At 37.5% G+C, this 530197-nt stretch overlaps 16 protein-coding genes, 2 long non-coding RNA genes and 1 other non-coding gene across 47 annotated transcripts in view; 8 read left to right on the top strand and 11 right to left on the bottom strand.

Annotated features, from left to right (window-relative positions):
• Positions 1 to 2745: 2745 nt before the first annotated feature.
• ada (adenosine deaminase) lies at positions 2746 to 22092 on the bottom strand. The gene is made up of 12 exons (XM_067446134.1): positions 22036 to 22092; positions 20876 to 20953; positions 15518 to 15579; positions 13993 to 14115; positions 11011 to 11154; positions 10760 to 10875; positions 9608 to 9732; positions 8865 to 8936; positions 8465 to 8566; positions 4973 to 5040; positions 3811 to 3940; positions 2746 to 3730 (listed from the first exon to the last, which is right to left on the bottom strand). The coding sequence occupies exons 2-12, from the start codon at positions 20915 to 20917 to the stop codon at positions 3626 to 3628; spliced, it is 1089 nt and encodes a 362-aa protein (XP_067302235.1). The 5' UTR covers positions 20918 to 20953; positions 22036 to 22092; the 3' UTR covers positions 2746 to 3625.
• Positions 22093 to 32495: 10403 nt separating this feature from the next.
• ccn5 (cellular communication network factor 5) lies at positions 32496 to 38533 on the top strand. Its single transcript, XM_067446135.1, has 5 exons — positions 32496 to 32790; positions 33446 to 33662; positions 34572 to 34820; positions 36800 to 37020; positions 37101 to 38533. Exons 1-5 carry the CDS (start codon positions 32719 to 32721, stop codon positions 37383 to 37385), a joined length of 1044 nt encoding a protein of 347 aa, XP_067302236.1. The 5' UTR covers positions 32496 to 32718; the 3' UTR covers positions 37386 to 38533.
• A 758-nt stretch (positions 38534 to 39291) lies between these two features.
• On the top strand, positions 39292 to 41756 carry si:dkey-78k11.9 (P2Y purinoceptor 1). The gene has a single exon (XM_067446137.1). The coding sequence runs from the start codon at positions 39309 to 39311 to the stop codon at positions 40311 to 40313; it is 1005 nt and encodes a 334-aa protein (XP_067302238.1). The 5' UTR covers positions 39292 to 39308; the 3' UTR covers positions 40314 to 41756.
• A 1334-nt stretch (positions 41757 to 43090) lies between these two features.
• Positions 43091 to 58358, top strand: pfkfb1 (6-phosphofructo-2-kinase/fructose-2,6-biphosphatase 1). Of its 2 annotated transcripts, none has more exons than XM_067446124.1 (14): positions 43091 to 43247; positions 50838 to 50963; positions 51111 to 51207; positions 51284 to 51350; positions 51490 to 51564; positions 52178 to 52234; positions 52344 to 52465; positions 52608 to 52815; positions 55651 to 55797; positions 55885 to 55989; positions 56067 to 56196; positions 56303 to 56365; positions 56707 to 56771; positions 56851 to 58358. In XM_067446124.1, exons 1-14 carry the CDS (start codon positions 43193 to 43195, stop codon positions 56908 to 56910), a joined length of 1377 nt encoding a protein of 458 aa, XP_067302225.1. In that variant the 5' UTR covers positions 43091 to 43192; the 3' UTR covers positions 56911 to 58358. The 2 variants fall into 2 exon arrangements, with proteins under 2 accessions (XP_067302225.1, XP_067302224.1); XM_067446123.1 differs by lacking the exon at positions 43091 to 43247 and adding an exon at positions 50095 to 50256.
• itih6 (inter-alpha-trypsin inhibitor heavy chain family member 6) lies at positions 58187 to 77108 on the top strand. The gene is made up of 18 exons (XM_067446111.1): positions 58187 to 58317; positions 59586 to 59621; positions 60526 to 60680; positions 62814 to 62924; positions 63269 to 63516; positions 63606 to 63775; positions 63867 to 63983; positions 64070 to 64241; positions 64417 to 64700; positions 72717 to 73932; positions 74095 to 74127; positions 74852 to 74869; positions 75004 to 75057; positions 75158 to 75178; positions 75306 to 75356; positions 75472 to 75585; positions 75673 to 76053; positions 76168 to 77108. The coding sequence occupies exons 1-18, from the start codon at positions 58219 to 58221 to the stop codon at positions 76428 to 76430; spliced, it is 3543 nt and encodes a 1180-aa protein (XP_067302212.1). The 5' UTR covers positions 58187 to 58218; the 3' UTR covers positions 76431 to 77108.
• A 135-nt stretch (positions 77109 to 77243) lies between these two features.
• On the bottom strand, positions 77244 to 89416 carry gdi1 (GDP dissociation inhibitor 1). Its single transcript, XM_067446131.1, has 11 exons — positions 89122 to 89416; positions 87779 to 87886; positions 87380 to 87479; positions 87092 to 87226; positions 86637 to 86835; positions 84183 to 84314; positions 83977 to 84076; positions 81750 to 81921; positions 81391 to 81535; positions 81006 to 81060; positions 77244 to 79411 (listed from the first exon to the last, which is right to left on the bottom strand). The coding sequence occupies exons 1-11, from the start codon at positions 89164 to 89166 to the stop codon at positions 79259 to 79261; spliced, it is 1344 nt and encodes a 447-aa protein (XP_067302232.1). The 5' UTR covers positions 89167 to 89416; the 3' UTR covers positions 77244 to 79258.
• Positions 89417 to 90427: 1011 nt separating this feature from the next.
• Positions 90428 to 97379, top strand: atp6ap1b (ATPase H+ transporting accessory protein 1b). The gene is made up of 10 exons (XM_067446127.1): positions 90428 to 90563; positions 90794 to 90920; positions 91710 to 91784; positions 91880 to 92073; positions 92317 to 92348; positions 92478 to 92563; positions 92825 to 93066; positions 93154 to 93204; positions 93305 to 93542; positions 96391 to 97379. The coding sequence occupies exons 1-10, from the start codon at positions 90439 to 90441 to the stop codon at positions 96598 to 96600; spliced, it is 1380 nt and encodes a 459-aa protein (XP_067302228.1). The 5' UTR covers positions 90428 to 90438; the 3' UTR covers positions 96601 to 97379.
• Positions 97380 to 133792: 36413 nt separating this feature from the next.
• On the bottom strand, positions 133793 to 183557 carry rca2.1 (regulator of complement activation group 2 gene 1). The gene is made up of 27 exons (XM_067447454.1): positions 183470 to 183557; positions 182735 to 182929; positions 182340 to 182436; positions 182159 to 182235; positions 181484 to 181633; positions 180581 to 180775; positions 180186 to 180282; positions 180005 to 180081; positions 179324 to 179473; positions 178984 to 179174; positions 170175 to 170239; positions 167748 to 167766; positions 167061 to 167178; positions 164157 to 164351; positions 163761 to 163857; positions 163582 to 163658; positions 162428 to 162607; positions 161306 to 161479; positions 160728 to 160910; positions 158914 to 158973; positions 152572 to 152631; positions 149479 to 149538; positions 138461 to 138484; positions 138152 to 138205; positions 135931 to 135958; positions 134890 to 134958; positions 133793 to 134546 (listed from the first exon to the last, which is right to left on the bottom strand). The coding sequence occupies exons 1-26, from the start codon at positions 183540 to 183542 to the stop codon at positions 134907 to 134909; spliced, it is 2748 nt and encodes a 915-aa protein (XP_067303555.1). The 5' UTR covers positions 183543 to 183557; the 3' UTR covers positions 133793 to 134546; positions 134890 to 134906.
• On the bottom strand, positions 170334 to 174478 carry LOC137078649 (uncharacterized). Its single transcript, XR_010905330.1, has 4 exons — positions 174240 to 174478; positions 174073 to 174164; positions 173925 to 173989; positions 170334 to 173623 (listed from the first exon to the last, which is right to left on the bottom strand). It is a non-coding gene; the product is annotated as an uncharacterized lncRNA (long non-coding RNA).
• LOC137078650 (uncharacterized) lies at positions 174709 to 178737 on the bottom strand. The gene is made up of 2 exons (XR_010905331.1): positions 177258 to 178737; positions 174709 to 175052 (listed from the first exon to the last, which is right to left on the bottom strand). It is a non-coding gene; the product is annotated as an uncharacterized lncRNA (long non-coding RNA).
• Positions 183558 to 189004: 5447 nt separating the features above from the next.
• On the bottom strand, positions 189005 to 201072 carry LOC137078642 (uncharacterized). Its single transcript, XM_067446138.1, has 5 exons — positions 200982 to 201072; positions 199688 to 200020; positions 194909 to 195220; positions 190120 to 190240; positions 189005 to 189958 (listed from the first exon to the last, which is right to left on the bottom strand). The coding sequence occupies exons 1-5, from the start codon at positions 201013 to 201015 to the stop codon at positions 189811 to 189813; spliced, it is 948 nt and encodes a 315-aa protein (XP_067302239.1). The 5' UTR covers positions 201016 to 201072; the 3' UTR covers positions 189005 to 189810.
• An 892-nt stretch (positions 201073 to 201964) lies between these two features.
• ptpn22 (protein tyrosine phosphatase non-receptor type 22) lies at positions 201965 to 227105 on the top strand. Of its 4 annotated transcripts, none has more exons than XM_067446116.1 (28): positions 201965 to 202533; positions 206424 to 206532; positions 210898 to 210974; positions 211117 to 211212; positions 211378 to 211416; positions 211715 to 211786; positions 212127 to 212186; positions 212933 to 213075; positions 215077 to 215143; positions 215247 to 215324; positions 215407 to 215487; positions 215653 to 215765; positions 216363 to 216907; positions 216998 to 217087; positions 217560 to 217631; positions 217742 to 217813; positions 217907 to 218034; positions 218192 to 218219; positions 218312 to 218386; positions 219996 to 220064; positions 220198 to 220260; positions 220344 to 220471; positions 220700 to 220727; positions 220912 to 220974; positions 221052 to 221209; positions 222276 to 222306; positions 226139 to 226273; positions 226458 to 227105. In XM_067446116.1, the coding sequence occupies exons 1-28, from the start codon at positions 202432 to 202434 to the stop codon at positions 226517 to 226519; spliced, it is 2784 nt and encodes a 927-aa protein (XP_067302217.1). In that variant the 5' UTR covers positions 201965 to 202431; the 3' UTR covers positions 226520 to 227105. The 4 variants fall into 4 exon arrangements, with proteins under 4 accessions (XP_067302217.1, XP_067302219.1, XP_067302218.1 ...); XM_067446118.1 differs by having other exon boundaries at positions 201970 to 202533; positions 221052 to 221182; XM_067446117.1 differs by having other exon boundaries at positions 201971 to 202533; positions 221073 to 221209.
• On the bottom strand, positions 227065 to 241721 carry LOC137078629 (lysine-specific demethylase 9). The gene is made up of 7 exons (XM_067446120.1): positions 240540 to 241721; positions 239154 to 239782; positions 235820 to 235957; positions 234694 to 234836; positions 234436 to 234603; positions 234220 to 234328; positions 227065 to 230422 (listed from the first exon to the last, which is right to left on the bottom strand). The coding sequence occupies exons 1-7, from the start codon at positions 241126 to 241128 to the stop codon at positions 229880 to 229882; spliced, it is 2319 nt and encodes a 772-aa protein (XP_067302221.1). The 5' UTR covers positions 241129 to 241721; the 3' UTR covers positions 227065 to 229879.
• Positions 241722 to 242478: 757 nt separating this feature from the next.
• magi3a (membrane associated guanylate kinase, WW and PDZ domain containing 3a) lies at positions 242479 to 416374 on the bottom strand. Of its 5 annotated transcripts, none has more exons than XM_067446105.1 (22): positions 415920 to 416368; positions 415156 to 415778; positions 319761 to 319877; positions 308683 to 308802; positions 295055 to 295261; positions 283036 to 283204; positions 277425 to 277504; positions 276898 to 276955; positions 273518 to 273642; positions 265016 to 265207; positions 260308 to 260880; positions 256058 to 256089; positions 254326 to 254515; positions 254129 to 254223; positions 253848 to 254040; positions 252544 to 252738; positions 251348 to 251533; positions 251047 to 251143; positions 249643 to 249748; positions 249040 to 249177; positions 247930 to 248068; positions 242479 to 244760 (listed from the first exon to the last, which is right to left on the bottom strand). In XM_067446105.1, the coding sequence occupies exons 2-22, from the start codon at positions 415460 to 415462 to the stop codon at positions 243976 to 243978; spliced, it is 4104 nt and encodes a 1367-aa protein (XP_067302206.1). In that variant the 5' UTR covers positions 415463 to 415778; positions 415920 to 416368; the 3' UTR covers positions 242479 to 243975. The 5 variants fall into 5 exon arrangements, with proteins under 5 accessions (XP_067302206.1, XP_067302207.1, XP_067302208.1 ...); XM_067446110.1 differs by adding an exon at positions 247144 to 247216 and having other exon boundaries at positions 244623 to 244760; positions 415156 to 416374; XM_067446109.1 differs by adding an exon at positions 247124 to 247216 and having other exon boundaries at positions 244627 to 244760; positions 415156 to 416373.
• A 2702-nt stretch (positions 416375 to 419076) lies between these two features.
• Positions 419077 to 424436, top strand: si:ch73-206d17.1 (tyrosine-protein kinase STYK1). 2 transcript variants are annotated; one of them, XM_067446128.1, is made up of 10 exons: positions 419077 to 419418; positions 419510 to 419610; positions 419743 to 419892; positions 420022 to 420219; positions 420379 to 420560; positions 420646 to 420729; positions 420815 to 421032; positions 421124 to 421164; positions 421319 to 421415; positions 421565 to 424436. In XM_067446128.1, exons 1-10 carry the CDS (start codon positions 419297 to 419299, stop codon positions 421734 to 421736), a joined length of 1365 nt encoding a protein of 454 aa, XP_067302229.1. In that variant the 5' UTR covers positions 419077 to 419296; the 3' UTR covers positions 421737 to 424436. The 2 variants fall into 2 exon arrangements, with proteins under 2 accessions (XP_067302229.1, XP_067302230.1); XM_067446129.1 differs by having other exon boundaries at positions 419307 to 419418; positions 419510 to 419606.
• tmem269 (transmembrane protein 269) lies at positions 423877 to 445889 on the bottom strand. 14 transcript variants are annotated; one of them, XR_010905323.1, is made up of 12 exons: positions 445577 to 445888; positions 438171 to 438234; positions 436970 to 437048; positions 434802 to 434850; positions 431428 to 431575; positions 431119 to 431216; positions 428035 to 428178; positions 427331 to 427531; positions 425676 to 425756; positions 425407 to 425600; positions 425178 to 425310; positions 423877 to 424935 (listed from the first exon to the last, which is right to left on the bottom strand). XR_010905323.1 is itself a non-coding variant. In XM_067446144.1 (8 exons), exons 3-8 carry the CDS (start codon positions 434893 to 434895, stop codon positions 425862 to 425864), a joined length of 708 nt encoding a protein of 235 aa, XP_067302245.1. In that variant the 5' UTR covers positions 434896 to 437048; positions 438171 to 438234; positions 445577 to 445883; the 3' UTR covers positions 425747 to 425861. The 14 variants fall into 14 exon arrangements, 4 of the variants coding, with proteins under 4 accessions (XP_067302244.1, XP_067302243.1, XP_067302245.1 ...); XR_010905320.1 differs by having other exon boundaries at positions 434802 to 437048; positions 445577 to 445889; XR_010905322.1 differs by lacking the exon at positions 436970 to 437048.
• A 1016-nt stretch (positions 445890 to 446905) lies between these two features.
• On the bottom strand, positions 446906 to 462049 carry si:dkey-205h13.2 (mucin-5AC). The gene is made up of 15 exons (XM_067447453.1): positions 461981 to 462049; positions 461658 to 461731; positions 460235 to 460302; positions 453072 to 453243; positions 452892 to 452995; positions 452431 to 452599; positions 451403 to 451506; positions 450181 to 450355; positions 448639 to 448742; positions 448206 to 448374; positions 447988 to 448079; positions 447671 to 447845; positions 447490 to 447593; positions 447189 to 447357; positions 446906 to 447104 (listed from the first exon to the last, which is right to left on the bottom strand). The coding sequence occupies exons 1-15, from the start codon at positions 462047 to 462049 to the stop codon at positions 447002 to 447004; spliced, it is 1851 nt and encodes a 616-aa protein (XP_067303554.1). The 3' UTR covers positions 446906 to 447001.
• A 3775-nt stretch (positions 462050 to 465824) lies between these two features.
• hspg2 (heparan sulfate proteoglycan 2) overlaps positions 465825 to 530197 on the bottom strand; it is a 145449-nt gene continuing 81076 nt past the window's right edge. For 2 of the 7 annotated variants that reach the window (XM_067446103.1, XM_067446104.1), the window contains exons 20-82: positions 530074 to 530160; positions 529906 to 529970; positions 529572 to 529633; positions 528984 to 529124; positions 528708 to 528881; positions 528417 to 528596; positions 528055 to 528173; positions 527789 to 527900; positions 527391 to 527501; positions 525920 to 526044; positions 525723 to 525803; positions 521433 to 521497; positions 521221 to 521285; positions 521001 to 521141; positions 520729 to 520920; positions 514870 to 514962; positions 514686 to 514775; positions 514347 to 514577; positions 514100 to 514213; positions 513422 to 513549; positions 513230 to 513316; positions 513084 to 513136; positions 510983 to 511147; positions 510159 to 510269; positions 506953 to 507053; positions 506585 to 506765; positions 503577 to 503636; positions 500903 to 501025; positions 499435 to 499587; positions 499183 to 499337; positions 498975 to 499052; positions 495616 to 495751; positions 495384 to 495535; positions 495127 to 495256; positions 493301 to 493447; positions 493073 to 493207; positions 492745 to 492926; positions 492463 to 492658; positions 491436 to 491615; positions 490466 to 490726; positions 490182 to 490344; positions 488976 to 489073; positions 488628 to 488894; positions 488337 to 488449; positions 488056 to 488203; positions 487712 to 487828; positions 484975 to 485059; positions 484721 to 484865; positions 484529 to 484631; positions 484310 to 484419; positions 483881 to 483989; positions 482352 to 482450; positions 482040 to 482261; positions 480886 to 481130; positions 480620 to 480791; positions 479164 to 479286; positions 478051 to 478107; positions 473114 to 473189; positions 471735 to 471813; positions 469857 to 469927; positions 469544 to 469627; positions 469347 to 469453; positions 465825 to 467729 (exon numbers count right to left, since the gene is read on the bottom strand). In XM_067446103.1, coding sequence (XP_067302204.1) covers positions 467557 to 467729; positions 469347 to 469453; positions 469544 to 469627; positions 469857 to 469927; positions 471735 to 471813; positions 473114 to 473189; positions 478051 to 478107; positions 479164 to 479286; positions 480620 to 480791; positions 480886 to 481130; positions 482040 to 482261; positions 482352 to 482450; positions 483881 to 483989; positions 484310 to 484419; positions 484529 to 484631; positions 484721 to 484865; positions 484975 to 485059; positions 487712 to 487828; positions 488056 to 488203; positions 488337 to 488449; positions 488628 to 488894; positions 488976 to 489073; positions 490182 to 490344; positions 490466 to 490726; positions 491436 to 491615; positions 492463 to 492658; positions 492745 to 492926; positions 493073 to 493207; positions 493301 to 493447; positions 495127 to 495256; positions 495384 to 495535; positions 495616 to 495751; positions 498975 to 499052; positions 499183 to 499337; positions 499435 to 499587; positions 500903 to 501025; positions 503577 to 503636; positions 506585 to 506765; positions 506953 to 507053; positions 510159 to 510269; positions 510983 to 511147; positions 513084 to 513136; positions 513230 to 513316; positions 513422 to 513549; positions 514100 to 514213; positions 514347 to 514577; positions 514686 to 514775; positions 514870 to 514962; positions 520729 to 520920; positions 521001 to 521141; positions 521221 to 521285; positions 521433 to 521497; positions 525723 to 525803; positions 525920 to 526044; positions 527391 to 527501; positions 527789 to 527900; positions 528055 to 528173; positions 528417 to 528596; positions 528708 to 528881; positions 528984 to 529124; positions 529572 to 529633; positions 529906 to 529970; positions 530074 to 530160 — 8128 coding nt within the window. In that variant the 3' untranslated portion in view covers positions 465825 to 467556. Of the gene's footprint in view, positions 467730 to 469346; positions 469454 to 469543; positions 469628 to 469856; positions 469928 to 471395; positions 471444 to 471734; positions 471814 to 473113; positions 473190 to 478050; positions 478108 to 479163; positions 479287 to 480619; positions 480792 to 480885; positions 481131 to 482039; positions 482262 to 482351; positions 482451 to 483880; positions 483990 to 484309; positions 484420 to 484528; positions 484632 to 484720; positions 484866 to 484974; positions 485060 to 487248; positions 487267 to 487711; positions 487829 to 488055; positions 488204 to 488336; positions 488450 to 488627; positions 488895 to 488975; positions 489074 to 490181; positions 490345 to 490465; positions 490727 to 491435; positions 491616 to 492462; positions 492659 to 492744; positions 492927 to 493072; positions 493208 to 493300; positions 493448 to 495126; positions 495257 to 495383; positions 495536 to 495615; positions 495752 to 498974; positions 499053 to 499182; positions 499338 to 499434; positions 499588 to 500902; positions 501026 to 503576; positions 503637 to 506584; positions 506766 to 506952; positions 507054 to 510158; positions 510270 to 510982; positions 511148 to 513083; positions 513137 to 513229; positions 513317 to 513421; positions 513550 to 514099; positions 514214 to 514346; positions 514578 to 514685; positions 514776 to 514869; positions 514963 to 515697; positions 515782 to 516506; positions 516573 to 517102; positions 517355 to 519718; positions 519824 to 520400; positions 520437 to 520728; positions 520921 to 521000; positions 521142 to 521220; positions 521286 to 521432; positions 521498 to 525722; positions 525804 to 525919; positions 526045 to 527390; positions 527502 to 527788; positions 527901 to 528054; positions 528174 to 528416; positions 528597 to 528707; positions 528882 to 528983; positions 529125 to 529571; positions 529634 to 529905; positions 529971 to 530073; positions 530161 to 530197 lie in introns of all 7 variants that reach the window. The other 5 variants (XM_067446098.1, XM_067446100.1, XM_067446099.1 and 2 more) reach the window with 5 other exon arrangements.
• trnaa-agc (transfer RNA alanine (anticodon AGC)) lies at positions 479349 to 479423 on the top strand. The gene has a single exon. It is a non-coding gene; the product is annotated as a tRNA-Ala (tRNA).

The raw sequence follows: 530197 nt of genomic DNA, 5'->3' as shown, positions 1-530197 counted from the left end.
GATCCGTGTGGACGAAACACTGATACGGTACAAAATGTATGCGTATACAGCTAAACGCGTCTCCGTGTGGACGGGGCCTAAATGACATTTTTTATTTTAGAGTATTACCGTAAAGCTTTAAAAAATAAATGAATAATAAAAGTACTCCATTAAAGACGTAGTATCTAATTTCCACTGCTAGAGGTCGCTCATTCAAAACAAAAGCTTGATGATGCCGTGAATGAGTGCGGAATCACGGGAGTTGTAGTCTTGACTCTTTACCTCCACAGCCGATGGAAAGTAGCCTACTCTGACGAACTTGGGCATAAATCATGTTCATGAATGAGCAAAAGTATTAAAGTTTTATTAACGTTCTAACGTTATTAACGGTCTCTGAGCTTTTAATATGCTTATGCTGCAGTGGGCCACTTCTGCTCTTTTTGTTGCGTGTGTGGGGTAATGCAGCGCTGTTTTACATTGTTAAAACAATCATACTCAATCCATTTTAGTGTGTTGAACGTTGTGACAGCGTTACTCTGTGCGATCGTTAGGTGGCTGGTATGAGAGACCAATATAAGAAAATCATATTAATAAAATCAGGACGGCTAAATGACATGCAACAGTATTATGGAGAAAGCTCTCACTGACTATGCTATGTTATACATTTGACAAAATCGTGTTGTCTCTGAGGCATGGTAAAACGTTATTGTGATGAATCAAGAAAACAAGTGATTCAAACAGTGTAGCAAGTTCACAGGCAACGCAAGGACAAGGTCTGTAACACTGGTTAAAATAGTTGATTTCTCTGGATTAAAGCATTGTTGAAACCGATTGGGATAATGTAAGTACACAGGTTGACAACATACACTATACTGCCAAAAGTTTTGGGATGCGTGCCTTTACATGCACATGAACTTTAATGGCATCCCATTCTTAATCCGTAGGGTTTAATATGGAGTAGGCCGCCCTTTGCATCTCTAATAGCTTCAATTATTCTGGAATAAGGTTTAAGAGTGTGTTTATCTGAATTTTTGACTATTCTTCTAGAAGCGCATTTATGGGGTCAGACACTGCTCTAATTCATCCCAATTAAATCACCAAATCTTGCTCATCCATGTCTTTATGGACCTTTGTGCAATGGTGCGCAGTCATGTTGGGGGCATGAAATTGTTCAAAATGTCTTGGTATGCGAGTTCCTTTCACATTGGAACTAAGGGGCCAAGCCCAACCCCTAAAAAACAACCTCACACCATAATCCAACATCCACCAAACTTTACACTTGGCTCAGTGCAGTCAGACAATTACAGTTCTCCTGGCAACCGCCAAACCCAGACTCGTCCAGGATTGCCAGACAGAGAAGTGTGATTCGTCATTGCAGAGAACACGTCTCCACTGCTTTTTCCAGTGGCGGCGTGCTTTACACCACTGCATCCCACGCTTTGCATTGCACTTGATGATGTAAGGCTTGGATGCAGCTGCTCGACCATGAAAACCCATTCCATGAAGCTCTCTATGCACTGTTCTTGAGCTAGTCTGAAGGAGACACAAAGTTTGGAGGTCTGTAGCTATTGACTCTGCGGGAAAAAAAGTCACTTCTGTGCACTGTGCGCCTCAGCATCCGCTTTTCTATTTATTTATTTTTTGCATTGCCTACCACTTTGTGGCCGAGTTGCTGTTGTTCCCAGTTTGCTTCTACTTTGATACCACTAACAGCTGACTGTCGAATATTTAGTAGTGAGGAAATTCCACAAATTGAGTTTTTGCACAGGTGGCAACCTATCACGGTACCACGCTTGAATTCACTGAGCTCCTGAGAGCGACCCATTCTTTCACAAATGGTTGTAGAAGTAGTCTGCACGAAAGGGTCGTTTTTCAATATTATTGATTTCAATTATCAATATTAATAACTGATCATGTTGCAGCCTTTTTTTAGTTTATTGTTTTGTTCTTCCCTCATATTTTAATATATTTAAAATATATGTGTAAAAATATTGTACTCATATTTTGATTGTTTAAGCAACATTGCAGGTTCTTTTTTTCTTTTCTTTTTTTACCTCCACGCTCAAAAGGAACCTCCAAATTTTTTAATGACTGATTTATGCAGTTCAAGCATTGATTTGTGGAGTGGCAGAGGTTATTCAATTTCTTACTAGGGCAGTTACAAAGAGAATAATATCTTGACGAACAAGCTTTTATCATTTTATAAACTCTCTGTTGTTATTTAACTCCCATTGGAAAGTGTGTCTCCTCCTCTCTGCTGCCATCTTGTTACCCTTAACTAGGTTAGGATACCTCGCCAACTCTCTTAAATAATTTAGGAGCTGAGACCTGGTTTTAACACTTAAGAACCTTTATGAATCACACTTATTCTAAAGTATATAGGAATAAGAGTAAAATTGCGTCATTCTTAGAATTCTGACACTGAAGACTAAAATTTAACTCTGAGCGGCTTTATACATACGGCCCCAGGATGTAGTCTGTCAACACAATTTTTTTATTTTATTTTATTAAACTTACCCACATTCAAGTGTTGATGAAAACTAACTGTGCTTAAAGCTAGAATTATTTTCTTACTTTATTTCTTACTTTCTTTTTCTTTTGACATTGCATATTCAGACATTTCTATAACAATATTCTGGGGGCCATATCATTTTTGTGAAAATAATCAAAAACGTTTTTTTAAACTTAAACGCTAGAGAGGAAGGAGTTCATTAAAACATTACAACATTTTTGTCACGCCAAGGTCAAGAATCACACAACATTCAAATGCAAAATGATTTGTATTGATTATATGGTGACAGCTCTCAGTCCCTTCCTTCCCTCAGTATTACAGTCCTAATGTGTTCCTATTCAGTTCACATTATACAACAGAATATTTAAAAATAGACAAAATAATTTTTAACTTAGCTGATAAACTCCAAACCTGAGTTCTATGTATCTTCTCTTGGTAAATGCCCTCTGGTGTTAGAACAAAGCAATGACAACATTTACAAAAAAAAGGGGGTTTTGCACAGCATTTCATCATCAAACCTGGTAACATATATCTATTAATAACTATAATATTAATAGTCATTTTAAACTGTTACCCAAAATTTTGTTTAATACAAAGGCTATACAATATAAATCAGATAAGCACCATATATAAGATGATGTTCTGGTTTAATGTTTTGGAGTTGTACTTTATTTCCATTGTAAAATGCAGCTGAGGTACTACATTAATTGTATTCACATAGCACCTTTCATACATGGTTATACAGCTTAACATTTTTTAATTTATGGTCATGTTCTGTGCGTATACGGAGAACAGCATAAAGTATAGTGGTTTAAACTTGAGTAAATGTAAAATAAGACTAAGATGTTTATGTTTAGGCTACAGATATTACAACACATGGGGGAAAATGTTAGTGTAGATGAAAAGGATTTGGTCAACCAGTATCCAGTAAGTTGCATATGTAACAATTATTTTTATGAATGGCACGTCTAAAGTTAAATCTTTGATGGACGGTTGTATTTATGGTCTATAAAAAAACTTTTTTGTGTGTAAATTAAATTGAGAAATACGTGCGAGTTCTCCAGGTTTCAAGGAATCAGGACCAACATTCACTGGTGAAAAGGCAAATGCCCTGAAAGGCTCTGTTCGCTGCGCTCAAAAGCTGGTGCTTTCCTGCATGCCAAAGGCCTCATAGAGTTGCTTAAGAAGCTCAGTTTTCTCATTCTCAGGAAGGAAGCAGGACTTAGCTGCGTTTATATTCTGTGGGAAGAAAAATTAAAATCATTTTCACCATGATATGGGCCTCTTGGACTCCATTAGAGAGTCTGTCAAATTCTCACCAGTTTCTTGAAATCTTCTTCAGTGAAGTCCATGTATTTCTGCACCACATGGTAGTCTGAGTTCAAAGTAGAGTCAAAGATGGTAGGATCATCTGTGTTTAAGGAGAAGTTAGCCTTGTCCTTTTTGAATCTGAAACACACAACATCGCTTTCCATTCACACTCGAACTTGATAAACCTGGGTCATTCTAAACCCCGTCTGGGTTATATTATTGTTTTTCACTCGGCGCTTAACCCTGGGTTATTGTCGTTCTAAACCCTGCTTTTAACCCCAGGCAAAGGAACGTTTCACACTTGTAATTTAGAAGAGAGTTTATGAAACCCTGTCAGTGCTATAATGTTACCACTAGACCCTTAGCTACAGACAGCCATTCATGTGGCTCATATTCTTGCCTAGGGCAGCCACAGAAATGTCATTTCAGTGTTTGAGGGGATAATTATCACGTTGTATGTACGTTCATATTTCGTTTGAAGCGCAGCAGAGTTTATCTTTTTAGGGTCTCCGTCCACTTGTTTGGCACGCAGTAAGTTTCGGATTGCAGCGTTCACACTGAACTGTTCAAATAAACCGTGGAAAGCTGCCAAGTGTGAACACACCCTAAATTACAAGTGTGAAACAATCCTTTACCCTGAGTTAAAAGCAGGGCTTAATACAAAGATAACTCGTGGTTAAGCACAGTGTGAAAAGCCCAAACAGGAATTGCCCAATTTACATGGTAGTCAATTATGAAAAATACAGCGGTAGGCCTACTTTATTTTATCTTGTGGGAATGGATTACATGAAAAAAGTGGATTTGGCCCGTTCACACAACGCAGACAAACGGCAGCAAACATGTCACGGGGTATGTTTTCACCCGACTAAACATGTTCAGTCAGCGTTTTTGTTGGTGTCTGTTGGGGCAGTGTGAACATGACCGTTTTTTTTCAACTTGAAAATGTGTGAATTGGCCTATTCACAACAAAAACTGAAGTCATAACGAATAGGTGGTTGTTAAAACAGTGCTAAAATAGCTGGTTGGCTATTTGTTGACATCTAATATCCCAAATGGCCTAACTAACTAATAATAAAAAAGTTGAATAACATTCACCAATGATTCGTTCACAATAAAACCAGGAATGTGCATTGAGAAATGAAACGGCAAAGTAAATGGACGTGTTCTCACTTGATGAGAGGATGTTTAGTGAAGTCTGGGTCACAGGCTCCTGTCAGTCTGCTAGAGACGGGGCACATCTAAAACAAGAAGTCACACAAGCACCACCAAGATCACAGTCATGTTGTGTATGTTGTTAACCTCCTTTAAACATCTCATAAATACTCTGGTAAAAATATAAATATTAGTACATTGAGAGACTGTACAGTGACATGTATAAACACAGATGTTTATTAAACTGTCCACCAGAGGGCAGTATGAGTTCACGTTTCAGGATATCCCTCATCAATGCAACTTTTCTGTGTCGAATATTTTTCAAAATTAACAAACATCACACACTGTAAAAAGAAAAGGGAAAAAAAGGGCAAATTTTGAACTTTTGCAGTATAATCGACTTGGATGTTTAAGTTATTTTAACTTGAATTATGTTAAACTGACTTTAAAAAACCAGTTACATTTTATATAACTAATAATAACAAGTTTAACATTCCTTAACTTATTTTGATGAGTTAAAACAATGTAAAAACATGTTGTCATAACTTATTGAACATATAATTTGTTTACAGTGTAATGCTCATTTAATACCATATATACTATTGAACAGTTCTATACATATAGTGGATTTACGTTCTAATTTATGTTGTTTTTTTTAATGTAACCTTCTCCCTTTAAATACTTTGGTCAGTTCAAGAATAATTAATGCAATTTTAGATTATTTATTTGAAAGAATTTAAAAGAGCAGTTTGATGTCTATGTCTTTTCAAGGCTGATAAAAGATGTGTAAATGTTACTGTTTTAATTCATTTGGTAAGATTTTTTTAAACAGTTTTTGATAGTCTCCTATGCTCACCAAGTCTGCATTTATCTGATCAAAAGTACAGTAAAAAAAATATTATAAAATATTAAAATTTAACAATTTATTCCTGTTATGGCAAAGCAGAATTTTCAGCATCATTAGTCCAGTCATCGGTGTCACATGATCCTTGAGAATTCATTTTAATATGAGGATTTTATGCTCAGGAAACATTTCTCGTCATTATTATTGTTGGAAGAAAAAAAAGTGCTGCTTAACCACACAACTGTCACCCTTCTTTTTGAGAATAGACGTGAAAATTAACTACCCAAACTTAAACTTTTGTAATTCAAGAATGCTTTGGAATATAGACTTTAAAAAAAAAAAATTGTTATTATTGATTAAGTGAAAGCACTAAAAGAAAGTATGAAAAAGTTAAGCAAGTTTACATTTACTTTAAATTAAATGTACTATTAAACATTTTTTATTTTATAAAAATTGGTATTACTATAAAATCTAAGCCAAGTTGTGAACCAAATCCAAAAGTTGACATCACAAATATTGAAGTTCCTGTTTATGCGCTGTACCAACAATAACCACCAGGTGTCACCCACATTCCATTGATTTTTGTTGTTGTATGCATTCTCCTGTAATAAATTAATACATTTCTGGCTAAATATCAATTCTATCGCACAATAGTTGCCATATATGAAACCCTGAGACTCAGACGTTTTGGACGATATGTGTTTCGTCAAGTTTAGAAAAGGTGTTGTTGGTTAAAGTAGGCTAGTAGCTCAAATAAATGTTGTAATATAAAGCCTGACACCGCCCACTAGATAAGAAGCTGCTCAAGATTTTAATGGTAACGGAATGTCCAATTTCAAAATGGTTTTCAGTTTTCACAGTATGATTTTTAAGTTTGTAAGCTTTTGAGTGATACTTAATTTATGAGTACTAAAAGATGTGATACGAAAAAAAAGGTAGGTTACAAATGGGGCTAAAGTCACACCTTGAGAAAAATGTGCTTTTCACTACTGCTATAATGTATGATATATAGAAAAATATATGTCCAGGCATGGGGTAAAAGGCTCACCAGCATGGGGCCAAAGGCATACAGTATTGATACAAATACTTTCACTAAAAAAATGTTTTTAATCATGTATAAGATGATCCTTGTTCAAAACAATCACTTTAGCAAAGTTTGAACTATTTGATTATTTTGATGAATGAAATTATTTATTTTTGATGAATAAATGGGTGTGCTGTTATTATGTTAAATAGAAATATATATGAAAAATACATAAATAAAATCATAAAAAATAAATAAAGATTCTGACAACATTGAAGGAGATCCCATAATAATTTAATATAGATTTACAGTAGCAACAATAAATTATATTTTATTATATTATACTATATATCATCACATTAAATAGGATGGTTTCATTATAAATATGGCGATTATCTCTAAGGTGAAGACCCAACATAATATATGAAACTTACCATCTGAATCTAACCATGTCATATCAACACGTTAAAATCAGCCAGCTGTTTATCATCGTATTAAATATGGTTCCTTTTATCCCAAATACCATACTTTTACATATTCTTCTGTTATTGCAAACCTGTTGCTTTAATTACCTTAAACAAAACTGACAAACATTAATAAGACCTTTGTTTCAAAATATATATATTCAATCCTTTTAGCAATTTGCTACTTAAATCTACAAAACATTTTAAAACCTCAAATATTAGATCAAATGAGTGCAGAATCATCTTTGCTGCTGCCAGTGATCATGTCAAAGATCAGACAAATTTCCATGTGGATCTTGAAAAGCAGATGTTTTGGAAAGTGCTGAGGCAAGTTTTTGTGCCATCTAATGGTTTAGAGGAAAATAAAATCAAAGGAGAGGAAAATAAACTCGCAATTGCGTGATATAAAGTCACAATTCTGACTGAGAAATAAAGTCAGAATTGTGACTTTATATCACGCAAATGCAAGTTTATATCTCAGAAATCTGACATTATAACTTGCATTTGTGAGAAAATAAGTCCGAATTCTGAGAAAAACAGGTCCCAATTACTGTTTTTTTTTTTTTGTGTGTGTGTGTGGCGGAAATGGGCTTCCATATATAGCCCCATTGTACCCTAATAAAAAAAGTGCTAAGCGTCCCACTAGCTGGGTGGTGAGTTATATTTTGTGGAAAACATCATACATTTTTCTTTAGGCTTCTTTGGTCAAAGCTCTCACTCTCCCAGCTACGTGTGTGTCCTCAGATGACAATGCAAGTTCTGCCCTCTAAACATGGTTATTGGGTTCAAGCAGGAGATAAAAACAGTGCTAATGTTTCAGCTCTCTGCCTTTGTCTGTTTACGATTCTTTGATATATAGAATATTCAAAAGAACAGCATTTTTTAAAAATCTTTTTATTTTATTTTTATTGTCACTTTTAATCAATTTAAGGCATCCTTGCGGAATTTTTTTTTCTTTTCTTATAGTGAAATTAGTTATGAGAAAAGCTTTGTCATTGATTATTGTATATGAGCCCTTTGACCAAGACTGGAGTCCAGTGTAACATGCAGATCTATATGACACATTGTAAAGTCATGCACAATAATGGGACTTTTATCAGATTAATGATGTCAATTAATGTGGGCGTGCATCTCGAGGTGATTTCTGGAAGTGTCAGCAAGCGGTCATCTACTCTTACCTCAAAATGCATGTTTTCTTGGAGCAGTTTTTTGTACAGCGCTGGATCGTCAATCGTGTGGTATCCATGGCCAATCCGTTCTGCTTTCAGAACTTCCACAGCCTGCAAAGGGTTGGCAAATATATTGAGATACAAAGGCGTCGTTTGTGGTGTGACATTTTGAAAAATGAGCTGAGCAGTTGTGGTGTTTTCTGCAATATGATTTAGTTCTTGGAAAGGAAATGTACTTCACAGATGGATTTTCTTCACAGAATCACTGTAACGCTGATAATTAAGAACAGACTCAGCATTTTTACACAACTTCTCATCCGTACAACAGAAAGCAGATGGACAAACATATTTTTTTTAGTGAGAAGCACATTTTGTGTGGTTAGCGTGATCTTGCTGAATTCATTTGTACCTCCTTCACCACAGCGGCAGATCCCACTTCTCCTGCATGCACTGTTCTGTGCACCTGACTTCTGACTGCTTCCTGTCAAAAACAGAACTCTGTCAACTCGCAGTTAGAACGCTGCCTGTTTTTCTGTAGATGGGGGGAAAACAGCATGTAATACACTGTTTTTATTCTTCAGTTTAGATTGTGTGGTGACAAGAAAAAAACCATGTGTTTTTTCCTGAACATCTCAGCTCTAGCTCTTAGCACGCTAATGGTAAAAACAGATGTCTGTTCTGTTGTATAAATGATGGATTATATAAGAGTTTCCAAATCAACAAAGTGCAGTTAAATCTCTTCCAAGTTTTAAATATATCAACTAGTCAAATAGTTTTACAATGATGTTAGACATCATTAAAGTCCTCAAAGTATTAGGAAAAGAAGACCTTGACAAAACTATTTGTTGATAAGACATATGATTATCATCTATTTGTTGATAAGACATTTGATATTTGTTGTAAGACATATATAAGACATATATATCTAAGACATAAGACATAAATAAACTATTTGTTGATAAGACATATGATTATCATCTATGTCCTTTCGAATTCAGCAAATCTTTTGCAGGCAGTTGTATAACAGGCCTAATAAAGATGAGTTGTACTTCCTTTAGATAATCTACTGAGAAAAAGGCAGCAGTGACATGGTTTTCCATGCTGGAAACAGTTTGCAAATGCAGCTTATATGAAGTATGCTTGTGTTCTTACCTCAAATGCTCTCCTGTGTCCTGGGCACGCCTCACAATTCATGGATTCATCTCCTGCTAGGTCTATCGCCACAACTCCGTCTTTACTATACTTCTTACACAGCTCGACCACCTCCATTGACCAATCTACAGAGACAATAAGCAATAGATTGTAAAAGTCCTTGATTTGGGTGCATATATATTTGTTATTATGTTATGGTTTTAAATATATGATATGATTACTACTAGAAATCTATAATATGATTTAATATATTATTGATTTATAGTATTCACTTAAATTTTGGATGGATGGATGGATGGATGGATGGATGGATGGATAGGTAGATAATTTCTTAAGCTCCAAGTCAGCATATTAAGGACCTTTCATGCCAAGAGCAATAACTACAGAAATAACTATAATTATCTGTATTAGCATTCACACCAGCAGACAATATTGCTCGGTTTATTATACACGTGCGCCGCTTTTGTCATCTGTTGCCTTCAAATGCTAAAGCTCTTCAATCAGAATTGATGGTATAGTTTCTCTGTTCTGTTTTGGTGTGAACTTTAATATTTAGAAAATTTTTAGCAATGATTTTTATCATCAGTTATCATCCTTGGTGGGATTGGGGCTTTAGAGTGATTTGTGACACTGAAATTTAGAATTGCTACCACAGGGGAAAAAACATATTTTTAAATATATTTCAATAGAAAACATTTATTTTAAATTGTAAAAATGTTTCACAATATCACCGTTTTAATGTCGTTTTGATCAAATACACGCAGCTATGGTGAGCAAAAGAGACATTAAACATTAAAAGATCCTTCCAACCCCAAACATTTGAATGATATTGTACCTGACAATTCGGTATCAAGGGTTAGGCTACTTGAATTTAGAAAACACATAACACATGAATCACCAAGGCTTCCAAATTCTCTATAGCATTTCCAAGCAGCTTATTCTGTCTGAATTTAAGATATGGACAAAAAAAATTCAGAGCTAATCTGCTGGTGGAAAGTTCTGCCAGTGGTGTGATGATTAAACACCATTGGTCATGACAGAGAGCGACTGTGGATTATTGGGCTTTTAATGAAGGATGACAGAAAGGCTTGTCCTCTTAAACACACAGCACACTGGGTGGGGTTGGGTGAGGGAGAGATGAGAGTGCATTACTTGGCATGTGACGCATGCAGCACAGAATGGACCTGGCTTTGGTGTTGAAGGCCTTCTCTCCCTCCTTAAATCCCTGGTTCACCAGGTCCACCACATCATCTGGAGTGATGTCTCCTCTGGGAGGAAGAGAGAGAACAGAGCCGAGAACAGAGCCAAGAACAGTGTTATTGTGCAAGAGAAAATGTGAACCAGCAGTATTGTAACATAAGAACAATAAACAATACATGCAATAAAAGAGCAAATACACATACGGTTTTTGGTCCCAAGGTACAGGACTCACTCCCTTGTTGGCCAGTAGATGTGGGCTGTATCTGGCTTCAACGTAGATCACTCCCTCTTTGGCCTTTGTCTCTACAAACTCATAAGCTATCCTCTTGATGGCCTCTCTGTCCCCTCTGCAGATGCAGATAAGACACCATCACAAACCCACTCCCTATACCCAAATAGACCTTGTGTTAAAAACTACTACTAAATTAATGAATTAATGTGTGTGTGTGTGTGTGTGTGTGTGTGTGTGTGTGTGTGTGTGTGTGTGTTTATTTTTTCCCCACATTAATTTTACACGTCTACCACAATTACGTGGTTGTTTCTTTAATACAGTTTATACTTTTTTCTCGATTTATCCATAGTTTATTTAGCATGTTGTAATGTGATCGACACAAGGTAACAACCATAGGGCAGCTTAAAATATTTTCCGATACAATCTAAAATATTTTGTCAATAAAATACAATTAATAACTTGTTCAAATAAAACAATGGCTTTTTTTTTATAAGTAAAAATAAACTTTTGAGTTTGACAACAGACACACCGCAAAAAACACAGCTATACGTACATCATAATTCAAAAACATAATAAGTAAATAATTTCTGAACATTGACTCTGTCATTATTGGCCTCTTTCTCATGGTTTCTCAATAGAATTAATAACATTATAGAATATAATAAAGTAGTTCTAATAGGGCTCATTATAACGCAGTGTTACAACACACCCCACCAGCATAACTAGGAATTAAACCGTGAATCGTGTCTTCTGCTGATAGATCCGCATTAAAGAACTATCTCAACTGTTAAATTACAAATATAATATTAAAATAATATCAGATTTATCTCATTTAAAAAAACACAGAAAACAGCAATGAAAAATTTACGCAAGTAAGAAAATTACTTTTGCTATGCTTTAATAAATGTTGAGTGATATCTTTCAAATATATATGTTTTAATTTTAGTAAAAAAATAAACATCTTTATAGTACTGATATGGCAACTAGTAAATACAGTCAGTTTCATCATGCTGGCATGTGTGGAACGTTTTAAACCATGTGTGTTACAACTACAGTGAGGAAAATAAGTATTTGAACACCCTGCTATTTTGCAAGTTCTCCCACTTGAAAATCATGGAGGGGTCTGAAATTGACAATTGACAATTTCAGACCCCTCCATGATTTCTAAGTGGGAGAACTTGCAAAATAGCAGGGTGTTCAAATACTTATTTTCCTCACTGTACATATATAGTTATACATATATATTTATATTTCACAGATAATCTTCTTTGCTTGTATGTTTCGGAGAAATGTTGTATTGCAACACTTCTCGTTACTGCTTCCTTAGAATAGCTTGTTTTGGTATCCTCATTTGTATGTTGCTTTTAATAAGAGCATAAGCTAAATGTAAAGGTAATGAGGTCATTGGATGGAAAAACACATACATACATGTTTTATCTGGTTCTTCTGCTTATGAGCTCAGTATTGTGAATGTGTAATTTGACTGAATGGTTTAACTGTCACAGTTAAGTGTGTTACAGCTGACTTGCTCTTTGCTGCCTAATAAACAGCACTGAAATACAGCTGCAGAACTTTTCCGTGATTCATTTGTTGAATTTGAGTCCGTGATTCAAAAAAAAAGAGAGTGAAGCAAAGTGAGAAGTGAAAATAATAAATGAAGTATACATGTATAGTATAATGAAGAATAACTGCTCTAGCTATAACTCAGTTATATCGTTATGTAATTTAAAAAAATATATATTTCTCTAAGGAACAAAGATAACATGCTTTGAAGAGATGATATATTAGAAAAGGCTGAATTGACTGAATGAACTAAATGTGTGAAATGTTTAATTTACACAGTCATAAAACAAAACCCTTCATAACTGCATAACCAGGTTCCAATGTTCACTTGTTCCAAGAACAACTGCAAGATAGCAATGGCCATAATCATTTTACAACTCAATGACACTTACACTATGATAAAATAAAAAAAAAGTATCAGCGTAATGGCACGGTTATTTTTTTTAAACTTCCCTTTCTGGGTCACATTACGATTAAAAGTACGTATCCAGTTTGCACCACATGACATGCATTGAGTCTGTTTAAAACACCATACAATAAAGAGACTAGTGAGTGCCAAAAACAGCCAGTGAGTTCCCCATGTTGTTGTGGGGGAGGCGCATACTGTAAACAAGGCCCTTTTAAAGTTTCCTGGGACTAGAGGTTCCTTTTCAATGAAGCTTGTCAGCTGCCGGCAGCACTACTTTTCATGCATTTATCTATCATGTTCACGAATCGAGTAGAAACAAGTAGAAAATGGCACATTATCTGACTCTTGAGAGAATTGTGTGCCAGGACAACAGAAAAGCCTATGCAGAGGTTATATGTCCGTTGCTATAGTGACACGTGGTGAAGGTGTGACATGAGCTGCATGTAAAGATGGATGCTGGACATCAGAAAGGATACTATGCCCTTGAGGGTGTATGCACCACCAGGCTCACTCACTCACTTATGAATCACTTAAGCGATGCTTCAGATATGTGTCAGTAATTGAGTTAACATCCATGGAATTCATTATTTACTCCTCTGTAGTGAAGGACTCAACAGTATAATGATGCCCTTAAATCATTTGATACATGACGAACCAAATATTTCCAGATCTAAAGAGAGTAATATAATATACTATGAAATCAATTTACAGAAACCGAACTGTAAAATCTACTCAGTCTAGGCTTTTTAATGATCACACACACAATTACCGAAATATAACTGTTGTTGGCGCTAAATCTTCCGAAAAAAATATTTTCATTAAAAAAAATTATTTTCATAAAATCATTGAGAATTTTTTTTTTTTATGTTCCTGCTCTCCATACAGTTTTAATAATGAGGCTTTCATTCCATTAAAGGTCTTCAAGCAAATTCACAACACAATTTATTTAGAGTCAGATATTTTCTCGGCACAACTACTTACGCAATGACATGCATGTAGTGATTGAACTTGCCAAGGAATTCCGTGAGTGTGGCCGGCTTATGAACTTTGCACAGGACTCTCATTTCATTCTCATCGCTCACAGGTAGAGGGATTCCCCGCCGCCTGAGACACAGAAGACAGCAGAGGACACTGGTTAGAGCTTAGAAAGTTTTGATGGAAAGACCACAGAACTGCATAATTTGTCTAGGGCGCAAAAACATATGGTGCTGTTGATTAATTACGAAAATTAATTTAAAGCTTATCCCAGGGGTTTTTCCTGCCTGAAAATATTTCAAGAAAATTGCCAAAATGAATCTATTTCCCACCAAAAATGATTTTAAATATATTTAATGTGACTATACCTGGCGTTCCAGTGTTCTGCCCCCTTCATTATTTATAGTGACCATGGGATGACAGGCTTCAAATATAAGTTATTGTATAAATCTATACAATCATTGCAGTTCATATTTGATTTGAGAGCAGCAGTGCAGGTAAAATTAGCAGTTTATACTTACTTAAAGGGATAGTTCACTTAAAAAATTAAAATTAAATTTAAATAAAGAAATTACATTTTGAAATGTTTTAGCTTACCTCATGGGCATCCGAAGTGTAGGAGTATTTGTTTCCCCAGTAGTTTTAATTTTGATCATTTTAGGTCAAACCGTTGTTGTCTGTGCCTCACATAATGCAGGTCAATGGTCACCACCTCAAAGAGCATACACAGAGAAGTCCAAATTAAACAATCCCCCATCGTAAGTACACACTGATGGCCTAAGACACGAAACCAGCGGTTTGTGTGAGAAAACGAACAGTATTTATATCGTTTTTACCTCTTGTACACCACTACATCCGACTGATCCGAGGGCGCGTGTGCGTGTTTCCTGTTGTGACATTCGTGCGTTCTGGCTTTAGTCTGCGCAAGCGCGGAAAGTGCCGGAAGTGGATCTCTCGCGTGTACAAGAGGTAAAAACGATATAAATACTGTTCGTTTTCTCACACAAACCGCTCCTTTCGTGTCTTAGGCCATCAGTGTGTACTTACGATGGGGGATTGTTTAATTTGGACTTCTCTGTGTATGCTCTTTGAGGGGGTGACCATAGACCTGCATTATGTGAGGCACAGACAACAACGGTTTGACCTAAAATGATCAAAATTGAAACTACTGGGGAAACAAATACTCCTACATCTCGGATGCCCATGAGGTAAGCTAAAACATATCAAAATTTAATTTCAAAGTGAACTATCCCTTTAAATTTGGGATCGTTCCTTCAGCTTTAGAAGGCTTGAAATATAACACACAAATGCAAATTTCAAATACAACAATAATTATAAATAATAATAATACACACTAGTATTATAAATGGTTAATATAAACTATATCAATTATATTATAAAGTACTATAATTATATTATATTATAAATTATATGTGGCTATGAGAAAATAGCCACAAAGGATTTAACTTTCACAGCTTTGAGCAAATCAAAGTATTTATCACAGCATGTAATTGGAATGTATTTCACTTACTTTGCTACATCTATAATGGTCTTTATTTGAATAGCACCATCAAGATGCACGTGTAGCTCTACCTGCAAAGATAAAGGATCAGCGATAAAATACATCTGTATATCGACTGACTTTTTCACACCACTGAACCACGTATCAAATGTCACAATGCATTATAGACACTTGCTGATACCATAGAGCAGAAGCACATTTGTCAAAATGTTGAGGTTAACTTTTAAGCCTGTCGTATTCAGATGGTTAGTGAAGGCTCCTTCTCGCACAGCTGTGAAATGCTTCCCGTGAAGTACATCTAGAATGTGGAATGCACGAGTAGGTGAAATGAGTTCAGTAGAAAGGCCAGGGATGCCAGGGACGGCTGTGAGAGAAGTGAATGTAATGGCTACTATCTGCTGAGATGTACTGACAGCATGGGGAGTTGTCCTGACAGATGACCCAATTAAATTGTGACCCCACTTCACCAGCAGCTGTGAAACAAACGGCAAGGGGGATAGAGGGAAATCATAAAGAAAAAACTAAGTCTTGCCTACTAAAGAATGCAAAAACCCTCCAAGTGGCATCAACTGTTCTCATAGTGTCACGGTGACTCTGTGAGCATATGAACACTGTAAAAAAATAATACTAATTAAGGCCCCAATTGAAATTTTTCTAGTGACTGATCACATCTAAATTTTTGAGTTGGCCAAATTGAATTTCTTTTAATTAAATTGCATCAATTCACAGAAATTTTATTTGGCCAACTGAAAATTTTAGATGTGATCAGTCACAAAAAATTTCAATTGGAGACATACATTTTTTTACAGTGTAATTAAATCCACAAAAAGAGATTGCATTCATTTAGTGTTGTTGCAAAGCATGCTGGGAAATGGAACTCCCAGCCCAGTTTCGGTTCAATTTAAATTAGTCTAAATTAAAAGAAACTCAAACCAATGAATCAATTCATATTACTAAAAACATAGTCAGTTTTGAGAACACAAAAGAAAAAGAAAGTTCTAAATACTCATAAAAGTTAATTTGTTTGAACTAATTACTTTCATTTGAGTTGGCTTTACTCAAACCGATTAATTATTTTGAATGTTAGAGTTTACTGTGCAGAGAACAAAAATCCAGAAATGTTTAACACAAGAACAAGAACTGGGGGAAACAGATGGCTTTAAAACAAGGAACATATGAGAACTAATCAGAAACCAAGAAAACTGGGGGAAACCATGAAACGGAACCAGACAATAAAAACTAAACATGACATGACTGTGAAACATTTTGTGTTTAATCACTGCTAAGATTTTGGAAGACTTTTTCACATTGTATTTGGGAATGATATTTGTATGTTTGCCTTGTCAGTAGCAGCAGTTAAGTAGTGGCAGCAGTATATCCTGTAGTTTACTGAACAGATAAAAAAATGATCAGCTCTTTTTTTTGTCATCAAATTCTTCTGACATCCTGATGTTGTCTCTGTTCGCATGGCTGCAGTGATATATTTTAGTAGTAGTCCAGTCAAACTGTAGTTTAAATTATGGAAATACACAAGTGATCTTGAACTAAGTTACATTATAGTACGAATGTGAAAAATGTGAAACAAAATGTGTCTCCTCCACAAAAAATAAGACGTAATGACGCATTTGGTCACGAGACACACGACAGCCAATGCTGTCAAAGCTGACTGACGTTTCTTCAGGCGGCAATACTTGAAATGTATTATTAATCTTTGGTGGATGGACTCAACGTTATTGATCGCTTTTGGGGATTTTCTTCACACAAATCAATCGTTTTGCCTCTGAACACTTGGGATATTTGTATTTTCTGAATAAATTGTGCCCTCAGTTGTATTTGCCTGTTATATCCTGTTTTTTATAATACACAAATGGGTAGGTTTAGGGAAAAGTTTGAGTTACGTGTTCAAAATGTCTGAATATGTGTGTGTGTGTGTGTCCACAAGGTAAATGGATTTATAAACATAATGAATTGTGTTTTTTTGAAAATGTAAAAATGCAGAATGTTTCTTGTCATTCGTAAGTTTTGGGGCAGTGTGTAGGGGATAGAAGGAAAAAGCGTTGATAAACACACTAAAAAAAGATGCATCTTGAGAGCATACGAATTGGCTTGTCATATCATGCCATTTCATGAGATCAGTCTGGACCAGCTCCCCCCGTGTAGTTCTGAGCTGATTTCTCACCTTTCTTAGGATCATTGAGACCCCACGAGGTGAGATGACAGTCTGAGGAAGATTGACAGTCATGTTTAGCTTCTTCCATTTTCTAATGATTGCTCCAACAGTGGACCTTTTTTCACCAAGCTGCTTGGCAATTTCCCCATAGCCCTTTTCAGCCTTGTGGAGGTGTACAATTTTGTCTCTAGTGTCTTTGGATAGCTCTTTGGTCTTGGCCATGTTAGTAGTTGGATTCTTACTGATTGTATGCGGTGGACAGGTGTCTTTATGCAGCTAATGACCTCAAACAGGTGTATCTAAATTAGGATAATGGAGTGGAGGTGGACATTTTAAAAGCAGACTAACAGGTCTTTGAGGGTCAGAATTCTATAGACAGATGTTCAAATACATATTTGCAGCTGTATCATACAAATAAATAGTTAAAAATCATATATTGTGATTTCTGGATTTTGTTTTTAGATTATTCCCCCCCCCCCCCCCCCCCCATGATTTCTAAGTGGGAGAACTTGCAAAATAGCAGGGTGTTCAAATACTTATTTTCCTCACTGTACATAAAATAAATGGCCACTTTCAAACAGAACAGACCCGCATGAGCATGATATGAACCAGATACATTGACACTGATTACACAGTTTGATCTCCAGGGGACCGGCTTGACACGGGAAAGCACACTGTGAATTAAGTCCCTTCCCCCACCCCAGGAGGAAAAGGTGGTGTGCAACTGCAAGCAGCATATATAAAACCATATCAACACCTTCAGCGCAGTTGAATAACGGAAACACACATGCTTTGTAACTTGAGGTACCTGATAGATCTAAACAATCTCAAAGCAAACTGGACTGGGTACAGGAAATAAAACTATGCTTTACATTCTTCTTCAGTACAAAAGTGAGACATAGGATCTATAATGTTTAAAATAGAGAAACTACACCCTCCATTCATTTTCGGGATTATAAAAAACTATTTCTGCAAGACACTGTGTGTCTTTGGCAGAACTAAGAAAGGATGATGTCACCTCTAGAGCTTTCACTCCATTGGTCTTTACTCATTTGGCTCAGTTACTCGGATCAGGTTAACAGAGCACGAGGCCCAATGGGACTGCAGTAAGTCAATACTTTCTTCAAACGCCTACTCGTCTTCATGGGTCAAACAAGTTTAAGTTGCCAACCTGTTTAGATGAATCGGCAAACAACTTCTGCAGTTAGGTCTAATATTAATATCACTGTGAAAGAGGGTGGGGTTGAATATGCATGGACTGCATTGCATTTAAATATTTATAAGACTGGCCTACATGCAACTGTTCACATTTTGAAATCAAATGACTCTTAAATGTTGCAGTTTATGATAAAAATACGGTCTTGTTTTTAAGGTGTTTGTTTGTATAATTCATTGTTCTAAGAAAACTATTCAAGTGTCACTTAATTTGTTGAATTTCTGATAAGGTATTACGGTATGAAGGGTGTGTATTGTAATTTTTTTACCACCTACAATGATTGCAGCTCTTTGTAAGGTCTATTACAAATTACAATCAAATTAAACAACTAAGGCCTTTAGAATATGTGTTTATGTAACGGAGGCCAGCTAGTAAGAGATGTGCAGGTAAACCTCAATCCACTGAGCTGTGAAGAGCCACTATACTGTATAGTCACACTATACTGCTGACAAAGGTGCAGATTAAACCCTAATTAATATGCAGTTCTCAAAAAAATAAAAAATAAAAATAATTAGATATGTGCATTAAAATGTTTTAATGGAAAGCACACAATCACAAAATAAAATAAAAAAGGGTGCCATGGTTATCATTTAAGAATAAGGCTTTGAATTCTACTTTCAGTGATACAGCTGTCAGTCCTCCACCTGTACATTGTCACTGTGATACAAGAACAGTAAAGAAGAGACTCACAGGTTATTGACACTTCCACAGATTATTTGCTTATCGGCAAGCTTTTGGTATCAGTTCCCCAGGCTGACTTCTGCTTGCTGAGTCAGTGCAATAACTCCAAAGGGCAGTTACAATGCTCTGTGTGAAGTGTGAACATTACCTTGGAGCGTTCTCTCCTTCATCGCTGTCACTGTATGTGGCTATCGCATTATGTGCTTAACACACATCACTGTTCCATCACTGTTAGAATATTAATGCTGTAATCAGCTGCAAGCACCAAGATCTCTTCTTATTAAAATACGTCTCAAACTATTTGTATGAATTTTTCAATTATTTCATGATAATAAGTGTTTTTTTCTCCTTTATACTTGGGGGGGGGAAAGACACTTTAAACACCTTAAAGGGTTAGAGCGTTGAGTTAGCCCTGGTGGTTCCAGGAAGATTTGTCTGCAAAGATACTGTTTAAAGCACAACTACCTGACAAATGTGATGCTGGACCACAAAGCCAGTTATAAGTAGTACAGGTATATTTGTGACGACAGTGGCCAACAATACATTATATGGGTCGAAACGATAGATTTTCCTTTTATGCCAAAAATCATTAGGATATTAAGTAAAGATCATGTTCAATGAAGATATTTGGTAAATGTACTACCATAATTGTTTTTTTAAATGTAGCCTTAAATGTAGCCTATCATTATTAGTAATATGCACTGCTAAGGACTTCATTTGGACAACTTTGAAGGCGATATTCTCAATGTTCAGGTTTTTTTGCAACCTCAGATTCCAGATTTATATCAGCCAAATATCATCCTCTAACAGACATTAATAGAAAGCTTATTTATTGTAATTTGATCAATTGTATAAATCTCTATAATAATATGCTAATTAAAATGATGCTGAAGTGTCAAACATTCTGACTGAAACTCTTTGACTCTTCCATCCAGAAAGGGCTATTCTCTGCTTTTATTGTTATTTGTATTAATTGTGCATTCCATTTTTATTCTTATGTATTTGTTTCCTTTTGACTGTGTATGAAATGTGTTATATAGACTAAATAAACTTGCCTTATTATCATTATGTCTCCCCCTTTTATCAGAATTAAGATGGCTTTAGGCGATATGGCTATTTAATTTACATTTATCAGGACATAAATGTTGGCATTTTAATGTGTGGTGTTTACTGTATGGGGCAGTTTTTTAACAGCATTCCACCACAAATGTATACCTCTATATCAAGCACAACAAGTAATAACAGTACTCTATATCAAGCACAACAAGTAATAACAGTAATGACACTGTAGGCTACTAACCTTAGGTTTGTCAAATGCTGGTTTTCCATTCTTTTCAGCCATTGTCTTGACTCGAAGCGTAAATTTGTCGTGATATAACTTGAACACAAACGGAACCTGTCAGCTCAAGGCAGTGAAGTTCAGCTTCCCCACGCGCGTCACTATTATACACTCGCGGACAAAGAACACGCCTTATTATGAACAGATAATGTAAGCAATGAACCCGCCTCTACATCAGCTTGAAATAAACAACGCGCGGTAACGCGCGCAGCGAGTGTGAAAACAATAACCGAGCAAACCAAACTGACAAGTGCACCTGATCCAAGCCTCGCGAAGAGATTAAACCGGAATCCTATTAGAAGATTTTAAAACAGTAATGGCACATCTAGCCTACACTGATAAAGACGTGACGCGAGATACTGGAACTGAAGCGTCTACACACTGCAAGCGAGAGCGATCGGGTGCGATAAGCTCTTTGCGTCGAGTTGCGCTTGAAGAAAACTGTTTATTAACTAGACAAGACTTAGTTAGTCACTTTCAGGTCATTGGTAGGCATTTTTATATCACTATATTAGACACAAGAGTCTGGTGAGTTTCACAAGTTGCAGTTACGTGAAAGACTGCCTAGACCAGGGAGTTTCGCGAATGGGTTCTTTAACCCAAAATAGGCCTATTCTTAATAAATGAATCTAAAGTTAAATAGCCTACAATAAGACCAATCGAAAATCCATAAGGTAGGCTAAAAGATACGATATAGGCTATGTTCACGATTGAACAGTTCTTTGATCTTTCCGATAAATCTGTTGAATCGATCGGTCACCCATCAGTTCGGAACCATCTCTTTCGGGAGGGCCCATGCATGTCCGAGTCCGACTTCTGATACCCTGAACACATAGAATGTGAATACAATTGGAATGAACCGACATGTAGCCTACAAGAACGGCATGTTACAAATGTCATAGGCCTATAGGCTACCGGAACGACTCGATTGTGAGTTTTGCAATTGAAATGCAACATAAAAAACTGGACAAATGAAGTTACAAATATTTATAAAACTTGCCCGACAAATAGCCTATTACTTTGGTTAACCCTTTTAGAACAGATCGCGACAATTTTGGTCCGCGAGATCCACTTTCCTGCAAAGTTTAGCTCCAAGTTCGAACCCTAATCAACAAACTCACCTGTCTAGCATCATACTGAAGTCCCGCTTCGATTAGCTTGTTAGGATGCGTTTTAGGGTTTGAACTCAGCGGAAAAGTGCATCTTGAGGGACAGAGCTGCAAAGCCCCAGTCGTAAAACACCGGTCTGGGGCGTTTTTGTGAACGAGCTACTTAAAATAAACTATTCTATATATATATATATATATATATATTATATATTATAACGAATTAGCTACTTAAAATAAACTATTTTATATATATATATATATATATATATATATATATATATATATATATATATATATATATATATATATATATATAGGCCTATATATATATTCACGGTCGACCGAAATGTAAAACATATAGGCCCCCTCGTGTGGATGGAATAGCCTAGCGCCTAATCACTCAAGTCACTTAGTTCTAGTCAATACCTCAAACAGACTACTATTTAAGATATTTTGGATTCAGAACCAAGATACTTCTTTAATTGAATAATCTATATTTTGTTGTTAATGACTTATTTGTTAACTGGGGCTGAAAATAGCCTATACTGTTAGACATATAAACTGCATGGCTCACCGTTGGCCACTAGATGTCAGGGGAGCGTCATAGGTGAGGAGGTGCATTCATTTCTTTGTTAAAGGGACAGCTCACCGCAAGGGGGTAATCTAGCACTTGAAAAAACGTTCCACCCAATAGGGCGGCCATTGCTAACCAAGCCATCACTTGCTGTTAGCATCCCATTGACTCCCATTCATTTTTGAGTCACTTTGACAGTGAATAACTTTACATCTGAGGCATTTAAAGACTACATTTGTCTATTGTTTATTTATAAAGAAACACAAAACTGCATAAAAGGCTCCATTACCTTGTATCTTACACTATCGCCCCGTAGAAGCTGTTTTTGTAAAAATAGGCTAACGATTGCGTCATAACCAACGCGACTCTGTCGCAGAGTTGAGAAATGACTGTATAGACAGGAGGAGACGCTCTTAAGCAATCTTTTACTGTCTATGAGACAGTTGGGGGAACATGGAGTCATAAAGTCCGATAAAGTCTAGGGAGAAGAATGGGGAGAAGCCCATAGTGAGCCAAAAGCAACGGGACAAACATTTAAAGGGTTACTTCAGCGATTAGCGTATGGCTTTGTATCAGTAGAAACCCTGGAGAATATTTAAATTATTGTGCTTTCCCCCCTCATATCTCCCTGAGACGAGAGATTTATGCATTTTATTTCTGGAAAAATTCCTCCTATGATGCAAAATGATGATTTTTGCATCATAGGAGGAATGTTTGCCCAGAGGCTAAAGACTACAACCAGCAGAGGGAGCTATTTCCTCATGTTTTGAATCTGCGCATGGGGGATGGGAGATTACACTCAGCTGGCAGGGAGAGCTCAGCTTGCAGACAGGATCATTTAAACGGAGCTATGGTGAGCAATGTAAGTCTTTTAACTTCTCAAATTCATTTCTATGAAAGTTAAGCTTGCAAAGGCATGAACTGAAACGCGTGCCAGACCGAACTCCTGTGTGAATGTATGCCGCGAATGTAGTCGCGATTACCTCAGCTCTCATCACTCCTGCAGTTAGTGCTCAGTGCTGTGACACTCGCGCGGTGACTCACTCATTATATTGAACAGACACGTTCAGTTTTTAATTGTAGTGTCTTCTCTAACTCAGTCACAGTAATCCAGCTGGTGGCTTTGGGAATGGCCTCACAGGGCAGCGAAGCATTCTGGGAATTGTAGTCTTTCATCCCCATGGGACAAAAATACATTTTCTGTCTTTTCTCAGTCTAGAAGACACCAAATTCAAAAATAATTTCACATTTCTACTGCATTGATGACCCAGTTTAAATACAGATTCATCTTCCCAGCGCTGAAGTACCCCTTTAAACAGCGTGATTCAGATTACACTTTCCACAACTACTAGAAGACCTACAACTGTCAGACAGGTTGCTCACGTCACATCTACGTCAGTCTGAGCCTGCGCAGTTCGCTCAGCCATCAGGAAGTGAGTGCTTTTAATTGACTTCATTTTCCGCCGTTGAAGTCTATGGGATCGCTCTGTCCATTACTTTTACTGTCTAATGGTTCACCCACACAAACATGTATGAGTTTATTTCTTCTGTTAACCACAAAAGAAGATATTATTAATAATGTCTGTAACCAGACAGTGGGCCCCATGACTTCCAGAGTATTTTTTCCTACTATGTAATGGGTAAATGAGTGCCATCAACTGTCTGGTTACAGACATTCTTTAAAATATCTTATTTTGTTTTTAACAGAAGAAAGAATCCCATACAGGTTTAGAACAGCTTGAGGGTGAGTAAGTAAGTAATGACAAAATGTTCATTTTTGGGTAAACCGTCCCTTTAAGTGGAGATGGACCACACACTGCCTAAATATGCATAACGTGATTCAAACCTAAAATCAGATAGGGATGATTAGTTGCTAAGAATTTCTCATTTATTCAGTGCATATTTGTATGCACTGCTAAGAATTTCCTTGCCACATGTTTTTCCTAAATAAAAAAATAAAAAACACCATAAATACTCCAAAAAAAACTAAATAAGATAAATAAGAGACATTCCCATACAACATGGATGCCAAAGCATTACATTTTAACACAATTATTTTAAAACTGCTGCTGTTAGAGCAGTTCCCTAACAACAACCCTTGTTTAACTTGGCCTAATCCAACTACTCTAACCCTACGTGAAGCCACATGCAGCCTTTTCCTGTTTCCCAACCAGAAAAAACATCCCATTAAATGTGTCATACATCAGTCTGCTGGAACAGTGCTTGAGAATGCGGTAGCACCACGTTTTCTATAAATCCCTCAGTGTGCTCTATGCTATTAAGACATGGGTAGAGATGTAAAGCTTTTGAGCAGATGTAAAAACATTCTTTTTTCCATTTGCCATTTATTTACGTTGGTTTCATTTAATTTGTGGCTCCTTGCATGCCCCCTGTCTAAAAGATAAAGCACCACTGTTTGATGTTCATGACTCTGTGACGTCTTTTGAATTCACCCCTATGCCATCACTCTAAACTGTCATCAAATATGATTCATATGCTAACCAAATGTGGTTTGAACATTCTTTGATCATGCATTTCCTGATTCTTATGCTCTCTCATTTAGGTACATTTTTGTCTTCTGTTAGAAAGGGGAAGTGGCTTTCAGTGGGTTGGAGGTCATGGTGATCTTCTAGCTAAAGAACAGAATATCCGTTAAAAATATTGACTCTGCTGGCCACATGTTAGGAAGTAGCTGCTGCAGTGAATCTATCCCTTGTCCTGTATTTATTTGTTCTCCTTTATTTTAAGACATGAAGTCCAGTAATGGAACAAGGCTGTTGCTATTTTAATGTTATTAAGACCAAGAGGATATTTATAATATTTGAATTCAGTATTTCAGTTTCCAGTAACCTTGTCAAAGTGTTACTGATTGTTTCAGTATATTATGTTGTTCATAAATTTGATAAAACACGCTTCCAAATAATGACATATACATTTGTATGACCTGCAATAACAATAATCATGATAATCATTAGCAGCACAGGTCCATGATCAGGCCCCTATGAAAAATGCACACTTTTTGAATGTTTTTCAAACAAATTTTTGGGGGAAATTTGCGTAATGTCATTGGATTTGGTAAACTGTTAAATGGAGATAGATTCTTACTGGTATAGCTGAATGAAAAATGCAGTATGTTTTCAACTTATATTCAAGCAAAGTGTGACGCTTTCCTATAGCTCAACCAGTAGAGCGTGGCGCTAGCAACGCCAAGGTCATAGGTTCGATTCCCAGGGAGAGCAAGAACTGACAATAATGTAAAAATGTGTACCTTGAATTCAATGTAAGTCGCTTTGGATAAAAGCGTCTGCCAAATGCATAAATGTAAATGTAAATGATGTGTAGGACTCTTTTATAAAGGTTCCAAAAGGTTTTTTTCACAAGAATAAAGAACCATTTTTGCTTCTCCAAAGAACCTTTCACTGAGCATTTCTTAAAAGAAACATTTGAAGAACATTTAATAATCTAAAGAATACTTCTTCACTATAAACATTTTGAGCAATGGAAAGGTTTAATGGATGTTAACATTTCTTAAAGCTACACTGTGTAACTTTTTTAGTTTATTCTTAGCTAAAAACACTTAGTTCTTTCAAAAATATATGTGCTCATTAATGTATATTTACTTCTTTCAAGTAATAAAGTATTCTCGTAAGTTTATAATATGCCATTGAAAATACATATGAGTGAGGGGTTCGAATGCCGGTCGCCATGTTGCCCCTCCATCTTGAAAGTACATTCGCCAAAGAGGGACATACCCGTAAATTCAAGCTTCGCCTTTCCCTTTTTAACACTCGATGAGTTGTGTTGAATGTGAAGAGGGGGATTGCCATGTTAATTTTGGACTAAATCAGCCACCGTAGGAGTTGAAATGAAATCAGAATTGAGAGGAACAGAAACTATTATTAACAAGGGGGTAATCTAGCGCTCGGAATGCGTTCCACCCATAGGGGCTGCCATTGCTAACCCAGCCATCACCTGCTGTTAGCATCCCATTGACTCCCATTCATTTTTGAGTCACTTTGACAGTGAATAACTTTACATCAGAGACGTTTAAAGACTACATTTGTCTATTGTTTATTTCTAAAGAAACACGACAATGCAAAAGGCTCCATTACCTTGTATCTTACACTATCGCCCCGCAGAAGCTGTTTTTGTAAAAATAGGCTAATGATTGCGTCATAACCAACGCGACTCTGTCGCACAGTTGAGAAATTACCGTATAGACCTGAGGAGACGCTCGCAGGCAATCTTTTACTGTCAAGTAAGTTTAGCAGTAAGTGAGCCAAAAGCAACGAGAGAAAATATTTAAACAACGTGATTCACATTTCACTTTCCACAACTACAAGAAGACATACAACTGTCTGACAGGTTGCTCACGTCACATCTACGTCGTCAAGCTCAGTCTGAGCCTGCGCAGTTCGCTCAGCCATCAGGAAATGAGTGCTCCTTTACTGACCTCACTTTCCGCCGTTGAAGTCAATGGGATAGCTCTGTCCATTTCTTTTACTGTCTATGATTATTAACGTGATGGTCATATACCTTTAAAGGCAATAAAGAAATGCAGTGGTCTGAGCTTTTGTAGAGTATTTTTTAACTACTTTTTTCATACATTGAGAGTCAATGGGGTTGAAAACAACACCAGACTTTACCTATTACACTGATATTTATTTATTTATTTATTTATAATAATATCCTATTATTTCTATTTATCCTATTTTGTGTTTTGCAGAATGCTGCATCTCTTATACTGCAAATTTCAATGTGACTCAAAGCTTACATTGATACATTTCACAGATTCAGTTTAAATATTTTAATATTCCCTTCCAGACGGTACTGGGCTCTTCTCATAAAGCTGTTACTGCATGTGGGTGTGTGTGTATGTGTGTTGTCTGACATTTTTCCTGTGACTGTCAGATTTGCTTGCTTCCTCTCAAACGCCATAGCTGACCCTTGTTTAAGACAGTATTCTTATCAGAAACGAAAGGCTTTCCTGTTACGACTCTCGCAGTTCACACATCTAGTTAGAATGTTTGGAACGTAGGTATCATTTCCTCTCCTCAAAAACAGTTAGTCATATTCAAGTTCTTCTTTGCAGAGGTAATTTGTCTACATTGCTGCACATCTGGGCTGTAGCTGCGATTAACGTGTAAAAGTTCTGTTCAAATGAAAAAGAAAGCAACCTGGAAGCTTTAATGCTTTACTTTGCATGCAGAGATTTTAATGTTGAACAAAGCACCAATGACGTCAACCAAGAGAATATAAAAATGATATAAGACGATCTGACACAGCCTACTTTTGCACGGCTCTCGACTCGCTCCCTCTGGTTTTATACAAACGCAACAAACGTCATCTCCTATTTGCTGCCTGGAACCTTAATATAATATGGGAATACAATTATAAATTATCTTCAAATAATACAAATATTTCCTGTCCATGTATTTATTTATTTTTATTAGTCGTGTAAGGCCTAATCCTCCTCGCAGTATTTATTTAGCAACAATGATAGACTAGGCCTAACTGTACATTCCCAGGGAACGTTCTCATAACGTTCTGGTAAGGTTCTGGCTGTGAGCAAACGTTCTTCCACTAACGTTAATAGAACGTTAGATCAGTGTTATCTGGTCTTTAATATAGGGCTATGCTTAGGTTTGACCACCGTCTAATGTTTTTCTTTTTCTTTTCTTTTTTCTTTTTTTATCAGAACATTCAGGGAACATTCAAAAGTTAGGCTACACTTCCATATTGTTTGCAAAATTAAAATGGAACGTTCCCTCAGCATTCACATATTTATTTATTATTTTTATTTTAAACTGTAGGCTACATTTTGAACGTTCAGATAACTTAATGGAAACCTTAGAAAAAATGTTCTTAGGACATTTATGGGTTGTCGATATGTATTTTATTTGCAAACATTTTTCGGTCTCACTGTCAGGTTAGATTTAAGATTCATATGAACTATAAAATATGATAACTGTCATAGAAAGGATACGAAGAAAAGAAGTTTCCAGTTTCCAAATTATTAACTATGACTCCAGCTGATTAACTGTTACAGTTGAGGCCAAATTCTTCAAACCTCCAAGGCAAATCATAGGCTTTTTTAACATTAAGCCAATAAGGAATTGTTTGGCGAATCCTAAGAAATGTTAGAATTATGTTCAGTTTGTCTGGTCAAGCATGTTGATTCATCAAGTAATTCTTCTTTATTACAGGGTGTGTGGTATATCTAATAGGAATAAAGGAAATTGGAAAGGTCCTAAGCCAAAGCCCTGGAGATCACATGTGCAGCACACAAGAATGGGATGAATGAAGGAGTAAGCACAAATACCAATAGCAAAAGCATAATGAGGTTTACATACCATAGCATATTTCTTTAATAAAAACCAAACACACCACACTGAGCGGGGTTTCCTGTAGTATGGCTAATGTACATTCATTATAGAATTGCCAAATGACTGTACTTCTCTGTCATTTCATATTCAAGTTTTTACTCTGCGGTAAGCAGGTGTTAAATGAAAGCACTCCGGCCCACAGCGGATTTCGAGTATGAATCAGAGAAAACTGTTCAATGCATGCATGTCACTTTCAGTGAAATCTTTTCCATGAGACATTATTGGACATTATTGGGGGGGGGGGGGGGGGGGGGTTGTCCCACATCTGCTTTTCTTGCTCAGTTAATCTCTAAACATTTCAACAATATTTTTGTGGATCATCCTTCCAGAACAAATGTAGACATTTCTGACAACCTATAACATGTTTCCAATGGACTTTGATGAATGTTTATTTAATAACATTTATAGGTTAATAATATTTAGATTTGACCTCCACTCTTAAACTAAATCCAAAAACTTTGCATAACATGACAGTTGCACAATATTTTTCTTTCTGAATACTATAACTGTGTTTTGGATAAAGAATGCCTCGTACCCAAAACGGCCCCTTACGGTGATATTGTACATTCCAAACATTTGTGATTTTTGGAGAGGATGTCAAAATAAATATAAATGGCTGGACAGAATTTTTAGACAGAACTAATATCCACTCCACTCTTGCTGTATCTGGCAGGCCACATGTGTTCCAGCTGAATTATCAAGAGCTGTGGTATTTGTAAAAGTGAATTTCCCGTCTATGTCTATTTTTAAACCGTCATTCCCAGTGGGTCATCCTGATTTTCAATAGGATTGTCTTGTCTGAGTACTCCACGTGGAAAATGTATGTCTTGAGAAGCTAAAAAATCTTTTTTAGTGCCACCAACAGTTTAAACTGAAGCAAATTCTCTATTTTAAAGGCACAATATGTAACATATTTGGATTAAAATATCCAAAAAACACTTGAACAGTATTGTATATTCGGTTGCTTTGTGCAATTACATTATCGCAAATGTTTCCAAGAATGTTTAAATCCAGAGAAATAAGCAATTTTAACCAGGACATGGACCGTATCTGTGCGACGCCTATCAATGACATCACACCTCTTGATTTCATTTTGTAGAATCCATGGAAACATCAAAGACGCTTTAATATATTATGTTTTAGACAGGTGAGCAACTGTTTGGATACATTTATCTAAAAAAAAACCCAAATCATTATTATATAGTTCAATACAATTAGTCTTATTGTTTAAATCTCGTTTTCTTGTTTTACCATGCCTATCGATCTAGCTTACTGTAGAGTGCAACAAGTGTCTTGTAGTAGCCGGCGAGTGAATGCAGAATAGCACACTCAAATGTATCTAATATTAAACAGCGCTGCGTTAGCCCACATATGCATTGCCTGAAAAAGCGGAAGCGGTCGCCTGTGAGGCTGTGACATAATAAAAGCTCAGCAAAATCAAGGTGTCATCAAGCTACACCTTTGTTTTGAATGAGCAACTTCTAGTGGCAACAAATTGAATATTGTGAATTTAAATGCTATTACAATTTAAACCAAAATACACTTTATTGCCAAAAGTATTGGGACACCCTTCCAAATAATTGAATTTAGATGTTCCAATCACTTCCATGGCCACGGTTGTACAATGTCAAGCACCTAGACATGCAGACTGCTTCTACAAACATTGTGAAAGAAGTTGCTCTCAGGAGCTAGTGAATCAAAACATGGTACCGTGATAGGGTGCCACCTGTGCAATAAGTCCATTCGTGAAATTTCCTCACTACTAAATATTCCATGGTCAGTGTTAATAGTATTACAACAAAGCGGAAGCAATTGGGAACAACAGGCCAAGTAAAATCACAGAGCGGGGTTAGTGCATGCTGAGGTGCACAGTGTGCAGAAGTCACCAACTTTCTGCAGAATCAATAACTACAGACTTCCAAACTTTCTGTAGCCTTCGGATGTGCTCAAGAACAGTGCGTAGAGAGCTTCATAAAATGGGGTTCCATGACCAAGCAGTTGCATCCAAGCCCTTACATCACCAAGTGCAATGCAAAGCATGGGATGCAGTGGTGTAAACCACAACGCCACTGGAATCTAGAGCTGAGACTTGTTCTCTGGAGTGACAAATCACGCTTCTCTGTCTGACATTCTGATGGACGAGTCTGGGATTTGCAGTTGCCAGGAAAACGGTACTTGCCTGATTGCATTGTGCCAAGTGTAAAGTTTGGTGGAGGAGGGATTATGGTGTGAGGATGTTTGTCAGGGATTGGGCTTGGCCCCTTAGTTCCAGTGAAAGGAACGCTTAATGCTTCAGCATACCAAAACATTTTGGATAATTTCATGCTCCCAACTTTGTGGGAACAGTTTGGGGATGGTTCCTTCCTGTTCCAACATGACTGCACACCAGTGTACAAAGCAAGGTCCATAAAGACATGGATGAGTGAGTTTGATGAGTGTGGAGGAACTTGACTGGCCTGCACAGAGTCCTGACCTCAACCAGATAGAACAGCTTTGGGATGAATTAGAGCAGAAACTGCAAGCCATGCCTTCTCGTCCAACATCAGTGCCTGACCTTACAAAAGCGTTTCTTGAAGAATGGTTAAACATTTCCATAAACACTCCTAAACTTTTAAGCAAAGGGTGGGCCTACTCCATATTAAACTTTATGAGTTAAGAATGGGATGTAATTAAAGTTCATGTGCATGTAAAGATAGGCATCTCAAAACTTTTGGCAATATAATGTAGTTCTGATACTTGACTTTGCTGTGTGTTCATGGTCTGTGAATGAGTTATTGAATCATTTACTCAACCTATTCATTTAGAATCTCTGAATTATTCAGGAGCACAATGACTGATTCAGTATTAAAGGAAGTGTATGTAAGAAATGTATTTCAATTAATCATTAAAATGGCCCTGATATGTCACTAGACTTTAAGAAATCATGCTAATCTCAAATACTTATATCACTGACAACAGTAGTCCGGCCAGGATATTGTCTTTTAAAAGTTGTTGTTGCAACCCTCAACTGATGTTAATGTTGACATGTTGTGTTTTGGCCTGAAGCGCCACCCTCCACCTATCGACCAATCACAAAGTCAGTAGTGTTTCTGCATCCGGGTTGCCAGCTCTGCTCTAGTAACCACAGCTGCAGCTACAAACTCTTCCTGCTGGATCCTGCAGCTTATCTGGCAACCTCGAGTCAGGGGGGAGAGGGAGAGGGAGAGGGGATAGTGATTGCAGTACCAGTTTTGGCCACAATCTTACTTCCTTTAAATTCTGCTGTGAATTTGTTTGGAATTGTTTCTGTTGGCTGGAAATTAGATCTAAAATTCATGCAATATAAATTGAACTGTTGTGCAATACACTGCTCCCAACATTTCTTATCAAACATTTGTTTTATGTTGATGTAGTTTTTCAATAAACGAAAGCTATTCGATTCTAGAAGTAAACAGAAAACTTGGATGTGGTCTAGAGAAAGCCTTATGTGCTGTCTTCTTTTCCAAAAGTCCATGTTTCACCTCTGCACGCCAGAGCAGACGAGCAGAGGGAGAAAATAATTCCTGGTTGTGGAAATGGGCAACGGAGATGTGGAATTTGAAACATTTCTGATCCAGGTCCAGCCACTGTTTACCCTGCAGTCAGGCTATGACATCAGAGCGAGGACTTTATAAAAGTGCATGTGGACAGAGCCAGGCAGTGAGCAAACAGCAACACAAGTAGAAAATCTTATTGTGGTGCAGCACATCGAAGAGCATGATGGACACGCTACAGAGAGACAGAAACATCTTTATGGCATGGGCACTGCTGTTTTACCTGGGTTCACAGGTGAGAATCACACATTAAATATGCACATGCTTTGTTAGTGGAAACTACATTTCTGATGTCTTTTAGTCTGTTATGCTTTTGTAAATTGCCATTGTTAGAATTTAGAAGAGAAAAGGAGATTAGTTGTTTATTATCAGGGACTTTTTGTTGGAAGATTTGTTTTTGAGAACTCAGTTTTTCCAGTATAACCTAAAAGCAATGTAGCATTAATTCTTAATTAAAAAGGGAATGTTCTGTACAAATGAAATATTTTCATAGTCTCAAGCTGGTTGGTTGGCTCTAGCACAAGATTATAATTGAAAGCATGTTTTATGCATTCAGAGCCTGGGAATACTTATCGTAAGTGATTCACAAGACAGATGTTTTTTGCTTTCCCCTATGCATATTATCAGTGCATGTTTTTGAAAAACAATATGTGCTATTGTTAGTCATTCATGACTAATATAGCAGTAATGAGATAATATATTGAAGATATGACATACATAATATTACAGTAGTGTTTGATTATTGAAACTGCATGCACTGGACCATTGTATTATTGCACAGATTTACAGAATATCTGATGAACTGTTAGAAATCCCGTAACCTAAATGACCCAGATTCTGATGCTTTGTTGCATGCGTTACATAGCACTTGTTCCTGCATGCTGTCGTAGGTGTGCTGTCAGCAATGTGGCGGCCCTTGCCAGTGCCAAGGCTCTGTACCAGTCTGCCCAAAAGGAGTTCCTCTCGTTCTCGATGGATGCCAGTGCTGCCAGGTGTGTGCCCGGCAGCAGGGCGAGGCCTGCAGTGAGGTGTTTCCGTGTGACGGTCAGCAAGGGCTGCAATGTGACTACAGTGCCAGCTTCCCTGGTGATCCAGGAGAGTGTGTCAGTGAGTGAAAATTACTTCAACAAACAAATGCTCTGTCTCAAAATTCTCATACTGTCCAGCTCTTGGTTGAAACTTCTCACAAACATCGGTTTGAGCATTTGATTTCCCATTTCCAATGTCGGATAAAACTTCCCTTGGGACGCCATTTTGAACATTTGATTCATCATTTGTAATGTCGTTTTAAGCATGTGATCCTATGAGAAGAGTATTGATTATATTATATATATTTTTAATTATAACAGGGTTTTACTGAATTTATAATAACAATGAATTTTAAAATTATTACCTTAAATGAGTTAATGAAATTGCATTTGATCTTGTTATTTATTTTAATTTTTTTTGAAAACATGATTTATCATTTTATCATCCATAAAATCTTTTTTATTTAATCTAAATGGATATTTTTAGAAGATATTTAGTCATGGCAACCTGACATTTAAGTTAAAAGTTGAAATAATGAGGTAAATTAATTAAAATTGGGGGGAAAGCAAACTGATTTTCTAGCTTTGTTTTTTTTTTTTTTTTTTTTTTTTTACAGTGAAGGGACATAAAATACAAAGCCATTAAGTTCTAAATCAAAGTAGCCTATACAGCTTCTGCGATAAAGCTTAAACATCCACACTAGGCCATTAGAGAACACCAAAACATTTAGACCTTTTTTTGTGAATGTGGCCCAGGCTATCCAGTTTTGGGCATTGAATCTACACTGTAAAAAAAAAGTTGAGAAAACTTAAAAGTTTTAGCCAACCAGCTGCAGAACATTTTTGTTTTTTCTTAACTTAGGGTCAATAGTCGTCCAAACTTTGTTTGAGTTATCTCAACTTTTTTTCATGTTAAATAGTTGAATAAACTTCAACTACATTTTTTACAGTGTCGTGTCAGTGTAATCTTTTGGACCTTTGTTTTTAGGTCAGAAAGAGCTGGGCTGTGAGTATAATGGAGTCTCTTACCAGGAAGGCCAGGTATTTCAGCCCTCTTGTGCTCTTCAGTGTCGTTGTTCGGGTGGAGGGGTGACTTGTGTGCCCCGGTGCAGTGAGGATGTTCTCCTGCCCACCCCAGACTGCCCTTATCCTCGAAGGGTTCAGCAACCAGGGAAATGCTGTAAAGAGTGGGTGTGTGAAAATATGGACAACACAGTGCTTCAGGATGCTCAAATAGGTACTTTATTCACTTTTTTGGTGTCCAGCAAACTAATCAAAGGCTCTTGTTGTTCATGTAATTATATTTCATGAGCTGGAATGAAAACTCATTTCTTTTAAGATTTTGCATAAATCTTTGTACATGTTTCTTATTCAACCCCCTATCTAAGAACACTCTCAATTACATTCCAGACTGAGGTTTTCATTGTGGGATTTTGACCATTTAATTGAAAATGTCTTGCCAAGATGGAACCCAAAAGCACAAATACTGGCTTCTTCCCGAAGCCAACTTTCCATGATTCATAACAGGACTCATGTCTCTGTAACGCAACAATTAAAGTCCAGAAAGCCAGACAGAGTGTAGAACACTGGTCAGGAGACTGTTCAAAAGCAATGTCACCCAAGTTACATCGGCTGAAATGGTACATTTTGTTCTGAGTGTGTTTAGAGTGAAGATGTTAACAGATCCATGTGTATAAAACTCGGCCAATAAATGGCTGATTATCATCTCTTGGGGATGGAGGTATTCTTTCATTGAGGTTCATGATCATAACAATGATTGTCAGATGGTATGGCTGCCGTTTATGCAGCTGTGGGGTTTAATGAGATTAGAATTAATATTTTAACTCAACATCATATCAGAATGAACACTCTAAATGCTCATTCCATGTATTATTGTGAACGATTCATATGTGCGTGTTATTTAGAAAAGAGTTCATAATGATTCACCAAAATTCCTCTGAAATGACTTTTTTCCCCCACTGACATCACTTATTAGGCTGCTTGAGTTACTGGATAACAGTAACCAATTGCTAAATAGCTTGGCTTTTTGTGTTGCAAACTTGTATTTAGTGTATGTGATTGCGATATGTTCCAGCTAATCAGCTAAAAAGACTCATTATATTGCCATTACTTTAATACAATGTTGTGTTTTTTATGAACATTAAATACAATGAACATCAAGAAAATAACCTTATCCTTACTTCACTGACACTATTGGATGAGAAGAACAACTTGACTTAAATTGAGCTAGATGACGACACGATTGCCTTCTGCTTTATAGCTGTATTGTATTCGTGTCATAATCAATTTTGCAACATCAATACTATTATTGGACTAAATTTAAAACTGAAACTGACACTGACTCTGACCTTCTGCAGAGGTCAATGTAGCTAAATTGAATTTGTGTAATAATTTATGAACTTTATTGAACTGAACTAAATCAACACTAAACTGATTTGAGCTGAATATTGACACTTTAAATGAATATTTAAATATTGAATATTGAATATTTGAGCTGAATATTGACAATTTAAAATACATTACATATTTTCATTTATAAAAAAATATCTACACCCCCAAGTGATTCTCTATTTGTTCTAACCATGCCTCGAAAAGATTAAAACAGTATTCTGCAATAGGATAGGGTCTTGCATTAGACTGGGTAAACCCAGCCCTTCCTGCTGGCAATTTGAATTTGCCCTACAGCTCAGTCTGGAAACCTGTACATACTTTTATCCTGCTTCTGTTACAAATTTGCAGGGACCAATCACAAACCAGCTTATCCACCTGGCGCGCTATTGGCCGGTTTAACACAATGACAGATAGAGAAGCGATGGATCGTTCGTCTGATTGGTTGAAGGACTATCCAATTGCGTACAGTCATTTGAACTATGCCCGTTGATCACGCCTCTTGTGCTGTGGAAAATACAGAGCAGACTCCCCGGACCATGTTCAATCTTAAAAGATTGAGCTTGGTCTGGTGATAGCCAGACAAGCCTTGCATGACACCAACTCACAATTGATTCATGATGGATAAAATATAACCTTTTCATAATATGCCAGGTTTCTGTGTGTAAAAGTGATTCAGTCCTAAAGAATGTAGTTTCAATATGAACTTATAATTGGGTATGAAATGATCAATATGTGGCAATTACTGTAGAAATTCGACAGTTTCATATTGAAAGAAGTTTAATTGAATTGTTTTTGGGATGCCAGCTTCTGGAAGTGACCAGACATTGCCTGGATACCCTGGATTCCAAACCAGACCCGGCTCAAACTGCATAGACCAGAGCTCAGAGTGGAGTGCTTGCTCGCACACCTGTGGGTCTGGAATATCCTCACGGGTGTCCAATCAAAACCCAGCTTGTCGCCTGGAGATGCAGATGCGCCTGTGTATGATCCGACCCTGTCAGCCTGTTGTCCACAGAACCCCACAGGTGAGTCTCCATTAGGATCTACCATAGGATCAAAAAACTGTCTCTGCATGTGTGCATCAAGCTCTGCATGTGTGTTTCAGTGGTCAAGGAGGAAATGTCAACCCAGTTACAGGTCAGCAACCGCAGTTCGGCTTTTCCACCAAGGCTGCTATAGTACACAGCTCTATAGGCCCCGTTATTGTGGCTCATGTACAGACAGCCGTTGTTGCACTCCTTACCATACTGGCACGGCATTGGTCGCTTTCCGCTGCCCTGGAGGAAGACTGCTCAATCACGCTGTCATGATCATCAACTCTTGCATCTGCCATTACAACTGCCCCTATTCATCTGGAGGGGCATACAGAGGTACACCCTTCCCAGGTTAGACACACACTCTCTTGGCTGTCTGTGGATATAGCTTCATTTTGAAGGCTCTGGGTTTACATGTCTTATCGAGTGTTAGTTAACAAGGTTGCAAGAAGGTTTGAGGTTTCAATTTAATGACTGAAAAAATCCTCTTCGACTTTGACTTTTTTTTTTTCAGGAAAATGTCTGGATAGGTTTCCACAGCTAACAAAAATATGCTCTAAGAACTTTTTGCTAACATTCCCGATAAGTTCTGAAAATATTTCTGAATGTTCTCTGAATGTTCAAAACAGATTTTTTTATTATTATGCAAACATTGAGTAAACATTCCATCATGATCATTTTGTAAACATGATGGAATGCTACTCTGAACATTCTAAACATTAACATTAGAAGAACTTTGAGAGAGAACCTTACCAGAATGTTAGCCAAAGTTCTGAGAACATTACTTGTTAGTTAGCTGGTTCTGTACGTAGTGAAATTAAATAGTTTACACGTTTTTAAGATCTGCCAGAAATTACAAATTTGTACTATTTTTTTTAATCTATTGGGTTTACACAATGGCAGCTGTTTTTACTTTGAGGTGGAGGATACATCATAACGTACACTTGAATATTTGTTTAATTTCTTCAATCTTTGTGAGTTTTGTACTGTATTATTAGACAACAATTGTGGCTTTAAATCAATTACAAAGCAATTTGCACGCAAAAGATGAAAATGATATAACGGATCAAACGTTTTCTCCCATTCACTAAAATGGATATAAGCAAAGAATCTTCTTACAGTCTTAGGCAGATATAAAAATACCAGACATAAGATGGGACAAAAGTACCAGAAATAAGATTACACATTAATGCAGAAGTTCTTCAGGCATTGATGCTATGCGAAAATTACAATTAAATTTGACATGTTCACCTGTATTTACCGTAGGCTTTTCAAGACTAACACTAACTGTAGTGTTTTAAAAAAGAATATGCAAAAGATTTACTGTATATATGTAAATATTTTTTATGTCTATGTTTCTGTCATAACTAGAATTTTGTTATATTTGTGTTCATTTATTTCAAGTTCTATTGCACTGCCATCTCACAACCATGCAGTCAAAAGTACAGCATTTGTCAGATTTCTCATAAATTCTCAATAATAAAGTTTTGTACTTGTCACCATTTCTTTGGCTCTAATAGCTTCATTTTGAATGCCCAGCATGAGTCTCTTGCTTTACAATGATTCAGAAGATCAAGGCTGCCCTCTTTTGTTTTTGCAAGGAAGAGCGAGTAAGAATTTGCTGCTCTGATTCGGTAATTCAGAATGCTTTCAGTTTACATATTGATGTTATGTGTTTTTACAATTTGAATTAAGATAATTGTTACATTACTTTATTATTTATTTATTACTTTAAAAACTTCTACATAATCCTGAGGGCCCCTTGGAAGTTTGCTGAGGCCCCCACGGGGACTGGGTGAGAATCACTAATTTGCAGTAGAAGAGTATGAACCATTATGAAATAGCTTATGTATACGCTACAGGAATGGGCTAATATAATAGAAATAACGAATATAGCTATAGACTGTAATGATAATGAGTGTGGCAACAAAAATCAAAACCAGGTGGTTTTGAAAATCAAGATCAAAAAGCATTTCTCTCTTCTTGTTCCTTTTTTTTTTTTTTTACATTAGCTTCCTCCTGGGTATGTTAGTCGACATCAAAATGTAAATAAACATGTAGGCTATTTTATGACTCATAGACATAGACCTATGTCACTAGGCTATCATAAATTTTTGTTTTTTTGTTTTTTTAGATTCTAGCTCAAAGGTCATTGTTTTGTTTGAAACTATGAAACAGTTGTGGCTGTGTCAGTTTGAAGCGTCAGACACCAATCATGCTCTCACTTCCTGTGACACATTTTCCTACACAATATCTGCAGCCTCCTTTTAGAAAGTCTGATGTCGTCTTCAATGATGGAGTCCAACACAACCTGTAAATATGTCAATTTTGATTTTACGCACAAATTTTTACCCTCGGTCTACGTGACTGTTTTCACTCTTGGTGTGATTGGCAACTGCCTGGGGCTGAAATCTGTGTATGATAACTGGAAGAAAATGGGTAATGTTAATATATTTGTTCTCAACCTTTGCCTGGCAGATATTTTATATCTTTTTACTTTGCCTTGTTTGGTGGTTTACTACGCATCCAACAGCGAATGGATATTTGGAGATGTTTTCTGCAAGATTTTAAGACTGTGTTTCTGCATGAATCTGTACGGCAGCATTGGTTTTCTCACGTGCATCAGTGTTTACAGATATCTCGGCATCGTTCACACTTTGAGGGTTAAAGGCAGAATTGCAGCAAAACACTCTGTGGTGATTGTTTCGCTTGTGTGGGTTTTTGTTTTTCTTCAGTGTCTGCCTGATATGTTCTTTGATAAAACCTCCAGCAACAAAACAACCTGTTTTGACACAACTTCGGACCCGTACATTAGGGAATACCTGAAGTACAGCATCGGAAGGACGGTTGTTGGATTCGGGATCCCCTTGTTAATAATGCTATGCTGCTACGGACATGTGGCGTACACTCTGGTGACTAAGAAAGACATTGATGTCATTTTGAAGCTGCGGTGTCTCAGACTGGTGGTCGTTCTAACGCTGCTCTTCTCCGTTTGTTTCATTCCTTATCACATTTTTAGAAATTTCAACCTGGCAACTCGAATTTCCAAGCTGGACGGCACGTGTCAGAAATGGTATTCTGATGTGTATATCGCAAACCAGGTTGGTAATGCATTGGCATGCATGAACAGTGCGATCAACCCACTGGTTTACCTCTTTAACAGTGATGAACTGCTAATGAAGTGTTTTATGAAGTGCAGACGAGCACGTCAATCTCATGCCTTCTCTCTCGTCGAGGAATCTCCCTTTCAGAATCAAAATCTCGAGAGCATAGCCATGAAATAGAGATTAATGGAGATTGTGACTTTTTTCTCGCCTTGAGGACATGAATGTCTATATCAGGTTTTCAAACCTGTCCTGGGTGGGGACCCCTCACCACTACACATTTTGTATGTTTCCTGCATCAGAAACACCCAATTCAAGTCTTGCAGTCTTGAGCTGATGATTTGAATCAGGTGTGTTAGATGAGGGAGACTGGTTGGGGGTCCCCAGGACAGGTTCGAGAACCACTGATCTAGGTCATGTACAGTGAATAACATGATTTTTTTCCATTTGAGTGTCTTATGACAGGATATGCACTTACCGCTTCACTGTATGCTGTATGTAAAACAAGACTTTGTTTGTGTTTCAGTTTAAAGCTATTTTTATGGCATGATCATATCAAAACGTGGTGTATTTTTATGCAGCTATTTTAAGCAGCAGTAATTGCAGTGTTGCATGCACTTAATGATTGAAAACACATTTTTGCTTTATGTTTGCAAGTTTTATGTACAGTAAATTCAGAAGAACTGCAACAGAAAAGTACTTTTGATACTTAAACAAAAACTGTTTTTTATTTATTTTTAATTTATTTTTACACATGATATAGGGCAACAGAACAGTGTTATGATAGCCTCATTAAAGCTACACTGTGTGATATTTTCCCCCATCTAGCAGTGTAAGTTCCTCTCAATTCTGATTTTGTTTTAACTCCTACGGTGGACGATTTTTCCAAGATTAACATGGCTTCCAGTTCGACCTCGTCCATGAGTGCCATCGAATGTTAAAATGCCAAAGGTCGAAGCTTGAATTTATGAGTATGTCCCCTTTTTGGCTAATGTACTTTCAAGATGGAGGGGCAACATGGCGACCAGCATTCGAACCCCTCACCCATATGTATTTTCAATGGCATATTATAAACTTACGAGAATACTTTATTACTTGAAAGAAGTAAATATACAATAATGAGCACATATATTTTTGAAAGAACTTTAGCTAAGAATAAACTAAAAAAGTTACACAGTATAGCTTTAAGATATAAGACACACCAAGAAATCTTAAACGACATGTGCCATGTAGAAAATTAAAAGCAGAACTGAAAGATCAGATTATTTTTTTAAGAAAGATTGAGATAAAAATAAATATACTTGCATTCAAACAAATGTACAAAACTATGAAAGACACATTATATAAATATGGGTTCACTTGGAATAAGGGTAAATGTGGAGATATTTTGATTTGTAATATAATATTGTATAGCACTTTTAAGAGGATTTTAGTTTACTTTAAGATAAATATTTTAGCACTATATGTTGGGTCAAACCAAAAGGTAATAATGTTTATCCCATTATTGTTTATGTTTTTTTTATCACAGATTGTAAATATGTATATTTTTGTATGTCATGTTCTTTTTTTAGCATCAAGTTAAAATTATACACCACAAACAATATTAAGATCAATTTAATTGTCAAAGCAATAAAAATTTAGGAAAAGCTTTTTGTCATTTTTGTCTAGATCTTTTGGAGATACATTATTTTTAACAGTAGTTCACATTGCAGTATACATTTATCTTTACAGGGATGCACTGATATTAAAATGTTAGCAGACAATAGCTTGTCATAGGCCTACTAGGATTGATATTAAAATTCACAGATGAAATGAATATCGTTGATCATCTCATTACAAGGCCACATATTAAAGTTGTTATCCGTGTGTTGGATGCAGGATAAGTGGGCGGGAATGAAGATCTTTGTGACCTTGACAAGGGCCAAATTGTTATGACAAGGCAACTGGGTCAGATTATCTGAAAAAGTAAAGGCAGTGGTGAGAATTTACCAACAGTGGTCCGAGGAAGGACAAACAACAAATCTGCAACAGTGGCCATCGCACTCTGCTGCAAATGGAGCTGTGTATCCTCAGACCAAACAGGGTGCCTATGGTGACCCCTGTCCACCGCCGAAAGCATCTGAACTGGACCTTGGAGCAGTGGAAGAAGGTCACCTGGTCCAATGAGTCCCATTTGGATGATATTGGAGAGTTTACCTGGCGAAGTGATGGCACTGGGAAGCACTGTGGGATTGTGACAAGCTGGTGGAGGGAGTATGATTATCTGGGCAATGATCTGTTGGGAAGCCCTGGGTCCAGCCATTCACGTGGACGTCAGTTTGACACTTGCCACTATATACCTAAACATTGTTGCACAGGGGAAACCCCTTCATCATGACAATTGGTGAAAAATTGCCTCTTTCGACAAGATAATGCACCCTGCCATGCGGTACAGATTGTTCAGGAATGGCTTGAGGATAATAACGAAGAGTTCAAGGTCTTGCAATGGCCTCCAAATTCCCCAGATCTCAATCCAATCAATCTGTGGGATGTGCTGGACCAACAATTTTGACCAAAAAAAAAGAGTCCATACCTGGGCAGGTCTGCGCTGTTTTGGCAAAAAGGGGAAGACCAACGGCGTATTGGGCAGGTGTTGTATATCCAACAGCCTATGGACCGATACCAATACATTTCAAATGTATGTCTATAGCCATTAACTATTGTTTTTACTAAAAGAGCACCAGCTCAAACCTAATGATCTAATCTTGACAAACACATATTGACATATAGGTCAGTGGTATATATTGTATGTAAACTAAATGACTGTGTGTGGCTAGTGGGTAAACAGCAAGATTGAGCAACATAACCCCAGCTGTGGTGTAGTTTACTCACTGAGCTTTTGAATTCTTGGTCTAGCAGATATTAAAGGACAAGGCCAGGCGGCAGAGATCATATGTCATCAGGGTTGGGGGTGATGCACAGGCTTCTCTTGCTCAGTCACTTTTAAATGAGCACCTGAAATACATCACACTGCTCATGACACAAGTTGGGGATCTTCTTGGATCTTCTAGTTTTCCCCAATGATGGACGCGTTTCCAAAGGACTTCTTTAGACGAACCCGCTGTGACAGTGCCGGTAAGTAAAAAAAAAAACTAGACGACTGAACTGACTGAGTTGAACAGGCATTAGATGAATAGAATAGTGTACAGCAGCATAAACTGCCAGGATAAGGCAAATGTTGATGATGTTAATTCTGGCTTGTGCATTGTTTGGTTCTATCTTGCTATGGAGTTAAAATTTGCATGAGATCCAGCAGATACAATTATCAACTTGTTTATTTCAGTCACTATGAAGCACAAGTGTATGTGGTCATGGGTGGAGTATGTGTTATAAAGGAAGTGGTCTCGGGGCAAAGATATCAGGTATCAGAGTAAAAGGGAACAGCAATGAGTGCACACCATACCAGCTGCCTCTTTACTTGTCCAAAAGCTTCCTTTTTAACCATTCTTAACAGCAAACATACAAATCAGAACATTAAGATCTTTAATATTTAACCCAACTAAAGTGAACACATGAAACATTTGAAAGAAACTGCTGTCCTTCAACAACAATAAAAAAGAAATATAGCACAAACTTCCTGTTCCTGCTTCACTGTTTCTGATAAAGGCCAACAAACAAATAAACAAACAAACAAAAAAATGGAAATTTGGACAATTGTGGAACATCCACCAGTACACAGTAAAAAATAAATAAAAATAATAAATTCTGGCCCCAATTAAAAATGTTTTAGTGACTGATCATACTAAAAAGTTCAGTTGGCCAAATTGAATTTCTTTTTTACTTCAACTAAAAATATTATGTTATCAGTCACTAGAAAATTTTCAATTGGGGCCTGATGTTTTTTTTTTTTTAACAGTAAGGGAGACCAGGGATTGTTGTAATACGGGGTTAGATGTAATACTAAGTTTGTCAGGACAGAAAAGAGCTGTGGTAACATCAATATAATATGCTCCCAGCTTCTTTTTGCACTCACATGAGAAATTGCATGTAACTGTGAGCAAATGTATAGATTTTATGAGCAAAAAAATGACTTTCAGGTAAGGAAGTGCTTTGTTTTTGTTTTGCAATCACTGAATTGTATTGGTACAGTTATTTAACTTCCATGACCTGAAGAATTTCTCTAGTTTAAACTGATGCTTTGTATTTATGCTAACTTCAAACCCTCATGCTAAAACAGGTCCCTTGCTATGGCTGTTTGGGGTGGGGATAGTTACCCTCAGTTTTATTTGGCAGAAGCGCTCTACTCTTAGCAGTGTGAACAAGTGTCATAGCAGCCGCTGAGCGAACGCACAGAGTAACGTCATAACATAATTTTCAACACACTTAAATGTATCTAATATGATAAACAGAGCTGCGTTACCTTATACCAGGGGTCCCCAGACTCGGTCCTGGAGGCCCGCTGTCTTGCAGAGTTTAGCTCCAACCCCAATCAAACACACCCGAAACAGCTAATCAATTCCTTTTTAGGACCTAGTAATACATTGATTAGCTGTTTCAGGTGTGTTTGATTGGGGTTGGAGCTAAACTCTGCAGGACAGTGGCACTCCAGGGCTGAGTCTGGGGACGCCTGCCTTACTAATGACTGGAAAAGCGGAAATGGCGCCGGCGACTGTGTCCCGTCATAATAAAAGTCCAGCTGCTCGCGAGCCGTGTGTTTGCATAACAATCGCTCCAGTGGCCTTGCTCAGCTCCCTCAACACTCAGCCCTTCTCTGCTTCATACTACATTAAGGGTGTACTCGCACATTAGGCGCTTTAAACTGTGCCCGAGCGTGTTTGAGCCCTAAAGCCCGGTTCGTTTGACAAGTTGTGAGTGTTCCGTTCCCTGCCTTGGCTTCGGTTCGCATGCAGTGTGAGAGCACGGAACAGCTGTGCACAACTGTCATCATTATGACAGCACCAAATTATTACTACATATATACACTTTTCAATTAAATAAAGTATATTTAGGTTTATAACGGTCCTGGTTATCACCTTATTGATTAACATAATTTGTAGTTTGCAAGTAAAGCTGTAAATTTCTCCATCAAAGTCAGCTGCCTCTGTAATAATCTTCTGATACGTGCAGTGCAGTGAAGTAAATCGCTGCGTGGCATGAATGATAAATCTAGTAGGCAGTCTATTAGTGAAAACGCTTTTTTCCCGGTCTTCTTTAAAACAAAAAGTTGAATCATGAATGACACAAGATTACTCCGGCCCGGTACGTTAAGTGCAAGTGTGAGGGCAGGCCAAAGGGGGAGTGGAGAGGGGGGACAATCGCGCTCAGGCACGGTACGAGGCAACCATGCCTAGTGTGAGTACACCCTAACGTTAATAACCACAACTATTAACATGATTTTTGCCCGAGTCCTATCCCGATTCTTTTCCACTGGCTATGAGGTGAAGATCACATGTCCCACGATTCTGAGCTCAAACTTGACGTCATCAAGCTACGGCTTTTGAATAGGCGACTTCTAGCGGACAGAAAAGTTACATAGTACAGCTTCAACAGCTAAAAAAATGATCTGCCTCAATTGAATAAATGCAAAAAAAATTGTGCACATTATAAGATTTGTTCGCATCTTGATGTTTCCATCCAGCATTTTTTTAATGCAAGATTCACGTGAAAATAGGAAATCTTGGAAACATAGCTAGTGATTTAACCCTTATGTTCCAGGAATACAGTACACTTACCCTTACACAAACACTTGCAGCAAATATAGCAGTCAAATGTGATTTTTTATTTACAACAAAATAATCTAGTTTCCTACACAAAATATAATGGCACTGTAATATTATGGGAGAGAGGGGCAAAACCTAACACTTTTTGACTTTCTCAGTTTGTGTAAATCCACTTGGGGTCCAGAGTATTTATTTTTCCCCACATTAATTTCACATGTGTAGTACAATGATATGGTATTGTTTAATTAATACAGTTTTTTTTTTTCCTGATTTACCCTGAAAAAATGGAAGTGAAATGTGACAACATGTGGGGTACATTGTAACATGACCAAATAACAGCTTCAAATGTTATCTGATACAATCAAAAAATATCCAAGACAAATTAAAATATTGTGTCAATAAACACAGCATAGTTAAAACATAATAATGAATCATTTCTGAACACTGGCTCTCATTATTCACCTCTTTCTCATGCTCTCTCAATAGAATTCATAAAAGTATAGAATATAATAGCTGCTTTTCTCCATGAACACATTGCCAATGTATCGGCCTTTAAATGCATTTCCCATGATATCCGCCCAGACTGCTTTAAAATAAGTCATTAACACAGGTTTAACCATGTGTATTTGGGTAAACCTTTTCCCCATTTTATTCCACTCTCTTCTTATGAACCTTTTTGAGATATATATTTTTATATATATCCACTACTACTACTTACAGAATAAACAAAAAAATAAAAATCATGACAATGTCACTGCTAAATACAAATTGAGGCAGATTGCTATGCCCTCATAAAAAATATCTTTATGGTGCAGTTTACAGCATATAGATTGGATTAGCGTTTAAAAGTTATTTAAGATTTTAGAACGACAGATATTTTTAGCTGTGGGTGGCTGTCTCTGTCATAAAGGAAACACCTAGAATAATATTAGCTATTATAAATGGCTATAACTTGCTGAGGGATTGTTACATGTAGAGTCTAAACCAACCAAGTCTAAATCAGCGTTCCAGGCAACCTGTAACCCGTGTTTTTCCAACCTTCTACCCAAGAAAGTGCACTGGAACCCAGTCATGAGTTCTGACGCCATATAGCCCGCGAAACAATGGCAGCTACACATTAAAAACCAAATCGTTTATTAAAATAAGGTATTTTAATACCTATATTTTAATACTCTAGCATTATTTATCTGCAAATGTTATGCATTATCAGCAGCTTTTCTAGCGTTTTCTAGCTAGTTTTCAGTTTATTGAGTGCAACAATAAATTAATACAAAATATTTACAAATATACAACTACAGCTTCTCTTGCCTTATGTAGCCTACTGTTTTTTTCACTTATCCTTTTCCCTCAAATAAGCAAGGAGAAAGCACCTTTGGCGATAGAATGATAGTAAATGAGCATAAGCCGCCTACGGTCTGGCATGGCGATAGAATGATAGTAAATGAGCATAAGCCCCCTACGGTCCGGCATGGCGATAGAATGATAGTAAATGAGCATAAGCCGCCTACGGTCTGGCATGCTTTGTTTACATCTAGCTACCGGAATTTCCTTGTCCTCAGGCAGCTTGGCCTGACTTTGCCTGGAATGCTACAAAGTCGTGAGTCGTAGTTTGAAGTCGTGACTTACGGGCTCAAAAACCTGCCTGGAGAACAGCATAACTTTCTAAAGAAAAAAATCCCAACTCTGAGAAGTTTTGTTTGAGTTCACAGTAAAAACACCACATTTTTGCTGCCGTTTTTCTTGAAATTATATTAATTTAATCCAGTCTCAGAATAAAATGTAAATTTGGGACATCAAATGAGGGGCGTAAATCCACGGTTCAGGTATAAAAAAATTATAAAATAATAATTCATTACATTTATATAGCGCTTTTCTAGGCACTCAAAGCGCTTTACATAAGGGGCAATCTCCTCAACCTCCACCAATGTGCAGCATCCACCTGGATGATGCGACGGCAGCCATATTGCGCCAGAACGCTCACCACACACCAGCTGATTGGAGGAGAGGAGACCGAGTGAGTAAGCCAATCAGGAGAAGGGGATTATTAGGAGGACATGATGGACAGGGGCCAATGGGCAAATTTGGCCAGGATGCCGGGGTTACACCCCAACTCTTTATCGAAGGACATCCTGGGATTTTTAACGACCACAGAGTCAGGACCTCGGTTTAACGTCTCATCTGAAGGACGGTGCTCTTTGACAGTACAGTGTCCCCATCACTATACTGGGGCGTTAGGACCCACACAGACCACAGGATGAGCACCCCCTGCTGGCCTCACTAACACCTCTACCAGCAGTAACCTGGTTTTCCCAGTTGGTCTCCCATCCAGGTACTGATCAGACTCAACCCTGCTTAGCTTCAGTGGGAAACCAGTCTTGGGCTACAGGGTGATATGGCTGCTGGTATAGTTTAAATACAGCGGCATTCACTCCTGTCACCAATCTGGACACTCACTAGGAACTCCACCTGTGAGTGATTACAGCAGGATAGCAGAAACGAGAAAGAAGAGGAACACACAAAGGCACACCAACAACTATACACCAATAAACGTAACGCATACATAACAATGACTTATGCATCTCCAACCACATCTGAAGAGCAATCACAACATCCTGTCTTTGTGCTGCACCACACAAAATTGTCACTACATTAGAGCAGCGAGCAGCCCTGTCTTACATTATCTTTACAGCAGGCTGCCTACAGTCGAGATGTTACATTAATAAGGCCATGATAATAAATGGCACATCAGGGAACTGAAATCAGGAACATGCAGAATTAGACCTGACCCTTAAATGGATAAGACTGTCTGCAGTCTTGCTAATCTTATTTACCACATCCTGATAAAGCTGCTTTGGAACTAGGCCTCATTGTGCCACAGTTGAGTGATGGTAAATGGGTCATAAGATCAAAACCAAGTATAAAGTTATAGCTAGTTATATAAGACATTTCTACATCAATCAGTCATAGCATTATGACCACCTTCCTAATATTGTGTTGGTCCCCCTTTTGAAAGATGCCACAGCCACCAGGGAATACTGTTTCTAGGGTACATGGTCTTTAATAATACTTAGGCAGCCCAAAGCATCACACTGCCTCCGCCAGCTTGCCTTCTTCCCATAGTGCATCCTGGTGCCAAGTGTTTCCCAGGTAAGCGACGCACAAACACCCAGCCATCCACGTGATGTAAAAGAAAATGTGATTCATCAGACCAGGCCACCTTCTTCCATTGATCCGTGGTTTAGTTCTGATGCGCACATGCTGTTGGCACTTTTGGCGGTGGAGAGGGGTCAGAATGGGGACTGGTCAGCAGCTATGCAGCCCCTACACTCTAAGAAGTGCTGGGTTAAAAAAAAAAACAAGTTGGGTTGAAAATGGACAAACCCAGAAATTGGGTTGTTTGAACCCAGTATATGGACCCATTCAAACAACCCAATTTCTGGGTTTGTCCATTTTCAACCCAACTTGGGTTGTTTTTAACCCATGCAGCACTTTTTAGAGTGTATGCAAAAAATGAAATGAACGGTGTTTTCTGACACCTATCAGAACCAGCATTAACATCTTGCGCAATCTGAGCTACAGTAGCTCGTCTGTTTGACTGAACCTCACAGGCCAGCCTTCGCTCCCCACGTGCATCAATGAGCCATGACCATGTCACCGGTTCACCACTGTTCCTTCCTTTGAGCACTTTTGATAGATACTGACCACTGCAGACCAGGAACACCCCACAAGAGCTGCAGTTTTAGAGGTGCACTGACCCATTCGTCTAGCCTAATGTATGACCAATTTTCCCGCTTCTAACACATCAACTTTGAGGGCAAAATGTCCACTTACTGCCTAATATACCCCACCAAACTATCAGGTGCCGTGATGACGAGATAATCAGTGTTATTCACTTCACCTGTAAGTGGTCATAAAGTTATGCCTGATCAGTGTATGTATAATATGCAATAGGTTTTTTATTTTATTTTATTTTTTACTAATTTTGTTTTACAAGAGAACTTTGCAAATGAAGACAATATATAGACAATATAAGACAGCGACTGATATATAAAAAATATATAAAGCAACCTATCTGAACAAAATGTTTTATTTTTATTTAGGAATGGGTATCATTTTTGTCATGAAGCCAAAAGTGACTGAATCAAAGCCTTGAAGGGGTAATTAAGTCAATTACCAATGGCAGCCAGGATTCTGTCTCTTCACCGTGCCAAACCTGTCTCTCCTCCCAACTCGTCCCGCCTCAGTCAGGTGACCTGAGCAGGAACAGGGTTGATGGGAACCCAGCCATGTGTTCTTAGTTAAACACACAGTCAGCAACGCAGGGGCCAACGGCATGTCCTCTAAACAGAAGGAGCTCACGCAGACACCTCTACTCAAGATATGGGTGCCAGGAATGAGCAGTTCACTAAGCCAGAGGAGAGGCTGTAAGTGAGGGGATATCTTAATTCACCTGACTTTCATTTTCTTTTTCACTTGCCTTTTCTCTCTCCTCTAAAATTGTTAATGTAACCTTTTGTAGATGATCAACCCGGTTGTTGTGAACTTCAGCCCTGCCTGCTTTCTTTGTCTACATCAATCACATCGCGTCTTGAAGCTGCACAAGCAGCAAGTTGTGTTCTTGAAAGCTTTGTTTCTTCTGTTGTAGCGATGGAATGAAAAAGAATATTAAGTGCTGGCGTTGGCTTCAAGCGTTGTGTGATTCCTTGGTGGCTGTGGGATGTTCTTTCAGTAGGCCTAGTTTGTATACATTCAGCCTCTCTCTGCCATCCAAGTCATTTGATTAATCCTGCTGTTTCAGTGCAAATCAGTATAGAATGAACGACATTCGGATGATGAAGATGTACAGATTTCAGTGCAGAATTTAATGGGTTCCTGTATGGTATTTTAATGTTGCCATAAGTAACATACCAGTCCTCTTCTTGCAACTCTTTCATTCTTCATTTTGGCTATCAAATAGATTTTATATTGACATACTTTAAAGTCAGTGTTTTCTACTGGTCCACAGCTTCAAGACCCCAGTTTACAAACTGTCCTACAATGATTGTGATGGTTGGACTGCCAGCCAGGGGAAAGACCTACATCTCCAAAAAGTTAACCCGCTACCTAAATTGGATTGGAGTCCCAACTCAAGGTGAGTGTGTATATCAGGTAAGTTTTCAGCTCTTAATGTCAAGCATTGTTTATATTTGCTGATATGTGTTAGCATAATTTGTGTGTGTGTGTGTAAATATGAATTATTTGCTAACAAACTATTTTTCTTGTGCTGTTGTACGCAAAGTCTTTAATTTAGGTCAGTATCGAAGGGAGGTTGTGCAGACATACAAGAACTATGAGTTTTTTTGTCCGGACAATGAGGAGGCTATGAAAATTCGCAGGTAAAATACATTTAAAATGATTATATAACTTTAAAATACTGGTTGAACTGAATTTGTCTTTTGTATCTCTCTTCAGAGCGTGCGCCTCAAGTGCTCTTAAGGACATTGCCAATTACTTCGCAAAGGGACAGGGACAAGTAGCAGTGAGTCAAGAATGTAATGGATAACAGTTCTGCTGTCTGTCTAATCTATTAATCTCCCAGTACAATTGGAATTATCCACACTGTTATTGAGGAGTCAACACATTCTTGCGAATCAGTCTCTGACAAATACTCTTCACAGGTATTTGATGCTACCAATACCACAAGGGACAGAAGAGGGGTCATCATCAGTTTTGCAAAAGAGAAGGGCTATAAGGCAGGTGCAGCAGGGTTTCTTTCATTCAGCAGCCTGCTTTATGAAAGTCATCCTCTTTTTCACATTGTATTCAATGCAATGATTTGTGTGATATTTCAAAACAGTAGCTTTAACTATATGTTTGATAAAGACTGTTATATAAATTAAGACAATTATTAATGTAAAATGCTTAAACCAGAGCTATTGCCAAGTGGGGCCTCTTAAAAATGTGTCAGGGTCCCGAAGGTGAAATGAGTCCATTCTGTTTGAACGGAAGTCAATGAAGTATATATTTGGATTACAAAATAGATGTTTTATTAGAAAGGTCATGGACAGTTTCACGGATGATGTTTCACACACTCAAAAAGTACAACATTGTACCTTTTAATATACAAGTGGCTGTCACTGGGGTGGTACCCTTAAGGGTGTATTTTTGTACCTAAGAGGAAACCAATGATATAATTATGACCAAAATACAGTTATACACTTTGTTCCCCAAGGGGAAAAAATGGTACCCCCACTTTTTTTTTCTGAGAGTGCACCTATTAATTTCCATTTCCACTATTATCTCACTAATATTTTCTAAAATTATGTCGTTTTTAGAACCTGACATTTAAAAAATGTTTATGTCCAGGTGTTTTTCATTGAGTCGATTTGTGATGACCCAGAAATCATTGAGGCAAATATAATGGTAAGATTGTTTTTATTAAACTATTCATAATGCAAAACTACTCAAATGTTTTTAATAGTATATTATCAATTTTATTTGCATGTTTGTTTTATTGGATGTATTTTGACAGCAAGTAAAATTAAGCAGTCCAGATTATGAAAACTACGACAAAGAGGAAGCACTGGTGGACTTTCTAAAGCGTATTGATTGCTACAAAATGTCTTATATCTCCTTGGATGAGGAAAAGGACAGGTATACACTGCTGCCAAAGTCTTTAATTTAATACAATGTTATTGTACGTAACTTCCAATGATTACAAACGATATATAATTACAAATATTTCTTCTTGTTCTCTTTTGACTGACTTTATTACTTCCTTCCCTCTGTTTCATAGGCACCTCTCCTTCATTAAGATTTTTAATGTGGGATCCAGGTACCTAGTAAACCGGGTCCAGGATCACATTCAGAGTCGTATTGTGTATTACCTCATGAACATCCACGTCACTCCACGATCCATCTATCTGAGCCGCCATGGAGAAAGTGAGCTCAACCTGCTGGGACGAATCGGTGGAGACTCAGGCCTTTCCTCACAGGGTCAAAAGGTGATTTAGATCATAAACTAAACAAAAAAAGTGTTAATGTGTACCTATGTTGATGGTAAACTGTTACATTCACATTAAAGGTGCACTATGTAGGATTTTTGCAGTAAAATATCCATAACCACCAGGCCAGTGTTATATATTTTGTTCAGTTGACACTATCCCAAATGTTTCCAAATATTTGTACATTTTGAGAAAATTGCTATTTTAACCAGGGAACCGGGACATCTGAGGGAGTCGCCTGTCAATTGCATCATATCTGCGTTTCCCTCGGTTTCCTTGGTTTACTCTTAGCAGTGTGCGACTAGTGTCATAGCAGCAGCGGAACGAACCCACTGAGTAACGTCATAATTTTCAGAGGTGGTAAAAGGACTCAAAAGTTATACTCGAGTGAAAGTATATATACCTAAATAAAAAAATACTCCAGTAAAAGTAGAAAGTCCTCCATTCAAACATCATTAGAGTAAAAGTACAAAAGTATCAGATTTAAAACGTACTCAAGTACCCAAGTACCGAAAGTAAAAAGTAAATATTCAAATTAACTGTAAATATCAATAATTAAGCAGATAAAATCTTTTGGGACGGATATGCAATGCTTTAATTGAACAAATGATAAGATTAGATACTGCAATTAAGAATTTGTTAGATTTGCAATTAATAGGAGACAATGAAGCACCTTAACGCAGTATAGGGGTTAAACTTAAAATAGACATGTTCCATAACATTAGCTCCATAAAACAGATGAGGAGCAAGATACTATTAACTAATTCAAAATTAATTCAAAAGCCATAACCACAATGACATATTACGTAACAATTAGTTAATAGTCATGTGCCTCAACAAGTAAAGTCATACTATAATTCTGCCAATTGTTATGATTAATGATTAATTAAACAGACACCTGAGAGTCGGAATGCATGAATTTACATTATTAATTAATGTAATATGTTATTAGGGAATTAATGATGTCATATTTAATTAATAGCAATTCATACATTACTTAATCTATTAATCATAGAGAATGTTCATTAGTTGCTGATGCAGTAATCATTAATAAATGGTTTAGTTCTTTATTAGTAATACATTAACTCATGATTATCTGTGCATTAGTTAGGCATGAATTATAATAGTGCACCTGTATTGTAAAATGTTATCGATGTTTTCATAGTAAATTGTGTGCCGCAAAATAAAAAAGTTGGGGAAACACTGAGCTAACGTTAGTGTGGCAAACCTGACTTGTCAGCTTTTCCAAGTCTATACCCGACTGGATCATCCATGACCGACCAGACCGGTTTGGAAATCAAGTGTAATAAATACTTAATACTTAGAGCGGGCATGGGGAAATGTATTGGAGTAAAAAGTAAACTTTGCCTTTAATATTGTAGTGGAGTAAGAGTAAAAGTAGATGCAAATAAAATATACTGAAGTAAAGTACAGATCCCCGAAAAAAATACTTAAGTAAAGTATCAAAGTATTTTTACTTGATTACTTACCACCCCTGATAATTTTAAACACACTAATATGATAAACAGAGCTGTGTTACCCATATTCATGACCAGAAAAGCGGAAATGGCGCCGGTGACTTGTCCCTTCATAATAAAAGTCCCGCTATTCACGAGCCGTGTGTTTGTGTAACAATCGCTCCAGCAGCCTTGCTCAGCTCCACAACACTCAGTCCTGCTCTGCTTCATACTACAGTAACATTAATAACAGCAACTATTAACATGATTTCCAAATTATTTTAAAAATGTTTTCAAATATCAAAAAGTTTGAGCTCAGAATCTTGGGACATGTGATGAGGTGAAGACCATGTGTCCCAAGATTCTGAGCTCAAAGTTTTTTTGATATTTTAAAACATTTGTTTTGAAATGCACACTAGCATTTTTCAAAATTTGCTTGTCCACACTGAAATGTCTAAAACACTTAAATCACCCATTGTGCATGTGTAAAATGAAATAGAAGCTCACTGAGGTGATACCAAGTGACCAGACAAAGTTCTCACGCCATTCTTCTGACACAAGCTTTTTATTAGCAAAATATCTCACTACTCATTGGTGTGTCAAGGTCACACTCGTGCAATTGGAATTGTTTTGACATCATGGAAAAAGTCATATGTGCAGAAATGTGTAATGTGAAAATTATACAAAGTAGCATTTATCTTGAACAGCACTATAAAGTGGATAGCAGGTACAGCAATGCCAATACAAAAACAGATATCTATGGGTACAAAATGTGTCACTTGATAAAACATGCATCATAATTTTTATAATACCTCTGTTTTCACAGTTCACATTACAATGTGCGTACAAATGACATTAAATATGTATAGACTTGGGATAGCATCTTTAAAAAAAATTTTTTTTGCCGGACAAAACGCTGTCTCAGTGTGGATGAAAAGTTAAAATATAGCAAAAAAGTTATGAAATCAAGTTCTTTTTATGGAATATTGCAGTATTTACCATAAGTATTTTGTCAATGCGAATCATTGATTAAAAAATTCAAGAGAAAATTATAATTAAAATTTCTTCTCTGATGACATTTGCCTGTGCAAGGGCCGGATGACCTTTCTCTTACATGAGATCACAGCAGTGGCAAACACATCCAACATTTCAATCAATTCCCTATGGACAAAATCAAATCCCGCCTTACAATTTTTCTTGTTTAATAAGTTGTTCTACTCCGATATAATTCACAATAGGAAAGAAAATACTATCTCAACTTCTCATGCAGACTTTAAATATTTTATTTCTAGCATAAAAGGTTATTTCTGTCCTTTGATTTGGAACCTTCTTTAAACACAAAGATATAGAATAAAATGCAATCTATCTTGTTGCTCAGTATGCTCGGGCCCTCTCAGAGTTCATCAGGGGTCAATCCATCAAGGACCTGAAGGTGTGGACCAGCCACATGAGAAGGACCATACAGACAGCAGAGGCACTGGGCGTCCCGTATGAACAGTGGAAGGCGTTGAATGAAATCGATGCGGTAAGCTAGTCATGCTCTGTATTAAAGTTGTATGCACATGAAATGCATATGTTCCAGAGTTCAATTGTTTTTTCTTGACATTTTAAGGGTGTATGTGAGGAGATGACCTACGAGGAGATTCAGGCAACCCATCCAGAGGAGTTTGCCTTAAGAGACCAGGATAAGTACCGCTACCGATATCCAAAGGGGGAAGTAAGTCCTGTCAACCAAACAAATGAGTTTGTGTGTAGAAATATACAGAGAAATATGTCGTTTTCTGTGTTCTGCAGTCGTATGAAGACTTGGTGCACCGTCTAGAGCCAGTCATAATGGAGCTTGAGAGACAAGAGAATGTGCTGGTCATCTGCCACCAGGCAGTCATGCGTTGTTTACTGGCCTACTTTCTGGACAAAAGCGCAGGTCTAAACCAAAATCTGCCAGCCACTGCTGTCACAGACTATGAAATGCAATTGGTCACTGTAATGGCATCATCTGTGTCAATTATACATCTTTGATTTCTCCACAGATGATCTACCATATCTAAAGTGTCCTCTCCATACTGTTCTCAAACTAACTCCATTAGCTTACGGTGAGTCAGCGTAGCTGTGGTTTTATTTATGTTTTAAAAATGTGGAAATTCTGTGTCTGTTTGTCTTTTGTTTGTTTGAGAGAACTACACTAATGTTAGATAAATTATCATATAAATTTAATAATAAATAAATGATACAATGAACAGTAGCTAATAGTATTTTAGCCTGTTCATCTTTCTCAACAGCATCATATAATTATGACACAATCTGTTGAAATATTTAGTTAAATTTCCTTTTTTATTTAGTTAAATTTTCCTTTTTTTGTAACCTATGTGGAATTCTCTGCATATACGTTTGAGCAATAAATACTGTCAGGTATTCTTTTATGCCCTCTTTGCAGGATGCAAAGTGGAGTCCTTCTATTTGAACATTCAAGCAGTGAACACTCACAGGGACAAACCCACAGTAAGTCACGAAACCCATAGAATGATGATTTTTAAACTCTGATGAGTGTCTAAAAGGATTTTTTTTGTTTGCTTTCTAGAATGTGAATATCGCAAGAAAGCCAGAAGAAGCACTCCGGACTGTACCTGAACATCTATAATTATAAAAAAAAATCTCAAATTTGCCATTTTTGCACAATTAAATTACACATGTATAGATTGTGTAAATGGGATGGCATGATGGGAGGGAGGAAGATATAAAAGGACAAGTGTTTTCATTAAGATTATCAAGACTTACAAACGCACAGTGTGGTCCAAAAGTCTGAGATTTTAGCCTATTTTTATTTTGGGTGAAACAAAAAATATGAAAGCAAAACGGAAGGCACACCAAATAATAAGAAATTCTAAATTGATTTAAATTATTACGTTTTTAAACTACTTTAAATTATACTGATGATATAATTATTATATATTTTTTCTTCAATAAATTAGAAAATGCTGAACATATTTGGATTTTCACTTGTGGGCTCAGACTTTTGAATCCTAGTTTAGATATTTTTTTAAATATATTTATTTTGTTGATACGATTGTTGCATAATGGATATTGGATTAAGAGTTTTTTTTTTTTTTTTTACTTTATTTAAAAATGTTTAGTTAGAACAGGTTAAATCCCCATTGTGTGAATGTGAATGTAGCCTTAATTTTATTAATTTGGCTGTTTTAATAATGTGTTTAAAGAGCTGGGAATAATACTCTATGCATTCATAAAGTAGGCCTAGTATTTAGAAACTTGTTCAGTTTGTTACTAGTACCATGGACAGCAACCAAACAAATAAATCTAAATTAGTCATCACAACATTTCACAAGAGCATTTTCAAGTCATTTTATTTCTCACAATTTCGTTATTTTTTAGTATGTCCATAAGAGCCTCTCTGAAACCTGAAACCCTTTCCAGGCTAACTGAGATTTCGATTGTAAAAACATACAGTATCCAATTACATCAAACAGCGACAGTAAATAATTATTTAACGGCTAAAAAGCGATTGGCAAAAAATACAAATAAAATAAATAAAAGCTTATGAACTGTAGGCATTCACGGGTTAATGTTCTGTGTGAGTTTCGTGCACTATGACCCCCCCCCCCCCCCCAAAAAAAAAAAAAACCGTGGCAAAAATGTCCAGCATGTACACGTGAAAAGAGCTCCCATTGAAACCCACAAAAATACCTGTGCTTTTTCGAAACACATTTGTCATTACAACCATATTTTTTTCTCAGTCTCCATGAGCATCCATCTCTCTTATGGCATTATCGCTGCATCAGTATCATTAGGATCTCGTTGGAAGGGTGGGGGCAATGCTACCCCTTTTATAAACAACTCTGTGCCGTAAAATGTGAAGTCAGTGGAAGACCTTACGCACTCGCCTTACGAGCAAAACAGTGGTTTTGGCTTTCCCACACAAACTGAGAGCATGGGTGTTAAACTGGATTTTACTATCCACGCAGTTGTTTTCATCATACTTACTGTTGTTCCTTTTGGATGTGGGGACGCGCACTCGGTCCCTCTCCAGGTATGTGTAGCCTACTTGTTAATAAAGTTATTTATATTTTTTGCTCTTAGTAGTTATTTTTCTCTTTGTTCTGTGACGTTTCCTCTGAAAAGTAAAACGTGAAGTTTGTTTTGAGTGACCGATTCTATTTTGTGCGACACTGAAAGTCTCACGTAATTTCACGCGAAAATATTTTAGGAATTTAGGTTCCAGTGGAATGTTATTTCATTCTTAAATAGTGTTTATTTACTTAAAGCATACTTTAATTTTACCACATATATAATGTCTTACTAAGTCAAACGAGAAGTTTAATAAAATAATAATTCCTTTACATCCTTTTGGAAATCTCATTCCGAGCTGCATGTTCTGAAATAGGTAGGCTAGTTTTTGTTTTGCGTTACGTTGGAATCTAAATAAAGTTGTAATAAAGATTCCTTATATGGAAAAAAAAATTGAATTCTGTACGAATTTGGTATACTTACCTCCTCAAATAGGGAAAACAGAAACATAAGGAAAGATATTATGAAGGTGTTGCCCTATGAGATTTCTGCAAATATTATGCAAATTCTTGCATTTACAGAATTGTATGTTATGATTACTTAGCAGCTGTTTTATTAGGGTAAATTCAGGTTAATTGAGACACCTTTTTCCATTGAGATGAACCTGAATTCACCCCTATTTCATAAAATGTGATGTAATATTGTCACATTGGTTTCATTCATTGAGTGTCCTGGAACTTAGCAGAAATGCATTTTCTTTCCCATATTTAGCATTTAGTTTATTTTACAGCAATCTCCAGGAGATGTGGTAATATATTGGCACAGCAGTAAATTGTGTGAAGTTAACATCTAAAATCCTCCAGCGGCCTTGTGTGTACAGTATTTTGGTTCCATTTCCACCCCTTTCATGAATGACTTTGATTCAGTCTATTTCAATGTAAGATCGAGACCAAACCACTGGCATCTCAGAATACTGAGAGTATTTCAAACTATTTCTTCATAAAGGCCTCTGCCCTCAAAGGAAATTTTGTGGTAGGTAATTAAAGTTAATCCAGTACCAAGTTTATATAAATACTTTCAGGTAAGTGGCACTATGGAATTAATAAGAACAAACACATATTTGTTTTTTGTGTCTTTATAACACCTAGCTGGATATAATTCTTCATTGACAATACTTTTACATGGCATACTTTTACTAAATACAGCGGTATAAGAGTGCATTATACCACTGGTGAAGAGATATCAAGAAAATAGCTATATGCCTGACATATATTTTGTATTTTTTTTCAGAGGCCAAGACTCCAGACCTCAGCAGCAAAACCAGCTGTAAGTATTACAATCTAAAATCTGTATTTTTGTTTTGTACCAAACTGTAAATATTAAGATAAATGCCTCTGTTATATTTGTTTTACTTTGGTTTATTGTGAAACTCCATAAAGCACCAAAAAGTCTTGTAGCCTTTTGACCCATGAGCTCTTTTAATTTTAGAAACCAAGAAACCAATATGAAGCAATATGACCATAAAAACTCAAATCTGTCATTTGAGACTGTGCAAAGAGAAGCAGAATGTTTTATAAGTTTATTCAAGTTTAATTATTAAATTTTTACAAGACATTCCGTAATCTTAAAATTGTACTGCCAGATGATCTAAATTTGGGATTAGTCTTAACTGTTCTGCATTTATAGATCTCGCTCTAATTGTATTAATACCTGTTTGTGTCATAATCTTGTCTTATATATATTATATACAATTATATACAAAGCTTCTAGTAGTGCTATTCTGTTGTGTGCAGTGTTCTAATAGACTGGCTTTTCTGTTGCCAGACCAATGTGGTCTGAATCGGGTTCAAGTAAACAGATCAAGATGTTCTATATACCGAGCTCTGACATCATTTCAAAAGTCCTGAGAAATCAACTGTAACATGCTAATCAGAGTGTTTTATAAAGTAATGTCAAGTTTTTTTTAGTGTTTTTTATTTTATTTGATGTCTTATGTCAGATATCCCCAGTCAACTTTAAAATATTCATGTTCATGTGTACATATAGGGGAGATTGGGGCTATTTGTCACACAGGGGAAGCTGTCTTGTCACAGAAAGGTCAATAAACTGAATCTGTGGGAATGTTTATTAGCTTTTTTAAATAAATGGTGTGACAACTAGCCCCCTAGTCTGTGTATAATATGACTGCATATTAATGCATCATTGTTTTTGGTCTTTGTTGTGCTCATAGCTCAAGGTGACAGATTACCATGTGCGATGTTCTGTAGAGTCTCGCTATGCTGTAACCACAGTGGAGAGCACCGTGTGGAACCAGCTCCACATCACTAAGGAGGCAGCCTTTGAAGTGGATTTGTCCTCATTTGCATTCATCTCTAACTTTACCATGTGAGTCAAAAATTACACCACACTTTCTGTCTGTTATTCTGGCTTGTCAAATTGGTTTAAGAAACGATGACATTGCAATTAAATTGAGTATCATTTGGCTTAAGTTTGAAGTTTTCCCGTCATAGACACAGCAGGGCTGTTCTTGTACTAATTTGTTCATGTGGAAAGAAGTGCTTTGTGATCAAAAGGGAAACTATTTTTGATTCTTAGGCCTGGTTTACCGAAATAATTAAAAGATTACTTCACTTAAAGGTGAAAGTTCACTCATCATTTACTCACCCACATGTGGTTTCAAAAACAACTTCCTTTCCTCAAATGAACACGGATAAAGACATTTTTGATAATACCAGTTGCTCTTTTCCACGCAGTCAGATGAATGGGAACTTTCAAGCTGGATACAAAAATACCATGAAATTATCACAAAAGTCTTCTAAATATGATATGCCATATGATAGATTTGTGTGACAAATGCATTTATATTCGCATAAAGCAATCTCAATATTCGGCCTCCTTGGCACATTCACACATTCTTTTTAGTTTAATTTTTTGATGTAGTTCATAAATTGGAATGATCTGTTCATCTCACTGGCTCATTGATCTGGTTGCAGTGAGCTAAGAGTGTAAGATATTAAGTGATTGGTGACAAAATTGGTCTGATTGTTACACAAAGTTTTTGATGGCTTCTAAATTCTTCAAATATAGTCATAAGGGCCGATATGTGGGTATCCTTTACTCACTCTCACCAGTATAAGCTTAAAAAAGGATTCAAAAGCACCTTAAAGTCTCATAAGGTGCTTTTGAATCCTTTTTTTTGTGGAGGACTTTTGAAATAAAACTTCTGGGAGAGACATTGTAAAGAATTCATTCATATTTGCTCACCAGAGTGAGAGTTATGTAAACCTCTTTTCCCAAAAATGAGTGCTAAATATAAATATATTCCCACAAATAAGGCTCCATAACAGCTTGATAAAGCACACAGTGGCTGTATTTGGAAGTGGACGTGGGTCAAAAGTAAAGAACGTTCAGACCAGATGAATAGCAGGCTTTGTCAAGAAAACTCAGAAAGCTAATAGAGAAAATGACGAGCACTGGCTCTGTTCACTCTCTCTTTTACCCAGCAGAGTTTACCAAGGCAAATGGCCAAAGTACACACACTCACACATTTACGTGTACATAAATACACACACATGCGTGAAGAATGCACACATGTACCCATCAACAAAGCAGGGTTTCAAGTTTCAATGTACATTACAGATGTATACACACGCTCAAGGAGTCACACTCTTGCGAACACACAAATAAAGACATGCACTTCCACCAGGCTCTGTACTTTTTCAAATAGCTGCGGCAAATGTGTTTCTTTTAAGCGGTAGCGTTTGTTAAGCTGTGACTGAGAGCTCTGTTCACAGTGTTACATGCACAGTGATCCCAGACCTCTCAGTGCCACACATGCATATAGGCGCCTCATTTTCCACTGTGCCTTAAACTGTCCATTCACCCTGCTCTAATTCAAAGAAGCTCTTTTTCAAGGGTGTTGGTTTATTTTGGTTGGTTCTTGTTGATTTTTATTTAAATATATTTGCTGACCTTACGTTAGTATTTTCTCTCCTTGACCCTCATGTAAAGACACAAAGAGAGTATGGATAGCTTCGTGTGTGTTTATGCAGGGGAAATACTGCACTGAGAGCTGAGGTGATTGACTATGAGCGGCTATGGTCGCAAGTTTTTTAGTGATCATGTTTTGTGAGGGAATTTATATTTTCTGTCCACCTCTTTTTCAATGTCACTAGCTTAGTTTAAAAGCATATTTCTGCACTTTTTTAAGATAATGTTTAAAATAAAAAAATACAGCCATAATTGTGAAAAAGAAGTCGCAATTATGAGAAGATTTTGTAGTTAACAGAAATAGTCACAACTGTGAGATGTAAAGTCCCATTGTGAGTCATTGCTAGAATTTCTTTTTTACATTTTGGGGTGTTTTTTTATTTTATTTGTTTGATCTAATGAAACATGTATTTTGCCATCAGCCACCATCATATCACAACTATATGAACTAGACTTGCCTGTATGATCTTTATCAAATGAAATATTTTTGAGTTTTTTTGTTCTGATTTGTCTTTTGTTTATTCCCAGCACCTCAAATGGTAAGGCGTATGTGGCTCAGGTGAAAAGCAGAACTGATGCCAGGAAGATCTATGATACCGCTAAGAAGCAGGGGAAAACGGCAGGACTTGTTGCCACAAAGTCAGTCTAAAATCTGTTTAATACCTTCTCCACTGGGACTTGCCTTTGGCAGAATCCCAGTGTGCAGGCATTTACTGAAAAATGCAATAGGCCACGTTTAATTTACTTTTTGAGTTTGGCACAGACATGCTGTTTTAGAAATGGATGTGTTGAGGAAATCTCTCGAATAGTTTTGTTGCAGATGTTTTAAACGATATACCTTTTTTATTGGATCATCATTAAAGTAAATGGAAGTCAAAATAATTTATTTAGAGGAAGAGTTATCTCATGACACATGGCCAAACACTTCATTTATATCTACCATCAAGAACCAGAACATGATTAACTTTTGTTGTATTCCAAAGGGAACGCGAGATAGAGAAGTTCCGTGTAGCAGTCAATGTACCTCCTGGGGCTCGCGTGTCCTTCTCGCTGTCTTATGAGGAGCTGTTATTACGACGGCTTGGCCGATATGAGCTCTCTCTGGGTCTACGACCTGGTCAACCTGTGCAGAACATCTCCATGGATGTTAGCATATCAGAGAGGACTGGCATAAGCTTCATCAGAGTTCTGCCACTACGAACTAGCCGACTGCTCACAAACAGTGTTCAAGGTACCCTAAAAGAAAGCACTTTTGTGACGCCAACCCAATGACCAACAAATCTCAAAGATAGGTTCCTCTGCTTCTCACTGATCTTTTAGCAGATGCAGAACCTCCTCCTTCAACTAAGGTCGAGCAGAATCCTCACTGCACACATGTACGTTACACTCCTACCATACAGCAACAGAGGAACATCTCTCCCAGAGGTCTCAATGCAGACTTCGTCATTCAGTATGACGTGGAGCTCAAAGACCCCATGGGGGACATCCAGGTCTTCACACTAAGCTACCTGATTGTTTGTACCAGAATAGTGGTGGTGTCCATGTAGCATTATAATGTTGCTATTTGGTTTTTTTCTCCAGGTGGATGATGGTTACTTTGTTCACTACTTTGCACCTCGAGGACTTCCTGTAGTTCCTAAAGATGTCATCTTTGTCATTGACATAAGCGGCTCAATGATTGGCACGAAAATGAAGCAGGTAGCATCTCAGCCACCTCAAAACCACAACTTGTCAAGAATTAGATAAAGAACACTGATGTATTTCTTCATTGTGTTTTACGTCAGACTAAAGCAGCCATGACCACCATACTGAGTGACCTACGTGAAGGAGATTTCTTCAATCTAATCACGTTCTCAGATAAGGTCTATACCTGGAAGAAAGGACGCACTGTGCGGGCCACACGGCAGAATGTGCGGGATGCCAAAGAATTTGTCAGAAAGATAATTGCAGAAGGCTGTAAGTGTTTTCTTGGTATCTTAGATGACTGAAAATGATTAAATGTTTCATGGAGAATTCTGTTTTTATTTTTATGTAAATCATATATAAATCATATATACAGCTCTGGAAAAATAAGATTTAGAGAAGATTCAGCAAATACTCTAATTAACTCTCTTTTTTCTCTTTAAACTAGGGACAAACATCAATGCAGCCCTATTGTCTGCAGCCCAGCTGCTGAACCCATCCTCACATTCATCTTTACCCACGGGTCAAGTGTCTTCTACTCACCGTGTCCCCATGGTCATCTTTCTGACTGATGGAGAAGCCACTATTGGGGAGACAGAACCAGATGCGATTCTACGCAATGCACACCATGCTTTGGGTTTAGCTTCGTTATTTTGCCTGGCCTTTGGAGATGATGCTGATTTTCCAATGTTGAGAAGGCTGGCATTGGAGAATCGGGGTGTGGCTCGGATGGTATTTGCCTTTTAAAGTACAAGTAGACCTATACAAGAAATCACAACAGTGTTATTACACCCTCAAATATGCAAATGCATAATGCTTGATGTATTGACTAAGTCCTAAACTAAGTCTAATACTGGTTGCTAATATAAAGGATTAAGTTCAGACGTGTGCCACTGTGGTCTCATACAAATCAAGAGTTCAGTCTTTTTACTATATTATCTAGCAAGTTTATTCTCCTCCAATACATATTTTAGAGGCAATATCTTAACTCATAATACATAACCAAAACAACAAACCCTATTGTTCACCATAAAGGTAAGACACGACATGACACAGTCGAAAACTGTTTGCTTCCCAATCAGCAACACCTGTCTCTGAATTTCCTCCAAGTTAAATGACATACCCGGGCTGACCTGAGATCAGCTGAGCCAAAGCACATACCTAGTGCCCCCTAGTGGCATATGACAGAATTACATATAATAAAAACTGAATATGGCTCTTACACTCCAGCCCCTAATTGCGTCTACCAGAGCAATTACACCAAATACAAAAGAGCCATAAATACAGAGAATATAGACAGACCACATGCAATGGGAACCATTTAGTCTTTAGCTTCATTAAGCAAGCATATTTTAGTTATGGGTCGTTCAATGATATTTGTCTTGGTCTTCAAACGAACCACACGTACCAAACCTCTTTTATCAGGGAAGGTCTCAAGGACTTTTCCTAGCATCCATGTCCCACGTGGAGCTGTGGAATCCACAACCATGACCAGGTCTCCAGGAATAAAACTCCTCTTCTCTTGGTTCCATTTTTGACGCTCCTGTAAAAGCGGTAAGTACTCACGGATCCACCTCTTCCAAAAGAGATCCGAAATGTACTGGGATTGTTTCCACCTTCTCCTTGCGTATACATCCCTTTTATCAAACAATCCTGGTGGAAGAACTGGTTTTCCTTTGAGGAGTAACAGATGGTTTGGCGTCAACGCCTCAAGATCGTTGGGATCTTCTGACAGTCTTGTGATAGGGCGATCGTTAAGCATAGCTTCAGCCTCACAGAGCACAGTATGGAACCCTTCATCATCCAAGGTTTGCTGACGGAGCACAGAGCACAAGATCTTCCTGATCATCCGTATCATGCGCTCCCATGCGCCACCATGATGTGACCCAGCTGGAGGGTTAAAACTCCACTTAATACCCTTTTTGGACAAGGCTCTTTCAATGCGGTCATGATTCAAAGTGGCTAATGCTTCTCGAAGCTCCCTTTCTGCACCCACAAAGTTGGTGCCATTATCAGATCTTAAGTGTGAGACTTGTCCTCTCCGACAGATGAACCTTCGCAACGTGTTGATGCATGAGTCGGTGTCAAGAGAATAGGCCACTTCCAGATGCACGGCCCTGCTTGTCATACAAGTAAATACCACTCCATATCTTTTCACGATGCTACGCCCTCGTTTTACATCAACTGGCCCAAAGTAATCTACGCCAACGTTAGTGAATGGCGGTAGATCAGGAACCACTCTCTCTTCTGGCAGGTCTGCCATTTTTTGCTCACCAGGTTTTCCACGATGTATCTTGCAAATGAGACATCTTGATATGATCTTCCTCGCTGCAGTAGGTCCATTTGTGATCCAGTATTTTCTCCTTGTAGCAGAAAGAACATGATTTCTACCGCCATGTCCAAGCTGTAAATGGACATGACGGAGGATAAGATCGGAAATATGTTGGTCCTTTGACAAGATGAGAGGATGTTTAATGTCCTCAGGGATAGCTGCCCTTTTTAGCCGTCCCCCAACTCGTAGAAGTCCTCCTTCTAGAACCGGATCCAATTTGAAGAGGCTGCTATTTCTCGGCACTTGTGACTTGCCAGAGGTTAGTGCAGCAAATTCAGTGGGGAATCTCTCTTGCTGACAAAAAGCGATTATGGAGATTTCAGCCTCCAAGAGATCTTCCAGCGTCACCTTCTGATTCCCAAGCGATGTTGAGAAAGCGTGCATCTCCTTTTGCACATCCAACCTTGCTGCTCCAATAACACTGGTGTTTGCACACTCCAACTCTTTTCTTTTTTCTTTCAGTTTGAGCAAAGTTCCTTTCAATTTAATGAGCCATGCAACTGCAACTTTCAATCTTTGCCAATCAGAGAAATGGGTCATCAGTTGTGATGTAGCATTGACATCAACAAGTATCGCATTGACCGTCAGACTTCTCTTTACTTCTGGGTCGTCGGCAGTGACACTTGTATCCACAGGAAATGTTGGCCACGTCTCTTCAGGTTCCCATAAGAACTTTGGCCCTTTTATCCATCTTTGTTTCATAAGATCTTCTGCCTTCAATCCACGGGAAGCATCGTCCGCAGGGTTCAGGGATGTGGGAACGTATCTCCACTGTGCAATGTCAGAGTTAACCCTGATGGTGGTTACCCTGTTAGCTACAAAGGTTTGAAATCTTCGGTCCTCATTCTTTATGTACTTAAGAACTGATGTGCTGTCAGTCCAAAAGCAAGTCTTCTTTAGTGGAAGCTGGAGCTCCGATTGAAGCATCTTATCCACTCGTACTGCAACAACGGCAGCAGTGAGCTCTAAACGGGGAATAGTGACAGTCTTCAGGGGGGCCACTCGGGCTTTGCCAAATAAGAAAGTAACATGAACCCTCTCATCCATGTTCTGCATTCTCAGATAAGTAGCCGTACCATAGCCGTTCTCGCTCGCATCAGCGAAGTGATGCAATTGGGCGCTGACAGTCCTCCCAAATCCTGCAGGTTTCACACATCTGTGGATCTTGAAATATGCCACCTTCTCAAGATCTATCAGCCATTTGTTCCACTTTTGCTGGAAAGCTGGCGGTATTGGATCATCCCAATCACACTTTGTCCTACATAACTCCTGCAACAGCAGCTTGGCCGGGAGTACTAGAGGTGCCAGAAACCCCAATGGATCGTAGACAGAACTGATGATGGACAGCATGCCTCGCTTGGTTGCTGGCTTCTCTTTGACTTTCAGCTTGAATTTGAAAGTGTCCGTCTCGATACACCACTGCAACCCCAAAGCTCTGTCCAACGGCAGCTTATCCCTATCCAGGTCAAGCTCATACAGATTCTTGGATTTGAGATCCTCTGGGAGGCTTTGTAGCACTTCACGACTATTACTAATCCATTGAGTGAGGGTAAACCCTCCTCTGTCGCAAATGGTTATAAGGTTCTTAACCATGGTGACTGCATCCTCTTCAGAGGGAAGACTCTTCAGTAGGTCATCCATATAGAAGTTTCGGTTGACTGTTTCAATCACTTCTGTTGGAAAGTTGGCCTGATTGTCTTCAGCAGTTTTTCTAAGAGCAAGGCAGGCAACACTAGGTGAGGAAACCGCACCAAATAAATGGACAGTCATGCGATGCTCTACAAGACCTTGCTCCAGGTTACCTTGAGGCCACCATAAGAATCTTAAGTAGTCCCGGTGTTTCTCTGCTACCTTAACCTGGTGGAACATAGCCTTTATGTCCGCCATTACAGCCACTTGTTCCTGTCTAAATCTCATAAGAACTCCAACTAACGAGCTGGTGAGGTTCGGTCCTTGCAAGAGCTGACTGTTGAGCGAGATCCCCTTATACTTTGCTCCACAGTCAAACACCACTCGTAGCTTTCTTTTCCGTGGATGGTACACGCCGTGGTGTGGGATATACCATACCTTTCCTGTTGGCATTTCCAGCTGATTCTGTGGCACTTCTTCTGCATAACCATTGCTAATGACATCAGCAAGAAAGTTGTTGTACTCTTTTTGAAAGTTTGTATCTTTCTGAAGTCTCCTTTTTAGACCACAAACACGCTGCATGGCAACACCGAGGTTGTTTGGCATTAAAACATCTTTCTCTTTGAAAGGCAGTTGAAACGTGTAATGTCCAGTTTTAAACTGAGCAGAGATTTCCATTACCTCCATAAACTTCTTTTCTTCCCTTGACATTTCTTCCTGTTCTGCAGAAGCTTGCTCATTGAAGTCATAGTTGTACTGGCTGGTTAACAGCTCTTCAATTCTGTCAATGGCAATTCTGTTGGCATAAACTAAAGGGTGGTCACTTCCACAGTCGCTACTTCCCCGTAACGGACCATTTATTACCCACCCCAATAGGGTTCTGATCGCATAAGGTCCTTCACCTTCACGACTGTTAATAACCTCCCAAGGCTCCATCAACTTGGAGGCATTTGTGCCAATTAATAGGTCAACATCAGCATTTATATGGGGAATCTTTACATCCTCTAAATAAGGCCATTTTCTCAGCTCCCTTTCGCTGATTATATTGGCTGTAGAGACAGGCATCTCTTTCTGGGTACACACTTTGGAAAGGGGATAAAAGCACTCATCAGAAACTCCTGAAATTTCCAGGCCATCAACAACGGAGCTTTCTACTGCATTATTATGGCCCAAGGTGCGGATATGAATCTTGCATTTGCGTCCTTCCAAGTTCAACTTGTCAATGAGCTTCCTTGTGCAGAAAGTTCCTGTACTCCCTGGGTCCAGAAAAGCATATGTTTCAATGACTTTGTTTCCCTTTAAGCACTTCACCTTAACAGGCAAAATGGGAAGAATTCCATTGCAGTGGCCAGCCCCTGTAAAACAACAAGCGGAGGATGTTGTGCAGCTATCAGAAGTATTTGACTGCTCAGTAATTTTCTGTTCGCCATCCTTCTGATCCTTTTGAGTAACCCTTTCTTTCTCTCCTATGTGCAAAATACTCGGGTGCATTCGGTTACACTTGTTGCAAATGATGCGCCTGTCGCAATTTTTACTCAAGTGTCCAGTGCACAAACAACTGAAACACAGACCTTTCTCTTTTAAATAGTCTAGTTTCTCCCTGTGTGTCTTTTTTCCAAATTTGAAACATTGTTCCAAAACATGATTCCCAGCAGCACAATACAGACAAAAAATAGAATCAATCTTGGTAAAGGATGTGACTTTATTCAGAGCCTTTTCCTTCTTGTTACCTTCAGGTGTACTATATCCATCCTCAATGACCACCTGTGTTGCAAAGGTGTTTCTTCCCAACTGAGGTTTTACATGTGACTTGTTTACTTTTGTAGCTCCTTTGATGAAAGGTGAAGTGTCCTGTATGTCACCAAAGACTGGATCTGAAGTAATTCTGACCTGCCGCTCAATGTACTCCACAATGTCTGAGAATTGTGCTCTTTGACCAGTTTTTTCCAGTATCTCACATGCCCTTGCTCTCCACTTGTCTCGGAGTTTGTAAGGTAGCTTCTGACTCAGAATCTTTAGGTTTGCTGGCATGTTAAGTTCTTCCAAGTATTTAAGATCATCCATAGCGTTGGAGCATTCACGGAGGAAAAGTCCATAAGCTTTGAGCGCTTTGGGGTCCTCAGCTTTAATACTTGGCCACCCTGTAACCTTCTCCATGTAGGCCTCTGTCATCTTAAACTCATTTCCAAAGTGCTCCTTGAGCAATTTTTTAGCAACAGTGAATCCTTTATCTGCAGTCATATGAAGGCAGCTGCGCACAATATCCCTTGGCTGCCCCCTAGTAAATTGCTCAAGATAGTACAAACAGTCTCCTTTACAGCTGGTCTTTGCTTCCACACAGTGTTCAAACGCCTTCATAAAGGTGTTGAACTTTAGAGGATCTCCATCATAAATTGGAATTTCTCTGCGAGGCAGCAGTTGTAAAGTTTGCATTTTGACAAGGAGAGCTGTTAAATCATTCTGTTGTTTCAGCAAATTGTAGAGATCTGCTGTCGGAGGTTGGCCTTGCATGGGTTGAAATACTTGTTGGCCTATAGTGGGCTGAAAACTTTGACTGAAGATTGTGTTTGATTGTAACTGAGGGGGTTGAAAGCCTTGAATGACAGTTGGCTTTGGCAAGATAGTTGGCGTGGCTAATGGTGAAGCATTGCTTTGTAGTGGTAAAGATGCATGTTGCTGTGAGGGCAGAGGCACAAATATTGAAGCCTGTGGATTGAGAGAAGTGGGCTTGAGCTTAGATCTAGCTCCTTTCCTGATATAGGAACTCATTCCATCAGATTGCCTTGAATGGACACTGCTACCAACCTGTAGCACCTCTAGCTTAGCAGACGTGGCAGCTATCTCAGTGTCCAGCTCAAGCTGCTCCTTCTTTCTCCTCACCATGAGCTCCTGGTCCTCTAATGCATGCTTGTCCTTTAACGCAGCAGCTCGAGCCAAGAGCGCGGCCTGTTCCGCCCTTGCCCTGCGTCTGGCTGAAGAAGTGGATGATCTGCTACTAGAGGATCCGTTACTAGAGCCACGGTGCCTTGACTGCACATTTGAAATGCTGTCTTGAGGTTGAATCTGATCCTCCTCTTCCTCATCCATTCCACCAGCAGTTCTTCTTCCATTGCTAACATCAACCTCATTTCCATTTGCAGCATTTACATCAACACATTGAGTTTCAATTTGAACCGGCAAATCATCATGATCATCATCCATTTTGGTAACTGTAGCTTTAGTGTCATGCAACCATTGATTTGTACCCTCAAAAAACTCATTGAAACTCAGCATTTTAGCTTTGTACCATATTTCATGTTTGTTTGCTTCATCAGCAGGCAAAAAACCCATTAAAGATGTATGTACATGTTGTATTTCTTCACCCAACTTATTAAACATGTTAAATTCATTTTCAACCTCACTTACATGTTTTTTATCACTCATCAATTTAGCAATAGACTTTTTTGCATTCAACAGTTTACTGAATTTAAACTTTCTTTCCTTTTCTAAAGTGCTTATTTTTTCCAACAAAGCTTTGGGTGTTAATTTAACCACACGTTTTTCAGTTACAGATTTTACCCCTATATCCAAACAAAGTTCAGTCTCAAGGCAAATTTGTCCCTTTTCGGCCATAATGACCACACAAAGTGAATTGGCTTATTTATTAATAAGCCCGCAAATAGTTTTGTGTTGCGCAACAACTCGTTTTAACGTGCAAAGTTATTTTTAGACGGTTGCCAGTAGTTACCAATACATTGGTTTTACGCGAATGTGTGCACACAAATTACCATGGCCATTCCTAATATCAGCGCTGATTACCACATACCCCAATAGAGCGTTGGCCGGCTTGATGAATGGTGTCCCGATGATGATGCTGATATTATAGTGACCCTTTAACTCGCTCTGGTGCAGATCCTTTCAGCAATCGGCAACTCCAAACATTTGCCCACCTCACATCCGTGGTTTCCAAACGAACACCGTCAACAATAACAGGTCAGCGTCCTCACGATGAACTACTATCCAATTTGAAGCAGTTTTCGACCAAATTGTATTGACTAAGTCCTAAACTAAGTCTAATACTGGTTGCTAATATAAAGGATTAAGTTCAGACGTGTGCCACTGTGGTCTCATACAAATCAAGAGTTCAGTCTTTTTACTATATTATCTAGCAAGTTTATTCTCCTCCAATACATATTTTAGAGGCAATATCTTAACTCATAATACATAACCAAAACAACAAACCCTATTGTTCACCATAAAGGTAAGACACGACATGACACAGTCGAAAACTGTTTGCTTCCCAATCAGCAACACCTGTCTCTGAATTTCCTCCAAGTTAAATGACATACCCGGGCTGACCTGAGATCAGCTGAGCCAAAGCACATACCTAGTGCCCCCTAGTGGCATATGACAGAATTACATATAATAAAAACTGAATATGGCTCTTACACTTGATGAGGTCATATTATTCAATGAAAGATTCCAAGACAATCACTTTTTTCTAATGGATCAATTAAATAAAAATGATTCAATGACTCATTTATAAAATTAGTCGCTTATTTTGTTTCTGAATTATTCTGTTTTCTTAAATGAATTGGTTAAAATAATGTTTCAGTGACTGACTAATCATTGAAAGATGAACTAAAAATCCCAGAATGTCTGGAACTCGCGCACAAACACAGAAAAGTAAAGTATTACTAACAGTAAAAAAGTGTCATTGCTTTTGGACTGTATATCAGCACTCTTGGAAATGTATTAAGCCAATCAAAATTATTGATTCATATTTTAATCTATTTGTTGTCTTTCAGGTATATGAGGACGATGATGCAGCTGTCCAGTTGAAAGGTTTCTATGATGAAGTCGCCAGTCCTCTGCTTTCAGATATCCAGCTGTCCTATCTAGACGATCAGGCGTACGAGGTCACTCGCTCTCTGTTCCCCAACTACTTCCAGGGCTCTGAATTGGTAGTCACGGGACGACTTAAACCAGGTGTGCGCAATCTGAAGGTTACACTGACAGCAAAAGATTCAAAACAGAAAGTGAAAGTGGAGAATGAGCTACCACTGGCCAAAGCAGTCATAAATGGCACAGAACCATCTCTGGGCTGTGCAACGGCACTGGCTGGCGTTCCGAGTTTTGTGCATCGGCTCTGGGCTTATTTCACAATCAAAGAGTTGCTGCTGGCTAAAATGAATACTTCGGATTTGATCACACAGCGCCTTCTTGTAGATAAAGCCACCAATCTTTCACTTCAGTACAATTTTGTAACACCAGTCACTTCACTGGTTGTGATCAAACCGGATATTGATGAACCAGAACCTACTGTTAGCTCTTTTGTTGTGGCTACTACCAGCAAGACTTCAACTAGTACCATAGCAGGGTCTACAAATGTGACAAATCAGACCTCTCACACTGCACCTAAAATATCTTCCACATCTACAATGGGAACCAAAAAATCCAGCCTTTTCTCACTTTCAAAAACAAATAAACCTAATGTCACCAAATCTACACAAGCACATCCACCTCCCTCTGGGCTTCACACCACAGGTCGACCGCCGAACACCTCTGTCTCTATTGACAAAACAATCCCTCCTCCATCACCCAAGAAGACCACTACAGGACCACTTAAGACCACCACTAACCCACTTTCCAGCAAGCTGTCCTCCTCTCCTCTGAGCACCATCAAAACCACACACGCCTTGGCTAGGATTTTAAACAGAGCTCCCAGTATGACTAAAACCACTTCTTCCTCTCCACCAGTCAAAAGCACAACACTAGCCACCTTAGTCAAAACTGTGCCATCTGTGGTGAAAGACTCTTCCTCAGACATTGAGAACTCTTCAACCTCTGGACCCACAACGCTTCAGCAGAGCCGACAGACACTGACCTCCACTGCATCTACACCAGATGCTAATTCGGACATTCATGTTAAACTAGAAGTGGCCACACTGGTGGCTCCTACTTTTCTGCCTATGCCAGGAATGACAGATGCACCAAAGTTTTGGGAAGCCTCTCGTTTTCTAGGTGAGTTCTTTCAAAGGAGCAGTAGCTGAAATGTATTAGTCACTGTGTTGCTAAAATGTGTAGGTATTCAATGAATGTCACATACACTTCAAATGGATAATCAAAGTGCCTCTGCCTTTGTCATTTTTGGACCTTTATCATCCATTCTTCTGTGTCCATCAGATGTGTCTTCATCCATACAAATTCAAAGGAAAGGTAAATCAATCTGCTTTTTTCATTCTGCTTGTGTTTTAAGTGCTTTTTCGAATATTACCTTTATGCAGCGTGTAATATAGCTGTTTGTGAAGGAAAAAGCTCTGCAAAGGAAGAATAGATTCTGAATCACATTTTGAGGAACATAACAATGTAATACATTTGCATAATGCCAGCCTATGGTCTTCATTGGCTGTCCGTGAATGATGTGTACTTTGACTCGCCCTCAAACTGTAGTTGTAGCCGAGGCCTGGAATTGTTTGGTTTGTGTTGTCAACATGTCAAGAAGATGCAGTTTTCAGGGGACAGGAGGGGTGTGGAGAGAGAGAATCTTTGGACTAACCATTTTCAGACTCTTTGAGAACTGTGGTGATGTTCAATGTATTAGGAACAATGAATTAAGAACCTTTAAAAAAACATAGGGGCATTGTATTGCGTTACTTTATGCATATGAAAAATGGACACAAACTACCCCAAATAATAATAATGGCGGAACCTTTTTACCTCGTTTATTTGAGTCAAACTTCTTTTAAGTACTGGAGTGATGTGATGCACAGTGACTGATGGGTAAATTTCACTCTCCACTTCTTGTGATGTGTCAATGTTTCCCTATGCCATTCCAACTTGCCAACATCCACGTTAGGCCATAAAGCTGAGTGGACACATAGTCACAATAACATGGTAATGTTGTAGCTTCTGATCATGTTTTTCTTTATTTTCCATGCAGATATTGAACTTGTTAAAGGTAAGCAATATGTTTTCAACTACAAAGTGGTCAATCAGTTTGGCACTAATACAAAATATATATTTTTTTTAAACTGCCTGAACATGAATGAAATGAAGCCAAAGCTGCATCCTCATAACAATGTTATTTCGCAGATTATGATACACCACTTGACTCGGACTATGACTACAACATCCATTATGAGTCATGTGAGTTAAAAACATAAAAAATCTTTGCTAAGTCTCTTTTTTTAATTCCACTATGGATTATTGTTATGTCAGTTTTTGGATTTGTTCATTATTCTTTCAGATTTAGATGCTGAGGTAGATGGTAAGCACTACCTGCCTTACAGTATGTGCAATAATAAATCTCCATAAATGTGGTGTAACTACATTTATTAACTTTTTAATCCTTTTAGCAGAAGCAGCACATTTTACGTGTATTATTGTTTCAACAGACCCAGACAACCCATCCAGTTCAAGCTTAGTCAGAGTCTTCACCTCATCAGGTATGACTCCAGGACAGAATATTTCATGAAATGGTGCATATTCCTTCTTCCTTTAGCCAATTTGTCTCGTAGAAGAGATTCATTAACATACTTGTGTGTTTTGTGTCTCTAAAAGTGGACGGAGACCCACATTTTGTTGTTCAGCTCCCGAAGCTGCATCAAACTTTGTGTTTTACCATTGATGGCAGGGCTGATGATGTACTGCGGCTTCTTGAGGACCCAGACAAAGGTAGTTTTATGATTTTACATCCAATATATAGTAGCTTGAATGTCTTTGTGGAGACTTGACAAGATGTTTTATGACTTATACCATTAGGAATTATTGTGGATGGGCATTTAATAATGGCTCCTTCAAAGGAGGGGAAGGAGAATTGTACTCGTACCTTCTTCGACAGAATTTCTATCACTGCTGCCGAAAGTGCCGTTATGATTACATTAACACTGGATTCAGTGGTAGTGCAGGTGGACGGGAAGGAAATCGATAAGTTGCCCACCAATCAGAGAGGATCTATGGAGCGACACAGTTTGAGAATCACAGTTGAAGAGCACCATAGCTGCTGGATTGAGCTTGGAGTTGGTGTGCAGTTCTTTGTTGTCTTCCATCGGTACAACCATCCCAAATATTTTCAAATGGAGCACCTGGGCTTCTATATTGCTGATGGAAAGGGACTCTCTCACCTCACGCAAGGGCTGTTGGGTAGGTAACACAGCATTGGTTGTTTTAGTCTTATTCAGTGAGATGTCAAATGTGTTTTCAGACTTATTTCCCCATTTCTGAAGATCGTGTTTGTGTATTTTCTTCCGCTTCCAGGCCAATTTCAGCACACCCATATAGAGGTCATAAGGGTAACAGATCAAGTGGGTTTCCATCATGCACAAACAAATAAGAACACTTCGCTAGCTATGGGCTTGATAAAAAAAGGAGATGAGCATTTTCCTGTCACTCTACAAGACAAGAATCTAAAGGACTCAACCAGGAAGCGTCACTCAGCTCAATGTTGGGTGGTGCCAAAGGTGGATGTAGAGAGACTTCTGGGCCAGCCCTACGAGAGCTATGTTGTGGATCATCAATAGATAACCCTTACATCATATTTCTACATCTACAGAATTACAAGGTACAGAAAAGACACTGTAACTTGAATCTTGACAGTGCAAAAACATCTGATAGGGTATAAAAGAGAGACTAAGAATACACACAACTGTGATCAATTGAAAGATGTTTCCTAAGCATAGATTGGTCCAAATATTTGCATTTGAACATAATGCTCATTACCTTTCAGAAGTTTGGGGTCAGTAGGATTCTTTTTTTTTGTTGTTGTTAAAGAAATGAACATGTTTATTCTGCAAATATGCATTCAACTGATCAAACAGTAACGGCATTTGTTACAAACAATCTATATTTCAATTAGTTCTGTTCTTTTGAAGTTTCTATTAATCAAAGAATCCTGGAAAAAAATGTTTTAGTAGAACTGAAACAACTTTCTTGAGCTGCAAATCCACATATTACAAGGATCATGTAACTCTGAAGACTGGAGTAAAGATGCTGAAAATCTTACCAACCCCAAACCTTTGAATGTTAGTGTATATCAGTGCATATTTATCATGAAATTAACCATTTCAAATTTAATAAAACTATTACATATACACTTTGGGGTGAAATGATGACCAACATTTTTCACAATAATCATTTTTTCCTCTAAGCTTACAGTTAGTTTGCATAAAAATGTATGTGTATATATGCATCCATTTAAAATAATATAACGAGAATTGTGTAAAATTATTTTAAAATATTGTACATTAGTAAAGATTATCGAATGCTTTACTTTGTCCTGTTACGAAAAGGAAATCCTTCACATGTGCCAATAATCAAACATAACCAAAGAAAGATTAATTTTATTAATATTTATTTTTGTTGCACAAGACTGCTCAAACACGAGATGAAATTCACAACTTAAAATCGTCGAGTTTGTGTGTCAGTTTTTTTAAAGATGTTTAGTTGTTTCAACATTGAAAATGAAAGACAAAATGAAAATAAATACAGTACAAAACAGTTAATCCAAACATATGCAACAATATGCTGGAGAGGTGCAAAAGATAACAAATATAGCAATGCAGCGTAATTCTATTTGATTCCAGTTATCATTAATTCACAATCTAATTTGTGCACTAAGGAAGAGAGTTCAAGACCTGTATGCTTCTATGTGAATCTATAAGGCCGTAAGTGACTTTGGCCCAATATAATTCAAGAATGTAATAAAACTGTCACACTCCTTGTTTTCCATTAAAAATAAAGAGGGAAAAAAACTACTGTAAGAGGCTTTTTTTCTCAGCAAAGGCGTATATAGAAAACATGAAAATGCTTGTCAATTCTACACTGAAAGCTGTATGTACGGTGAGAATTCAAACAGCATACCATGATCATCAGGTCCAGACTAGTGTCTACTATAATTATTCATGGCAATTCAACTCAGGATTAGAGATATACGTAATGGTGAATATGACCCGTCAGATTTCAATACTAAGTTTGTCTTGTGGTTTCAAACAGCCAAGTGCAAATGCAGAGACTACGTGTGTCAATCACTGATCAAATGGAAGAGAAATCAAAGATGCAGTGGGAATCTTTACAGTACATGTGGAGAGGCATAGTGTTCATCACAATTGAAAGTTAAAGCATGTATTAGTAGACTGGAGTCAGACTGGTTTACAAAAGCCAGAATACCAACGGGATATGGCTACTATCATATAACAAAAGATCTGATACTCATTAAATTCACATTATCATTTACTTCTGCAGCTGTGGGAGTGAAAATTGCTTCCACATTCTTAAGACTCATTTCCCGTAACAAACTAAGTGATCGACTCGTTGTGCTTTTTCGCACACATTTGCATTCGATAACATCGGTGTTCACTACAAACAAAATGAATGCAGCCGGATGAGGAATGTAGAATAAGGTCAATAGAAATTAGAGGCCATACAATGTTTTTAACTTCGCTCAAAGATCGTAATGTTAGTTACAAGTTAATGGCTTACAATTCACTTCTATACTGCATATTGTACATCTCGTTCAATTTAGATGTGCAGAAAAATCCACCAATAATAATTAAAAAAGAATTAAATAACTTAAAATGAGTTGTAGAGCAGAAGGATCAGGTATAGGAAATGTAGTGATATGAGACTGTGAGTTCAGTTTATGATTGCTAGATGTAGCACTTCGTACAACTTTATGCATTTTACATACTATCAATATCAAATTACATCCTTTATCCAGGTGTCAAAATGTGATGTTTAATGGTGAGCGTTTAATGATCTTACTATACTTTTGTCAGTGACACTTTCCTAAAGTACAGGAAGGCTGCTGTTCACACGAAGCTGTTAAATGTCAAAGTGACGACAGTATGCTATCTAACAGTCTGAGGACAGTTGGGGATACTTCATGAAAGTTGATGAGAAATTGTTTTAAATCTCCTTCAGTATTCGAGGAATCGTTCACATCAATGGGCTTCAGTCAAAGACAATATTCAGAGAACAAAAAGACGCATTTCACTTCAACAGGATATTTTGCGCAAACGATGCATACGGCATGTGTAGGAATCTAAAGTAGCATGTTGGTGTGAGCCCACTTTGTAGTGCAGAGTTGTGGAATGTGAGCGATAGAGCGTTTGTGTGTCTGTGTGCTGAACCGTAAGTATCTGAACAGAGACACCGGAGGGGTGTGGAGACAATGAGCAAAGAGCACTCTGGGAAAGATAAGGCTGGTTGAAAGAGATTTACAACATTGTTGCATTGTCGATTCTGTTCTGCGTGACCTCTGGACCCGGCCCAGTAAATCCCGTTCAGCCCGCCCCATCTCTGCCCTCCATCTGACCATTGCCTCTCCACTCCTCCGTCACTTCTCCTCCCCTTACTGCTCGTCCTCCCCAAAGACGTCGTTCTGTTTACGCTTCATGTTCTCAAAGTCGAAGTCACTGCCAGTCATGCGCTTGTAGATGTCCTTGATGTCATTGCAAGTTGTTTCAAAATGAGTTGTGGCATCGTAGGATCGTGACGCAAATATCTGGAGAAATTAAATCAAAACTGGTTTCTCATTGATGCCAAGCAGCTTACAAGAAATTACCATAAAGGTCAAGGTTATTTATACACTCACCTAAAGGATTATTAGGAACACCTGTTCAATTCCTCATTAATGCAATTATCTAATCAACCAATCACATGGCAGTTGCTTCAATGCATTTAGAGGTGTGGTCTTGGTCAAGAAAATCTCCTGAACCTCAAATTGAATGTCAGAATGGGAAAGAAAGGTGATTTAAGCAATTTTGAGCGTGGCATGGTTGTTGGTGCCAGATGGGGCAGTTTGAGTATTTCACATTCTGCTCAGTTACTGGGATTTTCACGCACAACCATTTTTAGGGTTTACAAAGAATGGTGTGAAAAGGGAAAAACATCCAGTATGTAGCAGTCTTGTGGGCGAAAATGCCTTGTTGATGTTAGAGGTCAGAGGAGAATGTGCCGACTGATTCAAGCTGATAGAAGAGCAACTTTGACTGAAATAACCACCCGTTACAATTGAGGTATGCAGCAAAGCATTTGTGAAGCCACAACACGCACAACCTTGAGGCGGATGGGCTACAACAGCAGAAGACCCCACTGGGTACCACTCATCTCAACTACAAATAGGAAAAAGAGGCTACAATTTGCACAAGCTCACCAAAATTGGACAGTTGAAGACTGAAAAAATGTTGCCTGGTCTGAGGAGTCTCAATTTCGGTTGAGACATTCAGATGGTAGAGTCAGAATTTGGCGTAAACAGAATGAGAACATGGATCCATCAGGACTTGTTACCACTGCAGGCTGGTGGTGGTGGTGTAATGGTGTAGGGGATATTTTCTTGGCACACTTTAGGCCCCTTAGTGCCAATTGGGCATTGTTTAAATGCCACGGCCTACCTGAGCATTGTTTCTGACCATGTCCATCCCTTTATGACCACCATGTACCCATCCTCTGATGGCTACTTCCAGCAGGATAACGCACAATGTCACAAAGCTCAAATAATTTCAAATCGGTTTCTTGAACATGATTGAGTTCACTGTACTAAAATGGCCCCCACATTCACCAGATCTCAACCCATTAGAGCATCTTTGGGATGTGGTGGAACGGGAGCTTCGTGCCCTGGATGTGCATCCCACAAATCTCCATCAACTGAAACATGCTATCCTATCAATATGGGCCAACATTTCTAAAGAATGCTTTCAGCACCTTGTTGAATCAATGCCACGTAGAATTAAGGCAGTTCTGAAGGCGAAAGGAGCTCAAACACAGTATTAGTATGGTGTTCCTAATAATCCTTTAGGTGAGTGTATAGCAAATGTTTACCAAAGTGCTTCAAAAGTAGGACAAAGTAAAGCCAGTGTTGTTATCTAAAACTATTAAAAGTTTTCGTAAACTGCAATAAAACTGCAATAAAATAAAATATTACTATTGCATGAAAAACTTATATTTATAAAAAAATATAAATATACATTTTTTTTAAATTACAAAAGCACATAAAATTACTAAAATTATAGACTGAAAATATAAAAATAAAAGCAATTAAAATGATTATAAACTATAATAGTATATAAAGAATGTTAAAATAACAGTGTGAAGCTGACCTGGCTGTCTGTACCATCATCTGTGGGTTCATACATATCACTGATGGCCACAAACCTGTAAAAATGACAATGATAAAATATTATTGCATTTATGCTTTAAATAGTATGATATATGTGTGTTTATACAATATTTAGCTCTGTTCAATTCGTTTAATGTGAGTAGTGCTGAGTTTAAATAGTGAAATGGTAAAATAGTGACTTAATAGTCCTATTTTTCAAAACCACGTTACTTGATGTTAAAAGATATTTACTATTTTTTACAAAACTGTTGTATAAAAGCAATATCATATTCATTTCAAGTAAGTCGAATAGTTACACTTTTAACTGAATATTAGAGCTTTTTTTTAAACTATAAAACAGAGTATAGAAAGCAAAGTAAACTGACTTCTGGTCAATGGGCTCAATGAGTTCCAGAGCAGGTTCGATTTCAGCTTCAGGATCAGAGGTTTCCACAGTGGTGCTGACGATGGCAATGTATTTCCCCTGAGCCGCCACGTTATGGGCGTAGGAGATCATGCAAACATAGATATCTACATGCAAATAACAAAAAAATAAGCATGACATACTTTTGCATTTGCAGCTCATCTTATTTTTGATATGAAAGCAGCACCCTCTAGTGCTCTTAGTGCAGTAGTGCATACCTAAATATACATCTTGGCTTATCCTGCAAATCATTCTCTGCAAGTATTCCTGAAACTGCTATTTTTATACAAAAACCACAAGAATCAACCAGTTGTCACTAACCTGATTTGCGGTTAACTTGGTTCTGAGGGATGATGATCTGGCAGGAATTGGCATCATTAGTGTTTTTAATGGGATGGCTGAGAACGCAGATGACCCGGATCACCTGACCGACTTTGTGCACACGGTCCGGGATGTAACTTGGGTCACAGATGAGCTGTTTGCATCGGGCAACCTTGGAAAATCAAATTCAAACATAAACTCAAACTTTTCCGAAGACAATCCCTGCATTTCACTGTAATAATAAATCATTTTATTTGACTTGTTTTTTTGTTATAATCAAGCGTGCTGCACGCGTCCTGAAAAGTGAAGCCAAAACATTTTGATCGCCCCCTTGTGGCTGGCTGCAGTATAGGTCATAAACTCTCCATGTAAATAGCCCTCGCCATGTAAACCAGCATTACTCATTGCAGGAGCCTATTGCAAAAAACTAGGATAAGGGATTAAGCCGGGATATCTTGGTGATCTTGTCATCTGTATGCACAATTTTGTACACCGATGTCATGTAAACTTACCCTAAAGGCACACTTACACCAAGAACAATAACAATAACAAAAGATAACTGTATATTAGCGGATAAATTGAGCCAGGATCACCAAGATATCCTGGCTTAATCCCTTATCCTAGTTTTGTGCAATAGGCCCCAGGGCTCAAATGGCAGTAAATAATACAGTGAAATAATCATGCAGTCAATACATATGTTTCATAAAAACAAGCAGGGCTATAACATAACCCCTAAAAAAACTCAAAGTGCCTGCTCTATTACAAAAAACAACATATATTTAAAAAAATACCTAAAACAGCTGCTTTAAAAGATGGAAATATAGCTTAGAAAATAAATCTAAACTTGCTCAGCCCTTACGTCCATCACTCACTGCGGAGTTGCCAGTTTTGGCTGTCTTTCCAGCTCTTAACACTGAATGTGCTCTTATAGATCAACACGTTTTCATGAAATACTATCTATAACACAAATTGTATTTATTGTGCGATTTAAATGCCAAAATGACTTTTTACATGCATATGAAACGCTCTGTCAACTAAGATTAGTGGTGTGGGTTACGTGCCAGCATCATGAGCACAGACAGCGCGCCAGAATCCAGTTCTCTTTCGCGCTTAAACAAACTATAACTGAATTATGCCAAAATGTCAGATGTTGAGTATCCTTCTAAGAATCATTTTAAATGAGTTAAATAACATCTTAAATGAACTTAAAAGAGTTGTGAAGAAATGGGACGTGTGTGACTTCTGTCTGCTTTAAGTTCGGCAGCGGCAGATCTGAACCTGTGGGGGGGTTCGTCGTCTATTTCATAGAGACATCAGTATCCGTATTGGTATCAGTGATATGGCCTTCATTCATAAAGTGCCATTAGATGCCATTGGACAAGTTTTTAAAATATACTGTCTTTATATTTTTATTTTTTTATATTTATTCTTTTTATATTTTTCTACATTAATTTGGCGATTTACTATGAAATTATTACATTATAAAATATATTGAAAACGCGTTTTTAATTGCGATTAATTGCAATCTTTTCAAAGAAAAAGTGATTAATCTAGCTTTTTTTAATGGATTGACAGCACTAAAAGAAAGTTTACATTAAAAATATATTATGCATTCCCATATCTATTTACCATTTGTATTTATTGTATAAATATTTATTTATATGTATGTATTTATTGCATATTGTATGTTCGGGGATGACAGATTGATAAGCAGATATGCTATTTATGACTGTATGTAACTTTTGATTTTGTCCAATCAGTGTGGCTCTCATGAAAAAAATAGCGAAGACCACTGATGTAAATGAATGGGACATGAGCCAAACTAAAAAACTAAAATTGCATTTAAAAAATTTTTTTTCCATTTCATTAAAGTTTTTTGTCATTTTAGGTATTTCTTATAACGTTGATATATGTTGAAATGTTAATTTTTAGTTAGTTATTTGATGCTTTAAAAAATGAGGTGTAACGCCATGATTGACAGCTTTGCTTGGGACTGAGTCTGCGGGAATATGGGCGGGACCTTGATACCGCGGCTCCACCTCACGATCGCTACTGCACAGACTCTGGCTCCAAATGACGTCATCAGCGCAAGATGGCTGCGGCCATTTCTGGGACATTTTGGCTTTATTTTTCTACAGTGGAAGGAAGTGAAGACATGTCGTCCATCTTTTTTTCCCTTTTTTAACAGTTTATGGTCATATCCCACTTCTAAAACAAAAAAATGTACCTCTCCCTCCGATTTCACGCCCACCACATGTCCTCCCTCCATCACGATCTCATCCACTGGTTTGTTCAGCATGTAGGTTCCTCCATAAATTGCACTTAACCTATAAGTTCAAAAAGCCCATGTAAATAACATAAGGACTTCACAGTGACACTCAACATGTGATTATTTGAGAATTATTGTGTGATGGTGTGGGCGGAGCGACTAACCTAGCAAACCCCTGAGGCAGCTCACCCAGTCCGTACAGGGGGTACAGGTAGGGGCTTTTCCCATAGCGTGCCAGAGATTCACTGTAGAGTTTGATCCTATTGATGGTCTCCAGACATGGCTGCTCCAGGTAACTAGGAGGAATTTAATTCAGTAACAATTCAATATTTATCATAAAAGGACTCAAAATGCAAAATAAGTAATTGTCATTTACTGCTATCAAGGCAAGATACAACAGATTAATAGCTATAACAGAAATGTATTATTATTACCCCATACTTCCCCAGTTGCTTAAACACACTAAATTAGGACAACTGTTTTGTTATAGTACTCGATTTTTTTTGGATTGACATTAGAGTTAAATGTTTTTACAGAGGGGAATTTGATTTTTTATTTTTTTTAATCACGTACCGTCTGAGTAGGTACTACTGTACATTTGAATTTACTGCATGTTAAAAAAGCATGTTCTATATATTAAGAATATGGGTAGAATTAATGAAATTTGGGCATCCGACAACTGCCATATTGCTACTGTCATGGGACCTACCAGCATCAGTTGTGTTGCTTCAATTCCATTCATAAATCCTCTCCCGTGGCCTCGTGGGATAGTAAAGTGTCCATCGAATGCGCATTTCAGAATCTCGGTGGAAGTAGTAGGTCATCCAGGGACTTTCCGCCTACTGTTCATTACTGTTCACTACTCTTTTGGCATACTGTTTTTCACATACTATATAGTAAGAAAGTATTAGATTTCGGATGCAGCGCATTTTTTTAAGGAATAAAATGTTATATAAATTAGGCAAATGACATATGATAAGACCCCTCTGTAAAAACTTAGAATTTTAAAGATCTGTTGTTATAGAAATCTTATAAAATTTAAATAGATGAAGTGTTGTAAAACACTTAAATCTGTAAACAAGGTATATACAGCAATCCTTAACTTAAATTTACAACTTTTTAATACCTTTTTTACTACCTTCAGAATATTTTTTAAAACCTTCACGACACTGAATTGCAAGTGTTAATCAGCGACCTTTCTATTATTTACACAGATTTTGACATAACACAAAAAAGAATAGATTTAGAATCGACACCAGGAGGAAATCTGTTATAAGTTATCATTCAGACAGTAAAATAGATCTCAACATTCACTAAGGTTGGTTAAGGAGAAGCATTACTGCATACACATTTGATTTCAATTAATAATTGGTAATTCAGCAATGAAATTATTTAGTGTTTTTTTCCCAACAAAACCTGAGCCAAATATTACATTTCTATAACTGTGATAAGTTGTTGAATTTAACAAATTACTAAAAAAATAGTGCTGTCAATCGATTAAAAACTTTAACTAGATTAATCACACATTTTTTCTGTGATTAATCGCAATAAAAAAAGAAATGTTTTTGTACGTTTTTAACATATTTTTTTAAATAATAATTTCACAGTTAATCAAATTAATGTAGAAACAACATAAAGACAGTAAATTTTAAATACTTCATCTTTTTATGAATGAAGGCCAGTATTACTGATTTTAATAGTTACTATTTTTTTTTGTTTTTTTTTACAGTTATTATTAGGCTTCAAAAATATAACAGTTTTTAATTTCAGTAAACTTAAAACAATGCTAACATAAACCTATAATAAATGTCATGTCTACTCCTGCCCTTCCTGTCTTAACAGTTAGGAAATATACAGAAATGTAATAAAGTTATGGGCAGTCTGCACTGCATAAACTATAAATGAAATAGTTAATCCTTATTAAAGCTACAAAAGTTATTTAGTCAAGAGCAGCGAGTCATTTTCTCTGTTCCCTTTTTTCTTTAACTTTACAGACAGGAAGCTTTATTGGCTGCTGTCCCTTTAAGAGCAGAGAGACACGCGGATCTCACTGTTTACTGCCTATGGATCTCGCCTCATTCTCTCACAACTCTTTTTGTTCATTTTAGACTTTATATAAATCATTTAAGATTGCTCTTATGAGGATAGTCGTTGAAGATATGCCTTGATAAAACGTAAGCCAGCCACTTCTGTTGAGCGCGCAGTGTACTGAGATGATGCCGAACGACCACTGAATATGACGTCAGCATCAAACATGCGTTGAGAGAGACGGAGATGAAAGATCTTTGATTATGTGCCCAGATATGCTAAAGCACATATTTAAACAAACTAACGCGAATGCAGATAGAATTTCAATCAGAATAGGACACCTGATAGTCTGAAAAAATAATACCTAATTTGGAAAAAAATAATACCTCTGAGACCACATTTAACACTTTTAATGGCCTTAAATTTGACAATTTTGATTTATCACTTTTTAATACTTTTTAAAACCCCGCGGACACCCTGGTAAAACAAGGGTTATGCCCGTAGTATCTTGCCTTAAATAATGTTTTATAATAAGAGCAATGATAGGACTCTTATATGCACTGAGGTTTTGTAACACTGGCAACACTTACTCATCTGTCCTGTAGAGGGCCAGGGCATGTCCCGTGAAGTCTACGACGTCCTGTCCTAAGTCAAACTTCTTGTAAACTTCTCCCATCGTTGTGAGTTTGGGATCGACGCCCTCAAAGGTCTTGGGGTCGTTCTCATCAAAGTTGGCCACAAAAACTAGGAACTTCCGGAAACGCCTCTTCTCAAACATTCCCATTAGGTCTAAGCAACACATGTTTTGTGTCAACTATACATGTCTGCATTTTTATAATTATTTTTTTTTTTTATAATTCTTGTTTTATTAATATAGATCATTTAAAAATGCCACACTGTTATAAAAGTATATCAAGTATTTCAGTCGTTCTACTTCAAAAGCTTTAATTCAGTGTGCTACTTGTCATTTCTTTTGTAATCATTTATTAATTTACAAGCAATATCTGAGTAAAAAACAATTTCTACACCAAGAAGCTGTACTTACTTGAAGCCAGTGCCTCTGTCTCAGTAGAGGGCACTTTGTAGATTTTCCCCCCTTTATACACGAAGCTTCCCTCAACCACTTTGAAGTCAAGATATCTGGTCACTTCAGTGTATAGAAGCATCTTAACTAACTGACCTTAAGGAACATAATGACAAAATGCATCATTATTTAGAATGTTGTTACAAAAAAATTACAGAATTGCATTAATTAAAGGGACAAAAATCAAATCCCAAAACAGGTTTTGAACAATATTATCACACTACAATCATGTTACTTTAGTATTTTTACCATTGGCCATTAAGAATTTAGGAATAAGGTCCACATTCCAGTCTCTTCCTCGGCCCATTGACTCTGGGGGGCTATCTGAAATCCCAAATCTCTTATAGAGCTAAGAGAAAAAAACATGTAAAATGTGAGTGCTTGCATAGAAAAGCACTCAGCAAAAACAAGGATAAATGCAATATCTAAACATCTGATGATGATAACTTTTGAAGAGGATCTCTATTAACATTTTTAAAAATAAGCATATCATTCTTATTTTTTAGATATTTTAAAATAATACAAATATTACTATTAACATTGAATATTAATTTATGTTAAAATACATAGCTTTTTATTATAATTGTACTATTCAACAAACAAAAAAATGAGATTGGAGTAATGATGCGGTGACTAAAGCATCCTCACCTCCTCCAGGGGTGTGATAGAGGAACTTTCACCACCGTAGTATGGATTTCTGTCCATATGCAAAACTTTCTTCCCATTCACGGACATGATCCCAGAGAGAATACATTCCTACACAAATAAACATTATTGAGTTGAAATAATCTGTGATGGATACATATTTAAAACATTTTCTATTCATATTTTGAGATGGGATTGGGAGCGGGTATCTAGGCTTGACTTCCGCGTTGAACACTGGATGCGAGTTACCCCACCCAAATAGTGATGGAAAGTCCGAGTCATTTCCGCGAATCGGTTCATTTGAACAGTTCTTGCTGTAACGAAGCGGTTTGACTTCATCGACGTCATTCTGACATCCTAGCGTGGCTAATTTCGTGACATTGGATTATTGTAATTATGAATTCCAGTGCAGTTTGTTCAACCCATATAAAACAATTACAAAATATGATATTTACATTAAACAATACTATAATTTGTTTACATATAGGCTGAACAGTTTTTAAAACAATGTGTGCGCTAAAACTATTATAATCATAATCGAATCAAATGTTTGCTGTTGGGCTACTAATGATTCTGTAACTAACCCGGATCGATTCATTGAGAAGATTCGACTCAAAAGAACAACTCGTTCACGAATCGGACATCGCTACACCCAGCCAGACACAAGCCGAAGCCCAGATCACTATTCTCCATGAGGAAAATAGAGAAACGTACTATAAAACCATTTCTGCCTTTTCGTTCTTTTTTATTATTAGTAATGCTCTTTTTTCACGTATTTATCCCAAATAAATTTATCGTGTCTGTTATTGGGCCCTTTAAAATATAATAAAAAAAATGCCCATTAAACCCATTACAAAACGGATGAATTACAGGCAACCAACCTATGGAACTAACATCAGCTAAGCACAATAAAGCTTAGTTGGTGAATTATCTGCAACAAACGCACAACTGACCCTATTTCGACGCACGAGCAAACGGGATACCTGATGCCACTCCTTAGAACCAGACACTGGGACGAGAATCAGTCATTACTTTTTAATAACCGCTTTCATGTCAATATAATGATGCAGCCTCAATGGCTTTGAAAATTCGGGGGGAGTTGGATTTGGGAAGGATTGCATTCGTATACAGGTAGAAATTGCGAGAAATGCTGGCTCACTACACACATATACAGTTCTGGTCCAAAGGATGCGTCAGCAATAGGCCCTCGGGTTCAGTTTAACGCAAAGCATCTATTCCTGCAGTCACATCTCTGAGAACCGCATAAGAATCCGAGCAGCAATCGACAATATCTTCATACGTTTCCAAAGCGAGCGAGTCATCAGTGACCTGAATGCGTTACTCACTGTGAGTCCGGTGCCCAATACGATAACATCATATTCCTCATCCATGTTGTATTACAGTGGATCTCCCTTCTTTAGCCAAATTTCCGCTGCAAAAAATCTGCAAAACGGTGTTGATGCAACAAAATATTTATGTAGAACCAGCCTGTTGTCCTATTACAGACAGACAAACGGACTCTTTGCAAATAGTTATCGCTCGAATAATTAGATACGTATCACAATTGATCACTGACTGTGGTGCGAGTCGCGACCGGCGAGAACAACCAAAGATGGCCCTGACCGCAGCACGAGCTCCAGCGGTGCGGAGACATTCGCGAAATAATATAGTGCACCTCATAAAATGGAGATGATTACTGTTGTTCTGAATGTCATCAAACCCAGAATTACGAATCAGCCACAAATACAGGTGCTTCAAAGAATACTAGCGATAATTCACATCCCGGGAAGTCTTAAATCGTCGAATTTTCATTTCCCCATCCAACAGCTGAATGGCACAGGGCGCAGTCACATTATCAGATATCCCTCCGCCAACAACACTGAGGATGATATGCCTCAATAACGCGTAAATTAAAGTGCTGATGATAAAGATAAGGGCTGTTTTAGTGCTCAGGAAACGCAAAGAATTGTTCTATATAGCAATATGCCCATAGTAATATACGATGTGTTAATAATTAAAATAAGCTTGATTAAAGTGCTATGACATGACAGAGGCTGACTGTCAATATTTAAGCCCAATAAAGTGTTCCTGAAATTACAGACACTGCAGGTGAAAAAGTAGCGAGGGCAGACCAAGTTTGATTCCTAATAAATATGATAACCAATAGGCTGTCAATAGTTTACAATATAATGTATTTTAAAATGTACAGTGGATCATTTTTCTGAGGAACAGGATAGATAGATAGATAGATAGATAGATAGATAGATAGATAGATAGATAGATAGATAGATAGATAGATAGATAGATAGATAGATAGATAGACAGATAGACAGATAGACAGATAGATAGATAGATAGATAGATATTTTTCGAATTCGAAACTAAAATTTAGTTTGTAATACTTTAACAATATTGTTATTATGTCTGAGTTTTAAATTAACAAAAGTTGTACAACATTTTGATTATGTCCCTTCCAAAAACGTTGCCCTAACGAATAAAATAAAATATAGTTTATTCCTAAGATGTTCAGCGTAAACTTGCTGCTCAAGGGACGAGAACGATCAAGTCAGAAGAGAATCACATGATCGGGGGGGGGGGGGGGGGTAGAGACACAACAGTCACATGATCATCAGCGTATTGCCATTCACGTGACTCTCCTGCATAATGACGGAAGTAGGAGTGCGGCGTAGTAGTGTCTCGACAATGGCCTTCACTTCAGTTTTATTATTTATCTTCTCGATTTATAGCTGTTATGCTCAAGTGCCTCTGCTCATGTGGACCAGTGATGGGTACGTGACACGTTTGTCTCTTGAATATTGCTTTCACATTGTTCAATAGATCCAGAACACTGCTGTGGCTTTCTTATCTATGTTGTTCAGGCAGCTGAATCTGCTAACAGTGACTGTCTATAAATTGGAAAGCGCTTGGTAGAGGTTGATTACTGTGGACAAAGTTTCAAGTCTTCCTCCTATTTCTGTTGCGGAGTTTTGCGAACTGAATGATATCTCTGTCAATACAGCTACAGTATGCCACATCTGGCTCAACCAGCAGCTGGTCATGCTGTGTCTGGTGGGCAGCTGGTGTCTTATCTGAAATCTGCCTTGTCCACTGCTCCTCACAACGTGCTGCTCTTCTTACAGGAAAAGGTAAAAGGCTTAAAATGTTGTGGGAAATAATGCCACCCTAGTACATTCTTTTGTTTTTATCTGCTGTAAGATATTTGATTAGTCCTATAATACAATATTATCCAGTCATATGACCATTTTAATAATTTGAAATATATGATGTATATACAATGTTATCAATTGGTAAGGTTCTTACCAATGTAAGCCAATGTTATCAATTGGTAAGGTTCTTACCCATTTACATTGTGGAATTATTAGTGAAGTAGCTTCTTCCTCTAATACTGATATTTTTACTCTCGTAGTTACTGGACTGTCATTATAGTGTGACTTTGAGTCTTACTTCCCCATCCATCTTCCCTTGGACATGCCAGTATTTCATTGCTGTTCATTTCTGCACTGACATGACAAGATTTATTTTGCGTTATTGCAATATTAAACACCAGAGATTTGAAACATTGACAATTATATTAGCATTATATTAACAATTTCCTACATATATGTAATCTGAATCAGTATTGTTATTGAGCCTATTTATAACAACACCGCACACATGGTCGTAATTGATATAAAATTAAAAAAGCTTTTTTAATTTTCCTTTAAATACTAAAAGTATTCAAACTAAAATAAAAGTCAATTAAAGCTATTTTTACACATAACAAAAACACATAACAAAGTTATTAAAACTAAAATGAAAACATAATAGAAAAATCTAATTTAAGCTATTGATTGTATATAAATAATACTTAAATTGAATACATGTATGCAATGTAACAACTGACTCTTTTTTTGCCTGCTCTCCCCACTCTATAGCTAAGTATAGATGACTTCACAAAGTATGGTGGAGTTTTTGGGAACAAGCAAGACAGTGTCTTTTTAAATGTAGAGGTGGGTGTGCTCTTTATTTTCTTTAATCCTCAAAAAATATCACATCAACATTTTTCTCTAAAATTCTCTTCAACTTTTCTGTCTTGGCATTCAAGTCAGCACTTCAGACGTCCTCCAGTCCTCTGGTGTTGCCAGCCCTGGACTGGTCTGCATCAGATTCGGTCCTGGAACTCTTCCAGGGAGAGCTGGGTATCCCAGCGGTCCACATCAACCCAAACACCCTAAAGGAAATCAAGATAAACACCGCACAGCCTTCACTGCTGGCTGTCCATCTCCCTTACACTGCTGGGTAAGATGTTCTGTAATGATATTTATATTACATATAAATCAAATGTATGGTTCCAGCAGTGTCTTGCAAAAGTGTTCAGATTCTTAACTATTGAATTATTTACACTTTCATGTTTTTCCATCTGTGTAACCTTTTGCAACACAGGTACTTAATACTAACAGCATTTCAAATATTAATAAGGATTATAACAGTATATAAATAATACTAAAATAACACCTTGACTTTGCTTTGGTTGAATATCAGGGCCCATTCAAAGGATTTACTTTTGAAAAATGGTGAGTAGTTGTGTTTCTTTTTTATATATATATATGTATATATATATATCATATGTGTATAACATTATATACAACATTATGTGTATAACATTATATATTATGTGCTTGCGTGTGCTTTTTGTCTTTTAGATGAGATTATTGGAAAGGTCCTTGACATGTTCAAATCTCAAGATGTACCTTACACTGCTGTATACACTGGCCTCAAGCCCTCTAGAGTAAGTCATCACATTTGAGGTACATTTACATTTATTCTTTTTGAGCATTCTGAGACATTAACTCAGGGTTAAGTGCAGTGTACACATACATAAAAAAAATATTGGATGATTTTCAGCAATGTAAAGGCACAAATGGCGTTTATAGTCTGTATTTAATATTTTCTATGTCTTGTACCTTTGACAGTGTTAAACATGTGGATTGTTGGTGGGCGGTCATGACCACTTCTGTGTCTTCTGTTGCCATTTTTCCTTCTTCTATAGGTCATTGAGGATACTCCAGTAATGGCAGGAAGTTTTGTGGGCCGATCGCTACTTCAGGAACCACCAAAGCTGTCTGTAAAACCTCCAGTTGTCTTCAACAACACAGCGGGGCAACCCTGCATCATGCTGTGGGCCGACACTCTCATCGCTAGCTACTCTGGAAAACAAGTTGATTTAGGAAAAGACCTTTTTAATGGTTCTTTTGACCCGACTGGCTCAGTTTGCAATGAAACCGTGTCAAGGTCAGAAGCGTTATCAGCAGAAATCAGTATATATTTCAGCATTATTCACTGCTGTTTCTTGAAAGTATAAAATATCTTGTTTTTCAGACTCGTCCTGAATTACCAAAACATTCTGGATTTCAAATCCTTCCAGCTTATGTAAGTATTTAACACAATCTTTCACTGACATGCATTTTTGGTTTTGACAAACAGGATTTTTGTTGGATGAATATTATATATTTTTAATACTTTCCTAAAGCTTCTCTATGCGCAAGATCTTCTTTCCTGTGTCTGCTCGCAACTGGATGGTCATGGAGCAGGTGGTGCTGGAGTATGATGGGCAGAGGGCGATCTTTAATGCCAGTGGTGGTATCTACACTCCTGCAGAGTATTCTTTCCATTGCCAGAAAGTAAGCAGCGCTCAGAGCCCGCTACTGGTGCCTCGCAATGCTACGGACAACGCTACCCATTGGACCTTGACCTTCACTGATTTTCAGGTACTACTCATGGTTTTCATTCGCATGACTGGCGAATGATAGACCAAGGGTCTCATTTATAACCGTTGTGTATGCACAAAACAGGCCCTGAGGATGCCACTTTCAACGCATATGTTGTGATTTATAAAAATAAAAATGATGGTAAAATTTGATCACATGCACGCAAACTCTGACGCATGTGTACAAACTCTTTATCTCAAGTGAGAAAAGTAATGAATTAAGAACAATTTTAATTCTGTCATTTTTTGTACACATTTACATATATGTTTCATTAAGGGCAGTGTGCACTGAAGTTATATAAAGTCATTACTCAGAATTTAAACGTTATGAATTTAGAGATAGACATGTGGTTATGCTACTTTTGATCACTTTTCTATTGACACGCTATTTTAATGACATTAAAAGGTTAGTTCACCCAAAAATGAAATTGATGTCATTAATGACTCACCCTAATGTTGTTCCACACCTGTAAGACCTCCGTTCATCTTCGGAACACAGTTTAAGATATTTTATACTTAGTCCGAGAGATTCTGCCTCTCCATTGAAAACGTATGTACAGTATATTGTCCCTTTCCAGAAGGACCAGAAAGGTAGAAGTGTAGGCGGCAGATATGGAACGTCAAAGCTGCCAATATTTAAAATAAATAAATATACAAAGAAATGCAAAAAAACAAAAATGAATAATTTATACATTTACTTCCATATTTATGTATTTATTTCCATATATTTTTATTCATTGTTTTATTTATTTATACATTTATTTATTTCTATTTTTATTTATTTCCACATGTATTCCTATCGATGTTTATTTATTTTGTTATTTATGCATTTATTTATTTATACATATAATTACTTCTACGTTTATTTATTTATGCATTTCTTTCTTCCTACATTTATTCGTCCATAGGGTCATCAGACATAGCAATTGAGCTTCGAGTAGGGGAGAGCGAGGCGTTGAAGCCACAGTGACACCTTGTGGTGTGGCTGAAATACAATAAGTACTGATTTTATTTCTGTCTGTAATGAAGGACTGGTATATGGCCAAAATCTTATATCATGGGTTTAGTCATATCACCCTAACTGTAGTCTACTGTGTTGTAAAATGTCCTGAGCCAACAAATATGAACAGCATCTTCAATAGATCTAATAACATGGACTCTGAAACATAACACAACTCTGTCCCATCTGCAAAAAAACACCCCAAAGCATAATGCAACCACCCCTATGCTTCACAGTAGGGATGGTGTTCTTGGGATGGTACTCATCATTCTTCTTCCTCCAAACACGTTCAGTGGAATTATGACCAAAAGGCTCTATTTTTGGTTTCATCTGACCACATGACTTTCTCCCATGACTCCTCTGGATCATCCAAATGGTCATTGGTAACCTTGGTCATTGGTCATGTTTAGCTTCTTCCATTTTCTAATGATTGCTCCAACAGTGGACCTTTTTTCACCAAGCTGCTTGGCGATTTCAAGCAAGCTGCGTAGCCCTTTCCAGCCTTGTGGAGGTGTACAATTTTGTCTCTAGTGTCTTTGGACAACTCTATAGTCTTGGCCATGTTAGTAGTTGGATTCTTACTGATTGTATTGGGTGGGCAGGTGTCTTTATGCAGCTAATGACCTCAAACAGGTGCATCTAATTTAGGATAATAAATGGAGTGGAGGTGGACATTTTAAAAGCAGACTATCAGGTCTTTGAGGGTTAGAATTCTAACTGATAGACAGGTGTTCAAATACTTATTTGCAGCTGTATTATCCAAATATATAGTTAAGAAATCATACATTGTGATTTCTGGATTTTTTTTTTAGATTATGTCCCTCACAGTGGACATGCACCTACAATGACAATTTCAGACCCTCCATGATTTCTAAGGGGGGGAACTTGCAAAATAGCAGGGTGTTCAAATATTTATTTTCCCTCACTGTATGTGCGCTGTTTCCTTTCCGTGAGAAAATATCAAACGCTTCCATTTAATTCAGAGTCCCTGTTATCAGATCTATTGAAGATGCTGTTCATTTCTGTTGGCTCAGGACATTTAACCACACAGTAGACTACAGTTTGGGTGATATGACTTAACCCGTGATATAAGATTTTGGCCATATACCAATCCAAGTCCTTCATCACAGACAGAAATAAAATCAGTACTTATTGTTTTTTGGCCACACCACAAGGTATCACTGTGGCCTCAACGCTTCCCATTCGCCTACTCGAAGCTCGATTGCTATGTCTGAGGTAAACCCCGCCCTCCTCATTACCCTGGGGACGAATAAATGTAGGAAGAAATAAATCCATAAATAAATAAATATAGAAATAAATAAATGTAGAAAGGAATACAGGTGGAGATAAATAAAAATAAGAAATGAATAAATGTATAAATAAAAGAATAAATAAATATATATGGAAATAAATAAATACATATATATGGAAATAAATGTATAAATAATTAATCATTTGAGTTTTTTTGCTTTTCTATATATTTTTATTTATACGTTTATTTATACTTTTTTTTTTTTTTTTTTTACATTTCTTTGTATATTTATTTATGTATTTATTTATTTTCAATATTGGCAGCTTTGACATTCCATAGCAGAAGGGCTTCCAATCTGACATTCAGGTGACTATTTCAGGAAGCACGAGGAGGAGGAGGGTCAAGCGAACCTCTGTTTTGTATGACACTTCGAATGTCAACAAAGTTACTCCACCCAGGATCGCTTAGTGCACCTTTAATGACGGCTTTTTCCAGATTCCTATATTGATGTGATGTCACATGAAAGTTATGAATTGCAGTGCAAAAAAATAAATTCCAGATACGGCAGCTGATAGAAGCATCATTTGTTTCCAACAGATCCAAGCCTTCAACGTTACCGGTGAAATGTTCTCGTATGCCAGCGATTGTGCAGGGTTCTTCACTCCAGGGATTTGGATGGGTCTGCTGATCTCTCTGCTCATGGTGCTCATTCTTACCTACGGCCTGCACATGATCATGCAGATTCACACCATGGACCGCTTTGATGATCCAAAAGGCCCAGCGATTTCTGTGCCTCAGAGTGAATGAGACCAAAAAAACCTGTGAAAATATACTTGATTTGTATGTGTCAAAAATACCCAGACCCTTAATGTGGTTTTCGGATCTAGCCACGAGTATTTGAATGTTTTTAAGAGTATGTCGATTCAAAGGCAAAAACGTCTATTATTTTCACATCTCCTTTACATTACATATTTAATTATTAAAAACTTTGATAATACTTTACAATAAGGTTTAATACATTAAAAAGTTATATGAAATAGCTAACAATGAACATCATTTTAATGTTAATTTCTAATATATACAAGTTGTATAAGTGAACATTGTGTTATGAGCAAACATGGACTAAGATTTATTTATAAATGTAAAATTAATATACATTTGTTCGTTCACTAATTATCAGAAGACTGCTAATAAATTGGACCTTTTGTAAACTCTTATCAAGGTTACACATGCACATGTCAGTACACGGTGCACGTTTCTCTGTCTAGTGGTAAACTAGTCTTATGAACGTGACTACATTTTTGACAGATTTTGCATTACAGCAACTTGCACTGTTATCTTTAGGACTACTTTTTTTTTTTTTAAATCTCATCTTTTAAAACTCGTAGTTTATTTTGCACGTTGTGCTAGATTTTTATGTTTGTGTATACATTTAAAATTTGCCAATATTGAATTATATAAAATGTAAGTGCCTAAGGTGAGCTGGTCACTGCTTGGAATATGAAAAGTGCTAAATAATAAACACGAGCCATTAAGCTGAATTGATTTATTGGTCAACAAACTGACTAATAAAAGTTTCAAAAGTATCCAATATTGATGGGTAAAATTGTGTGAAAATATACAAATGAAAAAGGTTTATAGGAGATTAATGCAATATACCGTCAAGTTGGCTGTAGCCCGTGCAACTGGATGTAAATTTAAATGAGAGACTGAGCTTATTAAATACAGTCTTGTTCAAAATAATAGCAGTACAATGTGACTAACCAGAATAATCAAGGTTTTTCGTATTCCTTTTATTGCTACGTGGCAAACAAGTTACCAGTAGGTTCAGTAGAATCTCAGAAAACAAATGAGACCCAGCATTCATGATATGCACGCTCTTAAGGCTGTGCAATTGGGCAATTAGTTGAATTAGTTGAAAGGGGTGTGTTCAAAAAAATAGCAGTGTGGCATTCAATCACTGAGGTCATCAATTTTGTGAAGAAACAGGTGTGAATCAGGTGGCCCCTATTTAAGGATGAAGCCAACACTTGTTGAACATGCATTTGAAAGCTGAGGAAAATGGGTCGTTCAAGACATTGTTCAGAAGAACAGCGTACTTTGATTAAAAAGTTGATTAGAGAGGGGAAAACCTATAAAGAGGTGCAAAAAATGATAGGCTGTTCAGCTAAAATGATCTCCAATGCCTTAAAATGGAGAGCAAAACCAGAGAGACGTGGAAGAAAGCGGAAAACAACCATCAAAATGGATAGAAGAATAACCAGAATGGCAAAGGCTCAGCCAATGATCACCTCCAGGATGATCAAAGACAGTCTGGAGTTACCTGTAAGTACTGTGACACAGAGTCCTGCACGGGTCCATTTTTGGAGACCCGCCCCCGCCCGTACCCGCAAGGTTTAGCACCAGATCCGACCCGTGACCCGTGAAAATTTCAAAATTAAATCCGTACCCGCCCAGACCCGTTAATATTTGGCCCGTTACCCGACCCGTGCCCGCGATAAATCACACACGCTAAAACATTCAAATTAAAATGCTTTATTTTTTTATCCTACACCTCTCTCAACATCAACAGCGTCATGAATGGGCTAATGAAACAGGCAAAAGTGCCTTTAAAGACTCATTGTCAACAATTTCATATAGCTACTCCACTCACCAGCTTTACTTTTACTTCATCCATTGCTACTCCTGCAACGCTCGCTCCTTCTGCGCTACGAGAGGCATCAACAAAAGTTTCAATGTCGCAGTGGTGGTGACGTGATGGGTCAAATGGTATATCATTGTTGCGTGTATGTGTAATGGTAATTTGGACATAGAAATTGTAATAGCCTACAATATGTTGGATGGGGGAAGAAGGAGGCGGGAACCAGCGAACATTTAAAAGACTTTAACCAAACAAAACGAAAGTAACGTGAGTAGCCCTTCATGGACATCTCCCATGCGCACACGCATAATAAAACATAAACACAACTCAACGTCAAATCCAGGTCTGGTGATCTCTCGTCCTTATATGCTTCCGAGCTCCCTCAGAGGACTCGAGACCGGTGTGGCTCGCAGGTGACGCTCATTCACAATCACGCCCTGGTCTCTCTCTCTCTTGCTCTCGCGTTCACTTTGCCACAGAAATATTGCACATATTTTTCATCCGCCCATCCGCGCTACTACCCGCCCGCACAGAGTTAATTATCCGCCCGCATCCCCGCCCGTGAATTTTATAAATGTCATAATCCACCCGTTTTAGCCACTTTTATGCGGGTACCCGCGGATACCCGCGGGTACCCGACCCGTTGCAGGACTCTGCTGTGACAGTTAGAAGACGTCTGTGTGAAGCTAAGTCCTTATTTGGTCATTATTGTTCCACCTTTTTCGTCTATGATTGGCTAGAAGGGCTCTCCTTCGATTTGTTATATATCTCACGTTCATGGTAGGCTGTCAGCTAGTCTGTTTTGATCGTCTTTACAACGATCGAAGTCAATCCAACATACTAAGAAAAGCACATATCCGTGTCTTATAGAAGAGACCAATTTCATAGAAGAGACACCACACTATGATACAAATATGACAGATTTTATTTATTGTGAACCTAACATTGCATAAACTTGCTAGTAATAGACAATTTAGTGCATGTTAAACATAGTAATTGTGTGTGTGTGTGGGCATGTTTTGTGACATATGACACAAATGTGTACGACATGGGTATGACAGGTTTTACAAGGAGAGGGTGAAATATGAGGACATTGGCCATGTCCCCAATTTCTAAATGCTTATAAATCATATATAGGATAAAAAAATTTTTGAGAAAGTAAAAATGCAGAATGTTTCCTGTGATAGGTAGGGTTAGGGACAGGGGCAGTATAAGGGGATAGAAAATACGGTTATGTCACAAAAACAAACGTGTGTGTGTAGGCTTTGTGATTGACTTTGTTTACTTCTGTTTTAAAGGGGGGGTGAAACACTCAGTTTCAGTCAGTGTCATGTCAATCTTGAGTACCTATAGAGTAGCATTGCATCCTGCATATCTCCGAAAAGTCTTTATTTTTTTTATAATTATATAAGAAAGATGCGCTGTTCCGAGTCTTTCCGAAAAAAGCCGAGCGGGTGGGGGCGTATCGTGTGAGCGGAGCTAAATAATGACGTGTGCTCGCTGCTGCTATTGTGTTGAGTCGAGTGCGTCGTAAAGCTGTGTCATCCCTAACAGCGGGAAAAAAACTTTATTCAAAATAAAAATATGGCTTTTAATCAGATACAGCCATACATCTATGATCCGGAATCAGACCCAGAGGCTGAAGTTGAACAGGAGCAGCAGCAAAAACGACTAGAGCAGGACGTCTCTATGTGGTACAAGTTATACACTAACTATATAATATGCTTAGCGGCTTGTGTTATTTACATATTTATACTTGAATTATATCGTCGTATTTTTGTCTTTGAAGGTGTACATGTGGGAAGTGCAGTTGTGGACGTGTGTGTGTGTGTTTACGCGTGGTTTGTGTAGACAGTAAGCGGACTGGTTTTGCACGGCAGGCTAAGTTAGTGTTTACATAGAAAGACACGGAATAGTAGCGCATTTGAATGAAGAAGCGCGCTTATTTAGTTCAACATATTTCCCCCCTCTTTGTGTATTGTTGTTTGGAGTGCTTTTACAATACACAAACATAAAGTTACACAAATAGTGGCCAGCTAAACAAATGTACACGCACTACACATCGCATGCTCCATTGATCAATTAACTATACGTGATCATGTTTGGGCTACTTGATGAGCATAGGCAAAAACACAGACATTTGAAGCAGTCTTACTCACAGCCTGCGGTTCTAACGTTGGGACCTTTATCGTTGGGACTGCTCCATCCTTCAGCATTAGGCGATCGGAAAATCCGGTGTCGAGCTGGGCCTTGTTTATGAAACAGTCGGCACCGAAATGCAGCGAACAGATATAAACATTCGCGCAACTCAGTTGCTGATTCGGAAAAGCAAATTATATCCACTGTTGCCTTAACGCGGGGTTTTTGGGGAATCTGTGCAGGACTGTCTTGGTCTGGCAACCAAAAACGCACTTTTTTGGTGACATTGTAATTGTGCACATCACCTGTGCAGCAGCCTACAAGCCAGCGCTTTGATGGGGGTAGCCTGTTACTTTCGCTCTCTCCCTCTCTCTCGCTCTCTCTCTCACGCTCTTCCGGTAGAATTGTCCGTAAGGCCCATACAAGGAAATTCCGCCCCCATTAACGTCAAAGGGGACGCATGATCGCAAAAAACTTGCCGAAACTTATGACTAACCGGAAGTAGTATTTTTGACAAAGAAATACTCCCATCAAACGTCCACCTTAACTTTTGAAACTTTGTCTATGTTTAGTATGGGAATCCAAGTCTTTAACAGTGTAAAAAGATCAGTATGCATGAAACAGCATTTCACCCCCCCTTTAAAGACGATCAAAACAGACTAGCTTACAGCCTGCCATGAGATGTATAACCAATCAGAGGAGAGCCCTTCTAGCCAATCATAGACGAAAAAGGCGGTACCTTCCCCTACCATCCTGGGGGAAAAAATATCGCTTGATGTTTGGGCTGAATCGGTCGATGGCTGGCATGTCATAAAAAGTAGACAATGCATCTGAGATGATAAGTTGAATAAAAATAAGTAGGCCTACTTAAAAAAAAAAAAGACTTGCACGTAGCCTAATATATAAATGTTTAAAATATATTGTAACAGTCAGGCTAGATTTAACATAAGAAATAAACTGTTAACTAATATTTGCAATTTGACAATATTTAACCGGAGCAGATTTTCATGCTTATGGTCCGGTCTCCCATCGTCGCAGGCTTTGAAGCATGTCAAAACGGTCAAAACCCTATAAAAAGCTCCAAAAAATAAATACAAACAAATAAATATTATTATATATTCCCCATTTCTCTTTTTAAAATCTCCAAATCTCCTCACGAACGTCCGCTGTCAGTTCTCACAACCTGCTAGGCCATTAACGACGCTTGGTTCATTGTTGCCAAGTCTGGAATGGTGTTGCATTTAGGCTACTGTTGCTTTGGGGTGTTTGTAGCCTTTGTAGTCCACAGGTTAAGTTGTCTTTACATAAGCAATATTTCTACTGCCCGCGACCCGCATTTTGGGATATTTTGGCCCATTCTGGCCATGATTCCGAATTTCCGATACTTTTGAATAACAATTGGAGGGGTTTTTATTATTCAGACCTGGCAACCCTGTCCTTCGTGCCGCTTCGTGCACTTTGAAGGCGTGGCCTGGCCTGGCCTTTGAAGTGCATGGCCTTCATTTTGGGACACCGCTAAGTTACAGCACTTGGCTCGGGCAGCCGCGGGCATTCATGTAAACGGATCGGCAGAGAAAAGTGAGTGTTTCAACTTCTCAAATTAATTCCAAATTAGCTTCCAAAGGCATGAACTGAAAACGCGCCTGACTGAACACGCGCTGTGAATGTATGCCGTGGACACGATTACCTCAGCTCTCATAACGAGCTCTTTCAACTCATTGATGAATCACGATGAATGTAATGTAAAGACTCCTGCACGTTTGTGCTGTGACACTCCCTCAGCGGCTAAATCACATTATATTGAACAGACACGTTCAGTTTTTAATTGTATATCTGTTCTCTAACTGAACTGATTTTATGAAAATGAACGTGGTGGGAACAAGCGAGAGACGGTGTTAACATTAAGTGACATGGCATCTGACGCACAGGAGCCAATGGCACATGTCGCGACCATAGACCGTAAAAAAATATGGACGACTCGACATCTTTTTGCAAGAAATGTATTGAACAAAAAGAATTTAGCAAACAATTTGGCATGGTACAAAAACAAACAAACATAAAATTCCTTAAATGGACAAAGGCAAGCATTAAAGAGAGAGTAGACAGAAAAAATAAAAATAATAATAATAAAAAAAATAAAATAAAATAAATAAACAAACACACCTAGGGGTTCTCAGCAAGATTGAGGTCCTCTAAGTTACCAGATTATAGAGAGTTACAGCATTCTTTTTCTTCATTACTTTCAAAGATAAGAAGAAATTGGCTAATTCCTTATGAAATATGAAAAAGTTTGGTTGTGTTTTCAAGAATCTGTTTTTATGTAAGAAAAATTTCCCAATAATAATAAATGTGTTAATAGCTAAATCATATGATTCTTCTTTCATAATCATACCAAAAATAATATTTTCTTTTGTTAAAACAGATACATTTTCAATTTTAGGAAATAACCAGTAATGCATATCCTCCCAAAAGGCACAGGCATAGTTACAGTCATAGAAAATATGTTCTGTTGTTTCAATCTGATCAGCACAGAAAGAGCAGTTGTTCACATCAAGACCAAATCGACATCTTAACAACTCTCTAGAAGGATATATTCCATTAATAATCTTAAAATGGACTTCCTTTGATTTTGGTGAAACTGGGTATTTAAGGTATTTTGTTCTTAAAATTTTAACTTCAGCTTTGGAAAAGTATTGAAAAATTGAAAGTTTATTTGAGGAAAAGGGATACAATTCCTTAACAAATGCTTTTCGAGTTGTGATATTAGGTACTTTTAAATTAGTGAGAGAAATTCCGTTCACCAAAAGCTTAGGAAGAGAAGGAGTTGTATTACTTTGATATGAATTGAGAGACAACTGGATTATCGATTGTGGAATTGCTTTGATGATAACATCATATTGTTTCCTGTCAGTTAACATGAATCTTGAACAAAAATTCTCAAAAGAGATAATTCCAGTATTGTCTAAAATATGCATCACAGACCATATTCCTTTCTCCCACCAATTTTTGTAAAATAAAGACTTATTCCTAAAAGTCACAAATCTACAATTCCACATGGGGACATTATGGGGACTGAAGTTATGCTTCTAGATCAATTTCCAATAAAGTAGAACCTGTTGATGAAACAATGACAATTTAACAGGGAGTCTTTTAAGGTCATAGTCGCATCTAAGGAGAAAATTAATTCCTCCTAATTTCATAAAAATTTGGTTGGGGATATGAAACCAAAAACTATTTTCATTTTTCAAAAAAGATCTTAACCAGTTTGTTTTAATAGTGCCATTAATGCATTCAAAATCGATGGCTTTTAGGCCTCCTTCTTCAAAGTCTTTGACCAAAGTTCCTTTTCTAATGTAGTGTGTTTTTCCTTTCCAAATAAAATTAAAATTGGCTTGGTTTATAGCTTTTATTACATTATTAGAAAATGAAATTGAGTAAGCAGGGTAGATAAGTCTAGAAAGTCACTCCAATTTCGTGAGAGAAATTCGGCCAATAATAGAGATATCTCTTTGAGACCACAAATTCAAATAAGTTTTGCACTTTTCTAAATTATTCCAAATGTTAAGATTATCAAGTGATGTGAATCCCTAAGTATTTAACAGTATATTTTATAGGAATATTATAAAAAATAAACAGAGGGGAATTATGAATTGGTAATAATTCACATTTTTTAATATTTAGTTTCAAGCCAGATGCCCTAGAGAAAAGCTCCACTGTTTGAAGAATTTTTGGAACTTGGTTAATGTTTTTCATAAAAATGGTTGTGTCATCAGCCAATTGACTGATGACTAATTGTTTGCCAAATACTGTTAATTTTTCAAAATCAGAGTTTTTAATAAGAATGGAGAGCATTTCGGCTGCAGCAATAAAGAGCAATGGAGAAATGGGACAACCTTGTTTAATTCCTTTATCAATTGAAAATCTTGTTGTTGTTCCCTGTGGTAAAATAATAGAGCTATTAGTGTCTTTATAAATTAATTTAACCATATTGATGAAATTCTCCCCTAATCCAAATAATTGTAATGTATGAAACATAAATTTGTGTTCGACTGTATCAAACGCTTTAAAAAAATCTAAAAATAAAATAAAACCTTCATCCTCAATTAAATAGTTATAATCCAGTAAGTCAAGCACAAGTCGTATATTATTGTGAATTGATCGGCCCTTTAAAAAACCTGATTGTCTCTGAAATTATCTGTGAAATACCCGTTTTTAATCTATTGGCATAAATATGAGTAAAGATTTTATAGTCATTATTAAGCAGGGTTATAAGTCTAAGATTGTCTATTAATTTAGGATTTTTCCCAGGTTTGGGGATGAGAGTGATAATTCCTTGTTTCATAGAAGGTGGAAGAATATGAGAAACCGATATTTCTTTTAACATATGAAAAATAAGGTCTTTAATATACTCCCAAAAATGCCTATAAAAATTACTTGTTAATCCGTCTGAACCGGGAGATTTGTCTAAAGATAAACATTTCATGGCTTTTTCCACTTTAACAAGTTAGATTAACATTTATTTAAGAGGGGAAAAAAGTCACGAAAATAGGATATTTATTTTGGCTTTTGTGCCACAATTGCGTGAGTATAGTTGTTCAGCTCATCTGCCAGTGAGTGTCACATACAGCGACATGTTCCGCGACTCAGTGTCACTGCCCGTGTCAGCGTTTCGTGACAGTGTCAGTGACACATGTCACTATCCACTGACATATGCCAATGAGAACCGGAAGTGCCACTGCGTGTGTCGCGACATGTGCCATTGGCTCCTGTGCGTCAGATGCCATGTCACTTCATGTTAATACTGCTACTGGAACAAGCCATAGCCAGTAAAAGAAATGGACAGAGCTATCCCACTGACTTCAACGGCGGAAAAATGAGGTCAGTCAGAGGCACTCCCTGATGGCTGAGCGAACTGCAGGTTCAGACTGAGCTTGACGACGTAGATGTGACGTAAGCAACCTGTCAGACAGTTGTAGGTCTTCTAGTAGTTGTGGAAAGTGAAATCTGAATCACGTTGTTTAAATATGTTCTCCCGTTGCTTTTGGCTCACTATGGGCTTCTCCCCATTCTTCTCCCTTGACTTTATCGGACTTTATGTTTACACGTCCCCCTGACTGTCTCATAGACAGTAAAAGATTGCTTCTGAGCGTCTCCTCCTGTCTATACGGTAATTTCTCAACTGTGCGACAGTCGCGTTGGTTATGACGCAATCGTTAGCCTATTTTTACAAAAACAGCTTCTACAGGGCGATTAGTGTAAGATACAAGGTAATGGAGCCTTTTATGCAGTTTTGTGTTTCTTTATAAATAAACAATAGACAAATGTAGTCTTTAAAGGCCTCAGATGTAAAGTTATTCACTGTCAAAGTGACTCAAAAATGAATGGGAGTCAATAGGATGCTAACAGCAGGTGATGGCTTGGTTAGCAATGGCTATTATGGGTGGAACGTTTTCCGAGTGCTCGATTACCCCCTTGGAACAAGCCTGCAGTCTCCCTCTCATTTACTGAAGCTTTCGCGCCTCGATCGCCCCCCGGTGACCGGTCCCAGTATAGCCGCCCCTCTGTATTTTCTAATGGACGCGAGGCAAACTGAACAATAAAATTACACTTCAAATATTTTTCCCCCAAAGTTAGTTTATGTCACTGAAGGCAGTTATCATCACGATGATTTCATTTCAAGTGTTCGTTTTTTTTTTTGTTACTTATTTTTTATTTTTATTTTGAATGTTCTTCAGATCTCCTTTTACAACAATTACTTGCACACAGAAACAATATCCTTTACAGGGGATCATAACATTCACGCATCCTTGCATGTGTGATCAATTATACAGAAGAATTTGTCCAAAGGTACAAGGAGAAGAAGAAATAAGAAAATATTTAACAACATTTAAAGTAACAATTTGAACAAAACAAACATCAACTTAAAACAAAACATGGGTTGTATTCAAGTTCCCCTGACAAATATACTCGGCTAATTCTAATGGTCTTCCATCACCGTCATTAATGGTGCCCATCTTTCAATAAAAATTTCCCTCTGTAATCTCAATGAATATGTAATTTTTTCCATAGTGTAAATATTTCTCAAAATCGTTAGCCATTCAGCTTGGTTTGGTGGTTCGTTTTTAAGCCACTTTATTGTAATTGCTTTCTTTGCTGCTATCAGTAATATCTGTAATAAATACATCTTTTTCCTACTGTGTATCACAACTGGTTTAATCCCTAGGATTGCTATCAGAGGGTCCCTTATCAGATCAACACTCAATACTTTATTAATATATGTAAAAATGGTTTTCCAAAAGTTATCCAACAAAGGGCATTGCCAAAAAATATGTGAGTGAGTAGCCATTGTCTCTCCGCACCCCCTCCAACACTGACTTGATTGATTCGGATTCATTTTAGCCAAGACTTGTGGTGTTCTGAAAAATCTGTTATTTATTTTCCATTGAAATTCCTTCCACAAATTGGCATTCGTGACTTTATGAGCCTGAGTACATACCTCCAACCAAACTTCTTCACTTATTTCGAGCCGTAGCTCCCTAGTCCACTTGTCTTTCACATAGAGTGAATTATCTCTCGTCATTGAAGCAAGGATTTTATAAACATTGGTTATTGGTTTCCTCATATGTTCACCACCCTGAATTTTTAATAAATACCGTTCTAAAAGGGAGGGCTCTATTAGTCTATTCCAGTTTGGGTGTTTCAGTATGAAACTCCTTAATTGTAGGTACCTGAAAAAGTCCATTCTTAGTAGTTTAAACTCTATTCTCAGTTGTTCAAATGATTTGAAGTTGTTATTACTAAATAATTGGTGTACATAGTGAAGGTTCAAAAGTTTCCAGTTTTTGAATCCTGTATCAAATCTCAATGGAAGGAAATCTCGAATATAGGTAATTGAACTCAAAACAGAGAAATCGCCTGTTAGCTTAAACATTTGTTGTATTTCCTTCCAAGCTACGCATGTTATGTTCGACCATTCTCCCAACAGTTCTCTGGTGGATTTAAGCCCATTAAAGGGGATCACTGACAAAGGCATATCCGGACTGTAACTTTTTTCTATATTGAGCCATCTTGTACTTGTGTCATCTGATAGCCACACTATCATTGCACGTAATTGTGACGCTAACCAGTAATACTTCAAGTTGGGTACGCCTAGACCCCCTTTAGTTTTTGCCAGTTGTAAGACTTTATATCTAACTCTGGGTCTCCTACCCTGCCATATAAATCTTGAGATGAGACGATCTAAAAGACTAAAAGTAGATTTAGGTAGAGAGATTGGTAGGGTTTGAAAAAGAAAGAGGAGCCTTGGGAGAACATTCATCCTAATAGCTTCCACCCTGCCTATTAAGGTAAGGGGAAGTGTATTCCAGTGGTTTAAATCGTACTTAATTTTATCTATTAATTTAATATAGTTACTTTGATATAAACTAAGGTCAGGGGGTATATTTATTCCCAAATATCTAATTCCCTCCCTTGGCCATTTAAATGAGAAAGCAGATTTCATTTGTGGGGAAACTAAATTGTTCATGGGGAGTGCTTCTGTCTTAGTCACATTTATTTTGTATCCTGAGTAAAATCCAAAGGTCTCAGTACATATCATTAAATTTGGAACGGACTTTATGGGATCTGAGATATACAAAATTACATCGTCTGCGTATAGCGACAACCGGTGTTCCTCTCTATTCACTTCTATACCACTAATATCTGTGCTGTCTCTTATTAGCTGTGCAAGGGGCTCTATACTAAGGGCAAAAAGAAGAGGCGAAAGAGGGTCCCCCTGTCTACAACCCCTCCCCAACAGAAATTTTTGTGAGAAACACCCATTTACCCTTACTGACGCTTTTGGAGATGAGCATAACAGTTGGGTCCATTTAACAAAGCCAGGACCCAGACCGTATTTCCTCAAAACACTAAAAAGGAAAGGCCAGGAGACACGGTCGAATGCCTTTTCTGCGTCCAAAGCCAATGCCATACATGGCACCGGCTTTGACTTGGCATAAGACATAACATTCAGTAGCCGACGAATATTATCTGACAGCTGGCGACCAGCAATAAAGCCTGTCTGGTCTGGGTGTACTAAAGTCGTAATAACTGTTTTAAGTCTTTTTGCCAGTATGGAGGTCAATATTTTGCAGTCCGAATTTTGAAGCGCAATGGGCCTATATGAGCTGCACTCTGTAGGGTCCTTTCCCTCCTTGTGAATTACCGATATTATTGTCTCTTTCCAATTTGGTGGGAATTCCCCCCTTTCAAATGCATAAGCATATGCTTTCTCTAAAATGGGGCTTATATCGTCTACAAAGGCTTTATAGAATTCATTACAGTATCCATCCGAGCCCGGACTTTTGCCGTTTTTTAACCCCTTGATTGTTTCCACAATTTCCTCTCTCATAATGGGTCGATCTATCGCTTGTGAATCTTCTTCTGATAGTTTTGGCAGGTTTATGCTTTCTAAGTAGGCCTCAATTTTTTCAAATTCTGTACATGTGTCCGCATTTGAGTACAGTTTCTTATAAAAAGTGGCAAAGGCTCCCGATATCTCACCTGGCTTATACAGAAAGGGCTTATCTGGGTCATTATTTTTTATTTTCTGTACAACTGTCAGGCTCATCTGTTTTTTTAGTTGGAATGCTAATAATTTGCTTGCTCTACTCCCATGCTCATAATAGCGCTGTTTTAAAAATCTTAAATTTCTCTCAATATTATTTGTGAGCAAGTCTCCCAAGGCCCTCCTGGCTTCCTTAAGCTGAGTTAGATCATTTGTAGATAGTTGACTTTTATGTCTGTGTTCTAACTGTTTAATTTGTTCTTCAAGTTCTTTACGTTTGGCTTCTCTAAGTCTTGCCTTAGCTGATGCAAATGAAATTATCTTTCCCCTCAAAACTACCTTAGCCGCCTCCCACAAGGTCACTGGTGACATCTCACTCGTGTCATTAAAGTGAAGGTATTGGCCCAATTCCGCCTTTATATGATCTTTAAATGCATTATCGTTTAGAAGTGAGACATTTAGGCGCCATAGCCTTGGACTATAACCCCTACCCAAATCCCAAATCAAACTAACTGGGGCATGGTCACTTAAGGTTATATTATGTATTTTACAATCAAGGACTCTGTAAGATTCATTTTTAGCAACAAAGAAATAATCAATCCTGGAATATGAGGAGTGTGGGTTTGAATAGAACGTGTAATCCCGATCTCTTGGGTGTATATGTCTCCATGCATCGATCAGACCCAGGTCTTCCACCATCTGCTTTAGAATCCTACTGGTCGCTGAAAGTGTAGCAAATGATGGTGGATTTTTATCCATCCTATTTGACAAGATGCAATTAAAATCACCTCCAATCAAAATGATTCCTTTAGCTTTTTCTATAATCATTTCACTTATTTTCTTAAAAAATTTAGGATTGCTTTCATTTGGAGCATAGATGTTCAGCATAGAGACATTCACACCACAGATGGACCCATTTATCAAAATAAATCTCCCTTCTTTATCCGTAATTTCTGAGTGTAAACAAAACTGCAGTGAACTGTGCAACAATATTGCCACTCCACGCCTTCTCCCTGAACCATGAGATGAAAAATACACTTGGCTGGCCCATGACCTTTTAAGTTTCATATGTTCAGAGTCTGATAGGTGGCTTTCTTGTATAAAGGCTATAGTACAGTTAAGATGTTTAAGCTCATTGAGGATTTTTTTCCTTTTTATGGGGTTATGTAAGCCCTTAACATTGTAGCTAATTACTCTTATGCTATCCATTAACGCTTACGTATGCAAACCATTTATCACACATTGCAGTTCTTTTATGTTCTTGGGGCCCACTATTATACACATCCCATGTTGTAAAATAAAACATTAACACGAACAATGTAACTATATACATAATAACATTTTGCATCCAGACTTCCAATTTGTTCACCCATAAACATATGGGTCTTCCTTGCAGTAACATTAACAAAACCATATAAAGCAGTTGAGTTGGCCGTGAAAAAAAACGTTTTACAAGGAAGTGAAGGATTATCCAAAGCCTCCATAAAGGAGACTGGGCCTTGACTGCAAATTCGTTATTGCAGTCCCGCAGTAAATCTGTGTCCCCTCCAACCATCACAGATGTCCTGCGTTTGTGTCTCCCACTCTCATCGCCAGAAGAAAGAAAGAAAAAGTAAAAAATAAAAGTAAATGTACCTTTATCCGCCACTGAAGAGGATTTGGTGCCATTGCCTTTACACCCATAAAGTCATCCCACAAGTTAGAAACGAATGAAAAATGCCTCCCTAATATAGTCGCACAACAAGTCATTATTACAGGAGAGCAGAAAGGGAAACGAGCAGAATCATCCCAGGTCATTAATGAACTGATAGACTGCATTGGGTGTGTTGAAAGTGTGTGTGCGTCCTCCGTGGGTCACAAGCAGCTTGGCTGGAAAAAGCATCCTATGTTTGTCCACTCCCTTCTCCCTCAACTTCTGCCGCACTTCATAGAAGCCTCGCTGTTGTTTATATACTTCAGCCGATAGATCCGGGTGGAACCTGATGCTGTTATTCTTGTAGATCAACTGACCCTTTGCTCTTGATGCTCTCCATACGCGCTCCTTGTCGCGATAGTTTAGAAACTTCACAATGAAGGTTCGCGGGGAGGAAGTGGGGGTGCTCGTCGATCCGGTAATGCGGTGAGCTCTCTCCAATATCACCGGCGGCTGTATACTTAGATTTTCGGTAAACCATTTTTCCATAAAAGCGCAAGAATCCGTCCCCTCCTCCTTCTCTGGTATGCCCACGATTCTCATGTTATTACGGCGGCTTCTATTTTCCAGGTCATCTGCCTTCGTTTCCAAAAACTTCACCTTTCTTTCCAACGCGCTGGCTTTTGTCTGCAGGCCGCTAATTGAATCCTCCGCCGAGGATACCCGTTCTTCAGCCTGTGTGATGCGTCCGTTGCACTCGTGTATGTTTGCCTGAACGTCCTTAATAGCCGTTAACACACCACTAATTTCTGTATGAAAGTCATGTTTAAGGGATTTGATGGCTTGCATAATATCAGCGCTGGTTACATCGTTCACCTGCGCGCTGTCCGTGTCCACCGACATGGCGTCTCCTTCACTGTGCTCGGGTTCTGAGACACTGTCCTCGCTAGCTTGAAAGTCCAGAGAGTTAAGCGATTTCTTATACTTGTTTTTTGATACTCCCCTGGGCATTTTTAACTTATAATGACATTGGGTTGACTTTAAGTAGTTTTAGAATAGGAGTTAGGCGGTTTTGCAGCGGTAATCTGAAGTTCAGCGACGGAGCGGGGAGAAGTGCTGCTGTTCAGCTCGACGCCATAACCGGAAGGCAAGTGTTCGTTTTTAAAATAAGTTTAGTTTTAGTTAGTTATCTGATGCTATAAAAACGGGGGTGTGATGTCATGATTGACAGCTGAGATTGACATCTCTGAGTGAAGTTGTCACTGAGGCACTAACGGACTTTTTTCAGAATTTTTGGGAGCAGATTGGAGCTTTAGCTTTAATTTCTACATTTCCATAACTGTTTATTTCACACCAACATAATTAATTGTTCTGCATCTGCGAGAGTGTGGGCGGGCTTTTGATATCGCGACTGTACTTCCTGTTCTACTTCCTGCTCTCTACTGCGCAACTCCGGTCCCGAAATCGCTACTGCGCAGACTCGGTCCCAAGATGTCAGCACCCTGCAGGTCGCCTGAAAGCTTCAAATATGGCAAGCGGAAACGGATGATGTCGAGTCGTCCATATTTTTTTACGTTCTATGGGTGGGAAAGTGAAAGTGATCAGTGATTCAGTAGCAATGGCTTTGGGAGTGGCCTAGTAGGGCAGCGAAGCATTCTGGGAATTGATGTCTTCCGTCCCCATGAGACATACATTTTCTGTCTTTTCTTAGTCTAGAAAGCACCAAAATAAAAAATAATTTCACATTTCTACTACATTAATGACCCAGTTTAAATACAGATTAATCTTCACAGCGCTGAAGTACTCCTTTAAGGACTTTTTAGTAAGATTAAAACACATTCAAAACGCTCAATTCGCGTGATCCTTGCCGCGTTATTTGCGCAAATGAGGCGGCGTGAATGGCAAGAATCACGCGAATTGAGCGTTTTGAACGCGTGATCGTGAATCGCTCAAGTTAAAAAATCTGAAGTTTCCGCACCGCAGAATGCCTATTCGCGTCTCTGCATTGACTTAACATTTAAATCCCTCACGTGAATCGCGTCATTCGCGTGCAGTGTGAACGCAGCATTACACTTCATTCTGGTAACTCTGCTAAACTATAATTAATAAAACTGAAACTAAATATATAAAAACTAAACATAAATTATAAAAAGATCAAACTAGCCAAAATATTTTATAAAACTAACTAAAACCAAACTAAAAATGATAATAATATAAAAACTATAATAACCTTGCTCTGCTGGTTTTGCAGTGTTTTCAAAGGTAATTGGGCCAAAAGAGACTCAAAAAGGCAATAAAGACTCAAAGTTTTGCTGGCGGTGGTGTTTGGAACCATATTACTTTTCCACGTAAAATCTTCCTGATCTGCGCATACGCCTTCCTTTTGCCTTCCTTTTTCCTAGCGCTTCTGCAGGATAGTCACGATCGAAGTAGATCCTCCTTTCACTCCAGTCGTTTTTTTCTTCCACGCAAAATACAGAACCATCACTTTAAATTTTAGACTGCTGAAACAACACAATCAACGATCTGGGTTGCGCATCTCTGGGTGGTTTGGGACCGAGTCCTCTGTGGCATTGTTGTATTCCAAGGTCAGCACCAGCAAGGGATTCCAGCTCTTTTCTAATAAAGTTCTCAATGAATTGTAGAATATTGTTTCCCTCAGTTCCCTCCAGGATGCCGTAAATGTGAACATTGTTCTGCCTTGATCATGCTTCCAATAGCTTTGACTGCAAACTTTGAGCTTGTAGTGACAAACCTCTCTAAAGTCTGCAAGCCAATCTTCAACATTGGCTGTCCAAGCCTCGGTCTCGCCCACTCTGTCAGTTGTAGTTTTTAGATCAGTTGCGACCTCTTTTAACTTCTGGTGAATGTCCTCTCGAATGTCCGTTAGCTCCTTTTTCAACTCATCTGTGATACTTCTTGAAAGTTTCTCAGTGTAGTCTTTATCTCCGTGACCATCATCTTTATATCTGTGCGGATGGTGGCAAAGTTGTCTTCCATATCCATCGCTGTTGATTTCATGTTCTATCCTTTACTCATGCCATTACCCTCTCCTTGACACCCTCAGGCATTATTTTATCATTCTTCTCTGCTTTCCCAGACTGTTTAGTATTTTTATTTATTTAATAAAAATTAAATCTTAATTACTAAAATTGGGGAATAATCTCAGCCCGAACAGGAGTGCACGATTATCCGGCCTATCCAATCATAGCAGTGGGCGTTTACTTCCAAGTCGTCAATGTGGCACGCTCAAGAAAACAGAATGTTCCAGAAACTAGGCTAAAAACCAGGGTAGAAATAGCTTATTACCATAGCCTATTAAGAAAAAAGAAATAAACCCACCTTCACAGACAGGATCTCTGCCATCCCACCCCCCATCTCGGCACCATCTCTCTTTCATCGGTCCATCTAATATATAACTGAAAGAAATGATCATCTTATTAACAAATGATAACACATCTACTTCTGGATTTTAAAACAGCACAAAGAAACTGACTTTAATGGTTTCACTTACCCTTTGTCACAAACCGCTGTCACCAAATATTTTTTTTTCATATCTCCCATTAGCAAACTCTTTAGGACTTCCACAGGATTTTCCTGTAAAATATTACAGGTATTATTGACTTGGTGAGATCTGGTGGTCTTCACATACTTCTGAAAATATTGAAAGATATATATTTTCTATATATGATATTTATTTTAAGTGATGCTGTGAAGGTTCCTGCAGCTGTGACGAAACCGATATCAAGGATTCTCAAGCTATTTAAGGACTTGTTGATCTATTCCGAAAATCCTCAAATGTAATCTTTTATTTTTTCTAATGAGGCATTATGTTGGTTTGCGTCCTATCTTCAAGCTAGAGTACTGTATGTTAAATTTGCCCAGGAAAAATCATCACTTTTGAATATCCAAATAGGCATATCACAGGGTTCTATACTTGGTCATTTGCTGTTCAGACTTTTTATAAATAACTTACAATTAAACTGTTCAGGTCCCAGTTTCCAGTTCTATGCAGATGATGCAGTTGTTTAAGCACCAGCAAAATCGCCAGAACTGGCTGCTGATACACGGTCTATATGTATGACTGATGTCAGACAGAGGCTCAGTCAAAATCAGTTTGTGCTAAATCTTGCAAAGACAGTTTCCATGTGTTTTTTTCTATTAAGAAACTTGATTTAAACTAAAGATTTCAAATTAACTTTCAAAATGAAAAAAATCACTCTGTTACAGAATTTAAATATCTTGGAATGGTTTTAGATCCTCAACTTAAATTTGCTAAACATATAAAGACAATCTCTAAACTAATACAAAGCAATCTTAACTGTTTTAAAACTAATCGGACACAATATACCAAACTAGGCAGACATATTGTACTTGCATGCTATGATTTTTTTTCCACATATTCCATATGATACTTTGGGCGCAAGCAGTTCCATCTGCTACAAAACATATTGGTTCACTATGTAATCAAAGAATAAAGATTATGGATAAAAAAATATTAAAAAAGCAGTTCGCCATCATCATTATCATATCCTTAAGAAATACAATTTACCAAGCTTTGAAATCTTTGGTGATTTATGTTTTCTAAAATAATTTTCAAATGTATTTATAATTTAGCACCTGAGCCACTTAGTAAATTTGCTCAAAAACAAAACAGCAAAAGAGTTACTAGAAGCATTTCAAATCATAACTGCATGCTGGACAAGCTTCGCTCAAACAGTCTTTTCTGTTTGTGAATTCAGTTATGTAATTCATAACTATCGGTCATTAAGACTGTATCTGACTTAAAAAAGTTAACTTTTAGGCTTAATTTCTGGCTAAAGACAAACCAAAACAAAATACACAATTCTTAGTATGGAAATGTTATCCACCTTTTTTGAAAAAACTGCATTTTAAAATATGGATGGCAATTCTACTTTATAGTCGTACCACACAAAAGGACAGAAACAAATCATTTCAAATAATAAGGTTGCACTACTAATAATCCTTATCTCTCAAATTGACTGAATGAGTTGAAATAAACATTTCCAGCATGTTTATTTTTATTAATTAGAATAATGGCATCCCTAGAATAGAGCTCTTTATTACGGCACTGTAAAAATATTTAAAAAAGACAAAAGACAACAGAATAAATGAATAATTTCCCATGAACAATTCACTGGAATGCACCAAGATTCTTTCACTTTTCTTCCCATTCACACCTGTATCCCTTTTTCAGAGACGATTTAAAGCGTAACTGTGTGTGTGTGTGCTGCGTATATTATTGTTAGTGTATTATTTTAGTGTATATTGTTTCATGTATAGCCCATTTGGTTAAATCTAGTGTATATTGTGGTGTAAATAATAGCGCTCACACTGCGTATATTATTTAGTGCTTTGTTACTGTGCATCAGATGTATCTAATGTTTGCTGTAATTGAGTATCGTCATGACTATATGTCTGCACCCAAGAATTTCACCACTATAGCACTTGTGTATGGTATGGAGGACCAAATGACTCAAAATTAAATAATTAAATAAATAATTAATTAAATAAAACTACAATTAAATTTAAATGTACCAGTTTATTCTGAAATAATGAAATTATTTATTAAATTATTTGTTTATTTAATAAATAAATAATTTATTTAATTAAATATTAAGTAACCTTCTGGTGCTCTTCGTTTAGGGGTTACATTGGTTGTCTTCCCGGTCATAAGTGACCGGACACCTAAAAATTAAACTTCCTCCACCCTAGTAAAACCAATGCAATTTATTTTTCTTCTATAATATTTTTTCTTTTTAATTTTGTATTTTGAGATGATTTGATGGCATTTTTAAATATTTATGCAATAATTGTCTATTTATGCCATTTAAAATTATAAAATAATTTAAATTTTTTTTTTTTTTTTTTTTTAATTTATTGCAGTATTTTAGGTTAAAATAGAGAGTAGTCCTTCAAAACATTTTTTGTTGAAGACAGATCAGCGCCCTCTTTTGGAATTTTTTAAGAAATTATGCAACCATGGGTGTAATCCACTAGAGGTCTCTATGGAGGGGCTTGTGAATTCCCAAGTTCACTTTTCAACACTTTCAATAACATTTTTTTTAGCTGGATTTGAATATATAGTTAAAAAATATAAAATACTATTTGTATATAATTTTTTTCCCCTCTGAATTTGTGTTTTTGGAGATTTCCCATTCATTTCCAATGGTGGTCATTTTTGACCGAAGAGGCAAGTGGGAGTATTTTTTTTTTACAACCACTTAGCATGCTCGAATAATGCCCTGAATATTTTTGTGTGTTTACATAGCTAATGTTAGAAAAGTCACCAAGTTTCATATTCTGACGAAGATTTGATTTTTAATAATTCAAAATGTAGTTCATAGGTTCAGTTTTTCATGGGTGTGTATGTATAAGTGGATGTGAGTGGATGTGTCAATATCACACTCCTGATGTTTTAGAGTGTCATCCCTATACTGCTGTGTACTTTTTTTCAGCATTCTGGATGATTTGTAGATTGTACACGCAAATATTTGTGTTTTTGCAGATTTCCCATTCATTTCCTATGGGGGTCATTTTGGACCGAAGAGCACAAGTGGAAGTCATTTGTTTATGACCACTTAGCATGCCCGAATCATGCCCTACTTTTTGTGTGTGTGTTTACATACCTAATGCTAGAAAAGTCACCAAGTTTTATAATTTCCAGATGAAGCTGTGATTTTTAAAAATTTCATAATGTGGTTCATAGGTTAAATTTTTCATAGGTGTGTGTGTATAAGTGTGCGTGTGTGTGAGTGGATGTGTCAGTATCACACTCTTGATGTTTTAGTCTCATCCCTTTACTGCTGTGTACTTTTTTCAGCATCGTGGCCAATTTGTAGATTGTACACACAAATATTCAGAGAATTTTTGTATTTTTGCCGATTTCCCATTCATTTCCTATGGTCGGTCATTTATGACCGAAGACAATGAACGTTACTTTTTTTTAATGACCAATTACCATGCTCGAATCATGACCCCAATTTTTCTGTGTGTTTACATACCTAATGCTAAAAAAGTCACCAAGTTTCATATCATTCCGATGAAGCTGGGATTTTTAAAATTTTAAAACAGAAAATTTTTCGGTCAGAAATTACAGAAGAGCACCAGAGGGTTAAATAAATAAATGTATTTATTTATTTTTTTAAATTAATGAAATTGTTTAATATATTTCACAATTACCTCTTCCACACACACACACTATTGTTATGTTTAAAAAATCTATTTTTTCATTATTTAATGTGCTTTTTCAAAAGGACGTTTTTCATAATATGCTGCATTTACGAATAACGGCTATTTGACGAATCATGCATTTCCAAAGCATGATTTTCCCAAAGACTTTTTTCGTAATAATAGAGGACATTTCCCAAATGCCAATCAACAGGCAGTGGGCAGGGCTTGGTCCTGATTGGTTTGAAGTTGAAGAGTCGACAGACATCACAGATCGATCGATAGGCTTGTTCGACTTCACCTAGCGATGCGCAGACCGATCGGCGGCTGACTTGAAGCACTGCATGCCGGTTAGAAATGTTGTCCGACTTGAGACAGCGCCGACAGCACGTGACTGTGACGTATGTCAACAAAGTACCGCGAGAGCGATTCGAGAGCAGCCGGCTGATGCAGCCGCTGCAGATTCTCAAGGGGGACTGCAGGAGGATGCAAGAGCTCTGATGACGACACAGCTGATCCATGATTGGCCGATTGACCGCATGACAGCGAACACGTGCGTTTCGTGTTTATTCTAAAAACTTATGTCACGCTAATGCTCAAAAATCATTTATAACAGTAAAACCTCTTTTCATGTAGCTGCGATGTTATATCATCAATGTTTATCAAACTAAAACTGATAAAAACCGTTGACAACACTTCATTGATAGTGTATGTTTATATGTTGAACATTAATCTTGTCCAAATAGACGCTTTATTAAACAGTACATAAAGTATTGAATGAAAATGTCATTTGAAACATCTGTGTATTTGAGAAATATTGTATTTATTTAACTTCAGCTGTGATAAAGTTTGCAAACGCAGTGCAAACGTCACCACGGGAAGCATAAAGTGTCCGACTTCACGTCTCCATTTGCAGCTCCTCCCCGCCTGCACTCGGCTGCTCTCGTCAATCGCATCCATCCAGCCGCAGCCGATGTCGAACACACCTTTTGTGTGGTGTGGTGACATCATCACGGAACACCAAGGGTGCTTCTCTTTTCTCATTTGTGACTAAAAAAATGTATTTTGACTCTATAGAATTTTCGAGAAACCTGAAACTATGAGAAATGTGGCTGTGTTTAAGTAAGTGTGGTTTTTGATCAATTCCTACCACCATATTAATTTACAATCAATTCCCAGATTTCCCCTTGCCACTTGCCAGAACCAGACAAAGAAATCAATCTGAAAGGATTATCCAATCAGTGCCAAGCACCGCCCACTGCCTGTTGATTAGCATTTGTGAAATGTCCTCTATTATGAAAAAAATCTTTGGGAAAATGTTTGGAAATTCATGATCCGTCAAATAGCCATCATTCGTAAATGCAGCATATTATTATGAAAATGACTTTTTGAAACAGCACATTAAATAATAAAAAAATTGATTTTTATCTATTTGGAAGAGTATGTGTGGAACAGGTAATTATGAAATATATTAAACAATTTCATGTAATTTTACAAAATAAATAGATTTATTTAATTATTTAATTAATATTTAATTAAATTAATTATTTAATTATTTCAGAATAAACTGGTATATTTAGTTGTTGTTTAATTGAATTAATTATTTCAGAATAAACTGGTACATTTAGTTGTTGTTTAATTGAATTAATTATTTATTTAATTATTTCATTTTGAGTAATTTGGTCCTCCATAGTATGGTTGCGTGACAATAGTGATTTGATTGATTTTCACTTCTAATCCCTAACAGCAGCGTTTAAAGGAATGTTTCTGAAGCAGGAAAACAATATTTGTTACTTGACAAAATGATACTGAGCACTCTGACATATCCATCAATGTTCCAATTAATGATAGAACATTTGATAATGTATTATATTACATAATATAGACTTCAATCGTCTTAAAGTAATTAATGTTTTTGATTCAGTATCAGTTTATATCTAGTATATATACTGTACATAATAAGAAAAAAATATGTTTGTTTTAGCACTAGTTTAAAAATTTCTTGGGTCAAATTATATGTGCCATTCCTTAATATTCACTTATATAGTATCATTAATCATTAAAAATATTAGGATGCAAGTTATTCAAGTTTTGAAATTTCACATTTAAAGAAATCTAAAGTTTGATCATCATATCTAAATATTTATTAGAATGCAAAGACTGCAATATATTTTTGAGCAACTAGATTAGATACATGTATATTTATTAAAGAGCCATAAGGCACCTAATGGCATTACAAATAAACATTAATATTTTTAGCCACAAAATGACTCTAATTTGCCTCTTTGAATTGGAATTCTCTATTTTAATATTAATTACTACACTAATTGTAATATAAATATTAGAAGAAATATAAACAAATATTAGAAGAAAAATATTTTAAGTGGTCATTTATTGACAATAATTATTGCACAAATAGTATTTTGTACCAAAAGATCTCCTCAAAATATTCAATAAATATAATTTAATGAGTATGAGTGTGACCAATTAGTAAGGAATACCTGAGGGCTAAATACAAGAATAACATTAATGTTAACAATGTTGCATCTCTATCACTCTCCATAATAAAACGATCCTGTTAATATGGCTGACTTAATAATCAATACACACTAACACTATGCTGTACTGTTTACCAAAACTTGCAGCAAACATCTATATAGTGAAACTGTTGTGTATCCGCTTAAGCCATTTAAATTCATTGGCACAGCGCTAGAAGTATTGAGCGCTCTTGGGCCACGTGACCAGCGCGCACCGCAGGGAGACCAGAGTATGCAACTCCGCTTTTCAACGCCTCTGGCTTTAACCATTATGCCACATTAGCGCCAAAACGCTATTTATTGTTTTTAAATTTCATTAAAACACATTTTAAAAAATTAAAGCTTATAGCTTTGTTTAATATCAAAAGCAGGTTTGGCAATTTGGCGTGAGATTGAGTTGGGCGGAGTGAGAGCGTGACACAGAGCCTGAAAGCGTGAGTCTCACGCCAGATGCGTGAGAGTTGGCAACCCTGGCTGTTTCTATTAGCCTGTTAGCATAACAATCAAGATTAAAATTCTTAAAAGACATTTTATTAAAATGCACATGCTTTGGAGGAGTGCAGAAAAATAGTTTTAGTTAACTAACCAATATATTCGACTACGCTATACATTCGTTACACTAAACGAATTGAGAATTGAGGCAGCCCCACAGTTTCAGAACCGCACCGCAGCCACAGAACCGGATCTCAGGGGCGGGCCTTAAAACAGTCGTTGCGCTACCCATGCCCATACATGCAGTGAAACAGAGAACGTGACATTTCAAATGTCAAATAAATATAATTAGGCATACTACATAATCATGTTGACTTGATATGCTATATTTTTACTATAAAACTCTTTACAAAAATCATGTCTTCTTATATCGCCAATTGCAGCGGATGCATTTGTAAACAACTTACTTGGATTCTGTATAGGCAAAATTATATTAACTCCGTCGCATTTCTGAATAAGAGACAAACCTTAGCCAATCGTGTCTTTATAAAGATTTAATCCTTGCAAGAATGAATCCACAATCAACCAGGCAATGCCTGCGTCGAGTGTGAACTGGGGAAACAAAGGAAGGTCCAAGCTTTTATACCCGTGTCAGTGTTTTACAAAAACAAAAGGAAAGATGAAACAAATGTCTCCCCCCCCAACCCTTTTGTCATGGGACACAATGGTCCCTGTACCTACAGAGGGAAAGTAAGAAACACACACACATACATGGCCCCCCTTCTGTCTTAGAACTCATTTAAATGAAAAGCAACAAACAGTGGTCTTAGATCTAATTTAGATTAGCCGACACCTCTGATGAGGGAAAACTCTCAAACTAGGGTTCCCGTCCCTACCCCCTGGGTTTCAAAAGACACTGTCTTATGGTGTTTTATTATGGCAGAAACAGATGTTGACTTCTTGTGTGAACTCAAACATAAATTATAAAAATTTCTTCAACAATTCCCCCTTTTATCATTCTTTGATAACTCAAGAGAAAAATTTAAAATGTGTATTAATGTTGTTCTCTTCAAGCCTCACAGTCCAGGCGCTCGAAAAGGGTGTCATGGCTTTGCTTGCTCCGTCCTTTTAGTTGCCAAGATGAATCCCACAGTTGTACACCCAGAAAGTCAGGAGGATTAGTCTTTGATGTGCTTGTATTCTTTTCTGCTCTCTTAATGAAAAGGCACCACCTCTCTTCAGATGGACCGACTATGGTTGTATATCTTGTCCAATCACCTTCTATGCGCGTCTCGATTTTGCTGGCTTACAATAGGTTCTAACTTGAGAAATGGTTGCCTCAGCGCCACGTTTTGCCAGTTTCTCTGCTCCTCAGATCATAATGCCAAGTGATGTTTGTGTTTGATCTTGGCCCGCACAGACGTGTGCCTCCTGCTCCTCTCCTCTCAGCTCCTTCTCCCCTGTCTGCAATGGCTCGCATGCACCCACGTCTCTCTCTCTCAGCAACCTTGACGGCCATTTGTGTCGTCATCAGCATGACAAAAGCTCTAGCCACTTTTACGCCTTCCAGCTCTAAGGTCCCATATCACCATATCGGGTCCCTTAACCTGCACACAGATCTTAGACAAACAGCAAAGACATTTCTTTTGCAATAATTCGCAATTCTATTGATGTAAGCTATTGTTTACCCCCCTTCCATTCCTATGAATGGTGGTTTTCCGAAAAACTTTTTTAAATGGGCTCAGATTTGCTGTAGGCCTCTGTTGTTGTTGTTGTTGTTGTTGTTGTTGTTGTTGTTTTTCAAAAATGTTCATCAAATACTCAAATACTGTACCGCAGACAGTTTAGTTTTTCAAAAAATTTCATCAAATACTGTACCCCAGATAGTTTTATATTTAATAATTCCCCCTTTGGCTGCCTGGTCATCCATGCAGCCATCTAGCATAATGATCGAATAATTTTGGGGGTAAACAAGGCTTGCCATCACCACACCATTTTGAATGGTGCAGCCACATCATTTCCACAGCTGTCTCTGCTGTTGTGGCGAAGGTCTCCATACTCTGTAAAGAAGTGAAAGCATTTTTTTGTTAATTTCACATATCAAAAGACATTATGGTTCCTTTGACTGCTGCTCTGCCCCGGCCTTTGCAGCCTCATCTGCTCTCACGTTTCCTGTTGAAATCAAATCTTTGTTATTAGTGTGCGCTGTGCATTTACAGATATCAACCCGGCCAGGCAAGAAAAATTGCGTCTAGAGGAACAGACACAATTCGCAAAATGGCGAGATGGTTTCCAGTGTTTTCACAATGCCCCAAAATCATGCGCAAATCCGAACGCAAAACATAACTGTGTGTAAATTGTTACACTTGTACCTTTCATCAACATGCTTCAGTCAGGGCTTCAGTCTTAACCAGGCAATCTTTATCTTGATTCTTTCGTGTTTCAGTGAAAGTAAATATACGATTCATATTTCATATCTGAGAGCCGGGCTAAGTGAGGAAGCACTCTCACTGCACTCCTGTCAATTTAGGGGTGTGAAACCTTCAAAATCCAGTACACGACACCTTGTTGCTATCAACTGTTTAGTGACACATCCAACATTCCTAGGAGAGATCCTCAGTCCCTCCTCAGAGACCAAATACACACTTTTAGAAAACATGAAGGAAGAAACAATCATTGTTTCTCTTGATTAATCCAAATCATCACAGACTCCAATAGAGGTCCAATTCAAATTGAACAACAAAAAATAAGTAATATATAGATAATAATTAATCTAAGCCCTTAAGTCTACATATATATATTTATATATAAACATCCTTCAGTTTATGTTTGTGCTTTGCCCACAGTTCAGATGACTCCTCTGCCCAGGCATGACTTATGTTTAAAGCTCAAATGTCTGAGGTCACTATCCTCAACCTCAACTTCATGTTTATATCTAGATCTGTACAGTTTCTCACTGTACATCATATTCTTATGAACATAAATCAAAATGTATTAATGTTGAAAACTTTATCAGAACGACATAATTATGTGGTTATATCACATTCAATTAGCTTGTTCACTCATCTTTCTCTTGTGACATTAATGTTTAATCATATTCAATACCCAATTCTTTATCAGTTAGGATATAATAAGGTATAATATGATATAATAATTAGGATTTCCTTCAAAGTACATTTTTTCATTCAATGTTTTGTCAATTAAAAACTCCAAAATTATCATCATTTTACCAAGAACTTACAAATGGTTTTCATATTATTTAATCTTCTTTTCTTTTCGGCTGTTCCCTTCAGGGGTTGTCAAAAACGAATCATCTTCCTCCATCTAGCTCAGTTCCCCGCATCCTCTTTTCTCAGACCAATTACCTTCATGGCCTTCTTCCCTACATCCATAAACCTTCTTTTTTGTCTTCCTCTCAACCTCCTGTCTCTTCCTTAGTGCAACTGTCTCCAAACCATACACCATCGCTGGTCTCACTACTATCCTCTACACCTTTCTCCACCCATTCCAACCTGCCCGCACAGACTTCTTCCCCTACTTCTCCTTTCCCTGTAAACCTCACTGTTCCACTTGGTTTCCTCTCATTCATACACATGTATGCTGTCTTGCTGCCTTCATTCCTCTTCTCTCCATATCAAAACCTCCACCTTTCTAGACTTTACCCCACCTGCTCCCTGCTGTCATACAAATTACTTTAATAAAGTATTCAAATTTGTACTATAATTCCAAAATTTATTTAAAACTTGTTTTAAAACAATCCCTATTTTTACCTCATCTCAATCCCAGTCACACAGAGAGCATCACAGTCCTTTTTATTTTTATTATTCTCTTACATTAATCGTAGTTCTGTTTATAAGTCATATGTCATGCTTTCCTTCTTATGAACATACAACTTAAATTTTTTATTTTATTTTTATTTTTTACTATTTTTTTTTATTTATTTTTTTTTTTATTCCTTTGTTCGCCCTCCAGCATTTCATAAATGCGATGGAGTCTCTGGATAATTTCAATAGTGACTTCAGCCAATCTGTCACTTTGTCCCTGTCTCTAAATCTATAGCATTTACTAATCCAGAGTGTAATTCAACATCATAAATGACAAACGTAGTCATAACTACCCTTAATAGACAGAGCTGGATATCAATCCACTTAAAGCTCGTCCCAATTTTATTCTGGATCATCTTCTTTATCAGATTCAGAATAATCAGCTTCTTTTAAAGTTTGTTGTTTAACTCTATTATATGTAGTGCTAAAACACTACCTTAATCAGGACACATAAATATGAACTGCTCATTCTCAAAATTTGCTTCTACTTGGTTTCTCAACCAGTTTCAAATCATGTCTGTTCACCTTTAAGTTGTCTTTTAGAAGTCAGCTGATTCCAAATGTATTTATTTATTTATTTTCTGTCTCAGTTTTAACAGACACTGTGCCATCCCTGCTTCCACAAGCAGCCTCTCTCTCATTTTATCTCTCTCTGTCTCTTACACAGATAATCTTTTCAACAGCTTCTGAGACTTTAACTCAGAGCAACTTATAGTATTAAATTCTGTGAAATTGTTTCAAGTTATCTTGAGTTTAAATACCTTTGTTATCCAGACCTTCTTTTTAAACTTCAAATTTCGTCCTCATCTCAAAGCCATCACCATGTCTCTGAATTATCCTCTGCCATATCTAATGACCTGCAGGATTTAAAACTATGATATAGACATATTAGTTCAATATCACACAGTTTTACTGATACCAATTAATACATTATGTTCTGATCTCCAGAAAAGTTAATGACAATCACCTCATGGTCTCAGCTGGCTCTTGAATGCCCCTTACCATCATAACTTTCCCTCAGGGTGCTCCCTGGCATTCCCTGGCATTCAAACACAATATATGCGGGTTTATGTTTTGTTTTGGTGAGCGGTATTGAAGAACCTTTCTTTGGGGCAGACTGCTGTATCTCTGTCTGGACTCTCGGCCCCTACAAGACACAGCTCCCCCCACACAGTGAGTCTGATTGCCTCATACAGACATCTGTTCAACTTTACACACCTCACATAGACTCCACCCTCCTTTTGGGGGCGGAGCTTGAGTGTCAGCGTGATCCCCCTGGCTTAGGTTGTTCTGCGTCAGGCCACACAGAATCTTACCCGTCATTGGGAAAATCACTTCGTGCCCACTCCCCGCTTGAGTTCTTTGACCCTCAACAGGATCGGCTGTGTTTTGGAACTTTGGGGAAAGTGCATTCAAGAGTCACTAGAGCCGTTTGGTCTGCTTACTATTGGTAAAACATGGAGACAGGTTAATTACAACACAACTTAATCATTAAAATTAATAGATTATACCCAGTACATCTGGTCATAACAATTTAATGTTCTGAGACCAAAGCCATCAGTTCTGTACATGGTGGTGGCTAAGAGCAGGCATGGAAGTTACTGGTCATATAACACATTAGTCTAAAATTTCAGATCATTTTGTAGTCTATATTTGAAAAATTTGAAATATTCTTCATGAATATTTATCATTGCCCTCCCATTGGCAATCGTTTATTTTTAATAAATCTTTGTCTCTATGATTGTCAGCTGATGCCTTGTGTCTTTATCCTATGACATACTGTGACATTAGTCCACATATCAGCTTTGAGCTAATTTGGGAAGAGAGAGAGACTCTGAGGCCTTCAGGGCTGGCACACTGCATTCTCACAAACTTTTCACTCTTCACACTACCTCAGTGTAAGATCTGGCTATGAATTAAAATTGGTTCCAAATAAACATCAGACATTTTCCTTTTAACTCTATTCTTGGACTGAGATCACATTTTCAAATAATCAACCCAAAACATCAGCTTCTAGGTTTTCCAACAAATTAACTCACCTATAGTTATTTCAACAATCCAATTTCAGTCAAATAAGCATTATCAAAGTTTTGCAAAAGTGAGAAGAGCAAGAGCATATTTATTTTAAATCCTCTACATCAAAATGTATGTATCTTTGCAACATATTTTATCGTCTTTAATTTTATCTCATAATTAAAATTAAAATTATCACAACTCCTTCTTTCCAAAAAATAATTATTTAATTTATTCTTTATTTAGTTTCGTTTTCAAAATTTAGTCTGGTGGTCTCATTTAGCCACATTTTCAACACCTTATGGGTGAGTGGACACAGTTATGTGCAAAAATGCCCCGCTGACCACACATTTTATTCAGCAATCGACATTTCAGTCTGGTTCCCAGTCTGTAAGGCGGTGTCTAAAGCGGCAATCGCTCAGACAGTCAGAGAAGAGCTCTGGTCCAATAAAACATACAATGTCTTGCAATTAATGGTATCATTCATCTGCTTTTTCAAAACAAAAATCACATTTAGCTATCAGATTCCCTCAGTTACTGGGATCTTTCCTTCAGAGTTTAATGTTATCAGATTATACAATCCCTCAGTTACTGGGATCTTTCCTTCAGGGTTTAATGTTATCAGATTATACAATCCCTCAGTTACTGGGATCTTTCCTTCAGAGTTTAATGTTATCAGATTATACAATCCCTCAGTTACTGGGATCTTTCCTTCAGGGTTTAATGGCATTCCACCCATTTTACAATCCATGAATAAGCATTAACACCTAGAAATTTGAATTTCTTTTGTTCTCAATTTATTTGTAGCCAGTTAAGTTGCCGTATAATTTTCTAAACATAATTTAAACATTGCTGGCGATTTTCTTAATACGTTCTGCTTATTTATTTCAATTGCGATCTTCAGAGCAAAGCTGCTTACAGCATTTGCTCTCTAGTCTCAAAATCTTTATTCGGACTAATCAAGTTACTCATCATGCCATTCAAATTTTTAGCTCTAATTTAGTTATCATAAATTGTTATCCATTGCTTAATCTCATACTCACCAGCGATCTTTAAACAGCTGTAGCTTCTGTGTGATCAGACAACATTTTCCTTTCCCTGCTATCAGTTTCATTCAACACTGTTAGTTTGCATTTCTCACACACATCCCCCACAACAGCCCTTTGATTAATCTCCTCTCTCCAACAGACCACTTTCAGCCTGGTGAAACACAGCATTCCCTCTTTTGGAAATCATGATTAATTCAATTAATTTCTCTATACCTTGCATGCATTTTTGGCCATATAATTTTCCCATTTGACAAAAACACCGGTGTATCATATTCTGCTAGCTTGCTTTGGGATTTTACCATATTGGCAGTCTGAGTTTGTGGCTGTTCGCGTGCACGCTAGTAATCTGTCGGACGTCTCCGTACAGATCTTATCCTTCACCCAGACCAGACGGGAGGACGCTTACCCAAGCACCCTTACTGATCCTTCACCCAGACCAGACGGGAGGACGCTAACCCTAGCGTCCTTACTGATCCTTCACCCAGACCAGACGGGACGGACGTTAACCCAAACGCCCTTACTGATCCTTCACCCAGACCAGACGGGAGGACGCTAACCCTAGCGTCCTTACTGATCCTTCACCCAGACCAGACGGGACGGACGTTAACCCAAACGCCCGATTTTCGCCCTCGTGATTTCAGTTTCACCCCGTAAAACACATAAATTCACGATGCATTTGCCACAGATTCAGACCCCCAGTATGGTTAATCCCTATCAATTAAAATTTCAATTTAACCAAATTCTATTTAAAATTCTTCCCCAAATTTTTAAGTTTGTCTCTTACCAGAAGCGTCCCGTTGCCACCCCGGGTTCGTTTTCTCTAATTCCAGTGGTTGGGCCCTCCAGGACCCCTAGAGCAGCCGGCCCTTCTCCCTGAATCAGTCGGGGTAAGGCTGTGACTCTAACGTCCAGGATGATCGGTCACCGTCCGCTCTCAGGGTCCGGAAGGCACATCCAAGGAATCCCTCTTCTGACACCAAAATGTATAGGCAAAATTATATTAACTCCGTCGCATTTCTGAATAAGAGACAAACCTTAGCCAATCGTGTCTTTATAAAGATTTAATCCTTGCAAGAATGAATCCACAATCAACCAGGCAATGCCTGCGTCGAGTGTGAACTGGGGAAACAAAGGAAGGTCCAAGCTTTTATACCCGTGTCAGTGTTTTACAAAAACAAAAGGAAAGATGAAACAAATGTCTCCCCCCCCAACCCTTTTGTCATGGGACACAATGGTCCCTGTACCTACAGAGGGAAAGTAAGAAACACACACACATACATGGCCCCCCTTCTGTCTTAGAACTCATTTAAATGAAAAGCAACAAACAGTGGTCTTAGATCTAATTTAGATTAGCCGACACCTCTGATGAGGGAAAACTCTCAAACTAGGGTTCCCGTCCCTACCCCCTGGGTTTCAAAAGACACTGTCTTATGGTGTTTTATTATGGCAGAAACAGATGTTGACTTCTTGTGTGAACTCAAACATAAATTATAAAAATTTCTTCAACAATTCAGTCAGTGTGCGAGCTGTTTGTTTCTGGTAATCGGGCTGACATATTTGACACCAAATAAGAGAAAAAGCACCTCATGAGAAAATATGTAATGTTTTCCTCAAACTTAATTTTCTTTGTTGATTTAAAAAAAAAAAGGAAATATGTTTAACGAGAATCTGTTAGAGTTTATTTTCTGGATTCATCTGCTTGTCTGTACAATAGTGTACACATTCAAGGTCTCTATTGAAAGTTGTAGTTTAATGGCACTGTCTCACTACTACTTAAAGGTGCTCTAAGCGATGTCACACGTTTTTTAGGCCAAAACATTTTTTTTCCTATATTGATGTGCAGGTCACATGAAAGTTATGACTTGCAGTGAGTGCACAAAAACAACAAAAATCCATGTACTGCAGCTGAGAGAAACATCATTTGTTTCCAACAGATCCAAGCCTTCAACGGTACTGGTGAAATGTTCTCGTATGCCAGCGATTGTGCAGGGTTCTTCACTCCAGGGATTTGGATGGGTCTGCTGATCTCTCTGCTCATGGTGCTCATTCTTACCTACGGCCTGCACATGATCATGCAGATTCACACCATGGACCGCTTTGATGATCCAAAAGGCCCAGCGATTTCTGTGCCTCAGAGTGAATGAGACCAAAAAACCTGTGAAAATATACTTGATTTGTATGTATCAAAAATACCCAGACCCTTAATGTGGTTTTCAGATCTAGCCACGAGTATTTGAAATGTTTAAAGGTGCCCTAGAATGAAAAATTGAACTAACCTTAAGTTACCATAGTAAAATAACAAGAGCTCAGTACATGGACATCACATACTGTGAGTCTCAAACCATAGGCGCCGATTTATGTTTTCCTCCGTGGGTGCTCATTGGCGCACGCGGCCTTTAAAGAAAGACCTAAAAAAGTTGGTCAAACATTTTTTGCATTTCAGAACCTTAGGAAATGGACAGCGGCCGACACGAACACACACACACCTATTTAATTGATAATAAAGCCGTAAAGTAGCATCTCTTTCAAATCAAGACAGCGCCAATTCTCACAAATACAGACAAATATATCATGTAATCATGCACAAAACTTGACCATCTCTGAGGAAAGCTAGGTGAGATTTTGATACAGCTAGAGAGAAGACATTGATGACATGCCTTTATTTGTCAAAAAAGGAGAATACGTATCTCTACAGGAACGTATTGCCCTTTTTAGCACACAAACATTGAACTGAAGAATTAACTTGCATTTATCAAACTGCCAACATCAGTGTAGGTTTGCCTTGTTATACTCGCGTCCTGTTATACGCGTCCGCACGAGCGCGAAGGCGCACGCTGCAAAAACGCGGAGTGCGCGAGACCCCGTTTCGCTTGGCGGTGTGTCCGTCAAATCTTTTAACTTTGCCTGCGGCTCCGCAACCGAAGAAGCACGAGCTCCAGACGAATCTGGCCGAGCCTGACGTCTCATCACGGCACACACCCAGTCTGCGCGTCGAGTTTAAACATCTCCCCAAACGGACGAGGCGCGCGCTCCGTCAGCGAGGGAAACATCGAAAACAAACAAGCATGCAAATGGAAATTATCGCGGCCGGAAAAAATATCGAGCTCATTATTTTATTATCATTGACTATCGCGACAGTTATTATACTTTTTGGTTTTTTTTGGCCGATGGCCCTCGGTTGGACGGCCGTTCTGGACTTTTCCAGAACGCACAGATTGCCAATCCGTCCCTGACTGGCAGTCTGGCACACGTGGGTGCTCGATATTTTCCGTGGGTGCTCGAGCCCCGGAGCACCCACAGTATCGGCGCCTATGTCTCAAACACCATTGCCTCATACTTCTTATTTAAATCTCGTGAATCAAAAACACCACGGAAAAATAAGTGCTTCTCAACATAAACTCAACTGTGACGCAAGCGTTGGGGATCATTTATATGCACACCCCCAACATTTGCATCTGTCCAAACATGTGCATTGTCAGGCGGAACTGTCGAAGTTGAATCTACTGATGGTAAATAAGACACGCAAAAACGGCTGATCTCATGACACACACGTCATGTTCAGGCTTTCAGGAGACGTGAGGACTTTTCATATGTCAACAGTCATGGTTGAGGTTTATTATAATCGGATACCACAACAAATCGTTCGTTTGTTCGGCCCATTTCAAGCAAGCTTAGCTCAGCGTCTTAAACTGAAGAAAGGGGCAACTGTGTTCCTGCAAGCAGTAAGTAGTGATTTATCCACTTATTGACTGTTTAAACAATTTCTGATTCAATTGAAAGTTTCTTAGAGAGACCGCATTGTCTAGATAACGCAAGATGCTAGTACAGTAACAATAGGAAACTCCAAGTACCATACAAAACTAAATAGTGTGTCTAATGACAAAAGTTAATATAATTTTGTATTACAAAATACAACCGTAGATAGTTTGCTTACAGATCGTTCTTGATCCTACTAGCAATCGTCACCTTTTCCACCATATAAGTTAAAACGATAGTCATTTGACAAGGCTATTCATTTTGTAAAAATAAGTTATATATTTATATTTTTGCGAACTAAAGTAAGCCTATGTTTTCTGCATGCTTGTATTAAGAGTACATCACATTCACTGCGTAGCCTACATTGTGACTAACGTTTAGTCTAAAATGTAGACTGAATGACACTAAGCAGAACATCTCAAATGGAGATTGCTGAAATGCAGTTTATTTGGTGTTTTCAGATCATCTGCGCACGAGAGCTCACATGCATATGGTTGCCAGATTGGATTGGAATCTGGCAACCGCACGAACGCAAGCTCTGTCACGTGCAGATGATCTGAAAACGCCAAATAAGCAAGTAAGATGCATTTCAGCAATCCCCATTTGAGATGTTTTGCTTAAAGTGTCATTCAATCGGTCGGTGTTCCGTCAGGACTTACGAACCGCTTCGCTGAACAGCTGAACTGCTGTGAGCTGCTGAAATAAGCCAATCAGAGTTGAGCTCAACATTAATATTCATGACTCCAAATAAGGCAAAAACAGAGCATTACATCCTAGGGACAATTTCTAGGGTTGTAAATGGACCTGTAAAACTGTACCTGGACAATTTTTGCACTTAAGCCACATAACCTCTATGTAGATATCAGAGAACAATTTAACATATTGTTTCAAATCATTCTAGGGCACAAAAGTTTTGCATTATCTTTAGGTCTACGTTTTTTTTAATCTAATTTTTTAAAACTAGTAGTTTATTTTGCACGTTGTGCTAGACTTGTATGTTTGTGTAATTATACATTTAAGATTTGCCAATATTGAATTATGCCAAATATAAAATTTAAGTGAGCCAGTCACATGTAACACGTTACAAACATTCTTGTCTCTAGATGAATGATTAAATTACTAAGACATTGAATACAGTGACCATGTGAATGTTTATTGGCAGCCATGTGATACAGAAAGCTTCAGATAATACACATATAGCTGCTTGTTTTGTTACTATGCTTGTTGAATTTTGCAATATTACAAATATCTAACCATGAGCATTGTGTAATATTATAAAATTACATTTTTAATGACCAGTCACAAACATCTAAGAAAACCAAAAGAAAAATCTGAAGTAATTAATGAAATATATAATGGGAACTCTTGACAATTAAGACATTTTTCTCTTGATCATATGTACCCGGGTCAGCAATTACTTCAATCAAACAAAGTTGAAGTCTTGTTTTGATTATGGAGCTTTTATTTTAAGTGAAACACAATTGCAAGACAGAAGAGATTTGATATATCAAGATAGATAAGATTTTTTGATAGATTTAGATTTGATTACAACTTTGTGTATACCAGCATTTCTATAAAAAAGGCATGGCATGGGTGAGTTTAAAAGGACAAATTAAGCAGAACCATGGATTAAAGGGATATGCCTAGTTACCAAAAAATAAAAATGGTAACTTACTCACCCTCGAGTTGTTCCCTGTGTAAATCTCTTTGTTCTGCTGAACACAAACAAAGATATTTAACCAAGCAGATCTCAGTTCCACTAACCATACTATTTTTTCCCTACTGTGGTAGTCAATGGTCACGGAGATCTGCTTGGTTAAAAAACATTCTTCCAAATATCTTTCTTTTTGTACAGCAGAACAAAAAAAATTCATACAGGCTTGGAAGATCTTGAGGGTGAGTAAATTACATTTTCCATTTTTGGGTGAACTATCCCTTTAAAACTATTACAATCCTATTGCTACGATGAACTCTCGCTCAAATTACAAGTAGAACACTAGTCAAACAGTAGTATTTCACATCAAAAATAGTTCAGAAAATTAAGTTAAAAACCAAAAATAATTCTGCATGACTGCAATTTGTAAAGCTTTTTTGATCAATAATCCAAATCAATTCAAAATGCTTGCCCAACCCACCCCACAAAAAATACCATTGGCCAATAAATTAGCAAAAAAATTAACACTAGCTTTACCTTAAATATTTTGGAATATTTCGATTACAAAGCACAGAGATACGTAAATTACATTAAACATTGCAGAAATCTTTCTTCTTCATTGGAACATAATTGGTATATAATCGAGAATAACAGCAAAGCTGATCCTAATGAAATCTGAACATGCACAAATTCTGCACAACACTGAACAAAACCCCTAAGAGGATGAAAAGGCACTTTATATAAAGATAGATCAAATTCTGCCCTGGGCATTCTGCTGCATTTGCTGCTAGAAGTTTAACTCGTACACATTTACTGTCCAAATGAAAAGTGAGAACATTGGCTACACAAAAACAGCCTTAAGCATTGTACAACTTTTCTTTGTTTAAACAATCAAAATGTGGCTGTGGAAGTGTTATGAAATCAGAAATTGCTTTTTAAAATAATCATTCATGCTAAATATAGCCCTCAATAAAGTTAGAGCGGTAAAGGGCAGTTCAGTGCATTTTGTGTGAAACTTTAAATGTTCTCAGGATGAAGAAAAAATGCAACATCATTAAGTAAAGAGTGATCACTAGAAATTACACGCAAACACTTTATAAAAGTGAAATCAGCCTGACTTGTGTGAAGACAGATCTGTTTCAGATGAGAAGAATGGGGTAAAGTTAGCTACTGCTAGAAATGAGTCTAGTTCAGTTAAGCTTGGATTTTCAAAACATGTCTGATTATGGAATTTGCTGCAAGAAATTTGTCCATCCCCTTGCCAGACTCTGAGAAGTGCTTGTATAAGCGATACATATTCGCAGTGCTTCATGCTTGATTCTGATTTTCTCATGAATGCCTGTAAAATAATATGATATAATGAGTCATTAAGTGACCAAATAATGCACTATGAACTATATTAATAATATACTCTAAATTACAGCATGCATATATTGATCTGATAAATGCGTGGTCATGAAAAACTTTTACAACTTCCTCCACAAATTGTCTTTTGCCTTGTTAACAAATAACTTCTGTGGTCAGAAACCAATCCATCCCAAAAAAGAACCCGCCACATTGATGCTTGTATGATGTTCAGAAACTTTGGCCATGCACTCATGGTGAAGTAAAGTGAAAGTAGGAGAAACCTTTGACACTGTAACACACTAAATAAAATGTTTCATAGTCCCCATTGTCCTTACCATGCATGTGTGGGTTATTATAACTCATCTTCTTTTTTCGCCACCTTGTTAGAATACTGATGTTTTGACCTGCAATCCAAAAGTCCAGTAATGGTGCATGTGTATGACTTAATAGCTGGGTATATTAAAATCTCACTCCAGCACAGAAAACCCTTCCACCATTCTATAAAAAAATAGCACAAAGCTTCCCCTATACTGTATGCGAGCAGCAAAATGTAAGACATTTCCACAAGAATTTTTCATGGGAACTTTTTTCCATGCACAACGAAGCATTTTGGTTTAATATATTACTGGATATATATTTGTTTAATTAACACCATCCTCCAGAAAGGGTTTTTTTTTAAATTATCAAAAGCCATCAAAACTTCTGAGATTAATCTCAACATTATACATTTTGCTTTGAAGCGCAAAAAGTGCATTAAAATAAAGAAAAAGGATAAAATTGTGCACTTAAATGCTCATGAGAAAAACTGCTCATGAAGCACTGCAGTTGTGAATGACATAACTGCCAAAAAAGATGATACAATATAAAACTACTGCCTTAGTAACTGATTATTAAAAAAAAAAAAATCAGATATGCAAATTTATGGTATGTTCCAATCAATTGATGATGCAAAGAACCCATTTTAAGAAATGAAATTGCCATCTACATATTCACAGGGTCACTGAATAGGACCACAGCTTGAGACCGAAAGGATACCTGACTGGGAGCAGCTACTTCTTTCAAAGGTGGAGTTCTCTTCAGGATTTTGCATAATCTAGTTTTACACCAGGGACAGTTGCCACCTACTCAGAATACTCATCTTTAGAGGTGCAATCCAAAAAAGTCTAGTGACTGTCTTCATATGCATGACTAGATGGGTATATTAAAACCCTCAAAAGGCATCTCAATTTCCCATGGAAAATGTGTGGAAATCTTACCCAAATCTTCCACCTGTTTTGCAACTCAATGCAAGGCATTCATTTATTACCCAATTTAAGAGTGTAAGAACAATAGCTTAGCAAAAAAACAAAGCAAATGAGAAAATGCAGATTACTTACCTAAAGCATTTCCAGTAAACAATGCCCACTAAACAGAGAAATTGTAAGCATTACAAATGCAAGTATTTCTCAAATATTAGAAAAATAAAAAATGAAACCATTTCAAAACTTGCTAGCAACATGAATCTATAGGTTTGGAAAACTACCATATTATTTTCTGGAATGTGTTTTTTAATTTTTATTATCTAAAACATGCTTGACTTTAGAGCTACACTGTGTAACTTTTTTTGTTTATTCTTAGCTAAAAACACTTAGTTCTTTGAAAATATATGTGCTCATTAATGTATATTTACTTCTTTCAAGTAATAAAGTAGTCTCGTAAGTTTATAATATGCCATTGAAAATACATATGGGTGAGGGGTTCGAATGCCGGTCGCCATGTTGTCCCTCCATCTTGAAAGTACATTAGCCAAAGAGGGACATACTCATAAATTCAAGCTTCGCCTTTGATGTTTTAACACTCGATGGCACTCATGGACGAGGTTGAACTGGAAGCCATGTTAATCTTGGACTAAATCGGCCACCGTAGGAGTTAAAACGAAATCGGAATTGAGAGGAACAGAAGATATTTACTGGATGGTCGTATACCTTTTCACCGCTAGATGAGGGAAAATGTCACACAGTGTAGCTTTAATTTAATGAATTATATAAGGAGAAAGCAAAATCTGTGCATCCACAAAGCGGTCACATTTTGATTTGTGCCGAATGAGAGGTACGTCAGCCCAAGTTTATTTGTGTAGCACATTTTCTGCACACCAGTAGTTTCAGTTTTTCATGTTCAAATCAAATTGTTCAGGCTTGGCATTTATAAGAAGTGATGAGTATAATAAATGGAGCTATAATTTGTTTATTTTAGATCTACAATTTTCGTTCCCGCTCTGTTTTCAATATTATTACAATTAAAGGTCCCATGGCATGACATTTTTATTTTATTATATTTTATATTTACTTTCTCTGCCTTTGAGTAAATGAGAGCTGAGACAAGCTGAAATTCTTCTTCAAATACACATTATAACATCACATTAAATATTTTATAAAGTAAAAAATGTTTTTACTCTGCAGACTATCACCTATGGGTATGAATGATGAAGCATTATTTAATGTGATGTTATAATGTGTATTGAAGAAGAATTTGCTATGCTAATGTTCTCATACACATACATGGGACTTTGGACCAAGACACTGCATTACCAAGTCAATTGGACTAGCGGTCAGGTGGTTATAGCCATTTTCATGTTTTCATGTTATAGCGCCACCAAGTGTTCAATCATCACAATTGTTTTATCATGACCAAAGAATGAGCCTATACACGTTTACAGAGGTTGGTGAAAATATCTCATTGAGTTCTTGAGTTATAGCACTTTTAGAAAACATGCTCTGTCATGAACGTCCATTTCGCTTAGCATCAATTAATCGAAGTTAACTTTTTTCCGATAGTTCTTGATAACCAGACTCCAGAGCACTTTTTGGCACTGGTTTTGTTTGCGAAAGGGGGATTCTGAAATCCACTGCCGCTTCAATATACATATGTATATATATCCTAATTAAATTCATAATCAAAACCTTAATCAATATTTATCTTCCTATATTACTTTAATGATTCTTTCCAGTTATTATTTTGCTCTATGTTTTACCTTGAAGAGACTGTGTATCTGTGTATGTGCGCAATATTCTGTTTCAGATCAGTGTTGAGGTGCTGTACAATGGGCATCCTAAGAGATAGGTGGACTTGTTCTGGGTAAGTTGGTGCCTGCTCCAGACCTGGAAGGTCACTACGGGCCTAATTTCGGGGTGAAAGCGTCAACAAGTGACACACCTATGGAAACGTGCATCAGATTAACTGACATGAGTGGTAATTTACCATGGCTGTGCATTGTCTCTGAGCCAATCAGAAGCATCCACATTGCAGTAATGACTTGGATAAGACCTTGAAAACGTTATAACTGTTGGGACAATTTTATGTACGATAGGGCGAGGCAACGAGACGGTAAGAGAGGGAGCGCGGCCTACGAACTCCTTGTGAGACTTGAAGCTGGCTTCGGCTTTCTAAACTTCAAACTATTTTTAAGTAAATTTTTCTTTTAATTAATTGCAATCCTGAGTCTGTCTTCATTTCTTCATATATATATATATATATATATATATATATATATATATATTTTAATTATTTAAAATGGGTTTTTGTAGACATAGCTGGTGAATTATGCAAACTGAGACTTACCGATGATGGCAGCGCAAACCACCAAAACCAGCAATACCAGACAGATACTCAATGCTGAAATTAGAGAAAATGAATTGACTGGATTAAGACAAAATGAACAGTAAGATCTGAATTAGGAAAATGCAATCTATTAAATAACAAACAGTAGTATAAAATTAAACAGCTTAAATATACATTGTCATTTAAATTTATTTACAAAGTGACTACTAAAATTATCACATTATAATCCACCAGTTCATACATTTCAAAAATATCAAGGAGCCACAGTTTCTAACAATATGGGAAAAAAAGAAAGAAAAGGTTACTTGCCAGGGTTACTGCTAGGTGATTTCTCTGTGGGGGAAAAAAGCACAGTTAGCAGGCAGACAGACATACAGAGAAAGAGAAAGAGAAGAGCGAGACAGACAGAGAGAGATTAAAAAAAAAAAAAAAAGATAGTACAGCAATGCATTTTTTGACAGAAAGATCTGTTCTCATTCTTAGAAAACAAGTGTTCCCCTTAACAAGTATAGTGTTCCCAACATTAATATCTGGTTAGAGAGAAAAACAAGAATCTTTTTGCAGTTCAACTAACATTTAATCATGTAAAATTATTAAAAAACAATGGCCAATATAAGAAAAAAGGCAAAAATATATATACATTTGTCAATACGGTATTATTTAATCTTAAATAAGGAGTTACAATGTTAACGTGCAGTAAGTTTAAGTATTCATTCTGTGTCTTTTTGCAAAAAACACCATGAACAAAAATCAGCAGCCTAAAGAACACTTACACAAGGAACTTTTGCCTTTGGTTTAAAAAAACAAAACAAAAAACAGCACAGACAGACAGACACACACGTCACAAAAATATGCCCACACAAAACTAAACCAATATAAACAAAAATTATTCAGATAAAATCAGTGATTTTATCTTGTGTTCATTACAAACAGGGTTTAAAATAAATTTCACTCAACAGCCAATTTGGCTAATAAATGTTTAAGTTACTGGCAGTTCAGAAGTTCTACTCTTTTTTTTTTTTTTTTTTTTTTTTAAATATAAGGGATGGTGAACTCCAGCAGAGTTCAGCTCCAACCCTGATAAAACTCACCTACCTGTAGCTTTCTAGGAACCCTTCTACAGAGATTTCACTACACTTAATAAACCACTTTTGTGAGGAAACAGCTTTTCATTTAATGAATCGACTGCCTGTCTACTTATCTTCAACATGTTTTACGCTAAACAATATATTACATAGATTTTACTACAAGGTTATTTTATAATAGAAGGGAATGTCGCAACAGGTAGTACTCAATTAAAGTATTAACATTGTATTTAAAGGGGGGGTGAAACACTCAGTTTCAGTCAATCTCATGTCAATCTTGAGTACCTATAGAGTAGTATTGCATCCTTCATATCTCCGAAAAGTCTTTAGTTTTATTATATTTATAAAAGAAATATGGGCTGTACTGAGTCTTTCCGGAAAAAAACGAGCGCCTGGAGGCGTATCGTGTGGGCGGAGCTAAAGAATGACGATCGCGAACAAAGCGGTGACGTCCTCAAGCGTGGAGAAACTCGATAATGATCCAGAATCAAATCTGAGGCTGAAATAAATTGAACAGGAGAAACAGCAACACAGGACGTCCGTCTCTGTGGTATGTACTGTATTTAGTGGCCTGTCAACATTTGTGTGTTTACTCACAGTTTATGAGGACATGATTCAGTTTATGGACTATTGTATGCGACTAAACCTTGGCAGTAGCAAGCAAAACGGTTTTGCACGTCAGACTAGTGTAACGTTATAACTTACATAGAACAACAATGGAGTAACCGCTATCGCATTTGAATGACGAAGCACGCGATTGTGTCGTTTACTCACGTGACGAGCCAACAGCACAGACATTTGGAGCAGTTTTACTCACCGGCTGCTTCCAAAGCAGGACCGAACCTTTATCCCTGGGACCACTCTGTCAAAAACACACTTCTTTGGTATGATTTGGTGAAGTCCTGACTAGGGGTGGGCGATATCTCGATATTTAAAATATATCGAGATATTTTTTCAGCTCGATATGGATTTGGACATATCGTATATATCGATATATTGTTTATATTTAATTCTGATTCCGCCACTTTGCTTGTTTGCCTTCTCTGTGTTGTGCTCGCTCCCGCTCACGCGCCTCCCGCCTCATTGCTTTTGTTCCCCCTCCCCTCGCGTGTTGTTTCATTGAACACGGCTGCTTCCGCAACCAGGTGAGGATTAGTTATCATGTTGACAAGCGCGCACGTTGTTCTGGACTCAGTTTAGAGACCATGTTTTTCTTCTAACACAACTGCTTGCTAAAATTCATAAAGAAATATTAATGTCCATCATAGTTCAAATCGCACGTTTCATCCACAGTCAGGTGATTGACACTACTGGTGCGAGACGCGGTCGCAATCATGCCAGTTTATGATCTGTGTCTAACTGATAGCATAGTTTTCGGTTAAAATGTCAAAATGATCGCATATCATTTGAAAACATTTAAAAAGTATTGCAATATCATTACTATTATTATTTTGTCAGCTTTATCACGGGATTATGATGAATAGGTCTATTCACGTTTTAACCAAGAGTGAAAAACACGACATCCCGGGTGTCCTGAGACACGCGGTGCTCTTCTGTAAGTTGTACTGTATCATATTATCATATAGCCTACCTTCTGACATTCATATTTCGTTCTGTAACTGGAAAAGAAGTGAAATTCAGCTCATGTGTAGCCTACATGATCTGCATGATGAGTTTGAATTTTGTCAAACTCATGACAAACATCACTGTTTGAATTTTGATACAAATTTAACAGGAAATGGTGTTATGACAAAATCAGTTTATTTATATCTCAGTCATGCCCCCATCTTTCTGCAAAATGCTTACTGTTTACTTTAACTGTAAAAAAGGGAGTCTTTGATTCATCTTTTGAAAGCATGAAATAAATGAAAAGAAGGCAATATTATTTATTTTCTTTTACAGTTAAATTATTATTATTTATGTAATCAGGGAGTTTTTTTTTTTTTTTTAAATGTCGCAAAAGCACTTGACTACCTCTTTGCACTTCAATTTAAAAAAAAAAGTTTTTGTGGTATTTGGCATATTTGTTTTTGCTGTAGTTTTTAGGGGGTTATTTTTCTTGTAAAGATATCGAGATATATATCGTATATCGAGATATAGCAAAATATATCGAGATATATTTTTTGCTCCATATCGCCCAGCCCTAGTCCTGACAGTAGTGAACGGTGGAGATCCACTTTTGCGACGCAACTGAAGCGATGTTGTGAAGCTTCCCGTCATTTCTGCATTCAAATCATTTCTGCCTTCCCCGGAACGCTATGCTGAAGCACTGAAGTCGCTCGACGTCAACCATAGGAATAAAGTGGAGCGCGACACCTGGATCGACGGGATCTGCACCTGAGCGAGTGTTTATGAGCGTGCATTTCCTCTCTCGCTGGAGTCGCGCACGCGCACCCTACCGGGAGAAGAGCCGTACGGCCCATACAAGGACCTTCCGGTCTATTAACGTCAAGCCAACCCATACTCGAAAAAAACTCTGCGAACTTAGTTACATTCTGTAACTAATGTAGCTAGACCACTTAACATTGATTTCTCAATGATTTCTCAATGTTAAGTGTTCTCTTATTTTTTTCCAGAGCTGTATATATTTTTGGTGCATTATTGTATTTAAACATTCAGTAATTTTTGTTATTACATAAATAGTTCTTAAAGCTGTTATGCTATGACAACACTGTTTTTGCAACTTATTTCAATATTGTGATAATATCGTATACCGTGATAAAAGCGTCAGCAATTAATTGCAACATGAAAAATTGATATCGGCACATACTAGTGACATATCATGGCCATTTTATGATTAATTGAAATACATTCTTGCATACGGTTCCTTTAAACGTAATAGAGTGATATTGTATAAAGATAATAACATTATTTAATATTTTGTTACTTTGACTTTCAGGTTTTACCAGTTATGATAAGAATTGAATGGCAATGACATGTATGCACATGATGATGATATTATGCATTTTAATGAATAAAGAGAAAATTATAAATATTGTGTTATATGTTGTTTAATAAAAAAATTTTTTTTTAAAGTTTAATCTATCGTTGCCAGGTTAGTCTTGTCTTGTATTGTAATGAATGATGACTCTGTTGAGTGCCTAATGATGATGATATAACACTTTTTAATGAATGATGGTAAAACAAAAAGTAATAACATATTTAATTAATTAAAATAAGTATGTTTTAGTGTTCTCTTTAAATGTAGTTTTAACTGCCCTGCAGTGACTAGTACTTTGCAGCTAATAAAGATATTCACACTTTTTTGGGGGAGATACAGACCCTCTCATCTCCCTATAATACAATCCCTGACCCTTCAGAACTTGATTAGCTTTCTCAGGTATGTTTGTTTTAGGTTGAAGCAAAACTCTGCAGGACTGTAGCTCTCCAGGACTGATGTTTGCCACTCCTGATATATATGATGAATGTATAAAATTCCTTTTATTCAAACAAAATCCTGTCATCCAATCATCTGTTCCATTCCATTCATTCTCATCACCAAAAATGTATCTTTGTTCGACAGATGAATACAGTACAAAAGGACATCAAACAACACTCAGCACAAAACAAACGCCACATTTTTTTTTAATCTTCGCTATATTTCAATGCAAATGAACAAGCGTGCCGTTATTTTTTGCGTAGTAATATGTATGTTCAAGTAAGCCAGATATGCACAGATTCTGTGAAAGAAACTGCATTTAATATATATTGATGACTCAAGAGATATTGGCACAAAACAAAAAGATTTCCAGCAAAGTAAGTAACCCGTCAAAGTGGCTAATGATCTGATAGCGTTACCCACCACAGTTGATTTTAACATGTGATTTTTGTGTATGTGGTTTCAGTTGTTCCTACATTTTATTTTCGTAAATTATAGTATGTTTTTGGAATGTTATTGGTAAATTGTACACAGTTGTTCATGCACAAATCAGTGCGGATGCATTGTTAGTTAGAATATGAGACAGAATATGTTGTGAAAAGTGCAACACAAATGCAATTATTTGGAGAGAAAAAAAACATTGTTGAGAATTTAAAGGGTTCACCCAAATATGAAAATTCTGTCATCATGTCGTTCCACACCCGTAAAGCTGGGCATACACTGTGCGATTTCTATGCGCTTTCAGCAAGGTTACCTACTCACACTGTACAAGTAGATCGCATGGGATGTAACGCCAAAGCACACAATTTATTTGCTCACACTGTGCGGTCCGACCGTCGAGCGCGACTTGTCTGCTCACACTGTACGGGTGAAAAATGCGCAATAAAACCCCCGTGGAGACGATAGACCATGGTGTACTGTAGGCTAGAGAGATAACCTATCAAATGCTTCAGCTATCGATGTCAAGAGGATTTAGAATTTATGTATAAATATTTTTTTATTATTAAATTGATATTATATTAATTTGACCCCTCAACAATTTCATAATGCATAGTTGACACACTGCATAATAAAAAAAAGATTACTCCTCACTATTTAAAAACATTTAGCTCGATTAAACAAGGATTTATAGATCTATAATTAAATGATTATCAGTTTATAATGTCAGAACACTGCAATAATGTCAGTCTCCATGAAAAGTAAGAGCAGATGTACAGTCTTGTTCAAAATAATAGCAGTACAATGTGACTAACCAGAATAATCAAGGTTTTTAGTATATTTTTTATTGCCACGTGGCAAACAAGTTACCAGTAGGTTCAGTAGATTCTCAGAAAACAAACAAGACCCAGCATTCATGATATGCACGCTCTTAAGGCTGTGCAATTGGGCAATTAGTTGAAAGGGGTGTGTTCAAAAAAATAGCAGTGTGGCATTCAATCACTGAGGTCATCAATTTTGTGAAGAAACAGGTGTGAATCAGGTGGCCCCTATTTAAGGATGAAGCCAACACTTGTTGAACATGCATTTGAAAGCTGAGGAAAATGGGTCGTTCAAGACATTGTTCAGAAGAACAGCGTACTTTGATTAAAAAGTTGATTAGAGAGGGGAAAACCTATAAAGAGGTGCAAAAAATGATAGGCTGTTCAGCTAAAATGATCTCCAATGCCTTAAAATGGAGAGCAAAACCAGAGAGACGTGGAAGAAAACGGAAGACAACCATCAAAATGGATAGAAGAATAACCAGAATGGCAAAGGCTCAGCCAATGATCACCTCCAGGATGATCAAAGACAGTCTGGAGTTACCTGTAAGTACTGTGACAGTTAGAAGACATCTGTGTGAAGCTAATCTATTTTCAAGAATCCCCCGCAAAGTCCCTCTGTTAAAAAAAAAGGCATGTGCAGAAGAGGTTACAATTTGCCAAAGAACACATCAACTGGCCTAAAGAGAAATGGAGGAACATTTTGTGGACTGATAAGAGTAAAATTGTTCTTTTTGGGTCCAAGGGCCACAGGCAGTTTGTGAGACGACCCCCAAACTCTGAATTCAAGCCACAGTACACAGTGAAGACAGTGAAGCATGGAGGTGCAAGCATCATGATATGGGCATGTTTCTCCTACTATGGTGTTGGGCCTATTTATCGCATACCAGGGATCATGGATCAGTTTGCATATGTTAAAATACTTGAAGAGGTCATGTTGCCCTATGCTGAAGAGGACATGCCCTTGAAACGGTTGTTTCAACAAGACAATGACCCAAAACGCACTAGTAAACGGGCAAAGTCTTGGTTCCAAACCAACAAAATTAATGTTATGGAGTGGCCAGCCCAATCTCCAGACCTTAATCCAATTGAGAACTTGTGGGGTGATATCAAAAATGCTGTTTCTGAAGCAAAACCAAGAAATGTGAATGAATTGTGGAATGTTGTTAAAGAATCATGGAGTGGAATAACAGCTGAGAGGTGCCACACGTTGGTTGACTCCATGCCACACAGATGTCAAGCAGTTTTAAAAAACTGTGGTCATACAACTAAATATTAGTTTAGTGATTCACAGGATTGCTAAATCCCAGAAAAAAAAATGTTTGTACAAATAGTTTTGAGTTTGTACAGTCAAAGGTAGACACTGCTATTTTTTTGAACACACCCCTTTCAACTAATTGCCCAATTGCACAGCCTTAAGAGCGTGCATATCATGAATGCTGGGTCTTGTTTGTTTTCTGACAATCTACTGAACTTACTGGTAACTTGTTTGCCACGTAGCAATAAAAAATATACTAAAAACCTTGATTATTCTGGTTAGTCACATTGTACTGCTATTATTTTGAACAAGACTGTATCTAAAAACAACTTGTTTAACACAAATGGGCCTACTTCTCTTCTATTTTTTCTCACAATATGGACCAAAATAGAAATATTACGAAAATAAATGAATACAGTAGACTTCGTTATCAGCATGTTGAATTAAATTTCTCTCTCGTTGTCTGAGAATATGCGCCGAAGACTGCGTTTCTCCCTCTTTTTGTTTTCTTCCTTGCCTGCTTTTAAAAATTAAATGGTTTAAACGTCTGCTTTTGCTCATATGCAGTGAGGGAAAATGGGGCAATCAGTTCGTGGCTTTGCTTCAGCTGTGTTATAACCTCACGAGGGGCGAGCAGAATTTCTGACATGCCAGAAATTCATCCGACTGCCGATCAGGAAAGGTGTCACCTCTCGTTTCCCCCTGTACACTGCGTGAACACCTCACGACAAACGACGCACGATAAACCTAAAAATTGTCCCGACCCAAAAAAAAGTAAAAAAAAGTTGCACAAGTCTCGAAATCGGACAAAAATTGCAGAGTGTATGCCCAGCTTAAGACCTCCGTTCATCTTCAGAACACAGTTTGAGAAATGTTATATTTAGTCCGAGAGCTTTCTTTCCCTCCACTGAAAATGTACACTCACCTAAAGGATTATTAGGAACAGCTGTTCAATTTCTCATTAATGCAATTATCTAATCAACCAATCACATGGCAGTTGCTTCAATGCATTTAGGGATGTGGTCCTGGTCAAGAAAATCTCCTGAACTCCAAACTGAATGTCAGAATGGGAAAGAAAGGTGATTTAAGCAATTTTGAGCGTGGCATGGTTGTTGGTGCCAGACGGGCCAGTCTGAGTATTTCACGATCTGCTCAGTTACTGGGATTCACGCACAACCATTTCTAGGGTTTACAAAGAATGGTGTGAAAAGGGAAAAACATCCAGTATGCGGCAGTCCTGTGGGCGAAAATGCCTACTCTTGAAGTCTTTGGTTTGAAAAAAGTTGAGGCTAGAGGTCAGAGGAGAATGGGCCGACTGATTCAAGCTGATAGAAGAGCAACTTTGACTGAAATAACCACTCGTTACAATTGAGGTATGCAGCAAAGCATTTGTGAAGCCACAACATGCACAACCTTGAGGCGGATGGGCTACAACAGCAGAATACCCCACCGGGTACCACTCATATCCACCACAAATAGGAAAAAGAGGCCACTATTTGCACAAGCTCACCAAAATTGGACAGTTGAAGACTGAAAAATGTTGCCTGGTCTGATGAGTCTCGATTTCTGTTGAGAAATTTAAATGGTAGAGTCTGAATTTGGCATAAACAGAATGAGAACATGGATCCATCATGCCTTGTTACCAATGTGCAGGCTGCTGGTGGTGTAATGGTATGGGGGGTGTTTTCTTGGCACACTTTAGGCCCCTTAGTGCCAACTGGGCATCGTTTAAATGCCACGGCCTACCTGAGCATTGTTTCTGACCATGTCCATCCCTTTATGACCACAATGCACCCATCCTCTGATGGCTACTTCCAGCAGAATAATGCACAATGTCAGAAAGCTCAAATAATTTCAAATAATAATTCGTGAATTTAAGAGTTCACTGTACTAAAATGGCCCCTGCAGTCACCAGATCTTAACCATTAGAGCATCTTTGGGATGTGGTGGAACGGGAGCTTCGTGCCCTGGATGTGCATCCCACAAATCTCCATCAACTGCAAGATGCTATCCTATCAATATGGGCCAACATTTCTAAAGAATGCTTTCAGCACCTTGTTGAATCTATGTCCCGAAAGGTAATAAAAACATAATCAAAGTAGTCCATTTGATATCAGTAGGTTAGTTAGAATTTTTTGAAGCATCAAAAATAAATTTTGTAAAAAATAAAAATTACGACTTTATTCAGCAGTGTCTTCTCTTCCGTATCTGTTTTCAATCTGAGTACACAACTCCGCAGTGACGCTGCTGACGTGTTATCTGGTGCATCCTGAGCATCGTTTATAGTTTGAGGGAGTAAAAATAAAATATCTTAAACTGTGTTCCGAAGATAAACTTTGAACCTAAGATGTCTTACGGGTGTGGAACGACATGAGGGCGAGTCATTAATTCATTTTTGGGTGAACTAACCCTTTAAGTCACATCCTTGAATCAAAATTTTATTAATTTGTGATTTCCAGTCCAAGATTTTTAAGGGATACTTCAGCGCTGGGAAGATGAATCTGTATTTAAACTGGGTCATTAATGTAGTAGAAATGTGAAATTATTTTTGAATTTGGTGCCTTCTAGACTGAGAAAAGAGAATTATTTTTGTCTAAATGCTTTGCTGCCCTGTGAGGCCATTCCCAAAGCCGCCGCTACTGGATTACTGTGACTGAGTTGGAGAACAGACACTACGATTAAATACTGAACGTGTCTGTTCAATATAACGATCGAGTCGCCGAGTGAGTCTCACAGCACTAACGCTGCAGGAGTCAGATTACATTTAACGTCATAAATGAGCTGATGAGCTCTCGTGATGAGAGCTGAAGTAATCGTGACCACACTCAGGGCATATACATTTACAACGCATGTTCAGTCTGGCACGTTTTCAGTTCATGCCTTTGGAAGCTTAACTTTCATAGGAATTAATTTGAGAAGTTCAAACACTTACATTGCTCAGCATAGGTCCGTTTAATGCCTGTAGCTGCAAGCTGAGCTGTGAGTGTGATCTCCCACCCCCCATGTGTGAGTTAAAAACATGCGGAAATAGCTCCCTCTGCTGGCTGTAGTCTTTAGCCTCTGGCCAAACATTCCAAAGATGACGCAAATATCGCCAATTTGTGTCACCGGAGTAATTTTTCCAGAAATAAAATCCATAAATCTTTTGTCTCAGGTGGATATGAGGGGGGAAAAGCACAATCATTTGAATATACTCCAGGGTAGACATGTGCCGGTTTTCGATAATGCGATTTATTACGATAATGAATATGCACGATATTGTTATCGTGGGCACTTTAAAATATCGTAAGTGATAATTTATTAACAATTAATAATTTTTTTATAATGCACTCAAGAATACTTTGCCCATCAACCGTATAAATGCTCAACACCGCTGTATTCTGCGTCAAAGGGACACGTGCTCAGATGTAATATGAGAAGCACATGAACCAGTGAAGGAGCCGCGCTAATGAAGTGCCGCAGTGACAGCAGAGGGCGCGGGGGTTACCCCGGAAACCCGCAAACAAACAAAACGTCTGTAGTTTTTAAAACAGCAATTCGTTTTTTGTAATCTCAATGTTGTTCATCACAGCACCAAATACTTAATACTTAAATACTTAATAGGCTATTTATTTTCAAACTTAAACATTTTTATGCTTTAATCTGGACATCAACATGCCCTAATGATTAGAACTGTTCTAATTATTTGTTATTGTTCAGTAAAACTTTGAGACATACGACTTCATTAGTTAACATGTTAATTCATTATTATCAAAATGACAATGAAAAATACTTATAAAGAATTCTTTATTCTAAGTAAATGTTAATTTCTTAGTTACTGTTTAATAACATTTAAATCAAAATCAAAATAACTTTTTTAATGGACCTAAGATAAAACTAACAATGATCAGTATTTCTTAACCAACATGACCAAAAACATTATACTTTCTGTAACAAATGTAGCTTTTGCTCAATCTTTAATGCATTAAATAATGAGACCTTGTTGTAATTTGTAAGCCTACCTGTTGTTCTTTATAGCCTAATTCTTTTGCACTTTAATCTGTTTGAAAATTGTACTTTTACAGCTCTGAAAAAAATCCAGAGACCACTTAACATTGATTTCTCATTGATTTCTCATTGAGTGGTCTCTTAATTTATTTCCAGAGCTGTATATATTTTTGGTGCATTATTTTATTTAAACATTCAGTTATTTTTGTTATTACAAAAATAGTTCTTACAGCTGTTATGCTATGGCAACACTTTTTTTTGCAACTTATTTCAATATTCTTTAAAAACGGGCCATCTAGAGAACATAAATGTGTATCTAATAATTTTATAATGGAGTATAAATTCAAAGAAGACAATACCATTATCTTTAGGGGAAGCATCTGGTGTTACTATCGTGGCAGTTGTGGTTGTAGGTAGGGCTAGATTCAAACATGTAACATAGACATCAGGTTAGTGAACTAGAAATATGAGTTCAAGAAGTGTAAATAACAGCAGAAATAAAAACACACCCTCAAGGTGAAGATTCACAGGCCAACGTTTTGAGCAATGTTGCCGTAAAAATGTTTGCCCATTCTCAATGGGAAAGTGCCAAAGGAACATCACTAAGAAACATTACTCAAAAAAGTTGCCCAGTGTATCAACACATTTATATGCTTAAAATGAGAGAGAGAGAAGAAACTTTCTAAAGTTTTCTTCAGAGATGAACAAAAGTTCAAGGGGATTTAAATTTAAAAAAAAATCTAAAAAGCAAAACGGCAAAATAAACAAATATTTCATATTAAAATAATTTATAAACCGGTCAGTATGTGTCAGAAGTATGTTAATATTAGGGGTGTAATGAGATATTGTGGCATGAAGTAGCCAAATATTAAAGATTAAGTGGACATTTTAATGAAATGTTTGGCCAAATTTAAACAAGAACTTGATCATGATGTAAAGTGTAACAACAAACCAGGATGTTGTTGACCTCTGCAGGCATTTGTTATAATATGTAATATATATAAGTTAATTATTTATTTATATATATATATATATATATATATATATATATATATATATATATATATATATATATATATATATATATATATATATATATATGTAACATTACACCACATTTAAACCTATTAGTATTGCCTCATTATTACATATGCATTTTAAATAATATTAAAGGCTATTGTACACTTAGGTCTATATAGGTTGATTAATTGTCAAAATAACCAATAGATTACTCGATTACCAAAATAATCACTAGTGACAGCCCTATATTAGTTAAACATTTTAAAATGCACATGCAGAAGTTGTAATCCTTGATTAAACCTGTGATGTCATTTCCGGTGTTTGAACGCTGTGTGGGAACGCCGTGCGCATTTGGCTGCCGCTCCTATTGTTTATATTTGCTGTGTCCGCTTCTGGACAGTTGGTGTTTCTCTCTCTGCATCCTGCTACAAACTGGACTTAACTTTTTCTACTTGGCTGAGTATACTTTTGTTGTTGTTACCGCTGAGATTCTCTGCAGTCAGCCTTCTACGAGCCCTCTCACCCTTCTCTCCTCCATCTGTTGGACTGACTGTGAGGTAGAAAGGCCTCTACCTAAGTGAACTTATTATTGACAAAAATCTGGACATGATATTCCTTACTGAGACCTGGCAAACACCGAATGACTTCATACATCTTAATCTGCTAACACCATACGAATACCAGCACCTGTCAAAGCCACGTTTATTTACTAAAGGGGGTGGCCTTGCGGTCATTTATCGCAACTCCATTACACTTGCTCAACTGGACTTCCACACTACTACGACTTTTGAATATATGGTTTTGAAAACTTCCTCGAACAGTCCCCTTACAATCATCCTGATTTATAGACCCCCTAAACTGCAAAACTATTTTTTCTCTGAACTAAGTGAACTACTAACGCTAGCCTGTGATTCATCATCCAAGGTCATCTTGCTTGGTGACTTTAAAATTCACGTTGTTACTCCCTCCTCTAGTAGGACTAATTAGGCTAGTAGGACAGTTAATGGCTGTTCTGGACTGCTTTGAACTTCATCAGAATGTTAACTTTTCAACTCATACTCACGGCCACACACTTGACTAAGTTAGTACATCTGGCTTGAATGACATCTCCATCAATGGTCTGGTTACTCCCATCTCTGATCACAAGCTTGATTTTACATCAATCTGTCCAACTAAATGTACTTAACTAAAACGAGTTGATACATACCTCTCTCGTCTCAGTGCGTGCACTTAATCTCTCTGACGGGCAGTGACGATCTGATAGCATTTAGCTTAGCTCCCTAAGCCCAGTTCATTCACTATGGAACCAAACAGAGATCAAGTTAGAAGTACCAAACACCTCCACGTTTTCCCTATTTAAATACAGTTACACGAATAGTTGAACGATCAAGTATGGTGACAAAATAAAACGTGGTATTTCTCTAATCGGATTAAAAAGGAGAACTATAATGTATGGCGGATTAGCACTTCTTAGAGTACTTCGGCTCGGCGCAGTAAAAAGTGCCCTATTGACAGAAATGAGAGAGTGAGGGGGAGGTGTGAGGGAAGATGTTTCGGCCGGGACTTTTTACTGCGCCGAGCCAAAGTACTCTCAGAAGTGCTAATCCGCCATACATTATAGTTCTCCTTTTTAATCCGCTTAGAAATGCGTCACGGTTTATTTTGTCACCATACTTGATCGTTCAACTACTCGTGTAACTGTATTTAAATAGGGGAAACGTGGAGGTGTTTGGTACTTCTAACTTGATCTCTGTTTGGTACCATAGTGAATGAACTGGGCTTAGGGAGCTAAGCTAAATGCTATTAGATTGTCACTGCGTCAGAGAGATTAAGTGCACGCACTGAGACGATAGAGGTATGTATCAACTCGTTTTGGTTAAGGGAATAACATAGTTTAATATGAAAAGGCAGTGAAGTATCCCTTTAAGATGAAATATGTATGCATATTAACATGTGCATCTTGACATGTTTAAAAGGCCAGCCATAGCATGTGGTTTTAGTTGTTCCTACACTTCATTTTTGTAAATCATACTATCTTTTTGGAATGTTATTGGTGAAACATAATATGTTGAAAAAATGTTACACAGTTGTTTCATGCACAAATCAGTGCGCATGCATGGTTAGTTAATGAGATCGAATATGTTGTGAAAAGTGCAACACAAATGCAATTATTTGGAGGCAACAAAATTATTTGTTGAGAATTTAAGTCACATGTTTGAATCGAAATTTAATTGATTTGTAATTTCCAGTCCAAGATTAAGTCACTGTTTTCGTACAATTGTACATAAATGTATGAACACCACTGCAGAAAGTTTCTTAGCTCTCTCTTTCTGGATTTTTATGTTGTTAATTCTTTAAAAACGGGCCATCTGGAGAACATAAATTTGGTCTAATAATTTTATAATGGAGTATAAATTCAAAGAGGACAATACCATTATCTTTAGGTGAAGCATCTGGTGTTACTATCGTGGCAGTTGTGGTTGTAGGTAGGGCTAGATTCAAACATGTAACATAGACATCAGGTTAGTGAACTAGAAATATGAGTTCAAGAAGTGTAAATAACAGCAGAAATAAAAACACACCCTCAAGGTGAAGATTCACAGGCCAACGTTTTGAGCAATGTTGCCGTAAAAATGTTTGCCCATTCTCAATGGGAAAGTGCCAAAGGAACATCACTAAGAAACATTACTCAAAAAAGTTGCCCAGTGTATCAACACATTTATATGCTTAAAATGAGAGAGAGAGAAGAAACTTTCTAAAGTTTTCTTCAGAGATGAACAAAAGTTCAAGGGGATTTAAATTTTAAAAAAATCTAAAAAGCAAAACGGCAAAATAAACAAATATTTCATATTAAAACAATTTATAAACCGGTCAGTATGTGTCAGAAGTATGTTAATATTAGGGGTGTGATGAGATATTGTGGCATGAAGTAGCCAAATATTAAAGATTAAGTGGACATTTTAATGAAATGTTTGGCCAAATTTAAACAAGAACTTGATCATGATGTAAAGTGTAACAACAAACACCAGGATGTTGTTGACCTCTGCAGGCATTTGTTATAATATGTAATATATATAAGTTAATTATTTATTTATATATTTATATATATATATTTATATATATATTTATATATATATATATATATATATATATATATATATATATATATATATATATATATATATATATATATATATATATATATATATATATATATATATATATATGTAACATTACACCACATTTAAACCTATTAGTATTGCCTCATTATTATATATGCATTTTAAATAATATTAAAGGCTATTGTACACTTAGGTCTATATAGGTTGATTAATTGTCAAAATAACCAATAGATTACTCGATTACCAAAATAATCACTAGTGACAGCCCTATATTAGTTAAACATTTTAAAATGCACATGCAGAAGTTGTAATCCTTGATTAAACCTGTGATGTCATTTCCGGTGTTTGAACGCTGTGTGGGAACACCGTGCGCATTTGGCTGCCGCTCCTATTGTTTATATTTGCTGTGTCCGCTTCTGGACAGTTGGTGTTTCTCTCTCTGCATCCTGCTACAAACTGGACTTAACTTTTTCTACTTGGCTGAGTATACTTTTGTTGTTGTTACCGCTGAGATTCTCTGCAGTCAGCCTTCTACGAGCCCTCTCACCCTTCTCTCCTCCATCTGTTGGACTGACTGTGAGGTAGAAAGGCCTCTACCTAAGTGAACTTATTATTGACAAAAATCTGGACATGATATTCCTTACTGAGACCTGGCAAACACTGAATGACTTCATACATCTTAATCTGCTAACACCATACGAATACCAGCACCTGTCAAAGCCACGTTTATTTACTAAAGGGGGTGGCCTTGCGGTCATTTATCGCAACTCCATTACACTTGCTCAACTGGACTTCCACACTACTACGACTTTTGAATATATGGTTTTGAAAACTTCCTCGAACAGTCCCCTTACAATCATCCTGATTTATAGACCCCCTAAACTGCAAAACTATTTTTTCTCTGAACTAAGTGAACTACTAACGCTAGCCTGTGATTCATCATCCAAGGTCATCTTGCTTGGTGACTTTAAAATTCACGTTGTTACTCCCTCCTCTAGTAGGACTAATTAGGCTAGTAGGACAGTTAATGGCTGTTCTGGACTGCTTTGAACTTCATCAGAATGTTAACTTTTCAACTCATACTCACGGCCACACACTTGACTAAGTTAGTACATCTGGCTTGAATGACATCTCCATCAATGGTCTGGTTACTCCCATCTCTGATCACAAGCTTGATTTTACATCAATCTGTCCAACTAAATGTACTTAACTAAAACGAGTTGATACATACCTCTATCGTCTCAGTGCGTGCACTTAATCTCTCTGACGGGCAGTGACGATCTGATAGCATTTAGCTTAGCTCCCTAAGCCCAGTTCATTCACTATGGAACCAAACAGAGATCAAGTTAGAAGTACCAAACACCTCCACGTTTTCCCTATTTAAATACAGTTACACGAATAGTTGAACGATCAAGTATGGTGACAAAATAAAACGTGGTATTTCTCTAATCGGATTAAAAAGGAGAACTATAATGTATGGCGGATTAGCACTTCTGAGAGTACTTCGGCTCGGCGCAGTAAAAAGTGCCGGCCGAAACATCTTTCCTCACACCTCCCCCTCACTCTCTCATTTCTGTCAATAGGGAGGTGTGAGGGAAGATGTTTCGGCCGGGACTTTTTACTGCGCCGAGCCAAAGTACTCTCAGAAGTGCTAATCCGCCATACATTATAGTTCTCCTTTTTAATCCGCTTAGAAATGCGTCACGGTTTATTTTGTCACCATACTTGATCGTTCAACTACTCGTGTAACTGTATTTAAATAGGGGAAACGTGGAGGTGTTTGGTACTTCTAACTTGATCTCTGTTTGGTACCATAGTGAATGAACTGGGCTTAGGGAGCTAAGCTAAATGCTATTAGATTGTCACTGCGTCAGAGAGATTAAGTGCACGCACTGAGACGATAGAGGTATGTATCAACTCGTTTTGGTTAAGGGAATAACATAGTTTAATATGAAAAGGCAGTGAAGTATCCCTTTAAGATGAAATATGTATGCATATTAACATGTGCATCTTGACATGTTTAAAAGGCCAGCCATAGCATGTGGTTTTAGTTGTTCCTACACTTCATTTTTGTAAATCATACTATCTTTTTGGAATGTTATTGGTGAAACATAATATGTTGAAAAAATGTTACACAGTTGTTTCATGCACAAATCAGTGCGCATGCATGGTTAGTTAATGAGATCGAATATGTTGTGAAAAGTGCAACACAAATGCAATTATTTGGAGGCAACAAAATTATTTGTTGAGAATTTAAGTCACATGTTTGAATCGAAATTTAATTGATTTGTAATTTCCAGTCCAAGATTAAGTCACTGTTTTCGTACAATTGTACATAAATGTATGAACACCACTGCAGAAAGTTTCTTAGCTCTCTCTTTCTGGATTTTTATGTTGTTAATTCTTTAAAAACGGGCCATCTGGAGAACATAAATTTGGTCTAATAATTTTATAATGGAGTATAAATTCAAAGAGGACAATACCATTATCTTTAGGTGAAGCATCTGGTGTTACTATCGTGGCAGTTGTGGTTGTAGGTAGGGCTAGATTCAAACATGTAACATAGACATCAGGTTAGTGAACTAGAAATATGAGTTCAAGAAGTGTAAATAACAGCAGAAATAAAAACACACCCTCAAGGTGAAGATTCACAGGCCAACGTTTTGAGCAATGTTGCCGTAAAAATGTTTGCCCATTCTCAATGGGAAAGTGCCAAAGGAACATCACTAAGAAACATTACTCAAAAAAGTTGCCCAGTGTATCAACACATTTATATGCTTAAAATGAGAGAGAGAGAAGAAACTTTCTAAAGTTTTCTTCAGAGATGAACAAAAGTTCAAGGGGATTTAAATTTTAAAAAAATCTAAAAAGCAAAACGGCAAAATAAACAAATATTTCATATTAAAACAATTTATAAACCGGTCAGTATGTGTCAGAAGTATGTTAATATTAGGGGTGTGATGAGATATTGTGGCATGAAGTAGCCAAATATTAAAGATTAAGTGGACATTTTAATGAAATGTTTGGCCAAATTTAAACAAGAACTTGATCATGATGTAAAGTGTAACAACAAACACCAGGATGTTGTTGACCTCTGCAGGCATTTGTTATAATATGTAATATATATAAGTTAATTATTTATTTATATATTTATATATATATATTTATATATATATTTATATATATATATATATATATATATATATATATATATATATATATATATATATATATATATATATATATATATATATATATATATATATATATATATGTAACATTACACCACATTTAAACCTATTAGTATTGCCTCATTATTATATATGCATTTTAAATAATATTAAAGGCTATTGTACACTTAGGTCTATATAGGTTGATTAATTGTCAAAATAACCAATAGATTACTCGATTACCAAAATAATCACTAGTGACAGCCCTATATTAGTTAAACATTTTAAAATGCACATGCAGAAGTTGTAATCCTTGATTAAACCTGTGATGTCATTTCCGGTGTTTGAACGCTGTGTGGGAACACCGTGCGCATTTGGCTGCCGCTCCTATTGTTTATATTTGCTGTGTCCGCTTCTGGACAGTTGGTGTTTCTCTCTCTGCATCCTGCTACAAACTGGACTTAACTTTTTCTACTTGGCTGAGTATACTTTTGTTGTTGTTACCGCTGAGATTCTCTGCAGTCAGCCTTCTACGAGCCCTCTCACCCTTCTCTCCTCCATCTGTTGGACTGACTGTGAGGTAGAAAGGCCTCTACCTAAGTGAACTTATTATTGACAAAAATCTGGACATGATATTCCTTACTGAGACCTGGCAAACACTGAATGACTTCATACATCTTAATCTGCTAACACCATACGAATACCAGCACCTGTCAAAGCCACGTTTATTTACTAAAGGGGGTGGCCTTGCGGTCATTTATCGCAACTCCATTACACTTGCTCAACTGGACTTCCACACTACTACGACTTTTGAATATATGGTTTTGAAAACTTCCTCGAACAGTCCCCTTACAATCATCCTGATTTATAGACCCCCTAAACTGCAAAACTATTTTTTCTCTGAACTAAGTGAACTACTAACGCTAGCCTGTGATTCATCATCCAAGGTCATCTTGCTTGGTGACTTTAAAATTCACGTTGTTACTCCCTCCTCTAGTAGGACTAATTAGGCTAGTAGGACAGTTAATGGCTGTTCTGGACTGCTTTGAACTTCATCAGAATGTTAACTTTTCAACTCATACTCACGGCCACACACTTGACTAAGTTAGTACATCTGGCTTGAATGACATCTCCATCAATGGTCTGGTTACTCCCATCTCTGATCACAAGCTTGATTTTACATCAATCTGTCCAACTAAATGTACTTAACTAAAACGAGTTGATACATACCTCTATCGTCTCAGTGCGTGCACTTAATCTCTCTGACGGGCAGTGACGATCTGATAGCATTTAGCTTAGCTCCCTAAGCCCAGTTCATTCACTATGGAACCAAACAGAGATCAAGTTAGAAGTACCAAACACCTCCACGTTTTCCCTATTTAAATACAGTTACACGAATAGTTGAACGATCAAGTATGGTGACAAAATAAAACGTGGTATTTCTCTAATCGGATTAAAAAGGAGAACTATAATGTATGGCGGATTAGCACTTCTGAGAGTACTTCGGCTCGGCGCAGTAAAAAGTGCCGGCCGAAACATCTTTCCTCACACCTCCCCCTCACTCTCTCATTTCTGTCAATAGGGAGGTGTGAGGGAAGATGTTTCGGCCGGGACTTTTTACTGCGCCGAGCCAAAGTACTCTCAGAAGTGCTAATCCGCCATACATTATAGTTCTCCTTTTTAATCCGCTTAGAAATGCGTCACGGTTTATTTTGTCACCATACTTGATCGTTCAACTACTCGTGTAACTGTATTTAAATAGGGAAAACGTGGAGGTGTTTGGTACTTCTAACTTGATCTCTGTTTGGTACCATAGTGAATGAACTGGGCTTAGGGAGCTAAGCTAAATGCTATTAGATTGTCACTGCGTCAGAGAGATTAAGTGCACGCACTGAGACGATAGAGGTATGTATCAACTCGTTTTGGTTAAGGGAATAACATAGTTTAATATGAAAAGGCAGTGAAGTATCCCTTTAAGATGAAATATGTATGCATATTAACATGTGCATCTTGACATGTTTAAAAGGCCAGCCATAGCATGTGGTTTTAGTTGTTCCTACACTTCATTTTTGTAAATCATACTATCTTTTTGGAATGTTATTGGTGAAACATAATATGTTGAAAAAATGTTACACAGTTGTTTCATGCACAAATCAGTGCGCATGCATGGTTAGTTAATGAGATCGAATATGTTGTGAAAAGTGCAACACAAATGCAATTATTTGGAGGCAACAAAATTATTTGTTGAGAATTTAAGTCACATGTTTGAATCGAAATTTAATTGATTTGTAATTTCCAGTCCAAGATTAAGTCACTGTTTTCGTACAATTGTACATAAATGTATGAACACCACTGCAGAAAGTTTCTTAGCTCTCTCTTTCCGGATTTTTATGTTGTTAATTCTTTAAAAACAGGCCATTTGGATAACATAAATTTGGTCTAATAATTTTATAATGGAGTATAAATTCAAAGAGGACAATACCATTATCTTTAGGTGAAGCATCTGGTGTTACTATCGTGGCAGTTGTGGTTGTAGGTAGGGCTAGAGTCAAACATGTAACATAGACATCAGGTTAGTGAACTAGAAATATGAGTTCAAGAAGTGTAAATAACAGCAGAAATAAAAACACACCCTCAAGGTGAAGATTCACAGGCCAACGTTTTGAGCAATGTTGCCGTAAAAATGTTTGCCCATTCTCAATGGGAAAGTGCCAAAGGAACATCACTAAGAAACATTACTCAAAAAAGTTGCCCAGTGTATCAACACATTTATATGCTTAAAATGAGAGAGAGAAGAAACTTTCTAAAGTTTTCTTCAGAGATGAACAAAAGTTCAAGGGGATTTAAATTTTAAAAAAAATCTAAAAAGCAAAACGGCAAAATAAACAAATATTTCATATTAAAATAATTTATAAACCGGTCAGTATGTGTCAGAAGTATGTTAATATTAGGGGTGTGATGAGATATTGTGGCATGAAGTAGCCAAATATTAAAGATTAAGTGGACATTTTAATGAAATGTTTGGCCAAATTTAAACAAGAACTTGATCATGATGTAAAGTGTAACAACAAACCAGGATGTTGGTGACCTCTGCAGGCATTTGTTATAATATGTAATATACATAAGTTAATTATTTAGGGGCTAACGGCAAAGCATTTTTGAAAGCTGTCCTTCATGATCGTGAGCCCATTTGAGTGAAGGTGCATATAGTTTCTGTAAAAGAATAAAATAAGTGCGGTTGTATTGCATGCACCTATATTACACCTATTTCCATTTGACTTTTAATTTACCAATTACAGGGCTAAATGCAGAGTATTTTTTCTATTGGCTCTGTGTTTAGATGTTTTAAACATAAAATTTTGAATATTGATATTTGAAGTTATTTAAAATGAAAAGATACTTTTAATGTGAAATTAAAACTGCCAGTAGGTGGTAGCATGTCATTGTTAATGAGTGAGTCAGTGAGATTCAACCGATTTATTTAAACATTGAGTAAATCATTGAGTCATTGCCTTCTTTCACAGACGCGTGTTGCTCAAAGACGCAAAACAGTGTTGTGATCTTTGTTTGAAACTACTTTCCTTGGCGAAATAGAGCAAAAACAGGGAATATAGTGTCTAAAAAGTAAGTATCTTAAATGTTATCTTCTTGTTTATTGAATTGTATAACATGAATATCATTTGGAATTATACTGATATTTGGAGAAATATGCACTGTGTGTGTCGTATTGGTTAACGATATTACATTTTATAGCTTAATATAAAAGTCATACAGGCATTTTTGCCCTATATCTTGAATTATGGGGGTACTCTAAATGCATTTTACCTGAAATCACGCAGTGAAAGCATGCACTCTAATAAATGTGCACGAGTCAACATCATGCTAGAATAGCCTACATCGCAGAGCGTGTGTTCGTGCTCTCTATAGGTTTTGATTCTGTTTGAGGTGACTTACTCGATAATGTATCACACACCTACAATGCAGCACTAGTCCAATCGGGCAAGTGACAGCTCCGTCCCAAGCGTTGTTCATTCTGGCCTAGGTGCCATACTGTCGTTATTATCAAACCCTGAATTACCTTGCGCAGGCTGGTCTATTATATAGTATGACCAACACAATATTAGATCGATTAAAGCAAGATTAAGCATAACGCGCCAAGTTGATGCTGCTTCTGAAGACTGCTTTATGCTCGTGTGTTATGTGACCAGACTGTAATCCCAGTCTTTGCGGTTACAAAATCACGATATTATCGAAAATGCAATTCATCGTTCAGCCCTAACTTTAACTGTAACTTACCCAAACATTTAGGCGGATCTGGTTTAAAAGTCCCATCGCCAGAACAATGGAGTTCTGCATTTCCACTAAGACTCAACCCAGCGTTACATTGGTAGGTCACAACTTGGCCATGATTATAACTTTCCAAAGGCTCCTCTTTAAGCTGTCCATTTTCTATGGTTGGAGGTTCCGCACATTTTACCGCTAAAGAGAAAAAAACCCTGGTGAATTAATACTTATTTTCAGATGCATCTCTCTAAGTGCAGAGCACATAATTGTTCATACTCATCATGAATGGTTCTGAATAAATGTGTGCTCTTCAATTGCATTTCAGTCATCTGATTAAAAACTCCATTAACAGATCCAATACTATTTTAGTCATCATTAATCATTTCTGCCTTTTATCCATGTATTTTAGGTGACATGAAATACTTGAACGAGATATTCAGCAAGACCCAAAGTTTACTAAAACTTTCTTAACCAATAAAAAAAGCAAGTACGTCACAATTTTCCCTTTGGGTGAGTTACCACTTCAGTGAAGTCTTAACACAGAATGTCATCACTAGACGATCAAGAAGATAAAATCATTGCAGTCTTACCAATGCATTGTGGTGGTTCAGGGCTCCATCCATTTGCTGAACACACAATATGAGATTCTCCTTTCATTGCATAGCCATCTTCACATTTGTAATCTATAAAGTTTCCCAGTTTGTAGGGGGGTGATTTTCCACCAGTTCTAACTGCATGTAAAATTTCAGGATTTTGACACCCATCTAAAACAAGAAAAAAGCTCATGTAAATGAACTGTGTTAATCATTAAATTAATCCAAAGAGGGGAAAAAATATATGTCAATCACTTGACTGGCATTTTAACTAGGGCTGAACGATTTTGGAAAATAAACTAAATGCATTTTTTTTAACCAATATTGCTATTGCGATTTAATGTGATTTTTTCTAAGCTCTTTATCTTCTGTATTATTCAAAGATGAGCAATAAATCATTGCATAGTAATGGTGGGAATCGTTAGGCACCTCACAAGCCTAAATTCTCTCATCTTTACTGTTGCTTGAGATCTCCATTCACACTAATGCACAGATCTCTTATTTAATCCCTTAAGACATTACTGACTGTGTTTACATTGATTTTGCGTCATAAAAGCAGTTTGAGACATGCATATCCGCATGTGCGAGCACACTTCACAAAGCGTGGCACGAGCATTTGAAACTGAAAGTCTTCTGTCGGTGAGTTTCCTATTTTAAATATACAAGCACACTGCATTCAAACTACATTACATTTGTGTGTGTGTGTGTGTGTGTGTGTGTGTGTGTGTGTGTGAGTGAGTGAGTGAGTGAGTGAGTGAGTGAGTGAGTGAGTGAGTGAGTGAGTGAGTGAGTGAGTGAGTGAGTGAGTGAGTGAGTGAGTGAGTGAGTGAGTGAGTGAGTGAGTGAGTGAGTGAGAGAGAATGGAAGCAAGCAAGCAGAATATGGCAGCGCCATTAAGCACCTGCAGTTCAAATCTAAGGTCAGAATTGACCCAAAATCATTGGGGAGAGAATCTTTTCTCTTTCCCCTATTGTATAGTATGACCAACATAATATTAGACCGATTAAAGCAAGATTAAGCATAACGCAGTAACTGTAATCTGTAAGTCTTTACGGTTACAAAATCACGATATCGCAAACACAATTCATTGTTCAGCCCTAATTTTAACTTTTAACTTACCCAAACATTTAGGCGGATCTGGTTTAAAAGTCCCATCGTCAGAACAATGGAGTTCTGCTTTTCCATTAAGACTCAACCCAGCGTTACATTGGTAGGTCACAACTTGGCCATAATCATAACTCTCCAAGTCCTCTTCAAGCTGTCCATTTTCTATGGCTGGAGGTGCCGCACATTTTACCGCTAAAGAGAAAAAAACCCTGGTGAATAAATACTTATTTTCAGATGCATCTCTAAGTGCAGAGCACATAATTGTTCATACTCATCATGAATGGTTCTGAATAAATGTGTGCTCTTCAATGGCATATCATTCAAATTTAAAGGGGTCATGAATTGAGAAATCAACCTTTCCTTGAGCTTTTGATATATAAAAGGTCATGGTCATATAAGAATATCCTGTAAGTTTCGGAGCTGAAAACTTCTTTGCTACTTAAATAAAAGCTTTTATTGACAGCTGGCTCATAAAAAAACAACCGATCCGTGAATTTGCTTCCCTGAAGAAACGCTGTCTCAACAGAAGAACGCCTAATTCTGTAGCCCCGCCCACCAAATTTTGCACATGACATGTAATAGCTAAATATCATAGGCCTAAAGCGGATTGAATTTCTGAGCAATAAACATGCCATTGAAGATTACAAAATAGTGTTCAGTGCCTGGTTGTGGAAGAACAGTCGTTAGATAAGCTTCCTTTGGATTCCAATATTAGGAATACGGTTGAAGTTCCAGCTCACATGGGTAAGACATTGTTTCACTGAGGACTTGTTTGTAAACGAGACTGGATTTGCAGACAGAATGAGATTTTAAAAAACTATGCTGGACCTTAAATAGTCTATTTAAATAGTGAAATAAAACTCCTTTCTTGATGTGCATTGTTCACTCTCTTGACTTGTTCACAGTTATACGGAGGCCCAAGTAATAAAACATAACATTCCAATTAATTGTGGGTGGATGAGAGATAATCCATTGTGTTTGTTTGATAAAGACATTTTGCAAGCCCTGTGGTTAAATCATTCCGGTTGCTGTTTTTCCACACGTTTTCAAAACAATTTCAAACTTGTACTGACGGGGGAGGCAAAGCTTAATATAATATGCAAAACTGTTAAACAATTATAGCAGTGGGCGTTTACTTCCAAATCTTAAAAAAAAAAAAAAAACACCTTCACAGACAGGATCTCTGCCATCCCACCCGCCATCTCGGCACCATCTGTCTTTCATCGATCCATCTAATATATAACTGAAAGAAAGGATCATCTTATTACTAACTCATAGCACATCTACTTCTAGACACACACTGTTAAAACAGCACAAAGAAACTGACTTTAATGGTTTCACTTACCCTTTGTCACAAACCGCTGTAATTTTGTCACCAAATAAAATTCCAGTTTTTTCATATCTCCCATTATAAAAATCTGGAGGACTTCCACAGGATTTTCCTGCAAAGTATTAGATATATTATTGACACAATGAGATTTGGTCTTCTTCACATACTTCTGAAATATTTAAAAAAATCATCTTTGGTGTTGCCTTTCTATATATGATACAGTGATTTATTTGAAGTGTGATGCTGTGACGAAACCGATATAAAGGATTCTCAAGCTATTTAAGGACTTGTTGGTCAAACCGGAACATTGTTTACATATCTAAATTATATTTAAAATAAACATTTTAATGCACTTTAGTGCAATTTACAAATGTAGGGTACTCATAAAACATGTATATTCATAATACGTACGTGTGCAATCCAATGCCAGACTTGTCCACTGGGTTCCCTGACAAGTAACAGATTTAGATGCTCTTGAGTTTACTGGTTTATGTCCAATAATACACTCAAATGTTACGGTGGATCCATCTCGGAAACTTTGAGTCGAGAGATAAGAGTCGGACAAGATGACATTCTTTGATGGAAAAGAAGGCTGTTCACACTGTGCTGTGGAGATAAACACAAAACACATCCTTTACAATAATCTGATGCAATACTATTCGAACCATCATAATCATTATTATTTGCACTACTACTCCGTTTTAGCTTTTTTTTGGTAACAACTGACTAGAATGTGATTATCTGTTTAAACAAAAGTAAATTATAATCACTTGAAGATGTGCTGCTGAAATTAAATCACAATGGTTTTTCATATGTTGCTCATACTATCTTTTTTTATTTTTATTTTTACAAGATTTAAAAACTTTAGAGCCATCTCAAATACTGAAACTAACACAGAGTTTAGACACAACAGTGGTGATAACGGCACCTTAGTTGATCAAGTGCTAATACAGTTATATTACTGTTATCGTTGCAAAATGTATAAAGGTTACATAATTTGTGAAATATTGACAAAAACACATCTGCTGGTTATGGTCATGATTAAATCAGTCCTGGCAGCATTATAAGGATACGAAATGACTGATGTCACTGGGTCATTGAACCTGATGACCTTGTTGCAGGCCAATATATATTGTAAAATAATTTTGGATTCATGCCTCCATTTCATGACCAGAAGCAAATGGAAGTCAATCATGTTTGCAGTGTTTACAGTGAATATTTCAGTTAATTTTGTGTACAGTAGCAGCATGCTATGGCCATCAGGCTCTAGGCTTAAACTTTTGTTTGCAAAGCATTAATAGTTGCTAGTATCAACATTAGGCTTCTAGATTATACATGCATGTACTGTTTGTTGAGTGAATTAACTTAGAAAGTGCCCATTTCTAGTATATTACAGTTTTGAACAATTCTTAGTATGGAAATGTTATCCACCTTTTTTGAACAAACCAACTGCATTTTAAAATATGGATGGCACTTCTACTTTAGAGTTGTGCCACACAAAAGGACAGAAACAAATAATAAGTTTGCACTATTAATAATCTTTATTTGTCAAATTGACAAAATAAGTTTAACATTTCCATCATTTTTTTTTTTTTTTCATTTTCCATCTATTTTTATCTATTAGGACATTAGCATCACAAGGAGAGAGCTCTTTACTCAGGCACTGTACCAATATAAGAAAAAACACAGTGCTCTTATGATATGCTCTCCAGATTAAATGAACAATATCCCATGAACAATTCACTGGAATGCACCAAGAATCTTTCGCTTTTCTCCCCATTCACGCTTATTTCCCATTTTTTCAGAGAAGATTTAAAGAGTAACTTTGTCCCCTTTTTATTTCTAATTCCTAACAGTAGTGATGGCGATTTCAAAACACTGCTTCACGAAGCTTCAAAGCTTTACAAATCTTCTGTTTCGAATCAGTTGGATTGGAGCATGAATCAAATTGCCAAAGTCACGTGATTTCAGTAGACAATGGATTGTAAGGCAGCGTTTTGTTCACGAAAGCACCTCATGAAACCAATTTCGGACAGACTCCTAAGGCAGTGTAACAGTTATATAATCTACAGACAAATAGAGAGAGCTTTGGTGAGAACTAAACTAATATTTAATGACTACATTAATAATTCCTCACTAGAAATGCCATCAGAAGTGGAAAATATTGGTAAAAACCATACATTTACACACAAACCGACCAGCAAACGCAACTTTCGGAAGCCTTTTTTTTCCTTCAGCTCAACTGTCACTGAATGGAAAGCACAGAATGGTGCGGGATATCATGGCTTAATGCCTTCCTGCCTTGAAATGTGTCCTCCGTAGACAGCATTTTCCAGGTTTCGGACATAGCCTTCGTTACATCGTCACTGTTTCGAAGCGTCAATGGTTTCAACGCTAGGGGTCGATGATCTCAGTGAACTTATGAATCATGAGGAGTCACTGAGAACCACTGAACAAGTGTCTATGGCTTTTACCTGATCTCGGATCAGTTTTATACATTTGTAGAAGTTTTAATTTGACATGAGTATAATAAAAAAGAATAATAGTAGTTAGTCTCGTATTTGCCTGTTTATCTGTGTCATCCATGGAACAAACAAAATGACAATTGATAAATTAAATATTAAGTATCCATGTGTTCTTTTTATTAGATGATTAGTTAATTGCATTTGAAAGATTTTACTTTCAAAAAAATATTTGCAATAGATTTGTAAGGGTGTGGGGGGGGAAGAGTTGCATTCTGACCAGCAGGGGGCGCCGAACTAGTATAGGGAGCTGATTGAGACGCACCTAATGATTCACGAAGCCTCGTTCTGCCCATCACTACCTAACAACAGTGTTTACAGGGATGTTTCTGAAAAAGGAAAACATATTTATTTTCCATGGTCCGCTGAAAGTAATTTCCATTTTATACGTTCCCTTTTGAAGTTAATTGGTTGAAGGTGAATTGTCACCCGTAGCAGGTTTTTGCAAATGCTAACTTTTAAACATGTTTATTGCCAGTCTCTGGTTGTTTACAGTTCAATGGAAGTTAGGCTAATGCCACAATTCACTAGCGTAATAAAAGGAGAAAATAATCTTGCCTGTTTCATGGAAAAATAAAAACCTACGTTGTGTCCCAAATGACGGATTATAGCCTACACTTACACACTACGCCTTTTAACAGTGCAGTGTGTGAATTTGAAAGGTTTATTTTGTAATTCAACATCGGAGTTTGAGAGCCCCGCTACGTAATTTCAGTTTTTTAACAGTTAACACCAAGTTTACAGTTTAAAACTAACTCAATCGTAGTTCAGCTATAGCTAGATAGTTACTCACCTCGGACATGTTGACAGATCATAAGATATGAAAGGAGAGCAACACTGAGGGACAGCACCTTGAATCCCATGTTGTTTACGTCGGTAAAAGTCAGATCTAAGCCAAGGTTATTTGTTTTCTGCACCAAATAAAATATTTAAAAAATACATTTTAGCGTCACATCGTAAAGAAATGCACCTTTAAAAAGCTCATTTTTGAATACTCTGAAGTTAACACTAGCATTCTGTACAAAGAAACAAATATTCATACGAGCAAAACCAGCCTGTTTGTTTACGTTAGCCTACTAGCATAACAATTAAGGCTGGTTTTAATTATTAACGCCATCTTATTAAAAGACAACATGCACATGCTTTGAACGAATGCATAATAGTATTTTTAGTTAACTAACCAAGATCCATTCGACTGTTTATAAATCTAATAGTTACACTTAAAGAATGTGTTAGGCAACGCGGCGGAAGGGAGTGAGGGCCACTGCGCTTCCTCCTTTGTTCAGTTTTAAATAGCCTAACGTTAACGTTAGTCCATAGCCCAAACCATGATCTAACCCGACACATATAAAACAAATAATTTGACACAATCAATAATAGTTTCTTCCTAAAAACATTTTTAAGCGAGGACATTGTGGTAGGAATAGGCCTAGCTAACGTTGCGCAGAGAAGAGGAAAATAGTGTTTTAAGCAGCCTTACCTCTAGATGTATGAGGTTTCTTAGTGTTCCGTGTTAGATTTGGAGGCAGATGACGCCCGTCTAATTTTCAGATAAGGGGATAAAGAGAAAGTGGAGATGTTAACATTAGTTCTCACGAAGTCATTTTCCGTCGGAAGAGGGTGTTACCAATGTGTCATTAAATGACTCATTTCTGGCTGCGTATACGTCATTTTCATGTCAGTAAACTGATCTCTATATAGACTGTAAAAAAATCCCTACATTTCAAAGTCATTAAGAAATTACAACAATTTATCAATTTTATCATGGTTACTGTTCTGAAATTGTGACAAGTGCGACTTCCGGAGGATCAAAGGTCGTACGTTAACATGGTTTATGGTGTTATTCATGGCTATCTATAGTTATTTCCGTGTTTAATAAAAATGTGATCTTGTAAGTTATATTAATTAGAAACCTAATTTGACTTGGTTTCAAACTTTCCCGTCTTAATGACATTTCATAAGACTCGACGACAAGCCTCATAATAATAAGAACTTTTTGTTATACGAACAATTGTTACACTAGGGATGGGGAAATGAAGCCTCATGAAGCAGTGAGGCGTTACCCTGACTTTTTCGGGAAAAGAGTTGAGGCGTCGCGAGTGTCAGGAACAGCGCCATCTGGCGCTTATTTAAAATAAAGCAGGCAGAAGCCTGTGGAAGATCGAAGCTCTGTCCGATAAAGCAATCACAACACACTACACCGTTTCAATGTGTACACATAAAAGCCTTACATTTTTGTGTTTAATTTGTCCATTAAATAAATTAAATTACCAATTAAAGTGGGACAATAAAATATAAATGAGCTATATATGTGATTCAAGAAGATTAAAGCAGGCATACTCTCCACACACATAGTGGATAAGGCCATTGTGTGATATGATCATTAAATGTGCTTATGACACTTAGCAATGATAATGTTTGTGTACATTGAATGACAGAAAAGTGATAAAGTTTTGAAATATTTTTATTAAGACATAAAAGCTGACACAGCGTATATTGCCCCAGGCAGTTTTTACTTTAACTGCGCCTGACAGAACATTTTTTTTTCCTGAGATGATTATTACACTTTACAACAAATAAATAGCTATACACGTCTTACCCCTACAAATATCCATTTTTGTAATCTTGTCTGTCCCAATCATTTAGTCAACGGCACTTTTTTTTCTTCAATCTGGACACGGAGCAAAATAAACATGCAACTTGTTCATTATCATTATCTGTGAAACTGTTGATTTTTATGGCATTTAAATGAATAATGTCTTTTTATCAGACTATATTGATATTGACTGGTTTAAGGTCTGTTTTTGGTATAGGGAAATATGGCCTCAAACGCACCATAATGCAGGAAATCACATTTACGAAATAATTTATAGGCTATATAGATAGATAGATAGACAGACAGACAGAGAGACAGACAGACAGACAGATAGATAGATAGATAGACAGACAGACAGATAGGCAGATAGATAGATAGATAGATAGATAGATAGATAGATAGATAGATAGATAGATAGATAGATAGACAGACAGACAGAGAGACAGACAGACAGACAGACAGACAGATAGACAGATAGATAGATAGACAGATAAATAGATAGATAGATAGATAGATAGATAGATAGATAGATAGATAGATAGATAGATAGATAGATAGATAGATAGATAGATAGATAGATAGATAGATAGATGCTCTTTTCCAAAACGCTAAACAAAACTAATTTGTCATGCCATTTTGCTTTATAATCTCTGCTCCAATCTTTGGTTCTAAATACTGAAAAATGCAGTTTCTTTCCAACCCGCTATAAGCGCTGTGCCTGTTTTTAGCCTAAATGCGAAATATCCTCTCATCTCGTCTTGAGCCCCTGCCCCTTTGAAAGTGAAAGGGAAAGTGCCTTCGATGCCCCCGCGAACGCGATCCCGGCCAGAACAGAATCCAACCTGAAACGCGATTCTGATGCAGTCTGATTCTTCTAAAATCCGTTTGAGCTTTTTGAATTCAAGCTTTGGATTTTAGAGATAACATTCTTTTACAATCAATAGTAGCTATTCTTGAAATATTAACCACTCATGTACACTATTTGATTTTTATTTTAAAAATATTTAAATCGTGATTTTACGGCATTAATTTTATTAATTCAGATATCGACATAATATGTTGTGTATTTTACCTTTCTTTTTGTCAGTATTAGAAACTCCAACAGCCTTCCTTCATTTGACTAATACGCCACATTTTTATTATTGACAAGCTGCAAAGATTTTCAAGGTGCTATATTTTCCTCATCCACTTTGAAACAAAACTTTAATAGGCTATTTAGCTATAGGCTATTGGTTAAGGAAGTGTATGTAAGATTGTGGCCAAAACTGGTACTGCAGTGTATCCCCTCTCCCTCTCCCCCTCCCCCCTGACTCGAGGTTGCCAGATAGGCTGCAGGATCCAGCAGGAACGTTTGTATCTGTAGCTGTGGAGCAGATCTGGCAACCCGGATGAAGAAACACTACTGACTTTGTGATTCAGCTTCAGGCCAAAACACAACATGTCAACATCAACATCAGTTGAGGGCTGCAACAACAACTTTTAAATAAATTTATATCCTGGCTGGACTACTGTTGTCAGTGATATAAGTATTTGAAATAACATGATTTCTTAATGTCTAGTGACATATCAGGGTCAAAACGGGTGCAGCTATTATTTTTTATTAGGCTATTGTAAAAAAAAAAATGTAAATGAGAGTTCATAGGGTTTAGGGGGCGATTTTGGATTCAGCCCTGGAGACCGACAGATGACGTCAAATGCTGAGATTTTTTTCACTAATCAGCGATTTGTAAATAATGCACGAAAAATCAGAAATTTAGCCAAAATCTCATTTTCCGTGCATTAATCTGAACTAAACAAAAAAGTATAAAAGGGCCTTTTCTCTTTATTCCATTACAAATAGGAAATGACATGATCAGATAGTGCTCCGTTCGACTTTTCTGACATCCTTTACTCTTCCCTGATGATGACCTCCGGCTTACTTTCTGTAAGATCTGAATTTCTGCAGTTTGAATTTTAGAATATTGAATTACTTCTTCATCTGAAATCTTGAATCTGTATTTTAAAAAACTCAATTTTTCCAGTTTATTAATTCAGAACAAAATATCTGCTGTTTGAAAATACATGTCTGTACAATTTCGACATAACAACAATTCATATGTGTTTTCAAATGTTCTATATTCAACATTTAAAAATTCAAATTCAGAACTATGTAAAATGCAACATAATATATTTAATTTTGTAACATTACACTGGTCAATAATTCAGATTTATCCAATTCAAATTCAGATAATTTTGTCATATTTCTTCTTCCATATGCAGCTGCCCAAGCCGAGCACTGTGAGTGCGATCCCATGTGCGGGTTGAAAACATGCAGAACTAGCTCCGTCTATTGGCAGCAGTCTCTAGCCTCTGGCCGAAAAATTATGATTTTTTGCATCATCAGAGGATTTTTTTCTAGGAATAAAATATATAAATCTCTCGTCTCAGGGGGATATGAGGGGAGGAAGCACGATCATTCAAATATACCAGATTTCTACTGATACAAAGCTTAAAGAAACACAAATATGCTTATTTTCCATGTCCCTTAGAGTTAGACAGTTGAGTTTTAACATTTTTGAACCCATTCAGCCGATCTGTATCTGGCAGTTGCACTTTTAGCATAGCTTAGCATACATCATTGAATTGGATTTGACCATTAGCATCGCGCTCAAAAATGACCAAAGACTTTCAATATTTTTCCTATTTAAAACATTTCTATTTGCCCGCCGAGCTGTTTGTAAATCGGCTGTACACTCGTTATTGCGGTGCAACGTGAAACTGAATGACGGCACTCGAACATGTCCACTATGGTGTCGGACAACACTACAAATGGCCGTCCCTTCAAATAATGCCCTATTTCAGGGTATAGGGGGTCGATTTCAGACTCAGCCCCTGTCGTGGAGACTGAGCAGCCCAACATCTCGATTGAGACAGCGCAGTCTCTCAAGTGTGTGTGCCCGCCCGCCGATCTGTTTGTGACTTGTGTAAGTGAGTTTGTGTGCACATTTATGTTTGAGTGTGTTTCAAGTACAATTACAAAGCAATTCATTGGTTTTGTTTAACTCTGAAACAATTTTCGAGTTGCGTTGTGGTAAAAATAGCTACGGGTAGCGCCAGCTGATTGAGTAGTGCAACCATTCTACGTCATCAACCTAGAACGCAAACAAAATGGCGCTGCCCATGGTCCAAAGAAAAAATCGATTTTTTAAATAATGTAGATCTTTCATGGGTTTTCTACTACATATTTCAGTAAGAGACATTGTTTGTTATATTAAGCCATACAAGTTTCAACAACATGGGATCCCTTTAACATGTTTTTTAAGAGGAAAGCTTCACATCATCTCTATTCTCAATGCTGCCTGAGGTGTTGTTGCCAACAGCAGACATATCTTTGTACAAACGGAAAACACGTTAAACTTATCTTAAGTTTATAACATATCAACACAGATTAAATAAAAGACTAGTGGTACAATAATATACTTATGCAATTATAATGTCATATACCATAAAACATAACATTTACTTACCTAATCTCTCACATTGTAACGACTACGACAACTCAGCTGTTCTCCCGTAGTAGACGGGTTGGCGTTCTAAGCACTGTCTGAACATATTTTACATATACGCTAATCAAAACAGAAGGACGTATTCCATGTTGTCCGTGTCGCATTCAGACAATTTTTTCCTTGAATTACCCCTGGGTGTGAATTGACTCTTTTCTGACTGACCAGTTCGAATCTCCTCTCCTCCTCCCTTCTGGCCGAGCCTGTTCAGCAAAATTTCAAGTTCAGCCACAGAAGGCCACCAAAACCGTTGTTTAACCAAAAACTTGGTGCGATTAACCCCTGGATGACAAGCAATCTTGGAACAGTGACCCCAATGGATAACGTCTCTCAGCACATCATTGACAAGTGCTTGGAAGACCGCGGGAGTATTGGACAGCCCGAAAGGCATGACCAGATATTCAAAGTGCCCCCTGGGGGTATTAAACGCAGTCTTCCATTCATCCCCCTCCCTAATGCGGACCAAATGATAAGCGTTGCGGAGATCTAACTTCGTAAAAAAGGAAGCTTCCTGCAGCCACCCGAAAGCTGAAGACATCAGCGTTAAAGGATAGGTATTCTTTGCTGTGATGTTATTCAGCCCCCGATAGTCGATGCAAGGCCGCAGGGAACCATCCTTCTTACCCACGAAGAAGAACCCCACATCCGCAGAAGAGGAAGGGCGGATGATCCTGGCTGCTAAAGAATCAGAAGGTTTTGGATACTGTGGTACCTGCCAAGCAGTACCGTCTTTTTAGTCTGACTACGCCACCCCCTGATGATGGGCAGGAGGAATCCACAAATCTTTCTGTGAATAAAGTGTGGCTAACTCAGTTTTTCCCCACACAGGGACAGTCAACAAGAGGCAGATATGAAAAAGTATCAGAATGTATTACACTTGGGTATAAACAGATGTAACAGGTTGTTAAGAACGGATCTTAAAAATACTGCAATAAATGACTGGTGGAGTTTTCCTCGGTATAAGAAGGTCAGATCAGCCAATGCAAAACCCCTGCTCCGGAGGCCCCTGGAGAGACAGAAACAGGAGACAGCAACCCCACACCAGTCGAAACATGCAACACAGCAAGCACTACACACGTAATATCTTTAGAAGCCACTACAAAATATCACACCGTGTTGTAGCTACAAGTACACACCAATACAGTGTCTCTCCCAGTGTGGTCCCCCGACAGGAAGGGGCAAAGCATCAGTGATGATCCGGCCTTGTACAGGAATATCCTACGCAGAAAACATAGGTAAGGAGGAGAACCACCCGCATTATTGACCACAATTTATCAAAAAGAAAAGATACACAATAATACTATAAAGGTGACAGATGAGTGATGGGCCCAAGGGCAAAATCACGAATAACCAAACAAACAATAATAAAAACAACAACAACAACAACAGGGTACAATAAAGAACACAAACAGTGGCTGGCCTGGTCCCCTTTTCAATAGAAACCAAGCATGTTAGTTGCCAACCTCATTAAACAACATAACATAGCCAACTCAAACATAACTAAAAAATATAGGCCTACTTCTCAGTATGCCCAACTGTCCCACAGCACATTGACACAGCACAAAAAAGGTGAATGTTCCGTTGCTACAGACAGAGAAACACATTAAAACATGTCCCAAAGCAGGTTTAAAACATTCAATAGAAAATATACATATTGAGGCATTTACCAGTGCAGCCTAGCAGCTCGGGTCATCGCATAATTGTTAATCCTTCATTCAGAAGCCTGTGTGAAGAGTAGACAAGTGCTTCTAAAATCACCCTAATAAAAATGAAATAAATAAGTATTAAAATGAAATGGCAGTGATTAAACAAGCTCTACCATTACAAATTATACCTGCATGAAAAGGGAGCCCAACTCACACAACCGTGCCTAGTATCAACACAAAAGAGTCTGACTTGCAGCCAGCAAACACTTATCACTTCCCGATTAGTCATGTGACCTCCCAAAACATCATGTGATCCCAGGTATTTGGTGAATGTGATGCAGCTGTGTTGTGTGCCTGCCTTTGTAGATCCCAACAATACTTTTTTATGTTTTCTCCATGTAATACCTATGTCATACCCATGTCATCATACACATTTGTGTCCTGAAATTTCACAAAAAAAACACACACACACACACACACACACACACACACACACACACACACACACACACACACACACACACACACACACACACACACACACACACACACACACACACACACACACACACACAATTGTTAACATTTTTGCAGATTTATTAAAAACGAAAAACTGAAAGTATATTCAGAATCTTTTCTGGGTGTGAGTAGGCTATATTGTGGATTTTAGTATTTTATTGAAAAATCAGAAGCCAATAATAAAAAGCTATCAGTTTGACAAAGATCAGTAAATGAATTAGACATACAGCACAAATGCATATGTTTTCTTTGGAAGCCAGGTTAAATGAGTACACATATTCATGGTATGTGGCAGATCCTCATACACGTCTCAGGAACGCACAGTAAATTAATAAAACATGACAGCAATGACTGCATTTGATCACTGTATTGTGTATATATACAAGCTTGGTATATATGAACAGGATGTATTTGGAGGCCTCACAAAAAAAAAAATCTTGGATTTTTCCCCATGTGAACTTCATATAGGGTTGTTAGCACGTCTGAAAATGAATCAAAGAAACAAAATTAACTATTAAAAAGTAATTATTAATATTGACAGAAATATGTCCGTTGTTTGAAACCAGTATGACTTTTACCTTTTATAAATGTAACTTTAAAAAGTACAATCACTTTTGGTATGAACAGGTTACTCACTTAAAATCTTGCCTGTTCTATTTCAGTAATGCACCTTGTAGGTCTACAGTAGGACAGTTATAAAAAGACCCAGATTTTTCACAACAATTAGCTACCATTGACAGAGACCTTAGAATTAGAGTTTATAGGAGTAAATGGTTCCTACATTCCCTACTTCGAGTACATTTAATAGCTCACATGAATATAACAGCTTCAAGATTAGCTCTAAGATAAACAGACCAACACAAAGGAGTTTATTTAAGGTTGAATGTGCGGAGGAGGGGGTGTGGCTTCCTAGTCAGGGTATAGGCTATATCACTAGACAAGTATATCGCTCAACATTTATAATTGTTTTGCGGCTGTAATGCTGCATGTAAATGTTACAAGCAAAGTATCATAATCATAGTTATCATATGTACCTTAAATAACATAAAAAGAGTAGAATTAAGATATAATTTCTGCTGTTTTTTGACCACTATATGTTGCACAATGGGACATTGTCATGTTGCCGTAAATAGAGTCATCAGTGTACCAATGTGTAGTTAGTTAGCAAATTTGTGTATACAATATATTTGTTCATGACCTTGGAAGCTATGGAGTTGACTGAGACACAGCCCTATTCAGTGCATAACTGTTTGGTTTGTTTCTCCCAAACCAAATTGTTTGGTTTCCATGAAAAAATACAACCAAAGGGTACATGGCCCCATAATAATTTTGCTTTGTCTGCAGACATTTGTAGTCAAACATAGTCATGTCAGGGACTATGGGGCCTATCTTGCACTCAGCGACTTTGTACACCGACGCATGTGTCATTCCTATTTTGCACCCGCGCAAAGCCCGCTTTTCCCTCCACAGAAGCACGTCGCTAAACTAGTGAGTGGGCGGTTCAGCGCAAAAAAGGAGGCGTGTTCCGGCGCAAACAATCCCTGGTGCTATTTTGCTGTTCCTTTAAACAATTGCGCCACTGACCAGAAAAAACCTAGTCTAAAGTCAGTGGCGCGTTGCGCGTTGTTCATTATGCTTTTTAAAGGGCGCATTCTTGACCATAATGTAGGCTACAGCGTGCACAACGCGCATACACTTTGCTCATCATGTAATCTACACAGATGCAACAGTTATTTTTGCAAATCATGTATTGTTACACTAAAAAAATATTAACACATGAGATGACGGAAATCATTGTGGTGTGCCACGAAGATGTGGTGTGCAAGAAGACATATATGTATATAAGGACATCTGACAAATTGGTTTGTCCGTCAAGAACCAGGAACAAAAATCGGCTGAAAAACTGTTTAACCGACGCCTGTTTAACCGACGCTATTTTGGGTGGGTTTCTCCCATCCCCATACAACACAACTTCTCTGTCTTTCACTTCTCTTACAAGAACATCAGTCTCCTCGGCTGTGAACCACTCCTGGCGTGCGCCTGGTAAATACGCCATAATAATAGAAATCCATAATGGAACTTGCGCACCTGCTTTTAAAGGGAATGTTGGACGACGCTCTGATTGGTTTATTCACGTTACGCCCAAACCACACCTATAAATAATGAAGCTACTTCAGACCAACCCATTTTAGATTTGCGCCGGGTGCAAGAGCCATTTATCCCACCGGGAAAATAGCAACAGCGCCGAGACCCGCCCACAAAGTTACTTGCGCTTCGCGCTTTGACACTTGCGTTTCAAATCGTTAAAATAGGGCCCTATATGTTTTTTTTAAATTTACATGGACACAAAACTTATGCTTGCATGACACATAGGGAGGACTAACAATCATCCTACTATTTGCATATTTACTCAGTAAATATCTTAGAAGGAAATGTAGTGGTATCATTTTAAAGTAGCATTAGTTAATTTAAAAGTATTAAATGAATCAATTTAAATCAAATAATTTGTTGTGAACATCATGACCTTAGATTTGGTCAATGTTAATTTATATGAATACTTTTATAACATTGAGGGTTTGATTTAAATTAATTTAAAGATTGATTATTTCAATTAAATTACAGATCAATCCAGATCTCTAGACAGATTGTATAGAGTAGAGTTGGATTCAATAATGTATTGAGCTTACCTTCGTCTTTCAAAGCGTATCTCATCACACAAATGATCCTGCTGAAGAGGGAGGTATTTTATGTCTATGTGTTCTCAGACAGATAAATGAGTTAAGACATTAAGCATATTCAGAAATGTATGGCTTTCACAGGTTTCACTTGAAGCCAAGATTAGCCCTTAGTTCAACAAGGACATTTAAGTATCTTTTATAAACATGCCTTAGATAAAAAAAATAAAAAATTAAGAAATATAATGGTGTGCTTCTTGAGACATAACAATGGCACTGCCACTGACATATTTTAAGATATACCAGTGCAAGTTCCTTTCATTTAAAACAGCCCAAACATGCATTTTAGTCTGGGTCTGGGACTAGATTGAGCCTTGTCTGTGAAACTGGGGGTATGTAACTTCAAACTTGAACCAATGCTTGTTAATTCAACACTTAGTGCTGCTAAACGCACAAAAGGAGAAAAGGCAACCATAAATTATATGTCATACATTCTACATTAAAGTTAATACTTAAATACATTTTCTTTAAAAAAAGCACTTTCTAACAAAGCTGTTTTTGCTGCAATATACAGGTCCTTCTCAAAAAATAAGCATATTGTGATAAAGTTAATTATTTTCCATAATGTAATGATAAAAATGTAACTTTCATATATTTTAGATTCATTTCACACCAACTGAATTTTGGCATACAGCTCATGAAAGCCTAAACAAATTTGCATATTTCATCCGACCAATAAAAGAAAAGTGTTTTACAAAAAAAGTCAACCTTCAAATAATTATGTTGAGTTATGCACTCAATACTTGGTCGGGAATCCTTTTGCAGAAATGACTGCTTCAATGCGGCGTGGCATGGAGGTGATCAGCCTGTGGCACTGCTGAGGTGTTATGGAGGCCCAGGATGCGTCGATAGCAGCCTTAAGCTCATCCAGAGTGTTGGGTCTTGCGTCTCTCAACTTTCTCTTCACAATATCCCACAGATTCTCTATGGGGTTCAGGTCAGGAGAGTTGGCAGGCCAATTGAGCACAGTAATACCATGGTCAGTAAACCACCTGCATTGACCCTGCCTTTGATAAAACACAGTGGACCAACACCAGCAGCTGACATGGCACCCTAGACCATCACTGACTGTGTGGGTACTTGACAATGGACTTCAGGCATTTTGGCATTTCCTTCTCCCCAGTCTTCTTCCACTCTGGTACCTTGATTTCAGAATGACATGCAAAATTTGCTTTCATCCGAAAAAAGTACTTTGGACCACTGAGCAACAGTCCAGTGCTGCTTCTCTGTAGCCCAAAAGTGGCTTGACCTGGGGAATGCGGCACCTGTAGCCGAAACCTTTTCATGAAATTTTTTGAGATAGGAATTTTGGGTTTTCATGAGCTGTATGCCAAAATCATCAGTATTAAAACAATAAAAGACCTGAAATATTTCAGTTGGTGTGCAATGAATCTAAAATATATGAAAGTTTAATTTTTATCATTACATTATGGAAAATAATGAACTTTATCACAATATTCTATTTTTTCTTTTGAGAAGGACCTGTAAATTATTCTTTGATTAAGAAGCAAATTGGAATATAAATAAAATGATAGTTATATACCACAGTATGAATATCTTTCCTATTGTTTTAGATTAATTTTAAGCATCCTTAGTAAAAAAAAAAAAAAAAAAAAAAAAAAAAAAAAAGGCAGTGATGGGAACACAGTGCAATCAAACTTTTAGAACATACTCATATCATAATTTCAGTCTTATCAATGCATTGTGGTGGTTCAGGGCTCCATCCGTTTGCTGAACAAACAATATGAGATTCTCCTTTCATTATATAGCCATCTTCACATTTGTAATCTATAAAGTTTCCCAGTTTGTATGGGGGTGATTTTCCACCAATTCTAATTGCATGTGGAATTCCAGGTGTTGGACAACCGTCTGAATCAAAAATGGAAAGCAAAAGAAAAATGTATATGTATGATTTGTACAAATCACTACACATTTTATTCACAACAACACAAAAGTAAACCTCACAAGTAAAGACAAACAGATTATTTCTCTTTAATGGCATTTTAACTGTAACTTACCCAAACATTTTGGCGGATCTGGTTCAAAAATCCCATCCTCAGAACGATAGAGTAGTGAACTTCCAGTAAGAAAAAAACCACTGTTACATTTGTAGGAAACCGATTCTATCTGTCCATTTTCTATGATTGGAGGTGCCTGACATTTTTCCGCTAAAGAGAAAAAATATGCTGATGAATTTAAATTCTGAAAACATCAGAGCATAGCAATATCTGCCTGCCATTTTATCACAGACAGAGAGGTGTTAAAAAAACAAGTGAAGAATGTATACGTAAAAGGAATTGTATGGATCACTCCCACAATGTATTCAGCAACACAGAAACAACCTTACAAGTGAAGACAAACAGATTCATTCTCATTATTCGAATAGAAGAGCTGGGATCTGTCAAATCATCTCAGATGTAGCCTATTAAGCGAGGTACGAAGAACGGACCCCAGGGCTTTACGTTGTGTTTTTGTTCAGCAGTCGTCTGTGAGGAGGCTGCCGATTTTACTTTAATTTTGGTGTTTATTTGTTTTAAGATTTATTAAAGCATTTAAAAATTCACCGGTTCCGGCCTTCTCCTTCTTATTTCAACATACCGTGTTACAACATTATAATTGATGCAGGTAAAAAGCACATAAAAATTGTTTATGCCCTTCAAATGTCATATTTCATTCAAATTTAAGAAAAACAAAAACACCTTCACAGACAGGATCTCTGCCATCCCACCCGCCATCTCGGCACCATCTGTCTTTGATCTGTCCAGCTAACACAAATCTAAAAATGAAAGGATCATCTTATTACTAACTCATAGCACATCTACTTCTAGACACAAACTGTTAAAACAGCACAAAGAAACTGACTTTAATGGTTTCACTTACCCTTTGTCACAAACCGCTGTAATTTTGTCACCAAATAAAATTCCAGTTTTTTCATATCTCCCATTAAGAAAATCTGGAGGACTTCCACAGGATTTTCCTGCAAAGTATTAGATATATTATTGACACAATGAGATTTGTTCTTCTTCACATACTTCTGAAATATTAAAAAAATCATCTTTGGTGTTGCCTTTCTATATATGATACAGTGATTTATTTGAAGTGTGATGCTGTGACGAAACCGATATAAAGGATTCTCAAGCTATTTAAGGACTTGTTGGTCAAACCGGAACATTGTTTACATATCTAAATTATATTTAAAATAAACATTTTAATGCACTGTAGTGCAATTTACAAATGTAGGGTACTCATAAAACATGTATATTCATAATACGTACGTGTGCAATCCAATTCCAGACTTGTCCACTGGGTTCCCTGACAAGTAACAGATTTAGATGCTCTTGATTTTACTGGTTTATGTCCAATAATACACTCAAATGTTACGGTGGATCCATCTGGGAAACTTTCAGTCGAGAGATAAGAGTCGGACAAGATGACATTCTTTGATGGAAAAGAAGGCTGTTGACATTGTGCTGTGGAGATAAACACAAAACACGCTTATAATCTAATTCAGTATTCCAGTAGCTAGTCATTATTGGGCAACTCAGACATTTAATGACACAAAGTGCATTATTTGTTATGTAGGGCCTTTACATGCTACTGTTTTTGAGTTAAATGTGTACCAGACATTTTGTGGAGGCTTTTGCTGTGTGGGAAGATATGCTGTCATAATAAAGTGATGTGTTTGGGATCCTTGTTTACAGGAAAATACCAGGTTAAATAAAGAGAAAATAATTATGTTTTGGCCCTCCAGAATATATTTGATTAAAATCTTTTGGGATTTTAGATATTATTTATAAAATCTGTCATTTTATTTAACCTTTTCTGTTCCATCTAATTACAAAAGGTTTATTTCAGAACATTTCAGATCTATGCATTTCATGATATTATAAATCGTTCTTAAAATAAAATCTAAGTAATACACCAAAGCATGTCACTCTATTTGTAGATACAATGATTTGATTTGTTTGTATGGGGGTGATTCTCCACCAATTCTAATTGCATGTGGAATTCCAGGTGTTGGACAACCGTCTGAATCAAAAAAGGAAAACAAAAGAAAAATGTATATGTATGATTTGTACAAATCACTACACATTTTATTCACAACAACACAAAAGTAAACCTCACAAGTAAAGACAAACAGATTATTTCTCTTTAATGGCATTTTAACTGTAACTTACCCAAACATTTTGGCGGATCTGGTTCAAAAATCCCATCCTCAGAACGATAGAGTAGTGAACTTCCAGTAAGAAAAAAACCACTGTTACATTTGTAGGAAACCGATTCTATCTGTCCATTTTCTATGATTGGAGGTGCCTGACATTTTTCCGCTAAAGAGAAAAAATATGCTGATGAATTTAAATTCTGAAAACATCAGAGCATAGCAATATCCGCCTGCCATTTTATCACAGACAGAGAGGTGTTAAAAAAACAAGTGAAGAATGTATACGTAAAAGGAATTGTATGGATCACTCCCACAATGTATTCAGCAACACAGAAACAACCTTACAAGTGAAGACAAACAGATTCATTCTCATTATTCGAATAGAAGAGCTGGGATCTGTCAAATCATCTCAGATGTAGCCTATTAAGCGAGGTACGAAGAACGGACCCCAGGGCTTTACGTTGTGTTTTTGTTCAGCAGTCGTCTGTGAGGAGGCTGCCGATTTTACTTTAATTTTGGTGTTTATTTGTTTTAAGATTTATTAAAGCATTTAAAAATTTGCCGGTTCCCGCCTTCTCCTTTCAACATACCGTGTTACAACATTATAATTGATGCAGGTAAAAAGCACATAAAAATTGTTTATGCCCTTCAAATGTCATATTTCATTCAAATTTAAGAAAAACAAAAACACCTTCACAGACAGGATCTCTGCCATCCCACCCGCCATCTCGGCACCATCTGTCTTTGATCTGTCCAGCTAACACAAATCTAAAAATGAAATGATTATCTTATTACTAACTCATAGCACATCTACTTCTAGACACACACTGTTAAAACAGCACAAAGAAACTGACTTTAATGGTTTCACTTACCCTTTGTCACAAACCGCTGTAATTTTGTCACCAAATAAAATTCCAGTTTTTTCATATCTCCCATTAAGAAAATCTGGAGGACTTCCACAGGATTTTCCTGCAAAGTATTAGATATATTATTGACACAATGAGATTTGGTCTTCTTCACATACTTCTGAAATATTAAAAAAATCATCTTTGGTGTTGCCTTTCTATATATGATACAGTGAATTATTTTAAGTGTGATGTTGTGACGAAACCGATATAAAGGATTCTCAAGCTATTTAAGGACTTGTTGGTCAAACCGGAACATTGTTTACATATCTAAATTATATTTAAAATAAACATTTTAATGCACTTTAGTGCAATTTACAAATGTAGGGTACTCATAAAACATGTATATTCATAATACGTACGTGTGCAATCCAATTCCAGACTTGTCCACTGGGTTCCCTGACAAGTAACAGATTTAGATGCTCTTGATTTTACTGGTTTATGTCCAATAATACACTCAAATGTTACGGTGGATCCATCTGGGAAACTTTCAGTCGAGAGATAAGAGTTGGACAAGATGACATTCTTTGATGGAAAAGAAGGCTGTTGACATTGTGCTGTGGAGATAAACACAAAACACGCTTATAATCTAATTCAGTATTCCAGTAGCTAGTCATTATTGGGCAACTCAGACATTTAATGACACAAAGTGCATTATTTGTTATGTAGGGCCTTTACATGCTACTGTTTTTGAGTTAAATGTGTACCAGACATTTTGTGGAGGCTTTTGCTGTGTGGGAAGATATGCTGTCATAATAAAGTGATGTGTTTGGGATCCTTGTTTACAGGAAAATACCAGGTTAAATAAAGAGAAAATAATTATGTTTTGGCCCTCCAGAATATATTTGATTAAAATCTTTTGGGATTTTAGATATTATTTATAAAATCTGTCATTTTATTTAACCTTTTTTGTTCCATCTAATTACAAAAGGTTTATTTCAGAACATTTCAGATCTATGCATTTCATGATATTATAAATCGTTCTTAAAATAAAATCTAAGTAATACACCAAAGCATGTCACTCTATTTGTAGATACAATGATTTGAATTTCAAACACAACGACCAAAATGGAACGACTGATGAGTATCAAACTCACCTCTGATATTCACAGCCTTCATTAGACATAGGAAGAAGGCAGCAGCACAGAGATACTGCAAATTAAATCCCATAGTCTGTCAACGCTTCTGTAGCTCAAGAAAAGACAGTAGTGGGACAACAAACTATGATTCTCATGCGACCTGCTGTAGAATAAAACAGCTTTTTCTACAAGATGAGTCATGCAAGTGAATATGAGTTTGGTTATATTTATATTTTTTTCTTCTTTTTTTTTTGGTAAACATTAAAAGAGACTACAAACAATAATGTCTTCAAATGTTTTTTAAATTAAAGACATATTCCTCTCATTACCAGTTGAAAATGTATTTGTTTTCATTTTGCAGTTTTAATGTTTCATAGTAATAGTAAAAAAAATTGGGTAACACTTTGCGGTATGGGTACATGAATTATCATGAATTCATGCATGACTTATGCATTAATATCTCATGAATCATCAGGAACTATAACTATGACTTCATGGATGAACAACACCCTAATTAAAACATTAACTAAGGTGAGTAAATCATCATACATTATGGTTTATTACACAAGATCATGATGTTTTATATGTTTAAAAATTGGTCTAATTCATGCATGTAAGACTACTTTCGAAACCAGATTTATGCATGTTTGAATGTATTCATGTAATTTGTGTATATTTTACCTACTATGATGTAATGTTGTTGTTGTAGCTGCAATGTAACATTTTAGAATAGACCCCAGGAAGACTAGCTGATTACATAGACTTTCAAGCTATCGGATCCATTCAAATAAATAAAATAATAATAATACTTATGTTTTATTTTATTTATCGGGAGGAGCACATTCAGACAGTTAACTTAATTAATTTGCTTTACTCTAGTTGTGTAATGCACGTGTGAACTGGTGAATTATTAAAGGAATATTCAAAAATCAACATTACATTATGCACAGGCTAGACCAGTAATGTGATTAAGTAAAGTTTTTTTTATTAATCTTGATCTCTGAGTCACAGAGATATCTTGATCTCAGCACAAAGCGTGTATGCGCTAATGCACACCCTGTGCAAATGATGTGCTTGAAGCAACACGGAGTCATATCGCGCACACGTGCAGAGGAAACGCTTCCGCTTCACATTAACGTTAAACCATAGACAGTAAAAGAAACGCACAAAGGAAAGAGATATTGATGCGTACTGTAGGCTTAATATAGCTTATCTATGCATTAGCTTGTTAAGCCTTTTCTGTAAACCATTTTAAGTATAATAACAGGAATATTGAATAATCATCGTGTTGACTGTCATAACGCGACGCCGCAGCAGAGGGAGGGAAGAGTTTACGTGATCTTGAATTTATCGACTTCAATATTCATCTGTACCTCACATTAAACTATGAAAGATCTTACGATAACGTAATGTGTAACGGTGACACGATGTGTAAAGGCTTGAACTTTCATGTACATATCCATGTCATTTCACAGTCCCATCATTAATAACACATTCATCATTGTTTCAAAGAACCATGTCACCACTTTAGTTGAGGGGCCACAAACATGAAGTCATGATAATGATGACTACTGTATTATAATGGCAACAGAATTCATGTGCTATGTGCTGAGCCTGTGGTCAGTTTAGGGGTCTGACCATTTACCTGCAGGCTACTATGAAGAAGACATGAACATTGTTAACTTAGAGATCATGATTAATAAAAAAAAACTTTAGTTAATCACATGAATTTATATAACGTTACTGGTCTAGCCTGTGCATAAGGTAATGTTGATTTTCGAATATTCCTTTAATAATTCACAATGTCTCACATTACACAACTAGAATAAAGCAAATTAATTAGGTTAATTATCTGAATGTGCTCCTCCCGAATAAATATAATAAAACATAATTAAAATTAGTTTTACATGCATGAATTAGATTAATGTTTTTTTTTTTTGTGAACACTGAAAACATCATGATCATGTGTAATAAACCATAATGGATGATGATTTACTCACCTTAGTTAATGTTTTAATTAAGGCGTTGTTCATCCATGAAGTCATGAATGAAAGACGTTGAATTCCTGTTAGTTCCTGATGATTCATGAGATATTAATGCATGTAGTAATGCATAAGTCATGCATGAATTAATGTATGAATTCATGATAATTAATGTACCCTTACCACAAAGTGTTACCAATTTTTTTTTTTTTTTTTGCAGAAATATATTACACATTCTCTAAAATGTAATGAATAACAGTGTATAAAAATGCTCAAAAACATGTAACTTTACTCACACACCGAAGCAATTCTTCAGAATTTATGTATCCTCAACAGTGCTTGTAAAAATATGAAATCCTGGGACAGGATGGGTGTACACAAGTGGAAATCCTGTCTTTCATTTAATCTGATCGGCTAAATAACAACCAGGAAAAATGTTAATGTTTCTCATAACAAATGTAATTATATATATATATATATATATATATATATATATATATATATATATATATATATATATATATATATATATATATATATATATACATTTATTTTTTACATTTGTTATGTGAACATTTTTCCTGGATGTTATTTAGCAGATCAGATTAAACGAATGAGGGGATTTCCACTTGTGTACACCCATATATAAAAATGAGAGCAGTAATCAATTTATTATTATGTTTTGTGCACTGCCAGCATTTTTATTTATTTTCTTTTTTACTTGTTTAAAGGGGCGGTTCACCAAAAAAAGAAAATTCTGTCATTATTCACTAGCCCTCAAACCTGTAAACTTTCTTTCTTCTGCTTAACAGATGATATTTTGAAGAATGTCGTTGCCACAAAGTTGATGGGGCCAATGAATTCCATAGTACAACACCCCCCCCCCCCCCCCATTTCATACTTTTGATATTTGTGTAACGAGGAGTCATCGGATTGAGAATCCATCTGCAGCTTTATTATAGTCAGAGTTAAACAGTACTTAGGTCGAGACAGGAAGCATACACGGACCAGAACACAGGCAAAAGATCATGGCATGCGGTTGAGAATCACAATCCAGTAAACAGGCAATGGCAGGCAGCAAAGGTACATATAACAGGAAACGGTCCAGGTTCAAAACAGAGTAATAGTCCACAGTAGCGGGCGGTTCGGTCTGGACTCGATCCATAGAGGAGTAATTATTTCCGAACAGAAACTGTTCGGACCAATGAAATCATCAGGGCGGGCTTTAGACGATGACGGACAGACGATCAACAGTAATGTAATCATGCACGTCATCAAAGGAGCTTGAATTATATTTGATCGAATCCTGAACGGAGAGCTTGTTTGTATATGCATTCACCTTCACAATTTCTCTCAGAAATGATGATCAAGTTGGGTAAGTACTCTGTGTATCATTAAATTCTTTTATTTTTTTACAACACCGGCAAAGATCGTTTATTCCAGCGCGCGTGCAGACAGGGTTGCCAAGTTTTCAACAAAACCCACCAACTACTAGCCCTAAACAATAGCTTCTCGGGGGGATCTCTGGGAAATAATAGCGTTTGGGGGTTAAAATGTGTTATTTTGGCATGGTTGCCTACTAAAATTCGCTAAGTAGGCAAGGTTTGCCTACTAAAAATGGGTCTATATATCACATAATAGTCGCTTCAACCCCTCGGACATAGAAAACAGCCCGTGGAAAAAAACGAGGACTTTGCAACACAGTGCAGTTGAGCTCTGTTGACATTTGACAATGCTTCGCTTCGTTGCTCTGATTGGTTTTAGCTAGGGATGCACCGAATCCAGGATTCGGGTTCGGATTCGGCCGAATATTGGGCTTTTTGACTGGGTTCGGTTTCTGCCGAACCTTAGAATTTTTTTCCACCAAACTGAACCCTTGGCTTGCACTACGCGAAACTGGTCGAACATGATGCCGCGGTTGATTATGGCAATGTGTTTACTAGGTGGACCGTTCGAATGCAGTAGGCTGTGAGAAAGTGAAAATAGAACTCGTGAACAGAAAATGTGTTGTTTGGCAGTACTTTCAGTCGCAAGAAGTCAATTCAAGTCGAGCTATATGTTCAATTTGCAATGCCGATTTGTCTCGTGGTGGCAAGAACCCTAAACAATAGCCGCTGGATGTCCGGTTCGTGAATAAATCGTTCTTTTTAACCTGATTTTTTTAGTGATCCGGTCGAACCAGTTCACCAAATCAGACTGAATCGTTCTAAACGGTTCGCGTCTCAAATCAGCGCTGATCCCACAAGTTACTATAGTTACTCACTTTCTGACATTAGTGACAGTCCCTCCGACTAGAAATAAAATAATATCTTGCAGTATATGTTGTGCCTCCAACAGTTCACTGAACTGAGACTGATGTTTTGCTGTGAGAACCGGTGAGCTGAGATACTGCATGCGTGATAGTGTCGTCTTGAACCGAACTGTTTCTCTCGGAGTGGGACGGCTGCTGTTTCTCTCGGAAAACTGATGCTGATAATATATGAGCACGGGTGAACCAAGGATTTGTGTAAGTGTATGTTATGTCAATGTAAGTTTATTTAATCTGTGTAAAACATCAGGGTTTGCACGACAGTGGCTGTGTTGAGTGCTTTTGCAAAACATGAATTAAAAAAACTTATCCAAGATGATGACAATAATAATTATTACTATACTAAGTTTTGATTACAAATACTTTATATGAATGTGTTTGAATGTATTTTCATCCACCGGGATGATAGAAATTACGTCATTACGTAAGGACGTAAAAGAAAGAAACCGGTGATCCGTTTTTTTTAACCGGCTCATTGAAACGAACTGTCCGAAAGAACCGTTTCGCGGAAAAGAGCCGAACTTCCCATCCAGGAGAATAAGAGTTGTGCATGAAGGAATCTACAGACAGCAATACGGCACTGTCATCCTGGCATAATGTTGCCTATTTTGTATTAAAATTAAATTAAAAATACACTGCTGTGGACGTTGTTTATGTCATTAATGTGTTTACTGTGATAGTGGACTGAGGATGGGAGTAGGATTCGGTTACGGATTCGGCAGAATTTTAACCAGTGGATTCGGTATTCGGCCGAACCTCAAAAATCTGGATTCGGTGCATCCCTAGTTTTAGCTCTATCCAATTGAGGTCTTTCCTGGTTCGGTTGAAACACGCCCCATAATCACAGCCCAATGGAGCAGTTTCAGACTCATATTTTGACTAGAACTAAGTATGACCACGTCAGGCAAGTCCACAGTATAAACGCTCAGAAATGATCACCAAGGCAAATCAAGACTTTATTCTTGGTGTATTCATGTGGTGCTTAAATAGTTTGTGTTTGTAGGTGCATGCACTCAAAAAATGTATTTGTTGAATTTACTTAAAAAAAGCAGCATCAAGTGGTTCCACACAACTATATTGAGTAAGTTTTACAAATAACGATTTAGTTATATGAACAAAAGAATGTCAAGTAAAGCTGATGATGTAATGCAAACCATTTGAATTTGTCATTGTGACATAATGTTATGTTATATTTATAAAAGTTTATTATGTTTATTTATTAAAAGTTTATTATGCACAAACATTCGAATATACTCCAGGGTTTCTACTGATACAAAGCCATATGCTAATCGCTGAAGTAACCCTTTAAATTGAGCTTGGTCTGGTGATAACCAGACAAAGGGCCTATGGGAAAGGGAGTCTGAATGATAACAGTCAGTATGTAGGTGAGAGCTCCCTCTGGTGATCTGGAGAATATGAAGAGGAAACCTCATCCATAACAATTTGTGTCTTTCTTTAAGTATAGGCTATGTTGGGCATCTCACTGTAACCCAAGAATTAATAATGAAAAACTCATATCATATCAAGCCCATATATTGAAAATGTTCAAACAAAGATTTAAGAACAATCTTTACAGTCCCTTGACCCCTGTCCATACATCAGACATGATACTTTTCACTTTTTTGAATGTGAATTGTCTTGAATGTGAAATTTGATGCTATTGAACGAGTTGATGGCCACAACAGAATATAGTTAGCTTGTGCGCCATGCAGTATAAGATTAGCACTGCTTGACAATGTTAATTGCATTAAGGTTGATATCTCCTTGTAATGTGAACATTGTGATATTTTCCATTAATATACAAAGCACATACTTAATCTTGTTTCTTTCCTTGTTTTTTAAAAAAAATAAACAGCACACAGCACACCTAAAGATGAAACATCTAGTATGAATGGAATTAAGCAGTTTGTGGCTAAGTTAATGGCACACCTTGAGGATAATAAAGACAAAACATACCAATTCAGTGCTGATATGTACAGTAAATTGACATCAAGTAAAACAATAATGCAAACTGTACATGCACACCATGAATAAAACAGTTGTAATGAAGATGTGGCCATGGTTCTCAATCAGATGTGTTTGGGGTGTTTGACTTGAGCCCTAAGCCTTCTGGATGTAAATTTTGAGCATGTGTGCACTACATATAAGATGGGAATCATAGCTGAGAAGAGAAGCCAACGAAGACACTCATACCATAGTGGTAATCCAGTCCAAGACCTATAGAACAAGATCACAGTGTTTTTAGCCTTCTAGCATACAAACAATTGTACTGAACTGTTGTGAGATCCCATTTGTTAAAATTGCGTTGAAATGATTACTATTCAAACAAAAGTAGGAGTTTTCATGTATAGCTTTCTGTTCATGTCTGACTAACTCACATTGTCTTATTCTGACTCCGTGTGAGTTGAAAGACTGTTGCAGAGCTCAATAATTCCTCTGTAGTTTGGATTGATGTTGAGGGTGATGTTGTGCTTCTTATGCAGTCATAGCTAGAGAGAGCTAATCAAGAAAGTGAGGTTCATCCTCTTGTTAGACATATCAAAACCATGTAAACAACACATCACAAAATAAAAAATAATACCATAACATTACTGTAAAACAAAAAAAGTTAAGAAATGCTACATCATGTCTAGGGGTGTAACAATATTCAAACCGAACCGGAAAACCACGATACACCCCCCACGATACAAACCGTGATACTCTCATGTCGAACCAAATGTGCCCCACCCCTTGCTGCCCCGGCCCAGCTCTCACTTCACCTTATGCCAAACAAATGTCTTCCTTGACATTTAATGAAATAGTAAATAGTAGACTTTTAACAACTAATAAGAGCTGTATTTTTGCTAAATATTATAATAATAATAATATTATTTACTAAATATACACTAACTTTAGTCTTCTAAGTGCCACGTGACTTAGGTGTTCACTCAAGTTGCATGGTGGACGGACAAAGAAAGCCAGTTTCCCTATTTAGTCTGGTTGGCTAAATACTACCTTTGAGTCCCAGCGTCAGCATCGGTCCCCAGTGAGAGAGTTTTATTTAATTTAACTATTGTCTAAAAAATACTGTATTGCTTGCTTAAAGGTTAAATGAACTGGCTTTTTAATTTTTTTTATACTGTTGTCTGAGGTCAACTACTTATTTTACTTATCCAAAAAAAAATAGGCTATTTTCTACACTGGTTTTGAGGCTCTCTCCTGAACGCTGGGTTTTGATGGGCGTGCCGCACTGGAGACTTGGAAGTAAACGCCTACGGCTAGGATTGGATAAGATTTGCATATTTTATGAGCTTCAGCTCCCCTGTCAGTTCACACGAGGGAGAGGAGAGATTGATGGAGAAGGGGCAACCGGAATGATTTTCTCAATCACAGGGCTCGTAAAACGTGTTTATCAAACAAACACAATGGTTTATTTCTCATCCACACAAGATTGATTGGACTATTATTTTTATATCACACATAGCCACACGATTGGTCAATATAAGCGTGAACCGCACACAGACACACACACACACACACACACACACACACACACACACACACACACACACACACACACACACACACACACACACACACACACGTGCGCCGCCCTTGAAATGTCAAGTCGAGATTTTTTTAATTAGTGTGGTGGCTACTTTATTGTATTTACAAAAAATATATATTTAAAAGCTTTACCTTATAGGCCTATTTATTCATCAGTATTAGTCATATTCATATAAATGATGTGTTTGTTAAATAGGCTAAAGTGGGACATACATATATATATATATATATATATACAGGTTCTTCTAAAAAAAATTGTTAGCCTGCGGTCTTATACACCAATATTGCACATTCCCTGTTTATTCAGATCAATCTGTAATATTATTAAATAAGTGTTAAATGTCCAGATATTTCATTTAATAACAACAATTATAATGTTGTAACACAGTATGTTGAAAGGAGAAGGCGGGAACCAGCGAATTTTTAAATGCTTTAATAAATCATAAAACAAATAAACACCAAAATTAAAGTAAAATCGGCAGCCTCCTCACAGACGACTGCTGAACAAAAACACAACGTAAAGCCCTGGGGTCCGTTCTTCGTACCTCGCTTAATAGGCTACATCTGAGATGATTTGACAGATCCCAGCTCTTCTATTCGAATAATGAGAATGAATCTGTTTGTCTTCACTTGTAAGGTTGTTTCTGTGTTGCTGAATACATTGTGGGAGTGATCCATACAATTCCTTTTACGTATACATTCTTCACTTGTTTTTTTAACACCTCTCTGTCTGTGATAAAATGGCAGGCAGATATTGCTATGCTCTGATGTTTTCAGAATTTAAATTCATCAGCATATTTTTTCTCTTTAGCGGAAAAATGTCAGGCACCTCCAATCATAGAAAATGGACAGATAGAATCGGTTTCCTACAAATGTAACAGTGGTTTTTTTCTTACTGGAAGTTCACTACTCTATCGTTCTGAGGATGGGATTTTTGAACCAGATCCGCCAAAATGTTTGGGTAAGTTACAGTTAAAATGCCATTAAAGAGAAATAATCTGTTTGTCTTTACTTGTGAGGTTTACTTTTGTGTTGTTGTGAATAAAATGTGTAGTGATTTGTACAAATCATACATATACATTTTTCTTTTGCTTTCCATTTTTGATTCAGACGGTTGTCCAACACCTGGAATTCCACATGCAATTAGAATTGGTGGAAAATCACCCCCATACAAACTGGGAAACTTTTTAGATTACAAATGTGAAGATGGCTATATAATGAAAGGAGAATCTCATATTGTTTGTTCAGCAAACGGATGGAGCCCTGAACCACCACAATGCATTGATAAGACTGAAATTATGATATGAGTATGTTCTAAAAGTTTGATTGCACTGTGTTCCCATCACTGCCTTTTTTTTTTTTTTTTTTTACTAAGGATGCTTAAAATTAATCTAAAATAATAGGAAAGATATTCATACTGTGGTATATAACTATCATTTTATTTATATTCCAATTTGCTTCTTAATCAAAGAATAATATACAGGTCCTTCTAAAAAAATAGCATATTGTGATAAAGTTCATTATTTTCCATAATGTAATTATAAAAGTTAAACCTTCATATATTTTAGATTCATTGCACACCAAATGAAATATTTCAGGTCTTTTATTGTTTTAATACTGATGATTTTGGCATACAGCTCATGAAAACCCAAAATTATGCTTCAGCTTGAGTTATGCACTCAATACTCGGTCGGGAATCCTTTTGCAGAAATGACTGCTTCAATGCGGCGTGGCATGGAGGCGATCAGCCTGTGGCACTGCTGAGGTGTTATGGAGGCCCAGGATGCTTCAATAGCGGCCTTAAGCTCATCCAGAGTGTTGGGTCTTGCGTCTCTCAACTTTCTCTTCACAATATCCCACAGATTCTCTATGGGGTTCAGGTCAGGAGAGTTAGCAGCCCAATTGAGCACAGTAATACCATGGTCTGTAAACCATTTACCAGTGGTTTTGGCACTGTGAGCAGGTGCCAGGTTGTGCTGAAAAACGAAATCTTCATCTCCATAAAGCTTTTCAGCAGATGGAAGCATGAAGTGCTCCAAAATCTCCTGATAGCTAGATGCATTGACCCTGCCCTTGATAAAACACAGTGGACCAACACCAGCAGCTGACATGGCACCCCAGACCATCACTGACTGTGGGAACTTGACACTGGACTTCAGGGATTTTGACATTTCCTTCTCCCCAGTCTTCCTCCAGACTCTGGTACCTTGATTTCTCGACATGCAAAATTAGCTTTCATCTGAAAAAAGTACTGAGCAACAGTCCAGTGCTGCCTCTCTGTAGCCCAAAAGTGGCTTGACCTGGGGAATGCGACAGCCCATTTCCTGCACACGCCTGTGCACGGTGGCTCTGGATGTTTCTACTCCAGACTCAGTGCACTGCTTCCGCAGGTCCCCCAAGGTCTGGAATCGGTCCTTCTCCACAATCTTCCTCAGGGTCCTGTCACCCCTTCTCGTTGTGTAGCGTTTTTTGCCACACTTTTTCCCTCCCATAGACTTCCAACTGAGGTGCCTTGATACAGCACTCTGGGAACAGCCTATTCGTTCAGAAATTTCTTTCTGTGTCTTACCCTCTCTTGTGGGTGTCAATGATGGCCTTCTGGACAGCAGTCAGGTCGGCAGTCTTACCCATGATTGCGGCTTTGAGTAATGAACCAGGCTGGGAGTTTTTTAAAGCCTCAGGAATCTTTTGCAGGTGTTTAGAGTTAATTTGTTGATTCAGATGATTAGGTTAATAGCTCGTTTAGAGAACCTTTTCATGATATGCTATTTTTTTGAGACAGGAATTTTGGGTTTTCATGAGCTGTATGCCAAAATCATCAGTATTAAAACATTAAAAGACCTGAAATATTTCAGTTGGTGTGCAATGAATGTAAAATATATGAAAGTTTAATTTTTATCATTACATTATAGAAAATAATGAACTTTATCACAATATGCTAATTTTTTGAGAAGGACCTGTATATATACACCAGTTTATTTCTGACTAGTCTACAGCGGAGGCATTTATTTCATTTTAGTTTACTCAGATATGCTAACTGATCTAAAGAAACGTGAAGACAAGTTATAAAGATCAAGTTCATTAATTATTAAATTATTGTTGTTGTTGTTGGTTATTATTATTATTGAGTTAAAAGTGAATCTAGTGCTATTATAGCCATGAACCCTGCCCCACAGCAAACAGAACCGAACTAAACCTTGGCTCCAAAAACCGTGATGTGAGCTAAACCTTGCCATTGGTGTATTATTACACCCCTAATCATGTCCATCCATAATGTAAAACTAAAACATTTAGTATTCAAAAGTTTAAAAATGATTATTGCATTGTACGAAACAACTTGCCTAGCAACACGAGGATCATTTAACTACAATATTAAAGTTTTAAAATTAAAATAATATGTTTTCATATACCAAATTTGCCACCTTACAAAAAAAAAAAAGAAAAAGAAAAAAAAAGGCTATGTAATCCCATGAGAGAGGCTGACGGACGACAGTGAATATTCGAAAATAACTGACCATGGTCATCGGAACCATGCACTGTGCACTAAACATATCCCAGAGGGCAATTAAATAAAAAATAAATTATATATATATATAGAATCAGTGTACTGGTAAAACTCACCCTTAGATAAGACGAGATAAACACACTTGTCGTCTGCAGGCTTAAGGATTTGCAGAGAAACGAAATCGCTGCTCTGGCTGCTGACATCATTAGAGGCCAAGCAGAAAAGTTGGCTGTTTTCAGTGATGTTTGAACAATGGAGATGGAGATCAGGGGAATGGTCTAGGACAACGTTGTTTGGGTGTCCAACTCTGTACCAAGTGTACAGCACATCCATTCCTCTCTCACTCCTACAGCGAAACACAACTGGTTGTCCCCAGCATGTCAGCTCAAGAGAACTGAGAGGCCAAACGTTTGGTTTCATTACAGCCTCTGAAATTAAATACAAAGTTCTGTCATGAAACTCTAGATGGCGCCAATCTCCTTGTAAACACATCTAGGCATGTGGTAACAAATTTTCCTGTTGCAATAATTGCTGAAGCTTTTATCATGATATACAAAATGATCACAATACGGAAATAAGTTGCAAAACTTTCGTCAGGTTTAATGACATAACAAAATTAGCTATTTTAAAGACAATAACATTTAAAAACACAATAAAATATTTAAATACAATAAAACAAAAAAGAATCACAACCATTTTTTGGGTGCGTAGATCAGTGGAAAGATCAAAGCTTTGAAATGAAAAATAAAAGATCCACAATCGCTTGTCTTCTTAATACATTAATTTTTAAGAAGACAAGCGTTAATACAATGACATTTTTTTGAGATTCGACAACCTTTATTAAAATATTATTAAATGATTTTGTAAGCATATTGGGTAATTGGGTGTGTTTTATTTCTGATGACGCAGTAAAACATGCCCAATAGTGCTATTTTCATGATTTATAAATTTTTTTGTGTTAGTTTCTATTTATTAAACAAATTTCCTTCATTGTATGAACTACATTTTTTAATTTCAATAAACTCAAAATTAAGGCAACCAGGTTACTTACTTTTTTAAGTTAAACCAACAAAAAACAAATTTATTTTTTTTACAGTGTACGAATCATTCAGCGCGAGGCCGTGTAATTATTTAGCATGTCGGAGTCTAGTTTGCCCTAAATTGGAATGAACCAGACAAATCATAAAAAGTTACATGCTCCTGTGATGAATTACATATATGCTGTTGCAAAATATATTTAAAAAAGTAACGATTTATTAAGACACAAGCAAGTGTGGGTCTTTTGTTTTTCATTTGAAATACTTAATTAATCAATACACAACATTTTTATAAAGATTAAGTAAGATTAAGAATGAGCAATAGAAATGAGCAATGTTACAGTCCAGAGAAGGTATTATTCTTTGTTAAAGTTACTTTAAAAATACAATGAACAGTACAAATAATAGTATTCAATCCTTATCTAGGACATGTTCAGTTTAATTCATTATTGTCAAAAATGTTTAAGTTTGACAATTAATAGCTTGTCAGGTCTTTACATTTCGTGTTGTGATGAACACCATTGCAAATACAAAAATATGATTGGCTGTTAAAGTGCATTTAAAGTGCCCCTATTATGTTTTTTCCCCTTCCTGTTCATGCAGTGTGTACAGTTGTTTGTGAATGTAAATGTAAACATTTGATTTAATACAATGAACATTTTTGATAATCGACAACATTTATTCAAATATTATTAAAAGATTTTGTAAGCATATTGGGTAATTGTGTGTTTTATTTGTTATGACGCTGTGAAACATGCCAAATTGTGCCTATTTTCATGATTATTTTCACATTTTATGTGATTCAGATACAATAATATTTTGAGTTTCTATTTATTAAGCCAATTTCCTTCATTGTATCAACTCATTTTTTTAATTTAAAAAACTCAAAATTTTAAAGCAACCAGGTTACTTACTTTTTTAAGTTAAACCAACATTTTTTAAGTGTAGTGATGAACAATTTGTTGTTCATGTGCATATTTAAGAAAACAGCATTAGGTTCAAGAAGTTAAACTGTGTAACTTAATTGTGCAGTGCGCAAATTTTGATGCTTAAATTATGTTCTATGTTATAACCCATTTCAGAGGCAGCAAAAATCTAAATTTGAATGAACTGTGAAGCTCTCTATATACGAACTTGACATGCGATGCTGTGCTGACTGACATGTATGCACATGGATCACTGTCACAGAGAAATATTTTAAGTTACTGCAAAACTACAATAATACATTTTTAACAAGCAGAATATTACAGCATCACCATAGACTTTTGAACATAAACCATAAACATGAACTTTAACTATACTGGCTTTTACATGAAGTCAGCTGTCACTTTCAGATTCAGCGAGGCCCTTTGTGGTTTCACACTTCACACAGCCCTTGCGATGGTATTTTGCTTGTAAGTATGAATTATTATTTATTATTTTGTAAGTGAAGCGGTGGATTCTGAAATCCATTGCTGCTTCAATATAGATAAATACATCCTAATTACATTTATAATCAAAGCCTTAATCATTATCTATCCTCCTACATATTAAGATGATTTAAATGATTTTTTTTCTAGTTTTAATGTTCTCTTTAATATTTGATTTAATATTTTTGACTGAATGATATGCTTTTTTTATATTATATTTTATTCAGTTTATATTATTTTATTTCACTGAAACACTAAAGAATAAAGATGAATATTGCTTGTACTTCTCTCTGAGGAGAAGAACATGGTATCTGTATGTTTTAGAGAACTACAGTGGAGATCAAAATTAGAGAACAACATACAATTTCCTAAATTTCAAGGTCACTGCTTAGTCCTTTTTTAAATGATCCTAACAGGAGTAGAAGGGCAGTTCAGTATATACAACTTAAATAAGACAATTGAAAAATAACACTGTTCAAAATTAGAGAACACTTTCAAATAACTTCAAGCTTTGGGTGTTAATCTGGCACTTGGTGCTAATTTCTGTAAACCCTGGCAAACCCTTTTTAACTTGAAGCAAACTTTCCAATTTTCACTGATTTAAGCAAGATGGCAAGCCACTGTAAGGTGACTGAAACCCTACGACTCCAGATGAAGGCCAGAGGGATGACCCTTTCAGCTATTGCAAAAGAAGTTAGTCATTCCAAATCTGTAATTTCTAGAATATTGAAGCTTTACAAAGACACAAGAGGACAGGACAATGCGGAGACTTTCAATGGGGAATCGGTTCAACACTGCAGCTGGAATTACTCGCCAGTTCAGAGCTGAACACAGTATGGATCTGTTTCGCCATACAGTGTCTTGTCATTTAAGAGAATTCAGACTGAATGCTCACTCTGCAGCGACCAAGCCTCTCATCAGCAGAAAGAATCAAAAGGCTTTGCTGAGGAGCATGTTGTGTGAACAGAGGAGAACTGGTCCAAAATTCACTTTAGTGATGAATGCAAAACATTATGTTCGGCATCAAACTGAGGAAAAAACTGAACCCAAAGTGCTCAAAGAAGTCAGTGAAAGATGGAGGCGGAAGTGGCATGGTTTTGGGGATGTTTCTGCAGCAGGGTTGCGTCTATTATACAGCTCCATGGCAGAACCTCAGAACCTGTTTATCAGAACCTCCTTTGGCAACATGTGGTTCCTTCACTGCAAGCATCTCCCAATCAGCCCGCAATTTATTATGCAAGACAATGCCCCCTATCACACTGCAAAACAGGTTAAGCAGTTCCTTGAAAGTGAGAACATTGAAATAATGAAATGGCTAGCCCAGAGTCTGATCTAAACCCCATTGCAAATCGATGTAAAATCATTGGCGACAAAGTTATGGCTAAGAAACCCACTGCAGTTACCGAACTGTGGAAGAGACTGGAAGAAGAGTGGACCAAGATCACACTGGAGCAGTGTGAGTATCTAGTGATGTCCTGTGGCCGCAGATGTGCTGAGCTCATTCAAAGCAAGGGCCTCTTTACCTCCTATTAATTTTTGACAGCTGTAAGCGTCACATTTTAGTTGTAATGTTTTTTTTGTGTGTGTGTGCTGCATTGGTTATTATTCTCTAAGTTTGATCACAGTGTTTTTGACAAAATAAAGGTTTTTGTTGAAGCACCTTGGTATTTTGTAAAATATGCTAGCAGAACAATGGTATACCCACAGCTAATCATCCTTCAAACAATGAATATCAACAATATTTCTGCAAAAAAATCTAATGTTTCTAAATTGTTCTCTAATTTTGATCTCCACTGTATATTGTTTTCAGTTGTCTCCAACTCCAACCCCAGAGAAACTGTATCTGTGTGTATCTTGGCTAATGTATGCAACATTATTGATACAGTTCCTGCATGTGCACTCCAGTAAATCATAAATATACAAACGTTTTTTTGGAGGACATACACTTGGTAATGCTGATGGTGAGGAATTACATTTGCAACAACTCATAATGTACCTCATGATGTCTTTGCAATGGCGGTTCGGGTTGAATAAGCAATGTTTCATCGGACTCACACTCAGATTGATATGGTGAAATCATAATCATCATGACTGACTTTACAGTGTGTACAATCACTGAGCATTAGGAAGGCTCCGGAGCTGAAGTTCAGTTATGGTGATGAACATTTAGCTTCCGAGACAAGTGCTGTACACGTAAGGTAGACCAATCATAACAGACGGCCAATCAGAGCAGAGTAGGTCCGCAAAAAGGAGGGATTTAGAGAGACTGATTCATCCGTTAAGTCATTTAAAAATATATATTTTTTAACTTTGATGCATATTAAACCTCCAAAAATAAATGAAGAGCCTCTAAAATAGCATAATAGGGGCACTTTAAAATTACAGGTGCAACAGACCAAACATCTTACTTTGGTTTAGGATACTTCACATGATGAAAATAAAGTCTTACCTTTTGTTACTTTAATTTGGATCCTGGTCATTATATCAGAATAAATTTTGTCAATCGCCACCCAATATATCCCAGTGTCGTCCAACTTTAGATCTCTAACATTAACAATCAAGCCTCTAGAAACTCCATCAATGATTTGAGCCCGTGTTCTGTACGCAGCCTGTGTGAATCCCTCTGTGTCCATCAGAACCTCACACGAGGCTCTGGAGTCTCCAGCACACCAGTACTTCTTGCTAAATCGGAACTGAGTAGTTTTGTAGGTGCAGGTAATAGTAAACATGCTTCCAATTGTGGCATGAATCTTTGTTTTATCACATTGAAATTGCATACTTACTAAAAAAAAAGAAAGAAAGAAAGAAAAAAAGTCATTTTTATATGTTACATAGTTGATCCTCAACATTTGATGATATTTGTTTGTTTTGTTTAAAGGGTTAGTTCACCCAAAAAATGAAATTGATGTCATTAATGACTAACCCTAATGTCGTTCCACACCCGTAAGACCTCCGTTTATCAGTCCGACAGCGTATCTAAGTGTAGGCACACTAGAGAGATTCAAGAGATTCTAACTAACTGATGTCACATATGGACTACTTTGATGATGTTTTTATTCCCTTTCTAGACATGGACAGTATAGTGTGCATACACTTAGATACCCTGTCGGATTAAATATAAAATATCTTAAACTGTGTTCCGAAGATGTGTGGAACAACATTAGATTGAGTCATTAATGACATCAATTTCATTTATAGGTGAAATAACTCTTTAAAGTCAGTATGAAGTGAATATTCACCCTCTTTTCTAAATGCAATGCGTTTAATTACTTGTTTTTCCATTTTATGTTTTGAACTCATAAATCAAAATGTTGTAACTAGATCTGATGAAAAGGACAGTTTTCTAAACTCTTAAAACTAATTTTATTTTAAAAATTGGACTATAAAATAAGTTATAAAAATCATTAGCAAACCCTTAAACCCTGATTTTTGTGTGTGCATGTTAGTCATTTTGTTCAACTGTCACTCTCTGCTCAGATACGATATTTAGTTTAATGTTTCAAATTAAATTTTGAGTGAATGCATGTTATTAAATTAAACCAGAGAATCTGATTCACAAGAGAACAAAAGGAGGAGATTCAGGCGATGCCAGTTCAGCATGCATTAAACATGATTGCAAATCAAATAAGCCAGAAGTGAAATCTTGTTAAAATAAAATGACTAGGTTTAATTTACTAAACAAATACAAGGCAGATGAACATAAAAAGTAATATTTCAAATATACATTAAAAAAAGAGACTTACTCTGTGCCAAAAGCACTATGAACAAGCCCAGCATGTTAATGAAGGTGTGAGTATTATGTTGTGTTGCTGCAGGTTGTGTAGAATGAAACAGGATGTAAGCAAGTGATGGACGAACTGTGGTTTTCAGATGACTTTGTGGGGTCTTTCATTATGCTGACAGACATATAGGTACATTCGCTGTACACATTTACTTGAAAAAATATTCTAAAAATGGTCCACGTTTTCCAAGCAAAAACTATAAAACAATAAGAATTAAAATACAGATAATCTACAGGCAAGATTGTAAAGTTGTGTGTGTATAGAAAGTGCTATAACCTGTAATATAATTTTTTTAGTGAGGCAGGGCAGAACAAGGAAAGGTCAAAGACTGCACTTACACCAAACAACCACTAGATGGAAGACTTATGTTTAATGATAAGTAACATTAAATTAAACATGACATTTTAAAGTAGAATCAAATCGTATTTCCTTGTATAAATGTACTCCAATACTCTTTGTTTTAATTGGAAAAAATAACTTTCTACAGTAGATATGTGACCCTGGACCACAAAACCAGTCATAAAGATAATATTTTGAAATTGAGATTTGAATAAGTATGTATAAATAAGCTTTCCATCGATGTATGGTTTGTTAGGATAGGATAATATTTGCCCTAGACACAACTATTTGAAAGTCTTTAAAGTTGTCCAAATAAAAAAGTCCTTAGTAACACATACATAAAAGAAAAAAAAAACTATAATTTTGACTCATACAATGTACTGTTGGCTTTTGCCACAAATATACCTGTGCGACTTGGTTTTGTGGTCCAGGGTCACATATATAAAGTACACAAGAATCAGAATTCACACTGCTGTCATTGCTTGACATGTCAGGTCAACTGCCTGAATACATTTATTCCAAGAGCCACACAAGTATCTGCTCTGACTACATTTACACATTCTCTAGATTCTAGTTCAACTGTTTTGAATGTCATCAAACAGGCTTGGCCACCTTCAGCAATGAAGCAAATGACTTTGACTCTTTCACTGTTTTTTTTTTTTTACATACAAGCTCACACCCACCCACAAAAGCTTCCTGTGTGGGGGGTATGGGCTCTAAAACCTTTACACTTTGTGCTACAAAGTGTTGGACAGAAAGACAGAAAGAGAGGAGGCCCGAGAATAGGAAGACAGAGAATAAATGCTAGGTATGCAACAAAAAAAGCAAGAGAAGCTGAAGGAAGAGATGAAGGGCGGAGAGGGTCACAGTGAAACTTAGTATTGACCACAGAACTTGTTAACTGTTGCTGCCACTGCTTCCGTGACGACACATCGCACAGTTCCTCAACTCAACTACAGACCTACAAAAAACACACGTAGAGACAAAGCCAAAGATGGACTCCTTTCAGAAGCCCACCGATCTCCCCTATCTCTGACATGACGGAGGAAGCTGCTGTGTCACACATCATGCCATGGACGCCCAAGCCCGTATTGTGAGGGACATATTGGCCCAAATTGGCAGCAAGGAAGCAGCAGAAGAAGGGGCAGAAAACGGCTTTACCGGCGAGTTTTTGGTAAGTTATTACGGTCTTACATTTACAAATTTCACCACAGGGTTTCGCCAGAGAAAGAGAAAATATGTTCTCTGACGTTCAGATTCGTTTCATGTGACACAGTGGATAGATTAACAAAAGGTGCCACCGTTTCTGCTTTTTAAATGATATGCATCATGTTTGTGTGGGTATGCGAAAATGTGTACATACATGGGTTTAGATAATAAAAGCATTAGTACAGCATGTGCTAAAAGCAAGCTAAAAATAATGTGTCTGGGCACTGAGTGGACTTCCTCTTCTGAGTATAGTGCCTGTCAATTTTAGCTTTCTTAAAAGAAGTTTTTTTTCTGGTGTGATGTTATTGAACTAATACATCTATTATTGAATATATGGCTGACTTTCTACAACAGTAGTAGCCATTCGTCTCACTAAACTTTATGTGCTTATCCCCTTGAATGTGAAATGTTAGATATTCCATGTGAACAGTCATGTCACTGTTGACTGAGAGGAAGTTAACCATGACCCATCCTGAGCTGTGCCTCTTCAACTTAAACCTGTGCACAAATGGAAAATGCAAAAATGAGTTTGTTCTTTTTAAGATTTGGAATACGTGTTCATCCAAAGCATCTTACAGTGCATCCAGTCGCTTAGAGGGAAAGTGAGGGATGAACAGTGAGGGATGAACTGTGGTTTTCAAGTAACACTGTGGGGTCTCTCAATAAGCTGATATAAGAACATTATATCTAAATAAAAGAATAAAAGCTATTTCTTCACTGAACTAAACCAACGTAAAAATAAAATAAAATATGTAATGTGTACCAAAAAGTATCTTAACAGTGTTCTCATGACCTTGGTGTTGCTATAGCACCATGCAGTTCCACTACACGAAATATAATGTCAAATGTGAGGCTTTAGAGTAGCATTTGAGGACAACGCTTTCAAGGAGAATGTTTAGTTAATTTATCTTTGGCAGAATGTCCTTGAAATGAGAAGTTGCCAAACTGGGGACTTCCAGGGGGTATGTGCCTATTGGTGTGCTTACGCACAAGTTTTTTAAAAATCTATCTATTTTTAAATGTATATTTAGGGATTGCTTAAATATGCATAACACTTAAAATATTTTTAATCTTATTTAATGCAATAATTAAAAAAATATATTTTACTGCTAAAAAACACTAAAAAGGTGTGTTTCTTTTTAATACTAGGGTAGAAAAAAGGTACACTGCCAATTGAATACAAAGTAAATCTTTTTTATATAATATTTTTTTTAATTTTCAGTACAAAAGTATGGAGCCCCGCACCTGACATGTGAATATGAATTAAGAATTTATCTAATTTTAGTAAATTATGGCCACGATATAGAATTAATTAGCTCGATTTAAGTTAATCATTTCGCACAAATATAATTCATTCCCTCATTTTCCAAAATCATAAGCACAAGATAGTAATTAATTCCCTCGATTTAGTAAATCATGGCCATGTTGTACTAATTTGTTTCCTCGTTTTGATTTAACTAAAACAAGGAATTAAGTATTACAATGTGGCCACGTTTAGTAAGATACTTTTTAAACGATGGAAAAAAATGATTATACTGTGTGCACAATTTACTTAAAATGAGGGAACAAAACGATATCGATTTTTTTGCGAGGGGCTCCATACAAAAGCAAACTAAAAGAAACAATTATTTAAAAAAAAAATGTTTTAATTGCCTTTATAAAATCACATTTTTATTCTCACAAAGAAAGTGATGGGTCTTCGTATGAATACATCTAGCGCATATTTAGAAAGGGTGTCCCATGCAAGGAGATTGTACTTTGGGGTCATTGTCATCAAAATATTTTTTTAAAACCCAGCTCTAAAGGTTATAACACTGTCATACAATACAAATTGCCATGTATTAAAATGTAAAAGTAACATAATGCCATTTTTAATGCTTAAACGCTTATCACATGTTACTCTTGTAACAAGAACTAAGATGTCATGTCATGCCGTACTACCCAAAATGTGCCAAACCCTGAAGTACCAAACTGATTCAGGCCTGCCCTTGCCCCCATGGCTTCATCCTGTTATGCAGAACTGTGGTCCAGCCTGAACGCTACAGAGTGTCTGTTATAGTTCTCATGTTGCTGCAAAGTGTTCGACACACGGTGAGGAACAGCGTGTGTCTTCATACACCCAATGTCAAACCGGGTCAGTTTGCTGCCAGTTCTCATTCACATTAAGTGTGGATATAAAAAAAAGCACTTTTAAACATGCTGCTTCATTAGTGATTTGAATCGCTCACTAACGGAACATTTACAGGAAGAGAAACTGTCTATTTGGCAGAGCATGGAAGCCTAAGTTCCCATCACACCGAGAGCAGAACTACTGGACCTTACTGCCGGACCGCAATGTCTGCCGACACAAGGGACGTAAATGTAGAGATAATGTCAGATTTGAGTTCAGTCTCTCTGTCCAAAACATGAAGTTTCCCACCGTTTGATGCCTGGTTCCTCACTTGCTGTCCTGACTGTTTTAAGCTCAGAGAGCCCATGCTCAGCTAGCTATGTTTGCTCGCTGTTTGTTGGGCTCATAAGGCTTCTCGTAAGCTCAGCTGTGGTCGGAAAGTCTTTTGGTCTGGTATCAAGGTGCTTGTGCTCAGAGACACACAAAGGAGAGCAATGGTACATCCCACACGCATGTTGTGACAGCCACACACACTCGCACACACACAGCCAGACTTAGTTTTCACAGATCTTAACCACAGGACTATAAACTGCATTCTGATAGTCTTAGATCACTGCTGAAATGTCAAAATAAGTTTCAAATAGAAACTTTTCTTATTTTGCTTTGTCTTTTTAAATAATATCAACATTAAAGTTGGTTGGTTGGTGTTTTAATGCCATGCTAGCATCCTTGGATATTTTCATGCTGAGGAACAAGTTAAAAAATAACTACAAAAGAGTTAAATAAAAAATATTGACAAATATTTTTGAATAAATAAACTATTTAAGGTTTTTAAAATGGATTTGGGGTAAACTCTGTAAAAAGTTTCTTCTGAAGTGTTTAAAGGGTTAGTTCACCCAAAAATGAAAATTCTATCATTACTTGCCTACCCTAATGTCATTCGACACCTGTAAGACCTCTGTTCATGTTCAGAACACAAATGAAGATATTTTTGTTGAAATCCGATGGCTCAGAAAGACCTCCATTGACACCAATGTCATTTCCTCTCTCAAGACCCATAAAAGACACTAAAGACATTCTTACAAAGTTCATCTCACTACAGTGACTCCACTATACATTTTATGAAGTGATGAGAATAGTGTTTGTGCACTAAAAAACTAAATAACGACTTATATTGTGATGGGCCGAATTCAAAACAAAGTTTCGAACAATGAATCAGCGTTTCGATTGATGATTTGGATCGTGTGTCAAACCGCCAAACTGCTGAAATCACGTGACATGGCGATCCGAATCATGAATCGGATCGAATCGGAATAAATTCATAACTGTTCGAAACTTTGTTTTGAATTCGGCCCATCACAATATAAGTCGTTATTTAGTTTTTTGTGCACAAAAACTATTCTCATCACTTCATAAAATGATTGTAGAATCACTGTAGTGAGATGGGCTTTGTAACAACGTCTTTAGTGCCTTTATGGGTCTTGAGAGAGGAAATGACATTGGTGTCAATGAAGGCCTTTCTGAGCCATCGGATTTCAACAAAAATATCTTCATTTGTGTTCTGAAGATGAACGGAGGTCTTACGGGTGTTGAATGACATTTTTGGGTGAACTAACCCTTTAATATCAATAAACATCTCAGCCCTGAACTTGTGAGTTGAACAACCTTGTATGCAGTATGTATAAAATCCAAAAGTTTTATAGCACAAAATCATAACTGAATGCTATGTAATTTGATCAAAACAGAAACTGAAGAGGCAATCTACTAAATATCGTGCAGAGAAGACATACCCTACAACAGCAGCGGACAAACAAGATAATGTGAAGAAGAACAGATACAAGGACATTGTTCCCTGTGAGTATCACGTTTGACATCTGACTATACTTAAGTGCAGGTTGTGTAATTGTTCTGGTGCAACTTCAAGGTGCGTGATAAGAAAAAACAAAGATATTTTTGGACAATACCAGCAACACTTGTGACGTCAAGGGGTCAGAACAAACAAAAGATGGAGATGGAAAACTAATGCTGTTATTTTGCCAACGTGTTTTGCACAGGCCTTCATCAGGGCTAAAAGGTTACAGGTGTAGGCTATGCAGGTTCCTTTAAATAAAAACAAGGACAAAATGCAAACTTACAAACAATCAATGAAAAAAATTATATTATTCACCAATCACAAAACTAATCAAGCAAATGATACAACATCAAACCAATTATCAAATCTATAAAAAAGAGCACATAGCATCAAGTAGACAGCATGTGAGTGATGTATGATATATTATTATCTATATAAACCTAAAGCTCGCATACATCTTTAAAATGTCTGTTAAAGAGCTCTTCATCTAGAAAGCATCTATTGTGTACAAATACAAAAAAAGCAGATTTACAAATACTTTTACATTTATGTTATAAAAATAGCAGCTGTGGTTGCTAGAAATTCACCATAAAATGATAGCTGATAATTGTTCAGGTATTATGGGATGACATATTGGTCACCACATATGTTAAAGGTGTCATGTCACTGGCTTTAAAATATATTTATATATACTGTTGTCTGAGGTCAACTAATGACGTTTGTGTGTTTTTTACATTCAAAACATCATAACTAATAAGTAATAGGCTATTTTCTACACTGGTTTTGAGGCTTTGATGGACTTGCCGCACTGGAGACTTGGAAGTAAACGCCCACAGCTAGGATTGGATAAGATTTTCATATTTAATGTGCTTCTGCTCCCCTGTCAGTTCACACGAGGGAGAGATTGTTTTGAAAGCGGCAACCAAAATAATTATCTCAATCACAGGGCTTTTAAACGTCTTTATCAAACAAACACAATGATTTATTACTCATCCACCCACGATTGATTGGAATATTATTTTACTTGGCCCGGCCAATTGGTGGATGTAAGCACACGCGCACACACTTCAAATGTCAAGTCAAGAAAGAGTGAACAGCGCATATCAAGAAAGGAATGTTATTTCGCTATTTGAGGTTCATCGGCCTGCCGACGCGCTTATGTTTTAGTAGCCCGTCTGGAAAACACATAGGGAGACGTTGGGCTTTGTGAGTTCTGGCTCATACATGTCTGAGTCTGACCCTGAAACGCAATGAACCAACAAATAAGGGATTCTCCAGCCTGTGGCAACGTGCTAAGGTATGTTCTGTTAGATACGTACACATAATCAAAGCAATCTATAAAAAAGCAATATTATTACATATTAAAAACACGTTTTACTCACATTTGTGTGTTGCACCATTCCTGTCAGATCTAATATAGAAGGCACAGGGTTTTAATCTCAATGGCCCTCATTAATCAATCTTGCGTAGAAACTGGCGTATATGTTGTCGTAAGATTATGCTTACACTCCTCTCACCGCCTGATTTATGAAGCTGTGCGTACCTCTGCAATCCAGGTGTACGCAATACCTGCCCTTGATAAATGCCGTGACTGAAAACGATCGTCATTAGAATAACACACCCCTATATATTCAAGTCTCCGCCTCCCCTACGCCCTCATTTTATGCCATGGACACACGGAAGACAGCAAAAAAGCGAAACTTCTCCGACGTGGAGATTGGGCGCCTCAATCATCTTACTAGTCAGGGCACTGGTTATGACATAAGTCAATGGGCTGACTCCCTGATCAGTGCCCTGACTACTGAACTAGTGAGATGATTGAGACGCGCCCATCGAGATAATTACCAGGGAAGTGGAAAAAAGTGAAATAGTTTTATTTGGGAGTTAAAAGAGAAGGATTAAAGGCACCCAAAAAACAAATAAACATGGACCCAAATTACGAGTACTGTTAATAGTGTGGAGGTTGAGAAGCGCATTCCAGCAGTTTAAAGCTGTTCAGATGAGAAATTAGGCCTACCTCACAGTGCATTATTTTACAGCACATGTTTTGAAACAATTAGCATTTAATTTCGTATCACGGCCCATGTGTTGGGGTGTACGATATGATGATGTGATGTGGAGTTGCCTCCATTCATTCACATTAAGAATTGCATGACAATTTGTAAGATTCTTTTTATTATATTATTATGATTTTTATGATTAATGACGCTTATTGTTATTTAGAATAAGAATGTCGTTATTATTTATTTTATTAATATTTAAAAGAAGAAGAATGTAATTTTTATTATTTTGTCAGTCTGAATTATTCAGTCCCAGTCCGTGCGCAGCTGCCGTACAGGCTCGCAACTGGAGGAATACATGCCTCGCTTTGGTAGCCTATAGTCACACAAATTAAACATTGAAGTCTACGTTGCACAAAAATAAACACTGAAGTTTATAATTACAATGTTGTTGTTGTTGTTGTTTTTTACAGTGGGTCATAATATAGCATATATTTGTCAGTGCTAACTCCAAACGTGCGTACACCACCTCCTGAGCTGGCGTAGGATTTGAGCGTGCCCGAACGCCAACGTCCATATTGATAAATCTCAAAGTCACCGTGGGTTTGGGTGTACGCTGGAAATTTGGTGTACGCACTTTTGATAAATGAGGGCCAATATGTCTGCAAACGAGACTTGTTTACAAACAAATCTGCAGTGAAAGGAAGCGAAAACACACGTCTTCCCCACGAGAGCTAGAACTTCATTAAAAATGAATGAAGTATCACATTCCTAATATTAGGATCCGAATATATGGCTCAATATCTTGATATCTTCTTCAGCATGTTTACTGTTGCTAGCTAGCGCAATCCGATCAGCTCCATGAGTCGGTGGGCAGGGCTACTGAATTAAATGTGCTTATTATTCTGTAGAGGCGGTGTTTCGTCACGCAATGACGTCAAGGTGGGGTACATTCTGAGATTGATCGTTTTCTGAGCCTGGTGTCAATAAAAGTTTTTCTTTGACTAACAAAGAAAAGTTCAGCTCTGAAACTTAGAGGATATTCTTATATTACCATGACCTTTTATATATCAAATGCTCAAGAAAAAAAAGTTTATGTCTCTATTCATCACCACAGTGCTTTCTGTAAAAAAAAAAAAAAATGATGATAATAATAATTATATTATATATTGCATCTCAATCTAAAAAATAAAAAAATAATTACCATATAAAAATGCGGTATACATGTGTGCTGTGTAAACAGTACCATAAATTATTGTATTATACCCTACATACCATACCATACCATATAATATTTTATAAAACGTTAGTTCCAGTCCTTGATTCTGATTGGTCAATAGCTTTGTTTTATTCACAACGGTTCTGTGTAACAAAGCACAACACTCTTAGCAACCACAACATATGTTTGTTCTCATTTACATTGTTCATTGAAGCTTACTGCATTAGAAGAGCATTGTGAGAGAAACAGTGTGACCAAGAGTATTATTTCCTGCATTCAGATTTAGCATTTTCTTTTATGGTCAGTGCTATGTTCATAATAAAAAAATCTGGTGAATGTCCGAGATAACTTGTCCTTTTAACAGTTATGGGGTTTTCCCATAGATACAAATACTTCATATTACATCCTTTTATCTATAGGTTCATCTATGTTTTGACAATGATACCACTAGTCAAAGCATTTTTCAGCTGTGTATTGTTCCTGAGAGCACAAGTTTCATATAATGGAATACTAATATCACTTCTGTTGCTATTCATGGCCAGGGACTATTTTATTTTTTTCCAGCAGAAGGAAGGTTTTAGTGTTTTTACTTCATGACAGTGGCATTGACACTTTTGTTTCTGTTTAGCATCGGCGACCTTCAGCCGTGACTTAAGGCCCGTTCAAACCAAAAATGAGAACTTTAAAGATAACCTTAAAGATAACTCTATTAGCATCCACACCAGCAGATGATATTGTTCTGTTTGTTCTATACTTGTCCTAAGGACAAGTCACCCCCAATAATTAAAAATGCATTTTAATATAATTAGAAAAACATTTGCACATACTTGCAAATGGTTCAAAATGATTATTGGACATGGTTACGGCCTGTACGGTACCATTATATACTGTACTATAATACCATACCAAAATATACTGTACTTTACTGTATTGTAACACAACAGATGTTGTTTTGTTGTTCTCAGTTGTTACACTATAAAAGCTGATGTAGTATACAATGCAAAAAAAACGTGTGAGAGATTAGCACAAGATCTGTGCTGTGTGAAAGCATCACTTTGCGAACTGCTTAAAAAAACATAAAACATGATGATTGTAAAGATTACAGTAATGAGACATGCAAAGAGATGCTGACAACTATATTTTCTCAGTTGATCACAGCAGAGTAAAGCTCTCCCTCGTCACATCCAAGCATGATGCGGACTACATTAATGCCAGTTTCATTAAGGTAAGATGGTTATGCAAAACAAATACCATGCAATATTTACTAACTTGTACGCTAAATCCAATACTTTAATGCAGTTTAACAGAAAAAGTCAGGCTTAAAGAATCACTGACAAAATATGCTATTTGTTTTTTATTTGCTTCAGGGGGTGTTGGGCTCTAGGGCGTATATTGCCACACAAGGCCCGCTGCCAAACACTGTGCTTGACTTCTGGAGGATGCTGTGGGAATACAATGTGCAGGTGAGTGCTGGTTAAGTAGCGTATGACCATTTCACACACATCCCACTTCCTTTAAAGAACAGGCCCAACCTGTTCGATAAGCTTTGGGTTCGATCTCAGGCCAAGGAGAATCATTCACATGCAGAAATACCTCCATAATAATGCTCTCTCTCTCTCTCTCTGCAGGTTATTGTGATGGCTTGCCGAGAGTTTGAAATGGGAAGGGTAAGTTGTAACTGACAGTGTGTTAGGGGAAATGTTGTCAGTCACTGTGTCTTAAAGAAAACTTTTATGTTACATTTTTATTAACCACATCCTTCTCGCTCCGGAAAGGTGAAGCAATGCATCAAGCATGAAATTTTCTTCTACTTCTTTCTTTTCTTTTTTTTCTTCTTTTCTTTTTTCTTGAGCTCCCACCCTTTTGCAACTTTTGATATGGTTACAGTGCTTTTCTCATAGCGTAGGACAGCTGCATCTAATGAGAGCAGTTGAGTCTGAATGCTGCATTTCCTCTTTATTTCAGAAAAAATGTGAGCGTTACTGGCCGGAGTCAAAGGAGGATGTGTTTGTGTGTGAGCCCTTTACCATACACTATGTAAGAAACACTTCTTCCATCACTCACACCACACTTCCTGTCCTTGTGTTTTATTTACACATGCCTGAGTCTCAGCATTCATGTAGCAACTAATCTAAAACACTACATCAGTATCTTGAATTGCTAAGTGGGTGCAAAAAAAAAAAAAAAGATATCATTCTTTCACAACATCACCATATTTTCTTTGTATGCTGATATTTACAATGAAAAATTATAGATTACCATTGCCATTATAGACAGCTCACAATGTAAAAACAATTGTCTGTTAACAATACATGATATATAACAATATATGAACAATATATAAATATATATCACATCCATGCTTGCTTTTGTCTAGGAGTCTGATAAGAAAAAGGAAGACTATTTGATAAGGACGCTGAGGGTGACATGTAAACAAGTAAGTAGAACTTCTTTGGTTTATGAAAGCCCCTGATTTATCAGAAGTCAGTCCTCACCACAGTTTTGAAAAATGCTTTAAAACTGGGCGCGGTTTAGCGGCGGAGTAGAGGGAGACTGACAGCAGAACTATCATATGGTAACACTGTCTTCCATGATGTTCAACACACACTTCAGTTAAAATCTCAAGAAAATCTGGTTTAGGGTTTCATGACCCAAGTCATTCTGCTCTTATAGGCTAAGAATAATTAATTTGATTTTAATTATTTTAATCAATTAAGGTACTCAACAGCATATTTGAATGAAAGCACAAAAAAGGTTGTACTGTTATTCATAGCTTTTGTAATAAAGCTAAATTATATAGTATAATTATATACTTAATCTTTTTTTTTCTTCTTTCAATTTCCAGACTAGCTATTTACCAAAATAAGTGCTAAATAAGTACTTTACAGCCTGATCACCTGACACTTAAGTAAAGTTTGTCAAAATATAAAAGAATTGCTTTAGGTCAGACACTGTGTTGTAGTGGCCTGTGATGCATTTTTTTTTCTTGTGGAATGTCGCTGCGTAGTTTAATAGTCAAATAGTTCAGAAATTGTAATGGAACAAACATAAACGCAGCCAGGTGCTGACATTTCCGCAGATGTTTTGTAGTGTTCAAAGAAAACCACCAAAATGTGGTGGTTTGACTAGCTAACCAAGTTGCCAGAAAAAGAAAAAAAATTATATGACACCGGTTATTTCCAGGTGTCCCGGACACTGAAGCAGCTGCACTATGTGAACTGGCCGGATCACGGAGTACCGGACTCCATTCCTGCCATCCTGGATCTGCTGCAGGACATGCGGATATACCAGGATCATGATGAACTTCCCATCTGCATTCACTGCAGGTAAATCTGCTGTGATGGTCCGTTATGGTGAATATTTGCAGTGATTACAGCTGGGAGCTAATCAGACAAAACTGTGGTTATGCTGTGGCCAAAATTTGAATTTTTTGGTGGCCATGAACACAAGATTTGTTTCCATTTGTACTTTGTAACCATTGATAATGCCCACCAACATTCTCACGATCATTCGAATATACTCCAGGGTTTCTACTGATAGAAAGGCAATAATTATGTTTTAGTTGGACAGTTATCAATAAATCTTACAGTATGAACTTTGGAGGTAAATGATTTCCCATACTATCTCTAATTACCATTGAGATTTGCTATAAATCACAGTGTTATTAAATTACATTTTAAAAGTTTAACTTTAACTTGTTTATTTTTTTATTTACTTTAAAATGAAATCATTCATATGACTTCCCAGCAGTGTTATGTAGAAAACGTATGCTCAGGGCTGGACTGGGGTTTAAATTCGGCCCTGGCAAACCCAGCCCAACTGGCCCATGAGTTCCCTGTGAATGTTTTTGTTGGGTTGGGGCCTTAAATTGGAGTAAATTAATAAAACTAGGACAAGGACAAATAATGATAGATATTATCGAATTTGCTGCAAATGCAGATAAACATAATAATGCTTGTCACACAGAAATGCACTTGACAGTAAAGCACTGATGATTTTGAGCTAGGATACAGTAAAGTAAATTTACTGCTTTTAAATGCTGTCATCATTTACTCACTCGTGTCATTCCAAACCTGTATGACTTCCGTGAAACACAAAAGTAGATATTTTGAAGAATGTTGACAACCAAGCCATTTTGGTTAGGCTATCATTTGAATATAAAAAACAGACTCAAATTATTTTATTTTATGCTACACAGAAATAAATTCATTTAGGTATGGAATGACATTAGGGTGAGTAAATGGTCACATTTTTGGGTTGAACTAGCCCTTTAAAAACAATCACATTTTTCAAGAGTTAACACATAATTTAAGTACTACACTGATATCTATCTTTCATGAGCTATCGTTGAAATATAATTTAATAAAATTTCATTAGATCTATTAAAAAAGTTAATACAAATTTTAAAGAGGAAAAAAGGCTGTCTTTAATTCATGGTATCTAGACTTTAAAGCTGTTTTACTGTAGTTTAACTGTAACTGTTAACTTTCATTTTGTAAGATCATGGCAGTCACAGGGTAAAAAACATAGACTTTAAAAACCTTGCTCCTCATTATATGCCTATATGGTTTCTAAAATATATAAAACACGCACGCACGCACGCACACACACACATTAAACTAATTGTAATTTTAAAATATTGTAAACACCAATAGAAAATACAAAACAGGCCTCTATAAAAGTGATTTATATATTCTGCAATATTAGTTTAATTAATAATAGTAACATTTTTAATAAATGTTTCTTCCAAAACACCAAATTTCTTTGCTGTTAGTAGCTGCAAGGTAAATTTTACTTGTGGTAAAGTGAAACGTTTGTGTGTATTGCCGTTTTCCTCTTTACCCGTCATGAATACATGCTCGTGGCTGTTTTCAGCTGTTTCAACGAACCCGGTATGTTCCCATATCACACGATTGTATAAAACAAAAGTCAAAGTGCCGTTCATAGAGCACTATTTAAACGCAGCGTACGTTCGTCAGCGGCTGCGCTGTGCGGATATTCGCCTTTTGCAGTTCCATGCGCTCAAATAATAAATAAATACATCGAAAAAAAATGCCTAATATGGAGCGGTCTCTCTCGTTTTGGCCTGTCAATTCATAAGACAAACCAATGGGCCGCTGTCGTTGCATGTTTTCAGTGGCACAAAAAAAAAACAAAAAAAACAAACGCCCCAAAGTCCGTCGGCCCACCGGGAAAATGCCCGGTATGCCAGATTACCAGTCCAGCCCTGCGTATACTACACTTAAGAGTAAGAATGTAAGAAAAGCTCACTGTGTTTTCACTGTGGCTCATTCTCTTCTCACTGTGGACTGTTTGGGGATTTGCAGTGCAGGCTGTGGAAGAACAGGTGCATTGTGTGCCATTGACTATACCTGGAATCTACTGAAGAGACAGGTTAGAATTTTAAACATCTTCCTGAAGCTTTCATTGTTTCAAAGAACAAATATTTCTGCCTCTTACTCTAGGTCAGATGTTAATCTGATTTCCATTTGTTTAGATGATACCAGAAGATTTCAGTATCTTTGAGCTGGTAAAGGAGATGCGTACACAGAGGCCCTCTGTGGTTCAGACTAAGGTAAGTGGTTTCTCCTTAATTTGCCATCATCAATAAAAACTAAACCACCTCTATTTTACCTAATTAGTTCTCTTACTCTTAGGAACAATATGAACTAGTATACAGGACCATCAAATTGCTGTTTGAGAGATTTCTAGCAGAGATGGAAGAGCCAAACCAAAAGGTCAGATAAAACACCATTATTGCTCACTCTGTATTTACATAAATACCAAAATTACATCATTTTATTTCCCACTGATTAAGCTTTCCAGTTATGACACATTACGCATCACAGTCAGAGCATTTTGCTGGCCTGAGTCATGAAAAATTACATTTCATCATCAATCAGGTCCCAGCTTCCTTCTCACCTGTCACCATAAGCAGCGGGAGTGAGCTCTCAGATTTCAGCGACTCCGAATCAGACACTGAGACAGACTTCAGAGCGCTTCAAACTAAGCACAGGTCTGAAGAAATCTCTCATTTTAATGGCATCGATCCAGGAATATGTCACTCAAAAATGAAGAATTTATTCTCCCTTGTGCCTGTATGCCTTTTTTTTTCTTTCTTTGAACTGTTTTTGTACATACATACAATGAATGTTAGTGTAGTCCAGTGTTGGGTTGGGCCCCATTAACATTCATAGTATGAACGGAAAAACTGACAAATGTCTGTAAGCTTAAGTGTGTAATTTCTGCTCCAATAGCATCCCCAAAGAAAAAAAAAAGAAAAAAAAAGGTTTTAAAAAGATTTCTTTAAAGACTCACCCATCTGCCATTGGCCAAAACAGATCACCCTCAAACTAATTCCCTGGGTTGAGCCGGTGTTGCCGTGTCAGGCTGCGCAAAAAAACAAAAAAAAACAGATGTTTTGATATTACCACAAACCACAGTTTTAACACCTTCTGGAGAAACCAGCTAACTGAGGACCTACTTGAGTTCACACTTCACCTTTAAATAGAAGCCTAATTGTAATCAAAAAATCTTCAATTGTTTCATGTCTAAGGCTCACTGTGAATTTTGTTTTATTTCTGATTAACAATATAGTTCTCTGTTAAAACAGGAGTAATAAAATGGAAATCCTAATGGATGAACACAATCACATTACACAGGAAATAACTTCTTGGCCACAGCCTCATTTACATCCATTCAGTCAAGAGGTCATCTCCACCAATCTCGACCAAATGAGTGAGGCCCAGATTAACTATCAGAGGTCATTCATAGCGCCAACTCCTCAAACAGACCGTCCAACCTGTGGATATCAAAGGACTGAGCCATCCACCAGCTTCAACGCTAATCTTACCCCAGCTGCATGTTCAAATGATCCCATCAGCCTACAGGAGCTGGGGCCAAATATGAAGCATCTGGAGTGGGAAGAAAACCAATATGTTAGTCCTGTTAACCACATGCCTATTATCTCCAGCACCCTCTGCTTCACTGTAGAAGATCCTTATTTTGGTCCGGAGTCTTTACCGGCTACAGACAATCCCAGTGTTATGGGCTCTATGATTCACGAAATCTGGATGGAGAACCCTTGTTTCACAATACCTAGTTTAGAGCTTAATAACCAGGTGATGGAACTGCCAAAACATGACTGCAGTGACAAAGGTATGAACACCTGTGACTTTTAACAACCGATTCTCTCAAGAATTATTTATGATGGATCACTTATGATCATTTTTTATCATTTAAATAAAGGTGCAAAAACACCTTCATCTGATGAAGACAGCCCTCCTCCTTTGCCAGAGCGAACTCCAGAGTCTTTTATACTCGCAGATGAAATTAATGGTTAGTCCAACTCAATGTCTAAAAAAAACACAATGTCCACTTCTCAGTTCTCACCAATGTGATTTCAGATTTATATATATACCATTATATTTATTTATATTTTGAATTGGCTTTTATTTTCATATTTTGATTAGCATTGGTCATTTTTGTTATTCATTTTGTAATACTTCTATTAAGCTCTAAGAAAATGTTAGTTTAATTTGTTAACACTTAAGCATAAAGTAATAGAAATATATTAATACATATTTGTGGTACCTATGAGCTCATATAATGTGCATTACATAATGCATTAAGTTGCATAGTTGCAACATTTTTCATTTTTGTTTAGGATTTTTAAATGTAGGTGTTTCCATATATATATAATATAATATATATTTTATTTAATATATCCTTTTTTATTATCTTAGAACATGAAATGAACATGATTTTTTTTTAATATATAGGCTATCACTATATATGGTGTTGTTTTCAGATATCAGTGAAACCAGTGAGCTCTTGACATTGGTGATCTCAAACAGCTCAGGCTCTGAGACTGTCAACATTGGTGAGCATTATGCAGACTTGAACATTTGTATCTAGTCTATAGATACAGAAATGCAGAAATGTGACAGTGGTCTGACAGCACCTGTAAATCTTCCTGTTTTCTCTAAAAAGACAGCCCGCCCTCACCTGTACCCCCACTGCCTGAGAGAACTCCAGAGTCTTTTGAAATGGCCACGGATAAGGGTATGACAATCACAGGCATAGATGATGAATTGACGTCAAATTTCATCTGGTCACTGTTTGTACCTTTTCTAATTTTCATCTTATTTTAAACAGATTTAGTTCAAAATGTGACACAGGAAAAGCCACAGGATGTTGTAATGAGAGTTGGGAAATCTTCAGAATGGTCTGGGCAAACATCTGAAGCTCAGACAGACATAAAACGATCCTGGTCGAGAAGCAAGGTGAGCAGATGTATTAAGATCTATTTGAATCGTTGTAGCATATTAAAACAAAGAAAAAAAAAACTTTGGGGATTTTTTTATTTATTATTTTTGCTGAGCGTATTTAAAAAAATAATAATATTATATTATATATTAATATAGTATTTCTTTATTTCAGAGCTTAAAACTTAGAATGTCACTTCCTGGTAAGTAATATATATTTAGCATCTCCAAGCGAAACTGCAATAGGCCTACATTTATTTTGGCAAGTCTTGACAACTTCCTTTTTTTCCTGCAGCATCATCTATTCCATTCAGTCCTATAGCGATCACTAGTCACAGCCCTTCTCCCCTACTGTACAAACATCCACAGGGTAAGACTCAACACAGTCTACAAGGAAATACATCTAAAATGTAACTTTGAATTTGCTCTACATAAAGAGAGACATATGGTATGTTGTAACAAGCTAGCTGACAACATCAAGCAAGGGAAAACATGCTGTATTAAATGCAATATTAAAATTAATCTATGAAATTAGTTCAACAAAGCAAACAAAATACCATATCTACCGATGTATGAATATTGAGAATCGACTAACGGTAATTAAAAATAACGTTAGGCCTTACAACATTAATAAACGAACCCGTAACAAAACATTTTTCACGTTATTATGTTTGATAGTGCAAATGACAAGATACTTGACATTTCCACAGCATAAAAAGTAGGCGAAATTCTTTTAATCACAAGCAAAGTGCAAACGAAGCTGAATGCTACTGTAGCTAGCTGAGGTGAAATTCTAGACTAACGTTACTATATTACCGCTCTTTAATGAATAAAAAATGTCCCCGTCGCATATTTCATGATTACTGGTTGTTGTTGTTGCATTCTCTTACTTGTCCTACTTTCAAAGTCATGCGTCGCTGTGATCAGTTGTGGTGATGTTGTTATGGTATTCGGAACTTTTGAAGGGAGGAACTTAAAAAGACACTTACCAGTCGCCACCTACTGTCTCCAGTTTGGACTCGACTCCCGACACCCAATTGCCTGCTCGTAATTGAAGATTCAATTATTTCTGGGATTGCCTCCCCGAAATAAAATAATACAAATCTCTGCAGAATAATTTTTGGATGTAAAATAGTAGTCTAAGGTCTAGAATTGTTGGGCGCGTAGCCTGTCAAGTTAAGCTGATAGGCTGATAAGATTACAAAATATTTTATTATAAATAAAATCTATTATTATTATAAGAAACCTTTAAAGAATCAAATCATAGGCTAATTTCAATTAGGCTACAATACATATTTTAAAGGCCATTTTCTCAAAATAATTTTTTCTCCTGCACGTCCGGAGTCAGAAATCTCCACTTCAGCAGCATTTACAGTAGGCTACATACTCCAAACTTTTTATTTTGTATCCATATTCTGAAGGTTTTTGGTTTGTTCATATGTAATTGATTGTAATTGTAATATGTAATTGTAATATGTAATTGTAAAATCAATTGATTTTATACATTTTATTTCTTTCTTTTTTTTCTGGCTGTTGACATTATTTTTCAGAATTATGGAGTAGCCTAATAAAAAGGGGTCCAAAATCCCCTCTATAATAACCTTTAACTCTTCATATATTGGCTCTAATATGTCAACAAAATTAAACAAAATCACATTTTACCTGGCTTAATCCACTGTTCAGATTTCCATTCGGTGTGTATGTAAATTAGTGCATACTAATTAAACAATGTAGGCCTATCATTTGTGTTTTTAATAAAACATGTCAGAGGACTTGTAATCCTGTAAACTTGGATTTTTTTGTGCAATTCTTAATGTAAACAATCGACTGAGGATGTATGGTGATCGCTAGTGAATATTTTTACCCTATTCACCTGGGAAGGCTTGCCTAAAGGACAAACCTGTCACGTGTTATTCTTGTTAATTGTTTTTTCAATGTAACCTTTTATTACTTAGGCTACTTTTTATTTTTGACCACAGAATCTCTTCTACACACCCTAACACCACATGCGCAGACATCTGAGACATTCAAACCAGTTCCAGGGACAGGTAGGCTACTGTATATCACATATCCATCTAACTAAAACCACAAATGTAATTGTTAATTAATATACAATTAACATTTTTTCTGATATACATATGCATGCACTCACAGTACGTTTTGGTGTTTTGTTTCATAAAGAAAGTGTTACTCCACCACTTCCTGAAAGAACTCCAGAATCTTTCATTTTTAACACAGAGAAAGGTGCAGTATACCGTACAGTTTACAGTACACAGGAAAACTGTACATCTACGTTTGTTAAAGCTGAGAAAATATTTCCGTTAAAGTGTCTGACAGCGCCCCCTGTCTGCCAGCTGAGGCGGAGCAGCACAGACTGAGAGTGGGCACATCATCTGAATGGTCAGGCAGCTCCCAACCCAGATCATCCCTGGACAGTTCTTGGACCCGAAGCAAGGTTACATTGCACTTACCATCATACTCTACCTACATTTTATACTATATGCTTAACATGAATTTTGTCAACATTTAGAAGTACACAAGCATATAGCTGACCTCAATGCATATAGATTAAAAACACAAAACTATAATTTTCATGGAGTCCTTAACTTAAGGTGCTGCGCTGTGACTTTTTTGTATGATGAATGCTTGACTAATTCTTACCAAATGTGTCATTTCCTAACAGAGTGTCAGAGCAAAAAGTTCAAAACAAGGTAGGTTGGTGTTTCCATTGTGCCCTCCTACACCTCAGTCACCAGTGTCATTACATCATAATGTGTACAAGCAAATTTACCCTCTCAAGTGCACTGCAGCGTAGTGTTTGTCACTTTACAACAGAGATAAAGAGGGCATACTATTATTGGATCTATGTGTGCACAGCTGTGTTTAATTTTACAGAGCCTCTATCTGTGGCTCCGCTGACTCCTCCAGTCTCTGTAGCCATGGCAACTGGAAGCAAAGGTGAGTGACAGCATAAATCCCTTGACAGTGATTGATATCAGAAACTGCATAAGCTAGACTACATAACCTTACTTTAGCTCGCCTTTTGACCAATACAGTAGAGCACCAGACAGCAGCAAGCAGTCAGCCAGCAGAAATGGGACCAACAGAGAACCAGTCAAACAGAGGGAGAGAGAAAACGTCACTGGTCAGCAAGGCCAGGACAAAGGTTCAACTTCTAAAGTCTCAGTATTTGGTACATGTAATGTGCATGGCACAATAAACATGTCAAATCCAGTTTGTTGATGGCTAATAAACATTACATTTTGTACACCCTGTTTTCCATTGAACCCACATACTGAAAATGTTATCTATTGCCTACCTTGAATACAGGGGCTGTTCACACGGATTGTTTTTGCATTCCATTGCACAGCTTTTCCATGTTTTTCCATTGTGCTCACGTCTTTTGTTTTTTGTAGCCGCAGCTGTTCCTTAGCTAAGTTAAAGCCACCATGAAATCAAAATCGACAATTAAATTTTTTAATAGAGTATTGTAGTATTTATTATAAATGATTTATTTGTGCTCATCATTATTTTTTAAAATTCATGTCTTTTTTATTTTATCTCAAAATAACTACCCCTTCTTTGCTCAGATGACGTGTTTATTGGAGCGAGGCCAGGAAAACCTGTCAATCAGTTTAGCTACACTGATTCATTTTTGTAATGCGCTGCACAAACTTCACAGAGAAGAAACCGAGACGGCAGAAAGCGGCATCTTTCTTTATTTTTATAAAAGCACATTTGTTTTTATCAGGAGTGATGCAAATAAAATGGAAGGATGCATGAGAATGAGAGTATTTTAAGTTGTTTCCACTAACATAATGAGACAAAAGTATTTGCCGTTGTGGAAGTCTCACTACTACAGTCCAGTGATGAAATGTGTTCTGGAAATTGGAAGCATTAGTAGCCACTGTACCTGCTGTCTCCTCGTGGAAAGTACTGGTCAATATAAATTTATTAAAGTAACAAATCAACAATTCGTTTTTTTATTTGAAGCAATCAGGAATCTGGGGGACTGGACATGAACATGAGCCTAGGCCCCCAGGCCTCCTTGTGGCTACCCTTCTGGTTTGAACAGTGCACTCTTGTCTCAAATCTTTTGCAGCGTCTCGCGCAAGTCCTCAGAGCTCAAGATGAAAACGCCACTGTAGACCATGCCCAAAGCAAAAACGTGTTCTGTGTGAACGGCCTCTTATGTGTGAACAGTACTTGCTTTGGATATAAGATTCTATACATGTAAATACATATTTCTTTTCTTACAGAGTATTAAGTTTCTGAAAGGAAGACAGAGACGTATGTATAACCACTTCTACTTGTCCTTGTTGATATAGGGGTGTTTCTGCAACTACGGGCACTTTTGACTATCCCAATTTTTAAAAAATCAACCTTTTTGAATTTACATTTTAACCATCATGGTCTGTAATACATATAACAATGTACACAAAATGTAATGTAGTCGTTAAGATTTTAATCTGGAACATGTTTATTTTTTAAGTTTTTTGGGTCATCTTCTTAAAAAGTGTCCTTACCGCAACGTTACAATAACGTTCATTTCATAAATTTTCCTTTATTTGTTTCAAAAAAAAAAATATCATATTTAAATAGCTTTTTCAAATTTTACGCAGTTTTGTAAATACTGATATAAAATAATAATATACAAAATAGGGAATTTCATGTTTTTTTCTATGCCATGTAAAAAAATTACAGAAACCTTAGATGTCAATTGTCTCCATACGCACAAAATTTAACATTTTTTTTTTTTTTGTAACAGATTTTGCAATTTCAATGTGTAAATCATGTCAGCTTAAGTGTTAAAATATTTTTTTTGCAAATTAAAATGTGAAAAAAATAGAAATAGAGCAGTGCTGCGGTAATGACATCTTGTGTCGGTAAGGACACAATGTTAAAGTGCCACGAAATCAAAAACAGGCTAAAGAACAACAGTAAAAGAAACAGGTATTGCATGCAGGATACTGCAAAACTGCTACTTAATAACTCTTTTAATTAACTCTTTTAACTGCTTTAAAAACATTTACATTTACATTTAATCATTTAGCAGACGCTTTTATCCAAAGCGACTTACAAAAAAGGGGAGAGCAATAGAAGCAACGAAACAAACAAGGGCAACAACCTGTAAGAGCTGTAAGAAGTCTCAGTTAATAAGCACAGTACACAATTTTTTTTTTGTTTTTTTTTTTTTTTGTTGGGACAAACAAACAAAAATTAATGGAAAGTTAAGTGCTAAAAACATTGTCTCCTAAAGTTGATGCTGCACAAACCTTAGTAATAAAATAACACAAACCCATAGCACTAACAACATCTCACCACAACATTTTTTCTCATTAATGTACACACAGCACCCCATAATGTCAGAAAAACACAGAATTGTTGAAATTTTTGCAGATTTATTAAAAAAGAAAAACTGAAATATCACATGGTCCTTAAGTATTCAGACCCTTTCCTCAGTATTTAGTAGAAGCACCCTTTTGATCTAATACAGCCATGAGTCTTTTTGGGAAAGTTGTTCACACCTGGATTTGGGGATCCTCTGCCATTCCTCCTGCAGATCCTCTCCAGTTCTGTCAGGTTGGATGGTAAATGTTGGTGGACAGCCATTTTCAGGTCTCTCCAGAGATGCTCAATTGGGTTTAAGTCAGGGCTCTGGCTGGGCCATTCAAGAACATTTTAAGGGTCATTGTCTTGTTGGAAGGTGAACCTTCGGCTCAGTCTGAGGTCTTGAGCACCCTGGAGAAGGTTTTCGTCCAGGATATCCCTGTACTTGGGCGCATTCATCTTTCCCTCGAATGCGACCAGTCGTCCTGTCCCTGCAGCTGAAAAACACCCCACAGCATGATGCTGCCACCACCATGCTGGTGATATTTTTCTCCACACATACCACTTAGAATTAAGGCCAAAAGTTCTATCTTGGTCTCATCAGACCAGAGAATCCTTATTTCTCACCATCTTGGAGTCCTTTAGGTGTTTTTTAAGCAAACTCCATGCAAACTGTCATGTGTCTTGCACTGAGGAGAGTCTTCCGTCGGGCCACTCTGCCATAAAGCCCCGACTGGTGGAGGGCTGCAGTGATGGTTGACTTTTACAACTTTCTCCCACCTCTGCATTTCTGGAGCTCAGCCACAGTGATCTTTGGGTTCTTCTTAACCTCTCTCACCAAGGCTCTTCTCCCCGATAGCTCAGTTTGGCCAGACGGCCATCTCTAGGAAGGATTCTGGTCATCCCAAACGTCTTGCATTTAAGGATTCTGGAGGCCACAGTGCCAAGTGGAGCAGAAATGTTTTTGTAACCTTGGCCAGATCTGAGCCGTGCCACAATTCTGTCTCTGAGCTCTTCAGGCAGTTCCTTTGACCTCATGATTCTCCTTTGCTCTGACATGCACTGTGAGCTGTAAGGTCTTATATAGACAGGTGTGTGGCTTTCCTAATCAAGTCCAATCAGTATAATCAAACACAGCTGGACTCAAATGAAGGTGTAGAACCATCTCAAGGATGATCAGAAGAAATGGACAGCACCTGAGTTAAATATATGAGCGTCACAGCAAAGGGTCGGAATACTTAGGACCATGTGATATTTCAGTTTTGATTTTTATAAAAATCTGCAAAAATGTCAACAATTCTGTGTTTTTCTGTCAATATGGGGTGCTGTGTGTACATTAATGAGAAAAAAATAACCTTAAATGATTTTAGCAAATGGCTGCAATATAACAAATACTTTCCGTACCTACTATAATATATATATATATATATATATACTTCAGTACTAATACTGTCATTTAATTTAAAAAGAATGTAAAGTAAACCTTGAATTTGTCTCTACCGCGACACAAGGTCTTTACCGCAACACCTACATTTGCTGCGGTAAAGACATGTTGCGGTAATGACATTTTTGCTAATATTTTAGCTAATTGCAGCTAGCAAGGCCTACTACATTAGTTTTGACTCTTAGCATCTTAATATACAATAATTTAACAGTAATTTACATTTATTTTTTAAATGTAGTCCAAAATACACAGTTATTAAGCTGAATGGTAAGGACGCACAATAAATACTAGAGCAGAAAAGATCATGTTTACCTTATTTTTTTGGCATCTTCTGAGTGAGGTAGTGTGGTGGCCCAGTCTGTCAGAAATGTGCTCAAGTGATAATTTCTGTTTCCATAAAAACTAGACTTGTTTGTGTTTAATGGCATTTCATAATAAAAGTTTTTTTTCATTGTTGCGGTAAGGACTCAAAAGTGTGGGACAGGCACATTTAGGTTAAAAAATCATAAAAATGATCAGTAAATAATACAAAGAATTTTAAGATGATTTAAATGAATTTGTATATTAAACAAGTCCATTTGAAATAATATCAAATTTTAATTAAATTAGCTTATGTTATGTATCTCAACATTGAGACCACAGGTGTGGGACACTAACAAAAATGGTGTTTTGAGCTATAAACGCTTCATAATATTATATTAAATCATATTACTCAGTAATTATATTTTTTGTCAAGGTGTGTAATGGCACTGTGAATATATTTATAAAGCATCATATGACAAATTTTAACATAAATCTAAAATTTCACTGCTGGGACTTAAAAGTGCCCGTAGTTGCAGAAACACCCATAGCTAATTCTATTAAATGCAGTTCTATTAAAATAAACATTTAAAATGTTAGTTCACTCAAATAAAAAAAATTCTGTCATTAATTACTCACCTTCATGTCGACACCCGTAAGACCTCCGTTCATCTTCAGAACACAAATGAAGATATTTTTGTTGAAATCCGATGGCTCAGAAAGGCCTTCATTGACACCAATGTCATTTCCTCTCTCAAGACCCATAAAAGGCACTAAAGACGTCGTTACAAAAAGTTCATCTCATTACAGTGACTCCACAATCATTTTATGAGGAGATGAGAATAGTTTTTGTGCAAAAAACTCAGCAGTTTGGCGGTTTGAAACATGATCCGAAACATGAATCGATACACTGATTCATAACGGTTCAAAGGTTTTACGGGTGTCGAACGACATGAGGGTAAGTAATTAATGACAGAATTTTCATTTTTTCACTAACCCGTTTAATGAAATGACAAGCAGCTGCATGTGTGTGACTGTCATTTGCAGCAAAAACAGCCCCGCCTCCGATCCCGCCCCTAGCCCCACCGTCAGCAGTGCCCCTCGCCCCATCGTCAGCCCCACCCCCAGCCCCGCCTCAGTCTGTTCCACCACCCTATGGTGCTGCTGTTGGATTCTTATTTTGTAAGCTATGGTCCTCTTTTCGTGCATTTCCTAATTACCAAAATGTTTTAAAACGGATGTTCTGAAAGTTGACACCAGATGGAGCCACTCCATTTTAAATTTCCTCAGTTCATGTTGAGACCTGATGATACTATTTCATCACGTGATGTTAATAACAGTTAATAACTCCTTTCTTACTCCACAGCTTTTGGATCTCGTTTTGGAAAACCAAAGGGCCCACGAAACAAACCAGAAACATGGGTCTAGTTCATGTCGAAGTTGAAAGAAAAGGAGAACAGCCTTGCAAGACAGTGCAACGGGATTTACTGAGCAAAGATTTCTTTCAGCCTCAGAGAGACCAGCACTGTGGTTTTTGAGGGATAGTAGACCAACCACTGACCTCACACAACAGATGGACACGTCTATTGTGCAATGCAAGAGAATGGCCTGTTTGAACATTGAACAATGTAACTAAAATGTATATACAATTATTATAATTGTGCAACTAAAGACAAGATAAGATGAATGTACTGAAATGCACACTCCTCGAATCTCATAGGTAACATAAATTAACTTTTTTAATGTATTTTATAATGCATACAGCTGCACAGGTAACCATGCCCAATCAAGACCTTATAGATTACATAACTTTAGGTGTACATTTGGTGCAAGGTCTATCTGAAAGAGAGGAAAATGACAAATAATTGTGTATAAATGCCAAGTTTATAGTCTGACGTGTTTAACTGTGTTTGCTCATTTGCATACTTTCTGGTACAGTGAAAGAGCCCCATTTAAGAAATGCTTCGCCTTGGTACACTCATAAAATGGTTTATTTAAAAAAATACAGAAAAAGTCTATGCATTCCATTGCATTTTTACACAATTGAAAAGATCCACATGACAGTTCTATTAAATGTAACTTAGCATTTACAAAACATTACTTTGACTATGTTCATAATTGACCATCTAATTAGTCTTTAAAAATCAATGAAATTGAAAACCTTTATACAAATATCAAACAGAGCAAATCATGAATCAAACACAGAGAGCATGCCTTGATCCCTAAGTGGATGTTTCCTATATTACAAACGACCATCGAAAACCTGATCAACACAAAAAAGAATCTAGCTGCCAAAATTCAGAAGAAACATAGAACGCTAAACATCATGTTTATTTTAATATACCATGAAACCGTAAGGTGTAAAAGCATAATCGTGTTACTGAGTGGAGAACATGTCTGTGTATATGGGAAGATTCATCTTAATAAATTGGTAAATAATGACTTTCGATTTAAGAAAAGTATATTTTCTTTCATTCAATTGAACCGTTAATCTGCAGAATCTGAGAAAGTGCCACTGAATAGTGGGGAAAATGATTACGGTTTAGGCTTTCCAACCTGCATATATAATCGTAATCCCAATTTAAAAACTGTGGGAAATAGAAGAAGGAGATATGATTCATATTGCACATGAATTTAACATTTCAATGTCATTTACCACCATTTTTTTTTGAATGGTCATTCTTTGGTGGCTGATAAAAGTCACCTTCAGTTGATTCTGGATTAGTAGAATTAGCCATTTTACAATAATAAATACCCAATCATTACTTATTGCCAAACTTTATGAAATTCCATCGCAATTAATGCTTCGTAAAACTTGTATAACACCAATTAGCTTAAAAGCAGACAATTAAAGACTTGATAGAAGGCACTCATTTTTACAGGACGCATTTGATTAGGGAAAGCCATTAGATTGTTTTCTTGAAACCAGGATCAATGTGGACTGATTGGTTTGCTGGTGTGAGATTACATTCAAATCAGTCATTAGCAATACTTGGCATCAATGGAGAAGCACAACTACTGCCCACCACCCTTTCAAAAACATTGAATGCCTGCTTTAAAACTTCATCCCATTCAAAACAACCACATTAAAGTGATAAAAACCATTACTGACACAACTACACTTAGCAAGTGGAAGCTAAATTGCATTTATCCAACTAAAACAGATAGCATAGTCACCATAGAATGCTTGTCATAAATTACTATGGATAACTTCAGTTCAGACACATAAGAAACATTATTGTTATGTAATAATACTGGGCATATACCTTCTGCTACTACTTATGAATAATATCAAACGTTTTTTGAAGGAGAAAAATTTGAGTTTGATTTGGGGAGCAGGCTATGGGAACAGCAACATACAATAACAGTTTTCTGGTACAAGAAAAGCATAGGAATTTATTCATACCATGTTCATGTATATTGTTGAGTTGATTCATATTTGCACTCACTAATTTTCAGAAAAGATTCAACAAATGCTTAAAATGGCCGAAGCAACAGAAATAATAATTTGGAACATTTAAAAAAATGGTGACATGTCAAAGACAGACAAAACACAAAAGGTTAAAACATAATTAAGTATGATTTAAAAAAAATAGGATTGGACTCAAGCCGTCTTGAGCTACGGAAAGGCGCTATATAAATAAAACTTCTTCTTCTTCAAACTACTTGTATGAGCTGGATCATGTGTGAAATCCAAATGGAAGCTTGTTTAGATCCATTTGAATCAAGCGCTGCACCTTACACAAAGCTCATTCTAACATGTCAGAATTATAGGGTCAAGAGCTCAACAAATCATACAAATCCCAATAATGGAAATAAAATGGATTAGATTACTAGAAAGCTTCAACGTGAACACAGTAGGAGACTTGACCAAATGAAAAGGCATCATTATGTTGCCCCTGAGTGCAGGTTTGGTTATTACATTTCCATCCAATTCTCTGCTAACGTCCGGTCGTCGATGGAATATATCTTTCTAATCCAAAATAAAAATATAAAAGAAAAAGCTCAGTGGCTCCTTTATACACTACAGACAGAAAATGAATGAGACAAATACATTTATGACCATGATCTTAAAAGACTAAAGGACAAAAATAAATAATTAAAATGAACAAACAAATGATCAACCCTCACATGGGAGGCAAAATCCTATTTTCTGCATAAATGAGAGGTAATGCACAGGTTCCTCTTCGATAATTACTGCTATTTCTCATTCCAAAAATAATAAATTTTCCTTCAAGCAAAGTGTTTTAAACCAAAACCAGCGGATGGTCAATTAAAAAGCAAATATCTCTCACTTGAAATTGACACATCTCTCTAGTCTATCTTAAATACGTCAGAAACTTCAGAGTGACGCTATGGGAAGAAAAAAAAAACATTTTTCTCTTTAAGATATGATTGCTGCTCTCCACTTGTGACAGGCACTTTTTTCCTTGTTTGTAAAACCAATTAGCAGATGCACATGACGGCCTGGGAAACAACTGGAAAAGTCCTTTTGAGAGATCGTTAGTTCATCTCATTTATAATAATATATAAACAAATATAAAACAATACAGAGTAATCAGCAAAAATATATTTCAAATTAAATACTTTGGCTGAGAAAAACCTAAAAAGTACTCGTGGGGTCATTTTGTTAACCAAAATCTAAAAAAGAAAAATATACAGTCTTCATCATTTTCAGGCAAAGTCCAGATATTCCTTTTTGTTTGTTTTTTTTACACGGTGGAATGTCAGTCAAGTCTGTTAGGTGAAATAAAACTCCACCCCTCTGCAAAAGGAAGGATTCGGAAGTCATTTGTGGAAATCCGTGGACCTGCTGCCATTGAGTGAGGAGTCTGATGCAGGCTCGGCGGGAGCCTGTGGAAGCATTTGCTCTGGTGTGGGCGAGGACAGAGGGCTGCTCTCCGAACAGGGAGTGGCGGAAACAGTGTGGGCGGATTTAGCCGGTTGCGGAGGAGTGGGCTGCGGCTCTCTTGGTGGCGTGGCGGGCCTCTGGAAAACCAGCGCGTTTGTTTCCGCCACCCCCCCTTGTGCCGTGTCTGTATGTAGCTGGGTGCAGGAGGTGACTTTGGTGTCCGGGTGAACGGGGGAAGGACATGATGTGGAACACAGGTCCTTGGTCTTGACGTCCTTTGACTCCACCTCCTCTTCCTCGGAGTACTGCTTTAGACGGATGTGCCAGGCCAGGCTGCACACGGCCGAGACGGTTTTAAACTGGTGGATCACGTTGCGAGGGATAAAGTAGATGTCGTCATCGCAGAGCTGCATACGAACGTAGCGGATGCCTTCCCGCCGTAACTGGTTGAGTTTGGCATCGTCCACCCACTGGACACACTGGAAAGAGAGGGGCATTATGGGAATACTGGCCTATTTAACACCTGCCTGTCCTTACATCATCTCCACACCCGTTTGGAATCACATATTCATTACTGCTCATCCAACAACACATCATCAAAAGATCAGATTGTGGTCTTCAAATACTTATAAATTATACATTAATCAAAACAGCCAGTTTTTGAAAGTTTGATGCTTTGAAATTAATTCAACTCAAAACATCTGAAAAGTGTATAAAAGATGATGTATTCAATATAACATGCAATATTACATATAGTTTTTAAGATTAGTTTAGCGGACAAATGAGACTTGACTGATATCATTAAAATAGAAAAACATCTATATTTTACTCCTGTCATTCATCTTCAGAATTTAATAGTTCACTGTTGTCAAGATACTGGAACTGACACATTCAGTAAAACACCTTGAAATAGACTGATATCCAATACTATTTATCAATTGATATCACGGGGAGAAACTGCCAAAACATTACAGCCATAAATTGTAAACAATATCGAAGTTAATTTACTTTTGACTAGGGCTGGGTATCAATTCAGATGTTCCAGTTCGATTTAGATTTTCAAGCTCTCAATTTGATTCGATTTTAATTCACGATTCGACTCAACGAATATCATTTTGATTTAATCCTATATTTATTCAAATGAACAGTTAATTTAAATTTAAGTTTACAAATGTCTCATTAATAAAACGAAATTAAGAGCCATTAGGGTACACTTGGGTACATTAAAACACAGCCCAACTCTATATTTCAAATGCATGACGCACTGAATAGACAATGTTGATGCAAGATGAAAAACTGATACTGAAAATTGGAAACAGAAGTCAGAACAGTCACATACCTTGATCAAACAGGATCAGGTTATTTTTTGTTTTAGTTAAAGCTGCTGTCCGTAACTTTTTTGGGTTAAAAATCATCCAAAATATTTTTTTTGAGCAAGTACATAACCAGCCAGTGTTCAAAACTGTCTGCTTATCTTAGCTCGATTTACAACGGTAAGCGTGTAATAATGATTTTATTTCTAATGGTACTGGTGGATTTCCATGGGAAATTCCGTACACATAAAGAAGGAGTCCCGGTAACCGGCTATATTGCTCTGTTTCCTATTCATGCGTTGTAAATGCAAAAGTCTTCGGAGTGGCTACAGAAAAAAAAAGAGAGTTCAAACAGGCCGATGCGAAAACGGATAAAAATGGCTTGATAAAAAGGTGGTGTGACCTCTGTGTTTTTTCAGCATTTTTTCTGTTGGACAAGCAAGACATTTCAATGGTTGAATTAGCTAATGTAACAGTAGCACACTTGTTTGCTTAATTCATACATTTATGGAGTGCATTATGGTAAACATCAGTTATTTTGTGCTTGCTATGAGAGGGAGCAATTCACCTCTACTTCACAATTTGTTGGTATATGCCGATTAGAAATTAGACTGCTCAGTTATGGATACACATTAGTCATGTAATGCTGATGTTAACATTAACAATTTGAAAAAGTATAATTTGCACAGTTTAACGTGATATGATAAACGATCGTTAGATTTAATCATTGCGATTTATTGCAATTGTTTCCCCTTTAGTTGGTCAGAAGAAAAGTGGATGTTAGCTACTTGTTCAGATGGCATTCTTATGTCGATCATAGCCTACTTTCAAACAGTAGAGTCTGTGATTTAAATGACAGTAGGGTAGCTTATCCACACTGGTGCGGTGACCGACAGCCGCACAGTCTCCCTCCGCGCTGTCGTGCCGAGGTACAACTCACATAAAGTTGATAATTCCGCGACTAACTGCAATTGCAGTTTTCAAACAGAGATGGTGACAAAGAGGAAAAACTACGGACTGTAGCTTTAAAACAAACATAAACTCTCACAGCATTAGCTGTAACACGGTGAGCGAACGATGTAGGAAAACTAATACTGGCTTTTGGGTGATAGTTCACCCAAAAATATAAATTCTGTCATCATTTATCAATGTATATGTATGAATTTCTTTCTTCTGTTTCTTCTGGAGGCAAAAATGCTTCCATACCTCTGATTTTTTTCATGTGAAGGTGGTGTTAACGTTGAGAACACACCTGAATCTACCATTTTAAACAATGAATGAATGAAGAGCTCTCTGTTGTAACATCACAGTGCAAAAAAGTCTTTAAAGCAGCACCAGGTAAATTGTCAACCTTCATAATATATTTTCAAGACTTTTGTGATGATACATCGACTTACAATAGGTTGAATGACACGTCTGCCATAGCCTGACGGGGTCTGTATCGTTTTTAATTGTACTTTTAAACTTCAGAATTCGGGTAGTAACCCGAGAACAAATAGTACTACAAAATTCGACTGCTTTACGGCATTAACGTTACTTCCACCACCACTCCCACTTCCTTACATTCGGACGTGCGAGCCCAACTATCGTTTGCTTGCCGGATGTTAGTCATGTCCGAAGCAGCACAGAAAAATAAGAAAGCAAAGGTTTTGTCGGAGGAAAGCAAAAAGACGCAACGAGAAAGTGATCGGATTAAAGGCAGGACGAGGATCAACATTGGGCCAGCGTTTGCTCGTTGGTGTGTTATTACCTACCACTCAAACATTGAATTGAAGCATCATATAGATTCTGTAAAACGGTAACAAATAGACTAGGCTACTATAATGACACTGGCTTGTAAATGTGAGCATCGCGATCACTTGCAGTTTGAAAAAAATAAAACCCATGAAATGATATTCATATGACATGCTGAAACATATGCCACTGTACCTGGGTTGAAGACATTTCACACGTAACGCAAGCATGTGAACTCCTCCTGCAGTGTTCAGGGCTATCATGGTTGTCATGTCAACAAATGCACGTACGCATGCCCTGATGTAGGATGACAGTTTACGACAGTAGTAGAGGACAATACTGTTTCCCAATTGTAGGGGGACCCCGAGAGTAAAACCTGCCTAGTGCTGCTTTAAAGTTGTGTATGTCATTCAGACAAAAAAAAAAAACCTAAAACCCTCAGGGCTTAAGGGGTTAATGTTAATTTTATGTTCAATGTTTGCAGAAATAAATATGGAAGAAAAGAAAAAAAATCGATTCGTGGCCATTGAGAATTGATATTGAGTAGTTTTTAAAAACTACTAATCGAAAAGTTTTTTAAAAATTTTTTTGTTTTCTAATCAAATGAAACTCTGCTGACAGCTGAATAAATCACATTAAGCTTTGTTACTTTTGATATAAAAAAAAAGTCTCAAATTCAAATTCCGTCTCATCCGAAAGACGGTGCTCTTTGACAGTGCAGTGTCCCCAACACTATACTGGGGCGTTAGGACCCACACAGACCACAGGAAGAGCGCCCCCTGCTGGACTCACTAACACCTCCACCCGCAGCAACCTGGTTTTCCCAGTTGATCTCACTTTACACTTTACGCTTACTTTGTGCAGATGCAATATGGTTATGTTAAGCGCATTTTGAGAGGGAGAGAAAAAACGCAGCGCCGCTTAAACATGTCTCGCAGAAAGTTTTAAAATGACTTTCTCATACAACCTACATGCTAAAGTGAATACGTTTTTGAGGAATTTCCTGCATTATAAGCGCAAGACCTGTTGTGGAGTGATTAAAATTATGAACAATACCCGCAAAAAAATCAGATCCCGGTTATAATCCTGCAACAATACTGCTCTGTCAAAAATGACGACTTACAATGCATGTTCATTCATACATTGTGCTTATACAATCCAACTTACCATGAGTAATATAAACACACATGCCTATAGTCTGTCCTATTTATTAGATGAACAGCTCCTACCTGTGACACAGGTGGCTCATACAGGTCTAGCTGAAGCCTTTGAACGACGTCATTGAAGTCCTCAGCGTGAAAACAGACCACATCTTTGGTTATCCGTGGCCGGTCACTCCTATGAGAGAGGAGAACAAAGGTCATTTCATCTATAGTAATTACACAAAGCTTTTTGCATGTACGAGCATGTGCATATTTTTCTGAGTGGCAGATGGTTGCACTCACCATTCCCCAAACTGCACTGCTTTCAGGACACCCACAGCTGCTGTACTCTGCCAGTCGAAGCTCTGGCCAACGTGATCAGCATGGGCTCGCGTCCGATCCTCGAACAGCACCTCACGTGGTTCGCTGGCTCTCGGGAGGTAATGCAAGTTCTTGATCTCATTCATTGATCTACAACCAACAAGAAATAGTTTTGAGAGGCTCTACATGAAAGTCTATTTTGAGGTTGAATATCTACAGTTGCATCAGGCCAGCGCATACCTTCGTCTCTTGAATGGAGACTTAGGCATATCAGCTGTGGGGACCATCTGCTCTCCAGGTCTCACCCACATGATGGGACCATCGTCACTCTGGGACCTGCAGTCAAGCTTCAGGCTGGACAGGCTTCCCCATGGCAAAGTCATCTGCACAGACAAACAAACCGCAAGTCAGGAAGTTAAAACAATGCTGTAGGCTTTGCCCTGACTATTGTCTCAATGTATGAATTTCAAGAAATGACTGGACAAACATTTTTATGTTGACATCTTTTCTATTGAAACAGGGCATTGGTGTAGATCAGACTTGTCACAGTCATGACTTAGAGCTTACTATGCACAATATATCATCTAACGGCTGATAAGAGTTTTTGTTATTTTTTTATGCATGGATATTGCACACCTAATTGTGCATGCTCATTTATTATAGTTTAATATCAGCCATTTATTAGCTATCAGCAATTACATTATTATCTGCTTAACAGTTTCTAGACGACATTTTATTGGACAAAAAATACTGTTCGGGGAAAGTAAAATAAAAATGCATTAAATTGATCAAAAGTAAAGACATTTATAATTTCAAATAAATTCTGTTCTTTTAAGCTTTCTATTCCTCAAAAGCCTAAAAATAATGTTTTCAAAAGTATTGATAATAAGTGCAATAAATAATAAATGTTGTAAAAAATCTGCATATTAAAATACTTTCTGAAGGATCATGTGACACTGAAGACTGAAGTAATGATGCTGAAAATTCAGCTTTATCATCAAGGAAATGGATAACAATTTAAAATAATATATTAGAAAAGTTATTTTAAATTGTAATATTTCACTTTTTTTTAACTCCATGTCTGATGAAATAAGTGCGCCCTTGATAAGTCTTTTTTTTAAAAACAAGAAAAGAAAAAAAAACACTTTTTGAGACCAAATCTCCAATTTTGATGTTTAGAGGTCTTTGAAAGTACAGGGAAGCAACCAAAATCTTTTTAATGCAAGGAGCTGGATTTAGCTGGATCCAAAACCGAAAGAAACTTAGCTGGCAAATAGCAAATTGAAACGCATCATTTGCACTACACAGCTACTAAATGCACAAAGGCCTTACAAGCTCACTCATCTGTGAGAGATTATGTTCTAACCTTAAGAAACGGAGACTCCTCAAGCATGTCCAAGAACTCCGGGAAGTAGTCGCCCACCTCCTCATCTACTGCGCCGACCAGACTGATCTGCCTCATGGGACCAGCTCTATACGTCCCAGAGCAGTATGTTCGGCTCACCTGCAAGGAAACATCCCAACACACATTTTTTATCTTAGTGCTGCAATATGTAAAACAACATTTTACAAAAATGAACCTTAATGCAAAGTTCAGCATATGAGTCTTTTCAAAGATTCATATTAAAATAAAAAGTTTAAAGGACTGTATTAAAATCCACACCAATGTATGATAACGTTCTGTTTATTATATAATGGTGCGCTGCAGTTATGTCGTCTGCTGCTTTAAATGCTCAAGCTCAGTTGTCAATGTTTTTATCATTCATCAGCTGAAAAAATAGTTTTGAACAAAGTGATTCCAATTATATCTTTCCTCTGTGTCGTTGTTGTTGGACTTCTATTCTAATAAAGTTAGAAAGATTATTAAAACAGTTTTCATCCTTGGTGTGAACAATCCTTCAAGGGCTAATTCACCCAAAAATGAAGATTATCTCATAATTTACTGTATATGACATTGTTTTTTCAGATGAATTCAGTCGTAGTTGTATTAAAGGTCCCGTTCTTCGCGATTCCATCTTTCAAACTTTAGTTAGTGTGTAATGTTGCTGTTAGAGCATTAATAATACCTGTAAAATTATAAAGCTCAAAGTTTAATGCCAAGGGAGATATTTTATTTAACAGAAGTTCCCTTTCAAAGCCTACAGCGAACGGCCGGTTTGGACAAGGGGGTAATCTAGCGCTCGGAAAGCGTTCCACCCCTAGGGGCTGCCATTGCTAACCAAGCCATCACCTGCTGTTAGCATCCCATTGACTCCCATTCCTTTTTGAGTCACTTTGACAGTGAATAACTTTACATCTGAGACGTTTAAAGACTCCATTTGTCCATTGTTTATTTCTAAAGAAACACGACAATGCATAAAAGGCTCCGTTACCTTGTATCTTACACTATCGCCCCGTAGAAGCTGTTTTTGTAAAAATAGGCTAACTATTGCGTCATAACCAACGCGACTCTGTCGCACAGTTGAGAAATTACCGTATAGACCTGAGGAGACGCTCGCAGGCAATCTTTTACTGTCTATGAGACAGTCGGGGGGACGTGGAGACAAAGTCTGATAAAGTCAAGGGAGAAGAATGGGGAGAAGCCCATAGTGAGCCAAAAGCAACGGGAGAAAATATTTAAACAACGTGATTCAGCTTTCACTTTCCACATCTACTAGAAGACCTACAGCTGTAAGACAGGAGGCTCACGTCACATCTACGTCGTCAAGCTCAGTCTGAGCCTGCGCAGTTCGCTCAGCCATCAGGAAGTGAGTGCTCCTATACTGACATCACTTAACGCCATAGAAGGCAATGGGATCGCTCCGTACATTTCTTTTACTGTCTATGGGTTTGGACTACAGCAGGAAGTGCAGGGATGTAATGACGTCACTAGAACCGTTAACTAACCCTCCGCCCACAAGAACACACAAAAAAAGGGGGCGTGGTCTTGTTGCTCTCCCACGTGGAGAAGAGCGTGCATTCAGCGCTTGCATCTCCCCGTTATGGTAAGAGGCGGGACCTTTCCGGGCAAAGTGCGCTAAGCTGCTGTCCAATCACAACACGGGAAGCGTTGGCCCAATCAGAACTCGTTACGTGTTTCTGAAGGAGGGACTTCCTAGAACAAGGAAATCATCAGGCCGTTTTGAGGACAGAGGAAACTGCGCTGTACAGATGAGTAAATTGTGTGAAAAATACTGTTTTTTACACGCGAAACATGAACTGTGTTATATTGCACACTGTAAACATAATCATAGCTTCGAAAACACGCGAAGAACGAGACTTTTAAAATATGTCCTGGCTAATCCAAACATTATAAATGGCAGCCCAAAATCTGAAGCCCTAAAAAGTGCGTCTATCCATTATAACAGTAATACAGGGGGGATAAAAGCCTTCTAAAGTGAATCGATGGGTTTTTGTAAGAAAAATAGCCAGACAGACCGCCTTCCGTATTCAAGTAATGAAGAAAGTATAGCGCCTCTCGCAGATCAAAATGCTTATGTTACGCTTTTTCCTTAAGTTGAATATGGAAGGCAGTCTGTCGGTAGCTAGATATTTTACTTTAAAATGTGTTAAAGGTGCACTATGCAACTTTCTGTCCACTAGAGGGCGCCTATTCTAAACAAATGCGTCATTGGATTACGCAAAGTTTGAGCACAGCATCTTGGGACATGTGGTCTTCACCTCACAGCCGGTGGAAAATAGGACTCTGGCAGAAATCACGTTCATGCATGCAGTTATTAACGTTACTGTGTTGTGGAGCTGAGCACGGCCGCTGGAGCGATTGTTACACAAATACCCGCCTCGCGAGCACCGGGACGTTTATCATGACGGGACGGGACGGGACACATTCGCCGGGCGCCTGCACTTTTTCCGCTCTTCCGGTCATTATTATGAGGTAATGCAGCTCTGTTTATCATATTAGATACATTTAAGTGTGTTCAAAATGATGTTATGATGTTACTCTGTGCGTTCACTTGTTCACACGGCTAAGAATAAATCGCTTTTGCAAAAAAAAAAAAAAAAAGGAAACCAAGGGTAGCGCTGATATGACAATTGAGAGGCGACTTCCTCAAATGTTATGCTGAAACGTCCCGGGTCCTTGGTTAAAATAGCAATTTTCTCACAATTTACAAATAGTTGGAAACATTTGCGATATTGTAGGTACTCAACTGAACAAAATATATAACACTGTCCTAGTGGTTTTTGGATATTTAACTGCAAAAATACTACATAGTGCACCTTTAAATAACAAAAAAAAATTCAATAGAACTCAGATTGTGATCATCTAAAAGAAGAATGTCATATACACCGAGGATGGCTTGAGGGCAAGTTAATAATTGTGGTAATTTTGATTTTTGGGTAAACTATCCCTTAGACAGGACAAATTGACAGTAATAGTATTTAAGAACACCAGAAATTAAACATTACTTCAATAAATGTGATTTTCAAGCTTCCTCAAAAATGATTTGATAAATGTCAGTAGAGTTTAATTAGTCAGAGACACCAGAGAAACACCCTAACAGTTGTGTCTGCTTGACTCACTCAAGACTGTTAATGTACTTTAAACTGACACCTTCTCGCTGCCTGACTTGTGTAAATAATAAATGCAGCGGCTTAAACAGTCCTCACGTGTGCCAGTCACACATGCAAGGTATCAACCTATCCTGCCAAACAAAAAACAAACCAAAAAAACTGCCATGGCACTCAAAGCGTCACCCTACCTGGGAATGGAAGTTGGCAATCGTGGTGGTCTCAATGTCCTTTTTACCAAGGATTTCCATCTTGACAGGCGTATTTGGGAAATTAAAGGCAAAGTAGTCCAAGAAATCGGGCAGGTAGGCGGCTGCTCCATGCACCACGGCGAGTGCATAGCGGGCGGCTCCTTTAGGGTGTTCAGCAAAAGCGAGTTCCAGGAACTCCTGGGCGAATTTTTCAGTGTCCTCAGGCTGCAGTAAGGACAGTTCATCTGCATAAGCATGTAGTACAGACGCCCCTCCATTGGGCTGCTTTTCCTCATGGATGAGTCTGCTGAAGGAGGAGTTGGTCTGAAGCCACGAGCTGCGGATGAAGTGATCTTGGTGCGAGAGGAACGGCTTCTTCTCACCTTTAGGACTGTGGTACTCACCTATGCCATGACACGCCTTTTCATCTTTGATGAGCGCATGTACGACAGGGTCTTCAGAAAGAGGTGGTGCATCTCCTGCCAATCCTGCACACACAGTCTGCACCTCTTTGCTGTGCATGCGTAACTTCTTGCCACGCTCATCTTCACGATGCCGTCGCTTCTTTTTCTTTTTCTTTAGAAGGTATTCCTCCAGGGTCTGGGTTTTGCCATTCTCACTGTGGGGCTCTGAAAACAGAAATGGGAGAACATCAGACAAATATGTATAGCTTTTGTAAACGTGAAAAAACTCACAAATGATTGTGTTTCCTTAAACTTTTTAGATACTTTGTAGAATAATCAAATTACAACAATATTCTAAGCCATTTAGTAATCTAGAAATAATTAATCTCTATATTTCATATCTAATAATACCATGGTAACCATAGTTTTACGCACTATACCATAATTAAAGTTGTTATTATTAACTAATAACAATTATGTTGTACAAATTACTTTGGCAGTAACATGGCACAGCCAAGGCAAAATACAGTAATACTATGGTACTGTATAGTACATAATGGTTACCAGATACAGTACATGACAGTTAAGAATATCAGGGTATTGTGTCCAAAAACGCAGTTATTATTATGGTATCATGTAATAAAAAGCTATAGTAGTACCAACTTCACTTATGTTTTTTTTTTAAATGCTGTTCGGTGTAGTAGCGAGTTTAGTTAGCAAGACAAATGTAATGAGAACGCCTCTGATACGACGCAGAGAAAGTGATTAGAAGGTATACGTTTCATTAAAATGTACTTTCACAGTTGTGAAAACTTTCTTCCTCGATAATATTTAGTAACACTGCGCTCGTGTGAATGGGGGCGTGCTCGCGCATGGGTTAGCAGCTTGAGGCTAACGGCACTTTCTCCGCTGACTTCTCAAGTTGGAAGCCAGCCAGAAATGTAAAATCGTTTGCTTTATGTGCTAACGCTATTAAAATTACCTTTCTTCTTCTTGCATTCCTCCACTTTAACGTTCGCCTCGGCGTTTTCCTTCTTGGGCTTAAGTTTCGCGTCCTTCTCGATGTGTTTGGGCTTGTTATTGAGGGGCTTGGCCTTCGCTACTTTGAGCGGCGTGAAAGTGAACAGCGGGAGCGGGGAAGGCGGCAGGACCGTCTTCTGCGGGACGTGGGCTGCTGGTGTCACTTTGCGCGGCGGCCAGCCCGGAGGTAAGTCTTTCTTGGTGCTGTTGTGCTGATGATGGAGAGGATGACGGTGTTGCACAGGTGCCTGCTCTTTGCTGAAGTTTCGCGCTTGGTTGTTCTGTTGTTGGTGCGGTGGATGCGCTCGTTGTTGGGCATGTTGGAGATTGTGTTGGTGGTGATGTAGCTTTATTTTCTTCGCTTCCTTCTCCGATCTCTCGCGCTTGTCATCGGATGGCGAACATTCTCGTTTTTTCTTCTTTTTCTTCTCTTTGGTGGCTTTGTCAAAGCTGTCCCTGCTCTTCTCCTCTACTTTGACGCGCAGCAGATCGACCTGTGCAGCCATTTTGCACGTAAATTTAAAAGGCTTTAAGAGGGGCTTTTTGCGCATGTCTATTGGGAGCTGTAGTTCTTTTGTCTTTAGCCAATCGGTGCTAATGCGTTTGTAGTTTTCCCGCTCGTATCGCGCATGCGCACAACATGTAGCTTTATGGGTAGTGATGTTTCTGTACGGCTATGGTTCAAGTGATGCGTGCGCTACTGCACGCACCTCGTCTAGTGGCTGACGTAATGCTGTAGCAGCTTCGGGGGTTGGGCGGTTCCGTTTCGTTGAGAGGAGATTTATCTTTCTATTCGCCTTGACCTCAAAACCAACAAAAGAACAGCGGCATCCAGATCATAGTTGCGGGGTGTCGGATTTCTTCTGTGGGCGTTTACGCGAGACGCTTTCTTGTCTTGTTTTCATTTCCGCCATTTCTGGTTGATCTATATTTACAACATGAGTGAGATGCGCCGCATCTTGTCTGCCTAGTGGGCAGTCGTGTTAAAAACATGGTTAAAAATGGCGATGAACGAATCGTTCTTGCGAGTCGGATAATTTCAATACATATGCTGGTTTGAACCTGAACCATAGACCGTAAAAAATAAAAGAAAAGAAAAAAATAGGTTAAGCCTTCTATGGGTTGAACCTGTTTGCAGAACTGGTCTGAAAGATTCGATTCTGAATCGGTTTATGATGCTTTTGAGTCAACAACTCACTGACTCGTTAAAACAAGGAGCGATAAGAGAGTTTTAAATAAATTGATAATTTGATTGGTGCAGTGAATACATGTTAAACAAATACAAAAAATACTGAAAATGTATTGCTTGATTGAATTACTTGTTTGAATTACACATTTACACATTTATTTTTTGTATACGGCTATGGTGTATATATATATATATATATATATATATATATATATATATATATATATATATATATATATATATATATATATATATATATATATATATACAGCCTTAAAATCTGTAAAACCAAATTTTAGAAATGAATGCAAATAGATTCTACTTTTTTTTCTTTTCTTTTTTTTTGTAAGTTCATTCATGGCTGCAACAGACTGAACCAGAACACAGGCTGCAAAAAAAATTTAAATCGGAAAAAGGTTATTTAAATGTTTTACACCGTTTGGGATAAAAAACAAAAACAACTTTACGTTTTTTATACGTAAGGAAGATAACACGTTTTAAAGCGTCAGCTAGGTGGAACCACGTAATTACAAAGGAATCACTGAATCGATGTTGAATTGGTTCTTTAATATGAACCGTTCAGAAGAAACTGTTCACGGATGTTAAATTGGACTTTCCATCACTTTTTGGTGAACACCTCCTTAAATGCACCTTCTGTATATTTAATAATGTAAGATATTATAAACTTAATAGACCACTAGAGGCATAAAAATATGTTCTCAGTAAATCTTTATTCATCAGTGCATGAACAGAAGGTCATGACCAGATTCATTTCTTTAACCACTCTCTCTCTCTATATATATGCTCATACTCTCAGTTACTTAAAAAAATAATGGAGCGATTTTATAGAATTTTTTTTTCTTGTTTTTCCCCTCACGAAGGCGAGTTTTATACAGGTGCTGTACATTGTATTTTTATAAACATTTACAACTACCACAATGTAGAGACCACAAGGCTTTTTTTGTGTAAGGTAAAGCAATGCAAGGCCACAGTATCATACATACAACCTCATGACATGAGATGCACTAGAGAAACAAGCTACAAAAGGGTTGAGATTAATGATCACTCAAACCATATTAGAAAGTATTCACATTTTTCATCATGACAAAACATCACTCAGTCACTATAGCGTATGTAATGTTTGACTGATGTCTGCCCTGCCCGTATATAGAACAATCGGTTTTTATGGTATTTCAAAAATACTGTTACGAAAAAAGATATTGGACAGCATTAATGTTATATCTTGAGTCTGAATCTTTGTGCCAATTGTTTGAGGCTTTAAGAACTTGATGAATAACAGCCAACAGGTTTGGTACATGCTTCTGAGCTACATTTCCCTTGGATTTAAGACAGCATTTTGACATTTCAAAGGATGATCTGAAAGATACAGATGCGTAAAGACACTTTAAATGAATCTGAAGTCCCGATATTGGGATAAAAATGCAATACAAATCATTTGATCAAGTGAAATGTGCAAAAAGTATAAGAAAAAATATATGTTAGATTGGATAGAATGCAAAAATATATCTGAATTTCCCAGTTCTGCTTCACCTTCTAATGATACAAGTAAACATTTGCTTCCAAATGTACACACCTTGCAAATGCTCAACCGAGATAAACTGTAAAAGCTATAGCACTGTGAAAAAATATGTTTGTTAGGAGGCCGAAAGTAGTATCGGCAAGCTGGAACACTAATAAGTGACCTGGCTCAGAATGGATACAAATACCTATACCTCTATACATGTATATGTTTATATCATCATATTAATTTCAATAAATTACATACGCGTCTTCATGAACACACAGGTAGTAAACAATATACTTAACCACAAGTTTCTGGTCTTTTAAAGATGGATATGTCAAAAATTCACCGCAAAGCTGATTAATGCACAGCCTATACAAAGTCATTTGGATCTTGAGGACCGTTGCATCATTGGAAATCGGAAGTCGTCGTGAGGACATGCGGCAAATCAAAGATGGAGAATTAATACATATTAATAGACACTTTTTTTAAACCTTCACAGAAAAGCATCCTTCATGTTATCATCACAGGAGCAAGGAGACCTGGACGAGTCTAGCTGCAGTCTGATTGGCACACAAAAATTGACGCTCTTATGTGCGCTTTATGTTATCAGTGTAGATAGTGACAGTCATTCAAAAAAAGAAAACAATACACAGTGATTCACATAGATAACTGCTCCCAGGCGCATTAGACTCCATGCACTGGAGGTTGAATCCTTGCGGAGCTGGGGACCTTCCAGGGACCTGGGGTTATAGGGGCTTTCTTGGTGGTAGGGTTCCCATTGTGAGGAGTCTCTTGATGGGCTCCCCTGTCTTCCTCTTCCCCTCGAGGCCTGTCTCGTCCTCTATGGTCCTTTCGGTTGAGGGTTCCACTCTCGGGCTCTTTCTGAGCCTGTACGTGAGCCCGCTGAGGTTCTGCTGTCTTGTCCCTCTGGTGTCTGTCACTGCCAGCTCTTGAGACCTCAGGTCTGGTCTCTCCTGTTTCCCTGTCCTGCTTGTGCATAGTGTCTTCATGTCTTCTTCCAGAGTTAGGCTTCAATCCATCAGTAGCCTTTTGAGGTACATCTTGTCTGATCCCGACGCTCTCCTTCTTGGTCTTCCTGGGGCTAGTGGATCGAGGTTCTCGTTCACTAGGTTCGTTCTTGTTGTCCACGTATAGAGTCTTTTTCGGACTGCGCGAGCGCTCGTTTCCATCTAGTTTTCGGGGCAATGTAAAATTGTCGTTGTCATGAGACATGCTTGGGTCACTCTTTCTAGTTTGCTGTTTGGCATCTCTGTAATGTTGGTAAATCAGCCCATGAGAACCGGCCACCGGGTCGAGGAGGAGGAGTTCCTCGGGTGGAGCGGTTTGGGATGGAGAGGGATTGACCTCGGGGGAGCGAGAGATGAAGGATGGAGATGCTGGTATCGATGGCTCATTGGATGCAGAGTATCTTGGAGAGTTTGCAGATGGGCCTGTCCTATCCTTAATGTCTGAAACAAATGCAAAACATGACAATTACAATTTATTTTAGGTGCAAATCAAATCTTGTATGCACTCAACTCCCCCTTTCCTCTCGCCTTAAGCCTTGTGTATACTTTCGCCTGGCTCCCCAGCACAAGCTTCTGTTGACTGCACACGCTCCTCTCCAAACGGACGAAGCGTTTATACTCGACACGCTCACCTTTATACTATTCTTTAAAACGTCGAATTGTTCTATAAACAATCAGGAAACAGCGGTGAGAAGTAGTAAGTACACGTGACAATTTTTTAATTTCTCCAAACATTTTCATTTAGTTTCGTGAACATTTTTTATTAAACATGGACTTTTATTTTAATTAAAAGGGCTTATTTCTGCGATTGTAGGCTCATTTTGTAAATATAAATAATTCATTTAGACACATAAACTGGGTAAACCTAATTTGGCATGCACACTGCATAGCGAAATGGGGTCTCACGCTTTCAACCTGCACAACCACCCTGTCCGCGATGACATCTTTAATGCCGCGTGCACCTTCAAGCTCGTACGGACCTGGCCAGTATAAACCAAGCTTTACTGTCCTCTTTATTACACAACTAAGAATGTGCTCAGTAAGATATTTTTTGAAAGTAATTAATACTTTTATTTCGCAAGGATACATTACGTTAATCAAAAGTGACTGCAAGATATTTATAATGTTACAAAAGTTGTATCTAAAAAAAAAAAAAAACTACTGTTCTGTTTATCTAAAAATCCTGGAAAATGTTTCAACATTGTGTTAGGTATAAGTTTTGTTTCAATACCAAATCAGAATAGACTTATTTCGAAAGGATCATATTATTTTAGGATTATATATTAATAATGTATTTTTTTATCAATTAAATGCTGTGTTATAAAATATACCTTTAATACAACATTTTGAAAAGTATATTTATTTATCTTTTGCCTTATTTTGTCTGTAATACCTGCTTAACATTTTGAAATGAGCTTTAATTCAGTTTCTTATATTTAAAAAAAAAAAAAAGGTGTTTTTTATTTGTTGCGCTGGTCAATGGCAGCTGTCGTACTGAAACATGGTGTGGGTGCAGCATCACACACACACAAAAGACAACAAGTTTGCAGATTCTGATTCCCTTGCAGAAATTCCATACATCCCAGTGAGCCACGATTAATTTAGTCTACAAAAGGAAATCTCTAATAACTGGGATAATACACAAATTGATTCATATACGACTGGTCATGTGATCTCAATATGACGGAGGCTACAGATACAGAATGGCTGGAGAGAACGTACAAAAAAAAGTATCTTTTGTAAAACTTTTCTAATAAAGAAATGACAGAGTGCATGTTTAAACTTTAGGAATTGGATTTTGTAAATCTGCAGAATACAACTGATAGACTGAACATAATTAACCTGTCTTCTGAAATTCATTTCAGCAGAGACGTTCTCAATTAAAGTGTCACCGTTTTCGGTCTTCAGTGGCTTTTGGCCTCCAGATACAGTGACACGTATCAAGCAGTTGAAACCAGCTATGAGAACGAGTCAGACCCAGAATGGAAGAATTTGCAATTTTCGCTCAAGATAAAATGTCATGCTGCCAGATTAGAGGCAACAAGAACCAACAATTAAACCAAGCTGGTGGCTCCTGACATGGGTTTCAATGTCAATGCCATTTAACTGTCTGGTAAGAAATATATTCGGTCATACATTTGTATTTTTATTTTTTTTTACCCAGGATGCATTGATCCAGAGCAGTATTCCTAGCTAAGGGCTTGCATACACCAGGGGGTTCTTGGGAAGATTCATTTTTTTCCTTAAATTATGATGTCTCAAATGACACCTTACAACTAAAATGGCTGGCACAGATCAAAATAACTAATCATGATCTGCATTATTATCATTAACTAAATATTAAAAATAGTTTTCATTCATTGAAATCAAGCTGAAATTAAATTTAATACAAATATTAGATGAAAAACTTAAAAGGCTAACTGAAATATAAATAGATTAAAGCTGAACAGAAATATTTTCTAGTTACTTAAGTTAATACTAAAAATATTGTATTGCAAATGCTCTATTAACAATTCTTATGTAAATTTGCATCGAATAGACAGCAAAATTGGTCATTTTTTTAAACAAAAGTTCAGAGTAACACAAAAATAATGACAAGTGGACAATTAACAGTCTATGTTTACTTAGCAATAAATTATTTTGAAAAAACAAATACCTCTGTAGAATTGTGATCAGTGATCACTGACATTTCCTTTTTTCCTTTAGTGACTTTCAAAAGCAAAAGGTTCATATCAAGGCAAAGGAAAGGAAAGGCAGAAGTGCACATACACAGAACAGGCATAGAGGAGGAATGCAAAGTTTACCAAAGTTATTAGGGACAGACCAAGAAAAGCAGAGAAGCCTTTAGTGATGCTCTGGTTTCATGTGGAAGCACAGTGTGGAGGAAGAGTTCATACCTAAACAAGGAAGAGAGAGAGAGAGAGAGCGAGAGAGAGAGGTGCATAGAACCGTGCCCAGACAGAGAGAAAGAAATGAGCAAAAATAGAGACAGAAAGCAAGAGTGACAGCATTTGAGAGATGCAATGTGTGAAGATTTGACATAACATGCATATGACCCCAACATCACTCAACGGGCCTCATTCACTAATAATTGAGTACAAACGGTGTACTTGTTTGAGTACTGAATTCTGTTGTTGATCGATATGCATGCAATGTTTAGACAATATAAAGGTAAGTGTGATGATGATTGTAATATTTGTTCAATAAATCCACATTCTATATACTCTGTATGAGTCCATTTTGTGACAACGTTTTGAACAAGAGTACAGATGTAGCATGAAGTAGCTTTAGAAAGCGCTTTTGAGAAAACGTTCTGTCACAATACATTTTCAATGGCTCTTGAAACGGCAGCAGAAAACAAACCCATCTTCAGAAATTGATTTGTTTCTCAGAGGGAAAGATGCAGGCTTCGGGGAACAGATTTTTCTCAGTTCATGAAGCGGATGGAATTCAAATTAGCGCTTCTGCACTTCTGAACAAACTTAAAAAGAGCGCTTTGGTATGGAGATCATCTCTCATCAATGTCAGTGTTTTGCATCTTTTCTTTGGTTGTAACACCTGTTTTGTGTGTGTGATTATCTGTCAGGTGTCAGGTATTAAATAAACTCACTATGATCAGGCACGAGGCCCAGTCCGGGCCTCAAAAGCAGCAACACTTTATTCCCCCCGGCCTGGATGAGCTCGATGGCCCGTGTGTGTGTAATGCCCTGCGTGGGTTCACCGTTGATCTCCACAATCTGATCTCCTACCTGTGAGGTCACAAACAGTATTCTGTCATTTCAACGACCACTGACTGTCTTAAATGTAACAATATATAATATATATTATATATTAATATTGTTTTATATTCCACAATGTTTAAAATACTTATACTACAATTTAAATGACTGTTTTAAGTTTAGTGTCAGTAGTGTCATGTTTTGATTTCATTATACATTTTAGTAGAATTATAATGTTATATTATAATAAATAATATAACAATGTAATTATATATAATATAATTATAATGTTATAATAATGTTATATTATTATTATTATTATTATTATTATTATTATTATTATTATTATTATTATTATTATTATTATTATTATTATTATTATTATTTATTTCAAATACATGCTGTTGTTCTGAACTTTTAGCCAGCTAACCAATCTGAGTCCATTGTGTATTTTTGAGGGACCGGCTTCATAGAACCCAGAAACCATCAGACCGTTTTTACAAGAAGGGACAGAGCAGTGTAGAATAAAGGTCAATTATATGAAAAATAATTTTTTAAAAATGAAGCATGAACATGTTACAGTGCACCCGACAAACACAATCAGGCCTTCGAAAAAAATTATTTTACCACCCCTTTAAAATAATTTATGAAGGATCATGTGACACAGAAGACTGGAGTAATGATGCTGATAATTCAGCTTTATCATTAAAGGAATAAACTAAAACAATAAATTAATTTTAAAACAATGATTTTTAAATTGAAATATTTCACAATATTACTGTTTTTACTGTATGTACAATACATATGTATTATTTATATTCAGAAATAAACAAACCCTTAGTGAGCATAAGATACTTTATTCACAAACATTTACCTGACCCCAAACATTTGAACAGTAGTCTATTATTCTATTATATTTAAATATGTAAAACATTATGCATTCATCGTTTTGATATGGTTCTTTGTGTATCATTATATGTGTTCGTGTTGTAAGAGCTCACATGTATCCTGCCGTCTTTCAGTGCAGGACCGTCCTCAGCTAGTCTGAGGATGAAGAGGCCCATGTTATATTCCTTCCCTCCTCGCAGACTGAAGCCAAAACCTCTCTGTCCTCTCTCTAACTCCACAGGATGGCAGCCCTTAAAAACAATGTTTTTGCATATTAAAACAAGCAATTAAACACAGTCTAAATTTAACTTAAAAACTGTTCTCATTGCAAGTCACTATACTATGCAAATATAATATCACACATCTCTTGCTTTCCAAACACCCAAAAAACAAACTGCTCTACCACACCTGTTAGCGCTAATGAGAAATTACACTTGATTTCCATATCTCTACTCAGTCTTTATCATTATAGGACTTATTTTGCATACATTTCCTCCATTTCATCACTCATAAAGTTACTGTGGCCTATAGTATGACAGCTTGAGGTGACAAATTCTTCCATTTCAAAGTTTTAAAATTATAATTTAATCTTCAGAAAACACGGGCTGCATAACAATTAAGTACTTAAGTCAGTTGCATAATCTGTGAACTCTATTACTGCAAGCGTGACACAAATTATTACTTGGAGAACTGCTGCCATCTCATTTAAATCTCACCTGCTTTGGTCCTGAGGTGATGACAGTACCCATCTCACCCTGAGGCAGGGATTTGTACTCCGCTCGGGCCATGGTGTCTTTCCACTCCTCCATCTCAACGCCATTCCTAAGTGACACACAATTAAATGCTGCTTTAGGGCATTAAATTAACTGGTGAACAAAATGAAAGCATCTCCGTTCATCCAACATCATGTTATCCAGCACAGCTTTTTTTGTTTGCGAGAATGTGCAGGAAAATTGTAATTCCTACAAAGAGGCTAATAGTCTCAATTCAGGTCCTCAATGGTCCGCGGAGCTCATTACGTCCTTTTGTTGGTCTTAAGTGTGGGCAAAAGCTTCAACAGTGGCTGCCCATCTTATCTGAGGCTTGACTGTGAAAAGAGTTTACAACAATACTACTCAATTTTTTGCTGAAAAGAAAAACCTGAACCATGTGATTAGGCTTGAAATGAAAGGAGAGGTAGTGAGTTTTCTTGACAGAAGAGACAGGTCATTGAAAATGGAAGGATGTAAATGGAGTGGGTAGGGTGTCATAATACGCAAAAGATATCATGTCTGATATCCGAAGAGCACGTTTTTTGTGTTGAAATCAGATGGCATGTTGAAAACAGCTTCCCGAAGGTTCGAACCGTTATGAATCAGTGTATCGTGTCAAACTGCTGAAATCATGTGACTTTAGCGATCCGAATCATGAATCGATACACTGATTCATAATTTTTTCGAAGCCTTGGGAAGCAGTGTTTTGAAATCGGCCCATCACTATAGAAGTTGTTATTTTATTTAATTTTTTTGTGCACAAAAACTATTCTCGTCGCTTCATAAAATGATTGTAGAGACATTGTAGTGAGATGGACTTTGTAACGACGTCTTTAGTGTCTTTTATTCCTTGAGAGAGGAAATGACATTGGTGTCAATGAAGGCCTTTCTGAGCCATCGGATTTCAACACTAATATCTTCATCTGTGTGTGAAGATGAACGGAGGTCTTACAGGTGTCAAACGACATGAAGGTGAGTAATTAATGACAGAATTTTTATTTTTGGGTGAACTAACCCTTTAACCCACCCTTAATACTCATACCACCAACCCTGTCCCTAACCTTACCTGTATACCACGTCAATGGAAGCAAAAGTGTTTGGCAATACACAAAAAGCACATTGTACCTAACAATTATTTTTACATTGTAAAAGTACCTAGTAGTTAAAGACACTTAAAATAAATTGACCAAAATCACATTGTTTAGATAATCCTAGTTCTTATAATGTAATAAATAGCAATACGACTGAAAAAAACTGACTTTTAAAATAAAACTTCAGACTAAAAGGCTTGTATGTTGACTGTAACGACTATGTGATGTGTGTATGTGCGTGTTATGACTGGACAGGCCGTCGGGATGGCGCTTGTACCTGTCATCTCGGTTGGCAGGCTGCTGTCCCACGGCCCTGTGCTGAGAGGCTGGGCTCTGCTTGGCTGAACTAGTGCCTGACGGAGGTCCACTGTGTTCTGAAAAATAAATAGGATTATCAGCATGGCAAAAACACTTATACACACACAACTCCATCCCAAGTTTCAGTTTCAATCTTCAAAGTCAAATGTTTTAACTTTTCTGTTTTATACAAAAAATAAATATGCAGTCTACTGTTTCCTTTCAGTAGCTCATTGTTAACATAAATAATGAAGAGAAAATGTATTTTCTCAAAAGCTTACCCTCCTCAGGCACGACCGTGAGGGCAACAGTGTTTCCAGCATCTTTGATGAGCTGCACAATGTCGTTGTGTGACAACTCAATAATGGACTGGCCGTTCACAGCAGAGATTCGGTCACCCACTTTTAGCCGACCGCAGCGGTCTGTGGGACTGCCATCTATGATGCGGCCAATCTTATGAGGGATAACTGGGGATAGAGAGATCAATGGTTATTTCATTTATACATCTGACAGACTACAACAAGAACTGAGATGGTTATAAACCAATGAGTAGTGCTTTGAATAACTCCACAAACAGTCGTCCGATTAAGCTGTCACATGATCAGGAAAAACACCCTGCATTACATGAAATGACCACACCAGGGTATATATGGTAATTAAAGGTGTAAATTCATTTTTAATGTTAAAATACTTTCTCAAATTAAAACAAAATAAAAGATGCTTTAAAAGGATCAAAAGTGACAGTAAAGGCATTTCAAATGTTACAAAACATTCAAATAAATGATATTCTTTTGAAATTTCTATTCAAAGAATCTTAAAAAAAAAAAGTATATCATTTTACACAAAAATATTAAGCATCACAACTGTGTGCACCATTGATAATAAGAAATGTTTCTTGAGCACCAGCTCAGCATATTAAAATGATTTAGGATCATGTGACACTGAAGACTGATGCTGAAATGATGCTGAAAATACAGCTTTCCCATCTCACACACACACACACACACACACACACACACACACACACACACACACACACACACACACACACACACACACACACACACACACACACACACACACACACACAAAGTGTTCAACCTTACAGCATAATTTTTACAAAAAAAGTCTACAAATGTTCACAGCATTTTCCCATATTCAGAACTAATGGTAATAGCCATTAGATCTGAATAGCTCTTGGTTTATTACTGTTATACATCATAGCTAAGCTAGCTTTGATTTTATTATTGTAATTGCACTGTACGGTACATCAAGCGAATGTATGAAAGACGTAATGTAGATTTCAGCCACATTTTCCCCAATGTTCTGAGTCTGTAGTTGCACATCAATTGTAATAGAACAGGGTGTGCAGTCTGAAGCTGACAGCAAAGTAGCAAAAATCTGAAGAATTGGGAGAGGCAGACAGAGACGCCCAGCGAGACACTAATGGAAAACAGCTTTGAAAGTCATTTCTCACCTCCAGGCGGAGGCTTGTTTTTAGAGGTGAGGATGACAAATCCGAAGCCCTCGTTGTCCTTGCGCTGAAGAGTGACTTCGTAGGGCTGAGGGTGGCTGTGGCCGGACACCTCGATGTGGGGGGGTTTGGGTGAGCCGTTGACCAGCGCTGGAGTTTGTGGAGCCTGAGGTTGTCCTCCATCATCTTCCTCTCGATCTGCTCAAGCATATCCAATATTCAGTGTTTATTATTATTGCAGTATTATTTTAGTATTTATATACCATTATATTATTTATTTATATTTTGAATTAGCTTTTATTTTACATTTTTTCAGTTTTCATTTTAGTTAGTAATTGTGTGCGTTTTCATAATTTGTGTTTGTTTTATATTCTAATTTTAGTGCTTATTTTTAGTTAGTTTCCAAGGCAACATTTCTAATCTTCGTTAGTATTTATATTTTATTTCAGACGTATTTCAAGTAATGAAAGTGATTTTTTTTATTGTTTAGTTAACAAGAACAACACGGGTACTGTACCATTTTACACATTTATTTGTGCGGATCATTTTTACAGTTCGACTTACAGTTATTTATGAAGTGATTGGTTGCTGGTGAGTAATTCTGTTTTAAATACTAGCCAAAGCCAGAGTAACCTTTTCTAGTGTTAATTGTTTTCTTTACTTCTTTTGTATTATAAAACAGTTAGGATAATTTGATTATGCTTAAAGCATCTAATAACATTATACGCTCCTGCTTAACACTATCTGTCATTTACATCCTTTCTGCAAAACTGAGTCTATGCCATCTGGCCTTGATGATTCGTGAAAGAATTATTGGCAAAAAAAAAAAAAAACTCTCACCATGAAGTAAAACAAACAAACAAAATCCCTGTGTGATTTAACACAACTGAAAAAGAACATTTATGAAAGTGTTGGGAAAAAAAACTGCTATGAGGCGTAAAGCCAAATTTCATAAATGGCCTCATAATTGATGTTTTTTCCAAATTACCCAGTGCGTGTTGTCTAGAGACGCGTCTTTCTTTTATAGTTTTATAGTCAGTGCTTCTGAGTCATTGTTTTGTTAGCACATAAAGAGTCCTTTGCTTTGACTGAAAACACTGGTCATTAAATTTTGATTTTGTGGTTATTATTTTATAGCTCAACTCAGAACTAATGGAGTGAAACACTCATTCCTCCCAGGGAGTGGATCGTGTTCCAAACATGAGTGCTGGGTATGACTGAAACATCTGGAGGACATCTACAGCATTCAAGACATAAACGCAGGCATGCACTGATCACACACGGATACGCAGCAACAGGGTACACACCTGGATAGGTGAGCTTTCTGCGCACGGTCAACATCACCTGCCCGTTACGGGCAGCGTTGGTCATGAGCTCCAGAACTTGTTTGTGAGATTTGCCTTTGACGGGAACGCCGTCAATACAGATGAGCTCATCTCCGGCCCGCAGACGGCCATCCTTCTCTGCAGCACCCAGAGGAACGATGGCACCGATGTACACCTGAAGAGAGACGGCGTGGTTAAAGGTGACATCATTTTCTGTTGTGACAATATGGTGATGAATCACTGCAAAACATGTCAACGCTCACCGGCTGATCAGGTCCTTCTCCGCCCAGCACTCTGAAGCCGAATCCCGTCTCCTGGTTCCTCTTGATGAACACATCCAGCTCTTTAGTGTTGGAGGCTGAAAAACAAAAACAAACAAACAAACAGCAAAGTTAGCCGTCAGCCATAAATATTGACCACATGACCACAACCAGCTCCCAAAGGTCAAAGTATAACTCACGTTTGCTGTCGAGCATGGCTTTTGACTTGAGGTAGAGCTCAGATGGGTCTAGTTTCGGGGAGCTGGAGCGGATGGCATGCGGAGGGAAGGGGAGGGACTGGGGTGCAGGATCAGCCAGACTAGGAGTTTCAGTACTGATGGAGCTGATGGCAATGTCCTGCTTCTGGCTAACTGGAATAGCTGAGGTGATCTAAATGAACAAATAGACACACACAGCAACAAACATTACCCAAGCCTCATCATCATTACAGCACTTTAGTGAATAACCCCATCCTAACGGGGGGGGGGGGATGCTATTTCATGCATCGGAGTTGGATTCTCATGCTAAACATCGCCAAAAAAAATGAGTTGGACGTATGATGGAGCATTTCTGTTCTAAATAAACTCCTTCAGGATTCAAACAAGTTTTGGGAATCCTGTTTGGGCACTTCTCACGGTTGAGCGCATACACACATCAACCACGGGGCGGCAGTGGCTCAGTGGTTCATGTAGGTTGTCTACAAACCAGAAGGTTGGTGGTTCAATCCCCGGTTCCACCTGACCAAGTGTCGAAGTGTCCATGAGCAAGACACCTAACCCCAGCTGCTCCCGACGAGCTAGATGGCGCCTTACATGGCTGACATCGCCGTCGGTGTATGAATGGGTGAATGTGAGGCAAAAATGTAAAACGCTTTGGATAAAAGCGCTATATAAATGCAGTCCATTTACCATTCCATTTACCAACCAAAGAGAGAGCAAGAGCCTGCCTGTCAATGTGCTTTCATTCGGGTTACTGGAGCCGTCGGCAGCGCTGTCATTTTGTTTTTAGACCACAAAATCAACAATGTCACTAAATAAGTGTGTTTCTTGGCGTGAGGGAAAGATCACCTTGTTAAGCTTCCCAAACAACCCAGCGTTAAGTTCTGCAAGTGTGTTTGTTTGTTCTAAGTCACGAGTCGAAACTGCATCAAATGTCTGTGTTTTGAATGCAATCAGTGCGTATAATGCATAAAAAATTAACATATAGTGAATCGAATGTTGCAGGAATAATGCCATGATGCATTGTATTGTGTGTGTGTGTGTGTGTGTGTGTGTGTGTGTGTGTGTGTGTCTTTTGCTCTGCCCACTGCAAGCCTCCACAACTTCGGCTGTTTTCAGAAAAAATCGGTACGAGGTATCTGTCTTTTATGAATATGGTAATGCTAAAGTCTCTTTGGCGATTTGAATTATACAATACTACTCTGTAGGTACTCAAGATTAACATGAGATTTGCAGAATCTGTGTGTGTACTCTTTAAGTACTGTCCTAAACCCTGGCACCACTCATTAATATTAATTAGGTTATTATGTAAAAAAAAAATTTTTTTCTTGCAGTCACTCAAACGTGTCTTTATGAGTACAATGCTATACAAACTGCACTGACATTGATAATCAACATTAGAGCCAGTGTGAGAAACACTTGTGAGAGAAGCCTCGCTCCTGAGGGGCCTGTTGACTCAGCAGAGATGTTCGCTGTATAAGCTGTTGTTTGCCTCCAAGTGTTTCGCCACATCCTGCTCTTAAAATAACATTATAGCGTTTGGCACTTGCTCTGTGAATAATGTACGACGGCAAGGAACCCGCTTTGCTGAAAAGCCGAGAACGAGGCTGATAAATAATTCATCCTGTTTCATCTTCATTTCATCAAAATTCCCCAGTGTGTCTGAATTAAATCGCCAAAATTGTGTAATTAAAAGACATTTAGCTGAACTTACAGGTTTCAGAGACTTCACAGGAGATGTTTGACCTGCAGGCACAAACAGATATAGAGAGAAATGAGAATGAGCAAGAACAGTCGGAAAGGGACGTTCTGAGACTAAATAATTAGTCAACGCCATTTACTGCTGGAAAAAAGGCAGGTCATCAGTTCATTGATTACATTGAAAACCTTTAAATGTGGAGCGTGTGTCAATTTTGTCTGTAATTGGTCTGATTTGAGAGAAAGAGATAGATGTTGCTGTTGGGATGCTCAGACAAACACAGCATATTTTCAACAATAGAAATCAGCCTACAAATGGCTTGCATAATACATTCATTCAGCATTTATCTGATCAAAAGTCAGAGTAAATACATTTCTAAATTTTAAGGTTTCCAAAAAAAATCTTAAGAAGCACAAGAAGCTTTTTTCAGCATTGATAATAATAACAGAAAAATAATGTTTCATATTAGTATTGTGTGACACTGAATCCTGGAGTAATGATGCAGTGAACTCAGCTTTGCCATCACAGGAATACATAACATTTTAAAATATTTTAAAATAGCATTAAAAAAATCTTTACGACCCCAGATTTTGAACGATAGTGTAGAGGAATTGAAAAAAGTATTAAAATCCAAAATTGAATTCCTGAAGCTGGATTTCAATCTGGTTTATATTAATACAGTGGCCACTAAGGGGCAGTGTACTCCACATTGCATTTATGTATACTGGAAAAGTACACTAGATTACATAATATACTCTGTACACAATGTGGGGTATGATGGCTTGCCGCAAGCATGTTTATGTACAGTATGAGTGTGTGTGCAATACAATGAAGCCATGCATGTTAACCCTCAATACCAATAAGGCCGCCTAGCAGTCTTTATTTGAAAAAAAAAAATTGACAGTGTAGAACATCCACACCTGCTGTATGCTGTGCTTCGGGAAGATTTTTGAGCATATAATCGTGTTTGTATAAACCAGAGAAGAAAAGCTTTCATATAAATACGCTTGACCTTTTGTAGCCACAACCCGATAGCAACACAGTGACAGCCGAATCTTGGAAGCGAGTAAATGAACCTGATATTTTCACTTTTCACTCCAGACAAACCACAGACTAGATGCAGTATAGATCTGTGTGTATAGCCGCTATGAGCCCACTGCTGTGCATGCAAATACAGGCTTTAGTTCAATTAAAACGCTGTCGGGGGTTATTCTCTGCAAGTTCAGAAGATCGTAGAACGGGTGTAACAACTGTTTTGTTGAGTTCCATCTACTGTATATAAGCTATTGAAACAACTGTTGTAATGAGAGACTCTGTAGATAAATAAAGAGTAATTAAGAATGACGTCATTTTACCTTGATTAATTCACAAACTTACAATAATCACCCCAGTAAGCTGCTGTACTGAGATACATTGTCATGGAACATAAGTGCGAACACTCTTTCCTTTAGGCGTTAACAGTCTCATGATGATATATGAAGTTCAATCTCGCTAAAATGTGAAGATCTCTCACTCACAAACACAACAGTTTCCCAATCAGCTGTCACCCTCCCTGCTACGTCTCTCACTCTATTCACACAACTTCAGTTTATATAAATCCTTTTTTTCCTGAACTTTACCTCTCTAAGGTCTCCACTCTCTTTCTTAAAGAGATACTTCACCAAAAATGTCAACAGTTGCTCACCCTTATGTCATGTGGACCTGTATGACTGACTGTCTTCTGTGGAACCCAATTTCAAAACTAAACTTGGACCAGAGAATATTTGTCCAACATTTGTCCCTTTGATATTCACTGTAGGAAAAAAATGATGTTCTACATAAGTTCTAAAGAGTCATTCAGGTTTGAAACGACATGAGGATGATGAGCTATTATTGTTAAATAAGGGTACATTTTTACATTGTTTTAACAACAATGTACTAAAAATGGAAATGGTTTTCCTTTGCGTTTTTTTCGTGTTCAGATGACAACACTGTCAAAACGTTCACATGGATCCACAAAAACGCTGTATTATGGATGCCAGGCCAGTTGGTGATGTCACTTTGTAAAGAAACACTACACGCCTATAGGCTAAACATGTAATACTATAGACTGTAAACAAATATGGACGTAGTGTCTGTGACGTCACTCCCGGATAACTGAAAATGGGCAAGGAGGCGTGATGTGGATGGAGCTGAGGTGCCTGATTGTTGAAACCATGCCCGTCTAGCTCAACCATAGTGGCAATCCAGCCGTCACTCAAGTAGCTACGCCCTAACCTTAATTATACTGAACTTTAAGGCTTAATATAATTTAAACAGACGAGTTTTTAAAATGTAATAAAATTCCCTCCCCTCACAGTTGCCATGAAGGGGAAGATTAGCTGTATAGACCAAAACCACAATTTGTACAAGTATGTAAACATTTTTTCTGTTGTAAAGTTGGGCATTTTAACATGGGGGAGATGAACTGCAGTTTAAGTCATTTCCGTGTTGGCTTCAAGAGAGACCGCGGGAGGTTGCCGCTTGCGTAATATGCATACACATGGAGACACTGTTTTCACAAATTTGTGTAGCCTATATGGAGCCGATAGCGGTCTCAACAGTTTCACTTTGAATCCAATTTTCAAAAGCCCCCAAAAACGCAGATTTCAGTGTTGTGAAAGCGTCCCCTATAACTATGAAAATCATTTTTTTAAACTGCAATAAAGCTAAAAATAAAATAAAAATATTAGGTGAAAAACTTTTATCGATACTTTATATAACAAAATTAATCAAACTTAAATATAAAAATAAAATTATTAAATATATTTATAGTAAACACTAAAATAACTATAAATGATGTTTGAATAACTAATAACTGGTAAATGATGACAGAGCATTAATATTCGGCTGAACTATCCCTTTAACTGTCACTAGATCTGGTCTGCAATGGTTTGGGTACCATACTGTAATCATTTAGCCTAGAAATCTAGACGCACCCTAGCGGCAGCAAATTTAATTTGCCCACAAGTGTCGTCTAGGAACTCTCAATACCCATCTGAGCTGTATTCCTCACAATCTGGACGGGCCAATCACATAATGTAATAAGGCCATAATGACGCCGACCGAGTTGCGTTTGCGTGCTTCTAGTAAACACAGAAACTGGCGAACGGCGGCGGTCTTTCGAATCAGCTTTGACCGCGACTCTGAAAGACTTGAGTTAAGCTTTTCTCTGAGAAAAGAACAAAGAACGGCACTGAAGTCATTCTTAAAAAGGCAAGATGTGTTCGGAGTTTAGCCGACCGGATACGGTGAATGTTTAATCTATCAGAGAGCTCTGTTTCCCCTTCGTTGCTCTGGTTGGTGTAGTGCTATCCTATTGCGTGCAGAGGGAGTTTGAAAGACCACCGTTTATCCCGCCCCTTGGATTGAGCCCTGTCTATGGTGAGTTTCCAGACCAAACATCTTGATGTGGGTCTGGCTTGTCAGGCTAGTAATCATTAAGATTGCAGATGATTCAGTGATTGTTTCCCTGTTTAATAATGAGGATCCCGATCATGGTTCTATATTGGTAGATTTTATTGATTGGTGTAACTTTTTGGATATCAATGTATTTAAAACTAAAGAGATGATTGTAGATTTTAGGAAGAATCGTACAGCCATCTCTCCTGTGGCTATTAATAATCATGATTTTAGAACATCAATTTAAATGCCTTGATACGGTAATAGATGAAAAGTTGACTTTTGAGGCTCATGTGAATGCTGTGTGCAAGAATGCCCACCAGCGTATGTATTTTTTACGGAAGCTATGTAGTTTTAATGTGGAAAGTACCTTTATGAAATTTGTTTATTGAGTCTGTTATTACTTTTTAATGTGTGTGTTGGTATAGGTCACTTAATCTCAAAAACAGAAATAGATTACAGGGCATTGTTAAAGTGTGTGGTGAGATTGTTGGCACCAATCTGAATGATTTGAATATTTTGTACAAAGCCTGGACTCTGAGGAAGGCTGAGTTAATGATGAGAGAGATACCAGTCATCCCTTGCAGAATGTTTATAAGTTGTTACCTTCAGCTCGTAGATATCATTTACCACTTTGTAGCACTAATAGATTAAAAAAAATCCTTTGTACCAGTTGTCATTAGTTTTTAAACTATTCTAGATAATTATTATTTATTTATTTTATTTTGTCATGTTGTTATGTGTCGTCTTTTCCTGCTGGCTGTGAAACAAATTGCCCCTTGGGGATAATAAAGTTGACCTAACCTAATGGAGGTGTAAAAATAAGTCAATAAATAAACACTCACCTCCTCTGAGCACCAGCACATTGACCTCACTGCCCATGGGCAGGTCTTTGAGGATGTCCACCACCTGCGCATGGGAGAGGGTCTGCACGTTCTGCCTGTTAATTTCCTTTATCACATCCCCCTTCAGCAGACCTCGACACCACTGCGCATCCAAAATCATCTTCACTTTCTGGCCTAGCGGACAGTCTGCGATGGCAAAGCCAAATCCACTCGGCCCCTTCACCAAAGGCACGCTGACCAGCTCGGGCTGCAGCAGGGTGGTCTCCCCCGCCTCTGGGTTGCGTCCATTGGGCATTGCTGCGGCTGGGTGTCTGCTATCGGTGGTCATGTAATGGAGGTCCTGCACGGAAGGGGTGCCGTCTGAATGAATGGGCTGCCCGTCTATCCCCGGCATGGCAGTCATTTTGTCCCCTGCGCCCTCTTCGCTGGAATTGGTGTCCTCTGGTAGTGGGTATCCACGGCACAAGACCATATCCACATACTGATTCACAGGAATGGACTGGAACATCTGCACCACATCTGCATGGGTCTTGCCGAGCACACATGCACCGTTTATGTCCACTATAACATCACCTAAACGAAAGAGGAAGAAGAAGCATGAATGAATCAGATGTCGGATCAGTTCCAAACCCTAGTGTGCTGCCTGCCGAGAAAGCAAGCTTAGGGAACAAAACGGTAATCCTGATGCAAAAGCGGTTCCAAACAGGGTTGAGCAAATTTTTATGCCACATAAGATACCTTGTTTTGGCCTAAATGGAAGGCATCACCACATGACAAGTTCAGTAAAAGTGACAATAATTTTGTACTGACAATTTGTTCCATGTAATTAAAATCCACTATTCACCCCAACATTTCAGTGTTTTTAGTTTTCTGTCGTTTTGTTATATGCTTTAGTAATTATTTATAATTTCTCATTTTCATTTAAGTTTTATGTTAAGGATTTTCATCTATAATTTCTATTTCATTTTAGATTTATTTCAATAAATGAGAATTGTTTTTAAAAGTTTTAGTTTACAATATCAACACTGTTTTTGTGCTTATTAGAATATTGTTTATTTAGCTTATCAACATGCTAACACTAGATTCAGTTTCCCTGTGCATTCCTAATGCAAATAGGCTGCATCAATATCTATAAATATTTTTGGACAACGTCTAAGGCAGAATCGAAAGAACTTCTGAATGCATCGCATCAATTTTAGTACATTTTGTTTTTCAATTACTGAAAAGTACCAACAAAAACGGTTCATAATTATTCTTATTAAAACACAATTTCACCCAATATCTGTGTGTGCTATGCGATTTGCTTTTTCTTAGACATTGTGCACTTCATATGAGTGTGAGATGTAAGTGATCCCTAAAGTTTTAAGTCATTTAAGTTTATATAGAGTCTTTTAAATCAGTCAAAAGATATCATTTACCCAGCATAGTGACTTTGAAGATAGGTGTGTATGTAGACAACAGACTGACAGTGTCAGCAAACTGTCAATTTCGGCACAGACACAAATCCTCCCAGTGTGTTTAAACTGTTCATTTTGATTCCAGCAATGTAAGCTGTCTTGGCTCCTTCTGTTCTATTCATGGGGGTATGAGTATGAAATGCAGTGATAAAGAGGCAGTGCCCACATAACTATTACTCGAGCTAAAGTCAATGATCCGCTCAGTTGGTGCAGTCTATCTAATGGTAAGTGTGTCTATTGATCAATGCAGAGAACATTGGGGGATTCCTACATCCTTTTCTACTCCGGACCAATCAATGGCATCCTTCCAGGCTCACTTCGTTTCTTGAAAGTGATTGTTCTACCCAAGTCATCCTGCTGCTTGTACAGTAATATTGGCACGGAAAACACAACCTGTCAGAGCGCCACAAGCATCAATGTTTCTTTCCTATCACCATGAACTCACAAGTAACTAGCCATGATGGTAGTAAAACATGTAACAAAAATGTTAATTATTTCTCACTTACCAGCCCAATAAATAGTGCATAATTTTCAATCTGTTTGGCTTCAAATAAATGCTGTTCTTTAAAATTATGTTTTCACGGTTTCCACAAACAAAGCAACACAAACAGTTTTTTGATAATAATCAGAAATGTTACATATAAGCGGCAAGATTATAATGGTTTGTAAAGGATTGTAGCGACTCAGGCGAATCAAACACACAATCGCCAGTTACATTTAACAAATCTGTTGTGAAAGCTGTGTGCTGGGTGGCAGACCTTCCCCCAACACAACAGAGGGAGATTCTTCAGTCACCCTGGAAACCATCTGATAAGACTGTTTTATGGCCCCGAAAGGAATTTAGCCACATGAAGTTTCAGACACAAAGAGTTTAAGACACAGAGCTTTTGCCTCAAATTATAGACGAACCATCTATAAATGAACATGCACCCCAGGACATTATATGTAAACACATAACTGTCTTGTAAAATGTTTATTCTGTATGGTATCTTGCATCTTTTTGTCTTTGTCTTAACAAAGTACTAGTTCAGATAACCTCATATATGTCATGTCTCCTATCAAATTAATGCTCACTTCACGACTTACACTTCCATGTATATCACTTATTCAGAAAATGCAGTGTGTGTTTGTTGCATTAATTATAGTATGAAGACTCAGAGACCCACTGAGTCGAACTTTCAAACAAAGGGCAATAAATTCTGCTGAGGAATTTCCCGCCGGGAAATCCCAACAATCTCATTGGTTAAGTCTAACCCTGGAGGGTGGGACTATTTCCAGACCTTAAAAAGACCAGTGAAGACAGGCTCTGCCCTCTTCTTGTTCTCTTACTCTGCTCTGTTCACTTCTCCTCTCTCTCCTGTGGGAGCCAACACCCACGGGGGGGGGGGGGGGGCTGGCACTCAAGCCAGGCCACCAATGCAGGCCCTCCAAGCAGGCCTCATCTCTTCCAAAAATCTTCTCTTCTACAATCCGATCTTCAAGAACACGAAGCATCGCTAAAGCAAACAGCCGCTTCCCTCCCAACCTCGGAAAGGACCGCCGGACCGCCGGACACGCAGAGACACATGCACACAAGCGAGAAGCCAAAACGAAACCAAAAAGAATGCAAGTATTCTATTTCTTACTGCTGTAAAGAGGGTGTGTTATGTCCCCGTTGGGATAAATTAACTCCGTGAAGGTCGTATTTGGTTGAACAGAAGGAAAGCTGTTTCTTACCCTCCCCCACTCTCTTTGTCTCTCTCTCTCTCCCTCTCTCTCTTTGTCTCTCTCTCTCTCTTTTATCTCTCTCTAACTTCAGTCTATTCATTATTCTCTTTTATGTATTCTTTCGTTAATATCTATACTTCTACTCTCTTGATGCATATTTAGTATGTACTTTCTGTGTGAATTGTAGTGTTATTTTTAGTCTGTGTTTATTAAACCTTCAAAAGACATTTAATGAGTTGAATCTGTTATTCTGCCACATACACAAAGTCAATGAAACTTGCGATCTAAACGTTACCTAACTGCTTATGCTACTATGTTAGTAAAGTAAACTGTATGACCATTTGAAATATTGAACTTATCCTGATCAGTAAAGTTAATGTTTCTTATGCGCTTGTAAAGCAGTAATCCCTTTATTGAGAATTGATTTGAAAAGTCTATAACTAATTTGCAGGACAAACTTAGTAGGATAATTTCAAGCAATTCCGTAAAGGGTTACTTGTATTTAATTAAACAATTTTCCCTATCGGAAAATTTTAATACGTAATGAACAACTGGCAAATCATATTCATAAATTCATGAATATTGAATATTAAATCCCTTTTGAGTTAATTATTCCCCGAGACATTAAACTCATGAATCGTTGTTGTTACAGGATCATGACACTGAATACCAGAATAATTGAATACTGACCCCACTTTTGAACATTATGTGAATTTTGGCCATAACAATGTATTATTTTCTTTTCAGTTTTTTAAACGAATCCCACCCCTAAACGACACACACAAATGAAACAAACTGCCATTGATTGCTTTGTTTGCCAGTCATCAGATGTTCTCTTCAGCCAAGTGGGTCGTTCTTGCCCAAAATAAGCTTAAATGAGTTAAGGATCAGATTTTATGATGCAAGTCAAAAGTCTGGCCGTGCGAGACAAATACCGACATAAGTGTGCAGTGATGTAATGGATTAAATGTTTTGCCAGGTCAAAAACAGCCTTCCATGGCCTTTTTGATAGCTTGTTGAAAAAACTTAAGAATTTGCATAAAGAAATTAGATGCAGATGAAATTACCCCTTAGCATGCCTCTTCGAGCCAGCTGAAGCATGCTTATTCTACCACACTCGAATCCAGAGTGAAATGTATATCTCGGTTTAACTGTTGTACAATTCTATGTACAGACTGATGTCTCCAGGGAGTTGAAGTTTACTGGCAGTTGTTTCCTCACATTGTAATGAAAGTTAGCGAGTGTTAGTGCAAGCGCTGCAATTATCGCCAAACGCGACTCTGCGGGAAAGCCAGTTCCCCAGATGCTCGCCCGCTGATTCTGATTTATTCTATCGCTATCTGTGGGCACTTTCACATGATTATTTACTTGGAATCTGGTAACCCAGCAATGTGCCAAGAAATGGATGTGGCATCCGCCAATGCAAGATTGAATGAGCCAGGGTGTAAATGTATTCAACTATACTTAGATCCAATTAATATCGATAATATCAATATTCATAAAATAAGTAACAAGTTCCCTCAGAGATAAATGAACGGATTTACCCGAAGCGATTTTGTTATCGTGTGCGGCGGGTCCATCTCGTAGGACGTTTTTCACTTGAAGGAATTCATCGGGTCGGTCTCCGCCGATGATGGTGAAACCGAAGCCCTGAGGACTCTTCCTCAGAGTTGTGCGCAGAATAGCACCCTGCAACTGAGATGGGTCTCGTGTGAATCCCCTCAAACCAGCTTCATCTGAAAGAGAGAGAGAGAGAGAGAGAGAGAGAGAGAGAGAGAGAGAGAGAGAGAGAGAGAGAGAGAGAGAGAGAGAGAGAGAGAGAGAGAGAGAGAGAGAGAGAGAGAGAGAGAGAGAGAGAGAGAGAGAGAGAGAGAGAGAGAGAATGTGAGACTAACAATTTAAAGCTTGTTTACAAGACAAGGTGTATGTACATTTAAGCAAGCCGTTGGTATAGAAATCTCAAACGTCTGTTAAAATCAATGAAGTTCCTTTTTAATCAGATCTGTTCCTGCAGTGCTTATTGCTACACTACTCAAACATCTTGAAAACAGGCTCAGAAAGAAACCGAGTAAAGAGGCACAGAGAGAACTACAGAAAAGAGAGAAACAGAGAGAGCAAAAGGTATATTATATAATGAGTGAATGATAGCAGGATTGTTTTATAAATATCCACATACACTTCAACTAATCATCGCATCCGTTCATTACACTCTACCGGAATTACTCCTCCTCACCATTTACCCTCTGGGCAGCATATTTATAAAAGGGTTCTGATTAAGAACTTTTAATAAATAACCACTGAATAAATGCTCAAAAAAAGCAATCTGATGAGCTAATGATTATTATTTTTTTAAACCAATTTGTGTGGTCAGTGATCACATTTGCCAGCTGTGTAAATTATGTTGCCTTACTCCAATCATTTAATTTATTTAAATGTAATTTATTCAGTGATGGCGACACTGAATTTTCAGCATCATTACTTCAAATTAGTCTTCAGTGTCACATGATCCTTCAGAAATCAATTTAATATGCTGATTTGGTGCCTTATAAACATTTCTTATTATTGTCAATGTTGAAAACAGTTGCGCTGACAAAATTAGGATACCCTATCATTCAATGCCTCAATAACATGAAGTAATTCTTTTCTGCATGATTTATCAGTCTCTCACATTTCTCAGGAATTTTGGTCCACTTGTTACGACATTGCTTCACTTTTTTGAGGTTTGTGGCCATTTGTTTATGTACAGCTCATGCTCAGCATTTCAGTCAGGAAGACTGAAGTGTTGTAGATTTGCTGGTGATCTTTAGATCATTATCCAGATGCATGATTTTATTTTAGCCGTTGAACAGTTGGTTTCACATTTGACTCTAGAATACTTTGGTATACAGAGGAGTTCATGGTCGACTCAAAGAGTGCAAGGTGTCCAGGTCCTGTGTCTGCAAAACAAGCCCAAAATATCGCCCCTCCACCACTGTGCTTCACTGTTGGTATGGGTTGTTTGAGTTGATATGCTGTGTTTGGCTTTCACCAAACGTGGCGCTGTGCTTTAGACCAAACATCTCCCCTTTGGTCTCATGTGTCCAAAGGACATTGTTCTGGAGGTCTTGTGTTCTGTTCAGATGCAACTTTGCAAGCCTAAGCCGTGCTGCCATGTTTTGTTTTTGTTTTTGTTTTTTTAGAAAGGAGAAACTTTTCCCTGGCAACCCTTCCAAACATGCCATACATGACCCATCTTTTAACATGTTCACTGAGGCATGTATAGAGTGTGAGGTAGTTCTTGGGTTGTCTGCTTTCTATTTTAGATAAATGCTATCTTATAAATGTTCATAGAATATTTCCTGAAAAAACTGTTTTCAACAATGATAATCATAAAATATAATAATAATAATAATAATAATAATAATAATAATAATAATAATAATAATAATTATTATTATTATTATTATTATTATTATGCATGTTTATTGAGCAGCAAATTAGTATATTAGACTGATTTTTGGAGGATCATGTGACACTGAAGTCTGGAATAATGACGCTGATAGTTCAGCTTTGCCATCACAGGAATAAATTATATCTGAAAATATATTCAACACAGAAAACAGCTATTTTAAATTGTAATATTATTTCACAATATTATTTTTTATTAGTATTTTTAATTAAATAAATGCAGCCTTGGTGAGCAGAATTGTGAGACAATGCATATTGATGAATGTATTTAGCACAAAGCAACAATACACAGACAAACAAAACAAAAAGCAAAAATAGACAAAAAGCAAACATAATACCAAACAGATGAATTGAGGTTTGGAAATGATGATTTCCTATTCATGAAGGGAATATTACACATTTCCAAATTCCATTCTACAATTATTAGATATTACAAACCCCCCTTGAGGACTGTGGAAATGATCTGTAGAAAGTATCCATTAAATAAAGAGCCTGTTTCTTGCTGCTCAACAAGTCATGTGAAGCGCATCAGCACTGAGCACTTACATCAGATAATCACAGAGTTATGAAACAACAGAGACTGAAGTAGAATGGTAGCACTTTATTTTACAGACCGGTTCCCCACGTACATACTGTTCTTATAGTAATTACAATAACTGAGTAATAGCTAGGTGCTAACCCTGGACCTACTCCTAAAGCAGTCGTTTCTTAATCAAGTACACTGTAAATACAGATAAGTGGAGGTTCTGTAAAATAAAGTGCAACCAGCAGCACTTTACAGTTTCACCTGTTTGATGAATAAAAATAAAGAGAAAACGACAGCTGCATTTTCAATCTTTTATAAACTCTACTTCATAAGTGTGATTTGTGAGTGGTGTTAGATCAAGTCTTCTAGTTTTTTCTTAAAAGTGCACCTCATTTTTGGGTGAACTATCACTTTAAGATGAAGGTGTTCAACACAGACTCTGAATCAGCTGTAAACGGCGGCGGGTCATACACTAATTACTGTCATTTATAACACAGCGGTTTAATTTTTTTCTTGTCTCATTTGAGAGTGCCAGCAGCATCAGATGAGGCCACATCAATCTCATTAGGAGAGCAGGAATGGATATCTCACCATGTGTGGTGGGAATTGGATTTGCATAATAGCCACATTGATGATTTGGACTGGCCCTATGAAAAGGATTATGTTGATTGTAATAACCACGGCACACATTTGAACTGTGCGCCACAAGTCTGTGCGAGTTGGTTGCTGGTCAAAGGTACACACACACACAAAAAACCTCATTGCTGCATACTAGATTTATCTTTCTCTCTCTGCCTGTAGTGCTGGTTTCACATTTAACTGGTGAGGGAATTCTGGGAAAAAGGGGGAGGGTTGAAGTTTATGTTCACTTCTTTATGCTTCTCGTGCATAAAGGAGTCTTATTATTATGTTGGAGTATAATTAAAAGTGTAGTACGAGCGCTGTCTGTGTGTGTGCGTGACTCTGGTAAACTACGTTGTGGGCAAATTTTATTTTATTTTTTTAATATCACATGGGAAAATGGGTTATAAGGAAGATATTTGGAAGAATGTTTGTATTATGCAGATATCGGCCATAATTTTTTTTTCCCACCCACTATGGTAGTCAATGCCTGCTGAGATCTACTTGGCTACAAACATTCTTCCAAATATCTATCTTTGTGTTCAGCAGAAAAAATACATTTATACAGGTTTATAACAACTTGAGCATTATGGTGATGTGATGTTTTTGCTGTGAGGGTTGTGTTTAGGGGTATGGTTAGGAGAGAGAATATACAATTTTCACAGTATAACAAAAATTCTCTATGGATGGTCCCTATAAAACATGCAATACCAACGTGTGTGTGTGTTGTCGAAAATGACCGAAAGGACCAAGTGGAGTGGCAAGAGCTATAACTGTTTTATAATTGCTTGTGTATATAAATAAAACAAATGAAATGCATGAATCTTGTCATTACTCTTAACATTGTGTGTAAAATGGTGCAGTTAAGGCTATGATTTCTGATTATTCTCTGAAAACACTGCATTGTATTTTTACTTATATTTGTGCACACTCGTCCCTGTCCTATTCTCAGCTAGACCCTCACCATCCACTCATTAAAGTGTCTTGGCCAGCTAACAGAGCAAAGCGTAGGGGGGCAGCGTCTACTTTCACTAATGAGACAGAACAGACGTCCACTGCCAGCCTTCCAGAGGGGATAGGAGGACAAAATCAGTACTCAGAGGACACAGGAACACACAGGAGGCCGCCCAGCCCAGGGAGTTCAAACAACAAACAGCCAAAGTCTGGTTTAACCTTGAACAAGCTAAAACCCAACTGAATGTTTCATGTATAACTGAGTGAGTCTTGTGTTGGCCAGCCAAAATATAAAAAAAATACACATCATTCAATTCAGAGTACAGGACATCATTCAAGGACAGAGGGCTAGGCAGTAGATGTTAGTATATTAGTATTAGTATATTATATTAGTATTCCCATAAATTTAAATTTGGCTCAGTAAGAAATTGATTTGGCAAAGCATGAATATTGATCAAAAGTGACAGTAAAAATGTAAATCTTTACAAAAACATATTTTGAAATAAATCCATTCATCAAAGAATCCTAAACAAAACTGCATCACGGATTCCAAAAATATTAAGCAGCACAACTGTTTTCAACATTTGACAAATATTAATTGAGCAGCAAATTATCATATTAGAATGATTTCTGAAGGATCATGTGACACTGAAGACTGGAGAAAATACAGCTTTATCAATTACAAAACATTTCAAAGTTGAAATAATGTGTTACAATATTACGGTTTACTATATCAAATAAATGGAGCCTTGTTTAGCATCTTGATAGCACAGACCTTCTTGTTGCTTACTGACTGTCTGCGTCCAAAAGCTTAAAAATGCTGCCTTCAGAGGATGCATTCCAAGGTGGGAACGCACCAAGGCACATCTGTATCCAATTTGAACTTTACTTCCGATTTTTGAAGGCAGCAAAATGTGTCCTTCACTGCCTTTGATATCACACAATAGGCCTATTTCACAATTTGGCGACTGAAACCGGAATTAGTGAAACACCGCCCACTACGATCGCCATTTATTATTTACTGTCCTGAGAATGGATTTCTCGCAGTCATTACGTTAATTTATTTGCCTAGAAAGTAAAAATAGCTGATGTTGTCCGCATCAACACTCCATTTAAACATCTGTGGTGTGTAGTATCTGGAGTAAATGTTTGTCATTGGGAAAGTTTTACCACTCTAAACGGTTGCTTCTTCATCCGAGTTTGAACATAAAGGCACAATATAGGACTGACTACTTATTCTCCACCACTGTTCTGCTAGCACTTTTATCATACGGGAAAAGAGTTTTCTGTACTTCCGGTTTGCACACATCATGCTGTGAAATGATCCTGTATGTTTTATTCCATCACAGTCATCTGTGTTTTCCGTTTAGTATCACAGAATCCCGTTTAGACTATTGTAACAGTCTTTTTATTTGTCTAAATAAGAAAGATTTGTGTCACCTCCGGACTGTCCAGAATTCTGCTGCAAGGCTTTTAACCCACACCAGTAAAAGAGAATACATCACACCGATCTTAGCTTCCCTTCATTGGTTACCAGTGAAATTTAGAATACATTTTAAAATTTTGGTTCTTACTTTTAGAGCCCTACAAGGACAGGTGCCTTGTTACATCTTTGACCTGTTACAGCTGCGTACGTCTTCACGTAGTCTAAGATCAACAGGTCAAAGATTTGTCCCCCACAAACACTTTAAAACAAGAGGGGACTGTTCATTTCAAGCTGTGGCACCTAGCCTGTGGAATGCATTGCCTTCTTCCTTACGCTGCCTGGACTCATTGGAAAATTTTAAAACACAGTTGAAAACTTTTCTATTTAAAGAGGCTTTTATCTAGAGTGTAGGGTGGTTTGGCTGGTCTTTTGTGTATTTCTGTTTATTTTCATTTATACTTATTGTTTTTGTTACTTATTTTGACTAGAACTGTAATGTTTTTATTTATATTTTTTTTTAAATGTTTTGTATTTCCTCTTTTTGTTGTGAAGCACTTTGTGATTTTTATCTATGAAAAGTGCTATACAAATACATTTTACTTACTTACTTTTACAGTCGAGGTAAAAAATAAAGATGGCTCCTGAAAATTGTGGTTGGTGGTCAATTTGTGTGTGTGTTTTTGACCAACGATTTCGGTTTTTGATGTAATTTCTAGCGAGTATTATAGTAATGGAACATTTGCTTATTTTCTTAGTTAAGCTCTCTGTTTTGTTTTAGATTATTAACCCGTTATGCTGCCTCAGAAGTCTCCCTGAGATCAGTCATCGCCTGATAGGGCAGCGTGGAAACGAGTCAGCAAATTATCGCACGCAGCCACTGGATCTCATTCACTAATAATTGCGTAGATTCTTTCGTATTTGTACTCACTGGAGAATTTATGGAAGCCTGTTTCCGCCACTAAATAAAAAAAGTAATTGTGACTTTTTATCTCAGAATTCAGCATTTTTTTCTCACAATTGCATGATATAAACTCAGAATTCTGACTCACAATTTTTCTCACAATTGTGAGTTATAAAGGCAGATTTCTGAGATAAAAAGTCACAATTACTCTTTTTATTTTTTTATTTAAACGGGCTTCCATAAGAACTTCTCACAAAAAAGCTTCACTTGATTTACAAAACGTTTGTACGGACATGAATTTGTTCTTAACCTCGTTCTGAAGTAAGTGAATTTGGAGTATTTTAAATGAGCTGCCGTGTGCTCGAGGTTTGTCATTTGCATAAAACACGGACCAACATCGCAATATAAGGGCTTTCCTTAACTTACAGTGTCTTTTGTCACTCTCCTCAAACTTGCCAGTGTTCGCAGACGGGCTCTCGCCGGATTCCTCAATCAATGCCAAGTGTGCCATTCTCACAGTAAACACCTTTTATAAAGACCCAGATCACAGAGCTCTCATTAGCCAGCTGTACATATGCACACATCTGCGTTAAGAGGAACCTCGCAGCTGAAGCTATAACACAGCTTTACTTACTCTTTAACAGTATATGATCGAATGTATTTAAGATTAAATTATAAATGTATTATTTAATAAATGTATTACAGAATTTCATATATGGATTATATTATACAATTAGTAATTCTATACTATTATACAAAGTAATTATAGTCATGTAAGGATGAATTATTAATTCTTAACACAATTATAAGGGCAAACATAAGTAAAGTTCTTTTTGCATACGTGTGTTTTCAATTGTTCCTATATATTTTCATAAATTTAGGGGGGGGGGGGGGAGAGACGTGACAAAATCTTTGAATTGTGATTGGTTCTTAAACTTGTTTCTATTTTACATACAAATTTGTGCGTACGCATGTTTAGTGAATGAGACCCACTGTGTTTGTTGCATAAGTTAGCATTATTTAATGCATGTGAGCATTAGCAGCAAGCCAATACTAAACTTTTTAGTGTACTCTTATTTTGCATCCTATTTACGACGGACAGCATGTAAATTGGGACAGAATGTATGCAAAATGCTTTGAAACCAGATACATGGGGAAAACACCGTTTGTAAACAAGAAAAACAGAGAAAACGTCAAAATGAAAGAGACAGAGTTACTGCTTAGTCACATTAGAGGACAGAACAAGGATGTTAAATGAACAGTAAAACAGCAGCAACAACGTGGAACACAAACATTAGCATACAAAAGCTGGTGCAGGTGAGTGTAACGGAGCAAGTACACGGCCACACATAAATACACACACAGATGGTAACACACACATGCTAGCTGACAGAATTCAACCACAGATCATATCAACCACAGATGCTGATTATGTTCTCCTTAAATCAACACCTGACCTTCTTATGAATTTCTTATGAGTTCACTACACACTTACACCGTGTACTAATCAGGTGTAGGCAACAAAAGCTGACACTGGGTCATTACCCTTTCAAAAGGTACACCTTTGCACCTTATTTACCTGCATATTAAAGGCTTAAACGGGTTCTGCCCCAGTGCAGCTTTTTTCCTTTTTTTCTGAGAGTGTGTGATGTGATTAAACATCAATAAATAAATCATTTCCATTCCATGCTAATCCGTGTTTTTGTCCTAAAAAAGCAATGACCTTGACAAGCAATGCGTGACTAGATATTTTGATGGTCGCTTGTTTTCTATTTTTAATCACGCCGGCTGGCTCTGAAGTTTCAAATCCTGCGACACCATCTTCATATTAAGCGTAAAATATTTTCAGCTTGTATGTTGTTGCCTCGCACAATATTAATTTTCAGTGAGGACAGAAATGTTACATGACACAATAGGAAACAGTTTACATGTGACTTTCATACCTTCCTGATCTCATTCCCATTAAATTGTTAGGTTTGATAGTATGCTGTGGTCAGGCAGGGAGAACATCTTGACTAACTAAACACCAGCTTGAACTCGTTTAAACCAGTTAAGACCAGCAAAACGCCGTAGGAAACCATTTTAGAAACTCTATCCTCTCAAGGAAGCATTATATTGATCAAAAACGGGATAAATGGAGGAATAATGCAGAAGAAAGTTAAAATTTTTACTTAAGGGCATTGGTACTGCTCCTGCGGTCACTGCTATTGGCTGACTGGTTGGAGACGTATCCTGGCTGATTTTCTTCTTGGCTTCCTGCACCGGATTCTCAAACTGAGTCTTCTGATTGATGTGGCTAAAGAAAAGAGTGAGACAGTCAGTGCAAAGGACCAGAGATGGCAGATACAATGACATACACACTTGCACAAACCCTCGGGGTAAAGAGAACAGTCAGTGGCAATGCTTATCTGTTCATGCAAACAGTCTTTTAATGAACAAAACCGTATCAGAGCCAAAAGGTAAATCATTGTGCTCATGCATCTCTTCCTGTTTGTCATCTGCTAACCAGGCAGTCACTTTTTCCTTTACCACAGAAACAGAAACTTGGAAAAACGGCATGAACTGACCTGACTTGGAGAGCAAGCAACCCTTTCCAACTACACAACTATGAGAAGACACAATCTGCCACAAAACGCCGGGAAAAAAGTATTTTCTCAATCAATACTTTAGCATTATTTTTAGTGCTGGGGAAAAAATAATCGTGATTAATCACATCCAAAATAAAAGTTTGTGTTTACATAATATATGTGTGTGTACTGTGTATAATTATGTATATATAAATACACACATGCAGTATATATTAAAGAAAAATATGTATATTTTTTATTAAAATAATATATTTACATACATATTATAAGGTACATACACTTAAATGTAGACTTGCATGTAAATATAATAATGTAAACACAAACTTTTATTTTGGATTAATCACAATTAATTTTCCCCCAGCACTAATTATTTTACCTGACCGGGGATGTGAAAAGATTTAACCGAAAAGATTTAAGACTTTTTTTTAAGTTTTCAGAGAACATGAAAAGTTACATTTTTTTACCTTATTGAGAAAGAGATTTTTTGTTTGTTTTACCATAAACCTGACTACATTTTGTTGAAAGGTTTATGGTAAAACAGAACAATGACCAATGAGGTACTATACATTTAATGTAGTATACATTCACTGAAAACTAATTTTGAAGTTCATGTGAATTGTCCTCACTTCCACAATATGACACATTTAAATAAAACAGAAAAGCAAAAAGAGTGAATTACATACCAAAATGTAGGCATAAAGTGAGTTTGTTTAAAAAAAAAAACCTAAAGTAGATATTTAGCTATTGGTTAAAATGATCCAGTAGATGTATGCCCTTAACGACATATAGATAATAGAAATGATTTGATTAAAGATTATGAAGACCAATTATCTTTGGAATAACTATGCAGAGATGCAATAGGATCAATCGCTTACTTTAGAATTGATCTTGTTTTAATAAAGACACGATAACATTGATAAAGAAAATATACTTTGCAGTGAATCTTTTGAGGGCCTTCTGAAATGATCTTTAAAAACACTGCAAAAACATTCTTGATTAACCACAGAACGACTCTATTTCCAACCCATCTGTAATTGCTGTACACTCCCTCTACAAACGCCACATTTGTTTTCTTGTTTGTTAGCTGCCGAAATGAATCAATATTACCTTGGCAAGCCTTTCCAGAGACACAAGCTTCACAGTACATGCATTTCCTCTGCAGAGGTTCTGGCTCAGTGCGGGATTGTGTTGTTTTATCCTAACACACGACCCCTCCCACCCCACAGGTTGCACGTAAAGTGAAATAAGCAGCTCGTCTGCATTGTGTAACTGCTTTATCTGTTATACCTGCCAGTCGTGACTGCACCTCGGGAAGGCTTTTAACAGCCACCGATTCCTTGTAAAACCAGTCGGTGTGCTGCGAATTTGTAGAAGAAAGGTACTGTTTGTGCTTTTGCTGTGTGTGACTCATGCTGAGACTTATCCACCCAATCCACAGAGAGCGAGAGACTGAGTGCTCTCATCTGACTGCTGAAGTTCCCGTTTGTGATAATTCAGGCAGAATGTAATGAGGCTCTGTGCCAAGCCATATTCAAATCAAAAATAAAACAACGTTTTGTTGACCTCCTTGCATAAATATCCTGGCACAGCAGGGATTGACCTCACATAAAATAAATGGCATTAAAATCTAATTATGTGTTCGCTTCTGAAAGCCCTCGGCTGTCCTGATATTGAAAAACTTCAATATATTTCACAAAGCTTCAAGAGCAGAAAATAAGCAAATCCAGCCAATATGATGATCCAGAAGTGACACTGATCATTCTGCCATTTCAGAAACCAATATAAATCTTTTACAATTAATTAATTAAAACTTTTTGTGCATTTTTAATTGATTTATTATCTAATTAGCATAGACGTGAGTGAAATCAAATACAACAATTTCTAAATGTTTTTAGTATGCAACACTTTTTTCCATCTTAAATATTCTTCACTCAGATAATTAATTTCACAATTTTATGTTTTATAAAAGCTCTTGACTCACACAATCAAACATGCACTACAATCAGACAGAATATGGTGCTTTATACAATGACTTGGCATCGGAGTTGCCAGATCCCAGAAAAATTTCCAGCCCAAAGAAGATTCACAAGAATGAAAACTAGCCCAAAATCTGTAAGTAAAGCAATTTTAAACAATGGCACGTTAGAACTAAAACGTTTTTGTACGAATGAAAATGCATATTTTTATGCAGAGAACTTATAAAATTAGTGTGAGCAGGTGCTGGTGATTGAGACTTTATTGGTCATTTTGTGTTTCTTTAAAAAAAAACTCAAGACTAACAACAATGTGGTCCAAGGTTAAGAATTGTAAAGGTTACAAATGGCCTAATGTACAGTGGTTTTCTCCATTGTACAACATAACCATACAATGGTAAAAAACAACTTGCCTTCCCTTTTTTCTTGTATGGCTGGTTGGTCATAATATGCAAAATCCATTTAAAACTAGAAGGTCATATTGCAATTGCCTGTGCACAAATGGTGTAGACTACACTATGGCCTATTAGGGACAAACTGCATCCCGTAAGGGTTTAAAATGGAAAGCTATCTTGATGCCTTTAACTTCAAATGCTTTTATCCATACTTATGAATGAATCACTGCTTAATGGGGCGATTCAGTATTATACAGAATGGTTGGCAATCTTAGTTATTACCCAAATGTAAAAAAGTAACTTTGATATTTTGCTGTCAATTTAAAAGGTAGTGCGTTATTTTACACACAACTTGAAAAAAGTAATATGATTACTTTTTTGATTACTTCTGTAATTGGTTACAATCCCTTTATGCTTTTTTTGTTGTTATACTCTGAAAAGCTGGATTTAAAAAGAAATGTAATGAAAAAAAGAAGTAAAAGACGAAGCCAAAAGAACAACGGAAAACTTCAGCGTACAGCAAACCAAGATGTTGTGGACAAAAATGTGTCATCCATCATTCTTACTGGACCATAAATGATATAAGCATACTCACTCCACGTAATAAGTCCCATACTGTGGGTCCTCAATCTTCTCCCAGCCATATGGAAGCTCTGCGGAGAATCAGACAGGCATATCAGAGACAGCTTGAACAGACGCAAATCACCCATGTGCTTGACACCAGGGGGTCTGATTTTCAGATGGTGATTTTCTGAGACGCCTAATACCAGGTAGGTCAAGAAGTCTGTCTGCATTTGCACGCGTGTTTGGGCAGAGAAGAGATCAGAAGGCTGAGCGCAGTGGAAACGAGGGGGGTGAACGTATTAGTAAGCTGTGTGGAAAATGACTTGTTATCTTTCCATGATATGTGAGTTGTTGGGAGCCACCATCCTGACATGGACGTACATGCCCATTGCAAAAAGTGGTGCTGGGATTGCCTGTGTGAGATGACACACTGATGGCCTCTCAGCATGTCTCCTGTGAGCCATTAGTCAGACGGGCCAGAGAGAAAGGCTAATGTCTCACAGTTCAGCTAGGGTCTGTTTACTCCTCTGTGTGATTCATGTACAAACTTATTCTTACCTCCATCCTCACATTTTTCAGGAGGCTTAGCTTTCTTTGCCAGTCGAGGGTCGAGCCAGGTCGTGGTCTTGGTATTATGACTAGAAAAGAGAGGGAAAGAAGCTTTAGCAAACAAACACCTGGTAGTCCTTCTGAGCGTGCCCCTTAATTACACAATTGGAGTGCATCTGCAGCTCAGCCAAACAGTGTAACACTCATAAAACAACAGCAATATGACTATATCTCACTGTTACAATGTAAAAATGACAGAAACAACAATAAACAGCACAATGATTGATAACAGATGGCAAGATGTTTTGATCATATTTTCAATGCAGTGATTTGTACACTTGGCAATACACAGAAAATGTTACTTTTTTAAACATGTTAAAATTGAGACTGTGAAGAAAATTTGGATTGTCCAAAGTATTTACAGATATGTGCATTTATTAATATATACATACATAAATATACATATATTACTTTTTGTTAAAGTGACTTATTAATGGTAAAATATTACATTTTATTATTACTAAATAATTATGACTTAATTATCATATAATTTGATGCAGAGCTTAAATATAATAAATATAATATAGAGCAACAGAATGTAATGCAGACACATAACATATAGGGGTGTAACGGTTCACAAAATTCACGGTTCGGTTCGATACGATACACTGGTGTCACGGTTCGGTTCGGTACGGTTCGGTATGTTTTAGATAGGCCTACAGCAAAAAGAAAAAAATGGCAGATAAATTACCTTTTTTTATTATTTTTTTATTAAAACTAACAAAGTATGATTTTTTTTTTTTTACATTGAACAATGATGGAGCTATACTTTACCCATCTTCTATGTAGTTACAGGAATAAGACATTAGCTCTTTACATTAGCATGTGCGGTGCGTGTTGCGTTGCGTGTGCGTTGCAGGAGCCCCACACCCTGCTTTCACATATGCTGCGTTTGCAGTCCGCAACTGATTAGCTGTTGCACACCACAAACACAGCATTGATTCATTATTTTTTATTTAAAATCCAAAAGTTTTTACTGAACATGCCTCGTCAGAATTCCAATTATCTTTGTTTACTCTTTAATAGAAGTCAGGTTATGTAGCCTATTACATTTAAACAACATTTTATTAAATTCATTTATTCATATTTATATACTTTAGATTTAGCTCATACAAGTGGCAAAACATTTAAACATAGTTTATAGCCTTAAATCACAAACATTTTAAATTAGAAACTTACAATAGCCTATTCAAAAACAGCCGACTCTCGTCTTTTCTTTCGTTTTTACACACTTTTAAAAGAAATCCTGCAGGTCAAAAAGAACTTTGCTTTTCACCTCCAAGAAAGTATGAGTGCTATACATTATGGCACTTTTTTTTTTTTACCTAAATGCCAGGTAAGGTGTCGTTTTGTTGCTTTACATGAGAAAAAAAAGCCATGTATTGACTTTGAAACAAGAGTATATTTTAAATGATATGCATCTGTGGTGAAATTACTAGATTTTCGCGTCAGTACATGTTTATTTTAATGCGAACAATGTTCTATCACTTTAATGCAGCAACGCAGCGCAGCAAAGAATAGACTCGGTACTAAAACGATCCGTGCACTGCTGCAGACGCAGCGCTCCTGGAACGGACTGACGGACCGCATCTGTGTGAAAGTTGTGATCCGTTAACATGGGTACGGAAAAAAATACGCACCGTACACGCGATGCAGACGGAGTATGTGTGAAACGGGCGTTAGGTCTCATATCCGCGGCTATAAATGGACCACTCGCCGCGGTGATGTCTTTTGCCATTTGAATAAGTTGGAATGTCTGTCTAAATGCTGCGGGGATAGTTTGTGGCTGTTTCTCCTTTTTATCGTCTTGTTGTCGGCGTAAATGAGTTGATTGACATGACATGAATTATTCCCGCTGCTGTAGGCTACCATCAGCAAATGCGACATACCGTTGTTTTTTTTAATCCATCACTCTTGCCAACACCATCATAGCTAACAAAGAATCCAAAGTTCACCCAAACACCAGACCTGTTGGTTATTGGAGGATCTTCTATTTCTGGTTTGTTAAACGCAATAGCCATTTTGCGACGAGCATTCAGCGCGTAGCCTACTGAGTAAGCGAGCACCTGACTGAGCAGCCTAAAACATATTTGGTGTTTTTTTTTTTCTTTCACTTCGGCGGTGTCAGGGGCATTGGCTGTTACGTCGTTTTGGTTATTGGGCTACCTTGTTGAACGCATATTATTATATTTCACACACTTTTTTATTTTCCAAATTTAATTAATTAGTCCAAGAACCGTTCGGTACATAATGCGTACCGCGTACCGAACCGAAAGCCCCGTACCGAACGGTTCAATACGAATACGCGTACCGTTACACCCCTAATAACATAATATACACTCACCTAAACGATTATTAGGAACACCTGTTCAATTTCTCATTTATGCAATTATCTAATCAACCAATCACATGGCAGTTGCTTCAATGCATTTAGAGGTGTGGTCCTGGTCAAGAAAATCTCAACTCCAACTGAATGTCAGAATGGGAAAGAAAGGTGATTGAAGCAATTTTGAACGTGGCATGGTTGTTGGTGCCAGACGGGCCAGTCTGAGTATTTCCTCCTTTTCAAGCACAACCATTTCTAAGGGTTTACAAAGAATGGAATGAAAAGGGAAAAGCATCCAGTATGCGGAGGTCCTGTGGGCGAAAATGCCTTGTTGATGCTAGAGGTCAGAGGAGAATGGGCCGACAGATTTAAGCTGATAGAAGAGCAACTTTGACTGAAATAACCACCCGTTACAATCGAGGTATGCAGCAAAGCATTTGTGAAGCCACAACACGCACAACCTTGAGGCGGATGGGCTACAACAGCAGAAGACCCCACCGGGTTCCACTTTTGGGTTCCACTTATTGACTTATTGATAACAAATAGGAAAAAGAGGCTACTATTTGCACAAGCTCACCAAAATTGGACAGTTGAAGACTGAAAAATGTTGCCTGATTTGATGAGTCTCGATTTCTCGACATTTAGATGGTAGAGTCTGAATTTGGTGTAAGCAAAATGAGAACATGGATCCATCAGGCCTTGTTACCACTGTGCAGGCTGGTGGAGGTGGTGTAATGGTGTGGGGGATGTTTTCTTGGCACACTTTAGGCCCCTTAGTGCCAATTGGGCATTGTTTAAATGCCACTGCCTACCTGAGCAGTTTCTGACCATGTCCATCCCTTTATGACCACCATGTACCTGTCCTCTGATGGCTACTTCCAGTAGGATAACGCACCATGTCACAAACCTTGAATAATTTCAAATCGGTTTCTTGAACATGACACTGAGTTCACTGTACTAAAATGGCCCCCACCATTGAAGTCAACAGATCTCAACCCAACAGAGCATCTTTGGGATGGGGTGGAACGGGAGCTTCGTGCCCTGGATGTGCATCCCACAAATCTCCATCAACTGTAAGATGCTATCCTATCAATATGGGCCAACATTTCTAAAGAATGCTTTCAGCACCTTGTTGAATCAATGCCACGTAGAATTAAGGCAGTTCTGAAGGTGAAAGGGGGTCTAACACAGTATTAGTATGGTGTTCCTAATAATCCTTTAGGTGAGTGTAAATGATAATGATATTAGAATAGTTAAACATTTTTAGTTTGGAGTTGATGAAGCGGCACTTGAACCTTAATAATGGGGAGGTGGAAAGCCACTTGTATACATTTAAAAAAAATGCAAGCATGCATCAGCAAGACCTTTTCAAAAAGCACTTTAGTTGTCTGCTGCGGAGGGGTGAGGAGTCTATTTAAAAAGCAAATGTGTTTAAAATCTGAAATATTCATAGCAAGGTGCAGCTCATCCTCGGAGACTCATGCAGACAGACACGCGTGTGGAAGCAAGGCCCGCTGGGAAGGCTCCATTTAGCCGATTGTTTGCATTGTTCAGAGAATGAAGTATTGATTCGCTGGCTCTCTCTTCATCTGGGTGGATAGAGCAGAGATGCTTGGCTAAGGGCTGTGACCACAGACACAGGTAATGGACACCGAAAGGAAGAGGCTGTGAAAAATGTAAGCTAGCTTCGGCGTCAGCATGTGAGAGAAGAGCCGATTCAATTCCCAGCGGTCTCTCATGCTTGATGTGTCTGCAAGAGTTCCGGAGTTCCTGTTTACTAAGCGAGCCCTTAGCTGGAGAGATGCTGTCTACATCTGGGCTCAGTTACAGTAAATCATAGGCAGAATTTGAAAAGATGGACCCACAAATCTTTCTTTGTTCCCCTGTTTAAAAAACACACACCACAGTGGGTTCCTCATTGTACAGCATGTGCATTGTCCATAAACTTACTACAAAACACTTTCTTTTCTATATAGTAAGCTAAAAGCAGCATGTCAAATGACAATCCCATATTCATGAATCAGTAGATGAAAAATACCAAGATGACAGTCTGCATTCAGACTGTATGCACACTACACACCTGCATAAAAGAACTACAGAATTATCTCTTATAAAAGTCTCTTATACAACAATTGTTCCGCATAATAATTTTGATAGGAATCTTTAGTAATATTTGAAACGTCTGTACTGTCCCTTTTGATATATTTTGATGGAGGGGTTATTTTATCCTTCATATCTCAAAAAGTCTGGAGTTTTATTAGCTTTATAAAAGACAGTTAAGCTGTACTGACTCTTTCCAAAAAAAAGCTGAGTTCCGGAAGACGTGCTGTGGATGGAGCTAAAGAATCACGTGTGCGTGCACACACACACACACACGCACACGCGCATGCACGCACGCACGGACGCACGCACACACACACACACACACGCACACGCACACACACAAAATACGTCACATCACATCACAGACTCTCTCTATTCGTTCCGGTTAAACCACAAAATAAAATGTACACAAATGTGTCCCTGCTCTTGATACAGAAGATATGAGAAATAAAAACTTTGATGGTGAATCCAAACCCAGAACTGAACCTCAGAACACGTTAGCCGGACATAGCTTTACCACTGGACCATTGCAAATCTATGTGAAGAATCCCGAGACTGACAATATTGCATTATGCTATAGTTAGAAGAATAGCGTTAAACATGACTTCTCATGATTTCCCGCACTCACCCACTTTTTAAAACAAAGTTACACCACTACATTGCATTATGGATAACTGGAAGCAGTATTTTTGGCACCAAATTTTACCCCTATTGATAGTGAATTTTCTATTTTCTATCAATACATTAGGACTTATTTAAAGTTATATTTTAGCTCAAAACTTTTATATATTTTTTTACCAGAAAAAATAAAACTTTTCTACCGGAACACAAAATGTACACAATCAAGCAAATCACAAAATTGCACTGACACCAAAAATCATCTTCCATTCAGCGCCTGATTTCTGAATTAGTGCAGTATTTAATCTGCATTCAACAGGCACAAAAGAGCAGATTGTCCATAATTATGCTCATTTATTGTTTCAGAAATTAAATTAAATAATCAAAAAAGTGCAACTAAACTAATTACTGGGGCTACAGTTTTCAAACAAACATAGTCACTATCCCAAACCCTAAAATCTGATATTGGAATATTGGTCCAGGAACATGTCCTACTTGGCAAACGGGACTTACTCTATAAAGTAGACCATGCCCGTCTCCGTATAGGCCATCTCCCAGTTCTTGGGCAGAGACTCCTGGCTCTCGTCACGTGGCATCGTGTTCCAGTTGCGGAAGTCCATGCTGCTGCTGGACTGTGTATAGCTGGGCACAGCCTTCCTCCACTCCGGTCCCTCCTTGTGTTCTGTTAGTGGAAATAGCAAAAAGAAAGACAGTGAGAAAGAGGTGGGGAGAAAACAGAAAATGGGGAGTAATACATACTTTAACTCCCTCTAGCAACGCAGAACGAACTTTCCAATCTTCTCAAGAGACGGAGAGAAACAGAGAGCGAGAGAAAGAGAGAGAAGCAGACAACAAGAGCCACTAGATTTGCATGCCAGGACTGATGATCAGAGAGCCGCCTCTCGGGCAGGGCCAGAGTGGCTTAAAACTTCCGTGAAGCCGATATCTGTCACATACACAAATGTGCGTCTGTTTGTCTTTGTGTGAGTGAGACAGACAGTCTGCTTGCACATGAGAAAACAGGCAGAGACAGTAGAAGAGGGAGAAAATGCAGCACTTAAAAGTCCCATCCTTCAGTTAAAAGAGCCAGTTGTCTTTTTGTTTATTCTAGAGTGCACGTGTTCCTGAAACATGATGTTACTGAAGCAAGGCCAGGGTCATAGTTTGGATTCTCAGGAAACAATACATAGTGATGTATATGTATATTCAGAAAAATCATTTTACATATGCACAACCATTTAAAAGTTCAGGGTCAGTAAGTTTTAGTTTTTTTTCTTTTTAAATAAATGATTATTTATTCAGCAAGGAGGCATTAAAATGAGCAAAAGTGACAGTAAAGACAGTTATATTGTTCTATTTAAGCTTATGATCTCTGAAGGATCATGTGAGACTGAAGAATGGAGTAATGATGCTGAAAATCCAGCATAGCCATCGCTGAAATAAATTATATTTTAAAATATATTAATATAATATATGTAAATTATATAATGTATGTATTTATGATCCAATAAATGCAGCTTTGGTGAGCATAAGAGGTTTCTTTTAATAACATTTTTAAAAAAAATCTTAACCCCAATTTGTTTTATGGTGTTGTACATAACATTTTATACATGTACGGTATACAGTATATATAAATTTATAAAAATATATGCCAAAGAAATAACTCTAAAATGAAAACGTAAAGTAGCCAATGGTCTTTTAAATGTGTATGCTTACTCTAGAAGTAAATATATTGTGAATAATAGCTTAAAAATACATTCTTTAAAGTGATTTGAGCTAAAGCAACTACATTTAGGATCCCGTTGCTGTGAGACTTAAAATCAATAGTTAAAACTTAATCTTGACACACAGTTTTGGAGGTTTGGCTCTCTTTGCAAACAAATAGATAGCAGCTATTACTTGTTCTATTAAACACATGGAAAATAGTTGCACAGGGGTGTTACCAATATGGAAGTTGAGTGAGCTGATAGTCTTAATGGGACATTGACAGAAGAAAACATGCCTCTGTTTGTGTATTGCTCTGGATGTGGATATACTGGTTGTACACGTGATAGAAAAAGTGTTTATATTGTCATACAAAAGCCTTGATATGATTTTGCTGACATAGTCATGATTAAAGTCCGTTCATCAAAATGATTCTAGGCTGGCGCTGGGACGCCAGCATGTGTGGCAGATGAATCAGCACTTGTTGTTCCTGTGCCGTAACCATGGCGGCACCATTCATGACACAGGCAGAAACATAAGCTCTAGCATTGAAAAGCAAATATCATAAGAAGCCTTTTATGCTTGTGGTCGAGTGGACGAGTGGAGAAAGAAGCTGAACTCGATGATAAACAGAGGGTACAGTGTGGTGAACATAAAAACGGTTTTAAACAGAAATCATACTTGAGTGTTCGCAGAAAACAGCTTAACCGGAACAGATGAACACAGATGTTGAAAGTAGGATGAGATGTTGCCTATGGTGGAACCTAACGGTGATGGTTTGTTTCTACATGCAGGCTATGGAAAAACATCCATCCAGACCTTACAACTGGCTGCTTCCCACAAGCCTTGCATATCTATCAGAACTGGCCATGAGAAAGCGCACACAAACATACAGTAATAACCCACGAGGCTCGCTGCTAAGACAGCGCTAGCCATTTTAGTAAAGCAAATTTAATCGATGAAAACCACAAACACGCTCCTGGGTTGCAAAATCGTCTCAGTTTGCACTTGGCAAAGTCCAGTTAGATACTGTTGCCAATTGCATCTTGTCCTTACAGTATGCCAGAGAGTTTACAAAGCTCTATCCAATCATAATGGAGGACAGCTGTGAGACATCTTGTCCAACTGGATTTGCTTAGAAAAACATGGCCAACAAACCCTCCCTCAGTGCATCCAGAAACCTCTCCTGGTCCTAGCGGTGAGACAATTCGGATTTCCTCCAAAGACCCTCTGAAAAATACTGCATGTTTATTGAGGTTTTCGCGAGGTCTCAGTTACATAGACTTTCAGTGAAATGAATTTAAAAACATAAAGCCTACAAAAACTCTTTATAAATCCTTAGTAAAAGTCAGTCAGGAGAAAACCTGTTTAAAACTCATTCTATTCTGAAGGGTGAAAAGAAAAACGAAGCCAATATTATGGGATAGGATATCAGTTCCCATGGTGATCAATCATAGCAACACAAACAGAAAAGTGGGAGCAACTGCAGTGGGGTAATGCGCTGTAAATATAATATTTTTTGTGCACTTTTTCCCCTCACGCTCACTATGGCTGCACGTGAATAATCTGAAGGTGTTCGCTGTTCCCTATCCCATTGATTTATGGGAAAGAAAACTTGCTGTGCAGGGAGCATCAGTAAATCCTACCTACTTTCAGCACAATGCAGCAGAACTCCAACCGAGCTCCCCAGAAGTCTTCCCACAGACCTGAACTTGGCAGAAGAAATACTATTCTAGGAAGTAGGTTATGTTTTAAAATCAAGAGCTAGAGCTCTCTGAGAAAAGGACATTTTAAATATTGATGTTATTATTGTAGCTAATACTTATTGTCATTACTATATATATATATATATATGTGTATGTGTGTGTGTGTGTGTATGTGTGTGTGTGTGTGTGTGTGTGTGTGTGTGTGTGTGTGTGTGTGTGTGTGTGTGTGTGTGTGTGTGTGTGTGTGTGTATGTTTTTGTAACATATGAGGACACAAATGTGTATAATGACATGGGTATGACATAGGTATTACAAGGAAATGGGGGAAATATGAGGACATTGGCCATGTCCCCACTTGCTTATAAATTATACAGGATGACTTTTTTTTAGAAAGTAAAAATGCAGAATGTTTCCTGTGATGGGTAGGTTTAGGGGCAAGGGCAGTGTAGGGGGATAGAAAATACGGTTTGTACAGTATAAAAACCATTACGACTATGGAATGTCCCCATATGTCACAAAGACAAACGTGTGTGTGTGTGTGTGTGTGTGTGTGTGTGTGTGTGTGTGTGTGTGTGTAGGGCTCTGTAAGAAATACTAGTTAAGCTAAAAAAATTATTTTATAAAGCAAGAGTGACAGCATTTCACCCTATGGTGGTTGGTGGCAGGAGTGCACATTAGGGTGGCAGTGTTTGGCTTAATACTAATCATTAATGCAGAACAAAAATGACTGTAAAAGACTAATAATAAGCCTGAGGTATCTTTTTAATGAGAAGGGAGAAGACAGAGTGCAGGGACTGGTACTCAACAGTCAGAAATAGGTAGCGGCGCAGCAGTTACTGTGTGCAAAAGTGCAGAGACACTTTTATGCCTCACAGCAAACAGCAGTCCCTTTAACATGCTCATTACTTCAAGTGATACCAACCATAAGCGTATTCATTTTGAACTCAATACGGTCTATTTATGCCACTGGATAATCAGTGGGAAAAAACTGAGACTCACTGTGCATTTGGCCCACTTTAAAAGCTCAACTACTGTTCAGTTTCTAAAACAGCTTAGTCTATGACTCCAGCAGTCCATCAGCGGTTATAAAGGTGGTATTTAAGGTCACGAAACTCTCGACTTTTGGTAGTACCTAGGAAGTCCACTAAAGGAGGTAATTTAAGGACTTTTAGTGGTACACATTGGGCTCCTTAACTCTGGAATAGCCTTCCTGATAATTCTCGGGGCTTAAAGGAAAGGAAGTTCTTTCCCAGTTTAAAGGAAATTAGTCTCGCATAGCAAGACCTTTAGACTGATGATAAGGTCTGGACTCAATAGCAGCTTTCACTGGTCAACCAATCACCGCTTGTTTTGTTCCACGTCATGTTTATGGGCGTGAAAATGTACAGTCGAAGTCTAAACAACAGACCAGCGTGCATCTATAACTGATTAATTCAAGAACATTGTGTAAGTCTACTGCGTACGTTTGCAGCATTTGGTTGATCCTAGATAGTGCTCACTGACACAGCTGTAAACACGGCCGCATTCTTCTTCCATGAGGGAATTTGGCATCATGGCATTTGTTTCCACGCGGGCCGTTAAAAAACACGACACACATCTCCCGGACATCCAGAATTCAACTTATCAGATGATGACTTCAACACTCCTGAAGTGTTTCCAGATAAGTGTGCCATTTGCATATGCAAGACGTTCAGCCAGTGGTCAGTGGGCATGAGGTCTGAGGCTGAGAGTAAAAGAAACCATTGCCATTTTCACCACTGGGTCATTTGATTCACCGGTACATTTACGTTTCTTTTGTCACAGAGTTATCTTTTGTGATGGAACCTGCTGCAAACCGTTATAATTGTGGTACAAGATGACTGTGTGAAAAGCAACAGAGTGGCATGCTAGACTCTACAAATGCTACTTCCACATTTTTATTTTAGACTCACTGTGTTGCTGTGGTTTCTACAGGGAAAACGAGAATAAAAAGAAGATAGAAAGCAATGAGGGACGTCTCTGGATTTGAACATTTTTGTAAACATTTTGGATAAAGCAAGTACAAAAGTGAACAAAATATATAGCACTGTCAGTGTTAGTGGTTTTTGGATATTCTAATGCAAAAATCTAATATATATTGTGCCTTTAAATTTAAATTAAAGACATCTCTTTAGCCAAGTATTGACATAATAAATCTCCATTGTACTCCAGTTATATCAGATGAAATGCACTTGATTTATCTTGAACATTATCTTTTGCTTGAAATGTTATGAACAGCAGCTTTATGCTAATTATTCCCTTTTGCTTTTCTGTCTATAGGTAACTAGAGATTACACCAGTTTTTCAGATGACCCAACACCTGTCAAGAGATGACGCCAACCCCTGCTAGGACTTCAGTTGATGCCAACTCTGAACCAACATGCATAGCTGACAAATTTTCTATATATTGTAATCATTATGATAACAATTTGTAATAACTGCTTTAATGAGATCATTGTTTCTGCCTAAATGTATACATGATGTTAGCTCTGCATGATTTGTATTATCTTAGAACTGTACATTTCTGACATACTATGGCCATTACATGGACAACTGTGATGTTACCAAACTGTAATGTAGAATCATGCAAATGAAATGTATTGTGAAAAGAGTTTTACAAAAAAAGTAATCATGGTCCAGAAATTGACCCAAAAAGCATGGCTCTAGCAACAGGTATTAATGGGTATATATGATTCTGAGGTAAGATATATACATACAGCATATATATATATATATATATATATATATATATATATATATATATATATATATATATATATATATATATATATATATATATATATACACGCTCACTGATTAAAAATAAAAATAAATGTTATAAAATAAAAAAGGCCTATACATTGAATGCACAGTATACTGAACCTAAATTACATTAATGTCTCTCTGTTCACAAGTCCGAATAAAAGCAAACCGAACAATGACTCCGATTCAGTGAGGAAACCAGTTATAAACACAATAAACCTTCAGAACAATTCACTTTGAGTCTGATTCAAATAGCTGAATTCCTTGAGCTTGCATTTTGTGAATATTTTTAACCAAATCATTTAATCTAATCAGTTCATAAGAGTCATTTCTTGAAAATCAGACAACACCACCGACCACTGCTATTCTTGAATAAAATATATAGTAAAAGTTGGCCAAACAATTAAATACACTCTAATAAACCTAAAGTTCTGGTCATAATTTGAATCAAAGATAACCAAAGACTCATTCTGATTCAAGGTAAAGTAAATGTGAGGTCATTTCGCAAATCTTTCCGACTGATTCATTAAAAAGAATTGTCAGTTCATAGAGTCATGTTTTGCAAATCAGACAACTCCACGAGATTTGCTTGTTTTTGCACACAGCGAGAACAACTGAACAGACACTGTGCATTTATCTAACATCACCTCACACATATAATCTCCCCAATGACAATTACTTAAATTACTGTCTCCATTATTTTTCATCCTTTTTGTGAACTTTAGCTTGATGCATTATATAATTACATGACAGCTTATTACGGACATGATCAACAGAGGATAACTGACTTCCTGAATGACAGGAAGCAGCATGAGTGGAAAACAATACACAAACTCTGGGGAAAAAAATCACTGGGCCTTTGTAACCTTATTTACCCCTGATGGGTGCATAATTAGTACTTAAGGTTTACATATTAGTATCTAAATAGAACATATTAAAATCTTTTTAAAGAGTACCATCCCAGTGAATGCTTCTGTGTCATTTTTAGAGTGTAGTCACACCATCCCTTAGTAACACAGAGCTCTACTCTTTACAACTGACTGCACATCCAAGGGCCCCTCTGTAAAGCTCTTCATATTGCTCTCACAGGGAACACAATCGAATCTGCCCATAACAACTTAAGCTCTATTGACAGCATGTGTCCTCCTGTCGATTACTACTGAAAGCAAAGTAGTTCAGCTTGCAAAAATGAAGTAAAACACATTTACAGTAATACACTTTCAATGAAAGCCTAAAAGACAAGCTGCCAACACAGTGCATCGCACAGGTTTGAAAATATAAACCATACCTTAATGCTTAAACATTACATGAGCCAGGGATGGGCAGTATTTCAAATACATGTATTTAAAATACGTATTTGAAATACAAAATACTATTTTGTATTTTGTATTTTAAAGCCTTTGAAAAAATCGAATGTAATTTGTATTTAAATACATTTAAGATGAGTATTTTTGTATTTTCAAAATACTCAAAATACTTTGAGCCAGGCAACCTCTTTATCAGGAGCTGTTTTCATGCATCTACTAGTTCAGACCAGACACGCCCCTCCCCCCAACATTCATTCAGGTGAGCCGCAGCTGTACAACCCTAGCCTGACAAGCCAGACCCACATCAAGATGTTTGGTCTGGAAACTCACCATTGACAGCTCAATCTGAGGGGCGGATAAACGGTTGTCTTTCAAACTCCCTCTGCACGCGATAGGATAGCGCTACAACCAACCAGAGCAACGTGAAGCGGAGCTCATTGATAGATTAAATATTCGCCGTATCCGGTCGGCTAAACTCCGAACACATCTTCCCTTCTTAAGAATGACTTCAGTGCCGTTCTTTGTTCTTTTCTCAGAGAAAAGCTTAACTCAAGTCTTCCAGAGATACGGCCAAAGCTGATTTGAAAGACCGCCGTTCGCCAGTTTCTGTGTTTACTAGAAGCACGCAAACGCAACTCGGCCGTCATTATGTTAAGCCCCGCCCACCGACTCTATACACGATGTGATTGGCCCGACCAGAGTTTGGTTTTTACAGCTCAGAAGTGTATTGAGAGTTGCTAGACGGCACTCGTGGCAGATTAGATTTGCTGCCGCTAGGGTGCGTCTAGATTTCTAGACTAGTACAACCCAGCCTTGGATCGGCAACTTTACAAAATTGTTGGAATAAGGTGAGGATGTCATGGTCAATTCTACTTGTTGATTAAAGTAGCTTGTCAAATGTGTTTGAAGTATTAACGTTACTGCATGTTAGGGATGAGTGATATCATATGACAATACATATCGTAGATTCGTAGCAATAATATAAAATGTGAATCGATGGAACTTTTTCTAAATCATTTACATAGATAGGCCTATCGGGGTAAGCACATATATCTGTGCAGCTTTTAGTGGGCAAGAATAATTGGAATGTTGGAGTGGAAAAAGAAGTGAGGGTAAATGAGTTATTGACGTAATTTGTGTTATTATAGACCATTTCAGAATGTTTGTAAACAATCGCCTCAAGATACTTCCGGGTGGCAGAACGCGAGCGGCTTCTACTGACAAACTGAAGAGATCAGCCGGCTACTGTAAATAGTAACATAGTTACGAACATTGCTGTTGTTTAAAGTTGAAACTATGACGAAAACGTGTTGTGTTTGGGGTTGCGCCATCAGATATACAGGAAAAGGTGTAGGATTTTATCGATTTCATTCAGAAAGAAGTAAATATATGCAGCAAAACCTGTGGGTGAGGAGGCTAAAGCGAGTGGACGTCGTCAAAAGTGGCGCTACAGAGAAGTATTCTCAAAATGGTCCATCTACAAAATCATAGCAGAGCATAATTATCTTCAGCTGGGGAATTTCGAGACTAATATTAGTAAACTTTAGATCTCTTTTAACCCCTTACGATTCAAAGATCATACGGCCTCAGATTACTATTGTTCAACATTCACTGCTCATCACACATTATCTGGACAAACTCAGTATCATCAGAAAGATTAAAGACTCCAGCTTTGATATTTGAACACTGTTTATGATAAAACTGGGTTGCAGTGACATTCAATTCTTAATTTATGTCAGGAGTGCATTATTATCGATCCGTTATGAACGATATTTTGAATAGATTATCAGACGCACTTTATTCTCTCGTCTTCACTGGCTCATTTGTGTTCACAGAGATCGCAAAGAACAGCTTTCAGTTTAGCTCTTAGTTTAAAAGTCCTCATATTTGGAGAAATATTGACATATCACGTTTGCAAAATATTTCGTCATACAGAATACCATTTCTATTCATTTCTCACGGAATTATTCGATATAAAAGAGTTAAAACATGCGCAGACCTCTCTCCTACTGTCTCGGACATTTCCTCATTCTGGCTCGAACGGGCCTATTCTAAATTTCTACGCGTGAACTAAGAAGCTAATAAACACACGATAACTATGGAATAAGGTTTTTGTGTGATTGTTCATGTGATTTCGGCTATTTTATATCAATAATGGATGTTTACATGACTGCTAACAGGTGTAGTGATTAGTTCCATATAAAATTATAAATATAACATATTTTAACATCGGGAGTTTGTAAGATATTGCAGATGCCACGAGTCATTAAAGTGGATCATTGCATCAAATCAGCTGGGAAACAGCATGACTGCACCGCCGGCCGCAATCACACAAGGTTTCGTGTTAAACACAGACAGCGGAACTTTCAATGTTGCTGCTATAGCTTCAGATACAAAAAATAAAGAAAAAATGTGTGCAAAGGATTTGTTGAAAAGCAGAGAACAGGGAAATAGACCATCTACGATAGCCTAACATATTGTAATTCAAACAGCAACAGTCACTAAAATAACTACTCACTGGTAGGCTGAGGCTCATTTAAAAATTGTGGTATTAGACTAGCGCTACATCTACTAGACCAAGGTTAGGCATTTCATGTATTGCTATCTCCTGAATTAATTAATCGGTCCCTCAATAATCATGTTAACTATGTCTGAATACTAGCGTTGCCATAGGAACGCTTCGGCTTTTGCCACCCGGAAGAACGTTTATTACTGTTGCGACGTCATGGTGAATTGTCGTATAACTGCCGCTAAAGGAAATTCAAATTCAAATTGAAAACGAAAGTTTCTAAGCAGTAGCACACATCTAAATGCTTTTTGGCATTCAGAATAGGCCCAGATAGATTACAGCCTAATATGGATACCTTCACTGAATTGCCAATTTCACATGTATTTGGTGTATTTTCAAAATACAAAATACTGTATTTGTATTTAAATACATTTTTCCTCACAGTATTTTTTATTTGTATTTAAATACATTTTTCCTCACAGTATTTTGTATTTGTATTTTAAATACATTTCCATGTATTTATGCCCATCTCTGACATGAGCAGTGTTGGGGAAGTTACTTCGAAACTAACATGCCAAACTATAAGCTAGTCATAATTTGTTAAAGTAGCTATGCTACACAGAAGCTACCCTTTTGGAAAAGTAGTTAGCTAATGTAATGGCAAAAAAAAAATAACTCTGTATAATTTCTCATTTGTCAAAATACCGATGTATATTCTGCTAGCTTGCTTTAGTATTTCCCCATATTGGCAGTCTGTCTCTGATCTTTCATGTGCACGCTATTAATCTGTAGGACGTCTCATACAGATCTGATCTTCACAGAAGAGTCGGACACTTTTCCAAGCGCCCTCTATGTGATTTCAATTTCTTCTTGATGTCTCAGTCACGTTCCATGATCTCAATCCACCCAGAAATATCTTAACCACTGGCATGATTTCAATTCTCCCGATTTTCTTAACCACCTGCGTGGTCTCAGTTCTCCCAAACTTCTTGACCATGTTCCATGATCTCAGTTCTCTCAGAATATCTTAATCACGGTGATCACAGAATCAGACCCCCACTATGGTTATCTCTTTTACCATAAAAGTTTTCTCTTTTCTTAAACCAAATTCTCAAATTAAGCTTATTTAAACACATTAAAATTCCTCAGAATTTTAAGTTTGTCTCTTACCAGAAGCGTCCCGTTGCCAGCTCGGGTTCGTTTTCTCTGATTCCAGTGTTTGGACCCTCCGGACCCCCCTGAGCGGCCGGCCCTTCTCCTTCAATCTGTCGGGGTAAGGCTGTGACTCTAACATCCAGGATGATCAGTCACCGTCCGCTCACGGGGTCCAGACAGCACATCCAAGGAATCCCACTATCTGACACCAAATTGTAATGGCAAAATTTTTTTACTCTGTCGCTTCACTGAATAAGAGACAAACATTAGCCGATTACCTTTATAAAGGTTTATTTCTTGCAAGAAAGAGCCACAGTCAACACAGTCATCAGTGTCTGCATCGAGTGTGAACTGAAGACATAACAGAAGTCACAATCTCTTATACCCCATTGTCAAAACAATCCCTCTCAGTAGTTTTCCACACATGGCAAGAGTGTCAAACACAGCACAGAAGTGTCCTGCATGGCAGACACATATTAGCTCCTGTATGAATATAAACACAAAATAATCTCTAAATAATCAATATTCTTTATCAGTGATTGCAAATTTTCCATCACACTACACTTATAAAATTATAGAAAATCGTATTATATACGGTGAATATATAAATATAAATAAAGGATATAGGCTATATACACATTTTACTTATTTTTTTAAACTTAAAAAAAATAAACTTTAATAATTTAATTAAATAATGTTAAATTAATTAATTAGACAACACATACAGAATACTCAGTAATGTACACATCTATAGTAATAGAAACGACATTTAACTAAATATTTTTCAGTGCATGCTCTTGAATCTGTTAATCATTTTTGAACTTTCCAAATGAGAGAATTCTCTACAGCGAATCATTTCTTAATTTAAAAAAGAAAACAGTTCAGAAGTATAATTGCGTCAGAGCAATTTGTCTGTAAATTAAAAATAAAGCTAAAAAAATTAAGCAGAGCAATACAGAACAGAAACGTTTAAGCACTGTTTTGTTGTGCTATACTGCTAACCATTGGAAATATTAGCTTGGTAATGGAAATGCTAAGTTGTTGAGCTAGGTAGTATCACACAATTGAACAAATGTAGCATTTAGTAGCGCAACTTATTATTATTATTATTTTATTTTATTATTAAGATACTCCTCAACACTATACATGGTGTGATAAAATCACTTACCGACAGTGTCTTTGCAAATTTATCTCCAATATTTGAACTCTGCTGAGTTGCATTTGTACCCATTTGAACAGTATTGATTTTTTATTCTCTTCCATATAATGTATACTAGGCCAAATATGCAGTACATTACAATTCTGCACCTCCATACATTTTTAGAACCTATTAACTCGATCTTGTTAAATGCACATATTCCCAGTCTCACCTGTGAGCCCATTGACAATGGGTGGCCTCTCATCCTCCTCCTCTTCCTCAGGAGCTGCGCTGTCCTTCCTATCCATTTTGCTGACAGACGTGGTGCGTTTGCGCTGAACCTCCGCGTCAAACTCCTCATCAAACAGAACCTGGTCTACCAGGTCAGGCTGCACTGGGCTGGGCTCTGCAGGTGGTTTTGGGGTGCCATAGTAATTACCTGTAAAGGAACAAAGATAAAAGATAAAGATAATTTTTTTTCACATGCTGATTCTGATCACTGATTTTGCAACTACTGCACAGTAAATAGAGCTGCCGTTTTTTAAAATTATTATTATTATTAAATATTACACTGCATATTACATTTGAATGTATTTTAACAATTTAGATTTGTAGTTACTTGATAATAATGAATGAGAGATGACATAATTGTGGAAAGAAAACAAAATGTGTACATAACCTATGACAGATTCAAACTCACATCGCCCACCACGCCTCAACCTGTCAGAGCATGAGCACTACCAGCAGCGGTTTTTAACCTTTTTGACTCAAAGCCGTTCTTTTCTGAGACAACATTTGAAGACCCTCAGCTGATAACTGACAGCTAAGCTTATAGTTACCCCTGGTATCTCTGTTGTAATAAAACAAATAAACTCTAATAGGCCTATATTATGTCGGTTCAATTTTGTACATATTTATTTTTAGTGGGGTTTGGCATTTTAATTAAGATTATGCTAATATAACTAAATGCAAGTAATTTTAAGTCATTGGGAAGTTTGCTGAGGCCCTCTAGTGGGCTCTAGCTCCCAGTTTGAGAACTTGTGTGCTTGGCTATGGCTTGATTTAGTTCTGCCATCATTTCCCCAAACATATTTCATGTGTAGAAGTAAAAACCAAGCTGATCAAACCCCCATTCGGACTGAAGGGTGCTTCTTAAGCGTCACGTCTTCAAGGCATGGCTGGTCTCTGAACTCCAACAATGTTGAACCCACTATATATATCCTGCAGCCTGATGCTCTTCAGTAAAGCTGTAAGTCTTGTTTGTTCGGCTCCCTGCAGCGCTCCTCTGGACCACGACGCAGCACTCTGGCACTTTGTTGTTATTTATTGGCAACAGTCCTCCACTAGAGATTAAGACTGTGTGGCTTCTTCCACTTCCCAGAGAGGCAGGAGGTCTATCTTGTAAGCTTTACTGTCCTGTGTCATCTGGATAAACGTCCTGGTATCAGTACAACGTATGGGAAACTATGAAGCACTTTATGCTGACCTACTTTCTCGACTACCGTATTCACAAAAGCGTCATACTTGACAAAACAAGAAGGGAGGACCAGACGATAAAAAAATCCATCAAAAAATAGTCCAAGTGCTGTACATATTATAGACATTAAGGACAATGAATTGAAGAGGAGAGTTATTACATTAAACCTAGTACAGATCCTTTTTATTGCTTGAAAGATCGCCAATGAGAACCGTGACAGGGGCTTTTTCCTTTAAAATAATAAAATGAGAACCCTTCATAAACCTTGAGCGCAGCACACTAAAGACCTCATTACGCTTTATTTACACTATCATTTGACAGGTTGCATCATTAGTCTTCACTTGATGTGGAGAAAATAAATAGGGGTTTAAAAATATCACCACACAGAGATTTGTGTTCATTTGAATTTATTACATCATCGTGCTAATAATTTACTTGCAGCTGTGTTTGTTGGTGTTATATAGAACGCCCAACAGCAGATTTGTCTATGCAGACCTATTAATAACAGTCTTTAATAACTTTTAAAGTGATGATAAGGGAACGAGAGACTTCACATTAAATGACGCATTTGAAGAATAGCAGGGTCCAAAAATAAAGATGCTTTTATTTTAAACGAAGCATCCTTTGATTAATTAAAAAAAAAAAATAATATTAATGATGTATATACACACGCACCAAAAGATTGTGTTGTTTTAAAAGAAATCAATGTATTCAGCTAAGAACATATTAAATTGATCAAAAGTGACAAAAGTAATGTTACAAAAGATTCCCAGTTCACATGCTGTTGTATTGTGTAACTTTCTATTAATGAAAGATTCCCAAATCACATTTAAAAAAATATTAAAATACAAAACATAAATAATATACAGTTAAGTGAAAAAGAAAGTACACACTTTTGAATTCTATGGTTTTATGTATTGGGGCATAAAAATTCATCTGGTCGTTAGCAGGTCTAAAACGGTAAACACAACCTCATAACAACAACACAAAATATTGTCTAGTGTCATTGTTTTTGTTTTTGTTTTTTTTTTTAACAAAAACAAAGCCAAAATCAAGAATGTGTGACACTATACACACTATTTAAAAAAAAAAAAAATCTGCCCCAATTGAAAATGTTCTTGTGACTGATACAGTTAGCTAGTGAATCATTTGGCCACAGTGAATTGATGTAATTTAACTCACAGAAATTCAATTTGGCCAACTTTTTTTTTTACAGTGTAACTACACCTACACCTTATAATTCAATTGCTAGAACAACCTTTAGCAGCAATGACTTAAAATAATCATTTTCTATATGACTTTTTTCTATTTTTTCACATTGCTTTAAAATAATTTTGGCCCACTATTCTCTACAATGGTACTTCAGTTCATTGAGGTTTGTTGGCATCTGATTTTACACAGCTCTCTAAAGGTCCTGCCACAGCATTTCAATCAGGTTGAGGTCTGGACTGAGCCATCTTTTTAAGCCATTCTGTTGTAGATTTGCTGGTGTGATTGCGAGTTAATGGTCGACTCAAAGAGCGCAAGGTGTCCAGGTCCTGTGGCTGCAAAACTAGCCCAAAATATCGCCACCACTGTGCTTCACTGTTGGTATGGGTTGTTTGAGTTGATATGCTGTGTTTGGCTTTCACCAAACGTGGTGCTGTGCTTTAGGCCAAACATCTCCCCTTTGGTCTCCCCTCAAAGGCTTGTGGTTTGTTCAGATGCAACTTTGCAAACCTAAGCCGTGCTGCCATGATGTCTTTGTTTTTTGTTTTTTTGAGAGGAAAAGCTTTCTCCTGGCAACCCTCCCAAACATGCCATACTTGTTCAGTCTTTTTCTAATTGTACTGTCATGAACTTTAACATTTAACATGTTAACTGAGGCCTTTGGAGTCTGAATAGCCTTTGCGTATTTTGCAGTTTCTCTGAAGAGTGCACAGTCAGATCTTGGGGTGAATTTGCAGGGACGTCCACTCCTTGGAAGATTGGCAACTGTCTTGAAGGTTTTCCACTTGTGAATAATCTTTCTCGATGTAGAATGATGGGACAAATTGTTTTGAAATGGCTTTGTGACGCTTTCTAGATGGATGGGCAGCAAACATTCCTTCTCTAAGATCATCGGTGATGTCTTTCCTCCTTGGCATTGTGTTAACACACACCTGAATGCTCCAAACCAGCAAACTGCCAGAACTTCCGCTTTTTATAAAGTTGAAGATCAATTAAATCAAAGGCATTTGAATAGCAGCACCTGACTGCTACTTACTACTTAATTTCTAATGGAAGTAGTGAGGGGGTACTTAGTTTGTCGCACATGGCAATCATGGCACATGGTTTATACATATATTCAGTGTTCGAACTATACTGTGGCCTTTGGGGGAGCCCACTTTTCGGGGTGGGGGGGGGGGGGCGTGCATCTCTATACACAAAAGAGGACGTGTATATTCCTTCACACACAGACGAACGCGTCAATCTATTGCTTAATGCATTGCGGAGACTCTTAATATACAATTTACAATCATTGAAGAACATCTTTGATTTTAATGAAGGAAGAAAAAAACAAGAATTGATAGGTCAAAAAGTCCACAAATCTATAAACAAAGCCAGGGCCGTGCACAGACATTTTGAGGGGCAAGGGGGTTGAGTATCATCTTAATATAGAGAATGAATACAATTGTTAGGCTTTAGTACTAATCACATTTATGTTGTTCTAATTATTCTTCCAAAAAGTTGATTCTGGGCTAATTTGATCTCTTTTCTATTTTTATTTTTTATTGGAGATTTAAGTAGCAAATAAGAATCATTTATTGAATATATTTTGAGACAAAGGTCTTGTTTATGATTTATGTAAATCATACCCAACAGTTTTTTAATAACAGAATGTTATTTTATTCATCAAAATAAACAGAAAATAATGCAAACGTTGCTAGATATTTTTTGCACAAGTATGAACTTTTTTGAAAAATTACCACATTTTTCTTAGGGTGTGCTTTAGCCCTATTGTAGGCTGCCCTGATACAACTCATATCTATAATAGCCTTTATTAGCCTACCTTTTTTTAAATTATTGTGTATACAATTAATATGGTCTAAATAAAATATCATAAATATGACATGTTATAGATACAAGTGTTAACTCACAAAAATGTATTATAATCGGATATCTATTATACAGGAGTTAAATAGCCTAGTGACAAACTGTCAGCTATTCAGTATACAGTATATGACGATTACCCGCTGGCATGCTGGAGCTTTTAATCTATGTTTGAACTGTTGAAAGAAACAAACTAATAATTCTGCGGATTAACCACTGTCTGTAATGTAGACTGTAGTTTGTGATTTACCCGTTAATGGGACGACATTCTGGAACTGTCGTCTCCACAGAGAGCGGACTGTGAGCGATGCTGCGGAGGGAGCGGGAAAACACGGAACGGATTAGCGGAATTAGTGGATTTTTAGCGGAACAGAACGCTTTTATTACGCTTTTATGGGAGTCCTCTGAGGGTGAGGGAGGGAAGGGGGCAAGAGGGGCACCTTAGCCGATGAGGGCAAAGGGGCAGTGGCTCTAGCCACCGGGCCACCCCCCTGTGCACGGCCCTGCACAACACATAATTGGGAATAACATGCCTTAACACAGAAGCGACCACAGAGGCTTGAGGTCAGCCTCTTTTTCTGTTCTTCCAGAAATCCAAGATCAAGAAGTGGATATTCGTTATTGTTTTTTCTGCGAATCTTTGCGTTGACATGTACTAAACATGAGTGGAATTTGCACCGCAGTGCCACCACACCTTGATGGTCATGACAAGAACAGCATGTATAGTTATCTTTATTGAAGTGAATTAGATTTAAATCACCGTCATGCATGAATTAATTATATTCATATGATTAGATTACATAAAAATGAAATTGCACCTCAAAATAACACAGTGTCAATATTTTTGAGACCCCCCAAAATTTCACAAATCACGTTTTCAGGGGAGCCCATGTCTTATTTAGGGGAGCCGAGCTCCCCCTAGCTCCCCCGTAGTTCGCACCCTGCATATATTAAAAAAAAATAAAGCTTCCTATATGTTTTCAGTTTTCAAATCCAAGTTCTTCAATATAGGCTCAGATTCTGGGGCCCACTGTATCTAAGGGAAATATGTTATCACTGCCACATAATTTTCCTCCGATCTGTACTTGGCGTGTACTTCACGTGGCTGCACAGCAGATGGACAGTGCTTTAACAGAAGTGTGCACGGTCAACAGCCGTTATCATCTCCATCAACAGGTGGTAGGCCATGCATGAAATAAACCTGCTTACTCAAAACAGTTCTGCTGAGTGTCCTCTCCAGATTTGATAAATGCATAGAAGCCTGCATGACTGGAATAACTGAAGAATCCAAATGGCAAAGTTCAATGTAAGGGCTTTAAATAACACAGCTATGTAGAGGTAAGTAGAAATAAAAGGAATAATTATCCAACATATCATGAACTGCAGACACCCTCTATAATGATACCCATCCTCCATGGGATGAGTATCAAGTTACACAGTCAGTACTGTAGGCAGAGACTCCCACTGCAGTTTTATCATTTTTGTGTGTTGTCGCAAGTTGCTCTCTGGCTGATATAACTGATGCTTTTGAAGTAAATAACATCAAATACAATTCATCATAATGCAAAAAACAAGTTGTGTCAAGTTGTTATGCTGTATTGCTAAATATAATAGTACAATTGCAATTACATTTAATTACAATGTAAGTAAATTTAATTAGTTACTATAATTGAATATCTTTTTTTCCACTTTGTAGTTTTACTGATTTTAAAAGATATTAGCTTTTTTTTACTCTCTACTAGACTCAAAATATTTTGGGTATGTACGGTATATATACTCTTTACACCAACACATTTGTGATAAGTAATGCAATTACTTTGTACATTTTGCATGGCACCTAACTTTTTCTGCAGTAGTTTATTTCTGCTACAAAAGAAGTGATATTGCCATTTACAGGGAATTTAAAGTGGATTTTGCCCTTACTCATCCACACATTTCAACAAGGCTACTTTACACAAACACTGCAAAAAGAAAAAGAAAAAGAATGGCTCCAATTGAAAATGTTCTAGTGACTGATCACATCTAAATTTTTCAGTTGGCCGAATTGAAATTCTTTGAATTGATGCAATTTATTTCACAGAAATTCAATTCGGCCAGCTGAAAATTTTTGATGTGATCAGTTGATTGAAAATTTTCAATTGGAGACTGATTTTTTATTTTTTTTATTTTTACCGTGAATGCGAGTGCATTAGCAAGTAGTTGCTGAATCGCAAATGTTTTATGCACTATATTGCCCAAAGTATTAGGACACCCCTCCAAAAATTGAATTCAGGTGTCCCAATAACTTCCATGGCCACAGGTGTATAAAATTAAGCAACTAGGCATGCAGACTGCTTCTACAAATATTTGTGACAGAATGGGTCGCTCTCAGGAGCTAGTGAATCAAAGCATGGTACCATGATAGGTTGCCAACTCTGCAATAAGTCAATTTGTGAAATTTCCTCACTACTAAAAATCTAACAGTCAACTGTTAGTGGTATTACAACAAAGTGGAAGTAATTTGGAACACCAGAAACTCAGCCATGAATTGGTAGGCCATGTAAAATCACAGCGCATGCTGAGTCGCACAGTGTGCAGAAGTCGCCAACTTTCTGCAGTCAATAGGTACAGACCTCCAAACTTTGTGTGGCCTTCAGACTAGCTCAAGAACATTGCGTAGAGAGCTTCATGGGTATGAAGTTTCCATGGCCAAGCAGCGGCATCCAAGTCTCACATCACCAAGAGCAATGCAAAGAGTCAGATGCAGTGGTGTAAAGCATGTCACCACTGGACTCTAGAGCAGTGGAAACATGTTCTCTGGAGTGACGAACAGTACTTGCCTGACTGCATTGTGCCAAGTGTAAAGTTTGGTGGTGGTGTGGGGGGGGGGGGGGGGTGATTATGGTGTGTATGTGTTTTTCTAGGCCCCTTTTTAGTTCCATTGAAAGGAACTCTTAATGCTTCAGCATACCAAGAAACTTTGGACAATTTCATGCTCCCAGCTTTGAACAGTTTGGGGATGACCCCTTCGTGTTTCAGCATGCGCACCAATGCACAAAGCAAGGTCCATAAAGACATGGATGAGCAAGTTTGGTTTGAGGAACTTAAATGGCCTAAAGAGTCCTCAACTCAACCTGATAGAGCACCTTTGGGACGAATTAGAGCGGAGACTGCATGCCAGGCCTTCTCGTCCAACATCAGTGCAACATCTTGTACAAAATAAAATGGTAAAAAAATCCCATAAACACACTTCTAAACCTTGTGGAAAGCATTCACAGAAGAATTGAAGCTGTTATACCTGTATAACAACTCCATATTAAACCCTACAAATAATGGGAGGTCATTAAAGTTCAAGTGCATGTAAAGTCAGGTGTCGCCAAAACTTTTGGCAATATGGCGTATATGAGATGAGGACATGACTGCAGCCAAAACCAGCATGTCAAGTGCATGTAGGCTTTGAATGTTTAATTTTACTTAATACTATTACATTTATCAGTTATATTGAATATTATTCCCTTTTTGAGCAATTGAGCTTAACTGAGACTTGAGTGTTTTTAGACGTTGACCTTGACCTTTGCAATGGAGATGTTCAGTTATTCATTTTGATTATAAAAAAAAAAAACATGTGATTGTTCTCCTAAAAAAAAAACGTTTCATTTTTTTAAATGGCATGTCTCTTAGGTGTAAGATTAGCATCTTTGAGCCTACAGTTAGTATGAGTAAAAATACTTAAGTACTGTTAAAATCAGAAACTCTAAAGCCCGATTTCACAGACAGGGCTCAGATTAAGCCAAGACTAGGCCTGTCAGTTACGACATTTAAGTAGATGTGCCTTAGAAAGAAAAAAACAAGCATTACTGGTGTGCATCTTGAGACAAAAAAGGCAAATAACTAAAAAAGCTCAAGCATGAGTTTTAGTCTGGGTCTAGGCTTAAGACTCATCTGCGAAACCTGGGTTATAAATTTTACTCAAGTTGTATTGGAATTGACGACTTATAACTTGTAAAGGAGTATTTTTCGCTGTGAGGCATCTGTACTTTTACTCCAGTATGGTTTTCAGGTACTTTTTACACCTCTGCCCTTCGATTACCCCTAATTCATGACTGTAAGGCGAGTTATTCAGAAAATGTCTTGATTATACCAGAGTATGCAGCACAATAGAAAAGTGTGATCGAATCATGGCCATAATCATGCCATGTCACAGCCTCTAGGGTCGCCTGTCAAACAGCGGCCACCGCATGATGGATCGCTTATAAACAGCGCACTGCGTCATCCGTGATTAACGGGCAAACACAGCAAGGAGGAGGGAAGGGTCATCCACCGGGGTCTGTGAAGATATTTGTTAGCATTAATCTGTGGGAGATGGCTGGGCGCTGTCAGAGGAATGGTGATGATTTGAAACCGCCTTCCTTTCACCACTGTGCAGTGAATGGCAGAGGAGGAAAGATAGACATGCTGATAGCAGGTAGTTATTTAACATTTGAGTGTTTTATGTCAAATAAATAACATCATGCTTGCTCCCGCATCCCAGATGAACTGATGGAGGACGACAATTCACCCGTGACGATCAACGAGCACAACAAATGCAGACCTGCCACGGAAATTTTCTCTGAATGATGTTTACTCTCTCACACACACTCACCCACACACGCACATAAGATCCTCACACCCTTAAAACGAAATGAAATGTGAGTTGACTCATCTATAACCTTTCCCCACTCGGGCCAAGTTGCAGTGCAATTTAAACATCATTGCACTAAAAAACGAATCAAAACATGCAGTTTAGTCAGATAATTATACTGCACATGAGCATATGTGCATGTGTGCATCTAAACAGCATATTTCCTTTGACTATAACTGCTCTACGTGACTGTGTTCACTAAGGCAGGGTTTTTTCCCGATTTTTTGATGCCAAAGACCCTCAAATTCATCGCACAAATCTCGATGCTTCAACTTAAACGTTCAACATTCCATTTTACAATGTAATAAGACAGAGGAAAAGTTTGTCTCATTTGAAGAAAGACTCTGAGAGGACTGCGGATGTATAGACAGATGGAAAACATTATCGCCCAAAGCCTTTTGGATTCTATTGAGGGATGTTGGGGATATTGCTGTGGCCAGTATACTGTTGTTCAGTCCTCCTGATTCCGCATCTACACAAACAGAAGTGAGTTCTTGCACTCGTTCAGAGATGAGAGGGGTTCTCAAGCAATTCTATGGACACCGTCAATGATAAAGCTCATCCTAAAGGAGAGATCTAAATTCAGCATCATTACTCCAGTCTTCAGTGTCACACAACCCTTCAGAAATCATTCCAATACGCTGATTTAGTGCTCAAGAAACATCTCTTATTATTATCAGTGTTGAAAACAGTGTGGCTTAATGTTTTTGGTGAAGCTTGTTGATACACTTTTTTTCCAGGATGAATAGATCTTTCATAGCATTATAAATCTCTTTGCTCCCACTTTTGATTAATTTAATGTGCCCTTGCTGAGTAAAAAAACGAATTTCAATAAAAACGGACCCCTTCAATAACTGTCTCTTTTTCCTTTTCTTTGAAGTACTAGGGTTTCAAATGCCTTTAATTTCAAATAAATAAATACAAATTGTGAGAAAAACAAAATCTTTTTAAAAAAAAAACTTTTTGAAGTACAGTCAAAACTAAAATTATTCAAAAACAATATATTCATTTTTACTAGAGGGTGCAGGACACTATAGTTCATTTATGTAAGTGAGGATAGCAAAATAGCGTAAACTGTGACATATACCAAAAAAGTCTTCATTCAATGACCATCAGTAAAATGATAAATGATAATTTGGGACAAAAATTCAGACACTTTGACCTGACCATGTTTTGCTTAAGTGTTTTTTTTCTTTAATTGCTAATGGAACATTTTACACCACAGACTGAACAAAATCTAGCATTGTTTGGTCATTGGTTGAGCTAAATTGACATTATCTCATTGTGTACTTAAATTTAACAGCTGACAGCTGATTGGTTGATTGCATACCTTTCTATCAAAGCTATCTGACATTATCAAGATTAATTTGTTCTGACACAGTTTAACTGTGTTCTTGTCATATTTTATCATAATTTTCTAAACTATAGTGAACAAATTGTGATAATGTGAGAAAATGTGGAAGGTGTCTGAATAAATTTGGTTTGACTGGAAATCAAAAACAGGAAAAGTCATGAGGCCTTATATTGTTGTGAACAATGAGGGGCGTTGGAGTCAAAAAGGTTGAAAATTACTGATCCAGATGATCCTTCTTGGCACATGGCAGAGAAAAATGGAGAGAGGGTGTGATTGCCGAAACTGTTGTCATTGCTCACTTCTCATGGAATTGTGGGTGGACGTGGTCTGGTTTATAAACACTGGCTACCTGCGTCACTCTGAGGACGTTCTTCAATATTTGACATTGAAACAAACATAAGAAAAGCAAGGGAACTTGCAGGAGATTTCCCTGAAGTGATTCAAATGCAAGTTCTCATTATTTTAATCGCTGTTGTAAGAAGACATGACCCAGTGTAACATTTGAACAGGACACTATGCCATAAAATTTGGGCATAAGCAGTTACCATTGATTACATCATGCCCCGGGCATGTTGAAAAACAGGTCAATTATTTCCTTAGCCTGAAAACAGCAAAACTCAACTCTGGAGAAGACATAAAATCGCTCTCCATTGCATACAGACAACATTATCTCAAGTTCAGAGTTTGCTCTTGAGCATAGCCCAGAATTTATACCAGTGCACAAATCTTGTGAATTGTGAATGGCATTGGAAAATTCCTAAAGGGCATCTAAAAAGCTTGAACACTGTCTTATCATTTCACACACACAGTGTAAGCAGGATAGTGTCTTTCCCTGTTTGTAAAGAGATGGAGTTGAACACAATCTTGTCTGCTCATCTAAACCAACAGTTAACAATAACAGAGGACAGAATGGGTCCATAAAAATGTCAATAATTTTTTTTTTACTCTAGATCATCACAAATAAGATTGTATTATATTTGTTCAAGAAACATGTTTATGGGAACCAAAGTCAAGTTACTCAGTCTGGGGTGTTTCTTTCTAAGACCCCAAAGAGAAATATAATATAAATTAAATATAATACAATATAATATAAAATAATAAATAATAATAAATAAATTATAATTATAAATAATTATAAATAATATAATATAATATATAATATAATATAATATAATATAATATATAATATAATATAATTAATAATATAATATAATATAATTAATAATATAATATAATATAATTAATAATATAATATAATATAATATAATATAATATAATATAATATAATATCATATCATATCATATCATATCATATCATATCATATCATATCATATCATATCATATCATATCATATAATATAATATAATATAATATATTTAAAACCGTCGTGCTGCTTAATATTTTTGTGGAAACATGCTGATTTAAAAATACCGGTATATATCTTTTAAAGTGTTTTTACTGTAACTTTTGAACTTTTTAATTTAATCAAAAGCGGCAATGAAATTTTTAATTTCATTGAAAATATTAAATACCCCAAACTTTAATAGAGCAGTGTATATTTAATTAAATATATACTGCAATTCAATTATTTACAAATACATAAAAGTTCAACAAATCAATAAATTGCTCCCGATTACATGGGTATAGGGCATTCTGAAGAAAACGAAACAAGTCCACTATTCTAAATACATTTATAGGCTCAATAAATCATGCTGGTTTCAGGAATCAAATCCTAGAGCTGCATGTACCGGCTTTCTTGCCAGATGTCATGGGAAGACAAGAAATCACTAACCAGAATTGGTGAGTGTGAAATTATCCTTCAGGCTAAAATCCCAAGAGTCAAGATATTTCATGTAGATGGAAAAGCCCCAGTAAAAGTCACCCACTGTGACATCCACATTGGACAGATTTACTTCTAAACCTTGGAAACTACAAGACCTTCCTATTAAACAAGGGCACTTAGTGACTCATCGGGGGATCATTAACCAAACCTAACTCTGGACTAAGACTAGGGACCTGCCAAGCATTTTTGGGGTTTATCAGTGATGAACTCAATGGCTTTGAGGCTATGACATTAATAACTCAGACCTTGAGAACCTTTAGGCATGTTACAGATATGGCATGAATCATACAAGGTGAGCACCCTCTGCTCTGAGCTATTTCAGAAGTCAGAAGAGGAGGTATACAAAAAAATATGCTAGTATATGATATGAAATACAAAAATCCAGCACACTTGTCTCCCTTAATTAACATAAAAAAACATGGTGAGTCAGCAACCAATGCTTCAACCACACAGTAATGTAGCCCACATTCATTTTTTGCTTTGGTAATCTACAGAATTTGAAAGCAAACAATTCAAGAGTGAAGGAAATAAATGTTCAACATCAACTAAGATGACCTAGTTACAGAGCTTGTATTTAAATTCCACTTTCTCCTTTTTCATTTGCAATTAATTCAGCTCAAAATATATACAGACTCCATCAAACGTTTTTTGTAAATATAATTTTTATCCGTGAAGGGGGTAGTTATTATGGGGCAAACCTGAATGACTTTCTTTTCTCTGTAAAACACTAAAGAGGATCCTTTCTTTTTTGGGTCGAAAACAACAGTAGACCCCATTGACTTTCATTGTATGGAGAATAATGACTACTTCAGAATATCTTCTCAGAATATAGTCGTGCATGTTTAGAACGCCATAAGGGTGAGTAAATGATTACTGAATATTCATGTTTGAATGAATTATCCCTTTATGGAATGTTTCTGAGCTGTTGGTAGCTAGTAGGGTTTTTGAAATTGACTGCTGAATCCAACGCTTGAATTTAAACAACATTAGGTCACCCCTCATTTGCATTAAGTTCAGCTTTGCAGCTCAAGCATACTAAATTGTGATTGGTGGCATATGTCTTTTATATTACACTCGTGTTGTGTGTTTATCTCATGCACAGCTGACAGAAAACAAGATGCATGCTGCTAGTAGCATTACACTTTCTCGGTTCATGCATCTTGCAAACCCTACTAGTTCTTTCTGCATATATCTAGGCTTTCCTGTAGCTCAACCAGTAGTGCGTGGCACTAGCAATTCCAAGGTCATGGGTTCGATTCCCAGGGAAAGCAAGAATTGACAAAAAATGTAAAACGTGCACCTTAAAAATGCAATGTAAGTCGCTTTGGATAAAAGCGTCTGCCAAATACATAAATGTAAATCTAGTTCAGATTGTGCTCTCAGCCAGTATCTGTATAACATGCCCACAAGAATTGACCCTTGACTCTCAGTGCTCCTACACAGTGTTTCGTACCGTCATAGGTTCCGCTCTCCAGTAGCAGCCCGCTCTCCTCCAGCACACGGAACTCCCCCACGCTGATGAAATTATAGTCCACTCCTGGAACCTCCCCTTCGCGAGGCTGCCTCGTGGTACCTGCCGAAGTCACACAGAACGATGAGTAACAAATTACAGAACATTCCATTTGCGTAAAAACGTTTTGTTATTCAGTAGGAAGGTGCCACAGAAAATGTCTTGGGAAAATGTTATTCAAAAAACTTTAATATATAGATTTTTTGTTTTACCTATCTACCTACACTTGCAATCTTAATTAAAATAATATTAAGAGTATAAAAAAGATATACATACATACATACATAAATCTATAACATGTTACACAAATTATGACTGGTGTCATTTCTAGCACAGCTAAGTAGTTTGCCTCTGATAAAGTTTCATAAAAAATATTGGACACACTTAATATTAGGTGGCCTTAACTACTACGTACTAACATTTAAATGACTTATTTAATACAATGTACTTTTTGTATAAATACATGTTTTTACATTGTACTTACATTAAAAAAAATACCGGCATGTAATTACATCTGTAATTACATTTATAATTACACTGTTGACATTTTCCTTATTCCTATACTTAAACTTACATAACACCAGCACCACACCTGTGCCTTACCTGTATCATTAACCCCCAAATCAGCAAAGGTGTTTTGCAGTACAATATGAACACATACATTGTACTTTAAAAAAAAAAAAATGTATGCAAGTACATAGTTAAGGCCACCTAATATAAACTAAGACCCAAATATTAGTGCACTTTGTTACAAAGTGAGTGAAAAGCAGGAAATTATATGTTATGAAGAATGTGTTAAAATATTTAATGTATACATTTTTGCATAAGAAATTATGTAAAGAAATTTCTTAAATTAAGAAATTTACAAGAAATTATGTAAATTTAGCAGATGCAAAATACAATCTTTGTCCACTTCAAAACTCCAAACCTTAAAACAATTATTAGAGAATTTAAAATAAAGAAAATAATAAATAATATCTAGTAATATCTAGTAATCTGAGTTTCACCCCACAATACAAAAACTTTTGGAAGTGAAATCATTCCCACACTCAAAAAATGACTTGAATTTACTTAAAAAAGATGCGTCAAGTGGTTGCACACAACTATACTGATATTAAAAAAAAAAAAAAAAAAAAAAAACTATTTAGTTATATGAGCAAAAGAAATTCAAATAAAGCTGACAACATTTCTTTGAGTAAATAAAAAACTATTTGAATTTTTCACTGTTACATAAAATGTATATTGTGCAGTTTACTTAATAGTTATGTTATATTTTAAAAAAAAGATTATTATGTAAGGTGAACACGTTTAATTTAATTTACCTTTACAACTTTTAAATAACAACAAGGAGATTTTTAAAAATAAAATGCAAAAAATAACTCATTGTACAAACTCACATTTAATTGAGAGCAGGAATTCCATCCAATGCCCACAGCCTAAAAACATGCAGGCACCACTCGTCTACATAATGGTAACCACAAAATTACACAAACTCCTCAATGTCCAACATAACCGAACATTAAAGGGGTACTTCAGCGCTGGGAAGATGAATCTGTATTTAAACTGGGTCATTAATGCAGTAGAAATGCGAAATTATTTTTTAATTTGGTGCTTTCTAGACTGAGAAAAGACAGAAAATGTATTTTATATATTTAATAGGATGAAAGACAATTCCCAGAATGCTTCGCTGCCCTGTAAGGCCACTCCCAAAGCCACCACTACTGAATCGATTTTACTTTTTCTCACCAACGCGTTCATCTTCATGAAATCAGTTCAGTTAGAGAACAGACACTACAATTAAAAACTGAACGTGTCTGTTCAATATATTGTGATTTAGCCGCTGAAGAAGCGTCAGCACACACGCAGCAGGAGTCCGATTACACGCATCGTGATGAGCTGAATGAGCTCTCGTGATGAGAGCTGAGGTAAACGCGGCCGCACTCTTTATCGTTGGCCTCTGTGGAGAACACAATGAAAATCTGTATTTGGATATTCGGCAGTAGTGTCTTTATTTCGATCATAGTTTACACTCTGCTTACTTCATCACTAAAGTTGCACTAAACATGACAGTCACACAGCTGCTATTGTGGGGCGAGAGCCCAGATGCCAGTGTCTGTGGTGGGGGAGGATAAACAAACAATTATCTCTGCAGTTTGCTCAAGCCACATGAAACACCGCCAGCTGCTTAAGCACCTTACCATCCACCCTAGCACGCTGCCGCACAACCCCGCACACTTCAAAACATCACGAATGCCTACAAAGAAAAGACTGACCCGCCTGGCCCTTTCTTAAAACAATGCTTGCTCTTCAAAGACTGCTTTGAAGCATTTTTCGTGTCACTTTTCACATTGTAGATAATGAATTCTAAATGCAATAGTACTTTTAAATCACACAGAAGACTAATATTGGCAATACAGAATAAGGTGTTTATTTTGCAGGATCAAAAGTCGGATGAATTGTATTCACTTCTCATTACGTGCTCATGGTCATCTGTGAGATCCCTTAACCAGCTCTGGAAAAGTCTTAAATCTGCATAAGCCTAAAAAAAAGCAATCCTTTAAGATTGATCACCTAGGGCACTTTTTTATTTCTGCATTCATTTTATATAGGCTATATATATATATATATATATATATATATATATATATATATATATATATATATATATATATATATATATATATATATATATATATATATATATATATATATATATATATATATAGGCTATATATATATATAGGCTATATATATATATAGGCATATATATATATAGCCTATATATATCTGCAGATGATGCAGAGAGGGGTTACCGTCGAGCCATAACGGATATTAATGCCAGCAGGAGGAGGGAGGGAGATGGAGGCTTCAGGGATTATGTGGCAATTTGGAATGCAGGCGTTCTTCTTTCCCGCTTTTTTTCAAAGGACATGGCTTTAATGACTTTTCTGTCCCGATGTCCATTGAGACATGCGCAACAGTTCCATTCCATTGACCAAGTGACCAGGTCGTTGAGTCGAACCGAACCAGTGAACAAATCTTTCTTTTTGAACTGGTTCTTTTCAATTAAACAGTGGATCCATTTATACATCTAACTGAATTATTTATTCAGACTAAATCGGTTCTCTATTTCCACTCACTGACTTCAAAATATAACCTTTTTGTTATACAAAAAAGTTACAAGGGGTTGGAAATGGCACAAAGGTGAGTAAATAATGCCAGATTTTTTATATTTAGGTGAAATAATCTTTTAACAGAAAAGTCTAGGGCTAGGCACAGGAATTATGGGTAATGTAAAGTGATAGTTCACCCCAAAATAAAAATACTGCCTTCTTTTACTCACCCTCATGTTGTTACAAACTTGTGTGACTAATTTCTTCTGTGGAACCCAAAATAATATATGTTGAAGAACAAAGGGAAACAAACAACACTGGAGCCCATTGACTTCCATTGAGTCATTTTCACAATATCTCCTTTTGTTCCCAGAGAAATAACGTCATGCAGGTTTGGAACAAAACAAACGTACGACAGAAAATTGGGCGTACGGTCGTTTCCATGCAAAACTTTATCAATATGGTCGTGAACGGTGTTTACGAACGAATCTTAAATCAGGTCTCAGCTTGTGTACGCAAGTTTTGAATTTTGAATTTATTTTGCTCATTTGGATTATTTTCCTGACCGAAAAACCGAAGCTCACTAGTCGATCATTAACCATTAAACGACTAGATATTAAGTCAGATTACATTTAATTAGAATAGATAGGTGTCTGTGACCCATTAAAATACCCCAAATGCCCCCCCCCCCAATAGGTTTAATTTTGCATTTGCAAATAGAAGCATAAATTACAGAACATGAAGATTCACACATCGTCACATTACACACTTGTAGCGCTTGTTTGAGTAGAGAAAAACAATAAAATTAAGTATATAAAAGAAATAAAATAGCTACAGGGGCTACACAAAATGCACTAAAAGTTTGGACACACTTTCCCATCAAAGAGAATGTGAAAGTGTGTCCAAACTTTGGACTGGTAGTGCATATTTCACTTAAATTACAGATTATTAACAGATTAACTGATCGCTTCATCCATTCATAATCAAACTAAAATGCATTTTATTGAAGTACACAGGAGTGAAGTACAAAACGATGGGATTGGCCGCATTCATTTCAGGAATCACACGTGAACCCTGTTGTAAGATGATTTCTGCGCTCTTCTCTACATTAGATTGATAGATGAGGCCCACAGTGAGTAAATGATTTTCAAATAAAATCTCTTTAAAAATCTAACAACGTATTATTAAACATGGACTGGAATTAAATGCCAATACTGCTCCTTGCTGTCCTTCACCTTTACTGTGTGATTAATAACTTACAATTAAATCATTATTTGATTATTTTACTTGACTGAAGCCTGGAAGATGAACTATGACTGTTAATTCTGCTACTACCAGCGCTATTAAATATAATTAGACCTGTCCATCACATGGCTCTCAGCCCAGATGCTTATGATTATACTGGATGGAAAAGTGTGAATGGAGGACTGCGTGTTGAGTCATAGGTCTGAACACCCTGTAACAAGGACAGTGGATGAGAATGACATTAGCGATTCCAGGTCGGCCCACACACTGAGCTTGTGTCTCACACAATGTTGAGCCACAGCAAATGAAACATCTGCTCAGGCCTTGTGTCCATTAAAATCCCAAATCACAGAGAGCCACATGGTAGCAGGCAGGACTCACTTAATAAAACAGTGTGAACTACATCACATTTCTAAACCAACAGACCAAATGACAGTTGTTCATTTTTTATATTTACTGAAAATACTCTGACTAGAGTTTTTAAATTGAAAAGTTTATTAAATCTTTAAAATATAAACATTAAAAAGTTAGCATGTGCTTTTTTGGTTGAGTATTATGATTTATCAGGCTCATTGTATGATAGAGAAGAATATGGAGCTCGCACTCAGGGAAGAGAAAACACCCACATTTCATTCAGTCGCCCAAACTGAGCAAAAATATGTAATTTGGGTCAGTTGCTGATATTTATGAGCAAAACGTAGATTTAATTCTGATAGATTGTAATGAAAATCAATGAGATCTTTATAACAGTATTTGATACTCACATTTGAACATTATTTTTCAAACAAATTGTTTGAAAAATAATGTTCAAATGTATCAAATATGATACATCAGGCTTTAAGAAATGTTTATTTGTACATCGCTCAATCATCTTTGTAATGATATGTTTTGCCCCCATAATTAAAACTACAGAGCTTTGATCATGAAACTAAGCATTTTAATATCATCTTAAGATATATTGTTGCATATAGAATAGAATGACAGCTTATATTTATACACATTTTTGTAAGGAGTCTGCTATACTGTTATAAAGATCTCACTGATTTACATTACAAGCTATCAGAATTAAATGTACGTTTTGCGCATATAAATATCAGCAACTGACCCAAATTGCATATTTTTGCTTTGATGAATTGATAAGTAAACCCGAGTTGGTATCAGTCCAGTAAATGTTTGTCTTGAAATATTGGCAACAATATAAAAGTTATTCTTAATTTTGCTTTCTAAAAATCATTAGACTTGTTAGACACGGCATACACTTGAAGCATGACCTGAATGTGGATGTTCTCCTAAAAGGCCTTTGGGTTTGCTATGAATCAAACTATAAATCAGTAGATTGTGTACAAGATTTTCAGCAAAGTTGTGAATGTGATCATGTTGATCATTTAGATGGATTACAAAAAGAAGAGCGTTTATCCGATATTATCCAATAGACTAAAGTCATAAAATCCCATCCCAAGTGTGTGATATTCTAGTCCATATGGCTCTCGATTTTCTTTGTTTTTGAAAAACCATATCAACAGTTTTTGTCCTTTGTCCATGACTTTAAAAAATATGGAGAACAAACAGACACATAAATATCTTAGTAAAAGTTATTATATTACAAGTCAAGCAGGTTTGGAATGACATGAGAGTGATTAAACGACAGATGACAAAATTAATCTGTTTGGGTCTATTCTTTTAATACTTCACATTCAGTGTTTTTTTATGTGTTTTTTTAATCTAACAAGTAATAGTGATGATAGCCTTAACCAACCACACTAATTAAAAGATTACACCACAGCCGAAGAGGGAAAAAAATCCCTAATTAAAGATGTGCGAGTAATTAAGGCATATGTTTTACTAATTCCCTGTTTTGTGGCCAGACCACATATTCTGTACAAGAAAAGATCAAAACACATTTGATGATTATGTACTTGTTTGTTGGCATTGATGTCTTAAAAAAAAATCATTGTTCTGTTCCAGACGGTCTGCATCTGAAAAACGTTGCCAAGAAATTACTGAGCCAATACTGGCAAGTAATTCTGCATTACCTAACAGGTTTATTTTATCATGATCATGTGACATTAGCTTAAACGGTACATATATTGGAAGTATGGAAACTAAAACTGGCACAAGAGAAATAGGGAGACGGAGAGAAGGAATTGTCTTTAAACAGGTGTCAGTGGCCTCTAGCATCTGCTTGTTATAGCAGCCAAGTAGGCAACGCAAGCAGGCAAGGCAGGAATCAGGATTAAACACCCCTTTACACCAAGAATGATAACTATAAAGATAACTAGTGCCCACACCAACGGATAATAACCTTCTGTTTATTATGAGTGCAAGCTACAGTTATATAGTTTGCCACCTTAAATAATCAAGCTCTTTAAATTTAGGTTGATTCGGATTAGCTGTCAATAGGTATGACATCACTTGACATTCAAGGTTTGACATTAGCCTAGAAATCTAGACGCACCCTAGCGGCAGCAAATGTAATCTGCCGCGAGTATCGCCTAGCAACTCTCAATACACTTCTGAGCTGGGCTAGTATGACATCACTTTGTAGGCCAAAACGCGGAAGAGAGTTAGCATTTTAGCACTTCCGGTTCCAATATCACGAAGTCAATGTTTTTTTTTTTGACTGGGGTTTTGGTTAAATGGCCTGTGGTGAACACAAGTGCAAGACACTTTCTTGTTTTATTTTATGACATAAAATACACCTTTATTACCCCCTCGTGATTTTTTTGAAGCTGTTACGTGTCTTGAAAAAAGGTGGTTGCTATCAAGTGGCCTAATGGGACTACAGAGGCTGTCGAGGAGATTAAACATTATGCTTATAACTGTGCTCTTAAAAACTATTCTAACTCAAATGTTCTGGGAAAATGTTTTTAGATAACAATTGAAAGAGTCGTCGGAAGCTTAGTGATGGTGACGTGATGTAGCCCTTTTATAGCCTACCTTTAGCTTTTTACTTCTGGCGACTTTAGACTTCAAAATTCATAAAAGTCGTGTTCATCTGTGATAATTATCTTGATGGACAAAACATGTATCATAAACTTTTGTAGCTCACAGCTTGTTTTAAACGATAATCCAAAAGATTATGGGAAAATCCTATTGGATTTTTCTCGAGGGAACCCGTGCGACGCTAACTGCCTGTTGGCCTACAAAGTGACATCATACCTGAACCACTCTATCCCTGCGTCTCAATCAGCTCCCTAGTTCACTAGTCAGGGCACTGATCAGGACAAAAGTCAATGGGCTGACTCCCTGATCAGTGCCCTGACAACTGAACTAGGGAGCTGATTGAGACGCACCCTATGTCAATCAGCTGGAAACAATCCTTCTGAAAAGATTGGTCTGACTGGTTGAAGGACTATCCAATTGCGTACAGAGTCATTTGAACTATGCTCGTTGATCACGCCTCTTGAAGTCTGATTGGTTGAAGGACTATCCAATTGCGTACAGTGGAGGATGGAACGATTGCTAATAATAATTATAGTAGTAATAATAGTAAAGTCCTCTGATTTTGTTTTCAATACAATCAAAAATACCTGAACCACTCTATGTCAATCAGCTGGAAACGATCCTTCTGAAAAGATTCCAACAATATCGTTCCTTTGTGCTGTTATTGACTCAAGACTCTCATCTGCAGCCTATGTGCACCGGGGCTGGGTGAAGAGTGCTGGATAACTGTAGAAAACATATGCTGAGTATACTTACACTTTCAATATTCCATTTAGATGAAATTACTGCGCACAAACAAGCACTTCACTTCAAAACTTGGCAGCAGCACTTCTAAATTCTAAAGAGCCGTTTTAGATTAGACTTCCATTTATTTTGAGCTGAAAATGATTTAAAAGTACTCTGTGTGGGTTGAAACACCCTATTTCCAACTTTAATTGGTGGATGAGGACAAATAAAGATCACATACAGATTATGATTATTGAGATTCATCTCTAATACATCTAATAAAATGAAAATTTCACCCAGGGTTAATATATTTAACTAAAAAAAAAAAAAAAAAAAAATTGAAATAAAGTGTGCATTAAATTAAATAAAACTTATTTCAGCTAGTTGTCAAGACACTGAATGTCAAATGTTCAAGACAATAAAAATGTCAAAAACATACTACAAAATTGCTAAAACTGGAAATATAAAAATAAAATAACACTTTATTGTAAAGCAATAAAATGGTGGCAAATATAAGGCCAAATATATAAAACACCACTTGTGTGTGTTGTGTGTGTGTGTGTGTGTGTGTGTGTGTGGCTATTTTGCAAAAAACAAACAAAACAACAACAATACGGTGCATTTTTGCTGTAGGGTGTCGGTAGGAAATATGCGTTTACATTTTCAAACATTCCTTTTGCCATTATTTGTAATAATCCAGTAAGATGTTTCTAGGAGTCTGACAGCAGCCGGTATGATCTGATCTCACCATCATCGAGTCTGTCTGTGATTACATGAAGAAACGTAAAGAAATGTGGCAATGTCTCCAAAAAGCTTAAAGAAACCTTCCAGCAAAGCTACAGTACTGTGAAAAGTTTAGGCACTTGTGTAAAAATGTGATGACATGAGGATGCTTTCAAAACTAATGTCATAAATAGATTTTATTTATAAATTAATTTTATTAGATAATTCATATCAATATTTGGTGCAACCACCATTTGCATTACACTGGGTAAATCCAGCCTGATCTGCCTGTACATATTTCTATCCTGCTTCTGTTACAAATTTGCAGGGACCAATCCCAAACTGGCTTCTCCACCTGGTCCGCTATTGGTGGGTTTAACACAATGACTGATAGAGAAGCGATGGATCATGGTCTGATTGATTGAAGGACTAGCCAATTGCTCATTGATCACGCCTCTTATGGTCTTGCATTTAAATGAAACGAGAAACTTGGATGTGCGCTGTTATAATGCGTTGCAGTTGACGGCGGCTAATATAAGGAAGGAAATCCCACAGAACAGAATCTTCCTAAGAAGCATAGAGCTGCTTTTTTATTTGTTGGTTGTTGATTTTCAAACATGAAACTTGAATTGTTTTCAGTGTGTGCATCTGTTCTTTTTGAACACTTTCATCTGATTTTAACAAAACCGTGATAATATTGATAACCGTGATAATTTGGGTCACTGTATTCGTGATATTAAATGTTCATACCGTTTCATCCCTAGTACATAGTCATTTGAATTATGCCCGTTGATCACGCCTCTTGTAAATACTCTTGAAAATACAGAGCAGACTCCCAGACCAATGTTCAATCTTTAAAGATTTTGCTTGGTCTGGTGATAGCCAGACAACTTGTGCATAGTTTTTCAGGTAGCTTTGCAGGAAGGCTTCTCCAAGCGTTTTGGAGATGCTGCCACAGTTCTTCTGAAATTGGTCTTTCATAATTTTTTCCATTTCTTCATGTAATCACAGATGGTCTCGATGATGGTGAGATCAGATCAACATGTGGAGCACTAGCTCTTGTCAGAAGGAAAAGGAATATTTGGATATGTTACCTGATATTTCCTACTGACACTACAGCAAAATACAGTATATACAATAACATAACCTTTATTGTGTGGGTGAAATACTAACGTGCCTAAAACTTGCACAGTATACCTTTGAAATAAATGTTGAGGTGAAATATGCATTTAAGTAAAAGAAGATGGATATCATGTCTTCTGGATACTTTTAATTTGAACTACATGGCTTTAGAAGTGTTAACATGTCAAGACTGGTAATCTGGTAAACTACAAAAAAAAGTTTAGAATTTTTTTAGGGAAATTGTCAGGGACAATGCAGTGCACATTATTACATACATAATTATCATAGACAAGCCATAACTAAAAATGTGTAGATGTGTAGAATAAAAGGTTTCTATCCAGTAGGCTAATTTGCAACCCCAGTCCCTGGTCAGGCCTTTCTAAAAATATATACCCAATTTATTTACACAACCACTTCACACAAGACAACACATCATATCCAAAACAGACAATCCATTAGAACTAAGATAGCTCAATGTCCACATATTTGATTTTCTTTCAGCCAGAATTTCACCTTTCTATTAAATGTTTTCAGGTCTGTTTCTGTTTTTATTTCTGTTGGAAAATCATTCCAAAATCGGGTCCCTATCAGTGAGAAACTTGACTGGCCAAAAGTGATTTTGCACCCCTCTGCTATGCAGTTGCCACCCACTGCTCTCCTAGTGGCAACTTTCCCTATGATTATTATTTACAGAGTACGTTTGGAGCTAGATTATTCATACATTTAAAAATCAATGAATGAAGTGAATGAATTGAATGAATGGAATGTAAAGATTGCATTATATAATGCTTAACAGATCCTTAGAACTGCAGCACTGCTCAATGTCATCACTAAATGCTACTTAACTGAAGAACCCAGAAGACAGATCGCATGTAATCATTTTATCCAATGTATGAATGTGATTGCCACACAGTGCACTATATGGGGAAACAGGGAGCAATTTCATACACAGCTAAAGTGCTGACTGTAATACAACCTGCCTAAAGCATTCACAGTTCCCATCATACCCATGAAATTATGGGCAGAAGACGTGTTACCGACACCATAATTATTGTCTGAGGAGCCGGTGTCATGGCAGAATGATCTCACTGTGACCTGCACATTTAATGAGATCCGAGGATCAGACATGTGAATGTGTGGGATACTCACAGGGAATAGTGCGCAGGTACAGGTTATCTCTGATCACCTGCTGGAGCTTGTGGTCCAAAGAGCCTTTCTGGAACTGCAGGCTGAGGTAGTGACGCAGATCTGTGTTCAACACCTTACCTGCAGAAAGAGGTTGAATCTGGGTAAACTTTGGGTAGTTTGAGTACATGAAACAGCCTTTGCAAGTCATTTTATATTCATACGGTGAAATACTGTATTCTGACTGAAGGTTATTTATCTATTATTCCGCAAAATGTAATCCATCATGTCTTAATTTTATTCTTCAGAAACTGATTGGATCAAGCAAATGTGCTCTCTATAGGACACATTGGAGCACAAATACAAATGTATTTGTTTATAATATAAGAAAAATACAATGCAGAAAACTTGTAGAATGATATACATGTATTCTAAATACAAAGATTCAAATTATGATACAGAAATGTGTTAATCTAGTGATTACTTGATGAGTTTCACTCATGAGCAGCAGCTGTGTGGGTGACAAACAAAATGCAAACAAACGAAAGCCAAATCCTGCCAGCCGTAAATGACATGAATATGACTAAATCATGCTAAACTCTAGAAACTGTCCCAGTCTTCCTCATGATTAAATGACAACCTTGATAAATGCAGCAGGAGGTCCAGCTGTTTCTAGCAATACGGGGAAAAAAACTTTACTGGCTTCCTTCCACGAGCATCCAGATGTGTGAATGCATGATGAGAATTAACAAAACAATGCAGGTTCTTTTGCTTTACTCTTGTAGCAAAGTGCCAGAAGTTCAGGCTGAGTTCAAGGAAGTGTGGAGGCGGTGCAAGCCATCCTGGAGGAAGGAGGGGAGGAGACGACCCTCCAAATTAAAGAATGAGAGAGTCGGAGCCAAGTTTCCCTTGGCGACTAAAATATGGGAGGGAGGGCAAGAAAGCGACGCCTCTTTGAGCAGCTCCAGTCTCTCCAGCTGTTGGTAATACGCAGCTGATGATGTCTGGGTGGGGAGGGTGTGCTTTGATACTGTGCCAGTCACATGGCTGCTGCATTGTTTTGTACCTCACAGCTGCTGAACCCGCCTGGCTGTCCTCACAGCCCTCTGTGATCATGGATCCAGACACACTCTTGACATATTGTAACAGGTAAATGAGCCCCTCACGCTATGTTAAAAGGGGTCAAGTCTTTCAGAAGTTACACCTTTGCAATGTTTTGACATCTCGAATCAGCATATGCTTTTACGGTCTAAAATTTTGCAGCGCTCAACAACAACAACATGTTATTCCGTAGTTCAACATTCATAACATCATATAAAAGAATGATGTTTTTTAGCAATGCATTCTGAATCCTGACTACAACAACAACAAAAATGCAACAAGCTAGTGATATATAGCTATTATATTATATTATATTAAAATATATTATATTATATTATATTATATTATATTATATTATATTATATTATATTATATTATATTATATTAACCAAATTATATTGTACATCAGAAAACCAAACATTTATGTCTGCAATGCATAAAAAAAATTATAAAATAGATTTTTAAAGATCAACGATTATAAAACTTAAAATATAATAAAATGTTTGAGCAAGTTGTATATTAGTTAAAAAATGTTTTTGAATAGTCACATCATTTTTTTTCTTTTGCAAAAATAAATAAGAGATTAATAATATAATATAATTAATGTAACATAATATATTGTTATATATATATATATATATATATATATATATATATATATATATATATATATATATATATATATATATATATATATATATATATACTTTGAGATTTTGTTTAATATAAAGTGCATTATAAATAAAATGTATAATTTATTATATATAAAACATTACGTTACATGAATTATATTATATTATTATATATTATTAATCTCTTATGTGTGTGTGTGTGTGTGTGTGTGTGTGTGTGTGTGTGTGTGTGTGTGTGTGTGTGTGTGTGTGTGTGTGTGTGTGTGTAATATAATACAATTTAATTTCATAAAATTACGTTTCAAAGACAAAAAAAAAGAAAAAAAGATGGAAGTTGGAAGTTGGAAGACCAATGAACATAACATTTTCAGTGGCAACGCAACATTGAACCAACAGGGCCTGAAACATTGTCCCCAGTTCATTGTTGAGTAAATAAAGCATTTTGAACGGAATAATACATATGTGGAATTCTGCACTATTTCTAGCTCACTAATCAAAATGTCAATTTGTGAAATTGATCATGTGACGGTCAGATGTTCTTTTATCCATTGATGCATTTTTGGTCATCGCAAACCATTCTGGACAACATGATCCTGAGGGGTTTCATGCAGTTTGAATGCTGCTTTCATTGAAGCAAAAAGAGGGACAAACAAAATTCAGTCCTGCTGAAATGAACATGAACTTCCCCGTAATGTTCCAATCAAACTGAAATGACAAATACTTGAAGTGGCCTTGAGAGAAACACCATTTGTGCCCCAAGGCAGAATGAGTACAAACATGTTGTGATATCTCTGGCTAATTTCGAATGCAAGGTAATCAAAACAAGTCTCTCCCCAAAGCAATTCTCTCTCACAGGGAAAGAAATGGATGGCCCACTGTGATTGCAGATTAGTCTCTTTTCATTGGTCGACTTCGACGCATACTAATTTGCTCCAATCTAAATGTGCTCAAGAGGCCCATCATTCTCGTTTAGAGTTCTGGTATTAATTCCACCTCTATGGCTTTTAGCAAGACATTAGTGAGTCTGTCTTTTTCATTCTGCGCTCACTTTACACAGTGCTCATTTCCAATAGTGCAAAACATGATTTACTGCTGCCGTTGATTAGGGAGCATCTTGGTCCAGCATGGGTGCGTATTGAGCCGCAGTATGAAGTGCTGATCTATGCTGAATGAGGCCAGCTGGGACCGCTAGGGAGGCTCTGTGAGTCATGCTGGAGAGAACTCCTCTTACACTGACATCACCGGCTCTAGCCACCCACACCTGGAAATAATCAGCAGCTCAAGAGCATTAAAAACACATCGGGAATGTGGTCAGTATCACACAAGAGGCTGTAAATCACATGAGGCAGCAAAGGAAATTAATCATATCATGAATTGTATTAATAAATAGTATTAATAAATATTGCCCCTCTCTATCCAGGACAATATTTTATGGCTTTCTTAAAGGTGCACTACGTAGTATTTTTGCAGTAAAATATCCAAAAACCACTAGGCCAGTGTTATATATGTTGTTCAGTTGAGTACTTACAATATCCCAAATGTTTCCAACTATTTGTAAATTGTGAGAAAATTGCTATTTTAACCAAGGACCCGGGACCTTTCAGCACAGCGCTTGAGCGAGTCGCCTGTCAATTGCGTCATATCTGCGTTACCCTCAGTTTTATTCTGCAGAAGCGTTTTACTCTTAGCAGTGTGAACATGTCACAGCAGCGCCGAGCGAACACACAGAGTAACGTCATAACATCATTTTAAACACACTTAAATGTGATCTGATATGATAAAAAGAGCTGCTTTACCTGACCGGAAAAAGCGGAAGTGCGAGTGCCTGGCGACTCTGTTCAGTCCCGTCATAATAAAAGTCCCGGTACTCGCGAGCCGTGTGCTTGTATAACAAATCGCTCCAGCGGCCTTGCTCAGCTCCACAACACTCGGCCCTGCTCTGCTTCACACTACAGTAACGTTAATAACCGCATCCATGAACGTGATTTCTGCCAGAGTCCTATTTTCCACCGGGTGTAAGGTGAAGACCACATGTCCCAAGATGCTGCGGTCACACTTGGCGTCATCAAACTACACATTTGTTTAGAATAGGTGACCTCTAGTGGACAGAAAGTTGCATAGTGCACCTTTAAGCTAATAGCACTGGTATACGTGTTGTACAAACTCAAAAACATTATGACTTCAGTTTATTAATAACACTTTAATAAGATTTCATTAGTAACAGTAGTTAGCTATAAGTTAACATGCACTATGAAAATACTTCTACAGCATTTATTAATTAGTTAATATTAATTTCTGCAGTTACTTATACATTATTAAAATCAAATGTTGTATTTGTTACATTAGTTAATGCAGTCTGGGAACTAACATGAACAAACAAGAGAGTGGAAGAACTGGATTTTTATTCATTAACATTAACAAATACTGTAACAAATGTACTGCTCATGGTTAGTTATGCACTAACTAATATTAACAAATAAAACCATATACAATAAATACTGTAAATATTGCTCATTGTTAGTTCATGTTAGTTAATACATTAACTAATGTTAGCAAATAAGACTATCTTTATTTTTACGGAGTTTCTCTTTTTTAGCATTTTAATTATGTTATTATAAATAAATTTAAACCATTTTAGGACTTAAAATTGGAAGTTTAATGAGGCCCCTTAGTGGGCCCTGGCCCCCCTGTTTGAGAACACTGTTCTCACCCTAATAAAAACACAATTACTGACATATTTTACTATTTCTAACCTTTTGATGGTTATATTGCTGTAACATACTTTAATTTTTTTAATGATTTTTTGTTGTTGTTGATATAACCAATACATTTTTTTTTCATTGAAGAAATACAAATATGTATCAATATTTTTCCAAATTTAAAGAAATAAGTTTATTTACATCAACATTTCTCCAGCTGGATTTGTTTTTACCACAATGCATTATGGAATTGCTTTTTCCACAAAGGATGCTTTTGCCAAAACATTAACCAAAATGAAGTATAGTAGCCTCCCTTTTTCGGACTATATTGTAGGCAACTCCATGGGTTTTGGAATAAATCAGATTCTATTAGCAATGTTATAGCCAACTTGTCAAATAAAGACACATCCTCATGAAACACACATACAATCTTTCCTGAAATCTGTGAGGAACATTTTAAAATATGATATCTGGTGTATTACCTATTGCTGAGCATGCTCATACATAAAAAATGCAAAACAAGGGCTCTTTATGTGGAGACGGCTTTCAAAGCTAGCAATGGTTTTCAAATTAAGTTGTGCGACAAGGTCCAAGAGCTACACTGTGTAATTCTTTGGACATTGTAAAACGAGAGGAATTTAGGTCAGGCCACAATAGCTTTGCTTCCTCCGTCAAGTATTGTACAGTAGCACGCAGGAATGTGCTCCATGTTCCCTAGCTAAAAATCTGGATGCCTGCAATTTGTATAAACCCAGCTATATGAACACGGCCTTTACCCAGATACGGCTGAAAGAGTTGCCCAACGTTCCTCATGGGAACACTGTTGTGTGTCCTCATACATGGATGTGGCCATTGTTGTTTTAGTGACATTCTCACATATTAACACATTCTATATCAGCCTTGGTCATTGTTTACAGAACAAGGCGCTCTTTGTGGCTACGCTGTCAGGTAGCGTTAGCGAGCTGTGTCATATCTCTGGGGTGCCACCCTCCGTCTCCCACTAGACCGCACCATGTTCCAGTCGCTGTACCAGCCAGGCTGCCCATGGGATTCAAGGGATACAATAGCTCCTTTTGTGCCTCATCATCAAGGCATTAGAGCCATTCTTATTCTCATCAAGGTGGAGGGGGTCAGGCACGGACACAGAAAGAATCTGTGACGCAATACCATTGCACTGGTCAATTCTTGTACAAAAGCCTCCAAGAGACCCCTGATTTGTACTGCACTTATCACTTTATTATTGAACTAACTCTTTCTATGTGACTTACAATAGTTCTGCTCTCATCCTCTTGACTAAACTGCACTGGTCACGGAGGAAGGTGATATCTCCCCAGACAGACTAAAATGTCAGGCAGTGGGAGTGTGAAACGGAGGTATACAGACTTTAGCCAGATTAGACGCCATATTTATTCTGACCAGGGGCGTAGGAGTCTGAAAAGTGAGAGGGGTACATTAAAAACCTTATTAGCTTGGCTCATGAATATTAATGAAGTAATGTTTGCCCAGTAGAAGATTACCACTTGCACATTCTTTCACTCCACTGCCAAAGTCATTGTACGAGCGTCCAGCTATATTTTTGTTCGCACGGCAGTGGAATGTAAAAATAGGTTTATTTCACACAAAAAAATTGCATTAGGAAAGCTGTGGGAAAAGATGCTAGCTTATAGGGGGGTTATACAACTTGAAAATGAAAAATGAGATGAACTTTGTGGCGACGTCTTTAGTGCCTTTTACGGGTCTTGAGAGGAAATAACATTGGTGTCAATGGAGGCCTTTCTGAGCCATCGGATTTCAACAAAAATATCTTCATTTGTGTTCCAAAGATGAACGGAGGTCTTACGGGTGTCGAACGACATTGGGGTAATTAATTATTCACACGAATTTTCATTTTTGGGTGAACTAACCCTTTAAGGTTGAACCACTGGAGTCACATGGACTTTTTAAACAATGTATTACCTACCTTCAGGCCTTGAAAGTGTTCATTAAATTGCTGTCTATGTTGGGTCAGTAAGCTCTCAATAAAATAGTGTCGACGCTGCCTAAGGTCTATTAACACACAGCGAATGTTTAGTTTGAGGAAAACAGGAATATTAGTGATATTTAAGTATAAATAAGCATCGGGAAGTTAACAAAAAACATTTCCAGCTGACAGCATCTTCTAGATTTACAGTACAAGCCGAACAATACTCCAAAGTACACACAAAGATGACTTCAGCAAACAAAAGCTCAGCTCAAAGAACTCACCAACATTTGCACAAACACTGTAGGATCACATGAGTCTATCTTCATGTATATCGATGGAACAGCCAGCTGGAAGCACCTTACCACTTCAACGCCTTCTAGCATATCTTTAGGCATGAATAATCTATTATTTGCCCATATCAAACAAAGGAAACACAAATAGACTCTCACATGACTATCAATTCATTGAAGGAGTCTACATAGTCAGCCACCCACTAATGTGTCGTACAGACACTACACACCTACAGGACACTGCTTACACAACACAGTCAACTCACCCCTGAAAAAGCCACATGCTGAGACCGCTTCTTTTTTTCAATTAAAGAGCCATATAAATGCCACAGATAAACCATCACCGGTAACTAACAAGGCCATATTATGACAGTAGTCCGGTGGAGATTCACTGGAAGCCCAGTGTAGAGCTAATTAGCAGCGAGAAAATGGTGCTTGGCAACTCAGTTCCTGCTTGCTCTCTGCTTGTTAGATCTGCCGGGTTTTGTTGGCTTGCAGGGCACAAAGTGTGCACACAATTCACTCAAGTTTGCCGGAGAATTTCTGTCTGCAATTCTAAAAGGAGAAAAGGAACTTTTTTCGGTCTCAAAACAATGAATTCGATTTTTTTTTAAAGATTCTGGCCCTCAGAACTATTACGCTCACACATAAAATCAGTAATAAAATAAAATTCCTTTCATATATGTTTTATATTGCTTACAAAAATTGTAACACCATATAGCACTATAGGTAACACTTTATTTTGAGTGGTGTAACCATATGGCCCCCAGATATGTTTAAGAACTTGCAAGTGTATTGGTGGAAGAGTGGAGTAACACCTCAAAGCAAGAACTGCCGCCAAATAAAAAAAACGAGGTAAATTAACTTATGTTACGCAAACAGTGATTTAATATGCATGTTGCCTTCTTACCCACTTATGCTGCCTGTGAAGTTGGCATTTTTCAGTTTTTGGATTGCGGCCTCTGTTCTGAACTCCCATGACAAAGACAAAGGCTAAAAGCAACAGCACCCTCCGGGCATAACATGCTGCGACAGTTACACACTCAAATGCCTGTGTCTTCAATCATCAAACTAGTAGTGAGTATGCCCTGTTTGGCACTGGCACAAAACCAAACCACAAGAATGAAGAGGAAAAACTAGGAGGAGGAATTAAAAATTCACAATCTCACCAGCAACATCCAACATAACATTCATAAGTGCACCCATGACATTCATAACCAAGCCTCTAGTGTCACATGAATCCATAGATGAAAGGAACAACCCCACAAAAGGAGTCAAGCACAGAGATCTTTAGAAATCTCGAGCCGCTGGCTGCCTCCTCTTTCCGACCGTTCGGCCTTTGTAGTGTCTGATGTGCTACAGTGTTCCAGATCGAAGTATCTCATCTCCACCTTTCCCATCAGCTCCACGATGGAGCCACAGAACATCCAGGAGCTTTTTGAAGATCCTGCATGAACCATCTGAGAGAAAAACTGAAATGGCAAAGATAGGTAGAATTAAAGCTGGGCTTACTGTGATCCTGAAGCTATGTCTGGAGGTTTTTACCATGCGTTTGAAATGGAGAAGCATTCATTTTATTCTGAGGAGGCTGAAATCTTTTTCATGACAGACAGCAGTGGCACTTGTGGCTGAATTCTTTGAAGAAACTTAAAAAAAAAAAAAAAGTTACACAGAGCTGTGTGTGGAACCGTGACCTCAGTGTGTGTTGTTATGCAGCGCTCGTGCTGTCTGACTGAAACAAGGCCTTGTCAGTCCACACGCCGGCCGCTCGAAATGAGCCAAGAGAAGCCTGCAGGCCATCTCAAGTGTGTCTCGTTACCATGCAGATTTGCATAAGTGGATCTGTGATCCTGAATACATGTCTGGGCATGTATCACCCACCCATCTTTTTATGAAGTGAATGGAAGTGCTTTTAAATAAAAGGGGTTTTTATACATAAAATTATTCAGACACTAGATATCATTTTTTTACTAGTGGATACAGGACACTACAGTTCATTTATGTAAGTAAGGATAGCAAAATAAAAATAAACTGTGACATATTATACCCAACAATTCTTCATACAGTGGACTACCAGTGGAATTTGACACTTTGACCTAAACATGTTTTGCTTATTATTTTTTCTTCATTTGCTAATGCAACTTTTAAACCACAGACTGAACAAAATCTAGCATTGCTTGGTCATTGGTTGACCTAAATTGGTATTATCTAATTGTGTATTTAAAGGTGCCCTAGAATGAAAAATTGAATTAACCTTGCCATAGTGAAATAATGAGAGTTCAGTACATGGACATCACATACAGTGAGTCTCAAATAAAAAATTTCCTCCTCCTTCATAAGTGAATCTTGTGCAGAAAAACACCACAGAAAAATAAGTGATTCTTAACTTAACACCAACCGTACTGCAATCGTTGGGGAACGTTTATATGTACGCCTCCAACATTTGCATCTGTCCAAACTGTTCATTGTCAGGCAGAACTGATGGAGCCGAATCATCGGGACTGCAGGTAAACAAGCGACGCCAGGATAGCGAAAACAGCTGCTCTCATGACACACGTCATGTTCCAGACTGTGCAGGAGACGTGAGGACTTTTCTACCCTTCCCACAGATAAAAAATGTCAACAGTCATGGTTGATGTTTATAATCGGATACCACAACAATTTAACTCAAGATTGTTCGTTTGTTCGGCTCATTTCAAGCAAGCTTCGCTCAGCGCCTTAAACTCAAGAAAGTGGCAATTACAACTGTATTCCTGAAAGCAGTAAGTAGCGATTTTATCCACTTATTGGCTGTTTAAACAATTTCTGATTAAATTGAAAGTTTCTTAGAGAGGCCGCATTGTCTAGATAACGCAAGATGCTAGTACAGTAACAATAGGAAACTCCAAGTACCATACGAAACTAAATAGTGTGTCTAATCACAAAGGACATCCTGTGTTTTACCTAAACATGTCCAATCTGGCAGTTGCACGCAAGCTCAACACCAATAAACAAGTAAGCTGCATTTTATCAATCTCCATTTGAGATGTTCTGCTTAAAGTGTCATTTAGTCAGTCTGTGTTCTGTCAGGACGGTCAGGATTCACAAGCTGCTTCTCTGTACAACTAAACTGCTGTGAGCTGCTGAAATAAGCCAATCAGAGCAGAGCTCAACATTAATATTCATGACTTTTCCAAATAAGGCAAAAACAGAGCATTACATCCTAGGGACAATTTCTAAGTTTGTAAATGGACCTGTAAAACTATATCTGGACAATTTTTGCCCTTAAATAAGCCACATAACCTCTATGTAGATATCAGAGAACAATTTAACATATTGTTTCAAATCATTCTAGGGCACCTTTAAATTGAACAGCTGACAGCTGATTGGTTGATTGTAATCCATTACATACCTTTCTGTCAAAGTTCTGTCAGGACCGATATCGTCAGATATGATTGACTGACTATTAGCATATAGTTTGGATTGGCGGCATGGTTCTGTTCTGGGCAAGAACTCCCTGCGCATCCCTGCAGCCCAGCATAGATAAGAGCAGAGACAGCAGCAATAACCCGTAAACAGAACAGAACCTATATAACGTATTTGCAGATATCATTAGTGTTGCTATTAAAGGTACAAAATAATTCAGGAATATAGTCTGAATCGAGGGGAATTAGAAAATCAAATCCTGATTGATGAGAGGTGAAGCTGGGGATGGAGGAGGGTAAATGATCTCTGGAGAAACACAATAGCTGCTGATAGTACTGAAGGAACTTATATACGTATGCTGTGATAGATGCCATATTCCTATAGGTAGATGTGATCAGCTGACAGTCAGCTGATGCCAGCTTAACTGACGTGACCTGCCAGAACTGACGCTATACACTTGATTTATCTGACATTCTGACACAGTTTAACTCGGAGTTATTTTTATTACCATTTTCTAAACTATTGTGAATAAACTGTGATAATGTGAGAAAATGTTGAGAGTGTCTGAATAAAGTTTGGTTTGACTGTATATATGCATACATGGGTTATTCCTACTAGTCTCTCTCCACCATATAACATCCTGGATAAAATATTCTGGATTAAATATTAAACATCCTCCGCATTGTGACATCATTTTTAGTGAGGAAACAACAGCAGAAGCTCATCAGTATCATTTGATTAATTTAGTTATACGCTACCATTTAAAAGAAAAAAGTAAGATTAATTATTTTATTCAGCAAGGATGCATTCAATTATATAAAGGTGAAAAAATGTCATCAATAAATCCTGAAAAACAGGATTTCTGTTTTTAACATTTATAAATGTTTCTTGTGACACTGAAGACTGGAGTAATCCAGCGCTGCCATCACAGGAATAAATTAATTAATTTGAAAAATAATATCCATAATTAGCTGATGGTCTCATTCAAACTCTTACTGATCAATGACTGCAGCGCTTTATTTCCATACTTTTTAGTTGTTGCCATCGTGTGAATTTATAATGAATAAACTTCAAATGCCAGCTTTTTAAAAAATATATACTTCTTTAAATAACATTAAAGGCATACTCATTTATAAAAAAAGTTACAGAACTCAAGATGCATTGAGAATGGAATGGCCCATGTGTAACACGAGTGTGTACAACCAGAGGATTGATATCAAAACCACACAGTTTTGTCTTTCTGGCAACGCGCCATGTCGCTCTCTCTGTGGGAAGGAAGAGGAATGTTTTCCACTGTCAGATTGACTGAATCTTGCCGTCGCAAATCTCCCTGTTCACCTCAGCTAGGATGAGGGAGCTCTCCGAGGGGCCACTCACACTCATTAAAGCCATCCATCACCTCTCTGGCACAGTAACTGCCCATAAGAGAAACCAACCCGTTGGCTGCAGTGAAGTGATCAGGGCCACTAAGCAATGGAGTTGATGTCCAGTTCGCATTAGTCTTACACTCCTGGGAAGCGCATAAGTTCAGAGGCCGCTGATCTGAGGAGGAAGCCAAGCTACTCTGCTTTTCTCAGGCTGGTGGAAACTGCCATTTGGTTTGTGATTTAATCTGTTAACTTTTAAGCAAAGCAAAGCAGAGTCAATAAGGTCCAGAAGGGAATGACAGAGAAAGAGAAGATTGTATTCAAGCCAAGAACACTTGAACAAACATAAATGAAGTGTTAAAGTGCATTTTTCCCCCCAAAATTTAAACTGCTTTATTCTGTAAAACACCAATTGTAAGCCATGAGTAAGTTGAATTTGCAAATAATACACTGTGGCACATTGAAAACATTGCTGTGTTTGTTTAAACAGTTTAACACGTCAACGTCTCAATTCTTGGAGCAGGACCAGGGTTTGGGGCAAACAAATGTCTCTATCGATTTCAGGTGATCTGAAAAGTGTAAACTGGGTCATAAACACTTTGTGATCACAAACCCCATTTGGAGGTGGTTAAATACACATTACAAATGTAATGAGGTCATATGTGAAGGCTAAGCAAAAACAACGGTGAAGAACCGTCTACACCTGTCAGTCCTCCACTTCACTAAAACAGAGGATTTTACCAGAGGCCATCAATTCAAAGCCTTTGGAAATGTTCCTGGCCTCTTAAGTTTAAAACTACCATCTCCAACTTCAGTCCTCAGAATGCAACACATTGCTCACATCATGAGTTCCAGCTGTTCCCAGGGAGAGGCCTGATATACGCCCGTGCCTAGACATCATCTGTGCCTGCGCCAACCTTTTCATTAATGGTGAGTCATGTCAGTGAGCCCTTGAAAACTTTTGTTTAAATAAGTTTTTGTTTCTAAGTAGTTTAGTTTTGATTGTTTCACCTATTGAAGATTTTGCATTGGACTAACATATTAATAAAAACCAGCCGTGCAGATCAACGTCAGAGAAACAATTGGACATTTTGTACTGTTTAGTTAAAAATGACACACATCAACATGAAATGAACCATATTCCTCCATATATAATTAACCTTTTTTTGCTATATCTTTCAACCTAAAATACTGAATGACAGATTATGCTAGTTAAAATGGGTTTCTGAATGCACTTTAAACATACAGGATTTTTATTGTGACATCTGGCTGAGTGCACTATGTCATCCAGCATTCGAGTCTTAAGAATTTGAGCTAGGTTGGAGAAGCAAAAAAAATGAAAAGGCTGAAAAAAAGTCGTTCTGCCTGAGATACCACTACAAAGGGCAGCACAGGCCCTTAATTAATCTGAGACCTCAAACCCAGCCCCATGAGGTTCAGCTGGACTGTCATACACAACTAATCAAGGCAGAGTAAAGTCACATATTAGCTATGTTCCCATTCAGAGGCACCACCCTTCCAAGGGGGCTGACTTCAAAGTCCATGCATTGGCTGTGAAAGTCGAACCTAGCATTGTTAATTAAATGGGATGGTCTAGCCGACGGAAGATTGTTTTTGTCGCCTAGCAACTGTGACATCTGCTGTTGACAAGGAAGTAAGAGGAGAACACAAAACGGGGTTCACAACCTCTATTATATACACATATGTTCAACTTGGTCCAGTTCTGTATGTACATAAAGAGTATAAGATATGTAATATCTTAGTAAGATATTAGTAAACATCTACACTGTAAAAGTTTATTCAACTATTTAATCTGAAAAAAAGTTGAGATAAACAAAGTTTGTACAACTATTGACCCTAAGTTGAGAAAACTCAAAAATGTTCTGCAGCTGGTTGCCTTAAACTTTTAAGTTAAGTTTTCTCAACTATGTGTATGTATATATATCTTTCTTCAAAAAATTCAGTTGTAAACGTTGCGCAATGAATTTTGGAGGTAGACTAGTGCTGCATTCCAGCTCAGAGGCTATATCCTTAGAAGCGAGCATTCAAATGCCGATTTCGTCACCGCGGTGCGACGAATACTGTCCCAATTCGAAGACTCCTTCAAATGCAACTTTCCAAAAAGTCCAGTACAAAACGTTAGTCACGCATCAACGGCAGCTGTCACAGTTGCAAGGCGACAAGAACAATATTACGTAGGCTAGACCGCTGTCCGACTTTCACGGGCTTCGCAGGATTCAGCATCTGAAGTCCGAGCCCTTCGAAGAATACAGCCTTTGAAATGGGACACAGCTTAGGATCCATCAGTGGCATCCTTAATTGTTTGTGAAAAAGCGCATTTTGAGACTGCATTTGAAGGAGCCTTCGAATTGGGTAAGCCTTTGAGACATGATTTGTGCTGTGTGTTAAAGAAAGGGCAGTCTGTAAGAACTAAGTCAAATAGGACATCTGGGAAAAGATGGTGTGCCATTAAATGGCTGGATCAATCACGCACAAGACAAAAGAGGAGTTCAAAGCAACATCAATTCATTAATAGGCTTGGAGTGGATGTCCCTAACAAAGGTAAAGTTTCTGTAACATTTCTCAACCGATAATTCAAATTACATTTTTAATAAATCGACTGAAGGTCAAGCCATTTCATCTTTTCACACACATGACAAAACAGAAATCTCCTTTGATGTTTGCCATTTTGTAGCCTGACGTGGTCATACTCAATTAGACTCAGATATAGCTACAACCAATCAGAGCAACGAAGCGACACTTTACATTAGTTGTCAAATGTCATCAGAGCTCAACTGCACTGTGTTGCCAAGTCCGCATATTTTTCCACGGTTGTTGTCCGCGGGTTAAAGCGACTATTATGTGATATATAGACGCATGAGTGCGAATTTTAGCAGGCAACCTTGCCAAAATAACACACATTTTACCCCCACCAACAACAATTTTTTTCCCGGAGAACCCCCACAAGAAGCTACTGTTTAGGGCTAGTAGTTGGCGGGTTTTGTTGTAAGAACTTGGCAACCCTGTATGCACGTGCGCTGGAATAAACGATCTTAGCCGGTGTTGTAAAAAAATAAAAGAATTTAATGATACACAGAGTACTTACCCAGCTTGATCATCATTCTCAACATCACCATATGGATCAAGTCCAGACCGAACCGCCAGACCTAAAAATGTTGTGGGCGGGGCTAAGTTCGGCTGGCATCCAGGCTAGCCATTTTATAATCTACTCTCATAAATTGGTATTGCACACTCTCATTTATAATGTTGACAATAGGATGTATTTTATAAAGATTTTTTAAATGTAACAAAGGGTTGGAAACTGAGAATAATTTCTTATTCAGAGCTTGTTCCATTGTTTTAAAATGACAGGAACTAAATTATGTTTGGATCTGTTAATGGTTTTACACGCTGTTCCCTGATGCAGACGGAACTGAACCTGCATCATGAAACTGATAGTGGGACCAGTCCGATTCTCGAACAAATGAATCTTATCGGTTATTACTCTTAAATGACTCTCTAATGACTCTTCACAAAAAATAACACAGACATTTGTTTAGGAAATGTTATACTGCATGTTTCTGATTCACTAAAAAGAAAAAGGTCACTAAACATACACAACTAACAAACCAGTGTATTTGAATCAACAGTCAGTAATGTGACACACATGCAAGAGATATGCATGCATTTTTAGTAGTATTTTATGAAGCTTCTTCGAAACATTTCACAGTCTGTATGCTGTCTAACACAAACACACATAAGCTTCATGATTAGTTGGGATAAGTAACACTAGAACTTCAGGGACAACTTCAGTCTAACTAATGAGACCAAAATTACAGTGCCCTTTTCAGCTTCCCATTACATGGTAATAATATCTGGGCTCTAATGCGAGGGGCCACAATATGAATACGTTTTCATGCACCGGCTATCTCATTAAAGAGTCCTCAGCTATCAAGTCTTCCAGTTTGTCTAGAGGAGAGGACACTTTTTTGCTATAAGACCACAGTGACACTTGAGAAGTCCGAAAGTGCCAGCAGGAAAGAGTGGTGCTCACTCAAACACCGCATTATCAACCTGACTGAAAAAAGCCAATCTTGCCGTCAAGAGCAAGAGCATGTCTTGCTGACATTCAATATAAATATTGTAGTTGGAGTCTACAACAGCATGTTTCCGTAGTAGAGCAAGGGTAAAGAAAGTTGACATGAAACGGACACGTAAATTGATGCATTGTGGGGTATAAAAGATTAAAACCACAAGTGAAGTGATTTGTCTTTATTTCCTAGATTTAAATACGGTGTATTTCTGATTTAGCACTATTTTAAGTTTACTAATGAAGGTTCCATTTGTTAACATTAATTACTTGCATTAGTTAACAATGAAAAAATCTTAATCTTAAATGTTAAATTCAACATTTACTAATACATTATGAAAATCAAAAGTTCTATCTGTTAATATTATTTAATGTACCTGTATTATATTAACGAACACAAACAAAGAATAACGTAAATAGTGTAACAAATGTATCACTCATTTTTAATTAATGTTCTTTAATATATTACATATGAACTACTAGGACCTTATTGTGAAGTGTTCCCAATACTTCTGACACTATTTGTCAAAATTGTTATAAAACCCCCTTAAAATCTCACTTTTTATTGCAGTCTCAGATTTCGGACATCATTGTACAGTGGAGATTGTATCTGGTGATATAATAACTGTAATGTAATGAAAAAGGAGACGGCATGTGCTTGTATGTTCTATTCAATCCTCCACACAGGACCAAATGCAATATATAAATATATAAATATATATATATATATATATATATATATATATATATATATATATATATATATATATATATATATATATATATATATATATATATATATATATATATATATATATATATATGTCCAAAATCCGAAATATATATAATCTGAAACCGTTATTGAAGGAAATATTTTCTGGATGATGTCCTGAGACCAAGGGTGTGGTGGTTCATACTGGAGGCCGAGGAACATGAGATCAATAATTCTATGCAGCAACACATGGGAATGTAGGGGTGGGTGACAAAAATATATAACTTTTTTTCAGGCAGGATCACAATCCACGATCTTATCACAATTCTTTTTCATGTTGGTTTTCAATAAGTCAATAAGCAGTATAACTAAATAGTTTCCATATTTAAAAAGTGTAACCTTACATGGTAACAATAGAAAAAAAAGAATGACAGACCCTTTAGGCTTTTTTCATTAGGTCTGTTTCAAGAGCATCACTATTTCATCGAGACATTCCCATAGGGGTGTGTGATATCACGATTTTAGATTGTGAACTCTTAAAATGTCTCCACGATCTGCCTTTGAAGAGAGATCATGCTTACAGTGAAATAAAATGGTAAAAAAGATTTTGGTCATATTTCCCACCCCTATGATCAAAATCTTTTTCACCATTTTATTTCACTGTAGCATGATCTCTCTTCAAAGGCAGATCGTGGAGACATTTTAAGAGTTCACAATCTAAAATCGTGATATCACACACTCCTATGGCAATGTCTCGATGGAAATAGTGATGCTCTTGAAACAGAACTAATGAAAAAAGGCCATCGAGAAAGGCCTTTATAATCTTATAATCTTGCAAAAATATTGTATTTTACCTCTGCATGGCATGTAGCTTCACAATCTAGAAGGCAAGCTTTTTATTTTTTAGTTGCTGTAAACAGATTTGCTTTTCCTCTCCCGAATTAAGAGAGAAAATCCAGTTTCAGAGGTTCCTAAGGCTGCGTTCACACTGCAAGCCTTAGTGCTCAATTTCCAATGTATTGCTCCCATCTTATTGTTTTGTATTCACGTGTTCACATTGCTGTTTTAAATGTGGCCAATATCAGATCCCAGTGTGAATAGATCACGGTCCTGGATTGAACTGCATGGGTAAAAGGATTATAAAATGACATTGTCATACGAAAGTAAACATGGAGGACATTATAGCAAGCGAGCACTAAAAAACAGAGCACTAAATACTTCCACTAAATACCTTTTGAAACTTCGGGTATGTCAAATCTTTTAAGTGACTCAAATGAGAACAGAATTGTGACGAATGTCAATCGGTGACGTAAAAGTCGCATCAAATCCGACTGTTCAAACTGAGGTCGCACTGACCTCTATCGAATTTAAGACCACATATTGAAGTGGTCCAAATCAGAATTGAAAAATTATATTCCATTAGGCAAAAACAGATCTTTGGAGCCACATTTAGCCTAAATTTAGCCTTAGATGAGGAAAACCCATTTGACTTAATTACAGCACCTTGACTCTTATTTATTGGAGCAAATGTCCCAGTGGGAAGAATGGAAGCTTTTAGTAGACAATGATGAATTTAATTAAGTGTGAGTGAACTGTGCTAAAATTCATAGCACACTACAACATAATCCTCTTTTCTCTGAAAATATTTCCAAACAGGATTAGCTGTGGGAGCTGACGCTGGAGGGAAGGGAATGAAATGGAGAAAGAGAGTGATCTTTTTCCCCCCTCAATTGTCTCCATCTCTCCTCTGGATCCTGTAACCAAGGAGACTGTTTCTACCTCAAAGACCTTGGTATTTTGGGGTAGAGAGTACTGAAGAATACATTTGTGCATGTTTGCAGTCATATTTTATATAGGAATTTCTTTAGATTATTATTCCTGGGCTGTGTGTTTGCATATGTATGCATGTTAAAGTGAACTTTAAAACATGCTGATAGAGATATTAGTTGCCAGTTATATTATCAAAGTTTTCTGATGATATATTTTATGTTTATGGCTTATAATAAATAACATTTATTAACCTGCAGTTCATTTTTTAATTTTATTCAATCCAAATTCTACTTCTTTAAATTCAAATTTGAATGAGAATTCTGCATCATGTTGCCTTTGCCCTTTAAATTGTAAGGGAGATTCTCAATTCAGTTCTGAATGCTGCATAAGTCTGGTGCACAAACCAGGCCAGATTTGGCCTATTGAGTTTAAAAGGGAGACTGTAATCTTCCACAGGGCAGCTTTAATACTGAATGTTACATTATCCCTGGCAGAAAAAGATAACCTTGTCTTGAAAGACCTGGTTGGGCCTTTTGGACCCCCTCCCAGTGACTGTTTAGATTTATAGTGGCATAAACAGGTGTCTTGAGAAGAATACCTACTATATCTCCCTTTTTCAGCCACCCTTTGAGGGCCTGGTAGCCGATTCTGTATTTAAAGAGACAACAACGGCAGGTTCTTTCTCTCTCACAACCCCTCATGAACCATTATGGTGAAAGGCAGTTCTCTGAGTAGCAGGTCAACAAGAAATGCGCCTCACAGACATAGTCAAATAGCACTATAGAGACCAAACTGGAGAAAAATCCTATTGCTGATGCAGTAAAACAAGTCACCAAACTTCAGAGTGAAGTGAGTTTTATGCTGCCTTGCTATTTCCCATAATCAGGTTAAAACAGTGCAGGGATGAAACGTTGCCTCTAGTATACACTACAGCACTCATGAATCAGCATATGTGAAACAAACATCATATTATTTTCACAGCGAATGAATGTTCTGTGCGGTCACAGCCATAGAAATGTATACATATCTATGGTCACAGCAGGTGGTGGCATTGTTACAAATGCTGAGAAATGGCATGCTCTCTCAACCCAACCTGTGAATTACAACTACCCATCAGATTAATATGAAATCAGCACTCAGGTAATGCTTATCATTTGCTATATTTTATTTAAGTGAATAAAGCTTTGCTTTTGATGGTTAGCTGTGTTATCAAAATCAATAAATGTTATCAAATAAACTCAAATGATATACTATATATGCATTATATGGACTCCTTGTATCATTCGGTTATTTGGTGTCCTTCTGGAGTCTCCAAGTGTGCTTTCTTGGAAACACATCCAAAACTACCTTGAAAACTGCTTGCAGAAAATACAGTTTTGTGAGAATCACACTTTAATCTGATGGTATATTAAGCCGGATATAGAAAATTATGAAAAAATTAACATATTATACAAGATAAATGACGTAGAGTGAATTTCACGAGTGTGAAATCAGTGGTGTCACAATATATCGCAATATAAAAATGCTAAAAATTTGTAGCGTGGATGGTGATAATCTGTATTGTGTATAGTTGACGGTGGGACTTTTATTATGAAGGGACACAGTCGCCGGCGCCATTTCCGCTTTTCCGGTCACAAGTAGGAGGTAACGCAGCTCATTTTATTGTGAGTGTGTGTTTAAGGTGTGTTTAAAATTATGTTATGACGTTACCCTGTGCGTTAGCTCAAAGGCTGTTATGACACTTGCTGCACACAGCTAACAGTAAAAGCACTTCTGCAGAAAACATTTGGCATTGTAAGAACTCGACTGAACAAAATGTATAACACTGCAGGGTTGCCAACTCTCACGCATCTGGCGTGATATTCACGCTTTCAGGCTCTGTCTCACGCTCTCACTCCGCCCAACTCAATCTCACGCCAAATTGCCAAACCTGCTTTTGATATTAAACAAAGCTATAAGCTTTAATTGTTTTAAATGTGTTTTCATGAAATTCAAACAATAAATAGCGTTTTGGCGCTAATGTGGCACAATGTTAAAGCCAGAGGCGTTGAAAAGCGGAGTTGCATGCTCTCGTCTCCCTGCGGTGCGCGCTGGTCACGTGGCCCATGAGCGCTCAATACTTCTAGCGCTGTGCCAATGAATTTAAATTGCTTAAGCGGATACACAACAGTTTCACCATATAGATGTTTGCTGCAAGTTTTGGTAAACAGTACAGCATAGTGTTAGTGTGTATTGATTATTAAGCCATATTTACAGGATCGTTTTATTATGGAGAGTGATAGAGATTCAACATTGTTAACATTAATGTTATTCTTGTATTTAGCCCTCAGGTATTCCTTACTAATAGGTCACACTCATACTCATTAAATTATATTTATTGAATATTTTGAGGAGATCTTTTGGTACTAAATACTATTTGTCCAACAATTATTGTCAATAAATGACCACTTAAAATATTTTTCTTCTAATATTTGTATTTCTTCTAAAATTTATATTACAATTAGTGTAGTAATTAATATTAAAATAGGCAAATTAGAGTCATTTTGTGGCTAAAAAATATTAATGTTTATTTGTAATGCCTTTAGGTGCCTTATGGCTCTTTAATAAATATACATGTATCTAATCTAGTTGCTCAAAAATATATTGCAGTCTTTGCATTCTAATAAATATTTAGATATGATGATCAAACACTAGATTTCTTTAAATGTGAAATTTCAAAACTTAAATAACTTGCATCCTAATCTTTTTAATGAATAATGATACTTATATAAGCAGTCACAAGTAAATATTAAGGAATGGCACATATAATTTGACCCAAGAAATGTTTAAACTAGTGCCAAAACAAACATATTATTATGTACAGTATATATACTAGATATAAACTGATACTGAATCGAGATCAAAAGCCCCCCCCCCCCCAAAAAAAATCTCACTCCAACCTGAACTTAAAAGTTGGCAACCCTGGTGGTTTTTGTATATTTTACTGCAAAAATACTACATAGTGCACCTTTAAGGTCCATTCTTTATGTAGTGTACAGGCAGGTCTGACAAATAAACACCCTTAAAGGGGGGGTGAAATGCTGTTTCATGCATACTGATCTTTTTACACTGTTAAAGACTTGGAATCCCATACTAAACATAGACAAAGTTTCAAAAGTTAAGGTGGACGTTTGATGGGAGTATTTCTTTGTCAAAAATACAACTTCCGGTTAGTCATAAGTTTCGGCAAGTTTTTTGAGATCATGCGTCCCCTTTGACGTTAATGGGGGCGGAATTTCCTTGTATGGGCCTTACGGACAATTCTACCGGAAGCGCGTGAGAGAGAGCGAGGGAGAGAGCGAAAGCAACAGGCTACGCCCATCAAAGCGCTGGCTCGTAGGCTGCTGCACAGGTGATGTGCACATAACAATGTCACCAAAAAAGTGCGTTTTTGATTGCCAGACCAAGACAGTCCTGCACAGATTCCCCAAAAACCCCGCGTTAAGGCAACAGTGGATGGAATTTGCTTTTCCGGATCAGCAACTGAGTTGCGCGAATGTTTATATCTGTTCGCTGCATTTCGGTGCCGACTGTTTCATAAACAAGGCCCAGCTCGACACCGGATTTTCCGATCGCCTAATGCTGAAGGATGGAGCAGTCCCAACGATAAAGGTCCCAACGTTAGAACCGCAGGCGGTGAGTGAGACTGCTTCAAATGTCTGTGTTTTTGCCTATGCTCATCAAGTAGCCCAAACATGATCACGTATAGTTAATTGATCAATGGAGCATGCGATGTGTAGTGCGTGTACATTTGTTTAGCTGGCCACTATATGTGTAACTTTATGTTTGTGTATTGTAAAAGCACTCCAAACAACAATACACAAAGAGGGGGGAAATATGTTGAACTAAATAAGCACGCTTCTTCATTCAAATGCGCTACTATTCCGTGTCTTTCTATGTAAACACTAACTTAGCCTGCCGTGCAAAACCAGTCCGCTTACTGTCTACACAAACCACGCGTAAACACACAAACACACGTGCACAACTAAACTTCCCACATGTACACCTTCAAAGACAAAAATACGACGATATAATTCAAGTATAAATATGTAAATAACACAAGCCGCTAAGCATATTATATAGTTAGTGTATAACTTGTACCACATACAGACGTCCTGCTCTAGTCGTTTTTGCTGCTGCTCCTGTTCAACTGCAGCCTCTGGGTCTGATTCCGGATCATAGATGTATGGCTGTATCTGATTAAAAGCCATATTTTTATTTTGAATAAAGTTTTTTTCCCGCTGTTAGGGATGACACAGCTTTACGACGCACTCGACTCAACATAGCAGCAGCGCGCACACGTCATTATTTAGCTCCGCTCACACGACACGCCCCCACCCGCTCGGCTTTTTTCGGAAAGACTCGGAACAGCGCATCTTTCTTATATAATTATAAAAAAAATAAAGACTTTTCGGAGATATGCAGGATGCAATGCTACTCTATAGGTACTCAAGATTGACATGACACTGACTGAAACTGAGTGTTTCACCCCCCCTTTAAACAGGCAGTCTGGTCAAAAGAACTGAAGAGATTGAAAATCTAAACCAAAAACTGCGCAGAAACCAAATGACCTGTAGAATATAATAATAAGAGAGAGAATGTGAGAACCAATTCCCTGGAGCGCCTGTGATGAGAATCCCCAGCAGCACTATAACATGCTGTTCTTAACATCAGAGAGAAAGAAACGATAAGGGGTTGATCACAGGTTTAAAACAGATCTGTGGAGTCTCACATTCACAGAGCTGAGCACCTATAATGTGCCCAGAGACCTATGTCTTGAAATCTTACACAACATACTTATCCTGATGACAGCTGGTTTTATACGGAGGAAGAATACTGGCCGGTGGCGGTGCCATATTAACGGCTATGATTTTGTATGGCATGTGTACAGATTCCATTTAAAGTGCCCACCATAGAGAGGCTTTGATAGAATTAATGGGATCTGTGAATAATGTTCAGCATAAATCTGCAGAGACTGGTGCCAAAAGGTTTAAAAGCAAGTCAGTCCATCTCTGTATTGTAATACCCCTGGCCAGATATTTCTGCTCAAGCAAAAGACAGAAATATCCCAAATTACATGTTCCAAACCCCCTCTCAGTCTGAGTTTACCTACCCTGGCTGGATGCCAGGCTAATGCAGTTTATCAAAGCCTCATCTACAAATTAGCAAGGCTACAAACTACTCTCCAGACCAAAATAGGACCGATTCTCAAAAAACCATGGTAGGTAAACGAGGACTCCCATCCAGATGAATCACTATAGATATGAACAGGCAGGCGAGCAAACTGACCGGGCGGGTGGAAGACCCAGAAAGCCATTTAGCTCAGGCTTAGCTCAGGGAGACAAACACTTACAGACGATATTCTTAACAGCAATGGGGAGACCAGAAACATGGGGCTCATCAAGAGTAATTTGCATAGATTTTAAGCCTTTACCAATGTCAACAATACATTTATACAGTACATATATGTATGTATGTATGTATGTATGTATGTATGTATGTATGTATGTATGTATGTATGTATGTATGTATGTATGTATGTATGTGTGTGTGTGTGTGTGTGTATGTATGTATGTATGTATGTGTGTGTGTGTATGTATGTATGTATGTATGTATGTATGTATGTATGTATGTATGTATGTATGTATGTATGTATGTATGTATGTATGTATATATACACGTGTATGTTAGATGCGATTAACTGATATCACAGCACTAATTATATTATATTATATTATATTATATTATATTATATTATATTATATTATATTTTTTTTTACTTTTTAATGAACTAACGCTGGAAATTATTGTAAAATGCATTTTAAAATTATTATTTCACCTAATTCATTTAAAAACTAATACAAATTAATAAGTGAAATAATAAATGTAAAAATGTATTGGAATTGGTGTCTATTGTAACAGAGGTGTGTGTCAGCTGTCATAGAAAAGCAAACACACACATAGCTATTATTCAAAAATGTTCTTAAAAATGTTAACGCACTGCACCCAAACTTTAAAAAGTCGATGCACTGCACCCAACACAAGTGTAACACTGCATACATTTATACTTGATTGGCAGCCCTAATTAATTAGATTTTCTTAACCTCTGGCAAAAACCAGTCTAGACTCTTAGAACTCTATTTTATCGGCACGATTTATTGTACTGTGCTTATTCACTTAGCACGAGCAAACCAAACGCCTTTCCTCTGTGCACAATGGCGGAACAAACTGCAATGGGAATGGCAAAACAAACAGCAGCCAACATCGTTGATAACAGTCCTGCCCTGAACGATAGCTCCACTTACTGCTATTAATAAACATTTGTAGCTCGCATAAACCTTGAAGATAAAAAATACACTCCCACCAGTCAGTGTGACATTATTACTCGTATAAAGAAAGACAGGAAGAGGCCATATGACATGCCAAGCTGATGCAGGATTTTCATCCTCTGTCACGCCGATGTGAAATGAGCATGGGACACTGTGTGTTTGTCATGCCTCAGCTACTTCAAAGCGGGCGGCAGCACAGAACCCAAAGCATGGAGAGCATGTACTGTATACAGGCTTACATTAATGAGTGGACTCCTTGAACCTTATGAAAGCAGCCCCTAACATTTTTGAATGTGGAAAACACTTTTTATACCTGATACAAAACAAAAAAACACCTAAAAATCTTCATCTGCATCTTTAAAGTTGAGTAAAAATGACTTGAGTTACTCAAGCAGAAGACTTGTCTAAACACAGATCAACAATAATTTAGCTGCAGGCCTGCAAAAATTTTCACTGGCCCCATAACAAAAAACAACAACTGTGTGTGTGTGTGTGTGTGTGTGTGTGTGTGTGTGTGTGTGTGTGTGTGTGTGTGTGTGTGTAATTTTGTAACTTTTGCTGCTGAATTATTTACCGATACAATTTATTCACCATCTAGTGTATAGTAGTATATTTGTCATAGGTCTGTTCTTTATAATGAAGTTGTCTGTATGTAGATTGTGTTTAACTCACAAAAGAGTGATTATCGGTTCATCAGACTGAGGTATAGAAATTCTACATATCATTTTTAAACAAAACGGCATTGGTATCGGATTGGTACTGGTTTAGTATCGGTATCGGCCGATACTCAGAATTTTTAATAGTGTATCGGTTCTAAAATAATGGTACCGGTGCATCCCTAATTTTTTCTACTATAAAAAAATAAAAATGATGGTCTGGGCGATGCCGCAGCAAGCAAGTGATGTTACAGCTGTTACAACACCAACTAATCGCAGAAATATTGTATAATAAACGAGTGTGCTGACAGTGTAGATATGGTATAATATAGACAGCTTCTTTGTAATTGCGAGTAAAATTTTTGTTGTAGTGTGCAGCTGGTTTGCACTTGCGTGTCAAATCAACACCTTAAACTAACACCTGTACACACAGATCACTGCGCATGTGACTGATTGTGATATTACAAGATAAAAGAAATATTTCAATTTTGTACTATTAGTATTATTTCCCATGGTAATAGACGGAGAGCTTATGCAAAAAATGTTGCTGAGCTAAAATCCTGTTCCTGGAAATATCGATACTTTCCATTTGCATCAATACAATATCCCCACACAAAATACCGCAATATTATGCTGTATCGATTTTTTATTCAATACGATACTTCACTGAAAACTCAATAACTATTTGTTACCATGGCAAAAAAATAAAACACCAGTACAAGTAACTGAATATGACAGAACTAAAAATTGTTTTCTAAACTAATAAATAAAATAAAAAAACATTATCAATCATGCTATCGATCATTTCTAACTAAGGTACAACGCAATTTTAGGGCATGTTACACAACAACGATGTACTAAAGACAGATTACAACATTGTCGAAAATGATCCACGGATCTGAAAAAAAGGATAAAAAGGCTGTATTATGCATGCCAGTTCAGTAGTTGGCGACGTCACTTTGTCAAGAAACATGGCGTGAACATGGCGTTTTTTGTTTTCAAAACCTTGCACTGAAACCCCTTTCAAAGTCAAAAGCTTGTGTTTTCAGGCCCCAAAACCGCTGTTATCATATAAATGATGGCCAAAACGCATTAAAAGTTTATATAGTTTTTAAAATTAAAGTTTTATAAAGTTTATAAAAAATATAGGTAACTAACTGCTGCTACAGATATACTATCGTCCATAGCTGCAAAAATCTGCAAGACACTACAATTGATGCAGGGCATTGGCAATCACTTGCTTTTTGAATAACTGACATTAATTTATAGTGCACTGATCAACAACGATGAATAATGAGCATTTATTTGAGCATATGAATCAGTAATTGCATATGCAATCAAAACACTCAGTATCAACTGTAAGTCCTAAGAGAGTCTGAGAGTCATGATTAATTTAAGTTCAACAAAGAGAGAACTGTTCAAAATGAAAGCAGATTTCACAAGATTGAATAAAATAGTGTTAATATTAACAATGATGATAATTAGATTGAACTCGTGCTGATTAAAATGCATTGTTCTGTGGCACGTTTGGCACCAGTATGCAGGGAGAGTTGAGGAACTTCAACAGCTAGAGTTGTGCGTCTGTATAATTGAGAAATGATACACTCCCAACCTCTGCCAGCAGAAAGAAAAGACTCCACCAGAGTCAGATTAGCATCTGAATGCCTTCTTAGTAATGTTTTCACCGGATAAGTTCAGCCCCCCTAAGGAATCTGCTAGAATGATAAGACAGAAGCATAGATGAAGAAGGAGAAAGGCAATCAAAAGACTGAAGAAAATCAATCCAAACGTGTGCGTCTGTGTGTGAGCGAGAGGGATTGTTGAGTTTGTCCGTGACTGATGCTTCTAGGAGTTGATTAATAAGGCTCTGTGTGCCAACATCAACAACATGGTTTTTCCCAGGTGTCTATGTTCACAGACACATGCAGTACGTGTGATGAATAGGGTTATGAAATGAGGAAAAAAAAGGTTTCATGCCAAATCCTAGATGATGGCTAATTAGGAAACCTGCAATAAACACAATATTCACAACTCTCAATATCCCCTACCGTTTAAATATAAAAAGTGATAAAAAAACAAAAAATAAAAAGTGACAGTAAAACATTTATAATGTTACAAATAAAAGGTTTTCAAAGTTTCCACAAAAATATGAAGCATACTTCTACAACATCTCAATTTAACATTTTTAATAAGAAATATATTAAAATACTAAAGAGTTCTTTGAAATTGTAATACTATTTGAAAGTAAAATAATAAATGCATTGGTGAGCATATAAAAAAACCTTTCAAAATATTTAAAAAAATATATCTTATAGATCCCAAACTTGAATGTTAGTGGATGCCATTGTAAATATCAAAATGTGTCCATAAAATGTAATTCATTCAAAGAATGTTGTGTGATTTTAATCAGATTGTGGTTGGCAAGCTAACCATTTACCCAATAGCTATACTTTTAATAACTTTCATTTTGTTACCTTATTTTCTCATTATCACATCTTCGCTTTTTTTCCTGGCGTTAACAAATGGCTAATTTTCTGGAGTCTAAGAGGAAAAGGATTTTGCATGACAACCAAATTATTTTCATGAAATTTGGTCTGCATTGCTCTGCCATTGGCACCCTAAAATACACTGACAGCGTTTCCAGAAATGCTATACAGCAGAAGCACCGAGCTGCTAAGAATCTAAGCTTTAGCTGAAAAGTCTACTGAACACTGTGCACACCAAAAGTCAAACATACAGCATGAAGAACAGTCTGATTCACAAACAAATTACTTATTGAGTCCAAATCAAAATGGTGCTACTGTCATGGCCTTACTTGGAGTTTGTGAGACTTCCATCTGTAAAATGACTGGTTGTTAAAGATGTACATTCAGAATGTATGTAGTTTAAAAAGAGATGCTACCAAAAAGCAGAATTCTTTTTGACTGGTATATAACAGTGACCAATTATTCTACAGGAACCAGAACCAGAATCATTAAAATCCCCATCCCAAGTGATTAGCATTTTCAGCTCCTTAACAGTGACAAACAACCGGCAGTTCACTGCCATAATTATCAAGTTTTGAGATCAAAAGCCAGTTCAACCTTTTAAGTCTGAACGGTGAACGCTGCATGAATGCTTCTAACCACTCATTTCCAGGCACCTCACGTCAGGGTTTGCTGGCTGCTCGTGAATATCAGGTCGGCAACGGATAAGTCACAAAGATACGTGATGATCTGATCCACTCACTTCAGTGATAACATTCTAACAGCCGTGGAATGTAAATGATTCAAGCTAGAACACGCACTTGAGTGAGGAACAGCGTGGGGAGCGTGAGGAGATGCTGCAGTGACCTTGTTAGAGGTTCTCTCCACATCATTCCTCATCTTAAAGCGCAGTTCTTTTAATATATTCTGTTCTTTCAACTCTCTCTGCTTCACTCTTTCCCTCTGTGCAGGTACATGCTGTCTGTCTGTGATGGCTGGCTGCAGACCTGATCTTAGGGGACTGTGTAGCGGGGAGCTCGGTCCAAAGAGGATCCGTGAGCTTATGTGTGGGTTTGTCTGACAGGAACTGCTCTCCAGGGATTGGACAGCAAAGATCACAGTTCCAGGTTTCTCTTCTAGTGATGTGGTTAAAAGGCATGGAAGAAATGCAAAGAGTGTGCGGTGTTTCTTAGGAATCTAGAAAATAGGTTAATAAATTGCCCACAGGAGAAGCAATAAATGGCAATTCTGTCAATGTTGCATTCAACGTCATGTTGCAAATGCATATATGAACTGTGGAACACGAACAATAATTTGCACGTCCAGGCTGCTCATTTACATGGAATCAAAAAGAATGGTGACTGAATTAATTTTTTCAAATCATTTAATAGTTTTTATATATTTTAGCATTTTAGTTTAATATATATATATATATATATATATATATATATATATATATATATATATATATATATATATATATATATACAATATTGTTCAAAATAATAGCAGTACAATGTGACTAACCAGAATAATCAAGGTTTTTCGTATATTTTTTTTATTGCTACGTGGCAAACAAGTTACCAGTAGGTTCAGTAGATTCTCAGAAAACAAATGAGACCCAGCATTCATGATATGCACACTCTTAAGGCTGTGCAATTGGGCAATTAGTTGAATTAGTTGAAAGGGGTGTGTTCAAAAAAATAGCAGTGTGGCATTCAATCACTGAGGTCATCAATTTTGTGAAGAACAGGTGTGAATCAGGTGGCCCCTATTTAAGGATGAAGCCAACACTTGTTGAACATGCATTTGAAAGCTGAGGAAAATGGGTCGTTCAAGACATTGTTCAGAAGAACAGCGTACTTTGATTAAAAAGTTGATTAGAGAGGGGAAAACCTATAAAGAGGTGCAAAAAATGATAGGCTGTTCAGCTAAAATGATCTCCAATGCCTTAAAATGGAGAGCAAAACCAGAGAGACGTGGAAGAAAACGGAAGACAACCATCAAAATGGATAGAAGAATAACCAGAATGGCAAAGGCTCAGCCAATGATCAACTCCATGATGATCAAAGACAGTCTGGAGTTACCTGTAAGTACTGTGACAGTTAGAAGACGTCTGTGTGAAGCTAATCTATTTTCAAGAATCCCCCGCAAAGTCCCTCTGTTAAAAAAAAGGCATGTGCAGAAGAGGTTACAATTTGCCAAAGAGCACATCAACTGGCCTAAAGAGAAATGGAGGAACATTTTGTGGACTGATGAGAGTAAAATTGTTCTTTTTGGGTCCAAGGGCCACAGGCAGTTTGTGAGACTACCCTCAAACTCTGAATTCAAGCCACAGTACACAGTGAAGACAGTGAAGCATGGAGGTGCAAGCATCATGATATGGGCATGTTTCTCCTACTATGGTGTTGGGCCTATTTATCGCATACCAGGGATCATGGATCAGTTTGCATATGTTAAAATACTTGAAGAGGTCATGTTGCCCTATGCTGAAGAGGACATGCCCTTGAAACGGTTGTTTCAACAAGACAATGACCCAAAACACACTAGTAAACGGGCAAAGTCTTGGTTCCAAACCAACAAAATTAATGTTATGGAGTGGCCAGCCCAATCTCCAGACCTTAATCCAATTGAGAACTTGTGGGGTGATATCAAAAATGCTGTTTCTGAAGCAAAACCAAGAAATGTGAATGAATTGTGGAATGTTGTTAAAGAATCATGGAGTGGAATAACAGCTGAGAGGTGCCACAAGTTGGTTGACTCCATGCCACACAGATGTCAAGCAGTTTTAAAAAACTGTGGTCATACAACTAAATATTAGTTTAGTGATTCACAGGATTGCTAAATCCCAGAAAAAAAAAATGTTTGTACAAAATAGTTTTGAGTTTGTACAGTCAAAGGTAGACACTGCTATTTTTTTGAACACACCCCTTTCAACTAATTGCCCAATTGCACAGCCTTAAGAGCGTGCATATCATGAATGCTGGGTCTCATTTGTTTTCTGAGAATCTACTGAACCTACTGGTAACTTGTTTGCCACGTAGCAATAAAAAATATACTAAAAACCTTGATTATTCTGGTTAGTCACATTGTACTGCTATTATTTTGAACAAGACTGTATATATATATATATATATATATATATATATATATAGGTACTGGTTTTATTGTGCATATTAACTAATTGAATTGTTTTTCATCTTCAGGTCCAGTTCACACTCTTTTTCATTCTGTGGTATGGTTTGACAATCTGTAATGCATCTTCTTTAGGTTTCGAGGAAGACACAAATTGCAGATTTGGAATAACTGGAGGGCTGGAGGGAGAATTGATGAAAGGATTGCCATCCATGCGCAAACTATTCCTTTAAAAAAATAGCAAGCACTAATTAGCTACATCACTCAACAACACAATAAAAACATAACCTAAACATGCACAATAAAGCAGTTCTGTACTGTAGAAAAAGACGGTTATTAAAGTCTCACTGAATAAATTACAAGTGCAAAATGCATCCTGTTTATAAAGTGTCAAGCTTGCCAACAGAGTTGTAGTAGTACTTTGACAGATTGTGTCATTCAATAGGAGTGAAGAGAATTCAAACGACTACTATTTAACTTCGTGGGTGTAAATCTACGGCTGTCTGTGATCGTGAGCGCTGTGTGACAGAAGCTTCATGACTAATGAGTCAAGACCACAACTATTCTCCTCACAAACTCTATTTGCTCATGCAAGGACAGTCCTTTTACAGCACAACAAAAATGTCTAAGGCCTTTTCAACACGCACGCCCATGGTCACATGCTTACACATAAGAAAATAAATAGCGTCTGACGCGTATTGGCAAGCAGAGGACGTAAATAAAACAAATCCAATTACCTGTGATGATGAGGTTCCAAGATCCACGTGTGTGCATGAAAGAGAAGAGAAAGTCACTATTAGATCAATGTTCATTCAGTACTCTGCACTACTTCATTAAAAACGCAATTACATTCAAGTCATTTAATCTGCACTAATTCTTATGTTCGTCAGAGATTCACTGATTCAGAACGGCAGATTCAAGGACAAACACTTCGTTTTTCAGCGACCAGTGCTCAGTGAGACGCAAAGCCATTTTTTAGACTAGAGAAACTGTTGAAGCAAACACTAAAGAACTCAGGTTGTGAGGTGATGCTCTAACAATACTTGACTATTCACAAAATTCCCAACCTGAAATACAGATCAAGGGTTCAGATTTCAGATACTGCCTATTTTCGAGAACAGATAATAAAGGAACCTCCTGCACCTCGGTTTCAAAACTGTATGCAATGTCTCATCTAACTTCATTTAAAGAGATAATTCACCTCAAATGTACCATAACTCACCCTCACAACGACCATTCCTGGTCCTCAAGCGCTTTATTATAGAAGATACATAATGTGAATTTACAAACACTGTTAGAAAAATAAAGTGCAAAAATGTTCCTTTGGGGGTACAACAGCTTGTAACTGGAGCAGTCCCCTTAAAGGAATAACTCTGTATCTTATCTACCACTAAAGCTTCATAGTAATAATAGTTTAAGGCAGTGTTTCTCAAGCATGTTCTTGGAGGCACACCAAAAGTACATATTTTCAAACTCTGTCTAATCAAACACACCCGATTCTGCTTAATAGTTATATAGAGATTCCAAGGTTATTTTGAAAATCGACCGTCACCACTCTCATTCATTACTCTACACTGTAAAAAAAAGTCTGTAAAAATAGGGCACAATGTACTGTATAAATATGATAAAATTTTCCATATTGTTTTTTTTAAATTACACATTAGTTTGTGTTTTAAGGGTTAAGGGTTAAATTTCCGTAAAGTTACTGGATAATGTACTGGCAGAAAATTACCAGTACATTTTCCGTTTTTATTTTTTACAGTGTACATTAGTGTGAATGAAAACAAGTAAGCGTATTCGGACAGAGTGTCGGAGGAGGGTTTAGTGTAGTTTGTGCTTGCGGTTTATAAATCATTTGGCTGCTCCAGCAATAATGAAAAGATTTATCTTGAAACCTGTCATGGAACCAATGTATAAACCTTAATTAAACAATTTAATAATCAATTAAAAATGAATTTACACCTGAATGAAATGACACTGTAGCAAAATTGGATCAGCGGTTTTGAAAATGAATGGATGACTGATTCAGCCATCTTCCGGTGAGAATTCATTCAGCACAATCCTCCCCACAGTGCATTATGGGTATTTTTCTAGCCGTTGATTGTCCATGGGTTGTACACTCGTTATTGCAGTGCATTGCGGGATTGAATGAGTGCAATCAATAACGTCCACTATGGTTTGGACATCATTACAAACTCAAAAAAATGCCTATTTAAGGGTATAGTGGGCAATTTCAGACACAACCCAAGACCACAAATAGATTGGTCAGATATGGGTGACATCCAAAATTTGCACCGTTGCACTAATATGCACCTTTTAGGGGTGGATGAGATACAAAGATGTCCCTTCAAAGCAGTGGTGTCCAAACTCGGTCCTGGAGGGCCATTGTCCTGAAGAGTTTGCTCCAACTTTCCTCAACAAACACCCGCCTGGACATTTTTGGTGTGCCTAGTAAGACCTTTATTAGCTGGTTCAGTTGTGTGTAATTGGGGTTAGATCTGAACTCCGCAGAATGGTGGCCCTCCACGAGCAGGATTGGACACCCATGCTTTAAGGGCACTGTCCCAGAGACACGCTGTTGTACCTCTAAAGGTACATTTTTATTTCTGATAGTTAAGGTTTTTCTATTCAAGCAGCACATTTGAGTCAATGATGGCAGTGCAGTAAATGAGTAGCATCCCATAGTAGAAAGAAACGCCTTTCATGCAAAGCATATAAAGCGGGAGTGTGTTTGCGTTCCATTGAAAGTGACCTTTGCTGGTGCTGGCTGCCAGCTTTCTAGGAAATCTATGCTGCTTTGAATCTCAAAGTGATGCACATAATCTCGATGTGGTCTCCATCTGAACATCCTGTAGCCCCAGAGGGAGTCAGATCTATGGGAGGTTGTTGTATAAAAGAGCTTGCCAATAGACTACGATAAGACAAGCTGAATATGGCTGTGAACAGAAAATCTGAGATATGTTTTCAATTTCAATTCAATTCAATAACTTTATTTGTCCCCAAGGGGCAATTAACAAGAACACATAGAGTAACACAATTACTAAGCATAAATAAAATCATACAATAAACAAATAGCACAATGTGTACAAGGGCAAATATAATAAAACAAGTCCAATCATATATATAAAAAAATAAATAAGCTAATATACTGTATATACATATACAGATATATATGTATGCAATTAAAAATCACTGCATGGTGAAATTGATGGTACTTAAGAGACGGCTGTGAATATAAAAGCTGCACCGATTTTGGAACAAAGGTTGCCCTCTTCCTTTGTGTCCTACAGCCCGGGTAACGAAGACGTCGCCTCGAGTGGAGCCGCTCAAAGACAGAACAAAGGACATGGAGCACTCAAAGGTCTCAAATGCGGACCTAAAGGTGCATCGCATTAGCAAAACTTCTGCAACATTTCACGGGCAAAAGCAGTCTTTTGTCAGTAGTGTAGCAATGTATGAAGCAAAGCTTACACAGAAGTCAAACCAGGCAGTTTATGGTCAATGCGCAAATTCCCCTGACCAAGTTGAACCCGTTGCGAAATCTGCATGGGGAAATATTTTTCCCTCACGCAAATTTTTATATCCTTTAAATCCCTGTTAAAAAAAATTGACTTCATCCGTGAAAATTCAATTTGACAAGAAAACATATTTAAGTTGTCAGAAAACTTAGATTATACAGGATCTTTGCCTTGAAACTGTGTGACTATTTCTCATTTGGAGACACTGCTGCAAAGTTTCAATGGTGAGGTGGTGTGGAATGTGTAAAATTTGACCCACGGGTTTTACCAATTTTGTTTTGTTTTTCAGTTTGATTTTTGCAGAATTGTACTGAATCAGCTTAGTGTATTTGACCTGAAACACAGGGATCGTACCAACATAATACAACAAGGGTTAAATCTTTCTTTATCCCTACTTTGATGACCACAAAGCCCCCAGAGTCTTGTGGACATCATGGACATGTGAAAGTCCGTAACACTTCACGTACACATCATTTGCACCATTTGGGGCAGGGCCTAAATCTGAGAAAAAGAGCAGTGCTACATGTAGTATGAGTTTAAAACTATACACTGCAATAAAAAGACAATCATACAATCGAAGGATACAACATTCATTCTAAAGGTATGAAAATAAGCATAACTGAAATGACTTTCACCAGCTGCATAAGGTGGTAATTCAGGCAGCCGCGCAACATTTAGCAAGCACTAATTACTCTGGAGGGAGATGGAAGGCCTTCTGTTTGGCGGCCAGCAGCTGCAATCACAGAGCAAGGACAGATAACATGACCTTGTTTGTTTTTCAGAGACTTTAACAACTCATTACCACTCCTGAACTCAGAGAAATGATACCCTACTTCTGCTAATGTTGCTAATTATATATATATATATATATATATATATATATATATATATATATATATATATATATATATATATATATATATATATATATATATATATATATATATATATATATATATATATATATATATATATATATATATATATATATATATATATATATATATATATATATATATATATATATATAAAATAGACTTCCCAAATCTTTTCTTCACTATTGTGGCATCAGATTGTGACTTGATTTTGTTCATGGAGACATTATTGGATTGTAGGAAATGCTGTCGTTTGCTAACTACTGTGATTGTTTCATGTGCGTGACCGGTGTAATTGTCTTCAGAGAAAATATGTTGTTGCAAATGGGCTTGCACATTAAAGTTTTTGATGAAAAACATGTTTTCTTAAAAAAAGAAGAAGGATGTGTGCACAGACAAATCATTTCTAGGGGTGGTTCCATGTTTTTTTTCTAGGTTTGGTTATGTTTAGGGGGCGCAGTATAACATGTCTTAATACTTCTTTTTTTTAAACGCTGTATTTTTCTTATATTTTACCTTCATTCCACACCGCTGTCTCCTGTTCGTTTGCTTCCTGCTTCTATGAAGGCCATCCCTCCGAATAACGCAATGGTCTTAGATTGGTTAGATGGGTAAATGTAGTTTCATGTATTTTTATTGGCTGAAGTGCTCAGCACAGGTTGCCTTGAAACGCCACAGCCCCTTACCATTACGGGCAGAAGTCACATCTGTGGTGACTAGCAAGTGTTTATGATGTCACCAACCCGGGAAGAAGCTTGTTGTAGTCCAAACCGGCTGTTTTTGTAGGCAATAAACCTTCAGCGCTGTAACTTTGCAGATACTGTTTATGCTCAAGCAGCAACATTGCACACTAACTAAAGTTAAACAAGTGAAATCGTATGCAACCACCCCTTTAATGAACACTGCAACATTCCATAAAAAATAAGAATTGTCGATTTTAATTTAATGTTGACTAAATCATACACCTGGTAATAATAATAATAATAATAATAATAATAAATAATAATAAATTTTATTTATAATGCACTTTATATTAAACAAAATCTCAAAGTGCTACAGAATTTAAAAACAAAAACAAAACAATCAACAACAATAAATAAATAAAACCGAAAAATAAAATAAAATAAATTAAACAAGTAGCAAGTCAATTAAAAGTCAATTAAAAGCTCTGCTAAAAAGGTGGGTTTTAAGACCACGCTTAAAAGTATCTATAGTCTGTGGAGTCCGCAGGTGGTCAGGGAGAGCATTCCACAGACTGGGGGCTGCAGAGCAGAAGGCCCGATCCCCCATAGTACGGAGATTGGCTGTGGGAGTTTTGAGGCGATACAGCGAAACAGAGCGGAGGTTACGAGTGGCTGTTTGTGTGGTGAGGAGTTCCTTGAGATAGGAGGGAGCATCACCATGGATGCACTGGTGGGTAAGGAGAGAGATCTTGTACTCGATCCTGAACGACACAGGAAGCCAGTGGAGTGATTTTAGAATGGGGGTGATATGGTCGTATTTGCGCACCCTCATGAGGATCCTAGCAGCGCTGTTCTGAATACACTGCAGCCTCTGGAGATTTTTGCTAGGGATGCCAATAAGGAGCGCATTGCAGTAGTCCAGCCTGGAGGAGATAAAGGCATGGACAAGCTTCTCCGCATCAGCCAGTGATAGAATGGGACGAAGTTTGGCAATGTTTCTGAGGTGGAAGAAGGAGGTCTTACACAGGTGTTTGATGTGCGCTTCAAAAGTAAGCTGTGATTCCATTCTGACCCCCAGATTCGTGACTGAAGTGGAAAGTGGAATGACCTGATCAGAGAAAGCAATGCTGGTGATAACGGACTTCTGGACCTGAAGTGGAGTGCCGACTAGGATAGCTTCAGTTTTGGAGCTGTTTAGCTGCAGAAAGTTTTGCTTCATCCACGCCTTTATCTCATCCAGGCAAGTGATCAAAGTGGATGGTGTGAGGTCAGCAGAGGGAGATGAACTTGTCCTAAAGTAAAGTTGAGTGTCATCAGCATAGCAGTGAAAAGAAATCCCATGCCGGCTGATGAGACGGCCAAGGGGGAGCATGTAGAGTATGAACAGGGTGGGTCCGAGCACAGAGCCTTGAGGGACACCGCAGGTGACATTGTGTGACAGGGATGTAGCTTCTCCTAACGCAACATATTCAGTTCTCCCAGTGAGATAAGAAGAAAACCAGTTGTGGACCGAGTCAGAGAGACCAATGGTGGAATGTAAACGGTGAAGGAGGATGTTATGGTCAACTGTATCGAAAGCTGCAGTTAAGTCCAGGAGGATGAGAAAGGATGGGGAACCAGCATCTGCCGCCATCAAAAGATCGTTTGTGACCCTGACCAAAGCTGTTTCTGTGCTGTGTCCTGAGCGGAAACCAGACTGAAATTTCTCATAAAGATGGTTATGCTCCAAATGGACCTGAAGCTGTGCAGCAACAACTTTTTCCAGCACCTTAGAGAGGTATGGGAGGTTGGAGATGGGCCTGTAGTTGTCATTAACATCTGGGTCTAAAGTAGGTTTTTTCAGAAGTGGTCTGATGATAGCAGTTTTAAGAGATGAAGGAACATGGCCAGCCTGGAGGGAATTATTAATAATCTTGGTAATGAATGGACTTAAGACACTGAGGTTAGATTTTACCAAGGCTGTAGGAAAAGGATCCAGTGCACAGGTGGATGGTTTCATTTTTCTGATGATGTCCTCAACCTCGAGCTGTGTGATGATGGAGAAGCAGCAGAGATGTTGGAAGGTCCCTGGCTGTGGATCAACAGACGGGACAGGCAGAGCGGAGGTGCTAGATAGGAGCAAGTGGATGTTGTCTACTTTGTTCCTAAAAAAGGTCATGAACTTATTGCACCTCTCTTCTGTGGCTTCTGAAAAAGAGTGAGTTTGCGGTTTGAGGATGTGATTAATAGTGGAGAAAAGCTTCTTGGAGTTTCCAGGGTTATTGTTGATGATGCTAGAGTAGAACTGTGACTGAGCATCTCTTAAACACCTTGCGTAGGCCTTCTGATGATCTCTATAGGCTTGCCTATGAACAGTGAGTCCTGAGAGCTTGAGACGCCTCTCAAGTACGCGCCCAACCGTCTTCATCTTCCGCAGTTCGCTGGTGTACCAGGGTGCTGAGCGCGAGAAGGTGACCATTCTAGTTATGACAGGTGCGTGAAGATCTAGAAGGCTGCTCAGAGACTTGTTGTAGAAGTCAACCGACTCAGAGACTGAGGAGAGATCAACAGAGGAGAATTGCTGAAGGTCTGTAGTTAAAGAGTCTTGGTTAATCTTTTTCAGGTTCCTGAAGCAAATTTGACGGGAATCTTTGGTAAGGGAAGAGGGGCGTGGCAGCTCCAATGAGAGCCCCCTAGAATGAGTGGGTCCATCCACATGCTGTTGGAGATTGAGGCAGTCCAATAATTGCAGAAACTCAGCTGCCAGGTGGCAGGAGGGGGTATCTACATGAATATTAAAATCTCCTAATATTAAAATGTTGGCAGAAGTAGAGCAGAGTGTTGTGAGAAAGTCATGCATCTCAGAGATAAAAACTGAATTTGTTTTTGGGGGCCGATAAATGAGCAGTATTGTCAACGAAAAAGGGGGTTTACATTTAAAAGCAAGGTATTCAAATGATGACACTGTGGGCAGAGGGAGAAAAGACAGCTCCAATGATTGTCTATGAATTACAGCTAAGCCACCACCACGACCAGTGTAGCGGGCTTTCTCCAGATAGCTGTAACCAGGAGGACAGGCATCATTAAGTGCTGCGTAAACTGCAGGCTGATGCCATGTTTCCATTAAGCACATAAGGTCTAATCTCTTATCAATGATGTGGTCTTGGATGAAAGATGACTTATTTGTGAGGGATTGTGCATTAAAAAGTTCTATTTTGAGCGTTGATGGGGTGGTGAATCTCGTTATTGGCCGTAAAACACTAAAATCCACTCCACGTTTTCTGTCATGCGCTGTGCTAAAAGATCTCGCGGTTTTTCCCGTGCAATCCAGTTTAGATTGGTGAGATCTCGCGGTGATTCCCGTGTTTCCCGTGTTGCCAAAACGGAGAGCAAAACTGTTGTGATGACGCGGCAGATGTGCGACGGAGGTCCAGATGGATGGTATGGCTGATGCAGAGTTTTCAGGCTGATGATAAACTAGCCCGCGACGAGAGCCTCTATGGATGTAACGCCGTCTGCGCAGAAGTCCAAGTTCCTTAATGACCGCGATGCACGCCGGAAATGTGCGGTCGTTGAAATTTAGCAGCTGTGGGATGGAATATTTAAGCTTCATGACGGCCGCTGGAAGGTTTTGACTAGCGCTATGCATTATAGAAACACAGAGCTGGAACACTGTCAGGCACAGCGAGATGATGGTCCATACCATAGCAGAGTGTATGCGGCAACTCCCAGCAATTTCAGCAAACAGCCGATGTTAGAAGAGATAGCAGGGGTGAGTAAAAGTCTTTGAAATTAGGAGAAAAACCGTAAAAATCCGTACAAAAAAGGTTTTAGATGTATAAAAGTCCTCTCCTGTCATGAGGGAGTCCATTCAAACTGCCAACTGTCAACAGCCAACTGTCAACAGCCGAGAAGAGTTATCCGAGACGATAAGAGCCAAGCAATATGTCCCAAAATTAGCACTGACTGAATGTACTAGTTACTGACAAAAAATAAAATTAAAATAAAGTTTATAATTAACGTATATAAACTAAAATCGGGTGGAAAAGCGGCGAACAGACAACGCCAGCGTCCTCTCCCCCTCGTTGCTAGGCAACCAAAAAATTACATCGGCATACATAAACAGCTGCCTTGGTATCCAACCTCATTCTGCTCAACGAGTCCACCATTGCAACATCCATCGCTCTCCATCATGTCCAGAGCCAGTGCTGTCTTTTTGATCATTAGAGTCCGGTTAGATGAAAGCAGAGCAGAAGAGAGCCGCTCCACCCTCGGCTCTCGTGTCTGTAGTGCTGTCAGGGCAGGCTGGACCCGTCAACCGATGCAGCTGCATCTGTCCCGGCCCTTCAAATAAATGTTTGCTCCAGCATTACCCGAGCGTCAGTATGTAGCACCGTCCTGACTTCTGAACCTGCCATTACATCTGTCATTACACAAGGACTTTCCCAGAAATCGATGGGATGCAATGTATTTCACGGATGAAGGAAAGAACAATCATGACATCACCCTGATCCAGATCAAAATGATCACTGCATCTCAAACTGTTTTTCATTACGATTTGCAATCAATTGGAACAGATGCAACAGAGTTGACTTGGCACTAAATAAGTGATTTAAAGCTTGAATAAGAGGTAAATTACCCAAATGTGGGTCACCGAACACATATTTTTAACCGCTAGGCTACACTGCCCATGTTTCTGAAGCCTATAAAATGTCAAAGCTCCATAGAGATTTGCTGAAACCAAGAAACTCCAGGGAATTACTTTACAATTTTATTGGAAAGAATCAGTCTAAATTGTCATGAACTAATCCCAGGCATCTGGAAAGAAGCATAATTAGGTTTGAGAGGGAATTGGGTGAGAATCTCACGTGAGAGATACTAAGAGCTATTAGTCAAATAAAAAACGGCAAAAACCTTTCATATCATCAAGAAGGGAACAGATAGTAACTTAAGTGAAAGGTAGCCTTACAGGTGTTTTTCCTCCAAGTGTGGTGTTCGTAGATTATCTTAAACTCCTGCTTAATGCTCCATAAATGATTACCATAAATGATTAAATCTGCACTCGTTTGCACCTAAATTCAGAATAGGAAACATCGGCATGATTAACTGAGCAAACAGTGACTCAACCACTCAACTGGTAACACAGACATCCACAGATCCTCATTAGAGTGTTTACAACCACCAATCCACTTGATACTTGATACCGCATCGAGTATGAATGTCATTTACTTGATTTTACACAAGCAACAGCTGCACTACTGGCAGAAAACAGACTGGGCTATGTAATTGCTTCATTTTTTTTTGTTTTTTTTTTTACTTTATCTGAAATAGATATTTCTCTGAGAAGGGAACTTAATTTGTTGCCAAATTGTCAAATTAATAAAAAAGTCTGCACCTTCAAACTGAAAGTTTGAACATTTTTAAGCCCATCTTACCTTTTAAAATGGAGCGGGGTTAAATAAAATCATGATTTTTTTAAAATTATTTGAATTAAATAATACTTTCTGAATACAGTACAGTTGATGATTAGAAAAAATAAAAGCACATTTAAAATATGAATACGTTTTGTAATAGTGTGTAAATAATAAAATAAAACAAAATGATTTATGATGCAAAATTGACTTAGCATATTGCTGACAATTACAGCTGATTTAAAATGTTTAATGCAAAACATAAACTACAGAAAATCTAGTTTAGTAATCATGATTTCATTTCCATCACTTTTCCTATTCATTGTACATAGAGGTAATGCAAAAAAGACCTTTAAATCATCAATTTAAACTGACAGTCACAGAAATGAATCAAACATACCAACTCTAACCAACAAGTTTAAATGATAACACAATTTAAATACTATATGCTTTTGTGTTCATACTTGTAGTTTGGTTCGCTTGGTTTGCTTTCTCCGGACCTAAGAACATTTAGTCCTGTTCGGCTCGGCATTCACAGTGGCATTTTAACAACGAACCTAAAGACACCAAACCTAAAGGCACAGGGATGTGTTCACAACCTGATTGGACGGCTTTTATCGTGTATATTTTGTGATGGAACTTACTGAACATCCAAAACAATGCTATGTGCTGGGCTAAATGCACTCGTTGTATGTTTGTACTGTGTAGCCTACATATGATGGTATTTTTACCAGCTGAGAACTTGTGAATTCCTGTCACACACGCACAAATGAAGATCTACTGCCTGTACTAAACTGTTATGGGCAAAATCACTACTATGACAAGAAAAAAACTCTAGAATGCTATTCTTGAGCATTCTGTCCTTTTTAGGGTCACATCTTGTAACATATGTTAGTTTATGTCTTAGTTGCGTTCATTTTTCATTCAAACCGAGCTCATTTAGAAGCGGACCGAGACCCATCTTTTCAGTGGACTCGGTCCACACCAGTATTCGGGTGGCAGAGTTCACTTATTCAAATGACCCCGACTAACAGAGCAATCGCAGTTTGTTTCAATCGAAAAAAACAAACCCTGAGAATCTAAATCATTAGGAATATATAATGAATATTTAATATTTTGCTCAGCCCTATTGCCCAAAAGACAGAAACAGCCAGAACTTCATAAGGAGCATTAACTTGTTAACAAAACCTGCTGTTCGGCACAACTAGATCATGATGGATGATAGCTATTACACACATATCCGTCTCATGGAGTGGTCGCCTTAAGCAAAAAGAGGGAAAAAAAACAGCAATTTTTGCACAGCTTATTTAAAAGGGAACACTTTCAGTAAATGTTTAAAAATGATACCCAGATCTAATGTCATTAGCTAACGCATTGCTCTGTGATTTTGTCAAATATGTGGAGTGTCATAAAAATGTATTTAGACAGCTCAGAGGCAGTTGAAAGAACATTTGGTACAGTCAAGTATAGGGATGCTCCATCTCCTCAGAATAGCAAATCATATGCAATCATAAAAAACAGACGGTTCTATTACTGATTTGTAAGCTCACAACATAAAATCTGTTCCAAATGTACATTTACTGCAATACATCCATTCACTTCCAGTCTGTTCCATGCAGTACTAGGGCAGTTGGGCTGGGAATTTAAGGACTGTTAAACACCCCACAGGAGCCACAACCATACGCTTCTCACTCATTAATTACTTTAGCTAATTAGCTAGCCAGGCATTCTGGGAGATGTTGGGTGTCTTAAGCTTCAACTTCTAGAACTAATTTGTGTCAAGGCACTATTCAGTTACAGAAAAGCTTTAAATTATTCAAGACATTGTCTCACCCAGCACGTATTTTCTCGGTGGGAATGTGTTTGAGACTGATAGCTGGTGGTCCGAGAGTGGTGTCATGGTGGACATCTACCTACTATTGTCTGATGTGATATTACAAAACGTTTGGAAATTGAGTCGCTCTCCCAATGGCCCTCAATAGCCCTTTCAGTCAGTGAAAAGCAGGCTTCATTCTGAGCCAAGATGGCTGCCTCTTTCACCCCTGCATTGGGAACGCTCCAAGTGCCAGGTGAAGTGCCGATTTAAAGTGGACACACAGGGTATTCATCTTAAGAGAGATTCCAAATTCACAGGAAGCATACAATTCAGTCCAAAGGGCATTACAAACCGCACAAGGAACATCCAAACACAGGAAGAAGACAGGGAAATTGCCTATAAAGACTACCGGAATACTATTTAGCTTAATTACGAGCAGTTATTATGACCATCAGTAACACAACAGTTAAACATTCATATAGATATTGTTAAAATTAAAAACACAACACATTACAACAGACCGAAATGTAATTATTAAATCATTAAATCTAGGGAAAGTAAGGTAGTTTACTTTATATTTTAATGTATCATCATATTAGATACACCTATCTGTGCAATGTATGACGTTATGTGTGTGTTTGATGAAGTGAAGAGAAATATCTCCTGCTCATTGTGTGGGGAGCAGTGAACATGTACTCCACTTCTCTCTTGCTCGGACTGAAAATAAACACTGGATTGTGTACTTTACTACACTGTGCTCACCTAATTTATCATGTTTACATGGACAGGCTCCCTTAGAGAATGCAACAAAAAAGCAAAATCAACAAAATGCAATTTACAACCCCTTTTACTTGAACAATGTGACTCATCCATGATTGAAAAAGGATATTTAAAAAAATCTAATGAAAAGAGTGGGACAGGACTTGATTTCATCCACTGGAAAATGATTAAATGGTGAAGCCTTGAATCATACCTCAATTAAGCCAGACGAATGAGTGTTTGCTCAAATAAATGTCTAAAATGTTTTATTTCATTTGCATTAAGAAAGTAAACAGTGTCAAATCTGATTTCATGTTAACATTATGTTTTTAAAGGGGAACTATTAAGTAAAATTCACTTTTATAAGGTGATTGAACTGACCATAAAAGTGGAAGCACTCACAACCTGTGTCCGCAGTGTGTGAGAACAACCAGACTATGGTTGCCTATGGCAAAAATCCACTTACTCATTTTTTTAAATAATTTTCATACATCAAAAACAGTCTCTTCACACGAGCTGGTTTTAGATTCCACCTACAATGACGCCCTGAGTAAGAAGCACAAAGTACACCATTTCAGTATGCTCCCTGTAGCAGCTGGAGTTGTACAATGTCTGCGCTAAAGAGGACTTTCAAGTGTTGTGTTTTGGGATGTAGCAATGCACATAAGAGTCTCCATAGACTCTCGCCATCTGAGTCACTGGCATAGTGGCATTGTGGTTAAATTTAATTTTCAAAGGAAATATCCCGCTCGTTTGCGCCAATCATTTTTGCGCTGGACTGCTTCACAAACGAGGGGCTTTTCAATGCTGGGTTTTCAAAAAGGATAATTTGAAAGATGGGTCAATGCCAAAGCTTCACTCTGCACAGTGCGCAAACTTCATATCCAGACAAAGTAAGTATCACACATCATATGTTGTGAGTGCTTCCAAATTGCTTTTCTGAAAGAGCTTGTTGGCACTCTGTACGGCTAATGTTGTACCATTATCTTAGGTCTCTCTATCACTGTCTGTAGTGGTGTTCAGATGTTCAAACCGGAGTCAGACAGTTTCTGACATTTTCAGTGTATGAGATTGCCCTGTTTTATTGTTGCTGGTATGCCAGAGCATGAGCTCTTGAAGCTCCACCTTCTTCTTGGAAAGAGGCCATTTCCATTTAAAGGGACAACAGCTTTGCCCAAAAAGTGGCCATCTATAAAAAATGATCTTTGGGGTATTTAGAGCTAAAACTTCACATACATACTCTAAGGACATCAGAGACTTATTTTATATCTTAAAAAAGGGGCAAAATAGGTCCCCTTTAAAACCAATAAAGGTCACCCAGTTGTTCTCCAACTAAATAATCTCCCAAGCCTATATATTAGCCAAGTCACTATGTGCCTTAACAATGCTTTCCCTCTCCTAAAAAGGGGGAAAAGCTTTTTGCATATTCTTTGTATCCCTAGATTTCTCATGAGGCCAGAGACTCTATCTTTCCACTCGGGACTCACAATGTGAGTGACAAAGCCTTATTGAATGTTTGTCTCCCGTCGCTCACCTGCTGAGACAAATTTCACATAACTCCATCTACGCCTGGGGAAAATGTAATCAGAGGACTGGAGCGCCTGCATACAAATAAAAGATCAGTTTCTCTCTCTCTTACCCGACATAAAGTGAGCATATGGAAATGGGCTTGCTTTTTCAGGACAAGCCTGAATGGGCTGAAACACTATCCTTCCACACAGGGTGGAGCGGGTGCAGTCTGCAACGAGGGTTCACAAAAGCTCAACCCTGACTACACACTGCATCCTCAAATGCACATAGGAAAAGGTCTATCGTCAATGGAAGCTCACTTCGCAGTCTTTGTACTCTAATGAGCGCTGACCGGCCAGTATAAGCCCACGAAGTTCAGTTTGACGCGGCTCTGCTAAAAATAACTCAAACAATAGAATGGTAGCGTGCCTCAAGGGCCTTGAACTATGTGCAGCGAGGACCCTGCTGGTGTGAGAACCAATCCTTCAGAGTTTGCAGCTCAGTTGCGGATCTAACTCTTGCCTCTGCAGATGGTTAATAATAAACCGCTGGGAGAGTGTAAACAGATCTCAAATAAGCCTTCTTTACTATGCTGACTGATCCTCTTAGACTGGGATGATTGCAAAATCAAGAACTTCTTGTGCAAGTCCTCGAAATGAAGTGAAAATGTGCTTGGAATAAAGGGAATAATGCACGAGAGGCCATGTGGTACAGTGATTTTACCTCGAATGAGGGGGGTTATTAGGCATGACATAAAACAGCACCAAGAACAATATGATAAAACAAGTTCAGAGAGAAATATAGAAATATATTGTAAAAATAAGACAATTAAATAAAAAAAATACAAATATTTTCCAGATAATTTACGAACGTCAATTTTTTTTCATAGTATAAATTAGTCATTTTTAGGTCAATAGAATTTTTTGCCCAATACTTTTATTCAGCAAGGATGCATTAGAAAAAGACATTTATAATGTTACAAAAGATTTATATTTCAATTAAATGGTGTTCTCTTGAACTTTTAAAGCAGCACAACTGTTTTCAGCATAGACAACAAAAAGAAATGCAGCTTGAGCAGCAAATCATTATAGAATGATTTTTTTTTTTTGAAGGATCATGTTACATGCTGAAAAATCAGCTTTGCTATCACAATAATAAATTATATTTTACAATATATTAAAAATATAGAAAAAAAAAATCTTCAAACTGTAATACTACTTTTGTACTGTTTTTATCAAATAAATTCAGCCTTGGAAAGCGACTTGGTAAAAAAAAAACGTTTTAAACAACAATAATAAAAATAATAAATGAAAAGTTTTAATAAACTGCTACATTCATTAAAATACCATTAAAAATAATGGTTTAATTTAAGTGTTTAATTGTAACTATTAATTCAATTTCGGTTGTATTTTCAAACAAGCTGGCTAATAACAGTTTACCTTGGAAATATTATGAATATTTTATACATCGATCTATGGCAGACATTTGTTAAACATATAATCATCTAAGGGATCAGGGACTCAGTCATACCAAAGTGGTTTACCAAATCACGAGCCGTCATCTCCTTATGCTGCCCTAACTTTATTACTGTGGTTTAAAAGAGGCAAATGGTTCCAAAGTAGGACCTCAAACAGTCAGAAACACTCTCACTCGTAAACGTTTGACCCACAGAATATCATTATTTTAATGATCTGCTGTAACCTCACGCAAGCCCTCGCCTCTCCAACCCCACTTTACCGTCATTCTGCACCTCGAGTTCCCAGCAGCACAACCACTTTCTCCTCAAAAGCATTCCAGATTCTTCAGAGCCTATCAGAAAAGAGCAGCTGACGATGATCTGAATGTGATTTTGAAAGACTGCTCTTGAGGGGGGCATGACGACAACACTGCAATACGACTGATTCTTTGACCTCTGCTGTAAGGTCATGATGTCAAACAGCAGGGGACAATGTAGAGCTGCTACCCTTTGTCTGGAGGCCATCTGGGGCCATGTTTACAAGCTTCTCCAAGTGGGCTTGTGCTCAAGACTGACAGGCCGCCTAATGAGCTGAGCTGCCTCACCATTTACTGCTGCTCTAAACCTTCCATTTACATTTCTTCAGATGCCGTCTTAATGGAACAGTTCAACCTGAAATTAACCATGTCATCATTTACTCACCCTCGTGTCATTCAGAAAAATGTGTGTGTGCGGGGGGGGGGGGGGGGTGTATGATGACTGTTCATCATACAAATCATTCTGATTCGGATATTTTCAATTCACAAAAAAAAAAAAAAAAAAAGTATCCAATTCAACTGATCCCGTTAACACAACCAATTAAACTGATCTAGTTCACACAAATGTACTAAAATGGCTCATCTGAATAATACAACTCTTATATTTACTCAATGACCTAGTCACAGTAATTAACAGCTCATTATAGTGAAAAATCATTAGTGAATAGTTACTTACTAAATTTATGACTGTTCATCACATAAAAAGAATCACAAAAAGAAGGGACATTTTGACCACTTTTATGTTATTTAAAGGGGTACTTCAGCATTGGGAAGATGAAACTGTATTTAAACTGGGTCATCAATGTAGTGGAAATGTGAAATTATTTTTGAATTTGGTGCCTTATAGCCTGAGACTACAATTCCCAGAATGCTTCGCTCCCATGAGGCAAATCCCAAAGCCACCGCTACTGAATAACTGTGACTGAGTCGGAGAACAGACACAAAATTAAATGCTGAACGTGTCTATTCAATATGAGTGGGTCGCCACGCGAGTGTCACAGCACTAACGCTGTAGGATTCAGATTACATTTAACGTCATAAATAAGCTGAATGAACACAGTTTAAGATATTTTTTATTTTGTCCAAGAGCGTATGCAAGTGTATGCACACTATACTGTCCATGTCCAGAAAGGGAATAAAAACATCATCAAAGTAGTCCATATGTGACATCAGTTAGTTCATTAGAATCTCTTGAAGCATTGAAAATACATTTTGGTCCAAAAATCACAAAATACGACTTTATTCAGCATTGTCTTCTCTTCTGCATTTGTTTTCAATCCTCAAATAAAGATTCAAATGGTCATGAATCAGTGTATTGATTCATGATTTGGATTGCGCGTCAAACCGCTGAAATCACGTAGCATTGGCAATCCGAATCATGAATCAATACACTGATTCATGACCATTTGAATCTTTATTTGAGGATTGAAAACAAACAGGGAAGAGAAGACAATGCTGAATAAAGTCGTAGTTTTTGTGATTTTTGGACCAAAATGTATTTCCAACGCTTCAAGAGATTCTAATTAACCAACTGATGCCACATATGGACTTCCTTTATGATGTTTGTATTACCTTTCTGGACATGGACAGTATAGTACTGTGTTCTGAAGATGAACGGAGGTCTTACGGGTGTGAAAGGACATTAGGGTGAGTCATTAACGACATCAATTTTTGGGTGAACTAACCCTTTAAACTCCAGTCATCATTCTCTAAAACTGCATAGTGGCTGAGCCGATATTTAGTTCAATGACACAATTGCGCATGATATTGCTATTGCTGTTTAACAGTTCGTACAAGAAAACATCAAAATTGTATTTTTTTTTTCTGTCAATTAAAATAGTTAAAAAATAATGCATTATGCTACAGTATGCCTGTGTCGCTGCAAATGCAGACAAACAGACTGATACAATACACATTTAATTTTTGTACGAGCTGACATTTAGGACAGGAATAGAAAACGCTTTGCATCCCCTCAGACCGTTCCTGATGCTGAGGCGAGGCTGTAGGCTGGGCTTCAGAAGCAGCGTCGTGCTGCAGTGCATAATGCCGCCCTTGAAGCTTGGCATAAATCAAGGCTTGAGCGAACGAAACTCCAGAGGCCTGAGTCTGCCAGAGAAACGATACACTTAATTAACTTGTGTCTGCTGAGGTGGGTCTGTGCTGAAAGCCTTGTAATAGAAGAAAGATACCTGTAAAGAGGCTGAGAAACCCCAGTGAGCCTGCACAGAGACACATGCGGCGCAACAAAGGCAGTGTCAAGCTGCAGCACACTGCGCTCTTGAGACGGAGGGCCCAATAACACACAGGTCAATTACGCATCCGCAACGCGTCTTTGTGTAATAATGAAGTAAGGGCAGATCTAATAGTGAACGTATAGGACCCACAGAACAGTAGGTTGATGGGTCTCTCTTTATTGAATCAGACTTTGTTGAACAGAACATGATAATTGAATTCTCTCTGTTCTATGGACTAAAATATGGTACTTTAGATGAGGTACTTTGATGAGAAAATCCTCTTAGGACCAATCAAAAGCTTCTGCTATAAGTAACATCAATAGCAAGGGATGTCAGCAAGAAAAAATTTTAAATGTAATTTTTTTTCTTGAATGTAATGTTGTCTACAGTACAACAATAATGTGTACAAATAATGTTTACATCATTAATGATAGAAAAAAACATCAAACAAAAAATATGACCATAAACTTTATATCCATCTGTAAATCATAAACAAAAATAATAGTTTTGTTGACTACTTGCATGTCATTTCAACAAAAGTGGCTTAAAAGCTGCTTAAAAAAACAATATATTACCATTTTATTGTGTGAGTAAAATATTCCTGGCATTTGCTCCCATCCTTCCTCGACTGTGAGAGATCAGAATAACCTACAAAATTCAGGTTAATGTCTAGCCCATGTGACCCAGGATGTCTCATTACTCATTGTCTGTGGGAATTTAGCTTTGCCTGCTCACACATCCTTGATATGGATGTTCCGGTTGGTGCATATTCAAATAAAACAAACCTCAGCATTCATATTCTAGAGCGCAACATGTTTTTTGAAATACAGTTCACACTGTTAACTGAAGAAATCTTCATTTTCTGTGCTTTTCTTTTTTCCATCACATGTTTGTAATTGTTGCGTTATTGCAATATTCCATTGCCCACTAGATTGCTTCACACATTGTGTCATGTACACATTCTTTCAATTCGATTATAGCTCGCTTGGATTCATCAAAAAAGAGGAAGAAAAAAACGTTATTTTGTCTCAAGTCTGGTGACAGAATGAATAATTCCCATCTCTGGTGAAAATAAAACATTAAAGATCAGGGTGAGGATGAGAAGCACACAGAGGAGGATTGGTATAGAAAATGCATTACATGGTCAAGGTCAGATCTACTGCAGGTGGGACAAAAATCCCCTGGGCTATCAGTGCAATAACTCACATGAATCCACATGAGCCACAGAAAAAAATGCATACACATGTGGTAAACAAGGCTGTATGTGAGAGCAGGGGAAGCCGCTGGCTGAGCATAATTCAAGTTCCACGTACAGGGTGTTACACAGGCACTGGAGGCCATGGAGTGCCTGTTCATTGTTTTCCAGTACTTAACAAATGGGTGGATTTAAGTCACTCACACTGTAGTGTTAATTCCACTAAGAAAAATTATGACCAAACAACTATATTTTATATGATGAAATAAACTAAATAAAAATGTTTAGCATAAATGTTTTTTTTTTATTTATCAGGGACAATGTACAAAATACATTAATCTTACGAAAAGATGTTTTGTACCAGAATTAGCTAATGCTAGTTTCCATCTGCAGTCAGATGGAATATAACATTTTGCATGTACCGTATATATGTAAATATAATATATATATATATATATATATATATATATATATATATATATATATATATATATATATATATATATATATATATATATATATATATATATATATATATATATATATCTATCAGTAGTATATTGTCTTAATCAGTAGTATATTGTCCTTTTGAAAACACCTAAATCCTAAACCAAATACAACAAAAACAATTAAAAGCCACAATATGTAAGAATTTTAGATTAAAGTATCTAATATTATATATTTTATTCACTTGTGTAATTATATTATCCCAAATGTTTCCAACAATGTTTAATTTAGCCACAGGAGGTCACACGCCAGTGTACCTTTTGTGCCGGCCCCAAGCCCGGATAAATAAAGAGGGTTGTGTCAGGAAGGGCATCCGACATAAAATTTTTGCCAAATTCATTATGCGAATCATGAATATGACTTGGTGGAAATTGGGCTACTGCTAATCAAAGAAGGAGAGAAGGAAAGTGTGTTAGAGGAGGAGGGCATGTCCGGAGCCAGAGAGAGAAGAGAAAAGGCAGGTGTTTAGGACTGAAAGTAGGGACTTTGAATGTTGGTACAATAACAGGTAAAGGCAGAAAAATGGTAGATAGGATGCAGAAGAGGAAAGTTGACATTCTGTGTTTTCAGGAGACCAGGTGGAAAGAGAGCAAGTCTAGAAGGATTGGAGCAGTGGTTAAACTGTTTTATAATGGCGTGGACAGGAAGAAAAATGGAGTTGGAGTGATCCCGAAGGAGAAGTTTGTGAAGAATGTTCTGGAGGTAAAGAGAGTGTCAGATAGGTTAATGAGTCTGAAGCTGGATATTGAAGATGTGATGTTGAATATTGTTAGTGCCTATGCTCCACAAGTAGGCTGTTAGCAAGATGAGAAAGACAGATTCTGGAGCGAGTTGGAGGAAGTGATGCAGACTGTTCCCAGAGGTGAGGTAGGGGCAGATTTGAATGGACATGTTGGGGAAGGGAATAGTGGGGATGAGGAAGTGATGGGCAGGTTAGGAACAGATAGAGGTTGGTAGACTTTGCTAAAAGTATGGCGATGGCTGTGGTGAACATGTACTTTCAGAAGAGGCAGGAACACAGGGTGACATATAAGAGTGGTGGCAGGAGCACACAAGTGGACTATATCTTATGTAGACGCTGTAATCTGATGGAAATTAGCGATTGTAAAGTAGTGGTAGGGGAGAGTGTAGCTAGACAGCATAGGATGGTGGTGTGTAAGTGGTGAGGAAGATGAAGAGAGTAAAGGCAGAGCAGAAGACAAAGTGGTGGAAGTTGGAAAAGGAAGATTGCTGTGTGGTTTTCAGGGAGGAGTTGAGACAAGCTTTAGGTGATCAAGAGGGGCTTCAAGATGACTGGACTACTACAGCCAAAGTGATCAGGGAGACGGGTAGAAAGGTGCTAAGTGTGTCATCTGGAAGGAGGAAAGAAGACAAGGAGACTTGGTGGTGGAATGAGGAAGTCCAGGAGAGTATCCAGAGGAAGAGGTTAGCTAGGAAGAAATGGGACAGTGAGAGGACAGAGGAAAGTAGACAGGAATATAGGGTGATGCAGCCTGAGGTTAAAACAGAGGTGGCAAAGGCTAAATAGAAAATGTATGAGGACATGTATGCAATGTTAGATAGTAAGGAAGGGAAGAGGGATGTGTATCGGTTGACGAGGCAGAGGGATAGAGATGGAAAGGATGTGCAGCAGGTTAGAGTGATTAAAGATAGAGATGGAAATGTTTTGGCAGGTGACAGGAGGGTGAGGGAAAGATGGAAGGAGTACTTTGAGGAACTGATGAATGAGGAAAATGACAGGGAGAGAAGAGTTGTAGAAGCAAATATTGTTGACCATGAAGCAGAAAGTATTAGTAAGGGTGAAGTTAGGAGAGCTTTGAAGAGGATGAAGAGAGGAAAGGCAGTTGGTCCTGATGACATACCAGTGGAGGTATGGAAGTGTCTAGGAGAGATGGCAGTAGAGTTTTTAACTATATTGTCCAACAAGGTTTTAGAGAGTGAGAGAATGCCTGAAGAATGGAGGAGAGTTGTGGAAACTACAGAGGTATTAAGCTGATGAGCCATACAATGAAGTTGTGGGAAAGAGTAGTGGAAGCAAGGCTAAGGGGAGAAGTGGACATTTGTGAGCAGCAGAATGGTTTCATGCCAAGAAAGAGCACTACAGTACAGATGCATTATTTGCTTTGAGAATGTTAATGGAGAAGTACAGAGAGGGTCAGAAAGAGCTGCATTGTGTCTTTGTAGATTTAGAGAAAGCATAAGACAGAGAGCCAAGAGAGGAGCTGTGGTATTGTATGAGGAGGTCTAGAGTGGAAGAGAAGTATGTTGGAGTGGTACAGGATATGTATGAGAGCAGTAGGACAGTGGTAAGGTGTGCCGTAGGCAGAGATGTATAGTAACGAAGTAGAACTACTTCACTACTGTACTTAAGTACTATAAGGCGGTATCTGTACTTTTCTAGAGAATTATTTTTTTCTCCTACTTCTACTTTTACTTCAGTACATTTTTTTGATTCGTTTAATACTTTTTTTTAAAGGGCTGTATAGTTACTCGTTACAATTATAAAAATGCCACGAATCATTCCATTCCAAACCCGCATTATTTACCACTGCCAGAATGGTAGATGTCAGGTTTGATGAAGCTGGCACATCATTGAGCGAATCAAGCTATTCAAGAAAGCTGCCCATGCTCCCGTTCTGCCTTTTTTTTGCCGCCAAAGCCATATTTGTTCGGTGAATAGAATAACTGCTGCGAGGCGCATATGCGAGAGAGAGCATATTCACCAAAGCGCGCAAATATAGAGTTCTCTTTCAAATCTTGCACTTGAACGGATAAACTCACACAAAAAGTATGCCAACATGTCCATCTTGATGAGTATCCAAGCAGACATAGTCTGTATGAGAACTTTATACAGTCGAGAAAAACGATGACTATCCATGCACTGGGTCTTAAAGGGGCAGTATCCTTTACTGCCGTCTGTTTAATGTCAAACAAAAGATAAGGAATCACTCACTGCTCTTGATTGAATAGCTTTGGAAAGTTGAATAAGGATTAATCTTTAATTTAAACAGTTAAATATTCAGTTATTTCACATTTTATTACTTTATTCAATTTCTCTACCTAAAAACTCATGTTATACCTACCTGAAAAAACTGAAAAGTATTGTTTATTTTATTAGTCTGCTATCTTTGCTCAATATAGTATTTATTTGTGCTGCTGCTTGTATTTAAGTTATTTGTTCTTATTTTCTTTATTTTTATTTGACAGTAGTCCTTTTTTCCCTGAACATAGCAAATACCGAAACGTACTGAAACCGTGAAACTAAAACCGTGATACAAACCGAACCGTGAGCAATCTGTACCGTTACACCCCTAGCGTAATGTATGCGAGGGGGTACCACAAAATTTAAAACAATTTCAAGGGATGACATGACAAAAGGTTGGTAACTAATGTAATGGTAATTAATCAAACCATATTGTAATGTGTCACAAACAAATAATTTACTCAGAACACCTCTTGAAATAAGAATTTACGTGTACTTATTTTTATTTTTTTAGTAAGAGTGGTTAGTAAGATTTAATCTTAATGAACTACAGTATTTTCAGGTTATTTATATGACAATATGTAGCAAAATTACCTTAAAAAAATCATTTAGCCTAGTTTAGACGGGAGTGAGGTGAAAACAGGAAACCTCACAAACCAAGTTGTTGTTAGCTAGCTATTAATTAAACTTTTTGGTAAAGAAATATGATGTTCAAACTTTTGAATTCTTTTTTTTAATAACTACATAACACAATATTTTACTTTTACTTTCAGTACTTGAGTAGATCATTTTTAAATAAACACCTTGCAATACTTAAGTACAAAAAATGTTGATTACTTTTGTACTTCTACTTAAGTGTGGAGCTTAAAAAGTACTTCAACTTCTACTCAAGTCACTTTTTTGATAGAGCACTTGTAATTTTACTCAAGTCTTGGTCTCTAATAGTTTATACATCTCTCGCCGTAGGTGAGACAGAGGACTTCACGGTGAAGATGGGTTTGGGTCCTGGTTTTATGACATAAGGATGAGTAATGAATAACAAAACCCTTAAAGAATCTGTAATATATAATCCACATAAAACAAAATAACACTCAGCATACTGGCACAGGCTTGGCCAAAGAAGTGAAGGGGTTTTTTTGTCTGTGAGAGGAAGTATGCTGAAAAAAAGAAAGCTAAATCTAATGTATAATTTGTTTCAGTTTTGCTGTTAGCTTTGTCATATGTTAAAAGCCAAACTGACTGGACAATTCAAAAGGAAATGACACTGCTGCTTCATCCAATTACCTTGATCTAAGAGCTCTCCGCTCTTGCCCTGCACTTCTTTTGGCAAAGTGCATTCATTACACACCCTGACAACTTTTCTACACAACAGCATAAATGGACTGTCAAAAAAATTATCCGGTCATATTCTGCTAAAAGTGTTTTTTCATTGCATATAATTAACTGATAAGAAAGCATTTCCCAATTTTTTCCCAAGCACACATAAATGCGTTTGAAGGGTCAGAGAAGGGGTAAGTCGAGGTGGTTCTCAGCGAAAAGGCTCTCACTCATCAGTGTGACTGATTCAGACAGTGTGTTCTCATCACGCTACTCTTGAGTGGGCCCATTAAGTCACGTTATCTCCCCCACATCTGGCTCTCAGACAGGAACGACCTGCTGAGAGCTCTGGATCTCATTAACAAGACTGGTCAAAACTCAACGTCATCCCGAACAGCTGTGAATGCACCATCCGGGCTCTACAAAAAACTGCTGTGAAACTAGGCCTGCTCACGAGCCGTTTTCCCACGCAGGCTCTCGGGTTACAAATGAGCGGATGAAACTGCAAGAGAAGGCTGCGGAGTAAAAGGGGTGAGAAGGAGACGGCTGGGCAATCCATCACCCTCACTATCTGTACCGCTTAGTGTCATGTTATGTGTGTGTTGTTTTCCTGCAACTGTCGGATGACCAAACATTAGGACTGGAGACTCCCAGTAGATTTTCATAGAGAATAATTCCAAAATTAGCCTGTTTCTGGGAAATATAAACAGATTGTGTGTGTGTGTGTGCGTGTGTGTGTGCGTGTGTGTGTGCGTGTGTGTGTGCGTGTGTGTGCGTGTGTGTGTCTGACATATCAGGACACAAATGTGTATAATGACATGGTATGACATAGGTATTACAGAAGAGGGTGACTTATGAGGACATTTCCCAATTTCCCCACTTTTCAAAATGCGTATAAATCATACAGGATGAGTTTTTTTGCAAAAGTAAAAGTGCAGAATGTTTCCTGTGATGGGCAGGTTTAGGGGCAGGGGCAGTGTTGGTGGATAGAAAATACGGTTTGTACAGTATAAAAACCATGGAATGTCAAGCCTATGTAATTTCCCCACATTTTACAAAAACAAAACGTGTGTGCGTGCGCGTGTGTACACAAATGGAGCTTGAGTGATCGAATGGAATTCAAGCGTAGTTCAGGCAGATCACAGAGCGCTAAACGATATCAACTGACGCTCAGCTGATTTGTTACTCCACCTTCTCTAATCAACTATAGTATTTAAGCTCATTCAAACTCATGTTCCTCAAGTCTGTCGTACAGACATTTACACCCTCTTCCACCCCTTCACCTCCTAGTATCTTCATTATCGAGTATTGGATTCTGTGTAGAACTCTATTGTTACCATTGTATCTTTTTCTGTAATATTATGCTAAGAAACTTTAGGTTATTATAAAAGGCTGGGGGATTATTTTTCAAGTATGTATCTCGAGCTGTCTAGTATGGCAGCTCGAGCATCTTGGAGCCTAAGCCTTTTGCGGTCCTGTGGTCCTGACTTAAATAAATATTATTATATAATTATATATTTGTTTTACTTATTATTATTTTACTTATATAAAAATACTACTAATAATAATTATATTATAGAGCAGCTTTTTATTCCTACTAGTATCATTATTATTAGTAATGATGTTTCATAGATAATTTAGTAAATAATATTTAATTAGATTGTCATCATTTAACACTCTTAAAATGTAATATTTTTAACTAATAATTTAATAACAATGTTAAATATAATCAGCAAATCCAAAAAAAATCTAAATTAACTTTCTACTTCCGTTTAATTTGTAATTTACATAATACAGTACAAAACATTAATATCCCCTATATGTATCTTGCATAACATGAAAAATATCATTACCTTTTCAGTATCAGACAGAAATGTAATAAGGGTGCATTTGTCCACACACACTTGTTTTTGTGTTTAAGCAATCACTATGCATCCTCTATTGTAAACCATTCAATGATATATAAGGAACGGAAGCCATGGCAGGTTTATAGTGGTAACCCTGAGTAAGCGGGCGCTGTGTTAAATAGAGATGAGTGGAATAGAGACTGCAGTAGCTGAAAGATGAGACAGAAAGTGCCAACTCAGAGAACCAGTCGCAAATGACTAAGAGCTGATCCGCACAAGCCAATGAGCTCTGTAGACGCCAAGGTCGAAGTATAAATTCAGTGAGGATGCGGCAAGACGTAGATGCGGCCTTGATTTTCTGCAGAGCTGTGAGGAGAGACATTGCAGTGCATGGGAAGTTCACAATACACTCCATTCGGCTTTAAAAGCAAGTTGAGGAATATCCTTCCCCGTAGCCCATATTGCAAGCAGAGCCTGTATAAATCTCTTCCCATTAATTATAGAATCAAGAGAGGAGAGGAGATGCCATCTCATAAGCCTGTGCCGGAGGGACCACCTGCATTCAGATGCCCTGTATTATGGTAATGGATGGTTATATAGATCACAGGCACCATTTGGAGCAATATTCAGCTGTTATGTAACTGCAAAAGCTGTGACCCTTTAATGGTCCGCTGAGGATTTAGCAGCTCACACATCTTAATATTCCAAACAAGAGAAAATAACATACAAAGTGTGGGAATGAATAATCGGTGCGCTTTGATGTCAGCACAAGACAGCTCATGACTGGGGGTTTTGTCGCTTATTAATGTCAAAGCAAGCCTGAAAGCCACAGATGAGCTTCATCATTTACGTAGTAGAGAGTCAAGGCAAGATTTACACATTAACTACTTGGCAATATGAAGTATTATGGAAGACCGAGAGCTTCACTTATTGAAAACAGGAGAAGAATCATCTGTGCTATTTAGATGGTTTAGGATATTATTTATGACATAAAAGAAACATGTATTTTGAGCTGTGATAATGAAACATCTCCTGAGCCTGGCATCCTGCTCAATTTCTAATTCACGAAAGCCTCTAATAAAATCAATCACAAGTTTTTAGTGGTGCACCTTGAAATAAGCAATAAATGCAAAGCTAGTAAAATTCAGGGCTCACGAATTCTTTAAATTTAAGCTGCTTCTGCTGACAAAATGTGAACCATAAAAAAAGATCTAAAGCTTGCTTTTCCAAAATCCCTCTGATACCAATTGTCAACTTCAAACACATTTTGCTCTCACTCCAAATTGCATAATAAACCCAGTCGAAATAAACGTATTAATATTTCAAACTGAGCTTTTCAAGGTGAAGTTAAAAGTAAACTTGTCCGCTGAGTTTCATTCACCTCGTGTCAATGTTTGACATTAAAAAAAGGATTTCTTTACAGCTGTTTCATTTCGTTTTTAAAGAATGACTCCAGAAAGGGGCAAATTCTTATCTAGGTAAGATTTCCTCCACAAAACAAAACAAAACAAAAAAAACTACTAACAAACAAAACCTGGAAGGAAAAGGTTCTTCAACAACCAGAGACACTCCCATTTACTCCCCTCAGGAAAACAATGAGCTTTATAGCCAACTGAATACAATGCTGATTTTTTTTTTTTAAATCTAAATGGGAAAAAAAAGTCTGCTCTGTAAAAAGATCTGTCCTTGGATAAATTAATCCCACTTTTTATGTACGACGATCAACTGAGAGCAATACAACAGCTGTTGAGTGTAAGGGTGTTTTCACAATTGACCCGAGTTCGATTGCTCGACCACTCAAGGTAAATGAGTGAAACACAAAACACATTTTTATCAACTCATATGTCATTAATAGCGGTTCACTTCTGCGATTTAGTACGATTGCATTCACATCAGCAGCGAACCGTACCGGAGTTCACACGAAACGAACCCCAGACCACCTGGTTTTAAGCGGACTCGGGTACGGTAGACCACTTTCACATCATACAAACAAACTAAATTCTGACGTCAATCGAACCCGGGTGCGCACCAAAAGTGCTAGTGTGAAAGCACTAGCTTGGTCCCTTAGACTCCTTTAAGTGGACCAAGAGGTGAACCAAGTGAAAAAGGACCCAGTTCTCTTCACATTCACACCATAGGAAAATACAATAAAAGAAAGATGCAAATGAAAGAACTGTGTTAACTTTTCAGGTAATGTAGTTATATCTAAAAGCAGTATTTAAGTAACAAATGAAATATTAATATGAGGGGTTACATTGGTGCCGAGACCCAGTTGCGAGCTATAGTGTAATGGAGGCTAGCTAGTAGGTGCTGTTCAAGTAAACCTCACCCCTCTGATCTTAAGAGACGCTCTTGAAACTGATGCTAGAGGTTGCAGCCTTTAGCCTCCTTGTTAGAGTGTCCGTGTTCAAGTCTCACTTGGAACAGGTGGTTTGAATGGGAGGGGTTACATGTATACACGTAAATTCATTTTAAACCGGCAAGGCACGCAGTCATGACACGTCTCTCTTACACAGTTTGGAAGAGGTTGAATTTACAGTAAACAAGTTTACGTTGTGAACTAATCATTTGCAGAGATCTGCCAGAAGCAGCCGCCATGATTAACATCCAATTTGTACGGAGGCATCTGATGACCAAACTGAGCCCGAACTGATTTGCGTTCACAATAGACAATTTTAGTAAACCGTACCATTAGCTGAAAGCAAACCATACCCAGACTACCTTCCGAGATGGTATGGTTGGGTTCACTTTAAAGGGGTCTGAGATCACATATGGGCCAAAAAAGTCACAAAACCCCTGAAAAGTAGTAAAAACACCCTAATTTATTTTATTTTTATTTAGAATAGAATTAAACCAATAATTACTGTCATGTTATGGTATATGGTATGGTAAATAGCTGAAAATAAAATTATATATTATTCTGTCTAATATTAAATGAAAAATTAGACCTTTTAAAGATTACATTTATAACATTAAACATGAGGAATGTATATGCAAAAAATATTTACCAATAAATTCAAAACAACTAAAACAGATTACAGATTAGGCACAGATACACGGTGTATGCGAGTTTTTGCCAGTCACAATTAAACATGAGAAAGACCCTCAGTGTGCACCATAAACACAGGCCCACACACACATTCACACAAATCCAAGACAGCGCAATCCCATCAGCGCTCAAATTAATGAGGGTCATATAAAGATGAGCTGGGTATTGAGACAATTAACTCTTCCACTGACATTTACACCACTGCTCTTAATAAACAAAGTCCTTCTGCAGAACAAAAGGAACAAAAAATCTAGGACCTTCTCCTCTTCATCAGCAACCAAATATAGAGGCGGCAAGTGACTCTGTGCTCTCAGAAAGGGGCAAAAAATACAATTTGGAGAGCGCCAGGGGTTGGCAGATGAACTCCGAGAAGGACGAATGCCTGGGGACAGTGATGAGTTAAAAACAGGAGGGAAGAGATCAGGAGGCATGAGGTGAAGCCAGAAGCACAATTACCTGCCCCAGACACATGTGACGGGCTGATTGGGTCTAGAGGGACCTGTCACTGACTAGAGACTAAAAAATGCCCTCTCTGAACCTGTCACTCATGGGTTTCTATACTACCACATAGGGCCTTTATAGAGACTTTTCCTTCTAAAGCCTTGGGTATATTGCATTTTACACGTTTTGGTCAGTCTTGTGCACAGTTGAGCATGTTAGCCACTCAAAGTACATTCCCTTGGCAGTGAGCGTCTAGTGGACTCTACTGTACTCAAATCACACGGACATGCGCCATTGTACGCATACAGTCCACGCGGACTATGTGCACGGATCCTCCTGTGTGCGCGGAGGCACGAACCATCGCAGAACATACATGGCTAAATTATACTTTGGGCTTTATAGATTGTGCTTTAATCTTATCAATCATGTAGTATTTAACATACACTATAAACACAAAATGTATTTGTTTATATACTCCGAATGTTAATGCATTGATTATCTCTTGATCGCAGCACCTGTTATTGGGTGGGATATATTAGGCAACACGTGAACATTTTGTCTTTAAAATTGGGCAAGCGCAAGGATTTGAGCGAGTTTGACAAGAGCCTGATTGTGATGGCTAGACAACTGGGTCAGAGCATCTCCAAAACTGCAGCTCCTGTGGGGTGTTCCCGGTCTGCAGTGGTCAGTATCTATCAAAAGTGATCCAAGAAAGGAACAGTAGAGAACCCGCATCAGGGTTATGGCTCATTGATGCACGTGGGGGGCTAGCCCATGTGGTCCGATCAAACAGACGAGCTATTGTAGCTCAAATTGCTCAAGAAGTTAATGCTGGTTCTGATAGAAAGGTGTCAGAATACATAGTGCATTGCAGTTTGTTGCAAACGAGGCTGCATAGCCACAGACCAGTCAAGCTGACGCCTGTCCACCGCCGAAAGCGCCAACAGTGGGCATGTGCTCCTGGCATCTTGGTGCCAGATAACAGCATATTTATAGCATAAAATAAATAATATATTTATAGCACAATAAAATCTTTTAAACTCTCAGCCATGCCTGGGGTACTTGTCATTTTAGCAGGTGTTCAGATGTTCACACAATAAAGATGTGTCATTATAAGTACACAGCAAATTACTGAGGGATAAAAACCTGGTGTTGGGCATCTAGTGATAAAATCTGGTGTTAATTTACAAATATTGTATGCTTTATCACTTGTTTAGTGTTAAAGCACAGTGTTTCCTTTGGGTGATAAAGCACAGTGTTTCCTTTGGGTGTTAACAATCAACATCTGCGCATGTGCAGAGCATTTTAAATTTCCCAGCTCATCCTTCGGTCTCTCCATCTTTATGGATTTCCCTGCACACACAACGGTTACAAGGACAAGGTATAGTATAGTATTATTATCTTATCAACTTGTGATTTATTAATGAGCTTGTATAATGAGTAACGTAGCCGATGTGGATGACTTAACTCTTAGCGTTTTTTTTTTTTTTTTTTACCTCAGTTTAAATTTAGCGCACTTTTGATCCGCCATTCAGTTTAACATAACTGAATAACCCCCACTAACACACTAAATTCGTTAATGGAGGACGAGATTTACGTAAGTGACTTAATTTCGTTGTATTAATTTTGTAATAATGTAGCAGCATTAACATTATGTGTCATTTTTTAACTCACTGGACTTGGATAGTTATTTCTTCTCATTTGGCATAATGTTAAGCATCTTTAGGGCTTCCAACCTTTATAAGACCGTTTATATCTTTCACCCCGTAACTACGAGTTAATTCTGGTGTTTTGAAATGTCATTCAAATGAGAAAGCAGACGTTAATCGAATGAATTAATTGCTCTTAATTTTTTTTTCTTGTGTGACGCCGGGGCTCGATCCCTGGCCGAGCACCCACGGATAGCACGGTCCATCATTGTCGGCGCTGCGCATACTGATCGGCCTGCAACATTTTGCGAGTGAAATGCTCTGTGTGTTCTAGCAATCTTCTCGTTGTACTTTGATAACATACGCCGACCATTCTGTACAGCGCTCCAAAATGTCGAAAACATCGTAGGACACGCTTTTCTTCATGAACTGCTTCAGTCACATAGAAACTCAAGATCGAGTACGAGTGTGCAATGTCGTGGAATGTATACGCCAAAACTCATTTTGGCGTGCATATGATACGCTGTTTTTTGCGTGCATATGATACGCAATTTATGGCGTATTATACATACGAACCCCCCACCCCACTACCCTAAACCTACCCAAGAGAGCGTGTCATATATACGCCATAAAGTGCGTATCATATGCACGCCGAAATGAGTTTTGGCGTATACATTCCACGACATTGCACACTCATACTATTTGACATTTTTCGTCTTATTTTGTATTAGTTGAGCAGACATGCATTAGTGCCCTTCCATGCGCGATTTTTTCTGTACAACTTAGTTCTAGCCTTTTCTAGTTGTTGTAAATCTGTAACAGTAGTGCTTATGTTTTGAATGTAACGTTTTCTTGCTATGTGTTGGTATAAAGATAACCTGAAGTAAAACACAAAGTGACCTGATTATTTTGAGTCTTTTAGTTTGCTTTCTGCTTTGGAGGATTTTTGTTTCATGGAATATTGTTTATTATTGCAGAAGGAAACCACTTAAGGCCACAATCTATGTATGCCCTTGGCATTATTACTCTACAAACCTAAACGATCCTGAAAGGAAGACAGGCTATGTAAGTATCTCTGCTTGTTGATTGAAGATGTTTGAAACTTTATATCTTAGATTTTTTTAATGTGTTTGTTTTAACCAAATGTGTCTCTTTAACAGGAACGATACTATGTGTTTGGATCATTTTGAGGAGCGCTATCAACGCCAAGATCGTGGGATCGATGAATTGGGAAAGCAAGAACTGACAAAATGTAAAAATGCGTACATTGAATGCAATGTAAGTCTCTTTGGATAAAATCATCTGCCAAATGTAAATGTATGAATTTATAAAGGAATAATATTTTTTTATCAGAATGAATTACAAACCAGACAGTTTTTTAACATTAAGGTTGATTTAATATATACAATGTTGAATTTTTGTATTTTCAATTAAAACATTACTTGAGGAATGTTTCTTTGTTTAATCTTGTTTGAAACGCAGTAGAGATTTATCATGGTAAGATGTTATAGCATTGGAGTATAACAAGAAATTGTTTTATTCAATTGTATGTGTGACAACAATGGCTTTACTGTAGCGATTCCCGGCGAAAGCAAGAACTGACAAAAATGTTTTTTTTTTTATTTATTAAAAATGGTATTGAATGCAGTGTAAGTCGCATTGGATAAAAGTGTCTGCCAAATACATAAATGTAATGGAATTGATATATTACAATTTCAATAAATATTCAAATAAATTTGTAGTCACTTGATTTTTTGGGGGAAAAAATAAAATAATATATATAAATTGTTTTAAATTTCATTCACAGTGCCATTTTAGTATTTAAGTATTTACATTAAATAAACATTAAATACACTGGGTGTGTGAGATTAATCACCATAAAGTGTTAAATGTACACTTATGAGTAATACATTTCTCAACACCTTGAGTGACTAAAAAGAAACACTAACACAGTGTTTGTATAACGAACACTTTCGTCAGTGTTGTTTTAACACTAGCAAAGACGGACCTGTATGTTCACCCGGAAAGTGATAATTTTAACACCCGTGGTGATAAATCTCCCAACATGTTTTTTGCTGTGTATGTCACTTTGTGGCTTAAGTGAGGATCATCAGACCACAGGCAATTGTCCAAAAATACAGATCATATTTCAAAGAATGCACAATCCTTTTCTTACAATTGGGTTTGGGTTCGGTCTTATTAAACAGGTTAAACACTGAAACTAATAGAACTGACAAACATCTAATTTTACCCAGAGAAGGTCCTATCAGATGTCTAACCACAGAGTATGTTACCTTGGTAGCGGGTGTTTGAGGGTGGCAGGAGATGGGCTCAATTATAACACTGACAATGAACTGCTAATCAGGTCCACACCGGCACCATCAATCAATAACCTGATTCTTCACAGGTGAGGCAGTGACGGCTCAATTCACAGCTCGAATATAATCGTGTTTGCATGTGCAGTTGGGGTGTCGGTGCGAGCTTCACTGACACACAATAGGCCATTGTGGCAGGTTTAATAAAGGCTACATAGGGTGCTGGAGGCTGTCGGAGGGAAGATTGCAGCATTGATCTGTCAAGGAGCTGCGAATTTCAGTTCTCACTCAATCCCAGCCCTTCTGGAAAACTCACAGTAGACATTGGCTGACCTTACAAAGACTCAAGGGGGGCATGCAATGGATGCATAACTTAATTAAAAGTTATCTTGCAATTCTTTTAGTTAAAGACAGTCCACAATGTGGTCATTTTTTTAAAGTGCAGAAGAGATGTATCATTTAGATTCACAATCATGAATCTAAATGATACATCTGAAAAAGAAAACATTTCAATGCCACACATAGCCTCTCAAATAAATTCAACTTGGAATGTTTTTACTGGACAACAAGCCAAAACTACTAATTAAGATTTTTTTGTTTTTTTTGGCAGTGCATAAATATTTACTCAGGTCGTATTGACTTCTTTCGACAACATCACAGTTTCAACACTGAGGTAGGGGACACACACACTTACAAGGTAAAACTGCTAAATGGGAGTCTTTTCTGTGATGATGAGCCAGAAATCACATCACAATTATGATCTCTATAAACAGGTGGTGACGGGGGGAATGTTACACAACAAGCACATTTAACTGCTCATCACTGTTCATTATGAAACCCAAGGGTGTTTGGTTTCATCAGATCGGCTCCTTCCCAAACTGTGATAAACCCATACTGTGAACCCACTGAACCAAAAAATATTGGCCAGATTGCAGCTTCCAGATTTTCCATTACCTAAAACTCATCCTGTAAGATTAATATAATCCACTCAGAAATTGGATTTAACCCAAACAAAAATCTTTTGGGAGAACTTAGGGGAAACAAATTCATCTCTAATACGCCATTCTCATCAACCTTACAAATGTCGCCCCCGACGTGCAAGCCTGGGAAAACGGTTAGGCCTACATTGTTCTTCTTAGGTCTCAAATGTAATTCAGACTGTCTATGAATTATTCCAATCAAACCACACAGTCTGCTATGACTGTTTTAATGCCATGTTTAAAAAAAAAAATGTTAAGAAGATGATTAGACACAGACAGATAGATAAAGCCATTTCTCAATAATATTACAACTAATTCTTTAATGCTATGATTTTATTCAGAAAAATATTACTACGGTAAAATCTCTTAATATTATTTTATTCTTGAAACTTAGGACTTTATTCTTGTAAAAGGCATATTGATATTATTCTTTATTTTAGATTATTTTAACATAAAACAATTATTATGCACAAATATTTTAGACAGTTCACTGCATTTAATTCACGCAAGAAAGACATAAAACCAGGTCAACCACTCAGTGCTAATCCTTCAGATGTGATATCCCCGCTGTAGTTCACACTGAGCCACCTGAACGCATGTTCCCCCTACTTTAGAAACAGACTGGACGCGTACACTCATTATGGGTCGTGCAGCCATAAGCCTGCTGCCAATTAGCCTGAGACTTCAAATCTCTTTAGCTAAACAGATCAAGGCATATGCTGTGTCTAAAGAGCAAACGAGGGGGGGAGAACATGTGTAAGGGCTTTAGTAACTCTGAACCCTCAAAAAGAGACAGAAGAGCTAGTTAATGTGGGTCGAAATTGTGTAATGCACCTCCTATTATGTAGGAGTGCTTAAGACCCATTTGTATCCATTTAAAACCTGATGTAAGAACGTTCACAAAGGCCAGGACAGACAAAAAAAATTCCTCTCCTGAATTAATTTCTGCCTTCAATAATTACTTCATTATTGGATATTTGCGTTCCCCAATAAGCTCAACTTGAGAAGAATGTAATAAACTCTACAAAGCTGCTAATTTTAGTAGAGACCTATAAAAGCGGTCCTGGGTTTTGTATTCTACACTCCCTTGCCCCATACAAACTGGTAGAATAGGTTGTCTATCTAACTAAGAGGGCCAGCCCTCATCCAAGATCAATAGACCCAATGATGGAAATGTCAAGATGAAGATCTAAGACCCATTGACCAGACATCAAGGGTGAGAACGGCGTATCCACTCCTTTGCGGAGCTGGCATCAATACTGTTCACTCAGCAGGTGCCTATGGATAACGCACTGGGAGATAAACTGAGACACCAGCCATCCTATATCTCTGATGGGCTGGGGGCAGGACCCGAGCAGTCATGAGTGACTTGCCTGCCAGCCTCCATCCTGCTGTTCCCTCTGCAAGCGAGCAGCAGGATTGACTGCAGAGCTGGCTGGCGTCTTCTCCTTTGAGATAGAGATAATGTTAAACTGAGCCCAACTGTGCCAACTGTAAAACACTTGTGCTCCTGCTGCGAGCGAGCATTCAAACATCCACCAAAGCCATTGATGCCTACAAGCCATGCTGTTGCTGTGGCAACCCAGCACCTGTTGCCTACTCTACCACCCTCAACCTCGTCATCTTTCTGCCGGTCGCTGTCCATCCCTCAAAGGACCTTGGAAAGAACACCCTTCAATCCCTCAAAGCCCGGCTATTACCTTTAAAGAAAATTCTCGTTACTCCATATTCATCAGGTTCATAATTATTAGCAAAATGCCATCAAAAAAGCCCTTGTCTATGTCTTTGTTCCACCTATTTACCTGATGACACATAAATGTCTTGTACTCTTTTATCAGAGTCTTCAAAGATAGACCAATCTCGACCTCTTCAGTTTCCACAGAATAGAGGAAAAAATATATGTACAAAATATAAATATGTTGAAGCAAGGATTTAAAGTATCAATACAATGGCAGACATATGTATTCAGCTATTATATATGAATAAAATCTATCATAATTAATACCCACCTATCTACCGTAATTAATAAATCTATCTATCGCCATACCAATCCACATCTATCGATCAATATTGTAGATGACAGGTGCAGACAGATAAACAGCTAGATGGATGGATAGATAATATTTTTTCCATCAATCATAATTCATTATCATTCATCATCATTCATTTCTATGTCCCCTGGTTTATATCTGGTATTTGTTTTGGTCAATCAGATCTGAAGTAGATAAGGAAGACAAATACCTGTTTACACCTGGTGTTTTAATCCGTCTCTTTTGTCCACTTCCAATCATTTCTGTCCTGATTTCTTTGAGGGAAGGGTCTATGTAAATGTATGCATTTTTTTCTTCAGATCTTTTCATCTAATGGACAAAAGCATGCACAATTTACATATGAATGCTCCCGGAGACGACGGAAAAACATACGGAGAGCATCAGTGGTCAAAAAGTTGACAAGCTCAAAATGTTTTAGACCCCTGTATTTAGCATCGTCCAATTGTGAGCCGATCGACCAAAACAGACCTTAATACCAGGTGTTAACAGGGCCACTAACTTTCTAACAATCTAAGCCACATCAAGAGTCTTGAAGTATCAGGAGCATGTAAAGTCATTTAGCTACCGAACTGTTGGTCAAAGCTTCAATAGTAATTTTCGCCAAAAGAAAATCAACAGAATCATTTATCGATTTGCTTTATTCCCTCAGTTTGTGACTAGACTCACAGCTTGGAAAGAAGCCAATTAAGAGCACAATCAATATCTCAGCCATTGATTACAATTCACATGGCTGTCACTTTGACAGGGCTGTATCTCTGCTTCTGTAGGTATGCTATATATAATCAGGGGCGTATGGAGGTCAGGTGCTCTCTGAGGTGGACTGAAATAAACATGAGCAGGTTCTAATCCTCATATAGAGTTGAAAACCTGACATGACTGTAGGAAAGCATAAGAGAAGCATAAATGGATTTCTGAGGATGGCTTTTATGTCAAATACAAGAACAGGCCTACATGGAGAAAAAAAAAACATCCCATGTATACAGGCATACACAAAGCCCTTCTTCAAAATCAATACTGGGCTTGTACCTTTAGCACAATGTTTTTAAAGGCCCCTCTGTGAGCCCATAATGAATCCCATCATAAATGAAGTTGTTGAAACAGTGATATCGATCCCTAATAGGTACTATGTCCAGAGGACAATTTGTTACTCTTTCAATATGTACCTCATTTTGGCTAAAAAAAAAAAAGGTTGCTGTTTTTGCCCATTAAAAAAGAAATTACAGGATGGTACGGTTCAGGAGTCCGGCGTAATAAACTAGAGTGCTCTTGTAAATCTATTTACATACAATTTTCTAAATCAGAGTACTAATGGCTTAAGGTATTATTTTCAGAATAAATCTGCAGTTTTTTCCAGGTGACTGGTTGCCACGTGATCCAAAGCCATACGAAATCCAATAGTGCGCACCACCAAAATAGAATAGAGTATTGTTTTTATCTCCTAGAATGCTCTCTTGCTTGGACCACAATTTTATTGAAAACAGAAAACATTCAGCCGGGTATGGTAGTTTTGTGGTAGAGGGCTGAAAACATTGACCGAAACAGTTGGTTCCTATTCTATTTCGTGCACACATTGTGAAAAAGCTTCAACAGGTTAATATCAGAAGTGTGGACACACTTCAACATGACCAACATTATTCTTATTCTACAGTACATCTGAAATATCGAGAGACAGCTTGTTGCAGAACTTTGCTACAACTAGTTTATAGAAAAGCCTGAACAGCATAGCAAGATCATGTTAATTTCAGTTTCAGGGTTTAGGTAAAAAAAATCTTTCCGATGCATCACTACAAAATTTTCTTCAAACTTTTGCTCTGCTTAGATATACTGCAGTTGACCTGATAACAAAAACAGATCAGAAATAGAAGTTACTTGCTATGTGTATTATATAGCCACTTAAATATCAGATAAACTTTTAGTTTGCCAGCTGTGACAGGTGAGGTCCACTGCATTTGTGTGCAGTTGGTGTAAACGGAGCCAAAACACGGACCCAAGGAACGTAGCACTAATTGGAGCGCCATTCTCGGCTCAGTGCCCCCAATTTCCTGTTTATTGAGGAAAATATGACAAACACTCACAAAGCATCTATTGTTCTGATGAATGTGCTACATTTCTGTACTGTCTGAATTATCAAGCAACTAAAAGATCCATTGATCAATCTGACCTAGTAGCAACCAAGAGACGATCAAAACCAAGCTCATCATCATTAATCCATCCGGCAGGCGAACCAGTCAAGTGCGATGGTAAAAAGCTCAATCCCTTACATCCAAATCGCAGAATGATTTTCTGAGCGTCCCTCGACCTTGATCCAAACCCTCAATCAAATATATATAATATACACAATCTTTTGCTTGCAATGACACAAAATCAACATCAAGTGCTGTGCAGTGATCTCTCACTCTCTGTAAGGGTACTCTGGCTACAGCAGCAGGCGACCACTGGCCTATAATTACCATAGGGATTGTCTTTCAACACAAGTGCACCACCTGGGAGTCGAGAGTCAAAACTTTATTGCAGTATTGACCAAGCACGGACCACCTTACTGCAGCCGAGCATAAACACAGGACCAAAGCCAGGGATCGATAGACTTGCTAGGAGCAATGTGTCGCCTTGATATGCATCCACACACATGCTAGTCTTGCACAAACGGCACCCTTAAGCCCCCCTACAATTTCGGACAGAAGCCGTACATTTCGCTCTGTTTGCCAATTTTGCACTTCCGACTAAACCGTGCCTTTGCTATTGGAAACTCCTAGCAGCATAATAGGATCTGGCCTTATCTGTAAACACATGCCCAATTGAAGGACAGGCTGGAAGAATGAGATTTAGGTACGGCCTGCCCAGACAAACAAGTGTGTCCAATGCTGAGGAAACGGCCTCCTGAAGAGCTCTCTGAAGGCTGCCAACAGGCCATGGGGAGCTCAGAGTAAGGCACGCATGGAGAACAGTGTTTAAATGTGGACTGGATTAGCGTGGCCTGTGAATAACGGGTACCCCGATCGCTCGGCCATCGATCCTAATTGGAAGATATCTGTCTTAATTCTGTGATTGCCAATTAGTCTAACCTGCTTAAATTCGTGGCTAATCTGTGACTGCGATCAGAGTCAGTCGATTTTAGAGTTAAAAATATATCGGTATCAGTCTCAAATTTCCTGATCAGTGCAGCACTAATAATGAGGACATCCACAAGACCAACATAAGACAAAAATTCTCAAAGAATTTTTGAGAGAAGTCTCAAAGTGGACTATCTGGAAATTCACACATTCCTACCCTTCCTTAATACCACAGACTGCCAAACACCTGTTGCAGTTTACAAGAGGAATTTCAAAGACTTTATGTGTGGAGTTTCTTTTTTTTGCACTCAATCAACTTTAACAGCTAACACAAGCACAAACCACATTTCAACTCCATATAGCTAGTATGGACTAAATAGAGATTCCATATCAGTTTATTAGAAAAAAAAATTGTTTTGTTTTGTTTTTTGTTTTTTTCTCAGACAATATACTACAATTAAACATCAACACATTCTAACATAAGAGTGGCATGCTGACTTCATAACAGCTGCTGTAGGGATGCACAATATATTGATATGGTGTCATTTAGCAAACGTCGGCTGATAAGCAATCTTTAATTTATTAACATTGGTCCATATTGGATATTTCTCAGCAGATATTCTATATTTAAGCTTTCACTTTCATTTACCCTATTTTTACATTTAGATAACTTTTGCTATCAGCCAATAAAAGTAGCTTTTTAGTGTTTTGTTCATTTAAAAAAAAAAAATACAGTAGTAAAGAACTCTGCAGTACATATTGTGATTCAGTATGAAAAAAAAAAAAATTCACCAGATGAATTGAAGTTACACCCTCAAATTTTTATTTTTTTACTTCAAAATTGTACATTTTAAGGTGTGTCCGTCACTGGTGTGGTAGCCTTAAGGGGACATTTTTTGTACCTCTAAGTCAGGGGTAGGCAAGTTCGGTCCTAGAAAGCTGATGTCCTGCAGAGTTTAGCTCCAACCCTACTAAGCCACCAGTATAAAACTCATGGCTCCCATGCATGCAATGCAGATTATGTGTTTTGTTAACACTGTAACAAAAACCACAAACTCACATAAAATGCCACGAGTCAAACTGCCCAACCAAAGGAAACACTGATCACCATAATGAGTTTGTTTTCTGAGAGTGTATATAATGAAGCTGAGATGCTGCAAATGTGTAAATGAGCATAGTACCATGCTTCAATCCAAAACATGTAGCGCATATTTAATTAAATCTCAGCCATATGGCAATATCATTTTCATTTCAATATATCGTGCAGTCCTAAAATCTGGCATAAAATGAAAATCTTACTGGTACTGTCCAGACTTTTCATATCAGTGCATCTCTATTAAAAGGAAGATACCATATAGTCTATATAGCTGGTCTATATGAAGGGATTAAACCTGAATCTAATAGGTGTCATGTTTAAACAAGATTATAGAACAAATTAGTTTACTCTATAGATGGACCTTTGTTGAGGAGCAAATGTTACTGCTTATTATATTGACTTTTAGTGTTACCTTGTCAAGTTATTCAATCAAAATTCAATTTAGTTTCATTAAGTCAGACGAACATCATTTGTTAATACAATTTTAATATTGTTTTCATCAGAAAAAGAGTACCACTCAAAGAAATTACCTTTCTCCAAAGAGCATGGTCGATCTAACAAAAACTTCTCATCATTCAAAGCTGCTAAATATTAAACATGCTCATACACAAATACCATACTCTAAAAGCATGATCTGCTTTTTAAATGGCTCACGACACATGTTGTGGACATTGACGCATTGTCTTTAGAAGAGGTAAATATAGCAAAGGCAGCTGCCAGGGAATGCTTGTCTTTGCTAGGCGTTTGTGTATCCATGCATCCTTGACAAAGAGATAACCCACTTCATTGAGCTCCCTGGGGATGAAAACGACAGCACAATAAACAGTGGGAACCATTCATAAGTCATTTTTCACCAGTCCAAACTGCAGCAGCAGGGTAGGCAGTAAAATGAGTCATTGTGCACGAAAAACGATAGGGTTGCTCGACATGGCAAGACGCATTAAATATAAATGAAACACCACAGATGGAATAAACGAAGAGAGAGATCCAATTCAAAAAGAGAACACAAGTAATTGTCATTAATGAAGCCCACAAGCTTAATTTACAAAGCCAAACGAAAACCACTTTCATAACTGCTTTTGGTAAAATATTTTCACACGGTGGCCGCTAGTTAATAATTAAAATCCCACATACTTTGTGTAGACTAATGAAAGGGATATTTAAACATTCCTGTGACAAATGCACAGCCTTGACTTTGAACATCTATAAAACGTTACTATCCAAAATTCCTGATTGGCAGATTGTTGAGTATTTGCGGGCCTTGTAGGAAGTTCAAAGTTCTCTGCAAGTTTGTAGTGCTTTGCTGATCTGCCGTTGCCTCCAGTCAGGGTGGTTTCAAAGGCCAGGTAACGGTGCCATGCTAAGGGAGATCACAAAGAACAGAGCTTACCTTCAGAGCCTCCACCTGTTAACAAAGCCCAGGATGCTATGAATAAACATCTACACAGACTTCGAGATCAGTTACACCCCAGATCTGTCAGACTGCTGGTAACAAGGTGTGTGAGGGTCTAGGTTTTGTTACCGTCTCTGACTCATCCCAAACTCATCGTATCTGTCTAGCGTAAATCGGGACGAATGTCTGTTTTCACACAGCAGAGCAAGCTGAAATGTAACAGGTTGCATTTGTTGCTTTGTTTACAGTTGATATGTTCCTGAAAAAGATACCGACTGTTGTGGAAATACCTTTAAAAGGAAGCAAACTTTGTATGATCACAACAATTATGTTCTCTTCAATCAAGTGTAAAGGAATGGTGGTGCATTGTTGGAGGCCATGGAGAGATCTGGAAATACAGGCTATGTCCGGAAACACAATACGTACAGTTACTCCCCGAAACCCACGAACTGGAGCAGCTAGTTTTCAGCCGCAGTCATTTCTTATCAATCAGTTGAAACAGGAAAGACTGTTTTTATGTAGTCAAAGTGGATACGAACCGAGAATGACCCCCGAAACTGAACCCGTTGTCGAGAAGTAATCGTCCAAGGAAAACAGGACGTTCAATGAAAAAAAAAAACATTTTATCAAGTGGGAATTAAAACTGAATTAATTAAAGAACCACTCCACCGTCTTTATAAGTAGGGCTTATTGAACTTCTTTCCTACATTTAGATATTTGGGCAAATGCATTTTTGTCTCAGTGCATGCATTGTTTTAGTTTGCCTGGGTCGCCGCTAGGTTAGCTTAGCATAATGAATGGAATCCCATGTTGCCAGCTAGCATGTCCCGGGTAAAAGTGATAAAAACAAAAAAATCCCCACCTAATTACTTCCTGTGGCCTGCTCATACTAGTGTGTGTGTGTGATTCTGTTACAACTATATTATGGGGAAGCACAGGCAAAGCACTGCTACTTGGACGCAGATATATCATGCAACACAACTCTGCGCCCAAGTAGCAGTGCTTTGCCTGTGCTTCCCCATAATGTAGTCCCAAGTCATAGCTGCCTAGGAAAATGCCTAGTCTTTTTTGTTTTTTTGATCACTTTTACTCGGGACATGCTAGCTGGCAACATAGGATTCCATTCATTATGCTAAGCTAAGCTAGCGGCGACCCTGCCAAACTAAAACATTGCATGCACTGAGAAAAAAATGCATTTGCCCACATATCTAAATGTGGGGAAAAAGTTGAATAAGCCCTATTTTTAAAAACGGTGGAGTGTTCTTTTAAATTAAGTCCAACCAAAGTGAAATAATGACTAAATATAATAAAAGTTGGCATGAAATGGAAATATATTTTCCAAATGCATGTTATTGATCTTATTGCTGTGATAAATAAAAAATTAACCATATGCTTATTAATTGTTCAAACTATTAAACAAAATGTCGTAACGACCTCTCTGGTGGTGTATACTGGACATAAACCCCGCCGCTTTCTTACAAGAGACTGCAAGCTGCCTCCACCCAACCAAGACCTACCCTTTTTTTCCGATAATCCATTTCACTTCAATACACAATACAATATGGGAAAAATATATATATTGCTATTTCTGTTACATCCAGTATCCTAAGTGATGTCATCAGAAAAGGAAAGTTGTTTCAGGGGAAGTTACTACATTTTAATAAAATATGAAGCCAAACTTTGAACATGAATCATTTACAATAAGACTAGAAACATGCATTAAGAAAGAAAATGGGGTTCATTTTAAGGTTGTGTTGACTTTTTTCCTCAGGTAAATGAATGTCTGCACAGATGAGTTGCCTGATCGAATGACAGCCTCTTTCATTCTTACAGCTCAGCCACCACTATAATCCTCCTCTATATTAACAGGCCTCTTCAACCCCCTTCATCCTCCCTAGAAACAATGGCCCAATTTATTCAGCTTCCTGTCTTTCCCACATCACAGGACAATAAACAATGGCGAAATTAAAAAGAGAGAGAGAGCGACAGAGAGCTAAAAAGAGCACAAAAGAGAGAGAGAGATGGCAGGTCAGAAAAGATAAGTGAGAAAAGAGAAGGAAGGACAGACGAGAAGAGACAAAAGAGAAAGGACAGAGGAGAGAAGTGAAAAACAGCGAGATAGGGTCATTTATGCGCCCCGTCACCCCTCATCACAGGCCAGAGAGGTTGATGAATGAATGGAAGAGCATCCCAATAATAGAACTGACCAGAGCGGTTGGGATGATCACCGTGAAGTGGTGGCTGTGGGGGTCGTGAGGGGCATTTGAAGAGGAAAGGTCAGGGCTTTGCCTCCTGGCTGGCTTGCACTGGACTCATTTGCTTCAAGTGTCAAAACAAGAAGGGGAAAAGGTGCAAAGTATAAAACATGGCTTCCAGGAGCCAAACAAGAAGTAACTCAAACCCTAAATCAAGTGTGGCACACCAACGTTTTAATCCAAATGACTGCCGTGGAAAATCTCTGCCGACCAAATAAATTGAAGCCACTGAGAAAAGAGTGTTCACCGCTCGCTGTGTTTACAACCCTCGATCACCAATTTTGAATACAAACCTCTGCTAACAGCAGTGAGTTGAGACAATAAAGCTGGCCATATATTTGCATATCACAGAGCTGGCTGGAGCTAGGCGATAAAACGCATCCATAAATCTGGATAAACAAACCGAGGGCCTGGCACACACTGATTCAGAGAGGGAGTGCTGCAGGTACTGCGGCTAAAGGCGCATCTCCAGTCCTTTCTAGCTAATCTAATCAGTGTTAAGTGTAATGAGGCAAAGTGGTAAGCAAGCTGGCAGGTCTACATGATAGTCGTGGCGCTTCATAAATCTAGTAAGAGGAGTTCCCCTGGCGACAGTGATTGCTTTGTTGTTTTGATGTTGTTGGGGAAAAAAACTGTTGTACAATTAGCCAGACAAGCAGTATGCAGAAGTCATGTAATAAATCATAAGCAAATTTTCTAAAATGCATGCTGAAGATTTGTGGATATGCAATACAGTACGGATGGTTTTAGGGGCCGCATGCGCCTACTTGTTTTGAGGGGGCCCCTGTGGCAGTCCTGGATCACTTGGCCTAGGTACGTAGGATTTGACATGTTAATGCAGTAGTTCAATTCTCCTTTAGAATTACAGCTTCATGTTTCTACAACAATTATTTTTAGATTTAAATTATACTACTATAAATACTATGTTAATCAAAACATATGCATCATGAATCTTTTAATAATATCTGTATTCATATTAATAATAATAATAATAAATACATTAAATTACTAATATATACATCTAAATTAATAATAAAGATGATCATTAGCTGATCCCTATTACCACAACAACTAATAATAATAATAATAATCATAATAATAATACCAATATCTGTCTAAATTATGATTCATTAATTGGAATTAATATATTATTCTTAATACATTAGCAATTTAAAATAATTAACCATTTAGCTGATTATTATGATTTTTAAATAATTATGTAATTTAGCTAAATGTATTATTATAGTTGTAATAATTTAATTATTTGTAGTATTTTTTAAATAAAATGGTCATTGTGATAATAATAATACAATTAACTAAAACAACAACAATGCTATGTGCCAAGCATTTCTTAAACAAATCTCACTCAAAGCATGAATGCTGCTATGTAAAGTCAAATGAATTATACAAACAATACATTAAAATATTCATTGTCTGAACAAAAAATGTATTATCAATCTCTCTCGGTTAAATAACTAGGCCAATTATTTACCTTCCCTGGTTATTTTGTGCTATAGCATTTTTTAGTTTTGAATTGACCGTTTGAAAAAGGTCATGACAATTATGATTTAAAGATGCCCTGTGGAGTTTCTCAAAATGTTTGCCAATTTTCCGTTGCTATATTTAAAATGAATCCCTTTTCTTGGCGGCACATTCCACTGATGAAGCCTTTTTTTAAAAATAATAAAATGTTTTACGCACTGAACCTTAGGAAAAGGGAAGCTGTCAGACACCGTTCATCCGGGCCTAAGACTGTCGTAAATCGGGCACTGTCAGTTTGGTCTCATGATACAAGCAGAGGAACAGAGGTGGCCAAGGTCTGCTCCAGCTGCACGAAAAGTCTCTCCCACTGAGGCACAAGCTGCCATGCATCTGCTAGAGGGAAAAAAGGAGGCAGCTGGAGTCAGACACACTGGGCCTTTCACACTGATCAGAACACAGTGACTCCGGTCGGGATCATGTGGACCTCCATGCCATCACAAAGCTTATTTAATATCATGATTCATTTATAAGAGGATTTGATTCACAGAATGAAAAAACTAAATGAAAGACTTGACTGCCTAGTTTTACTCTGGTTTCAATTGGCTGCAGGCCAGGAATGACAAAATTTCAACAGTACCATCCTCCCGTTCCAAACTAGTTTGGCATTTGTTTGTATGCACGCAGCAACCAGCTCCCGTCCAAAAGTGCCAGATGTCCAAAACCCCTCTCATTATGTCCTTGGATCTGGGTCAGGCAGGTTGTGGCTCTCAAGGGGGGTGGCTGTCAACAACTATTTCAACTTTATCCATCATCTGGGAGGTGCTTGCAAAGCCATAAAGCGAGTGCTGAAAAAGTGTTGAATCAGTGAAAGAGCTTGGCTGTTCCCGTGACCCCCAAGGAGCTCATTTGCAGTCTTGGCGGTGCCCGTTTTCCCTCGATATTTGCGACCTGTGAGCGATGGCAGCTCATGAATCCGAGCTTAATACATATAATCGAAGGCATTTCCATTTGAGAAAGATGAGATGCTTTTTTTTATCCTGTGTGAGCGTGTCCATGTTTTTGGAATTCAGCTCAGGTTGCAAGGTCAAAGCGGGAATGTTTTCGTTTACAGATGATCTGTGTGCGTCTCCGCTACAGCTGACATTTACAACAATGTAGCATGGCTTTTTTTTATATTGTTGCAAACAAACAACACAGAAAGAACTATAAGAACCTACAAACAGAAGAGGCTTGCGCAAACGCAAGCACCTCATTTCAAAAGGTTAACATTCCTGCGTGATGACACCATGCTAGTGGTCGGACAACATTCTGTTAATATTTTGAAACACCCCCACCTCCTTCTCGATGACAAGCTGAAAGGGATTTCACAAGGAATTCTCAGAACGACACAATAGGAGTAAGTCCAAAAGGTTGAGCTAGAATTAAAGGCATTTTTAAACATTAGCTCAGACGCTTAAGGCATGTTGCTTACTGACCCCTTTCCAGGAATACCTCAGAAAAGGTCCCCTAATACACCAACAAAAACTGAAAACAAGTGGATGAAGGTGGAGGCAAGTAAGAACAAGACTCTTGGGTGCTTAATGACCCTTAGAAAACTTCACCAAAACACTTAGTTAAAGGTTTACTCAGTATGTTTCTGTTACATTTTCACTGAGTTTTCTTTGTCTCAGTATTTCTGAATTTACAGGCCACGTTAACTGTTAGTTTTTGTGATGGACAACCGCATTTACAGGTGTGAGTCTTGAAATGGCAAGTATAGCGTCTCAAACTCTATGCTACGGGGGTCAAGCCCGTATTCGCTTACCAGTAACCATAGAGACGATGACCAAAGTAATATCCATAGACAGTAAAAGAAATGGACCGAGCGATCCCATTGACGTCAACGGCGAAATAATGAAGTCAACCTAGGGGCACTCACTTCCTGATGGCTGAGCGAACTGCGCAGGCTCAGACTGAGCTTGACGACGTAGATGTGACGTGAGCCTCCTGTCTGACAGCTGTAGGTCTTCTAGTAGTTGTGGAAAGTGAAAGCTGAATCTTGTTGTTGAAATATTTTCTCCCGTTGCTTTTGGCTCACTATGGGCTTCTCCCCATTCTTCTCCCTTGACTTTATCAGACTTTATGTCTCCACGTCCCCCTGACTGTCTCATAGACAGTAAAAGATTGCCTGCGAGCGTCTCCTCCGGTCTATACGGTAATTTCTCAACTGTGCGACAGAGTCGCGTTGGTTATGACGCAATCGTTAGCCTATTTTTACAAAAACAGCTTCCGCGGGCGATAGTGTAAGATACAAGGTAACGGAGCCTTTTATGCATTGTCGTGTTTCTTTAGAAATAAACAATGGACAAATGGAGTCTTTAAACGTCTCAGATGTAAAGTTATTCACTGTCAAAGTGACTCAAAAATGAATGGGAGTCAATGGGATGCTAACAGCAGGTGATGACTTGGTTAGGGGTGCCACCCTAGGGGTGGAACGCTTTCCGAGCGCTAGATTACCCCCTTGGTAATATCAAAGTTGGCGACATCGATAAAACTGAAACGTTTTATGAATTTTTATATGACAGGTCGAGTCCAATCAGGCCGCAAGTTCATCCATCAAATCTTCATTAACCAACAACAACATTTATATCTAAGAGCATTTGAGTCGCACACAACTGTTTGGAGCAGCTCTGGTGAAGTAACTGAATCTAAATTCTTTCGATGACATAAAGCTCATCTCTGTCGCTGTAAGTTACCGAAAGGAAAAACACACGCACACATAGTAGACACACATTTGTGCAGCGTAGAGTGGCTCTCTGGAACCGTACGACATCACAGACAACGAGTTGTCCAGTCCGGTTCCGTTCACACAGCAACGTTTTCTGAGCAGTTATGAGTCTTGAAAATGGTTGTGAGTTTCATTATAGTCTGTGGTTGTCACTCCTGTCATTGACTGAACTGTGTGTGAATTAAGGACTCAAAAATTACCCAGAAAGTGCTCAAAAAGTAACAACAATAGTGCATTTAAGTCAACTTTAAAGAGGTCTGTGGTTTCGACATTGCATCATGCTGAGTCTACAGGGTCTCTGAGGAAAGGGCTGCTGTATGACACAGCCAGAGCAAACACCTGTTAACAATAAGCCATTGTAAGCTCCTTCCACCAATGGAACAATGTGTACAAATGGGCATTCTTCACATTCCCTTGTTATTTTGAATTCTCTATTCACAAAAACACATGCGCCGTTAGTCAGACAGATATACGCTGACATCAACATATTACCTAGAATTAATTTGAAGTGCTTATTTACATCTAAATACAATAGTCATTCTTCATTCCAGCTAATTAAAATAGATTGAGTTATAGTTTGTTTGGTCAACACTGGTTACCACCAGTTACTATAGTTCAATGTGCTCATCTGTAAAACCCTGTTAAATAATGTATTTCAGTTTCTGTAACTGTATCTGACTTGTCATAATATGTTTAGTGTTATCTCCTGCTGCAATCGCTCAGTCTACTATTTATTATAGAATAATTCTATAGGCTGGTAATAAAATAAATAAATTAAAAAAACTCACTTGTGGATATTGGTGCAGACACATTTACCTCCAAGCATCAAACTCATATTAATATCACAGTACCATCCATCCCTGCATCTCAGTTTATTATCTGAGAACTTGGCTTTTAAAGCTGAAAGATAGTCTCAGAAGACATGAAACTAGAAAGCTTATGCTGATAAGGGACTTGAATTGTAAGAAAAGCTAGTCCAGTGGTTATTCAACCATTTAAAGCAAAGAGTCAGGAGACTATTCAGACTCCTCTGAAAAGCACGAGGGCCCAGAGAGAGGCAACAGCTGAGGAGTACTGAGTGAAGAACAGTAAGATCTGGACAGAATGACACTACATCAAATTAAAACTGATTTCAGGGCTCTAAGAGACCTTTTGTTTGAGATGTTGACACGTTGGGCTGTCAAAATGAGGATGTGCATGTCGTGACCGGCCAGATAGTAGCAGTGATTTTTCAGAATGCTGAGGATTTGGAAGTTGTGTCAAATCCTTTATTGAGGAATAAAAGGATCATATGAAATAAACACTAAAGTAGAAATAATTACACTTGAAATGTGTACTTACTATCTATCCATCCATCCATCCATCCATCCATCCATCCATCATATAACCATTTATTTCAAGTGTAATTATTGCTACTCTTAGAAAGAAAAAAATAGTCAGAGGATTAGGGAAATGTCAAAGGAACTGCCTGGTGAGCTCACACAGCTTACACAGATCTGGGGAAGAGTAAAAATAAAACAACAAAACAAATGAATGTTAAGACTGGGCTTGCCTTGTACCTAATAGAACATCGCTGGAGAAATCTGAAAATATCTGTCCATCAACCGTCTACATCCAACCTGATAGAGCTTGAGAGGTTCTGAGGAGAAGAATGGCAGAAAAATCGCCAAATGCAGATGTGCAAAACTTGTCATATCATCATCCCCAAAAAAGACTTGAGGCTGTAAAATTTTAGGGTTTGAACACTTAAAAGTAATAAAAAATAAATAAAAATAAGGGGTCATGTGATGGTTCTAATAAAAACCTTTTTTTTGTTATTTGGTTTAATGCAATGCATTTACACGGTTTTAGATTACAAAAAATAAATTATTTTGCACATACTGTACATTATTGTTGCTCCTCTATGCCTCTCCATTCTCAAATGCGTCGATTTTTACAAACCCATCGTTTTGAAAAACGTGGTGTGCTCTGATTGGCCATGGCCAGTGATCCAGACCATTGTGATAGGCTCGAATACCTTAAGCATGTGACAGAAATGTCATGGCCCTTACCAAATTTGGAACATCAGCTCCCAAAACAAAGCAATACTGAGAGATGATAATGTCCGTCATACCCAACTTTGAGCCAGAATCTGATCGGATGATGCAGATGACCAAGCTGATCGATTAACGTTGTCAGCACGACTCGACCAGAAAGTATAAGATTGGTAATTTTGCATTTGTTATAGACGTAGGAACAGCCTGTTCTCTCCCAGGTGCTAGAAACAGTCCTCCAAAAATGAGCAGCACACAGTCGAATATTTAGTTTGTACTGTTCTAGCACAGTGTTGTAAATAAAGCTTAGGTTATCTAATTTTAGGTTAATAGGTTATCTCTTTTGTAAGCCCAAACAAAGTAGTCTGGCTTTTGCGACAGTGAAAAACAGTGTCTCCACGACATGATGGCACCAGCAGCAACAATACTACAGCAAATAAAAGTTATTACTTCTTTCCATTTGTACATTTGGGTGGTGTTATAAAACTCTGCACCCACATACTGACGTAGATTTGTGGGGGCATGTTTGAACAAAGTGCTTTAGAAAGGTGTTTTTTATTTAATATAATATAATATAATATAATATAATATAAATCATATCATATCTATATATATATATATATATATATATATATATATATATATATATATATATATATATATATATATATATATATATATATATATATAAATAAAGGTCAAAATGCGGTAGGACAAGATTTTACACCTTCAGCAATTCATAAAATAAGATCAGGTGGACAAGTAAGGTCAAGAGAGATCATTGGTCATTATTCTAATGCCATTTAAACACACTAGACACATACACAGGCCAACATTTTTTGTTGTTGAAAAAACGTCTTTGATCTATGAGACATTGTTCACATCAAAGGTTGCATTGAGTATTCTGGTTTATCATCATTTTACTTTGATGGTGTATTATTATTATATAATTATTAACAGGCAACAATGATGTGGCCTGATAACGCAGTCAAGTAAGCAATACGTGCTCTCTGTAGTGTCAGCTGAACTGGGCTGGGAACACCATTAGCATTTATCCCCTTTAAGACCATATGGATTGCTAGTGGTCTTGGTTGCTCTTCATCTGACCCTTCACCTTGGCCTCAAATCCGTTGCTAGAATGCTGACATAACAGGACAAGGCTAGCCAGATCAATAAGCTGTTAAGAGACCTAACCATCACGGCTAGCCGATAGCCCGCGCAGAGATCTTGACATCCATGAATTCTGATGAGGACATGGGGTACTAATCTTGCGGGTGTAGAGATGAGCTGTTGCAATGAGATAAGTGGAGCGTTTACTGTGCGCTGGCAAGGTTAGAAGAAAAAAAATACAATCATTCACTGTCATCTAATGCAGAAGATTGTCTCTAGGCCATCCATTTCAGATTTAGATTGAGTTTACGATAACTCGCAGACAGCCACCCCATCATGAAGCACTATTGTGATCGTTTAATGTAGAGTGAGATGTTATGTATCATTTAAAGCTCTACCAACTGCATAAACAACTGTATAACAGCATGAAGTCAGGCTAGATTAAAGTATTGGCCATTTGTTGCAAAGCCCCACCCATTTTACAACTCACCCAACCATTATACAAAACAGCCAGGATTCCAGTTGGGCCTATAAAACACTGATTTAAAGTGGATGTATAATAAACAATTACAAGCTATTTCCTACAGAAAAGTATGCTTTTATAACTTCCAAAGACAAACCTTGGCATCAGGAAGTGAGGAAGGAGTACAAGGAAAAACTTCAGGAAGAAAGAAGGAAGGAAGGAAAACAGGCAGGCAAGAATGTGGGAAGGAAGTTAAGAAGACAGAAATAAGGAAGAATGTACAGAAGACATGAATCCAGGGAAAATATCAAAGAAAAAAACGCAGCTTCACGGTGCACGTCTCTAAGACAGCACTGAGAAGCAGTCTCTCAGAGGGAACACATATATAGCGAAGAGTTGTATTTTGCAGCAAACTGTCTGCGTGCGCTTCAACAAATTAAAAGGGTCCTTGATTATGATCTCTCTTTTTTAAAGCTACACTGTGTAACTTTTTTAGTTTATTCTTAGCTAAAAACACTTAGTTCTTTCAAAAATATATGTGCTCATTAATGTATATTTACTGCTTTCAAGTAATAAAGTATTCTCGTATGTTTATAATATGCCATTGAAAATACATATGGGTGAGGGGTTCGAATGCCGGTCACCATGTTGCCCCTCCATCTTGAAAGTACATTAGCCAAAGAGGACATACCCGTAAATTCAAGCTTCGCCTTTCACGTTTTAACACTCGATGGCAGGGTGTCAAATGTGAAAAGGGGGATTGCCATGTTAATCTTGGACTAAATCGGCCACCGTAGGAGTTAAAACGAAATCAGAATTGAGAGGAACAGAAACTAATATTCACTGGATGGTCGTATACCTTTTCACCGCTAGATGGGGGAAAATATCACACAGTGTAGCTTTAACTTTAGTTAGTATTTAATGTTGCTGAGGACAAACAGCATCTGCAAAGATACAATGCTCAAAGTTTGGCTTTTGCAACGAAAAACACAGTATCTCCACGACATGAAGGCACTTTCAGAGATCATTGGTCATTTTTCTAATGCCATTTAAATACCCAGGACACACACACAGACCAAAAAAAAATGCTGAAAAAACATCTTTGATCTAGGAGACATTGTTAACATCAAAGGTTGCATTGAGTATTCTGGTTTAACGTCATTTCACTTTGATGGTGTATTATTATTCCTATTATATAAATATTAACAGGCAACAATGAACTCATCTGTTTAAATTATATTAAGCCTTAAATTTCTTCATGATTAAGAGCGTGGCCACTTGAGTGATGGGTGGATTGCCACTATGGTTGATCTAGGCGTACGTGGTTTCAGCAACTAGGCACCTCAGCTCCATCAACGCCCATCTCTTTGCCCTTTTTCAGTTATCCAGGAGTGACACGCGATGACGCGCTGCCAAGATGGTGGAGTCAGAAATGCTCTTCAGAAACCTACGGGGGACGTCACAGACACTACGTCCAAATGTTTTTACAGTCTGATTTCAACCTGCTATAAAAAAATTATATGTGGAGTATATTTTGAGATAAAACTTGACATACATACTCTGGACCCCTTTAAAATCAGCTGTTTTTAAACCGCAGTGCTTAAAACGCATGCAAACGATAAGCTGTCATGACCGCGTAGCACAGCAACGTCACATGAGCATATCCACGATAATAGTCCAACATTTTGGATTGTTTTGCCCACCCCTACCACATCCAGTTCACTTTTCAAGGTATGTTTGGGGACATTGGGACACTTGGGTAAATGCAATGATCAAAATAATCTCAAAGACTCAAAGCGCAGCCCTCCCATGCAGCTCCCCCAGTGACATTATATAGAGGAGAGGCTTAAAATACCTCCACATCCTCTAAACGTCCTCCAGGGTCAGATGTTGTTGAAGCAGACAAACACAGCAGCGGTTTGAGATTCAGTCACTCAGTGTGCTGTTAGCATGAATTAAGATTCGCATTCAAAGGGAAGGTGGGATGTTTATACAGGTGCGAGATGATTTCAACTGTGAAACTAACATGATCCGTTTAAAATAAACACGAGACACGGCAAGAAAAGCCGGCTGTAAATAAAGCCGTATGGAGCAGCACCTGTGATGAAGCTACATACGACCGGCAGGAAACATCTGTGGAGATCTGAATAATCACAAAGTGAGCAAACAAATAGCTACCGTCTACACAGCCCTCAGGACCACACAAATCCTATCAGTGTAATTACCTTTCAGCTCAAAAGGGCACTAGAGAGGAACAATCCATATTCCTGTCCTAATTTCTCATTTTCATGCAAAAGCATGCTCACACACACATTGAGTGCTCAAGAGAAGGGCAAGTTATTTGCAGGCATTAAGACTTCAAAAGGCCATCACTTCTCATTCTCTGGTGGTATGCACTACATGTCAGCACAAGAATAATAAAGACCCCTGGATCACAGAAACAGCAACAATAAGGCAACTGAGGGGGATATTATAGCACAGACCACCTCTCTGTCCTTTCAAGATATACATTTGGTTCATTATCTTTGTTACAGAGTTCGCTCTGTACACTCAGGAGACCTTATACTATTTTGATGTCTTAGGTCACCACATGCAAGCAGTGTTGCTGTATCTCTGAAAATAAAGCAATTTCTGTTTTATTACATCACTATTTATTTACTTTAATAATGGCATTGGCAATAAGTTATAAAATGGCAATTGGGAGTGAGCTATTAAAAACGTGTCTGGCATAAAAAGAAAATTTACACAAGAATAGCAGCACATTTCCATCCAAATGGTTTTTAAAGCTGTCATGAACTGGCTTTTTTTTTTTTTTTTACTGTTGTCTGAGGTCTACTAATGATGTTTGTGTGGTTTTTACATTCAAAAACATCATAACTAATAGGCTATTTTCTACACTGGTTTTGAGGCTGTCTTTTCTCGATCACAGGGCTCATAAACGTCTTTGTCAAACAAACAAAATAATTTCTCATCCACCCAAGATTGATTGGAATATTATTCCGCACGATCGGTGGATAAAAGTGTGAACACACACACACACACACACACACACACACACGCTCTCATATATGATCTTCACTATAGCCCATCTGAAAAAAACACAGCCCCGGAAAATATGTTTTACTCACATACGTTTATTCCACCATTCCTGTCAGATCCAATATAAAAGGCACAACATTGTGTCTGCAAATCCAGCACTTGAGACTTGTTTACAAATGATTCCGCTGTGAAATGAAGCAAACACACCTTCCTCACCTGAGCTGGAACTTCATTTAAAATAAATGAAGTATCACACATTCATTATGATCCAAAGGAACACGTGCTTATTTTTTCTATAGAGGCGGTGTTTCACCACTAGATGACATCAGGATTAAGCACACAATCATTTTCTGGGCCTGGTGTGTATAAAAGATTTTCTTTGAGGAAAGTTGATTCAAGGGAAAGTTGATTCATCACCCCTTTAAGCCACATGTATAGCAAAAGATTGTCTTTTTTAAAATAGCGTAAACAAATTTATAAATAAAAATAAAATAAATAATATATTTAAATAAAAACTGTCCCCACATCTCTCCAAATTTTTTTCAGTTATTTTTCTCATTTTTTTCAGAACATCCTCTTTAAGCATGCACAGGTCAGTGATGTAACACATCTGGCTTAAAGCACTGGAAATCACCTTCCCATCTCTCTAAAGTTTTGTAATGCTGTATCTCCTTATCGGCTCTACAGATGCTTTTCTACTAATCCAGATCACTTTTATTAATTCAGTAAAGCTCTTTTAAGTTCCTGTCACAACCAAGAGCGACAGGAAATCTTTATCCCCCTCACTTGTTGATGATGGGCACGAACACTATCAAACATTCTGCGTTCATCTGTCAGTTAATTATTCATGTCCATTCCCCTCACAGCATTAGCATCCTTTCATTTCCTGTAGCTGCATAAAGCGAGAAACTGCAGACGATTACTGCAAATCAGACTGAAAATATCAAAGCCCACCCTTTTTGACAATAACAGTACTTGAAAGATGAGATATCAGATCTGTGCATAGAAAAACACCTCCCAGGCTGCTTCAACAGACCTGTTCGGGCCATCAGCTACCATGTGGATTTCAGCTTGAAGGACTAAATGTAATGTTGGCATGGGTCACACTGACCACATATCTCCAGGGGGCATTAATAATTAAGTCGCATAAACAGGAAAGCATGACTGGCTGGCATGAAATAGAAGAAATGCCTCTTGGGATTGTGGATGACACTGAATGAAACCACTCTCATTCTGCAGCCTTCTACAGTGAAGACACAATATATCAGGGGGGAAAACGACATTGCTAAAAGCCACTTTTGGTGATCTCAGCCCCAACAACAGAAGCATGTGATGTCACTTCACATTTCAGCCGGGTTTCTAGCAAGTCACTCTCATTTCCATGTCGTCGCTTGTCATTAGGACTCCACAGACAGATGAACAGTGCTGGAATGGTGGAATGTTCCACCACATCACAAGCAGTGACAAGTGGCGGTGCAACAACAGCAGCCCTCTGCATACCCCCGCTGACAGGAAGGCTGATAAAGGGGCTGAGCGTGTAAGATGCTTTCTACAGGGAGAGGTTTGAGATATGCTTTAATATTCCAAGCAGATGCTCCTATCTTGGGCTCCGCCGCACCCATCCCCCAATCCATGGTCAGCTGGGGGTGTGTGAGCAGATTCGGGAATGATTCCAGAGGATGCACCAAAAATATATACTTCTCTTTGAATGGAATGAAGCACTTGACTCTGCAGGGCATTACTTAAAATGAAACTACGGCTGTAGAAGCATGAAAATGTGCCTGGTGAAATGGTAATTAAACAAATTATGTTTTACTTCATAAATGTTGCAATCAATTACTTGTTGGCAGCCTACAGGTTGACTGAAATGTTGCTATTCCAGTAGAATTCCTCGCAGTAAGGGGCCAATATCTCTTACTACTGCAAAAAATTACTTCCTAATGAGTTTAATTAGTCTTTTTTGACTTGTTTACAGGGGGAAATATCTGAAAATCTGTCAAACAATACAAGTAGCTTATATAACAATGCATAAGCTATTAAAGAAATAGTTCTTCCAAAATGACAATTCTGTCAATGTTTACTCGCCTTCATGTCTTTATTTTTGTTGTTATCTTCCAAAGTCCTAATTTGTGTGCACAGAAGAAAGACATTTTCTTTCAGCTAAATTACACAAATTTCATCTCTTTAAAACTTGAAATGCTACGCAGCATCTTCAAGTACATTTATCATTTCAAGTATTTTTACATATTTTATCTGGGAAATTGGACAAATGTACACATTAAGAATGTGACTTTTTTGCACTACGTAATAGGGATCTTTATGACAGCACAGCACAATTAATCATCTCACATTTCAAATTAACAAAACTTGTCCTGAAAAGCTAACAACTTCCTCAAATTCGGAAGAGCCACACTAGAATGTGAGTGTTGCCAACAGAAAGAGTTTTATTTGCTTCTCTGAGGCAGGTTGAAACATGCAAACAACACAATTTCAATTACACAAGGCCGACTGGTAAAAAAAAAAAAAAAAGCCGGTTTGAAGGGAGGATATAACAAGGATGGGAGAGAAAATGCATTCCGCTCCTGTCAAATCTGTGCAACAGCCACTAGAGATGATTACCGCTGAAAAACGTATTTCTTATTCTAACACTATGAAACATTGGGAAAAGGACAGAGGGTGTTTGCATTAAAAAATTGCATGAATATTGTTTGGTGACTAAGCAACGAGCCCAAGGCCCTCAGAGAGATGAACAGACTTGAACAGAATGTTAAAGCAGCTGTGGTACGGTTTTTATAGGTGCGTGTCAAGTAAAGTTATATGACCAAAGCTGCTGCTTGTGAGAGACTGCTCATAAGCTGTGAACATTTTAAAGGAAACCACATTAAAGCTTCCTCCCTGTTTCACAAAGCTGATATAACCCAGGTCTACTCCATAAACTGTAATCAACTAGTGGAGAACGCTTCGGAAAACTGCTTAAAAAAAGTTGACACACTACAGGACAAATTATTTTTTTTAAAGTATAATACTGCTAACAGTTTAAAAAATAATAATTTTGCCTACTACCTAATAAAATGAGACAGTTGATCCTTTGTCAGGACTTGGAAGAATATGTAAGAAAATTTTAATAATAAAAAAAAAAAAACAATGCCATGATAACGCTCCAACAACACGGTAGTTTCAAAACAATCACTGCTTCATAATGCCAACCGGCATCCTGACAGGAGGACTAATGCTAGTCAGCCTGTGAGTCAGTGATGATACGCTCCCTCACCCTCCCTCCGCTCACACATTAACACAATGTGTGGAAATTGCACCACTGCGGTCAATCAACAAGGCTGCACAAAGAATAGATGTATGACGGCAGTACAAAATTATGGTTATGAAATTCATAGCAGTACCAATGATTTTCAGCTCAGAGATGATAGTAAAAATGTGTTTGCTTGTTTAGGTATTTTGCATCTGTTAAAGTAAAATACTATTTGGTCCAAAAGTCAAAGGCCAGTAAATAAAGGTTATTTTCAAAGTAATAGATTTTTCTTTTTCAACACATTTTTTTCACAGTATATAAAAACCTAGCTTATTTGGTTAGAGACAAATGTTACAAATGAATAAATGCACCGTTTTAACAATTTAGACAGCACAATTCTTTGTTTGAGATACCTCTGCACTGTCAGAAAAAAAGGGTACATTGATGTCAATGGGGTGGAAAAATAAGGTACAAAACAATTAGTACCTTTAAGGTACTAATTCGCACTTGATGTACCTTTTAAGGTACTAATACGTACCATTTAGCGGTGAGTCACTTTTGTACCTTATAGGCCCCATTCAAATGACAGCATTGTACCAGCCTGAATACCCTTATCCTTGATGACTACTTTTACTAGTTAGGACTTTTTATTCTTTTTAAAAGTACTACTGCGGTACAAATTGAAAATGTATGACTATTCCAAAAAAGCATGGAAATATGGAAGCTGGACCTCTTGGAGCTTTAATTGAATTTCTCTGGTCTACAAAAAAAGTGCGGAATATTAAATATTTATTATTCACATCATGTCATAACATTTAACATTCAGTGTGCTCTCAGACTTTAGGACTCAAATGCTTGTGACCGCAGGTTGGCAGAAAAGGTGTGGGGGTGAACAACAGGAAAAACAGATGAGGATATGACAGGTTAGACTGAATACGTGGGAGGCCAAGAAGCATCACGCCTTGAAACAGATAATACTGTAAAAGATGAGCATGAGCCACAAGTCCACTGGTCAGGAAAGGATACAGCTGAAAGGGAGAAGGCTCTGTAAGTGTGCTCTCAACGGCACATGGCAAACTAGGCTGGCTAACTTTAGACCCTTCACAAATAATTTGGCCGTTTGAGAAAGGAAAAATGAATATTTTTCCTTCCTTCTGCTGTTTCCTTCCATTGTTTCCTTACTGCCTTGACCATGACTTTAGCTATGTGCTGCCATTTGAGGCAATATTACACCTTAGAAACAAATTCTTCACATAAAGGAAGTGTATGTAAGATTGTAGCCAATACTGGTACTGCAATTACCAGTAGAGACTGTAGAGCGGTGTATCCCTCTCCCTCTCCCCCCTGACTCAAGGTTGCCAGATAGGCTGCAGGATCCAGCAGGAACGTTTGTATCTGCAGCTGTGGTAAGTTGAGCAGATCAGGCAACCCGGATGAAGAAACACTACTGACTTTGTGATTGGTCGATAGGTGGAGGGTGGAGCTTCAGGCCAAAACACAACATGTCAACATCAACATCAGTTGAGGGCTGCAACAACAACTTTTAAATGACAATATCCTGGCCGGACTACTGTTGTCAGTGATATAAGTATTTGAAATTAACATGATTTCTTAACGTCTAGTGACATATCAGGGCAATTTTATGATTAATGGAAATACATTTCTTACATACAGTTTCCTTATTTATGTTATAAATGTCAGCAGCACCTCTATTGAGGTATCTAGACTGGGCTATAGGAGCCTTGTTGAGCCCATCGAAAGGATGAAGGCCCTTAAGCTTCATATCATTCATGTCGAGCACTCAGCCAGTGTTACTTGCAGCTCGAATTTAGGGCTAAATGGTCTCCTGGTAGCATCTGATCTCTTTGAGCTGGCCTCTTCTATGGACTCATCAAAGATTGAGATGGTATGAATTAAACATAAACTGAGGGACACAGAGAAAACACTCAGCCACACACACACATACAAAGGGCTTCTGAGGAAAGAACATTTAAGGAACTCAGTTTCTCTTCCTTTATAAGTAAATTTAAAATTAGAGATACACAGACATTAAAATGTTATATCCAATATAATTTTTTTTAATTCTATACTACTTTTAGCTAAACAAATAATAAAAGTACCAACTAAGACAAGTGACTTTAAACATTACAACATGTTTTGTGTGTATAGTTAAATTAAAGTTTAGGCAAACTTAATTTATACCATCAATATGGTAATGGAACATCAAATATGGTAAAGCCAGAAAGACACACATTTTTTTAACTTATTTGAGTTAGTATTTCAAACTTAATGCAAATTGTCAGGGACAGACAACAAGTATGCATCATTCATGATTCGGTTTAGCTGGAAACAGAATTATGTTAATGTTATTGATAGTAATAATTAAAAATAATAAAAAAAATTTTTTTAAAAACCTTACCGTTTAACTCTATTATTTGTTTAAAGTATCATGAGAGTATCTTATTGTGATATCAGTATTGTGTATTGAAATTAATCACGAGTGCATTGTTGCGTTTTATATTTTCTCTGTTAAAACAACCTTTTTTTCATCCCCGATTAAGATGCATAGATATCTATAAGCAAGCAATTCACAATTGGTTTTGCATTCAACATTTTTTTTTTAGAGATCTGCTTGACCAGCCTTACATACTGCAGCAAAGCTGAACATTTCTAATAAAATACAAGCTGGTGTTCAGTCCTCTGCTGAGTCACAAGCCAGACAGCACACCACCGATTTAAGATAGTAATTGAATCAATTAGACTTGGACTCGGTTCAAAGCTGCAGGCTTTGGCAGGTTTAACAAACTCACACTACGTTCAAATAATCAGTAAGAGACATCTGATTCTAACCTGTTCACTAATGCCAATTTACACTGATTAAGCAGCACGAGGAGAACTACATTTTTTATATTAGGTAATCCAATCTACTTCATTTGCAAGCCCAAAATAAACAGAGGTAGAGAGTGCCCATAGCAACATAAAGCTCTATGATTAAAATCATCTCCAAAAGAGCATTATAATGGCATAAAGGAGTCAAATAGTGATCCTTTAGGCAGGCTAACACACTAAATGAGGTGGACAGCGGGTGAAGGGGGGAAGCTGGGAAATCAGACGGCATCTGTGCTGCAGGAAAAGAGGATTACACGAACCAAGTTCAAAGCTTTAAATGTTTAAAGAGTTTACACAATTTCTAGTTGAATGGCTGAGATACCCATAGCATCCATGGATCCGCTCTTGGTGACGTGAAGTCGCACAGATGCATACTGAAGGGTCATGCAATAAAAGAGAGTACTCATTCCCGCTTAACTTCATTTCTATATGATTTGGGGGTCTTATTCATGAAATGGCCTATTTTAAAGGGTTAGTTCAGCCAAAAATGAAAATTATTCTATAATTTGCTCAACCTTAAGCTGTGTGTATATGACTTTCTGCTTTTAGACAGAGTTATATTAAAAATTGAGTTTTTTAAAGAAAAATATAAATTTTTATAACTTTATAAAATATAATAATTGGCTTCCGTAAATGGTCATACTCAAGTCAAGTTTTGGCCGAAGAGTGAACTATGATCAGACGTGTCATACGTGTCATGTAGGATGTAGGAGTCGCGTAAGCTTAGCCTCTCGTGGTTCAAACAAATAGAGCTGGGTAATAAACTCAAGCACCTCGGACATTTCTATTTTAAAATTCTCGTTTTAGACTTAAGGCCCTGTCACAAATGGCATACTTCATTTGTACTTATGGTCTTGTAGACTAACAATGGCTGCCACTTGCAACATCATGTCTATTAAAAATAATTAAATTCTGTCATTAATTACTCACCCTCATATCGTTCAACACCTGTAAGACCTCCGTTCATCTTCGGAACACAAATTAAGATATTTTTGTTGAAATCCGATGACTCAGAAAGGCCTTCATTGACACCAATGTCATTTCCTCTCTCAAGACCCATAAAAAGCACTAGAGACGTTGTTAAAAGTCCATCTTTATGAAGCAACGAGAATAGTTTGTGCGCAAAACCCCCCGAAATAACGACTTAGTGTAACTGTAAATAACAACTATAAACTTATATAGGTCTTACGGGTGTCAAACGACATGAGGGTAAGTAATTAACTAACCCTTTAAGTCTGCAAGACCATAAAAACTAGCCCCCCTTTGGGGTAAATATGCACTCTTGATGCACACGTATGCCGAGCCCGAACTGAATCATGAAATTGTGGACTTGTTGGAAGACAGCAGAAGTTTAGTGTGCCATTTGGGATAGGGCCTAATTTTTGACCGGTGTTTTGTTTTGCTCTATCCTCTGCGCTTCCGCATTCGTCAATACGTTGGCTCAGTGTTCACTCTCTTTGGCTAAAAGACGCATATACGGCCGTTATCGAAAGTCAGTTTATTATACTTTATAAAGTTGTAAATATGGACAATTTTCTTAGAACATTTTTTGGGGCAGGTCTTGATTTTGTCCTTGATGTTTGGACTTCATTGGGAATTGATTGGATCAATTTTGCTGGAGTTTGCAATTGCGGTGTGATCTCAAGTGAGTGATAGGTCGTAAATACCAGTAAACGCCATCAGAGGAAAAGAAATGTCGCTGTAAGAGGGAGGGGGAGTTATTTTGATTAAAGATCATGAGGGCACATGAATTTAAAAATAACGTGCATGGATAAAACATAAATCATACATAATAAATACAGCAATTCTAAAAAAAAATAAAAAATAAGAATAGTCCTGAAATAGACATAAGATCTGACAAGGATTTAAACTACATTGTAACTGAAATGCTTATGATGACTAAACAGACAAGATTCTGAGTTAGGATGTTTCTGTAATATGATCCACAAACGGGTCTTGTTACACAATTATTCAAAGCTACTCAAGATTCCTGCGTTATCTGGTAACCATGGTAATTCTGTTAGAATCATGTCTGTATTTTACAGCCTCTGTTCCTCACCTGTCCTAAAGGCTCAGGTCTTGGCTGCCTTTCGTAAATCCTCATTATTTCTCCCCAGCAAACACAAGATTAAGAGTCCAACACCTGCAAATACTTGTAACCTGGCTTTAGCCGCTTAAATAAACCTTGGGTGTCTTGATGGAAAGTAAAAGTATCTACCAGCAACACGATTAATGAAATCATTGTGGTTACCCACAAACAGAATTGCATCTATTAGTATCAAAACTTCCTCATGATGGATAGTCTCAATTTCCTCCTGTTGTGGTAACTGTGATAAATGGCTTCCGTTAAAATCCACTTTTTCCTTGAGAGTCCCATTTAATCAAAATGCCAACTATGTAATTATAAGCAAATGCTAGTTATAGAATACGAAGATAATATTGGCTCTCAAAACCCAGAGAGCTGCATAAATAACAGTAATTATTTATTCCACCTGCAATGTTCCTAATTCTGTGTTAGCATGTTCCATATTTCACACTGAGCTATTAGTTATCGTTCTTATTTGCACATTTATCATGTCAATTGGACAATAACCGCTTATCAATACGTATGAATTTCGCCATTCATATCTTCTCGGGTTGCATGTTGTCTTCTAGTCACAGCGTTTTGAACCATATAGCCTACAGATTGCTTCTCATTATGCACTAAAATAATAGTGTTGATGTTATAAATATCATCAGTTACGAAACTTTCAAAAGTAAAGAAGCTCTACAGAATCAAAAGACTTCTGAAACTACAAACAGCGCGTGAAAGTTTCTGAGACTGTACAAAGTCTATGAATATTTAATCAGGTAGGCACTGAGGCCGTTCGTGATTGGTTGTCTGTTGCTAAACAACACATTGTAACATACGAGCACAAGCAGTGCTTTCAAAATTACAAATAAACCTTAAAACGACCTTTTATCGGGGTTTTAAAAAACCGCCAGTGCGAACTGTAGTGACAAACTGTCTAGTCACTTACTCGGTTTCAGAAATTGGGTTAACAAACTAACCTGGCTTTACGGTCTTCAGACGGAGGGGTTCGCGAAAGTGGCGGATGACTGCGAGGGTGTCTCGGTTTGTCAGTCCGCTGACAGGCGTGCCGTTCACCTCCAGAAGCACATCTCCGGGACCAGGTAGCCTGCCGACATGGCACACTAACGCGTCCGACAACACCTGTCCGAGGTGCGGGAACTCTCCGTGCTCGGCTCCCCCGAGTATCTCCAGTACGGCGCTGAGCTCCCCGGCGTTACCCCACGAAACTGCGCACTCCTGCACTTTACTGGACCAATGTTTCTTCTTTTTCAGCGTCTTGGACATGATTAATCCCTTTCGTAAACTAGTCTCTTAAAAACAGGTTATTTCCTTATGCAAACGCGTCTAGAGCGCAGTAAAGCACAGCGGCTTCATTTCCATGCCTTGGTGAAAAAGGTTTCAAAACTTCAGAGTCGGCATCGCCCGGTTCTTAAAATATATTCCCTGAATGGTTCAGTCAAAATTCACGTAAATTCATCTGAATTGAGGCAGGAGCTCAAGCGAATGTAAAAGGGCTCTTTATTGCCTCAGAATCTATGCTAGTCTTCACTGCTCACCAAGTGTCGCCAAATATCGTCTTCACGATCCAAACAAGCGCTTTCTAGGGGTAAAAGAAGCGGAAATAGCAATAAACTACCACCCGAAGCAGGACAGCCTTTATTCAGGCACATACAAAAGAATACAGCCTCGATTCGTTTGGTAATACCGGCTCATGAATGAAACGCCGTAGAAAAACACTCACATCCGTGTGTAATCCCTCGCGATGTAGGGCGACTGTTCTTAACTTGGGTTTCGCGCACCTGTTCCAATGACATCAGCTACCGGCGCGTTCACGGGAAACGACGATAAACAATACCTGGATCGGGAATACACGACTAACTAGGTCCACTGTCCGACGACCTTTGGTTCATGTAGAAACGCCCTCTTGTGAGGGTTGTTGTTGTCTGTGTCGAGCTGTCATCACCCGTCGGTGATAAATTGTAGGCGCAGTTTTCAACTTTGTAGGTTTTCACCTTGTTACTTGCGCCAAACGAGAGCAGCGACTGTCAGTGGCGCACACCGACACCAATGCAGAGTGGACGAGAGCGGGACAGCCAATGAGAGCGAGAGGGCGGGATTTCCCATACTATTTCACAATCCCAAACTTATAAAGCCTGTTTGACACACTTCTAGGACTGAAAGATGTCGACTCTGGTGAGGAATACTTGCTGTCTTGAAATTGCCTAATGAAATATATTTTGAAGATAGTAAACCAAGGGATTTTCTTAATAATGATAAAACAACAATTTATTTGCATAGCACATTTACAATAAAAGAAAACAATAAAAGACCCACATAGCCTACTTCAAATGTTTATCATGTGGTGGTTTAAAATATTAAAATTAAAGATGAAACCCACGTTAGAACAAGAACAAGATCATGCATTAAAAAAGATTAAGCATAATGTTTTTACAGATTTCAATTAATATTAAAATTCCATCAAATTGAATCAAATAATCCTTATTTAAATTGAATTAATGAGAGATGTCATAGAACTTGAATTATGTTTAATCTATCTATTTAAATCTAGCCCACATACTCCCTTCCACTTAAAGGCCCATACAGGTGTTCAGTGAAACCCTGTTTGAAAACCATGGATGTAAATAAAATAAATTATCAACTTCATACATAAAAGATATATTGTTCTGTTATTATGGATCATGCTGAACAGCTGTGCATATAAACCTTGTAATTTACACACGTTACAAACATTTTTGAACACAGACATGATTTTTGTATTGTTGTTTTACAATATCAACATGTCATTTCTTTCTTGCATTAATGGAAGTTTTCGAAGATAATACAGTTAAAACATTCTTATCAGGGGTTAAAAATCAAAGCATGCTTGATGTTGTATTACAGTGCCACCTTCTGTTGTAGTACAGAGTTGCATCCTTACAAACAATGTGCATTTACTTTTTAGGTACAGATAATACAGAGAATCCCAGAGTCAATAATTATCTGAAAGGTACATTTATTCTATCACTTGTCGGTGATATCTTTTGCAAAGGTATTCATACATTTTTTTTAACCATTTCAGTTGTATCTGACTCTTGGTGATTCTATGAGCCATCTCTTGGAACCTGTAGGAACACATGCAGACCAAGGGAGAACATGTGATCTCTAAACAGAAAAGCCTCCTGGCTTCCCTTACAAAAAAGAAGCTCAAGCGTCTTATTGGTATACTTCTTTTAAAATAAGAAAGTATACTTTCAGTTTTTTAACATTCTTTTCAGAAATACACTTAAAATTGCACTTACATATACTTGATTTTATATATATATATATATATATATATATATATATATATTTATTTATTTTTTTATTTTTTATTTTTTACAATATATGGTACAATATATAAGTTTATTCCTCTAATTCCATTCAAAAAGTGAAACTTGTATATTATATTCATTCATTACACACAGACTGATATATTTCAAATGTTTATTTCTTTTCATTTTGATGATTATAACAACTAAGGAAAATCCCACATTCAGTTTCTCAGAAAATTTGAATATTGTAAAAAGGTTCAATTTTGAAGAAACCTGGTGCCACACTCTTATCAGCTAATTAACTCAAAACACTTGCAAAGGCCTTTAAATGGTCTCTCAGTCTAGTTCTGTAGGCTACACAATCATGGGGAAGACTGCTTACTTGATAGTTTTCCAAATAACGACCATTGACACCTTGCACAAGGAGGGCAAGACACAAAAGGTCATTGCAAAATAGCCTGGCTGTTCAAAAGAGCACATTAATAGAGTGGCAAAGGGACGGAAAAGTTACTGGGATTTCCACGCACAACCATTTCTAGGGTTTACAAAGAATGGTGTGAAAAGGAAAAAACATCCAGTATGCGGCAGTTCTGTGGGCGAAAATGCCTTGTTGATGCTAAAGGTCAGAGGAGAATGGGCCGAATGATTCAAGCTGATAAAAGAGCAACTTTGACTGAAATAACCACTCATTACAACTGAGGTATGCAGCAAAGCATTTGTTATGCAGCAAAGCATTTTGGTCTGATGAGTCTCGATTTCTGTTGAGACATTCAGTTAGAGTCAGAAATTGGCATAAACAGAATGAGAACATGGATCCATCATCCCTTGTTACCACTGTGCAGGCTGGTGGCGGTGGTGTAATGGTGTGGGGGATGTTATCTTGGCACACTTTAGGCCCCTAAGTGCCAATTGGGCATCGTTTAAATGCCACAGCCACCTGAGAATTGTTTTTTGATTATGTCAATCCCTTTATGACCACCATTTACCCATCCTCGGATGGCTACTTCCAGCAGGATAATGCACCATGTCACAAAGCTCAAATCATTTCAAATTGGTTTCTTGAACATGACAATGAGTTCACTGTACTAAAATGGCCCCCACAGTTACCAGATCTCAACCCAATAGAGCATCTTTCGGGATGTGGTGGAACGGGAGCTTCGTGCCCTGGATGTGCATCCCACAAATCTCCATCAACTGCAAGATGCTATCCTATCAATATGGGCCAACATTTCTAAAGAATGCTTTCAGCACCTTGTTGAATCAATGCCACGTAGAATTAAGGCAGTTCTGAAGGCGAAAGGGGGTCTAACACAGTATTAGTATGGTGTTCCTAATAATCCTTTAGGCGAGTGTATAAAAACAAGCCTAGGCATGCAGACTACTTCTACAATCATTTGTGAAAGAATGGGTCACTCTCAGGAGCTCAGTGAATTCAAGCATGGTACTGTGATAGGTTGCAACCTGTGCAATGACAACAGACCAGGCAAATTAAGGTATATGAATATCTAAATATTTAACTGCCTGTTTTTAACAATGTGGATGCTTTTAATAATTAATGTTTTAAAATAATGTTATAATAGCAACAGTATGATACTTAACACCTATATGATTTAATCAATTGCAAAAATGTCTTAAATATATATATAATTTATGTAATTATTGAATAATATCCCCACAAAATACAATAAATATTATTGACGTGCATCCCACGTCATTTTACCCTAATTCAAGAGAGAGAGATGAGTGTAAATAATTAAGTTCAGAAAACACTGCACTCCAAAAGCTTCTATACTTAAGTTAATCATTAATGTGGAGGGCAGACACCTTCACGGTCATTGCTCTGAAAGTCAAAATCAGACTTTATGCTAACAGAAAGGCAAACAAAAACGGCTACCAAAAGCAGTCACAAACCTCTTTTACTCCAGTAAGGTAAGGACAATATGCACACAATTTATGTTGAGATATTTATTTCTTGCGATTCATCTCTAATAACAGATGTTCTTTCTATTCTAATAAATAGAGGCTTTTATCAAGCCTGTTTTGGAAATGTTAAAGAGATCCTCTTATGGCTGTACAGGCCCAATGCAACAGCTCCTCTTGCTCTAAACCAGTCGGTTGTACGTAAGAATCCACCTTTCTTTCAGTACTTACAATTGAGTCGAACATACTTTAAATGGTTTTACATTTGTTTTCAGATATAGTGATGAAATATTTAGCATATGTATTTTACCTTACGTTTGTATGACTGGGCAGATGAGGAAGGATCAGGTTCATCTGCGGTCATCATTATCCCAAGCTTGCTGGCTCTCAGCACCCTGATTGTTGTGTCTCAGATAATATGGAGCTTTGTTACCAAAAAATCATCCGCTCAGGTTATCACCGGCTCATCATCAAATGTAAATGGTACGTGAAAGAGGAAGCACTTTGAACCCAAATGTCATATGCAGAAAGTTTGTTTTCAATTGTATTGCCTGATTCTTTTTTGAGGGCAAATCATGAGAAATAGTATCTGCTAAATCAACCATCTTTCAGAAGGGGAGCCCGTACCCTTGGATGTCGGTGTCGGGACCCTGCGGCCTGCACAGGAAGCTCTAGGTCTATGGGAAATACCTGCTCAGTGCTGCCTAGTGGGGATTGAGCCGCTTCAGATGGGACATTATGGGCCAATCTGCATGGGTCATCTAAAACAAGTCAGCACATCCATTGCTGTAGTGATTAAGACTCTTAAAGGTACAGAACACAAATAAATCATTCTGAAATGCTTCTTTGTTGTTGACTATAGCTCTGCTCCACCATGCTGTTTATTTACATTAGACAAAATAAAAGTAGGATTTATGATTGTAGTCACACTGAAAGACTGCAAATGTTGGATATATGTTGTTGTTTCAGACAGGTCAAATCAATCGGAGGCTACGGAATTTGTGGATTTTGTCCTCTTTCATGCAGCAGTGAGCAAACACGAGAACATAGTGAAGATGTTACACTGCCAGACACGCCGGACACCCATGTACCTGGTTTTGGAGGCAATCTTTCCAGGGAACCTCCTACATTTCCTCTGGAGTCTTCGAGAAGTAAAAACACCTACGTTGACAAACAATATTCATGGGTTAAGTCACATCACTCATTTTTCTTCTCAACTTAACTCTTTCTAAACAGGACAGATGTGGCGCAGGTGACAACATCCAATTGTTTTCTGAGAGCTCTGTTTATCTAGTAGCTAAACAGGTAGCAGCAGGTCTGGTGAGTCGTTTATGTCTTTATACTCATACTTAATAGAACATAAATCAACTGAAATATGTATATTCAATTATTTATTTTTACTTAGGACTACTTACACTCCTACCACAGAATTATTCATGGAGATGTTGCAGCCCGGAACATGTTGATCGGTTCAGGGTTCTCTGTCAAAGTATCCGGATTGGATTGGGCTTTTAAGAGCCGCCAGATGAGGATGGTGGACAAGGAACAAGAAGTGAATGTGCCGGTAAAATGGCAGGCACCAGAACGGATAATGAGGCTTCCCCTAACAGACAGGAGCGATGTGTGAGTCGATAAGGACATTTTGAAAACTTCAAAAATACTGCACTTTGACCAATGTGCTTGATTTCTAATTTGTGCTGTCATACTCCTTCAGATGGTCTTTTGGAATCATGATTTATGAGATGATAACCCTAGGTAATATTAATACACCAGTTGCTACTTCCAATTAAAAATAATATGAAGCAACTAAAACATGTCTTATGCATACATTATATTATAATTATTAGCATGTCTTATACATATAATTAGGCCTACTGCTGTTATATTTACCTCCCTTCTCATTTGAAAGGGTCTCCTCCCTATCCTGACCTGGATCCATCTGAAGTGCTCCCCAACACTTTAGTCCATTACCGGATGAAAAGACCAGAAAACTGTGGAGCCCCATTGTAAGCCTTTGTATTTGTCCTATTACTTTTATTTTTTATATATAACAAATTGGCCATGTAAATAGTTGTTCTGCTCCTCTGAGCTGTATGCGTTTAATACATTCTGAAAATCTTGTTTAAATGACATATACATTTATATTATCTTGCAGATATGACTTAATAAAGTACTGCTGCATGTGGAACTTCAAGGACCGGCCTGTGTATTCTGCCATCATTCGGCTTCTAGACTCATACAAGTACCTCGCTGACACAAACCCGCTTCGCTCTGAACAACAAATGGACATATGTGAATACAGGAGGAAAGCAGGACTGCCTCAATGAGATCTACACAGTCACATGATTTCCAATTGCTCATTTCTGCAGGGCGTAAAAAATGCACAATAGATTCAGTTCCATCCAGTAGTCTGGTCTAGCCATGTCATGACGAGCAGAATTCACTAGATGTCGCCATATTTCACGGAATTGTCAAAGATAAACAGGAATGACGCAAACGTTTCTATATATAGATATACACACACACACACATACAGGTCCTTCTCAAAAAAATTGCATATGTGATAAAAGTTCATTATTTTCCATAATGTAATTATAAAAAAATAACTCATATATTTTAGATTCATTTCACACCAACTGAAAAATTTCAGGTCTTTCATTGGTTTAATACTGATGATTTTGGTATACAGCTCATAAAAACCCAAAAATCTCAAAAAATTAGCATATTTCATCCGACCAATAAAAGAAAAGTCTTTTTAATTCTACAAAACAAAAAAACAAACAAAAAAAAACCTTCAAATAATTATGTTCAGTTATGCACTCAATACTTGGTCGGGAATCCTTTTGCAGAAATGACTGCTTCAATGCGGCGTGGCATGGAGGTGATCAGCCTGTGGCACTGCTGAGGTGTTATGGAGGCCCAGGATGCTTCGATAGCGGCCTTAAGCTCATCCAGAGTGTTGGGTCTTGCGTCTCTCAACTTTCTCTTCACAATATCCCACAGGTTCTCTATGGGGTTCAGGTCAGGAGAGTTGGCAGGCCAATTGAGCACAGTAATACCATGGTCAGTAAACCATTTACCAGTGGTTTTGGCACTGTGAGCAGGTGCCAGGTCGTGCTGAAAAACGAAATCTTCATCTCCATAAAGCTTTTCAGCTGATGGAAGCATGAAGTACTCCAAAATCTCCTGATAGCTAGCTGCATTGACCCTGCCATTGATAAAACACAGTGGACCAACACCAGCAGCTGACATGGCACCCCAGACCATCACTGACTGTGGGTACTTGACACTGGACTTCAGGCATTTTGGCATTTCCTTCTCCCCAGTCTTCCTCCAGACTCTGGCACCTTATTTTCAGAATGACATGCAAAATTTGCTATTATCCGAAAAAAGTACTTTGGACCACTGAGCAACAGTCCAGTGCTGCTTCTCTGTAGCCCAAAAGTGGCTTGACCTGGGGAATGCGGCACCTGTAGCCCATTTCCTGCACACACCTGTGCACGGTGTGCCTTGATACAGCACTCTGGGAACAGCCTATTCATTCAGAAATTTCTTTCTGTGTCTTACCCTCTCTTGTGGGTGTCAATGATGGCCTTCTGGACAGCAGTCAGGTCGGCAGTCTTACCCATGATCGCGGTTTTGAGTAATGAACCAGGCTGGGAGTTTTTAAAAGCCTCAGGAATCTTTTGCAGGTGTTTAGAGTTAATTAGTTGATTCAGATGATTAGGTTAATAGCTCGTTTAGAGAACCTTTTCATGATATGCTCATTTTTTGAGATTTTTGGAATTTTGGGTTTTCATGAGCTGTATGCCAAAATCATCAGTATTAAAACAATATAAGACCTGAAATATTTCAGTTGTTGTACAATGAATCTAAAATATATGAAAGTTAAATTTTTATCATTACATTATGGAAAATAATGAACTTTTATCACATATGCTAATTTTTTTAGATGGACCTATATATATATATATATATATATATATATATATATATATATTTCTACTATGTAAAAGCAAAAAGTATAATCTTTTTCATTTTAATTTCTTTTTTTGATTAAAGTAGTGGCTAATGAAATGTTATTTATTTATCTAATATGACGTCACGACCGTTTTACTGTTATATAAAAAGAAAGCCTATCTATAAAAGCTTTTTCTTTTGTACTTGTATTACAACCATTTTCATGTTACTCCCTGGCTTACAGACGTTTGAATAAAACACTTTGAATCTGCTAAATTGATACATGTAAATGTTTTGACAATTCAAGTGAAATTTTAAATCAACTAAGTAAAACTTCCTTTTTGACTGTCACAGGATATATCAATTTGACTGACAACATTTAGTTACTGCTTTTTGCTATTGCACAGCATTAAAAGTACTGCAGTATTTTGATGGAAACAGATACCATGGTAAAAAAGTGTACCAGCCAAATCCATTAAGGTTTGACCTTTAAAAACCACTAAGACATTTTCCACAACTAAATTTTAATAAAAAGTAACCACAAGTGGTGCACAGAACACAAAATAATGCCTCAATACTGTTATGTTGCAGGGTACCAATCTCCCATCGAACCGTGAACAGTACATAGCAAATCCAATGGAAGATCACTTGCTAAACAAGTAATTACTGAGTCAGGAAACAGGACCCCTTAAAACAGAGGCCAACTGATACAGATAAACTCGTTTATCAAAATTAACCCAACTGCCACATTCTTCATATATGAGGCATTTGTTTTGATAGGCCTAGCTAATATTATATGGGACATAAAGTGTTGATCAAAGTCACACATGAACCAGGCACCAGGTAAACTACATGAGCCACTACATTATTCACACTGTAGTGTTTTTACATGAAATTACATAGATCATATGCATAAAATTCCCTTATGGTATTTATTTTTTTTAAAAGGGCAATGTAATCATAATAAAGAAAGCGGAAATTAAGATTATGATTGAGTTGAGTTATCTTTTTCGGATTAGTCTCAACAATACCCAAAAAAAAAAATCAAAAAAAAAAAAAAAAACAATTCTACAAGTATCAATTCCACAGCAAATTTGACAATCTCTACTCTGCTTCTTGCCTTTTTAGATTAAATTCAGTCAGGCTGAACAGTGCAAAAAACACCACACATAGTGTATCATCAGAGACCATCTACTGTGTCAAACATGACCTTCAAACACATGAAAATATGTGTGAAGCAGAGGCAAAGAGCATTTATCATCCTTAGCGATGAAACAACAGCAGCAAATCAAAATGTCCGTACTTTAGGCCTCCTACTGTAGATCATGATTTCATGAAGCTCATCACCTCAAAGAAAAAAAAAAAGATTTTTCAGATTTTCTAAATTGGGTTGATTTTTCTTTGCAGAAGCCCAAGGGGATTCTCTGTGGAGGGATCCTCATAGGCCATTACCCCTTTACACTTTACAGCTCCAAAGGGTTGTTGGAAACAGTATGTAGGAAACCGACCATAACAAGTAGTAGACACAAGCAGGAGGGAAGGAGGAGCAAAACACCATAGCAATTCCTAAACAGAGAAAAAAAAGTTGAAAGCAATTATTTGGTGAAAATTTGTAAATGTTTAATTGTACATGCTAATTTCCCTATTGTTTATTCTGAACACGCACCTAAAATGAATCTTTAGAGGGATAGTTCACCCAAAAATGAAAATTTGCCCATGATTTACTCACCCTCAAGTCATTCTAGCTGTATCCGGTTGTTAAAGGGATAGTTCACTTTGAAATTAAAAGTTGATATGTTTTAGCTTACCTCATGGGCATCCGAAGTGTAGGAGTATTTGTTTCCCCAGTAGTTTCAATTTTGATCAGTTTAGGTCAAACCGTTCTTGTCTGTGCCTCACATAATGCAGGTCTTTGGTCACCACCTCAAAGAGCATTTTCCCCTGATGATTTTACAAAGCAAGGAGTGGATTGCATAGTACTGACATACCTACCTATAATCGTTGGAATAATAATAAAAAATACAACACATTACTCACTCTATTGACAGCGTGCCATTGGGTCCCTCTGGCCTTGGACGTCACCTCCAGTTTATACCTGACAAACTAAACACAACGTGCAAAACGCTGTGACTCAACAGCGGAGAAAACTCAGGATCTTCAGTCAGGCAGGTGTGTGATGCGATACTGTCAATGTCCTCGTCGTCTTGTAGTTGTGGCATTCCTATGTTCCATTCGTGACAACATATGCTCTCCACTTCTGTTGGCATCTCACAACACTTGCTACAAGAACACCACCAATTTTGGAGATCTCTGTCTCTCTGAGGCTTGAAGACGTGCTGATGCAGCGGATGCTTCCTCCATCGCTCTGAGTTCTTGATCAGTGTATTCTGGTTCAAATAAATATGGTTGTGAAAAAAATTCAACGTTGTCTGTTAATATATCGAAATCTTCTTCCATTGCGATGTCCTGTACGTCTAAATATGTTTAGATCTTCACAGGGACACTTCCCAAATTTCTGTGTAAACAATGAGAGACGATCATACACACACGAGAGATCCACTTCCAGCGTTTTCCGCGCTTGCGCAGACTAAAGCCGATGGGGGATTGTTTAATTTGGACTTGTCTGTGTATGCTCTTTGAGGTGGGGACCATAGACCTGCATTATGTGAGGCACAGACAAGAACAGTTTGACCTAAAATGATCAAAATTGAAACTACTGGGGAAACAAATACTCCTACATCTCAGATGCCCATGAGGTAAGCTAAAACATATCAAAATTTAATTTCAAAGTGAACTATCCCTTTAAGGCTGATGTCAAGCGGCAGTGCTTCCGGGTCCAAACGCTCTATCTTATACCACAAGAAAAACAACAAACGGTGCTAATATACACACACAATGTGGTGTAATGCTACAAAAAAGTTATAATTATAACTTTTTCTCCATACCAAAATTCCAGATGGCCAGACAGAGAATATCAGAGACAGAGATTGTTAAAATATTAATGTCTGTAACGCTGTGACCATAGAGACTGTTGTGTAGACTATAAGTATTTAAAATGTTTTAACTTTTTAAAATGTTTAATATGAAAAAATAGCGCACATAAACGGGTGTCGATGGCATTCTTAAGTGAAACGAGTTGAGGCTTGGACCCAGAAACGGTGTTCCTTACGTCACGACTTAACAAGCGGATATGACATTTTCTTTCAGATGAATACAATTGAGTTACACTGAAAAATGTCCTGGCTCTTCCAGGCTTTATATAATGGCAGCGAATGGCTGTTTCTGTTTTTAAGTCCATAAAAGTGCATCTAACCATCATAAAAGTACTCCACACGGCTCCTGGGGGTTAATAAAGGCCTTCTGAAGCGAAGCGATGCGTTCGTAGGACGCTCCGTTGAGAATATGGTACTTCTCGTGAGAACCAAATTTTGTTCCACGTTTATCACCGATGCTATGCCTGCATTCTACATCATACTCTGGAACACCAGTCTCTCATGAACGTGCAAATAACAGTTAGTGGAAGTTAGAGATTACAGTTTGTTAAGTTTTAAATATGGATATTTTTGGATACAAACGCGTCGCTTCAGAAGGACTTTGTTAATCTCCAGGGCCATGTGGAGCACTTTTATGATGGACAGATGCACTTTTATGGACTTCGAAACAGAAACAGCCATTGACTGCCATTATAAAGCTCAGAAGAGCCAGGACATTTTTTTATATAACTCTGATTGTATTTGTCTGAAAGAAAAATGTCATATACCCCTAGGATGACTTGAGGGTGAGTAAATCATGGGCTCATTTTCATTTTTGGGTGAAATAACCCTCTAAAATCAGCAATAATTAAGTAATATTTAGCTTTTATCGTAAGCAAATCTCAAAATGAATATACATTATATTATACTGACAAAGTAGTGTAGAACTTTAATTTATTAATTTGCCATTTATTGGTTATTGGCTTTACCTCCGATGTAGACCCCCTTCTTCCAGGCCTGAGACTCCAGTACTCTGTCATGTGGGTAGAAGTTCTGACTGACCATGAAGATTATCATGGCCACTGCTAAGATTCTCAGTACTGTCATATTTCCTCCAGTCAGCAGAGAAACACACACTAGGATGGCAGAGGAGTAGATGCATGGTAGGCCACGATACATGAACGGGATTCCTGCAGAAAACAGTAGACACATCTCTAACTGACAGCCACTTTGTTCAGGGATACATACCATTCAAGTCTCGTATGCTCACTACAGTAAAATCAGTAATATTGTGAAATAAAGGTTTTCAACTTGACTATACTTGTAAGTTATTATTGTGAGGACAAAGCCAATGATTGTGATCATTACGCCAGTCTTCAGTCTTCTTCTGCTGATTTAGTGTTCAAACATTTCTTATTATCAATATTTATTTGGAAATAGTGATAAGTCAGGATTTTTTGAATAGAAAGTTTAAAAGAAGAGCATTTATTTGAAATAGATATCTTCTGTAATATTACATGTGTTTATTGTCACTTTTGATCAATTTGATGCATCCTTGCAGAATAAAAGTGCTAATTTCTTTTTTTTTTTTTTATCATATCTGAGTGAGATTCACTTGGGTTGGTAAACAGAATGGTTCAGCAAAAGACAGTTGTGTGTTATGTATGTTAAAAACATGGTGGAAGTTCCTCACCACTAGAGAAGAAGCAGAGACGAGTAAAGACGGACAGCACGTACAACATGCACAGGATGTTATCCAGTAGACTGGATGTCCTTAAGATGAGAGATGTTGCAATACCAAATGTTGTGAAATCAGCAAAATCATCCAACTTTGCACCTGCAGTAAATAAAACACATAAAAAAAAACATTGTTAACACAAAAAATGCAACAGTCATGGCACAAGACACTGAAGGAAAAAAACAGACTTAAAGAAACTGCCAAGGATGCCTCCTAGAAATGCTGTCAGACTTGATGTGATGTGACGTCACGCTGACATGTAGTCTCCTGTAGCCAGACCTTTAGACTGACGGCAGGAGGTCTGGACTCCATTGCAGCTTTAATTGGCCAAGGACCACCTAAGATGACATCTGACTGACACGCAAAGCAACCAATCACAGTTCGTTTTTGTTCCGCATCATGTTTAGGGGTGTGAAAAGTCGCTGTCCCTACAATAACAGACCGCTGTGCATTTTAATAAAATATCCATTCAAGAATGTTGTGCAAGTTTACTGCAACAATGGTGGAAAAAACTTCACATACTTGTGAAAATCAAGCGTTTAGTTGATTCTGATAAGGTCTCGTTGTCACAGCTGTAAACAGCCGTTAAAAAAACGATCTCCCGGAAATCCTGTGGAATTCAAACAATTAGAAAACGACTTTGAAACTCCCGAAGTGTTTCCCATTTTATGCATCAGACGTCTATGGGCATAACATCTGAAGCTAAGACTAGCTGACTAATTAGCTAAAATCACAAGTTTTGCCTGTACAGCAGGCACTATGGTTCAAAGCATGATGGGAAACGAGTTACTGGAATCACAGCGCAGCACACGTTGGCTTTAACTTTAATGTAGACTCACTGAATAATTCTTTTTTTTTTTTAAATGATTGACGGAAATGAGTTGGACTTTCCATCACTATTGCTGACAGTTATTATGATGTTATTTTATTAGTCTGTTGTTGGATTAACAGTCGATCCTCTGTTCCATTCCTATTAATATCCATTGAGCAATACCTATTTAAAGCTTTAAACTATTAAAACAATCTGAAAAGGGTAACAGAGATAAATCTTCATGCTATCTCATTATCATCAGCAATAAACAACATTCAGGAGTTTCTTTATTGCTCGTGAAGTGGGGGCATGTTTTCAACAGATTGGGACATTTGAATGCGTGTCCAAACAAGTGGACTGGTATTCCAATTTCGTGGTCAACGATTTGAGCAATGTTAAATATGTTGGTGGTCCAAAGCATGAGGATAAAACAAACAATCAGAACATGATCCCCCTGAATTAGGCTGCTTCATCACAAATGAACTGTTCAATTGCCATAAAAGGGAGGCAAAACAACAGCCATCAGTGAGGTCATGCAGAACAACAGAGCGACAACAGTAAGCAGCTCAAGAGTACAAGTGACTTGGCATTGTGAGGGCATTGCAGAGCTATTTCAGGCAGCTGGGTGAACGTGACCACCTGCACACAATCCACAGGTTTCCCACTATCGAGTTGACATGGTCTCATGGTTTAAAAGAGAAAACCTGCTTGATTTGTTTAAATTGGATTTTTTTCAAGAAAATGTAAGAAGCTGAGACTAGCAATTAAAAAATCTCATTCACTTAGCCTGCGTACGCAGAGATTTGTGTGTAAATTCTGTGTACAAACAAATCATGATTCATAGAACTTTCGTTCAAAATTGTATTCTACATTTACCAAAAAATGTAGGAACTGAAACCACAAGTATGCAAAAATCGCATACTCTGTGTGGTCTTATAAACAGGTTAAGGTTTAATTTTATACATACATATTACATCAAATATATATATATATTATATATATATATATATATATATATATATATATATATATATATATATATATATATATATATATATATACACATACACACACACACACACACACATATATATTTACTGGATATATACCCTGGATATACGTATATACATGTTTAGAATACTCCAAATTTTATAACCCTGAGCATGCGGTCACTTGTTTGGAATACTAAACGAGCGAAAAAAGCCAAGCCTCTTCTAAAATGATATACACTTATTATTTGATAGGTTTATAGGTTTATCATAGTGAATTAGGGTAAGGCAAAAACACGTTTTGAAAGAAGGTTTCATGAATTGATGAAAAGTTACATAGTGTACCTTTAAATGAATGTATCATTTTGGATTAAATTTCATTTTAGATGTTGATTGAGTTACAGAAAATTATTTTTATTTATTGTGTTTTAATTAAATTGAGCAGACGTGTACTATAGCAGTGGAATACAATAGTTGATTGGATATACAATAGTTAATCCTCTCCACCAATCAGCTGGTGTGTGGTGAGCGTTCTGGCTCAATATGGCTGCCGTCGCATTATCCAGGTGGATGCTGCACATTGGTGGTGGTTGAGAAGATTCCCCCCTTCAATGTAAAGCGCTTTGAGTGCCTTGAAAAGCGCTATATAAATCGAACGCATTATTATTATTCATTATTATTAGTTGGAATAAAATGGTTGGAAAAAATGATCAATTTATCAATTCAAAATAATAAATAACAAATTACGAAGTAAAATTAAAACCACTTAATTTTAAATTCAAAATGTATTTTAAAATGTTGCATTGCCCATGTTGTGCCTTATGTGCTTTTGTATCTGAACTGTTTGCAACTTTTTGTGTTGTGTGTAAAATTTTCTGTCCCTATCCTAGATCTTATTTAACTATGACTAAATTTTAGTTCTTAGTTCAAGATCTTTATAGTGTGTAGTTGTTGTCCAGTCTTTTCTAGTCTGGTGTCGTTTTTATGTAGCACTGTGGTCCTGGAGAATTTCAAAATGTAGTTAAATAAAATAACAAAATGTAATGCTAATCTTAAATGCTTTTCAAAATATAATCTTACAACTGTCTGGCTGTACATGTTTGAATTATTAAATTGATCATTTATTCCTTCCCTTCAGTTTATTTATTTAGAAGGGGACTGTAGATAAAAGTATCTAAAGCAACAAGACTCACCCCTTGCACCACTCAGTTGTACTTAAGAACCCTTTAATACACTCACCCAGTGCAGAACACGCATTCAGTTGCCTAGCAACCGCTCCATCTGCCAAGTCCAGCAGGTAACCGATCAGAACCAGCCAGCACGCGGCATGATGATGGCTGTGAATAACAATGGTGGCAGGGACATAAAGAAAGAAAGCACAAAACAACAAGTCAAATAAATTAAACTGAATTTAGGTTCAAACTTTCTTATAATGAAATTGTTATTGTCACTTAGTCAAATACTTTTCTCATAATGAAAAGTCAAGTTATATTTCTTTATGGATTGGATTTTCTCTATGAAGTACAAATCAAAAGTATGAATGCATACCCGTTGAGACTGCAGAGGATTGAGGCCATGCCCATGAGCATGTTGGCAACAGAAAGAGCGTTGGCAGCATTTTTCCGGGCAAACTCCTTTAGATGCACCCAGTTAGCCTGTTCGTTTAGAAGCAGTTTGTTAGCGTCCTGGAAAAAGGCTACCAAAAAAACAACAACAACAACAAAAAAACATGAGCAATTACACAACAGGGAGTTCAGTGCATGTTTGAAGAGTTTTCAGTTACGTAAAATATATATATTAAAGAACTGTGAATCAACTAGATAAACTTTATTTAAAATATCTGCTAAATAACTCTAAAGTGCAACTCCTAGTTTAAAATGTTTAACTCTTTCATAGTATAAACTTGTGATGTTTGCAATTATTCACTTATCCTCTCTAAAGCATATTAACAGTTTTCTTAATTTTAAATAAAGGGCTACAAATGACTCTCTAACTTACTGAAAAAAGTGTTAAAGACATGTTTTTTTTTTTTTAAACAGCCTTTCTAATCACCTTATTATGTGAATAATAAAAACATAATTCTATAATAGCATAATTATGTGAAATATGTCCGTTACATTTGATCTGAGTTTCTGTTGTGTTGCCTCTGTTAGTGTCTGTTTCCATGGGTTTTCATTGATTGGTTATGCACTGCACCTGTTTCTCATTGTGTTCATTGGTTTGTGTAAGTATATATATTTGTCTGTTTCCAGGTAGGTTAGATTCCATCTTCTTTGCTTTTTGCTGGTTGTTCTGTTTGTGGTTGTTGATTCCAATATATCATGAGTACCTTTTTATTTTTGGAGTTTGTTAATAAATAAGAAACTGCTGCAAATAGATCCTGATCTCCTCATCTCTGCATCAACCACGTCATGACAGAAAGACAGGACCCAACAGAAATGGATCTAGCAGTGGTACAAATCGTCATCTTTTCACAGGGGGGGCATTCCCTCAGGAACAGAACCAAGACTTCTTAGACGGGCTCCATGAAAAAGCCAGCGGTCAGCCTCAGTGTGTTTTCTCAGGCAGGGCTCAATGCGAAGACGAAGGAAATTCAGGAATTTGTTGACTGGCTGCTGCTTCTGTGTGGATGCCCCTTCACAATCTGTGAGTGAGGACGATTACTTTATCACCAGCACCCACTCAATTCCACAGGAGTGTCCTCTTGAGGCCATGGTCGTTCTGAAGCTCAAGTTGGAAAAGAAGTCTGATCCGGTTTGAGCTGACGCTTGTGTTGGTATTAATAGAATATGAGGGTATGGAGTGGAGCCCTGCTAATACTCCAGAGCCTGAGGTGAATGTGATAAATTGGAAACATGGTATTACTGGGATCAAAGGATCAGATTCAAGTCTCCTTCATCATCCAGCTCCAAGTCTCCCTTCGTCATTGAAGCTAGTCTGTTTCGTCGCACAGCACCAAGTCTGTCATCGTGGTCGTTCCCTTGTCTTCACCTCAAGACTCCGAGCCCTGGACGTTACTTTGCCTTGTCGACCCATTGTCTTCACCTTGGCTCTTCACTCCCTTGGCTCCACCGTGGCTCATCATCTCTTAAGCTCTGCCAGGCTCCCTCATCCCTCCGGCTCCACCTTGGTCAGTCATCACCCTGGTTGCACCACCTAGTTCCGGTCCTCTAGCTATGTTTTGTCCCGCCACTCCTTTGGCGCCACCAAGATCTTTCCTCCGGCTCCACCGTTGTCCGTCACTACGTCTTTGCCACTGTCTGCCGAGTCTCCATCTCCCCCTCAGTCCCACAAGCCTGCAGTTCTGCCTCAGCCCTCCAGTACAGTGGTATTGCCCTGGGTCTTCAACTCAACAGCTCTGCCTGAGTCTCTACCACCCCAGTCAGTCAGGCTAACTATAATTTTAAGCTATAATTTTGAAATAAGGTTAAGAAATCATTGTAATTAAAAACGTTTTCATAAAATAATTTATGTAATGGGAGGAGGGAGGGAACTGAACAATATTTGTCATTTCAATTAGACAGCAATTTAAAAAAAAAGGACATTACCAAATGAAAGAAACTCTTGCTCACATGTTTGATAAGATCAAAACAACCAAATGGGATTTCAAAAGACTGTGCACTAAAACCACAACGCACTATTACCATAGCAAATTATACATTTTCAACAGAAAATAAAAAGGTGTGTTTGGGAAAGAACATTACTGGAGTTATGATTTATTTACAATTCAAACATCCCATTGATCTACAACCTATTAGCCCTCTAATCTGAAACTAAAGTTTTGGAAAAAAGGTTGTTTAAACTACACTAAAATTGGTTCAAATACAGTCTTTAAACAATAGTGAAAATTTACATAACATTTTTACAAATCTTTAAACCTTTAAGGTACACTAGCAGTTTTGGCACATACCCGAATTCGACGTCAGAGTTCTGGTGTTGCTTGTTTAGAAATGGTCAGCAATCAGTTGATTGAGAGAGTATTAAAAATGGCTGACATAACCATTTTTATAATGAGATGTCTGTCTTTATAAAACAAGTTAGGTTTGCTCACACCCACAACTACTGGCAATCATGCATTTTTATAAATATATCAATAATCAACTCCACAGTTGATAGCTATACATGTTTACATTGTGCTACAAAAGTAAAAGAATATTAACAGTGAATTTTCTCAAAACAGGTAAATAAACAAGAAATACTTAAAATCCTAGGGTTTTTCCTTAAGTGCGACCAAAACTGTTTTGCCACTGGAACACTGCTGTGATTTTCAATGAAGTAACACAAAGAAGTCTTTGGACTCGTTGGAGCAAACCAGTGGACAAAAAATCTCAAGTGGTTGAATGCGTGTTTTCCTAGAGAAATTCACATTATTATTAGTCACATTTTATCAAAAATATAAGACAAGTCCCCCATTTGCAGATTTATGCAAAAATGTATACATGACAAAAGACACAAACATTTGTATGCAAGACAATCCCTGCAATTTACTGTGCAGGTCAACTTTCATTCTTTGGCATGTGCTGCTTTTCTAGGTGAGGGAAGCATGCAAGAACACATGCACATTACGTGTAAATATTTTAAGCTCAGTAATACAAAAGATCTTGCCTATAGCATTCACAAAGACATTAAAAAGGTTTAAAGGTGAAGTGTGTAATTTCCATGTCACTACCAAACAAACACACCCCCCCCATCTGCCACTGGTCAGCAAATCAAATAGCTCTGCTCTAAACTCACACCATTGGTTGAGCCAATGTTGCTACAGCAGGCTGCTCAACCAACAGAGTGATGTTTTGATAGTGCCAAAAACCATAGTATTAACATTTTTAGGGGGGGAAATGGCTTATCTGTTTCTGCATTTTAAACTAGGAGTAAATTACACACTTCACCTTTAAGGAAGAGTTCCTACTATTGCGTTTTGTAACCTGAACTTGATGTGATTCCAAAGCCAGTCGATTTCAAGCGACTCGTCATCTGAAAGAAAACAGTCAATGAGACACAGCACATGCCAACACACATAATTCACCATAGAGCTTGATGTTTGTTTTTATATTAAGGCAATTAGACCTCTCGTTTCAATTTTTTTTTTTTTTTTGTGAAGTCTGTAAGGATTATTAAAGCATATGAGATATCTATTAAGAATAACATAACGTTAAATTAATAAATCTGCTTAAAGTAAGTAAATATGGATTGTATTGGTAGTGAAGACTGGAGTAATGACTGCTAAAAACTCAGCTTTGTCATCACTTGAATAAATCTAATTTTAAATGATATATTGAAATATAATTATTTTAAATTAAAATAATATTTCCCAATATTATATCATTGTGTTTTAACCGTATGTTTAATTAAATAAATGCAGCCTTGGTAAGCATAAGAGACATACCGACCCCCAACGTTTAAACAGACCTATTATAGTTCATCCAATTAGTGTCTCAAATAATTTTTCATTTTTAAAGTAAATGTATATGCAAAAAGGATTTAAACTAAAATCACAAAGGCCTATTATATGTAAAAAATTTCAACAAAAATGCCTCTCACAAAATGCTCCAGTATTGCACTAACTGATGATGAAATGTGGCATGCAGTGTTGTAGAAAAATATGAAAGTTACCTCTTTTATAGTTCTTATATTAAAGTGCCCCCATTATGCTTTTTCAAATATTACCTTTTAGTTTAGCTGTTTGTGAAAGTAAAAGGTCTGCAAAGTTTTAAAGATCAAAGTGCATGACAAATAAAGCTATTGTCCCCCAAAAGAAAGAATCCATTCTGAACTGCCGAAACGAGTCGTCAGTAATTCCAGTCTCACTTCCATAACATATTTACGTACCTGTATGTAACAAATGTGGATAATGCCACCCTGTGGGCTTTATTGGCTGCCCGCAAACAATATCGTTGACCCGCCCTCAAACACTAGTTTGTTTGTGTTGTGGACATGTCGAGAAGATGCTGTGTTCTGTGCTGCTAAAGCAAATTCTCTTTGTAAAAATGTCCAAGTGATGAGGATGTAAAGAGTCCATGGTTAAAATGACCACAGCAGTATTGGCTTTTTGTCATGTTCATATTGTTTACATCCAGTGCATCAGCTAACTCATGTTAATGGGTCTCATTCACTAATAATTTCATGGATTATTTTGCATTGGTGCGCACAGGAGAACTTCTCACGAAAAATCTTTGCCTAATTCACAATACGTGTGACCGCACATTAATTTATTCTTAATCTCACTCTAATGTTCATGAATTTGGAGTATCTTAAATAATCCTTTTAAACCTTTCATCACTTGTCAATTATATGCTGCTCTCTGCAAACACACTCTCACCCGATCCTGCCAAGAGTGTCATTCTCAAAACCAGTTCAAACACATTAAACACCTTTTATATAGACCCAGACTTCAGACCTCTCATTAGCCAGCCGTACAAGCATGTAAACATGCGTTATTCAGAGAAACCATACAGCTGAAGCTATAACGCAGCTTTTCTTACTCTTCCACTGCATATGATAAAAATGTATATTTAAGATGAAATTATATGGTATTATTTATTCATTTTATATATAATGGTGTTAAAATGAAATATAACTTCTTAACACGAGTCAGCACAGAAAGAGTGCGTTGTTTCAGTTGTTTAGTGTGGTTTCAGTTGTTCCTTCATTTTTTAGCACATTCAGAATACATTTTAGTACATATGCTTTTGGTGAATCATGATTTGTTCATGAAAACATTCATGCTCAAATTTGTGTATATGCATGCTCAGTGAATGAGACCCACTGTCTTACTGAAATATTTATGCTTTTCAGCTGTCGGCCCACTATTACCTAAAATTGTGTAAATGAATGCAAATTAATCATTCTTACTACCTTGAGTAAAGGATGGAGCAAGATTTTGGTTTACAAACTCTAATGTTACATTAAATAATTCATGTTAGTGCTCGATCAGCTATTGTATGTACTGTTATTGATACAATTAATGATACAGTTCCCACATGTGCACTTCAATAAATTAGAAATATACACATGGGCTTGTTGATGGAAATACACTTGTAAATGCTGATGTAATGGAATTACATCTCATAATGTAAACTGTGCAAACACTTACCACTGAGAAACGTCATGCTCAAGTTGTTCTTGTGATGTAAGTTTGTGTTGATCAATTAGCTCTTCCAATGTTTCATCACCTGACTCGAAGATATAATAATTAATGCCATTTTTACTGTCCTTACAGTGTGTACAATCGCTGAGGATGGAGGAAGCCTCCAGAGTTGAAATTCAAATATAGTATTGGCCATTAGTTTCAGACAAGTGTTGTAATCAGTAGACAAAGGACAAAAAGACTTGACCATCTGACCAATCAGTAGGCTTGTGGTTTCGAGAGACTGAATCTTCAAAACAAATTGTTTCAGACTTTTTGATAAGTGAGGTGATGTGCAATATTATGAGAAAATGAAAGTGTTTTTTTGAACATGGATGGATGTAAACCTATTGTAGGAGACCTCCAAATAAAAATAAGGATACTGTAAAATAGCATAATCGGGGCACTTTAAGATAAGTGAGATACAGAATTACAGTAGCTTCCTGTTTACAGACCTTTTAATAAAACTAGATAGAGTGCGAAAGCTCAAATTACATATTACCTAGAGAAAGAGCTAGCACTTAGTCCAAAGTCTAAAGGGAGTTGATACAAAGAAAATACCTCTTTTTTGATGTGGCAGTGTATCTTTACAAATGACAGGAACATCAAAGACCCTATCAACTTTTGCTAAAAGACCCCGCATAGCCACTACCACAGGTCTTCTTGCAGGTCTAGTTCCTCTGCTCCATGTGACAGAAGCTCGGATTGACAGGATTAATGATTATCTGTTTCTAGAACACTAATACTGTTCGTAGGAAGCCCATCATTTCAGTTGCATAACTGAACCTCAGTGTAAATAGGCAAGTTAAAAAGTATAAGCAACTTCAGTACAAAAACCATCATAAGTCATACAAAATGATAGCCCTTTAAAAACAACAACAACAGACATACAGGCACAACCACTAAGAAAATACTATTGTGGGGATAAATAGTGAAAAATGGGCTTAAATCCAGCTCAAGATACAGAGTTAAAGTGCAACCTAGAGCTGTATATGAAGAAGTCCACACTTTACTTTCAATCTTTTGCCAATTACTGACTGCAGAAACACAGCTAGTGCCACTCATTATTAACAATCTCAAACATAACAAACAGCGCTTATTTTTGCTATGAAGTGAGCAGAAATTACAAGTAACACTGTTTTGCAAACACTGTGATTAATCTACATACCAGATGTAGGAGTCAGAAGGATCATGATGGTCTCCAAATTTCTCCAAGTCAAACAGCACTGCAACTAAACAACATAAGAAAATCTGTTTTAACATATGGCAATAAGAACATGATATCATGTATTACAACAAAAACAGAGTTTATTGTCCACTTTCAAATCTTGCCTCACAAGTGGACCAGCCCATCAAGACACACCACTGTAATATGTACTATTGTACCATGTTGTTTTTTCCTTCTTTGTTTTAGTGTTTTTTGGGCTAATTTGCTTCTATAACCGGTCTTCTTTCACACTAGTGGAAAGACAACATTTTAACTACAATGCATAACTTTAAAAGCATTTTTTTCCTCTGACCCACAATTCTCCACTTCAGTATCACTTACAACAAAAACAACTAGTCTATATAGGGTTATATATAGGTTTTTACAAAATGTTTGTCTGTGTTGTAACGGATGTCCACTGAAGGCAAGTTTATTTCAAGTAAAACATTAACAAAATACAAAATAAACAAAGACCTGATTTGAAACATAAACATAAACTTGAACATTGAGTAAAAAAACTTGCCAATAGTGGGCTACAAAGCCAAAGCTAAACAAGAGACAATGGTATACACACACATTTTATTCTGAAAAACATTAAACGCTTTTCTGATTGTTAACATTATTTCCCTCTATTATTTCTTGAGTGATAAAAAAGAGATATCCCCTCAGTAATATTTAACTCTAACAATAAAATTAACAAGAATTCTGAACCTGGCTTCACATGTTCTGGGAATAAATGCAAATCAGCATGCATGGGTTAAATCAGTGGTTCTCAAACTTGTACTGGAGTATCACAAGCCCTGCACATTTTATATGTCTCCCTATGGTACACCCATTTCAGGTCTTGCAGTCTCTACTTATGAGCTGATTCAGTTGATAGCTGAGGGAGACATACAGAATGTGCAGAGCTGGTGGTACACCAGGACAGGTTTAAGAACCAATGGGTTAGATAATTAGATAATGAATCACTTGCATATTAAAACATAACATTTCAGAAACCTTGTCATACAAAACAATCAACTATATATCTATTAGATACAAAATTATCACAATCACATTAGGAAGTTAATGATTATTACTGGTTACTGGTGCATAATTACACATAGCAACAAAGCTAAAAGTATTCCTAATATGTTGGACCATTTATTTAAAAATAGCCTACGCTCCCAAATGTGTCTGACTGTGTCATGCAATACTACAAACCACAGCCCTAATAAGTAAGCCTCCCATCTCAAGTTATATCTCCTACAATGAAACAGCCATTCAGAAAGTCATCAGAGCCCCTCCCTCTGAAATCGCTGATGTTGTCACTACTGCTTTTCTTCTACTTCACTTTTCCTCGCTTTTTAAGCTTCACTATCGCCACCTAGTGATAAGACATAAAGGTCATACACAGGCAGCGTCGAAACCTGGAAAAAGCTGCCTTCAGAGGACACATTTCAAGGTAGGAAGGCACATCCAAATCTAATGTTAGCTTCACTTCCTGTCTCCTGAGATACCTTCATCTGATCGAGTTTTGAAGGCAGCATATATGTATCCTTCGCTGCCTTTGATATCCCACAATCCTGTGCCTTCCATTCTGTGACAGTTGAGCTGGAAAAAAAAAGATGGCATCCGAAAGGTGCGTTTGCTGGTCAGTTTGTTTGTAAATGCAAGTTTTTTACCAACATTTTTAGCGATAAATTACTACTGTAGTAATTAAATATTAGTTTAGTTATAAACCAAAACTCTCTCTATTTTGCTGTAGATCATTAAACTGTAACACTGCCTAAGAAGTCCAGTTTTGTGACGTGCCTTCATGCACAAACGCTGCCTTACAAGTCATTGTCTGATAAGAGAGAGAGGCAACGAGTCAGCTGCGTAGGTTTCTGGATGCAGCCATAGATCACCAGACGGCAGAAATCATCCTGTTTGTTTTCATCTGTTTTTTAAGTATTTTAATATGAAAATCTACAGTAAATTGGTATTTTATGTTAAGGCCTGTACATATTGGGATGAATACTGCGTGCGCATATCGCCAGCGTTTTTCGCCGCGTCTTGAGTGCTCACACACCCAAGCTATTTTCACTGGCGATGCGCCAAGAGAACGTGGAAATTCAGTAGATGGCGCTTCCAGTACACAAGGTGGTGCTGCGGCACTTTACGCTTCTGACAATCGCTTGTCACACACAAGAAGAAGAGACAGTATTTACGCTTTTTAAAACCATTCAGACACTTTTATCCTAACTAGCAAGCAGTGGTGTCACAATAATAGGGATTAGCAGCTCATCTTCTTCTTTGTCCACTTACTACTTCTTCATCATATCAATGTGTGCTCGGCAAGACCGTGTTGTGCTTGAGCGCCACCAAGTTGCTTTCCTTTATCTTCAGCAGCTCCAGGCACATGAACAAAAGCACTGATCTTATTGGTCGTCCTGTTTTCAACACGGCGCGTCAAAAAACAAAACAAACACAAGGCATTTTAAAGAAAAATTACACTTATAAGCCTGCCATTTTTCGCATCGGTGTGCACACTCACATTGGGCCCTTTGTTTAGTCACGAGCCGTTAAACCTTGGTGATAAACGCACGCGAAAATCGTCCCAGTGTGAACAGACCTGAAGGCTTAGGTTTGGGTGGAACATATTTAGCCAGGGTTTAACATTACAGGCCTGAAACTGATTTATTATTATTATTTGCCTATACTTTATGCCAGAACTTGAATGAAACTTGTTTATAAAGCCTAATGTTTTATGTATTTGAGGAGCGAGAAGAGTGTCAGTGGTATTTGCCCACTAATCATAGCCAATACAGCCTGTGCATAGCAGTTTTCCTTTTACACACAAGATTTTGGCCAAATGTGTTTAACGACAGGAAAAACTTAGCATCCACATAGCTACAATAAACTTTTGCAACCTGTAACGCCGCATTCATACGGGGCGTAGGCGTTAACGCTTGACAGAGGGAGTGGCTGAAGCTGGGTGCTGACGCGATCATCATAGTGACAACAGCCAATCACATTAACTTGCCGCTTGGACCAAAACACAACACAAAAAAGCGCCTTTTTATGGCAGCTAGTGTGTGAGACGAAATGGATGCCGATTTGGTTGTATGTGTGAGTGCGATTGCCCGTGTAGTTGTTGTCAGTGCACTGCACATGTGCACGAAGCTGTTAAGTACATTAAATCCTGAAAAAGCACCGACAGCGGGAAGAATATCACGTAGTGGTCCGGGAGCTGCGTCTGGATGGTTAACGGAGCAGTAATGGCAGTAAACGCAATTGGCTAGCGTCTGCTGTAGGATATTTGCATACCGCGATCTGATTGGATGACGCCTGCGCTGGCGCTTGAAAAGTTGAGAAATCTTCAACTTCTGCTGCTTGCAATGCGAGTGAAGCGCCGCGACGGAACCCACAATTCAGTTCGGCAACGGATTATGTCACCCATTCAAAGTAAATGGGAAGCGTTAACGCCTACGTCCCGAGTGAATGCGGCGTAAGCTGATTTAAACATAATGCTGAACTTGCCTCAAATGCACCGTTAATGAAACTTGAGCCCAATTTAGTTTGTTTGCCGTTTGGAGCCCTGTTTTTAGCTATTAGTAACATGAGTCTTTATTAATTTGATACTATGAACTAATAAATAAATGATCATACATATCCACATCATGACATCCACACTCGCTGGTTAACGGGTGGCGTAATGGTATATGCACACCAAAAGTTAATTTAATTATTTGCGCAAGTTAATTACATACAAAGTCAATGCAAAGACGTGAAAAGATGCAAATTCTCGTCGGGCAACATGAATGACGCGAATTGGGTGTCGTGATTGACGCGAACGTGCAATATTTGTCTCAAACGCAGCTTCCACGCAAATTTTAATATTTCTACTCCAACGGGAAATTCGCATGACACATTGTTACGCTAACCAATCAGCGAAGAGCTTATTGACATGTCCAGTTGCATTATGTGCAGTTCCTGGAGAAAACCGTGAAATTCACAGAGTTGTGTGCGCCTCTGGAATTTGTTGCGAACCCAGATACGTCGGCCCTTGGCTTTCCGGCGTATTTGGGACATCCAAAACAGGTACAGAGTAGCAATAATAATCTTCAACATGATTGATGACGGAAAAAATGGCAGAAAGAAATGTTGTTGTTGTTGTTGTTGTTGTCATCGTGAAGACATTCTTTATCGCACAATGTTTTTATTTACGCAGGTGACGAGAAAAACATGTAATCCCGCGAATTGTGAGTAATCACGAGCAACGTGATGTGAATATCCGCTATTTAATCTACTTGCGCAAATAATTAGTCGCTTTTAGTGTGCACACCAAAAGCGACTTTAATTATTTGCGCAAGTAGATTAGATAGATTAGAAGTCAATGCAAAGACATGAATAGATGCACCGGGCTACGCGAATGACGTAAAGTGGGCAATCCGCTTGCTGAGAATGCGTGAGATTCACCTCAATCGTGTCTTCCATGCGGAAAAAACGCATGACGCTTTGTCGTGTAAGCCAATCAGTGAAGAGCTTATTGACATTTTTGACATCACACTGGACACCTTCATCCTTAAGTTACTGGAAGCGGCTGTCATTCAGGCACAATTTTTGGAGAAAACGGTGAAATTTTCACCAAAACGAGTTGTCACCTAATATTCGCTTTGCTTTTGATGTGCACACACCATAACATGTTGTAGTAGATGTTACTTGCCAGCGCGTAGTTTGTATCGTGGGACACAAACAGATCCTGCGTGAAAAGGGCTGTTAGCTTAATATGCTGTATTTTAGTATTTCCGCTAGGTGTCACTAGTGTGATGCGTCACCTTTTTGGCATGAAACGGAAGTTGAAGATCGTCTTTTTCTCCTTATTGTGACGTATATCCGAGTGAAATGGCCTCTGAAATTAGAAAAAAATATGGGCGGGGCTTGATTTCATCCCTTGGGAATTGATTGGATCGTTGGAAGTTGTGCATTTGAATGCCAGTGAAAGGTGTCTGAGAGGCAGCGCAGAAACGAGACAGAAGCTGTCTCATTTCAGAAGGCTGCGTCCTCCGGAGGTTTCATCTGAAGGCTGCATACGTCATAAGGCCGTCTCATTTAAAAAAAGTGAGTAGGACACTCCAAATGCGACTTTCGAATGCGTCCTTCTTTCACAGGAATTCGGAGTGTGCATTAGTTGCATTCTGCACAGCTGGAGATAACCCACAATTCTTAGCGTCGCCATTAACAACCATCTTTTTTTTTTTTATTATATTATATTAAAAAACGCCACCACCGCCAGATATACATGCAAGCGTAGGTGTGGTGTTTAATTGTAAGTAGTTTAAGCTTGTTTTTGTTTTCTAAGCTCTATTACTTCCAACAGATAGTTGTGGTAAACAGGATTACAAGTGTTTAGTGCTTTTTTTAAACATTTACAACAGTACATTGCTGTCAAGACAAGAAACATTTCATAGTCATTTTCAAGTTATAAATAATTTTCATTCATATTACTGGCGTGAGAGCACAACGAGGTTGAACGTGTTGGCATAGCAACGTGATACTTCCTGCCTGTGTGTCCTACGAAGGACAGTGCATTTAATTCTGATTAAGGACACTCCGTATACTGCATCCTACACAGGATGTGTCCTCCGGAGGACGCAGCCTTCGAAATTTAAAGCTGCAGTCCGTAACTTTTTGCACTCTAGTGGTTAACAAAAAGAACTGAGTGCATCTTGCAGAAGAACATTGCAGCCGGAGCTACTTCTCTCTTTTCATGTCTATGGCGGATCACGCAGGGGACTGTGCTCCTCCGCAGCGGTACCTACCAGTCTGGCCTGAAATAGTCCCAATATAAATACTTATTATAAGTGTATTATAATGATTCAGGGTAAGACAAAAACACGGTTTGGAAAATGGATTCATGTTGTACATTCTCATTATATAATTTTTGTAAATCTTGAACACAAAATAAGTTACGGACAGCAGCTTTAACGAAATGAGACACAGCTATAGTGCTATAGCCCGGGAAAAAAGATAAGTCGTTTTGAGGGGGGAGGGGAGGTTAATGTATCTGGGTAAATAAATCTTTTTTTAAATTAATGAAGTGCACAGATGAATCATTTATAGTAAACACTACAATATTACATATAAAAATATGAACTGTAAAATTTTATTTCATGCCGTTATGGTATGGCACATCAGCTTCCTTGTTTAATAAATATTAGTCACCTATTAAAATATAATTATAATAAATATAAGTATAAAAATAAATATTTTCTTGAAAAAATTCTGTCTTAACAGTTTAAGGTTATACATTTTCGTTAAAAAATCCCTATAGAGAAAATTAAATACTGTGAGAATAGTTTCAGTTGTGACTAGTTTTTTTTTTTTTTTTTTTTTTGATTACGTCTATTTAGTTTTGTATCAAATATAATGTGATTTTCATTGATCGAGATCTGGCAGCAACAGCACATTCATTTTTCCTGCTTTGGCGAGCGATTCGCAGACAGACCCTGCGCATGAAATCCCTCATAAGCCAGCAAACCAATGAGAACGCCGGACAATGATGACGATACATAACAACAACGCGTGGGCGCCAAAGCTGTTGTATATCCGGCAGCTTACCATCGAAAGTAAATAAATGAAAGATAGCAACATACGTATTAACCAAATATATAATGTAAGCTTTATGGTACACCCAAAAGAAGGGAATGTGTACTGTTAATACTAATGAGAGCCCGCGAATGTCTTAGGCACGCAGAGCATTCGCAGTTCATGGCCGTACGCCCATGATCTATTTAAACGCACGCCGACTCCTGCCTCAGGACCACACTGTTGCACAATGCCATACATTACATGCCTCTGCCTTTCCAAAAAGTAAAATCCTTATCCATCAAATTTTTAACTACACTTGCCATGTCACGCTGACGGGTGCGTTATTAATAAGGAAGTAGCCCATATGTATTGAGAAACTGGCATTTATGACTAAAACACAGTTATTCTCCAATTGAAAGGCTGCCTGCGTATGCGTAATGTCTGCGCACACTGCATGATCTCATTGCTGTAAGCTAAATACAACTGCGTATTGTACATCAGACAACTAAACGGGAATGTCCTGTATCTTTATCCAGTGTGTCTGCACTCACCTTCGTTACAGCGTTAGAAATACGAGTCTGAATGTTTTCTGCGCTTTATTACTATACATTATATACTGAATGAATATCCTGCTTCTTATTCTGCCCTATATCCAGCATTTTTCTATCGTCATTAAATTAAGAACACTGAGCACTAGCCATTCAATATAACAATAACGTTAGTGTTACGTTGCCTATGAACAAGAATATAAAGCCCCTTATCTAAAAATTAATTGTTTTAAAACTTGATGTCAATGTGAAAACAAAACTTACCTTCAAGGTCAAGCGCGGAGCAACAAATAATGCCTTTTGCTGGATTTATATATCGACGACACAGTATTTTAATTTTACTCACATTCAGTGGTTCCCCAAAAACAGTTATGGTCTTTAATGGACGAAGATGACATTTATAATAGGCTATAGACTGCACCTGTCACAGACAACGCACTTCGCATTTTCAGCGCGTCTCCTTTTAAAGGCAGGATTTACTGGAATATTCCACCGGATATGACATCGAAATAGTTCTAGCAGTTTCTCTACGCACATCACAATAAAAAAAGCGTTGTTCGCAATCAACTGTACTAGTCTGGTAGATCGGCGGGAATAGGATGTTGAAGAGAGGAGGGGGGAAAAGCCAGAGCAGACACTTTATGATTCATCCATGTGTACAGCCAGGAACAGACATTCAACAGAAGTTTTTTATTATGAAATATTATTTTAATGTGTTATTTAATGTACAACACTGCATGTTGCCGTCGCGTCATTACAATACAATAAAAGTTATACTGAGTTAAAGGGATCGTTCACCCCAAAAAGGCGAATTACATTTTTTCTATACCTGAATTTTTTTCTTCTGCTGAACAATAACCAAACTGTTGATGGACTCCATTGACTTTTTTATTCTCCATGCGATGGAAGTTAATGGGACCCATACACTGTTTGGTTATCCATATTCTTCAAAATATTTTCTTCGTTTTTCAGCAGAATAAAGAAAATCTTACAGGTTTTGGAACAACTTGAGTGAGTAAATGACAGAATAATATATATATATTTTTTAAAACTAACATTTTGAAGTACCCTAGTATTTTTGGGATAAGTGATACTGTCATTGTAAAAAAATGGTTTCATTACATTATAATAAGATATAATTTAATGACTTAAATAAATTAATTTAATTACTTAAATAATTTAATTTTAATTTAATTAATGTTTTTAAAAAAATCTACCACCTGGTTTTCTTTTTGCCTAGTCCCATTTTAGGATTTTAGGATCACATTTTAAGAAAATGTATTAAAATTAATTTATTTAAATTATCTTAAATTAAAAGAAAATTAACCTAAAGTGTCTGAATTTCATGATAAGCTATCTTTTACTCTTGGTGTTATTTATGAGGACAATGCAGTATGGTTGATATAACTATAGGCCTATAATATAACATATTACAAGTATACAGGTGGGCACAATTTGTTGATTTGCAGGTATCATCATAGGAACAGAGTCTTAAATCAAAGTTTTAATTTTCTTGTAATGTTCTTAGCATTTCAAAACACAATGTGTTCACAATATGAACTGAGGAGGCCAGGAAGAGTAATGCAAGCAAATGTTTATTGCATTTTTTTTCTAAACTAAATTTAAATTGAAAACTGAATTTAACAAGTCAGTCATGTTTGTGACCTCTAATGAGAGGCTTGAGATAATCTAGCAGAAACTATTCGGACATATGTAGCGGACCTTGTAGTCCTGACAGATCCATCCACTCTGTGGCTCATTCACACACTCAAAGCCCAGTAGTGGATCATATCTGCAGAATCAGAGTAGATGCCTGTCAATCATTACAACATTACATATAACATTTTTATATATACTATATATATCTAAACCTTACACTTGAAAGTTGCTTCCAGGCAGTACAGGGGTCCCACTAATGGTTGTGACCTCAATGGCGATGGGCTGAGCGCAGACCTGTAGTGGGTATGTTGTCGGGGTTAACGACAGCGTCTCATAGTCTCCCAGTCCTCCAGGATTATCTCGGTTAAACCAGGGTGTCCTACATTCTAACAGGGGATGACTAGTTGAGTGGATGTCATTCATTCATTACCAACAAAAGGTCATTTCATTGACTTCTATTTTAAAAACGAACAACAAAAACAGCTCGGCTGCAGTTCTTGTGTATAAATGTCACTTACTTGAACACCATTCCTCTGGGCAGGTGAAACGCACCTTATAATCAGCACAAACCCCTGCTCCTTGGTTTGCATTTATACAAGAAAACCCAGTTGTTGGATTATATCTTCAGAAAATATAGAAAATAACTTTAGAACATAATAAAACAATTTTTTTTCATTTCAGATCCTTTGATAGACTCACACTTGAAAGACATTTCCGGTTTGAGATGCTGGCTGGCCAGAGATGGTCTGAGCCTCTATTCCGAGTGGATTCGGACAAATGTGCCCAGGATACAAACTGAGAAGGCCACTCAAGAGTTCAGAATCACCTCCATTTGTATTAGGATTGTCAGAATCAAACCACCTGGTTACACATTCTGAAAAAATACCATACAGATGTAAACCAAATGGGGATAAATGAACTAAATGAAAATAGAAAAAGACAGCAACTTTACAATATATACAAATCAACTTTAAATAACACAGTGAAGCTGAATAAATGAGAATTAAGTTTCATACTTGTGCCGCAAAAACTCGTTGGACATGTGAAGCGAACCCTGTAGTCTTGACAGGCCCCATTCACACACACAAATCCCTGTAATGGGTCATATCTGTAGAAAGATAAAACATAATATAAGCCATATATCAACCATTTTACCAAATCATTATTTAAAGCATCATATATTTTATTTTATTGTAGAAATTTTATATAGAGGATATAATGCTGTTCACCATACACTTGAAAGTTGCTTCCAGGCAGTACAGGGGTCCCACTAGTGGTTGTGACCTCAATGGCGATGGGCTGAGCGCAGACCTGTAGTGGGTATGTTACCAGGGTTAACGGCAGCGTCTCATAGTCTCCCAGTCCTCCAGGTTCATCTCGGTCAAACCAGGGTGTCCTACATTCTAACAGAGGATGACCAGTTGAGTGGATGCCATTCATTCATGACCAATAAAAGGTCATTTCATTGACCTCAATAGCAAAAAATTACACTTTATTTTAGTGATTTGATAAATTTTGTTTCCCTTGTACAACTTAATTTAATGGAAGGTGAAGACGTTGAGACAACTTAATAATAGCTAATTGTCACTTTAGTAAAAACTTTAGTGAAAATATTTAACTTTGATTTCCATGATCATCTGCAGTTTTTGTGTGTAAATGTCACTTACTTGAACACCATTCCTCTGGGCAGGTGAAGCGCACCTTGTAATCAGCACAAACCCCTCCTCCTTGGTTTGCGTTGACACAAGAAAATCCAGTTGTTGGATTATATCTTCAGAACATACACAAAAGAGCTTTAGAACAGGGTTGGCAACATATGGCAAGTATGCCAGGAGGTGTAATTGCAAGAGGCGTATGCGTTTCATTAAGATAAAGTACCTCCCACCTGCATACAGATCTTTATTTTGAGGCAATCCTTCTCATAGTTAAACATAGTAAATACTAATAAAGTGTGAGAATTAAACCGCTCAAGTCAATAAAAGCATCCACCCTGACAAACCATTAGCACGGCCACTGCGCATCACGTGCACGGAAGTTACTGACTGATAGCTTACAGCTTGTTCCGCTGTAAATAGTTGAAGGCGCGATATATAATTTTTGCTTATTCAAGTCAAAGGTACAGCTTGATGATGCCTTGATTTCGTGGAATCCCGGGAGTTGTTGTCTTCACCTCTTCTGCCATTGGAGCGATTGCTAAGATAAGCGCAACACACTGCTCAAGAACAGTGGAGTTTTATTATGTCACAAATGACCATTTCTACTTTGAGTCATGTGTATGTGAAGTAACGCAATGCTGCTTTATCATATTACATACATTTGAGTGTGTTGATAGTTATGTTATGATGCTACTCTGTGACTTTGAGACACTTGTTGCACACTGCAGTAAGATCGATATTAGGCATGGGAAAACATGGTACTCGTGGTAAAACAAGAAAACAAGATTTAAACAATAAGACTGTTTTGAGCTATATAATAATGATTCATTTCTGAATCATCAGTTACCTGTCTAATAAAACACACAATATATTAAAGTGTCTTTGGTGTTTCCATCGAAGGTATTCCAAAAAATCTTACATACATGCTATAAATTTCAACCAAATATATAGAGTCTGAAAGAGAGGGCAATTTTTTGACATTCCAGATGAAACTGGACAACATGTATCTGGTTATTGAAATCACATATGTAAATTGTATTCCTCCCAATATGGTAAAAAATAATAAAAAATAAACGTGAGCATTATAACCTTACAGCACTACAACACACAGGTATGGCCCGATGCAGAGCAGAAGCTGAGTATCTCTTCGGCAAGCCGACAAGAAAACTACCCCAAATGAAACTGAAAGTTCAGCGTCACATCCTGAAGCTCAACACAAGAGTCAGCTTCGTTATTTAAAAGTAAAAGGACTAAATTATCTTACGAAAGTTCACGCTGCTTTCTCTCAAATTTAAAACAAATTTTAAGAAAAATGTCTTCAGAAATATTTAATGTTCTGTACTATTTCTATGTTAGTCAATAAGAATATTTAAAATACTGTATGTTTATGTGTTATACATGACGTGGGTTGAAATATTTAAGGGTTGTGGCACAGTGATTAACTCAGAACCATAAAAATGGCACTTAATGACAAAAAGGTTCCCCCTGCTTTAGAACATAATAAAAAGAAAATATTTACACAAAGGTTCATTTAAGATCCTTTGATAGACTCACACTTGAAAGACGTTTCCGGTTTGAGATGCTGGCTGGCCAGAGATGGTCTGAGCCTCTATTCCGAGTGGATTCGGACAAATGTACCCAGGATACAAACTGAGAAGGCCACTCAAGAGTTCAGAATCACCTCCATTTGTATTAGGATTGTCAGAATCAAACCACCTGGTTACACATTCTGATGAATACAGTACAGAAAGAATAGTTATGCCAAAAAAATACATGTTATGTTTGTGTGTGTTGGATTTTTACAAAAGGGAGATTTATAAGATGCAATAAAATCAAGAATATCTGATTTTGTAACTGACAAAAGTAGAAAAAAAGATTTCCAACGCTTTCACTGATGAACTTAACTGTATTGTGTAAATATAAACGGATTCTGATTGCTGCTGCACACTCAAAAAGTTGGAACAGAGGCTAAATAAAAGTGAAAAGCTTATAGAATATCCATGTTAAACTCTTGAAGCAAAGATGGGTCATGGCTCATCACTTCACTCTCATTTCATGAGTGAATTATCAAACAACCAAAAAAAAAAAAAATTCAGATTTATCAACTCAAGATATTGCAAAGATTTTAGCTCTTTCACCATCTACATACATAATATTGTGAAATGATTGCGATTCAGAAAACTCCCAGGGCAAGGCAGGAGACCTCTGTTGAATGGGTGTGACCTTTGAACCCTCATGAGAAACTGTCATGCTGTGTTGAATATAGTCACATACTTTGGAAACCGTTGTCACTTAACCTTAATGCAGTCTGCCACTGCATCAAGAAATGCCATTTGAATCTCTGTTACACAAGGAGAAAGCTATGCATCTGTTCAATGCTGAGTTATCTGGGCCCGAGCTCATCTCAGATGGTATAAAACACAGTGGAAATGTGTGCAGGGGGAGAGAAAAACGGACATTCACAGTCCTAAAGACGAAAGGGACAATTCAGACTTTCATCAGCCTTTTTTATTGTAAACAAGCCTCTGTCCTAACTTTTATGGAGTGTCTTGCAGCCATCTTTACTTTTTTTCTCTTTTTTATTATTATTATTTACAAAATATAATTAAGTTGTTCAGTAAAAACATTAGAAATGTTTTCTTTGTACTTTTGTCAGTTTCATAAAGTTAAAAGAGAATTAACAAATCATAAATTTTAGTTCTTTTTTTAATTCCCCAATTTTCCTGGATTTGGTATAAACATACAGTGTTAAAGTATATTAAATTAAGATACATACTTGGACCACAAAAACTCTTTGGACATGTGAAACGGACCCTGTAGTCCTGACACCCTCCATTCTGTTGTGCATTCACACAAGCAAAACCCTGTGATGGATCATATCTGCAAAAACAGAACAAAATATCTTCATAAAATGTAGTTTAATTAACGTTAGATATGGTGAAGATCAGCGATATTTGATGGCGGAGAGACTATTGGAATAACGTTAACGTTACCCAGATATGATATGCACAGTTGAAGACAAAACACTTGCAAATAATTAACGTTAGCATGCACTTATATTACAATAAAATAAAATAAAAACACGAATTACGACCAACATTACGGTAGCCATTATTGCATTATTAAGCCATCACAGAGCAGATTAACGTTACGATACTCTTTGTCTTTCTGAGTGAGCGAAGGTAAAAGAAGACTTACCGAACTGAATACTTTACCTTTTCAACTTCTATAGCATAGTATTAAAACTTATATGCCGCACATGAAATTAAAAGCACACCGATGTTGTATATAATATGTTTATTTTATGTTTAACTTACCACACAACAGCAGCTTTGAGCTTGCGAATATTTGGTTGCTTGGTAACAGACCTGACAGTTGATTATCGAACTCGATGGAGAGCGTTAGGATTTCCCAGAGTCATAGAAAAAGCTTTTCACAAAAAAAAAAAAAAAAACTCTGGGATTTCCTAACTAGACATAAGATAAGATTGTAAGATACGAAGTTAAGATTTGCTTCACTGTAATACGAATTTGTAGAAAATCCTAAATTAGTTTATCAAATCTTAAATTAGGGCCTAAATAGGTACTTTCTGTAATACGCCGCTCTAAAAACACCAAGGACTAGACTTATAGAGGACTGTGCATTAAATATTAAATACATAAAAGTAATGCAACATATTTGGTGTGATGATAAGTACATTACATCTAGATTTCACATTAATAATAGGCATACATCATTATTTGACTAATCTGAAAGAATTTTAGCGCAGAGAATATGACATTCTTCACACTTGAGATAGCCTACGCTTGAAAGTTGCTTCCAGGCAGTACAGGGGTCCCACTAGTGGTTGTGACCTCAATGGCGATGGGCTGAGCGCAGACCTGTAGTGGGTATGTTACCAGGGTTAACGGCAGCGTCTCATAGTCTCCCAGTCCTCCAGGTTCATCTCGGTCAAACCAGGGTGTCCTACATTCTAACAGAGGATGACCAGTTGAGTGGATGCCATTCATTCATGACCAATAAAAGGTCATTTCATTGACTTCTATTGTAAAAAAAAAAAAAAAAAAACACTTCACTAAATTTGAGTGCTTTGATATATTTAGTTTCACTTGTACAACTTAATTTAATGGAAGGTGAAGTTAAAGGTAAAGGTTAAATTGAGAAAACGTAATAATAAGATAATAGTCTCCTTAGTAACTTTAGTGAAATTATTTCACTTTGATTTCCATAATCAGCTGCAGTTTTTGTGTGTAAATGTCACTTACTTGAACACCATTCCTCTGGGCAGGTGAAGCGCACCTTGTAATCAGCACAAACCCCATCTCCTTGGTTAGAGTTTACACAAGAAAGCCCAGTTGTAGGATTGTATCTTCAGAAAAAACAGAATAATCTTTACATACTGTACAGGTTTATGTAAGGTCATTGTTTCTTGAATTAAACCTCACACTTGAAAGATGTCTCCTGTTTGAGATGCTGGTTGGCCAGAGACAGTCTGAGCCTCTATGCCAATCGGATTCGGGCATATTTCTTCAGGATATATACTGAGAAGGTCAGCCAACAGCTCATAATCCCCAAGTCCATTTGGGTTATCTCTGTCAAACCACTGTGTTATACAGCCTGATAAATAACACAGAACAGACAAAAGTAGACCTGATGAGAGTCTTTCAGGATATCAATGTGCTGACATAGCACGCAAGATTTAATAAATTAAACCTACTCTGAGTAGAAAGTTTGATAATTGTACCTGTAAATAAGAGACAGATATTTTAGCTTTTTTCTCTCTTAAAGTATCAGTTTTAATTAGTTTTACCAATATCTTTATTTATAATCAAACATACTTGTAGCAAGAACCACCCAGGTTGCAAATACCTGGGAAAGAATAGTAAAATATTAGTATAATAATATAATATGATATAATATAATATCAAAAGGAATTACATACCTTGCTGCTCATTCTTCTGACTTTTCAGTATATGAATCTAATAGGAGAAATAAAACTAACTAAAGACAAAACATTACAGTGTCTGGAATTGCCAAATAATATTAATAATAATAATAATGAATAACTACTAAAAATCTAGATTTTTAAATAAGCAGAATAAATTAATTGACACCCTGTTTCTATTTAGATTTCTTCTTATTTAATAATTGAATAAAATCTAAAACAATTAAAAAAGATAACCTCACCCAATCTTACTTGATGATTGTGCTATTGAGAATATATCTTGTGATATGGCATATCATTTGATAATCACTTCATGCAGCAGTAGTTAGCATCTACACAACATTATCTGCTCTCCCTTTTTCTGCTGAAATTCTCTCTTTTTAAGCAGTTAAGGAGGTGGGTTCCTCCCAGAACATCTTGCAGCAGCATCTCTGTTGTCAGCTTTGACCTAATTTCTCACCTTTCTTCATTTATCTCCAACAATCTACCCATTTCTGCCTCACCCATCTCACATGGCGAAAGCTGTCAATTGTTTAGTGGGTCCTGAATAGAAAAAAATATATCATCTTATCCAAGACTTTATCTTTTGTTCCTCACTTTAAAAAACAGGGAATGAGAGAGTGAAATTTCATCATCTACATGCATTAGAAAGAGAGAATGCATCAATTGTAATCCTTTACAATATAATTTACCCAATAAACCTTTACCAAAACAAAAAAGCTTTATTGGATGAGAAGAAAAGAATCCAGAAAATAGAAAAACAAAATTCTCACCCTAAAATAAAGTAAAATACCAAGAGAATCAGGAGTTATTCAAATTAAAAGCACATGCCAGACATTTTAGTTCTTCACAATTTTACAGGTTTCTTGAAATGCACAATGCACATGAATATGTACATTTTGCACTCTAACTCAAAAACAACGTAGCTACACAACAAAGCACGTTTTATTATAACTAAAACATCATTATCAAGATTACATTATTAGCAATTGCCATGGGCACTTTAAAAGTCTAGCAATCTGCTATTATATATATATATATATATATATATATATATATATATATATATATATATATATATATATATATATATATATATATATATATAATGATGACTTCAGATGACTGCTTCAGATGACTGCTACAATTGTACCCCTTTTATCAAGATTTTTTTTTTCTTCAAACTTGCCTTTCAAAATCCCTCATTTATGGTAAAGCAGCCTATAAGCAGAAGGTAATCGCAGCTGTGATATTGATATACTGACTAATAGTCGGCAACATTCACCCATGAGATTTTTTACTGCCCATGAGTAAAAAAAAATGTGCCCGAGTTTCACATAATCAGCTGTTTTGTCTGCAGGAGGCACATTGTCTGCATGTGCAAAAGATATTGTTTGTCATTGGATGCAGAAAAATTGCAATTTGATCGCTCAGTTGACTCTTTTCCTGAGGGATGAGAGTTAAGCATCTGCGCTTAGTGGTTCGGGCTCTGCATCTGCTGAGGCGGCTTCGGTCGTGAATACTGCAGATAGAACTGGCGGATGAGTTTGACGGGGGAACTCTCCTTTTCAAGCTTCACCGTATAACCCGGCTCAGGAAGCACGCATGCATGGAGCCTGCTTCTGACCTGACTGAGAGCATAGGTGAAGCATCTAATTCTTAGGATTTTAACTTGAAACGGTCAAGTTTTAATGTTGAGGACACAGCAAGCTGGTGTGGATCACAGGGAAATCCAAACAGCAAGAAGAAACGCTCTGATATGTACCCAAAAGGAATAAGACTTTGCAACTCTAGTGTGTGCAAGCAGAGCTGTATATAGCCAGAATGATGAGCCTAATGCAGTTCAGGTGCGCAGTAACTACATATTGTACAAAAAAAATGTACATAGTGTCCGTGAGGTCACCCATGAATTCTGAAAAGAAGTTTTGAAACGTAAAGTAGGGTCGAGCTGGACGTAGCCATCTTGGTAGTGTGTCATCACGCGTCACTCCCGGTTACATAGGGAGGTGAGGTGATAACTAATAGACCGCAGGCTATCCACCTGTCATTCAAAGTGGCCACGCCCTAATTATCCAGAACTTTAAGGCTTTATATAATGAAAACCAATTAGTTATAAAAAAATTCACCCCCTCACAGTTGTCATGAAGGACAAAATTAGCGGAGGAAGATTAGTGAGGAAGTCCACCGCTAAATGTGAGCAGGGACGACGAAGAATGGGCAATGGATGAAGTAAGCCTGCAGGACGTTGACAAGAGGCCTTTACTTGAGCACATATAGCACAGTTCTTTACAAAGTTTGTCACATCTGATGCAAGGAAGGGCCACAATCCTTTAGCCATGGTTGATGAATCAAATGCCATGGATGAGCCATGGCTACCACACTAATTTAATAAAGTTGTTTTCTCTGACTAGTGTCAATTTTGTTAACGAACATATGACAGAAAATGTCCGTTGTCAACCTTTTTTCCATGACTAAAGGCCTACACACCGGGACGGATATAACGTGTGCTTATCGCCAGCGTTTTTCCGAGACGTTTTTTCGGCGAGTCTTGAGTGTTCACAAGTGATTCAGTAGATGCAAATTTAGTAGATGCCGCTCCCGGTACACAAGGTGGTGCTTTACACTACAGTATTTACGTGTTTGCCCAAAATATTCACACTTTTTTTTTGGTAACTGGCAAGCAGCGGTGTCACTGTGACGGGGATTAGCAGCTCATATTCTACTTTGTCTATTTCTTCACAATATCAATAGTGCTCGGCAAAACCATTTTGTGCTTGAGCGCCACCAAGATGCGTTTTCCTTTAACTTCAGCAGGCATGTGAACAAAAGCGTCAATCTCAAAGAACCCAAGGCGTATTTTTTAAATGGCCCTTTTACTCTTGCCGTTTTGCACGTTAGTGTGCACACTCACGGTGGGGCCCTTTGTTTAGTCATGAGGCGTTAAACATAGTGATAAACACGTGTGAACAGGCCGTAAGACAAGATGAGATGACAAACATCCACAATAACTGTGACTATATCATCATGCAATATCGTAGACGAAAAAAGACAAGACTAAAATATTATTTAAAAAACAAAACCTTGATCTAAAAGCATTCTTTGGTTTTGTCGAGGAAAAGAGAGGATGCAAGGTTGCGGCTGCCAGATTTCAATAATTTAAGTCAGAGCTTTGCAGTTAAAAGAATACATATTCTATCCAGTGTTTTACTTCAAATGTGCAATCTGGCAACCAAATGCATGCAAGCGCTCTCTCTCTCTCTCTCTCTCTCTCTCTCTCTCTCTCTCTCTCTCTCTTGCACACGGATGATCTGAAAACAGCAATAAACAAGCTGCATTTCAGCAATCTCCATTTGAGATTTTCTGCTTAAGGGTCATTCAGGTGGTCTGTGTTCTGTCACGACTCACGAGCCAGTTGTTTGCAAATGTGTTTACTAAATAACTGCACTTGTGTGAGCTACTGAAATGAGCCTTGCTGCGAAAAAATCTGAGTACTGCTTTTTTTTCAGTGAGCAGTGCTCAACATTATTATCCATGACCCTTCTAGATAAGGTAATAACCCATTTCATAGGGACAAATCCTGGTTGTAAATAGACATGTAAAATTGTGTCTGGAGTATTTTTTCCCTTACCTAAGCCACATAGGCTACCTTCTCAGAGAATAATTTCAAATATTGTATCAATACCTCCAATGGCACCTTTAAGTCTGGCCAAAATTAATGTTCATCTTGATTTATTCTGTATCATTCTGAATCTGAAATCATTATTTCATTATTGACCTACAAGGAATAAGAGGTATTTCCACAAATCTCTGCCAAGACAGATCATACAGACAACCCAATGAATGGAGCAAGGAGCACATCATGGATGGGCAGTCTGATTTCTGATTTCTATCACTGTTTTTAGCAAGTTGCAGCAAGTTAACTATTACTAAAATTACACTTGTTATGATCAAGCGTGTACAACCTGACAAGGTAAAAGAGTTGCTATGCCTCCTCTATAATATCAGAACTGGCTAATTTGTGTCCAGGAGCTAATGTAATCGCGAATGTTAAAGGGATACTTCACCACTTTTTCATTTTAAACTATGTTATTCCCTTAACTAAAATTAGTTTATACATATCTCTCTCATCTCGGTGCGTGCACTTAACCATTCTGACACGCGCTGACGATCTGATAAACAACCACATTTTTTAAAATAATCCCCAAAAACCACAACCCGCAATTTAAGATTTTTGAAAACGACTTGCCAAAACGAAGAAGCCCAAAGGTGCGTGTTATACGCAGACTTGGCAACTACGGTTTTGTCGGGGGGAAAGAAAAGCGCTCTTGCTTGCGCTCTTTGCCAGTACTAGCAAAGACCCAGTACAGCCAAATTCACCAAGAGTAAAGCCGTCTTCAGCAAGTACTATCTTAAGATTTTATAGAAAATACTCTATCATAACTATTGTTTGTTTGAACCTCATTCTTTGACTGTTTTGTTCAAAGAAGGGAAGATTGTATTGGGAGCACTAAGGTGTCAGGTGTAACTGCATGGCAATGGCAAATGGTTTACATAGCTCACGGGTCAGGTAGGAGGGCCCCTTAACAGATTTTGCTTAGGGCCCCAGGGAGGTCAGGATTGGCTCTGCTTGCGGTTTCCAGATTTCAGTAATTTAAATCCCCCAATCAGAACTTTTCTGTGAAAAGAACATGTATACTATCCAGTGTTTTACCTAAACATGTACAATCAGGCCAATAGGGCACAAGAACAATGTCCTGTATACAACTGTGACAATGAGAGCTTACAAGCCCATAAACATGACACAGAACAAAGCAAACTGTGATGGGTTGTGTTACATATCAGTAAAATGTCCTCTTGGGCAGTCCAGACCTTCTGCCATCAGTCTGAAGGTCTGCTATAGCGAGATTAGGTTTTCCCTAGGACCTGTGCATTCTAGCTTTAGGGAATTGTGCCATTGTGCAAAATTTTTTGACATGCATTGTCAAGGCTCTACTTCAAATGGAAACTTCTCAGGTTGCGCATACAACCTAGTTCCCTGACAAGGGGACTGATACACTGCGTCTCAATGCCATGCCTCAGGCTTGCCTGCGTTTCTCCTTCAGACAAAAGAGTATAGCTGGTAACTCAAGCATATCGTTTTTACTCACGGGAGCTCTGCGTGTGGCTTCATGGACCGCCGTCTGCCAACGAATATTGTCGTGTGTTTACACATGCTTCAGACACTGGTCACGCTGAGAGCATTCCTCAACGCATCAACACCTTTGCATAGGCAACAAGACATTATGGTAAGAGGTGTTACATTTCTAACACATGCTCTTAGCAGTAGACCAATCACAACAGACTCGTGCCAGCTGACCAATCATGGCAGACTGCACTTTTTTTCCTTCAGAAGGCTTTTTACAGTGGTGGGAAGTTCGGATCATTTTACTGACTCAGATCTTTGAATCTCATTCAGCAAAATGAACTAATCTTTTTTCAAGTCATTTAGTTAATTTCAGCAGAATCTAATTAAAATGTTACATGTTATATTTTTCAACACATTTAGTACTTAAAAATAAACTATAAGCTAATGCAATCATGGCCAAACTTTAAGAAAGAAATGATTAATTGCTGGGCTTGCCTCACCTTCCGATCCAAATCTTTCTTTCTTTATTCACTTCACATTTAATCACATCTGTTTCCTAGAAAGATTAGTACGCCTCTTCTGGTTCGAGCCGTTGGTTCTGTCATCATGTCTGATCTGGGCCGTGACAGACAGCCTCATATGTAATACATGCGTCCGTAAACAGAAAAGATCACTTCTCTCGAGTCTTCGAGTCATTCGTTCATCAAGTCCCAGCCCCATATAGGCAAGGCTATGCAGCGACCGGAAACAGTAAAGATTAGTTCATCTTTCGAATCTTCTCGTTCAAGTCTGCATAGGCTGAATGTGGAAACAGTTCATCTTTTGAGTCTTCGGGTCTGACTCGGAGTCTCGTTCTTTTGTCACATGACTGCGCCGGTTCAGTGTCTCACAACATATTCAACATTACAGTCGTAATTTTGACTGCATGTTGTAATATATCATTATAAAATCATCAGAAGATATGGGCAATACACTTTTATTATGCCTATCCATTCTGACCAAACCAATGTGTCGAGGATTCATAGGAAAATCAATTATTATACTAGCTAAAAAAAAAAGGGAACTAAACAAACAAAACTACGCACTGAGGAAGGTTGTGAATTAACTATTTCTGTATCCAACACACGGCTGTCACGTCACGTGACAAAAGAACGATACTCTATCGGGACTGAGAACTAATAATTTCTGTTTCCGGTACAGACTGCATAGCCTTGCTATGGGTCTGGGACTTAAACGAATGACTCAAACCCATGCTCAAACCCGGACTTGAAAGATGAACTAATCAATTCTGTTTCCTGTATGAACATATGGGATGTTGCGCATGCGCGGTCGACACAAAATGAACAAATCGCTCTCTGAGACAACCCGTTGTTCGAGTCATATTAAAGATTCTTCAAAATGAACTATTCATTCCCATTCAGCCGGTTCACTCGGTACAACACATGACTATGGGATATTGCGCTCTAGCGCCATCTGCTGAAGACACCTTTATTCATGGCTGAAAGGCCAATGACGCATGACAACGTGGGCGGGGTCACTTGTCCACAGCATATAAATGCTGTTGTATGCATCACCCTCTTTGTTCTTCAGCTCTTCACTGGGCTGCCTGAACACCATCACACCACATTTTCATAAGGGAAGCCCACAGTGGTGATTCTTGTCGAAATGAAGGTCTAAGAGAAAGCTTTTTAGCAACAAGTTTAGCTATGCTAACTAAAGGCTAATACGTTTTTCTCAAAACAAAATGTTCAACTTAAGCCACATTCACACGATAACCCTCAGTGGTGAATCTTATTGAAGGAAAGGCATACAAGATAAGTGTTTAGCTTGAGTTTAGTACAACTAACAAATGGCTAATAAACTTTTTCAGAAGAAATATCTGGATACCTGCCCGTCCTATGACATGTGGGTGTTTATGGTATACTCATGTATACATCACACTGTCTAGTGTGTTTGGAATTGTCCGCGCTAAGCGGCTAGGCTAGATCTCGCCAACCGCAGTGCATGCTGCACTCTACCGGCAGCTCTATTGTTCCGCTTAGCGGGGCAGTGGCCAAACAAGGCCCGCTCCTGTCTTCAGGTCCCGACCCAGAGGCGGTGATCACCGGTTTCGGAGGCCACTAAAAGTTGGGAAGATCGAGTGTAGACCGAGGAATATCGGTGTAGCTTTCACAGGGTGATTCGGTCTCGCTGGACGCAGGCGAGAAATGCTCTGACGCTATAAATATTCAAGCAGGGCAGATCGCCGTCCCCTCGAGGTGGGTGGAAGCGAAGTGATGGTCCTTGCATGGCCTGTATTGCAGAGCGGCAACAAGGTTTGTCGGCAGTGACCTGCCATGATAGAGAGAAGCTTGTTTGACTTCAGTAAAATCAGCGGTGCAAACTCTCCTGCTGATCTTTTCTAGAAGTAACCCTGCAAAATAGCGGGTTCAGTTTTAAGCATGTTGAGTATACAAAACCTCATGTGTTGATTTGTCAAAACAATCCGAATGCACTGAAGCAGCTAACCTCATATTCTGTACTAACAGAGGAGGAAAATGCAAGGTCATTCATTTTGCAGCGGTGTTCCACAGGTGATGCCTGGGAATCCTCGCTGCCCGCCTCGAAGTCAAACGGTGGCGTGCGTGCGCACTAACAACACCGTGGCTTCTTCGCACGATTCCAGTGGGGCTGCGGGTTCTCTCACGCCCCTTCTGTTTTGGCGGAGTAATCGCAACTTCGTTGGTCGAGAGGGTTTCCCCAATACTGAGGGGAAATCCGTGCTTTCCTCAGCAAAATGGCAATTTCAGTTTTTGCCACAAGGAAAGATGGAGGAAGAGGTATTTCAACGTTAATTCCTCCTCCTCCTCCTCCTCCTCCTCAAAAAAAACCCCTCTGCAGCAGTTGAGTACACACTTTAGAGTGGTTATTGTGTCAAGCTCAAAAATGCTTGCAGTTTGTCACGCGCTGTTCGCCCTGTACCTCGCATACAGAAGCGGCGTTGGCTCCACTGCGTCATCAGGGCATGAGTGTTCGCCTATTTGGACGACCTGTTCCTGGCCGCAGACAGCAGGGAACAAGCATTGTTACAAACACAAGCGCTTGTTTTCCATCTACGATCTCGTTTAAAAAAAAAAAAAAGTCTAAAAAAAAAGAACCCTTGGTCCCGTGTCAAAGGAGTTCATATATTTCGGGTTAGAGATGGATTTAGTACAGAATACAGCTATGCTGTCAGTACGAAGGGTCGAAAATGTTCACAGCTGCCTGAGTTGGTTTCAGTGGGGCATGCAAGTGTGTTTTCGTACAAGGTTGAGACTGCTGGGGCTCATGGCCTTGATGATAGCAGTCATCCAGCTTTGTTCCTCTTTATCCATGCGTTCCAGAGATGGGCGCCGAGCACTGGTCTGAATGCCGCGTGGCAGTAGAACAGACTGACAATAATCCCATTGTGTGTTCGAGTTCTGATCCCCTGGGGATCCCCGGGTCTGTTGACAGATGGGGTTCCTCTAGGGAGAGCTACATCACGTATAGGGATGATGACGGATGCGTCACTAGAGGGATGGGGAGCTCTGTGCCAGGGGAACTCTGTAAGGAGAGTGGCCGGCAGCAGGAAAGAGTGTCACATAAATTGTGTTGCAGGTGGTTCTTCTGGCACTAAAACACTTGGCTCAGCACTTAATGGGCAGACATGTGTTAGTCAGAATGGACAACACGACAGTAATGTCGTATAGAAACAGACAGGGAGGTACTCCTCTCTTCCTCTGTTGGAACGGACACGGATGCTCCTGATATGGGCCAGCGAGCATTTAACTGGATTTTCTTCTCAATAGACAGGAGCACCCCCTGGGGGTGGGTGCCCTGTTGCATGGCCCAAAACTATACTGTATATGTTTCTCTTGGGCAGCAGTGGCTCAGTGGTTCATGTAGGTTGTCTACAAACGGGAAGGTTGGCAGTTCAAGCCTTGGGTCCACCTGACCAAGTGTCGAGGTGTCCATGAGCAAAACACCTAACCCCAGCTGCTCCCGATGGGCTGGATGGCGCCTTACATGGCTGACATCACCGTTGGTGTATGAATGGTTGAATGTGAGGCAACATGTAAAGTGCTTTGGATGGCCATAGGGTCTGTTGAAGGTACTAAATGCAGTCCATTTACCATACACAGTCTTTCCAAGCTTGAAGCTGATTAAGCTCCAGTTCTAACCAAGACATACTGACAGCCTACTCTAGACAGAGTGGTTCAGGAGGGTCTGTTACTGATTGTTGTGGCCCCTCGCTGGCCAGCAAAGACAGGGTTCGCGACAAACACGAGTATCATGTCACTGCTGGACACCATGGTGTCTTCCCCTACGCAGGGACCTGCTATCCGCCGGACGCAGATTCTTTACCCTTTAACGGGAACTGTGGTCTCCAGGACCTACATGTTGGGAGAAGGAGAATCTGATTATAGCGACAAAACAGGGCGCTTGCATTTTTGAAGCGCACCATGTTATGTCAAAGTAGTGCTTGTTTGAAGTTTGGTGCAGGTGAAGATCTGTATCACCGTATCAGTGCCTGATTGAGGGGATACTGGTTTCTTCTCCGAAGGAAATCACCCCCATTCCATACTGGAAGTTTATTGGGTGATTTGGTTTTCACGAGGGCATTAATGGTGCTGCGCTTAAGCGTGCATATTTGGTTCCTTAAAAGGTTCCGGGCAAACTACATATTTCACTCCGTTTTGAGCACAGTCGAGAGCGTGAGTTTTCAAAGTATACTTTATTGGCCACATTAATGGAAAGATTCTTTTGGCCCTCCTCTCCACCTCTAGCTGGTGGTGGGTGAACGCACAATGGCGCCATTGTACTGTGACTTCCGTCGCATCATCTACGAGGATGCTGTACACTGCTGGTGGTTGAGGAGAGATCCCGGAAATAAGCGTAAAGCGCTTTGAGTGTACGATAGTACATGGGAAACGTGCTACATAATTCATGTCACTCGCATGTGTGTGCACCTCTTCTGATATTGATAATTACTTCACACAGACAGTTCATGGACTGCCGGGGAGCTCTCACATTCCACTCCATCTCGCACACATTTGAGAGTGTGAGCTTTTCAAATATATACTCTTTTGGCCATGAAGGCCCGGGTATAATTCATTTTCCACATCCAGACGTGTCTCTGGCACAACCGAATGAACACGGATGGCCGAGTTCAATACACGTGCAGTATAATATTTGTGACTCTTCTGTCACCTCTGTTTTTCTTGCACATGCGCTGTTGTATGCGCATTGTCCGTCTAAGTCTGCATGCTGACGGGATGTTTTCGGCTTGAGTACAGATACGTTCGGAATGCGTGTTTCTAAGTAAACTTTATGCAAGTCACTCATAAGCTGTGGTATGCGCACTGTAGACCCTCCTGTTGACAATAATTACGTCACGCGGATGGTACGCAGAACGCAGACATCCAAAGTATACCTGGAGCTTGGGTCTGCGTTTTTAGGCTCGTTACAAACTGTAATGGTGCCGTCATGACCTGATGGTTGGTCTGGACTCTGGAGGCTAGTTGTAAACCTCTGTTTGAGCCTTTAGAAACCTTTGAATATAAGGATGCTGCCTTGTCATTGGTACTGGTATCAGTGAAGCACGTTTGGTGATCCTCATGCACTATTGATGGCTCCCAAGCTGTGCTTGGTGGTGTTGCGCCCAAACGTGGCGTATATGCCTAAAAGGCATGTTGGTAGTACGCTCTCGTTCGAGCGGCCTGCCCTGTAAAATCTCTGACTCAGAGGAAGACAGGAGACTTGCTTTGTGCTTGTGCCATTTGTATGTTGTATGCAGGTGCATTGGGCAGCACTTGCCTGGCCAGCCTTTTTGTCATGATTTCCAACTCAGCACATGGGGAGCCGCTATCTAAGCGATGTCTTTCACATGGGATTATACAAAGCTATTTCTATAGCATGTAAGGAGTTGGTTCTGCCTGGAAGGGTGTGAACACACTACGAGGACATGGACATTTTAGGGGCTTGGTTTGAGATTTTGTGCGGATGCCAGCTAGGCATTACTGCGCACGTTTTGTCCGGTTTACCCGGCGTTAACTACAGGCCGTTTTTTCCCTGGGAAAAGGGATATGTGGCCGTGCTGGTCCCTTACGTTTAGTTGAGCGACTTCGCGGGGCGTGTATATATGTCCCATAGTCATGTGTTGTACCGAGTGAACTGACTGAATGGGAACGTTGAGTTATGCATATAACTACTGTTCCCAGAAGGAGGGAAACGAGGTACAACACCTCTGGGCCCCGCACAGTCGGAGGCCCGGTGAAGAGCTGAACTGAACAAAGGGGATGACGCATACGACCGCATTTATATGCTGTGGGCAGGTGACCCCGCCCACGTTGTCATGCGTCATTGGCCTTTCAGGCGTGAATAAAGGTGTCTTCAGCAGATGGCGCTAGAGCGCAATATCCCATAGTTATGTGTTGTACCGAGTGAACCGACTGAATGGGAACAGTAGTTATATGCATAACTCAACGTTCATGAACGACATCACGAAACTAAACAGAACATTCACACTGAAAACAGGTATAAACAGGTACTTATTTAACAATGTATAAATAAGTAAAATGTTTTTAAGTAAAAATAAGTTAAAAGTTTTATTTTATTTTATATTAAATCATGTAAATCTATTCTAGACCAAATTATGAGATTGTAAATGAGCTTATTATGGGCCTTTTAAGTTGTTTGTAGTGTGTAGGTTCCATTTAATGCAATACAACATTAGTAAGAACAGGAGAACAATGAACCTCAATTAATAAGAGATGTTTACATTAAAATGTTTTACTTATCAAGAAAATTCCTACAGTCATAGGGGTTGAACTGACATGAAAAGCAACTTTTAAGAGGCTATTGGTTCCAGCCTGTCAAACAGTAAACTCACAAAGTCATGTATACTAGGGTGGGACAATTACTCCACCTACTGAAACAGAACAGGATCCCTCTGCAATCTTGATATCCTATGGGATCTCAATATCAAAACTCAAACAAAAGCACAGATTGAGTGGTGCAGTAAGCATACGACACTTTTAAAATGAGCACACAAAAAAAAACACACCAGCTTGTGAGATGCTTTAAAGCCATTTCAGGCTCAGAAATCAGTGATGACAAAAGACAGAATCAAATAATAATAATAAAAGTGAAGCAACTTTAATCAAGCAGTAATGCTCTTTTTCGTTTAAAGAAAATTAACAAACAAGCCTTAATCATATAAAATGGTGAAAAAGACACACAGGGCCTAGGTGACCTTTGAGCCCTGTCTGGCCCATGTGGGCGAGCATGCTCCTTAGAGCTTCAAGTCACAGCACTAGTAAAAGAGGGGTTTCACTAGGCAGATTTCTACCCTTCATTTCATCTGTAGACCTTTCATTATGCATTCTGCCCCCTCTCTCTGTTCTCCAATTTCAGACCTGCTCATTTTCACTGTGCAATGAGAGCCCTTCACTTCCTGCATGTTCTGATTGAGATAATAAACCTGAACGGTACGTCGTAGATGTAGCAGTTCTCCATTAACCCTCCGGAGGGTCTGGAAGATGACATACACGTTTCTTCCTTTGTTCAATCCACATTGTGTAAGACTCATACAGAATATGAATGTAAAGACGCCTAAACCCTTTTTACAAAACTATCATGAAAAAAATGTTAGTGAGGTTGTTAACAGCAAAACTGAGAAATAGATGAGACTGAAAAAAACATACATTTAAAAAACTGCTGCAATGTGTTTTCTGTAACATTTGAGATCCACTACATTAATTTTAATAATTCTAGTCCTGTTATGAAGAGAGAAAAAAACACTATTTAGAGATATCACATCCATTTTTAATCTAGAATTGACTAAAATTAACTTCAGTCCCAATACTTTGACTTGTTGAGGGATTGTAACCAGTAACCAGTATTTGATTTTATTGTAAAGCTGTGGCTTTTATTACTTACAACAAGCAAGACCCATCCAGAGATGTAAATATTACATGATGCTGAAACAATGGTTATGTTCTTCTTTTGTTGCCTTTGTCATGTCTGAATTTAGCACCATATGTTTGCTTGTTACTACCAGACACATTCACCAGACATAATGTTACCAAACATGGAAGGTATATCATGTAAAATATATACAGTTTACACTGTATATATACGATCTCCCAATTTATTTTTTAAATCAACAATCTTCACCTGAGATGCATCATGATGTCTCCTGTGCTGTGACCTCACAGAGACCCGTTCCTCGTGGTATCTAAGCATGCTCGCCCGCACCGGCCCTAATACAGAGTAAAACGGAGTCTTCAAGTATTAACACAGCTCGGGCACCTCAGACACGCAATATTAGAGCCAAGAATCACTGCTAGGAAAACAAATGAGCAGGTTATTGTTATCTTGCATTTCCCCCCACAAATATAATATATATATATATAGATTAATATGCTTATAAATAAAAATTCAGTGCTGTAAAAACATCTCCGATTCCATAGGATCTGACCCACCATAGAAGGCTCATCATGTTTATTTTTTAAAACCTTTTGTCATCTTTTTCTCATGGCTAAAAAGCTACTGTTCGGAGCATGTAAACTGAGCTGTAAGTCCTTCATTGAGCATAAAACACAGAAAAATTGAAGACTTGTTAATATCATTAATTTTTCTTTCTCTTTTTTTTGGTTTTAAAGAATCCTTTCATGTGTGTATGTGTGTTTAGTTTTTTTTTGGTTGCGGTGAAGCACCAAGAAACACATATCAGTGTGTGTCTCTTAAAGTGTGACTGTAGTTTGTCCTGTAAGCATCTGAGAAATGCAAGATTCTCAGTGTGAATGTGGATGAGGGTTCTTTTTCCGTAGTCTCTGGTAGTGTTTTAGTACTGCGTCTATGTTAAGCAGCGCTCCACGCCGATGCCTTCCTCTGCGTGGACCTGCAGGTCAATAGGTCGCGCTGGCTGTTCTCCCGGTCGAGCGTTCATCAGTGAGAGGTTCTTCACGCAGCCCGTGATACCCGAGGAGTACTTCCCGCCGGTCAATGTATTCATGTCTGGAGCCCCACCTAAAGTCCAAATACAAACAATCTTACACTCAGATTCAAATGGTTATGAGTTTCTTTTACAAGGAAAAGCCATTTCTATATGTCATCTCTAGGGGGCATCAGAACATAAGACATGTTTCACATATTGCAGAGAAATAGAGCCAAGTTGCTCCGAAAGTATCATTCAAATTGAGAAACTGGGTATATGGTTGTGTGAATAAATCTGGAAGCAAATATTCCTGTATGTTTAGCGGAAAGTTAAATATCTATTAAATAACATTTTGACAATATTTGTGTTTAAGTTTAAACTTAAGAAAAAAGTTAATTTGTAAATAAAAATTATAATTTTTGCCTATAGTGTCTTGACTTTTGTAATAAATCCCAATGTCTTCTACAGAGAGCAATGCTTTATAATATATATATATATATATATATATATATATATATATATATATATATATATATATATATATATTCTTCAAACTACAAAAAATATATACACTACTGTTTAAAAGTTTAGGGATGGTGAGATTTTTAAAAAAATGTTTTTAAGTCACAAAGGCTGCATTTATTTGATCAAAAATATGGTAAAACAATAATAGTACTATTAATGTGTGAAATATTATTGCAATTTGAAATAACTTTTTTATTTAAATATAATTTATTCTTATGATGCAAAGCTGAATATATATTATAATATATATAAATAATAATATATATTATTTGTACAGAATTTCTTGGCTACGTTGCCTACAAACTGCATGGCTGACATTGTGGACCTTAAAGGCCCAGTGAAATCAAAATTGAAAGTTTTTTAGCTTTTAGTATGACTATGTTAGTCTTAAGGTTATGGATAAGCTGGTATGTTCCAAAACAATGACAAAATTTGTATTTAGGAGATATAAGCATTCAAAATGTACAGTCTCTCACTTCCATCAAAACGAATTACAGATTTTGATGACATCATTGCAGACTTCATTTTCTCGTCAAATCTTCTGTCCAATCAAAATGCTCTTTAGAATCTTTCAGTCCTACACTGCTGAAGTTGCGGCTGAAATCAGTCACTTGTTCACACATTTACTCATTTCTACATGGTGAAAGGCACATAGCACACTATATATGCGATAGGAAATGATTCAGTGTAAATATGCTTTCAGTTGAGGCGAATGAAGTCTGGTTTCAAGTTAGTTTCACACACCACAGCAGCGCGCACACACCAACGGCTCTGGTCTTAATTTAGACTACAGACACGAGAGCGCAGCGTGGATCATATGTGTGAGTCCGCACAGACAACAAAACATATCGGACCCATTTGAATTCTGCACAGAATGCTGCATTTCAAAGCGATATGGAGGAGATTATGATGATAAACGGTTAGAGGAAACTGGCTTTACCAAACTGAAAGGCTCTACTCAAACTGTATATTGACGCAACGCTATTGGCTGTTTCAAAAAAGGGGAGGAGTTGTTAAAAGCTGGAGCCGTTTCAGGGGAAATCACGTCAACACATTGAATAATGCGGTGCGTTTCAAGGCACTTCAGTGGGCCTTTAATAGACAACTAAATGGACACATCTTCATCACAGTACTCTGCTTAGTAGGCTACAAGAAAACAAATGCAATTGTTATATGATCCTTACCCAAGTATATGTTGCCTTTGGTGTTCACCATGATGCTTTTTCCTTGTGATTGTCCACGTTGGACGACAGATCCTCCATCGATCTGGAGGTAGCCCTGCTTACCCGTTCTGTTCAAGGCATGTAAAGAACATTCACAATTATCTTTCTTATAACCTATTATGGTTTCTATAATGGTTTGGAGCGTTAAGGAGCATTACCGAACTGCAGTGATCATGTGCCACTGCCCATCATTGACAGGCTCTCTGGAGAGAATCTGAGCCTCTCCACTGCCCAGCTGGTAACTATCAGAGAAACAACGGCACATTATGACCAGCTAAAAAGGACTGATCTAGATCAGTAAGCAACTAATACGTAGTTGTAGCAGCTAAGAACAAAATGAAACCTCCCTTTTTTTTGTCTTTTTTTTAGCCAGATTAAATGTCAGGTCATTATAATGTCACTATATCATATACTCTCTCTACCCACAAACCCATGTGGTTTATTAGTGTGCAAATGTTCTCATTTACTCACCTAAACACAAGATGTCCATTTTGTAAACCAAGACTTATGAAGTCCTTCCCCTTTCCTTGATGTCCCTGCTCCTAGAAAGTATTTTCAGTGAAATATTCAAGTCAGTCTCTCTGAGTCATTGGGAAGGAATATGGATGCAAACCACAGGTCAAAATGACACAATGTTGCATGTCAGAAATGGGTGTGGATCTCTGTTTCGGCAACTGAATCACTTCTATACTACAGCTACTAAGACATTTTCATTTAAAAACATTAATCCCACTGTAATAAATAAACAAACAAACAAAATAATGATATACACAACCGTACAAAAGTTTGGGGTCTGTAAGATTTTTTCTATGTTTTTGAAAGTCTCTTATGCTCGCCAAAGCTGTAATTATTTATTTAACAAATTAACATTGTAAAATATTACAATATACTGTAAATAACTGTTTTCTTTGAACTTTCAATTGAATTTTTTTAGCAGCAATTTTTCCAGTCTTCAGTGTCACTTCAGATCCTTCAGAAATATATATATATGTATGATTTAGTGTTTAAAATCATTTAATTGTTATCAATGTTTAAAACAGGTAAAACTGCTTATTTTTGTGGAAACTGATACATTTTTAGAAATATCAAAAGAACAGCATTTATTTTATTTTTTCCAGTAGTGTATACTGATGAAAATGTATCTATGAATAATATTTCTCATATGTTTATATATAAACAGTAATTAAAAACAAACATGTATTTAGATTGTCTTAATTTTCATAACATGATGTACAAGATTTGGAAATCTGGGAATAATGCCACTTTTCACATATATGGAACTCTTTGGTGTCAAATGACATTAGGAAAAGTAACCTACAAGCTAGTTTTAAACATCAAATGTATGACAATTTGCTGAAATTAAATCAATTGCAGGAAAAGTTTAATTAAATAATCTTAATCAAAAACATGTAAAATATGTTTTTGATTAACACAGAGTTTTGAGATTAACAGTCAGCAATTTTTGAAGGTGAAACAACCTTCAGGCCCTATTTTGTACCTTATTTGTGTATTAAATGAATGTGATCAACTGTTGCAGTAACACAGCTGTGTTGATTAAACAGGTGGAAAAGCAGGTGATAAATATGCAAACATAAGGCTAATTATGTGATGAACAAATTTGAAAATCACACAACACATGCAGACAATAAATTATGTCAAATGTATTTTTTGATTGACAATCCCTGAGTGTGTCATTTACAAATGAGTTCACCGTTAACAGGCAGTGATTAACCAAGTTATGTAACAAAAAATGAACTCTTTAATATAATTGTTCTCTTGAGCAGCTGTGCCAGCAATTAGTGCACTGTGAGTGACAAATGCGTCTGATAAATCAAAGGTAAATATAAGAAGGGCTGTTGTCAAAATGTATGTATGTTGTTGTGCAAGTGCTGTAAAGGTCAAAGCTATATTATATTGCATTACAGCAAAAATGTTATCTTCTGAGATAATGATATGTCTGCGCTAATGCAGACATTCTTGTGTCTCTGACTGCTTGTGAAGAGTGGATACCTTTATACTAGCATGCTTCTTATGGAGGCTTAGAGCGCCTGCAGGCTCCTGAGGAGGATGAAGGTGAGTTAGCCAGGCAAACATGCAGTGCAGCCATTAAAATGTGCTTTAGAGGTGAGACAAAAGCATATTCCAAACCAGCTCCAAGCTCATTTCACTCAGTTTAGTTAAATGAGGCTGAATGTGAAATGTAAATATTTCAGAATATGATTATATGCATGGTACAAAATTAAATGTAAAAAAGGGGTGCCTTGAAAGAAATATGGCCCTCAAGAAATATTTTTGGCCAGTAAGTGTTTAATTAATTTAGGACCTTGAGTGCACGTGTCCCAAACATACCACTCCTTGCCATAGGATGAGTCCGTCTTTAGACACAGTGTTGATCTCTAACTCAATGGTCTCTGGAGAGTCAGGAGCACTGAAACAAATCAAACCGTCAATAGTGTTGGACAGCGTTAAAATACAAGAAACCTTTAAAGGAAGGTTCCGGATTCAAAACTAGTTTTGGTCACATTTTAGTTTAGGGTCCAATTCTCACTATGAGCTAAGACTTTTGCCTCAGTAACTCCTAATTACTACTTATTTATAGTTAGTAAGGTACTTGTTTAGTTTAGGTATTGGGTAAGATACTTGAGGGCATTAAACTGAAGGCATTAAAGTGATAGCTCACCCAAAAATGTTTATCTGCTTAACCCCAGGGCATCAAAGACAGTTGACCTTGACCCTTCAGTAGAACACAAATGAAGATTTTTAACTCCAACCAGCGTAAGAGCACTTCCGGTGAGGTCAATGTACAATGTACACAATATGGCCTAGTTTACGCAAGTGTCGTGTATTGACCTCACTTAATGGAAGTGATCACGCGCTGAAGGCTGTTTGGCATATTAGAGGAAAAAAAATATATAAATACTGTTTGGTTTCTCGCACAACACCGATCGCTTTGTGTCTTTAGGCATCAATGTGACGTACAAGGGTTGTAGTTACAACAGGGGTTGTAGTTAAAGGGTTAGTTCACACAAAAAGGGAAATTCTCTCATTAATCACTTGCCCTAATGTCGTTCGACACTGTTCACTATACAAGCCGTTATTTAGTTTTTTTTGCACACAAAAACTATTCTCGTTGCTTCATAAAACGATTGTAGAATTTCCTCTCTCAAGACCCATAAAAGGCACTAAAGACATCTTTACAAAGCCCATCTCACTACAGTGAGTGAGATGGGCTTTGTAAAGATGTCTTTTGTGCCTTTTATGGGTCTTGAGAGAGGAAATGACATTGGTGTCAATGAAAGCCTTTCTGAGCCATCGGATTTCAACAAAAATATCTTCATTTGTGTTCCGAAGATGAACGTGTTGATCTTACTTGTGTTGAATGACATTAGGGTAAGTAATTAATGACAGAATTTTCATTTTTGGGTGAACTAACCCTTTAAAAACCTTTATTTGCGTTGTACTGAAGAAACAAAGTTGCCTACATCTTGGACGACCTGGGGGTAAGCAGATAAATATATAATTTTCATTTTTGGGTGAACTATCCTAAAATGCCAAAATGTCATATTAAACAGCAACTAGTTAATAGTGAGAATTGGACCCTAAACTAAAGTGTAACCCAAGTTCCCTATGGTAAAAACTAATGAACTTGACAGCATTCATTTAAATGTCTAATTAAGTCAGTTAAGTCTAAATGAACATTGAACACAGTTCATATGGAGTGCCCTCACCTTCGTGGGAACATGGGCTTTGGAAGGGCCAGATATCCATCTCTTTGAAAATATGCAGAATATTCAATGGGAGAGTCTGCAAAAGAGAAACCAAAAAACAAATCTCAAACTTCAGAGATGCCAACTTTCTGGGTTCTACTGCCACCCTGTGGAGCTCCATCAAATAGCAGAATAAACAGACAATGAACAGAACTGACCTGTGACTAAATTAAAGGTGCAGTAACAGGGTATCTGCAGGTTTTACCAAGTCAAATTTAAGACTTTTTAAGACCTTTTTAAGACCATTATGAATAAAATTTAAGACCTATATTGCGCAATAAAAAAAAACATGCATAAGAAATCCAGAATCACTAAATTACCTAAACTTATATTATTTAATTTATTTTAAATTGAACAAAGTATTAGTGAACTTATTATTCATAGCTCAATCCCACCAGGATTAGCATATATATATATATATATATATATATATATATATATATATATATATATATATATATATATATATATATATATATATATATATATATTAGGGCTGGGCAAAAAAAAAAAAAACGATTTTGCGATTAATCGGTTTTTAAAATCTGGTCGATTCAGAATCAATTCTCAAAGGCCATGAATCGATTTTTTAAAATATTTATTTCCGCTAACATTGAACATAAGCTTAACGTAAATCTAATTACTAGTCTTCTCCACTAGATGTCACCCATTTGCCTTGCGCGATCTTACAAAGGAGCAAGAGGCGCACATCATTTATCCATTCAGTGTTTAAATGGCAGCTTCCGGTGCATTGTCGCCTTTTATAATGCTGAGGTGAAATACTGTAGTAATACTAAAAATATGCGGAACCATTTGATGTGACAACACACACACAGCCGAGCACACAACTGCTAAAAATAATTACATACACGCGAATGCTTGCCTTGCATTAGGATCAAACTTGAGCAGTCACTTAAGCATGTACGTTAGCCATTATAGACATATTCAAATTATAATGATTCAAACCCTAATAGCTTATATTATAAACAGATTTCCTCTAATAATAGTTAGTCCACAGTCAACTTAAGTCAGTTAAGGTATTGTTGTCCGTTACCACGACAACTACTCACCCATAGACTAAAAAAATTATGAACGCATTTCTCATGTATGAAAAGTAAATTTGCACACATGAGCAGCAAAATTGCAAGAAAAGCTTGTCGTGTACTGAAAATTGCTATAAAAAAACATCCAATATCCTAGCTTTTTATGTTTTAGAATAAATATATCAAAACATCCATAAAATACTTCTCAGATAATTTTTTTTTAAAATAAAGTTGCATCAAAATTGCATTTAACAATTGTATGGATTTGAAATATAGAGATGCGTTCTGTTTTAATGTACTCAGGTGTACCTAAAATAAAAAGTTTAACATACATGATTGTGGCTCTTCATTTCTTTTTAATTACACATTTATGTTCACTGTTCTTTTTTATAAATACCTACAGTATTTGTATTAAATCTATATTCATTTGAGTTGAATCGAAAATCGAATTGAATCAAAATTGAATCGATTTGAGGACTTGTGAATCAAAATCGAATTGAATCTGAACATCTGAATCGATACCCAGCCCTAATATATATATATATATATATATATATATATATATATATATATATATATATATATATATATATATATATATATATTTTTTTTTTTTTTTTTTTTTTTTGTGGTGGTGGTCACTTTCATACATTTTTATTTTTTCATAATTAGGATGCAACATTAACCATATTATTATGTTAGATGCACAATGATCACACATGGCAATAAAACTAACAAAATGCATGAATCTTGTTTGGTAGGCATATTACAAAAACAAAGGCTGTTCCAGTAGTGCACTATCTATCTTTAATAACACGATCGCTTGGGGTGGGAAATATGACCAACCAGAGCAATAAGCAATTGCTTAATATAAGTAAAACGTTATTAAGTAATTACGTAATCAAGTAATCGGTCAGTAATAAAATATATACTTATAAACAAATGACAATAGGAAAAATAAATACAACATAAAGATGCATACAAAGTGCATATAAAGATGCATACACTCCACTGTTTTTAGAAATAGGGCTTATTCAACTTCTTTTGGATAAACCCCATTTAGATATGTCGGCAAATGCATTTGTCTCAGTGCATGCATTGTTTTAGTTTGGCAGGGTGGCCGCTAGCTTAGCTTAAAATTCATTTCCCCACACATCTAAATGTAGCAAAGTAGAATAAGCCCGATTTCTAAAACAGTTGGAGTGTTCCTTTAAGTGTAAGTGCTGTTTCCCCGTTTGTGTTGTTGTTAAGCTATATTAGTTTGCTTTCACTTTGAGAGCTTTAATGCCCAGATCCAGTACTTACTGACAGTTCCCACACTTTTTAACTCAAATCAGGATATAGACATATGCATAATGTGTACATTTGATCGTTCAAGAGTAACGTTAGGCTAATGAGCCTAAAAATAACACATTCAATACACTCGCGCGAGCGCTGACAGGCAGCAAACACATAACGTTACAGTCTGACATCGGAGTTCGGCGTTTGCATCACTGTTATTAACTCTATTTAGTGCAATCGGGTATATTATACTTTTATTTGGTCATTATGCAAGATGGTGAGAAAGATTCGCCTTTGCGTTCATGATCGCGGAACTGCAAGAACCGTCAGACTCAGCTGAAGAATAAAATCCGTTTTATGCGTCTGTGAGGTACGATCAGAAAGAGGCTCGTGCCAATAACACGAAAGCTGATTGGCTGCAATACACGTGGCATGCTTGCCTAATTTGTAGTTGTAATAGAGCGAACAATAGTTGGTCTAGCCTAGCGAAAGAAAGAACTACAAACACCACGGAACAAACACACACACACATGCTCGCGTGCTGCGGGACGTGAGAGCGTTTCAATGAGGTAGCGTTACATGGACGTAGGAAAATTAAGACCTGTTTAACATGATTTAAGACCTAGAACGCAATGCTTCCGCGAATTTAAGACTTTTTAAGGCCTTATATTTTGATTCTGAAATTTAATACTTTTTAAGACTTTTTAAGACTCCGCGGGGACCCTGAGTAAGCAATTTTGAGAAACACTGTTGATATTTGAAATCAGCCCAAAATGACACACCCCTCCCTTCATTGTTACGCCCCCCAAAAAATACATACAATGAGTAGCTGAAGAAGCAACGCAAACCTCTGTGTCTGTTTTCAGGCCTTTCCGCTCTCACCAGCAGCTCCTAAAACTCTTGCCTGATTATAACCCTTCTTTTTTTTTATTATTTGATATTCCTCTGACCTTTTCTCTTTTGTAATGTCTTTCCGCCATCTCTCTTTCAACAGGCTTTCTTCAAATCTCCCTCTTGTTCACTCCCATTACGAGTGGACACACCCCCTACTGCTGATTGGCTACAAGTGTGTTGTGGTGCTCAGTCTGATCTCATAAATCGCTTACTGTACCTTAAAATCGCATCCGACTTACTTTTTATCTTTATGAGTTAAAAATGCGTGATCCCAAATATCAGGCGTGTTGCATTGTGAGAAAAATACAAATATGTGCATCATGAGCAATAAAAAAGACAACATAAAATCCAACATACATTTGATTTATCTCGATGAGATAAATAAAAATAAATGCAAATACACACTGCTGTTGAAGTAACATTGACAGTTGAGCACAACACTGTGCATTCCTCACAAAGCATTCTCTCGAACCACGTAAAAACCCTCGGGCAGTTGAGTGCTCGTCAATAAGTGCTTCATGCTCAATGTTTCTGGACGTAAACTCACCTTTATAGTTAGCTCAAGTGTGTAAACGAAGGACATTCGGTGGTTAGTAACTAAAAACATGTGTTTGTTCAGTGTGAGGACATTTTTGTTACAGACGTTACTGTAGGTGAAAGCGGCAGTGCGGAAAAGATGTTGGTTTCGCAACAAAGAGAAACATGGATTTAATGAGAAAGAGATTCTGCAGCAAGAGGCTGAGCGTCTGACCGGACAAGACGCCTCAGGAGATGCTAAAGGGGAATTCTATGTATATGTTTTCCTTAAGAAACAGTGTTGCAACCGTCACAATTGTAACATTACCCACAAAAACAGAACCAAAAAGTACCATAAACCTTCAGCGTTTTATAACGAAAACACAGAATTCCCCCTCAACATTACAATTCAAATTTCACAGAGGACACAGTAACCAATTGAGTGCAGATGAGACCATTCCTTTTGATAGCACATTACTTCAGGGATCTCTTTACAAGGCATTGGTATCAGTAAGCTTTTATACATTGTTCGCATTTTCTTGCTTTTGAATATTTACAGAAAAGTCAAGCACCTATTAGACATTCATTAAATCATTATACATACACTACTGTAAAAAAGATTCGGGTTGATGAGATGTTTTTGTAAGAAGTATTTTATGCTTACCAAGACTGCAATTATTTGATAAAAAAATACAGTCAAACTAGAAGTACTGTAAATATTAAAACAATTTAAAATAACTAAATCAATAAATAATTTTTAGCAGCCATTACGCCAGTCTTCAGTGTCACGTGATCTTTCAGAAAACATTTTTTACCCCACTGACAAATATTTGAAAGAATTTTAAAGTAAAATAAACTTAACTCAGGTATCCCTTTTAATTTACTTTCATCAGGATAAATTAAAAAAATTCAAAATAAAAATATGTATCACAATGAAAGCATTTATCAGAAATGTGCTTGACTTTCTGATGGTCCTAATAAAAGCTCTGTAAACAGATCCCTAAAATACTTCACTTCCTGTCTTGCTCACCCCCCACACCCCACCCATTGTAGCCGTTTGTTGTCATTTTATTTGTGGTGTTAGATGGGCTGAGGGAGCCCTGAGGAGGACGCCCTCCCCTGGTTAGTGACGAGCGTGTCAGGCAGATTGCAGTCATACTGTACCATTTCCCCCACTACCCTCCAAACTCCACAGTGCCTCGGTGAAGCTGGACTCCTGCCCTGTGTGTGTGGGATATAGCCATGAAAGTGCAGGGGTGAGATACATTCACACGTGGCCTTTCACCGGCCAACACGCCACTGCTGGATGACGTTAGGCAGCCTGACTGATGTCGATACGGTATGTTATGGAGAACGGACAATTATTTCCCTATGGTGCTTTATGATGAATCACTTACAGCTGTGCTTCAGTTTAATGCTATGACACTACAGAGAAATGTCTTTAGTGAATTCTGTTAAATGACAAATGAGGCAAATGGTATCAGAATATCAGAAAGAATATCAGTAATTTAAGTCACATTGCACATATATTGGCATTAGTTAGCTGCATTTATCTCATCTTAAATAACATTATTTAAGATATTTAATGGATAATAGTTGTATGGAACAATATTGTTATAGTTATCCAAAACTAAAAATAATAAAAAAAAATAATTTCCATTAACTGAGAAAAGATATATGAAATAAAATAAAAACTAATTTGCTAAAACTAAAAGCTAAAAAGACTGAATGTTAAATATGTGAAATTAAATGTAATATTAAATATAATTAAGAATATTAATAAATACTATAATAGTTTATGAATAATACTAAAATAACACTAATATGGGAGACCGGGGCTATAATAATTTTTGAGAATTCCCCACACTAACATTTCAACATCATCATTTTTCTGCTCGTATATCTATTTGGGTCACAAGTGAACTGCATCTGTTCAATGAATCTTTTTTTTTCTTTTTTCTTTTATCATGGCAATAACAGTGGAAATGTGCATTAGCTTTTATTGTGCTTCAAATGTGGTATGTGTGCTTCAAAAATAAGCCTACATTGATAAATATAAGAACTAGCACCATTCTCCCCTTATATGTTTTTAATGATAAAGTTGACTTTGAATAGAAAGAGCTGATAATTATGTACAATATAATAGAAAACACAGCAAAAAAAAAAGTGAACAATACACCTACATTTGCAGCAATGCAGTTGCTAATTGGAGGGCAAAGATAATATGTACAAAGGGTTAACAAAACAATGGGTTAAGCATCTAGCATCTGAACTTACATTTCTCACAGTGTTGGCCTGTGTATCCGGCCAGACACACACACTGGTTCTTCACACAGCTGCCACCATTCTGGCACTGAGAAGAATCTCGACAGGTATCCCTCACTATTTCACAGCGGTCACCTGAAAAATACCAAGCAAGAAAAAATCTGGATGAAACTTTTCTTAGAAATAAAACGTAATATGCTTTCCTGTAGCTCAATGAGTAGAGCATGGCGCTAGCAACGCCAAGGTCATGGGTTCGATTCCCAGGGAAAGCAAGAATTGGCAAAAATGTAAAATGTGTACCTTGAATGGAATGTAAGTCGCTTTGGATAAAAGCGTTTGCCAAATGCATAAATGTAAATGTAATAATGAGGATTTTCAGAGCCTTAACCTTAAACTTCCTTTCAACCTTGACAGTACAATACAAAGGACTATCTGGTCAATATCAATACCAATATCTCTATTAAATACAAATGTTGGGCAATTTTAGAGGATAAAATGGGTACACATTTTACATTTTAGTTGGTAGTTATCGCAGAATACACCCAGACTGCGAAATGGTTTTTATTTAAACTAACAAGTGCTGAACAAGCCATGACATTAGAACTCAAATTTTACTTGATTTTTTGACATATAAGAAAACTTTATTTTGTACCATTAAAGCATCCTGCAAGTTTCATAGCTTAAAATGACCTCCTCATCATAAACAAAGCATATAATCAAGCTCCAAAAAACAGCTTGTTTTGATATTGGGTGACCTGTGACATCACACGGGTCACGGCAAATATTCATATAGCTTCCTCCGGAGCAAGACGATGAATTGTACGTAATAGTATAGACATCATTTCACCTTAACGGCTGACATTTGCCTACCCTGGATGTGAGTGAGCGTTGTGGCAAGTCAAAAGCTGTCTACAAAGGACCTGTGAAGAAATGTGGCAACATCTCCAAGATGCTTGAATAAACCAACCTGCAAATCTACCTGGAAAACGATGTGCCAAAAGCTGGTTTAAAAGCAAAGGGTGGTTACACAAATGTGGATTATTATTTTTTTTTTGGTTTTGCAACATTTTCCACAGTACTGTAGCTTTACAGGAAGGTTTCTTCAAGCTTCTTGGAGATGTTTCCATAGTTCTTCTGGATTTAGTCTGTCTCTAGTTTCTTCATGTAATCACAGACAGACTCGATGATGGTGAGATCAGATCATACCAGCTACTGTCAGACTCATTGTGCATATACAAATCTCACCGGATTATTACAATTAATGGCAAAAGGAATGTTTGAAAATATATACTGATATTTCCTATTGACACTACAGCAATATATAGAAATATAATATAATATAATATATAATATAATTAATATAATATAAAATAATATAAGATTATAATATAATATAATATAATTAATATAATATAATATATCATCTTATATTAAGCCTCACTCCATGAAAGCTGGTTGATCAACTCACCCTCGTATCCTTCAGGGCAGAGGCACTGGTACTCATACTCAGCACTGGCCATACACGTTCCTCCGTGAACACAAGGCATGCGGTCACATGGGCTGCCTTCTTCACACTGGCTGATGGCTCTGCTCACAGTGAAGCTGTATGAGAGATCCACCTTCTTTCCATTAATGAAGACCTGTAAAGAAAAACAAAACCAAAAGAAACTATTTTACTTCTAAACATGACTGTGGCTGTAATGGAAACAACAGTTCAATGCAATACATTCTCACCTCTCCTATGCATCCATCAAACAGCATGCTAACATTTGCAGGTTTGGGCAAGATGTCCATGCTGGGCACTCCTCCCAGATACATGGGTGTGTGGATATTAAGACCTTGGGCCTTGCCTGGAGAGGACCTTGTGATCTCTCGTGCATGGTCCACCTTCAAAGAGCCGTCTTTATCGAGCCGTTCGGCCACCACGCGATGCCACTGACCCAGAGACACGGGCTCTTGGCTGCGCAGAACAGCTTGACCTGAGAGCACGGAAAGAAAAACGTAATTTGCTTGAACTGCACCATATACATCTTCTAGGTCTCAATATCTTCTCTCCAGTGAGGAGGTACTTTTTTACTTTTGTGTCCAATTACTTTTTTGTAATAACTTAAGATACATTAGATTAACTAGATTATTTAAAAAATATATTATAAAAATCGAGCATGAAAAGTAGGTAGTCTGTATCCTCTTAAAATTGTGATATTGTCTCACATCAGAGGTCTTGATCTTCTTGACTGGGACACATTTTTCCAAGTTATCTCAATGGTAAAAAGTTTAGATCCCAATCAATCTAAATTCACATAAATTCATCTCAATTTAAATCATACCAATGTCAAAATTGAGACAATCAATTGAATGAGATTAGATTAGACAGACAGACAGACAGACAAGTTGTCATTTAAGTTGTCATTAAAGGGTGGGTGAAACACTCTTTTTTTTCTCAGAGCTATATATATTTTTGGTCCATTATTGTATTTAAACATTCAGTTATTTTTTATTATTACAAAAATAGTTCTTAAAGCTGTTATGCTATGGAAACACTTTTTTTTGCAACTTCTTTCAATATCGGGATAATATCTTATATCGTGATAAAACTTCAGCAATTAATCGCAACATGAAAAACTGATATCGGCACATGCCTAGTGTCTCTATACTGAGGCATTAGAACCCACACAGACATCAAGGTGGGCGCCCCCTGCTGGACTCACTAACACCTCTACCTTCAGCAACCTACTTTTCCCAGGAGGTCTCCTATCCATGTACTGACCAGGCTCAACCCTGCTTAGCTTCAGTGGGAAACCAGTTTGGGTTACAGGGTGATATGGCTGCTGGCTAATCACCCTGAGAATATAAAGAATACATCATGATTTGATCATCAGATCTCTCACCTGTACCAAGTTCATATCGGAACTCGACATGTCCGTCTACCATAGATAACGTCACAAAGTCCTCCACTTTCATCTTTTTGCCTCCACAAAAGAACATCAGCCCATCTAAATCCATGGGTTTAAACTCCATCTCGATGCGGAGGTCATTATGGATATTAGTGAGAGGAGGATATGCAATGTAAGATAAGTCTCCATCAAACAATGGTGTTGTTACCAGAGTACCTGGGATTGTCAAGAAGAGGGTAAGTGAGAAACACAGTTGACCTTAAAGTGCTCTGGGAATTTTAAATGGGAATGGATATTGAGCTTTACCGTCCATGCACTTCATTCCAGACTTGCCCAAGTGACAGCGGCAGTCATAGCCCAATCCACTGGGTCGGTTAATGCAGGTGGCATCTGGTCCACAGGCATCTGTTGCAGTTAAGAACAGAAAGAATAATGAGTTATGCACATTTTTGGATATCACAAAATAAAATGGATGGAAACAACATTAAGCATAATGCACATAAATTAAAAAAATATGCATAAAAAAAAAAAAACACAGTACAGGCCAAAAGTTTGGACACTACTATTTGTAATGTTTTTGAAAGAAGTTTCTTATGCTCATCAAGCCTGCATTTATTTGATCAAAAATACAGAAACATTTTTTAATATTGTGATATATTATTACAATTTTAAATAATTGGTTTTCAATTTATTATACTAAATGATCGTTTATTTCTGTGATGCAAAGCTGAATTTTCAGGATCATTCCTCCAGTCTTCAGTGTCACATGATCCTTCAGAAATCATTCTAATGATGATTCATTTTCAAAGTTGGAAACAGTTCTGCTGCTTAATATTTTTTCATAACCTGTGATACTTTTTTATAATACTTTGATGAATAAAAAAAAAGAAAAAAGCAAAACAAAAAAAAGCAAATGTTTTAAAAATAGAAATCTTTTGTAACAATATGCACTACTGGTCAGTAATTTGGGGTCAGTCATTTTTTTTGTTGTTGAAATAAATCAATAATTGTATTCAGCAAGGATGTGTTAAATTGATTAAAAAATTGATAGTAAAGGAGATTTATATTATTTGAAAATATGTTATTTTTAATAAATGCAGTTCTTTTGAGCCTTTTATTCATCAAATATATTAGAACGGTTTCCAACAGTCATAATAAATCAGAATATGAGAATGATTTCTGAAGGATCATGTGACACTGAAGACTGGGGTAGCGATCCTGAAAATTCAGCTTTGCATCTCAGAAATAAATGATAATTTAAAGTATAATAAATTGAAAACCAAATATTTTAAATTGTAATAATATATCACAATATTAAAAAAAAATTCTGTATTTTTGATCAAATAAATGCAGGCTTGATGAGCAGAAGAAACGTCTTTCAAAAACATTAGAAATAGTAATGTGTCCAAACGTTTGGCCTGTACTGTATGTGCTGACCATTTTTAACCTGAAGACATGCAAAGAAAGTACAATCAAAACACAATTTACCAAATAAATCCCTCGAAGCGCAAAATAAAACTCATGTGACTTTGCCTCCACAGATCATGTGATTGGAAAACTGGACTAACCAGTGGATCAACTTCATTGCACCCCATGTTAAATGTTGGTGACAGTCAAAGTCTGTCATCAAAATGATTGGGTATAATTACTTTCCAAGTCTGTCTCGCACAATTGCGCTCCCAAACACCAGACATTCGCCTCCAAACGCAAGGTAAGGCTTAAATCCGCTTCCAAACGTACAAGTTAAATTCGCAACTTTGGATGGAAACCAAAGCCAAGGAAGAGTGATGCTGGTTGTTTTACAAATCCTGATCCTGTTTTTTTTTTATTCTGACCTGTGTGGCAGTGCAAGGAGGAGTGATGCTGGCAGTTGGTCCCTGTGAATCCTCTCTGGCAACTGCATTTGTAGAGACTGGCTACAGAATCCACACACAGTCCACCATTCTGAAACACACACACATTACTTCATGTAATCGTCTTTCACAGGCCAATAACACAAAATACATACACTGACTCCAAAAAGTGAGTGACAGAGACAAAAATGATTTAAGACAAGTCTTTGACTTTATTTATTGACTTAAAATCACTGTGGTTTGTACCTAGAAAAGTGACATTAGTCCCAAGGACTAGCATCACGTACTACTTTTTTTTCTTCAGCAATAAAATTCACATATTTTTGTGTGACTTACACAAGTGTTCAAATACTGGGGTAATTGTACATGCTGATTCAAAGAATAATTTTGGCCTTATTACAGAAAAATTACCTGACATGGGCGATCCTTGCAGGTGGGACAATTCGAAACTCCAGTGGAACTTTTATCAAGGTCCTTGAAAATGACCTCATCACCTTGGATAATCAGCTGCTTGATACAGCCTTAAAGAAAGACCAAAACTCAGTGAAAGAAGGCAATTTATAAGAAAGCTACAACTGATAATTTCCTATGAAATTCAGACGGCACAGAATAACTTAAGGGTTTTCTCACCAACAAACCCTGTTTTGAGGTCTGCAGTTTTAGCAAGCATGCTATAGTTTGGATAACCGCCAACAAAAAGCTCCTCGTTCAGATCCAGGCCCTTGAATTTGCCCTGCTCGGACACACAACATGTTTCCCATTTGTTTTACTGCCATGATACCACAGAATATTAATTAGGGATAAGCAGAGACGAATGTGCACCTGTGAGGTTCCATTTATCGGAGCTTCTCCATCCACAATAAGAGAGCCCTGTGTCTGATTCCTATAGAGCTGCACTGTGTGAAACTCGCCCAGTTTAATCGAAGTAGGGTAACGAATATTTGCCATCCCAGAGCCCACATCAAACCTGAGGAAGGAAAATGTGCACATTTGGACAATCATATCAAAAGACAATGTTATATCTAGTTTCAGAAGCTAAATGTACTTTGAGCTTGGTGTGATATTGATTAATGCACCTGAATTCAGGACGGCCGCCCACCAACCCAAAAGATATGAAGTCAGCGCCTGTGGTCTTCTTTTGTCCGTTATAGATTATCATACCTGGGCATTAAAGGAAAAAATAAGTACAATACGGCATTCGCCCTACCTAACCATGGAGCTTACCTATGCGCAAAGCCCTTTTTTAAGCTGAAAGTAAAACAGCATGCTGAGGGAAAAGCTGCTGCCATGTTCAGCATCTCACAATGCCAATCACTGCCAACGCAAGCCACATGCATGGGCACATGCCATGACTCTGACCCGTCTCCATCACATGGGCATCAGATGGGTCAGTACTGACCAGTGGCTCTCAAATGATAGGTGTGACCCTAAAAAATGGTACTGTGCTTTAAAATCAAAACCTTTTGAGAACCACTGGTAAAGATCATGCCATCTGGGTTATTAGTCAGCATTCAAAAAGTACCATAATAAGCTTGCTGAAACAATCTTCAATTTTATTTAATGTAGGAATGCATAATATAATGTTACCATATCCTCAGATATTAAAGTGGCCCTATTATGCTATTTTAATGTTTCCTACTTTAGCTTTGAAGGTCTCTAACAGGTTTACATGCATACAAACTTTCACCGTATCCGGTCGGCTAAACTCCGAACACATCTTCCGTTTATAAGAATGACTTCAGTGCCGCTCTTTGTTCTTTTCTCAGAGAAAAGCTTAACTCCAAGTCTTTCAGAGTCGCGGTCAAAGCTGATTCGAAAGACAGCCGTTCGCCAGTTTCTGTGTTTACTAGAAGCACGCAAGTGCAACTCGGCCGTCATTATGTTAAGCCCCGCCCACCGACTCTACACACGATGTGATTGGCCGGACCAGAGTTTGGTTTTTACAGCTCAGAACTGTAGTGAGAGTTGCTAGACGATACTTGAGGCAGATTAAATTTGCGTCTAGATTTCTAGGCTATAATAGGGGCACTTTAGCCATTTTATATTTATTGATAGTACTGCCTTTGCAGCATGATAATCCCACTATGTGATTACAGTTGTATTTTGATTAATCGTGCAGCCCTATTTATTGGTATCAGTCGATAGTGTTTATTTAATTGTACATGCTCATTTTTACATTTAGATTACATTTGCCATCATCCAATGCTCACTTAAAAGTGTATCTTTAAAAACATTAACTGATTAAATCATTTTAAAATGAAAATTACCCCATGATTTACTCACCCTCGAGACATCCTAGGTGTATATGACTTTCTTATTTCTGATGAACACAATTGGAGTTATATTAATAAATAACCTGATGTTCCCAAGCTTTGGAATGGCTATGAACGGGGGTCACGAGTTTAAAATAAAAAAAGTGCATCCATCCATCATAAACATACACCACACGGCTACTAAATAAAGTTAATCAAGGCCTTTTGAAGTGAATTAATGGGTTTGTGTAGAAAAATATTCATATTAAATGTTATCTAGCTCCCGCCAGACCACCTTCCGTATTTAACAGAAAAAGCATAACTGACGCAACGCATGACGTTGGACATATCACAAGCCTTTTGAACTGCGAGAGGCGTTACACTTTCTTCGTAAGTTGAATACAGAAGGCGGTCTGGCCGCAGCTATACATTTTACTTTATAAAGTTTTAAAGATGGATATTTTTCTTACAGAAACCCATCGATTCACTTCAACGGGCCTTTATTAACCCCCTGTGTGGAGTACATTTATGATGGCTGGATACACTTGTTTGAGCTTTAAACTCGTGAGCACCGTTCACTGCCATTATAAAGTTTAGAAACATCAGGATATTTATTAATATAACTCTGTACTAATCAGAAAGAAGAAAGTCATATACACCTAGGACGGCTTGAGGGTGAATAAATCATGGGCTAATTTTCATTCATTTTAAAATATGTTTTAATACTGCACAACAGAATTTTGTGATGCCTAAATTAACTTGTATGCTTGTAAAACAATTTATTTTATTTTTCAGGATTTAAAAAAAAAAAATTAACAAAAAAAAAAACAACAACTTTGCACACATGCTGTATACCTGTCACTAAAATGGGTAAAAGCTGCAGTCAGTTCATGATAACATTCTGCATCATGCGGCAACCAACTCAATGAGAAGCAGAAGTGCCTTGATGAACATCATAATCTATTGTCATGCCTGCACATGTTCATAAGGGCCCTTCTAAAGGCCCAATGAGAGTATGCCGAGCTGCACTGCTGCATAGCATTATTATATCTTACAGCATGTGCACTCAGGCACTCTCAGGCAAGCAAGCAGACTCACCGGCATACAAAATGAGCCCTTCATACCAAAGGTGAAGGAGGGTAAAGAACAAAAAGAATAATTGAGTTTACATTCAAGGACTAAACATTTTAGAAACAGTGTGCTCTCTTCATTTAGTACACGTAACATTGCTCATGATTTAAAGAAAAAGTTATACTAAAAATTATAATACTCATGATGTTCCAAACCTGTATGACTTTCTTCTGTGGAATAAGACATTTTGAAGAATCTTTAAGCGAGATTCTCGATTATGCAGTCATTATGAAAAAGACCAGCAGAAACATCTAATTTTCTGTTCCACAGAAGAAAGTCATACTAGTTTGAAACAACATGAAGGTGAGTAAATACGGTTTCATTTTTGTGTGAACTATCCCTTCAACATTCTTTTTTTAAGTAATGACAGTGAAGTTAAAACAGCTTTGTTGCAGTGAAATAAATATCTTGTAGTTTTGTGGGACCTTACCATCAGCATTGTCCGGCCTGAAGGTAATTTTGATGCTGAATGCTTTGTAGGAGTTTTTGATGGTGGGCAGTGTGAGGTACGAGAGTGGCTCCTGAGTAAACTGAGGCATCACTCTCTCTGAAAGACATGAACACAGACTGAATGTTAAGCAGTAGAACATTTCAGAAACCCTTTAGTGGAAGAAATAGCTCATGGGTTGGTTATACTTGTCTATTTTCCACTGAAATCAGTGCTGCCATCACAAAGCCACAATTACAGACAAGCAGTATTGCCACTTAAGACCTACACTGGACAAAAAGATGTGTAACTGCAGATAGAAAAGACTTGCATAATATATAACTAACCATGAACATTGAGTCTGGTGAAGGCCTCAACTTTCCCCTGCTTATTAGCAGCTGTACAGACATACGTTCCTGCATCTGAGTGGGACACACCAGGGACTGTCAGGACATGTCCATCCTGTCTGCACTTCGAGGGCAACTCATTCTCCACCTGTAAGATGAGGACAAATAATCACTTTCTTTAGTACTCTAAACTGGACTGACAAGCGTAATATGCTGCTGTGTGAACATATGGACTTTGGTCATGAATAAGGTCGAGTTTAGCCATGAAACATAAGCGTTACCTTTGACCATGTGATTGTTGGGACTGGGTATCCAGATGCGATGCAGGGCAAGATCGCATCAGAGCCAACTGTCACTTCCTTTGACTCAGGCTGTGCAGCAATCTGAGGCAAGGCTATAAAGTGCACAGGTGTCAGGAATCAGTGTTCGGTTACTATACATCCAAAGCATTTCCCTTTAATACTGTGCATTGCAATATGACACTCCGTTTATAGTTGTGTTACATAATGCAAATCAAAAAAACAATTGCAAAAGAAACATAATAACCATCCTGGATATAATAATGTACTCACACTGTATATTAAGGACAACATGGGAATGCTCTGAGCCAACATTATTTGTGGCAGTGCAGCGGTACTGTCCCGAATCTGATTCGGTCACTTGGTCAATCCTCAGGATGTTCCCCCTTACTTCCACATGATCAGGAAGAGAGCCTCCCACTTTACTCCAGCGCACTGTGGGCTCGGGGTCACCGATCGCATGGCACTCAAACTCCACTGAGTTGCCCACCATCACCGTCTGTACTGATGTGCGCACGTTAATCTTCACTTTGGGTAGAGCTGTAAAGACAAAAAGCTCCCCGTCAGTGGGTTTTAAAGTCTAGTTTGGAAATATATTGTATTTCAGTTATTATAAGGGACCTTGAATGGTGAGTTTAGCACTGTCCTGAGCCTGTCCAAACAAACTTGTAGCTCTGCAGGTATAGATTCCCTCATTACTTTGTTCAAGGTTCTCGATTCTGCACAAAAATGAACAAAGATTATAAATAAAGGATACACAGTATAATTTAAAGCATTAGGGGCACAAATATTATATATTTTATTGTCAGAACTATCCCTTATCTTATAGTAATTACTCTATTATTTAACATAACATAAATATAGCAAGAAACACACATTTATTACAAGTTTTAATCACGTCAAATATCTGTATTATTGTCTCATTTCAAAGACCTTGTCTCTCTTGACTGTACCAACAATTAAATGCAAAATTAATCAAAAATGGCATCATTTTGATATAATAAGTTGAACTTGTATAAAATTGCTAAACAATTATTGTTAAATATATTTTAAAATATTAAATTATTTTAGTTACTATAAAGGTCAGCTTGTGCACAACCTTGTTACCACAAGACTTAAAAATGACCCAGTCACAAAAATGTAATATGCTAGGTAGACAAGTAAATAATCATAATTTCTTTGTTAGCAATTTGTAGTGTTAGATGCATATATATATATATGTGTGTGTGTTAACTCATCCTAGTTGTATATGACCTTTTCTTTCAGCCAAACAAAATCTGAGTTACATAAAAAAAAAAATTCTGCCTCTTGTGGTTTAAAAAAATAGGGCTGGGCAAGAAACTTAAGCTCCTCTGTCATTTCTTTTTAAAAATTCTTGTTTTAGACTTCCAACTTATGACTAGTGGTTTGTTTTGCTCTATCTTCTGCATTCGTCAATACTTCATACATCAGGCCAGAGTTCTCTCTACCGCCGGAACTGTTCGGCCGTTACCAGAAGCAAGTGATTATAGTTATAAATATAGTATTTTTCTTACAAAAAAAGCTTCACTTCAGAAGGCCTTTATTAACCCCCTGGAGCAGTATGGATTACTTTTATGATGGATGGATGCACTTTTGGCCATCAAAATCTAGAATAACATTCAGTTATAAATTATAAGATTATTTTTTATTTTTTAATAACTCTGATTGCTTTAGGCTGAAAGAATAAATTCATATACACCTAGGATGCTTGATAGGCTAGTAAATTATAGGAACATTTAAATTTCTGGGTGAACTAACCCTTTAAGTATTTAACAGTCAATGTTTATATCAGATAATGTCACTGACCTGAGCACTCCATCTTTAATGTGATGATTTGGCGGAAGAACTCCTCCCTCCTTCAGCCACTCAATCTCAATCTGAGACCCTCCTTTAGCAGCACAGGTAAACTCCACAGCACTGCCCAGAGCCTTCACCTCCACCTGTGGGGACACTTTCACCGACAGGGGTGCTGCAGGACATAGGGGTCAGAGGTCAAGCTGAATGCCAGTGAGAATTCACCTGATGATCACTTTATAAGACTGGGGGAATGCATGACGTATGAGAGAATGCACTGAAATGACGATACTCACATCGGACTGAGACTTTGGCCAGTGCTTCACTCTTGCCAACCTTGTTGCTGGCCACACACTTGTATGTCCCAGCATCGTTTTCCTTGGCCAGGTTGATCTGGAGGTCTCCTCCTTGCAGCTGAGCAGTAGGAGGCAAGCTGCCGTTGACCTTAGCCCACTCATAACGCAGGGGTGGGGTGCCGTGGGCCAGGCACTGCAGTCGAATGACTTCACCCACTCGCACTGACACGTCGTCGGGCAAGGAAGTGGCATAGGGTGGGGCTGCTCCAACCAAAGAAATGTCAGTTAGAGGATGTTGGATAATTACAGCTGGCTCATGTCAGAGAGCTTTACAAGAACAGGAAAGTATGCCTCACACTTGTTTGAGGAATTTGGACAGTAGTTAAAATAGGAAAAAAAAAAAAAAGTGTTTTCCAGTATAAATATCTAAACTAAAGCAAAATAAATCAAAAAGTAATTTAGCGAACTTGTATATCCTCAGCTGGCACCTTGTTTTAAGCTTAAATCTCACATAATTTTGTGAGGTTTATGGTTAAAACAAAAAAACAAGCTTGGACATTGAGTAACAAAATACATTAATTCAAGATATATTATCATAATTGTATTAATATCTTAAGAAACGTTGAAATAATGTACAGTCATGGTGTTTAAGGATGTTTAGATTTGTTTTCTGGCAAACATACTGAATAAGAAATGTATTTTATTATATAATGTATGTATAATTTAGTGATGATGATAAATATCTAAATGTTTGACATGGTCTCCAAATTTGTTCATAAAGGATGCATATTAAATGCATTTTTCTCTTAAGTCTTAATATTTTATACGATTTTGCTTCAAGTACATGTATTTGGTTTTTTGTTTTGTTTTTATATTAAGAAAATAACTTTTGATGTGTAAAATAATGATGTTTTTGCATCAGAAGAACAAGGAATAGAAATGATCATCTATATAAATGGTTAAAGCTCACTGTCAACTTCCAGCATGATGGTGACTTCACTGGTGCCCATGTGGTTAGTGGCATTGCAGACATATTGACCAGAGTCCTGACGGCCCACATTAGGTAAGACCAGGCTGTTGTCGACTATCTTGTGTCTCCAAGGCAGAGAAGACCGCTCTTTAGACCATGTGATTGTGGGCTTTGGGAATCCTTTAGGTAAGATACAAGAGCTTTTAAGGAACACTCTTTAATATGGATATACTTGGCTAGTTCACCCAAAAATGAAAATTAGCCCATGATTTACTCACCCTCAAGTCATCCTAGTTGTATATGACATTCTTCTTTTCAGACAAATAAAATTGGAGTTATATTAATAAAGTCCTTGCTAATCCAAGCATTATAATAGCAGTGAATTGTTGCCTTGTTTTGAAATCCGTCAATATATCCATCATAATACTGCTCCTCACTGCTCCAGTGGGTTAATAAAGTAGGAGAATTTGTGGAAGAAAAATATCCATATTTAAAACTTAAATCTTACTTCCGGCAGATTGCTGTATGCATCGATTTACGGCAAAAGAGCAACCCTTGAACCCTTTACGCATGTGACGATAGCAGAAGCGCAGAGGATAAAGCAAAACAAAACACTGATTATGAATTAGTGTCTAAAATGAGAATTTTAATAGAGAAATGATAGAGGATTCTCTTCTCCTGAAAGTCGAACTGTGTACAGCTTTACACCGAAAGTTAGATATTTTAGTCAATAAAGTTTTAAATATGGATATTTTTTCATACAAAAACGTGGCACTTTGCTTCAGAAGGCCTTTATTAACCCCACGGAGCCGTGTGGAGCAGTTATATGATAAGCAGTTTATGGACTTATTAGCCAGAACTTTTTCAATTCTAACTAATTTCATTTGTCTGAAAGAAGAATGTCATATACATCTAGGATGAGTTGAGGGTGAGTTAATCACAGGCTAGTTTAAATTTTTAGGTGAATTAAACCTTTAATGTCTGCTTGGGTTTAACCGTCATAACTTTCAACTTTCGTTGCACCTACCGTGGGCATCACAATGAAGTGTGGCAGTTGACCCTTCCACCACAACCATCATAGGCTCACGGACACTGGCACGGGGAACAGTTGGCACCTGAGGCCCTCCTTCAACATACACCTCTATACGAGTCTCAGTTGTGCCCTGGTTGTTCTGTGCTGTGCACACATATGTGCCACTGTCTTCTGGGCGTGCAACTAAGATCTAAACATAGAATGAAACTCTCAGAGTAACATATATATCAACTGATTCTGTAAAAAACAACGGTTTGACTACAAACGGCCCATAACCTGCATGACAGCACTGGTATCGGCAGGCACATGGCTGCTCAGCATCGTCCTGCGGTTGTTGTCCAATCTGTGCCATCTCACAGAGGGTCTTGGCTCTCCAGCGGCCTGGCATTCGAGATTGATGGGATCGCCGACCCTAACTCGCACTGGTCCTGCAGGGGTCACTACAGCCTTAGGAGATTCTAAGAATGTAAATCAGACAAAAATATGAAAGCATGCCATGGAGCAACAAAAGTATCTGAACAGATTATAGTAATGATTGTTTCCAATCTGGTTTTCCAAAAACCCATCTACCATCTTTTCTTGTTGGCATCAAAAGTTGCTATACCTCTCACGATGAGCGACACAATGCTGTGAGTCATTCCGAACAAGTTGCTTGCCACACAGCGATAGGTGCCCTGGTTTTTGGCCTGGGCATTGGTAATGGTCATGACAGAATTGTCGGGTCCAAACTTCACGTTATCTACAGAACAAAACCAAAAAAAAGCAAAGTAACTTAAATTGAGGTATCATCTTTTTAATTACACGGAGATGACAGTGAATTGCAGCAGTGTACCTGGCAGAGGCTGGCTGTTGGTGGGTTTCCACTCTAAGCGCACCGGCTGGGCTCCGCTGTGAACCCTGCACCTGAAGCTCGCCGACTCGCCCTGCTTCACTGCTGCACTATGTGGCTCGATGGAGATAATAGGGCTCTGGAGGCCTACTCCAAAATCAGACCACAAAATACATTGAGCACATTGCACACAGCATCAGAGCCAGGGTTTGAAATGAAACAGGACTTGGTGCAAAAAAATGTGCCAGACATTTAAACTGTGGAGGAAAACTGCCTATTGTACATTGTGCAGTCAGATTTTCATTTAGTTACGCTTTTGGCGCTTCAGTAGTGACCTCTTCCTGTCGATATAGTTCTGAATTCACTGTCTCAGAAGCAAGTTGAGTGTGTAGCTAATAAAGTCATATTTGATGAACACAAATCAGCCTTAAAAATACAGAATGTAAAAAAAAGCACTCCCAAAAATAAAGATAGCTTTATAACAGAGGCAACTGCCAATTACTTATAATTAATTCTCTCTGAATTTGTATTGTGTTATATCTTATTAATTATTTAAGATAATTATAAATGGGATGTCGATTTGGTTACACAAGTTATTTAATAGTATTTAGTATAAAATTATCTCATATATACAGTACAGGCAAAAAGTTTGGACACATTACTATTTGTAATGTTTTTGAAAGAAGTTTCTTCTGCTCATCAAGCCTGCATTCATTTGATCAAAAATACAGAAACATTTTTTAATATTGTGATATATTATTACAATTTAAAATAATTGGTTTTCAATTTATTATACTTTAACTTATCATTTATTTCTGAGATGCAAAGCTGAATTTTCAGGATCATTCCTCCAGTCTTCAGTGTCACATGATCCTTCAGAAATCCTTCTAATGATGATTCATTTTCAAAGTTGGAAACAGTTCTGCTGCTTAATATTTTTTCATAACCTGTGATACTTTTTTATAATACTTTGATGAATAAAAAGTAAAAAAAAAAAAAAAAAAAAAAGAAGCAAATGTTTTAAAAATAGAAATCTTTTGTAACAACAATATGCACTACTGGTCAGTAATTTGGGGTCAGTGATATTTTTGCTTTCTTTTTTGGAAACATCAATAATTGTATTCAGCAAGGATGTGTTAAATTAATAAAAAATGATAGTAAAGGAAATTTATATTATTTGAAAATATGTTTTTATTTTGAATAAATGCAGTTCTTTTGAACCTTTTATTCATCAAATAAATTAGGCAGCAGAACTGTTTCCAACACTCATAATAAATCAGAATATGAGAATGATTTCTGAAGGATCATGTGACACTGAAGACTGGGGTAACGATCCTGAAAATTCAGCTTTGCATCACAGAAATAAATGATAATTTAAAGTATAATAAATTGAAAACCAAATATTTAAAATTGTAATAATATATCACAATATTAAAAAATGTTTCTGTATTTTTGATCAAATAAATGCAGTCTTGATAAGCAGAACAAACTTCTTTCAAAAACATTAGAAATAGTAATGTGTCCAAACTCCCTTTTTGTGTCCAAAAAGAAAAAATATATACAAACACACACGCACACGCACACGCACACGCACACGCACACACCAGTGGGTAAATAATTGCTCTCAATCTCTGACAGTCACTGGAACACAGTAAAAGAATAGGCTTGAAAAACGATTAACATTAAATCTATTAACATACTTGTCAGAACCAAGATATGAGGATAGGCGAAATTATGAAACAGCCTCTGCCTACATAATCGCATGTGGTTAATGATGTTCTTGATGGACACTGACATGTTCCTGTTGGCCATCAATCAAGGGGACTTACGGGAGGAGCTGGACGTCACAGACACAGATACAGAGGCCTGGAGAGGGGATGGGCCGCCCTCCACCAGACAGATATATTCTCCAGTGTCATCTGCAGAGGCCTGCAGGATCCGCAGCTGAGTCCCCAGCACCTTGAGTCAAATACACATTCATGTACAGTATGGTTCATATGTTAAAAATGTGGTTTAGAAATCTAACGAGGCAGATACTTCTGAGATCACGTAAATCAAATATGCTTCATTATGAACTGAGATAAACCTGATGATTGGATGACAGCAGCCCGCCTGCCCTCCTCCATTTGACAGATGCTGGTGAGGTTCCTGGAACAATGCAGTTGAGATCTAGAGTCTCTCCCTCCATTACAGAAGCGATAGAGGGTTGGATGGTGACTCCAGAGGGGATGATTTCACCTGATCATTGTGAGAGGACATTATTAAAATGGAATCCTATAAAAACATTAGTGTAAAATTAGTTTGGCGGCTCGTCTCACCTCTTTTAACAAAGACCTCAATGTGAGCTTCTGAGGAACCAGCAGTATTGGTGCCAACACAGAGATAAGTGCCAGCATCAGATGACCTGATGTTGGGTACGAGGAGAGTGCCGATGTCAGTGCGCTCCATGCGGGTCTGAGGAGGACATGAATATACAGGTTTTTCAGGTACATTTTTAACATCATTAGACTTTAGAACTGCAATATTGTTTCCGTAAAGTTGCTTTGAAATAATGTACATTGTATAAAGTGCTAAATATATAAAATTGACGTAATTTATTATGTGAACATTAACGAAACGAGTTTGGTCAACAGTAGCAGAATAAACCAAATCAACAACAGAAACGTTTCATACTCATCATTACTTACCTTGCTTTGGCAAGACACATTAAACTAAATAATACAATATAATACCTGGAAATTAAATAGTATGTTTTATGGTTTAGCATTTTAGTACATTGGGTGATTTTTGTTATGAGGCTATCACCGTGTCCTGACCAAGACTAGCAGCAAACTGAATCCCTCACAAACGCAGCCAATCAGAACATTCGCTCAGGTTCTCGAACTTTAACGCACTGCAGCTGAAAACAGTAAAACACAAACCTTGTATTTTCATGACTTCAGTGATAATAAAGTATGATTATGTTTTTATGGAATTGTTATGTCCACCTCTTTTTAACAAACAATTTTCCCGTTTATGGTGTATATCAGGTTCCAAACTGCAAAATTCTTGTTTTTTATGGAATATAGCAGTATTAATTTTCTAATTTTAATTTTCTTAAAATGAATTTGCCCTCATAATTTTCAATCAAAATAGCTTCCCCTCCCTCATGCAACGACATCTCTTATCTTCTCTGTTTTTCGGTGCGAGGATGGAACAAGCTCATGTGAGATGGCAAACCACAACGATCCAATCAATTCCGATGGGCAAAATCAAGCCCGCCTTACATTTTTTCTCGTAATTTCCATTTCATGCTGACTTTAAAGGGTTAGTTCACCCAAAAATGAACATTCTGTCATTAATTACTCACCATTAATTAATTAACATTCATCTTCAGAACACAAATGAAGATATTTGTGTTGAAATCTGATGTTTAAGACAGGCCTTCATTGACACCAATGTCATTTCCTATATAGTGATGGGCCGATTTCAAAACAAAGCTTGGAACCGTTATGAATAAGTGTATCGATTCATGATTCAGATCGCCAAAGTCACATGATTGCAGCAGTTTGACACGCGATCCGAAACATGAATCGATACACTGATTCATTACATTCCGATTCTTTAGGAAGCTTTGTTTTGAAATCGGCCCATCGACCATTAATTATTATTATAAGTCGTTATTTCCTTTTTTTTGCACACAAAAACTATTCTTGACGCTTCATAAAATGATTGTAGAGCCACTGTAGTGAGATGAACTTTGTAACAATGTCTTTTGTGCCTTTATGGGTCTTGAGAGAGGAAATGACATTGGTGTCAATGAAGGCCTTTCTGAGTCATCGGATTTCAACTAAAATATCTTCATCTGTGTTCTGAAGATGAACGGAGGGCTTACGGGTGTCGAACAACATGAGGGTAAGTAATTAATGACAGAATTTTCATTTTTAGGTGAACTAATTCTTTAATATAGAGGAAGAGCCCTATTTGTATCAAATGAGGTTCAATTGTTGGTAGAGCTACCCGCAGAAACAAACCAAACAGCACATTTTTGGTTGAAGCTTGGCGCATCTGGTTAAGGCACGGTGTCTTTTTTACGCCTCATAACATTGTTATTAATTATTGGAGTTACATTTATGGTGCTACAGGTCTATTAGCAGATGATTAAACTGCAATTACCTGTAATTGATTAATGGCGCTGGTGAGGCGGATTATTTCACAAAACGAGACACATAGTAACAGTGGACAGTTAAAGCAGCTAGTGGCTACACAACATCTAAATACTTCATCTAGAGATATACAGAACTACAAATCAACCTTCAAATGTAAACATATGAACAATTTCTAAGGACTTATCAACCTTATGTTTAATGTAAGAGCGGGCGTGAACATTTCCGGTGTCATCCGCTTCCAGCTGTATAAAAAATTGTCCATTATACTTTTTAATATTGCAAACTGATATTAATCATATTATTATAGTAATCATAAACATTTTTTTAATTAACTTTGTTATTTATGGCTGCTTGTTTTCAGCAGGGAATAGGAAAATAAAACCGCTAACTTGTGACTTTTTATCCCATAATTCTGACTTTTTCTTGCAATTGTGATTTATAAAGTCTGAATTATGATATATAAACTTGTGAGATGTTTGGCAGAAACAAGCTTCTAAAGTTATTCTTCTAGTTATGTACTTATAGCAGCTAATGAATCAGAAGTCTTGAACACACAGAAAATAGCTTACTTTAGCATTGCAAAATAAACTCATGATGTCAATTTCTCCACAATAGTTGTATACAAAGAAGCTCTAAAACTGTAAGGTACATCTGTATGACTACACTCTGCAATGGAAAACACGACTGTATTCAGAGGGGAGCGGGTGATATTTTTTATCCTGGAGCAAAGCCGCTTAACTCTGATCTAGTGAAGCGTGGCAGCAGTAGAGCTGGGATGGGGCAGGCTTGGTTGAATGACTGTCTGAAACCATTCACAAATTTTCAAAGCGGCCCGTTTGCTAGAGCACACAGAATTTCTGCATGGCCGCACGGAAGACCTGAGCACACCCTGGGAAAAGCTGACACAATGCAGCCACGCTCTTAGGCAGAACAAACCAGCCCACAAAGACACAAGGTACGCAAAACACCAAAGCCCTCCAGCGGCATTGGACGGGTCGCCCATGTCTCATATCTCAAATAACCCAAATCTAACGGTGCAAAAGCATGTACAGTGAGGTTCAAAAGAATAGGTCCAATTGAGGTATGGCTTCTGTTTGGCTTTTTATTTTGCCATGTTTCTAATTTAAATGCTTTTTTTTTTTTTTTAAATCAGGATAACAATTTGAGTGTTCAGCTGTAAATGAATTTCAGCACTTATTTCGTCCTGTCTTTTTTTTTAACAGCACCACGTGTTTTCATTTTACTTTACAATGTGTTTTTTTCAGGTTCAGATTTTGAACCAATGTAGACTTTCGTACCACACTGCATATATAAACGTGTTGAGAACTATAACCAGCACATTTGGTTAACTGAATACTAAATTCTGTGCTGACAGAACTAATATGGAATTCTTTGCTAAAAATCGAACGGACGTCACATGGATGATTAAATGAATCATGCAGTTAGTTCACATAGATTTTGGTGAGGGTGAGTGAAGCGAGACAGGTGGGATTGGACGCGTGGGACAGACATCAGACAGATGGACAGACCTGTAGCTCCTCAATACGTCTCTGTAACACATCGAGACTGTTGCTTTTAAACTGATGGAAACCGTGAGAAGGAATTGCCTGAACAAACACCAAGACACGGGATGAAACAGAGAGAAAAACTCAAAGGAGGGAAAAAACAAGGCAAAATATGACCACTCTCACAACCCTAAAAAGCCTTATTGCGTAATAGGAGAAATGGGTTTCTCACCTGTGGCGGCAGTGAACCACTTCTCTTCTTCCACGTAAGGGCAGGGGTGGGATTGCCGACGGCCCGGCAGTACAACCGTAAAGTCTCACCCTCGTGAATTTCCACACGCGGAGGGCTCACTTGTACGTGGGGCAGACCGTGAGGTTGACTTGAAGCTGAAACATTAGTTCAAAAGTAGAGAACAACTCACTCGCCAGGTTCGGGAACTTGGTACACTGTAAATCTTGAAATATTCCTGTATAGGACACGTACTTTGAACATGTAGAACTCCTCGGGCTGTATGCTCGCCATGCGTGTTCAGGGCCTTGCAGATGTACTCGCCCTCATCTGAGCGATCCACAGATGGAATGGTCAGCAGCCCGTTGCGAATGACGGCTTTTGAGCCGATTCGTTTCCCGGGACCTCCTGACAAACCCCAGGTAATAAAACAGATTTCCAATAGGAGTCATTTGAAGGAATAGTTCATGTGATATGCGTATACATGATACACCAGGGGTGGGCAGGTGAGTTTGATCAGGGTTTGAGCTAAACTCTGCAGGACAGTGGCCCTGGGGACTGGAAGTGCCCACCCCGTGATACACCATCAACAAACTATTATAAAGGAAGACATATTCCTCAATCAACATCCTTGTTGGACCAGCAACAATATTCATATTTACCACAGTGGCGGAGCTAGACTTTAAAAACAGGGGTGGCAAAGGGGTGGCAAGGTGTTATTTTGGGGGGTCAATATAAAAAAGTGTTCAATTACACTAAAAATAAATTATTTCCCACAAAATGTAAATTTTACCAACCCTTTTTTAGGGATTAGGGAAAGAAATCAAAATGTTTTAGGCTTCTTCTCAAACTTTCAGTCCCCTTGTGAAAAAGAAGAGTGTTGTGCTTAATTTAATTGACGGTACACTGTGTATTTTAAGTCTTAAAAGTTTATTTAAAACAAAACCTGTACTTCTAGATAATATATGGCCTGTTTCATCAACAAGGTTTAAGCTAATCCCAGACTAAAATGCATCATAACTGCAAGCAACTTGCTCTGACAGCTCTTAAAATATGTCAGGGCCATTGTTTTGTCACACGATTCACACCAGTGATGTTTTTTTCATGTTTACAAAAGTTACCAAGGGCTAATTCTGGATTAATCTAAGCCCTTGCTGTGAAACCGGGCCATAATGAAATAAAAGGCCACAAAAAGAGAGTACATTGTCATGGCTATGTTTCTTAACACACTTTGCTAGACTTAAAAAGTAAATTTAAGAAGGTAAAAATCAGTTTTTTAATCATCTTTTGTCATGCTTTAAAGTACACTTGTATTTTGATGTGTTTGACTAACATACTAATATGAAATGAATGTTATAATTTTAACCGTTGTGTTATTCAATATTACATTTTAAGTTAATATTTTTTAAATGTATGAAATTGCAATTTAAGTATATTTGAAGTTTCCATAGAAATGATGAAGGTTATTTCAGGTACCATAAATTAGCAGTGCACAATCATATTTCAAAAACAACTTCAGTCCTACATGAGTGGGTCAAAAACCATCCAATTAAGTGTCCAAAAACATTATTAATTTCACACTCAAGTATAAAAAGTATTTTATTTATGTAATAAATATACTTTTTGTAAAAGTATATTTCACTTTGGGGTTTTTGCCACACGTTCTACTTGACATAACCATGGTGAGCACACATTAATATTTTCTTAAAGTAGATTGGCTCACCTATCCATTCCACAGCAGGGGTGGGGTTGCCGGTCACTGAGCAGCGGAACTCTGCCCGCTGGCCCTGTTGGACTGTCAGCACCGGTGGACTGACTGTGGCCACTGGCTGGGCCCCTTCAGTAGCTACAGCATAGTGAGGTAGGAACAAGTTAATCTCAGACAGGAGTCGTGCACTCCAAACTGGAGTACCATTCATTACCTATTCAGAACAGACCTCACCCTCTCTCAATGACGGAAGTGTTCAAGAACATTTTCAGAGAAATCTTTTCATTTTTCTTACCGTTTGGAATGTCATGCTAATTAATCGAGCAAGTTTTTTTTTTTTTCTTGCTTTGTGGCTTTTATTATGAGCACTAAAATACAAAAAGGCAAATGTGGAAAAAGTGAGAAAACATTTTAGACAGGTCTGTTTGTGACGGCGTATATGAAGTGATGGTGGTGTGACAGCGTATGCAGCATGTGTCCGGCTGCCAGAGCTGATGGTCAAGCCATGTCTCTTGGCAGCCAGCTTGAGGAGATGAGAAGTGGCAGATGGGGCTTGGCAGGGCGAGGCCCTCACTGCTGTCTGTGCCAACTTGATTGAATGCCAAGCCCCCGATCTACATGGATTCCAGGGCAACAGAGCAAAAGAAAGCTTTCTTTCAACCAACTAGGGCGGACTACTTGTCTGTGTAAGCTCTGTGTTATGCTCCGGTCTGCTTCTCAGTGACTGAACAGTGCTCATTTAGCTGCCTTGGCATTTAGAGCCTTGTTTTTTTCCATGATGGGCTCATGGATGGAGTTCCTATTTTGGTTCATAACTCAAAAATGCAGAGATCTACCCAAGTCATATGTCTACACATCTATCCACCCAACCAACCAACCATCTAGCTGTCCGTCTAGCCAACCGATCTGCACATTTACCCATCCCTCTATCTGCCCATCCATCTGTTTTCTCATGTATGATCCAAACATATAGCTGTCTACCCACCAATCTACTCCTCTATCTACCCACCATCTCTGTCTACACATCAGTACAGCTATCTCTCTTCCCACTCAAATATCCATTTGTCTACCTAACCAGCCATTTATTTTTCAACATCCATCCATCCATCCATCCATCCATCCATCCATCCATCCATCCATCTATCTACTAACCAATCTACTTTATTAATCCATCCATCTACTTATATATCTATCCACCCACCTCTGTCTACCCATCTATTTGTTCACCCAAACATGTAGCCGTCCATCCGCTCGCATATCTATTAAACCATCTCTGACTACATCCATGCATTGGTCCAAATAAACATAACTGTCTACCCATCCACTCATCTATCTTTTTTTCTCTTTTCCCTCCCTATTCTAGTTTTTGCTACTCTGAGTAATATCCAAATCTTTGTTTTTAGGGCACTTTTTGCGTTTCTTCACCTCTTCATGACAGATTGCTTCCTGTACTCTTCAGTTGTAAGTCGCTTTGGATAAAAGCGTCTGCTAAATGCATAAATGTAAAATGTAAATCTACCCATCAATCTCTAGGTTTACACATCCATCTATCTATCCAATCATCTAGTCATCTACTTATCTCTATCCACCTACCCATCCATCCATCCATCCATCCTTCGAGTATCTCAATAACCAACCCAACAATCTATTCATGTACTTAATACTTTTATCTAATCCTTTATCTATAGCTACCCACTCAACTATCCATCTCTATCTATCAACTCATTCTATCGATCTAGCTTCTCGTCTACTCATGTATCTACTCACACAACTGTCTCTGTAACTGTATATATATATATATTGGTATATGTATAGACTGATAAGAGTTACAATCTACCCTTGAACTATACCATTTCTCCACCAAGCCATCTATCCACTCATGCTTATATATCCTGTCTACCATATCCATCTAATAATCTACCCACCCATTGATTACCATAAATTATGTAAATTCATACTACAGTGAAACTATCTTTTAAGTATCTTTAAAATTCCATAAATAGCTCTTAACACAAGATTAAGAGAGCCAAGTTCAGTGCACTGGAAATGTATGCATAAGCGGATGATCACTATAAATGAGTCTCAGTATGATCTTTGAAGAACAATGGATGTTGTTTGATATCCGATATACCTCAACATAGACTTACATATCAAAAGCATGATACTGGGCTGATGAAATGTGTTGGGAACCCCTCTCTGTTAGGTTACAAGTGTGATGTTTAGTGGTTTGCTCACATATAACATACATCTTGAAGAATGAAAATGACCAATCTGGTAAGTAACCGGTCCTGAGCATGAAGACATCTATGTGTTAGACTTTAATTACTAATAAAACAAGAATCATACAAAAGACACACTTCAGCAACAGAGAGAAGTCCCCATTTGTGCAAGCATGCAGCTTCCCTGTTTCAATGGACCCAAATGGGCCATGAAAGCTTAGCCAGATCAAGTAATGCTCATGTGTACAACTCAACAACATGTATATGGGGATAATGTGGTCATGAACAGGATTAATATTTAAAATAACATAAAAATGTGGTGGTTACAAATTTATTTGTGTGATATATTCGCACTGTGCTCATAGTTTGGTTGTACCAGGGCACTACTTGAGATGGTAAAAGCATGCAGGCCGTCAAGATCGCATGCGTAAAAAAAAAACGGGTCCCTTATGGTAACCATATGGACTTACGCGTTCTATGTCCTTCAAACATCTCATAGGCTGTGAAAAACATCTGTGACTGAGAAGCCTCTGTGAATGATGGACAGGTAGATACTGTCAAGTGAGACTCCAGAAGGTTTTGTGAGGCGCACTGGTGACCCCAAGCATTTCAATGTGATTTAAAGCATATGCCCCTCAACTTCTTGAATTTTGACCTCCAGAACTTGTATTTGTGTATTTTATTGTTGCACCGCTGCCATGAAATTATACTTTAATTATTTTGCTGGGTGGGGATTCAATTGTTTCTGAACGGAGTCTCTAGATAGGTTTCAACAGGCTTACATGTTATATTTCCATGAAAATAGATCAAGTTTTAACAGGCAGCTTTACCAATGTCTCTCAAAATGCCTGAGGTTGATATCATTCATATAATTACACCAGTATTTGTCAAATCTAAAAACATTTCAAAATGTTAAAAAATGAATGTCTCATATGATACTCATAATAATAATGTTACCTTTTATATCTGGATTTTCGACAGATATTCAGCACATAAAGCTTATTTGTACAAGGAAGCTTCTCATTGGCTTTTTAGTAAGACAAATAAAGTTCTTGCCAATTACTCTATTATGCTCCAGTATCATAGACTTACAGCACCTGTTACAGTATTTGAGATGCATTGAGTTTTCCTATTGAAAAATCAATGCACATTTACAAGACATTTAGAAGACTTTTTAAACTGAGTGTAAGGTAAGTGCATTCTCTGTATAATTAAAAGAATAGTTGAGGAAACAGCACTCAGAAAAAAAACAAAGCATGCAGGTTAGTATCAGAACACATCACATGTAAAAGCTTTACCTCTGTATAAACACTCATATTGTATTTTTTTAATACAGCTTGTGATTGATGGAAGTCTACCATAGGATTTTAGTCTCAGTTTCATTCCATAGTGACTGTTTTATTTGTTATTCTTTATTCTATGTTATTCTAAAGGTTTACCATTTAAAGAATAATTTGTACATACATTTCACAGTTTAGACAAATAAAATACAGTGGAATCATGAATCATCTTTTCTCAAGATACAGCACCATTTCAAAAATGTACAAAATTAAATATTGCTTTAATTAAGGAAATAACTGATATTCACCTAAATGATTAATTAAAAAGAAATCAAAAAAGGAAAAAAGTTATAAAGCACTATTCTAATGTAAAAAACAGATGAATAATGAATAAGAACAAAAACACAATGAACAAACACAAATGCATGTTTGAAGTCTGTTATATCACACAATCTTAAGTCAACCTAAACATCCTTTCAGCCACATCACTCGCTGTGTTTGTCAATCATTTGTAAACCATTATTTTATTTTACAGTAGCTTCTCACAACAGTCAAAATAAATATGTTCTAAACAATATCACTGTTGGCAACATTTGGAAGGCATTTTCTATGAAACGTTTTTATTTACTACAACTACTACTATTACTAAATATAACCGAGGAGTTTAGAACAGTATAAAACTTGTTAAAGAATTTAAAATGCTGAAACATAATATAAAAAAACCACCGAAACCACTGGCAGTTATCAAATCATAAGAAAAAAAGAAAAGAAATTTCCAATGGAAAATATGACACTCATGGAAAAAAGTCAACATTCAAACTACTGCACTATTAATAGCACCATTTTCAAATACAAATTTGACAAGCATTTCCATTACAAAATAGAGATGGAATCACATCTTGGAGTCGGGAACGAGATTGCGCATGTAGTCCTTTTGGCTGATGGGTCCCAGTTTCTATAAGCAATTATGCCACCTCCCTACCTCATAAACCACTATCCCCAAAAGACCACCTCAAGAGGGAAATGACAGTAAACATGCTCGGAAATTAAGACCAAAATCCCCCGCTAGTAAGAAGACTGACACAGAACCACCACCATGACAACACCCAATTACACCAGCCGCTGATTTCACCGAGCACTACACTATGCATGAACAAGACTGGAGGTTAGTAAAATAACTAGGCCTTATTCATCAAACACAAAAAGGAGGAATTTACGTGCAAATTGTACATAAATCCATTTCAATGTAAATTTGTATATTCAATGTGACGATTTGAGTAAAATATTTGGCAAAAAATGATTTACACAGAAATTTGCTTTTATGTATCGTGAATAATAGCAATTTACAAATTAGCCTTTCAACGTAAATCATTTTACTGTACAATGTAGCACTGAATTTATTTCAACTATTTACATTAAAATAGATTAATGAACAATTCACAAAAAATTGTTGTGCTCATGTTTTATCGTACAATCGCACAATATTCTAAACTGAAACAAATGTATATTAAACATTAAATATGACAAAAATTGGCGTCAGTCTTCAGGGGAGTCACTACAGATTATCTATTTGCTTTAATATGCGAGTCACATAACAAAAAAACCATCATAGGATTTCATGAGTTGTCCTAAATTAAGAGCATTAAAGAGCAAAGTCCAAGTTTCCAATATTTACGACCCAAAAATGCTTCAAAATCAAAGTTTTTTCTCAAGATATTAGCTCGCAACAGCCATGAGCATGGGAAAAACAAATGATCATGAATTCGATTGAGAAAAATAAACGATTTAAGGTGCTGGATTAGTCTTGATTGAAAGCATTTTCTTTGAGTACAGAATTTAATATATCTGAGTTTTGCTTTTCTTATTAACCATTCACAAGCTGTATCATTTGGTTGTTTGGCGTAAAGATTTTACATTGGCCACATGAAAAGCCTTTGAAGAAGTTGGTGTAAGTGGAAAACAAACAAACACAAAAATCAGCAAGTAATCAAAAAGCAACATTATTTGATTAACGCAATAATTTAAACACAAAAAAGAAGGGTTAGCAAAGCCATCGTCCATAAGACAGAAGAATTCTCTACAAATAACACAATGGACAAAAAATAGGGCAAAGAAGCCAGCAAAGAGACATGCTGCATGAAAAAGACTGAAAAACTAGAAGGCAGGGAGGTTTAGAGGATGTGGTGACAATCACAAACCTGGGACATAGAGGAGAGCTTTGCCCTCATCCATGCCTAACATATTGGAGCCTGTGCAAAAATAGTTGCCTGCGTCCTCAGGCTGCACGTTGTGAATGGTCAGGATTCCATTAAAATCCATGGCTCGGTTAGGCATCTTGATGCTGCCTTCGCGGGTCCAAACCAGGGTGTAAGCTGGCAGCTTTGAGAGAAGCACATGTTCGCAAATATTTTCAATTACAGTCATTCATACTTGCAGCCAAATATTGCTCTCTCTCTCTCTCTCTCTCTCTCTCTCTCTCTCTCTCTCTCTCTCTCTTCTCTCTCTCTCTCTCTCTCTCTCGCAAGTCAGGAGGGGTGAGATTATGTCTGTAAGATGACATTCATACCTTGCTTTTAGCTGTGCAGATGAAGCTCACTGTAGATCCCACCGTCACACTCTGTACTTTGGGCTCCTCGATAAACACTTCAATAGGCTTGGTTGGTAAGGCTGGTTAGTGGAAAGACGTATGACAATCACAAGAGAAGAATGTTTTTTTCTCTCTCTCTATTTGTACCAATGGTGACCCAAAAAACAACCAAATAAATTCAAAATATTAAATAAGAAAATGTTTGAGAACACTAACATGACCAGTGAATGTGGCTAAAAGCTATGGAGCAACAAACAGCCTAAAATGAACACTTGGCAGGCACCAAATGAGAGTGAAAAAAATCAGCGTAGGCGAGTATATGAAACGATGTTAATTGCCAGTTGGCCAGAAACATTTTGATGAATTCTAATGACGCTAGGGACAGTTGACAGGGCCGGTGCTGCATCGTCACAAAAGTTGTAGTGTGACGTTTTCGACGTGATTGCAAGATGAGCAATTTAGGTTAAAAAGTATGAAATGTGAAAATGACTGAATGTTTCTCTAGATAAGACCCTCTAAAGCCCTTCGAAGTGCTTTGAAACAGCATTGATTTAAAGCTTAAACAATTTGGTTGCAATTCAAAACCCTTATGTGAAGAAAAATCCTGGAATGATTTCGACTGAAGAAAGAACGACATGAACATTTTGGATTAGATGGGGGTGAGTAAAATATCAGGACATTTTCATTTTGAAGCAAGCTAATCCTTTAAGGTTGAACCATTGGAGTCACATGGACAATTTTAATAATGTCTTTACTACCTTTCTGGGCCTTGAAAGTGTTCATTTAATTGCTGTCAGAAATTGGAGGGGTCAGAAAGTGCTCAGATTTATTAAAAAAATCTTAATTTGTGTTCCGAAGATGAACAAAGATCTTACGGGTTTGGAACGACATGAGGATGAGGAGTAATTAATGACAGCATTTTGGAGTGAACTATCCCTTTAATCTATGTTTAATGGCTGGTAAAAAAATTAGGGCTGTCAAAGTTAACGCGTTAACGCAAATTCATTTTAACGGCACTAAATTTATTAACGCGTTAACACAGCGTGCATTTTCTGTCTGATCCGGGGTCCGTAGTTGGAGAGATCAAAAGCCGTAGACGTAAAGGATGCAGCAGCAAACATTAAAAGGGAAAGAAAATGGTTAACATTAATATTCTAAACCAAAAGTGCAGTTATTGCCTATAAGCTACCATATTTTCTGTTTAACCATATTAGACACCAGGGGCCTGTACCATGATGGTAGTTTAACAAACTCAGGGTTACAGGATTAGTTTTGAGTTGACAAAACCAAACCAATCTATTCTGGCTTTGTTGGTCCCATGATGCTGATCATCAGCTCGCTCTGTCAAGTCAGGCTTTGATCCTGAGTTCAGGAGTTTAGCTGTGACATCAGCAGTGAACAGCCAATCACACGCTGTGGATCAGCGAAACTGAGATTCATTTCTCTCTTCTGCAGATTATTACATGATTGAAAAATATTAAGAATTTAAAAAAAAATTACACAGCAAGAAGAAAAGAGCTGTCTATGAAAGAGGACAACTAAAGAAACAATATTATATGTCAATACAAGTTAGTTTAGTTGATAAAGAAAATTGAACATTTAAGCTCAGTAAACTTCTTTTTTTAAATAGCTTTATTTATTGATTTTAATCATATTTGTATGACTTTATGTAGGCTATTTATATTAATTTTAACAAAGTGCCTATTAATGATTGATTAACTAAAATCAATGTGTAATTAAGTAAGGGTATAATAATTACATAAATTATATCTAAATCATAAAAAAATATTATTTTTATAAATAAGCATGGGTAAAAGCCAGACGCTTTAGTCTTTAAAAACATTTGCTATGTAGTGACCTTTAATTTGAAGTAGAAACAGGGGGAGTGACTTTATTGCATCAGAGGTGTGTCAATTTACTCACAGCTGATTGGCCCAATTTCAGATTGAGATCTCTTATCCAGAACATAACCTGCCCTGGAGCAGGTTAGCCGTGGAGTGTAAGTTACTATGGCGATGAACACAGTTAAAAGCCAAACCACTTTAATGGTACCTAAAACCCAGGATTAGCACAAACTAAGCTTAAACTTATCTGGATAACCTGCTAAACCAGCTTCATGGTACAGGCCCCAGGTCAAAAGAAAAGTCTGTTTACACATTCTCTGTAGTCCATTCTCACTCTCACTCATGTCTGAGGTAAATGGTGGACACGTCCCCACTTACAGTACATGTGTTATATTGAACTAATACCATTACAGTCGTCTAAAACGAATGCACAGGTTACTTTTCTGAACAGGAGCGCTCCTGAATCTTGCACTGTTTACGTGAATTGCGGCACAGTTCGGCACCTTAAGGCACCTCTGCACCTCTCTTAAAGGGGCCGCACTATATTCCTACTCGTGGAATATGGACCTCCTCCAGTATGGTGTGTTACTGGTGCGCACACAGGTCCACATGACAGCTTTCACATTACCAGTTTTTCATACAAACTGTGCCCTGCTCTGAACTAAACTGCCAGTAATACTACCTTTATTTATATTCTTAAAATGAGAGAAATCCCTGCTTATTCTGTATTTAAGCTTAGGCTAAAGAGACATGAACTACTACTTTGATAAACATCTGTGACCTTTGATACATATCTAGTCTTCATGCTGTATTATTGATTATTATTGAATAAGTATAGTTTTACTAATAATAAACGTACATTTGCATAAAGCATGCATATTTGTCCATATACCCATATTGATTAGAGTATTAAAAACTTAATTCAAACTTAATTTAAGATACATTTACAACAAATAATTATCTGCAATTAAATTGCGATTAATCGCGAGTTAACTCATGACAATCATGTGATTAAATATTTTAATCGTTTGACAGCCCTAAAAAAAATATTCGGTAAATTTAAATCAGTCAGGTGTGGAAAAAAGTTAGTTTTATGCCCTGGCACCAAATAATTTATACACACTTGGCAAATCACATTATCCCAATTTTTACAATAAATTTCTTGAACAATCACAACTTGATTTGTGTTGCATCAAAATGCATCGAGGGTAAAGCAAAGGGGGTTTTCAAAAAAATGTTTGTGCTGTCATACATTCAATCAGTGTAGAATGAAAGACAAGAAAAATGCCATGGAGTTGTTTTTAAGGGTGTGAAGGAAAAAAAAGGGGAAAAAAAACATACTTGTAACAACAATCTCCGCTTTGCTCCTATTGGAGCTGCGCTGGTCTTGGCAGGTGCAGATGTAAACGCCAGCATCATTGGGCTGCACACTGGGGAAATGCAGCTCTTCTCCTGCAGGGTGGAATGAAAAGGTTTGCCATGATTATAAACCCATACTGTCATATGCACTACCGTTCAAAAGCAAAAATTAATTGAATATTATTTGAAAAGAAATCAATACTTTTATTCAGCAAGTAAGCATTAAATTTATCAAAAGTAACAGTAAAGATTCTTACATTCTTACAAAAACATTAATTCAAATAAATGCTGTTCTTTTGATGTTTCTTGAGCACCAGATCAGTATTTTAGAATGATTTCTGAAGGATCACGTAACACTGAAGACTGGAGAAATGATGCTGAAAATACAGCTTAACCATCAAAGGAATATATTCAAATAGAAAACAGTTATTGTAATTGTAATATTTCATAATATTAATGTTTTTTCCCTGTATGTTTGCTCATATAAATACAGAATTCGTAGGTAGTCACTTTCATAAACAATTTTTCCAACCCCAAAGTCTAAAAAAACACATTTAATCAATACTTTTCACTATATTTCTTTTGCAATGTCCGCCATCTTGGATTTATTTTTCGTCTGAGCTTGGTTGCAATGCATTATGGTATTTCCTTCACCACATAGGATATATACAGCATGAAACAGAGCAGTTGATCCTGTTTTTTGTGCTTGGTTTCTCTAGGGAACTCATTTGTGATGTCTAGAGATATATATACTGATATCCTAATTATCTGAACACACATCCTGCTTTTAACAATCTGGGCAATACCTTGTCTGCGTCTCTCTGCTGTGCTGGAGATTGGGCGTCCATCCTCACGGGACCAGTGGAAATAGTGTGGAGGATATCCAGACACCTGGCACCTGAGAGTGACTGGGATTCCCTTTGCCACATGAACCTTTTCTGGAAACACCTTCACCTCTAGAGAGGCAGCAGCTGACAACAGACAAACACACTGTACTGAAATCTGTCCAATAGAAATGTGCTTTCACAAAGTACTGTTACTTATGTGTTGATGTATTGCCAATTGAAACAGGAGGTTGGGGAAGAAAGGGTTCATCCCTCTGCTTTGACTGCCAATGAGCCACAATTTGCTGCTGGTTTCCAAAGTGGTATTTTGGGCAGGGCTGGACTGGTAATCTGGCATACCGGGCATTTGCTCGGTGGGCCGACGCACTCTGGGGCCGGTAGTGTTTTTAAATTATTTTATTTTTTTACCACTGACAACATGCAGCGACAGCGGCCCATTGGTTTGTCTTCTGAACTGACAAGCCGAAGCGAGAGAGACCTCCCCTCCATATTAGATGCTTTTTTTCTATTTATTTATTTATTAGTATTTGAGCGCCTGGAACTGCGAAAGGCGAATATCCGCACAGCGCAGCCTGCTGACGAACGTACGCTGCGTTTAAATGCTGCTCTATACGGCACTTTGGCTCCGAATTTTGTTTTATACAATCGTATGATATGGAAACATTACAGGTTTTGTGTTGAATCAGCTGAAAACAGCCGTGAGCATGTATTCATGACGGTGGAAAACGGCAATACACACAAACGTTTCACTTTAGCAGAACCACAACTTACTCTGCAGCTAACAGCGAAGAAATATGGTGTTTTGGAAGAAACATTTATTAAAAATGTTGCAAATCAATATTGCAGAATACAAATCACTTTTATAGAGGCTGTTTTCATTTGTTTTACTTACAAATATAATACTTTATTATATGTTTTATATAGTTTACGAAACCATATAGCCATATAATGAGGAGCAAGGTTTTTACTGTTGAACTAAAATGTTTTTTACCTGTGACTACCATGATCTTACATTTAAATGAAACTATAGTCTATAAAACAGCTTTGAAGTCTAGATCCCGCATGAATTAAGGACAAAGCTTTTTTATCCTCTTTAAAAGTTTTATTAACTTTTTTAAATAGATTTAATGAAATGTAATAGCCTCATGAAAGATAGATATCAGTGTATGCCTTAAATGATGTTAACTCTTAAAAAATATTATTGTTCAACCCAAAATGTGATCATTTACCCTAATGTCATTCCAAACCTAAATTAATTTATTTCTGTGTGGCATAAAATAAAATAATTTGAGTGTTTTTTTGTTCATACAATATTCAAATGGTAGCCTAACCAAAGTGGCTTGGTTGCCAACAATCTTCAAAACATCTTATTTTGTGTTTCACAGAAGTCATACAGGTTTGGAAGGACACGAGAGTGAGTAAATGCTGACAGCATTTAAAAGAAGTAAATTTACTTTACTGCATCTTAGCTCAAAATCATCAGTGCTTTACTGTCAGGTGCATTTCTGTGTGACAAAAAAAGCAATATTAAGTTTATCTGCATTTTCAGCAAATTCGATAATATCTATCAGTCTTTGTCCTTGTCCTAGTTTTATTTATATACTCCAATTTAAGGCCCCAACCCCAGCAAAAACATTCACAGGGAACTGATGGGCCGGATGTTCTGGGTATGCCAGAGCCGAATTTTAGCCCCAGTCCAGCCCTGATTTTGGGAGGAATATTTTATATACAGTATTATGCATAATTTGGTCAACTTTTATGAGTACACTGGAATATAGATGACCTCAAAGCAAACAGACTTGGACTGATGCTGCGTTCACGCCATGTCAGAATTACCACAACAGTATTAACGCCAAAACACTATCAATGACTAAATGAATCAGCAGTGATCAGGTGGTACAGTTTTAAATTCCGAATTTTACAAAGATATGAATGCTTTTTACAAGTTGGAATCACATAATCATAGTAATTCCGATGGCTTGGACACACCTTGAAAGTCACAAACCTCCGAATTTGATTTTATAGGGTTCTTAAAAGTGACTGATAATAAATGAACAAATACCACTACGGCAGGGGATTCTTGCTTGTGGATTTCCAACATAACCAGCTGCACAGCTATGAAGAAAGAAGAGAGTCACAACAAAAATTGTGATGACAATAATAGACCAGCCGAATTGATTTGCTACAGTACAGGAAGTGTGAGCATACCGTTCACAATACTGGCCAGCGTATCCGGGCTGGCAGGCAGTGCACTGGTAGCCTCCGTTACCCAGACTTTCACAGGTGCGAGAGAACCTAAACATAGAATGTTTTAAAAATCTTCCTGCAAATAAGGTAAATATTGTGAAAACGAGAGCTGGCAGAATCAGGTAGGGTTTGCAGGTGTATGTTAAGACTAACTGGTTGTCAGGGTCAGTTCCGGGGCAGGCACATGGTTGGCAGTCCTCAGGGGTTCCAGCAGTTGGATCTCCAAAGAAGCCGTCAGCACACTGTTCACAGAGCTCACCCTTGGTGTTGTGTTGACAGCTCTAAACATCAAAAAGATAACACGCATGTGGTACGGCTTACTTTTACGAGGGTGGGAAAAAGCTATATTTATTTATTTAGGAAATTTAGTTTAAAAGGGGGGAGAAATCCTGTTTCATGCATACTGAGCTTTTTACACTGTTAAAGACTTGGATTCCAATGCTAAACATGGTCAAAGTAAAAATAAATAAAACATTGACACTTGATGGAGTATTTTTGGCACAGAAATACTCCATCAAGTGTCAACAATTTTTTTATTCATGATATGCTAATTTTTTGAGATTTTGGGTTTTCATAAGCTGTATGCCAAAATCATCGGTATTAAAACAATAAAAGACCTGAAATATTTCAGTTGGTGTGCAATGAATCTAAAATAAATGAAAGTTTAATTTTTATCATTACATTATTGAAAATAATGAACTTTATCACAATATGCTAATTTTTTTAGAAGGACCTGTACATACTATTTTGACTACAAAGAGAGAGCAACACTCGTATAAATGAACTTTTATGCATCCCATTCCTAGAAAAGAACTGCGTGCTGGTTCATACCGTGCAGAGGCCAGTCTCTGGATGACAGGAGTCCGAATGGCTGTTACACTCACACGGCTCACAGTGGCCAAGGTACAAGCCCCCTCCTGTGCGACTGTATCCAGGAGCGCAGTCCTACAGAACATGAAGACAAAGGAACAGATGTCTAGAGTGAGTAATACTGTCATCATCATCACTGTACCATGGAAGCAAGCCTTTACTACCATTCATCCGGTTGGTCACACAGCAAAGCTTTGATTGTTCATACCTGGCATGACAGACCACGGTAACCAGGAGGACACCGGCACTGCTCCACCTCCAAAGCCTGCTCCAGGCCAGTGTAGTCAGGCACAGCGATATCCATGCGGACCCCTGAGATACTGGATGAGCGCATCTCTGTGTGATACGAGGCACGGATCAGGATGTCATCGAGGTCGGCGAGCACCATCATCAGGTGTTCCCGGGTAGCCGGCATGCCATCGGGACGCTGCCAGTGTTCCTACAGAGAAGAAATCATCATAATACAACAACACATCTTGCTTCAATACAAATGACAATATGATGAACATTATGAACAAAAACAGAAATAAAATGAAAGGGTTCTCACCTCTCTGAAAATCATCTCAAAGTCCTGCGACTCTCTGGCACCTTGCCCCCTTCTCCAGGTTTGCCGTGCCACCAGTGTGATATCATTACCCTGTGAAAATATTGAGGAACAATAGTGTTCAAACATCTCATTTTTGGAACGAATCCTTTATAAATAATGCATGCATGTCTGCTATCATACTCACAATAATCTGAACATCAGCATCTTCTATTGGAGAACCTCGAGGACCAGGCACATAGGAGATGGTATATTTCAGCTTTCCACCATATGCACCAACCTACATTATAATTAAAAAAAAAAAAAACATACCATAAGAACATTTTCACAATGTTAGTTATGGCAAAAAAAACATTTATTTAAAGTACAGTAGTAAACATTGGAATGCCACACATATTAATATGAATCACTACTCCAAATACAAATAAAATAAAAGTAAATTTTAATTTTACATATTTTTTTAATAAGGAATTTACTATAACTTTGTTTTTCATTAAGGGCTTTTAAAAAAAAAAACCTATTAGAATAAGTGAAAGTACAACGGAAATATCATTTGTCTCTAATTCTGCGCATTACACATTAAATATATTCTAAAAAAGCAGAGATAGTGTCATGTCACAAAGAGGTTTCATTTTCAGTGTGGACAGGCAAAATACTTGCAGCGGGAAACAAATATCAATATTAGAATACTTTTTTTAAACAAAGGCACAATTTGCAGAAAAAAATGTTTTTCATAAATAAAAAAGTTTAGCAAAACATAACATAAATCAGCATTTCAAATATGAACTTCTACTATTAAATCCACAGCAGCACCCCTCTCTGTCGGCACCACTGTAATAAACACTCTAGACGTGACGTGATTATAGATACACCAGGTTGGTTGGTTTAGATTAAGTGATGTTTTGGCTTGCCCATCTATCCCACCTTTGGCTCAGGCAGTGATTCATTAATGTCTAAGGCAGACAACCTGGGGGGGATCAGTGGTGGGCGGGCCTGAACCCATCCATGCGTTTACCTTATCCCCTTTGAACTGCTCCGGGAGCTGCCAGAAGAGCACGTCATCTGGGTGCAAGCTGAAACCACTGTAGACCAAAACATACTGGAGCACGGACGGAAGGAAATGCATAATAGTGTGGACGAAGAAAAGACAGAATGAGAAATGCAGCAGGTAAGCAAAGCACAGAGGAAAGTATGAGAGAAAAGAAATCTATTCCTGTCAGTCACTGACTAACTACAACTTCAGCAGCTTCATAAAAATGAAAATAAAGCATGGTAGTAAGGAGAACTGAGAGTTTGGTTTACCATTTTATACAAAAATATGTGTATTTTGCATAGTGTACACTACAAGCTATACATGGTTTTAGAAAAGTTTATTATGTTTAACAAGGCTGCATTTATTCAAAATACAGTAAACTTAAATACAGTAAATACTTATTTTAAACGTAATTTATTCCTGTGATACTAATGCTGTATTTTTTTAGCATCATTACTCCAGTCTTCAGTATCACATGATCCTTCAAAAAACATTCTTGGTTCTCAAGAAACTTTTCTGACTGCTTAATGTGTGTGCGGAATCCATAATACATTTTTTAATAGAAAGTTCAAAAGAACAACATTTATAACATTAGACAACTTTTCTTCTATGTAATGCTTCCCTCGTCAATAAAAGTAGTAAAAGTAACGAAATATTAACACAATTCTTACTGCCCCAAAACGTTTGAATGGAAGTATATAATGAATACATTCAAATTGACTTAGACTCAAGAATTCCCAAAAAAGCACACCACTTTCCCATGATTCCCAAGTGGAGTCACAGGTGACTACCTTGTTAGAGGGGCCAGGGCGTGGACCTCTAAGGACACCAACAGTGTTTTTTCCCTGTTCCACCTGCTGATAAGACCAACATCCAAACAAACTAAATCACACAACCGAACTAGAATATAAGAAAGTGTTTTATTAGTGTAAACTAGGGAAGTGACAAGCTACTAGCTACTGCATGAATGACAAGCTGACTTCAATTTTTTTTATTTTAAAGGGATAGTTAACCCAACTTCTGTCACCCTCATTTCATCCCAAACTTACTTCATATGGCTTCTTATTTTGTGAAATAAATGTTTTGTCTACACAATGAAAGCCCAATATTTGTTGGACCCCACTTACTTTCAATGTATATAGACAAAATCAGTTGAAACATATTAACAAATATTTTTTACTAATCCTTCACAGAAGAAAGTAAATCACGTTTTGATTGGCATGAGGGTGACGGAATATTTATTTTTGGTTGAGCCACCCTTTAAGACCATGTAAAATGTTTTAAAAAAACAGCAAATGTGAAGGCCAAATCGAAAACTAGTCACTATCCAATTGGTCTGACGTTGAATGATTAGTCAACTCACCCCTGAGTGAGAGCATAACCGTACCTGAGTTGAGTCAGGTTGGGAGGAAGGGCCTGGGTCGTTTGAGTGGGACTCAGAGGCTCTTAAAGAGGAAGTTAAACCAGAATGGAAAGGAGGGGCACGCACACTTGACCGAGACAGCACACTCTGGGCCTCAAATGAAGAATGGGAAGTTTGAGAGGATGAAGAAAAAGGGAAGGGAGACTGCCCGTTGGAGAAATTAGTGATGATTGCCCAGATTTCATCATCAAGTTTGCGTACTTCATCAGCGGGGTGCTAGTGAGAATAAAGCAATGGATGGAACAGGAAATATAGTGACTCAAAGGCTTTGTTCAGACAGACAGCAAATATTAGAATTAGTGTCATTACAACTCAATTCATTCAGTCTGAACAGCAAATACATGAAAAAAGTCAGTTAGACAGAATGTTTTTTTTTTTTTTTTTTTTTCATAATTTAAAAAGAAATGTAAAGAGATTTGAATCAGATTTCAAACCACGTTGGGATATAATTTTTTTGGGGTAACTTACTTTACAGTAATGTCCATAGCTACAAGGTGTGCCCAGGTACACCCATTGGCACACACATATTCCTCATATAGTGAATGAGTCAGTGATTCTGGACAAAGTATGAGTGTGTAAAATGCCTGAGTTGTTCTTTGAGAAAATCTCTTGGGCTGATGCTACATCATTACTAGCAACCAACCAATGAACACTACTATTCAAATGTGAGTGGGGTCAGTAACATTTTTAAATGTAGTTTAAGCTTGTTGCATTTATTTAAGTTAAGATTTAATTTATTCCTGTGATGTCAAAGCTGAATTTTCAGCAATTATTACTCCTTCATGTTTAAGAAACATCTCTTATTATCATTGGTGCAAACAGTTGTGCTATCACAGTTCAATACACGCTGGTGAATTTTGTTTTTTTCGGTTTTGCATTTAATTAATTATTTCCATTTCTCTCTGTTTGTAAATATCTCTCTCAGTTTATTTCGGCTCTGTTTGAGTGTGCCTGTGAGTCTACGCGCTGATATGAGCAAATATCCAATCATATGCACTAAAGTTAGGCGGCGTTTAGCCGTGTTTTAAACCCTTGCCAGTTAAACATTTCATTCGCGTGCTATGAACTGTTTTGCATTGAGCACGCGCAGTAAACGTCTGTCAAACACACGTGATTACTGGACAGTCTTACTGCACTAATACTGTCAAATACACACAAGGTTAACATATAAACGCAGTCGGTTATGTCTAAAGTGAAAGTATAATTGTGTGCGTCTATGACATGCGAGCAGGTCTTCAATTGACAGCAGCGCAGCCTATAGTGAACACGCTGTCCTTAAAGGGACAGTTCACCTCTAAAATTATTTTAATAAATTTTTTTTTTTTTTTTTTAATTAATACAGTAGCTTTTAATCAGTGTTGTATACTGAAGGATATGTAGTTTTATTTTTAGCCTACATTTCTTCATTCAATTTCATACTTAAATGCTACTCTACATCTCTGAGCTGCCACTGTAAATCATTATATATATTTATTTTATATTATATAATACACTGGGAATGTGTACAAGGGTTTTTAAAGTAAAGTTTTAAGTTTTAGTAAGGGTTTTCAAGTCTTTTAAGTGAAATAAAGAAAGAGTATTGCAATAAAAACCTTTTCTCCTTAACCCGTTTCTGTTCCTGTCGCCTAAGAATTAAAAAAAAAACGAACCGAACCGAAAAACCGTGGTTAAAAACCGAGGTATGTATTGAACCAACTATATTTTATATATTTATATATTTATATATATATATATATATATATATATATATATATATATATATATATATATATATATAAAATATAACTATGTCCTTTGAAACAATATAACTGCCTTAACTCATGCCTTAATGCATCCTTGTTAAATTAAAGTATTCAATTCCTTAAAAAAACCTTACTGACCCCAATTTTTTTTTAATGGTAGTCTAGATACACTACTGAACAAATGAATAGAGCAAACGTCAAGCTCATCACTTAGATTAAAGTGTGAACTGTCAGTCCTATAGATCAGACCAGAAACACAAACCAGATTGGGGGAATGTAAACAAAGCCAAAGAGAGAGAATGAAGAAACAGATGCGCCAAAACTTTAACGAGTTGAGAAGAAAGAGTGGGACATGCAGCCAAACACATGATGACATTCATGCAGGGAAGTGCACAGGATGTCAGTGTAAGAATCAGGATACCACGTATGCTCTCACCTGAAGTGTTCATTCTGTTTGAGTGGTGTTACCCATAAACAGCAAAACATTCTCAAAGCTCAATTTAATTAATGCCATCTTTTTTTTTCTCAAATTTCTTTCAATCCTTTTACATTGTGTCAGACATCTACAGGTGGAGTTAATACATGGAGACATTAGTTTACTGAAAGTGTCAAGGATGTTTCTGTTGACCTGTGTTGATTATAGAGGAAGTTCAGCATATGTCAGTTTTCCAGCATTAACCTTTCAGTTTATTAAAAGGATTAATAGGAGTTCATACTTTCAAATTCAATTTAGTACATTCTGTTACTAAAGAATCCATCAGCTATGTAAAGGGATGCCTATGGGATTCAGGTCAGTGGTGTGAACTCACAATAAAAAGTTAAATCAAAGTTCTAATACCTCAAAGGCTCTTTTGGACCTTGAGAGGTCTTTACCCATATCATTCATTAGATGCCATACAGTGTCGTCCTTTCTCAGCTGTTCCTTTATCCACGATGAGTCTCTCTAGTTTTGTGAACAAAGCAATTTCAGTAATCTCAATACAAAATCTAAAATACCAGCTCTAAACTACAAAGAACTAGTTACATTCCATGTAACATCTCTGTAGGATCTCGTATTTCCAAAAAGTTAAAAGACTACAACAGACTTCAAACTAAACACCATTGACCACTTGCGATTTTGAGTCACTTCTTTTCTAAGCTGTAGTCACGCTAGACTTTGAGCATGCAACATTTCTTCAGACACTGCAATGAACAGGCTGATTTCATATCTCTCCTTAATTCAATGCATTATAAATCCAAAAAAAGTGTGACCGCAGTATAATGTGTTACTAGGTGTAAACAGCTTAAGTATGACGGGGTGGGGGGTGAGAGTAAAAATGTGTGTACCATGAAATCCCATGCACTTTAAAACATGGTCAAGACAAAATAAAACCATAGCATGAGTAAATGCGTTAAATATTCTGAAAAAAAATGCACAGATGACTCAATCAAGCATCATTCTAATTTTAGAAATATGCCAAATCAAAACATCAGAAACACATTCAATCAACATGATCACACATTAAACCTCCAAGGATTACCTTGTGTGCTCGTGTAGTCCGAGCAGACTTAGTCTTCTAAAACAGCAAGTAGGTTCAGAAACACTTAATTCAGTGCATCACATCCAAAACAACAGTTTTTTGATATTAGTACCCAATATAGCCCTTGTGTACACTTCGACTTCTATTAAAGTATTCTATGCTGTAAGAAAAGCTGTCCTTGGTATATTTTGGAAGAAAAGGTCTTAGCAGCGAGCATTTGCAGAATGAAACCAGTATTGAAAGTTGGAGAAGATGCTTCAAGAAAGCATGTAGGAAACACAAAAAAGCGTATAAGAATGATGAAATGCATAATGCTGCCAAACTCTACCTTGTCTTCTTGATAGGCTCTGGGTAACTGCCAGTAGTGGGGGTCCTGTCCAAGAGAGTTAAAATTAGTGTAGGAGAGTTGTGTTCCATCTGTGGACAGCTCTACGGAGAAGCCATTGTCAATGCGGTTGGTGCGTTGGCGGTTTACAAGAGCAAAACCTTGGTAGTTTCCAGGGGCAAAAGAGGTGGAAACCTGGAGAAAAAAGGCAGAAAATGAACATTTGCCTACACAAATTGATGAAAAGCTCAGGTCTAACTCATCCCATCTCTTACCACATCTCTATAGTGATTGGAGCTGGAGCACTGCTGGGTGACACCCATGCAGAAGCAGGACAGACAGCCATCTTTGTTTGCAGGACTGAGGTGGAAGGTCCCTTGCTTGCAGGTTGAACATGTTGAACCCTCAACATTCATCTGAGTACAAACAAGTATGTTTTAAATTGGAGTTATCAATGTAATGGAAACAACATAAAATTTTTTTAAAAATTAGTACCTTGCATCGACAGACTCCTGTTGCGCTACATCCTTCACTACCACTGTTGTCACAGCGGTAACAATCTGTAAACATATAGTGTTTTAAATACACATTTAATTTTTAAAATATTGGTAATGTGTCAATGTAGTTTGAATCATCTTCAAATGTATTTTATTTTGTAACTTTTTTTAAAATAAATTAAGATGAATTGTTACAGAATATTATCTTACCACCTGTGTTGCTTGGAGTGCACCTCTGACCAAGTTGGGGATTGCCAGTATATCCAGAAGCACATCTGAGGAAAATCAGACAACACCTTGGAAAAACGGTTTCTGAATGTCATGCAGTAAAAATAAAACCACATGCGGAATTAACAGAGACATGACAGGACCTGCCATGAACATTAAGAGCGATTTATGATCTGTGAGTCACAGCTCTTTGAGAATATGATTAATGCATAGAGGTTCTTCAAATACTGTCTGGATATTTTTCAGACATACTAATAGTCATGCTAACATAAAAACGCTTTGATCTGTGCATAGATAATTGGTCAATGAAGAGAGAGAAAAAAAAGTTGGCAAAAGGAAAATCTTGTAAAATGTTAAAATGAATGCTAATGCTAATAATGAGTTCAAATGAACACTTCATGTTTTGTTGTAGAACTTTTACTGGAGCTTTAGCAATGGCTGTCAGGGTACATAAGACAATGATTTAATCTACAACAACAACAAAACACAACATCAAGAAAAGATTTTAGCAAACAACCAACATAGATACTTCCCTTTTTGAAAAACAGCATATGCTGTTAGATATGTTTTTGAAGCATGGTAGCTGGTTTGAACTGGCTTAAGCTGGTCATGAGCTAGTCCTGAGATGGAGCTAGTTTCTTAGGACAAGCATTTAACCATCTTAAACCAGATAAAGACCAGCTTAAACCAGCTCAAACCAGCTACCATGCTTCAAAACATGCCTAACAAGCATATGCGTTTTTTTCCCCCAACAGGGTTAACAAATGACATGAAATATCTGTGCATGAAGAAGCAGTTATTAATTGCCAGATTCAAAACAAGGACAACAAAAGAGCAAACCCCTGACAGTATCTTCAAATGTCCACCACAAGATAAATATTAGATCACATAACAGAAGCTCCATGTTTAAGAGATTAATAAACTGCAGCCAGGAATGCTCTCAACATCCAACCGATATCGGGTCCTTCTCTCTTTAAAAAAAATATTTTGCTGAACAGAGATGGACTGAAATAAATAAAGCCAAAGACAACCAGAACAATCAGCAGGACTGAACCAAAGTGGAATCTCCAAGCTTGTGGAAGCCGAGGAACTTGACAAAAAGTCTTACCTGATAACTCGAGGTTCCAAGGTTGCCCAGACTAATACAGTACAATACACTAATACTTAAACAAATGTATTCTGCTGAAAATACATCACTTTTGCCATATCTAGGAAAACTGAGGTTCTATGTTGATGGAGATCACAAACGTTACAAGACAAAATGAATGCAATCAAATTGTATAAAATACACAATGTCTGAACACTAAGTACACAAAATGGTATAAACATTACAACCAAGATATTACATAATGAAACACTCTTTAATGTCTGAAGCCATTTTTAGGTTGATTGGCCTGAGATAACAGCACCTATAGTGTTCATTGGGAAGCAGTGCTATCTGTTCGGTTTGGTTTGGCTGACCAATAGCAAAGGAGGGGAAACTTGAAATCATTATTTCTACAATTCTACACATCAGGAATCAGTCAGTTCATTAAACCAAAGTACAACATGCTTGGTTTACAAGAATAATGAAGATATAAAGCATTTCTGCAACACAGTTTGTATTCAAAACTCAAGCCCATTTACTTGAACAACAACATTCAAACCGTTTGCAAAGTTCTTATGGGGGCTCAAAGAGAAAAAAAGCAGGCTCAATGTAACGTAAAACGGTTACAATCATCCATATAATATTTAGTAATCGGGAATGATTTTGATGGGAATTGCCAGTCTTCCAAGAACAATATGAAGGTTCTCGTCCTGTTTTAGCTGGGGTCTTTTTAATGTTTTTTGTCCCCTGCTGTTTTTCATGAAAAGGTCTAAAATATTTATGTATTTAGACATGTTCCTCTGAGTTGATCTTCTTGGAGTAGTCATTTGTACTTTGGGTTTAGGGGAGTGCAATTTCCTCTTTTCAGCTGGTTTACTAGAAGCAGTTGTATAGATAAACTTCTCAGGTTGGCTCGACCTTGAGACTGATGCACTTCTCACTTCATGAGAAGGAACATCTATCTGATTTTGCTTGGATGATCTAGTTTTGGAATGTCGTCTTTTTGTTTGGACATTGTGAGAAGGTTTCTTGACGTCTGTTGCTTTTTTGGACGGGCTTACTACCAAATGATTTCTCTGCATTTTTTTAGATTTAGATGTTTTTTTTGAAGGAATATGGACCTTTTGAAGGACCTCTTTTTGTGGTTTGCTTGATGACTTAGACAATTTCGCAGATTTTTCTAATTGAGGGATTCTTGTATGAGATGGAGGAGGAATCTGAAATTTAGTTGCAGATTCTTTTTCTCCTTGCGCCCGCATAGGTAAATGATTAGGTTTCCTTGTCAACACAGTTCTCGTAGACTCTGTAGATTTAGCATTTACATTTGAACCAACTTTGTGTTGTTTTAGGGTTACATTTTGTCCATTGCTCCTTTTGTGTTGTTTTAGGGTTACATTTTGTCCGTTGCTCCTTGCCCGTGAGATAAGAGGAACTTTAGTTAGTCCCTTTCTTTTCTGATGCATTTCATTGGAGGTAACCAAGGTTGAAAGGCTTTCATTCCAGGAAGAGTCAGAGAATGCTGTAAGAGAATGGTTGGCTATACGACTGGGAACTGTTGCTCTCCTAGAAGATTTGCTATTACTTTTGTTGTCTGCCCTTGATGTGAATCTGGTTTCAATGCCTTTTCTTGATGATATTGGTTGGATCCTTTTAGTTGAAAACTTTGCTTGCTTAGTTGAACTTTTATTGATTTGGGAAAGTCCATCTTGTACAAATGTAGTTGTGGAGCTGGTACGAGGAGTTGGTATGGTTTTGGGAATTACTGTTCTCCTCTGAAATCTGCTGGTAGACTTACTAGTCATCCAGGCTGTAGTCAAGGCCGGGATCTGGGTGGTAGCAACCACAGCAGTTTCTCTACGATCCTGTGGTGGGCGTGACACATGGCGTGCACGTTTCACTTTGTCAAGCTCTTGCGCTAGAGCAGTGAAGCCATCAATCAGTATCTCAATTTTGTGTTCTAGCTGACTTAGTCTTTTTTTGGTGTCTGTGTATTTGTTGGCCAGCTCATCGATTCTGTCTTTCTTCTCAACTGGAGACAAAACTCTGGTTAGTGTCTGCAGTTGAGAGCTAAAGTGACTCTGTTGCTTTCTCATGTTCTCGAGGCTGTCTTTTATGTCCAGGGTGTTGCTTTCAAGCATACTCAGGCGCTGGTTGAAATGATTAGTGTGCATCCTCAACAGCAGCTGGAAACTCTTCTGTCGTGCCTCAGGACTTGCTGTGTAACGTGGGGCCCCATAAGTCCTCCGTTGACTTAAACTATGTATGGTTGTTGACAGCAAAAATCTTGTTGTTCTTTCAGGCCTTGAAAAGCCATTATCTTCTTTACAATCAAGGTATTCGTCAACGTTATGGACGGTTGAATCCGGAGCTTGCTTTTTCCCAGGGTTGAGGTAGAAAGCATCTTCACAAGCAGAGGGCAAGAATCCTTTCGAACCTTCAAGGTAGAAGTCTCCGCAGTTGGAAACGCTGAGAGCCATGATGAGACACCAAATTTTTGAAAAATAGAAGCCATTTGTTTTTTTATCCCAGACACCCGAAAGCTTTTGCACTCTGAGCAAGTGACAAGAATCCACAATCCATATCATCCACTTGTTTATGCTTCTGTATGGGAAGCATAAACCACCCTAGAGACCCACTAATATCTAGAAGAAGAGTTTGAAATAAGAAAAAGTTGCTCAAAATGTAGCAAGGGCTTTACAAGGAAGCACTGAAGCAAAAAAAAAGAAAAGGATGCAACTCCTTTTTAAAGTGACATTATGCAACTAATTGCTTCAACACCTTCAAAAAGAGAGCTCAGACTTGTGGACAGTAAGAAGGAACTTTATTCTCACAGTAAAAAAAGTTAAACTTTTATTACTTGAAAACAGTGTTGATTACAGGCATACATACATGGATTTTTCAAGCACCACAGCTTTAACTTATAAACTCCTCCAAAAAAAAAAATCACTTCAGTCTATGACACTTTGGTATGGGTGGCACTGATTCAAGGTTTGCTTCTCCCATACCAGCAGACAAACGGCATTCAAATCACAAATGTTTGAAGGGATAACAGAAAGCAACAGACACATGCTTTCTGGCGAATAGATAAAGGGATACCAATCACCTCCATCACCAGTTCGGCCAGCCCAGCATTACTAGCATAATGAATGGGAGGTGTACCCTCTCATTAGACCAAAGAAACTTACCTTTCACACTGTCTTCCAGTATAACCAGCAGGACATTCACATATGGGCTGTCCATCTGAACCCAAGTAACAAGATGAAGGCCTTTGGTAGAAGAAGAATATTAGATCAAAAGAATAATTATGAATTGTGGGTTATGTCTGAATGGTAACCACTTTACATGAATAAAATATCTTTGATAAAGTTAACAGAAAACTCACTGGTTACTGGAGTGTCCTAGACAAGGACATGGTCTACATGCCTGTGGATCACCAGTCTTTGGATTTCCATAGAATCCAGTTAGGCAATTTTCACAACGGCGCCCAACTGTGTTATGCAGGCAGTTCTAAAACAGAAAGGAAAAAGGTGATGAAACACTCCAGACTAAGTATATGGGTAGAACAGATTTTTTTTATGATGCTAAAATTGAAATCAGTTTTCATTGTTACAAAATTCAGATGTAAAATGCAACAGATGACAATAAGGAACATTATGTTTTTTATCATGTTATGCTATGTATATCAGCTCAGTTATTAAAAACATTAATATTACAATATAACAACAAAAAAACACATTGTAGGAACTATAATGGTAGTTACATATATGCGGAAACATAGTGTAGCAATATGGTCTGGGCTTTACTGGCACAAACTCCTCATCACTGCTTTCACTGTCACTTCCACTGTCCTCTGGGATATTCCCTATTATTCTGTACTGAGTGCTTGACCTAAGCTGTCCCTGTTTGAAAGGCAAAATGCACATTTGTTTCGGTATGTAAGGGTAAAGTTGCCATTTAATGCAGTAATATGTAATTTTGAATGGTTATTTATGCTGATATTTTTGTTATAGGTCTATTTTATTACAATATAAGACAATTCAATAAATACTTGCAAAAATAGAACAGATATACTAGCAGGTTACAGAAATCAGACATTATTTCATCTGACTCCACTGTTGCATGACGTCCATATGTGGACAGTTAGTTTTTGGTTAATAAAAACAACATTTTACTCTAGTTTATAAAATAATAACAATCATAATACTTTATTGTACACATACTAATATATATTTTTTAGCTTAATTGACCTCCTTGTAAAAAAAAAAATCTTAAAAAAAAAAATCACATGCCTGGGGCATTTAGCACATGGTTATTGCTGTCAGCCATCTTGGATTAATGATGTCATCAAGCAATGAATATTTGGAATACAAGACAGTAGTCACTGTTACAATACTGCTGTCAATCTACTGGTCAAGCTCAAGTGGTTTGGAGAAAATTCCCATGATGAATTAACCCTAAATGGAGTTAAATTAACTGTCCTCAAATGTGGACAAGATGCATGAAAGGGTTAGGATGACTAAATGTTTATGTTTATTTTTTCTTATATAGTTCTGCAATTTTAATTGTTAGTCAATAAATAAAACTAATTTACGTCGTTTTTTAAAACTGACTAGCCAGTTATTGTGGTTTCCTGGTTAATGTAGACATTTTCTTGTATTTTGAGTGGCAATGCTTTATTTATTTATTGGTTTTTGATCAAAAAAAGTTCTCTTATGTAACACCCCTGCTAAGAAACTAGTCCAGCTGAGTTCAGGTGGACACAAAACCAACCTAGTTTACAAGGCTTCCAGTTACAAATGAGCATAATTCATCCAGGAACAGCATAAATCGCTGCAATGGAAAGGTTAACTCACCAGGCAATCTCCAGTCTCTGAGTCACAGCCGCTGGCATGCCCGTTGCAGTCACACTTCTCACAGGTGCCAAGATAAAGTCCAGGTGTGCGGGTGTAGCCGATATCACAGTCCTGCAAACAATGGGTGAGTCAGAGGTGACTGGGTTCACATGTGTCTGTGCTGAAGCTATGAAACTCTGCACCCTTTGCACTTCAATTGGGGTAGAGCTTTAAAGCTAAAATGTTCCAAAAGTTGCTAAGAACTTCCCTTTGGAGATCAAGAGAAATAATAAAGGGCTGTTATTACCTTGACAGGTAGTAGTTCAGAATCTCTACCAGTGGGGAGGTTTTTGCATTAACTTATCAGGCACGCACAAGTTCACACAGACTGAATGTTGCTATTTAAAGATGTAATATACCTGGCAAGATGGTCCTGAGTATCCTTGAGGGCAGGCACACTCCTCCACCTCCAGAGCCCTTTCGTTTCCTGTAGAGTGGGGCACTGCTATGTCCATTTGGATATTGGAGACACTAACGAGAGGAGAAATTTAGATAAAACACTTTGCCCTGTTCACATTCACAAATTCAGTTAAGCGACAGATAGAAGCCTAATAAGATAATGTGATACCATCCAGTATTTAAAAAGAACATCAAAAGTCAATGTATATTAAATAAGCAAAATTACATGCTTTCAGCCATATTGTCTGCATAAGTGGCTCTGATCATAAAGACGCTGATATCCGCCAGAGCCATCAGCAAGTGCTCTCTTGTACATGGCTGGCCATCCGTCCGTCTCCATGCAGACTGTGGAGATTACAGGCAGTGAGAATTCATATCAAGTTTGACCTTATTCTATAAATTAAAAATGTATATTAAAATATGTATTATTATTCATTTAAAATGCTAAATGTATTTAAAATATAAATTATTGAGTTGATGATTAATTGTTAATTTATTTGAAATGCAAAATATTATATTCTTTAGCAAACACCTAATAAAGGTGTTTGCTAAAAAATACATATACATTTACACACATATATAACACACCTCTCTAAATGGCACAGTGATGGTGGCTGGTACTCTAGGAAGTGGTTTGGTCTGAGAATAATGCTCCAGGAAGATGCCGTTGCCTTGGAGAACCACATCTGGCTGTCCATCAATCACTATCGAGCGAGCCTGTGGCTCGTAACGCAACCTATACTGCAGTTCTCCACCATATGCTGTGACCTTTGCACAAAAAAGAAAAGCATGTTTTGAAAAACAGCGCACTGATGTGCTTTACTACTTGACAAAGGTCAACATGTGAACATGGCATCATATCACATGGGATGTTCTCACCTTGTCCCCTCTGAAATTCTGAGGCAGGACCCAGTAGTAGATGTCTTTAGGGATCCTGGCGAAAGATCGGTAGACCACCTCTGCGCCGGCTCTCTGGGTGATACCCTCAGAGATGGTCCTCGTGTTGGCTGCATTGGAAAGGGTGAAGAGCTGGCCGTTCACACCACCTCGCACCTTCAGATTAACCAACAAATAAATACATATATAAACACATTTAAAAAACTTCAAAACATCCCATTTAAATCACTATAAGACAAGATTAGAGGATGTGGTTACCTGATTCCTGCTCCAGGTTGAACTTGCACACTGTTTAGACACTCCCATACAAAAACACTGCAAGCAACCTTCAGGATTATTGCCCGCCAAATGAAAAGTGCCAATCTTACACTCGTCGCAAAGGGCACCAACAACATTGGCCTGCAGAACAGAAGATCAAGTGTTTGAACATTTAACACGTGACGAATCAAATGGTTATACAATGTCATTCAAAAGTTTGCAGTTCAGCTAGACAGCAGTACAAGTATTAAGTAGCATAACTGTTTTCAACATTGATAATTAAAAGAAATTAATTTTGAAATGATTTCTGAAGAATCACGTGACTGAATACTGATGGCTGCTAAAAATTCAGCTTTACTGTCATAGGAATAAACTACATGTTTAAATATATTCAAATAGAAAACCATTGTTGTAAATTGTAATAACATTATTATTTCACAATATTATATGTTTACTATAAATAAATGCAGCCTTGAAGGGTATAAGATACTTTTATCGAAGACAATAAACAAAAAACAACCTCAAACTTCAGAACAATGGCGAATTAAAAAAAGAAAGAAAAAAATGTATGCAATTTATTACCAATACCTTGCAATAGCATGGTTTGCTGATGGGATTGATAGTTCCTCTGTCATCACACTTGGAAATCGCTGAACAGGGATAAGAACACCATATGGTTGAAAATTACACCTGGAATGCTTTGAACATCCTGGTCACAAACAGCTGGCATCCCAGCATTACGTGCACTAAGAGTGTTAATCATTATCTAAACCTTCGCTTGACCTTCAGGGTAAAATGAGACAGATTCCAAGAAAAGAAGCAGCTTAAGGAAAACAAATAAATCATACCACTAAAAATTAATCTCATAAATAAATAATTTAGCTACCACAATTGTAAACAAAAATTAAGGGAAAATGCTCACGGCTAGCAATAGGAACACATTTGCCGTTGGGCTGCAGAGGGTTGCCGACATATCCTGGAGCACATCTGTGGGGGGAAAAACAAAGATGATGAAATATCATACAAACACCCAGCACAACAAAATGTAGTGTAAGGACAACATGTGTATGGAAAAGAACTGCTCCCTTACTTCTCACAACGTCGCCCCGTGTAACCGGGTCTGCAGTCGTCACATGTTGCCTGGTTGTCATGGTCCAGGAAGCAAGTATCAGAAAACCTTTGAGCACATCAACGAGTTGTTTTGTCAGTATAGT

This window comes from Pseudorasbora parva, chromosome 6 (genome assembly GCF_024679245.1).
Source record: "Pseudorasbora parva isolate DD20220531a chromosome 6, ASM2467924v1, whole genome shotgun sequence".
In the NCBI taxonomy this organism is placed as follows: domain Eukaryota; kingdom Metazoa; phylum Chordata; class Actinopteri; order Cypriniformes; family Gobionidae; genus Pseudorasbora; species Pseudorasbora parva.
Note: the sequence above shows the minus strand (reverse complement) of the source record. Positions and strands in the feature narration are given on the sequence as shown.

Bases quoted from the DNA above. Each gene is read 5' to 3' on its own strand.
- ada (XM_067446134.1), bottom strand. From the start codon at position 20,917: ATGGCTGAAAAGAATGGAAAACCAGCATTTGACAAACCTAAG. The intron at 11,155-13,992 runs GTAAGTAGTTGT...CTGCATCTGCAG, and splicing joins CACTACATGCATGTCATTGC to AGGGGACAGAGAGGCCATCA. The intron at 10,876-11,010 runs GTATGTGTATTT...TCTTCCTCCCAG, and splicing joins GTACCTTGGGACCAAAAACC to AGGAGACATCACTCCAGATG.
- ccn5 (XM_067446135.1), top strand. From the start codon at position 32,719: ATGATGGACACGCTACAGAGAGACAGAAACATCTTTATGGCATGGGCA. The intron at 34,821-36,799 runs GTACTTTATTCA...TTGGGATGCCAG, and splicing joins GCTTCAGGATGCTCAAATAG to CTTCTGGAAGTGACCAGACA. The intron at 37,021-37,100 runs GTGAGTCTCCAT...TGTGTGTTTCAG, and splicing joins TTGTCCACAGAACCCCACAG to TGGTCAAGGAGGAAATGTCA.
- si:dkey-78k11.9 (XM_067446137.1), top strand. From the start codon at position 39,309: ATGTCGTCTTCAATGATGGAGTCCAACACAACCTGTAAATATGTCAAT.
- pfkfb1 (XM_067446123.1), top strand. From the start codon at position 50,166: ATGTCCTCTAAACAGAAGGAGCTCACGCAGACACCTCTACTCAAGATA. The intron at 52,816-55,650 runs GTGATTTAGATC...CTTGTTGCTCAG, and splicing joins TTTCCTCACAGGGTCAAAAG to TATGCTCGGGCCCTCTCAGA. The intron at 55,990-56,066 runs GTAAGTCCTGTC...TGTGTTCTGCAG, and splicing joins ACCGATATCCAAAGGGGGAA to TCGTATGAAGACTTGGTGCA.
- itih6 (XM_067446111.1), top strand. From the start codon at position 58,219: ATGGGTGTTAAACTGGATTTTACTATCCACGCAGTTGTTTTCATCATA. The intron at 59,622-60,525 runs GTAAGTATTACA...TTGTGCTCATAG, and splicing joins CCTCAGCAGCAAAACCAGCT to CTCAAGGTGACAGATTACCA. The intron at 62,925-63,268 runs GTCAGTCTAAAA...TGTATTCCAAAG, and splicing joins GCAGGACTTGTTGCCACAAA to GGAACGCGAGATAGAGAAGT.
- gdi1 (XM_067446131.1), bottom strand. From the start codon at position 89,166: ATGGATGAGGAATATGATGTTATCGTATTGGGCACCGGACTCACA. The intron at 84,315-86,636 runs GTAAGTGTTGCC...AATTCCTCCTAG, and splicing joins GCCCTCTACAGGACAGATGA to TTACCTGGAGCAGCCATGTC. The intron at 81,922-83,976 runs GTACATTTTTTT...TGATTTTCCAAG, and splicing joins GCGTGAAATCGGAGGGAGAG to GTTGCCCGATGCAAACAGCT.
- atp6ap1b (XM_067446127.1), top strand. From the start codon at position 90,439: ATGACGGAAGTAGGAGTGCGGCGTAGTAGTGTCTCGACAATGGCCTTC. The intron at 92,349-92,477 runs GTGAGTAGTTGT...TTTGTCTTTTAG, and splicing joins GGATTTACTTTTGAAAAATG to ATGAGATTATTGGAAAGGTC. The intron at 93,205-93,304 runs GTAAGTATTTAA...ACTTTCCTAAAG, and splicing joins TTCAAATCCTTCCAGCTTAT to CTTCTCTATGCGCAAGATCT.
- rca2.1 (XM_067447454.1), bottom strand. From the start codon at position 183,542: ATGGGATTTAATTTGCAGTATCTCTGTGCTGCTGCCTTCTTCCTATGT. The intron at 181,634-182,158 runs GTGTTTTTGTTT...TTTTCTCTTTAG, and splicing joins CAGAGATCCTGTCTGTGAAG to CGGAAAAATGTCAGGCACCT. The intron at 138,206-138,460 runs GCAAGTAACCTT...CTCTAATTTCAG, and splicing joins ATCACCTAGCAGTAACCCTG to CATTGAGTATCTGTCTGGTA.
- LOC137078642 (XM_067446138.1), bottom strand. From the start codon at position 201,015: ATGCTGGGCTTGTTCATAGTGCTTTTGGCACAGA. The intron at 200,021-200,981 runs GTAAGTCTCTTT...CTTTTTTTTTAG, and splicing joins CATAGTGCTTTTGGCACAGA to TAAGTATGCAATTTCAATGT. The intron at 190,241-194,908 runs GTGAGTTTTACC...TTTCTTGATTAG, and splicing joins TTATCTCGTCTTATCTAAGG to CTCTCTCTAGCTATGACTGC.
- ptpn22 (XM_067446116.1), top strand. From the start codon at position 202,432: ATGGACGCCCAAGCCCGTATTGTGAGGGACATATTGGCCCAAATTGGC. The intron at 220,728-220,911 runs GTAGGTTGGTGT...TTAATTTTACAG, and splicing joins AGCAAAAAGTTCAAAACAAG to AGCCTCTATCTGTGGCTCCG. The intron at 222,307-226,138 runs GTATGTATAACC...TGTCATTTGCAG, and splicing joins TCTGAAAGGAAGACAGAGAC to CAAAAACAGCCCCGCCTCCG.
- LOC137078629 (XM_067446120.1), bottom strand. From the start codon at position 241,128: ATGCGCAAAAAGCCCCTCTTAAAGCCTTTTAAATTTACGTGCAAAATG. The intron at 234,837-235,819 runs GTTAGAACATAA...TTGTCTGTGCAG, and splicing joins AGGAGTCTCCGTTTCTTAAG to ATGACTTTGCCATGGGGAAG. The intron at 234,604-234,693 runs GTATGCGCTGGC...TGTTGGTTGTAG, and splicing joins TCTCCATTCAAGAGACGAAG to ATCAATGAATGAGATCAAGA.
- magi3a (XM_067446105.1), bottom strand. From the start codon at position 415,462: ATGTCCAAGACGCTGAAAAAGAAGAAACATTGGTCCAGTAAAGTGCAG. The intron at 273,643-276,897 runs GTGAGTATGCTT...TCTTTTCTTTAG, and splicing joins TATGGGACTTATTACGTGGA to CCACATCAATCAGAAGACTC. The intron at 251,144-251,347 runs GTAAGCTTTTGA...TTTATTTTTCAG, and splicing joins CACGGTCGTGCCTGAGGAGG to AACACAGTGGACCTCCGTCA.
- si:ch73-206d17.1 (XM_067446128.1), top strand. From the start codon at position 419,297: ATGTGGAGGGCAGACACCTTCACGGTCATTGCTCTGAAAGTCAAAATC. The intron at 421,165-421,318 runs GTAATATTAATA...CTCATTTGAAAG, and splicing joins TTATGAGATGATAACCCTAG to GGTCTCCTCCCTATCCTGAC. The intron at 421,416-421,564 runs GTAAGCCTTTGT...ATTATCTTGCAG, and splicing joins GAAAACTGTGGAGCCCCATT to ATATGACTTAATAAAGTACT.
- tmem269 (XM_067446140.1), bottom strand. From the start codon at position 434,895: ATGTGTGTTGGCATGTGCTGTGTCTCATTGACTGTTTTCTTTCAGATG. The intron at 431,576-434,801 runs GTTACAAAACGC...TTTTTTTGGTAG, and splicing joins TGGAATCACATCAAGTTCAG to CCTTTTTCCAGGACGCTAAC. The intron at 428,179-431,118 runs GTGAGTGTATTA...TATTTACTGCAG, and splicing joins GAATGCGTGTTCTGCACTGG to GTGCAAAGTTGGATGATTTT.
- si:dkey-205h13.2 (XM_067447453.1), bottom strand. From the start codon at position 462,049: ATGGATAAAGAGGAACAAAGCTGGATGACTGCTATCATCAAGGCCATG. The intron at 461,732-461,980 runs GTACGAAAACAC...GTCTGCGGCCAG, and splicing joins GCCCCAGCAGTCTCAACCTT to GAACAGGTCGTCCAAATAGG. The intron at 448,080-448,205 runs GTATGGTGAACA...ATCTTTCTACAG, and splicing joins CCTGGAAGCAACTTTCAAGT to ATATGACCCATTACAGGGAT.